Source organism: Ornithorhynchus anatinus, chromosome 4, assembly GCF_004115215.2.
Source record: "Ornithorhynchus anatinus isolate Pmale09 chromosome 4, mOrnAna1.pri.v4, whole genome shotgun sequence".
Classification (NCBI taxonomy): Eukaryota; Metazoa; Chordata; class Mammalia; order Monotremata; family Ornithorhynchidae; genus Ornithorhynchus; species Ornithorhynchus anatinus.
This window is the reverse complement of record NC_041731.1, coordinates 82,855,270-83,262,170: the sequence shown is the minus strand read 5'-3', so window position 1 is coordinate 83,262,170 and position 406,901 is coordinate 82,855,270. Positions and strand designations below refer to the sequence as shown.

General features: G+C 42.3%; 1 protein-coding gene and 4 non-coding genes across 6 annotated transcripts; 3 read left to right on the top strand and 2 right to left on the bottom strand.

Moving 5' to 3' along the window:
* Positions 1-35,517: 35,517 nt before the first annotated feature.
* LOC114811694 lies at positions 35,518-35,655 on the bottom strand. The gene has a single exon (XR_003759390.1). It is a non-coding gene; the product is annotated as a small nucleolar RNA SNORA7 (small nucleolar RNA).
* Positions 35,656-63,737: 28,082 nt separating this feature from the next.
* Positions 63,738-396,917, bottom strand: VAV3 (vav guanine nucleotide exchange factor 3). Of its 2 annotated transcripts, XM_029063268.2 has the most exons (28): positions 396,587-396,917; positions 310,650-310,766; positions 243,870-243,928; positions 241,064-241,129; positions 238,843-238,951; positions 232,585-232,677; positions 231,274-231,342; positions 229,191-229,294; positions 227,953-228,052; positions 222,746-222,841; positions 220,178-220,246; positions 218,066-218,152; positions 213,776-213,861; positions 208,376-208,508; positions 207,356-207,465; positions 183,600-183,701; positions 183,108-183,208; positions 170,794-170,816; positions 163,986-164,031; positions 113,685-113,815; positions 95,059-95,124; positions 90,613-90,647; positions 85,111-85,227; positions 84,445-84,532; positions 73,790-73,919; positions 68,519-68,602; positions 66,430-66,581; positions 63,738-65,803 (listed from the first exon to the last, which is right to left on the bottom strand). In XM_029063268.2, exons 1-28 carry the CDS (start codon positions 396,788-396,790, stop codon positions 65,762-65,764), a joined length of 2,619 nt encoding a protein of 872 aa, XP_028919101.1. In that variant the 5' UTR covers positions 396,791-396,917; the 3' UTR covers positions 63,738-65,761. The 2 variants fall into 2 exon arrangements, with proteins under 2 accessions (XP_028919101.1, XP_028919102.1); XM_029063269.2 differs by lacking the exon at positions 68,519-68,602 and having other exon boundaries at positions 396,587-396,915.
* Positions 105,591-105,728, top strand: LOC114811616. Its single transcript, XR_003759312.1, has one exon. It is a non-coding gene; the product is annotated as a small nucleolar RNA SNORA7 (small nucleolar RNA).
* LOC114811903 lies at positions 121,057-121,194 on the top strand. Its single transcript, XR_003759599.1, has one exon. It is a non-coding gene; the product is annotated as a small nucleolar RNA SNORA7 (small nucleolar RNA).
* Positions 279,195-279,332, top strand: LOC114811504. Its single transcript, XR_003759202.1, has one exon. It is a non-coding gene; the product is annotated as a small nucleolar RNA SNORA7 (small nucleolar RNA).
* Positions 396,918-406,901: the final 9,984 nt, after the last annotated feature.

Below are 406,901 nucleotides of genomic sequence, written 5' to 3'. Positions count from 1 at the left end.
GACAACATAATCATGATAAATAGAATCAAGGAGATGTACACCTTATTAACAAAATAAATAGGGTAATAAAAATATATACAAATGAGCACAGTGCTGAGGGGAGGGGAAGGGAGAAGGGGAGGAGCAGAGGGAAAGGGGGCTTAGCTGAGGGAAGGTGAAGGGGGCAGGGGAGAGGGAGAAGAGGGGAAAGGGGAAGCTCAGTCTGGGAAGGCCTCTTGAAGGAGGTGAGCCTTGAAGAGGGGAAGAGGTGGGCCTTGGAGGTGGGCCTTGAAGAGGGGAAGAGAGTTAGTTTGGTGGATATCTATTCCTTACTTATTTTTCGTGAACCCTTAACCAGGGATGTCCAGGAACTGCATACACCCTAAAGGATTATTGTTGCTGTCCCAGGGGAGCCCTGAGCCATGTGTTACTTTGGGCAAGTCACTGAACTTCTCTGTGCCTCAGTTACCCCATCTGTAAAATGGGAATTAAGACTGTGAGCCCCACATGGGACAACCTGATTACCTTGTATCTACCCCAGACCTTAGAGCAGTGCTTGGCACATAGTAAGGGCTTAACAATTACAATTTTAAAAAAACACCCAAAAAACAATTTTTATCTGAACTGGTCTGGCCCTGAAATTAAAGGAATACCCATTCCTTTCCCTTATTGGTTCCAGCATGGCCTAGTGGAGAGAATATTGGCCTGGAAGTCTGAAGGACCTAGGTACTAATCCCGGCTCCACCACGTATCTGCTTTGTGACCTTGGGCAAGTCACTTAACTTCTCTGTGCCTCAGTTTCCTCAACTGTAAAGTGAAGATACCTGTTCTCCCTCATATTTAGGCTGCGAGCCCCATGTGGGAATGGGACTGTGTCCGACCTAATTAACTTGTACCTAACCAAATGCTTTGAACAGTGTTTGACATATAGTGAGTTCTTAAGATATCCCACTTAAAAAAAATTCCAGGAGATGCCAAAGTGTTCATTCCAACTCAAATCACACATTCCCAAACCAGATTGTACCTTCTACTTGGGGAAATTTGCCTTCTGTGGAATTTGGTACCCTATATCTAGGGTTGGATATATAGATTTAAGGTTAACTAATTCTACTCTATGACTTGCTTGCTGTAAGACCTTGGCCAAGTTACTACACTTCTCTGTGCCTCAATTTCCTCACCTGGAAAATGGGATTAAGTACTAATTTTCCATACACCTCAGACTGTGAGCTCCAGCTAGTATAGGGACTGTATCCCATCTGATTATCTTATACTTCAGTACTTTATGAAGTTCTTGGCACATAGTATGTACTTAATAAATACCATAATTAATCAGTAGTACCTTGGTATTAAGGGGGGATTTGTTAAAGACCTCAAATGAGGTGAAACTGTGAACTTTGAGTCCAAAGTTGAAAGTTTGTTCAACAACTCATGGACTTCTCAGAGAGAGAGGAAGGAGGCAAAGCCGAATTGTTAACAGGACTAGGTGTGGCAGAAAACAAGGAAAATTCCTTACAGGCAAATAATATGAAATGGAGTGTCAATCACACACCAGACTCATCATTTGCACTTCCACACACTGATAAAATAATGGTAACATCTTCAAACCCTGAAGGCCAGAGTGTTCATGTACATTTTCTTTCTCTTTCTATCACAAATTGTAAATTCTAAGAATAAATTGGAAGGTTTGAAAAACAATCCACAATCCCTTCAATTTCCAGTCCATAAAATAATAAGAAAATAACTTTTTGTGCAAGGATCAGGGCAGCATAAATGAGTTAAAATTGATAACTGCCTGTAATGCCAGAGAAAGGAGAGAATGATCCTATCTATGTCCTTCCTGACTTATCCAGGGCTCTCCAGACGTGACAGTTTTAAAGAGTGAGCTTTTAAATGTATCATGGATTCGCATGATTAAATCTTGCAACAGAGAGTGAGGTACTTTTAAAATTGTCTCAATATTAGTGCAAAATGAGTGATGCTCTATCCAAAGAAGCAAAGATTGGCAGGATGGGCTTCTTTCTTCATGAGAATTAGGAAGAAGTGGGTTGCTAGAGAACCCAACTCTTGCAACAGTGTCAGAAAATACATAGCTTGTGGCTTTTCTACAAGGAAGTAGCATTCACTCTCCTGAAAATTGTCACACGAAAGCAGACTTTTGTCCACACTGATTTTTGGGCAATCACTTGAGGAAGTTCCTGGCATATAATAATAAAATACCATAAAACAATAACAGAGGACATTACTAAGGATCTCATTGTATGTTCAGTGCAAAAATATGATGGTGTATTTTCAGATTCCTGTGCCAATTTAACAAATCAAGACCGTCTATAGTGTTGAGTTATTGAAAAGGCCCAGAGTGCAGGAGAAAAATTAACTGTTTCAAGAGTATTGACTGAGCTTCGTTGTGGAAATCTTTAAGCCCTTCTTGGATGATGATGATGATGATGATGATGATGGTATTTGTTAAGTGCTTACTATGTGCCAAGCACTGTTCTAAGCACTGGGTTAGATACAAGGTAATCAGGTTGTCCCATGTGAGGCTCACAGTCTTAATCCCCATTTTACAGATGAGGTAACTGAGGCACAGAGAAGTTAAGTGACTTAACTTAGAACCCATGACCTCTGACTCCCAATCCCAGGGTTTTTCCACTGAGCCATACTGCTTCTCTTGGAGAGAGACCAGTAGTTATAGGGTCTAAAGAAAGAGTAAGGAGCTTATTCAAGCTTTCTCTTCTGTCTGAGAACTGCATTTTCCAAGGTGTAGAAGGACTGAATATCCTAGAATCCTCTATAATTTACTTTAGTGTTTGTCTCCCAGGCATATGCTTAGGCCCAAAAGAGGGAGGGAGAAAGAGAGAGGAGAGAGAGAGAGAGTGTGTGTGTGTGTGTGTGTGTGTGTGTGTGTGTATGTATGTGTAATTTTGTTTGTGCATTTTTGGAGTAAACATTTGGACCTACTCTTTCTTCTTTTGCACTGAATTAAATTCCAGTGTCTAAAATTATTTTAGTGTTTTGAGGTGGCCACAACAATCATAATTATTTCCTGCTTCTCCTCTCTTAAGTCAACCAGATTTCACAGAATTCCATCTGGATTGTAATCACAATCCTGAGGTACAAAATCTGGATCCAAAACACTGAAAAGACTTTGCAAACTATTTTTGGATATATGCATAATGCATGGAGGGTCATCCCAGAAAGCTCTTCCCTTCAGAAGGACAAAATATAGAAGACAAGGTTGTACAAGTTGCTGCAGCAGTAACTGATATTAAAGGTGTGAGCATTAGAAGACACAATGTCATACAATGAAACTGTCTTGCCTCTTTTTCTAATTATGCCACAGGTGTATAATTATTGGACATTAGAGAAAGAGAGTACCTTTTAATAACAGTAGAAGATAAAAAATAACTACCAAACAATACAAGTGTTAAGACAATGGCCATGGTTTCTGCTTCATTAGCAGAGCTCAGATCACTCAGGAAAAGCATAGCTGTCACAACACATTTACATTCCTTTCCTTTCCATAACATGTAGCAAATTATCATCTCATGGCATTGACATTATAGTTTGCTCTTGAGCAGAGAGAAAGTAAGGTAGGGCCTGCTGGTATCAGAAGGCTATTTCATATTTCTTTTAGAGAAATTCTCCTGATCACCTCTCATGTAAAATGAATTTTCTAGGTACCAAGCTGCAACATGTTTGAAGATGTCTTTTCAGTTTATTTCTCTGAATTTACAGCCAAGTTACTAAATAAAAGAGCTGTGACCAACACAGGACTAATCTCAGTAGTATACTTGGCAGATCTGAGCAAATCGAAGTCGATAATAACAATGATCCACTCCTTTAATTTGATAGAAGCCATACTAATCAACTAATTTGTTATAGTTCCAATATTTTATCCCAGTTTCTGTTGTTCCCGACTTGTGGTTGAATAATTTTTGCTGTCATCTGGAGAAAGAAGAGAATGGTGAGAAGGGATAGCAAAGAGAAAGGGAAGAGAAGCTTGGAGAGAAAGGAAAAAATGAAGTTGTAGGGGAGAGATAGGGGAGGAGAATGAGGGAAAGAAAGGAAAGCTGTAAGCAAGAGAAGCTGGTAAAATGTTTGGGGGAAGTCAGAAGGGAGGAAAATGGAGGTGCGAAGAGAAGAGGGGATTCAGAGCTCCTAAGGAGCCTTGGCTTTAGAATGACAGGGGTCATTCTCTATGAGAAGAAAGGAGACTTAGGATAAAGGTTCATCTCCTAGTTCCCCTTTTACTAATGGCTCTGTGCACATTTATAATGAATATGTCATCACTTTGAATCACATCAACCCATCAAATACCTCTAGCACTTCTGTATTCATTTGCAGCCATCTTCCTCCCTTGGGTAAATAAGTGTTTTCAATTGAACATTTAATTTATTTATTCTGATTCCACCACTATTCTATGCTCCCATTAGAATGTAAGTTTCTCATAGGCCAGCAATATATTTTGTATTTCTTTATTACTTTACAAAACAGTACAGTACCTTGCAATCAGTGGGTGTTCAATAAATTTGTTGCTACTACAACTACTATTACTTGTGATACTATTACTATTATGACTACTATAGACTATCACTGTACACTAATAATTGGGGGGAAAAGGAGGTGGGATAGAGGTGAAAAGGAAAGAAAACAAAGACAAGAGTGACAAGTAAAATAGCATGAATGATGTAATATTAACTGCAGTATTTGTTGAGCATTTATTATGTGCCAAGTACTGTACTAAGTAAGAACTGGGGTAGATACAAGATAATCAGGTCAGAAAAAGTTCCTTTCCCATCTGGGCTTTATATTTCAGTGCAAAGGGAGAAAAGGTTTTGAATTCCCATTTTACGGATAAGGAAACTGAGGCTCAGAGAGTTTAAGTGAGTTTCCCAAGGTCATGCAGCAAGTTTCCCTTCTTAGACCCTGCTTCTCCATATCTAGTCTGAGCTGCCTAGATCTCCCACTGCCTCTGGGGGTACAAGCAATACTTTTCCTGATTTGATGGCCATATAATAATGTTGGTATTTGTTAAGCGCTTACTATGTGCAAAGCACTGTTGTAAGCACTGGGGAGGATATAAAGTGATCAGGTTGTCCCACGTGGGGCTCACAGTCTTAATCCCCGTTTTACACATGAGGTAATGGAAGCCCAGAGAAGTTAAGTGACTTGCCCAAAGTCACAGCTGATAAGCGGAGGAGCTGGGATTTGAACACATGATCTCTGATTCCCCAGCCCGTGCTCTTTCCAATGAGCCATGCTGATAATAATGATAATAATAATAACAATGTTTGTTAAGCCCTTACTAGGATCTAAATACTGCTCTAAGTACTAGGGTAAATACAAAGTAATCAGGGTGGACACAGTCCCACATGGGGTTCACAGTCTTAATCCCCTTTCTACAGGTGAAGTAAGTGAAGTATAGAGAAGTTAAGTGATTTGCCCAAGGCCACACTGCAGACAAGTGGTGGAGGCAGGATTCAAACCCATGTCCTCTGACTCCCAAGCCCATGCTCTTTTCTCTAGGCCACTCTGCTTCCCTAGAATGTAGAAGGTGGCTGGACCAGAAGGAGAAATTCAAGACTGTCCCTTAGAACAAAGAGGTTCTGGAGGCTGTGTTCAGCAAGGTCTGAAAGCATGCTCTCCCCTCTTATTTGCTGATACAAAGGCAGGACAAAAGCAATTCAGATCGGTATTCCTGAAAAGACAGTGGAAAAGGAGCCTCCTTAATGCCACCACCAAGCCACTTGGCTTTCACTACCACTCAATGACTGTGGCGATTTTACAATTTATTTCAACCAGAATCATGAACAGGTCCTCCTCATAAACTGAGACCTTGGAGCGAAGGCAGAAGGGTGGGATTGATAAGAAAGAATTGAAGTTCCTCTGACAGTGCAGTTATGAGCCCTAAGTGACACGTTTGTAAGTTTTTATCCTCGTTTTTCTTTCTGACAGACTGACAAGACTGTAGCTCCTCTATAGAATCTTTTCATCCAATTTTCCATTTCTGCAGGATAGGATTCGGGTTTGTTATCATCCTAAAACAACCCAGTGGTTGTACTTTTATTGATTCTTCTCTTGCCCTTAGTCTTCAGGTAGAGATACATAGAGAGGGGTTTGTCTCAGACTTTTTTGTCTTTTTTGTTTCTTTGAAAGAAACAGTAGAAGGAATCACAGCTCTACTGGTCCCTTCTTCATTTGGAATAAGACTGGGAATCTGGTAGGGAAACTTTGAAGTGAATATTACAAGTTTGCAATCACTTGGAAGAAGAGATGAGTATTGTCCCTGGGTACTTTGCTGATCTGATATTCTTGCTCTAATCCCACTTTATGGAGCATTCATTCATTCATTCAATCATTTTATTGAGCACTTACTATGTGCAGAGCACTGTACTAAGCGCTTGGAATGTACAATTAGGCAACAGATAGAGACAATCCCTGCCCAACACACAGTCTAAAGCATCAGATTAATGGTGAGTAGAAGAGGAGGTGGTGGTCCCAAGGTCTGGAACATAATCTACCACCCATTTCACTTGCTCTGCATTTTCAAATCTGAAGGGAAACTATCCAGGGCATAGTGTTTTATTCCTTCAATTGAATAGCCTGAGTTCAATATTTTGCAGAAGGACAGCTAAAAGTCCATCTTATTTGTCATTTTGTCTGATTTTCTTTGACTCCTTTGGATTTATTAAAGTCCATATCATCACTGCTATAATAAGCCCTGAAATTAATATCCAATGTCCTCTGCAGCTTAAGACTTAATTATCCCCCAAGCTTTAGTTTCTGGAACAATTAGGGTTTGATACATGGGCATTTTTCTGTAGTAAAGCTGAAACCCGAAGGGTTCACATTTGAATGGCCTCATAAATATATATTGAATTTAATTTTCTAACATGCAAAATCCCATTTTCTGTTGTTTGTGGGGTTCGGGGAATGGGAGAAGGAAGTTTCCATATGTATTTTTGTTGTGAACTATTAATTAGTTCATAAATCAACGTCTTTTGGAATGGGACAGATTACCCAAAAGTCAGTGCAGTGAATAGTTGAATATGTAACTGCTTTATCAGATTCATTCCTACCGGCATGAAGTTGGTTTTTTTTACTAGGAATGGGAACTCAGTACCTGTTCTCTTTCCTACTTAGACTGTGAGCTCCATGTGAGACAGACACTATGTCTGACCTGTTTATCTTGCCTCTACCCCAATACTTAGTACAACTGTTTGGCATATAGTAAGCGCTTAACAAATTTCACAAAAATTATTATTTGCTCATAAGTAATTTTCTCATTCTAATACTTAACCTTTTACATGTGGGGCCAAGCACTGGACTGATCATCCCTTGATGGGTGACCAGTTTTCTTAATGAGATAGCCACTATTTCAACAAAATGGAACCCAATCTGTAAATGGCATTTATTGAGCATTTACTAACTGCAGAGCACTTGGAAGAATATCAAGAGTTCAACAAAGTGTCTATAGACCTTACTAAATAATAATGTTGGTATTTATTAAGCGCTTACTATGTGCAGAGCACTGTTCTAAGCACTGGGGTATACAAGGTAATTAGGTTGTCCCACATTCATTCAATAGTATTTATTGAGCGCTTACTATGTGCAGAGCACTGTACTAAGCGCTTGGGATGAACAAGTCGGCAACAGATAGAGACAGTCCCTGCCGTTTGACGGGCTTACAGTCTAATCGGGGGAGACGGACAGACAAGAACAATGGCACTAAACAGCGTCAAGGGGAAGAACATCTCGTAAAAACAATGGCAACTAAATAGAATCAAGGCGATGTACAATTCATTAACAAAATAAATAGGGTAACGAAAATATATACAGTTGAGCGGACAAGTACAGTGCTGTGGGGATGGGAAGGGAGAGGTGGAGGAGCAGAGGGAAAAGGGGAAAATGAGGCTTTAGCTGCGGAGACGTAAAGGGGGGATGGCAGAGGGAGTAGAGGGGGAAGAGGAGCTCAGTCTGGGAACACCTCTTGGAGGAGGTGATTTTTAAGTAAGGTTTTGAAGAGGGAAAGAGAATCAGTTTGGCGGAGGTGAGGAGGGAGGGCGTTCCAGGACCGCGGGAGGACGTGACCAGGGGTCGACGGCGGGATAGGCGAGACCGAGGGACGGTGAGGAGGTGGGCGGCAGAGGAGAGGAGCGTGCGGGGTGGGCGGTAGAAAGAGAGAAGGGAGGAGAGGTAGGAAGGGGCAAGGTGATGGAGAGCCTTGAAGCCTAGAGTGAGGAGTTTTTGTTTGGAGCGGAGGTCGATAGGCAACCACTGGAGTTGTTTAAGAAGGGGAGTGACATGCCCAGATCGTTTCTGCAGGAAGATGAGCTCAAGGCTTAATCCCCATTTTACAGATGAGGTAATGAGGCACAGAGAAGTTAAGTGACTTGCCCACGGTCACACAGCTGACAAGTGGCAGCTGATCTGATCTGATCTAAATGATCTGATTCAGTCAACTGACCTGGGATCTGGGAATATCGAAAGACACTTACCTGGGATCTGTAAATATTGAAAGGCTTGGCTGTAATAAAATGATGAGGTGAAGCAGGAAAATCAAAGAATACACACTGGAGGCTTTCATTGCCAATCTGGAACCTGGGTTCTAATCCTGAAACACCACTTATCTGCTGTATGACTTAGGCATTACACTTAACTTTTTGTGCCTCAGTTACCTCATCCTATAAAATGAGGATTAAAGACTAGGAATCCCCATGGGACATGGACCTGTATCAACTTGATTAGTTTGTATCTACCCAGTGCTTAATAGAGTACCTGTCATATAGTGTTTAACAAATACAATTATTTGTTATTATTATTATTTGTTATTTGTTATTATTATTTGTTATTATTTGTATTGTTAACAAATACAAAACAATGAGAAGCAGTGTGGCTCAGTGGAAAGAGCCTGGGCTGGGGAGTCAGAGGTCATGGGTTCTAATCCCAGCTCTGCCACCTGTCAGCTGTGTGATTTGGGCAAGTCACTTAACTTCTCGGTGCCTCAGTTACCTCATCTGTAAAATAGGGATTAAAACTGTGAGCCCCACGTGGGACCACCTGATTACCTTGTATCTACCCCAGCACTTAGAACAGTGCTCGGCACATAGTAAGCGCTTAACAAATACCAACATTATTATTATTGTTATTAATTTAAAAGGAAGCCTCTATTATCTTGAACCATATTTGTGGAATGCTTTGATCCTACAGTGATTTTCCTTGGCATGGCATCCTTTAGCCTGAGGTAGTATGATGCTCAGAAAAGAGAAGAGGAAGATATTCATTGAAGTGATTTAGCAAATAGAAAGTGCATCTGCTGCTTTCATGGTTTACATTCTATTTTCATCTTCAGAGATGGACAATAGCACATTGAACAGAGGCCAAGACATATTTTGGAGGAGAATAAAGTTAATATGACCTTAGTGGGACAAGTATTTTAGAGAGCTAAAATACTTAGAATTTAAGCATCACAATATTCTGTGATTGAGATGGATTGAGAATTGTATTCAATCAATAGTCCCCATTCAATAGTATTCACTGAGTGCTAACTGTGGGCAGAGCACTGTATTAAGCAATTGGGAGAATACAATATCATAGCATTGGTAGACATGAGACCTGCCAACAAAGACCTTACTATCTAGATTTATGGTAAAATAATGCAGCAAAAGATCTCATGTACATTCTACTGGGTTATGGAAATGGGAGTTGAATGGGATGAAAACAGTTAACATCTGCTAACAGAGTAAGTCTGCCTCCCTTCAATAGCCCAAGTTCTTGTTTCAGGTGGAAAATGTAAGAAACAATGAACAAGTGGGGTAAAATGGAGTTAAGGGCAGAGATTACTGGAAAGGTGTGAAGGAAGGAATGAAGAGATGGGGAGGGAAAACAAGCAGTGAATAAAAATGGAAAACTCGAATTGTAACTGGCTTCTCTCTCCTTGGTAGTCTCTAGACCAGCATGAAAGAGTTCCATAGCATAGACTGTAAAAAAGGAGTCTGAACTGGCCATCCCTGTACATCAGAATCATATAACACATAACCTTTTTTAGTTTTTATTTTGTTTATCACAGGGAGAAAATTCTGGGAAATCCACTACTAACTGATCTTGGGAATGGTGGAAGGAAACTCACCTAATTTATTTTTTAAAAAAAACCCTTTCTTCCTTTTGATGAAGACAGAAGAGTTTTCTGCTCTCCTGAAGAACTTGTCTATTGTATAAATTGGGAAAAACTAAGAGCCAGTCTCATCAATAATTAACTACATTCTGAAAGGAGACCTGGAAATTTTATCTATTTTGGGCTCCTGAATTCTGAGCTTTTTAAAATGTCTCAGGGCCAATGCTCCACCACAGTATTGCAAGTATAATCTGTGTGACATTTAATGAAAGCTGATTGAGTAGGGATAATAGCTGATGAACCATAGATAATTAATAGTTGCTCCAGTTATTCTCAATCATCATAGAAATCTTAGACACAAATTTACATTTAACACAAAAAGAGAAGCGAGGAAAGACAAACATGATGTAAATGCTTACTCTTCCTTAATTATACAAGTTTCAAGCCACACAAACTTTCTTGAGCTTTAGCCTACTCACTCACAGCTCACCTTGTAGAAGAAATTACCCATGCATTATCTGAAGCTGCCGAAGGAATGACCGCAGAATTAATCAATCAATCAATTGTATGTATTGAGCACTCAGTGACTGCAGAATACAATAATGATCACTTGAGAAAGAACAATAGAGTAGGCTTTTCTTCTTAATAGTATTTGTTAATTTCTTACTATGTGCCATTCACTGTGCTAAGCACTGGGGTAATAATAATAATAATAACAATAATAATAATGATGGTATTTAAGTGCTTACTATGTGCCAAGCACTGTTCTAAGCAGTGGGGTAGATACAAGGTAATCAAGTTGTCTCATGTAGGGCTCACATTCTTCATCCCCATTTTACAGATGAGGTAACTGAGGCACAAATCAGTTAAGCAACATGCCCAAAATCATAAAGATGACAAGTGGCAGAGCCGGAATTAGAAGCCAGAACCTCTGATTCCTAAGCCTGTGCTCTTTCCTCTAAGCCAAGCTGCTTCTCTAAAATAGATACAAGCAATCAAGTTGTACACAGTCAATATCTCTCATGGAGCTCACAGTATTAATCTCTATTTTACAGATGATATAACTGAGGCACAGATAAGTGATTTGCCCAAGATCACACAGCATACAAGTGGCTTGACTTGATCCCAGCCCTCAAGGAACTTACAAAAATGGAAACCTCTTCAATTTAAAAGCTAAGCTTGGCCTGGCCTGCCAGTTGGCTGGTTTCATCATCATCCCAAATCTACATCTCTTCCCCTGTTTTCTCCCTCTCCCTCCAGGCTCGGATCTCCTCCTGCCTTCAGGACATCTCCACCTGGATGTCCGCCTGCCACCTAAAACTCAACATGCTCTTTATCTGAGCTCCTTATCTTTCCTCCCAAACCCTGTCCTTTCCCTAACTTTCCCATCATTGTGGATGGCACTACCATCTTTCCCATTTCACAAGCCCGCAACCTCTATGTCATCCTTGACTTTGCTCTCTCATTCACCTCACACATTCAATGTGTCACCCAAACCTGCCAGTCTCACCTTCACAACATTGCCAAGATCTGCCCTTTCCTCTCCACCCAAACTGCTACCTTGCTGGTACAATCTCTCATAAAATCCTGACTGGATTATTGCATCAGCCTCCTTTCTGATCTCCCCTCCTCCTGTCTCTCCCCGCTTCAGTCTATACTTCACTCTGCTGCCCGGGTTATCTTTCTGCAGGAAGACATCCACCAAACTAACTCTCTTCCCCTCTTCAAAGCCCTAGTGAGAGCTCACCTCCTCCAAGAGGCCTTCCAAGACTGAACCCTTCTCTCCTCCCTAATGCCCCTACTCCCTCCCTCTGATCTACCCCCTTCCCCTCCCCACTGCATTTGTGTATATTTGTATATATTATTTATTACTCTATTTTATTAATGATGTGCACTTATCTATGGTTCTATTTAAAACCAGTTGTTTGGCAGGGATTGTCTCTATCTATTGCTGAATTGTACTTTCCAAGCACTTAGTACAGTACTCTGCACACAGTAAGCACTCAATAAATACGACTGAATGAATGAATGAATGAATCCCAGAAAATGGAATTCTCTTAGATGACCCTGAGAAATGTATTATTATTAGTGGTATTATCATAATCATTATCATTATTATGCTTGTTAAATGCTTACTTTTTGTCAAGCATTGTTTTAATCTTTGGGATAGATACAAGTTCATCAGGTTAGACACAGTCCATCTTCCACATGGGCCTCACAGTCTAAGTAGGGAGTCAGTCAATCAATCAATTAATCATATTTATTGAGTTCTTAATAATAATAATGTTGGTATTTGTTAAGGACTTACTATGTGCCAAGCACCGTTCTAAGCGCTGAGGTAGATACAGAGTAATCAGGTTGTCCCATGTGAGACTCACAGTCTTAATCCCCATTTTACAGATGCACTGTACTGAGGCACTGAGAAGTTAAGTGACTTGCCCAAAGTCACACATCTGACAGGCAGCAGAGCCAGGATTAGAACCCATGACCCCTGACTCCTAAACCCGTGCTTTTTCCACTGAGCCATGCTGCTTCTCTACTTCTCTTACTATGTACAGAGTACTATATTAAACAGTATAATAGAGTTGGTAGAGAGGATCTCTGCCCACAAGGAGCATATAGAATAGAGGAAAAGACAGACTTTTTTTAATGGTATTTGTTAAGCACTTGCTATGTGACAGGCCCGTACTAAGCACCAGTAGTTCCAAGGTAACTGGGCTCCCAGTGTTAATCCCCACTTGAAAGATGAATTAAATGAGGTACAGAGAAGTTAAGTGACTGGGGAACAAAAAGTGAGAGTTGGTATGTAGTGAAAGGAAGGATAAATAGGGAGAGAGCTGAATGAATTGGCTTGAAACCAAACATCAGGAGTTTTGGTTTGACATGGAGAAGAATGGGCAACCTTTGGAGGGTTTTTCATTTTTTTCAAGGAAAAAACATTCCCAAGGGAATGGCTGGTTACCACACTCCTCATTATCCTCCCCTGGAGCCTTTTCCCTGAGCATCTCTAACACAGCTCCTTACAAAGTCAAAGGTAAAATTACTCTAATCCACATGTGTTCAAACTCATCACCTGACAGGGAGATGAGTTTTCAGAAAAAAAACCCACAGTGCCTGTAAGGCAGATTCTATTGCAGCCCAAAGAGGGAAAGAAAAATGCATCAGTTCAAACTATTTTTCTTGAAGTTAGTTTACCAGAAATATATTTTCCTTTTTCAAACCCGCTAGCATTCCATCCCATAACTGATATGAATTCTGTCTGATAAATGTTTTCTTCCTCTCTCAACAGAAACATTATTTATTTATGACATTATTGTTACAGACAAATAAACAGCCAAGAGGGAAACATTCTCCATTCTCCCAATTTCCACATATGTTGTAAAGCTAATCCATTCCAGGTAATATGCCCAGGGACGGTGGGAGGGGAGGGCTGCTCTCCTGGCCATGAAGCTTTGATAGTGATACAAGGTGGAGCAAAGAGAAGTGTGATTTTAGGTGAAACAGCTGGTCAAAACCAGGGCCCTTAAATCAAACACTACAGGGTGGGCTCAGTTTTTTCTCCTGGCTTCTGATTCCCTTTCATCATAACTCAGCAGTCAGATGAACAAATATGTGAAGCACACCTACAACTGAAAATGTAGTATGCTGAGCTCTGTCACTGTTTCTATGTCAATCAGGAATGTATCTGGGGGAAGGAATCAAGAACAGTATTCAGTTTTGCTTAATTTGTCATGATTTTCACTTTCATTTGTGTGATGCATGTTACCAAAGACCTCAATATAGTAAAATGTCTCACTCTATCTTCATTTCTGAGGGATAAGAAAAGAGAACCCTTGAGTGGAGGTTTAAAATGAATATGCTATTACACAAGGGAAATATTATTGCAATTTTCTGAATTCAGTCTTTCTAGACCTAACACTATAGCCAACAGCAACAGACAGAAGCAAAAAATAAATAAAATAAATGGTGGTATTTGTTAAGCACATACTATGTGCGGAGAAGCAGCGTGGCTCAGTGGAAAGAGCATGGGCTTTGGAGTCAGGGCTCATGAGTTCGAATCCCAGCTCTGCCACTTGTCGGCTGTGTGACTGTGGGCAAGTCACTTAACTTCTCTGTGCCTCAGTTCCCTCATCTGTAAAGTGGGGATTAAGACTGTGAGCCCCACGTGGGACAACCTGATTCCCCTATGTCTACCCCAGCGCTTAGAACAGTGCTCGGCACATAGTAAGTGCTTAACAAATACCAACATTATTAAAGTACTGTTCTAAGCGCTGGGGGATATAAGGTGCTCCACAGGTTGCTCCACATGGGGCTCACAGTTTTAATCCCCATTTTATAAATGAGGGAATTGAGGGCCAGAGAAGTTAAATGACTTGCCCAAAGTCACACAGCTGGCAAGCTGTGGAGTCTGGATTAGAACCCACGACCTCTGACTCCCAAGTCCAATCTCTTTCCACTTAGCCACGCTGCTTCTCTAAAAAGAGCAACTCCAATTATGTTTTGGTCACCTGAAGTATAGGGATTGGATCCAAATATATGCTTACATAGATTTACTCCTGTTCATGTGTGGGTATTCTTCCCACTCTGTTGCACTAGGAAAGGATTGGTTTCTTGGCAAAGTGCATAGATAGTTTTGTGTTTTCTCCTTTTATTGCTGAAAATCCTATTCAGGATGCCAATTAAACTGTCCTGCATAATTAGGGCAAAGTGTATAAAACCTTGCTATCTACTCATAAGCCCAGTCTAGGTTTTCAGATTTCCAATCTGTAAAGAGGAAAACTCTTGTATTACAGAAGGGGTTGGCCATCATTCGATGACTAGAAGAGTCCTTTGTTCTCCAAGACATCAATTTAAACAGAGAATACCAAAGAAGAGAGCTGTGCAGGTATTGACCACTTTCTCTCAACCAATCCTCCTTCTTTCCTCTCTCAGCTCTCCTCTGTGGTTCACAACAAAGTAATATAAGTGGAGAGAACTAAGGTTTGCAAAAAATAGGTATAGGAAATAGCAAGAGGAGGACTATTAAGAGAAGAGGAAGGGAGAACACAGGGAGAGAAGCAGAAAGAATGGAATGGTAGTAACAGACTGAAAGTAAAGAAACAGTAGGAGTCAGAAGCTAAAAGGACAGAAAGAGTAGTAAGAGTTTCAATGTAATGGTGGAAAGGCAAGGGGAAAAAGTATTGATTCAGCAGTGCAATCCACAGTAACTCCAGGTTCCAGATCCAATCACATTTCCTCACTGCCATATTCATATAATCATATTTATTGAATGCTTTCTACGTGCAAAGCACTGTGCCATAACCATTCTTCCTCTGAATCTTAATGAAGCTGCAAGATCAAGAATAGGGGAGAGAAAATGTCAGTGAGGGGAGGGCTGCTGGATGGTAAGAGCACCCTCATTTTCAGTCAGGGCAGTATAACTGTTTGAGTCTTCTGGTTAGACAGAGAGCACACAACTCTTAGAAGAATGCAAGTTGAATGTGTGAAACCATTAATAGGGCCTGGAATGAGGAAGTGGCCTAGTGGAAAGAGGGAGTCAGAGGACATGCGTTCTAATCCTGACTCTTCCTCTCACCTGCTGAGGGAATGTGGAAAATCACTTAACCTTTTTACGCCTCAATTTTCTCATCTGCAAAATGAAGATTGAGTAATTAGGATTTGAGCTCAAAAAGGGACAGAAAAGGTTTGCAACCTAATTGGCTTGTAGCTACACCAACGCTTAGTATAGTACTTCACACATAGTAAGCCCTTAACAAATATGACCATCATTGTTACTATCTCCAAAATCTTGTGTGATAGTAATAGAGGAAATATCAATTTCTCCCCTAATTTTCCCAGCATTCTTCTTATAAAATCTGCCTCATTTGCTCCTTAGATATTCCTTAGAGTATGTCTTTTATTTAAAATCATGCTTATCACATTTATTGAACCCTACCAAGTATTTAGTATAGTGGTCTGTCCATGACCAAAGCTTATTAACTCTATTGATTGGTTGTTCGAAGCATCCATTTCTTTACTGTGGTGCTTTCTCCCAGACCTAGAGTAACCAAAGAATCCTTAAAATCAGCATCATATGTTGCTTGTGGTAACACATCAAAGTGCTAGAAAACTCAATAAGCTACAGTTAGTGCCTTCATCAATGAGATAGTGTTAGCAGCTATCTGAAGCTATGTTTCTCCCAGCTAGATAGTTGATAGATTTTTCAATCAATTAATGTACTTGCCATATGGGACAGAGACTGTGGTCAACCTGATTATCTTGACTTTACTCCAGCGTTTAGCACTGTGCTTTGTACATAGTGAGTGCTTAACAAAAACCACAAGTACCATTACCCTTTTGTGACTTGAACAAACAGGACATCCTAACTACCTCCTAACTGTCCCCAGTCCAAGGGGCATTCTCTGCATCCAAATTTCAGCATTATCATTTCAATCAATCAGTGGTATTTATTGAGGACTTACTATGTGCAGTGCACTGTTCTAAGCACTTTGGAGAGTACAATACAACAAATATGAAATAGCTCAGGAAAAAAGGGATGCGTAATGATTTTACCTAATTAAAAATGAAATGAGGCTCTGCCTTCATAATTCCAAAGCAAGTTGAAACCTGCAGGAAATGTCCTCTAGTCTTCTGGTTAGGGTGAGAAGCCCTTGGATGCTATGGTACATCTAGGTGAAAGCATGCTTCAGGCTTTTTTAGAAACTTCACTCAGAGGGCCTCAGTTCCAAAGGGAGTGTGAGGCATGAAGAGAAGAAAGAAGTCTTCTTTCATGATTTCATGGCATAATCAATTGTATTTAATCATATTTATTGAGCGCTTACTGTATGCAGAGTACTGTACTAGGCACTTGGGGGAGTACAAAATAACAGACTTGGTAGACACATTTCCTGCCCACAAGAACCTTTCAGTATGGAGGGGGAGACAGACATTAATATGAATAGAACATAATACTAATTGTGGTATTTGTTAAGCACTTCTTATGTGCCAAGAAGTGTCCTAAGCTCTGGGGTGAATACAAGGAAATTAGGACTTACATGGGGCTTACAGTCTAAGTAGGAGAGAGAATAGGTATTAAATTCCCATTTTGAAGATGCAGGAACTGAGGTACTGAGAAGTAAAGTGACTTGCTCAAGGTCACAGAGCAGACAAGTGGTGGAGCCGGGATTAGTAAATTGTTAGTAAATTGATGGAGAGGGTGTGGTCCTAAGGGAGTCTGAGAGAGGCAGAAGATTGGGTGGAAGTAAGAAGGACACAATTCTAAGGAAGCAGTAGGAATGAGTCAGGGTCAGTAGGCTTGATTGTGCTGGGTATATGTGGCCCTGAAGAATTTGCATGAGGATAGAGAAGTGAGAGTGGGAGAGTCAAGAGTTGGGTGCTCATTCAACCTGTAAATATCTAGACTGTAAACTCGTTGTGGGCAGGGAGTGTATCTGTTTGTTATATTGTACTCTCCCAAGCGCTTAATACAGTGCTCTGCACACAGTAAGCACTCAATAAATACAATTAACCAATTAGAGCCCAGGTCTTCTGACTACCAGGCCTTTATTCTTTCCACTGGGCCATGCTGCTTCTCAATGACAAGGTAACTAACTTTGGTGATTGAAATGTGGGATTCCCAGACATAGACTGTTTAGAAAAGATTGCCAACAGAAGAGCAGAAATGCAGGCTTACGTCTCAGGGTTAAGGTTATCGTTGCTCCCGGACCCAGTAAGTAAGAGGAGCACAAAGAAAATAAATTTCTGAGTTACACAAAAGATATGAAAGGAGGCCTTTGGAATGGGTAGGAAAGCAGGGTTAAAAGAGCTAATGAGATGATAAAGCCTGTGGGAATAGGTCTGGGGTGTGGGAGTCAATTTAAATAGCCTTTAAGCATTTAAAAGCCTTTTGCAGAGAAAACTACCTACTGCACTCTATCTCCAGTGATAATACTGTCTAAGGAACTAGATGTTCTACAACTTGAGTATTTAAGGTTAGATACGTGGAAACATTTCCTGGCAATCAATAGCACCGTTAATTTTGAGAGTGAATTACTGAGGAAGGCTATAATCCAGTAACTCTAACCAAAAAAGGACAATACTGAATGAATTTCAGGTCTGACCATGTCAAGAACACTAGTGAATTGATGGTTTTATATTAGCAAATGGGGCTGGCGTGTTACTTTCCCTCTAGAAGGCCCCATTTGTTCATCTCTCCTCCCCCTTCCCATAGTGGCTTACCAGGCCCAAAGAATAAGATGGGGGAGCAGCTGCTACTTCTGAAGCAAGCCCCAAGGCTGGTGGGCTGGGATGTTCATGGGAGGTGACCACCAGATAGGCTTTTACCCTGCTCTCTTGGAGATCAAGAGCAATTTGAAGAAAGCACCTCTGCCTCTTGGGCATACCCTGGCCCAAGACTTCAACTTTGCTTTTATTCCCTCTATGTTCTGGCTGGCACCATGTAGGGCTTCAGCTGTGTCCCTAGTTCTTTCCCTCTTTTCATCCTGTTAACACATAGTCTCCGTGGAATACCTCAATCAATCATCGCCACATTCTAAGTAGGGCTCAATCTGGACAGCTGAATTCCTAAATTATCAGCAAACATTCAGGCCCAGAAATGGCCACTCTAGGGGATAAATGGATTCAAGAAATCCTCTAAGTAAAGGGCAGGTTAATAAACATGAGGAGGGCTCTTTTATTTAGTTTTACTCATTTTTGGTTGCATTTGCATACTTTCTCAATGGCTAGCTTTTCAAAGGCAACTTAACAACCTGTCCTTCATGAACTCTAGGACGTATTCCCCAGTTTCTTCTCCGTGTTCTCAAATCAGGACCATAGCTTTGAGAACTATGAGAGTCTACCCTAATCCAGTTTTACATTGGAATTTATTCAATATTAGATAGCTTACATTTAGATGGTAGATAAACAAATAATCCCTAAAACAAATGACTTTTGGATAGAAATTTCTAAGTAAATGGTAAGGTGAAATGTGTACTATAAATTAGATTAGAAATTTTCCAGGACAGGAAACCAATCCCATATTTTTTTAAGTATTCCCAATGCACTGCCTGTGATACTCATCAGTCTGAGCAGATGATGATGGAAGAAAGTGTCCCCCAAAATCTTTGGACCTAGGGAAATCACTGAAGAAACCATTCAATCTAAAAGGGAGTGTGCAGATTACAGGACCGCCTGACATTTCCAATTCTTAACCCTATAATAGCCAATGCTGATCCAAAATCTTAGTTCATACTTTACAAACATAGTTGGCTTAGTTGAAAACTGAAGCACAAATTTCCTGGTTGAGAGATAACAAAAACAGCTATTCAACTTCCCTATGTTAAATTTGTTTAATTCAAACCTGTCCATCTGTGGGTTCGGGGACATGGGCCCAGTGATTAGTGTTCCTGGATATAGTAATAAACCTTACCTCCCGAACACATTCTTCAAGTGTTTCTTTTCATTCTCATTAAGCAGCATGGCTCAGTGGAAAGAGCACAGGCTTGGAAGTCAGAGGTCATGGGTTCGAATCCCGGTCTGCCACTTGTCAGCTCTGTGTCTGTGGGCAAGTCACTTCTCTGGGCCTGTTACCTCATCTGTAAAATAGGATTAACTGTGAGCCTCATGTGGGACACGTGTATCTACCCCAGCACTTAGAACAGTGCTCTGCACATAGTAAGCACTGAAATATCAACTTCATTATAATTGACTTTTTTCACTGGTTATTGGGGCAGGATTAACTGGAATGCAGTCTACTTACTAGCCCTGAAACAATGCTCAAAGCAGCATGGCTCTGCTGGGTCAGGCACATGAGGAGGATGAATGCAGGATGCCCAAGCAGCTGCTGTATGAGGAACTGAAAGGGGACCCCTGAATCCATGGAGGACAAAAATACTACTGTAAAGACATGGTGAGGCACAGTCTCAAACATGTGGCAGAGCTGTGGGCTGCTGGAAGAACACTGTAACAGTTGTACTAGCCAGGCCAGGAGGAATTGGGACATGTGTGTAATTCATTCAATAGTATTTATTGAGCACTTACTATGTGCAGAGCACTGTACTAAGTGCTTGGAATGTACAATTTGCAACAGATAGAGACAATCCCTGCCCATTGACGGACTTACAGTCTAATCAGGTCTAATTCTTGACCAAAGGCCTCAGTAGAATGTAAACAACTCATGGGCAGAGATTGTATCTACCAATACCAATATTGTACTCTCCCAAGTGCTTAGTTCAGTGTTCTGCATACAGTAAGTGCTCAATAAATACCATTTATTCATGTATAAATATATATGTATATAAGTGTGTGTACATATATATACATACAAAGACACACACCAAAAATACAACCCATAAAGACCAACAAGGGCGAACTATTACTGTTTAAGTCACTATAGTCTTTGTACATGGCCATCTTTTTAACTTCATGGCCATAAGTTCGGTTGAAGTGGATGCTATACCTCCATGTCAAAAGAACTTAGAAAACAATATCTCAGGCATAAACAAGGTCTGATCTCTCTCCTTCTCTCCAAGCTTGCATCTCCTCCTGCCTTCAAGACACATCTATTTGGATGTCTTCCTGTCACCTCAAATTTAACATATCCAAAACAAAGCTCCTTATCTTCCCACCAACACCCTTTCTTCTCCTGTACTTTCCTGTCACTGTATATTACACCACCATCCTTCCTGTCTCACAAGCCTGAAACCTTGTCATTATCCTGACTCCTCTGCTTCATTCAACCTATCACCATATCTTGTCAGACTTACCTTCACAACCACGCTAATATTCACCTTTTCCTTTCCAACCAAACTGCAACATATTAATACAATAACTCATCCTATCCCGGCTGGATTACTGCATCAGCCTTCTTGCTAACCTCCCATCCTCCTGTCTCTCCCCACTCCAGCCCATACTTCACTCCGCTGCCCAGATCATCTTTCTATAGAAACGTTCAGAACATGTCATCCCACTGCTCAAAAATCTCCAGTTATTGCCTATCCACCTCCATATCAAACATAAACTTCTCAACATGGCTTTAAATCGCTCCATCACCTTGCCCCCTCTTACCTCACCTTGCTTCTCTCCTTCTACAACCCAGCCCATATACTTCATTCCTCTGGTGCTAACATTCTCACTGTGCCTCAATCTCACCTCTCTTGCTGCCAACCCCTGGCCCACATCCTGCCCCTGGCTTGGAATACCCTCCCTCCTCAGAGCCACCAGGCAATTACTCTTTCCCCTCCTTCAAAACCTTACTGAAGGCATATCTCCACCATGAGGCCTTCTCAGACTAAGCCCCAGTTTTCCTCATCTCCCAATCCCTTCTGCATCATTCTGACTTACTCCCTTTGCTCTTGTCCCCTCTCCAAGACCCACAGCCCTTACATATACATCTGTAATTTTATTTATTTGTATTAATGTCTGGTTATTTGTACAGATGTCTATCTTCCCCACCCTCTAGTCTGTGAGCTCATTGCTGGCAGGGATTGTCCATCTTTGTTATATTGTAACTTCCCAAGCACTTACTACACTGCTATACACATAACAATAAATGTGATTGAACGAATGAAGAAGGTGACCCAGCAGGGGGTTGCACAGACAGACCAGTCTGGGGGCAGTAATTAAGGAGAAGGGTTACTTTTCTTGAGTAGAAATTTTGCAAATATCAGAACAATAAGAGGTAAGGCTGGAAAACAGCCCCTGTATCTGTAAATAGTACTTGTTAAGCACTTACTATATGTCAAGAACTGTTACAAGCCAATCACGTTGGATACAATCTCTGACTCTCATGGGGCTCACTCTATATAAGAGGGGGTAGATTTCATCCTCATTTTACAGATGAGAACATGAGACCCCGAGACATTCAGTGACTTGCCCGAAGTCATGTAGCAGATTAGAACCCAGGTCATCTGATTTCCTGGCCTGGGCTCTTTCCACTAGGTCATGCCCATATGAAGGCAAACCTATTAGTACAGGCAAGGAACTAAGCTAAAGTACAAACAACATGGAAAGAAGCGCTGATTTTTTCAATTAAAATCATTCATTCAGAAGTATTTATTGAGCACTTACTGTGTGCAGAGCACTGAACTAAGCTCTGGGAAAGTACAATTCAACAACAGAGACAATCCCTTCCCATAACGGGTTCACAGTCTAGAAATCATATGGGAGAATAGGACCTTATGGTCAGTGGAATCAATTTCAATCAATCAGTGCTATTTATTGAGCACTCTACAGAGCACTGTACTAGGCATTTGGAAGAATGCAATATAACAGAGTTTGGTAGACACGTTCCTTGCCACAATGAAATTACAGTCTAGTGGACTTCCAGAGTAAAATACTAGTGTGTGTATGTTTATATATTCTTATATATGTGTTCATATGTATATTCACACATGCATACACACACACGCACATATATTCCTACAACATCTCCAGAAGCCTGCAACACTTTTCTATTTTTTTAACTTGCTCTCCGAAGAAAAAAAAGAAAATATGTTGTCATCATAAAGGCAATGTTGGGCAATCAAATGAATTTTTCCAGAGGGCTCATTTTGATGGCAATTATAAACCCAACATCCAAAGATTTCTCCAGTGAACCTAAGAGCAGATGTTGATTTGAATGAAATGTTATCACAGCAGACGGAAATTTGTTTTGTTTTGGGGTTGCTCCATCAGTCTGCCCTCCCAACAGCTCAAACCCACAATTGACAGAGATAGATCTCGCTGTGTCGGCGCGATCCAGCCAGACATCACCCCCAAGCTAATGTATCACACGACTGTTTGACAAGAGAAATTGCTGTTTTGTCAGAGGTTCATTTTCATTTCCTCTGCAGGCTAGGAAGTTTCTTCGACTCTTGCTAATGTTGAATCCCCGCTGGAAAACTAGCTTATGTCCTGCCTTTAGGCCAAAAGAGCTTACCCCCTTTTCTCTTTTGTTCCTTCTCCGGAAAAGGACTTCTGTCTCCCCCAGGATCTCATCTCATTCTGAAGTCCCTGTTTAAGCTAGGCTCACACTCCACTGCCTCTTCTTATGCTGAGTCAGTCAGCCAGTCCTAACTGTTTCCACCTGCATTACCATTCCCAGATGAGCCTTCCTGGAAACTCGAGGAAAATTTCCAATGATTCCAGTTCTGGAAACAAGGATTCAGGTCATTCAAATTGGGTGCCTCAATCAATCAACCCATCAATCAGATTTATTTAGCACTCACTGTGTGCAAAGCCCTGTACTAAGAGTTTTGGAGGGTACAATAGAGTTGATAGACACATTATCTGCCCACAATAACCTTAGAGTCTAGAGGAGCCTCAGAATACAGAAACTTCAATGTGCCAGCTGGATTTCATCCTGATCTTTCAGATTTCTTTCTAAAGTGAAAGGGTAGTCATTCATCTAGTTTTATATCAGACAGTTTTAATTTCAGGTAACCTGTCATTTACCTGGTTCTGATATAGGACCAAACTCCTTTATGTTTTCAGCACCGAGCCCTCCTTATGGGGCTAGGAGGGCTGCCTCTCTTCCCAACTAGACTTTAAGCTCGTTGTGGGCAGGGAATGTGGCTGGTGATTGTTATAGTGTACTCTCCAAAGCACTTAATACAGTGCTTTGCACGCAATAAGTGCTCAATAAAAATGACTGAATGAATGAATGAACTCCAAGTTGTGTGATTTAGACATAGGTCAGTAGCACATTTTATGCGAAGGTTCTGGAGTATCATATGGTTTTGGCTTTCTTCCTTAAAATAGCATCTATGATGTCATCACTTTACACTGGGTAACTGACAGATATTGTCCTTAATGACTCTGGTGCTCAAGGCCCTCTTTCTTTGCCCATCACACATACATGATGTTACAGTGGCTAGAGAAGCAGTATGTCCTAGAGGAAAGAGCATGGGCTTGAGAATCGAAGGACCTGGTTTCTAATCCCACCTCTTTCGTTTGCCTGCTGTGTGAACTTGGACAAGTCACTTAACTTCTCTGTGCTTCTGTTCCCTCATTTGTAAAAGAGGGATTCAAGACCTATTCCTTCTCTAGACTATAAATTCATTAATAATCATTATGGTACTTGTTAAACGCTTACTATGTGCCAAGCACTGTTCTAAGCACTGGGGTAGCTATAAATTAATCAGGTTGGACACTGCCCCTGTCCCAGTTGGGACTCACACTCTTGTCCCCATTTTACAAATGAGGTCACTCAGGCCCAGTGAAGGTGTCCAAGTCACAGAGCAGACATGTATTAGAACCGGGAATAAAACTCGTATCCTTCTGACTCCTGGATAAGCAGGGAGCGGGTCTGAAAATGCTGTTGTATTATACTCTCCTAAGTGCTTAGTACAGTGTACTGCACACAGTAAACACTCTACAAATACCATTGATTAATTGATTGATTGATTAAACTGTGGGTCGGGACTGTGTCTAACCCACAAATACCATTGTAATTATTAAGAGTTATGACATTCCTGGGCTGAGGAAATCTGAGGTAAGGATCATCAATTACTCTTTGATTTTTTTCTATGAAACTCTATGATTTTACTATTTTCTCTATTTCTTGATGGTTCCTTTCCAGACTCAAGTTACGGTGCTTGTATAATCACCCCCCATTTTCTCTTAGTTCTTTCTGCTCCCATCACAATCAGTCTTGTCTCTAGAATGGCTGCTGTCAGCACTCAAGAATGCTGGATACTCCTTTGCTGACCCTGCCTCTCATATTTTAGTTTCAATAAATGATAAATACTGAATATATCAAAAATAAAATTCAGTAATTCCGTGTGTATTAACCTTGTGGGAATGCAAATCTCAACCTACTTCTCAAATCAAAAATAAATATTCATTTTTATCCTCTCAAGTATGGACGTGCCATCTTTTCAGAGTAATTTTGCTTTGTCCACATTTTATTTTTAAAGTCAGAAATTTCCTCCTCCAAGTATCATCCGTAAGAATCATTTACCACACCTATTCCTTTCCAGTGATGCCTTATAATTCCTGAGGAGCCGAGAATGCTTACAGGATACTTGCCTACATCAATGCAATAGTGTTAACAGTTAACACTATCTCATACAGTTGCTTATCCCTCATCTTGAAGGACTTCACCAGGTAAACAGGTTGTAGTTCATAATGATAATGCTTCATGGAAACTCAGGAAATTTGGGGGTCGTGAAGAGGATTTCTCAGGAATGCTTTGATATGTCAGTAAAGTAAAACAGACCTAGGCAAAAATGTTTTGCTTCTGTTTTAAGAGGAGGTTCCTTGTTTGAGTGACAGAAGCAATGTCAAAATTTATATCACAAAATAATAAAATTAGTCTTTTATGCCATCATAGTTGCAGTATCTGGATTACAAAAATGATATTCAATTTGTAGTATAGTACAGTGTAGAGTAGTATAATAGCAAATGGTAATAAATGTGTTATAGTAGAACACAATAGCTTACCAAAAATCACTGTGAATGATTTGACTGTTGCTAGTTTACAGAAATCCGTACAGCACTCTGAGATGACAGTTAAATCGGTCATGGTTACTATCACTGTTGCATATTTTACTCACCCTAAGAACACACAGAAGCTAACTGTTTGAATGTGACTCAGAAAAATTAGATAGGATCATTAATATGTGGATTAATTATCCAGATCCATTTGCAATAAAAATAAAAGAAATTTAGCAGCGAGACTGTACGCTCATTATAATCCCTAATAGCCCTTGGACAATTACAGTACAGATCTTTGGATCCATTCACGAAAAGGGTTTATGGGTACATATGTAAAAATGTGCCCGTTTTATGGGTAATTTACAGGGATGAATGCTTTTCTGCAGTTGGGCTTGTCATAGCCATCTTCTACTGTACTAACTCGATATCCCTTTCCAGTGTCACTCGGTCAACCAAGAAACAAGAAGGACAAATTAACTGTCAGTCAATCTAGTAGAAAAGGTACTTGCTGGCATCTTCATGTCAATAAAGGCACTCCACAGATTTGATGATGACTGACATAGGAAACAAATCCACCTGCTTCAGCCTGCCTTTTAAAAAGAACAATCCTCCAGAGGCAGAGGAAGTATAAAATCAGCCTTGCAGATAGCCACTTCTCCATTTGCCTGGGGCTAGAAAGGAGCTAAGCTGGGGCAGCTCATTAAAAAATGTATTGTATACCTTATGCAATGTGTGTGTGTTTGTGTTTGTGTGAGTGTGGGCATGCATGCTGCTTTTACATGTGTATGTTTGCATCTGTGCTTCTTAGGGTGCTCGCTGTTATGTTTACAGAGTTAGTTGTGAAAACACTGAAACTTCCTTTGCATGACAACCTAATGGGCTGAATGGTATTAGGAAAATGAAGAAGGAAAACCTCATCTGGAGAAATATATCTCCCAGAAGGGCCTACGGTTCCAGAAATTTCTGGTATTGAAGCCACTGGGATTTGGCAGGTGGGAAGAGCAGTTGTAGTTGGTCAAATTACTGTCTCAAGTCCAGCTGCTTCACTTGCTCTGTTGCTCAGTGGGTTTCTGCTTCTTGCTTGGGTTTTCCTCTCTACTATGTTTTGTCTTGTGGCTGGCCTTCGGTAGCCAGGGAGAAGGTCTTGCTAGGTACTGGGCATGTACCATGTTAGGAGTTATATAAGAGCTCGGCTTGTTCTTGGGGGATTGTGAGGGTATTAGAATGTGGTCATTTAGGGGATAATTTGGAATTGGTTAAATTCTGCATGTTTGGAAACTCTAATGGGAATATGCATTTCACACAGATCCCTCTGCCCAAGGGCCTTACCGTGGCTACTATGGCTTCTGTGGCTAGAAATCACAACTTGGAGCAGCCCTAAACTCACCAAAGCCAAATCCCGAATATTACACTAGGAAAAATAGTTGTGTGTGTGTGTGTGTGTGTGTTTCTGCAAGCCTGTTATGAAAAAGCCTGAGGAGGGAATGATAAGGGAAAACTATACTTAGTGTTTTCAGAATTCTAGAGTGAATTCCCAAGTCACTATCCACACTTGGTTGAATAATCCTTACTAGCCACTAAGACATTAACTCCAGGAGAAATATGGCATCAATTTGACTTGGCAGTGCATTGACAAGTAACCACCTCTTGAAAAGAGTACTCTGCTCCTTATTGTAAACATTTCCTCCTGGGTTTTGCTAATGCAGAGCATCTCTGCCAATGATGAAAGATTCATCTTAGCAAAGAGATCAAACAGAATCATTTCCAAAGGACCCATAGGGGCTCCATCAGAGAAGAAACCAGGGCAGTTGAAAAAAATACTCTCAGATTTGTATTGTATGTTTCCAGAGGACTAGGTCATAAAAGCTTATCTGGGACATTCCTGCTTGTCCAGTAGACTAGCGTTGTGGAGGTCTTAGTAAACAGTTGTGACAGTGCTGAATTTATTCCAGCAGACTTGCCAGGCACTGAATAGCCACACCTCTCCACTTCTCTATCTCCAGTGACTGTCCTGGAGAGGCTGGGTGGGTAGGGAAGGAGAACAGGATTGATGAGTGGAAGTCTTCCCTACTGAATCATACATCATTCTCACCTAGAATGATGCTGTGGTGTAAAGTGAAATAAGCAGCTTTTGATGATATCCGGAGAGAAAGCATTTAATCAATCAATCAAGCAAGCTAACCTACATACTGTGGAGAAACCTGGTATCTCCCATTAATAGCCTCTTGCCTATGCACTCCTCCTGCCTATACTCCTGCCCCCACCTTTGTATTCCACAGACCAAAGGTCTCCCCATCTTCAAAGTCTTCCTGATCATGTCTCCTCCAGAAGGCCTTCCATGATTAATTTATAAAAACTCATCTTTATGCCACTTTATGCCCCAGATGCCACTTGGGCATTCTGTACGGTTCCACGAAGGATAAACATCATTTTGAGCTAAGACCCATTTATCAGGCAAAATCCTTCAACATGACCAACATGCTCTGCACTCGGTAAACGCTCAATAAATATGATTGAATGAATGACCAGATAATTGGTCTCCTAATCTCACCACATCTTCCATGGTGTAAGTGATTTAAACTACTTTATCGCCATCCTAGCAACCAGGGAGTGGCACCAGGGAAGAGGGAGGGTGGCACATTCTCTAATTCCTGATACTGCCCCTCCTGCAGCCACCTCTCAGTCTTCCTCCGTTGACATGCCTGTCTCAGTTTCCCTGTCTCCCTCCTAGGCAGCGTGTCTACAAAACATACACTCTCCCTGACCCCCCAAGGATTGAGAAGATGGAGAGTGGGACATTTGGTGAGCTAAATTCCCACCCCTACGAGAGCAGCCTGTCTACCTCCCAATTGGTCTACTTCCCAATTGGTGTGGCCATGGTAAGCTTGTCTCTAGGTAAGCTCGTCTGTATACTGTAAGTTCGTCTCTAGGCTGTAAACTCGTTGTGGGCAGGGAATGTATCTGTTAATTGTTATACTGTACTCTTCCAAGCATTTAGTACAGTGTTCTGCACACAGCAAACGTTCAATTAATATGATTGAATGAATGAATGAATGAATGACATGACTCCCGAAGATCCAAGGCAGCCACTGCTTTGTTTTTCCTTCCTGCTCCACCTCTCTGTCTGGGTGACTGCAGGCTGTGAGCTCAGTCACTCACGTGGGCATGGAGGTGGCAGTAGCCTGATCAGAGGGATTGGGTCACTTACACTGTCAGCGGCAGTGTGGGCAGCACTGTTTCAACCCCAGTGGTGGCATGGAGGCTAAGCGATAGAGACTGGAAAGGAGATTGATTTGGATTTTTCCCAAAGATTCTCTTTACCTTTCTCTCTGTCTCTGTGTCCCACTCTGATCTCACTATTACCTGGGAATAAATAATATTGAATAATCTAGTATCCAGCTTTGGCCACAGTGTTTGACTTCCAGATCTGCTGATTTTGTTTCTTGTAGTCCAACCTACTATGCTGGAAAGCCTATAGGGTATCCTGCTCATCTTCAGTTTTCTTCAACAGTTCTGTGGCATGCCAATAATGGAAAGGAGATTGATTTTGATTTTTCAGAAATATTCTCCCTACCTTTCTCTCAGTCTCTACATCCCACTATGATCTCTCTATTACCTAGGAACAGGAAATAATGAATAATCTAGTATCCACCTTTGGCCACAGTGTTTGATTTCCAGATCTGCTGTTTTTGTTTCTTGTAATTCAACATACTACAATGGGAAGTCTTCAGAACATCCTGCTCACCTTCAATTTTCTTCGAATACAGCTAACCCTGTGTTTTTGACCAAACAGATACTTTCAATTAGGGTTGTACATATCTAATCTTCTTAGTCCTGTCAAAAGCTCACATTCTGATTGGCATATCATTGATAGTTAAGCAATAAAGTCAAACATCCACTTCTTAATGGACAAGAATGACTCAACGCTGACATTCTGACTATACTGACATGGATCCATACTGCTTTGCTCCCTATTTTGCTACACTAACCATTCAATATCTTGACTTTTTTCATTTCCTGACTGAGGCAGATGTTGTTTTCTATTTCAATTTTCCCTACTTCAATTTGCTTACATGAATGAATCCTTCTGAGCAATATAAGTTGTTGAGCAATCAATTTTGGGCTTCCAGAGATTCATCTTAGTCCTCTGTTGGGCTACAGTTTTGCAATTGTTGCTTTATCTTTTCCAATTCTACTGCATCATTTCATAAATATATTCCAGTCATCAGCAAAGAGTCAGTGGCCATCCATCAATATGGATTCCTTCTTCAGAGTGGAGTTTGCAGTCAAGTGACTCCAGAGTGGCCATAAATAGCTTTGGCTAGATGGCTTCTCCCTGCTTGACCTCTTGGCATAGGTTTACAGTACCGCTTCTTAGATTTACTGCAAGCACCCATCTTTCCATTATATAATAGCAGTTCCTCTCTTCCAGGAGTTCTGCATATGGTGCTTTGGTTCCTGTTTCACTAAGCACTTTGAAAACATCATTCAATATCACTTAATTCCAACTAGTCAACTTCCTAATAGATGGAAGCAATTTCCAGAGTCCAGGTCTACTGGCGGTGTCCAGTGTTTTTGTAAATTCGATAAAATCTATACAGATGCCTTGGTGCTGTTCCCTACATGTTTTTTTGTTTTGTTTTGTTTTCATGGCATGTGTTAAGTACTTACTACGTGCCAGGCACTATACTAAGTGCTGGGGTAGATACAAGATAATCAGGTTGGACACAATCTATGTCCCATATGGGGCTCATAGTCTTAGTCCCCATTTTACAGTTGAAGTAACTGAGGCACAGAGAAATTTAAGTGAATTGCTCAAGGTCATACTTCAGATAAGTGGTGTAGCCTGAATTGGAATCCCAGTCTTCTGAGTCCCGGTTCCATGCTCTTTCCACTAGGACATGCTGCTTCTCTTTCTTGGGCATGGTGTGTGGCAAAGATCAGATCTCTCATGCTAGGCTGTCATCTGAAACCATATTATGATTTTGGAAGTGTTTGATCTTCAATAACACAGTGCTTAGTGCAATGACTGGCACATAGTAGGCGCTTAACAAATACCATTAAAACAACCCACAATTACAACCAAAATACCCTAAATTCTTCAATGGTCATTCTATGAGTAGTCTACCAGGAATTTTGTTTGTAACCGAGTGGATAGACATGTTTCCTACTCAGGTGAAGCTTACAGTCTAGAGGCGGTGAAAGGCATTAATAAAAATAAATTACAGATACATGCGTAAGCACTGTAGCGCTGAGGTTGGGATGAATAAAGGGTATAAATAAAAATGTAAGGGTATTGCAGAAGGTAATGGGAGAAGGGGAAATGAAGATTTAGTTGGGGAAGGCCTTTTGGAGGAGATATGCTTTTAATGAGGTTTTGAAAGTGGGGAGAGTGGTTGTCTTTTAGATGTGAAGTGGAGTTCCAGGACAGAGGCGGGATGTGGGAGAGGGGTCAGCAGCAAAATAGATGAGCTCGAGTTACATTTTATACATTGGCATTAGAGGAGCAAAGTGTGTGGACTTGGTTGTAGTAGGAAATCAAAGAGGTAAGGTAGGAGGTGATGGAGTGCCATAAAAGGCAATGGTTGGTGATGGAGATGGGTGCACAAATGAAAGCACTTAGGCTGTGGCATACTAAACAGCATGTTATACTGCAGGACACATAAAATAAACATATAAGGGCAGAAATTCTCTGATTATGCCAGAGAAGCATTTCGAGGAGGAGCATGGCCTAGTGGATAGAGTACAAGCCTGGGAATCGGAAGGACTTGGGCTTTAATTCTGGCTTCACCACTTTGCTGTGTGACTTTAGGCAAGTCATTTAACTGCTTTGTGCCTCATCTATAAAATGGGGATTAATACTGTGAGGTGCATGAGGAACATGAACTGTTTCTATATTAGCTTGTCTGTACCCCAGCACTTAGTACAGTGCTTGGCACACTGTAAGCACTTAATAAATACATTTAAAAAGAAAAATAATGGCAAATTAATTATTCTTAATGATTTACAAATCACCCTCCATTCCTGGTAATGAGCAGTTGGAACTTTTAAGTGAGAAGAAGCTTGGTTTCCTAACCTCAACAGGCAACACATCACATCCATGTGACAGTGATTTCCCCATCAAAATCTATGTTACAGTGAAATTGTTTTCACTTAGCACGAGTCCATTCCTTAGTCTACTGGCTGAAGGCTAATTTTAGTTTTCTGTTAAAATGACTTTATTATTTTGTAATTACACCCCTTCTAGTGGCTTTCAGTGAAACTCCTGGCTGTTCATAGGGTATATTTGATAAAGAAGGAGAAAGAGGGAATAGGTAATGTCCTGATAAAAGGGTGGGAAGCAGCATAGCCTAATGGAAAGAACATGATTTTGGGAGTCGGAGGACCTGGGTACTAATCTCAGCTCTGCCACTTTGCTGCTATGTGACCATAGACAAATCACTTAACCTCTCTGTGCCTCAGTTGCCTTATCTGTAAAATGGGGATTAAGATTGTGAACCTTATGTGAGACAGGGACTGTGACCATGCTGATTATCTTGTAACTACCTCCTGCATTTAGTACAGTGTCTGCAACATGGTAAGTGCTTAACAAATATAAAAATACCACTTTCTTCCCTATTAATCAAATCAGTGGTATCCATTGAGTGCCTTTGAGTGCAGATCTTTTTACTAAGTGTCAAGGCATGAACTCTGCATTCTTTTTCATTCATTTATTCACTTCATTCTATTATATTTATTGAGTGCTTACTGTAAGCAGAACACGGTACTAAGTGCTTGGAAAATACAAGTCAGCAACAAATAGAATCCCTGCCCATAATGGGCTCACAGTCTAGAAGGGGGAAGACAGACATCAAAACAAGTAAACAGGGAACAATAGCATCAATATCAATAAATAGAATTATAGATATATACACATCATTAATATAAATAAATAGAATTATGAATATATACATATATACACAAGTTCATGGCGGGGAGGGGGACAGAGAAAAGGGAGCGAGTTGGGACAATAGGAAGGGGAAGGGGAGTAGAGAAAAAGGGAGGCTTAGTCTGGGAAGGACTTCTGGAGGAGGTGAGCCTTCAGTAGGGCTTTGAAAGGGGGAAGTGTGATTGGTGGATTTGAGAAGGGAGGGCATTATTGACTACTTACTGTGTGCAGAGCACTGTACTAAGCATTTGGAAGAGTACAATACAATAGCAATATCTGCTCACTCTCTAGGACATTTCAATTTAGTGGAGAAGACACTAAAATAAATTTCGGGTAAGGGGAGGGGTTGAGTAGAAGGGTATCTTATGTTATGCAGAGATGTGGGTGGAATAGAGATGACAAAGTCTCAATGAGACTATGGAAAAATTGAATTTTTTTCACTTTCCATTTCTGTAATTTTATTCCTTGAAGTACAACTGATGGAATGATAAGGCCTCGTTTCCTGCCCCTAATTACCATGCCGTTTTAATTCTCACATAATTTGAGAGATGCAGTAGGCATCTCTCATTCAGTGTTAATGAGATCTTTCTCAAAAACATATTTCAGGACCCTATCACAAATGTGAGAGAAAAGGTGTAAATACAGGGGGTGGAGAAATGAGGAAAATGAAGCTGAATTTGATAGAATTGTCAAGTGACAAATAATCTTTCAAAGGTGACATCTCTTCAACAAAGAAGTTTTCCTCTATGTGGTGAATCTGACCTCAACATCATCATCAATGGCATTTTACTGAATGCTTATTATGTGCAGAGTACTGTGCTAAGCACTTGGGAGAGTTCAACAGAGTTGATAGACATGTTTCCTGCCCACAGTGAGCTTACAGTCTCCCTCTCCACTCTCTGCTTTCATTCATTCATTCATTCAATCATATTTATTGAGCTTCTACTGTGTGCAGAACACAGTATTTACAACTTGGAAGAGACCTCTTGAGGAGCAGCATGACATAGTGAATAGAGCACAGGCCTGGGAGTTCGAAGGTCTTGGGTTCTAATCCCGGATCTGCCACTTGTCTGCTGTGTGACCTTAGGCAAGTCACTTCACTTCTCCCAGCCTCAGTTACCTCATCTGTAAAAGGGGAATTGAGACTGTGAGCCCCATGTGGGGCAGGGACTATGTCTAACCCGATTTACTTGTGTCCACCCCGGCGCCTAGTACAGTGTCTAGCACATACTAAGTGCTTAACAAATACCACAATTATTTTTAAGTATTATCATTATTATTATTATTACAATATCACAATATAACAGATACATTCACTGTCTACAATGAGCTTACAGTCTTGAAGGTTGACAGACATTAATATAAATAAATAAATGAATGACAGATATATACGTAAGTGCTGTGGGGCTGGTGTGGTAGGGTGAATTAAGGGAGCAAGTCAGGCTGATGCAGAAGGAAGTGGGAGAAGAGGAAAGAAGGGCTTAGTCAGGGAAAGCCTCTTGGAGGAGATGCGCCTTCAATAACGCTTGGAAAGGGGGAAGAATAATAGTCTGTCGGGTTTGAGGAGGGAGGGTGTTCCAGGCCAGAGGTAGGATGTGAGTGAGGGATCAGCGGAGAGATAGCCGAGATCGAGGTACAGTGAGAAAGTTTCACAGGTAAATCACTACCACAACACATACTAATATAGAATGTGTTTCTCTGGCACTGTCTGTGTGCTCCTCAGCCCAAAGTAATATTCATGTTCATGAATTAGAGACTTCTAGGAGTGCAATAGCTCAGCGTTGAACATTACTGTACATTTTACTGGGAAAAGATGCTGGTCTGAGCCTGAAATTTATCTTTCCCTTACTCTGTAAAGAATCAGAGGATCTTTAGCTATCTTTTGGGGAGAGGAGCAGCAGTGCTTCCCCATTTAATGTCTATCTTGAAGAGTTCATCAATAGTAGCAGTAGTAAAAGTATTTATTAAGCATTTACCCTGTACAGAACACTGTACTAAGCTCTGGGAGAGAAAACACAGGTGGAAACTAGACATGGTTCCGGTCCCTCAGTGGGCTCACAATCTAAGAGTTCAAGTGGGGAGAAAACTACTGGAAACAGACACAACAGGAGTGATGAAACTTTGAAAGAAAACACAAACAAAGTCACAAAATAGGCTCAAAGTCTTGGTGGGGAGGACAAAGTCTGAGAGTGTGTGGGAGCAGATTTTATCCATGTCATAGTAAGCATGGGGCCTGCTGGGCGCATGCTGGGAACATGCTGAATGCAGGGACCCTCACTGGAGAGGGGGAAGGTGGCTTTTCTCGGTGACGATGAAGTGTGAAAAGTGTGAATGAATGTGAAAAGGTTTACAGATATTACAGTCCTTTTTGCCTTAAAATCTTTTGAAACAAAATAGAATAACAAGGAGGCCAGTTTTTATTCACTTACAATTGGAATGTTTGATCACTTTAAGGATAGTGCTACAGATATGGATTGGTTTTATGATTACAGAGCTTCTTCCATTTCCCTGCTTATAAAGGGAGGATTAATTCCTTACCCTAATGTGTTCTATTGTACATATCCCCTTTTTCTTCTTCTTATCAGAAATTTATTATGGTATTGGGTCTCACCCTAGATTATAAACTCCTAAAAAGCAGAGATCATGTTAGCTAATGCTATTGTATTTTCCCAATTGCAAAGAATAGTGCTTGGCACAAAGCAGGTCCTCAATAAATAAGGTGGATCAAAATGGAGGCAGTGTGACTCAACAGAAATAGCATAGGCTTCAGAATCAGAAAACCCCAGGCGTCTCATTTCTAGGCCTAGTCCTACCAGTTTGCTACCCTGTGACTTTAGGCAAGTCGCAAAACCTCTTTGTGTGTCAGTTTGTTGTTGCTGCTGTTGTCTTATGCTGTCGAGTGGTGATCAACCCATAGTGCCGCAGTGGACACATCTCTCCCATAACGCCCCACTTCTGTCTGCAATTGTTCTGGTAGTGGATCCATAGAGTTTGCATGGTAAAAATGAGGAAGTGGTTTCCCATTGTCTCCTTCCACGCAGTAAACAAGTCTCTGCCTTCGACTCTGTCCCATGCTGCTGCTACCCAGCACAGGTGAGTTTTGACTTGTAGCAGATTGCCTTCTCCTTGCTAGTCACTGACCAAGCTAGGAATGGAATGGGTATGCCTCTGCTTGACTCTCCCTCCTGTAGTTGAGACTGGTAGAGTACTGGAAACTCTCCAGGTGCGATCCTGAGAGGGATGTGTCAAGTTACTCATCTGTAAAATGGGAATAAATAATTGTTTTTCCCTTCCTCTTAGACTACGGTCCCGGGAATAACAGGGAATGTGTCTGATTTCATTATCTCAGACCCATCCTAATGCACAGCACAGTGCTTGGCAAAGAACTGAGCATTTAGTAAGTTACCATTAGTATTATTATTAAACATTAAAAGTTTTTTTCATAATCAAATAATATGAGCCCTAGGAGATAAAATTTCTATTTAAATGAAAGGAATTGTGATTAACACAGTACTAAATTTATGGATGCCCTGGCCCTTGGTATGGGTAAGTCTGCTTAGGGTGTCAAATGCAATTCTGTAGAGGGTTTTTAAAATCAAATAATAATTTTTGACCTTAAACTAAATGAGTGGAAGTTGTTTTCTCCAACTTCCACCCCAGGAACTTTGATGTCTGCATCCCAGGCTGATCAGTAGTCTCCACATTAGTTTTCACCCATTCTCTGTCCAAACCCCTTCTCCCTGGGGTATCTCTAAAAAAAAATCAGAGTTAACAAAGAGAGCTGTTAGCCAGTAACCTTATTATCAGGTGTTCCTGCTTACTTTTGACAAAACAAAGCTAATGACAGCATTATGGGAAGAGAAATTGCCCTTATGTATGAACAATAATGAATTTTCTGTTTGTATAGCTTAATAGTAATTGCTCTTTGTTCAAAATAATATTTTATCAAAAAAAATCAGAGAAAAATGATGACAGCATTAGCAAGTCAGAATTAGTATCCTTGAGAAGTCACTACCAGATATACTTCCAGGCCAGCAAGGAAGCATGCCCAAAGAACCAGCCTCATGGGAAACACACTGGTTGGATCTTACTCAAGTAGCCAATCTGTATAATTTACATATAAAATTAGATGCAAATCTCATTTTTGGGATTTCTAAAAGGCTGTTTCTCTTCGTGCTATGGAGAAACAGAAGGATTTGGGATTGGAAAAAAATCCAAGAGAATAGTAATTGATTTCACCTCTTATAAGGCGTGGTCTGTACATCACCTTTGGGCTTTAGGTAGTAAAAGGGTTCCATGATGGATTGGCACTTTTCACTTTACGAAATGTTATTCAAGTGAAATCCTTCCAGGTGATATGATGAATGGGCAGTTTTTAATATCTACCAATTGATCCGGGTCGTAGATTGAAATCCTTGGTTGCCTATCTTCCGAGCAGAGGGTGGTGCCAGATTAGAAGGAGGCAAGGCTTTCCATGAAGCTCAGGCAGAAGGAACCCAGGCCAACTGACTGCATTTTTCTCCACTGTCCTGGCTCATTTTCCTGGGGCGGGGGCGGGGGGACCCCAGTCTGGGCCACCACAGTTGGGGAATCTCCTGGACTGTTGGGGAGATCTGCTGCTGCTGCTGCTGCTGTCGCCACCACAACCACACTTGAGACCGTGGGAGGCTGTGTGGGTGACGGGAGACCCAACTTTATGGTTTCCACCACCGGGCCAGGGGACAGAGAGGCTGCTTCTCAGGGGTGGGTGGTCCCTTTACCTCTCTTCAAAGCAGGAAATCGGGAAAACCTAAGTGGCTCTGTCCTAGCTCCTCTGGAGGGTTGGTGCTACCCACAGTGTCAGGGGAAGAGGAGATGACACAAGAAGCTCTCTTTTCTTTTCCTTTAAAAAAGTGACAAAGAATAAATCCCCCAGGGCCATCAGCCGTCCGAGGCATGGGCGACCCCAAGACTGGGGAGCACTGTGGCCACTGCCTGGCTCAGCAAGACTACGTATGTGGGGGTGGGCAACAGGCCAGAAACAGATTGCATCATAGAGAAGCAGTGTGGCCTAGTGGATAGAGCCTGGGCCTGGGAGTCAAAGGATGTGGGTTCTAATCCTGGTTCTGCCAGATGTCTGCTGTGTGACTTTGGGGAAGTAACTTCACTCCTCTGTGCCTCAGTTACCTCATATGTAAATGCCCTATTTATTTTGTTAATGAATTGTACATCGCCTTGATTCTATTTAGTTGCCATTGTTTTTACGAGATGTTCTTCCCCTTGACGCTGTTTAGTGCCATTGTTCTTGTCTGTCCGTCTCCCCCGATTAGACTGTAAGCCCGTCAAACGGCAGGGACTGTCTCTATCTGTTGCCGACTTGTTCATCCCAAGCGCTTAGTACAGTGCTCTGCACATAGTAAGCGCTCAATAAATACTATTGAATAAATGGGGACTGACTGTGTGCCCCATGTGGGACAGGGACTGCGTCCAACCTGATTACCTTGTATCTACCCTAGCACTTAGAACAGTGGATGGCCCATAGTGAGCACTTAGTAAATACCACAATTGTCATTTTTATTATAAACATCATCATATGACTGGCAGGGGAAATGGTGCCATATTGAATCATAGTTCAATTCTAGATTGGTAGAATTGATAGGACACCCAGGCAAATTCATCAGTCAACCAAATATATACCTCTTATATACCTTGTTCTCCCGTCGCAGACCTAGTGAATGCACTATACAAATCATCCACTGTTGTTAGGTAGACCCAGTTTGAATTTCCTGCTGACCAAGATAGATATATTTGCACTGTGCCTGTAGTCGTGTCTCTCCAAGTTTTGAAAATTCAAGTATCAAGACCTAAAATTTGCTCATCTAGAAAATTGGGTCCTTCACTCATTAAGCTCTGGGATCTGTAGATATATACCATGCTTCCTTTGTATTGGATGGACAGAAAAAAGTGAGGAGAAATATAATAATAATAATGATGGTATTTGTTAAGTGCTTACTATGTGCTGAGCACTGTTCTAAAAGCTGGGGAGGATACAAGGTGATCAGGTTGTCCTATGTGGGGCTCACAGTCTTAATCCCCATTTTACAGATGAGGTAACTGAGGCACAGAGAAGTTAAGTGACTTGCCCAAAGTCACATAGAAGACAAGCAGCTGAGAGAGGATTTGAACCCATGACCTCTGACTCCCAAGCCCATACAGAGGATGGTACCTGGTGTGACTCTGTGCCCGAACTACAATGATAAATAAGCCAAATTCTGCCCTGTGAAGGCAGGAAGAATGGATGATGACAAGTCCATGGGATCAGAACAAGTGCCTTCACAAACTCACCCCAATCAGAACAAGGGGACCCACAGAATTATCTAGGTCCCTGGATTGCAAATATTCCCAACATGGTCTGTGCTGGGGTGTCTGTGGATTGGTTTGTGATGGGTTAAACCCCACGCTCTTCTGGCCCTTCTGCTACTTTTCCATTCCCACACCACGGCAACACCACCAAGCGTCTTGAAATGAGGCAAGGTGAAGAGGTGTTCAGAAAGAGCAGAAGCAATGTCCACTGCCACCCGTTAGTACTTATCCTTGGAAGTGAAAGTCACATGGAAAAATACTTACCCAAAGGCTGTTGATTGGTCTTCAGAATTAGGTACCCTCAGCTGGATAAGAAGCAAGACAGATTTTTGCTCTAAAGGCACAACATGGCTTAGTAGAAAGAATAAAGGTGCAGTATGGCCTAGTAGAAAAAGCATGGGCCTCAGAGTCAGAAGGACCTGAGTTCTAATCCTGACTCTGCCACTAATCTGCTATGTAACCCTGAGCAAGTCACTTCACTTCTCTGTGTCTCAGTTACTTCATCTCTAAAATGTGGATTAAGGCTATAAGCCCCATGTGGGGCATGAACTGTGTCCACTCTGTATCTACCCCAATGTTTAGAACAGTTCCCGGCACATGGTAAGTGCTTTACAAATACAGTTAAAAAAAAAAGGTTAAATTAACTTTTTTTCAGAAAAGATGATATTCAGAAGGAACAGTTTTGTGGCTTAGTAGAAAGAGCCCAGGGTTGGGAGTCAGAGGATGTGGGTTTCCACCTCCACCACTTGCCTGCTGTGTGACCTTGGGCAAGTCAGTTTCTCTGTGCCTCATTACCTCATCTGTAAAATGGTATTAAAAAGTGCGAGCCCCCAGGTGAGACAACCTGATTACCCTGTATCCACCCCAGTGTTTAGTACAGTGCTTAGCACATAGTAAGTACTTAACAAATACCATAATTATTATTATTATTACTAATTCAATTCCCACCAAGACATTGCTCATGTTATTAAGGTATTTTGAGCTCATCGTTACACACCAACAGCAAATAATGTATGAATTGTCCAATGCTGCTAAAGTTCCACCATTCCCAGGGGCCCTAGATCAAAGCATCTCCTAATATGGTCACTTTGAAAAAATATATATAGTCATCCAAAAAATCACCACTGGTGGTGAAATTCACTTTTGAGTGCTTGTGTGGCTGTAGAGGCCAATGCACGGTCCACGATCCTCACCACATTGTGCACTCAAAAAGACTGGTCCTTGTTGATGATGATGATGGTATTTGTTAAGCTCTTACTATGTGCCAAGCACTGTTGTGTCATCAAGTTCATTGTTTGCAGCACCTGGTAGTGGTACCGCCTTGTTTCTCATTCTTTCAAGGCCTCTGCCCAGAAAGGCTGTTCCTTTCTTAATAATTTCATTCATTCATTCATTCAATCGTATTTATTGAGTGCTTACAGTGTGCAGAGCACTGTACTAAGCACTTGGAAAGTACAATTAGGCAACAGATAGAGACAATCCAGCTTACTATGTGCCAGGCTCTAGGGTGGATACAAGCAAATCAGTGGGACAAAGTCACTTGTCCCACATGGGGCTCACAGTCTCAATAGGGGAAGCAGCGTGGCTCAGTGGAAAGAGCCCGGTCTTGGGAGTCAGAGGTCGTGGGTTTGAATCCCAGCTCTGCCACTTGTCAGCTGTGTGACTGTGGGCAAGTCACTTTAACTTCTCTGTGCCTCAGTTTCCTCATCTGTAAAATGGGGATTAAGACTGTGAGCCTCACGTGGGACAAGCTGATTACCCTGTATCTATCCCAGCGCTTAGAAGAGTGCTCTGCACATAGTAAACACTTAACAAATACCAACATTATTATTATTATTCCTATTTTACAGATGAGAAACTGAAGCACAGAAATGTTAAGTGCCTTGCTCAAGATCACACAGCAGACAAGCGGCAGAGCTGGTATTTGAACCCATGACCTTCTTACTTCCAGGCTTGTGCTCTATCCACTATGCCATGCCGTAGCAGTACACCACACTGCTCTGTCTGAAGCAACTCACTCAGTTTCCAGCTGAGGCAAACTGCTGTCTGAAGCTTTATTTTACGATGTCAGTCAGTTAACCATAGTACTGAGTGTTTACTGTGTGCAGAGCCCTGTACTAAGCGCTTGGGAGAGTACAATATAACAATGAGCAGCAAGTCCTTAAAACATGCCCTCCTTGCTTTTAGTTTCCTAATTTCAACTCAATAAGACTAATAATAAAAACAATAATAACTGTGGTATTTGTTAAGTGCTTACTATTTGTCAAGCGCTGTATTAAGAACTGGGATAGATACAGGATAATCAGGTCCCACAGTAGGCTCACAGTCTAAGTAGCAGGGTATTGAATCCCCCTTTTGCAGAAGAGGGAAGTGAGGCACAGAGAAGTTAAGTAACTTGCCTAAGATCACACAGCAGACAAATGGCAGAGCCAGAATTAGCACCCAGGTCCTCTGACCCCCAGGGCTGTGCTTCCCACTAGGTTATACTGTTTCGTTATACAGAAGCTGTTTAAGTTTTCTGCTGTTGGTCATTCTCCTCACTTGTCTACCCAGGAAAGCTGTGCTGAGGTGAACAGAACTTCAGTACTAAGAAACTGACCTCATTCCAGATCTTCACTTTGTTTATGATCCTGCTTTGCTATTTGATGTTTAGTGTAGCTCGTAAATGATGCTGATGGAACTGCTCAAGGAGTTAGCTTTATCCCTTGAGCACCTGGGTCCTGGTCTCACAGACATAAAGAAGTTTGGGCAGTACTATAGTTCTTAGACCTTTAGTTTGTTCTGGAGCCTTCACCACACAGCTGCTGCTACACTCTGACAGTCTCCCAACAAATATCCTGCCCACTGGGGCAGAGAGAAGCAATGTGTGTGCAGTCTGTAGCCCTACGAGCAAAGAGTAATTGGTCTGTGTCACAGCATGTGGGTAGGATGCACTACTGACCAAAGGAAACTAAACAAATTGGACTATTTCCATTTCTTGTTTTTGAGATATATTGTTCTTGTGGCAAAGATCTGGGGATTACCTCAGGGTGCACAAATTATCAGTGATTAAAAGGGCCTTGAATCATGACAATGGCTAACAAATGCGTTTTTGGTTAAAACTCCTTGTCCTGCAGTTCATGGGATATTATTTACAGTGGAAGGTCTTATATTACAATAGACTCATATATTCAATTGTAGGGGTAAAGGAATGTGTAAAATGTTCTACTGTAATAGAACCTACAATAGTAAATTGTGGTCCTTTCTGAAATTTTAGTTTAAGACATTTTTTCCTAAGTTCTCCTGCAATCATATGAAAATAACTCTTTGGAGTGTCTGTCAATAATGTAATAGCCCATAGATTACCAAAAAATGTTTATTCTCCCAGGAGGCCTTCTCCAATTGAATTCTCGTCTCCCCAGTGTGTATTCAACACTTAAGCACCACCTAAGCACAATCTCCCATTATGTTCATTCATTTATTCAATAGTATTTATTGAGCGCTTACTATGTGCAGAGCACTGTACTAAGCGCTTGGAATGAACAAGTCGGCAACAGATAGAGACAGTCCCTGCCGTTTGACGGGCTTACAGTCTAATTGGGGGAGACAGGCAGACAAGAACAATGGTAATAAATAGAGTCAAGGGGAAGAACATCTCATAAAAATAATGGCAACTAAATAGAATCAGGGTGATGTACATCTCATTAAACAAAATAAACAAAATAAATAGGGTGGTAAAGATATATACAGTCGAGCGGACGAGTACAGTGCTGAGGGGCTGGGATGGGAGAGGGGGAGGAGGAGAGGGAAAAGGGGAGAAGAGAGTTTAGCTGTGGAGAAGTGAAGGGGGGTAGAGGGAGCAGAGGGAAAAAGGGGGGAGCTCACTCTGGGAAGGCCTCTTGGAGGAGGTGAGTTTTAAGTAGGGATTTGAAGAGGGGAAGAGAATTAGATTGTCTGAGGTGAGGAGGGAGGGCATTCCAGGACCGCGGGAGGACGGGGCCCAGGGGTCGACGGCGGGATAGGCGAGACCGAGGGACGGTGAGGAGGTGGGCGGCGGAGGAGCGGAGCGGGCGGGGTGGGCGGTAGAAAGAGAGAAGGGAGGAGAGGTAGGAAGGGGTGAGGTGATGGAGAGCCTTGAAGCCTAGAGTGAGGAGTTTTTGTTTGGAGCAGAGGTTGATAGGCAACCACTGGAGGTGTTTAAGAAGGGGAGTGACATGCCCAGAGCATTTCTGCAGGAAGGTGAGCCAGGCAGTGGAGTGAAGAATAGACCGGAGCGGGGTGAGAGAGGAGGAAGGGAGATCAGAGAGAAGGCTGACACAGTAGTCTAGCCAGGATATAACAAGAGCCCGTAGCAGTAAGGTAGCCCTTTGGGTGGAGAGGAAAGGGCGGATCTTGGCGATATTGTAAAGGTGAAACCGGCAGGTCTTGGTAACGGATAGGATGTGTGGGGTGAACGAGAGAGACGAGTCAAAGATGACACCGAGATTATGACACCAAGATTCGGGCCTGAGAGACGGGAAGGATGGTCGTGCCATCCACGGTGATAGGGAAGTCTGGGAGAGGACCAGGCTTGGGAGGGAAGATGAGGAGCTCAGTCTTACTCATGTTGAGTTTTAGGTGGCAGGCCGACATCCAGGTGGAGACATCCTGGAGGCAGGAGAAGATGCGAGCCTGAAGGGATTATATACCTTATATATACCTTATATACCCTGATAGTACTAACTCATATAATAATAATGTTGGTATTAATGAAGTGTTTACTATCTGCACAGCACTGTGCTAAGCAATGGGTTAAATATAGGATAATCTAAATGGGCAAAGTCTATGTCCCTCATGAGACTCCATTCTTTCTTCTTTCTCCTCTTTGTCAATTATTTTAGAGTCTTTTTCCCCCATTAAATTAAAACCTCTTTGAGGGCCACGGTTATGTCTACTTTCCCAAGTGCTTAGTACAGTGGGCTCAAACCACAGTAGATGCTCCATAAGTACTGTTGGTTTATTGACTGCCTCGTGAATTTGATCTTAGCTACGCCAACACCCAGATAAAAATCTTGCCATCAGCAGCACCTTCTTATAACCCAAAGGACAGATGGCTTTGCACTTATCAGCTATTAGCTGTTGGGAAACAATAATCGTAGCATTTAATGTCAAATGGTAAATCTAAGTAGAGCAGCAGCTGTCACTTAGTTTGGCTCATGAATGAGACATTTGTGCAAACAGGGAGTATAGCATTGGCCAGGAACTCGAGTTCTCTCTTCTCGAGACAGTAACTACTGGGTTAATCAGATATCTTACCAGTTGGACTGCTCTAACAAACACTGTTGCCGATCCCTCCGATCCAAGGAAGAGCTTGGGATGCTAATGTCTGCGGGGACATCTCCGCCCTACAGGAGGAGGTTATAAAGGTAAGGACATGCGAGTCCCCTCACTTCTTCTGGGGAAAGGAAAGGACTGGAAAAGCCAATTTGAATGCAGTTCCTCTTGAGAAGCAGTGTGGCCTAGTGGATGGAGTACGGTCCTGGGAGTCAGAAGTCAGAAGGACCTGGATCCAATTCCAGCTCTCCCGTTTGTCTGTTGTGAGAACTTGGGCAACTTCTCTTCAATTAACTTCTCTGGGCTTCAGTTCCCTCACCTGTAAAATAGGAACTAAGACTGTGAGCCCATGTGGGACATGGACTTTGTCGTATATATCTCAGGACTTCGTACAGTGCCTGGCACATAGTAACCATTTAACAAATACCCCAGAAATGTTCTTTATCAAACAATAATATTTATTGAACATCTACTGTGTTCACTGAACTGAACTAAGAACTTTGAAAAATGTAATGGAGGTCTAATATACAATCCTTACTCTCAAGAAGCTTATGATCTAAATGGAAATAGACACTAAATAATTTACAGTGCAGCAGCATGGCCTAGTGGAAAGAGCACAGTCCTGGGAATCAGAGGATATGAGTTCTAATCTTGACTCCATCACTTGACTGCTGTGTGACTTTGGGCAAGTCACTTAATTACTCTGTGCCTCAGTTTCCTCATCTGTAAAATGGGGATTCAATACCTGCTGTCTTTTCTACTTAGCATGGGTCAGTGGTAAGATCATGAGCTTGGGAGTCCGAGGATGTGGGTTCTAATCACAGTTCTGCCACTTGTCTGCTGGGTGACATTGGACAAGCCACTTAACTTCTCTGTGCCTCAGTTACCTCATCTGTAAAATGGGAATTAAGAATGTGAGCTCCCCATGGGACAACCTGTTTACCTTGTATCTAACCCAGCACTAAGAACAGTGTTTGGCACATAGTAATCGCTTAACAAATACCATAATAATTATTGTTATTATTATTTATGTGGGACAGGGACTGTGTCCAACCTGATCAACTGATCAACTAGAACTATAGAACTCTTAGAATTATATTTGATACATTGTAAGTGCCTAATAAACACTATTATTATTACTATTATTAATATTACAGATAGGGAGGAGAGCATAAAGATGAATTTGCTTAAATAGTGTAAGATATAAATTGCAATATACAGAAACGGTTCAGGTTGCTATGAGGATCTAAGTGGTGAGGCAGCACAGAAGTTTGTAGGTAGCTCAAAAGACCTGACTAGAAAATTGGGAGAATAATAATGTTAATAATGTTGGTATTTGTTAAGCGCTTACTATGTGCCGAGCACTGTTCTAAGCGCTGGGGTAGATACAGGGTAATCAGGTCGTCCCACATGAGGCTCACAGTTAATCCCCATTTTACAGATGAGGTAACTGAGGCACAGAGAAGTGAAGCGTCTTGCCCACAGTCACACAGCTGACAAGGGGCAGAGCCGAGAATCGAACCCATGACCTCTGACTCCGAAGCCCAGGCTCTTTCCACCGAGCCACGCTGCTTCCCTAATAATTATGGAATTCACTAAGCGCTTGCTATGTGCCATGCACTATAATAAGTGCTCCTCAAGAAAGTCCAGTGGTTGCCTCCTCATCCGAGAAAAACTCCTCATCAGTAGCTTTAAACCACTTAATCACTTTGCCCCCTCCTATCTCATCTCACTACTCTCCTACTGCAATCCAGCCCACACACTTTGTTCCTCTAATGTTAACTTTCTCACCCTACCTCAATCTCGTCTATCTCACCATTGACCTCTCACCCACATCCTAACTCTGGCCTGGAATGCCCTCTCCTCATATGACAGACAATTGCTCTCCCCCACTTCAAAACCTTATTGAAGGCACATCTCTTCTGCCCTTATTGCACTCCCTTCTTTGCCGCTCTTACTTGCTCCTTCATTCATCCTCCCTCCCATCCACACAGCACATATGTATATATCTGTATGGATCTGTTATTTATTTATTTATTTATTTATTTATTTATTTATTCATTCATTTATTCATTTATTTATATTAATGTCGGTCTCCCTCTCTAGGCTGTGAGCTCATCATGGACAGGAATGTGTACATCTGTTGCTAAACTGTACTCTTCCAAGTGCTTAGTACAGTGCTTTGTACACAGTAAGCACTCAATAAATACGACTAAGTGAATAAATTCCGGGATGAATACAAACAAATCAGGTTGGACACAGTCCCTGTCTCATGTGGGGCTCACACTATCAATTCCTATCTTACAGGAGAGATACCTGAGGCCCAGAGAAATGAAGTGACTTGCCCAAGGTCACACAAGTGACAAATGGAGAAGCTGGGATCAGAACCCATGACCTTCTGACTCCCAGGCCTGCTCTATCCACTACACTATGCTGCTTCCCAACCTATCAGGAGGGGGATATGAACTTGGAGGTAGAAAACATTGTTGGGGTAATCCTCCTAGAGGATCCAGGGGGGCTTTGAAGATGAGCAGATCTGGTAGACTTGAAGGGGAAGGGGATTTGTAGTCAGAAAAGCACTGAGCAAGAGATCAGAGGGGGGAGAGCCAAGAACAAAATAAACCCAGAAGGTGATCGTTAGGAATGAAGATTTTTCTCTTGGGTTTAGTAGAAGAAGAGAGTAGAAAAATAAAGGGTGATAATTGCTGGAATGTCTTAAAGCAAGAGGAAGAGTTTGATATGAAGAGGACTAGGTAACCACTGAAGGTTTTTGAGGAGTGGAGAGGGAGCTCCAAGAATAACGGTTTAGAAAAAAGATCTGGGTATAGAGTGAAGTTTGAACTGGAGAGGGGAGAGTTTGGAGACAGAAAGACCAGTAGGGTACTCAGAAAATGATGAAGAACTGAACCACCCAGGTGGTTATTTGGATGGTAAAGAAGGGATAGGTCTTTGAAATGTATTGGTGAAAAAAGTAAAGTTTAATGACCGATTGACTGCAAGGATTAAAAGAGAATGAGGAGGCGTGGAAAAACCAATCTTGTGGGCTTCAGAGACAGGAAGGATGGTGGAGGAATGGATAAAGGTAGGAAGATAAGTGTATGGAGTTCAAGGTGCCAGGGACAATCCACATGGAGATGATCTACAGGCAAGATTGCAGAGGTGAGAAGTTGAAGCTAATGAGGTAACTGTAGGAGTCCTCCTCATATAGTTGGAAGCTAAAGTTATGGGATCTGATTAATTCCCCCAGGGAAAGAAAGTGAATGTGAATGTAATTTATTATAATGTTTGTCTCCCTCATTATATTGAAAGCTCCTTGAGTGCAGGGATCATATCTAACTCTATTATAGTGTACTCTCCCAAGTGTTTAGTATAGTGATCTGCACACAGTGAGTACTCAATAAATAGCATTGGTTGATTGTAGAGTGATGGGGCCAGAGCCTTAAGGAAACCCCACAGTTAAGGGGTGAGAGGCAGAAGAGGAGCCAGCAAAAGATACTGTACTGTAGCAGCCAGAGAGGTAACAAGAGACCAGGATAGAATTGTCTTGGTAAAGTCAAAGTTTCCAGGAGAAGCAAGTAGTTCTGGTTCACAGTGAAAATATGGCCAAAAGATCAAAGTAAGTTAAGATAGAATACAGCCTATTTGATTAAACAACGAAGAATTCATTAGCAGCTTTCAGTGGGAGTAAGCAGGGCTGAAACCAGATTTTTGTGGGTTTAGATAGGAGTTGGTCAAGATGAAGTCCAATTAGTGGGTGTATACTACCCATTTGAGGAGTTTGGACAGTAATGGGAACGGGGAGAACAGTTTTTTTGATAACTTTCTCAAAGAGTCCTAATGGGAATGCCTCAGGCAAGGTGCCTGATGATCTGATTAGCCCTTGCATGATCTATGTAATCATGTACTGGAGTAGGTTTGAGCATAAGGTAATAATAATTACGGTATTTGTTAAGCACTTACTACGTGCTGAGCACTGTCATGGGTCAGCCAGCCCAGAACTCTGTCTTTGTCAGTGGTGCAAGGATCCTTGGAGGAACTGAGTTGTGGTGGCCCTCCTTGACGCCCACCTAGTGGTTATGAAAAGCCCATCCAACTTCCCCACTTTACCCTGAAATGATCCACAAGGGCCTAATGACACGGAACAATTTAACACCTCTAATTTTTTAACGTTTCTAGTCTTTCTCGCTCTTCCTTCACCTCCAGCTGGACAAAATATCTGGTTGTTGCAAGCCCACCTCCCTGCATGCTATTAGTATCATCCATACTGCAGTTGAGAAACTTTCTGCCTGTTCCCAGCATACTCTGCCTGTGCTGGGCCAGGGATTAAAGCTGCTCTTGGGCTTCCTCACTCTCTCACTTCTCTAACAGCTGAGTGGAATGCATGCCCTGTGCACCCTCAGCCCAGGTCCAGATTGTGCTGCATGTGCTGGGCCAGGTATAATAATGTTGGCATTTGTTAAGCGCTTACTATGTGCAGAGCACTGTTCTAAGGGCCGGGGTAGATACAGGGTCATCAGGTTGTCCCTCGTGAGGCTCACAGTTAATCCCCATTTGACAGATGAGGTAACTGAGGCACAGAGAAGTGAAGTGACTTGCCCACAGTCACACAACTGACAAGTGGCAGAGCAGGGTTTCAAACCCATGACCTCTGACTCCCAAGCCTGTGCTCTTTCCACTGAGCCAAAGCTCTGCCTCCTCAGTGCCTTTCCTCTACTGCAGACGAGCAAAATTCTGGCCTTAGACCCACCTCAGCCTGCCCACCTTGCCTGAGGAACTCTTTTGTTTCTCCCAGTGTGCTCTGCATGTGTTGGGCTGGGTATAAAGCTGCTGCTTCCTCAGTCCTTCTACTAAAGGGAGCAAAATAATAATAATGGTAGTATTTGTTAAGTGCTTACTATGTGCAAATCACTGTTCTAAGCACTGGGGAGATACAAGCTGATCAGATTTCCCCATGCAGGGCTCACAGTTTTAATCCCCATTTTACAGATGTGGTAACTGAGGCACAGAGAAGTTAAGGGACTTGCCCAGAGTCACACAGCTGGCAAGCGGCGGAGCCCGCATTAGAACCCATGACCTCTGACTTCCAAACCCGGGCTCCTTCCACTGAGCCATGCTGCTTCTCTAAAATGCAGGGCCCCCTCTGCCCTCCCACTGTGACTGAGGAATTCTCTGCATAGCTCCAGCATGCTCTATGCCTGCAATGCCAGAGATAGCTGACCCACTCTGCTTTCTCGGCTTTTCTTCATCTCTGGAGTTCAGTGAGACATCTCCCTGCATCCTTTCGGATCACCCTCACTATCTTCCCTCCCCACTATCCAGGGCACAAGCTCCCTTCCACACCATCTAGGAGACCCCCATCCCACCCCATCGTGCTTTCCATCACCCCAGCCAGAATGAGAATAGCCTCTGCAGCATGAGGCCAAAACCCACTGGGAAAACTAGTGGCCGTGTAGTCATTGCTGAGGACCCTGAATCATCAGGAGAAATTCTCCTCCTCCAACCATACTGCCCTACTAACTTTTGTTTTTGTTTGTGTATCGAGCATCTATCCTTGTCCTTTTTGGTGTTTCAACATTCGACTGTTCCATTGCTCCTGATGTGACCATCTCCAGTCCTACCACCTCTCCCTAATATTCCTAGATGGGGAGGCCCTTGAGGGACCTAATTCCCACCTGTCTACTCTTTCCCAGAACTTAGTACAGTGTGCTAAATACAGTAAGCACTTCATAAATGCTATTAATTAGATTGTGAACCTCATATGGGACAGGGACTGTGTCCAACTTGAATACCTTGTACCTATCCCAGTGATTAGAATGGTACTTGGCAAATAGTAAGCTCTTAACTGGTGTGATAATCATTAACAAGTATGATAATCATCATTACTACTACTTTTCTAACTTGCCTAACATGGGTCCATTAACAGCTCTCCATTCCCGTCTCCTCTTAATTGTCCATTTCTGAACCTTCTCCAGCTCTTTTGTGATCTTCCTAAGATTTGGCAACCAGAACTGGCTCTTCCACTACTCTGCTATGTGATCTTGGACAAGTCACTTAACTTCTCTGTGCCTTAGTTACCATCTGGAAAAGCACGGATAAGACTGTGAGCCCTTTCTGGGACATAAACTGGCTCCAACCAGATTATCTTGTATCTAACTCAGTGCTTAGTACAGTACCTGGCACACTGTAAGTGCTTCACAAATACCATTTAAAAAAAACCCTACACATAATATTCCATGTGCAGAAATACTGTTTTAAATAGTAGTGAACCATTGCCTTTGTTTTCAAGAAGAGCGTGGACCAGTGGAAAGAGCATAAACCTGGGAGTTGGAAGACCTGAGTTCTAATTCTGGCTTTGCCTTGTGACCGCTATGTGTGACCTTGGATAAGTCATTTAGCTTCTCTTTGCTTTCGTTTCCTCATCTGTAAAATGGGAATTCAAAATCTGTTCTTTCCTACTTAGTGAGTCAGCCCCATGTGAAACCGGGATTGTGTCCAACAACCTTAACTTGTATCTGTTCCAGTGATTAGTACATTCTTGGCACATAGTGAGCACTTAAATACCACAGTTGTCATGATTATTTTTTCTATGCCTTTCTGAGGATGGCTAGTATTAAGGTGGCCTCTTTGGCTGTTGTTACACATAGGCCTGGGGATTTAAAAGAACAGACAACAATGTCTTCAAAATCTCTTGCATGAAATATGGACGATAACTCAGAACCCATCATTTTGTAATTATATGGATTATTTTTCCCTAGTTATGTACCCTTACATTTTCATACTCTGAAGTTCATCTGCAATTTTTCATCCCACTCAGCTTTATGAGAATTCCTGCCATTCATCACCATCACATGGCATTCACAGCCTTGAAGGGCTTAGAATCATCTGCAACTGAAGATTTTAGACTGTGAGCCCCAAGGTGGGACAGGGACTCTGTCCAACATGATTAACTTGTATCTATCCCAGTACTTAGAACAGTGCTTTTATTAATAATAATAATAGTAATAATGATAATGCTGGTATTTGTTAAGCGCTTACTATGTGCCAAGCACTGTTCTAAGCGCTGGGGTAGATGCAAGGTCATCAGGTAGTACCACATAAGGCTCATAGCCTTCATCCCCATTTTACAGATGAGGTAATTGAGGCACAGAGAAGTTAAGTAACTTCCCCAGGGTCACACAGCTGACAAGCAGTGGAGCAGGGATTAGAACCCATGACCTCTGACTCCCAAGCCCACGCTCTTTCCTCTAAGCCACATTGCTTCCCCTAGCCACGCTGTTTTATCATGGTATTTGTTAAGCATTTATTATGTGTCAAACACTGTTGTATGTGCTCAGATAGGTTCAGGTCAATTAGGTTGGACACGGTCCCTGTCCTGCATGGGGCTCACACTTTAAGTAGGAGAGAGGACAGGTATTGAATCCCCATTTTACACTTGAGGAAACAGGCACAGAGAAGTCAAGTGACTTACCCAAGAACACACAGCAAGTAATTGCAGAACTGGGATTAGAACCCAGGTCCTTTGACTCCAAGGTCTCCCAGTGCTCTTTCCATTAGGTTGTGCTGCTTGACATAAAGGAACAACTTTACAAATACAGTAATTACTATTTAAAGCCCTTTCCCTTTTCCAAATCATTTTGGAGGTGTTACACTGAAACAGTCCTGGTGTCCTGATACTTGGAGGACCCCTCATTATACCTCTTTGTCCTGTAAGTGGACTTTTATCTAGTACCTCTGTTCTACTGATCACTTAGCTGGTACTCCATCCACCACAGAATCTCCCCTCAAACCACAGGACTCAGTTTTCTGAAAAGCTTTTACTGTAGATCCTTGTAAAGATCTTTGAAACAAATCTAAATTGATTTTGTCCCTTCTAAACTCACATATGTGGATTCCTTCAAATAAACTTCAGCAATATAGTCATGCATGATTTCCCTTTCACAAACCATGCTGAATTTCCCCCTGTGGGTTTTGTTTTTCTTAGAAGAGCAGTAACAAATAATGTACCAAAAATAATTTGGGTATGAGAACAACTTCCTCAGAAACCAATTAATTAATCTCTGAGTGCAACCTTTTACCCTGTAATCATTAATTAGCCTCATTAACTCCCCAAAGTGCCTCCTGATTTTGAAGAATCTTTCAATATTAGCTTTGGCACCCCTTGCAAAATGCTTTTCAAACTCCTTTTTGACCCACCTAATTGTCTACGTCCACTGACCTGAGACTTTTTGTGGACTTTGCTATTTTTCCCTTCACTCAGATGAGCTTTCCATTTTGGAAAAGGACTTTTCCACTCTATTTACCACTTTTACTTTCCCAGTTAGCCATGCACATTTTCTATATGGTTGCCTGTTTTTTTGATTCGGTAGCACACATCTTTCACATCCATTTCTAAAGTGGTGTTTTAACAGCTTATAATTCTATTGTCACCCTCCTTTAGTTATTTATTTCAGACTTTCCCTAATATTGTTCCTTCTAAAGTTTCCCAGAACATTCCCTTATTAACTAGAATAATATAATTATTTTTCTTTTTCAAATGCAGTCGAGTCATTTCTGAGCCATAGTGACTACATGGACATATCCTCTTCAGAACATCCCATCTTCTGTCATAAGGTCGTTCTTACATGTTGTTCTTGTATGTGTATCCATAGAGTTTTCTTGGTGAAAATACAGAGGTTGTTTACCATTGCCTTCTTCCACACAGCAGACACTTGAGTCTCTGCCATTGTCTTTGATCAATACTTTTATCACTTGATCACTCACCTTTGACTTTTTCTCATGCTCTTGCTGTCCAGGACAGGTAAATCTACTTTATTTAACACTTAGGCTTAGATCTTTCCATTATGGGTAGCCCATATAGCATAGCTCTAAGCTTCATCAGAGAATGCAAATTCTCCTGCCATGATAAGGCATCAATTCACAGGAGAAAATATAATAATATTAGTATATGATAATAATGTCAGCACCCTTAAATGGAACCTTGGCTAGCAGACACCTGCCATCCTCCAGCAGGCTAGATAGCAAAAGTTTATTTTAGTTTTAACTTAGAACCAGAAGTTAACAATACTGACATAAGCAGGATCACTGCTAAGAACATATGTCAAAGGCCTCTGCCCAAACTACTTGTTCCAGGTGTGAAGCTTAGCGGTCCATCCATATGTCTGTAAATTCAAAGGGCTCAGCCAGAATTGTTTCTGCAGCTGTTACTGTAAGCTCCTCTGATAAATTACAAACTCTCTGGGGACAGGGATCATGTCTACATACTATATTGTACTTTCCCCAGCATTTAGTACACAGTAAGCACTCACTAAATACCAGTGATTGATTGATGAGGAAAATAAAACATGAAGACTACTTTCTGTTCGGTCCTTTCTTGGTCCATTAATTATAGTAAAATTCATCAGACATTCAGTATATGTTGTTTTTGGTTGGTCTTGTGATCATAGTAAATTAGCTTATGAGAAAACCAAGAAGACTAATTTTAAATGAGAAAGAGGTAGAAGAAAATTGGGAAGCAATTTTCCAATTGAAAAATTGGGGAAGCACCATAGCATAATGGAAAGGGCATGGGGCTGGGATTCAGAGGATCTGGGTTCTAATCCTAGGTCCACTACTGTCTGCTGTGTGACCTTGGGCAAATCACTTCATTTCTTTGTGCCTCACTTACCTCATCTGTAAAATGGGGATTAAAACTGGAAGCCCTATGTGGGAGAGGGACCGTGTCCAACCTGATATCTTTTATCTACCCCAATGCTTAGTAAGCACTTACCAAATACTATGAAAAAGTGAAGAATTTGCTAAATTGACCATTTTTTCCTTTAGCACATTTCAAAATCCATGGTCCCCACTGCTGAAAAGCAACACCAGTTGGGTTACTGCTTCAGTCACAGAGATTTTTCCAGAGTCAGCAAGGCACTAGAGAGTGAGAGAGAAACAGTGGTGAAGGAAGCAAAGAAAGGAGCATGAACAGTGGTCGGGAGACAAGATTCAGGGACTTTTGTGCCCAGAAAGATGACCTGCCTACCACCTCTGTCATGCATGGGAAGAAATGCCAATCCCTCTGCTGGATGGTCTTAAGAGAGATGTGAGGAATAATTAGATCTTAATCAAAATACTTTCATGTGAGTTGGTGCAATTGACACCCATGGTCATTGTCCTCACCAGTTGTTCCAGTTGTTGAACTCCTTCCTCAAAACCCTACCACCCCACCTCTCCATCCCTTGCCCCTAATGACCTGGCCACTTACTTTATTGAGAAAACTGACACTATCAAGTGTGATTGCCCTAAAATCTCACCTTCCCACTTCCTCCCCTCTCCTGCCTCTTCTTCAACTCACCCATTTTCCCAGCAGTATCTCCAGAGGAAATATCCTGCCTTCTTTCAAAATCCACCTCCTCCAACTGCATATCTGACCCCATTCCTTGGCATCTTGTCAGAACACTTGCCCACTCATTTCTTTCCCCCACAGCTGACATATTCAGCTCTTCACTCTCCAATGGCTTCTTCCCACTGCTTTCAAACATGCCCATGTCTCCCCTATCCTAAACCACCCCCCTTGACCCCACAGCTACCTCCTACCATTCCTTTCCAAACTCCTTGAGTGAGTTGTCTACACCTGCTTTATCAAGATTCTCTCCTCCAATTCTCTCCTTCATTCATTCATTCAATAGTATTTATTGAACACTTACTATGTGCAGAGCACTGTACAAAGCGCTTGGAATGTACAATTCAGCAACAGATAGAGACAATCCCTGCCCAATGATGGGCTCACAGTGTAATCGGGGGAGACAGACGGACAAAAACAAGACAACATAATCATGATAAATAGAATCAAGGGGATGTACACCTCATTAACAAAATAAATAGGGTAATAAAAATATATACAAATGAGCACAGTGCTGAGGGGAGGGGAAGGAAGAGGGGGAGGAGCAGAGGGAAAGGGGGCTTAGTTGAGGGGAGGTGAAGGGGGGAAGGGGGAGGGAGAAGAGGGCAGAGGGGGAGCAGAGGGAGAGCAGAGGGAGCAGAGGGAAAAGGAGAAGCTCAGTCTGGGAAGGCCTCTTGGAGGAGGTGAGCTCTCAGTAGGGCTTTGAAGAGGGGAAGAGAGTTAGTTTGGCGGAGGTGAGGAGGGAGGGCATTCCAGGACAGCAGTAGGACGTGGGCCAGAGGTCGACAACGGATTAAATTTTGGTGTGTTGTTTGAAGAGAGAGACGTGGTTCAACTCAGTGATAGAGGCAAACTGGAACTTAATCCTGACCAGGGTTCTGGATTTTGGGGTTTTTAAATTTTTTTAAGTGTTGCAAGGTATGTTCCAGTCTGACTTATTTGTAAGAGCTGAGCCTCACTGCAGTGTGCTGCAGTTGTGGCAGATTTCAGACTGACTTGGTGGGGAATGGTTGCTGAGAAGCAGCGTGGCTCAGTGGAAAGAGGGCGGGCTTTGGAGTCAGAGGTCATGACTTCGAATCCCGGCTCAGCCACTTGTCAGCTGTGACTTTGGGAAAGTCACTTAACTTCTCGGTGTCTCAGTTACCTCATCTGTAAAATGGGGATGAAGACTGGGAGCCTCATGAGGGACAACCTGATTCCCCTGTGTCTACCCCAGGGCTTAGAACAGTGCTCGGCACATAGTAAGCGCTTAACAAATACCAACATTATTATTAAGTGTAGGTGCAGCGGGAAGGCCGGGGCACGTGGCTGCTCCCTCTGCTCCTTTGGGATTAGTTGCAGGACATTAAAAGAGACACCTTATCCACAGGGTCGTTTTGCCAAAGTGGGAAAATTTGCCAAGCTGCCTTGTTGGGCTAGGGGCATTATTATGGCAGAGCACCCCATTCCAAGGGTTAGGGGGTGGTCTTCATCCCCATCAAGACTCGTGGGAGTGAGCATAGCTGGGGGAGCCGGACTGGACTTTGTCGTTAGCGGTGCAGGTTTTAGAGCTTAATACAGTGCTTTGCATCCAATAAGTGCTCAATAAATACGATTGAATGGATCACATAGCGCGACGGGGACGGTAAGTCCTCTAGACTGTTAGCCCCCCTCTAGAGTGTAAGCTCACTGTGGGCAGGGAATGTGTCTGCCAACTCTGGCCTACTGTACCCTCCCAAACACCTGTTACAGTGGTCTGCACGCAGTAGGTGCTCAATAAATACCACTGATTGATCACAATCCTGCACAATTGTAGAGTACAATCTGAGTGTAGATTCCTCTACCGTGAGGCCTGGCTTAGCCCAGCTGCTCAGGTTCTGAACCAACTGCTGCCCCGTGACCCTTACTCTGTCCCAAGCCCGGAGAGCATCTAGTTTCCAGGATGAAGGAAACAATAGTAACTTACTCGCTTGCACCCTCCTCCTTCCCTCCTGCCCCTGCTGTGCTCGGCCTGGGAGCCAATGAGGGGGTTTCAGGGAGGAGGGAGATCTGGGCTCAAGTGGCAGGGGGCTCATCCAATCTGCCCCTCTCACACGACCAGAACTGGGGGCACCAGGCTGCAGGAAGCAGAGGTGGAGAGGGCTAGGGGTCCCTTCCTGGAGGCTTCTAATAAGAAGAATGATAATAGTCATGGTATTTGTTAAGCGCTTACTATGTGCCAGGCACCGTACTAAGTGCTGGGGTGAAAATAAGCAAATCAGGTTGGAGATGGTCCCTGTTCTGCAGGGGGATCACAGTCTGAATCCCCATTTTACAGAGGTGATGTAACAGAAGCAGAGAAGTGGTGACTTGCCCTGGGTCACACAGCAGACAGGTGGCGGAGTGAAGATTAGAACCCAGGACCTTGTGACTTCCAGGCCCGTACTCTGTCCACTAGGCCACGTTGCTTCTGTCCCCTGCCCCACAGGCAGGTGAGTCAACAAGCCATCCAGAGGGTCAAATGCTTCTTTTTTAAACCCAGGGAAAAATTCCAACAAAGAAACACCTGCATGCTAAGTCCCCTCTCCCAGTGTCCCTGCATCAATCAAACCTAGCTTGAGACTCGTTCCCTTTGCTCTACCCCCCCTCCCTGCCCCTCAGCACTTGTGTATATGTACATATTTGTAATTATAATTCTCTTTATTTTTATTATGTATATATCTCGAATTATTTTTATTTATAATGATGCCACCGAAGCCTGTTTACTTGTTTTGATGTCTGTCTCCCCCGCTTCTAGACTGTGAGCCTGTCGTGGGCAGGGATGTTCTCTATTTGTTGCTGAATTGTACTTCCCAAACGCTTAGTATAGTTCTCTGCACACAGTAAGTGCTCAAAAAATACGATTGAATCAGTGAATGAATGAATGTTATGCCACTTGTCCGGTAAGGTGTACGAGACATCCTGGTTCAACCCCAAGGTAGACTGATAGCTAGGAATTCAAGAGCTAAACTGCTCAGGTCTGTCAGTTTCCATTAAGCCACACTGCTTCTTAAGCGCTTTAATTTTATTGTCGGTCTGGCTGCCAGGGCCAAGCCCCACCTTCCGCCCCTTGCCCCCACTGCCTTTTGCTCACCACCTTCCCCTCTGCCCCACCCTGCCAGGGAATGCCTACATTTGCCAGCCCTCCCTCCCCAGAGTGCCTGCTTTTCCTTTCCTTAGGACTTAAGGAGTTGTGGTTTTTTTTTTGTGTGGCTGTGATCCAGATCATGATTTTGTTTTGCTCCTCTCCAGTTCCTGAGGCTTGCCCACCCCTGGTCTCCTCCATGTGCTACATCTCGTTTTCCAAGGCCTGGGATAGAGGAATGGGCAGTAAGAGAGCCACTAAAGGGAGTAGCCACAGAGAGAGGATCGTTTTTGTTTTTTTATTAGCTCTTGTGCAAGCTGCTGAACCCACCATCCCTGCCTTCTAGGAATCGCCATTTCAGAGGCAACGTCCTTGAGCCGTGTACCCCAACCCTCAGCAACTGCATAAAAATGTGCATCTGAAAAGAAGTGTAGCCTTGTGAAAAGAGCCGTCCTTGAGAATCAGAGGATTTGGATTCTAATCCAGGCTCTGCCCCCTGTCTGCTCGGTGACCTTGGGCCAGTCACTTAACTTCTCTGTGCCTCAATTAGCTCATCTGTAAAATGGGAGTTAACACTGTGAGCCCTGTGGGGCACATGGATTGTGTCCAACCTGATTAACTTCATTTAGATAAACTTTTAAGTTGATTTGTAAGTTGATTTATAAGTATTTATAAGTATTAATCACCTTGTGGAGGACGAGGAGAATATTACTTTTTACTTTGGCATAACTTCCCAAGAGTGATTTTATGCCCCAACCCTGTCTTTCTCTTAGCAGTCCTAAATCATAGTCTCATGGAGCAGGATGGGTCTGGAGAGGCCTAGTCCTCCAGGCAACCTTGAGTAACCTTGCCATCCAGGTCACTTAACTTCTCTGTGCCTCAATTACCTCATCTGTAAAATGGGGGTTAACACTCTGAGCCCTGTGGGGGACGTGGACTGTGTCCAACCTGAATAAGGTAATTTAGATCAACTTTTATAGATTTATAAGTATCTATAAGTACTGAACACCTTGTGGAAGGCAGGGAGAATATTACTTTTTACTTTGGCATACCTTCCCAAGAGTGATTTTATGCCCCAACTTTGTCTTTCTCTTAGCAGTCCTAAATCATAGTCTCATGGAGCAGGATGGGTCTGGAGAGACCTAGTCCTCCAGGCAACCTTGAGTAACCTTGCCATCCAGGTCACTTAACTTCTCTGTGCCTCAGTTACCTCATCTGTGAAATGGAGGTGAATACTGTGAGCCCTACGTGGGACAACCTGATTACTTCGTATCTACCCTAGCGCTTAGAATAGTGCTTGGCACATAGTAAAAGCTTAACAAATACCATCATCGTTATAATTATTATTAGTAGTAAGGCTCAATAAGTACCACTGATTGATAGGAGGATTTTAAAGGTGGGGAGAGTGGTGGATTGACTGACATGAAGGGGGAGGGGACCCAGACCAGAGGGAGGATACGGGCAAGGGGTTGGTGGTGAGACAAACGAGTTAAGGTACGGTGAGGAGTGGAGCTAAGTGAGCAGGTTGGGCCGTAGTAGGGCATCAGTGAGGTAAAGTAGGTAAGGTAGGAGGAACAGAATTGCCAAACTAATTCTCTTCCCCTCTTCAAAGCCCTGCTGAGAGCTCACCTTCTCCAGGAGGCCTTCCCAGATTTAGCCCCCCCTTTCCCTCTGCTCCTCCTCCCCTCCCCATTGTCCCCCCGCTCTGCTCTCTGATCTTCCCCCTTCCTCTCCCTTCAGCACTGTGCGCATTTGTATATATTGTTACCCTATTTATTTTGTTAATGACGTGTGTATCTCTATGGCTTCAAGGCTCTCCATCCCCTTGCCCCTTCCTACCTCTCCTCCCTTCTCTCTTTCTACCACCCACCCCGCACGCTCCGCTCCTCTGCCGCCCGCTTCCTCACTGTCCCTCTGTCTCGCCTATCCCGCCGTCGAACCCCGGGCCACGTCCTCCTGCAGTCCCGGAACGCCCTCCCTCCTCACCTCCGCCAAACTGATTCTCTTCCCCTCTTCAAAACCCTACTTAAAACTCACCTCCTCCAAGAGGCCTTCCCAGACTGAGCTCCCCTTCTCCCTCTAATCCCTCTACCGCCCCCCCACCTCTCCGCAGCTTAACCCTCTTTTCCCCCCTATTTCCCTCTGTTCCTCCCCCTCTCCCTTCCCATCCCCTCAGCACTGTACTCGTCTGCTCAACTGTATATATTTTCATTACCCTATTTATTTTGTTAATGAAATGTACATCGCCTTGATTCTATTTAGTTGCCATTGTTTTTACGAGATGTTCTTCCCCTTGACTCTATTTATTGCCACTGTTCTTGTCTGCCTGTCTCCCCCGATTAGACTGTAAGCCCGTCAAACGGCAGGGACTGTCTCTATCTGTTGCCGACTTGTTCATTCCAAGCGCTTAGTACAGTGCTCTGCACATAGTAAGCGCTCAATAAATACTATTGAATGAATGAATGGATAGGCGTGAACAGGGGACAGTGAGGAGGTGAGCGGCAGAGGAGCGGAGCATGTGGAGTGGGCGGTAGAAAGAGAGAAGAGAGGTGAGGTAGGAGGGGGCAAGGTGATGGAGAGCCTTGAAGCCCAGAGTGAGGAGTTTTTGTTTCATGCAGAGGTTGAGAGGCAACCACTGGAGGTTTTTAAGGAGGGGAGTGACATGCCCAGAGAATTTATGCAAGAAGATGATCTGGGGAGCAGAATGAAGAATAGACTGGAGTGGGGAGAGACAGGAGGAAGGGAGGTCAGAGAGAATGCTGACACAATAATCTAGCTGGGATATTATGAGAGCTTGTACCAGTACGATAGCCATTTGGATGGAGAGGAAAGGGTGGATCTTGGCGATATTGTAAAGGTGAGACCAGCAGGCATTGGTGACGGATTGGATGTGTGGGGTGAATAAGAGAGCTGAGTCAAGGATGACACCAAGGTTGTGGGCTTGAGAGACGGGAAGGATAGTCGTATCTTCCACAGTGACAGGGAAGTCAGAAAGAGGACAGGGTTTGGGAGGGAAGATAAGGAGCTCAGTTTTGGACATGTTGAGTTTTAGGTGGCGGGCAGACATCCAGGAGGAGACTTCCTGGATGCAGGAGGAGATACGAGCCTGAAGGGAAGGGAAGAGAGCAGGGGCGGAGATGTAGATCTGTGTGTCATCTGCACAGAGATGATAGTTGAAGCCGTGGGAGTGAATAAGTTCACCGAAGGAGTGAGTATAGATGGAGAACAGAAGAGGGCCAAGAACTGACCCTTGAGGAACCCCTACAGTTAGTGGATGGGAGGGGGAGGAGGAGCCCACGAAGGAGACTGAGAATGAACGGCCAGAAAGATAAGAGGAGAATCAGAAGAGGACGGAATTCGTGAAGCCAAGGTGAGATAAGATGTGGAGGAGAAGGGGATGGTCGACAGTGTCAAAGGCCACTGACAGGTCAAGGAGGATTAGGATAGAGTAGGAGCCACTGGATTTGGCAAGAAGGAAGTCATGGGTGACCTTTGAGAGAGCAGTCTCGGTAGAGAGGAGGGGATGAAAGCCAGATTGGAGGGGGTCCAGGAGAGAGTTGGAGTTGAGGAATTCAAGGCAGCGAGTGTAGATGACTCATTCTAGGAGTTTGGAAAGGAAGGGTAGGAGGGAGATAGGGCGATAACTGGAAAGGGAAGTGGGGTCGAGAGAGGGGTTTTTTAGGATAGGGGAGACATGGACATGTTTGAAGGCAGAGGGGAAGGAGCCATTGGAAAGTGAGTGGTTAAAGATAGAAGTTAAGGAGGGGAGGAGGGAAGCGGCGATGGTTTTCATAAGGTGAGCGGGAATGGCGTCTGAAGCACAGGTGGAGGGGGTGGCACTTGTGAGGAGGGAGGAGATCTCCTCTGAGGATACTGCAGGTAAGGATGGGAAAGTAGGGGAGAGGGTTGGGAGGGAGGGGGAAGCAGGAGGGAGAGGGGTGACTTTGGGGACCTCAGACCTGATTGTGTTAATTTTCATGATGAAGTAGGCGGCCAGATCGTTGTGGGTGAGGAATGGGGAGGGGGAGGAACAGGGGGACTGAGAAGAGAATTAAAAGTCCGGAACAATTGGCGGGGGTGATGGGCATGCGTGTCAATAAGGGAAGAAAAGTAGTTTTGTCTGGTGGAGGAGAGGGCAGGATAAATTTGAAATGGATAAGGTAGAGTTGGTGCTTGGACCTTCGCCAGCAGCGCTCTGCAGCTGGAGCATAAGAGTGAAGGAGGCGGACAGAGGCAGAGACCCAGGGCTGTGGGTTAGTGGAGCGAGAGCGGTGGAGGGAAAGTGGGGCGAGAGAGTTGAGATGAATAGAGAGGGTGGAGTTGAGAGCGGAGACCTGATCATCGAGAGTGGGAAGTGAGGATAGGGAGGCACGGTGGGTAGAGATGCTTTTGGAGAGATGGATGGGATCAAGAGAGTGGAGGTGGGGGAGTAATACAGATTTGCAGGGGGAGAGAGGAGGCAGGAAGGATATGGTCTGAGAGAGGGATTTCAGAGTTGGTGAGGGAGGAGATAGTGCAGCGGTAGGAGATGACGAGATCGAGGGTGTGACCAAGTCGGTGAGTGGGTGAGGTGTGGTGGAGCAGGAGGTGGCAGAGTCAAGGAGTGATAGCAGGTGGGTGGCAGAGGAGTCACCGGATACATCCATGTGGATGTTGAAGTCTCTGAGGATCAGAGTGGGCAGAAAGAAGGTGAGAAGGAAGGTGAGAAAGGGTCAAGGTGGTTGAATAAATTGGAGGTGGGACTAGCAGGGCAGTAGATGACAGCTACAACCCTTTCCAGTCTGGTTTCTAATCCCTTCACTCATAGAAACTGCCCTCTCAAAGGTCACAAATAATCTCCTTCTTGCCAATCCAATGGCCTGTACTCTATCCTAATCCTCATTTACCTCTTAGCTGCTTCCAACACCATTGATCACCTCCTTTTCCCAGAAACATTATCCAGCCTTGGCTTCACTGACACTATCCTCTCTTGGGTTTCCTCTTACCTTTCTGGCCATTCATTCTCAGTCTCTTTCATGGGCTCCTCTTCTGCTTCCCACCAGCAAACTGTGGGTATCCCTCAAGGTTTAGTTCTGGGTCCCCTTCTATTTTCCATCTACTCCCACTCCCTTGGAGAACTCATTAACCTCCTTGGCTTCAACTACACCTTTATGTGAATGATGTCCGAATCTTCATCTCCTGCTTTGATCTCTCTCACTCTCTGCATTTTTGCATTTCCTCCTGCCTTTCTCCCATCACCTCAAACTTAACATGTCTAAAACAGAACTTATCTTCCTACCCAAACTCTGTCCTTTCCCTGATTTTCCCATCACTGTAGATGGCACCACTATATTTTCTGTCTCACAAGCCTGTAACCTTAGCATTATCCTTGACTCCTCTCTCTCATTCAATCCACATATTCATTCCATCACTAGATCTTGTAGGTTCCACCATCACAATAGTGCAAAAATCTGCTCTTCCTCTCCATCCAAACTGATACCACATTAATCCAATCACTTATCCTATTCTGCCTTGATTACTGTATTAGCCTCCTTGCTGACCTCCCTACCTCCCATCTCCCCACTCTAGTCCACACTTCACTCTGCTGCCCAGATCATTTTTCTACAAAAATGTTAAGGACATGGTTCTCCACTCCTTAAGAAACTCCAATGGTTTCCCATCCACCTCCGCATTAAACAAAAACTCCTCACCATTGGCTTTTAAGCACTCAATCACTTTGCCCCCTCCTACCTCACCTTGCTACTCTCTCCTACCACAACCCACTCCTCTAATGCTAACCTTCTCACTGTACCTTGATCTCGTCTATCTTGAGCCGACCTCTCTCCCATATCCTGCTTCTGGCCTGAAAGCTCCTCCTCCTTATATCTGTCAGACAATTACTCCCCTCCACCCCCTTCAAAGTCTTATCGAAGGCACATCTCCTCCAAGAGGCCTTCGTTGACTAAGCCGTCCTTTCCTCTTTTCCTACTCCCTTCTGTGTCATCCTGACTTGCTCCCTTTTTCATCCCAGCCCACAGCACTTATGTACTTATCTGTAATTTATCTATATTAATGTCTGTCTCCTGCTCTAGACTGTAAGCTCATTATGGGCAGGGGATGTGTCTGTTTATTGTTATATTGTGCTCTCCCAAGCACCTAACAGTGCTCTGCACCCAGGAAGTGCTCATGAAATACAACTGACTGACTGCAATTGCTTAAATAATCTCAAAATGAAAAGAGACTTCAGTTTTTGTCAAGTGAACTTAGAACATGTCATGACTAGTTTATTGCTATTGACATATTTACATAATATTTCACACTGAAGAGTTGAACTCACTGTGATTTCAAAGTCTGTATTTAGGCAAGTCCAAGCATGAGGAAAAGCAGTGGTTCTAGAATATTTAGTATGTCTTTGGTATTCAAAACTGTACATGAATATGCAGCACTGAACTTTTCAATACAGGGCATTACACATGGATGAAAAAATAAGCAGTTGGATAGTACATGAAAAAGAAGAAATCTAGACAGGCTCCAATATTAGCTACCAGGTAAGCAACAGGCCCTTGAAATGCTAAAATGAAAAGCCAAAATCAATCCTAAAGGGTAGGGAGACTTCTTGCCAAAATATCCAGTGCACACAACGATACCGCATACACACATTTCTATCCGGACAAAATTACCCCCAGAGAAAAATACACAAAACATTCCATAGATACACAGTAGCCCATAATACTACATATTACAGAAGACACCCATTCTGCAAGCCTATATTAATGTACAGATCAGTTTACAAAATATGCCTTTGGATATATGTACATATTTACAAATACTCTGGGTCCATCAAGTAATATTTCAACACAATCACAGTTAACACAATTCTGAGGTAAACCTCCTGGAAGGATAACTCAGGAGAGAGACTCTGATAGAGGCAAATCTTCCAGGAAGAATGTGGTTCAGGTGTAACACCATATCACTGTCCATAAGTATGGGAGACTATTTCATCCCAGCCCAAGTTTCAGATGACTGTTTATGGATCACTTAAATTTTTTGAGCTGTTACCAATATAACTTTTTCAAAAATTTAATTTTTAAATATAAAATGGGATTTTTCCACAGCTATCAAAATATTGTTCTTTCGTACATCAACCAGGATCAGATACTGGTCCAACATTTCATCTGACTTGGAGTACGATAATAAAGTCACTCTCATCTATTACACAGTTCATATCCATCTTGAGAATGCATATGGTTGAGGGTAAAGAGGATGGCCAGCAGTTTGAAAGACAAGCTTCATGTTGGGCAAAGCACTGAAACACCGAGGACTGCTTTTTGCCAGCCCCTAAAATCCAGGGCCATGGAGACTGAAGTGTGTTTCTCTACAGACCTTCCAAAAGTGCATTCATAAAGAGCTGTGATAATAAAAATGCTTCAGTCTTCTGAATTGATGTTGATCTGGAAAGCAATGATCTTTCAGTTTCAAAACCAAACTGTGTGTTTCTTGCTGGCATATAAGGATACATTAAGAAGACCAAGCACTGTATGTGGCTCTTTACAAGTAGCCATGGTGATCTTTTACCCGCCACCTCCCCGATTCCATCCAGAAAATTCTGTTTCAGAGACTTGAGCACAAAACTCCCAAAATGAAAAACTAGTGACTGCTTTAAGGATTTGATAATCAGGGCCTGGGAAGACCACTGGTCTTCACATAAAAATAACTTAGGAAGATAAGTAGAACATCAACAAGTCAGTTAAAGCCACCATCATTTTAAGAATATCGATAGTCACCAATTTCTATTAACAGCAACACATACTGGAGGTGTTCAGGTGGTAGTGAAGTTAGGAGTATTCTTGATCAATGTTTTAAGCCAAGTGACATGGAACATTCCTTGAAAGCTTCCTGTATGACAAAATCACCATCTTCTAATGATAAGAATATAATTCTTGATATCAAAGAGTCTGATAAAAAAGAGGGAGGAATCATGAAGCATTTGCCAACTGTAGCTATTTATGGTGCGCCGTTCTGTGCCTGCAGGGCTTTTCTGGGAAGGGAATGGAATATCTGGGCTTGTCCCTGATGATGCTAATGGACAGGTGAGTGTTGTCTATGTGGCTCAGGGCAGCCAATAGCCTGTCAGCAAAGGCAAATCTAGAAATTCCTCCTCTGAGGTGGGAAGGGAAGGCAGCTTTTCTAACGTGCACTATCCTTGGTGGGATTTTTTTGTTTTCCCCATTCCTGAAGTCTCTGTTCCACAACATAAGATCCAGATAGAATTCATTCATCCTCTTCCACGTAAGTTGATGGGAACCAACCCACCTAAAAGGAAAGTAAATCTTAGTAAGCAAGAGGGTTGGGCATCAAACACCTATCAACCTGGTCACCCATAGGCCCTCCTCCCACTCCTCATTGTCACTGAAGTCCATTATCTTTTGGAAGAGGGAGCTTCCACCACACAATATGCTCCTTGGGAAGTGTTACAGGATTCAAGATGCCATTCCAGATTCCCACTCTGGTCCAGTTTGGGCACCAGGCAAGGTATTCGGGATTAACACTCACTTCTTTCCCAGCCTTCAGTAGGATGGATAATGGGTGGAGGTGAGACTTTCCCAACTCATATAGAGAAGCAGCAAGGCCTAGTGGAAAGAGCACGGCACTGGGAATCAAAGGACCTGGGTTCTAATGCTGGCTCTTCCACTTGTCTGCTGTGTGATCTTAGGCAAGTCACTTCATTTTTCTGTGCCTCAGTTGCCTCATCTGTAAAATGGGGGTTAAGACTGTGAGCCCTTATGTGGGACAGGGACTGTGTCCAACCTGATTGGACTGTATCTACCTCAGCACTTAGTACAGTACCTGACAATTAGTAAGTGCTTGACAAATACCGCACAAAAGAAAATCAACATGAGTAGTGCATAAAGGGAAGTGAGAGGAAGAGTGTGACTTACTCTTCCATTTACTTCTCCTCGCCACCAGCCATTTGCACTCATCTTCGTGTAAATCTTCACTATGTCTCCTTTCAGCAAGGAAAGTTCTCTCATGTCTCTTGCACAGAAATCATACCGCGCTATGGCTATGCCCAGAATTTTGGGGCTTAACACTGAAATGAACAAGGGAAACAAGAGTTAGCACATAACAATGCACCTGACTATCCATACTAATATAATGTACAGTAATGATCGATTGAAAAATGATTACCCTCCAGTTTAAACCAGCAATAATGGCACAAACTGGAAAGCAGTGTCCACTTTTTAAGCAGATAGGAGCCTGGCTAAGTCTTAGATTTCAGCCATAAAAGTTCTTGTGGAGTTTTCAGAGTCAAGAAAGACCATGGTGTTAGTGTTACATTTAAACTAACAAGTAAACCTTCCAGTTAAATGCAAAATGTTTTAGATAACTAATTTGCATATAAGGAGGCTTGAGATTTGAAATCATTGTAGCATTAATTTTTTATGGGTTATTATTAAAAAAACAATTGGAATCATATTAAGCATTACAATTTCAGGATAAAACCTGAAGTGAAATCTTATCTAGTTAAAGCATCTGAGTTATCCCAATCATCTGACAATGGCTCAACAATAAACATCCCCACTGGAGACAGCAAAACTGCCTGTAGCACCTCCTCCAGTTAAATCTCCCTTTATAGTTATACTCCAGTCACACTGGGATTGATCATTACATAATCTTAGTGCCATCACAAACAGATCATAAAACACTGGAACAAATTCCCCAAGAGATACCCACTGTACACCTAAACGTCTTTCCCTACAACAGAATTATCCTTGCACTATAGCCTCTTCAGATGACAAAGAAATCAGACATCATTCAGAGCATTCTATCATGGCCAAAACTTGCAATTCAGGGCCTGAAAGAAAAAATTTATCTTAACCGTTCCAGTTCATAAAAAGGAATTTACTTCCAACCAGCATGTTTTTGTCAGTCTACAGTGTTTCATAATGTGTTTACAATACCTTCCCTGCCTGTTGCTTTCTGGTATTACAGAGTATTTTCAATTACACTTTAAGAGTTTCTGAGAATGACACACCTGAGGTGTGTAGCACTTTATATAACCTAAACAGTACACAGAAGAACTTATAACAGGACAAAGAGACAAATGGAAAAATGGCTCTTCCCATAGGTTATCATTGTAAGGGTTTCTGTTGTTATACTGCTACAGTTGATAACAATTATAAACTCTGTAACACTGAAAAGGATTGTCCCACAGTCTAATTTAGGTTAAAATCTGGACCAAGTCTAAGAGCTATCTTGCTCTAGAAATGTCTCTAAATTTCTGGTTGCAAATATAAGGATTAATTCCATAAACAGGACAAATGATCAAATGAAAAGGTGATTATTTTAGGCATTATACAATTCATAAACGGCCTTAATGATATAGCTTGGTATTTATTGAGCACCCACTGGGTGCAATACACTCTACCAATTAGTACATGTGATTCAAAACAGAACCTGTCCCACGTTACCGGAGCCTTGATCTTGTGGTTTGGCCGTTGAGGAGAGAAAAAAATAGTATTACCTATTTACCGCCCATTGAAGGGGGTTGGGGAGGGTGTTATGTAAGTAGTAATTTCACAAGTCCTGCCCAAATGGATGGGAGCAACCACTCTCTGCAGTAATCAGAAAAAGCCAAGGGCTTGGTCGCTGGACCAAGAAATAGATGACAAGCAGACCTCACCCTTTCTACAGAGCCTGCAACTAATGTAACTTCCACAGAGCAAGAGAAAAGAGGTTATGACAACCCATTTCCTGCCTAATAAGAGCTATTGCCTATCCATATTGCCCCTTCCCCAAGCTCTACCCAAAGGCACAGAAGAGCCCCCCGAAACCATTTCAAACATTAGATAAGCCTAAAGTCCTCCAAAGGATTGATTTTGGAATTGAAGGGAATAAGTTTCTGACTGTAACACACTATCTGACAAAGATGCATTGGCCTGAATTGCCCTAAACACATAGGTCCAAACATTGAATTTGCAAACCAGAAGCAAGTTGAGCAGAAATATTAAAGCAGTAAAGCAGTACCTGACCAGAAAGGAGTGAAGGAGGGGGGAACAAAGCTGCAGTCTGGAGGAGTTACAAAAGAAAAGCCACAGAACAAAGAGGGGGCTTAGAGAGAGAGAAAGAAAGAGAGAAGCAAAAGAACATTTAGGATTTGGTAACAAAAACACTACTGTTGCATTATCTTAATCACAAGGCAATCAAACCTCTCATTTCAGGGAGTAGGGAAAGAAGGTGGCTAGAATATACAACTGTGATCTGGCATTTTCTCTTGCCTGCCCCAGATTAAAATTTAGGATCTCTAAATAAGCAAGAGAGCCAAATATTTAAGCTTCGGTCCAAAATAATCCAGGATTCAATACTGCCTGCTGTCAGAAGGAAAAATTGCTTCCTTTTGGCTTTATTCAATTCCATGCCTCTTGCCTGAGGGCCAGATCTCCATAACCATCAGTGGGGTTCATGTCCTTCTTTACCTGGACCACTAATAGTTAACCAAATGGACAGTCAGTGTTGTGCTCCTTGAGTTGCACAGTATAATCCCAACCACCGTGAGGATGCAGAGGTTATGGGAGCTATTGTGTGTCTTGTCAATGGGACAAGTGGTTCACATTAAAAACACATGCAAGTCATCCATGCACTGCCTGTGGCCTCCAAAGCACATGTTTATGAAATACCCAGCCTGCAACTCCTACAAAGATCAGGCAACAGGGTGGGCAAAGTTAAGTTATGAATAAATTTTCATCTACTTTTAATCTTACCAGTTCTGATGAAATATATGATGTCTCTCAGACCATCTGGACACATATGCCATTTATGCATGCAAAGTTCCCAAACACTGCAACCCATTGTATAACAAGGAACAGAAAATAGGTATCGGCAAGATATTTTCAACCTACTGGTCTCATGACCCCCGCAGACCCTGCCTTGGGAGAGGTTATGGGGTTGGGCACAGACACCTCAATCAAATTATCCATCAAAGTCATTGAGGTTTGCAACGGGCCAAATGCTGGGGAAGATATCGGAAGAGTATTTCAGATTGGATCCTTGGTCCAAAAGGGGTTCACACATTAAGGTGGGATGGAGGAGGAGGGAAGTGTAGAGACAGTGAGAAAGAAAGGCTAAGAGAAGGGACAAAAAAAATCCATACAGCAGCAGTAACAGAAGCCGTTCAGGCCATGGCTCATTGCAGCTCCATCATCCCTATATTCTACTGTCATATAGGGAGGGGCATTGAGTGTTGGCAGTAGCAATCCTCAGCTCACCCCCAACCTGCTCCCCAAGTCCAGGAGCTCTAGTGGAGGGGCAGCTCTGAGGCATGTGACCAGGCTACTGAACCCCAACCCTCTCCCCTGGAGATGAGCAAGTGGGGCAAGGCAAATGGTGGAGACTCCAGTCCTCAAGCCAGGCCCCGCTGACCCCAGAGCTTGGGTGGTGGGAAAGTTCTGTCTGCATGACGACAGGCCTCTGCGGAAATCCTGGGCCTGGAGACATGGTCTGTGGGGATGTCCAGTTCCCAGGGGCTGGAAACTAAAAAGAGACTAAACCCATAACTTCAGCTGCTCTTTCGCACATAGGTCTTGCCACCTGGGTGAAGAAGAGAGAGTTGAGCACAGAGAAGTGGGAAGAGACCCTGTTTCTACTGGGTCAGGAAAATGTCCTGGTGCTGTTTTTGCTACTTCTGGGTTTCCTTAGGTAACTCCTATGGCTGCATTTGTGAATTCTTGGCAGCTTCTGAAGTCTGATGCTTCTTTCCCTGGTATCTCCACACACCACAACACAGAGATGTCTATGATGGATTCTAAAATATCACTTGGAGCGTTCCCCAGAGTCTCTGGCAATTTACTATTTACTAATTAATTTCTAGGTGCTTTTATTTGATTTACTTTACAAGTTGATTGGCACAGATGTTGCTTTATGCTTTTTCAGGCTTTTCACAATGCACTTTTTTAAGTCACTCAAGTGTACTATATTTTAACCACCTATCAATGATCAGAATGGTAAGCATATTTTAATTACAAGCAGCATAGCCAATTGGAAAGAGCAGGAACTTGCATGTCAGAGGACCGGGCCTCTAATCCTTACTCTACCACGTGTCTGCTCGGTGACCTCGGGAAAGTAACTCAATTTCTCTGTGCCTCAGTTTCTTCATATGTAAAATGGGGCTTCAATACCTGTTCTCCCTCCTACGTATACTGGAAACCTCATTTGGGACAGGGAGTGTGTCTGACCTGACCAAATTTGTATTTACCTTAGCACATAAAATCAAGCTTGATACATAGTAAGCACTTACAAGTGCCATAAAAATAACCAAAAAAATGAAATACTGCATCTATACCCACCCCCAGAAAAACAGAGGATGAATTTTAGTGACTAAATACTATTGTCTGAAAACCTGGCCCCTGAATTGCCAGCAATTGATGTCACCATATATTCCCAATTACTTTGGGGGATTATTCTACAGGTCACCCTGCAGTTGTCTTCAGAATGTCTATGCTTTCTTTTATCTTTGGGAATGGTTTATTCCCTAGGATATCAATAACAATTGTTGTATTTGGTAAGAACTTATTTACTTCCCATTTTTTACAGATGAGGAAACTGAGCACAGAGAAGTGAAGTGACTTGCCCAAAGTCACACAAGAAAGTGGTGGAGCTGGGATTGAGACCCAGGTCCCCTGGCTCCCAGGCCCATACTTGTTCAATTAGGCCATGCTAATAGCATGATTACTAATGACAGTTATTTATGCTTGGAAGTTAGCACATGTGATACTTCAGGTTGTCAATATAGTTTTTTTGTTGTTGTTGAGTATACAGCTACTCTGATGCAGGCTGATACATTATCTCAGTTTTCTTGTAATGCCTGACTGATTTAGGGAAGCAGTTTACAATCATTTATTTCCATATCATCTTATGCCTCAAGGTGCATTCACCTGTGTAGAACAGCTCTTGAATGTCTGTTGTTAGATACTCCGTTGGTGCTCAATTGGAGCTGGAGTTGAATTGCTGAGTTGGAATTGTTTCCTAGTATAGGCACATTAAAAATCTATATCCAGGACTCCTGTTGCATTTTCTAAAATGGCTTTGTACAATACATCAAATAAGACATAGTCCGCTTCACATTCTTGCCTTATCCCCCTGGAAGTGGGGAGTGGATTGGGCATGGCAGGCCCAGTTTGGACCCAACCAACCATGCAATCAGGAAGCAGTCTCAGAATCTTAATGAACTTTTCATGGTAGCCAAATTTACTAAGCAATTTCTGCAGCCTTGATTTACTGATGCTGTCCAAAGCTTTCGAAAGCTCAATGGAAACAGTCCAAATGCTGCTCACTGCACTTTTTCTGTGTCTGATGCATTACACATATCATAACCAGTGTGTCACGCTATGACCTGAAGCCAGAATGTGATTATGGGAGCATTCCACTGGTGATCTTCTTCAGTAGCCAAGAGAACTCTGTTTTGAATCTTGCCAGCAATGGAGAGCAATGAAATGTCATGATAATTTCTGCCATCTGATCATATAACCTTTCTCATAAAATGGTGGTGATTGTGCCTTTTTTGAGGAAGTGGTTCCAAAAGTGTATTAAGTGAATGTCTCCTCTATACTTGCAGAGCTCAAGAGGTTTGTCAGCAGGTATTTTGTCACTTTTCATTGTTTGCCTTGGTGACTTCCTTGACAATGGGGACAGGTGCTATGTCTGGTGTGTTGGCAGGTTTTGTATGACTTGAAGGTCCATATCTTCAGTAGTGGAAGATTTGTTGGGGAATATATGATGCCGTATAGACTATGAAAATTGCAATGTACATAATGGCTACAGTTCACTGCGAGTACGAAAAAATTGAGATCTTAATCGGGAATAGGAAAATTAATTGGGGAATGTTTCCTGAAGGAGATGCGATTTCAGGATACTTGTGAAGATGGGGAGAGCTATGATCTGGTTGGATTTGAATGGAGATGGACTCTTGAGAAAGGAAAATGATTTCTTGAACAATTAAAAAATATTTTAGTCAAAAATTTGTGCAGAATTTGTCCCCAAGTTTCTTTTACAAAAACAAACAGCTTTTCTCCCTCATATTCAGGCTGGGATTCCCAGGTGGGACAGAGACTGTATCCAGCCTGAATAACTTGTCTCTACCTCAGCACTTAGAACAGTGCTTGACATATAATAAGTGCTTAACAAATGCCATAATGATTACTATCAATTATTATTTCTGTTGAGCATTAACCTACCCTTCTTAATTTGGATGAAAGTCTTTGAAACTACATCTCTTCCAGAAGGACTTTCCTGAATAATTTCTTCCCCACCCGCCTCATATTATATTCGCCAACTACCCCAACTACAACTTCAGCATTTTTGCACTAATCTGTGAACCCATCAACCAAGCATAGCACTTCTGCACGTATCAAATTTCACACCTGGCTTTTTAAGCAATAATTCATAAACGCATCCACTTCTTAAGGGCATGGATTGTATCTTCTAACTCTATTATACATTCACAAGCAAGTGGTTAATATAGTCCTCTGCATTCACTCATTCATTCATTCAATCGTATTTATTGAGCACTTCCTATGTGCACAGCACTATACTAAGCACTTGGAAAGTTCAATTCAGCAATAAAGAGAGACAATCCCTGCCCACACCGGGTTTACAGTCTAGAGGTGGGGAGACAGACATTAAAACAAGTAAACAGGCATCAATATGAATAAATAGAATTAAAGATATAAACATATATACGTAAGTGCTGTGGGGTGGGGAGAAGGGGCACAGTAAGTACTCAATAAATACATTTGATTGATTGAAGAAACTGTTCACAATGTCCAGAAATGGGAATGGAAAATTCTTCTCATTTTTAACATGTGCAGTGTTATCAGTACCCTCTGAGACCAGGCTGATTCACTACTGCCCTGAGAGGAAGACCAGAACTACTTGGTTCAAAGACTGCCTCGAGATTAGCATTATAGCTACAAACCCTCATTAATGTATATGTAAACAGTAAACTGTGTGGTCAATTCAAAAGGTTGTGAAAAGTAGGTAGATTGAAAATTAGCACAAGATTCGCATTTCTGATGTATTTTTGAATGCAAATATGATTTTACATTTGTCAGCAAATAAATCTAACTAGACAGGTTCATAAACACATTGCCAGATAAGATTTTGCTTAGCCACAGAAAAGTCTTTGCTCAATGTATTACCATATTAATGGCTTATACTTTAAATATGCAGAAGAAAGATGTAGGATGTTATTGTGCTTTTAATGCTGTGATGACAGCAAATCATATTCAAAATTATATTACTCACAGTTGCTGCCTGATCTATTAGTCCTCTGTCCAGTGGAATTTTCAGGTTCCTTGTATGGAAACTGAAGAGTGGTATCCAAAGTCCTGAATCCTTCTTTAAGAGAATGATGCTTATAGTACTCTACAAGCTCCTTTTGGAAAAGAAAATCAAACAGTTATTTTATATACATTCACTTAGATTCCATATACAACTACATATATTCTAAAGATGAGTTACCTCCATATTTACGGTATACAGAAGAGCAAGGTGAATAAGTATCAACTAATCAGTGGGTTTATTGTATGCAGAGCATTGTACTTGGGTGTATGACATCTTTTCAGGGCACACAGCAGCTCCTCAATCCACTTACAATTCTCCTGTGCTAATGGACAGAACCTTTCCCTTTAGTTGACAGGGAGATGGGGCACATAAAATACCCCAATCTAATTACAAGTAGTCAATAAGCTCTTGCGTATGAAAGATTTCCTTCCAAACACAGGAAAAAATATAAAGAACTATCTCTAAAGCTATAACCATTTTTTAGATTTTTATTTTAAATTACCAGAACAACAAACTCATCCCCAAGATGCATTTTACTCCATCAACTCAGGATGGCTATAAAGTTAAGAAGCAGCATAGGATAGTGGATAGAGCGTGGGCCTGGGAATGAGAAGGAGATGGGTTCTGCCCCTTCTCTGCTGTGTGACCTTGAGCAAGTCACCCTGTAGACTATAAACTTGTTGTCGGCAGGGAATGTGTCTGCTTATTGTAATATTGTACTCTCCCAAGCATTTAGTCCAGTGCTCTTTCCACAGTAAGTGCTCAATAAATATGATTGATTAAATGAATGAATGAATAAATGAATGAACTTCTTGTGTCCTCAGTTATCTCATCTGTAAACTGAGAATTGAGACTGTGAGCCCCATGTGGGACAGGGACTTCGTGATTTTTGAAAAGTGCTTGATTTTCCCACATAGTTTTACATCCTCTGGAGTTATCTGCGCTCAAAAGCTAGTATTTAGTTTTCTTTCATAAATGTCTTGATTTGCCTTATAAATTCTGAATCCTATGTTCTCAAGTGAGAATGCTAAGGAATTTGTTCTGCTTTAAGTAGTATTTGGGTAAAATTAATTAATCTTGGAAGTCTAATTCCTGATCCTTATAATCACTCTTTCTCTAGAATACAAAAAAGGTAAATAACCAAATGGAAAATCAAGGTGAGGTTATTCAGTTTATTTGGTCTCCTTTATTACTATTACAGCAATTTGCTCTTTTAAACCAATGTTCAATGAAAATTAACTTCCAGTAAATACCAACCCCACCCAATAACTTAATTCCATTCAGTGATGTTCACACAATATTCAATTTATTTCCTTCGAAAGAGAATTTACAACAAATTAGCCCAAGCACCTTCCCACTCAAATTTGGATAAGTTCACATTTAATTAATTCATTTCTCTTAACAATAAAATGTCAAATTAGTAATCTCAGTTAGAGATGAAAATCTCTTCAGAGGGCAAGTCCTCATTCAGGCTCAATCAATCAGTGGTATTTATTGAGCATTTACTGTCTGTGGAGCCCTGTACTAAGTACAGTGCAATACAATAGATAGACATGTCCCCTGCCCAAAAGGATTTTACAGTCCAGAGGTTCCCAATGGAAATACTTTGTGAGTCCTCAGTAGGAGGCTGAGAGGTCTTGGTGTATAGGCTCTCCTATTTCTGCTTTCTGCATCTTATTTCAATATCTGTCTTCCCTTTAAAAGGTAAGCTCCTTTTTAATTATTTTTATGGTATTTGTTAAGTGCTTACTACACATCAATAGATACACATTCATCAGGTCAAACACAATCCCTGTTCCACAGGGGGCTCACAATCTTAATTCCCATTTTATGGATGAAGAAGCTAAGGCACAGAGAAGTTAGATGATTTGCCCAAGGTCACATGGCAGACAAGTGGCAGAGAAAGGATTAAAACCCAAGCCCTCTGGGCACCAAGCCCATGGTTTATGCCCTTGTGGGTAGGGATCATACCTTCCAACTACTGTACTGCATTCTCCCAAATGCTCAGTCCAGTGCTCTGGACAAAGTAAGCACTCAATGATAATAATAATAATTATGGTATTTGTTTAGTGCTTACTATGTGCTGAGCACTGTTCTAAGCACTGGGGTAGATACAGGGTAATCAGACTTTCTCAAGTGGGGCTCACATTTTTTAATCCCCATTTTTATAGATGAGGTAACTGAAGCACAGAGAAGTTAGGTGACTTGCCCACGGTCATATAGCAGACAAGTGTTGGAGCCAGGATTAGAACCCACGACGTCTGACTCCCAAGCCCGGGCTCTTTCCACTAAGCCATGCTGCTTAATATATATCATTAATAGATACCATTGTTATACTCTGTTATATTGTATTCCCCCTAGCGCTTAGTACAGTGCTCTGCACAAAGTAAGCAGTCAATAAAATGTCATTAATTGGATGAAGGATCTTCTTCCCTGAGCATATCCGTCCCTCCCTCAAAGCTCATCTAAAGAGTGTAAGCTCCTTGTGGGAAGGGAATGTGTCTATCAACTCTGTATACTATATTTTCTTAAGTCATAGTACAGTGCTCTGCACACAGTAGCCACTCAATAAATACAACTGACTGATCTGCAAGGCTAAGGAAAGTGGAGTGAGGGGGGACATGAGGACTAGAACACACCCCTGGGGCAAGATTTAACCAGTGCTCACCTTCCAGCAGTGGCTCTCAATCCCAGAAAACCAAAAGCCATGAAGAATTTGGGAACCTGAACTACTGTGTTTCTTTTCTATAACTTTAAAGTGCTGGTATTCATTTGCTTCCCATGCAATCATCTTGCTTAAGCCAGGAAATATGGGAAGTTTGCTAAAAATGTTATGGGCCTGCAACATTTTTTGATCTTTTTCCCTCTGACTTGGACTGTGATCTCTACCTGGGGCGAGGCCTATGTCCAACCTGTTTATCTTTTATCTACCCCAGTGCTTTTTAGAGTTCTTGGCACATCGTAAGCACTTACTAAGAACTATTAATAAACTTTTTTTAAAAAAAATGAGGTTGCCAGAAAATCAGTGTTCTTTTTTCCACTCTACAGACAGGAACTCCAAGGATGAATCAGGATTAGGCCTCTGAGCCCTGAGCCATGCTGTCTTCCTAGAAATGGTAACAAATAGGAAGTGTTGGATTTCCCACATGTGTGCCAACTACAGTGTTACTGTGGCCAAAACTCACTTTAGCCCAAAAGCCAACTTGAAATATTTCTTACATCCTCATACTTATGGATGTTTTCTCCATTCAATATACTCCAAACTCCAGACCTCTCCTGCTTGCTATACCATAGAATCATGCAAAATGAAGGCCTTATGGCTCTCTATTAACTTATGGCAACTCTGCATGACTTGTTTTATAACATTAAGTCTTAGTAGTTAGCTTTCTTGAGGCAAACCTTGACAACACAAAGCTAATAATGATTGGCCCCTTCCAGTGGAGATCCTTTTCAACCTCTTGGTTTGTCCCCTTTTATGGAGTTCCTTTCTTTTATTCATTCATTCAATAGTATTCAATTTTACATTCAAAGCCTGCAATCCTGGTATTCGTCTCGAGACCTGAGGTTTTCTTTCAAGTCCCATATTAACCACAGCACAGTGCAGTCTCATTACCGTCCAAAGACATTTTCTAGGTTCAGCTCAGGTTGATCTCTCTTGACATGAGGAGGGGACCCCTGAGTGGGCTTTTGCCCCTTCCCAGCTGGCCTCCTGTAATTTTTGATTTGTGTATCTGCTGGTTCCTTCCTCGTGTTTTCAATTTGTGCAGGACTCTGCTGTTGCCTAGGGTTCTCAGCACAGGGCTCTGCTTCTCAGAGAACTTCACAGTTAAGAGACTGTGTATATTCAGCACAAACTGCTTTTGCCATGGAAAATCCACTTCCTGGGCTTGATTCCCCGAATAAATTTTATTTATTTTCCTTTCCTAAGAGGCTCATTTTCTGTCAACCATGTCTTTCCCTTTGAGAAAATGACCTGTTCAAAAAAAAAAAAATGTTTCCAGGCCAACTTGTTTCACCTGGCTCTTCCCATAACTCGTTTTAATTTAAAATTATATCCTTAGCAAAGTGCTTTGAAATGGTTGCAGGAAGGGCACTGGAAAAATAGCATTGGATCGATCTGTCCAATGTATAATATATTGAGCGAGTCTCCCTTAATGATGCAGCTCAAAGCCTCACTTAGCCAGGTATTTATAAGTGCATCCTTCCTTATACTAGCCAGCATACTAGTCAGATTCATTATGATCATACCATCAAACACAACCATCTAGCGGCTAGCTAAGAATATAGGAAATGTCTCTGGTTAACAACTAAACATTTGGTGAACATACAGTTCAGACATATATGTGACTACAAACCTTGAGATTTTTCTTTTGATGTCGACACAGACTGACTGAAGCTCGAGGTCTGACAGCCATCTCCACACTAGGCATGTGTTTGTTGGACTATTTTGGATACAATGCACTGTCTTTGACTCTGCTTCTTAGTAGTCAGTCAGTCACTCAATTGTATTTATTGAGTGCTTATTGTGTTGTAGAGTACACAGTAACCCATTCACAACTTCACAACTGTTCAAACACTAAGAAAACTGGGACTGTTAATGAATGGTAGCATTGGCTGGAGCAGTGAGACTCAATCATATTTATTGAGCATGTACTTTGTGCACAAAATTGAACTCAGTGTTCGGGACAGTACAATATAATGGAGTTGGTAGATGTGATGCCCACAAGGAGCTTACATCTAGAGGAGGAAAAACATTGAAGTAATAATAATAATGATGGCATTTGTTCAGTGCTTACTATGTGCCAAGCACTATTCTAAGTACTCGGGTGACACAAGGTAATCAGGTTGTCCCACATGGAGCTCACAGTCTTAATCCCCATTTTACAGATGAGGTAACTGAGGCACAGACAACTTAAGTGACTTGTCCAAAGTCACACTGCTGACAAGTGGCAGAGCCGGGATTAGAACCATGACCTCTGACTCCCAAGCCCATGCTCTTTCCACTGAGCCACGCTGCTGAAATCAATTTCAGATAGGGGAAATAGCAGAGTATGAAGATATTTACATATTTACATACATCTGATGGCATTTTATTGTTGTTTTTACTGGATTTGCTCAATTTGCTTTTCTCCACTGTGTCTGATCTCCTCCCACTCTCTTTTAGCCTAGGATCGTCACCCGCGCAGGTCAGGGATTATGTAAGATTCCATATCTTTAGCTTCTGCCCACAGTAACAATAAAGGCATACGGGAAAAGCCAATGGACTTTCTCAAACATATAGATATGGTAATTTTAGGTCTAGCGCCTGTACATATCCATACCCAGGTTACAATACAGCATAGGCAACCGGGGCTACTCCCTGTACTATTTGCTGATTTTAAGAAAGCAGGGGCCCAGAAATTACATCAAATCACTAGAGGTGCAATTCCCTCTTCACACCCAACTCTTCTTGCCCCACTCCCTTACTATTTTGACCTGTTTCTTTGTACATTCCTGCCCCTGAAACTCAGTTGCTCCCCAGTGTCCCTCCCCCATCACTCATACTTTAAAAACTACCTATATGAATTCCAGAAGCCTGTGGCCAGCTAAGCATAGCCAGTGCCCTCCCTTTCTCTTGAGTGCAGCCCTGACTCTCTAAATCACCAAAGTATGAGACCAGGGCCAGGGCTGGATGGGGGGGGGGGGGGGGGGGGAAGTGGAGGGGGAAGGAAATGGCACATTCCTTTCCCAAATGGCTACTGTTGCCACCACCACGTATTGTTCAATTTTTGGCCTTGTTCCATAAGTTTGACCAAGGCAGGGAGGCAGGACTACAAGCAGGAAAGAGATGGTGTGGTGGCTACAAATGCAGGTGCTGCTATCAGTACAGTTCATTTAAAAAAAGAAAAAAATAATATGAAGCTGGTGCAGTGTACTGCTTGGCCATTACCTCAGAGTGATCTTGGACTCTAGCCTGCAATCTCAGTGGAGGCAGGGAACATATCTGCCAATTTTGTTATAACATAATCTCCTGAGTGCTTAGTACACTGCTCTGCATAAAGTAAGCATTCATACATACGACTGATTCACTGTTTCTGGAAGAGAACCTAGTTGAATGGAGGAAGGCACTCCTTCCTCTCCATCCAGTCACCTCACTGTTCGTAGCCATTCCATTTGCTATCAAACATGAACCTTCCGCTTTAAGGCACTCAGTCAGCTCTCTCCCTCTTATACAGACTCTTCTCCCACTACACTCCAGCTCCCATGCTTTATTCCTCTTAAGCTAACCTAGTCACTGTGCCTCCTAATCTCTTTAGTATTCATTGAGCGCTTACTATGTGCAGAGCACTGTACTAAGCGCTTGGAATGTACAATTCTGGAACAGATAGAGACAATCCATGCCCAATGACGGGCTTACAGTCTAACTGGGGGAGACAGACGGACAAAAACAAGACAACATAATCACGATAAATAGAATCAAGGGGATGTATACCTCATTAACAAAATAAATAGCGTAATAAAAATATATACAAATGAGCACAATGCTGAGGGGAGGGGGAGTGGGGGAGGAGCAGAGGGAAAGGAGGCTTAGTTGAGGGAAGGTGAAGGGGGAAGGGGGAGGGAGCAGACGGCAGAGGGGGAGCAGGGAGGGAGCAGAGGGAGCAGAGGGAAAAGGGTAAACTCAGTCTGGGAAGGCCTCTTGGAGTAGGTGAGCTCTCTGAAGGGCTTTGAAGAGGGGAAGAGAGTTAGTTTGGTGGATGTGAGGAGGGAGTACATTCCAGGATAGTGGTAGGACATGGTCAACGGCGGGATAGGCGTGAACAGGGGACAGTGAGGAGGTGAGAGGCAGAGGAGCAGAGCATGCGGGGTGGGCAATCGAAAGAGAGAAGAGAGGTGAGGTAGGAGGGGGCAAGGTGTTAGAGAGCCTTGAAGCCCAGAGTGAGGAGTTTTTGTTTCGTGAGGAGGTTGATAGGCATCCACTGGAGGTTTTTAAGGAGGGGAGTGACATTCCTAGAGTGTTTCTGCAGGAAGATGATCTGGGCAGCAGAATGAAGAATAGACTGGAGTGGGGAGAGACAGAAGGAAGAAAGATCATAGAGAAGGCTGACACAATAATCCAGCCAGGATATTATCAGAGCTTGTCCCTGTATGATAGCTTTTGGATGGAGAGAAAAGGGTGGATCTTGGCGATATTGTAAAGGTGAAACCAGCAGGCGTTGGTGACGGATTGGATGTTTGGGGTGAACGAGAGAACTGAGTCAAGGATGAAGAGAGCTGAGTCAAGGATGACTCCCCATCTGGACCTCCCTCTCCCTTCATATCTGACACATCACTGCTCTCCCCATTTGCCAAGGTCTTCAGAGATCCCAGCTCCTGCTGGAAGCCTCTGCCGATCAATTTTTAATCTCTCCACTTAGTGTCCCCCAACAGCCACTTGAGCACTTGGGTCCTCTCAGCACCTGGGTTCCACACTTACTACCTAGGTCCATATCGGTATTTCTCTATTATTTCCTTCTATCTGTAATCTATTTTAGTATCCATCTCCTCTGTTAGATTGTTTGCTCCCTGAGGGCAGTGATCCTGCCTACTAATTCAGTTAGTATAGCACGCTGCACACTGTAGGAGATCAATAAATATAAACAATTGGTATAAGTCTATGGGAAAATGTAATCCAGTATACAACCATTGATGATACAGTGACATTTTCCAGAAAGGCATCACAAATCCCTTCTGAATTATCTTGATTTTGGACCAAATTCTGATACATTACTATCTCACATCTCCACATGTCACCTCCCAAAAGGTATGCTGGGTTTCCTTGATTTCTCTATTTAAGATTCTTTGGCAATGCACTGACCAATTAACCATTCAGTGAAAATTTTCAGTCTCATATTTGTAAAATCTCTGGATGGGTTTGGGAATTCCTGTGGTAGGCCAATACTGTAATAAGTCAGCAGGCAGGTCATAATCCTTTGAGGGTCTTCTTGTGGATCTGCTCCTGAAGATCCAAACCAAACAACCAAACATGGAATCACAGTGTTGTTTCAGACTAAAACATGGCACAGGAGAGATGGTCTTCACTACCCATCAAGGACCGGAAAAGTGCAGGGACCAGCACCAATACGATTTTAAAATTCTTTATAAACATGAAGATAGCATTTGATACCATCAAAAGTAATAATAATCACTGTGATATTTATATGTCTTTACTATGTGTCAAGCCCTGATCTAAGTGCTTGGGTAGATACAAGAAATATCTGGACTCTGAAGTAAATAGTTCATCCAGGTTCCAAGACTATTGGATGGGAACTGTATCACTGGGTCAGAGTCCAAGCTGGCTTGTCTGATTTGTTCCCTATTGCCAACCGATACTGCCGGGATGAGTAAATAGACCCGGTTCTCTTTAATTTAGTCTACATAGCCAGGCTAGAAGACAGAACAAGAGATCTGGATGCAGGTGTTAGGAGATACTTCCACACCGCTGAGAAACTTTCAACTAAACAGACCACCGGCATCAACTAAACTCCTAGAGACACTCATTCATGAATAACTGAATGCCAATGACTATGCCCTAGAGGCAAATATCCAAGAAGAATAGCAAACAATTGCAAACTGCTTCATCGAATGAGTCATTCATTTTGGGTTGGCAATTAGCCTATAGAAAACAGAGGTAATGCACTAACCTGAACCTTGGAAGCCAGACACACAACCACAAAGTTACGTTGGCAACCCAGAGCTAAACTGTATCAGAAAATTCCATTGCCTAGGCAGCATACTGACCAATGACACTATGATAGATCAATTAAATGAACAATCTATGTTATTTTTGAGTGTGCACAGCACTATACAAAGGGCTTGGAAGAGTACAGTAAAATTAGTCGATATGAACCCTGCCCTCAAGGAGCTTAAAATCTACAATAGAAAATCAAGTTGGCCAGCACATCATCCTTTGGGAAATTGTCCTCCACATAATAGCAGCAATATCAAACTCCCAAACAAATTAAAGGTTCAAATGCAGGGCTGTAGTGCTTTCCAACTTTTTTTTGTTTTAATGTGATATCTGTTAAGCACTTACTATATGTCAGCCCTGTACTAAGCAATGTGGTAGATATAAGATAATGAGATTGGACACAGTCCATGTCCCACATGGGGCTGAGAGTATTAATCCCCATTTTACAGATGAGGAAACTGAAGCACAGAGAAGTTAAGTGACTTGTCCAAGGTCACAAAACAGACAAGTCGCAGATCCGGGAAAGAACCCAGGTCCTCCTGACTACCAGACCTTTGGTCTATCCACTAGGTCACACTGCTTCTCTACTATGAATCCCACATAGGACAAGGACTGTGCCCAACCTGATTTGCTTGTATCCACCCCAGCACTTAGTAATAATAATAATAATAATAATGTTGGTATTTGTTAAGCGCTTACTATGTGCCGAGCACTGTTCTAAGCGCTGGGGTAGACATAGGGGAATCAGGTTGTCCCATGTGGGGCTCACAATCTTAATCCCCATTTTAGAGATGAGGGAACTGAGGCACAGAGAAGTTAAGTGCCCACAGTCACACAGCCGACAAGTGGCAGAGCTGGGATTCGAACTCATGAGCCCTGACTCCAAAGCCCATGCTCTTTCCACTGAGCCATGCTGCTTCTTAGTAGAGTGTCTTGTACATAGTAAGCACTTAAATACCATCATTATTTTTATTATTATGATATCAGACCCTCCAGTCCCCACAAACACACAGCCAACTGACTCTGTATTTCCATTTACAGGCTATATTCAACTTCAAATGACAAGTGTGGATCACAAACAATGAAGTGTAGGAAAGCACTGTCGTCTAGTGGAAACAGCACGGGCCTGGGATTCAGAGGACTTGGGTTCTAATCTTGGCTCTGCCACTTACCTGCTGTGTGACCCTGGGTAAGCCTAAGTCTTCTCATCTGCAAAATGGGGATTTAATACCTTTTCTCACTCCTACTTTAAAATGTTAGCCCCACATGGAAACTGATTATTTTATAACTACCCCAGAACTTAGTACAGGGCTCAGCACAGTAAGCTCATTATGGGCAGGAAATGGGTCTGCTAATTCTCTCCCAAGAACTTAGTATAGTGCTCTCCACATAGTAAGCACTCAATAAACATACTGATTGATTGATAAATACCACATTTATTATTTCATCAGTCTCTTGAGGTGAGGGATGGGAGAGTACAAGCACCTGGGAGAGTTCAATACAACAGAGTTGGCAGACACTTTCCCTGTTCACAACGAGCTTCCAGGTATGACACTGAAACTAAGAGCTTCATCAGGTTCTGAAATCTAAGGCTAAATGATGAGGGAACTTCACTGAAACCTTTTGCAAAAAGGAAAGGGAAAACTTAATAAAACAAATAAGAGAAATGATTGACCCCCCCAACATTTAAATAATTATCATTAAAATACACTGAGAGAACTTTTCCATATCCATCGCAGACTTGGCTGGAAACAGAACGAGATTCCACTGCAAAATTAATGATGAGCTTCTTCTTAATAACTTTTCAGCCTGCCAAACTTCTATGAAGCTAGACTATTAATAACTGGCTTCACGAGAGCAGCGAGCTTGAGGCCTGCACATTGAACAGACCCTAATCAATGCTTACCATTAAACTTTTAAATTTCTTATTTTCTGCAATGTGAAAAAAGCCATCTCTTGTTACAATCCTGATGTGCTTCGCCTCGTTATTGTACCTGTGGGCAATGAATAACTTATGAATATAAATGTGTTTTTAATCAGCAGAGATCAATAATTACCTGAGGGCATGCCCCCAGAACACTACAAGAATAATTTCGGAAGACAAAATATATACCTCTGCCAATACTCAGCTGACAGCTAATTAACAAAATGGGTTTACTAGAATATGGCTGAAGATGCAGCCAGTGTTTGGGGAGGGTAGTAAGAGCACAATTCGGTGTCAGAGAGAGAGAGAGAAGCATTCTGAAGTCTGATCTCAGCTACAGTGGCCTGGCAGGTTCACACTGGGACTGAACTGGGAGACCACAAATGAACCACCTGGTACTTAATACTGCTGAAATCCGCTAACTAAAATACTTAAACACAAAAGAAGTGCTGTAGCCCAATTAGCAGCCTACACCAGTTACCACCATTTTTCTAACAGCAAATATCATTCAGAAATGGCATGGGTATGCATTATTAGCTCCGCTAAAAATAGAGCTGGGATTCTCAGTATCGGTGTTATACATATCAGGCTGTCTAAGCAATTATGAAAACTGGAAATCTATTTTTACTATGGGGTTGTCCTACTTACTTAATGCTAATTGCATATTCCCCCGACTCTTTGGTCCTGTGCCGCACCAGATATGTACTGTTTACTCGGTTAATCAGTTCAGTCTCTGCTTGCAGCCTTTCCATGGCTCCTGCATACCTGCAAGAAATGAGATTCGCAAACATCGTCATTACACAAGGGCAGGGCAGAAAGTCGCTTCCATTCTATAGCACTTCCTAGCTGTGGGGACCCCTGGACAGGACTTCATATAATGGCTCTTAGGACTGCCCACAGTAGGCATGGAGTATGCACCTTTGATGGTGAGATTACAGTGGAACAACCGAATAAATAGTCACGAGGATAAACAAGCATTTTACAAAAGGGCAAGCACGCACATCAGTGGCAAAATATTCTGGGTTGTAGATAGTGTGCTTCTAACCTGTAAAATTCTAGATTTCCACCCTGCAATTTCTATCTTCTTCAGTGATCAGATATTGGATATTCTGAAAGTGTGCAGGTTTGCCAAGGAGTCTTAGACTGTCCAGCTCTTAGAGCGTGAGCCCCTGGGAGGCAGAGACAATGGTCTAATTCCCCTTGTATAGTCTTCTCTCCTGGTGTGCAGCAGTGTTTTGCACAAAGTAAGTACTTGATAAATACTATTACTATTCCTGGATATCATTTCTCGATCTGCGTGGCATTTAGCTTTTAATGGTGAAGAGACAGGACTTTTTCGATCAATTGATTGATCAATAGCATTTACTGAGCACTTACTGTGTGAAAAGAGCTACATTAAAAACTTGTAAAAGTGCTGCACAATAGAATTGGTAGACATGATCCCTCCCCTCAAGGGGTTTATGATCTAGTGGGATTTACACCTGTTGCTCTTCACACAGCTTACTGCGCTGAATCCATTTTTGAGATTTTTTTTACTTTTCATTTTTATTTCTTCATTACCAAATCTTTGGACTAGGATTCTCCCTGAGAAGGTATTTTATAATTAGCTTGGTAAAGCAGATTCATTCATTCATTCAATCGTATTTACACTCACTGTGTGCAGAGCAGATTGTGGAATGTCCTTTGTTTGAGGCCTTTGAAAATAATGTACCTATGTCTGGGTTAGCTGGAGTTTAGCCCTGCCTCAAGGATAGAATGACAGCTTCAAGGCTCCTTCCAGCCCTGGGTTTCTATGGTCTAAACAGTCTCACCCTGCTGAAGAGTTTCCCTGCTTCAATGCTTTTGTTAGAAAGTTAAGTCCTGATGGCCTAGAAATGGACTTTGGCATAGAAATAATTTAAACTAAACTAAATGAAAACAGAAAAACAGGAGATTTGACAAGTTTGAAAAAGGTATTACAGATCTCAAGCTCTGGGGCCCCACTAAAGCAAGAGAACAGAAGCAGGGAAATGACTACCAGTATAACCCATGGTGCCCTGGAAGAAGCAGCATGAACTAATGAATAGATCGGGGGCCTGGGAGTCAGAAGGTTCTGGGTTCTAGTCCCTGCTGTGCCACTCTTCTGCTGGGTAACCTTGAGCACAACATTTAACTTCTCTGAGCCTCAGTTACCTCATCTGTAAAATGGGAATTAAGACTGTGAGCCCCATGTGGGACACGGATTGTATCCAACCTGATTCACTTATATCTATTCCAGTGCTTAGAACACTGCCTGGCATATAGCATAAAGCACCAGAGAAATAAATTCAGAGCAACAACAAAGGGCTAAGAAGGTGAGGGAGGAAATATGAATGAGTAAAGCTGGTATGGGGTTAGGCATAAAATGTGGAATTTTCCCATAGAAGTCTTACTTTTACTATTTTGTCTCTCATTTGTTAAATGCTAACAATTAAATCAGAATATTCTAAATCTGTGGATGAAAAAAATCCTCCAAGGGTGTTTTCAGAATCAACTTCGCCTGAAGAGAGGGGGAGCAAAGGGAGGGGCTGTTTTATATAGTAAAGACATATTTAGAAAAAAAAGTCAGATATTTGTTGATGTAAAATCCTTGAAAAATATACCACTTCTCATGGGGAGCCCCTATTATAATACCAGGACAGGGAGGTTGAAAACTGAAGCAACAACATGATTCTCTGCTTTATTCTGTCTGTGCAGACCAGACACAGATAGCCAAAAACATGTTAACCAGAATCACTAATGTGACTTGTTTAATCTCCCTACAGACCATTCCAAGGGTAAAGAAAGACCCAGGAAGTAATTCCAAAACTGCCAATGGTTTCTAGTTAGAGGCCCAGGTCTGCAATAACCTTCTAGAATCTAAAACATGCTGGCAAAGAGATGCCATTACCTCATTTATCTGGATAATTTATTGATCATCATCATCGGTGGTATTTTTGGGAGCTTATCATGTGCAGATGTTCTAAGGGCTTAGGACAGTAAATACAATAGAGTTGGCCCACATGTTCACTGCCCACAGTGAACTTACAGTCTAGAGCGGGAGACAGACATTAACATAAATAATTTACACAAATAAAGCTTTTTCTTGTATTTCCTGGAAAATGTACTGGAGCAGTCCACTTCCATTTGCCAATATGAACCTGACTTACTGTAAGTACTGCCCACTGTGTTTTTTAATATGTTTTGAACTAGAAAAATATTGAAAAGATAACAATTTACTTCTTGACAACTGCAATATATAGCACTGCAATACATCATCATCCAGAGTCCAATTGTCTCTCATAATTTTAAGACTGAGCCAGAGTTTATAAAAATGAAGGTTTGATTTCCTGGAGAAGTTTATCATTTAACTCCATACAAGCAAGTCCTTTCATTTTAAACTGTCTACTGAATTTGGATGAATCTGTGTTTCTTTGCCTAAACTATTTAGAAAAATATAATTCATGGTCTCTAACACTAAATGTCCCTCTTTCTTGTTACTTTACTAATTTCTAATATAACTAATAAAATGATGTTGGGTTTTTTTTTAATAGTATTTGTTATGCACTTACTCCATGCCAGGTATTGAACTAAGCACTGGTACTAAGTTAATCAGGTTGGACACAGTCCCTGTCCCACATAGGACTCACAGTTCTAAATCCCATTTTACACATGAGAGAACGAAGCACAGAGAAGTGAATGACTTGCCCAAGGTTATACAGCAGATAAAGTAGGGAGCTGGAATTAGAACCCAGGCCCTTCTGACTTCCAGGCCTGTTTGCTCTATCCACTAAGCAATGCTACTTTCCACCTTTTGTTTCAGACCCTGTCTTGGGTCATCTATAAGAGTACGGTCCAGAGTTAGATGCAAAAGGTCTACTGTCTGGCTTCTTGTTTACTGAATGCACAAGTACCTATAGGGTTCATTAGTTCCCTAGGACTTGACAAATTTGGTGGCCCTTGTCTGTATCTCTACATGCTTAACTATTTGACTGTAACTCCAGGTACTAGATATAGTGCAAAGATATAAACAAATAGGGATTAGTAACAATAATGGTAAGAATAATAGTGTTAAATGTACCAAGCACTGTACTACACAGTGGGGTGGGCACAAGATAAACAGCTCAGACACAGTCGCTGTGCCTCCTTCATAGAGCTCAGTTTAAGTAGGAGAGCACTTGAAACCCCATTTTACAAATTTGAAAACTGAGGCCCAGAAAAGTTACATGACTTGGACAAGGTCACACAAGAGGCAAGTGATTATATTCAGTTCTGCTCCAACATGTATTTTCACTGTGTCTTTTAGCTAGAATGTCATTCGGGAATTACAGAATGTTATCTGATGACATCAGCCTGTTCAGGTACAATGTACCACAGTGTCAGAGAAAACTTTTTTATGCATGTGGGGAATGGCTGAGTCGTACATCCTGAGAACTCACAAACGTAATCCTCATATCAAGAGAGAACTGGATGTAGGTGGCTGTCTTCCCTTCAAACTCCTTAGCTCACACCTCGTGGGTCCCGATCACATTTTCTCTGCATACCCAGTTATTTTCTGAGAGAGTTTCTGGTTTCCATGGGAAACCTGAACTAAAGAAAGCATGACATGGACAAGGAATTAAACCCCTGTCTTAGTTCCTCCACTGACCTACTTTTCCAAAGAGCACCATGCTGAGATTTCTACCACGGTATAATAATAATAATAATAGTAGCATTTGTTAAGTGTTTATTGTGCACCAAGCACTGACCTAAGTGCAGAGGTAGATACAAGATAATCAGGTTGGACACAGTTTCTGTGTCACATGGAGTTCAGAGTCTAGTAGGAGGCAGAACAGGTATTGACCAGATGTTTCAAACGAAGGAACTCAGATTCAGATATTTGATTGAAAAAAAGATCATCTAGGTGAGACTATACTTGTATTTTCAGAGACAGATGGTTGCCGAACTCATTCTACACCATACTACTTCAAAAACACATACTTTTGTCATCTGACTGGAAAAATAACAGCTGCTCCAGGACTTGTTTTTAGTCATTTCTTCTAACAGATCAATACACCATTCTATTTAAATCATTTTGTATTCATGTGACTTTTGTGGGGGGTATAGGTGTGGAGGATGGGGGAGAACAGGATTATTTCATGAACACAATGAAATATGAGAAGCAGCATGGCTCAGTGGATAGAGCCCAGGCTTGGGAGTCAGAGGTCATGGGTTCTAATCTTGACTCCACCACTTGTCAGCTGTGTGACTCTGGGCAAGTCACTTCACTTCTCTGTGCCTCAGTTGCCTCATCTGTAAAATGGGGAATTAAGACTGTGAGCCCCACGTGGGACAACCTGACCACCTTGTATCCCCCCAGCACTTAGAACAGTGCTTTGCACATAGTAAGCGCTTAACAAATACCATCATAAAAATATGGTATTCTCTGAGTTGTTTTTAGAACATAGCTACTGTTTGTTCTAGGACACTCTGGTAAATAATGTATATTTCCAGAGGATTCAGGACTATTACTCTTCCACAAGAATGGAATACCTAAATGTATGGGGTGGGGAGGTGAGGAGAGAGAGAGAGTATGCAAAATGGAGAAAATTTAAATTCATGTGTCAATAAATTTGAAAACATTTTACAGGGAATGGCTGAATGCACTTCACCCCTAATGCTACCTACATCTTTCTGAGGGTCTGAAACCTTTAATCAATGACAGTGTAGATCATTATATCATTCTGATGATAATAATAATGATTACAATATTTGTCACATGCTTACTCTATGCCACGCTCTACAGTAGAATCAAAATAATCAGATCAGATTCAGACCTTGTTCCACGTGAGGTGCTGTCGGCAGGGAATGTTTCTGTTTACTGCTATACTGTACTCTCTCAAGTGCTTAGTATAGTGCTTTGCACCCAGTGAGTGCTCAATAAATATGACTGAGTGAACAAGATCTAAGAGCAGGGAGAGTGTAGGTACCTTATCCCAATTTGAAAGCTGGAGAAACAGGTATGGTGATGTTAAGTGACTTGATTTAGGTCAAGCTGTAGGCCTGTGGAGGAACTGGCTCGACTCTCAGTCTCATGTTCTTTCCACTAGGCTACATTGTGTCTCAACCTTCTGGCCCCACTCATTCTCTAGAGTTCCCATAAGAAATACTTACCAGGGTTGACAGGAGTAGTCTACAGGTTTGGGCATCTAAAATAGAGATGGGAAAACAGACAGGATTTACATAATGGAAGTTATCAGACCATCATCATGAATTGAGTTCTACAATTCCAGCTCTGAACCTGGGAAACAGTTAATGTTACATGACCACTCCAAAGGAGTTTTAATTTAGGAAGGGCATGTAGACATTTGTTTTCTTCCTTTTACCTTATATGTACTTCTAGGGATACGGATGTGGGTAGTTTTTGTTTTGTTTTGCCCAATGGCATTTGTTAAATGCATACTATGTTCCAGGCACTGTTCTAGGCACTGGGGTAGGTACAAATTAAACAGGTTGGACAAGTCCATGTCCCACATGGAGGTCACAGACTTAATCCCCATTTTACAGATGAGGTAACTGAGGCACAGAGAAGCTAAATGATTTGCCCAAGGACATACAGCTGACTAGGCCATGGGAAGCACTGTGGTCTAATCCTGACTCTGCCACTTGTCTACTGTGTGACACTGGGCAAGTCACTTAACCTCTCTGTGCCTCAGTTACCTCACCTGTTAAAAAGAGATTAAAGCTGGGAGGCCCATATGGGACATGGATTTAGTACTTGCCTAGTACAATGCCTGGCACTTACTATTTAGGTGCTTAGTACAGTGCTTAGTACAGTGACTGGCACATAATAAGCACTTAACAAATACCTTTTTTTTTTAAAAGTGGCGAAGCCAGCATTAAAACTGAGGTCCTTCTGACTCTGAGGCCCATACTCTTCCCACTAGGCCATTCTGATTCTTAGGTTAGAGGTTACAGGTTTCTATTTATTTATAAGGTTGTTTTTGTGCATTTAGACAACTGACCTATTGAACAAAATCCTCCCTCTTCTCAATTCTTTACACCATTTTTTTTTTCCTTATTATCCTCAGCTGGGTAAAATGTAAACCATACAATGGACTCCCCAAACTAATTCTGGGAAAGACTGCAAAATAGTCTTGGGTTACAGGATGTCAGGAATGTGGAAAATGCTGAATTTTTTCTTTCCTCTCTGAGTTTCACAAAAGTTAAAACATTACTCACTCCCTGCAGAGAAAGAAATCAAACATTATTCTAGGTGCCACTGGCTGGCAAAGATCTCTATATCTCAAGCCATTAAAAGTCACCACAAAGTCAGGGAAGCCAAACAACCTTTATATAGGAACGAAAGAAAAAAAAGACATCTGCTGTAGATTGCATTCTGGAAGGAGAAAAACTGTATAAATATCGAAGAAAAGATTGGGTTCCAGAGAGTTATTTTGGAGTGCAGTAATTTTTCATTCAATATTCATTCCCAAAGTCATTTGATATATGCATTTTATGCTGTTTCTAGACATGTTTATATTGGACGGTGGTAAAGACTGTTACATTTAATAACAATAGTAAAAAGTTACCGTATTTCAAAAATCTGATCAATGTTGCCATGTCTTTAGCTGCACATTTGTCATAATAAGATGTTTCTATTTTACCCTTCCAGGTTAACAGCCATGGAGCACCAATTTATCATTCTGCTCTGGTCATTCTTCTGTTTTAAAGTAGTGGAGATCATTTTATTTTTATTCCAGTACAGGTGTAATAGCATGGTTCTTAATTTATCCCAAAAGAAAACCCATTTCACGCTTTTACGCCCTCTTGACTGACAAAGGGGTCCCTGTCCACATGTTAAAGCTCATAGGGTTTTTGCAAGTCACTCTTTTGTTCATTAGTCAGGTTGTTCTGATTTCTATTAACCTTATAGCCTTTTTTTAATAGTATTTGTTGTGTGTTTATAATTTGCAAGGTACTGTACTAAGCACTTGGGTAGATACAAGATAGTTAAGTGGCACATAGTCCCTGTCCCACATTATTATTATTTATATCATATTTATTCAGCACTTACTGTGTGCAAAGCATAGGGATCATAGGGATCACAGTCTTAACCCTCACTGTATTCATGAGGTAACTGAGGCAGAGAAGTTGAATGATTTGCCCAAGGTCATCCAGCAGACAAGTGGCAAAGCCAGGATCAGAACCCAGGTTCTCTAATTCTCAGTCCTGTGCTCTTCCCAATAAGGCCATGCTGCTTCTTAATAGTAATAGTAATAATAATTCTATAATAACATCACCATTATTATTACTGTTAATAATAATCATAATAATTGTGGTATTTGTAAATAATAATGATGGTATTTGTTAAGCGCTTACTATGTGCCAAGCACTGTTCTAAGTGTTGGGATAGATACAAGGTTATCAGGTTGTCCACTGTGGGGTTCACAGCCTTAATCCCCTTTTTACAGACAAGGTAACTGAGGTACAGAGAAGTTAAGTGACTTGCCCTAAGTCACACAGCTGACAAGCGGCAGAGCCGGAATTAGAACCCACGACTTCTGACTCCCAAGCCCATGCTCATTCCACTAAGCCACGCTGGTTCACCAGCACTTAATATGTGCCAAACACTATAATAAACACTGGGGCAGATACAAGATAAGCAGGTCGGACACAGCTCTTGTCCTCACTGGGCTCTAAGTAGGAGGGAGAACTTGTTATTTAATCCTCATTTTACAAAGGAGGAAATTAAGGCAGATTGTAGTTAAGTGACTTGCCCAGCAGGCCAGGGGGATAAAGCCAAGATGCAAACCCAGATCCTTTGACTCTGACACCCATGCTCTTAGTACTAGGTCATGTTGTTTCTCAGACTGGAACTGAAATCTCCATTTACCATCTTGTGCATACTTTCTCGCAAAACATTGCTGTAAAGCTGCAAGCACAAATATAGTGGCCAAGGAAATGTTGGAAGCCCACAACTTGCCTTCTCTAAGTTCTCAATGAAATTTGCACCTGATCTTTCCTTGAAAATGGGTTTGGATAGGGTTGGCTTGGCCATGTTCCACTGGGCGAGATTTACTGCTTTAATGCTTCAACATAGAATAAAAATACTGTTCACTGAATTGCTTCTCTCCGTGAATTACAGAGCTAGACAAAAAAGATGTCTACGCAATGCTGCATAGTCAATTAAGATGCACAGGAATAGAATTATATGAAAAATCTATCATGGCTTAGTGGATAGAGCATAGGTTTGGGAGTCAGAAGGTCATGATACTGGCTCCACCACATGTGTGTAGTTTGACCTTGGGCAACTCACTTCACTTCTCTGGGCCTTAGTTACCTCATCTAAAAATGGGGAATAAGAATGTGACCCCTATATGGGATAGGGACTGTGTCTAACCTGATGAACTTGAATCTCCCCCTGCACTTAGAACAGTGCTTGGACCATAGTAAATGCTTAACAAGTACCATAATAATTATTATTATTATCACTGATACAAGGATTTCTGAAATTGTGAAATAAAATTACACATATATTAAAACCTTCTTTTGAATAAACAACGTGATCACTAATAGATACCATATTTCATTTAGAAATCTAGAAAATATTGAAGGGTGTAAAATATTTTACATTCTCTAGAAGCAACATTCATGCTATCTGTAATTCCATTTAACAGGTACTAGTGTGCTATAAAATGAAAGAATTTAATTTTGTTGGGAACAAAGCTTAAAGGAGTCTTATAATAAAAACCTCGTCCCCTTCCTCTCAAGCTCCCTCTTCCTCCCTGCAAACTATCTATTGTTGATAATAATAATAATAGTAATAATAATGGTGTTTGTTAAGCACTTACTATGTGTCAAGCCCTGTTCTAAGCATTGATCTAGGATACTGTATGTTACTGGATGTAATTTTACAAAGTATCATTTTTGCAAATAAGGGACAATTCATTAAATTGTGGGCCGGAAACATGCTTACCAAATCTGTTCTATTGTACTCTTCCTAGCACATAGTACAGTGTTCAGCACACAGTAAGCACTCAATAAATACAATTGACTGATTGACATTACTTGTATCACCCAAATTGTGAATCAGTGTTTTGAGGCCAAGGACTGTCTGTCCATGTTAAAGGAAACAGTAAAGACAAGTTGAAATATGCCAAGAAATACATTTAGAGATTTGGTTCAAGGCACTGTGGACTTTTATGGGGCTTTTTTGCACATTATTTACAGTGCAATATTTCTCTGTAATCCAAAGTGACTAGGGAATAAATTAGATCCAAGCTACCCGCACCTCACTGGAAAAAGGAAAAGCTTGGCATAATGTGCTTGTTCTGTAGCTTCTTTATTCAAAAGTCTTTAGTCAATCTAATTTTGAAAATTACCCAGTGTGAATTTGTCTCAGGTGGACATTTCCTCAACACTTAAATTCCAGTCCTATGATGGAAATTCTAACAATGTTACTGTTTTAAATAGCCTTGAACAGCACAGCCCAACACCCTGGAGAACGGTATACAAGACAGTGAATTTGCAGAAGGGCAGAGTAATAAAATGTCTGCTGTGAACCAGAAAAGTTTCTTTCTAATGTTCTTGAAGAAACAATCATGTATGTGTACTTACACATGGGCAAGGCTTCACTATATCGCTAGGGAAAAAGCCAACCTCTCCAGATGCTAAATTCCGCCCCTAAAAGAAGAATGCAGAAAGTTTGCCAATTAAAAATTACAATATAGATCACAAATTCCAACAGAATATTTTTTAATTAGTCAACACCTAAACCTAAAAAGTTCTCAAACATATTTCAGGGAGTCTCCAAACTATTTCTCAGTGGTGGGCTACATCAAATATCGAAATGAAAAGCAGCATGACCGAGTGGAAAGAATACTAGTTTGGGAGTCAGAGGACCTGATGTTGGTATTTGTTAAGCGCTTACTATGTGCCGAGCACTGTTCTAAGCGCTGGGGTAGACATAGGGGAATCAGGTTGTCCCACGTGGGGCTCACAGTCTTAATCCCCATTTTACAGATGAGGGAACTGAGGCACGGAGAAGTTAAGTGACTTGCCCACAGTCACACAGCCGACAAGTGGCAGAGCTGGGATTCGAACTCATGAGCCCTGACTCCAAAGCCCGTGCTCTTTCCACTGAGCCACGCTGCTTCTCCATTGGGTTCTAATCCTCATTCCACCACTTGTCTGCTATGGGATCTAGGCCAAGACTGTGCCTCAGTTCCCTGATTTGAAAAATGAGGATTCATTACCGACTTCGACTGTGAGCCTCAAGTGGGACCTGGTTATCTTGTATCTACCCCAGTGCTTTATACAGTGCTTGGCACTCAGTAAGCACTTAATTCTATTTATTGCCATTGTTCTTGTCTGTCTGTCTCCCCCGATTAGACTGTAAGCCCATCAAAGGGCAGGGACTGTCTCTATCTGTTACTGATTTGTACATTCCAAGCGCTTAGTACAGTGCTCTGCACATAGTAAGCGCTCAATAAATACTATTGAATGAATGAACTTAAATACCACAATTATTATTGTTGTTACTATTATTTTCATCAGCTTGCAATATAGCAGTGGAATACATTTTTTTCTGGTTATGTAAGTACTAATACAGTTTAAAAATTCTCATTTTCCTAACTGTTTTTGACTTGATGCATTCCATTTTGCTGCTCATTCACATTTATTCTGTAGCCTCTCTCTCTACCTGTCTAGGGTCCTTAGAAACCTAACAGTAATATTTGGGTTTCTTTTAAAATTAATGCCTTTAGAAAGTATGAAAACCATTTGCATAATCTGCTTGAGAAGAAGAGATATTTGTATTTCGATCATGTTCTCCTAATTGCAAAAGGCATGAAACATATAAAACATTTGACAATTTCCCTGTCTTTAATGAAAAGTAAATTCCTGTTGATAGGAAGTTAAACTAGAATCCTTGACAGCTCTCAGTGAAAGTCTTGAAAGAGAAATTGAGAATGCATACACACATTTTCTCTGCTAATGCTTTCCTCTTTATCTGGTAAGCAATAGTTACTTGAATGGTGGTCTCATCACTGTTACAAACATGAGTAAGAATGTCTGAACCTGGAGCAGTTTCTCAGGGCAGTTCCGGGAGCGTTTCTACCATATCTGTTGTCGTGTAGTCTCCCAAGCACTTAGTACAGTGCTCTGCACACAGTAAAAGCTCAATAAATATAATTGGTGACAATATTCCCAGATCTCTGAGGATCACTGCCACAACAGAGTTCTGCTCTGAGCCAGCTCTCAGAGGTTTAATTCAATTCAATCATATTTATTGAGTGTTTGTGTGCAAACACTGTACTAAGTGCTAGGGAGAGTACAATATAGCAATAAACACTGGTATACTGCACTGTCGCAAGCGCTTAGTATGGCATTCTGCACACAGTAAACACTCACTAAATACCATTGACTGATTCTCTGTGGAGTTCTGCATGCTGCCTAGTTCTGTTTCATGTTGAATATCCTGGTAGTCCTCTCTTCAAGTTTGCAATTGTGTGCCATTAATTCTCTACATTCATGATTATAGGGGGAATCTGACAGGTCATGGTAATTTGTGGAACACTGTTTTGATGTTGATGCCTGGGGTCCATCAGGGTATTTGTGCCTCCTGGACCCGAAAAAGTGTCAAGATGGTTCAGGAGAGACTTTCACATCAGAAGAATCTGACCATTATCTCTTCCATTCACTCAGATAAACTTCTCCTCAATTTAGATGGCTCCCACGACTGTCCTGTCCCAGAAGAGAATAGTAATTATTAATAATAATAATTATGGTATGTGCTTAACACTATGTGCCAAGCACTATTCTAAGCACTGGGGTAGTTACAAGTTAATCAGATAAGACACAGTCCCTGTCCCACATGAGGCTCACACTCTTCTCATTTTACAGATGAGGTAACGGAGAAACAGAGAAGTTTAGTGACATGCCCAAGGTCACACAGTAGACACGGGATTAGACCCCAGGTTCTTCTGACTCCCTGGCCCTTGCTCTATCTGCTAAGCTACAGTTCCTATGGAAGTTACAAATTTTGTGACCACATCTCTAACAGTCACAATTATACTCGAGGAATCTGGATCTGGGAGCCAGAGGACTCCCAGCCTATGACCATTGACCACCATAAGGCAGCACCACCAGTTCTTTAATGGCAAGCCCTGCATGAACAGCTCTCCTGCATATGTCTAGGCCTCCTGAATGAAAGTAACGCAGTGAGAAGTGGCCTGCATACAACCCACCCAGAAAGGATAGGGCCTCTTCACAAACTGCACACACACATTCAATGAACCGTGGCAACTGGAGGAACAAAGTCACTGGAAAGAACAAGAGGACAATATACTCAGACTCCCATACACGCACATATACAATCGTTCACACACCATCACCGTGACTCATTCCAAAGCAGATGCATTTGTTTCAGGGCACAGCAGTAACAGGAGAGAAAAGAAACATTAAAACAGGGCCAAATAGGGCTACTAAGCAGCATGGCCTAGTGGCAAGAGCATGGGCTTGGGAGTCAGAGGTTGTGGGTTCTAATCCCAGCTCTGCCATTTGTCTGCTATATGACCTTGAGCAAATCACTTAACTTCTTTGTGCCTCAGTTACCTCATCTGTAAAATGGGGATTGAGACTATGAGCCCCATGCGAGACAGGGACTGTGTCCAACTTGATTACCTTGTATCTATCCCAGCACTTAGAGCAGTGCTTGGCACACAGTAAGTACTATACAAATACCATGATAATAATAATAATAATAATAATAACAATCCCTGGCATAAAGGCCAAAGAGGCCAGTGAAGGCAGGAAATGGACAACTAGAATCTGGGCCAAGTAGAGGTGGCTAAATGTGACCATAGTCTCACTTCCTTTCCTGCTTTCAGGGTGGTTCTGCTTCACTCTGAGCAAAATCGTCCACATGGGCACAATCTCACAGAGAGATTTTGAGTGTGAGAGAGAATATGTGCTAGAGTCTGTGTATGTGTTCAATGTATATGTAACTGCCATTGTTGGGTCCCTGGTGGGTAGGTGTGAGAGGGTGAAGGCTGGTAGCCACTAGTGGGTATTGAGGCTGTGACTGTAGCCTGTGGATGGGAGAGAAGAGGGCAGAAAGAGCCTCCACCTCTCCAGGGTTATTTTGGTTACAGAACTTCACGGGAACCTGGGTGGACAGGAAGAGAATAGCTGGAGCCTGTGGGCCACACACACAGCCCTGGGCCCTGCCAACTCCACTCACTGTCAAAAACAGTCCTTTAGTCAAGTGGAGTCATTGGGGGTCTACTCTGGTGACCATCACCCCAAGATCAGGTCTGCAGAGACAGCCAGAAAGCGCCACTGTAGTTGCAGACTGTAAACACACCACAAGCTCTGTTTACAACATAGCCAATGTCCAGCGACCCTTATTTTCAAAAGTCCTTTTCGTTGGATTTTATTTAGGGTAGTAACAAAATTCTCAAATGTGGATTTCACAATGTATCAGTGACATACAAAATACTGATTTCTCTGTGCATTGCCAAAAAGAATCCTGGTCCAAATTCCCTTTCTAGCTCCACAGACAGGAACATTTCATAGTAGGATGTCATCTCCCGAAACCTTTACAAAATTTGTATAAATTGTTTGCTTCTCGAGTCTCTCCATGGAGAAAGCACATAATACGTTAGGCCAAACCCAGAGCATGTGCATGCTGCCTGTGGCTCATTAATCCAGTGAATATCACCTGGACCGAGGCCATAGGGCCCCCAGTGGAATAGTTCTGAGCCCTTTCAAACATGAATGGAATGGGTTGAAAAAGGATCAGAATTAATGGCTACTTAACAAAATGGGAAAATTTCCCAAGTTTCAATGCTCTAAGCCCCTTCTCTATGTGCCTGGTACTGCTTCAGAGATTACTGAACGATTAATCACACATGAGTACGACCACGGCAAATGTCACCCTTCCCAATCTCACTCCCACATGTAGTAACAATCATTCTTCAGCCTCCAATTTGGGGGAGGGGAAGAAGGCTCAGGATACAATACGCTGCTGCATTTAAAAAAAAAAAAAGGAGAAAATGTTAAGTCACAAATTTGTGCAAAGGAAGGCAAATCACCTGATTCTTTGCACTCTATGTAGAACGTAATCCACCAATTTACTTCTTACATTTATCCACAAGCAACTAAGTTTTTGAGTTTTATTCTCCCAAATCATAAGAGACAAGACAAATTTGGCTAGTAGGGGCTGTGATGGACCAAGTTGCCATAAATTGTCACCTAGCAACACATTGGTTTTAACTAACTGCATACATAGATATGCAACAAGATAAATATGCTTGTTTATTGGGTATTGGCAAACATTCCAATTTTGAATCCATTTGCTTTCTTCAATTTCACTGTTTGAAAAAATGACTAGGACAATTTCTGCAGAATTTCTGGCCAGATGCCAAAGGAAGATATTTTCCATACGTTAAGATGAGGATCTAAATGGGCATATCTTCCTCACTAGATTGTAAACTCCTTAACAGCAGAGAACACATCTACTAATTCTCCGGTGCTTTTCCAATTGTTTAGTGCAGTGCTCTGCACAATAGCCACTCAATAAATACTAGTGATAGATCGAGGATATCATGTTATCTCATATGCTACCAATTTTCTTACTGATTGGGAATTTAATATTTGAGGGAGTTTTGCACCTAAGGGCTCTGGTTTTGTCAACAATCTAGTTGGAAATATCACTGGGGGTGAGAGAGAGGGAAGTATGGGCCCAGGGGATACCAAGAGAGATTGTTATATTGTTAAATTGTACTCCCCCAAGCAGTTAGTGCTGTGCTCTGCACACAGTAAGCCCTCAATAGATACGACTGATTGACTGCACAAGATAGACCGTACTAGACATGTCCTACTTCATAAGACAGTTTCACTCTGCCTGCTGATGATACAGGGCCTGACAGGGTTCATTTCTGATTCAGCCAAGTTATCATGAAAGCGTTCTAGTAATAATCATAGAAGCTACATTTATTGAACACCCACTGGGCAAAATGCTCTATAGAGAATTTATTAAGTGCCTCCTAGGTGCAAACAAACTGTGCTAAACACTGAGACTGATAGAGCTAATCAGTTTGGACAGACACAAAGGGCTCATGACCTATGAGGTGGGGAGGGCAGATTTCCCCATTTTACATGTCTACCAACTCTGTTACATTGTACTCCCCCAAGCACTTAGTACAGTGTTCTGCACACAATAAGTGCTCAATAAATACAACTGATTTTACTGACGCTCAGAGAGGGTAGGTGATTTGCTTAAGGTCACCCAGCAAATTGGTGACAAAGAATGATATCAGAACCTGGGTCACCTGATTCCCAATTCTGTGGTCTTTCACTAGGCTGTGAAACGATCAATTTTTCAGAACATCATGTAGTTGCTATTGATGCCATCTACTTTATAATGTCTACAAATGGAATCTTGAGTTTAATCTTCATTTTTTGACGCTTTTTTTTCAATGCATCTGTTAAGCTCTTACAATGTCCCAGGCACTGTACTAAATGTTGGAGTCGATACAATCAGGTTGAAAACAGTCTGTGTCCTATATGGGGCTAATATAATCTCAATCCGCATTCTACAGATAAGATCAGTGAAGCACGGAGAAGTGAAGTTACTTGCCCAAGGTCACACAGCAGACAAGTGGAGGAGCTGGAATTAGAACTCACGTCTTCTGACGCCCAAGCCTGTGTTCCATTAAGCCACACTGCTTCTCTGCTATGCCAGATGTTCGGCCATGAAGTACTTTCATAATGTTTGCTTTTATCAGAATTCATCTTTGGTAACCATCAGTTATACTTTTTAGCAATTCTGATTGCTCTTGGACTTATAGTCAAAAATAGGTCTGGCCACTCTGTTCATTCCACAAACCAATTGATCATTGATGAATTTGGACCAAAGCTCTTTTAACATTTTTTCCGACTCTCTTACATCTTTTATGGCATCTAATCAATTGCACTGTCAGACTACAGTCTGAAAGGTTTTTCCAAGGATGAAAACCACAGTACCCTGGATGGCATTCAACTCTTTAGATAATTTCTCAGAAGGAATGCTGCTTCAGTGATGCCATTATGGAAAGAGGCTCATGCCACAGTAGATCACCTTTTCACGCTTTTTCACTGGATGAACCAACACACCACTGTCTTCTGGTAATGATGAGAAAAAGCTACTGTCTTGAACAAGAGACACATGCAATGCCAACTCACTGGCTTGGGAGGCAACCTCTCTCAGTGAAATTTCATCTTCCTCTACATTCTGTCCATTATTAAGGATGAAAGGGAGTTCAGATTTTTTATAAAAAAGCACTGTCCAGTTTGGAAGCAAGGTCAATTACAAAAAAGGATTTTTGGTAGGCTAGACTAATATGTTAATCATTGTCAATATATCCATATGTCAGTGAGAAGCAATGTGGCCTAGTGGAAAGACCTTAAGTGTCAGGGGACTTGGGTTCTAATCACATTCCGCCACTTACCTGATGTGTGATCTTGAGCAAGACACTTAAATTCTGTGTGCCTCCATTTCCTCATCTGCAAAATGGGGATTAAATACCGCTTCTCCTTTCTACATAGGACCTGATTATCATGTATCTATTCCAGAGCTTACTGTAGCACTTTGCATATAATACATCCTTAGCAAATGTCACAATTCCCATAATTTTTCCTAAAAATGTTCAAACATCCAGATGAATACTATCAGTGATGTAACATTTTCCAACAAAGCCATTAATCAGGGAGACCGATTCTCATAGGCTTTTAATAAAGTTGATTATCTATCTAACAGTCTCTCCAGGGTCTCATTTGCCCTATTACCATTATAAACTGTCTGTTTCTAATGTCCCTTTCCTAAAATTAACACTAGTTGAACACAACTTCTACAGCAAACATCTGTCATAATAAAGTCCTCGTGGACTCTGGACATGTTCCAGGCAAACTAGGGTGTACGTTTTCACACAGAGCCTGATTTCCAGCCACCAGATTTCAGTTCTATCTTCTATTTTTTTTCTATTCTACACAGGGGAGCTGCAGTGAATTGGCAGGCAGGCATATGCCAGTCGGTCACGCTGCCAATAAGCGAGCACCGAAAGGCAAAGGAAAATTGTTCCTTACAGCATCAACCGAAGGTGTCATTGCCACGATAAACACATCCTGCACTCCATAAAGGAATGCCCCAGAGGTGGAAATCTGAGATGTGAATAATGGTTATCAGCTTTCACTGTTTTCTCATCTCCTCCGGGGATCCTGCCCTGCTGTTTACGTCCCGTGTTGAAACGATCGGCTTTCGCAGTGTAAATGGCACTTTTTCATGCCAGTGATCTTCAGAGTCATCGGCACAAAGAGTCGTGGATTTTTGAGTTTGGTTTTCTCTTTCCCAGAGTTAAGTCAACTGGGGACAAGTTTTACGTGAATGAAAGCCTACGTCCAAGACTTAGGTCTTTCATATACCTCAGACCTAATTCTTTCTTTGAGCCCAGGGGTATGCAATTACTGTGTCTGTTACATGCTGTCTATGTGCCAAACACTGTACTAAGCTCGGGAAAGATATGAGTTAATTAGGTCAGATGCCATCCCTGTCCCACACAGGGCTCACAGTCTAAGGGGGGAGAGAACAGGTACTTAATTCCCATTTTACATATGAGCAAAATGATGCACAGAGAAGTTAAGAGACTTTCCCAAGGTCACACAACAGGCAAGTGGTAAAGGTAAGATTAGAACACAGGTCCTCTGACTCCCAAGCCCATGCTCTTTACAGTAGGCCATGTTGGGCAAGAGCTCACCATTCTTGGAAATTTCCTTGACGATCCAGATCTGAATCAGTCAGTCGTATATACTGAGCTCTTACTGTGCACAGAGAGATCATTGTACTAAGAACTTGGGATAATGCAATATACCAATAAACAAACATATTACCTGCCCACAATGAGCTTGCAGTCTAGAGGGAGAGACAGAATAATAAATAAATTATACATATGTACAGAAGTACCGTGGGGCTGGGAGGGGGGATGATTAAAGGGAGTAAGTCAGGACACAAAAGGGAGAGGGAGAAGAAGAAAGGAGGGTTTAGTCAGGGAAGGTCTTCCAGAGGAGATGCAGCGTGGCGCAGTGGAAAGAGCACGGGCTTTGGAGTCAGGGCTCATGAGTTCGAATCCCAGCTCTGCCACTTGTCAGCTGTGTGACTGTGGGCAAGTCACTTAACTTCTCGGTGCCTCAGTTCCCTCATCTGTAAAATGGGGATTAAGACTGTGAGCCCCACGTGGGACAACCTGATTCCCCTGTGTCTATCCCAGTGCTTAGAACAGTGCTCTGCACATAGTAAGCGCTTAACAAATACCATCATTATTATTATTATTATTATTAATAAAGGCATGAAGCCAGGGAGAAAAATTATCTAAAGGATATGAGGAGGGTGCACATTCTAGGCTGGGCAGGATGTGAGTGAGAAATCAGCAGCAAGATAGATGAGATCAAGGTACATGGAAAAGGTTAGCACTAGAGGAGCAAAATGTGTGGGCTGTGTTATAGGAGGAGAGTACAGAGGCAAGGTAACAGAGGGCAAGATGGTCGAATGCTTGAAAGTCAATGGTGAGGAGTTTCTGTTTGATGAGGAGGCGGATGGGCAACCACTTGAGTTCTTGAGTGGGGAAACATGTCCTGAACATTTCTGTAGAAAAATTATCTGGGAAGCAGAGTGAAATTTGGACTGGAGTGGGAAGTCTCTGAGCACAGTCACTTTTGCCAGTTGGCTGGGGTTTAGTTGCCTGAGCAGAAGGGAGTTGAGGAGCCGGGCGGGGGGCGGGCGAGAGGGGAGGGGACGGCAGCCTATAGTCATGCTTTGTTTTCTCTGAACTCTGAAATCTGCACAGTTTTTCAAACTTGAGGGACGTATTTGGGTGTTCACACCAGCCACACTCTCTTTGGGATCAGGGACCTCCCCACTTGCCGGGTCACAGAGGCTCTCATTAGGCTGCCACTCACACTATGAGGGAGGCAAAGGGAGGGTGAAAGAGGGTTTCCCTATCCTAGGGAAAAGGACAAGCAAAGACAGCTCTGCACACCCTTTTACCCCCTCACTCCCACAAGACACCCGCCCCCAAATCTTGCAAAAAGAGACCCCTTTGGGGTTTGTTAATTAGCCCTCCATGATGGCAGATAATGATAAAAGCCCAATGATAAATGAAAGACAAACTCATTGAATATTAAACTGAGATCAAATCTTTTCTCTGACTATTCTATGATCGAGTAAATAAGCGATGTGCTCAACACACCCAGTAACAAGCTGTGCATTTGAGGGTACTTGTGACAGATACACCATGGGGAGGAATGGCTTAATTCCATCTTTGACACTGAACAAGGATTCAGAATCACCCAGGGAATCAAAGATCCCCCAATGTTGAATCTTGTATTTTATACCATGCTTCACTTAGAAAAATGAAGCATGGATGAATAGAAACATCACTAAAAACCAGAGCGACAACCAGCTGGAGCTACAGAACTTAGCACGAAGGCCTTTTTTCTTATGGTATTTTGAAATCAAGCGAGATCTTTTTATATGCTCGTGGTAGCAAAGAAAATAATACTGTGGGAGGCGAAGTTCTTTGGCAAGACAGACTATAACTAGGGCCAGAATTTAGTACATTTTTAATGGTATTTGATAAGGACTTACTATGTGCCAGGCACCGTAACTAAGTACTGGGGTAGATACAAGCTAATCAGGTTGGACACTACCCATGTCCCACAGGGAGGCTCACAGTTACTTTACAGGTAAAGTAACATGCCTAGAGAAGTTAGTTGACTTACTCAAGGTCACACAGCAGACAAGTGTTGGGGCTTTGATTAGAACTGGTTACATTCAAATCAAAACCACCCTCTTTAGGAATTTTAAATTCTAGATTATGGTGCCTTTAGGTAAGGCCAACAGCTAATCACATCACTTAACCTACTGTTGCTGCACTTCTCAAGAAGGATATTTTTCTTTCATTAAGAGTTTTGCCACATCTCTTAGAAGCCCCATATTTCCCTTTACAGTTGCCTCTCATTATGCTCAATTATATTTATTGAGCACTTACTGTGTATAGAATACTGTACTAAGTGCTCAGGAGAGTACAATAAACAGTTGGTAGACATGTTAACTACCCCTTTCAAGGTCGCACCTGGAGAGTTTCCAGTACCCTTCCAGTCTCGGCTATGGGAGGGAGAGTCAAGCAGAGGCATACCCATTTCATTCCTAGCTTGTCCAGTGGCTAGCATTTGGAAGACAATCTGCTACAAGTCATTACTCCCCTGTGCTGGGCAGCAGTGGCATGGGAGACTCAGGTTTACTGCACGGAAGGAAGCAGTGGTAAACCACTTCCATATATTTACCAGGAAAGCTCTGTGGATACACTACCAGAATGATTGCAGATGGAAATAGGGCATTCTGGGAGAGATGTGCCCTTGATGTAGCCATGGGTCGAGTCGTCTCATAAGACATGACAACTTCTGCTTTTCTGGGGAGGCCAAATCAATCACTCAGTGGTTTTTACTGAGGGCTTGTGTGCAGAGCACTGTACTAAGCACTTTGGAGAGCACGAAACAAACCTACGTCTAAGGCCCCTGAGAGGTCGCAGGGTAGGTGGGGTACAGATTGCTTTCTGCATGGTCCAACTGTCAGAGCAGAGAACAATCCTGGGCCAACATGAAATTGGCTGAAAAGTGCAGGGCCCCTTCAAGCCAGGTCCCAGAGCAGTTACCTCTAAGAGCCTTCTCGCTGAAAGGACGTTTGGACCAATAGCCTGTTTGATGGGTCCCGGTATCAGTAAGTGGATGTAGCAAAGGTTTGAAGCTTACTTTTAGTTCTGAATTGTTTGCTATTTTGAATTAAATTGGCAAAAATGGGGAATCTGGTAGGATTTTAAATATGTCTGTTAAGTAGGTTAGAAGGAGGGACTGGTTTTCTCCTGTTGTTTGAGGGAGTTTTACTGGTATTTTAAGTGATTACTATGAGCCAGGCACTGAACTAAGCATTGGAGTAAATGCAAACTAATCAGGTTGGATACAGCCCTACATGGGACTTATAGTTTTAATCCCCAGTTTACAGATGAGGTAACTGAGGCGCAGAGAAGTAAAGTGACCTGCCCAAGGTTCCACAGCAGGCAAGGTGTGGAGCTGGTATTATAATCCAGGTCGTCTGACTCCCAGACTTGTGCTCTAGTAATAATAACTATGACATTTGTTAAGTGCTTACTATGTGCCAGGAACTGTACTAAGCACTGGGGTGGATATAAGCAAATCAGGTTGGACAGAGTCCATGTCCTACATGGGGCTCACAATCTTAATCTCCATTCTACAACTGAGGTAACTGAGGCACAGGGAAGTTAAGTGACTTGCCCAAGGCCACAAAGCAGACAGCAGAGCCGTGATTAGAACCCAGTCCTTCTGATTCCCAGACCCATGTGCTATCAAGTACGCCATGCTGCTTCCCCACTAGGCCACACAGTTTGTTGGATGGTTCTTGTAGGCAGACAGCAGCACTTCTGGAAAACCTGATTTCTTTCTGGTGTCCTCAAAATGTCCTCAGTGAATTAAAAGATTGGCACCCCTTGCTGAATTTTTGCTTTTGTTCTCTACAGTGTCTGATGCTATTTCAGCTTTTTCCTCTTCTGGACAAGATCTTCCCAAAGTCTCTAAGATAGTCACCAAGCCAACCCATTTTCTCCCAGTGTTTGCCCACTATTATGCAATGTCATTTGAGGTTTTGCTCCTTTAAAGTCCAGCCTATTTACAGTTTCCTCATTTCAGCCCTTTTTACAGCAGTTCTTTGTTTGTCCATTTGCCTAATCAGTCCCTGCCAGGGAAAGGGTAACAGGAGTGTTGTTTCAGTGTTGGTAAGCTCAGCACTATTTATATATATTCTTTCAATTATTTATTTTGACCACTGTAGTTATCAGTATTTTACATTTGTCTCTTCTGTTAGAATTAAAGCTCTTTGAAGGCAGGGAAATTGTCACTTCTTTATTTTGTTCTTCCCAAGTGCCTAGTAGAGTGCATTGTAACTTTTGGGTGCTTGATAAATGCTACCACTACTAATGGTACCTCACTGTCATCCTGTTTTGCCACCCCAATATCAAAGATTGCACATAGGTAGAGTTTTGTAATTGCTTAAGTAGTTTCAAATGAAATGTTTGGGGAAGATTCAGGTTTCATAGCCATAAAGCAGTTTGGGCACTTCAATTGCTTGCATGCCTTCTGTTTCATCTGAATCTCGATTTCCTGTTGGCATCACACTCTGCCACTCATAATAACCAAAAGACTGTCTACCACTCTGTCAATCATAATAACCAAAGGACCCTCTACCTTTCATTACTGGACAGTGCACTAAGTAGCAGAATATTGACCAGCATTTGGTTCTGTGTTGCGAGTGGAGATCCCTGGATGTGTATAAAACTTGTCAGGTATGGGCTGGTACATAATTTTTCTCTTCTTCAGATGAACTGTTTGTCCACAGAGTTCTTCTGAGCCTGCTAAGCTGGACACCCCATTATCACCTGCATGACTGTGAGTACGCTTCTGGAACAACATCGCCCATTGATAACAACTCCTGTTACGGGAATCCAAGGACATTGGATGATCCTCTCAGCCTATTGAGTCAAAAGAGTTCCCCAGAGGACAGAGTCATATTCTCACACCAACTTCCAAATCCCTTGTTTTTCTCAAGCATTTTTGCATAGACAAGCTCTAAACACACTGAACCTAATATGCAGCCCTGCTCAATTCCATTGGTGATGGGGAAAGGGTGCTAAACCCCTCCAATTCTGTTGCACCAGCCATAGTGTCATGGAGTATAATCTTTTCTTGCAGAGGTAGCCAAACTTTTTTATTCATTTTTGAAACTCCAGCCTACCGATGATTCTTAATGCCTTCGAACACTAGGTAAAGTCCTTGATATTATCCCCTGCATTTCTCCTGATTCTGACTGGCAACAAAGATCATCATGACTGCAGTGCCCCACTGTGGTCTGAAGCCACACTGTGATTTTAGGAGTGCATGGCAACAGTATTCTTCACTGGTTGGCCATGAAGTCCTCTGGCTCAGCCCTGGAGAGCACTACTATCTGATCAAAATTTCTGCGATCCTTTCCCTTTCATCTAATCTGGTCAGTGATTCCAGTGGCAACCCCCGAAATCTTGTTGCTCTCCTCAGTGTTCCATAAGCTAAGGAAGAGTCTCTTTAATAATAATAATGGTGGTATTTGTTAAGTGCTCACTATGTGCAAAGCACTGTTCTAACTGCTGGGGGAATACAAGGTGATCAGGTTGTCCCACGTGGGGTTCACAATTTCAATTCCCCTATTACAGATGAGGTAACTGAGGCACCGAGAAGTGAAGTGACTTGCCCAAAGTCACACAGCTGGCAAGCGGCAGAGTCGGGATTAGAACCCATGACTTCTGACTCCCAAGCCGGGGCTCTTTCCACTGAGCCACGCTGCTTCTCTAAGTGACTAGGCTCCGATTCCCTTCCCCACTTGCAGAGTTCAGCTGACAAATAACTGTGGTCTTTGTTAGGCCCTTACTATATGTCAAGCACTGGACTAAGCACTGGGGTAGATATGAGATAACCAGGCAGACCCTGTTCCACATGGGGCTCACAGTCTAAGCAATTCAAACTCAGGAGCTTCTACTTATGACTTTGGCTGCAGTAACGATCTCATTAGCGTCAGAAAGAAAGTCAGGTTTTCACAAGATCACAGGCCAACTTTTCTTCATAGAGTCGTTCTTCATGATGGCAGGTGTGGCAAGGAAGTGCAGTTTCTGCCTCTCTGTGGTTCTCTCTTTTCTTTTATGAGTCTAGTCTCCTCTGGTGCTTCAGGAATACATAAGCATCCTTGGCCTTTCAGCTGAGGCTGAGTCTCCTGATTCCTCCAGTGGGATAGGACTGTGCTTGCATGTGCACTGGCCAAGCTACACTGCGTTTGCCTAGAAGGGAAGAAACACTGCTTCCCCTCCCACCAGCTTCTCCCGTGTTCCTTCTCACTTACCAGCCACCCTCGGGCACAACACATTAGTCCATGCACAGGCAAAAGTGTGTGTGTGTGTGTGTGTGTGTGTGTGTGTATTGGGAAGGTGGCAGCAGTGGAGCCAGACAGTAAGAATGGGAGCTTCATATTCTCCAGCTCTTGTGCAATGTGCACAAGGTCATCCTGACCCATCAGTCATATTTATTGAGTGCTTCCTGTGTGTAGAGCACTGTACTAACCACTTGAGAGAGGATCATTTTTCTACAAAAACATTAAGGATATGTTTCCCCGATTCTCAAGAAACTCCAGTGGTTGCCCATCCACCTCTGCATCAGATAAAAACTCCTCACCATTGGCTTTAAAGCAGTCAATCACCTTGCCGCCTCCTTCCTCACCTTGCTACTCTCCTACTACAACCCAGCCCACACACTTCTCTCTTCTAATGCTAAGCTTCTCACTGTACCTCTACCTTGTCTATCTCACCACCAAACCCTCACCTACCTCCTCCTCCTGGCCTGGAATGCCCTCCATCCTCAAATCCGACAATTACTCTCTCCTCCTTCAAAGCCTTATTGAAGGCATATCTCCTCCAAGAGGCTTTCCCTGTTTAAGCCCCCTTTCCTCTTCTCCTATTCCCTTCTGCATCACCCTGACTTGCTCCCCTTATTCAGCCCCCCATCCTAGCACCACAGCACTTATATTATCTGTCTCCCCCTCTAGACTGTAAGCTCATCTTGGGCAGGAAATGTGGGAATATATCTGTTTATTGTGATACTGTACTCTCCCAAGAGCTTAGTACAGTGCTTGCCCACAGTAAGCACTCAATAAATATGATTGAATGAATGACTACAACAGAGTTGAAAGACACATTTCCTGACTACAATGAGCTCATAGCTACATGCACATTCCAATCTAACCACAGTGTTTTGTGTGTGTGTGTGTGTGACAGTGTGTGTGTGTGCACGTATGCGGAGTATGTTGACTGCCAAGTCAACACCATAGACCAGAGGGCCACCAGCCTCCTACTTCCCTTTCTAGGGACTTCTAGAAAATCGAACAGAAGTGGAAGAGGGAGGCCAGGTGTCCACGAGCCTTGCCATTCTCAGGAATGCCCATTCTCCAAGGCCCATTAGCAGCTAGGGCCAACTGTAGACCATTTAGCAATTACACAAGAAAAATCCATTGTACAGAGGAGTAGGCATGCCTTAGAAGGGTGGTGTTTAAAAGGTACAAAGTCTCCAAGCTCTTTTCCTAGTTGATAAACTTCTGCTATGGCTCACAAAAGTAGAGCTCCGCTCTGGGTAATTACCTTTTGCTTCCAATTAAAATGGAAAAAGCATTGAGCATATCATGGAGTGACAAAGAAAACAACAATGTGCATGGAATCCCATCTGCTTCACAGATTTTTGTTCCAAATGTGTGTCTTGCAGACACTGGGACTAGGAACCTGCAGGGTGCTGCACGACTGCACATGAAGGCTTTATTTTGACAAGTGCAATTCAGAATTTCCAGTGGCAACTCCACCTAAGAGGCAGGGCCTTCAAGCATGAACACCGTCATCTCTAGTTAAAGTATAAATATGGGGCTGGGTTATTTTGTTACCAAGGGAATAAAGCTACTGAATCTTTCTTCCCTTTGTACGTTAATACGGTGTAATGGCTCTGAACGCTATGCCCAATAACAAGCCACATCTGCTCTTAAAAAAAGGGCCCGCAGTTGGCAACATTCCCCTTTTTGCATTCATTCCACTTTTAGACAATTTTGTTTATATTTACAGATTGTTAGAAAGGAAGGACAAGGAAGGAAACTGACTTTCAAACTAATTTCTTGTGAGGAAAGTTTGAACAAAGTATGTTTACATGGCTCTACTGCCAGCTCTTTGTTCTATGGGAGGTAGAATGGAACTGCTGATGGGCCTCTTGCTTCAATAGCATTAGAAATTACTGTTGTTAGGATAATGATACAGGCTGGTGGGCAGCTATTCAGAGGAAGAAAGCTTCTGACGGCAAGAGAATCATTTGCCGTTTTGGCACCTGGGATGAAGATACGTGTCAGCACGCAAGGCAGCCTGTTCACTTCTACATTGGTAGAATCAAGTGCATTTCTTGAAGGGCTTGGCCCACTGAAGGGATTTCTAAAAATAATCCACCCAGCCAGTGTAGATATCACCAGGCTCTCTGCAGTACTATGAATAATCGACTCCCTATCCTTGGCAGAAATAGCCTGTGTAGTTTTAATGAAAATATAGCACTGGCTTATAAAGTGTTCGAGTAGCTCAACCCTAAAGGTTACTGGCCTCTCAAATAAATCACATCAATTTTTCCTGTATTTAAAAAAAAATCCCCCCAAGAAATAGTCAAAATATCAATCCCATCACATGGAATTTACTTAAAATGCTTCTTAATGGAGTTATGAAAGGTTGAGTTTGGACAACGTTATTAGGGACTGAAAGCTCTAGACTATATGCTCCTTTAGGGGAGGGTCATGTCTACCAACTCTGTTATATTGTACTCTCCCAAGTGCTTAGTCTAGTGCTCTGCACCCAGTAAGAGCTCAATACATACAACTGACTGACCGAAAAAGTAGGTTGATATGAATTAATTCTTGAAAGGATGAATGGAGAAAAACCCTTATAAACCATGATAACATTGTCTCAAATACCATTTCATTTTCTGTGCAACATTATAAAAATAATAATAAAAAAATAAATTACTTAGAGAAAAGCAGCAGCTTAGAAAACTTGTGTTTCCATGGTGTCAACCAGTAGATCATATTTTCAGGCTTTCAGGGTTGTATATAAGGGTATTTAATTATGCATTTATATGCCAAGCACTAGGGTGAATACAAGACAGTCGGATCAGACACAGTCCCTATCCCACACAGGGTTCGCAATCTTGTCATTATTAAACAGTGCAAAAGCTGCATTGGCTGAGTTGTGTATTTTGAGAGTACACATTAGAAATTACTTTCCTCAATCACGGAAGTAACCTCTGTGGTTCTAGGAGCAAACTGTGTCATGTGACACCAGGTTACTATGGAAACTATTCCCTTTTAACAAATGAACAAGTCACACATGGCAAACAGGCCAAGCAGTAAACATTCAAGACCCATCTTGACCTGTAGCCAAGTTTGCCTTTATGTACCCATCTGCCTCGTGACTTTCTAAACACGAGTTGTGTCCTTGACTCCAAAACCCTGTCAGGACACTGAACACCCAGTGAACCCCACAAGGAAGGTGCTGCCTGCATCTTGGCTCTTTGGAAGCCCCCAAAGTGAGCCATGCCAGGTCCCAGGTCCAGGACTGGAAAGAAATTGGACCTGACATGAAGGAAAAGATTGGTCCCAGATCTCATCGTTAGACTGATTCTCACTGCCCACTGGAGTAAACCCCCCTTTAGACTGTGAGCTCATTGTGGGCAGGGAATGTGACTCTTTATTGTTGTCCTGTATTACCCCAAGTGCTTAGTACAGTACTCTGCACTCAGTAAGCATTAAAACTACGATTGAATGAATGAATGAATCCAAAAGCTAGTAGGGAAGCTAGCAGGACAAAAGCTTAGGGTTTGCAAGACTGTTGACTATTCAGTGAGGTCCACAGGCCAGAGTTGTACTTTGTGGTATTTGTTAAGCACTTACTCTGCCAAGCCCTGTACTAAGCACAGGTGTAGATACAAGATACATGTCAGACTCAGTACCTATCTCAGACAGAGGTTACAGGCTAAATAGGAAGAACAGATATAGAATTCCAGTACTACAGATGAGGAAACTGAGCCATGGAGAATTTAAGGGGCTTGCCCAAGGTCACACAACAGGCAAGTAGCGAGCAGGAATTAGAATCCAGACCCACTGACTCCCACACCTGTGGTCTTTCCACTTCGGCACATGTATTTCCCAACAGAAGCAGCATGGAGAAGCAGCCTAAGAAGCAACGTGGCCTAGTGAAAGAGCCCAGTCCTGAGAGTCAGAGGTCACGGGTTCTAAATCCAGCTCCGCCACCTTCCTGCTGTGTGTGACCTTGGGCAAGTCGTCTAACTTAACAGTACCTCAGTAAAAATGGGGACTGAATACCTGTTCTCCCTCCTACTTGGACTGCAATTCCCATATGGGCCAGGAGCAGTGCCTAATCTGATTCACTTTTATCTACCTCAGCACTTAGTGCTTGACACGAAGTAAGTACTTAACAAATACCATAAAAAAACAGGAACCACTAAGGGTCCACACGTTCAGACGGTACCTGCCAAAATAAGCTGTGTGCATCTCCTTGCAGAAGCTCCACTGTATCACCTGGCTGGACCTGTAGCGGAGGCCCATCTGTGGGCTGTGGGTTCCCATTGTAGGTCCTGATGACTTGCATCTTCGGTAATCCTACAAAGAAGCAACATAAGTTTTCTGTCAGGAAAATCACGATGGGAGTGAGCTCCCAATATTCCTGTTGAAGAGACAGCAGATCGGAACTGCAGAAATATCTTCTTTATGGTATTGTTAAGCACTTACTATATGCCAGGCACTGTTCTAAGAGCTGGGTGAATTCAAGCAAATGAGGTTGGACACAATCCCTGGCACATAGTAAGCGCTTAACAAATACCACTGGTTCAAGTTACCACTGAAGTTAAATTTGAGGTGCCAGTGAGCTATCCAAGTAGCAATGTCCTGAAGACAGAAGGAAGTACGTGGGAGACTGAAGAAAAGGAGAAAGATCAGGGTTGGAAATGTAAATTTGGGAATTATCTGCATAAAAATGGTAGCTGAAACCATAGTAACAAGTGAGTTCTCCATGGAGTGGGTGTAGAAGGGAACCCAGAACTGAGCCTTGAAGGACTCCCAGAGTTAGGAGGTGGGAGTTAGAGGAGGAGCCAAAGAATGAGCAGCCAGAGGGATAGGTGGAGAAGCAGGAGAAGACAATGTCAGTGAAGTCACGTTTAGGTAAGGCATCCATAAGAAAGGGGTGGTCCACTATATCAAAAGCAGCTGAGGCTCACATTCTTCCAAATGTAGATCACACTGTCCCCTTGTGAAGCCCAACCTTAGTTTTTTTGGAATTTGAGCACACTTAGTACAGTACTCTGCACACAGTAACTGTTCAATAGATATGATTGATTGCATAATGAATGGTGTGTTGTAATGCAAAATATGCTCACTTGGGGGGAACTTTTCAGGTCTGAAGCAGTCTCAATCAAGGAAACACATTCAAGATACGAGATTAACTTTCACCCACTATTTGAATGTAATACTGTACAAAAATGATTTTCTTTTTCCCAAAATCAACAGTGATTGATTATGAATTACGGTGCTTGGACAACATTTCATTTTTGAAACTAGCAGCGGCAGTAGCTCAGACGTCTTGGGTACCAGCTGAGGCTGTGACAGAGCATATTTTATGTTTATCCCTTTTATTAGAAAGAAAGCTTCTTCAAGGAGAATGACACTTCATTATTCTGTACTTCTTAATGAACTACTACAATGCACCACACCTGGTGGGCACTCCTCCTGTTCCTCAATCAATTAATCGTATTTACTGAGCACTCACTGTGTGCAGAGCACTGTCTTAAGTGCTTGGGAGAGTACAATATAACAGAGTTGGTAGACACGTTCCCTGACCACAAGGAGCTTTCAGTCTAGAGGGGGAGACAGACATAAAATATGACCTAATTATGCTCTTCTATGACCTAAACTTAGGTCTTTTAATTAAAGGAAAAGCTATTGTGTGGACTACACATACACACTCCACCTAGAGATGATAAGTGCTTAACACGTTGCTCTGCAGATATGAGAAGCAGCGTGGCTCAGTGGAAAGAGCACGGGCTTTGGAGTCAGGGCTCATGAGTTCGAATCCCAGCTCTGCCACTTGTCAGCTGTGAGACTGTGGGCAAGTCACTTAACTTCTCTGTGCCTCAGTTCCCTCGTCTGTAAAATGGGGATTAAGACTGTGAGCCCCACGTGGGACAACCTGATTCCCCTGTGTCTACCCCAGCGCTTAGAACAGTGCTCGGCACATAGTAAGCGCTTAACAAATACCAACATTATTATATTCATTCATTCATTCATTCAATAGTATTTATTGAGCGCTTACTATGTGCAGAGCACTGTACTAAGCGCTTGGGATGAACAAGTCGGCAACAGATAGAGACAGTCCCTGCCGTTTGACGGGCTTACAGTCTAATCGGGGGAGACGGACAGACAAGAACAATGGCACTAAACAGCGTCAAGGGGAAGAACATCTCGTAAAAACAATGGCAACTAAATAGAATCAAGGCGATGTACAATTCATTAACAAAATAAATAGGGTAACGAAAATATATACAGTTGAGCGGACGGGTACAGTGCTGTGGGGATGGGAAGGGAGAGGTGGAGGAGCAGAGGGAAAAGGGGAAAATGAGGCTTTAGCTGCGGAGAGGTAAAGGGGGGATGGCAGAGGGAGTAGAGGGGGAAGAGGAGCTCAGTCTGGGAACGCCTCTTGGAGGAGGTGATTTTTAAGTAAGGTTTTGAAGAGGGAAAGAGAATCAGTTTGGCGGAGGTGAGGAGGGAGGGCGTTCCAGGACCGCGGGAGGACATGACCCAGGGGTCGACGGCGGGATAGGCGAGACCGAGGGACGGCGAGGAGGTGGGCGGCAGAGGAGCGGAGCGTGCGGGGTGGGCGGTAGAAAGAGAGAAGGGAGGAGAGGTAGGAAGGGGCAAGGTGATGGAGAGCCTTGAAGCCTAGAGTGAGGAGTTTTTGTTTGGAGCGGAGGTCGATAGGCAACCACTGGAGTTGTTTAAGAAGGGGAGTGACATGCCCAGATCGTTTCTGCAGGAAGATGAGCCGGGCAGCGGAGTGAAGAATAGACCGGAGCGGGGCGAGAGAGGAGGAAGGGAGGTCAGAGAGAAGGCTGACACAGTAGTCTAGCCGGGATATACCGAGAGCCCGTAATAGTAAGGTAGCCGTTTGGGTGGAGAGGAAAGGGCGGATCTTGGCGATATTGTAGAGGTGAAACCGGCAGGTCTTGGTAACGGATAGGATGTGTGGGGTTAACGAGAGGGACGAGTCAAGGATGACACCGAGATTGCGGGCCTGCGGGACGGGAAGGATGGTCGTGCCATCCACGGTGATGGAGAAGTCTGGGAGCGGACCGGGCTTGGGAGGGAAGATGAGGAGCTCAGTCTTGCTCATGTTGAGTTTTAGGTGGCGGGCCAACATCCAGGTGGAGACGTCCCGGAGGCAGGAGGAGATGCGAGCCTGAAGGGAGGGGGAGAGGACAGGGGCGGAGATGTAGATCTGCGTGTCATCTGCGTAGAGATGGTAGTCAAAGCCGTGAGAGCGGATGAGTTCACCGAGGGAGTGAGTGTAAATGTGGAATGGGCCTGGGAGTCAAAAGGACTGGCATTCTAATCTCAGCTCTTCCATGTGCCTGCTGTTTTACCTTGGGGAAGTCACTTAATTTCTCTGGACCCCAGTTACTCCATCTATAAAATGAGGATTATTCCTGTGAACCCCATGAGCAACATGAATTGTGTCCAACCTGATTATCTTGAATCTACCCCAGTGTTTAGTACACTGCCAGGCCCATAATAAGCACTTAACAAATACCAGAAAAAAGCACTCAAAAAATACCATTGATGATGATGGTTATAGCACATTTGGGAGCCTAAAATCATTGTGGATAACAAATGAAGCCTCTTCATTTTCTTGCACCACTAGTTGATCACAATGACATTTTTAACAAGATGAAAAAGTTATCATAATTTCAGTAATAATAATTATGGTACTTGCTAAGTGCTTACTATGTGCCGGGCATTGTTCTAACCACTGGGGTAAATAAAAGGTTATCATGTTGGACACTGTACCTGACCCACATGGGGATCACAGGCGGGAATATGATTTAATCCCCATTTATCATAGGAGGAAACTGAGGCACAGAGCAGTTAAACAACTTTCCTAAGGTCGGTCACATAGCTTACAAGTGGCAGAGCGAGGATTAGAACCTAAATCCTCTGACTCCACCTGTGCTCTTTTAACTAGGCCATGCTGCTTATAAGAAATAACAAAGAAAATATATGGAGTCTGGGTAGCAAAGAAAGCACTATTGCAGCTAAGTAGAAGGCTACAGAGAACATGTAAATACATCATGGTCACCTCTCCAGAACAATCAAGAGGATAAATGAAGATGACCAAGTTTTGACAGCAACATCATTTCTATCACATGTAACTAAGTAAACCAAGAGAAAGGATAACTACAGAACAGAACTTTTGTTTGTAACCTCTACTTAGAGTCAGTTTGTAACAACACAGAAATGTTTCAGGTTTCTGTAAATCTATCGCAAAATTCCTGGAAAGTTTGACTGACATTCCTCTATTTTAAGAAGTTTTTCTTACCTAAATGAAGCTGGATTTATAACAGAATTATAGAATCAAGCAATCAATGGCATTTATTAGGTGCATATTGATCAACGTGATCTTCCAAAAGAGAACTACGGATGACTCAATTTTTACTGTCTTGCCTCTGTTGGACTGCAAAATCATGGAACTGGGATATTTGGTTATCACTAATGTATGGACATCAAACACAAATAGTCCCAATAAACACAGATTGAGAGTGAAATCTGAAACTTGAAACCTCTAGGATCTCAATTCTATCAGGGCTGATATTGGAATTTAAAATGATTAGAGTTGGTGGTTAGTACTAAAGACCATTGGAGATGGAATTTGCTTATATCCTCAAACTATTTGGGGGCACTGTGTAGTAATAGCATAGTGCAGATGCCAAAAGCTGCCCACAAACAATCAAGTTTCTGGGACTATTCACTCAGAGAACATGATGGAGTTGGTCTCATCCGGAATAAGATAAGAGTCATTGCATGGACCAACAATGCTGGATTTCATTCTTGGATATTAAGCATGAGGCGGGGAGCTAGAAGAATCAAGGGACGCTGAAGGACTTTGTGCTTGGCTTCCATGACAGATGGTGCTAACTGATTGATATGTATAGAGTCATACACACGTACACACAGAGTAGAAGTCTGTTGGGCAGCATACTTGAGGAATTGGAGGTGTCTGTTATTCAAACGTGTGGACTATCTATGAGTGAGGGCTCAGCATCAGGTTGTGCATTATTATCTGTGAATGCCAGTCAAATCCCTTTTAGAGCCCAAGAGAGTCTAGGGGGGGAAAAAGGGAGAAGAAAGGGCCTATTGATTAACCATAGTCCCAAAGATATTCAATAATGCTTCTAATCTGTCTTGGGGTTTTTGTTTTTTGTGGTATTTGTTAATACTGTTCTAACACCATTGACACTGATTTAAGTGCTGAGATAGACACAGGTTAATCAGACTGGATACAGTCCTTCTCCCACATGGGGCTCGCAGTCAAGTAGGAGGGAGAACAGGTATTGAATGCCATTTTGCAGTTGAGGAAACTGAAACACAGAGAAGTTATGTGACTTGCCCAGGGTCACACAGCAGGGAAATGGCAGAACGGAGTTTAGCACTTAGGTCCTCTGGATCCCAGGCCCATGCTTTATCCACTAAGCCACAAGTTGAAAGAGTTTCCTGATGGATCAGAACTATACTTTGTCATCTTTAGAGCAGAAGAAAGGAGAGGTGGGAAACCAGAGCCTAGCTGACAGAAACTCAACTCTAACTTTATTTAACACTATTGTCCATAAACTCTCAAGAAAAAATCAGATACTAATTATCGTAACAAACCATCACTTAGATGGCTTAGGTTTCCTGATTTCTTACAATATCAAAAAAGATGTTCATAATGAATATGATAATGGTGTGCTCTTTCAGAGACATCAAGCAATTTTCCCTAATGCCATCCTAATATGTATCAAAATAGAATAGACAGTCTCCTTCTTCCAGGAACTTATCCTGAAAAATGACAACAGAAATATAGATTTGGGTAAAGAACAAATTTTAGAAATAAAATATTAAGATGGATAATTGTGCTTCTTGCTCATCTATTTTATGATTTGCTTATATTGCCATTTCTACTTCATTTATCAGTGCAGTGGAGGGTGGAAGGGGACAGTTAAAAGTTTGAGAATTACTGGAAGTGTCACTCTATAAATGCAAATATGGTAACAACTTTGCACTCAAATCTTTCATGAAGTACTCTTTCTGAAATACTGTCCTTCCTTTCAGTCTTACATCACTTGCATTATCTTACTCAAGATTTCCTTTCCTTTTTATAAGGACCAGATAGTAGTTCTCCCATAGATATGACAAACTATTTGTACCCTCAATCACCTTGACTCTTCCTAGCTTACCCTGCTGCTTTCCTACTACAACCCAGCCCACACAATTCACTCGTCTAATGCCAACCTACTCACTGTACCTCAATCTCGTCTCTCTCTCTGCCAACCTGTCACCCACGTCCTACCTCTGGCCTGGAATGCCCTCCCTCTTCATAGCCGACAATCACTCTCCCCAACTTCAAAGGCTTATTGAAAGCACATCTCCATGACACCTTCGTTGTGTAAGCCCTCCTTTCCTCTTCTCCCACTCTCTTCTGCCCTTACCCTTGGATTTGCACTTTTATTCACCCCTCCCTCAGCCCCATAGCAGTTATGTATGTACACAAAATTTACTTATTTAAATTAATGTCTGTCTTTTCTTTTATAGGCAGAGGATGTGTCTGCCTATTTTGTTACAATGTATTCTTCCAAACACTTAATACAGTGCTCTGTATACAGTAAGCACTCAATAAATTGATATACTTGTGGACAGAGATAGCGCCTACTAACTCTGCTGTACTCTCCTAAACACTTAGTACAGGGCTCTACCCACAGTCAGTATTCAAGAAATACTATATGGTTTTAGAACATACATGGTATGGGATAGAAGCAGTGTGGCTCAGTGGAAAGAGCACGGATTTGGGAGTCAGAGGTCATGGGTTCGAATTCCGGCTCTGCCACTTGTCAGCTGTGTGACTGTGGGCAAGTCATTTAACTTCTCTGTGCTTCAGTTACCTCATCTGTAAAATGGGGATTAACTGTGAGCCTCACGTGGGACAACATGATTACCCTGTGGCTACCCCAATGCTTAGAATAGTGCTCTGCATATAGTAAGTGCTTAACAAATAGTATTATTATTTTATTATAAACTAAGAAATAACTGTTTTAATATCTTGTCTGTTCCCCTCTAACCCTTCTTTGTTTTCATAGTCCCATTGGTTGGGGCCTTGACTGAATTACTATCCTAAATTTTTCCACAGCATTTAATACAATGGTTGACCCCTAAGAAGCCCATAAAAGATGCCCCAAATAATGACTAACTTTGAAATTTGAACTTTGAAATTAAATTGGGAGGAATTGTAACTGAAAATATCCTACTCTGAGAAGGGGATTGGGAAAGAAGCAGCAGAAAAGGAATTCTGTCCAAAAATTCACGGGATTAAGATTTCAGAAGTTATTTTTGCCCCTGTGTGTCTTGTCCCCATTCAACAATAATAATAAAAATAATATCTTGACTGAATATTATCATCAATGAAAAGCCTAGTAGAAAGAGAACGGGCTAAGAGTTAGAAGATCTGGGTTGTAATCCTGGCTCTGCCATATACCTCTTGTGTGACCTTGGGTAAGTTACTTAATGTCTCTGTGGCTCAGTTTTCTCATCTGTAAAACGGGGATTCCCTCTTAGGGTCATACCTGAAGAGTTTCCAGTACTCTACCAGACTCAACTACGGGAGGGAAGATCAAGCAGAGGCCTGTCCATTCCATTCCTAGCTTGGGTAGTGGCTAGCGAGTGGAAGGCAATCTGCTACAAGTCAAAACTCACCTGTGCTGTGCAGCTGCGGCATGGGAGAGAGTCGAGGGTGGAGACTCAAGTTGATTGCGTGGAAGGAGGAAATGGTAAAACACTTCCGTATTTTTACCAAGAAAACTCTATGGATGCACTACCAGAACGATGGCAGTTGGAGGTGGGGCGTTCTGGGAGAGATGTGTCCATGGTGTTGCTATGGGTCAGAGACAACTCGATGGCATAACACAAGAAACTGGGGATAAAAGATTGTTCTTTCTCCCCCTTAGACTGTGATCTCTATATGGGATAGGAACTCTGTCTAACCTGATTATCTAATATCTACCCTAGTACTTAAAGTATCACAATTATTATTATTAGATACAGAGCCCTGTGCTAAGGGTTTGGGACTAGTCAGAAGAAGACATGCTCTCTGCCTCTGCAGAGTTTACAATCCAAGCTAAATGTCCTCATACCAATTATCTCACTATATCCTCACAACATGAGGAGGTTGACAGAGGCAGGGATTACTGTTCCCATTTAACAGATGGAGAAACTGAGGACTGGAACTATGAAGTGACTTGCCCAAAGTCACACAGCAAGTCAAGACATAGCAAGGATTAGAACCCAGGCCTCCTGATGCCAAGGCTTGTGTTCTTTCAGGTGACTACACTGCTTCCCATAATACAATGATTCCAGAATTAAGAGCAAGTTCTCATAGAATTACTTTTCAATATTACACAAATTTAAGACGAGGAAAATGGAGAAATATCATTACTTTAGTATTCTTTTAAGAAAAAAATTATTCTAAAATCTCTGCGGCCACCAATGTTTACTCAACATAATTGCACCAAATTGTACACTACCAAAAAAGTCCCTTTTCTTCTGGACTAAAGATGGGGAGAAACACTGAAAAGAAATTCTTATGTTCTTCTTTGCCAGTAATTCTGATTTGGCAATAGATACTTGGAAGGACTTATCTCCAGCTAACACTATGAAGTGACATACACATGCTTTATTATTCAATTATGAGAGAATCATGGGGATGGTTTGGAACAACAAATGAAGAGTGCAGTAGAATCACCACATGTGGTTTTGTCAAACCACCAAGCACTTGGGCTTTCAATTCTTTTAATCAAACAAATTTCATTCCCCATGAGATCACTCCATTTTGAAAGTCCCATACAAACTGCCTTCTCTTTCTGGCAAAGCTGTGAAATTCCTTGGAACTCTATTTCAAAATTGCCCTGGCAAGAGGATAGCTATTCCCAGGCAGAAAGGCAATTGTTCTCTAATTAGAATTCCAATAAAATTGATTATAAGCAGGAGTTCTTAAAATCAAATATTCACATTCCCACTGCAGCCCTCTCAGTTAACATCAACAACTGGGAAAATGACACTGTTTGGCAACCTAAAGGATAACTAAAGTTTATGTTTAAGTAGCACCTAAACATATATGGTTTTGTATATGGTTTTAGTTTTGACTCTATATATATGTTTATATATATATATATGACATACATAACATAACATACATATATATGGTTTTGTCTATATGTTTAACAGCAGATAAATGGCATGGCTATAATCCCAGAATGGTTTCAGTCATCCTATTTCTGTGATGCTAAATATACAGACCTCCCAAGATACTGTCTCTCCCCACTTCAGTCCATACGTGTCCCTGCTGCCCGGATTATCTCTCTATAGAAATGTTTTAGGCATGTCACCCCCTCCTCAAAAATCTCCAGTGGTTGCCTATCAACCTCCGTATCAAACCAAAACTCCTTACTATTGGCTTCACAGCTCTCCACCACCTTGCCTCGTCTTATCTCACCTTTCTCTCCTTTTACATCCCAGCCCTCACACTCTGCTCCTCTGGTGCTAACCTGCCCCACCTCGACCCCTGGCCCACATCCTACCTCTGGCCTGAAACGCCCTCCCTCCTCAAATCCACCAATCATACAGTATGCAAGGAAACTGTACTAAGTGCTTGGGAGAGTACAATAGAGTAAGTAGACATGATCCCTGCAAGCAGGAAGTTTATAAACCAGGTGTTTTGGGTTTTATTTCAGGTTTTTTTTAAAGCACTTACTATGTGCCAGACACCATACTAAGCGCTGGGATAGATACAAGATAATTGGGTTGGACATAGTCCCTGTCCCAGGGCTCACAATCTTAATCCCCACTTTACAGATAAGGAAACTGAGGCACAGAGAATTTAAGTGCCTTGCCAAAGGTCACACACGAGAAGAAGAGGCAGGGGCCAGGATTAGAACTCAGGTCCTCTGATTCCCCGTACTCTTTCTACTAAGCCAAGCTGCTTCTCCTAGATATTTCATGTCGTCCAATGTAAGCTCACCATGTCTTTCTTATGCTTCCAATCCTGCCTTGTTTTCTTGTGGGCATTCAGAGCCACACTTAAGAAATACAACTCAAGTCACGGAACATTGAAGTAAAAGTGGAGACACAAATTATCGCTTGCAGCCAGTCTGCAGCAGCCCAAGTACCTTAACAACTACTGCCTGACATTTGAAAATCCACCTGCCATTGTTATACATCAATCTTTATTATTAATTTTTTCAAGTCTCATTAGCACGTACTTCAATACGATGAAGAAATGGTACAGAAACCTCAAAATAGTTCAGAGATCTTGTCGCCAATCCAATTTTCTTTGCCTGTAAGAAAAAGGGCTAGACCGCCTGGTGATCTGGACCTTGTCTTATACAAAACAATGTAATTTTGAACTACCATTTATCTGTAACACTAAAACATTCTGCTCAAAAATGATGCCCCAGAACATTAAAGATACAAAGGCATGAAATGTTATAAAGATCAGAAATAAAATGCTAATTCCAAGGAGAACAGAGCTATAAAGCACAACTTAGCAGGGGCAGAAATGGGGTCAAGCTTTGCTTGACCTTATTTCCTTGGCCTTATTGTAAGATACAAGCTTTGTTATAACCTCCATTGAATGTAAAGCAGGAAAATAATACTTGATAGCACTTCACAGTTTGACTTCTAAAATCAATTCTAAATTCAAGATCTCGTTACATTAGAAATGATGGGAAGCTGAAAGGTCCCCAGAGAGCAAAAGATGTATAAGGCCTATTTTTGCCTGCACCAAAGCTAACTTCTGCCCTCTCAATAACCCATAATGCATCTACCACCAAATATATTCACATCTTTAAATTCAGGCTTCAGGCACAAAGTATTTTTTGATACACAATAGTGGAACAAAAGCTGAGAGAATGAGAGGTACAGGTAAAATTTATGGATGTATTCTGCTTGCTATAAAGATTTCCAGGTAGAAGAATCTTTTAAAAGACATAGAATTTTCAGATTTCACAGATTTTCCCTCCCTGGCTACTTCAAGTAGCAGTGTGAGTTATAAAATAGGAGAATAGAAAGTATAGATATGCAGACGGATTTCATCTTTCTTGACATTTTGTCCTGACATTTGCCCCTAGCAGATATCTTAAAGCTACTACCTAATTTCACATGCTATGAGCACACTCCATTACAGCATGAAATTTCTCCTGGGGGTCACCTGACCTTCCATCCAATGGTCAGAGTAGACTGTGAACCCCACAACAGCCAACACATTGGCCATATCTCAAATCCCTTTGACTCAAATATCTGCCAAGGCTCCCTGTCATCTTGATAAAAGTGGACTTCCTATTTACTTGGAAACTCAGACCTAGGTTAGGTGTGCAAGAGCTCAAAGATAATTGCTGAAAAATGGAGTTTGCCTTCATTTTTAAGCTTCCTACATTTTTGCTGAGGTGAACCAATCATCAATAACTTTGGCCACATCATGGGAATACTTCTTGTCTCAATGCCATTCTTGTTGTGTTCACTGTGAGACCAGAATGCTAAATGTTGCTTGAGTGATATGTAAGTTCTTCAGTAAAGTAAATAAAATCTTAAGGAAAAGATGGACTCATTGCCACAAGTGCAACTGAAGAACAGAGAGGGTGCCACTCTCATCACAGCCAAAAAGGGAATCTTGAAATGGTAGAAAAAGCTTCAGTGTGTGAGCCTGTTGTTGAGCAGGGATTGTCCGTATCTGTTGCCGAATTGTACTTTCCAAACGCTTAGTAGAGTGCTCTGGACACAGTTAAGTCCTCAATAAATATGACAACGAATGAATGAGGACAATAATTGTGGTATTTGTTAGGTGATTGCTATGTGCCAATGATTTCTTTAATATACTTTAGCTCACTGGGATAAAAGAATAGTTTATTTGCCAGGGGCCATCAGTCCAGTATTCACTGATGTCATCCTCACTTTTTTTAAGCCCTAGATGAATGGTAAAATTTCACATATAGTAGTACACTAGCCAGTTGGGGACAGATTGCTTAGATACTGGCTTCACAGACTCCGTCTTCTCCTGGTTCTCCTCTTATCATTCTGGCCGTTCATTCTCCGTCTCCTTCACGGGCTCCTCCTCCCCCTCCCATCCTCTAACTGGAGGGGTTCCTCAAGGGTCAGTTCTTGGTCCTCTTCTGTTCTCCATCTACATTCACTCCCTTGGTGAACTCATTCGCTCCCACTGCTTCAACTATCATCTCTCTGCAGATGACATACAAATCTACATCTCTGCCCTGTCCTCTCCCCATCCCTTCAGGCTCGTATCTCCTCCTGCCTCCAGGACGTCTCTACCTGGATGTCTGCCCACCACCTAAAACTCAACATGTCCAAAACTGAGCTCCTTATCTTCACTCCCAAGCCCTGTCCTCTTCCTGACTTCCCTATCACTGTGGATGGTACGACCATCCTTCCCGTCTCTCAAGCCCGCAACCTTGGTGTCATCCTTGATTCGGCTCTCTCATTCACCCCACACATCCAATCCATCACCAAGACCTGCCGGTTTCACCTTTATAATATCGCCAAGATCCGCACTTTCCTCTCTACCCAAATGGCTATTTTACTGGTACAGGCTCTCATAATATCCCGCCTGGATTATTGTGTCAGCCTTCTCTCTGATCTCCCTTCCTCCTGTCTCTCCCCGCTCCAGTCTATTCTTCATTCCGCTGCCCCGCTCATCTTCCTGCAGAAACACTCTGGGCATATCACTTCCCTTCTTAAAAACCTCCAGTGGTTGCCTATCAACCTCCACACGAAACAAAAACTTCTCACTCTAGGCTTCAAGGCTCTCCATCACCTTGTCCCCTCCTACCTCTCCTCCCTTCTCTCTTTCTACTGCCCACCCCATAGGCTCTGCTCCTCTGTCACCCACCTCCTCACCGTCCCCCATTCTTGCCTATCCCATAGTCGACCCCTGGCCCACGTCCTCCCGCTGGCATGGAATGCCCTCCCTCCTCACCTCCGCCAAACTCTCTTCCCCTCTTCAAAACCCTACTGAAAGCTCACCTCCTCCAAGAGGCTTCCCAGACTGAGCTTCCCCTTTTCCCTCTGCTTCCTCTGCTGCCTCTCTGCCCCCCTTCACCTCCCCTCAACAAGGTCCCATTTCCCCCCCTTTCCCTCTGCTCCTCCCCCTTCCCCTCCCCTCAGCACTGTGCTCATCTGCTCATTTGTATATATTTTTATTACCCTATTTATTTTGTTAATGGTGATGTACATCCCCTTAATTCTATTTATTGCTATTGCTTTTGTCCATCTGTCTCCCCCGATTAGACTGTAAGCCCATCAGTGGGCAGGGATTGTCTTTCTCTGCTGCCAAATTGTACATTCCAAGTGCTTAGTACAGTGCTCTGCACATAGTAAGTGCTCAATAAATGCTACTGAGTGAATGAATACTGGCACAAGATCTCTCTCCACAAATGTAACATTGAAGAAATGCTACAGGATTTCAAGGATGCCATCACAATCACCAGCATAGCCTAGTAGAAAGAGCACAAGATTGGGAGTCAGGAAATCTGGTTTGTAGTCATGGCTCTGCCTTTTACTTGCTGTGTGATTTTGAGTAAATCGATTAATCTCTCTCATTCTCATTTTCTTCATCTGCAAAATGGGCATAAAAGAAATAGTGGACCCTGTGTGGGACAGGGACTGTGTCCATTCTCATAACTTCGTATTTCCCACAAGACTTAGCCCATAGTAGCTGTGTGACAAACGCAATAGTTACTATTAAAATTGTTATTATTCCAAAAGAGTAGAGAGCTGATTACCAAAATGATCATGATAACACTGCTCTCCACTGCTAATAAGGTCTGAAATAAAGTTTCCCTGACTTTGCAACTAACGATAATTATTAACCATGTGTCCCCAGGGGCTTAGTCAAGGAAACCTCTTGAAAGGGATGTGATTTGGGGAGGGTTTTGAGGGTGGGGAAGAGTGGGAGACTGTCAGATATAAAGGGAGGAGTTCCAGGCTAGAAGGTGGACATGGGCAAGGGATCAGTGGCAGGAAGATGAAATAGACATACAGAGAGTAGGTTGTCAGAGGAACGAAGTGTGCAAGCTGGGTAGTAATAGGAGATCAGCAAGGTAAAGTAGGAGGGAGAAAGCTGTTTGTGCCTTCAAACTGATGGGAAGAAGTTTTTGTTTGATGCAGAGATGGATAAACAACCATTGGAGGTTTCTGAGCAGTGGGGAGGTATGGACTGATCAGTTTTTCAGAAAAAATGATTCAGGCAACTGAGTGAAGCACATGGACTGGAAAGCAGAGAGACAGGAGGCAGTGAGGTCAGAAGTAAGGCTGATGCAATAGTCCAGGTGGGATATCACAAGTACTTGGATCAGCACACAGCAGCAGCTACATTGGAGAGTTCAGGATGGATTCTAGAGTTATTGAAGGTAGAATGGACATGATTTCATGACAGACTAAATATGCATGTTAAATGAGAGGGTCAGTTGAGGATAATGCCAAGGTTATAGGCTTGTGAGACAGGGAGGATGCTGGTGCTGTCTACCATAAGAAAGTCAAGAAGGGGACAGAGTTTGGATGGGAAGATGAAGAGTTCTGTTTTGGACACTTTAAATTTGATGTATTGGCAGAACATTCAAGTGGAGATGTCCTGAAGGAAGGAGGAAATGTGAGACTGCAAAGAAAGCTGGAAGTGTAGATGGGGGAATCATCTGCAAAGAGATGGTAGTTGAAGCCCTGGAAACAAATGAGTTCCCCAAAGAGGTGGATGTAGATGGAGAAGAGAAAGAAAGCCAGAATTGAGCCTTGAGGGACTGCCACCAAGTCAGAGGAGATAACACCTGGATCTTCCACTGATCACTAGTCTTGCTTTGGATAAATCCTTTCTCAATTTCAAAAGCTAACTGTCAAAGTTATTTTTGATAGCCAAATTCAAAACACAATTATATCCAACCATTATAAACCTTAAAGAGGGAATCAATACCAGATCCTCCCAACCTAAATGAGGTTGTGTCACCAACCTTGCTCACAGTCTCTTCTGGCATGTTCCATTCACTGCATTTCCCCATTCTTCTTTGCTTTACTCCAGGCCTTTTTTACTCAGTTCCTCTAAGAATTTCTGAGCCTCATTATTCCTTTTAAATAGCTAGGGTTAGTTGGTGTAACAAGGCAATAATGGAGTCAGGTTTGGTGGGGAAGGTGAAACACGATATGAACTTAGGCATCAAGGAATGATGTTTAGTAGGGAGTCCCAGAAAGTTGTGGTTTGGGTGTCAGAGGGCCTAGGTTTTAATTCCACTTCTCCACTGGTCTGCTGCGTGACCATGGGCAAGTCATTTAACTTCTTTGTGCCTCAGTTTTCTCAGCTGTAAAAGAGGATTAAATCCTACTCCATCCCCATAACTTTGGGGATCCCTGAAGGTTCAGTTCTTGGTCCTCTTCTAGTCTCCATCTACACTCATTTCCTTGGAGAACTCATTCACTCTCACAGCTTCAACTACCATCTCTAGGCAGATCTCCTCCCCTAATCTCTCTCTTTCTCTCCAGGCTCGCATCTCCTTCTGCCTTCAAGACATCTCTAATTGAATATCCATCTGCCACCTCTAACTTAACATGTCCAAATCAGAGCTTCTCATCTTCCCACCCAAACCTTGTCCTCTCCTGGACTCTCATCACTGTAGATGGCACTACCATCCTTCCCGTCTCACAAGCCCGCAACCTTGGCGTTATCCTTGACTCCTCTCTCATTCAACCCACATATTCAATCTGTCACCAAATCTTGTCAGTCCTGTCTTCACAACATCGCTAAAATCCACCCTTTCCTCTCCAACTAAACCGCTACCACCTTAATACAGTCACTCATCCTAACCCAACTAGATTACTGCATCAGCCTCCTTGCTGACCTCCCAACCTCCTGCCTCTCCCCACTCCAGTCCATACTTCACTCTGCTCCCCGGATCATCTTTCTACCAAAAAGTTCAGGACATGTCACCCCGCTCCTTAAAAATCTCCAGTGCTTGCCTATCCACCTCCCTATTAAACAAAAACTCCTCACCAGTGGCTTTAAAGCACTCCATCATCTTGCCTCCTCCTACCTCACCTAGCTTCTTTTCTTCTACAACACAGCCTGCACGCTTCACTCCTCTGGTGCTAACCTCACTGTGCTCAATCTAGCCTGTTTGACTGACAATCCCTGGCTCACATCCTGCCTCTGACCCTCTCTTCTCAAATCTGCCAGACAATTACTCTCCCTCCCTTCAAAACCCTACTGAAGGCACATCTCCTCCAATCCTCCAAGAGGCCTTCCCAGACTAATCACCATTTTTCATCTCCCTCTCCCTTCCGCATCACCCTCACTTCCTCCCTTTGCTCTTCCCCGCCCTCTGCCCAGCCCCATAGCACTTATGTATGCATCTGTAATTTCATTTCTTTGTACTGATGTCTATTTGTATTGATGTCTGTCTACCCACCTCTAGACTGTGAGCTTGTTATGGGCGGACATTGTCACTGATTATTGTTCTACTGTACTTTATAGTGCTTCGTACAGTGCTCTGCACACAACAGGCGCTTTATAAATATGAATGAATGGACTGTGAGCCCCATATAATAATGTTGGTATTTGTTAAGCGCTTACTATGTGTCGAGCACTGTTCTAAGTGCTGGGGTAGATACTGGGTAATCACGTTGTCCCACGTGAGGCTCACAGTCTTAATCCCCACTTTACAGATGAGGTAACTGAGGCACTGTGAAGTCAAGTGACTTGCCCAAAGTCACAGAGCTGACAAGTGGTGGAGCCGGAATTAGAACCCATGACCTCTGACTCCTAAGCCCGTGCTCTTTCCACTGAGCCACGCTGCTTCTCTATGGACTGTGTCCAACCTGATTACCTTGTCCCCACCCCAGTGCTTAGAACAGTGCTTGACACAAAGTCAGTGCTTAACAAGTATAATAATAATGGTAATGGAATGGAATTGAGGGGTTTCTCAGAACACCAGAAAGTAGTCAAATGAAGTGACCTACATTTCTTAAACGCCTAATAAAATCTGGCCACGGTGGGAGACAGAGTTTTCAAAATGTCAACATAGCATAATAGGAAAGTCAAGTTTAGTGAGGTTAAACGTTTGATGAAAAATTTAGAAGGCAATATACAAAGTTCCTGTAGTAGCACTCATTGGATTCCCAGTGCTTAGAACAGTGCTTGGCACATAGTAAGTGCTTTACAAACACCATTATTACTATTATTAAGTGCTTCACAAATAGTTGCTTATATAATGTGTAACTGTTACCCATTCTAAGTGAATATATTGAGACATTAATGAAGTTTTAGATATTTTAGTAATGATAACAATAATAATGATGGTATTTGTTAAGTGCTTACCATGTGCCAAGCACTGGTTTAAGCGTTGTGATAGATACAAGGTAAGCAGGTTGCCCCACGTGGGGCTCACAGTCTTAATCCCCATTTTACAGATGAGGTCAATGAGGAACAGATAAGTGAAGTGACTTTCCCAAAGTCACACAGCTGAGAAGCATGGAGCCAGAATTAGAACTCAGGACCTCTGGCTCCCAAGCCCATGCTCTTTTGACAAAGCCATGCATTTAACTAACAAGCTAGACACCAATGAATGTCAATGTTAAAAACGTTGCAAAACAAATCATAAAAGTCTCTTCAAAGACATATTCAGTTTCACACTTCCAGAAGTCTAGATTTTTATGAGGTTTTGTGGTTATCAGCACAAAGAAAAACTTGATGGAAACTGAGCAGCTATCCTAATACAATGATCATAATCTCCATAACCAGCAGGCAAGTTAAAGAATAATCCAGAAAGTTAGTAAGTAACAAAATACGATTACATGCTTCAACAGTAACTAGGTTTCTTTGTGTGAAAATAAAAACATGCATTGTATCAGCTACAATAGTTTAAAAAAAATCTACAGGCCATAATCATTTTCACCCACCTTAACCTTTCTACAGCCTCACCCACAGTCATTAATGGTCCTCCCTCCTCCTGCTTCCCTATCTCTAAATTACCAGGGATTTAGATACCTTAAATCAAACACACCCTGAGAACCTCAAAACATGGAACTCAAGGAAAACTGTAACAGAAGGATGAGAAACAAAAAGAGGTACTTTTTTTTTCTTACCAAAGGCTAATCTATGTAGCTACATATGACTGGCATACCCAAGGTTATAGCCACCCCACAACACCTACAGACTGAATTGTTTGATACCTCCCCTCATGTAATGCTACATCTGCTTTGAGATTAAACAATCAACTACAAATGGAGTTGGATGAATTCTGCTCACAGTTTGATTCCGATTGTCAAGACATTGAAGTGAGCCCTGGACAGGTAACTAAATTAGCTATTACACTGAGGAGGAACTTTAATTCAAAAGTGGATGATGCAGATGTTGAGGAGTTAACTGCACCTCATCACAGGTATCTTTGCACAATGAGGACCTCAAACCTGATCTATTTAATATATTATGTATATTAGAGAAGCAGCGTGGCTCAGTGGAAAGAGCCTGGGCTTGGGAGTCAGAGGTCATGGGTTTGAATCCCGGCTCTGCCACCTGTCAGCTGGGTGATGTGGTCAAGTCACTTAACTCCTCTATGCCTCAGTTACCTCATCTGTAAAATGGGGATGAAGACTGTGAGCCTCATGTGGGACAACCTGATTAACCTGTATCTGCCCCAGCACTTAGAACAGTGCTCTGCACATAGTAAGCACTTAACAAATACAAACATTATTATTATGTTCCAAGATGCCAAAACAGACAAATAGAAAGTCATGGTTTATCCACCAACTGCTAAAATTTTGAAACGAAGAAGTCTTGAATAAATTTTCAAAATTTGCTAAAAAAAAAAAGATATTTTTCCACAAGGAAAAAGCCACTGATGAAGAGCTGAATTCAAAAGTCAGCAGAGGCATTCATCAGGAATTTGCCTTTTACCTGATGTTTTAAGAACAAAAGAGAAGCAACATGGCCTAGTGGAAAGAGCACGGACCTGGGAGTCAGAGGACCCAGATCCACCACATGTCTCTTGTGAGACCTTGGACAAGTCACTTAACTTCTCTGTTACATACATGTCTTTAAATTATATATTATAAATTACTTATTAATTCATAAATATGTCTGTCTCCCTCTCTAGACTGTAAACGTGATGGGCAGGGAATATGTTAGCTAATTCTGTTGTATTGTACTCTTCCCAGCACTCAGTACAGTGCTCTGCACATAGTAAGCTCTCAATAAATATGATAGATTGATTCCTTATGCCTCAGTTTCCTCATCTGTAAAAACTGGGATTAAGACTGTGAGACCCAAGTGGGACATGGACTTTGTCCAACCTGATTAGCTAACCTCTACCCCAACGCTTAGTAAAGTGTGTGCCAGATAGTAAGTGCTTAAACATCATTAAAAAAAGACTTCTTATTCAAATTACTTTGGACAAATTCTTCCCTAAAATTAAAACATTACTACCAGTCATCTGAACAACTTACATACTTCTGTAGTTTCTTAAATACTGAAAAATATTACATTTCCCCATATATCTGATATTGTGATTTTATGTTTTGAATTCATTTAATAAAAATTAAACAATAGTGTAGTGGCAGTTGTGATCATGTTTCATAGAAGGTAAAAATATTTCATATCATTCTTCTAGAAGTTAAGGGACAGATCCTAATTTATGAGATGCAAGTCTAAGAGAAAATATAAAATGATTCATAATGTAACTATACTGTCAAGGAATATAATGCAGATGTATTTGGGGTATGCCTGTACTGTTCATTAAACAGTTAAAATCAAAACATAGATATAGCAAGAAAAATAAACACCATATATTATTTGTATGTTTTAGTAGCCTAACTTGGCCCCAACCCCTCGCCCATGTCCTGCCTCTGACCTGGAATGCCCTCCCTCCTCAAATCCGACAATTACTCTCCCCTTCTTCAAAGCCTTATTAAGGCACGTCTCCTCCAAGAGGTCTTCCCTGACTAAGCCCTAATTTTCCTCTTCTCTCGTTCATTTCTATGTCACCCTGACTTGCTCCCTTTGTTCTTCCCCCCTTCCAGCCCCACAGCACTTATGTATATATCTGTAATTTATTTATTTATATTAATGTCTGTCTCCCTGCCTCTAGTCTGTAACCTTGCTGTGGTCAGGGAATATGCCTGTCTTGCATTCTCTCAAGAACATAGTACAATGCTCTGCACACAGAAATTGCTCAATAAATACAAATGAATGAATGGTAGTTTTAACAGTATTTATTGGGCACTTAGTGAATACAGAAAACTACATAGGTGCTTTTGAAAATACAACAGTGAGTTAAGTGGAAAGAGTTCAGACCTGAGTATCAGGGTTCTAATTCCAGCTCTGTCAGTTGTCTGCTGTGTGACCTTGGGCAAGTCACTTAACATCTCTGTGCCTCAGTTTCCTCATCTGTACAGTGGAGATTAAATACCCACTCTCCCTCCTATTTGTACTGTGAACCCCATGTGGAACAGTTAATGCCCAATCTGATTAATTTGCACTGACCCCAGGGCTCAGAACAGTGCTTGACACATAGTAAGTGCTTAAAGAATACCATAATTATTATTACTATTTGAAGACACATTCCCTGCCAATTAGGAACTTTCACTCTGCCCACACTCTAATGTTGTGGGCAGCCTAAAGATTTATACAAATAGGGTAATTAGAATAAGCAGTGTTTTATGATATTTTTTAAGCGCTTACTATTTTCCAGGAACTGTCCTAAGCATGAAGTAGATACAAGCAAATCTGGCTGGACACAGTTCATGTCCCACATTTTACAGATGAAGTATCTGAGGCATGGAGAACAGTGACTTGCACAAGGTCACATAGCAGACAAGTAGCAGGGCTGGGATTAGAACCCAGGTCCTTCTGACTCCCAGGTCTCTTGCTCTACCCACTAGGACACTAATCAAATACTACTGATTATACAAATAATTAATTTAATTTAATTTTGGTATTTGTTAAGCACTTACTATGTGTAGAGCACTGTTCTAAGCGCTGGGGTAGATACAGGGTAATCAGGTTGTCCCACGTGAGGCTCACAGTTAATCCCCATTTGACAGATGAGGTAACTGAGGCACAGAGAAGTTAAGTGACTTGCCCACAGTCACAAAGCTGACAAGTGGCAGAGCTGGGATTGGAACTCATGACCTCTGACTCCCAAGCCCATGCTCTTTCCACTGAGCCACGCTGCTTCTCTAAATACACAGCAGTACTGAAAAAGGACATAGATAAGTGGACGTGGTTGATTGGTTGTATGACAAGGTTTTGGGGAGTTCACTGGGGAAGAATTTTATAGGATTTGAGAAAGGCTTTGAAATTGAAGTGATCTGTGGTCTGACTGTGGGGAGCGGAGTAGCTTGAGTGAGGGAATGGAGGAGGGAGAGTAGAGAGTGAGGTGTTACAAGATTAGCTTGGGAGGCATGACGACAGGACTGCAGAGTTAATAGGCGAGGAGAACTAATATAGAGATGGGGACAGGGAGTGGAGACATTAAGCGAATTGTGAAGAGCTTTTGCTTGATGCATAGGGAAATGGTAATTTTATCTGAAAGAAAATAAATTTCATAAAGAGCAGTTTTACTTAATGAATGCCCTCTTGGAAAACATTTTCAAAGTAGGTTACAGGCATTCTCACACTCCTGGGATTAACTAGTGGCAGGACATTCAGAAATAACGGGCAGCATGGTGGTCAGACCCACAGCCAAGGGAAAGGGGGGTTGCTGCTGCAGAGGTTGAAGGTGCCATACAAGACGCCATGGGCCGTGTTCATCTGGGCGAGTGCCACAACTGATTTACCTTTCGCGTCATTTTTTTATGGGAACCCCACAACTCTCACTTTGAAATGTTAAATCACATTTTGTTTTTTTCTGTTTTGGAGCAGGCTGCTTCTTGTTCTGCAAGCCTCCAGGAACAGTTAGTTCCCAAGCTATTTATCTCTACATGCTTATTTGACTTCTCTTCAACTCTTATGTAACAAGGGTGTGGGGAGCCATATGTTGAAGAAACAATGCAGAGAAAAGCCAGTTTACTGAAGGAGAAAGCGAGGGATTGATAAAGGGGGTCAAGAAGGGAGCAGTTTACTCAGAAAGAAAAGGCAGATTAAGGCCAGGTGATGAATTTCCCAGCTCTCTCCACTTAGGCAACTACTTGCTGACTCCCTTCAGTGAAGTCCCATCCATTTTTAAATTCTCAATTGCTTTCTTCTTACTCCCAGTTTCGTGGTCTTGAAAAATTAATAAGTTTTGCTCCATCAATCAATCAATCATATTCATTGCACAACACTGTATTTGGGAGAGTACAATATTAACAGAGTTGGTAGACGTTCCCTGTCCAAAAGGTGCTTAGAGTCTCGATGATTGTCACTGGTTTTTCCTGATGTTTTTTCTGCATAAATTCATTGCTAGAAGCCACCAGCAATGTCAGTCTTTCAGAAAGCAATTGTTCTGGACTCACAAACTCAGAAGAGAAAACAGGGAAGAAACAACTAGGTAACCCATGCCTACATAACATGTCTATTGTTAATCTTAGAGACTTTGTTCCAGTGAAATGTGCTGGAGTGACATGCTGGTCCCTATTCTGGATAGAACAAGCCAAACTGCATTGCTCTCCAATTATTCATTCAATCATATTTATTGAGCACTTGGTGTATGCAAAACATTGTACTAAGCGCTTGGAAGAGTACAATATAAAAATAAACACATTCTCTGCCCACAACAAGCTTCCCAGAATCTTCCAGCTGGGCTTTTTGAAGGAGGATATTGAAAGAAGCTCACTTATGTGCAGTGCAAGCCATGGCCCTGCAATGGTGAGAAGCAATATAGCCTAATGGATAGAGCATGGGCCTGGGAGTCAGAAGGACCTGTGTTCTACTCCTGGCTCTGTCCCTTGTCGGCTTAGTGGCCTGGGGCAAGTCACTTCACTTCTCTGGACCCCCAGTTACCTCATCTGTAAAATGGGGATTCATTCTGTGAGCCCCATGTGGGCTACGGACTGTGTCCAACCTGATTAGCGTGTTTCTACCCCAACACTTGGTACAATGTGAGGCATGTAGTAAGTGCTTAACAAATGTCACTAAAAAAAAAAAAGGAATTCTGACATACTGTCCCACTCTGAACAAAAGCAAAAATCCTGGGAAACCCAGATTCAAGGCTTCTGCGATATCACCTTTCTTCATAGTATGCTCCCCACTATAGCGTAAGTATCCTGACATCAAGGAGTATGTATTTTATTTGTATTCCACATTCCCAAGTGCTTAGTATGTGGTTCTGGTTCAATACAGCCCTCAGAACAACACTGTGGGACCATTAGCGCACCCAGTAGACACATAATAGTGGAGTCTGCCCACAGATGGTTCCCAGTACGGTCCACTATACCCAGTATACAATCACTGAAGTCTACCTAAGGAGTGAAGCTCACTCCTACGCCCAATTTTCCCCATTCCCATTACTGTAGACACTACCACCCACCTTCCCATGTCACCAGCTGACATCCTTGGCATTATGGTTACAGGCTTAATTTATCTTTCTCATTCAACTCGCATACTCTGTTGGTCACAAATAGGTGCAGAAACAGCAATCTCATACACCTGTGTCCACACAAAGATTCCTTGGGGCAGGCAGCTCCATTCTGCACAGTTAAATTCTGTTTTCAGCTCAGCTGCTTTATTTTTGAGGCTGCTTATCATGTTTGCCATTGTCCATTATCATCTCTGTTCATCTTCATCACTATTATTATTTATTGTCTTTAGCACTTTGTGATAATAATAATAATGATGGTATTTGTAAGTGCTTACTATGTGCAAAGCACTGTTCTAAGCGCTGGGGGATACATGGTAATCAGGTTGTCCCACGTGGGGCTCACAATCAATCCCCATTTTACAGATGAGGCAACTGAGGCACAGAGAAGTTAAGTGACTTGCCCAAAGTTACACAGCTGACAAGCGGCGGAGCCAGGATTAGAACGCATGACCTCTGACTCCCAAGCCCGGGCTCTTTCCACTGAGCCACGCCGCTTCTCTGGATTCTCTGTACAAAGAATTTTTGCATTCTGTTTAGATTCTTTGTACAAAGCACTGGGAAAATGCACAAGGATAATTCAGGCTCAGTCACTCAGGGGACTCAATCTATGGTGGGGGCAAAGCAAAGCTGGCATCAACTTCATCTGTTTGTTGCTCTTTTCTCAGCAGCCCAGAATGTTGTGGCAATTTCTGGAGTTGTGTTTCAATTATATTTGTTTGGTGTCACTGACCCATTCTCCTTCTGGCTACCCACTCCCGCTGCCCTCAGAGCAGTTGCTTGGGGTTTTATCTGCCATCCATCAATCAATCAAGAATAGTTACTGAGCACTTACTGTGTGCAGAGAACTGTAATGATCACTTAGGAGAGTTCAATATAACAGAGTTGATAAACACATGCACTAGCCACGACGAGTCTCTCCCTTCTGTTCTAGACCAGCCAGTGAAATTGTGGTGTTAGGTCCACCACATGTGTGTGTGTTGGGGGGTGGGATGGAGGGGCACGGGTCCACTGAGTGTCTCTTCAGTTATGTTAATGAGGCTCCCAGCCCCCATTGGGATGCACTGACTGCCTTCACTCACTCTCTTTTCTATGTTTGGTAGGAGCTGCGGAGAGGAGGAGGAGACCTGCGATACTCAAAGGGATTGGCAGAGAAGAGTCTATCCTTGGACAAGCAGGAACCAAAGTCCCCAGTCAGATGACCTGAGGCAGAGATAGAAAGATCCTCTCATTTCCTTATTCATTGCTGTGTTAGCTTCCTTTGACTTCCAAACCAAAAATGACACCAGAACCATGGTTGTGGAAAACACTGAAAAATAACAAGGATGAAGGGATTCCTTTCCAGTGAGGGAAGGTGAGACATTTGCAAGTTCTCACAGCTGCCTGCAAATTTCACTGTGAATCCCTGCCATAATTCAGCCGATAGCATCACACACAGCAGCAGCCTGGGGTAACTCAAACAACAGAATTTTTTTCAAACCACATCCTTTTTTTTTTTTGCATGGCTGTTTTTAACCATGTAGGTCTGTTTCACATTAGTCTCTTTCTGCTTACCACCTCATTTTGGGAAAGCTTCTTGTACCTTTTACAATTTAGGGGATTATTACCATTGATTCATTGATTGATTGAAATGGCTGCACAAGGAGTGGCAACCTCTGTAGTGGCGAAGCCACAGACTGTAAAGGCTTAAAGGACAGGAGTGATGGAAAGAAGGAAAGGAAAATGGGCATTGGCCTGGGAATCAGAAGACCTGGGTTGCAATCCCAGGTCTGACAGTTGCCTACTGTGTGACTTTGGGCCAGTCACTTAATTTCCTCATCTGTAAAATGGGGATTCAATGCCTGAACTCCCTTCCACTTTCACTGTGAAACTGCGTGGGACAGGGACTGTGTCTGACCTGATTTTTTCTTAATCTACCCTAGTGCTTAGTACAGGGCATGGCATACTAAGGGTTTTAACAAATACCATCATTTTAAAGAACTAGTGGGAAAGGGCCAGACGGCAGCACGGTGAAAGAGAAAGGAGGGAGGGAAACCAGTCTGACCTCCCTCCCTCGGAGGCTACTGAGATTCTCCAGGATTAAGGGAGGAAAGAAGGACTAGCCACCAGGTTGCTGAAGGCTCCTGAGAGCAATCTAGGCCCCCATCAGTGCTAAGCAAGCAAAGCCAATTGATAGCTCACATATAAAATTAGTTCAGTCACTCACTGCTCAATTGTCACGTTGGAGTCTTTTTCTGGGAAAGTCAATTTGCTATCAGGTGGGAGGCATGTCTGTTCCTGTGCTTCGGTGATGATTAATGAATTCCTGTTTGGAAAGGCCAGAGCAGCAGTTGGCATTGCTATATAAACTGCTCTGGTCCTTGCAGCTTCACTTTAGGTATGAAAGAAGTTGCATGAAGCAGTGATGAATACGATGCTGCATTTGTTGATTCAACCCCCCACTGAGGATTTTTTTTCTCAAATGAAGTAATTAACCACAATTAATTTTCAAGAAACATGCAGTGGGTAAGAATAAAGCAGCCATTCAAGTAGGAAAGTCAACATCCGACGTCCAATCTGGGTCCACATTCTTAGTTCAATTCTTTCTTGTTCAGCCAGAAAAAGAACCTTGAAGAGTATGCGTTTCTGACAGACACCTCTGTATTTGCCCAACATCAGTTTCCAACATTAGCTGAATTTAAATTGGTGCTTTAAAAAACGTAGGGTTTTCAAAAAACTAGATGGATTAGATTCTGCTCAAATTGTCAAAATGATTTCTAGCACAGATATTGGGCATTACAAAAAAGCATATGGAAGGAATCTGAGTCTCGGCATTACAAATCTGTATATTATCATTATTATCAATGGTATTTCCTGAATACTTACTATGAGGAGAGCCCTGTACTATGCTCTTGGGAAAAGGACAATACAACAGTGTAGGAAGATAGGATCCCTGCCCACAGTGAGTTTATATAATGGCCCAATTACTTTGTACCAACCAGTAGCTTGCCTGGGAATCAACATCTGACTAAGCAGGCTCCTGCAAAGGACAGCCAAAATTTATTTGCATTTTTCTTTTTCTACCCAGTACTTAGTACAGTGCCTGGCACATAGTAAATGCTTAACAAATACCACAATTATTATTATTACTGCTTTTATTATTGGTTCCTTATTCTTAATTATTACATTGTACTTTAATCACATTTATTGTATATGATTGTGGGTCACAATGCTACTCAATGAGATAAGATTATCTTCAGAGGGTGAAGGATTTGAACAGAGCTTGTTCTCATCCTTTCCGATCAGGCAGGCAGGAACATGGGGTTGCCACAGAAATAGGTTGGGCTGGTCTGAGAGACCAGACTTTAGAAATGTTCTTGAATGGAAAAGGTGCCTTAGGCATCCCTTCTTGCCATCTGGGGCTGGTTCATTATACCTTCTTGCTTCATACCTGTGCTTAGCAGGCTTGTATGGAGCTGTTTGCTTATCTTTCTAACTACCCCTGGGAGGAATTTTTATATGTAGCTGGCTGTTCTGTGTCTGGTAGTGCAAGGCACATGGAACTTACCGAAAGAGGCTTCCATTCAGAAACTGTAAATTTCCTTGATTGCTAAATAATGAGGAGGCCCATTTGGGGGCAACACAACAGTTGAGTGAGCCCTCCCAATAAAGACACCATAAAAAACTCAGCTGATTGAGGTCACTAAATTAGAAAACTGAATTTCAGTTCCCTCAGACAAATCTCAGGACAAAGACTGTTCATCGACACCCTGATAGTCTGTTTCATTTTTAGGTCCCAACGCATCAGAGAGGTCAACACTGTCCCAGGACAGAAGCAGATCTCAGCAGGGGAGGCTCAGCTGGACCCACTGTATGGACGAACAGCCATGCCTTGCAGGGAGCCCAGGTAGCCCAATTAGGCACCCACCCTGATGACTCAGATTGGAAGAACATAAGCAGGATCCTGGCCAGCATGCTGAGGGGAGAAGCTGAGGAAGGGGGCAACAGCCCATGAGGTTACTGATGATAACCTGGAGAGTGCCACATGCACGTCTCTCCTTTTCTTAGGGCAAAAGAGGAGAATCTTACCCCAAGAAGCCCCATAAATTGTTCCACCCCCCTTATGGCACACAATCCAGAAAGAATGTCACTGCCATCATCGCCGCTAGGGCAACAGCAGCGGTGGCATTTAGCGGGCGCCAGCTCTGAGCCAGGCACTGCAGCTAAGTGCTGAGATGTAGTGCCTCAGACAACATTATTTCCTCAAGGACCTTTCGTGGGCCTTTCAAGTGTTTGCTTTGAGGATTTTGGTCTGAAAACCTGAAAATGAAGCTAAATTGGCTGAACAAAATGTTCCAAACTCCCCAAGTTGCTAAAAGTGACCATTTTTAAAACTAGGCCAGTGCTTATAGATCACTCGACCTCTCAGCTGCTTTCAACACTGTCAACCACCCACTTCTGGAAACATTATCCAACCTTGTCTTCACTGACACTGTCCTCTACTGGTTCTCCTCCTATCTCTCTGCCTGCTCACTCTCAGTCTCTTTCACCAGATGCTCCTCTGTCTCCCAATCCCTAACTGGGGGAGTCCCTCAGGCTCAATTCTGGGTTCCTTTCTAATCTCCAGTTAGACTCTTTCCACTGGAGAATTCATTCGTTCCCATGGCTTCAACTACCATCTTTATGCAGATGATTCCCAAATCTACACCTCCAGCCCTCAGCTCTCTCCCTCTCTTCAATCTTGCATGTCCTCCTGCCTTCAAGACATCTCTAATTGGATGTCCTGCTGACATCTCAAACTTAACATGTCCAAAACAGAACTCTTTGTTTTCCCACCTTGTCCTCCTCCTGACTTTCCTGTCCATAGACAACACAACCATCCTCCCCATCTCAACAACACAACCATCCTCCCCATCTCACAAGCCTTGGTGTCATCCTCAACTCAACTCATGTCTGTCATTCAGCCCACAAAATCAGACACCCAATCTTGTCAGTTCAACCAAGACAACATCGCCAAAATCCACACTATCCTCTCCTTCCATATGCATACCATGCTAATCCAAGCATTTATCCTATCTCTCCTTGACTACTAAACACTCCTTGCTGACCTCCCTGTCTCCTGTCTCTGCCTACCTCCAGTCCATACTTCAGTCTTCTACCTGGATCACTTTCTGTAGAAGGGTTCAGGCCATGCTTCCCGAGTCAAGTACCTCCATTCATTCATTCAATCGTATTTATTGAGTGCTTACTGTGTGCAGAGCACTGTACTAAGCGCTTGGAATGTACAATTTGGCAAAAGATAGAGACGATCCCTGCCCAACAATGGGCTCACCTCCAGGGGTTGCCCATCCTCTTCTACATCAAATAAAAACTCCTTGCCAACAGCTTGAAAGCACTCAATCACCTTACTTCCTCTACATTACCTCCCTGACTTTCTACTACAACCCAGACCGCCCACCTTGCTCCTTTACTGCCAGTCTATTCACTGTACCTTGAATTAATCTATCTCACCACTGACCTATCATTTACATCCTGACTCTGTTCTGGAACTCCGTTCCTCTTCACTGTCACTCCAAAACGTTACTGAAGGCACAACTCCAAGGAGCTTTCTCTGACTAGGGCCTCATTTCCTCTTCTCCTCCCTTCTGCCTCACTCTTGCAGATGGATTTGCTCCCCTTCTAGATGTGAGCTCGTTGTGGGCAGGGAACGTGATCATCAACTTTGTTCTACTATACTTTCCCAAGTGCTTAATACAGTTGTCTGCACACAGAGAATGCTTTATAAATACAACTGATTGACTGATCAATCCCCAAAACATGAACTTTCACATTAGTATTCCAGGACCTTGCTGTTGGCGAGTCTATGAGGTGGTGGGATTGTTCTATAATTCAAATGTAGATACCAATTCACAAGGTTATAGTAGTAGCTCTCTCCTCCCTGCATCACCTACCTATACAGTTGTCTGTGTATCTTTCAAGCACTCTGTATCCACTCCAATCCCAGAGCATGTATTTATTTATATATATTTATATATTTATTTATATATATATATATATATATAGGCTTCCTCCTATAGACGCTTAAGTTTTTGTGAGCAGGCATCGTTTCTATCAATTCTGTTGTATTATACTTACCCAAGAAATTAGTATCGTGCTTGGCAGATAGTACTCAGTAAATACCATTGATTGACTGATATTAGCAGCGGTAATGGTATTTAATAGCATCCATTTGGTACAATGTATGTACTAAGCACTTGGAGACAAAGCAGCGAGGCTCAGTGGATAGAGCACGGCCTTGGGAGTCAGAGGTCATGGGTTCTAATCCCAGCTCTGCCACTTGTCAGCTGGGTGACTTTGGGCAAGTCACTTAACTTCTCTGTGCCTCAGTTACCTCATCTGTGGGGATTAAGACTGTGAGCCCCACAGGGGACAACCTGATCACCTTGTATCCTCTTCAGCGCTTAGAACAGTGTTTTGCATATACTAAGCACTTAACAAATGCCATCATTATCATTACTATGTAAGAAAGGCCCAAGCTGGCCCTCAAGGGTACAGTGTTATTTGCCCAGTGCACCTTCATTTAGGTAGGAATCTTGATTCTTCATTGTGAGTAGGAAACATGTCTACCAACTCTGTCAAACTGTACTCTCCCAAGCACCTAGTACAGGGCTGTACACACAATAAGTGGTCTATAAAAACCACTGATGATGATGGTGAAGATGTCATGCTGGTGCTACATTCTGTGATTCCCTAAGAAGCTTTCCAGATTTGGTTTTCTGCCATCTTGCCTATCTTTGCATCATTGGACCATGCCCCACCTAAGTAGAACCCAGTGACATTTAACTCTGTATCACTGATACTGATCACTGGCATTGTATAGGGTTTGACTATCAGACAGATAGTCAATCTATAGCCCTTAGCTGGATGTCCTGCTAGTATAATATAGCTAGTAGAGCTAGTATAGTACAGCTTCCAGGTTCCTCGTTATCTCCTCCAGTATAGCTGAGAGAACAGATTGACCAGGATTAGGCCAACAACACAGCCATGATTTTCTCAATTCATGATAGGGCAGAGAGCTTATACAGATAACCCTTTCACCAGGGAGAAATCTCAGGATCCTGGGACAGACAAACCTTTATACTAATTGCCAGAACACAAGATGACTGATGGGCTCAGATGCTTTTGTATAGCCTATGAACAATGTGCAGTGGTCCTTATGTTCTCTGAGCTTTTCTCATATCTGGTGTGTTTCTTGAAGATGATGACCTTACTCCTGAAATGCAGGATGTTCTCACTGCCACTTAAAAAAATCAGCCTGGCCTGGTAGAAAGAGCCCGGGAGTGGGAACTGGAGAATCTGGGTTTCTAATCCAAACTCTGCCACTTCATCATCATCATCATCACTGGTATTTATTGAGCGCTTACTGTGGATAGAGCATTGTACTATGTGCTTGGGAGAGTACTTGTCTGCTGTGTGTGACCTTGGGAAGTCAAATTACTCTGTGCCTCAAATTACCTCATCTGTAAAATGGGAATTAAAGCTTTGAGCCCCATATGGGACATGGACTGTGACCAACCAAGTTATCTTGTACATACACGAATGCTGAGTAAAATGCCTGGCATATAGTATGCAATTAACAAATACCATAAGGAGTCCTAGCATTTCTAGGCAGCTTATCACGCAAACTGTGATATTTGGAGCATAATTGGGTAGTAATAACCCAGAAGAGTGGGAAATGGAGCCACTGAAGCACCTTCCAGTTTGTTTCTGAGCAAGCCAAGGTCTGAACTTCTTCATCAACTAGCACTGACTGCATCCCTTTGGTGTTTATGGCAAGGGATTAGGTGGTACGGACATTACATGAATCAGCTTCAAAGTACATTCACTGTTCTAGCCTTCAGGGTCATGACTAAAGTTACCTGATGGTTTCTTTTATTTGTACTGAATTCCCAGAGCATATCTATTTTTTTTCCTAATAGCAGAAGCAGGAGAATGAAATAAAACAAAACTGTCCTAGATATGCTCCCTAAGTCTAAGTATTTTCAGTGGTTGGTGAGGACAATGCCCTTTGTTATCTGAGGGCTCTGCGTGGGCGCCTCAGCAGTAGCAAAACAAACAGCCAAAGACAGCAAAGAAACTAAGGGAACAGGAGGGAGGTCTTTAATAGGGAACTGTAAAAAATTGCTTTAAAATCCAGGACACCCTTTCCACCATGCCGGAATACACTGGGTGCTGTGACATAATGATGATTTGGACCTTAGTGAGTAGAAAGACTGAGGAAATATGAGTCTCTTTTTGGAGCCAGTGCCCCCACTCCTCAACCCGAAAGAGGACCGGAGGAGGGTGACATCGTTCCCGGGCAGCAGGATTCCAAGTGTGGGGGGAAGTGGAGAATAACCAGCCCCTCCGCTGAAGTTTGCTGAAATGGATCAGCAGCTAGGAGAACGACCCAAATCATAAAAACTATTTGGCTGAATAGCTATTCTAGAGATGAACAAGGCATAAGAACAGAAAACTGTACTGGATATTTCCAAAGGGGAAGAGTTTGAAACGTGAAGCAGCATATTTCTCTTTTTTGCTCAGCACTGAATGCTGGTATTTGCTAAGCCCTTACTATGAGTCAAGCACTTTTCTAAGAGCTAGAGAAGATAGAGGATAATCAGGTCAGAGAGAGTCCCTGTCCCACACAGGGCTCACAGTCTAAGCAGGAGGGAGAACAGGTAATGAATCTCCATTTTACAGATGCCTTAACCGAGACATCGAGAAGTTGAGAAGCAGCATGGCTTGGTGGATAGAACAAGAGCTTGGGCATCAGAAGGACCTGGGTTGTAATCCAGGCTCTGCTCATGTCTGCTGTGTGACCTTGGGTAAGTCACTTGACTTCTTTGGACCTCAGTTACCTCATCTTCAAAATGTGGATTAAGAGTGTGAGCCTCATGTGGGACAGGGACTGTGTTCAACCTGATTTACCTGTATCTACCCTAATGCTTAGAACAGTGTTAGGCACATTGTAAGTGCTTACCAAGTACCGTAATTATTATCATCATCATCATTATCATTATTATTACTACTTGTCCAAGGTCACATAGCAGACATGTGGCAGAGCCGGGATTAGAACCCAGACCCACGCCTGGGGTCTTTCCACTATCTTACGTTGCTCTTCAAGGAAATCAGCATTTGACATTTCATAAGTAACTAGGTGTTTGCAGTCTAGGTCATTAACCACTCTGTTGAGATGGAGGTAGGGGAAGAAGGAAGAAGAAATAATATAAGGTCTGTATTCCTAGAAGCTCTGGTATGGGGCTTTAAATGGCCAAAAGTTGAGGCTTTCAAGTCTCTAGTATTTTCTCTCTTTTTTTAATCAATCTCTCTCTCCTCCCTCCCTTCTCCTATTCTTGCCACATAAAATTGTCTCCCAATAAGAATGCCGATGCAGTAGTCAAGCCAGATTATGACAAGATCCTGGACCGGCCAGGTAGCCCCTTGGGCAGAGAAGAAGGGGTTCATTCTGGAAATGTTGTGCTGGACCAAGTGCCCGAGTGGTGGTTTCAAAAGTCATGACTGGTAAATCCCAAGACTTTCAGGATAAAGGATGCCAAGGGCTTCCCAAATCTCCTTTTGTTTTCAGAGCAATATGGTAAGTTGTCAAAAAAAATCATTTTTTAGCTAAAACCAACCCGTATCTTTTCTAATTTATTTGAAATTAAGGAGTCAAGAGATTATACTGCCTGACAGGTTGAAAACAGGAACTACAGCCACAGAGAATAAGGTTCCTCCTCAACTGTAATCCTGGAATAATGGTTATAATTAAGTGATTACTATGTAACAAGCACTGGGGTAGATACAATAAGGTCAGACGCATCCCACACTGCACTCAAAATCTGTGGGGATGAGGTGGGGAGAATAAGTATTTAATTCATGTTTCACAGATGAGGAAACTGGGGCTCAGAGATATTAAGTAACTTGCAGGTAAGTGGCAGAACTAAGATTTGAATTTAGGACCTCTGACTCCAAGACCCATGCTCTTTCCACCGGGCCACAATGTTTCCATGAGGTAGTAACTCATTCATTCATTCAATAGTATTTATTGAGCGCTTACTATGTGCAGAACACTGTAGTAAGCGCTTGGAATGTACAAATCAACAACAGATAGAGACAGTCCCTGGCTACTGACGGGTTTACAGTCTAATCGGGGGAGACAGACAGACAAAAACAATAGCAATCAATAGAATCAAGGGGATGTACATCTCATTAAAACAATAGCAATAAATAGAATCAAGGTGATGTACATCTCATTAACAAAATAATTATGGTATTTTGTTGTGATGTTTGTTGAGCACTTACTATAGGCCAGGTACTGTACTACGCACTGGGGTAGATGCAAGCTAATCAGGTTGGACAAAGTCCATGTCCTATATGGGGCTTACAGTATTAATCCCCATTTTTCCGGTGAGGTAACTGAGGTACAGAGAACTGAAGTGACTTGCCCATAATCACACAGCAGACAAGTAGCACAACCGGAAGTAAAACCCAGGCCTTTCTGACTCCCAGCCCCGTGTTGTTTCCACTAGGCCATGCTGCTTCTCTTCTTAAGCACTTACATTGTGTCAGGCAGAGTATTAAGCAGAAGATATAAGACCAGGCATAGTCCCTGTTCCATATAGGGCTCATAGTCTGAGTAAGAGGGAGAACATAAACTCACTGTGGGCAGGGAGAAGCAGCATGGCTTAGGGGAAAGAGCATGGGCTTGGAAATCAGAGGACATGGGTTTTAATTCCGGCTCTGCCACTCATCTGCTATGTGACCTTGGGCAAGCCACTTAACTTCTCTGTGCCTCAGTTGCCTCATCTGTAAAATAAGGATTAAGATGTGAGCCCCACGTGCGACAACCTGATTACCTTGTATCTACCTTAGCGCTTAGAACAATGCTTGGCACAAAGGAAGCACTTAACAAATACCATAATTATTATGATTAGTATTACCAACTCTGTGGCAATCTACTTTCTCAAGCGCTCAGTTCAGTGCTCTGCAGTCAGTGACTGCTAAATGCTCAATAAATACGATTGATTTTACAGGTGAAGAAACCGAGGCACGGAGAAGTTAAGGCATTCCCTCTTTCCCTCCCATATCTGCTATCAGAATCCTTTCAAACAATAGTTAGAATTTAAGAAAATTGGGACTGTTGAATTAGGCTGGCCCAGTAAAAGCAGTTCAGAGACTAATCCCTCCCAGGAGTGAGGTACTGCTGCTTTAATTGTAGCTGTTGAATAATATTTTTGCTTTCTAAGTCCATTTATCAGTTTCCTTGTGTGTCGGTCCTCAGCCTCCCCCCACTTTTTTTGACTGTGAATCTCCAGTGGTGAGGAAATCCACTTGATTCAATATCTTGTACCTTTCCCCAAGTAAGTATTTATGCAATGTCAGAAAATAATAATAGTAGCAAGTTGCATGAAAACTAGGAATAACCACAGGAAGTATGAATAACACTCTTAGGGAAAACATGGAAAATGCTTTTGGGAAAACTCTTAGATGCTCCGCGTTTGTTCCTTTTTACTGTTGCTATTAACCAACTCTATCTTAACATTCTGAAAGTCTACAGAATATCGTTCAGAATTCTGCCAAACTCAGAAATGCTAATTAAGGAGCAAGATTCAGCTCATTAAAGACACTGGATGTTTTATTATAACTACAAATGGCACCAGGTCATCTTTACAGGCTGAAAGACTCTTTTCTATTTGAAGCTGTGGAAACTGTGTGAGATTGGCTTGGTAGCAGCCTCCCACTAAGCTTTAGTACCAGTTGTCTTTATCTGTTTGTTTTAGCATCAGTCCTAATTAGCAGCAATGTCCTCAGCTATTAGTTATCCGGTGCTGGGTTTTAATAGCTCAAATTAATCGGAACACACTGTAACATTCACACATTGCAGATTGCGCAAATAAAGTGAGCTTTAAATCTGTCAGGCAGCGTGAACTTTTTATATAGTGCAAATATTTCCATTTATTTTCTGAATCAAAACTCGATTTTTGCATTCTACCACTATAGCTCTACTGAAGTTCATTCTCAGAAAAACAGGGATAACAACATAATGGTAATAATAGTAATAATGATAATAATAACAACTGTGCTATTTGTTAAGCACTTACTATTGGCCAAGCACTGTTCTAGGCGCTGGTGTAGATACAAGGCAATCGGGTCAGTCATAGCCCCTGTCCCTCATGGGGCTCACTGTCTATGTGGGAGGGCTTTTTTTTTTTAATGATGCTGAATCTCATTTTACAGATGAGGAAACTGAGGCATCCACAATATTGGTGCTTCAATATCTAGCTAAACATGGAGGCACTAGGTGTCCTGTTAACTCAGGCTCTCACTGTTGTTGCTCTCTTCTTTACCACCATACTATGCCCTGCCGTTCTACACCTTCCCCCTTAGATGCAGGTTTGGGTTAGATATCTTGCGTGCCTGCTGTACTGGATGGGCATGGGAACTCACCAGCAGAGTCTTCTCCAAAGCTAAAGGTGCAATGGTTTGGCAGGGTTTTCCTGTGAAGGTATAGGGTCAGTGTGTGTTGGATTAAGAGTCCAAGCTTGTTAGCAGGCTCTATCTTCCACTAGTTCTCCAGGTTATTTCCCGACTGCCCACAAGAAACAGTACCCAGCTCCTTAAATGGTGCTTACACTCTGGCCTATTAGAGGTAAGTCCATCACAAAATTTCTCACCCTGCAACCCCTTCACTGTCAAGGGCTCCCAAGATATTCCTTTAGAAAGAAAAGTTCTCAGGAAAGAATGATCCCATCCACCCTGAACCACTGCCATCACATTCACCAAGTGGAAAGTGGATGAAGGGAACAGGAAAAATGTGTCCAAAAAGGACATAATGAGGCTGCCTGTTTGGGGGAAAAGAAGAGCTTCGAGGGTAATCGGAAGGAAAGGTCATGACATGGGAGAAGGCTGCACTGAGGAGTAGGGACCATGTGCTCCAAAATATGCATTCATGTGCGCATATATGCACACAAACATATGATATGTGCAAATACTACTTCCATTAAAAATAAGTTCTTACCCATGCATTTGAGTGTAACTCAAAAGACAAGCATAATCAGTATGCCTTTCCAGATTGTTTGCACATGAAGGAGACTCCTTATTGCACTGAAAAGTTTTCCCCAAACAAGTCTATCTTTGTTTTTGAGTCTCTTGGTAACATAACCCTGAGAAGGCCTTTGTTGAAAGAGAGGAAACCCGCTAATAACTGCCCATGTTGGTATCTCCCTTGCAGTGGTCTTGGGCTATGTGCCATCATTTGTGATTGTGTCTATAAATCATTATTCTTCCCTTCTATTAGGTAATTCCCTCTCCACCAGCTCTGGTATTCTGCTGTCATCCATTCTTTCCAAATGTCCCACCCTGCAAAGCTTTGTTGTTGTGAGCATATACTCAATGCGTGGCTCACTGGAAAGAGCACGGGCTTTGGAGTCAGAGGTCATGGGTTCGAACCCCGGCTCTACCACTTGTCAGCTGTGTGACTTTGGGCAAGTCACTTAACTTCTTGGTGCCTCAGTTACCTCATCTGTAAAATGGGGATTAAGACTGTGAGCCCCACGTGGGACAACCTGATTCCCGTGTCTACCCCAGCGCTTAGAACAGTGCTCGGCACATAGTAAGCGCTTAACAAATACCAACATTATTAATGTTAGAAATCCTGTACCATCACTTAATGTTTAATATGGTTTGGAGGTGACCCTGGAGAAACCACTCAAGGAACTGAATGTCTGGGTTTTTCACATATACAGAAGTCTCAACAGTGCTACAGCTCCACTGGATTGTAAACTCTTAGTGGGAAGGGATCATGTCTACCAACTCCACTGTATTGTACTTGCCCCAAGTGCTTACTATGGTGCCCTCCACACAGTAAGTGCTCAATAAATGCCACTGATTGACTGACTATAGATCTTCAACTAGATAAGAAATCTTGACACCCCAAGTCACAATCGTTGTCAATTACCCAAAAGCTGTATAACCATATATTGTTGGAGAGTGCCCTGACTAGGTAGCAGAGTTTAGGTAAATGTCTAGGTTAAATAGACCTAATATATAATAATCACTTCCATTTCCATGACAGATGAGTTCTACACTCATTTCTCAGCCTGCCCACACAATACGCAATATTCTCCAGAGACCAGGAAAAAAACATATAATAATTTCTAACTGTTGATCCCCATCTAACCCTCAATGGCTCGGCTGGGTCAGTTTAAGAAACACCATCCTACGTAAATAAACATCAAGATCAGTTCGCTTTATCTTTTGCACTGGCTCAGCTTCCCAGATAAATTGCCTAGATGCTATGTAAATGCAGAGAATAGGTGATTTTCTTTCTTATTTGCACAAATTGTAAAATGTAAAAACATGAATTTCTCCAAGCATTCCAAATCTTGAATCTCACTTGGTTTTCAGGACAAGCCCTGTCACAACTGGGGAGCTGAACAGTGCTTCAAAGGCAGCGAAACTATTTTAAACTCTCCCTTTTAGGTTTTTATTTCAAAAGAGATATGAGCCAGGATTGCTTTTCCTGCTTGAGTTGTGTTTTTTAAAGAAAAGAAAATTAAATGTGACACTGCCGTATAAAGTGTCACCCACAGCAGCAGCTGTACCAAGGGAAAAGAAGTTAGTCTCAGAAGAAACATTTTTGTTTTTCAAAAATCACAAAACTCCACAATGGGTTTTTCTGTTCTCCCCATTTTTTGAATAAAAGAAGAATAAGCTCTGATGTGGCAGTTGAGAAAGTGCCATCCAGCCTAACGTTAGTTGCAGATAACTCTTCCTTCCCCGTTTTTTGCCTCCATGCTGGAAATTCCATAAAACCCACCCAGATTCCCCATTCTGGTTTCCATCTGTGGGAGAGTAGGACTAAACCTAAATCAGTAGGGCCAATCTGCGATAGTTGGGTGACCAAAGATAATGGCCCCTTTTTCCAAATTTTTAATCCCTATTAGCTCCCTGTGGGCAAGGGAACATGTCTTGGGTTTCTGCTGTTTCACCCAAACATTCAGTACAGTGCACTGCACTAAGAAGGTGCATAATAAATATTATTACAACCAAAAGATGTGTAAAATGACACTGATAATGTACCTGCAATAACAAATACTTCACTTCTTTCCCCACCACTGCTGCCTCCCTGAACCTGAGGGCTCTATTTAGCTCAAAGACTATGGCCTTTGCTTTACCTAGAATCAATCAATCAATTGTATTTATTGAATGCTTACTGTGTGCAGAGTCCTGTTCTAAGCACTTGGGAGAGTACAGTAAAACAGAGTTGGTAGATAGGTTCCATGACCACAAAGGACTTGCATCTAGAAGAGGGCACTCTGCTAAAGATCAGGAACAGGGTATTGGTCTCCACCTACCAACAGTCCTCAACAGTGACCATCAGAGGGTCTCGAGCAAGGTGCCAAAGACATCCCTGGCCATTCTAATGCAGACCTAGAATCATCCTGGGTTAAAGAGTTGGCCGATGTACCTGTCCCTAGAACTGGGTTGGTAAGAAAGGGGAAAAGCTGGTAACTTTTGAGAGGGCAGTTTCGGGGAGTGAAGGGAATGGAAAACAGAGTGGAGGGGGGTCAAGGACAGAATTGGAAGAAAGGATGTGCAGGCAGCGGGTGTAGATAACTCACTCAAGAAGCTTGCATAGGAATGGTAGGAGGGAGACGGGCGACAGCTCAAGGGAGCTGTGGGACCAAGAGAGGGTTCTCTAGGATAGGGGATGCATGAGCATACCCTTTCACTCCATGGAAATTGCCCTCTCAAAGGTCATAAATGATCTCCTAGCCAAACCCAACGTTCTTTACTCCATCCTAATCCTCTCAACCTCTCGGCTGCCTCTGACACTGTGGACCACCCCCTTCTCCTGGAAACATTATCCAATCTCAGCTTTGCTGACACTGTCCTCTCCAGGTTCTCCTTCTACCTCTCTGGCCACTCATTCTCAATTTATTTCACAGGCTCCTCTTCTGCCTTTCACCCACTAACTGTGGAAGGCCCTCAAGGTTCAGTTCTGAGTCACCTTCTATTCTCCACTTCCATCCACTCACTTGGAGAATTAATTTGCTCCCATGGCTTCAACTACCATCTCTAAGCAGATGATTTTCAAATCTACATCTCCAGCCCCTATCTCATACATTTGACCCACATATTCAATCTGTCACCATATCACGTCAGTTCAACCGTCACAACATCACTAAAATCCACCCTTTCCTCCCCATAAAAACTGTAACTATGCTGATTCAAACACTTATCCTAACCTGACCTTGCTATAGCATCTGCTTCTTTGGTAACCTACCTGTCCCATCTTTCTAAATTTTTCCTCAAAAAACATTCAGTCCCTGTTTTCCTACTCAAAGAACCTCCAGTGGTTGTCCATCCATTGCCACATCAAATAGAAACTACTTACCCCTGGCTTTAAAGTAGTCAGTTACCTTTCTCCCTCCTAACTTATCTTGCTGATTTCCTACAACAACCCAGCACACCCACTTCTCTCCTCTAACACTAAGCAACTCACTGTACCTTGATCTCATCTATCTTGCCACTGATCCCTTGCCCTCATCCTGGCTTTGTTCTAGAAGACGCTTTCCCTTCATATCCAACTGACCATCACTCTGCCCACCTTCATAGCCTTATTAAAATCACATCTTCTCCAAGAGGCCTTCCCCAGTTAAGTCCTCATTCCCCCTACTTCCTCTCCCTTTTGTGTCACCCTATATTTGGATTTGCACCCTTCATTCACCCCACTCTTAGCCCCACAGCACTTATGTACATATCCATAATGCACTTTAATGTCTGCCTCCCCCTCTAGACTGTAAGCTCCTTGTGGTTGGGGAACATGTCTACCAACTCTGTTATATTGTTCTTTCCCAAGCTCTCAGAACAGTTTTCTGCATGCAGTAAGTGCTCAATAAACACAATTGATTGATTGAAAGAGGAAAAGTGGAACTTCTCCCTGGCCCAAGATGTTCTTCCTAGGATCACTTTCTTAATCAGTCAAAAACATAAAAGACACTAAAATGCTTCTAGAGCTCTAATACAGCAAGAAAATCTGGTTTTTAGACGTCACCATCTAATTGCACTTCTAAAAACCAGAAGAAGCTCCAACAGGTAGGAACCTGCATCCCTGAGGGTTTTATTATTTGAATAATTACATCGCTGATCCAGCACTTCCCACTACATAATCCTCCACATGCACGTTCCTCTAATATAAGCCTCTCCCACTGTCAGCTCTGTTCCTTTACTGTCAGACTGACAGCAGTATAAATGGATGATTTTGCCAAGCATGTATAAACCAGCCACAGAGCAGGGCAGCAAGGGCCCCTCCCTCTCGAACTCAGAGCAAGTCTGAAAGAGTGAAAAACCATTCCTCCCCCACCCTGAAAAGGCCGTTGGCGAGGGACGGCCCAGAACAGTTGGAAAATCTGTTACAACGGCTGAAGGAGCGGGATAGGTTTTCTTGCCGCTCACATCCAGAGGAGGCTAAATTGCCTCTCAGGCCCAAACTAACCTTATTTTCCCAGGTTCAATGCAGGTCTGCAAAGCAATCAGCTTCTTTAAAAGTCAGGCCACGTCCCCCCCCACTCAGTTTGCCCTCACAGCACAGATTTCTCATTTGTCTGCAATGAATCTTAAGTACCGGTAAGGTGCCTATTGCCTTATTTTTGTCAAGTTCGTCCTTCCACCAGGAAATCTGTTTTTACACTCTTACAATTATCCTGCTGTTATCCAGATTGGAAGGACTGTTGAACAAGGAATTAATTTTGAGGGCCGGCAGGAAATGTACCAGTGGTCAATTGCTAAAGAAATGCACAGATGTTTGCTGGTAAAGATGATGACGGCTCGATTCAGTCACTAATAAATGAGGTTCTTGGGATTACTATCTGTTTAGTGAGTATGTAGAATGGCACGTCTCCATTTCTCTTCCTTCGAAGCAGACGTTATGGAATATAGATCGAGGAGAAACAGCACTGTCTCACAAATGACTCAATCCTGGAACAGTAACACATGGGTCTTTCACTGTTCAAGGTTATCACAGCAGGTGCAAGTGCGTTTAGATCAGATTGAATCCAGTCCTTTCGAGGGAAAGAAACAGCTAACCCAAATCTTCACTTGCTTTCTCTCCTACAATCATTTGTCAATTATTATTTTCTAAAGCCACCTGGCTGTTTTTCTCAGAAGCCTTTTTTTATTTTCAAACTCAAAGAACATAACAAAAGCTCCATGGATATTTTACTGTACAATTTCTATTCTGATTATCCACAGTAAACATGGCAATAACCACATTTCTAGTAATATGTCCAAAATTCCAAAACATTTTCCTATTGTGTTGAAAATCTATGCCCTTAAATCAAGAAGTCTCAAAGCAGAGAGCTTAGGGAAAACTTGAAATGGATATTTCACCATTCCTTAAGAACCTCCAGTGGTTGTCCATCCCCCTCCACATCAAAAAGAAACTCCTTATCATAGACCTTAAAGAATTCAACAATAATAACAGTAAAGATAATTGTGGTATATATTAAGTCCATACTCTGTGCCAAGCACTGTACTAAGTGATGGAATGGATACAAGATAATCAGGTCCCATGTGGGGCTCACAGTCTAAATAGGAGGGAGAACAGATATTGAATTACCATTTGGCAGATGAGGGAACTGAGGCATAGAGAAGTTAGGTGATTTGCCCAAGGTGACACAGCAAGCAAGTGGTGGAGCTGGGGTTAGAACCTGGGTCCTTGACTCTCAGGCCTGTGCTCTTTCCACTAGGCCATGCTGCTTCTACTATATCTTGCCCCCTTCTACCTTACCTCCCTTATTTTCTACTGCAACCCACCCCAAACACTTCACTACTTTAATGCCAACCTACTCACCCTTGATCTCTCTTGCCACCGACCTCTTACCCATGCCCTACCTCCAGCCTGGAACTCCCTCCCTCTTCGTACCCGACAGATGATCACCCCTTCCAACCTTCAAAGTCTTATTAAAACCACATCTCCTCTAAGAGGTCTTCCCCTACTAAGCGTTCATTTCCTCTTCTCCCACTCCCTTCTGTGTCACCCTTGAACTTGCTTGGATTTGCACACTTTATTCACCCCTCCTTCAACCCCAAAGTATTTATGACCAAAACAATAATTTATTTAACTGTATCCTTCTCTAGATTGTAAGCTTGTAGTGGGCAGAGAACGTGCCTACCAACTCTTGTTATATTGTATTCTCCCAAGTTCACAGTCTGGTTCTCTGCACACCTTAAGCACTGAATAAGATTGATTGATATGAATGTAATAGATTATGCATATACCAGTGTTTAATGGGAAGCAGGAGGGTGAAACACTTTTTCCTTCCTCCCTTAGCCTAGTACCCTATCTTCCACTGAGGGATTGATTAATAATGGTTTCATATACTTTCTTCTGTATGGATTAAAGAGAAAAAATGTACCCTCCTTAATCAAGAAGTGGACAGAACACTGCAACTAACTGCCCTACCACTAAAATAGAAAAGTATATCTATTTAGTGAGTAGACAAACAGGCCTTACTCCATAGTTCTTTCTTCAAAGCAGAAGCTGGAACAACGATGCCTCAGAAATGACTCAATTTTGCTTCTTTAATGCTCAAGGTTATCTCTGCTGATAAAGTTTTAGACCAGGTAAAAATGAAATCCATCCGTTTCAGCTTTAGCTTGTCTAGTCTTTAGGCAGCTATGTAACATGTGGCTATGTGCTGTTATAGTGGCTTTAAAAATGCCACTGATCATGACACTAAATATCTATTGAGGCTGTCAACATCAGAAATACCAGACAAGTCTATTAAAACTCCAAAAACGCTGGCTTGGTTAAAAACATAATATACTCTAGGTCTGCTGTAGAGCATATGGTATGTACCTGGTGGAAATTGAGATATATACAATATAACCCATAAACATAAACTAGACTTGGTAGAAGGCAGTTTTTAAAGCCTTTTCATTAAACTTTAATTGGTAACTTTGACCTTGAGTGCCACTTTCAAAAGAAATATCACCATGGTGCTGGGATTTCCCAGAGATTTATGATCCTGTGTTCTTGAAAAGTGCCTAGCACTACTGTGCTCCTGAAATAATTGATTTGTCTCTTCCAAGTGTTGTTCTCTTAATACCAGCATCTGTCTCAAAGTGAGTTACAAGCTGATGGAAATGCCTATCTTTATGTAAGAAATGCAGAAGAGATGCCAGAATCTGAGCCACAGAGACCTCTTGGTCTTAAAAATCTAAGCAGCATTTCAAATGATCATTCTGGTAAACAACTGTCACCTCTCTTAGCAAAAAATACTGTGCTAAAGTGATAAGTTCATGGTCTATAAGGTATTGTGATTAATCAAGATTCAATTAATTGACTGGCTCTCTGGGCTGCGGTAGAATGTGCAGAGGCAGCAGGGGCCAGGAGGCTGAGAGAGAAGGGCAGTGGGCGAAGAGAAATGACCACTTATAATAGTAATAATAATTATGGTATTTGTTAAGCACTTACTCTGTGCCAAACACTGTACTAAGCGCTGGTGTGGATACCAGCATAAGAAGCAGCGTGGCTTAGTGGAAAGAGCCAGGGCTCAGGAGTCAGAGGTTGTGGGTTCTAATCCCCACTCGGCCACTTGTCAGCTGTGTGACTTTGGGCGAGTCACCTAAATTCTCTGTGCCTCAGTTACCTCATCTGTAAAATGGGGATTAAGACTGTGAGCTCCATGTGGGACAACCTGACAACCTTGTATCTATTCCAGCACTTAGAACAGTGCTCGGCACATAGTAAGTGCTTAACAAATATCATCATCATCAACATCATCACGTTGGATACATCCCTGTCCCACATGGGGCTCACAGTCTCAATATCCATTTTCCAGATGAGGTAACTGAAGCACAGAGAAGTAAAGTGACTTTCCCAAGGTCACAAAGAAGACGAGTGACAGAGCAGGGTTTAGAACCTATGACCTTCTGACTCCCAGGCCCATCCTCTATCCACTGCACCATGCTGTTTCTCACTATGTCAACCTAAATGACTTGAAGGTTTCAAGAAGCAGGAAAAGTGAGAAACAGAAAAAGAGATAGAGAAAGAGTGCAGAACAGGACACAGGAAACACAGAAGCACACTCCCAGACCTGGCATAGAGATGCATTTTTAAAATTCAACAATTGAAAGACTACAGTGTTCCAACTACATTATTTTAGCATAAATGAGTGAGTTTCCCTTTTACTGTTCACTGCTCAAATATATTTCCTGCCTGCGGGGCTTGCAATCATTCTTTTATATCGGATCTTAAGGACATAATAAAACAAAGCCTCAGACAATGCTACATCCTAGCTGAAAACTGGGAGTTAATTGCTGGGGATAGACTAGCATGGTACACTGTTAACAAGAAAGGAGTGGCTCTTTGGAACAAATGTTTCACAAGAAACAGAGACCAGGAGGCAGAGGAGAAAGCAGCACGGCCTCATGGATAAAGCACAGGCCTGGGAGTCAGAGGGGCATGGGTTCTAATCCCAGCTCTGCCACTTGGCTGCTGTGTGATTTTGGGCAAGTCACATCACTTCTCTGTGCCTCAGTTCCTTCATCTGTAAAATAGGGATTAAGACTGTGAACCGGATGTGAGACAGGGACTGTATCCAACCCGATTTGCTTGTATCCACCCCAGTGCTTAGAACAGCGTCTGGCACATAGTAAGCGCTTAACAAATACCATTATTATTATTCTTAGACGCTGCAAACATCAAACATAACACCACCACAGGTCCCCTATTTTTGTGTGCACAATATGGCTAGGATTGTGGGTTTACTTGGCCTTTTCAACTACACAACCCTCACAGGCATCTTCTTTGACTTTACACTACATTTCTCCTGGAAACACTATCTGATCTCATTTTTTCTGATCCAGCCCTTTCCCACATCTCTGGCTGAGCCATCCCTGTCTCTTTGCCAGTTCTTCTGCCTCCCACTCTTTAACTGTGAGAGTCCCTCAAGGCTCTGTTCTGGGTGCCCTTCTCTTCTCAATCTAACCTCACTCCTATAAGAGCTCATCCAGTCCTACAGCTTCAGCAACCACCGCTCTGCAGATGACTCTCAAACCTATCTTGCTTGCCCTAACTTCTCCTACCTACCTTCAGAACATCGCTTCATGGATTTTCCTGTTGGCTCCTCAAGCTCAACATATCCCAAACTGAATTCCTCCTCTGAAGACTCTATGTAATTTTCCCATCACAGTTGACACACATCATCTGCCACATGTCTGTTGTGTGACCCTGGGCAAGTCACTTCAATTCTCCATGCCTCATTACCTCATCTGTAAAATGGGGATTAAGAGTGTGAGCCCCATGTGAAACAGGGACTGTGTTTAACCTGCTTAACTTGTATCTACTTCAGCATTTAGACCAGTGCTTGGCACATAGTAAACACTTAACCAGTACCATAATTATCTTTATAATTATTATTCTCATGTCTCAAGGCCACATCCTTGGCATTCTGCCCAACTCCTCTCCCTCAGCCCAGTTTACCATAAAATCCTACGGGTTCTTTCCAGAATTTGCCCATTGCTCTCAATCCAAATTTCAAGCATTTGTCCAGGCACTTAACAAAACCAACTCGACTATTGCATCATCCACACTGACCTTCCTGCTCTAGTCTCAGTTCCACACCTCACTCTACCTACCTGATCATTCTTTTAAAACATCACTGTGCACACATCTCCCAACTCCTCAAAAACCTCTAATGGCTAACCATTCCTTCTGATTTCAAATAGAAATTCCTCACCACCAACTTTAAGGCACTCAATTAATTAGCTTTCTCCCTCTAATTTACCTTCTCTCTTCTCCCATTTCACTTCAGGTCACAGGATTCATTCCTTTGAAGCTAACCTACTTACAGTGTCTGATTCCCAACTCCCACCATCAACCTCTACTCATGCCCTTTTTTCTTCCTAGAACTTCACATCCAGCAGCAGACACAATCCTCCCCGATCTTCAAAGCCCTTATGAAATCTCATCTTCTCCAGGATGTCTTCCCTGATCCATCACTCCAAATGCCAACTCAACACTTCCACATCCCCTAAGCACTTGGGTGCTCACACGCATTTGTCTGTGGTTTTACTCTGTTGCTTCATTCTATCTGTAATGTATTTTCTGCTAGATTGTTAATTCCCTGAGGAGGGGGATGAAGACTACTCATTCTATTGTATTCTCCCAAGCACTAAGATGCTCTGCACATAATAAATCCAAGTGATTCATCACCTAGGAAACTGATCATCTGCTCTGGGTTGAACAGCATAATGGCCTAATGGAAAGAGCATGGGCCTGGGAATCAGAGGACCTAGGTTCTAATCCAGCCTCTGCCACTTTCGTGCTGTGTGAATTTGGACAGGTCACTTAACTTCTTTGACTGACTTAGGTTGCTCACCTGCAAAATGGGGATTCAAAACCTGTTCTCCCTCTTACTTAGACTGTCAGCCCTCTGTGGGACCTGATTATCCTACTTAGGAAAGTGTTTGATACGTAGTAAGCACTTAACAAAAAACATTAAAAAAAGTGGTGGCATTTGTTAAGCACTTACTATGTGCAAAGCACTGTTCTAAGAGCTGGGGGATACAAGGTGATCAGGTTGTCCCACGTGGGGTTCACAGTCTTAATCCCCATTTTACAGATGAGGGAACTGAGGCACAGAGAAGTTAAGTGATTTGCCCAAAATCACACAGCTGGCAAGCGGCAGAGCCGGGATTAGAACCCATGATCTCTGACTCCCAAGCCAGGCTCTTTCCACTGAGCCACACTGCTTCTCTAATTTTTTATTATTATTATTATCTACATTATTATTATCATTATTATAACACTATCCTGGGTTTCTGGTGTGCAGAACAATCCTCCAGTTACTTGGCAACATACACTAAAAGTACAGTTCTGTATTTAATAACAATGATGATATTTGTTAAACGCTTACTACTTGCCAGGCTCTGAACTAAGCACTGGGGTAAATACAAGCTAAACAGGTTAGACACAGTCCATGTCCCACATGGGGCTCACAATATTAATCCCCATTTTACAGACGAGGTAACTGAGGCACAGAGAAGTTAAGTGACTTGTTGAAGGAAACACAGCAGACTTCCAGGCCCGTGGTCTATCCACTACACCATGCTGCTTCCTATTTGAGGAGTTTACAATTGGACAGAGGTGCTGTGGCTCCTAACCATCACCTTTGTCTAGCACTCACCAGAAATGCTTCTTGGGTGCTGAGGATCTGGTCTGTCCCATGCTTTGGAAATTGACTGTCAAAATATACAACCATCCCTTGCAGATATGGATTAAACAGCAGCATGCTATCTAATAATGGGCTAATAAATATTTTAAAAGGCAAAACAGAATCTCAGAATATTTTACGAGAGATTTGCATACAGTGAGGCACCAATTTGTTATTAAGCTCCAAATCAAACTCTAGGTTTCCAGGAGATAATATCCAACTTTTCACATGGCTGTGTGAGAAGCAGACCTGCCGAGGATTGCACATCTGGATTCTAGAAGAGATCCAGTAATCATGTCTACGAAAGGTTCATTTAATTTTCAATGGCAAGGTAGATTATCAACAGTCTAATTCTGCCCTGAAGCCGTTTTACCAAAGGACAGTTGTGACAGCTGCACAAATGTTAGTCACAACTGCACGTTAGATAACAGCAATTCCTGTAATCAATAATGAATTAAAGGACAAAGGTCAAACTCACACATCATACTGCTACAGAAAATCATAGTTCAGGAAGTAAAATGTGAAACTGTATATAATTTCAATTCCAATATATAGTCCAGAAAAAAACTCTTTAGTAATTGGATTAATCCACTTAGATCACAAGCTAAAATCTAGATCCTCACAGCCTGAGGCCTCCACTTCCAGGGAAAATACCCCTCCTCCAGTTGGATGGAGACATAGACTGTGAGCCTGTTGTTGGGCAGGGACTGTCTCTATCTGTTGCCGAACTGTCATTCCAAGCGCTTAGTACAGTGCTCTGCACACAGTAAGCACTCAATAAATGCAATTGAATGAAATGTATTTAAAAAATGTTATCAATACAAAGAGTAATCATTATTAGAACTAGTAAGCAGGGGCAGTATGCCTTTGGGAATTTTGTTTCTCTATTTTTTGAAATATATGAAACATAAAGGATCTGTAAAATGGGGTTTCATTTTTGAAATAGTGACTCAATGGCTGTGCTTCCTCCAGCTTAGACTGCAAGCCCCATGTGAGACAGGGGCTGTGTCTGACCTGATTATCTTCTTCCTGCCCCAGCGCTCTAAAGTGTTTGAAACATAGTAAGTGCCTAGTTCAGCTCACCCCCTCCAATCTAACCTTGCTGATTTCCTACCACAACCCGGATTGCATGCTTCACTCCTCCAAAACCAATCTACCCACTATACCTTGATTTAATCTATCTCCCCATCAATCCCTTGTCCACATCCTTCCTCTGGCATGCAATGCCCCATCCACATATGCCAGATTACCACTCTTCCCACCTTCAAAGGCTTATTAAAATCATATCTCTTCCAAGAGGCCTTCCTCAAATAAGTCCTCATCTCTTCTACTCCCTGTGTCACATATGCACTTGGATCTGTACACTTTAAGCAATTTATATTCACTCCACCCTCAGCCCCACAGCACTTATGTGCATATTCATAATTTATTTTAATATCTGGCTCCCCCTCTAGAAGGTAAAGCTCCTTGTGGGAAGGGAATATGTCTACTGACTTTGTATTGTAATCTACCAAGAGCTTCCTACAGTACTCCACACACAGTAAGTGCTCAATAAATACCATCAATTGACTAACAAATACCATAATAAGTTGATATCAGAATGGTTTTAGTCGCATATAGCTAATATCTGTTCAAGCACTACTCAGTTTATTACTCATCTTCACATTATAGCTTCTTATTATGCAGTCTTGATTTGGGAGGTTTAATAATATTAACACAAAATTGGGCTAAATTTCATCAGACATTAATAGATTTGAACTGATCTCAAAACACAAGTATTGGGTTAATAAAATGTTTATGAACCTTTTAGAGCCACTAAATTAATGTGAATAATATTGGCCTAGTATGTTTAAAAGGATGAAAAATCCTGACAAAACCCCAGAACTCTGAATTTTTCTTTGCAACAATCCCTTTAGATGAGAGACAAGAGAAGGTTACCCTTAGCTCATAAACTCATTCCCGCCCCTTCTCGAGGAACAGTGACTGTGTCTAATTACCACCTCTGTATTTTACCCAAGCACTTAGTACAGTGCTCTGCACACTATTATGGTCTAAAAAACAAATCTTTAATAATTAAACTTGAAGAGATTTACATAAAGGACAAAAGCATAATTACAGAGGGAAAAATTTCCAATGTTAAAGATGAGAACTACTGAGTATTTTATGCAGACAAATAACTGGTCTCTAAAAGGAATGTGTTTTCAGTTGGGTATAGAGCTTGTATGAATACCCTTGATTGTGTTAATAGTCAGAGACCATGATTCTATAACGATATCATCCAGAAATCAGAGAGAGATGGGGGTACAGTTCTAGAGGGGCAGCATACCAATTCATTTGGTTTCTTGGGAGTCTTTGGGGAAATGCTAATTTACCAGAGTCAACTTGGGGTTGGAGGTGTGGGAATGTTGAGATTTTTTCCACCATGCTCTGCAGACTGGTGTGCTTGTGTTGGAGGTATTTAGATCACCTGGAGCGGCTCAGTCAGTGAAAAATAAGCACAAGGGCTGATTATGAAGGCAGTGAAATGCCAGGCAGTTACCAGTCATGTGACCAGAACCCTTGGAAACACAGCAAGATAAATGATTTAAACTTTAGACTTTCTGCTCCTGGAAATAAGCAGGACTCGCTGGAAACAAAAACACAACTTACTGCATACTCATGCAATATAATACCACAGAAAGCCACGAAACACACCTGGATCCACGGGTCTGGATGGTCTTCTAAATCCGTTGGCTCGCCTCTGTTTTGCAAAAAAAGGAAGCAGAGAGGTGTCAATAGCTTCTACCTTGAACATATAAGTCACTTTCAATCAATCACTCAATCAATGAATGGTATTTATTGAGTGCTTGCTGTGTGCAGAGCACTGCACTAAGCACTTGGGAGAGTACAATATACTGCCCACAATGAGCTTACAGTCTAAAGGAGGAATTCACCGTTTTGAAAAGCTTTCATCAGGAATGTGTCCAATTCCTGGTTATTTTTTAGCATAGTTCCTTTTTTTCTTGTACTTGACCCATCTATTCCCTCCCCATCCAGTACTGGAGCAGGGCAATTCAGCTGTTCATTTCATTTGGAAATAACTACAGGGAGGAACAGGATATTCTGTTCAGTTCTAACTGCATTCAGGCAAAGCTGAGATGATTGGTGAACTGACTTCAAACTTAGAGTCCAAGAAAACCACGGAATCACAGATTTATTTTCAGGAAGCGAATTAAAAAATGCTACAGGCATTTTCAGGCACAGATGCTGAGATCTGGTTTGCTTTCTCAAGCACTGCGCCGACTGTGTCAATTGCATCATTTTTGCAGGTCAGGGTAATGTTTACTTTATCAGGTGTGTGGTGAACACCAGGCAAGCAACTGGGTTTCAAATTCACAGGAAAATATGGTAAGCCTTGTTCCTTACCTCAAAATAATGGGGACTCCCAGACCCTCTCTGGACCTGAGCTTGGGGAAAGTAAGTTGGGCTGGTGTGGGGGAGACAGCAGGAGGTACAAGAGGGCAAGGGAAAGATCCCTCAAAGCTGCTGCCCTGGAGATCAGGGGAGGATACACTCCTTCTCTCCTAACCCAGTGTTCATTCTTCTGCCATTTGTGTTGCAATGCACCTACTGCCTGTATTTCATTTTCCCCCATGAACAACCAGAGCTTGTTCCCAATGTATTTCCACATTTTTAGGTCCAGACTGATAGATGGAAGATACTGATCCTACGGCCACATCAGGATTCTAAGTTCCTATCTTCCCTGAATCACTTCTAGCCTTGATGCCTAAATAGTGGGAAGGGGCTGGTACAAGCAGGCTCCTCACTTTCCTCCCCTCCCTCGGGCGATGTTGCCCAGAACCTCCACTTGCAGGCTCAAATGCAGGATTCTCCCTCCTACAGCATCAAGGATGAGTAGGCCTCACAACGTCCCCAAGGGTCTGTCATATGAAGCATAAACCCCATTTGGTGGGCCCTCGGGGAGACTCTTACTGTTTTCAAGTGGAAGTCACTCTAGAGAGAAAGAGCTTGGATTTAGCATCATCTGAAGCCCAGACATGTAGACACTTTCTGAAAATGTAAAGATCCTTGGAGGCCTTAGTGGGTACTCTGTACTGTGGGACATTTTAGACCTTATGCCACAGCAGCTTGTGAACAAAGATGGCCTTCCTGTGTCTCCATCCCCCATTTACCTGATATATATTTTATATTTTATTATTTGAATTTGTATAGTTAAACAGAAGGAGCAAGACCTGGAAAGAGCACAGGCTTGGGAATCAGAGGACCTTGGTTCTAATCCCAGCTCTTCCACTTGACTGCTTTATGACCTTGGACAAGTCGCTTAACTTCTCTTATCTCAGTTTCCTCATCTGTAAAATGAGGATTCAATACCTGTTCTCCCTCTTAGACTGTGAGCCTTATATGAGACAGGGATTAAATCTAACGTGATTACCCTGTACCTACCCCAGCACTTCCTACAGTGCCTGGTGCTTGTTCTGTTACTTGTCCACCCGTCCCTGCTAAAGTGAATTCCCTGTGTGTCCAGATCATTTACTAAATATTTTCTTCTATTTATCACACTCCTGAGTACAGAACTTAGGACTTATCTGGATAGTTTATTTGTGATGGTAATAGCAATAATAATACTAAAAATGACAATAATCATACTTGCAAAATGCTGTGCATAGCTCTCAATCAATAAAAATAACTACGGTACTTGTTAAGCACTTACTATGAGCCAAGCATTGTACTAAGCACTGAGGTGGTTAAAATCTAAGCAGATCATATTCCATTCCTATTCCACAAGGGACTCACAGTCTAAGAGTGAGGGAGAACTGGTATTTAATCCCCATTTTACAGCTGAGGAAATTGAGGCAGGCAGAAGTTATGTGACAACCAAGGAAACACAGCAGGCAAGTGGTAGAGCTGGGATTTGAACCTAGGTCTTCTGACTCCCAGGGCCATGTTCTTTCCATTAAGCCACACTGCTTCTCTAAAACCAGACAGTCAACCAATAGTATTTACTGAGCATTTTCTCTAAGAAGAGCACCATACTAAGCACATGGGAGACAACAGAGTAGGTAGACACAATCCTTGACCTCAAGGAGCCTACAATCTAGCAGGGACCCAGGGACCCAAAAATCTGCGAAGTTAATAGTGGCTATTTGGGGTTGCTGGTAGACCTGTCCTCCCTTCAGCTCCAGGTTCCCTCCTGCCTGGACTTTGGGGACTGAAATGTGCCCACCCTGGCAACAATGGGAAGAGGTGACAGGGATGTGGGCCAAAATAACTGGAAATGTTCTTTCCTCATTCAACATAATTTGGTGTTGGCATGCATCTTGGGGTGGGCTCAGCCATACAATTAGTGACTCATTTCTTCCTAACAGAAATTTTTGTTTCCTCAGCATTTAGGATGGCTCGGGGCATAAGACTGGCCCAGAATTGAATAACAAAAATTCCTATCAGAAAATTCAAGGGCAATGCACTTCCTAAGGTAGACGTAAAATAGACATTAGTGCCAAAAACCACCTTCAAGCCCATATCTTGTTAAAGAACAATAAAGTTAAAGACACTGGCATCTTATTTTGCCAGGACTAAAAAAGGAACTTATCATGAGGTTTAAAGTCTAACAATAAAGCAAATAATCAAATTGCAAAAACAAGGGGATGCTATACTATTTGGGATTTGTGAAACATAAGAAATGCTATATTTAGAGGAATTATTAAAAGGGAAGTCAGTGTATCTATTTCTGTAATAAAGTAGTTATGTGTACTAAAAATTATTTAGGAGTGGGCAAAATGTTTCTACTTAGCCCACATTTGTTCTTCATACTTGTTTATTATTTCAATTAATCAGCCAATCATTATTGATTGAGCAATTCCTAGACGCAGAGAACTGTACCTAGGTGCTTGGGAGAGAAGAATATAATGATTCATAGATACATTCCCTGCCTACAAGGAGTTTACAGTCTAGAGACTATAAGCTATTTTTATTACTTAATTAGAATAAAACATTACACAATTAACTCTGAAAGGCTGCTAATATTCAAGAATTCTGAAACTTTATAATAATAATGATGAAGTTATTTGTTACGTGCTTGCTATGTGTCAAGCACTGTTCTAAGCGCTGGGGTATATACAAGGTAATCAGGTTGTCCCATATAGGGCTCACAGTCTTATCCCCATTTTACAGATGAAGTAACTGAGGCATAGAGAAGTTAAGTGACTTGCCCAAAGTCACACAGCTGACAAGTGGTGGATCCGGGATTAGAACCCATGACCTCTGACTCCCAAGCCCATGCTCTTTCCACTAAGCCATGCTTCACTCAGTTCTCCTAACATACAAGGGCCACTTTCTCCTAACATACAAGGGCCACTTTCTTGTGCAACTTTACATTGGCTAGACTGTAAACTCCTTGAGGGCAGGGATTGTGTCTACCTATTCTATTGTACGCTGCCAAGTACTTAATACTGGGCTGGTATTAAGAGAGGCAAGCCGCACCTATTCCCATCCCTGCTTTCTTGGTGACCCCTCGATGCTCTTAACGTGAGAAGCAATGTGGCCTAGTGGATAAAGCATAGGCCTGGGAGTCAGAAAGACCTGGGTTATAATCCCAGCTCTGCCACTTCTCTGCCATCTGACCTTGGGCAAGTCACTTAACTTCTCCATGCTTCAGTTCCGTCATCTGTAAAATGGGGATTAAGGCTCTGAGACCCTTGTGGGACAGGGCCTCTGTCCAGCATGATTTGCTTTTATCTACCCCACTGGTTAGTACAGTGATTGGCACCTAGTAAGCCCTTAACAAATACAAAAATTATTAGTAGTACAGTGCTCAGCTGTGTGACTGTGGGCAAGTTACTTAACTTCTCTGTGCCTCAGTTACCTCATCTGTAAAATGGGGATTAAGACTGTGAGCCCCACGTGAGACAACCTGATTCCCTTGTGTCTACCCCAGCGCTTAGAACGGTGCTCTGCACATAGTAAGCGCTTAACAAATACCAACATCATTATTATTAGGTGCTCAATAACTATTATTGATGGGTTAAGGAAAGATCTTGTTACAGAACCCTTAAATTCCAAAGCAACGGGCACTTGAACAAGTCATCAGTTCCACAGTACCGCATGCGAAGCCCAATAAGCTTGCATTGGCGGAAGATTGTTCCCCACTTCCCTAATTGCGTTCTAGCCAAAACCTGCATTATTACTGAAATAATATTGAAAACCTGCATTGTAGCAGAGCTAAGTTTACCAGAAAACCTCATCTAGAGCAATAAATAATAATAATGATACTTGCTGAGTGCTTACTATGTGCCAAGCACCGTTCTAAGCCCTAGGGTAGATACAGGTAATCAGGTTGTCCCACACAGTCTTACTCCCCATTTTACAGATGAGGTAACTGAGGCCCAGAGAAGTTAAGCAGCTTGCCCAGGGTCACCAGCAGACAAGTGGAGGAACTGGGATTAGAACCCAAGTCCTCTGACTCCTGGGCCTGTGCTCTTTCCAATAAGCCACACTGCTTCTCTATAGGGATGGAGGAAGGATACATTGTAGATTTAGTAAGACTTCATTATCTTTATCTCATCCCATCATTATTGCACAAAATTCCTGGCAGTCTTTGCCTTTGAAATAATTATGCAAAAGCCATGGTATTTGCTTCAACTTCATGATAAGACTTTTTTAAAAAGCCAAAAATGTACTGAAGAAGCTCACCATTAGCCGGTAAATCAGTACACTGACGAGGCCTTGTAGTTATCAACCCATGTTCATGATTCAAAATCTACTTTGTCACTGCAAAGACTAAAGAAGACCTGGCCAAAGGACTGACTTCCAAATCTGTTAAAAATCAGGGGTGAATCAAACTTCCCCACAATGCTTTGCAGAGTACTTCAAATTTAATAGATAAGAGGTGCTCATCGCCATCTAGTCTTCTGATCTATGCCAAATGTGGCGGGAAATGGGCCCAGATCTAAATCGGTGGTGGATTTTCCTCAACGCTGTGATTTATTTGGCAAATTTTGTGCCTGCTTGCTCCATCCACCCAAGAAGGCAGTGTAGCTTGACCACAGTTGTTCAGGGAGATAAAGTCAGTCTCTGCTACAACTACTGCCCTCCCAGGATCTTTTTCTAAATTTCTGGCCTTTTTCTTTTCTCACCCCTACCTGTTTCCATGCTCAATCAGTCAGAATATCAGGTAGAATCAGCTGACTTAAGGTAACATATTGAGTGTCATTGCTCAACCATGAAGACCACAACACATCACCTTGCTGAACTCTCCATTATTCAGTCAGGGGGTATGAGGTCATTTTCACCATCTGGCTGAATACTATTTCTCAAATACATTGACTAAAAAAATGGATCTGGTTCAAAAAGTCTCTGATTTACATGAAATAGGCAATGTGCTTCTGACGAAAAACTTGCATAGATACATTTACATATAGATGGTATTCACTTTGAGACTCCCAAAATATGGCATAAATAGTCATGATTTAAATTTAATTCATTCACTCCATATTTATTGAGCATTTATTGTGTGCAGAGCACTGTACTAAGCACTTGGAAAGTACAATTCAGCAATAGAGCTAATCCCTGCCCACAAAAGGCTTACAGTCTAGAAGGGAGGAGAGAGACATCAAAACAAGTAAACAGGCATCAATAGCATCAATATAAATAGAATTATAGATACATACACATCAAAACAAGTAAACAGGCATTAATATAAACAGAATTATTTATATTATATATACACACACACAGGTGCTGTGGGGCGGGGAGGGTGGCTAAAGCACAGGGAGGGATTGGGGGTGAGGGGGAGCGGAGGGGGAGCATTCACTTATGTGTTATGGGCCAAAGAATCTTTTTCTGTATTAGAATCTATACTTTTTCCAGAATATTTGAAAGATCAGTAATAGCCTTGAAATCTGGCTTTTTTTTTCCATGCTTTTGCGTTGATTTGCAATCTAACCTGAGTAAGACACAGGGCATGAGCACCACCATCATGCCAGAAGACCCATTTATAAACTTCCTATTTTCTAGGTTGATTGCCCTTTTCACAAGGACAGGGTCACTGCCAGGCCATGGTGACTTTGAATGGAATTGAGAAAAGCCTTTATGCCTAAGGTTAATTTTTGCTTCTCACTTTAGAAGTGAGGTTTGCAGACTATGGCTACAGAACTGGAGGTATCTACACTTTAATGCCACATGCTACTGCTCTGTGACTTGATAAAAACCTAGAAGGAGTTAGTCTTTTAGAAGCAAAATGTTGCCTCAAAGCACTGCAGAAATCTTCCACCAATTTGTGTTTTCACTTATTCCTCACTCTCCAGCAACTTCACCAAACTACTTAAAAAATTCCCATCCCTGATCATTAAAATGCATTTTGCTCCTTATTCTTGTAAGTTTCTGGCTAAACCTTATCCGCTCAAAAAGAATGCATAATGTACAACTTTAAAAACACAGTCTGTGTACCAATTTGCAAATAATCTACAAAGCAAAAGAATGTTTGAAGTCAAAATTTTAATCTTACCTCTTGTGGCAAGGTCCCGGGCTCTGAAACAAATGTAAAAATCGGCATTGTCAATGCAGGTAATGTTGTTTAGTTAGCAATCTCAGCCTGCGCTCTGCTGCCTGGCAAATACTTCTGCTTTGTGTTCCTAACTGATACCTGTAATAGGTTTCCTCAGCCCTGAGGCCGGGCTAGTTCTTATTTTGCAATCCAGGTTCTCGTACCTTATTGGTTCTTTTCTGGCAACAGTGACTCATTGCTTTAAATGGCTTGCTTCTAGGTGCTACTTAGCCTTCTGAATTGCTTATTAAGCAATGCCAGGTGATTAAACCACACAAAGCACTCGCAGAAATGAACTTTCTTCAGTAAATTCACAAGCTGGAAAGGAATCTATTTCTAGGATCATAAGCATGGAAACCTGGTCTCAGGAATACAAACACAACCAACTTCAGAAAGTTCCCGTGCTTAAGTACACCAGCAGCCTTCTATTAAAAATGTTTATTGTTATTTATGTTTATTCTTCAACAGTCTGTAAATGTGACCTAAAAAGGGTGATTATTGAACTGGATTGCAAATATCTCCCCGACCTCTTTTACAACCTGGAGAAAGTCAGTGAATCGCCCTTGACAGCATTTATTGACTATAAAAAGAGATAATTAGGCTTACCTAGACTTCGGGCATTATGGGATGCTGACTAATAGAATGTGCTTTGAGATCTTCAGTTGACTATTGCAGCATAAGGGCAAAAGATCATTACGGAAGTGTGGAAAAACAGTGCTTTTTACAGACAGCTGTTAGCCAGGTTCCCAAGGCCTCTCCCTTCTCCCACTCAATATCAAGAATCAATCACTCAATCAACGCAGAGCACCATACTGAGCACATAAGAAAGTACAATAAAACAGAATTGGTAGATGTGATCCCTGGGGCAGACAGACATTAAAATAGATTAGGGATAGGGGAAATAGAGAACCATTCATTCATTCAATAGTATTTATTGAGCGCTTACTATGTGCAGAGCACTGTACTAAGCGCTTGGAATGAACAAGTCGGCAACAGATAGAGACAGTCCCTGCCGTTTGACGGGCTTACAGTCTAATCGGGGGAGACGGACAGACAAGAACAATGGCAATAAATAGAGTCAAGGGGAAGAACATCTCGTAAAAACAATGGCAACTAAATAGAATCAAGGCGATGTACAATTCATTAACAAAATAAATAGGGTAATGGAAATATATACAGTTGAGCGGACGAGTACAGTGCTGTGGGGATGGGAAGGGAGAGGTGGAGGAGCAGAGGGAAAAGGGGAAAAAGGGTTTAGCTGCGGAGAGGTAAAGGGTGGGTGGCAGAGGGAATAGAGGGAGAAGAGGAGCTCAGTCTGGGAACGCCTCTTGGAGGAGGTGAGTTTTAAGTAGGGTTTTGAAGAGGGGAAGAGAATCAGTTTGGCGGAGGTGAGGAGGGCGTTCCAGGACCGCGGGAGGACGTGGCCCAGGGGTCGACGGTGGGATAGGTGAGACCGAGGGACGGTGAGGAGGTGGGCGGCAGAGGAGCAGAGCGTGCGGGGTGGGTGGTAGAAAGAGAGAAGGGAGGAGAGGTAGGAAGGGGCAAGGTGATGGAGAGCCTTGAAGCCTAGAGTGAGGAGTTTTTGTTTGGAGCGGAGGTTGATAGGCAACCACTGGAGTTGTTTAAGAAGGGAAGTGACATGCCCAGATCGTTTCTGCAGGAAGATGAGCCGGGCAGCGGAGTGAAGATAGACTGGAGCGGAGCGAGAGAGGAGGAAGGGAGGTCAGAGAGAAGGCTGACACAGTAGTCTAGCCGGGATATAACGAGAGCCTGTAACAATAAGGTAGCCGTTTGGGTGGAGAGGAAAGGGCGGATCTTGACGATATTGTAGAGGTGAAACCGGCAGGTCTTGGTAACGGATAGGATGTGTGGGGTGAACGAGAGGGACGAGTCAAGGATGACACCGAGATTGCGGGCCTGAGAGACGGGAAGGATGGTCGTGCCATCCATGGTGATAGAGAAGTCTGGGAGAGGACCGGGTTTGGGAGGGAAGATGAGGAGCTCAGTCTCGCTCATGTAGGTGGCGGGCCGACATCCAGGTGGAGACATCCTGGAGGCAGGAGGAGATGCAAGCCTGAAGGGAGGGAGAGAGGACAGGGGCGGAGATGTAGATCTGTGTGTCATCTGCGTAGAGATGGTAGTCAAAGCCGTGAGAGCGAATGAGTTCACAGAGGGAGGGAGTGTAAATGGAGAACAGAAGAGGGCCAAGAACTGACCCTTGAGGAACTCCAACAGTTAAAGGATGGGAGGGGGAGGAGGCGCCAGCGAAGGAGACCGAGAATGATCGGCCCGAGAGGTAAGAGGAGAACCAGGAGAGGACGGAGTCCGTGAAGCCAAGGTGAGATAAGGTATGGAGGAGGAGGGGATGGTCGACAGTGTCAAAGGCAGCAGAGAGGTCTAGGAGGATTAGAATGGAGTAGGAGCCATTGGATTTGGCAAGAAGGAGGTCACGGGTGACCTTAGAGAGAGCAGTCTCGGTAGAGTGGAGGGGACGGAAGCCAGATTGGAGGGGGTCTAGGAGAGAATGGGAGTTAAGGAATTCTAGGCATCGATTGTAGACGACTCGTTCTAGGATTTTGGAAAGGAAGGGTAGTAGGGAGATAGGGCGATAACTGGAGGGGGAAGTGGGGTCAAGAGCGGGTTTTTTTAGGATGGGGGAGACGTGGGCATGTTTGAAGGCAGCGGGGAAGGAGCCATTGAAGATTGAGTGGTTAAAAATAGAAGTTAAGGAAGGGAGGAGGGCAGGGGCGATGGTTTTAAGAAGGTGAGAGGGAATGGGGTCCGAGGCACAGGTGGAGGGGGTGGCACTTGCGAGGAGGGAGGAGATCTCCACTGAGGATACTGCAGGGAAGGATGGGAAAGTAGGGGAGAGGGTTGGTGGGGGGAAGGGGAGAGGCAGAGGGGTGACTTTGGGGAGCTCAGACCTGATTGTGTTGATTTTCGTGAGGAAATAGGTGGCCAGATCATTGGGGGTGAGAGATGGGGGAGGGGGAGGAACAGGGGGCCTAAGGAGAAAGTTAAAGGTCCAATATTTAAGTAAGTATTGTGAGGCTGGAGTGAGTAATAAAGTGCTTAAGGAGTGCACAGCTAAGTCCACAGTTAATGCAGATGGGAGGGTGGATAGGGGAAATAAAGGGCTTAGTCTGGGAAGGCCTCTTGGAGGAGATGTGAGCAATTTAACTTTAGGGCCTTCCAGCCAGCGAAGGAGAATGTTATCTTAACCCTGGTCCAGATGCTCCCATCAAGAATGGTTCCATATGGAGAAAGGTTCAAGATCTCAAAACTCACAGCATACCAGTGCTCCAGGCAAGAAGGACAGATCCAAATGGGAAGCCCACGGAAGGCCCTGTCCCAAATGATCTAGGATGTAGCAGTAATTATGGAAGACAACACCCAGCCAGCTGTTACAGCTTCATATAGCCCGATTCTGCCTGGGGCTAAGAGAATGAACTTCCCTCATCTTGGCATTCTGTTTCTATTTTTGTGATTCGGTGGGAAGGGTGGGTGGAACTAGAAGAAAGAATATTAGCTACGCTAAACCACACCTCCAAGGAGAAAAATCAATCTTTCTTACCCACCCTATGCCTCCCTCTGCCATTTTCCTCCTTAGCCATCCAAGAGCTGGCAGAATCCCAGACTATCTTCCTCTCCTTGTCTCCTCTGTCTAAAGAAGACATTTTTGCCAGCCTGTACAGTATGATTTCAGTTTCAACACAACATGTGATGGTGGATACCTGGACTGAGGCAGGTGGCTCCTGGGCCCATTTTTTAGTATGGTCTAGTGGATAGAGCATGAGCCTGGGATTCAGAAGGACCTGGGTTCTAATCCTGATTCTGCCACCTGTCTGCTGTGGGGCCTTGGGAAAAACCCTTCACCGCTCTGTGCCTCAGTTCCCTCATCTGTAAAATGGGGATTAAGATTATTGCCAGAATCCGGCTCTTTGAGAGGGTTAAACGTTATAATTTTTGTGACCATTAAAATCCATTTCAGTCCAACGTGGGAGTCCTAAATCCCATCCATTCTCACCTAACGGCCATAGCAGTCATCCACTGGAAGACAATGCCATAGGATCTGTCTGTTTTTTTCCCATCTCCTGAATGCTATCAAATTAAATTCCCATAGGCCACACTAAACTCCTTTGGAACCCCTGGTAGGTTTCCCCACAACAGACTACCACAAATGAAATGCTGAAGAAAAAGGCATGATGCTAACCTGGGTCCTCGGTTTCCTAAGTAAAGGAACTGTCAAAACGTTAGATCCATATGTACATGTTTAATTTTGGGGGGTTTTTTGTTTTTCAAACCATGAATCAAAAACAAAATCATTAACATATCCCTTAGAAACTCTGCTCCTGGTTGCAGTCTTGCATCTATTTCATTTGCTTCCCCTGGACACACATGACAGACAACATCCATCACCTCTTAGAGGTATTCAGGCCTTGGGACTGCTTTCTCCAAACCAGCATGCGATAGGGCTGTGCCCAACTGTGCCCAGAGAGCTGAAGGCTGAATGGTGTGGGGAGAGGAAGAAAGAAAACTTCTAGGCTAAGATCTCCCTCTGAAAATCTCTTTTATTCCTCTTGTGAAGTTTTCTGTGATGTAATTCCATTCTTCGAGTGTCCAAAAAGTTTGTCATTCTCAACTTGTCTTCAGCCTGAAGCTTTCTTCTAAGGCTTTCACTGATCACACAGAAAAATGTCCTTGCCCTTTCAGGACTCCATCCCAGAGGAGCTCCATCAGAACCACAGGGTGCCAGAACTGAACATTCTTTCATCATGTTCCCACTGTTCCGGTGCAATGCAGAAGCTGAAAGTGGTTTAGGTGACTGCTGCATCTGCAGTCTCCACCATCAGAGTCAATGTCAGAGCAAGGTCCTCTATGCATGTTTGTTTGAAAGGCGATTTTCGGGCAGACTCTAGACAGTCCTTTAAAAATTAATTTCCTACTAGAAAAAAATGTTGCCCTATCCTTCTCCTTCCTACACAAACAATTTTTACCTTATATTACACAACTTGCTCAGCCTCTAGTGAGGGATTTGACTGTTTCTTGAAGCTAAAAAATGTGAAGTGTGCCAAGTGGGATAAAACCTCTTGAATGGACTCCAGAAATGTGAGATTTCTGCTACTGCTGTTATTTTGTCAGTGTAAGCTCTCAATATGAGAAGGAACATGGCTTCCTGGATAGAGCATGGGCGTGAGAGTCAGAAGGACCTGGGTTCTAACCCTGCCTCCTCCATATGTCTGCTGTGTAAACTTGGGCCAGTTGCTTAACTTCTCTGGGCCTGTTACCTCATCTGTAAAATGGGGTATAGAGTGAGCCCCATGTGGGACAGGGACTTTGTCCAACCTGATTAACTTTTATCTACCCCAACACTTAGAACAGTAATCAGACCATAGTAAGTACTTAACAAATATTACTACCACTATTACTATTATTATATTAATATGATAATTTATTTTTATCATTATGGTCATTATTATTATTATTAAGCAGTACACTAAGGGCTGAGGTAAGATACAAGATAAGTGTAAACGTTCAAAGAAGCCAAAAAGACCACTAAGTGGAAAGGGAATGGACAGGTGGAATCAATCAATGCACTAAGAGAAAATGCCGACTCAAGATCTCAGTGGACAAAATGCATGAACTGCAAACTGTTTGGAATAAAATCTCTTTAAAATTTATCATGAATATTATGTTGGAACCAATTAGAAAATAACCTATTTTCAGCCAATTTACCACAGGGGGAACCAATGCCTCTCTTCTGCTTATTTTTATTAAGGAACTAGTTTGATAAAGAATAAAAGGATTTCATTATTTACCTGTTAAATTTATTAATTAAATACTGGGCCACAAAAAGTTTTTGGATTATGAAAGACATATTTATCCAAATGGAAACTGGTTTACTATCTTTGTTGCACAAAGTTCATGGAATCATGTTGATTTCAATGTTAAGAAACAAATTTCAGGCAAAGTTTTATTACTGATGCTAGAAGGCAGATGAAACAATATACAATGCCACAATTTTCATCTACCAATTAATAGAAGATTCTGATATTAAACATCAGAAAATGAAATCTGCATTGGTTACATACGAATGCAGAAGAGATTTGCATTCCGACTCCAGGGAAAGTGCCATAAAGTAGCCAACTCTGGTAGCATTTTCTCTTGAAATTTACCTTTCTTTAAGCAAAGAAAATGCAATTCAGGCAACACTGGGCATGATCCAGAGGTAAAAAGAACTTCAACGATATACTGGTTGGGAAGAGAAGCAATGATATTCTCTTTTGGCCTGTAGTGAAGGATTACTCTGTCAAGATGTTTCATTGTAAGGAGCGGGGGCTGACTCAAGGTGAACCTTGGCCCTGATTCGACTTGCTGAGAATCCCGAGCACAGAGGAGAGTGAACCTATTATTAAGTTCAAAAAGGTCTAGCAGTGCAATTTCAAACCCAGGTATTTGTTGGTCAGATGAGGTTGCCATGGAAAGTTTGGAAGAAGGCCAAAATCAGAAAAGCCAGGTATGAAGTACAGAGTAGATCTGCTTGCCTTGAAATTTGATGAGAATCTTGACCCTAAAACGCAAACTGCCATTCACTATCACCTGTGTTCAACTCCAAAACTGCCTTTCAACTGACAGAATTTCTATTGCATGGGCAGGGACTAATCCAATAAACTGAAAGCACTTCTACTACTTGTGGAAATGCTCCTAAGTCATTATTCTCTCATAAGAATAGCTTAATATGAATGAAGTGCTGCCCAAACACAAATCAGGATTTATTTTGTAACGACTTCTGGATTTTGTTGAAATTCTCCCAGTGGCAGGCCTCATTATATTCCTCTGAAGCCAGCAAGGTCAACTGGGCTCTGGATAGGCTCTTGCCAGCAATGAGGCTATGATAGATTCCACAGTCAGCTTCCTTCCTCTTCTTCCTGAAGGAGATGATGGTGTAATCCCAAAACTTCATTCCCTTTCTTCAATATTCCATACTTCGAGGAAAACTCATGCAGATATCAGGGTCTTGGATCTCCCTTGTAGTTATAGGTCTGGGCACCTCACCACTCTTCTGGCTCTAACTGCACTGAAGAATTTGTTAAGTGCTGAAATGGTTTTGATTGCTTGTCTCAAGCCTTCCAAACCTCTCTAGAGTATCAAGGGATATCAAATGACTTCACACCTATCCCTAAGGCAGAAGCTCTCCACAACCTTTATCATGATAGATGAGATCAAGATACAGTAATTAGTTGGCATTATTATTAATAATAATGATAATTATGGTATTTGTTAAGCATTTACTATGTGCCAGGCACTGTTCTAAGCACTGGGGTAGATACAAGATAATTGTACCTTGTACAACTGTACACAGTCCCACACAGGGCTCACAGTCAATCCCTATTTTATAGATGAGGGAACTGAGGCACAAAGAAGTTAAGTGAGTTGCCCAAGGTCACACTGCAGACAAGTGGCAGAGCCAGTATTAGAACCCATGACCTTCTGATTATCAGGCCTATGCTCAATCCACTAGGCCACGCTACTTCCCTAACTCTCTAAAAGAGTTAGAGACTCAGACTGGACAAATAAAATAAGAGTATGTTTATAAGAACCCATTAAGATATGGATGTTGGCCATAAGAATTCACTGTAGTCGCACACTGACTTTCTGCTTCATATGGTATTCCCAAACATTAAGATGATACAAACTTGGTTTTCAATAGGTTCTACTTGGCAAAAGTTAGAAAATACTATCAGCCCTCTTCTGAAGAAAAGCTGGCATGAGGACATGAAAGAGTGGGGTCACAAGTGACTCAGGGATAAAGTTAAGACTATGACCCCCATTCTCACCCTGCACTTATGGCTTTGCTTGCCTTAAGTCAATTATAATTCTTAGAATAATTCTTTTCTGCTAATAATTATCATTGGCACCTATCAGTCAATCAATGGTATTTACTGAATGTTTGCTGGGTTGTGAGCACTCTACTAAGCACTTGGGAGAGTACAATACAATGGAGTTGATAGACATGATCCCTGCCCACAAGAAGTTTATAGAATAGACCAGGGAGGGACAGAATTGAAATACATTAGATAGGGGAAATGATATTAAAAATAAGGGAAATGGCAGGGTAAAGGATACATACATAAGGATAAGGATATACTATATAAGTGCTGCGGATGGGGTGAATAACAACTTCTTAAAGGGTTCAGATTCAAGTGCATAAGTGAAGCAGAAGGGAAAGCAAGTAAGGAAAATGAGGGCTTAGTCGGGGAAGGTCTCCTGGAGAAGATATGACCAGTAGGATTTTAAAGATAGGGAGAGTGGTCAGATCTGAAGGGGAATGGAGTTCCAGACCAGGGGTAGGATGCAGGCAAGGAGTCTGCAGTGAGACAGAGATCCAAGTACAATGAGTAGCTTGGTATTGGAGGAGCAAATTTTATGGGCTGGGTTGTAGTAGGAGACCAGATGGAGACGTTAGGAGGGGAAAGCTGATTGAGTGCCTTAAAGCTGATGATAAGCTGAGTTTGCTTGATGCAGCAGTGGATGGGCAAATGCCTAGTTTTCCGACTACACATCATGTGGATTCAATAAGGTATCAGTATGTTTCCATTGTTCTCTTATGTCTTTCCCAGGGAATCCTGCCATGATGCTGACTACTTTCCAAAATCTCAGTGTTGGTTTGCCAAATAATGTTATATCAGTCAATCAAATTATATGTGGCTAATGCTAATGAAACTGGTCTAGAAGCCAACAGAGACTGAGTGCATGTGTGTGTGTGGGGGTCACATTTTCTAGGGGGATTTCAGGAACACTGATGTTCAAATCTGGATTTGTAATTTCATTAATGATGGGAAATTTGTGAAAAATTATCAAGGTCCCTGTTACCAGAGGCAGCTTTTATTTCTTCTCACACATACACTGTCTATAATCTTACACAACGCTCTTATCAGTTGTCCAGGTAGGCCTTTTCTCTTATTTGTCATTCTTTATTCACCTTCCTTTCTCCTTTCCTTTTCTAAACCCTTCTCCCTATCTCTTTCCACACTATGGATCTTTTAAATCTCAGTGACTCCCTTCAGTGACTCCACCCTGTACTCCGCAATCCCATCCCTAGCCCCAAAGAGTTCTGACCAAGATGGCACCATGCCCCATCGTGCAAATCCACCCGAGCGGGTTTTTTTTCCCTCTTGTTCCCCCTGAGACATCCCTGTTCTTTCACTACCATGTGTTTCTCTTGCAGCCTCCATGTCCTGGCACAAGACATCCATCAGTCACTCTATCCTACTCCTGCTTTGGGGGCCCCAAAGAGGGGTGGCTGCTGGAGAATAGTGCAGCAGGGAAGGAATAGGGATACTCCACTTAGGGCAAGTATCACATGGCAACTCACAACTTCCCTATGCCTCAGATTCCTCCTCTGTATAATGGGGATTCAATACCTATTCTCCCTCCCCCAAGACTATGAGCACTGTGTTGGATAGGGATGGCATCAGACCTGATGATCTTTTAGCTATCCCAGCACTTAGCTCACTGCTTGGCACATGCTAAGTGCTTGTCGGATGCCATAATTATCACTTTTATTAGTATCATTATTATTATTATTTATATGCAGCGAGGATGGACCAGTCCACCTATTCTGCCAGCATTTCCTTTCATTCATTCAATAGTATTTATTGAGCGCTTACTATGTGCAGAGCACTGTACTAAGTGCTTGGAATGTACAATTCGGCAACAGATAGAGACAATCCCTGCCCACTGATGGGCTTACAGTCTAATCGGGGGATACAGACAAAAATAATAATAAATAGAATCAAGGGGTGTACACCTCATTAACAAAATAAATAGGGTAATAAAAATATATACAAATGAACAAATGAGCACAGTGCTGAAGGGAGGGGAAGGGAGAGGGGGAGGAGCAGAGGGAAAGGGGGAAAGGGGGCTTAGCTGAGGGGAAGTGAAGGGGGAGCAGAGAGGGAGCAGAGGGAGGAGAGGGAAAAGGGGAAGCTCAGTCTGGGAAGGCCTCTTGGAGGAGGTGAGCTCTCAGTAGGGCACTGAAGAGGGGAAGAGAATTAGTTTGGCGGAGGTGAGGAGAGAGGGCATTCCAAGACAGTGGTAGGACGTGGGCCAGAGGTCGATGGCAGGATAGGCATGAATGGGGGAGAGTGAGGAGGTGAGTGGCAGAGGAGCGGAGTGTGCGGAATGGGCAGTAGAAAGAGAGAAGGGAGGAGAGGTAGGAGGGGGCAAGGTGATGGAGAGCCTTGAAGCCCAGAGTGAGAAGTTATTGTTTCGTGCGGGGGTTGATAGGCAACCACTGGAGGATTTTAAGGAGGGGAGTGATATGCCCAGAGAGTTTCTGCAGGAAGATGATCCGGGCAGCCGAGTGAAGAATAAATGATTTGCCCTAGTTCACACAGCAGACAATAGAGGAGCTGGGGTTAGAACCTAGGTCCTCTGACTCCCATGCTCTTTCCACTAGGTCATGCTGTTTCTCATAAGGTAGAAAGAGTAAGTAGATGGCACTCCAAATGACCCTTTTTGTCATCTATTAGTGAGACAGGGCTGAAAGGATTGACGAAAATTGGTTTTCCTTACTCGGTACAAGTCAATTATTCATGCTACAACTGCTCTCCACTGCAGATGATCAATTATTGGCCAGCAATATATTTTCTTTTTTATACTGTCTTATGATTAGTGATGGTCAACATATAGGAAATCAATTATAGTTAGCCAATATGATGGCATACCTCATCTTCTAAATGCCTGGACTGAACCATGTCTTTACCTCATGTTTGTCTGCCATTTCTTTCAGGACTAACAAGGTTTGACAGAAGCAGTGTGGCTTAGTGGTAAGAGCATAGGCTTGCATGTCAGAGGACATGGGTTCTAATCCCAGCTCCACCACTTGTCTGCTGTGTGACCTTGGGCACTTAACTTCTCTGTGCCTCAGTTATCTCATCTGTAAAATGGGGATTAAGACTGTGAACCCCACGTGGGATAATCTGATTACCATGTTTCTACCCCAGATCTTAGAACAGTGCTTGACACATAGTAAGCGCTCAACAAATACCATTATTATTAATTATTACCCTTTGAACTCAAACTGGTAAAAAATAATTTTGTGTATTCCAAGTTTCAGGAGTTTTTTGAACTTTCTTACAGAAACAACATAGCTCAAGAAACTCAGGGGAAAAGGACCAAAAAAGAAGAAAAAAGAGAAAGAAGAAAGAGACAATAAAAAGAAGGGAAGCAAGAAGGCCCAAGAGCAGCTAGGCTGGATAAAAGGATAATGAATGCATAAGACCAAGCATGCAGAAATGTCTTGGGTGCCTGCCTATCTCAAGGTACAAAAATGTGACTTTATTTTTAAAAAATCAGGCCAAAAGATTTAAATAAAATCCATAAAGAACATTCTGTGCCTTTGATGTTGAAAAATGATAATTTATTCAATTCATTAATTCATGAATTAGTCTATGTGTGATTTTTGCAGCTAACAACTGAGCAGCATTATTGAGTTGAACTTTTGGGAGAATTTTGGAGAAATATGAGAATCCAAGAAATCAAAGGTTCTTTCTGTAAAATTTCATGTCTTCCAAAAAGGGTTTGGATCTGTGACCATTTGATATTCACCCCACAGCACTTTGTACAGATCTTTAAATTATGTATTATAAATTATTTGTATTGTCTGTCTTCGCTCTAGGTTCAGCTCGTTATGGGTCTGCTAACTCTGCTGCATTGGACTCTCCCAAGCACTTAGTTTAGTGCCATGCATATAGTAAGTGTTCAATAAATATCATAATTGATTGAAAAAGATCAATCTTTACAGGAGAGTATAGCTACATATCTAGCTATAAAGCCGCACACACAATCTTGGTTTTATACAATCTAGGTTTTCTCCTTAAAGCTTTACCCCGCTAACATTTTACTTTGATTTAGATAACTAGCTTTCTTTGTGTAGATTACACTACTGTAGGTGGGGTTCTATCTATTTAGGAAAGCATTGCTGAAAAGAGCAGTGTGCTGTGTGGCTTTGTGTGCACGTGAAGATAGTTTCTTGCTGCACTAATACATGAGTCTCATTCATGGTCTGTCTCTGTTTTCAAGCCTGCCTCGTTAGTATGAATAAAAGTCACATGAATTTTAAACATTATCCTAATTGTGCTTATAAATGTAGATTTCTAAAGTATCTATGTTATAATAAACACAAATTAAGGCTAAATTAAGCCTTAATTATATTCAGTAAGTTTTATGTCCTAATTAAAAGCAGGATCACAACAATAAAATTGACTTACCACCTGAATTAACTCTGCCACAATTGTCTAATCTTCCCAAACATTCTTTGTGCGCTCTGGCTCCACACTTGGAGCATAAATAGCCTTGAAAAAATGTTCCTCTGAAAAGTAAAATTAGAGAGTGATACATTAAAGGTGATAAATTCTGAGCATTTAAAATTGTTAGTCCAAAGGAACAAAGAGTCACTACAGATGCTATCCCAAGTTATTTTGTTGAAAAACATTTCAACTCTGAGGTTAAGAAACTCTGTCCCAGCTGTCCACAAACAATGCCTAAACAAGTCCAATCTGTCAGCCTCTGCAGAAGCTTTCTAAGTTCAAACTGAAAGGATTTATCAGTCTTTCCAAAGATCATACTGCGTCTTGGACCCTTGACAACAGAACAGGAGAGCAGAGGACATTCAAAAACCTCAGTTATTTCAAAAGACTCAAATAACCTAAATTTGGTTGTCAAAAGATGAGCATCTTACTCATCTACTGAACAATGCTTACCTCAAGAGCATCTGACAAGCCTTACAGGATGTGACTCGGGTGAAGGTGTGCATTTTGAAGTCATGAAAATTTGAATCTGCATTGTCCGGCCTTATGTTAGACCTGGAAAAGAGCAGTTTGTCAGGGGTGTTTTGAAATGCAGAGCATTTAGGTGTTCACTGAGAATCTATCCAACCGAGAGTGGTTTGGATACTGTTCAGTTGTTTCATTTTTATGCTTCCTGAAAATTCAGGCAAAAATGTAATTTGTAGGCCAAACCTATTCCCAGTAACTTGCACAGGTTATTTCTAGGAGATGATATCATTTCCCAAGATTTTCCCAAGTAAACACAAACAGTTCAAAGGAACATTCAAGAAATTTAGGATTGCATAAAATGCAAAAAGGGTTGCCAAAATAGCCAAGAGAATCATCAGTCCAAAGGTTAGTTCCAATTCCCATGTAAACTTCAATCAACACATTAGCACTCATTCAAAACACCTGTGGGGGGCAAAAAAAAAAATAAAGGTAGTTTATTGTTTCTAACACACCTTACTCCAGAAACAGCCATTTGGGATGGGAACTGTAGTACCCCAGAACTCGCTGGTTTTTTATTGGCAAAACCCACTTACTAGTTCATCTTCCCCTACTTAGTTTCAATCAACCTCAGCTCATTTACATTCCCTCGGGGGAGCCATTTTGGAGGCTGGATCGGGGGGATTGCCCCCACACTGACTGGAGAGTGACATCTCCTTACTTTCACCTCCAAGAGACCTGCCATCAGTGCATGTCTTGACTGACAGAGCCTCAGATTGTTCTATTTTCAGCCCCATTCCCCACTCCGCTACAGTGCAGGTTCTCCAGGACAGATCCCAGAGTTCCTGAAGGCTGGGGTTGGAGTGAGTGGGGCTGGGCAAATGGATCAAATTTTGATGCCAATCAGGAGGCCTGACCTAAGGCACAGAAATGACTACTGTCCATATGACTTGAACTTAAAGTCTATTACTTCAATGGTACTGCATTGGAACAAAAACTATCAGCATCCTCTAGACTATAAGTTCACTATAGGTAGGGCACGTGTCTAAACAAGTCTGCTATATTGCACTCTCCCAAGCACTTAGTAGAGTAAGTGCTCAGTAAATATTTTTGATTGTTCAACTCCTTCTAAAGGTAGCCAGCTAACACAATAAATATCATTAACACAATTAACACTCAACTTTACTTATGTTTTTTCGGCCTAACATTTGTTCTACCCAAGGAACCTATGTTCAACGATCTCTTGTGCATTTATATACTTGATTTAATAATGCCATGTCAGGACATGACAAAACTAGAAAGAGGCTAGGAAGAGAATCCATGGTATTAATGAGAACTAATAAAACATCTGTAAGAATCATGTTGCACACCTAAAGTTAAGCTGCTATTGGAGAGGCCCAAAAAAATTTCATGAGAAGTTTTGGTGAAAGGTGAGAGATTTTGATAAAATCAACCTTCACTGTTTAATAGAATGAAGTGACTCAAAGGGTCCAGCACTTCCATGTAACTGTGCAATCAATTAATCAGTGGTATTTACTGAATGTTTACTGTGTGCAGAGCACTGTACTAAGCACTTGGAAAAATACAATAGAGTTGGCAAACACAATCCCTGCCCTCAAAGAGTTTACAATTTAAAAGGTTAATCAAAGGTAGGCTTTCTGGGGGAGATATGATTTTAGTAAGGCTTCGAAGATGGGAAGAGTAGCTTAAAGAAATAAAATTTTGGGGTAATCATAAGGTTTTGGAGAGTCTTAATTCAGGACAATGTCATCATGCTTTAATGTCCAAAATGTAAGTATTATTTAACTTTTCCTTTTTATAATCTCCATATAACAATGTAGAAACAAAGTGATGTTTTTGTCAGTATAAGTACTACTCACCAGCATTCGATATTGGGCAAACAGCAGACCTATCTGTTGGTATTCACTGCAGTGTAAGATACCTGGTTTAAATTTGGAGTAAATTAGGATTCCTCTGTCACTAGCATTGGCCAAAGACCCATTTATTCCCAAATCTTTGTTCAAGTGAAAAGAATGACAATACACACAAACTGAGAAAAAATGACCACAGGTGCCAGATATGAGAAGCTTTTGGAAAAGGAAAAGTACTCAGAAATTAAATACTTAGAATCCATTTAAAAATGCAGGCATCCATTCCAAAGTACATGTCAAATCTAATGACAGCACGGAGATATTGACAATTCATTTTACACTAGTGCTAAATGAATTTATATCATCCATGGCTGATGAGAGTGGATTCATAAATTAACTAATTTGATACTCAGGAGCTTAAAATGAGGTCAAATTGAGTAAAATCCTAAAGAATAAAACCCCTGCCTTCAATCAAGCAATGAGTGGCATATTAAGCATTTACTGTGTACTAAGCACCTGGGAGGTTACAACAGAGTTGGTAGACATGTTCCTTCTCCACAAGGAGCTTACAGTCTAGAGGAGGAAACAGACATTATTATAAATAAATTACAGATACATATGTAAGTGTTGTTGGGTGGGAGTGAATATCAAATGCCCAAAGCGCATATATTCTAGTGCATAGTGCACAGATGACACAGAAGGGAAATGGAGTCAGAGAAAAGAGTGCTTAATTGGGGAAGGCCACTTGGAGGAGATGTATTATTGATTTGCACAGCAGTGCTTCCACTCTCCGGGTTCTAAACCCCTCTCTGCCACTTGTCTGCTGTATGTCCTAGGGAAGGTCAGTTAAATTCTCTGTGCCTCAGTTACCTCATCTGTAAAATGGGGATTAAAACTGTGAGCCTCATGTGGGACAAGGACTGTGTCCAACCTGATTATCTTGTATCTACCCCAGTGTTTAGAGCAGTACCTGGCACAAAGTAAGCACTTAACAAATATCATTAAAAATGCTTAAAATATTACTATTATTGTTATTATTATTATCCCTTCCAATCAGGTTTCTGCTAGAGCCTAGAGTGCAACCAGTCAGTAGCCAGTCAGAGATGCAGCACATTATTCACCTCCTCACTGGAGACACTTCAGCCTTACCTCAGAGATGGTGATAAGCAGATCTGTCTTTCAGATGATACTCAAAGTTTGTGCAAAAGTCAGCAACGGAATTGGGAATGAAATCCACTGCTTTATCCATTCAATAATAATAACTGTGGTATTTTTTAAGTGCTATGTCCCACACCCTGAACGAGGTACTGGGATGTTACAATGTATTCATGTTGGACCCAACATCAGCCCCAACCACGGTTCTCGTTCTAAATAGAACAGACATTAAATCCCCATTCTATAGATGAGGAAATTGTAGCACAAAGAAGTACAAACTACAGGAAGCCTTCCCTAACTAATCTCTCTCCACTCTACACTCCCTCTTTTCTGCACCACCTATGTACTTGAGTCCATTCCCACTGAGCATTTTGATGCCCCACTCCCACAGCACTTATGTATACATTTTTAATCTCTGTGGCATCCCCCATCTGTAATTTATTTTAAAGTCTGTCTCCCCAGCCAGAATGTAAGCTGAGAGAAGAGATCGTGTGTTCCTTCTATGTTATATTTTCCCAAGTCCTTAATATAGTATTCTGTACTAAGTAAGCACACATCACTGATTGATTGATTCCTTTCTAGGAGACAAGCCGGTTTCTGTTCTACAGATAGTCATTTGAAAATGAAAATGCCATGTGAACTTGTGTGCTCTTACCCAGAATTCAGAAATCTCTAAACGCCCTGATCCAGGTATTTCTAGATTTCAAGTTAGAATTGATTAAACTCTAAATCGCAAACAAGGGTACCAAGCCTTGCAAGTGCCTTTACTGTCACCTAGTGACTAAACCGAGTTATCACACTAACTGCAAATATTGACCCAACTTTCCTACACATTCTCTGATTTATCAATCAGTCGTATTTGTGGAGCGCTTGGTGTTTGGAAGGCACTGTACTATGCGCTTGGGACAGTACAATATAACAGTTGCTTGACAGTTCCTTGCCCACCGTGAGGTTGAAATCAATCATTCAATCGTATTCATTGTCTGCTGAGAAGCAGTGTGGCTCAGTGGAAAGAGCATGGGCTTTGGAGTCAGAGGTCATGAGTTCGAATCCCGGCTCTGCCACTTGTCAACTGTGTGACTGTGGGCAAGTCACTTAACTTCTCTGTGCCTCAGTTACCTCATCTGTAAAATGGGGACTAAGACTGTGAGCCCCATGTGGGACAACCTGATTTCCCTGTGTCTACCCCAGCGCTTAGAACAGTGCTCTGCACATAGTAAGCGCTTAACAAATACCAACATTATTACTGTGTACAGAGCGTTACACTAACACTTGGGAGAGTACAATATAACACAGTCAGTAGAGATGTTTCCAGCCCACAGTGCGCTTTATGTGAATAAAGGGTGCAAATCCAAGTGCAAAGGCAACAAAGAAGGGAGTAGGATAAGAGGAAATGGGGGCTTTGCCAGGGAAGACTTGTAGGAATAAGGTTTTGAAGGTGGGAAGAATAATCATCTGTCAGTTATGAAGAGGGAGGGTGTTCCAGGTCAGAGGCAGGATGTGGGCAAGAAGCCAGAGGAGAGATAGATGAGATCTAGGTACAGTGAACAGGTTGGCTTTAGAGGAGTGAAATATGCAGGCTGGGATGTAGGAGAAGAGTAGCAAGGTGAGGTGGAAGGCGGAAAGGTGATTGCTTTAAAAGCTATGTTAAGGCGCTTCTGTTTGAAGTGGAGCTGAAGGGGCAAATATTGGAGGTTCTTGAGGATGGGGAAATGTGGACTTGTATACCACCTTCTTGCAAGAGTCCTTGGGTAACATATCGGGGTAAATAAGCTACTTTATGAAGTCAAACAAGGCAAAGTGAGCACCTTGCCCTGAGGATGGCCAGGATAATAGTTACTGAGGTAACTCTAGGTTAAGAAGAAAGAAAGCTCACAAAGTGACCTGGGACCACTCAAAGGGGATCTAAGAAAAACAGCAAGACCCGCTCTACTCTCACTTCACCTCTTCGGCATTCATAATTTAATAAGAATAATAATAATTATGGTATTTGTTAAGTGCTTACAATGTGCCAAGCACAGTTCTAAGCACTGAGGTAGATCCAAGGTAATCAGGTTGTCCCACATGGGGCTCACACTCTTAATCCCAATTTTACAGAGGAGGGAACTAAGGCACAGAGAGTGAAGTAGCTTGCCCAAGATCACACAGCAGATAAGTGGCAGAGCCGGGATTAGAACTCAGGTTCTCTGACTTCCAGGCCCATGCTCTTGCCACTAAACCACACTGTTTCATGCTGCTTAAAGTACGCAATTTCCTGCTGCATATTGAATATACTGATTAGCATATGCCACTTAATGACTTTTTCCACCGTCAGTAAAGAATTGTGGCATCTCTCTTCCCCATTGGATTGTATGCTCCTGGTGCGCAGATATCATGTCTCAATTAATGAATCATATTAAATACTTAGGAGAGTACACCATAACAAAGTTGGAAGACCTGTTTCATTCCTTCAGGTAGCTTACAGTCTAGAGGGAGGGGCAGATATTAAAATAAATTTTAGATTTCAGTCAGTTATATTTATTGAGCACTTACTGTGTGCAGAGCATTGTTCTAATCATTAGGGAGAGTACATCATAATAGAGTTAGTAGACGTGTTCCAAATGAGCTTACGTATAGACGGGGTGAGTATAGACGGGGTGACAGACACTGATGTAAATAAATAAATTACAAATATGTATCTAAGTGCTGTGGGCCTGAGGAACGGGTGAATAAAAGGTGCAAATCCAAGTCTCCTACATCTACTCGCCCAAGTATTATATTTCTACTCTCCCAAGCATTTAGTATTAAACATTCAGCAAATAAAATTGATTCAAGAGCCTAGGCAAGGCTCTACTGGCAGGAACTGCTGTAGTATTGCTTTAGTTAACTCCTAGGAGAGGGGTAAATATTTAGCCTAGCCAGAAGGTCTTCTTTGTCTGGAAAATAGGGAGCCTGATCCCCAAGGATCTGCATGAGGTGGTGAAGAGTGTTATCACTTGGATCCCTGAAACAGCACCACATAGGAAATTCCCTCTATCAGGGATCCTCTAACCAGTACCTCAGCCGGGAAACCTGCTGTCCCTACAGAGCACATATGGCACACAGAGCCCAAATGGCTAGCAGTATGGTCTAGTAGATAGATCATGAGTTTGGGAGTCAGAAGAACCTGGGTTCTAATCCCAGTTCCACCACTTATCTGCTGTGTGACCTTGGGCAAGTCACTTCACTTCTCTGTGGCTCAGTTACCTCATCTGTAAAATGGAGACTAAGATTGTGAGTCCCATGTGGGACATGGACTGTGTCCAACCTGATTAGTTTGTATCTACCCCAGCATTTGGTAGAGTGCCTGGCACTTAGCACTTAACAAATATCAATTAAAAAAAAATATATGGGATAAGCGCTAACAATATGGCTGTCATGCACCTTGGTGATGGGCACGCCTGAGCTACCAATCAATCAATCAGTGGTATTTAATGAGTGCTGACTGTGGGCAGGGACTGCACCAAGCATTTGGGAGAGTACAATACTAGAGTTTGGAGATCCAAACTCTGCCCTCAAGGAGCATCAGCAAGGGTGGAGTGGCCCCACACTAAGAACAGACAGTTGGATGAGAACGAGGATTGTGTCGTCTGCTCCAGAGGGTTGTCTGAGGAACTGGGATGGGCCTGAGAGCAGTCTTACTAAAACGGAATAAAACCTCCCTGATCTCATGACTTCAGTGGGGAGTAACTAAAGAAGCAGCGTGGCTTAGTGGAAAAAGCACGGGATCGGTAATCAGAGGATGTGGGTTCTAACTGAGATTCCGCCACTTGCCTGCTGTGTGACCTTGGGCAAGTCACTTAACTTCTCTGTGCCTCAGTTACCTCATCTGTAAAATGGGGAACAAAAGTGTGAACCCCACATGGGGCAAACTGATTACCCCGTATTTACCCCACCACTTAGAAAAGTGCTTGGCATATAGTAAACACTTAACAAATATCATCATTATTATTATTACTTGTTACTGGGGATTGGGTTTTCCCAAGCACTTAGTACACTGCTCTGCACATAGTAAGTACTAAATAAATGCCAGTGATTGACTGACCTATGGAAACTCAGTACCATTAAGAGTCCCAAGGTTATGGGAGGAACTCGCAACAAATGTAAGGACAGTCCCTCAGCGGAGCCACCTTGGACCTTTCTAATAAAGATGGTGATATCATAAGGGTGACATAGGCCTTAATTCTTATAATTTGGAAAGTCCACCAAGATGACTTATTTTTCTCTTAAAACATCAAATTTTTCACAAAGTTAAAAGCGTTTAAAATCTAACCCAATACTAACAATGTTACCTAACCTACAATATTAAAAACTAAATGTCACAGAATGAAGAAAACTAAAAGCTGAGATCACACTGTTTGCATATTTATTTATATTATTGATTGGCATAACATACTTTGCTGTTCCATATACTAGTAATGCTTCAGTTTGTTTAAAAGAGCAGTAACATATAAAAGCCCTTCATAATGGAAGTTGAAAAAAGAAAGTCTGAGTGGGAAATCCATACCAGAATCTAGTATTCATAAACAGTGATAATAAATGAAATTATAAAACATTTCTAAACAATAAAAATAAATTTAATGCTAAAAAAACAATATTTTATTACCTTTTCTATATCACACTATTTTATTTCACTGAGGAGTCATTTTTAATACATAGCCACCTATGGGTTCTGGTCACATAAGTGCATTAAACATCAAGTGACTTTATTCCATAGCAAATTAAAAGTATTGCGAAGTTAAAGTAATTTACGTGTTTCTGCCTCCAGCCTCTCTCTCTTTCAGTTCATATCTCACTTGTCTGTCCATATGATTTTTCTAAAAAATAATTTAGTGCATGTCTCCCCACTTAAAAAGCTCCAATAGTTGCCTATCCATTTCCACATCTAACAGAAATTCCTTACCATCTGGTTTCAAGGCACTCAATCAGCTCTCCCTTTCCTACTTAACCTCCCCGTTCTCTCATTACAACCCAACCCACACACTACACTCTAATGCACACCTTCTCTCTATACCTCAATCTTGTCTCTCTCACCATTGACCCTTTGCTCATGTCTTCCCCCGGCCTGGAACTCTCTCCTTTATTTCTGACAGACCGTCATTCTCCTCATCTTTAAAGATTACTAAAATTATATATCTTCGAGAAATCTTCCTGCCTAGCTTCTCATTTCCCTACCCTATTCTCCCTCCCTTCTATATTTGCCTTTGTGCTTAGATTTGTACTTCTTAAGCACTGTGATGATGCCCTACCTCTACAGCACTTATGTACATAATATTATACTTTCTTTTTTCCCCATCTGCAATTTATTTCAATGTCTGTCTCTCCCACTAGACTGTAAACTGCTTGAGGGCAGGGGTCTTGTCCATTGGCTCTGTTGAAATGTACCCTCCCAAGAGCTGAGTACAGTGCTGGTGTTTTGCCTACAGTGATTGCTCAATAAATACAACTGACTGACTGAATAAATGTCACTGATTGATTAAGCTATAGGTGCTTCACAAAAACTAAATCAGTACAAATTCTTTCCCATCCATGTCCCCATACAAGTCAGTGAAGTTAAAAGATCAGAGTTTATGTTAGACTGTAAGCTCCTTGTGGGGAGGGATCCCAAGTATTTAGTAGAGTACTCGAAGCACTCTAAGAGCTCAATAAATATCATTGCTTGATTGAGGGATGTTATACCTTGCTCATATTAAGTCAAACACAAAGATATTTGTGAATTATAGATATTGACTGAGCTGGTACAGTGAGTCTGAGTTGTTTTAGCACAATTTACAGTGTGCTTAATATATATTGAGACAAGAGAGAAAAACTTGAGATAAACTGATGATCACCAAGAGGGTTTCCCTGTCAAAATCTGTGATGATCTGCTATGAAAACTGAAGAGAATTCACCCAAGGATTAACATTCTTGATTTAATCCTCTATAAACAGGTCTCATCTGTGTTCAGTACATTTCAGACACCCCAGAAGGCAAAGGCGATCAAGATCACCCTGTCAGTTCACAAGCACTTCTCTTGTATAACGTACCCAACCTTAGCTTGCTTGAGAAGTGCCAAAACGTGGACTTGCATCTACCCAAGTGCTTAGAACAGTATTTGACACATAGTAAACACCCAAGAAATACCCTATTACGGATTTAGCAGAAAGCTAGAGGTTTATTCAACAGAAGTGGGTACCACATTTCCCAGCAGCATACAAGGCAGATGGCAGCAGATGTGGGGATAGACTCTTCCTCAGCCCCAGACTGCACCTTTCAATACACCAACTGTTTCTATACGTGACTTTGGTCCCAAGGGAATGGATGAGATATTTGGATGACTCAGGTCACTTGGCTGAACAATTGAAGCGCACATATTCTACTGACTGAGGGAAATGAAGCTGAGCTTCACTGCAAATGGGCAATATGGATCATTGACAATCGCTTGCTGAGGAGGCAGGGCATTAGCCTTATTTAGAGATCCACCCTAAATTGGGAAAGGCCTAAAAAAGGAATCCTGAGTTTGGGCTTATCCAAACCGGCCTCTAGAGGATACAGATCTTAAGAAGGGCACTTCTTGCTCGGCCTTTTACTTGAGTCATCCCTCCCCCTTCACATCCGGCAGGCTGCTTACTCTTTTTATATATAAAGCGTTCTAAAAGTGAAACGCCTCCAAGAGGCCTTCCCCGATTCACTCTCCTTTCCCCACTTTCATCTGTCACTTCATCACTTATGTATCACATATATACTAGGGCACTTACCCTCTAAACACTTGGGTAGTAGTAGTACCCTAGTAGCATTTATGTATTTATCTTTCAACTCTGTTGCTTCTCCTTACCTGCACTTCATTTTAGTGTCTATCTCCCCCACTCGACTGTAAGCTCCTCAAAGTTAGGGCTCATGTCTACTATCTCTATTGCTCTCTCCCAAGTCTTGGCACAGACTAAGTGATCAAAGAGGACAGGAATCATGCTCCACACGGTAATGCTCAATAAGTATCATGAAATAATTGACTGATTGAAAGGCACACATGAGCTGAAGAAGCAGCATGGCTCAGTGGAAAGAGCACGGGCTTTGGAGTCAGGGCTCATGAGTTCGAATCCCAGCTCTGCCACTTGTCAGCTGTGTGACTGTGGGCAAGTCACTTAACTTCTCTGTGCCTCAGTTCCCTCATCTGTAAAATGGGGATTAAGACTGTGAGCCCCACGTGGGACAACCTGATTCCCCTATGTCTACCCCAGCGCTTAGAACAGTGCTCGGCACATAGTAAGCGGTTAACAAATACCAGCTAGAAGCAGCGTGGCTCAGTGGAAAGAGCACGGGCTTTGGAGTCAGGGCTCATGAGTTCAAATCCCAGCTCTGCCACTTGTCAGCTGTGTGACTGTGGGCAAGTCACTTAACTTCTCTGTGCCTCAGTTCCCTCATCTGTAAAATGGGGATTAAGACTGTGAGCCCCACGTGGGACAACCTGATTCCCCTTTGTCTACCCCAGCGCTTAGAACAGTGCTCGGCACATAGTAAGCGCTTAACAAATACCAACATTATTATTATTATTATTATTATTATTATTATTATTATTATTAAGAAGGGCAACCAAGGTGACAAGGTAAAGGAGAAGATTCCTTAAGGGTGGACTCAAAAGGTTAGGGTTTGTCAATCAGAAAGATGAAGGCTGAGAAAGGATATGATTTAAAGTTGCAAAGCCATTCAGGGCAAATACAGAAATATTGTTCCTCAAATCCCAGGACAAATGGCTACCCACTGAAACTTGAAAGTGGCAAGTTCAAAACAAAAGAAAATGCTTCTTCATCTAGTTCTCGCAGTGGGTGATCTACAGGCAAAGACACCATTCAAAGTGCTTATACAGACCTGCAGTCCAATATAGATTTCTAGTAGGCAAGTTAGGGATATGGTGAGACGGTTTTAGTCCCAAAATAGGGATGGATCTCCACAGGGGTAGTCATCAAACACATCTTAAAAACCACTATTAATTAATGGCAGGTGTGGGACAGAAAACAAGCCATCCTGGGGCCACTACCAGAAACAAAATGCTAGGGTGAAGGGACCACTGGTCTGACCCAATATCAGAATTGCTTATTCTGAAGTTCTTAGGAAAGGAACACTAAAAGATAGGGATGGGTAGGTAAAGGCATGGCAAAAAAATGCAGACAATTACATCAGAAAATATTCACTGCAGAAAAAGATAAAGAGATAAATGACCAGGCTAGCCTTAGAGAACCCACCTTCTGATTTTCTCTATGAGAATTCAGGAGTATGATATTGCCAATTATGTCTTGGCTTCAGTAAGCCATTATTATGATTACATTATTATCATTATTCACTTGTAATGTATCTTTCCTCAGAGAAGCTCAAGATATTACTGAATTTTAAATTACGTAGTAGGCATTCAACCTACCAACACCCTTTCAGAGCAGGGGAATGGTCTGTTTTATATGAATATGGATTTTTATTTTCCAAATTGCTTTAAATGGCCCACAAAATAAGAAAAATGCACACTATACCGTGGCATATTTGATTCTTTCTTCAACAACAATATTTATTGTTGAAGAAATATTGTGAATGACTTGATCTATCAAATATGTTTATATAATACTAATACATCAGTAGCTAGGCAATAGAAAGATTACATCAATATATTGGATGATGGGAAAGAGAAAAGCAGAAAGACACAGAGAAAGAGACAGAGTTGTTCTTTGGGGTTTTAAGAAGACCCTTCTGGCATGAGTTTACCCATGTTAGACTGGAGACTGTCTCCCTTTATTGCTGAATTGTATTTTCCAAGCGCTTAAGTACAGTGCTCTGCACACAGTAAGCGCTCAATTCATTCAATATGAATGATTGAATGAATGGAGAGAGCTAAATTTAAAATGAAAGTAGTTCTGGGGTTCAGTGATTAAGTAATTATACTTTGTAAATTTGGAAGGACTGAACGCATGTGTGGCATTAGGACCAATGGCAGGAATACTGCTGGAGTTATAAACTACTAAGCCCCATGGTGCCAGAGCATTGAGCTACCCCACCCAGAGGGGCCAGGACTATGAACAATGCTGCGCAGATTTGCCAGGATTTTAACTTGCCCTGCCCATAAATGCCAGGAGTATACACTGCCCCACCCACAACTTCCAAAACTATAATATGCTTTGCCCAGAGGTGATGGGGCTTAGCCCAAAGAACCAAAGGACATACTAAGCCCTGTCTTTTGTGAGGCTGATTCCCTTTCTCCCTGTGTATGCATAAAGATGATCTCTTGCTGCACTGGAGCTCTTGTTAAGTGCTGTACCCAGTACAATTTTTCTCTCTTTTCTTTGGTATGATGATCTTATTGAAGCCTCCATTTTCATTCATTCATTCAATCATATTTATTGAGCACTTACTATGTGTAAAGTACTGTACTAAGTGCTTGGAAAGTACAATTCAGCAATAAAGAGAGACAATCCCTGCCCACACCAGGTTTATAGTCTAGAAGGGCAGAGACAGACATCAAAACAAGTAAACAGGCATCAATATAAAGTCCTCCCATTTCTAATACCTATTCCCTATTTCAACTTGTCTTCTGCTGCAGTCTCTCAGCTTATCACATTATCTTCGGATTTGTTTCATCTTATTTTCCAAAGGTTTCTTCTTTGGTCCTCCTTTTTCATAATTCTGCCCTTCCAGCTTGGAGTAAAACAACAGGTGGACATTCCAGAGATATCCATTCATTTAACATGTCCTTCCCAGCACTGGGTGATATGTATTGCTTCAATAACTGTGGATTACCTGTGTCTGAAGATCCCCTTGTTTTTGGTTCCATCTACAATTTGATTTTGCACCTAGACATGCTAACAGAATGGTTTTAGAAGTCATATGTGGTGTCTACGTTACTTCCAAGTCTTACAAATTTGGAGAAAGTTGAATGGAGAAGTAGCATAGCCTAGTGGATAGAGCATAGACTTTGGAATCAGAAGGACATGGGTTCTAATCCTGACTCCAACACTTGTGTGCTGTGTGACCTTGGGCAAATGACTTAACTTCTCTGTCCCTCAGTTACATCATCTGAAAAATAGGGATTAAGACTGAGAGCCTCATGTGGGACCTGGACTGGATATCATATCACATCCTTCCCTTAGAAGGTCCCATTGTACATCTTTCTTTTGTGCCAATTACCAAAACAATAGCCTATTTCATAATGAACAGAAGTGGCCAGAAGATAACTTCTGAGAAGTCATCTTATGAGCTACACTGTGCTGTCATGAGTGAAAAGTCGGGTGGCTTCAGTCCATCATGAGAAGTGTGGTCTAGTGGAGAGAACATGGGTTTGAGAGTCAGAAGATATGGGAAACCAGGGTTCCACTCACAGCTCTGCCACTAACTTGTTTTCTGTCCTGGAGGACATCACAACTTGTCAGTGCCTCAGTTCTCTCATCTGTAAAATGGGGATTACACACTGTCTCCTTCTTAGACTGTGAGCTCAGGGTGAGACAGACTGTCTGATCTGATTAGCTTATACGTGGCACATAGTAAGCATTTAGTGAATACTATTATTTTAAAATATGTCAGCAAGTACACATGATTGGAAAAAATGAAGAATCCCTTTAAGTGGGAGTGCCAGATCAGAGACCCAGAAAGTCACCCTGGAAGTAGGAAGAGAAAAAGCCCTTATCATTCCCGAACTCATTCATCTCGGAGAAGCAGTGTACACTAGTGAAAAGAGCACAGGCCTGGGAGTCAGAGGACCTGGGTTCTAAATGAAGCTCTGCCACCTGCCTGCTGTGTAACTTTGGGCAAGTCACTTAACTTCTCTGTGCCTCAGCTTCCTCATCTGTAAAATGGAGATTAAATACATGTTTTCCCTCCTGTTTAGACTGTGAGCATCATGTGGGACAGGAACTGTATCCAACCTCATGAGCTTGTTTCTACCCCAGTGTTTGGTACATAATAAGCACTTAACAACTGTGATAGTACCTGCTTGCCTGGCATCATGCAGCAATGCTGAAGGGATAACTTTCCACAAAGCTCTCCATTTAACAATTTAACAGTAAGGATGATAACAATAATTAAGGTATTCACCTTCCTTCCACCATGGTAAGAAGATACACACTGGAACAAGTATCAGTCTGGCTTTACAAAGGAGAAAACAAGTGTTGATATTTAGATGTTAACTTAGGTCTATCAATTCATCAGTGGCAGACCTGAGTGGAGAAAAACACATTGTCTGGACTGAGAGACACCCTGCTGGACTAAATCTCTATGGGATTCCATTCTTCTCTAATGTATGGGATACATATCTCCCCTTACCTGATCATCTTCCATTTTTGCCATAGCCTAGCACATCATCTAGCCAGGAGCCACGCCAAGTGAGAAGAGCATCAGAGCTCAAATTAGATCAGATAAGCAAGCCGAGGCCTGGCCTGGCTTCTGGGGGAGTGAGATGAACCAAACAGAATGTTCAAACCACTGCTTGGCCCAGGAAGGTTTCATCATCACCTTATCTAACTGTCGGGGGGGCAGGGTGGGATGGGGAGATTGAGGACAGAATATGTCTGTACTACTCCTTGAAAGCATGCAAAGAGTTGAGAAACTCCTTTCTGACTCTTCCCTAGGTTAAAGGAAGGTAAAGGTTACTTAGATAGAAGTTTGGGAGATAGAAGGGTGAAATAGGTGGGGATAAAGACTGTAAACTCGTTGTGGGCAGGGAATGAGTCTGTTTATTGTTGTACGGTACTCTCCTAAGTGCTTAGTACAGTGGCTGCACACAGTAAGCTTTCAATAAATACAGTTGAATGAATGAATGTAGAGGTGATGGGTCCAGCTGGAGATGTACAGCATAATCATGGCTGGGCTTCTTTCCAGGATTGTAAAAGGAAAACGGAGGTCCCACAAACCAGGTGAAGGTGGCTGTCCTACCCCTCTCTCAGGTCCTTCCTTCACCAAAGCCCCTGGACCAGAAATTTCAATCTCCAAATTCCTTGACTCTTAAATTACCACTCCTCTCGGTGGGTTGCCGAACTGGCAAGATTAATAAAGGGTGATTTGCTAGATCAGAAAACTGCTTTATCTTCTGGACTTCCGTGAGAAAAATTATTTTTTCTTCCCTAATGGGCTCCCCCACTCAATGAGAAAGACATAGTTAATACGCAAAAGGACCTATGCAGGCCTTTTAAAACAAAAAAATCCTTTGTAAAAATAGCATTGACTAAAAGGAATTTCCCCAACCTTGTCAGAGTTTTGCCTTACAGATTCTGGATTTTAAACAGCTAGGATTTTCCTGGCATGCCTGATCGCCATTTGAAAGTTGGAACTTTACTGAACCCTTGGATTCAATCCACCATGGCAGTTTAAACAGGCACTCTCTAGTTTTGCTTCGGTAAGCTCTGCATGACCTGAGGCCTTTTTGTTAAGCAGGAAATCTTTTTCCATGCTGTTTGAAAGAGGCAGAAGGCATCTACATTTCTAAATGCATTGATAGCAACAGCTTTAATTTAAAATGTCAGTGTTCAATATGTCAGAACTCAAATATTCTCTGGGAAAGAGCTTTAATAGGTATTTATTATTAATACCCTATCTGAGAGAGCAGTTCTATTTGATTTGAATCTGACCAGTAAGTCATTAGTCACAGACAGCAAAGTAAATTTTGTGCATAATAATGGATGAGAATTTTGCTTTGGTTTTTCTCTGTACTCCTAGGTTGCTGGAGCCCAAATAAGAAGACTGAGGTTCTGGATGGACACCTAGCTTTGAAATACATATACAACATGCACATGTATATATAGGCTGCGAGGCAGAAAGCCTTGGGAAGCAGCATGACCTATTTAGAAAGAGAACGAGCATAGACCTTGGAGTCAAAGGACCTGGATTCTAATCCCCATTCTGCCATTTGTTACCTCACCTGGAAAATTGGGATTAAGACTGTGAGCCCCATGTTGGACAGGGACTATGTCCAACCTGATTATCTTGTACCTACCCTAGTGCACTTACTATGTGCAGAGCACTGTAAAGAGTTCAATGTTACAGAGTTGGTAGGCATGATACCCGCCCACAACAAGCTTACAGTCTAGAGGGGCACATAGCAAGTGCTTAAAAAATACCATTAAAATATATAAAATGTATACATATTGTGGGCAGGAGATGTGCCTGTTTATTGTTATACTGTACTCTCCCAAGCATTTAGTACAGTACTTTGCACACCGTAAGCACTCAATAAATAATACAATTGAATGAATATGTGAATATATGTATATATATGTATATATTACATATATACATATATATACAAACACACACTCACACATACACTCAAACACTGATGAAACTAAAATGACTGATGTAAAAATATCCAGTTTGGGCTTTGAGAATACATTATCCATGCTGACTGAGGAGAGATGCCCAATTCCCAGCAGAAAGGGTGGACTTCCAAGTCCTGACCAAGGGTGGGTGTGACCTGAAGATGCCAGCCATGATTAGACATGGGGGTTTCCTGGTGGGTCAGAGGAAGGCCCTGGGATGTGCACCCGGCATAGGGTCACAGCATTCTGTGGCTAGCAGAGACAAAGTCCCCAAGACCAGCAAGATTTCAGATCATGCTTCTAAAAAAGCCTAATTTTTAAAACTTGGAAGCAGAAAGGGGACAGGCCTGGGAGTCAGTCAGGTGACCTGCGGCTCTGCCACTTGCCTGCTGTGTCACCTTGGGCAAGTCACTTCATGTACCTGTGCTTCGGTTTCCCTATCTGTTAAACATAGGTTAAACACCCTTCTCTTCCTACTTACATTGTGAGACCCACGTAGATCAGTGACTGTGTCAGACCTAATTATCCTCTATTTACCCCAGTGCTTAATGCAATGCATGGCACACAGTAAGAGCTTAGAAAATACCAGAAAATACCAATTTGACCAAGCCCCTTTAATCAAAACCTTTCATCTTTACATTTACTCCAGGTACCAAATTTATATCTTCACTGCTACAAGTATGTGGAGAGTTTCGTGGTGATGAGGGTACGAGAAAGAGGGCGAGAGAGAAAGAAGCAGATGCCTCAGGGTGCACCATCAAAGGGACATCTGGGATTGAAAATTTTAAAAATTCACAACTCTTGAGATTTTTTGTCTTAGAGCAAGTAGCACTTCCCCCTCCATCTCGCGTTTCAGAGTGACCAAATATCTGGAATCAACCCTATAAGAGCACATGCCATTTTTTAAATTTCAATGAATCAGTCACATTTACTGAGCACTTACTCTGTGCAGAGAACTAAGTGGTTGGAGTACAGTACAGTAGAGTTAGTAGACACGAACCCTACCCCAAAGTAACTTACAATCAAGGGTAGACACACACTAACATAAATTGCAAGTAAGGAAGCACCTGACTATAAAGATGCATACATAAGTGCAAAGACAGGGTGAGAGTACCTGAAGTACTCAAGTAAAGAGGAAAAGTAGGGTGAGAGTATGTGGGATTAATTGAAAAAGGCTTTCTGGAAGAGATGTGAGATCAGAAGGGACTTGAAAATGGAAGTTCCTTGTGGTCTGCTGGATATGAAGGGGGAGAGGGTCTTCACTGACTGTGAGAGTCTCTTCATGCAAATAGATGTAGACATTGCTGGAAATTCTAACATGTGACCAACTCTGCATTCTTCCCTTTCCCTGCATGAAGATAACCTCTGCCATGCTGATACTTTTACAACTTGCTGTGTCCATGGCTGTTTTCAAGCCTGTCTCTCATAGTCTGGCCATCCTGGGAACTCTGCTGAGGGACAGCCACCTCTTCCCTAATTGTGGCCATCCAGATGATCAGCTCACTGCTGTGGTGTCCGAGAAGGAGTATACTAGACTGCCTTTTTCTTGCAGACTAAAAATAAATAGGACATGGCAGTGGATTCAGAAACCATCACCATCATACTATCCATCAATGGTATTTACTGAGCACTTACTGTGAGCAGAGCACTGTACTAAATGCTTGGGAGAATACAATATAACAATATAACAGACACATTCCCTGCCCACAATGAGCTTACAATCTAGAGGAGGAGATAGACAGGGAACATGTCTGCTAATTCCGTATTGTACTCTTGTACAATACTGTATTGTAGTCTTCCAATTCTTTACTACCGTGCTATGCACATAGTAAATGCTCAATAAATATCATTGATTGACAGTATGACATTATTTTTATTTTTAGGGGGCACACATTAACTGCCAATTTTGATTGTAGAGAGTGGACAGTATTAGGGCCCAGAGAGTTAAGCCAGGTGCTCCACACTTGAGATTTGTGTGAATAGGGAAGTATCATGGTCTAGTAGAAAGAATTTGGGCCTGGGAATAGGAATTAGACCTGAGCTCTCTAATCCCAGCTCCACTACTTGCCTGCTGTGTGACCTTGGCACATTACTTAATGTCTCTGTGCCTCCGTTTCCTCAACTTTTTCCTCAATACCTGTTCGTCTCCCTACTTATATTGTGAGTCCCATGTGGGATAGGAACTGTGTCCAATCTGTTTAACTTGTATCTACCCCAGCATATAAAACAGTGCTTGGAACATAGTTAGTGTTTAACAAGCACCATAATAATTATTACACTATACTTGGTCAGCACCAGCCCAATCAGTACAGGCCAGTTACATTCCATTATATCCAGGGTCGTTGGTCTACCCACATCTAACTGCTCCAAGGAAAAACTCCTTTTGAAAAAAGAAAGACCACAATATTTCTCATTAGAAATAAGAAAGCAACCCAAATGCAAGTCAGTAAGCACACACACACACCCAATCCCATAAAAACCCACACAAATGTCACTGTAACCAAGACAGATATGGTAAATTTGACTTACTCCCCAATCTTGGACTTTTCCTGGAGCACCAAGCAAGCTTCTCTGAATTTCAACTCAAAGATCACCACAACCTAGAAAACCTCATTGGAATTTTCACCAGATGTCGGTCTTATTTATTAGTAAATGGAACAGGTATGCAAAGCCATTAATCTTGGGATTATTTTATTTCCTCACTTCACATGTATTCACTCATCCCCACCCAAGAAATCAAAGTTCTCTGGTCCTCACAAACTAAAGAGCACATCACAGTGTCTTCACTCCCACTGCTTCTCTTCATCCACAATTCACTGGCACCTTATCCAACTCTGTGAACTTTCCCAACTTTTAGAAAGTTTGGGAAATAATAATAGCTCTCAAGAGGCAACATGTAGAGGGATGCACTTTGAAGCCAACTCTGATAAATTTCTGTGGGCATTTATTGTTTTTGAAAATCATGTTTCCCCATTTGTCCTTTATTTTCCAAATTAAGAATTGTGTTTTGAGTACCCTAAAGGAAATCTGCAATGGTTTTTAATAAAAATGATCCAAGGCTCCTCTGAACAGTAGAATTATCATCTTTTGTAAATAGAACCACCAGGCATTTCATCAATCTTAAAATACATTATCTCTTTATCCCCCCTCGATTTCATTGCTCCTTAAAGCAACAGTTCCTCACTAACTGATCCATAAAGTGGAGGACTTGCGTGAGAGATGTCTGAGTTATTACGGACTGGTTCTGAAATACAAAACTACCTACAGGGATATGCCACAATATGCCTCATGCAGTAAGTACATGGATATCCAGGTTTCCCCTATACCTCCCACAGGGTATAAAATAACAAAATTGCCCTACAGAGAGCTCATCTCCTCCAAGAGGCCTTCCCAGACTGAGCCCCCCTTTTCCCTCTGTTCCCCCCATCCTCTGCTCCTCTCCCTTCCCCCTTCCCCTCAGCTGAGGTCCATTTCCCGCTGCTCCCCCTCCCCTCCCCTCCCTTCTCCACCCTCCTCCTCCCCCCTTCCTCTCCCTTCAGCACTGTGCTCATTTGTATACATTATTTATTACCCTATTTATTTTGTTACTGAGGTGTACATCCCCTTGATTCTATTTTTCATGATAATGTTGTCTTGTTTTTGTTTCGTTCTGTTTTGCTCTGCTGTCTGTCTCCCCCAATTAGACTGTGAGCCCTCACTGGGCAGGGATTATCTCTATCTGTTGCCAAACTGTACATTCCAAGTGCTTAGTACAGTGCTCTGCACAGAGTAAGCACTCAATAAATACTATTGAATGAATGAATATAAGCAATATTGTAAAGATCACAAACTGAATTTAGCCTCTTTGGCAAAACTCAGGTTACACTGCTACAAAGCTGAGCCTTGTAAACTTGACCTTCACCACAAGGGATAGGCTGGAAACATAGAGTTGGCAAGGATCTATTACATTCATAAGCTAAGGAAATGGGGGGACAACAACAGGGTAGTTGAAGAATCAAATAAGAAGTGTATTGATTATATTAATTACAAAAAGCAGCTCTGCTGCTGGAAGGAAACTTGTCCTAATTGGTAAAAATCACTCCAAATCAGGGCTGACTGTGAACTAAGGTGCCTCATTCTTCCGCCACCATGCCTGCGCCCACCACATGGAGCTGGCTGCCAATGGGACTTTGAATCAAAAATCATCATTGTCCTTTTGAGCCAGCTAACTGGGATGACACTTTAAAATAATCCTCTCACATCCAGAACTGCCTGTCCTACAGCCTCCATCTTTTCCCATCTTGGATGAAATCTTGCTATTTTTCTCCATTTCCTTACTCAAGTCACCATTAGAACAGAATCAGAAAGAAAGAATTCCCCTCTCTGCTTAACTTTAGTGACCAGAAAGATGATAAATCATAAGTTAGTTCAGGGGATTTATCTGCTCTGCCCGAATCCAAGAGCACCTCCTCAGAAGCAACATGGGCTAGTGGCTAGAGCATGGCACTGGGAATCAGAAAGAAATGGGTTCTAATTTCAGCTCTGCCACTTGTATGTTTTGGCAAGTCATTTAACTTACCTGTGTCTCAGTTAACTCGTTGTAAAATGGGGATTAAGACTGTGAGTCCCACTTGTTTAGAGTGTATCCAGCTCAGTGCTCAGCACAGTGCCTTAAGCACTTAACAAAATACCCTATTTTTTTTTTTAAAGCAAGTAGTAGAGTCAATATGATCCTGACAGGAACTGGAGTCAGAATACAAAGACTCTGGCTCTTGTTGGTTACCAGCTTACTGCAGAGACCTATCTCCCCGTGGAGACTGTAAGCTTCTGGTGGGCAGGGATGTGCCTACCACCTCAATTGTATTGCACTTTTCCAAGCACTTAGTAGTGGTCTACACAGAGTTCAATAAATACCACTGATTCACTGATGGATTGACAGACTAGCCTCACATTGCCTCATTGCCTCAATTACTTTTAGAAAATGTTTTAAAGCCAGACTTGTCAATAACTACTAAAATTTTACCTGCCTTCAGTGATTATGTTCCTAGCCCACCCTCCTTAAAGGAAATAGCACTTGAGTTCCAAATTAGAATTAGCAAAAACCCATCAATGTTGCTTTAAAACATCTGCTACTCCCAAATTAAATGACTCAAGTGCATTATCTGCCAATTGTATGGCATCATATTAAGCAGAATTGTGGGTTGATGGCTTGGACCACTATTCATTAGAGATTAAGCTGTGGCCACCCATCATATATTTATTTGTGACAAAGCAGAACCAGCCTCTGAGGAACAACTAATGCATTAAGCACTAAACCACCAAATCTTTGGGTTAGGGTCAGTTATCCAACTATTAATCATAGTACTTTTACCAAAGAAATGCCAGAAATCTGTGGTGTACTGGCTCATGCCAAGGGTTTTTACAGCAACAGGATCTTCCATCCACATAAAAATGAATGTCATAGAAATCACTAAAACAATATCTCCTTGTAACTCTCTCATCAGACGAGGTATACTAGCCAAATATTCTCCTATTTTCAATGAACATTCATCTACACTGAGAGATGAAAGCGTTCTAGAATTTTCCCCATAGCAGCCAAATGATATGAAATCCAATAAGCAACCTTTTCCCTCTAGGGTACTGCTAAAGTTATCATGTTTCTCCAAATAAAAGCAAACCCAAACAACTCTTCACCTTGTGGCGGCATTCTGAAATGTTTCAGCATGCTCTCCGACATAGTTTCCAGACAAAGCTCATCAAATTTCACCCAATACCAAAATAAAATAGAAGTTACACAATTATCCTGGGTGCTTTAATGATCTTTCCTGCATCTTTCCTAAGCCAAAGGCTAACAATTTTCAATCAGTGAAGCTTACTGAGTACCTTCCATGTGCTCTGCACCAAACTCCACACTTTCATTCAATAGTATTTATTGAGTGCTTACTATGTGCAGAGCACTGTACTAAGTGCTTGGTTCCAGTGCTTAGAACAGTGCTCGGCACATAGTAAGCGCTTTACAAATACCAACATTATTAACAAGTCGGCAACAGATACAGTCCCTGCCATTTGACGGGCTTACAGTCTAATTGGGGGAGACGGACAGACAAGAACAATGGCAATAAATAGAGTCAAGGGGAAGAACATCTCGTAAAAACAATGGCAACTAAATAGAATCAAGGCAATGTACAATTCATTAACAAAATAAATAAGGTAATGGAAATATATACAGTTGAGCGGACGAGTACAGTGCTGAGGGGATGGGAAGGGAGAGGGGGAGGAGCAGAGGGAAAAGGGGAAAAGAGGGTTTAGCTGCGGAGAGGTGAAGGGGGGTGGTAGAGGGAGTAGAGGGAGAAGAGGAGCTCACGTGGTTCGTGGAAGAGTATGACAGAAGAGTCACAGTCCCTGCCTCCTAGAACTTTATTGTATAATGGAGGAGACAAGCACATGCAAGCTACTTACAAACCGAAGTACAAGGATATAAGAGATAGTAGCATGATGTACAGTGGAGTGTGCATGCATGCACACAAAATACTGAGGGTGGGTAAAAATGCATATGCTAAAACAGGGTGGCTTAGTGGATAGAGCACAGGCCTGGGAGTCGGAAGGATCTGGGTTCTAATCCCAGCTCTGCCACTTGTCTGTTGTGTGACCTCGGGCAAGTCCTTTACTTCTCTGTGCCTCAGTTATCTCATCTGTAAAATGGGAATTAAGACTGTGAGCCCCACATGGGACAGGGACTGTGTAAAACTTGATTAGTTTGTACCTACTCCAGTGCTTAGAACAGTGCTTGGCACAAAGTAAGTACCATTATTATATTAAAGGTGTCCGTTGGGATATGCTAACTTGGAGTGTCGGGAGCTAATCGGGGAAGACTTATTTGCAGAGACAGAAGTTATGGAAAGGTTGAAGATGAGATGTGGTGTTATGTCTTGGGTGAGTTTTTTCTGAATGAAAAGAGAGTGAAATTAACAGGAAAAGCAGAATTTGGCAAACTGGCCTAGATCTTGAGAAATAACCTCGTTACCATGGCCCACAAAAAAATTCAACTTCTCTAAATTCCAAGTGCTCAGGAGAATGCTTGGTGCACAGTAAGAATGTATCATATACTATTAGTACTGTCGCTATATCTATTTTAAAACATTTCAATATTGCAGTTCTAGAAAAATTGGGGCATAATAAGTTAAATATTTATGAGATTGATAGTTTCCAGGTAGTTGCAACTTGCAAATAGAGCAGTGATCTATCTTAGCTTCTCAGAAGGAAACCAAAAGATAGCAAACAGCTCCCTCTTGCTTTCTCTTTGAGACTTTCAAGGACATTATGGAAGCTTAAAATGAGACTAGATGTTTCAAATATTCAAAGAATACTAACTTCCCAGCTTCTCTAAACATACACAAAGTTTAAGGTACATGCTTTAAAATGGTAAAGGAAGGTGAATTGGTGAAATAGGATTACTCACAAGGCCATTTCAAACTGTTCAAGCCATTTCTTCTTTAAATCTTTTGTTTTGCAAAAGAATTCAAACCCATTGTGTCCTTGATGGTGGGTGATGTAGAAGGTATAAGACCACTGTTGAAATGAATGGATAATTGACTTGTTAGCTTTTAATTCCATTACTGCCTTAAGGTAATATTGTTACAGTCATTTGAATGACAGTAATACTGATGTTGTTGAACTAAATTGGATCAAAAATCTATTCTACATCCTTATTCAAATGAACTGAACATTGCAGCCTAATGAAAGAGCATGGGACCATGGGTCAGGAGCCCTGGGTTCTAGACCTACCTCTGTGACTTGCCTACCGAGTTACCTCGGACAACTCACATAACTTTTCCATGGCTTAGTTTCCTAATCTGGAACATCTGTAAAATGTGGATAAAATAAATACCAATTCTACCTTCATCTTAATAATAATAATAATGTTGGTATTTGTTAAGCGCTTACTATGTGCAGAGCACTATTCTAAGCACTGGGGTAGATACAGGGTAATCAGGTTGTCCCACATGAGACTCACAGTTGATCCCCATTTTATAGATGAGGGAACTGAGGCACAGAGAAGTTAAGTGACTTGCCCACAGTCACACAGCTGACAAGTGGCAGAGCTGGGATTCGAACTCATGAGCCCTGACTCCAAAGCCCATGCTCTTTCCACTGCGCCATGCTGCATCTTAATCTGTTAACATCATGTGGGATAGGGACTATGTCAACGCTCATTATCTTTTATGCCACCTTGTGTTTGGTACTAAGTATGTAATAACAATCAGCATATACTATTATAATCTTTTCCTATTTCTCTTTGCCTCTTCATTCAATCATATCTGTATTCATTGCCTCTTCATTCAATCATATCTGTATTCAATTATGAAAACAGAAGGATCACCTGCATTTTAAAAACCACACATGCATTGATGAGTCCAATCAGTTGCCCAGAATTTTGCAAGAAGGCAAACTGGATTATAGCAAACTTCTCATAGCTTACCTTTTTGTTTTCTTTATCAGTGGTAGGATTGTTGGATATTTTGTAATGCTGGAGATCTATTATTTCCTTCATTTCATAGTTATCACCTTTCCTTTTGCAGACAATTACAGCTAAGTCGAACAAGAAGATGTGCCTGTCAGAGAGAAAATTCTGAATATTAGATGATGGCTTGGAAATCATGATAGCCAACTATCTATCATTTCAGGGATAACCTATAAGACAGGTAAAATTGGATGCCTTTAAAGCCCATTAAGAAATGTTGATGTTGGTATTGTCACTGTGCCTCAGTTACTTCATCTGTAAAAGGGACTAAGACTGCAAGTCCCATGTGGGACAGGGAAATGTTTTCAACCAGACTAGCTTGTACTTACCCTAATGCTTAGTATAATGGCTAGCACAAAGTAAGCACTAACAAATAGAAAATAAATACATAAAATTTCCAGGCGGCCATCACAACAGGGCAGTGACAGGACAAAGCCCAGGATGTCACTGTCCCCTCAACCCTCCCCATCACAGCCACCAGCACTCAACAGCTTTGTCTTCAAACCTGAGGTGATATCAGTGACTAAGGTCACATCTCTTCCAAGACACCTTCCCTAATTAAGCCACCTTTTCTTCAGATTCCTCTCCTTTCTGCATCACCTATGTACTTGTATCTGTATGCTTTGGGTATTTAGTATTCACCCCAGAACATTTATTCACATATCTGTAATTTATGTTATTGTCTCCCCCTAGACTGCAAACTCATTATTGGCAGTAAACATATTTATCAATTCTGTTGCACTGTACTACCCCAAGTGCTTAATACAGTGTTCTTCACATAATAAGTGCTCAGTAAATACCATCGATTGGCTGATTGGGTGTCTGAGGCCACTTAGCTGCAGATAAGGAACCAGAGGCTGGATGTGGGGCAGTGGCAGGGTGAGACCTCGGAGGCACCCAGCTAAGCCCGTTGTTGGGTAGGGACTGTCTCTATCAGTTGCTGAATTGTACTTTCCAAGCGCTTAGTATAGTCTCTGCACACAGTATGTGCTCAATAAATGCGACTGAATGAATGAATGAGGGTGGTCGAGGCCATGTGGTGGGGACAAAGGGTTAAAAACTGAATGGCTCCTCCAGCCTGCAGAGCAACCAGGAGGGCCAGGAATCCTGTTCCTCATTGTTTGGTCACTGCTGAAGCAGTCTCTCACCTCAAACCCTGGCCACCAGCAATCCCCTCCACCTGGCAGCCTGGCCGCGTTCTGACTAGGGCTTCTCTTTCTGGACCCCGCAACCTCAGGCCTCAGCCCCCATTTCTTCTAGTCCCAACTCCAGGTGAAGGTGGCAACTGCTAAGAACGATTTTTACATAAGAAAAGCGGCATGGCCTAGTGACAAGAGCATGAGCTTGGGAGTCAGAGGAGGAAGGGACTAAACCCGGCTCTGCCACTTATCTGCTGTGTGAACTTGAGCAAGTCATTTAACTTCTCTGGGTTCCAGTTTTCTCATCTGCACAATGGGAATTAGATACCTGTTTTACATCCCTCTTAGACTGAGTCTCATATGGGACTGGGACTGTGTCGGTCCATTCATTCATTCATTCAATCATATTTCTTGAGCACTTACTGTGTACAGAGCACTATACTAAGCACTTAGAAAGTACAATTCAGCAACAGAGAGAAACAATCCCTGCCCAACAATGGGCTCACAGTCTAGAAGGGAGGAGACAGACAAAACAAAACAAGTAGATAGGCATCAATAGTATCAAAATAAATAGAATTGTAGATATTTACACATCATTAATAAAATAAATAGAATAATAAATATTTACATATATACACAAGTGCTGTGGGACAAGGACAGGGTAGAGCAGAGCGAGGGAGTAGGGATGGGGAGAGGAGGAGAAGCAGAGGAAAAGGGGGGCTCAGTCTGGGAAGGCCTCCTGGAGGAGGTGGGCTTTCAGTAGGGCTTTGAAAGGGACTAGTAAGCTAGTTTGGCAGATGTGAGGACGAAGGACATTCCGGGCCAGAGGTAAGACATGGGCCAGGGGTCAATGGCGGGACACGCGAGAACGAGGCACAGTGAGGAGGTTACCAGCAGAGGAGTGGAATGTGCGGGATGGGTTGTAGGCACAGAGAAGGGAGGTGAGGTAGGAGGAGGCAAGGTGATGGAGAGCTTTTCCTCCCCCTCCCCCATCTCTCACCCCTAATGATCTGGCCACCTATTTCCTCACGAAAATCAACACGATCAGGTCTGAGCTCCCCAAAGTCACCCCTCCGCCTCTCCCCTCCCCCCCAACAACCCCCTCCCCTGACCTCTCTGCTGCCTTTGACACTGTCGACCATCCCCTCCTCCTCCATACCTTATCTCACCTTGGCTTCACGGACTCTGTCCTCTCCTGGTTCTCCTCTTACCTCTCTGGCCGATCATTCTCGGTCTCCTACGCTGGAGCCTCCTCCCCCTCCCATCCTTTAACCTTTGGAGTTCCTCAAGGGTCAGTTCTTGGCCCTCTTCTGTTCTCCATGTACACTCACTCCCTCGGTGAACTCATCCGCTCTCACGGCTTTGACTACCATCTCTACGCAGATGACACGCAGATCTACATCTCCGCCCCTGTCCTCTCCCCCTCCCTTCAGGCTCGCATCTCCTCCTGCCTCCGGGACGTCTCCACCTGGATGTCGGCCCGCCAGCTAAAACTCAACATGAGCAAGACTGAGCTCCTCATCTTCCCTCACAAGCCCGGTCCGCTCCCAGACTTCTCCATCACCGTGGATGGCACGACCATCCTTCCCGTCCCGCAGGCCCGCAATCTCGGTGTCATCCTTGACTCGTCCCTCTCGTTCACCCCACACATCCTATCCGTTACCAAGACCTGCCGGTTTCACCTCTACAATATCGCCAAGATCCGCCCTTTCCTCTCCACCCAAACGGCTACCTTACTATTACGGGCTCTCGTTATATCCCGGCTAGACTACTGTGTCAGCCTTCTCTCTGACCTCCCTTCCTCCTCTCTCGCCCCGCTCCGGTCTATTCTTCACTCCGCTGCCCGGCTCATCTTCCCGCAGAAACGATCTGGGCATGTCACTCCCCTTCTTAAACAACTCCAGTGGTTGCCTATCGACCTCCGCTCCAAACAAAAACTCCTCACTCTAGGCTTCAAGGCTCTCCATCACCTTGCCCCTTCCTACCTCTCCTCCCTTCTCTCTTTCTACCGCCCACCCCGCACGCTCCGCTCCTCTGCCGCCCACCTCCTCGCCGTCCCTCGGTCTCGCCTATCCCGCCGTCGACCCCTGGGTCACGTCCTCCCGCGGTCCTGGAACGCCCTCCCTCCTCACCTCCGCCAAACTGATTCTCTTTCCCTCTTCAAAACCTTACTTAAAACTCACCTCCTCCAAGAGGCCTTCCCAGACTGAGCTCCTCTTCCCCCTCTACTCCCTCTGCCAACCTCCCTTTACCTCTCCGCTGCTAAAGCCTCATTTTCCCCTTTTCCCTCTGCTCCTCCACCTCTCCCTTCCCATCCCCACAGCACTGTACTCGTCCGCTCAACTGTATATATTTTCGTTACCCTATTTATTTTGTTAATGAATTGTACATCGCCTTGATTCTATTTAGTTGCCATTGTTTTTACGAGATGTTCTTCCCCTTGACGCTGTTTAGTGCCATTGTTCTTGTCTGTCCGTCTCCCCCGATTAGACTGTAAGCCCGTCAAACGGCAGGGACTGTCTCTATCTGTTGCCGACTTGTTCATCCCAAGCGCTTAGTACAGTGCTCTGCACATAGTAAGCGCTCAATAAATACTATTGAATGAGGTTTTGCTTCATAAAAAGGTTGACAGGCAACCACTGGAGATTTTTGAGGAGGGGGGTGACATGCCCCGAGTGTTTCTGTAGAAAGATAATCTGGGCAGCAGAGTGAAGTATAGACTGAAGTGGGAGAGAGGTTGGGAGATCAGAAAGGATGCTGATGAAGTAGTTCAGTCGGGATCTGATGAGTGACTGTACTAACGTGGTAGGGGTTTGGATGGAGAGGAAAGGGTGGATCTGGGAGATGTTGTGAAGGTGAGACCAGCAGGTTTTGGTGATGGATTGGCTGTGCGGGGAGAATGAGAGAGTGGAGTCAAGGATGACACCAAGGTTGTGGGCTTGTGAGACAAGAAGGATGGTAGTGCCATCCACAGTGATGGGAAAGTCAGGGAGAGGACAGCGTTTGGGAGGGAAGATGGTCCTGATGATCTTGTATCTACCCCAGCACTTACTGCAGTGCTTGGCACATAAGAAGCACTTAACAAATGCCACTGTTATTCATTAAACATTTCTTTCCCCTTGCATCCACTTTTTTAATGATCTATGGAACCGGCTCTTTTAAATGGGAAAGATATAGGTTATGGTATTGGGAAACGATTCACAAACCACTTAGAATCCACTCTAAAGAGGTGTACAGGGACTGAGAATTTAATGGAATGATCTGGCTGAATTCCCAAGCATTACTTTAAAGGTATATTTCCTCCATCCTGGGGTAAGATAATAGGGTTTGCCTTTTAAAGCTTTACTCCAGCAAGACTGTAGACAAGACAAGACTGTTTACAGTTGTAAACCTAGGATTGGACTGCCAAATGTCAGTTTGGAAATTCTCAGACATGACTGATGTCAGTTTCATCAATAGTCCAAGCCTGTCATGAGGCAGGAATTGCTGAAAAGCACTCAGATATAGAACTATTATGTATCTCCTCACAAGACTTGTCCCTGAAGGAAGGGCACTAACTTAAATATCTGGAATGCCTGGTAACTGTAACCTGGAATATCCCTTGATCCATCAATAGTGTTCCCCCTAGACAGTAAGCTCCTTGTGGGCAGCAAATTTGTTCACAATTTTTGTTGTACTGTACTATCCCAAGCACTAATACAGTGCTCTGCACACAGTAAGCATTCAATAAATATGATTGAATGAATGTTCTGCCTACTGGAAGTGCTAACTACCATTTCAATCAATTGTATCTATTGAGCGCTTACAGGGTGCAGAGCACTGTACTAAACACTTGGGAGGATACAATATAACAGAGTTGACAGCCATGTTCCCAGCCCACAGCAAACTTACAGTCTAGAGGAGGAGACACACATTAATATAAATTGATGGATTGATAAGTATTTATTGAGCACTTATTCTGTAGGGTACAGAGCACTATATCAAGCACTCGGAAGAGTGCAACAGAGTTGGTACACATTTTCCTTGCCCTCCAGCTTGTAATTTAGGGGACTCCTCACAAAATGAAAATATCGTTCCTCAAGTTTTACCTTTGTCTTATGTCTTGGGAATTTGTAGAATTTTTCATTTTTTTATTAAGATGAATGGTAAAGGAGGGCAATCAATCACAATTAGGTCATTTGACTACTTAAAAGCCTGAATGCTCTAGCCGTTTTCTCACCTGTCTTGCTTTGTGGGTTTATCTAGTGTGGTTATCCTTATTTCACCATCTCCCTGGGGTCTTCCAAACTTCAAGACAGGCTGGTTCTAAAACACAAAAGGTGGATTCTGTTATTCACAGAGCTATAGGCAAACAGTAACAAAAATTAACAAGGGACTTGTCAACCAAACAATAGTTTTGAGTGCTTAATCTATGCACAGATCTGTAATAAGCATTTGGGAGTGTACAATATGGTTTGTAGCCAGGGTTCTGTCCTCAAGAAGCTCACAGTCCAGTATGGGAGATGGCCACTAAAATACATGACAGGGAGGGGAAGCAAGTAGAATGATGTCATTCATCTGTAAAATGGGGATTAAGATTGAGAGCCCTGTAGGATATGGACTATGTCCAGCCTGATAATCTTGTATCTACACCAGTGCTTAGCACAGTGCCTGGCACGTAGTCAGCGCTTAGCAAATGACAACATAAAAACAAAATATTCCCCTGATGTGCAAGATGGGGACTCCTGTGAGCCAGGTTTTCACACCAATGCAGAGTACAGTATCGCACATTACGAATGCTCCAATCAAACATTTATTGAAGCACTTACTCTGTGCAGAGCATTGTACCAAGTGCTTGGGAGAGTACTATAATATGGAGTTGGTACACAAACTGATAGAAGCAGTGTGGCTCAGTAGAAAGAGCCCGGGCTTGGGAGTCAGAAGTCATGGGTTCGAATTCCGAATCTGCCACTTGTCAGCTTTGTGACTATGGGCAAGCATTTAACTTCTCTGTGCCTCAGTTACCTCATCTGTAAAATGGGGATTAACTGTGAGCCTCACGTGGGACAACCTGATTACCATGTATCTACCCCAGCGCTTAGAACAGCACTCTGTACCCCAGACTGAGCTTCCCCTTTTCCCTCTGCTCCCTCTGCTCCCTCTCTGCTCCCCCTCTGCCCTCTGCTCCCTCCCCCCTTCCCCACCCTCACCTCCCCTCACCTAAGCCCCCTTTTCCTCTGCTCCTCCCCCTCTCCCTTCCCCTCCCCTCAGCACTGTGCTCATTTGTATATATTTTTATTAACCTATTTATTTTGTTAATGAGGTGTACATCCCCTTGATTCTATTTATCGTGTTTATGCTGTTTTGTTTTTGTCTGTCTGTCTCCCTCCATTAGACTGTAAGCCCGTCATTGGGCAAGGATTGTCTCTATTTGTTGCTGAATTGTATATTCCAAGCGCTAAGTACAGTGCTCTGCACATAGTAAGCACTCAATAAATACTATTGAATTGAAATTCCTTCCCAGAAGGAGTTTACAGAAAAAGTGATATCAATGTATTTATCTATGGCACATTTATTCCAGGGAATTCCTGGGTTAGTGAAACAAGTTTCAATAGGATCATATTCATTCACTCAATCATATTTATTGAGCACTTATTGTGTACAGCGGAGATGTAGATCTGCGTGTCATCTGCGTAGAGATGGTAGTCAAAGCCGTGAGAGCGGATGAGTTCACCGAGGGAGTGAGTGTAAATGGAGAACAGAAGAGGGCCAAGAACTGACCCTTGAGGAACTCCAACAGTTAAAGGATGGGAGGGGGAGGAGGCTCCAGCGTAGGAGACCGAGAATGATCGGCCAGAGAGGTAAGAGGAGAACCAGGAGAGGACAGAGTCCGTGAAGCCAAGGTGAGATAAGGTACGGAGGAGGAGGGGATGGTCGACAGTGTCAAAGGCAGCAGAGAGGTCAAGGAGGATCAGAATGGAGTAGGAGCCATTGGATTTGGCAAGAAGGAGGTCATGGGTGACCTTAGAGAGAGCAGTCTCGGTAGAGTGGAGGGGACGGAAGCCAGATTGGAGGGGGTCTAGGAGAGAATGGGAGTTAAGGAATTCTAGGCATCGATTGTAGACGACTCGTTCTAGGATTTTGGAAAGGAAGGGTAGTAGGGAGATAGGACGATAACTGGAGGGGGAAGTGGGGTCAAGAGCGGGTTTTTTTAGGATGGGGGAGACGTGGGCGTGTTTGAAGGCAGAGGGGAAGGAGCCCTTGGAGATTGAGTGGTTAAAAATAGAAGTTAAGGAAGGTAGGAGGGCAGGGGCGATGGTTTTAAGAAGGTGAGAGGGAATGGGGTCCGAGGCGCAGGTGGAGGGGGTGGCACTTGCGAGGAGGGAGGAGATCTCCTCTGAGGATACTGCAGGGAAGGATGGGAAAGTAGGGGAGGGGGTTGTTGGGGGGGAGGGGAGAGGCGGAGGGGTGACTTTGGGGAGCTCAGACCTGATCGTGTTGATTTTCGTGAGGAAATAGGTGGCCAGATCATTAGGGGTGAGAGATGGGGGAGGGGGAGGAACAGGGGGCCTAAGGAGAGAGTTAAAGGTCCGGAACAATCGGCGGGGGTGACGGGCATGGGTGTCGATGAGGGAGGAGAAGAAGCTTTGCCTGGCGGAGGAGAGGGCAGAGTTAAGGCAGGAAAGGATAAATTTGAAGTGTGTGAGGTCGGCTCGGTGCTTGGACTTTCGCCAGCAGCGCTCAGCAGCTCGAGCATAGGAGCGTAGGAGGCGGACGGAGGAGGTGATCCAGGGCTGTGGGTTAGTGGAGCGAGAGCGGCGGAGGGAAAGGGGGGCGAGAGAGTCGAGATGAGTAGAGAGGGTGGAGTTGAGAGTGGAGACCGGTCGAGAGTGGGAAGAGAGGACAGGGCGGCAAGGTGAGGCGAGATGCTATTGGAAAGATGGATGGGATCGAGAGAGCGGAGGTCTCTGCTTTGACTACCATCTCTACGCAGATGACACGCAGATCTACATCTCCGCCCCTGTCCTCTCCCCCTCCCTTCAGGCTCGCATCTCCTCCTGCCTCCGGGACGTCTCCACCTGGATGTCGGCCCGCCACCTAAAACTCAACATGAGCAAGACTGAGCTCCTCATCTTCCCTCCCAAACCCGGTCCTCTCCCAGACTTCTCTATCACCGTGGATGGCACGACCATCCTTCCCGTCCCGCAGGCCCGCAATCTCGGTGTCATCCTTGACTCGTCCCTCTCGTTCACCCCACACATCCTATCCGTTACCAAGACCTGCCGGTTTCACCTCTACAATATCGCCAAGATCCGCCCTTTCCTCTCCACCCAAACGGCTACCTTACTATTACGGGCTCTCGTTATATCCTGGCTAGACTACTGTGTCAGCCTTCTCTCTGACCTCCCTTCCTCCTCTCTCGCCCCGCTCCGGTCTATTCTTCACTCCGCTGCCCGGCTCATCTTCCCGCAGAAACGATCTGGGCATGTCACTCCCCTTCTTAAACAACTCCAGTGGTTGCCTATCGACCTCCGCTCCAAACAAAAACTCCTCACTCTAGGCTTCAAGGCTCTCCATCACCTTGCCCCTTCCTACCTCTCCTCCCTTCTCTCTTTCTACCGCCCACCCCGCACGCTCCGCTCCTCTGCCGCCCACCTCGTCGCCGTCCCTCGGTCTCGCCTATCCCGCCGTCGACCCCTGGGTCACGTCCTCTCGCGGTCCTGGAACGCCCTCCCTCCTCACCTCCGCCAAACTGATTCTCTTTCCCTCTTCAAAACCTTACTTAAAAATCACCTCCTCCAAGAGGCCTTCCCAGACTGAGCTCCTCCTCCCCCTCTACTCCCTCTGCCATCCCCCCTTTACCTCTCCGCAGCTAAAGCCTCATTTTCCCCTTTTCCCTCTGCTCCTCCACCTCTCCCTTCCCATCCCCACAGCACTGTACCCGTCCGCTCAACTGTATATATTTTCGTTACCCTATTTATTTTGTTAATGAATTGTACATCGCCTTGATTCTATTTAGTTGCCATTGTTTTTACGAGATGTTCTTCCCCTTGACGCTGTTTAGTGCCATTTTTCTTGTCTGTCCGTCTCCCCCGATTAGACTGTAAGCCCGTCAAACGGCAGGGACTGTCTCTATCTGTTGCCGACTTGTTCATCCCAAGCGCTTAGTACAGTGCTCTGCACATAGTAAGCGCTCAATAAATACTATTGAATGAATGAATGAATGAATACTGTACTAAGCGTTTGGTAGAGTACGATAGAGCACTACAGCAATAAACAATATAACAATAAACAGTCACATTCTCTGCCCACAGTGGCTTACACCACTAGAAGCCTATTCTATAGGAGGGCTGGGTACTATCTTTAAAAGAGGAATCGGTATCTGTTAGACAAAGTACAATGCCAAGATGTTCCCAGAAGCAGATAACAGTTGAATAAAACAGCAGGGACAAATTGAGGACACTCAGGAGCAGGAACTTTGTCTTTTTTTTCAAATTAATCATTCAAAGTGAAAATGAAAACCACATACCAAGTTCTCTATTGATAACTGAAACTGTTTAATGCCACGGAGGGTCTCATTATCTCTCTTCACTTCATTTACGTACTGGGCCAGGTCCTAAAGAATAAAAGGGGGGTGGGGGGAGGGAGCAAAAGCACAGAAACTCAGGTGATGGGAAAAAAGAAAAAAATCAGTTTTTATGAAATGGACAATCCCTGTTATTCTCCAATGACTGTAAAATGAATGACCATAATCCCTGTATTTAAAACAAAATAAGCATGTGCTACCAATGGCACAACTAGAAAACCAAAACGTGAGCATTTATTTTGCCTCCTTGGGAAACAAGGTATTATGGATTATCCAGGACTGTGAGAAAAGTAACGGGTAGGTGATTTAAATCATATGGAATTCATTTAGAAATTGAAAAGAATAAAAAATAAACATGGACAGAACTATTATCTGCAGCCACAACAATTACTAAGAAAGGTGATGGCAGTAAAGTATATTCAGCCAAGAAACAAACTTTATTTCTAAAGAGATAATTCACCAAAGCAGATAGATACTAATGAGAAACCAGGTGGATAAAGAAGAATGACAAACGGCTGGCATCTCTTTCCATATGGTTTCACCTATTCTGAAATGTCATTGCTGATTTTTGAGGACCAAAAAAAAAAAAGACATTATGTCTGCACTTTACCTAGCTATTTTTATTCATTCCGCTCCAGATTTTTTGGTATTCAGTTTCTTTCCTCTCTCCCTTCCCCTTAAGCTCAATTGGAATAGCAGGAGGGCGTACTCCAGCAGAAAACATAATGTGCTTAAGAGAGGAGCCAATAACTGACTTTTTGCCTGCTACAGGTGGAAACATCTCTAAAGGCCTGAAAATCCAGGCATTTTCTTAAGAGATAATGCACAGGACTCACAGCTCTAAAGCATAATGAAAGAAAGCGATTGGCAGGGGAAAATCAGAAATCTGCATTAAAATAAAAAAGAACTCAAAGAGGGTGATGACCCATGTTTCGTCTGCATTTTGGTTTTGCGCAAAGATACAGTAACAGTTTCAAATGCTGTCTTACTGTGATTTGCAAATATAACTTCCTCTCATAGACTTCCATTATGCCTAACCTAAAATTGTTGATTTGACGTATCCCTATGTTCCTGCCCAAGCCTAGATTTGTGTAATGAGAAGAAGGAGAAGCTCTACAAAACTTCCAGATTTCACATTTCTTATGCCATTTACTGCGAATTTTCAAACTTATTTCAACCTGACAATTGGAAGCGACTTGCAACTATGCTGCTTATTCCCTTCCACATTGCCCACTTTCCCTCAAAGTTTACCAGTTTGATATAAGCCTAGGCAGGAGTTTAAACTGGGTCTTACATTAATGTTTTGGCCAAACTATTTTAGTTTCCCAATGTCTTCTCTTTGGTGCTATACTTAAAGTGGGTCAAACAAGAGAAAATGTGGCAAAATTTTCCAAATGAAACCACTATTTAACCACCAAAGTTCATTTAGAGTAAAGATGTTTAATGTTTCTCTCTCACTTGATTTAGAGTCAATACTACTTCACTGACTTTCTTCTACTGCTGCTTCTTCAAATAACATAGAATCATTTCCAATCCATAACGACTCCATGGACACACCCTCTCCAAATCATCCCATCACTCTGGAATCATTCTGGTATGTATATCACTTACTTTAGACACTGTCAACTCCAGTTCAACTGAGTCACTATCATCTTCCTACTTTAGGATTGAATTGTAATCCATAGGTTAAGAATATTTTTGCCCATTTTGGGGGTTAGGGAGGTCTCCTTAATGCTCTCAAAAGGTGCCTGATCACTGTCTCTTCTTCCTTCTGCTATTCACAACTGCTTTTGAGTGAACAATAAAGTCAGTTCTCATAAAACATGGGGTTATATTCCTGATGAAACCTGCATGTTTGCATTAAAGTTAGTCTGCCTTAATGAGCACCATGTGCAGAAGCACAACAGTTTCTTCTGAGAGCAAATCACATTCTATCCAGAACATATCTTTCCCTACAGCTTTCTGTCTAGCCTTAGTGAAAGCAAAATCAAAATAGTCAATTTCCTTGTCATAAAGAGAGTGAAAATGTAAAAAGGTGGGCCATTCTACACTTACCTTCATGGCATCAAGAGCTAGCTTCAAATTTGCCTTCTCAACAGGATCAGTGGTGTGCTTCACCAGCTCCTGATATTCAAAAGATATTGTCACTTCTCAACACTGCTTTACTCAAAAATCAACAGTCTATTCAATTATAACATTTTTGACAATAGCTTGAAAGTACCCACAATCAAATCAAATTAATTCAGGTTTCCAATTCATTCAGAATTTAGCAGCAGCATGGTATAATTGATAGAGTATGAGCCTGGCAGTCAGAAAGATTTGGGCTATAATCCCAGCTCTACCCCTTATCTGCTATGTGACCTTGGGCAAGTCACTTTGCTTCTCTGGGCCTATTATCTCATCTGAACAATGGGGATTAAGACTGTGAGCCCCTTGGTGGGACATGGATCATGTCCAATCCTATTAGCTTGTATCTAGTACAGAGCTTAGTACAGTATGTGACACATACTAAGCACTACATAGATACCATTTTAGAAAAAATCTTGTATCTACCAAGACTCAATGTCTGATGCATGATAAGTGCTTAACAAATGCTTTATTAAAAAAATTCAACCAAACTTTTTAATCATTTGTATTTATTTTCTGCTATGTGCAGAGGACTGTACTAAGCGCTTGGGAGAGTACAATATTACAGAGTTGACAGACATGTTCCAAGCTCACACCGAGCTTACTCTTTGGCTAAGAAGACCTCAGAAAAACAAGACACCCATTTGAGAGACTTTCTTTCCCGAGAAATAGGAAGCCACTATGTACCTGCAGAAATCCTGAAAGGTTTATGAACTGTTAAAATCACATTCTCCAAGGCCTATTTCTTGCCTGTTTTTTTTTTCTTTAGCAAAGGAAAATGCTGAGTCGGTCTGGGGCTTTCAAGTTTCCCATATCTGAATGTTCCAGTTAAATAAATGTCCGATTTCAAGTATGCCAACCTTTAAGTGTCAGAACATACCAGCTGTGATTTGACTTGTACATAGTGTTAAACTGGGTGTGAACATTTTTTTAAAAGAATTTTCAGGTACCAGGTAAACTGGCTTCACTAATAATAATAATTGTGGCATTTAAGTGCTATATGACAAGCACTGTACTAAGGTCTGGGGTAGATACAAGATCCCATATAGGGCTCACAGCCTAAGTAGGAGGGAGACTAACAATAATAATAATAATAATATTGGTATTTGTTAAGCACTTACTATGTGCAGAGCACTATTCTAAGTGCTGGGGTAGATACAGGGTAATCAGGTTGTCCCACGTAAGACTCACAGTTGATCCCCATTTTACACATGAGGGAACTGAGGCACAGAGAAGTTAAATGACTTGCCCACAGTCACACAGCTAACAAGTGGCAGAGCCAGGATTCGAACCCATGAACTCTGACTCCCAAGCCCGGGCTCTTTCCACTGAGCCACGCTGCTTCTCTATGTATTGATACCCAATCTGCAGATGAGGGAACTGAGGCACAGAGAAGTTGAATGACTTGCTCAAGGTCACATTGCAGACAAGTGATAGAGATGGGAATAGAACTCAGGTCCTCTGATTCCTAGGCCTGGGGTCTTTCCCCTAGGCCAGGTTGCTTCTCAGAGTGTGATAAGGTAAAAAATAATTCTAGAAGCTTCATCCTTCTGCTTCCAAAAAGTTCAGGAACAGTTTTGACTAAAATGGAATTTTCAGTTCCTAGGTTATTTTACAGTGCCAAACCCATAAAAAGAAATTGTCATTGTGTTATTTAAACATGCTTCAAGAAGTGACTGAATCTGCCTTAATTTTTTTCACAAACCACCCATCTGATTATACTGCTTTGGGTTTAGGCCTCATAAATGTTTTAATACATTTTTAAAGAATAAAAAAAGCTTTGGTTGGCTTTTCTGATTTCTCTGTAGATCAAAGTTCATATGACTAATATTTGTAAAGCTATATTTCAAGAAATGTAATATACAGGATGTACAAAGTGCAGAATCAAAATTATATTTCACATTCAGATAATAGTTCTTTTTAAAATGACATTTTTTAAGCATCAGCAGGGTTGGTGATCTAATACTCTAAGACATATCTTTAGAGCAGAACTAATCAGCCTCCTGGTACAGATATCAAATTAAATTTATAAAATTCACTCATTATAGAACTGTGGAATCCAAAAGCTTTGCAGGTTGTAACAATAATCACTTCAAAATATATATGGCCTTGTCATAATTTAGATCTAATATAGCAGGAAAGCAACTCAGAACACGTTCCTGTCTTATCTAATTTATCTTAAAAAACCAGTGTCCTATTGAGTATCCTGAAAGTCATCACTACTTTAAAGATATTAATGAAGAGAACTACGACTGGAGGCTTGCTTTTGTTTTCAGGATGAAGGGTTTTGTTGGTTTTGTTAATTTGGATCATCACTTCAGCAGGAGATACTTCACTATTTTGATTTTGTGACAACAAAGGATTGACCAATTCTGAGTCCCAAACGCTTCTCTTCAGAACACGTATTTTGAACTACTGGAGTGCAGACTCCATTCCATGACCACCCAAGCTTAATGAGAGAGTAGAGAAAATCCCTAAATATTTCAAGTCTCATACCTGAAGAAGAAGGTGATATTTCAGAACACGCTGCATAGGGACCACCAGTAGATCCCTTAGAGTGAATTTTCCATTGTTTGCTCTCTTTGAACATTCCTACAAGAGAGTCAGAAAACAAATGTGAAATCCTGTCAACCCAGATGTTTCACTGTTATTACATATCGGGGCTAAAAAGTTGCAATGACAGCATTAGAGCTTAAGTTCTAGATGTCCAGCAAGGACTACATCTAGGGAATCTCAACAGGTTTCTGAGAAATGTACAAGTACTTCCAATAAATACTGCAATTATCAGTATCACCCCACACATCCAATCCGTCACCAAAACCTGCTGGTCTCACCTTCACAACATTGCCAAGATCTGCCCTTTCCTCTCCATCCAAACTGCTACATGCTGATACAATCTCTCATAATATTCCTAGTGGATTATTGCTTCAGCCTCTTTTCTGAGCTCCCATCCTCCTGTCTCTCCCTACTTCAGTCTATACTTCACTCCACTGCCCAGATTATCTTTCTACAGAAACTGTCTGGGCATGTCGCTCCCCTCCTTAAAAACCTCCAGTGATTGCCTTTCAACCTTTGCAGGAAGCAGAACTCCTCACTATTGGCTTCAAAGCTCTCCATCACCTTGCCCCCTCCTACCTCACCTCCCTTCTCTCCTTCTACAGCCCACCTGGCACATTCTGCTCCTCTGCCGCTAACCTCCTCACTGTGCCTCGTTCTCACCTGTCCCGCCGACGACCCTTGGCCCACGTCCTACCACTGACCTGGAATGCCCTCCCCCCTCACATCTGCCAAACGAATTCTCTTCCCCTCTTCAAAGCCCTACTGAGAGCTCACCTCACTCAGGACGCCTTCCCAGACTGAGCCCTCCCTTTCCCTCTGCCCCATCTCCCCTCCCTGCTGCCCCCACTCCCTCTCTGTTCTACCCCCTTCCCCTCCCCATAGCACTTGTGTATATTTCCATATATTACTCTATTTTAGTAATGATGTATATATATACCTATGTCTATCTATTTTGATGGTATTGATGCCTATCTACTTGTTTTGTTTTGCTGTCTCTCCCTTTTAGAATGTAAGCCCACTGTTAGGGCAGGGATTGTCTCTATCTGTTGCCAAATTGGACATTCCAAGAGCTTAGTACAGTGCTCTGCAAACAGTAAGCACTCAATAAATATGATTGAATGAATGAATTAATTTATTGAGTGCATTCCATGGACCAATCATTGTCCTAAGTGCTGGGGTAGATACAAGATAATCAGGTTGGAAACACAGTGCCGCATGGGGCTCACAGTCTAAGCAGGCGGGAATAAGATTTAATTAAATTTTAAGGTGAGGAAACTGAGACACAGAAAAGTCACGTGACTTGCCCAAGGTCACACAGCTTACAAGTGGCAGAGCCAGAATTAGAACCCAGGTCATCTGACTCTCAAGCCCCTTCTCTTTTCAGTAGGCCATGCCACTTCCTGCAACACATGCTGCAATAAAGGGCAGTAGCTCTCCAAAGCCTTTCAATACAACTTCAGAGATGAACTCAGTGTCTCCAGAGGGGTCTGGAAAATGCAGAGGATTCTCCCATAACGAAAAACTTGTGGCCATAGTTTAGGCCTCAAATGATCTTGCAATGGTGCACTGAGGCAGATGTGGATCTTATATCCAGTCCTTGGAAAGGTAATGATGAGCTTCTCCATAATTACACAATTCTGGCCATTCCCCCAGGTTACCCCATTACAAATGAACCACCACATTCCATTCAAACTTTTTCCTCTCTCATAGACTGAGTCCTCTGTTTTCTATTGATTTGTATCTTTCTCAGTGATTCACATAAGCATGGCTTAAGGATAGTGCAGGGGCTTGGGAATCAGAAGGACTGGGTTCTAGTCCTGACTGTTACATGTCTGCTGTGTGACCTTCAGCAAGCCACTTCACTTCTCTGGGTCTCAGTTACCTCATCTGTAAAATGGGGATTAAGACTGTGATCCCCATGTGGGACAGTGACTGCATCCAAACTGATTAACTTGTATCTACCCCAAGTGCTTAAAACACTGCTTGGCACATAGTAAGCATTTAACAAGTACCATAATCATTATTACTATTATTATTACTTACTCAGTAAGTACCCCATCATCATTACATCATATATTAGAAAAAGAAGGCGGTCCCTTAGAATAAACCCCCTAGGTCTCGGGATTATAATAGGGAGAGAAGATGGTATGGCTGGAGCGGGGAGAAAGAGAACAAAAACAATCCAGAAACTTATCATAATAACGGGCAAGCTAACAAGGCTTTCAGTTTCTGAAATTGAGATTTCTGATTAATATTTCTAATCAGATCTGGTCTAATAAAATAGCCTAAGTTTTCTACTGTTTCTGACAGCTCACTAAGGAAGTATATGTACTTTTTAAAAGACTTCAAATATAAGGAACTCCCACAGACCACATGTTCAAAAATTCACCCCTTCTGTTTCTTTAGAGAGTCTGTGATTGATAACCATTAGGAAACATTAGAAACTTTTGTTTCTTTATCATCATAGTCAACAGTATTTATTGAGCAACTATTGTGTGGAGGGATCTATATTAAATGATTTGACAGACACAAATAGCAGTATAAAATGTGGTCTTGCCATTCCCTCCTTTTTGTCTATCTTAAATAAACACATGGTCCTATGTTAACGGGAGGAAACCATTCATCAATCAGGAAACATCAATTATCTCTTCAAAGGCATTTCTTGTACTGAGAGATAATAGCACCAAATGGAGCCAATATATTTTGAAAAATTTTATCCCTTCACATGGGGGAGCAGTTTACTCTGAAATAATAACAATATACTATATGCATCTCTGCCCAACCCCCAGAAAAATATGCAGCTAAATACTCTGTGGTTCCTCATGGGGGCAGTACATAATTTACAAATCAAAAAAGGATACAACAGATCTGCTAAATGTAGCACAACCACATCTTCAGTGACCAGAAATAATATAATCACTGATGCAATTAATGCTTACAATAATATGTTGTTTTTCCTACCTGATTTTCAGTAGAAACTTAATCAGTGAAACTACAGTACTCCTGATGGCCTAGGGATGACACCATTCACTCGGTAGAGTACAATAGAAATAAAATAGGCATAGTCTTTCAAGTACTTTACAATCTAATTTTTGTCATATTCCATGAGCTGATGCTGTGTACCAACATTAACCAGACACGATTAATCTATGCAGAAACAACTAACCACTACAATGGCATAAATCGTTAGGGCTGCATCTTCACAATACTACGAATTTGATGTCATTACATTTCATTTTATCTAACTCCTTATCACAATTGAATCAGTAATGTCACTTATTGAGAGCTTACTGTGTGCCAAGTACCTTACTAAGTGCTCAGGAAAGGACATTATGTGTTGGCAATTGCAATTCCTCTCCACAAGAAGCTTACAGTCTACCAAAGGAGACAGACATTAAAATAAATTACAGATCGGGGAAATAGTTGAGTATAAGGGGTTAGACACAAATGCTGTGGGGCTGGGATAACAAAGTGCTCTCTTGTATAACTCTGGAGAAGCTATTCTAGCTACTGGAAGACAGAGAAGGGAGGTGAGAGTAGACCCAATGACCCCTCGAGCATCAGATGTCAATCAAGAGGAACCCACAGAGATATATGCTCCAAGCCCGCTGTTTTCTCTACCCAGGTGATTCTGCTGCTAGAAAGGTGAACCTGAAGAGCTTCAGCAGCTATTAGCAGCAGGTAATATCTGTCCAGACTATTGTTAGAGGCTGCTACACTAGCTGCTTTTATAGGGACGACTACTCACACTACATCAAACCATCAATTTAGGCAGCTCTCAATCATTCATACAAATGGATGAATGGAAGCCACAGATAATATTAGCCACCTCATTTACCTTTTCCTCCACCAAAATGCTCACCAGAGATTTTAAACATAAAGTGGGCTGATTTGAAATACCCTCTTTTCATTTTCCTAATGAACAAAGAGAGGATGAAAGCAGGAACTGGAACAAATAGGATGAGAATTCAAAAACTATTGAGAAGAGCATGGCCTAGAGGAAACAGCATGGGCCTGGGAGTCAGAGGACATGGGTTCTGATCCCAACTCAGGCACATGTCTGTTGTGTGACCTTGGACATAACACTTTACTTCTCTACAATTATCTCAACTGTAAAATGGGAGTTAAATCCTCCTTTTTTATGGTATTTGTTAAGAACTTATTACATGTCAAGCACTGCTCTAAGTGCTGGGGTAGATACCAGTCTATCAGGTTGAACACAGTCCCTTTCCCATATGGGGCTCACAGTCTGAGGAGGAGGGAGTAGGATGGGAGAAGCGGAATGGCCTAGGAGGAAGAACACAAGCCCCGGAGTCAGAAGACCTGACTTCTAAACCTGGCCCGCCACTTGTCCCCTCTGTGACTTTGGGCAAGTCATTTCACTTCTCTGTGCCTCAGTTTCCTCATCTATAAAAATGGGGATTCAGACTGTGAACCATATGAGGGACATGGACTGTGTCCAACCTGATAATCTTCTATCTAACCTAGTACTTAGTACAGTGCCTGATACATAGTAAGCACTTAAACACCATGATTTTTTATTATTATATCACCATTTTACAGTTGAGGAAACTGAGGCATACAGAAGTAAAATGATTTGCCCAAAGTCACACAGTAAGCAATTGGCAGATCAGGGATTAGAACCCAAATCATGCCATGCTTCTCTGCCTCCTACTTCGACTGTAAGCCCCTTGTGCATCAGGTACCCTGTCCAAACTTAATTAACTAGTATCTACTCTAGGGCCTAGAATAGTGCTTGGCACATAATAAGGGCTTAACAAGTACCATTTTAAAAAACACCTGGATTAGGAGTTTTTAGATAATTAAAAACTGTACATACAACAGGAAGCATAATTCCCCCATTATACTTTAAACTCTCAAGGGCAAGGACCGTAGCTTTCATATCTGCTATAATCTACTATGTACCTAACATAATGCTCTACATACAGAGATGTTCCATAAATGTTTCTACAACTGAGAATGAGGATGAGGATAATAAAGTGTTAATACTCAATATTTTAGCATGAAATCAGATGAACCTGAAATTTAGAATTGATCTGAATACCGAATATGAGAAAGTTTTCATAAAGGTTCATTTCTCTTTCGTTATCTAGGTGTCATAAAGAGAAATGTAAACTGGGCACCTCTAATTTCAACTTCACGTCTTCTTTTGTCTTGGAAATGTAGTCCAAACCTGTGATAGCTGACTCTACGCCACTGCAGTATTGCCCATAAATAACCAACCTGAAAGGAAACAAGCAAAGAAAAAAAGTAAAGAGAGGCAGGAACCAGGAATAAACTCATCACCATGGCAAAAATTGGGTGACTTTTTCCATGGACGGTGAGCACAAATGCTTCTGAGTTCAAAAGCAATTGTACGTGTACATGTAAGTCTGGAATTTGTCACTCAAACACAAATCTCAACATGGGAAAAACAGGGGAATGTCAAAGATTCCAAGCTTTAAAGCATAACAGTCAAACCCTAGCATTTGTTTTTCCATTCACTTGCATTCAGCACATCATAAGCCAAAATTTCTCTGATGTACTGAAATTAGATTAGTAATTTAAGGAGTCAATCAATCAATGACAATATAGAGAAGCAGCGTGGCTTAGTAGATAGAGCACAGGCCTGGGAGTCAGAAGGACCTGGGTTCTAATCCCGACTCTGCCACTTGTCTGCTGCTTGACCTTGGGCAAGTCACTTAACTTTTCTGTGCTTCAGTTACCTCATCTATAAAATGGGGATTAAGACTGTGAGTCCCATGTGGAATATGGACTGTGTTCAACCTGATTAGCCTGTATCTATGCCAGAGCTTAGTACAGTGCCTGGCATAAAGTAAGCACTTAACAAATACTATAAAATCTAAGGATAAATACACTCATGCTTGTAGCACTCAATTGCAGTTTTATAATATAATGACAAGTATGTGAACTCCCAGGTTTTCTAGGGACTAATAACACCTATACTTTTGTAACAAAAAGAGGTTTATCAACTGATTTGATCACTTCCAATACTTGAATGGAATCTAGACCATAAAGACAGCCAAGAGACCAAACATGACCTGCAAGAAAAGTCATCATGGAGCCTCTTGCTCTAAGTTCTTGTGCATAGAAAGAAAATCATGTACCAAGTATCACCTTGGCATTTATAATGGGGAAGCCAGTAGCAAAAATGCACTGCCTGTGTTTTGACTGTAAAGAATTTATTTTGGTACCTTCAGCTCCCCAAAATTACATTTAAATATACTTAATTACTTGCAAATGGATAACTCTTTAATTGTGCAAAGAGCTGAACTGAAACTTCCTGGAGTGTGAAACTGCACAGTAATGGATTGCATGGAGTTCACAGCAGAGAATAGCAATGGATAGATATGAAGCTTACCTTTCCTTGTAGTTAATAAAGACTTGATATAAGTTCTGGACATTTTTATTGACAATGGAGTCATGAATCTCTTGCATTAGGCTTCGATGGACTTTCACTAGTTCCTTGCAATGAACAACAACACAGAACATCGAAAATCAAAACCAAATAATCTCATTGGCACTAAAGGGCCACAAAAATCTAGACTCAAAATAGCTGCTGTGCTTCTTTGGATGAATTCTACTGACTAACATCTAAACTGTCTAAATAAGTCTGGTAATTTCAGTATAGGAATAGATACTTTTTTTTTTTTTACATCAAACCAGTCAAATCCTTAATGTATTATTCATATGTCCAAAGTAATGATTCCAGTCCCTGAACAATGAAAAATTTGATTTGTACACTATTGGTCCATTAGTGGCATCCTGTTAGTAAGCTAGCTGGAATCATGGTGAATTATTTGGAACACCAGTATAGCTAATATTGAAAAAAGGTGAAGAAGTAAACTGATTGCATTGAAGAGTAGAACAGAGGTAACAGCAGGAATTTAGCTTTTATTCTGATAGGTAGAAAATGGCAAGCCAAACGCATTTCCCAACAAAGAGCAGAGGGGGATTCCCCCTTCAAATTAAGAGACCCATTCTCATAACGCGTCCTCCTGGGGAGTTGTAACTCACACTGATTTAAAATAATATTCTACTCCTGTATGAGCAGAATCACAATGGGAGTTTTCAAATACAGTCCCTTTGTGAACAAAGACTGTCAAATGGTTTCAAACAACGAAGAGCACTGAGGTGATTAAACCCCTCTGGGCTTCCCAGGATGTCCGAAATGCTGAAGGTCACTCTGATGTCACGTACACATTTGTAGCGAACTGGGTTAAAAAGAGTCAATCTGTTTCCTCAGCCCCATTATTAGTAAAATACACTCAGGATAAACATGAAGTATCACAGGGTCATAAGTCATTCATATATAGCTGCTTGGAGCACCCAAATCTATACTTACCCAATGGAGGTTGCTTAGCAACCAGATCCTCTTTATTTTAATTATCCTTGGCACTCTCTCCCCCACTTATCAAATTTAGTTGAATGTTATAAAGATTCATTATCTAGAAGTGGTAAAGTGCTTGGAAAATTAAAACTTACATAAATGCAAACATCACTACTTCATTTCATATGTAGACTTTGTATACTACATACCACTTTTAGGCAACCGTTCACCATAAAGCAGTTAAAATCAATCTTTCAGGATTTTAAGGATAAATTCAATAAATATGGTTTATGGCAGGGAGATTGTTCAGGGCATCATAAGGCCCTAGGTAATGACAGGTGGCAGAGAGCAAGTCAATCAGACAGGAAAAGTAGTTAAAAGGAGTGTTTAAAAGAAGTAGGCTGAGTCAGGCTTCAAAGAATAGAAGGATGGGTAGACGAGAAGGGTGCTGAATTTTAGGTAAGACAATCCCAGTGAAGTATTTATGGCATTAAACAAAATTATTGAAGGTGAACTCAAAATCTACAATCCAAATCATATCCTAGTCACTTTAGAGTTCTATTTTGTAATAAACTGGTTGTCGGAAGATAAATGAGACATGTAGTAAACAGGTGAAATTAGTCTCTGTGCAATTAATGAGAGGTTGTGAATTCAGCCTCCTGTTCTGACTTGTAGCCACAAACACTATTAGGATCTTACATATCAATTTATGTTCTGCACTTTGTATATTTTCAAGATAAATGTTCTTATGGAAAAAAATGATTTACTTCTAAACTTTCAGGAAATACAGTTAAATTATCTTCACAGGAGTATCCCTAATCAAGACCCCTGTCCACTCAATTAAAATAAATGCACAGCACTTGAACTGCAAGGGCCAATATTATGAAGAAACTTTTAGGGTATTTGCAGTTTAGTTCCTTATAGGAAGATCTGGAACATATGTTCACATGCCCATATATTGCAGATAATTTCAAAATATAGCCCAGTAGAGAACAGGGTTTTTTTTACTGTTTCATATACATCTATTTGCCAATGCTCAAAGGGTTTGTGGATTTCTAATAAAAGCACATTTACTTGCTCAAAGCAAATATTTGTCACAGTTAGATTTACTTACAGGAATGTTGATGAATACTGAATCAAACTCCGAAGCTGACAAAAACCTTTTTAGTGGTGCCATGAAATACTGTAACGAGATACAGAAGGAAGATTGTTTACATTAACTGATTTTCTCATCCACCTTCAGGAAAAAATAGTAAACTATTTTGCATCTCAGTGATAAGGGAAAAGAGCAAGATCGATGTGTAGGTTGCCCCCAAATTATCCTACATATAAATTAGCAAAGGTAGCAGAGGGAGCATCATACAGCTAAGCCAACAGTCCTCTTTTTTATGGTAATTTTTAAGTGCTTACACTGAGCCAGGCACTGAACTATGCACTGAGGTTTCCATTGAGGTAATTCATTCATTCATTCAATAGTATTCATTGAGCCCTTTATATGTGCAGAGCACTGTACTAAGCGCTTCGACTGTACAGTTTGGAAACAGAGACAATCCCTGAGGTAATCAGGTTGGACAAAGACCATGTCCAACATTGGGCTCAGAGTTGTAATTGCCATTTTAAAGATGAGGTAGGTGAGGCACAGAGAAGTTAAATGACCTGCCCAAGGTCCCACAGCTCACCTTGTTTTGGAGCCGGGACTAGAACCCACGTCCTTCTGACTCCCAGGCCTGTGCTCTAACCATTAGACAACACTGCTTCTCAGTCTTCTTCTAGTCATACATACCAATGCAAAAGAGTAAGGCACGACCAGAGAGCATGGGCCTGGGAATCAGGGGGTGTGGTGCTCAGCCACTTGCCTATTGAAAGGTCTTGGGCAAGTCACTTTACTTGGCTGTGCCTCCACTTCCTCATCCGTAAAACAGGAATTAAATACTTGTTCTCTCTCTTACTTATACTGTGAGCCCCATGTGGGAGAGGGATTGTGCCCGACTTGGTTACCTTGTATCTACTCTGGCACTTAACGCAGTGCTTGGAACCAACTAAGCATTTGTTAAATTCCATGAGTGTTATTTGTTAGTTTGATGAATTATGCCTCCTGCTGAACGCTGTCTATTTTAAGATTACTCCCAAGACTCTGAGCCCCATGTGGCCCAAGGACTGTGCCCGACCTAATTAACTTGTACCTAACCCAGCATTTAGAATGGCGTTTGACACATAGTGAGGGATTAACAAATTCCATTAAACAAATGCATTCTCTTAAGGTGAAATTCTGCACTCACTTTTCAAGGTTTGAAATCCATGAGTTGCACTGAGATATTTAGATACAGGAAATGTTCATGCAAAATATTGGCATTTTCTGTTAATTCTATTTGGCATTCAGCTGCAAGGTAGAATTTTACCATCTGAATGAAAGTGATCATCTTACTCTTTCTATTGATTCCAAAGTTTCCGTATATTTCTCTTCTGTCTGTTTAATTTCTGTGAGGCAACAACTTCGAATGTCATTTTCAGGACATTTCTGCAATTAGAAGCACAGGAAATAAATACATTATTTTTAAATTGCAGTTATGCAATACCAGGATAATGAGCCATAATATTTGTTGCAGGTTTCTCAGAACGACAACTCTAATTTACAATAGTTTCCATCCTGAATGCCATCCAAAACAGGAGCATTAGAGTAGATCTGGGTTTTAAGCTTGGTTCTGCCACTTGTCTGCTGTGTGATCCTGAGCAAGTCACTTAACTTCTCTGTGCCTCAGTTCATTCATTTAGTCAATCATATTTATTGAGCACTTACTGTGTACAGAGCACTGTACTGATCACTTGGAAGAGTACAGTACAACTATGAACAGTCACATTCCCTGCCCAAAATGAACTTACAGTCTTGGATGTGTGGGAGGGAAACAGACATGAATACAAATAAATAAAATTAAAGATAAGTACATAAGTGCTGTGGGGCTGGGAGGGGAGAAGAGCAAAGAGATTAAGTCAGGGTGATGCAGAAGGGAGTGGGAGATGAGAAAAAGTGGGGCTCAGTCTAGTTACCTATTCAATACTTGTTCTTCCTCCTACTTAGACTGTGAACCCCATGTTGGATCTGATTATCTTGTACCTACTCCAGAGCTTAGTATAGTGCTTGAAACATGGTATACACATAATAAATACCACAGATATGATTATTAGAGTTCAAACACACATCAAGGATGATAAAAAGTCAGACAATGAACTGGCAGCTCCTGCATGAAGATTCCAATTCACAGATTCTCCCTTTCCTTGATGGAGCTGAATTACTTAGGGAGCTTAGAAGTCATGGTTTAAGATGCAATATGATGGTGCTCTAGACTGTAAGGTTGTTGTGGGCAGGGAACATGTCTACCAACTCTGCCATACTATCAGCCAAGCACCCAGTAAGCACTCAATAAATGCAATTGACTGATTGTGCTGCTTTAAACACAGCTGAAGGGATGCTAAGGAATGTTGTAGAGGGAAAAAACAAGGTTGTGTTCTTTAAGTAGTTATTTAAGCACTTGTTGGAGACCTCAGAGCAACCTCACTTTCTGCAAATGAAGAGAGGGAAAGACAATTTGGCAAGAAGGGGGTTGAAGGGAGGATAGAAGCCATGATGCCTGCCATTCCATCACTTCACACAGATAGTGAAAATATCTCTGGTCCTGGGAGTCCCATATAATGGCCTGGATTGTAGATATTCCCCATCTCCAATAATAGTTTCACTCTTGGGAATACCTCCCAAATAATGCTGTATCCATGTCTGCAGCATTTCACTGGATGTAGATGTGAGGCTTTGAAGGAAAGGGCCCTTGTCTAATTCCTACCTATGTTCTATTCTTTCCCAGCACTTAGCATAATGCTCTGCAGACAGTGAGCACTTAAGAAATGTTATTACCATAACTGGTGTATGGTGAGTGAGTCAGAGACAGAAGTTCAGTCACTCCATAAAATTCTTTGAGCTTATACATCTTTGAAATATGGCTACACCCAGAAGCAGCACTTAAAATTGGGATTTCTGATTTTCACTTATCTATCCCTTTTCTTTTTTCCCCCCTCATAGTTTGTCTTTATCCCTGCAGTAGATTATGAGAGAGAAAAATGTAATGGATTTTGGGTTTGAGATGTCATTTTGAAAGCCCAAAGCCATTCTAGATATTTCATTAATATGGCATATGATCCATTGGGGATAACCTATAGAAAACGGTGTGTGGGTTGCTTAAATTAAGAAAAGTTACTATTGATCCTCATGATGAGAATCTGAAATGAGTGCTGGGCTCCATCTCTTTCTACATGGCAAAAAAGCAGCAAAAAAAACCTGGTGATGAAGTGGAAAAAGTGGTCCACATTCATTTGTTCAGATGAAACTGAATGATTCTTAGGAAGGCTGACAAAGCTCAATGGATTTTCTTCATCTTTCAGGGTAAGATTCCCAAGGATACCTGAGGAACTGACTACAAAGCTAAAGCTGCTAAATTATTTTGAAAACCATGTGGCACTGTTTATAGACTCCTGTACAATAGGTTCTTAAAAAAGGAGTCATAAAACAATTGTTTCTGCATGGATTACAGAAAAATGCCCCAGAGAAACCAATAGGAAAAGAACATCCAGTGAGAATACCTGTGAAATCTCAAGAGATGTGAAATAAAATAGAACTGAAATCACTCCATTTTTTCCTGAAGTTGGAATCCTCTGGAAAGTCAATTCTATGTCACGGAAGATTCTGCTCTAATGTTCAGGGAAACAGTGTGGTCTAATGGAAAGAGCACAGGCTTAGGAGTCAGAGATCTGGGTTTTAATCCCAGCCTCATCACTTGTCTTCTGCGTGACCTTGGGCAAGTCACTTAACTTCTCTGCACCTCTGTTTCCTCATCTGTAAAACTGAGATGAAATCCTATCCCCGCTACTGAGAATGTGAGTCCTGTGTGGGACAGGGACTGTAACCAACCTGATTATCTTGTAATGGGGATGAAGTCTGTGAGCCCTGCATGGGACAACCTGATTGCCTTGTATCTACCCCAGCACTTAGAACAGTGCTCAGCACATAGTAACTGAGCACATAGTAACTTAGAGAAGCAGCGTGGCTCAGTGGAAAGAGCACGGGCTTTGGAGTCAGCGGTCATGAGTTCGAATCCCAGCTCTGCCACTTGTCAGCTGTGTGACTTTGGGCAAGTCACTTAACTTCTCTGTGCCTCAGTTACCTCATCTGTAAAATGGGGATTAAGACTATGAGCCCCACGTGGGACAACCTGATTCCCCTGTGTCTACCCCAGCGCTTAGAACAGTGCTCTGCACATAGTAAGCGCTTAACAAATACCAACGTTAGTAACCGCTTAACAAATACCATTATTATTATCTATCCCTGTGCTTAGAACAATGCATGACACATAGTAAGCACTGAAGTACTATCAATAATAGTGTTATTGTTAATAGTAATACTAGTGTTTTATGGACTATAAAACCAAAAATCAAATTTATGAACTGAGAATCACATGGAAATATAATTCAATATCATTTTCATTCATTGATTCTAACTTTGAGAATCAAAATACAAGTGAGTCCCCAACTTAACAAACAAAACAAAAAAATGCTATTGCTGCTCTTCTGTAACATCTTTGTGGGCAGGGACTGCATCTGTTCATTGCTTATATTGTACTTTCCCAAGTGCTTACTACAGTGCTCTGCACATAGTAAGCACTCAATAAATACAGTTGAATGAATGATGAAGAAATAATGGTAAAGTGAGATTTTTATCAGGATGTCTCAAGTAGAGTTTCAGGCAGCAGCAAGATAGCCCTTTGCTACCCTGATCTATTTATCACCCTAAGTCTAACATTAATTTCTTTTCCCTCTCTTCACAATATCTCTAATCTAAGAATGTGACCCCACATTTCTGCACACCATGCTGACCTGTCTTTTGCTGCTGTTTTTCTACTGTCCATTGCTCCACTATATTGTTTTATATTTTGCTTCCCTAGGGGTTTCAATCATTCCATTTTTTGTGAATTTAAAACACCCTGTGGACCCATTTTAGTACCTCATAGATCAAGCTGCTTGGATATCTTGCTGCCATTCATTTACCTCATTTGTCCCATATGTTGTGGAGGAGATATGACAAGCGTTAATTCAATACTAGAGGACTGATTACACTACAAAACCTCATTGTTTATGAGCCATGTGGGCAAGGACTGTGTCTGACCTGATTACTTTTATATACACTCCAGTGTTTAGTTCAGGGCTCAGCACAAAGTAAGCATTTAAATACCACAATTATTATTATTATTATTATTTTCATTACTGCTTAGTATTGTGTAGGTAGCACTGATGAAACTGCTCTCAAAGGAGAATATGGCATCTGTGGTCAGTCTGTAATTTGTTTGTAGACCTTCAGTTTAGCTTGATTTCTTGCCATGCTATTACCACACTGCTATTCTCTCAAAAAACTATTAGCCTTATTAACTTTGATTTTTTTCTCTTGGCTTATCTCTGTATCATTGGTCAGAAGGCTTCCTAGGTTATATAATTCAATGATGATAACTGGCCCTCTGTCACCTATGACTGTGTATGGGGTTTGCTACATACATGACCTGACTTCTTCAAACTAATCACCAGATTGCTAGCACTTGCTGATTCTGAGGAGCATTTTTTATGCTATTTGTTAAGCACTTACTATGTGCCAGGCACTGTACTAAGCCCTGGGGTAGATACAGGCTAATCAGGTTGGGGACAGTCCATGTTCCACATTGGGCTCACAGTCTTAATCCCCAATTTAGAAATGAGGAAACTGAGACACAGAGAAGTTAAGTGACTTGCCCAAGGTCACAGAGCAGACAAGTGGCAGAGACAGGATTCGAACCCAGGATCTTCTGACTCCCAAGCCCGTGCTCTAGTCACTGTCTTCTATTCTTGGGGGTGTGCATCCAGGTACCCTCATCAGAATAGAGAAGCTCTTGGATGAGGGGTTTAAGATCTTGTGATGATATTCCCAATATATATCAAACAAAAGGTTTCCAAGAGATCAGAATTACGTTCTGACACCAGAGTTTGGGTTTAAATTAACTGGGTTTGGGTGTAATTGAGAGGTGAAAGTTCTGAGTTTTCCAGAAGATTGGGCATTAACAAAGCAATTATTTTCTTATCTTTAACACCTATCCTATGAAATTTATGGAATTCCTTGGGCACCTGTTGAACTCTATCCTGAGATAGCATGCCTAATGGATAGGGCACAGGTCTGGGAGTCAGAAAGACCTGGGTTCTAATCCAAGCTCTGCCACTTGCCTGCTGTGTGACCTTGGACAGATCACTTCACTCTGCCTCAGTTACCTCATCTATCAAATGGGGATTAAGACTGTGAGCCCTATGTGGGACCTGGACTGTGTCCAATCTGATTAGCTTGTATCTACCCCAGTGCTTGGTACAGTGTCTGGCACATACTAAGCACTTAAATACCTAAAATATAAATTAAGCACAGTCAAATTTCTTTTAGCATGAGGCTTGTATTCTTGAGGAACCATGTGTCACAGAGATTTGTGTTAAAGTATGTGGGGTCCAGTGTCACATGCTGAATCATAACTAATAGCACATCACATTCTGAACAGGCAGGTGCATGTTACTGGAAGAATGTTTCCTAACTGCACAATAGCCTTCTATCCAAAACTCAGAGTAAAAACATATGATCTACCAAACTGCCACACCCCGTAGTACTAGTAATAGTATTTATTAAGTGCTTACTTTGTACACAGCACTGGGAAAGAGTATTCAAGTATACAAGAAGGAATTTAACCATTTTCAGAGGTAAAAAATCACTGTCCTGGTGTTTTCTCTTCCATCAAGTGGATTCAACAAGACTAGATTAGGACTGAGAAGTGCCGAGCACAGTTACCCTCTCTAAAAGCAGGCCTCAGAGTGAATCTTATCTGGCTCTCTTCTGTTTGGGGGCGGGCAGGGTTTCTACATCATGGTTATAGGAAATGACTCTAGAGTAAATTAGAAAAGCCAGGGGAACTCTTCACTCAGAATCTACTGTCATGCAGGATATTGTGCTTTAAAAGGCTATGGTAATTTCACCTCTTATTACTCTAGGATTTAAACAAAAGTGAGGTCAGAATCAAATTAAAGCCAAGAAAAAAACATGAGTCTAACAGGATTAGTTCTATACATTCTGAAAATCCTAAACCAGAAGAATTTAAATTATTTAGCTTTTATAACCAAAATGGAAACAAATTTGTTCAACATTCATTGTCACAAATACAAATGACACTAACAGAAGAATTGAAAATAGTAATATTACTTTTATAAAAATTATTTTATCTTAATCTTTTACCAACTGAGCAGTTCAGTTTAGAAAACCAGGACTTGTTTAATAAGGGAAGATTAGATCTTGTAGTATCTCATAATTTCATGATTCACTGAACTCCTATGCAGTCATTCTAAACAAATATGAATTCAAATGCAATTGCGGGTAGCAGGTGCATATAATCACATGATCAGAGGGATTTATAATTAAGTCTGAATCTCTATTAGTTCAGATCCTCCAAAGGCAGTTAGAAGCTCACCAGTCTGGTGATCTGGTGTGACAAGATTATCTTTAGAGGAATTTATTCTGCTATCAAAAATCACCCCAATAATCCACCCACAGCCAGCCACCAAAAAGAAGGGAAAAAAAAATAAGCCATACAAGTTGGTGTACTTCTCCTGCTTTCATTAGGTCTTCATATACTTCTCCACCTTCATCTTCCCCATAAACACAGTCGTACAAGTCTTCATCATCTTCTGCACGAGTTTCACTACAATCAAGGGAAAATCATTATAAAAGCTATTCACCATCAACCTATCTGAAACTTCAATATACAACAAACCACTTCAGAATGAGTCTGGATTATAATCGCAAAGCATTAAGATGATAAAATAGAGTCACAAACACTTGCATTCAAAGAAATACTAAATCTCAACATCACTACCAGTGAAATTATGCGTTGTTTTTAAATGCAGGCAGAAAAGGAAATCCTGTAATCTTTATCATCACAACATACACTGGTAGTAAACTGTGAAAGAGAGAACTTCCTTCTTTAATGAATTCTTCCTGCTAAACTTTAAACCCAGTTCTTCCAGTTCTAGCACCACTAGAGATAGAGACTGACAAGATAGAGACTTACTTGCCCCATTTTCTGCATCCTAAATTATGTTTCTAATAAGGCTATTTAAGCTTTTCACTCAAGTTATCAGTACACAGAAGCCAAATTCCCCAATTGAATTAAAGCTAATTTGATTTAGATGTTGTTGTAATTTGATTAAGCTATATTAAAGGAAAATTCAAATCCTCAAGGACAGACAGCAACATCCTCCTTAGGCTAAACATATACCTCCTGTGATGGTCGAGTTTAAAAGGGACATTCAGTAGACAAGACAATCAAACTAGTGGCCACCATAAGGTTTCCAAATTATCTGTTCACATTATTCATATTCACTCACCTGAGCTACAGCTGCAAATTAATTACTGTATTCATTATTTCACTTCCAAAACAGGAATGATGTTTCTCTCTCCATTCACATCATGCTATCCAAAGACATGCCTACCAAGATCCTTCCAAGACTTTACTTACTTGCCCTCTATCCCAAGACGCCAATCAGCAGCCAAGAGTACACTTGAAACCATGAGCAGGGATTGCTCCATGCCAACAAGACAGCCTCTTTTTGGAACTGGCACCATTTGGCTTCCGCTCAGCCCACCAAACGACTGTCACCTAGCCTATCTGAATAAACTCAGAGGTCTGGTGGATGAGCAGCTGTCAATCACGCAGCTACAGGCCAATCAATCAGTGGTATTTACTGAATGCTTACTGTGTACAGAGCACTGTACTAAGCGCTTGGGAGACTGTAATACAAGAGAGTTGCTAGACACAATCCTTGCCCCAAAGGATCTTACAGGCTAGGGGACACAATCTAAGTATCACCGCATTACATCTTTTTATCATTAGTGACTAAAGAGCCAAACACCTTAAGCACATCATCTCTGAAGGAGCACATGTACCCAGAGCGCTAGAGAGTTTTGTTTTGTTATGGTATTTCGTGGCACTTACTATGTGTCAAACACTGTTCTTAGCACTGGAATAGATACAAGTTAATTAGATGGGACACAGGACCTGTCCCGCATGGGGCTCACAGCCTGAGTAGAAGGAAAAACAGGAGAACTGAGGCACAGAGAAGTTAAACCATTTGCTCCAGGTCACCCAGCAAGCAATTGACAGGGTTGATATTAAAATCCAGCTTCTCTGACTCCTAGGCCCATGCTATTTCCACTATGCTGTGCTGCTTCTTCCATTCCCTCTGAACCCAGACATTTTCCAAAACCCTTCAGGGAAGGCTCCTTAATTAGAGCCGTAAATCTGCTTCTAATCTGTCTGCACTCCTGCACTCCAGAAGCTTGTGCAGTAAGAGAAGAAAGTGTCCGAGGACTGAACTCAAGCATGCTTCTCTGAGAAAATTACTCTTGTAAATGTGCTCACTGCATAATTCTATTAAAAAAAATTTGCCCACTGGGATTGATATGTTGTCCCAACACTGTGAACGTAAACACCTGTTCTACTCCATCGTAAGGAAGATGAACTTTTAATTTTAATGAATATTGGGAACAGTGAATCACACCACTCAGCTGGCTCTGATTAAAGAAGCAACTTGAGTTTGCATTTGCAGTTTATTTACCACCATGTTTCCACACAAAATATGTCAGTTTAGTTTTTTTTTTTTCCTGTAGGATGTCTCCAGAGAAAACACTTTGGAAAAACTATCCTAACACAAAATATTGCTTGATCACATATGGATTTTTATCTCCAAAGTGGAGTAAAGCAATACACAGCAAATTTTAAAAATGCTCCTTCTGCTGGAGATTTTCAACATACTCTATTAAGTCAGGAAGGCCTTTGTAAATGTCTTCATCATTAACACTCTCTTCAGTAGGGAATGGCCTGTGGGGAGAGAAACAAAAACCAATCAGTAGCATGAAAAAGCATGACTTGCTCGGTGTATATCCTTCACACACATTAAGGATATACACACATTAGTGCTAAACCTTTCTTTTTTTCCTTAAATGGCACTTTTTAAGCACTTACTATGTGTCAGGCACTGTTCTAAAATCTGGGGTAGATTCAAAGTAATCAGGATGGGCACAGTCCAAGCCCCACATGGGATTCACAGTCTTAATCCCTATTTTACAGATGAGTTAACTGAGACATAAGGAAGTGAAGTGATTTGCCCAAGATCACAAAGCCGACGAGTGGCGGAATTGGGATTAGAACACAGGTCCTTCTGACTCTAAAACCCTATGGTCTCTCCACTAGGTCAAGCTCCTCTCACACCTACCCTCACCACCACTTAGCTACTGATTCATAAGTAGAGCACTATACTGGCATGAGAGTTTATCCATTCCCAAAATATGCCCAACCTAGTTGGTGGAGGGAATCTGAGCCTAACAGTGACTGTGATATACCACTGCTCACAACAGTTAGCTCTCAATCCTGCCTTCAGCCAATTTAACAGAATGCTCACAATCATCTGTGTGGTTTTCTCTGATCCAAGCAATAGAAATGGAGAAACATGCTTGGTTTAGTGCATAGAGCACAGGCTTGGGAGTCAGAAGACTCTACGTTCTCATCCCAGCTCTGTCACCCTGTCTCACAAACCCATAATCTCTCTCACTGAACCTGCATATTTAATGTCACCAAATTCTGTTCTATCTCTACAACATCACTAAAATCCAACCTTTCTTCTCCATTCAAACTACTACTATGCTGACCCAAGCAGTTACCATATCTTGCCTCAACTACTGTATTAGTTCACTTGCTGACCTCCCTGCTTCCTAACTCTTCCCACTCTGCTGCTCGGACCATTTTTCTAAAAAACAAAAAACAACTAAAAAATTCAGTCCAGTTCTCCCCGTTTTTCAACCACCTGCTGAAGTTGCCCATCCACCTCCACATCAAATGGAAACTCCCTACCCTCAGCTTATAATAATGATCAGCTTACAATAATAATAATAATTATGATATCTGTTAAGTGCTTACTATGAGAAGCAGCATGATATAGTGGATAGAGCACAGACTTGGGAGTCAGAAGGTCATGAGTTCTAATCCTAGCTCTGCCACTTGTCTGCTCTGTGACCTTGGGTAAATCACTTAATTTCTCTGTGCCTCAGTTATCTCACCTGTAAAATGGGGATTGAGATTGTCCATAAGGTACCGGGACTAAGTCCAACTTGATTTGCTTGTATCCACCGAGTGCTTAGCACATAGTAAGCGCTTAGCAAATACCATAATTATTATAATTATTACTATGTGCCAAATACTAAGTACTGGGCACTGATTAAGCTCATCTCCTCCTAATTTACCTCTCTGATTTCTAACTACCACTCACTCTAAAAACTCTGTTCCCCAAATGCCAATTTACTCATAGTGCCTTCATCTCAACTATTTCACCACTGATGGCTTTTCCCCATCTTACCCCTCTGACCTGGAACTTTCTACCCCTTCATATCCAAAAGACCATCAGCCTTCCTACCAATAAAATCTTACTCAAATCACATATCCTGCAAAAGGCTTCCCCAACTAAACTTCATCTCTCCTACTCCCTCTCATTCCACATTGCCCTTGCACTTGAACCTGCACATTGAAAACATTTGATATTCACCCCACCTCAGGCCCACAGTATTTATGCTTGTATCCATAATTAATTTTAATCTGTCTTCACCTGAAAGTTCAATGTGGGCAGGGAATTTGTCTACCAACTCTGTTGTACTATACTCTCCTGAATGCTTACTACAGTGCTCTGCACACAGTACAAACACAATCAGTACAATTGATTAGACCTTTTGATTTTTCTAAAAGAGTAATTACAGCTTCCAAAGATGCTTAAATTACACCTGTGAAGCAGTACACATTCCAGGAGTTTGTGGCTCATTAATGTTAATAAACAGGCTCAACAAGGGACATCTGAAAAAAGTGGTATTCTGAAAATGTTTCCAAAAGTTCCTGTATTTTTGAAGGCTTGTGTTGAGGGAAGCAGCACTGCCCAGAGTAAAGATCATGGGCCTGGAAGTCAGAGAACCTGGGTTCTAATCCCAGCTCTGCCACATGCTTTTTTTTATGGTATTTGTTAAGTGCTTTCTATGCATCAGGTACTAATCTAAACTCTGGGGTAGATACAAGTTAGTCATGTCAGACACAGTCCCAGTTTCACATGGGGCTCACAGTCTAAGTAGGAGGGAGAACATGTATTGAATTTCCATTTTGCAGTTGAGGAAACTAAGGCACAGAGAAATAAAGTGACTTGCCCCTTTTCTGGTGTGTAATCTTGGACAAATCTCTTCACTTTCTCTGTGCCTCAGTTCCTTCACCTGCAAAATGGGGATTCAATACCTGTTCCCCTGCCTACTTGGACTGTGAGCCCCATGTAGAATCTGATTATCTTGTATCTGTTGGGGAATATAGTAATCACTTAAATACCGCAATTATTATGATTATTATTTTTATTATTATGGCAACATAAACCCTGTAAAATCTCTTTGGATTATTTCTCTTTCTAGGTGTTCACGGTTTGTTTAAAATAACAGTGCTGGTAGGAGTAATAAAAATGAATTCCTTTGCTAACCTGGTTAACTGAAATCAACATAGAGTCATTCACACAGCAGGTTCAGCTCAGTGATCATCTTACCTGATTCCTGAGGCTAAGGCAATAGGTGTCCGTGAAAGTCTTGATAGTGTTTCTATGACCTAGTGGAAAAAGAGAAAATATTAATTAATTGTGGATTTCAGAAAACCAGAGTGGGTTAATGAGACCAGTTTTCCTATCTGGATTTGTGGTGAGAATGGCAAAACATTTAACAGGAACAGCACTTATAAACACAGCCTTATACTCCAACATTTCCTTTGGCTTTATTGTTTTGTCTGCCTCCTCCTCTAGACTGTAAACTCCTTGAGGGTGGGGATCGTGTCAGTATTGTATTCTCCAAAGTGCTTAGTACAGTACTCTGTTCAATAAAGAAGCAGCGTGGCTCAGTGGAAAGAGCATGGGCTGGGGAGTCAGAGGTCATGGTTTCAAATCCCCCGGCTCCGCCACTTATCAGCTGTGTGACTTTGGGCAAATCACTTAACTTCTCTGTGCCTCAGTTACCACATCTGTAAAATGGGGATGAAGACTACGAGCCCCACGTGGGACAACCTGATCACATTGTATCCCCCCAGCACTTAGAACAGTGCTACGCACATAGTAAGTGCTTAACAAATGCCATCATCATCATCATCAATAAATACCACTGATAGAATATAAGATCTTTCTCATCATGTCTCCACTTGACCATCTGGCCTCTTTTCTGATTGACAATGTAGCCTAGTAGAAAGAGCATGCACCTGGGAGTCAGAGGACCTGGGTTCTAATCGCAGCTCCACGACTTCCCTACTATGTGATCTTTGACAAGTCCCTTAACTTTCCTGTGCAACTACAAAATGAGTATGAAATCCCTGTTCTCTCTCTCACTTAGACTGTGAGCCCTATGTGGGAAAGGTATATCCAAACTGAAATATCTTATATTTAACCCAGTGCTTAGAACAGTGCTTGGCATAATAAGCCCTTAACAAATATCACAAGTATTATTATTATTTTGAGATGCTTCTTCAGCTTTAAGTGCCTGGTCTTCCTGCCCTTGGCATCCTTCTCAGCCTTCTGGCTTCTGAAGGCTTATCCATCCTCTCAGAACCTCATCCTTGGTCTCTCGGGGTCCAGAGCCCTTTTCCAGTCTTTAGTCATCCTGAGCCCCACACTACCTCAGTTTGATTTGTTCTGAGCTGTAGTTGCAAGCCAGAGAAGTTTGGTTAGCACTCTCCTTCCCTCCTTGTTCCCTTTCCCATCTTATTTCCAGCTGGTTTGAGGTTCCTTCTTCCCTTTTTGTCCTTCCTCCTTCTATGTTGCTGGTAGACTAGAGCTCTGCTTAGTCCTACCCAGGTCTTATTTGGTGTGAAGTGACAGGCATTATCCACACAGAGATCCAGCCCAACCAGACCTTGTTGACAAGGACACCATTTAAGGAGAAGCCCTTTAAAGCCCACTAGGGATTCTTAGTATTTAGTTTGAGGTGTAAGTACAGCACAGAAATGTACTGAAGGCAGGAGGAGATGTGAGACCTCAGAGAAGGAGAGAGGTCACGGCTGCAGAGGTAGATTTGAAAATCATCCACATAGAAGTGGCAGTTGAAGTAAATAGCTTAAGTTGAAGTAAAGTAGGAGTGAATGAGTTCCCCTGGGGAGTGGATGTAGGAGGAAAATAGGAGGGGAGAGCAAAATAGACTGCCTCTGGACAACTGCAACATGAACATGAGGAGTGGTGCCCCAGTGGTCCCTCTTTTTTTTCTTATGGTATTTGTTAACCACTTACTATGTGCATACTAGACCATGTGCACTGTATACTAAACATTGGGATAGGTACAGGAAAATTCATTCATTCAATAGTATTTATTGAGCGCTTACTATCTGCAGAGCACTGTACTAAGCACTTGGGATGAACAAGTCGGCAACAGATAGAGACAGTCCCTGCCGTTTGACGGGCTTACAGTCTAATTGGGGGAGACGGACAGACAAGAACAATGGCAATAAATAGAGTCAAGGGGAAGACCATCTCGTAAAAACAATGGCAACTAAATAGAATCGAGGCGATGTACAATTCATTAACAAAATAAATAGGGTAACGAAAATATATACAGTTGAGCGGACGAGTACAGTGCTGTGGGGATGGGAAGGGAGAGGTGGAGGAGCAGAGGGAAAAGGGGAAAAAGAGGGTTAAGCTGCGGAGAGGTAAAGGGGGGATGGCAGAGGGAGTAGAGGGAGAAGAGGAGCTCAGTCTGGGAAGGCCTCTTGGAGGAGGTGAGTTTTAAGTAGGGTTTTGAAGAGGGAAAGAGAATCAGTTTGGCGGAGGTGAGGAGGGAGGGTGTTCCAGGACCGCGGGAGGACGTGGCCCAGGGGTCGACGGCGGGATAGGCGAGATCGAGGGACGGTGAGGAGGTGGGCGGCAGAGGAGCGGAGCGTGCGGGGTGGGCGGTAGAAAGAGAGAAGGGAGGAGAGGTAGGAAGGGGCAAGGTGATGGAGAGCCTTGAAGCCTAGAGTGAGGAGTTTTTGTTTGGAGCGGAGGTTGATAGGCAACCACTGGAGTTGTTTAAGAAGGGGAGTGACATGCCCAGATTGTTTCTGCAGGAAGATGAGCCGGGCAGCGGAGTGAAGAATAGACTGGAGCGAGGCGAGAGAGGAGGAAGGGAGGTCAGAGAGAAGGCTGACACAGTAGTCTAGCCGGGATATAACGAGAGCCCGTAACAGTAAGGTAGCCGTTTGGGTGGAGAGGAAAGGGCGGATCTTGGCGATATTGTAGAGGTGAAACCGGCAGGTCTTGGTAACGGTTGGACACAGTCCAAGTTCCACAAGGGGCTTGCAACCTACGACCCCATTTTAAATATGCAGTACCTGAGGCTCAGAGAATTAAAGTGTATTGCCCAAGGGTTGACACGTGCTCAGCAAAAGTATGAGATGGTCACCTCCTTGTCATCCATCATTGATTGCTTACTTGTGAATCTAAGCATCTCTATAACCTTGCCATATTGTGTACTATGAACAGTTCAATGCTCCCTTATTAAATACATTAATGAATCTATCACTCAGGAACTTTTCTAGCGATACTGAACCTAATATTTTAGATCTAGTCTGCTGGCAAGTTTAGTAAATTTCATGCATTCCTATTTCCACCCACTTTGTATAAGTGCTCTTACCTATTTAAATGATTACTTACCAAAAACGCAAATACTCAGTGCCTAAAACTCTAGGAAGATATTGGCTGATACACATTTAAAATTAGAAAAGTTTTTAATACATAATTCCAAGGGACTTTTGTATTTTACCTGAGTTGCAAATACTTCTTAACTTGAGGATATATGAATCAGATACTTGGCTTTAAAATTCATTTTGTAACGAGACTCATGGTCCAGAAGACAAGTAGGAAGGGTTATTGCCCAATTCTGCATTTCATAATCAACTTTATTTATTGAGCACTTATTGTATGTGTTCAGTACAAAGCACTCGGGAGGGCACACTACGAGAATTATGTAGACACATTCTCTGCCCACGAGGAGGTTATATACATCCATTATCCCTGCCTTCACTCTATACAGGATTAACAGCAACAATGAATTTATTATTGATAATGTAGTTTTTTTGTGAAAAAATGATGTTGAGGCTCCCATAAATTTGAATTATCCCTCTTTCCCCCTCTAAAAATAATTGCAACAGCATATGTAATGCAAATATCCAGCAGAGGGCACCATATGACAGAGTATCATTTTGCTTATATAGTCAAGTGCTGAAAGGGACTTAAAGACACCTGAAGCTGAGCTTCTCCTTCCCCATAAAAATACATTTTATAAGAAAAAAAAAGTCATAAAAGAATGAAACATATAATAGCTTAACCTTTCTTTGGTTTTAGGGAAGAAGTGTGGCTTAGTGAAAAGAGCACAGGCTTGGGAGTCAGAGGATATGGGTTCTTAACCCCGCTCTGCCACTTGTCTGCTGTGTGATCTTGAGCAATCCATTTAACTTCTCTGTGCTTCAGTTACCTCGTCTGTAAAATGGGGATGAAGACTGTGAGCCCCACGAGGGACAAACTGATTACCTTATATCTACACCAGTGCTTAGAACAGAGTTTGGCACATAGTAAGTACCATAATTATCATCATTATTCTATGGACCTCATTTCTCAAAATTCAGCATTTTGAATTATCCAGTTTCATTACTCACAAATTCTCCAATCTCAAAAAAAATACTAATGAGTTTTCTGAACAATGAGTGTTGTTGGGTCCATATTTATTCTACGAGAAGTCAAGTCTGAATAAAACCTATTCTCAAAATAATATTGGCCCCTCAAATCCCAGAAAAATCAAAGTACAAATTACATTTTCTCTTTTGGAAAGATATGAATATAAGTGAATCAGTATTAAAAAAATTAAAAAAAACTCTGATACTCCAGTATTCTTAAAAATAATATTGAATAAAATTAATCGAACAGGAAATTTCTAATTTCTAGTAAGAAAAAATCCAATATTAAAACAAATGAAAGTGTGGAATACTAAATATTTGGTTGAAAATGGAGATTTAACAGGGAAGGTTGCAATGATACCAGATTTCAGCTAAATGAGTTGATTAATCATTTAAGGACTGTAGGGACTTCAAATGTACCTAAAAGACGTCTTGAATAAATATTAGAGGCTCTAATTAAAATCATGCTTATGAGGAGTCAAAACTTTGGGGTCAAATGAATGGATATTAAATCAATCAGTCAAAAGTATTCATTGAGCACTTACTATGCAGAGAGTATTGTACTAAATGCTTGGAAAAGAAAATACAGCAGTCAGTAGAGACATTTCCCTCTCACAGTGAGTTTACAGTCTAGGCTAATAACAACATGGACAAAGTTGACAAGCTGGGCAATTGAAGAGAAGATTTAAAATGAATGACAATGCCTGGATTTACTTTGGGAGGAAGGGTTCTCTCTAGAAAATGTAATCAAATATCAAGGAGAAACTAAGATAAACAGAAAACAAGACAGATACATCAAGTTAGCTTTTCTTCTGCCTAGCCTGCCTTAAGATTTTAATCAGCATAGATTAGAGTATAAGGTACTTTATAAAATGACAATCTAATAATTATTGCAGATCTCTTATTGCCAGAACTTAAAAACTTATGATTTATGAGAGCATGTGAAAAACTTCATGACAGTGTGACTGACAAAATCCACCTGTATCTTATCAGAGCCGATGTTATCGGACCAGCTAACGATACCATCCAGTTGGGGTGATAATGACACAACTCAGTGAATATCTCACAATCAGAGGTGTCATTTTTGAAAATGACACTTCTAATAGTGAGAGATCCTATCTGTGCTTGCCGGTCCGGCTGAAAAGGTTGAAGCACAAACAACAATCCAATCCACACCGTGAGTACTTTAAGGTGGTGACTTGCCGCTCTGCCACGTTGCCACTTGCGGGCCTGTTGCTGTTCTTGAAGTTGCCTCTTGGTAAATCCAATCTTCCGAAAAGCACGTCAAAGATAGCGACCCCTCCTTCTTCCTCCATTCCTCAACATCTTTAAACGTTCACATTCCATCTAGCTAAATCTTGCCACATCTGTCTACACAACATTTCCTGCCAGATATATCTGTTCTTCTCCACCCAAACTGCTACCACACTAGTCCAAGGTCTTGTCACACCATAACTAATCTGTTATATGAGCCTCCTCCGCAGTCTCCCTAATTCCAGTCTCTCTGCACTGCTAATCTAATGTAATGTATTATAATCTAGTATACATATCTTGAAATTATTTATTATAAATTCTGTATTTATTCATAAAGCAGCATGGCATATTAGAATATTAGATAGAGCATGGGCCTGGGAGTCAGAAGGTCATGGGTCCTATTCCCAGCTTCACTACTTGTCTGCTGTGTGACCTTGGACAAGTCACTTCACTTTGCCTCATTTACCTTATCTCTAAAATGGGGATTGAGACTGTGAACCCCATGTGAGAAGGGACTGTGTCCAACCCGATTTGCTTGTAACTAGCATTTAGTACAGTACCTGGTACACAGTAAACACTTAAATTCCACAATATTACTTTCCATCTCCCCCTCTAGACTGTAAACTCATTATAGGCAGGGAACCTGTCTGTTAATTCTGTTGTACTGCACTCTCCCAAGCATTTAGAACAATGCTCTGCACTTAGTAAATATTCAATAAATACCACTGAATGATTGATTATTCTACAAGTTGCTGCATGGATCACCTTTTTAAAGTGTCATTCAGCATGAATCTTGCCTCTCTTCAAAACCCTCCAATGGCTTCCTATTTCTTGTCTAGTCAAGCTACAACTTTTTGTGATTGGCTTTAAGGCTGTCCACAAACTGTCTCCATCAAAACATACCAGCTCACTCTCTTCTGTCTCACTCTTCATTCTCCCCTCGTTCATTCTCTTTCCCAGTCCAATGGGGCAGTGGTCTCCCCCTCCAAATCCAACAGACCACAGCACTATAAATGTTCAAAGCCCTCCTAAAATTCCAACTCCCCCAACAAACTTTCTCCAATTAACTCCAATTCCCCTTCTAGACTGTGAGCCCGTTGTTGGATAGGGATTGTCTCTATTTGTTGCCAAATTGTACTTTCCAAGCACTTAGTACAGTGTTCTGAACACAGTAAGTGCTCAATGAATACAATTGAACTTTCATCACCCCAAGTCTTAACCCAAGTCACCGCACTTAAATATTTAAATCTTTCCCCAGCACCTGCGAATATAAACATAATCAATTGTTCAGTGAAGTATTTTTCTTTTTGGAACTATTTAATGTCTGCCGTACTAGAGTTTAAGCTCCTTTCGGTCACAGAAAGCATCTCAAGCCTCTGTAGTACAGTATTAGCTCAGTGCTCAACAGAGAGTTCTTGAAACTGGACAGTCCAGGTCTCACAGCCATAATGAAGGCTGTATCACTCCAGGTATACAGACCCGTAATGTGGTTTGAGCCCAGAAATAACAATAATAATAACAGTATTTTTAAGCACCTAGTAAATGCCAGGCTCTATACTAAGTGCTAGGTTATGTGAACAATCTCCAGGCTCCATAAATCTTCCAAGGACTTGTTGCTTTCCCCAGTTCAATCTTTCTCCTTTGTCTCAGTGCATAGGTGGATAATGCAGTGTCTAAAACGCAATATTTGGTGGTAACATTAGGTTCTGTCTTGCCAATTATTGTTTGGTTCTGTGTGGGGTTCTCAGGGTGTCATAACCTTGGATTACTTCAGACGAATTCTGAGCCCACAGTACTGTGCTGACTCTGCAAAGTGATTCAAAATCATCTGTAGGCCTTTTTGTGCAGGAATCTTGAGATCACAGTCACCAGCCACAACCGTTCCTGAATTTTTAATGCTGTTCATATCCTGCGGAACCTTTGAGCCTATGAGCCAACTTCCACCTCCAAAGATTTAAGAACACTGAGCTCTGAACAGCCCTGAATGACTGTTAAAGGGCCTGAAAATGACACTTTCAAATGCAATATTCCAGAGCTCCTTTAGTATTCAATATTTTCCTTGCATGCTTATGTTGTTTTGTTTTTTGTCTTCATCTTCCTAATGTGCCTGGCACCAATCTCCCAGACCCTTTTGAGATTTTGAGCTTCCTGAGTCTATCCAAGATTCTATCATTATGAAATTATTATATTATTGCATTTAAGTTCATCTACATTCACTGGTAAAGCAATACAGGTCCCTTCCATGCTTCAGCAAAGAATATATCATGCTCTAGGACCTGTAGAGGTCACACTTCCTATTACCCTGCTTTGTTTTTGAAATTCCTGTTAGATGCTGCACATACAGTGAGTGCCTGGAACTCCCAGAAATCTGGTTACCATGAACAAGCCGGGAACAGAGTGTCCAGGGTTGAGGCCAAAAAGGGCGGGGGGCAGCAGGGGAGAGAGAACTAAAGAGCAGAGGGAAGAAAAACGGGGAGAGGTGCTAGAGTGAGCAGGAAATCAGGAGGGAAAAAGCCAAGTGGAAGATATGGGAAAATGGGATAGCGGAAGAGGGAAAATCACCTTGCCTGTTTCAGACTCTGGAATGCCTTTAATGAACTTCAGTTTTGGCTGGAAGCACATCGTTCTGATCACCTTAGAAACTCATGTCCTGCTCTGCTTAAGGTAGTAAAACCACAGTGGTGGGGAAAGCAGCAGCTCCAGTGGATGGCACCACTGAAGAGAAGGAGAAGGTGGCTACCCCAGTCTCTTTCCCTTTCCTCCTCTTTCCACTTCCTAGGACAGCAGCTGCAGCTACTCCTGCTGCTCTTCCACCCAAGAGCCTGAGTCCCTTTCTCCACAGGACCTTTGTGGTCCTGCCATAGGCAAGTCAGGTGAAAGGAAGCAAGCTGAAAAATGGTGGCTGTCCCAAAGAATGACTTCTGATCACTGTAACCCAATCAGCCTGTGGTAGAGCTGAATTTCAAACTTGTGTTTCCTGACTCCCAATCCCACATTCCTTCCCCCAAACTGAAGTCACACTACATCCTATCTCTCTTTCACCATGCTTCTACCTGCTTTACTATAGAAGCTGCAAACTCATTAAGAACTTTTCTTTACAGTTTTCTTCAAGCACCTCCTCCACTGCTACCTGAATGCTAGTTGAAAATTTCCTGGTGTGCTATTCTTCCATGGTAATCCTGTCTGATCTACAGCAATTCTCCACTAGAAAGCACACTTCCTCCTTTAACTTTTAGGGGGATTTCAGCCAATCAGATCACTCAACAGGCAACCCACCCTGAATGAACAGGCCCTGAACGTCTGAATAGTGTCTTTAAAAGGAATCATCGCTAAAGCCTTGGGTGGACAAAGGGCTAGGGCCACCTGACCAATTAGGCACAGGAGTTGCAGAAACAGACGATCCCAAAAAGTTCACTCTTTAAAATTCAGAATGCACCCCTTCAAGTAAACAGGAATACAAATCAGATCCACATTCATAGTTTTATTTTATATGCAATCATGGTTATTTTGTGCTCAATGTGTGCAGAACACTACTAAGTGCTTGGAAGAGTACAATACAACAGAGTTGGTAGACGTGTTCCCTGCCCAGAGTAAAAGCAATTAGATAGGATCCTGCAAATTTCCTGCAAATGCAAATTTCTCTACTTCACTGTCTTGGCCCTTTAATCATAAATTGAGTTGGCATACCTCAAAGACTTCATGGGTCCTAGCTTCAAACATGAAGAGTAGTAATATGATATATTCATTAGTCAGCTTGTCCTTGTGTACATCAAGTCCCATCCTCTGCACAGTAGTGGGTGGACGGGGGCTGACTAATGTGAGACGCCTCAATAAAGGGGCTCCAGAGTCATGGTTGCAGCCATCCGGACCAGCCACGGGAGACCAGGAGGTGGGCAGAGACTGAATCAGCTGAGGGTCGAAGCTGGCCTTAGTAGCAGTAGCATTTACTGAGCACCCACTTAGTGCCAAGAATTGTACTAGGAGCTTGGGATGTACAGAATAACCCTGTAGTACATTCCCTGTCTTAATCCATCTAAAGACTTATTCGATTCAGAGTACTCTACTAAGTGCTAGAGAGAGCCCGATATAGCATGTAGACTAGATCCTTGCCCTCAAAGATTTAATCGTCTACGGGGAAGAGAGACAGTAAAATAAACTGCAGGTAGAAGAGCAACCAAATGATAAGATACATATGTAAGTGCTGTGGGTTTGGGGGCGAGGAGACAGAAATTTAACTTCATGGGCGAATCAGTAGGAAGGGCAAACAGGACAGGGAGATGAAAGATTAGTCCACAAAGCAGTTATACTCTAAAAGGGGAGACAAACATAAAAATATTTACAAATAGTGTACTCAAAATAAGTAGACCAGACACACAGAGAAGCAGCGTGGCTCAGTGGAAAGAGCCCGGGCTTGGGAGTCAGAGGTCATGGGTTTGCATCCCAACTCTGCCACTTGTCAGCTGTGTGACTGTGGGCAAGTCACTTCACTTCTCTGGGCCTCAGTTACCTCATCTGTAAAATGAGGATTGTGAGCCTCACGTGGGACAACCCGATGACCCTGTATCTCCCCCAGCGCTTAGAACAGTGCTCTGCACATAGGAAGCGCTTAACAAATGCCATCATTATTACATACATGAGAAGCAGCGTGGTGTAGTGGATAGAGCACAGGCCTTGGAGGCAGGTCATGGGTTCTAATCCTGCTCCACCACTTGTCTGCTGTGTGACCTTGGGCAAGTCACTTCACTTCTCTGTGCCTCAGTTACCCCATCTGTAAAATGGGGATCGAAACTGTGAGCCCCACATGGGATAGGGACTGTGTCCACAGTCCACAGTCCCTATGTCCAACCCAATTTGCCTGCATCCACACCAGTACTTAGTACAGGACCTGGCACAAAGGAAGTGCTTAACAAATAACATAATTGTTATTTTTATCTGCCCTAGTGTTACAGGCCAGAAGACTGGCATTAAACTCTGTAGAACTCTGAGGAGGCTGTGATGGTTTGTAACTAAGGACTATTTGCCTAGAGCAGTGGAAAATCATTGACTTCCAAGGGCCATTTTTATTTCTATTGACACTGCCATCTTGGCTTGTTGACTCTGTTGCTCAGCTGTTATTGCATACTACTGTTTCTTTGTCTCGGTCTATCCCCACCAAGGTTGTGAGCTCTATGTGGGAAGGGACTGTGGCCAATCTGCTACTCTGGTAACAACCCCAGTGCTTAACAAAGTGTTTGGCACACAGGACCCTTAGGTCTAACCTTCCTGGATCAATCAACAAGTGGAAATGCCACTCAACTCTTAAAATTATACTAAATCATTCAGAAGGCAACTGAAAAAGAATTCTGCTGTTTGACCACAATGCCAGAAGAAGTTCTGTAGCAAGACTCAAAAATGAAGTCTGATTTTCAACAGCTGAACAGAAAGTACAGATGCATTCTGAAAATGTTGTAAGAAGGTTTTAATATTCTTAATACCAAGAGTGAGAATTTAATATAGAGGGTAAACACTGTTCATTCATTACCTAGTTACAGTAATGGCTGCAATTGAGGTGGCAAGACAGTTTTCAGTGCAAACTCATTGATCTTATTGTGGTTTCCAAACTCAATTCCTTTGGGCCTGGCAATTCTAGTGGGCAAATCCACTGAGAAGAAATATCTTTTGTAAAGTTTGGATTTTATGAAAATGCCACACTCTCGGGACTCTGAAAGATGTGTACAATTTTAAACCTTCCCATCCCAAATCAGAGAACTGGGTCAGAATTCAATCAATCCATTACACACAAACTGTCTTCTAAGTGCTAGCCATTGTACTAATCAATAGATATTTACTGAGTGTTTACTATGTGCAGAATGCTTGGGAGATTACAACAGAGTTGGCAGACACATTCCCTGGCCACATAGAATTTATAATCTAGAGCCTCAGGAGTTGGCAAAGTACACTGGGTGTCAGAAACAAGCAAAGTCCTTAGCAAACTCTGGGCTCACTGTCAGGGATACATACCTGAAAAACTGTCCATTTGCAGCACTTCTCCCCCATCCTCCACAATTTCTTTCCCCACTGCCACTACTGAAGCTATATGTTGGTGACCAATAACCAATAACCTATGACCAATAACACAGACTGTTCCAGTGAGAGAACCCATGCTGGAATGATGCCAGTTTTACCAAGTTTTAATCACAGATCGCTCTCCAAAACATTCCCTTTAGCTATCCTGAGATCAGCAGGACGTGGTCTTGGCAAAGGGAAGCCCTTACAGCATTGAATCCAACATCCCCTTAGCAGGTGCATCTCACCCACACACAGTGGCTCTTGGTTTACTCATTCCAGGCCCTTTGGTGTTTCCTAAGATTAATTTGACACCTCTAATATTTTACTTCAATCAATTATATTTTCCAACAGAAATTGCTCACCTAAAAGTTACTGAACTGATTCTATGGCTTTTCTTAGCAATCGGGAGCTTTCTCTTGAGGTTCTGATGTCTTCCTCAAAAGCTCCGCTTGGAAGAAGCACTAGAATCACAATAAACTATCCCAAGCACTTTCTCTCTGCAAGCAGTGTGTTTTTCAAGACTAACTGCAGGAATCAGCATGGAAACCTCTTCAAAGTGATGCAAACAAGCATTGGTTGGCAGAGACAGCAAATTTCCCCTTCTCTGCTGCCCCAGCAATGGTACCAGAAAGTTCTACTCAAATCAATCTATCAATTAATTGTATTTACAGTGTATTTATTGTATTCAGAACACTATATTAAGCATTTGGGAGAGTACAATATAGCAAAATTGTTAGATACAAGGAGCTTACAGTCTAGAGAGGGGAGACAGGCATTAAAAATAAATTATAGATATGTGCATAAGTGTTATGGGGTTGAGGAAAGGTGAATAACGGGTGCAAGTGCACGTGTGACGCAAAATGGAGTGCGAGATGAGGAAATGAGGACTTAGTAGGGGAAAGTTTCTTCTAGATATGGTTTCAATAAGGCTTTGAAGTTAGGGAGACTGATCGTCTATCAGATATGAAGAGGGAGGGCATTTCAGGCCAGAAGCAGGAAGTGGATGAGCGGTTAGCAGCAAGATAGGTAGGTTAGTATTAGAGTGATTGAGTGCTTTCACATGCTTTAGAGAAGCAGCATGGCATAATGGATAGAGCACAAGCCTAGAAGTCAGAAGGTCATGGGTTCTAATCCCAGCTCTATCACCACGTGTCTGCAGTGTGACCTTGGGGAAGTCATTTCACTTCTCAGGGAGTCAGTTACCTCATCTGTAAAATGGGGATTGAGACTGGGAGTCCCATGTGGGACAGGGACAGGGTCCATCCCGATCTATTTCTATCCATCCCAGAGCTTAGTACAGTGCCTGACCATAATTAAGCACTTAACAAATACCATAATTATTATTATTATTAAAGCTTATGGTAACGAGTTTTTGCTTGATGTGTAGGTGGATGGTCCCACTGCCCAGGCCCCCAGCTCTTTCAGACCAGGCCCAGCCCTAAGGAAATGGCTCAGGAGATCAGTGACCAGATCACTGATGCAAGCAACACCTTCACCCAGCTATTATGTAGTCAAATTGGAAGGCTACTTTATTCAGTGTCCAAAGTTATAGAAAATAGATTGGGTCTGGCTATGTGGATTGCTGCTGGGGTGACCCCGCCCAGATCATTACTGAAAAAGTAACCTGGACTAGTGGAAAGAGCATGAGCCAGGGTCCAAGGTCCTGCATTCTAGTCTTGGCTCTCTCATTGGCCTTTTGGGTTACCTTTGGGAAGTCACTTAACTTCTCTGTGCCTCAATTTCCTCATTTGTAAAATGAAGATTCAACAGTTGTTCTCCTTCTTACACTGAGTCCCAGGTTGGGTGAGGACTGGGTCCAAACAGATTATCTTGTATCTAGTCTAGCACTTAAATGCTTAACAAATACTACAGTCATTATTATTGATATTATTACTAATAATATTATTATTCAGTTGTCTCTAGGCCCCACAGCCAGACAGGTTTTACTCAGAGTTAATGACCTTTGCTCCGGTTGTCTTACTACACACAATCCTCCCCCAAATATTCCTGGTGGGTTTTATAACTTTGTAATCTCTTCTGTATTAAAGCTTCACCCTTCAAAACCTGCACCAGTTTGCTGTAGCTATTTTCTTCCTGTTATTTTTTGCATCTATTGTTTTGTTATAATACAATCTTTACCCCTAGCAAAATAAAAGCAATGAGCAGAACAAAAGGTGCACACTAGAATGCAAATTCTCCATAATGAGAAGCTGACAATTATTAGTTGACTCTTCCAAGAAATTGAGAGAGAACCTAAAAATCTATTTAAAATAATTTCAGAAATATTCCTGTATTTTTTTTTAACAAAGGCTATCTTTTTTGTTCTATTCTCCAAACCACTGAGAAGGCTCTTAATTCTGACATATGTTCCAGAGCATTCATTGGAATTTGAATTCTTTGATGACTTATACAGTCAGTGATGGATTTTGTTCCCAAATAAACCATCCATTCATAATCCCAAACTTTAGGCAATTCTCATCTGAAAATCAAGATGACAGCAAATTTAGAGAATCTAAAATTTACTTTGCCATAAAAGGGCTCAAATGCTTTTATAGAGCTTTTCCTCCAAATATCAGGTTGGGTTGGGGCTCACAGTCTGAAAAGGAGGGAAAATAGTTACTGAATCCCCATTTTGCAGATCAGGTAACTGAGGCAAGGAGAAGTTAAGGGCTTTGCCCTTGGCCACACAGCAGGCAAGTGGCAAATCCAGAGTTTGGGCTTGGGAGTCAGAGGATGTGGGTTCTAATTCCAGCTCTACCACCTGTCTGCTGTGTGACCTTGGGAGAGTCGCTTAACTTTTCCGTACCTCAGTTATCTCATCTGTAAAACGGGTATTAATAATAATGTTGGTATTTGTTAAGCGCTTACTATGTGCCGAGCACTGTTCTAAGTGCTGGGGTGGACACAGGGGAATCAGGTTGTCCCACGTGGGGCTCACAGTCTTAATCCCCATTTTACAGATGAGGGAACTGAGGCACCAAGAAGTTAAGTGACTTGCCCAGTCACACAGCTGACAAGTGGCCGAGCCGGGATTCGAACCCATGACCTCTGACTCCAAAGCCCGTGCTCTTTCCACTGAGCCACGTGTAAGTCCCACATGGGACAACCTGATTACCTTGTATCTACCCCAGCACTTAGAGCAGTGCTTGGCAAATGGTAAGCGTTTAACAAATTCCATAATTATTATTATTTCTTAATTTTCCTTGACCTTTACACCTAAGTTGACCGTATGTCCCCCTAGAAATTCACTCTTCTATTTCTCATCCTTCTTTTCTGACCATTTCTCAGTTTCCCTTGCTGATTTCCCTTCCTCTCCTACCCCTTTTCGGGCTGGCTTCCGATGCTAACCAAGAGAAGCCACTGCCTTATGTTACCACACAGCAAGGGCAGTGGCCCCAGATAGAAGTCACAGAGAACCTCTGAAAGATGGAGATCCCTCGGGTCTGATGAAAATAGCGGCTACCCTGGACTTCCCAGAGAAGACAGCCATGTGACTTTTGTCAAAGATGGTGCCTGCTGCCCTTCACAAATATGGCGGCAGGCATAAGTGATACATTTAAGTGGGACTTAAATCAGAGTCTCACACCAAGTTGCCCAGGGAGCTCAGACAGGGTTCAGCTGTTAGGGTAGTAGGACTGCAGTGGCATAGAGAAGTGCTGTGATCTAGTGGAAAGAGCGCGATCCTGGGAGTCAGAAGACCGGAATTTTGATACTAATCCTGGCTCTGCCACTTGTCTTCTGTGTAACCTTGGGCAAATCACCTAACTTCTCTGAGCCTCAATCACCTCATCTATAAAATGTGGATTAAAACTATTAGCCCTATTTGGGTCAGGAACTGTGTCTGACCCAATTATCTTGTAATTACCTCAGCAGTTAGTACACTATCTGGCACATAGGAAGTGCTTAATAAGTATCATTTTAAAAAAAGGAAAAAAATGCAGAGAAATCATTTTCCACAAGATGCTGCATAAGACGGCATTATGGTATGCACTATTAGAACTCATCTTCCCAACAATCCTCCCCCTTACTTTCTCATCACTGAAGCGACCACCATCATCCCCCTATCTCTCAAACACTGGCATTAACCTCAACTCAGCTCTTTCATTCAACCCACACATTCAATTTGTCACCGAATCCTGACAGTTCTATCTTCACAACATCTCTATAATCCACATTCTCCTCTCCATCCAAATTGCTGCCACGCTGATCCAAGCACTTATCATAACCTGATTTGACTGCTGCATCGACCTCCTCAATGACTTTCCTGTCTTCAGATTTTCCCTTTCCCAGACCATAATTCACTCTGCTGCCCGGATTATTAAAAAAAAAAAAAATTAATTCCATGTTTCCACATTCCTCATGTACCTCCATCGGGTGCCCATCCACCTCCACATCAAACAGGAAATCCCTTAAAATCGACTTTAGAGCACTCCATCAACTCTCCCCCTCCTACCTTTACTGATTTCCTGCTACAACCTGGCCTGTAATCTTGCTCCTCAAATACCAACCTACTCTCTGTACCTCTATCTCATCTATCTAACCACTGATCCCTTGCCCAGGTCCTCCCTCTGACCTGAAACTCCTTCGCTCTTTATATCCAACAGTCCTCCATTTTCCCCACCCTCAAAACCCTCCTAAAATCACATCTCAAAGAGGCCTTCTCCAACTAAGCCTTCATTTCCATTACTCACCCTCCCTTCTGCCTTATCTATGCACTTTTTTGATGGTATTTGTTAAGCACTTACTCTGTAAGTGCTGGGGCAGATACAAAATAATCAGGTTAGACACAGTTCATGTTCCACATGGGGCTCACAGCTTTAATCCTTATTTTACTGATGAGGTAACTGAGGCCCAGAGAAGTTGAGTGATTTGCCCAAGGTCACACAGCACATAATTGGCACACCCAGAATTGGAACCCAGATTCTCTGACTCTCAGGCTCATGTCCTTTCCACTAGGCCATAATGCTCCTTAGGCCTTGATATTCAACGCCCCCATTCACACCCTCCCCCCCGGCCCAGCCCCACAGGCCTTGATTGAGACTGTGAACCCCACATGGGACAGGGACTATGTCCAACTCAATTTGCTTGTTGCCACCCCAGCGCTTAGTACAGGGCCTGGCACATAGTAAGTGATTAACAAACACTATCATTACATATATTTCCTTTTACTCTGCCACTTCCCCTATCTGCAAGTTTAATGTCTGTCTGCCCCTCTAGACTCTAAGCACTTGCACAAGCCTGAGATTGTGTTTACCAAATATATTGCATTACAGTCTCCCAAACACTTAATACAGCACTCTGCATACAGTAAGCATTCAATAAATACCACTGATGGCCTGGAAATGTTTTATGGATCCGGTGGAACATATTTTCAGACAATGCAACATAGCCAGTAAATATTGGGTAGCAAATGGGAACTGGGGCAGCAGCCAAGTCTGTGTCCTGAAATAAAGAAAAGCTATGACTCTTCTTGAGCGTAGGTTTCAGGCTGATTGTGAGAAGAGGGAAATCAATAAATCAATGGTATTTATTGAGTGCTTACTGTGTGCAGAGCACTGCACTAGAGGATTGGTGGAGTACAGTATAAGAAAGAAGGCATAGATGATTCCTGACCACAGGGAGCTTACTGCTTAGAGGAAGTAACCAAAACAAAGTCAGTAGCAAATAATAGACCAGGAATTTTATCTGTGTATAAACAATGGGGGAGAGGCGGTCTGTTATACATTGGCCTATTTGATCACACCCAAACACATGAACAAAATAACCTTCAGTGTGTTCATTTTCAAATCTAAAGGGCAAGCATATATCCCGACAGATGCTCTGGCACAAAGGAGTGCTGTAGCCAGCTGATGATTTCTCTAAAACAGGGATTTTTCTAGATCTTTTTTTAAGCCTATCAGATGGTCATGCTCTTAACTGGAATTTGGAGGGACAAAAGATGGGAAGAAAATACCAAATACAGGGAAATATTTGTATGAGACTCTTCATTCACCACCTTGCCTCTCAAACACAGTTTTTGCATCAATTAGCCAGAGCTAGGAAGCCTTCCACCAAGATTTCTGCAGTATCCTCATTTGGAAATGAATGTATGAAGATCACCTGGAAACCACTATGGCTCCTCCTCAGGCTTGTAAATGTCTCTGAAAAATGAGCCAGTACACGGTTGGTTCTGCAAGCCAACCTGATGCAAGGACTCTCCATGATGGAGAGAACAATAGACGATCTTCTACGGGGCTCGGTTCCTCTTTGTCAGAGAAGTTTTATATGTCTCTTAGTCTTCACCTGTACCTTCATTTCTAATTCTACCTGTCATGAGGCACAATGACAGATGAAACTGCTGATCATTCACCATACTACTTAGATAAGAGCCTGGGGGATACAGCGAATGTCTGCAGGATGATTGTTTCTAAAAGAGAATTGCAAGATCAAGCAGTTACACTGGGGGGAAACTATAACTGAGCTGCAATGCCAATAAATGATGGAAGATATTTTACAGAGGATTTTATTTCTCTTTCTCCTACACACATTAGTACTTCATTAGAATGTTCCTGAGTGCTTCCTTCTCAAACTTATCATCTTCCCACTAGTTGAAATGAGCCCTCCCTCCTCTTCCTTGAGGATTACTGTACGATTCTTCCTCCCACTGCAAGAATATAAGGGAATTTCTGGGAAAAACACTCAGGTAAGACTCCTCATTCCCCTGCCAAAGAGCAGATCCAGATGGGAGCCTGAGGGACAGTGAATGAAGCCCCTCCCCCACCCCCACCCTATGCCAAGGTATGACTGAGTCTCAAGGTGCCAAACAAGGTGACAAAATGAGTGTGTTTAGGGGCCAGAAGCATCACAGCGATCCTTCTGAATAATAATAATACTGGTATTTGTTAAGGGCTTACAATGTGCCAAGTACTGTTCTAAACTAGGATAGATACAAGTTAATCGGGATGGAAGCAGTCCCTGTCCCACATGGGGCTCACAGTCTTAATCCCCATTTTACATGTGAGGTAACAGAGATCCAGAGAAGTGAACTGACTGGCCCCAGGTCTCATAGCAGATGAGTAGCAGAGCCAAGACTAGAACCCAGGTCCTTTTGACTCTCAGGCCTACGCTCTATCCATTAGGCACACTGCTTCTCAGTGTCCTGGTCACCTTTGATGCTGGATTGCTTTCTCTATTTCCAGGGAAATCCTTCACTCCTCAATGAAATGTAGCTTTCCTTAAGCTAAATATCAATAAACAATTGCATTTCAGTGAAAGTTGTTGGAAAAAAAAAAGTACACATCAGTCCAAACTGTGTGACCCTTAGCACAGAAAAGTTCAGAGAAGACAAAAGCAGGTTACATTTTCCAGGGCCTCAGCTTCCATGACCAGGATAAGCACATCCCCTGAAGGAATGTACAACCCAACTGCCACAAAAATACCAATGGAAGCAGGTTTGGCTGAAACAATTCTTGTATAGTGTGATGAAGGGATCTCAGCAAAATAATACAAATAAAAGTGGGGTTGTGATTTTTTACAATGAAAAAGCAATGAAATTTTGTGAATAGCCTTTAAACTCTCTTGTCAATCGGTAGTATTCATTGAGCACTTATTGTGTGCAGAGCACTATACTAAGCACTTGGGAGGCTTCAACAATATAAAAGACACAATTCCATGCCCATAATGAGCTCTTATGTTGGGAAAGAAGTGCTCTTGCATGGTCACTTAGCATTAATATAAATACCATCAATATAGTAAAAAGGGCAATCTGGGGATCTTGCTCTCTCCTTAACAAAGTGAAGGCCTTAGGAAACATTCGCAAATATTCTCGCTGAGAAGCAGCATGGCTTAGTGGAAAAAGTAAAGCACGGGCTCGGGAGTTAGAGGTTGTGGGTTCTAAGCCCCCCTCCTCTACTTGTCAGCTGTGTGACTTCAGGCAGGTCACTTAACTTCTCTGTGCCTCATTTACCTCAGCTGTAAAACGGGGATTAAGACTGTGAGCCCCATGTGGGACAACCTGATAACCTTGTATCTACCCCAGCGTTTAGGATAGCACTTGGCACATAGTAAGCACTTAAATACCATCATTATTAATCCCTCGTTTTATGCAAGCAAGCAACACTACTTGCTCTGTACAAAGAAGCTACCCTATACGTATATACGATGTTTGAACTTTCAGTGCTTAGGCGTCCTGCGTTACATGGAACGGCCACGGCATTTCAATCACTGTTCTGTTAACTGAACTGTACCTAAATTACCTAAGGAAAAGGCACTGCGGCCAGTGCATGCGGAGGCCTATAAAAATACATGCTGGAAACTGAGTTACTTAGTATTTGTGTCATATTCTTCTTTCGGTGCAGTCGGTTTAATTGTCTTTGGCGTTTGAGCACAGCTCCGAATAGGAAGCAATAGCTGTGAAGAAATGCTAAATAAGGCCATAGGTGTGATCATGAACTGTTATTCATTCATTCACTCAATAGTATTTATTGAGCATTTACTGTGTTCAAAGCACTGTACTAAGAGCTTGGGAGAGTACAATATAACAAAAGACACACTGCTCCTCACAACGAGCTCACAGTCTAGAGGGGGAGACAGACATTAATATAAATAAAAAGATAAATAAATAAATTACACATATATATACAGATACAGATCTGTCTTCAGCTAGATAGATTTCAATGGGCAGACCCAATTCAGTCCAGGTTGCTCTCTGCATAATTGTATTCCACAGCAGACAGCCAGGTTACAGGTCAGTGGTAGAAAATATGGCATACAGCTAGAAAAAATACTGATTTTAATTGCTCAGCTGACACAAATCAGCATGCCCCAGTTATAGATAACATATGTATGAGTGTATATACATATATATGTAATATACAAAAAACTAATATGCAATTCCATTCATTCATTCAATCGTATTCATTGAGCGCTTACTATATGCAGAGCATTGTACTAAGCGCTTGGGATGTACAATTTGGCAATAGAGACAATCCCTGCCCAACAACGGGCTCTCAGTCTAAATGGGGGAGACAGATGACAAAACAAGTAGTCTGGTGTCGATATCATCAAGATAAATAGAATCGTAGATATATACACATCATTAGCAAAATAGAGTAATAAATAATATATAGAAATATGCATAAATGCTGTGGGGAGGGGAAGGAGGAAGAGCAGAGGGAGGGAGTAGGGGGAATGGGGAAGGGATATGCAATAGGTACATATCTATAAATTATATATTATAAATTATTTATATTAATGTCTGTCTCTCCCTCTAGACTGTAAGCTTCTTGTGGGCAGAGAACATATCTACCAACTCTGTAGTACAGTACCCTCCCACATGCTTAGTACAGTGCTTTACACATGGTAAACGCTTAATAAGTACCTTTGATGATGATGAGGAAAATTCGTATTGGAAGCTAATTGGGGCGATGCACTACACTAAGCTCTTGGGGAAATACAACAGCAGCACAAAGCACATCCTTTACCCTCAAGAAGCTTACACTAGAGCTCGCTACTCATAACGCCCCTCCCTGCCCCACAGTTCTGCGGTAGGAGTGTGAGAGGTGACTCCCTTCCCAGGCATAGTTCCTGTCCCACCTGGGGCTCACTCTCCCTCCTTACCATTTGTTCTGACTCTCTGAACCCCCAGCCTGATTCTTTAAATAGTCCGGGCTATGGAGAGCACCTGAGCATTCTTCTCCAGCTCCCAGCTTCAAAGGGGAAGGAATGAGGGCTCAGAACACCATGACTATGTGGTTGGAAGCAGGAATGAGGAGTAGGAATCATTTGTGATTATTGAACGCATACTGTGTGCAGAGAATTGCTCTAAGTATCTTGGGAGAGTACAATACAACAGTAAACAGACACATTCACTGCCCAAAAGGAGCTTACAGTCAGAAGTGAGAATCAGCGTCTAGAGGAGACTAATCCCCCCTCTCCCTCTGCACGCCTCCCCACCAGCACCCAAGACTGTGAGCTCATTGTGGGCAGGGATTGTCACTGTTTATTATTGTATTATACTTTCTCAAGTGCTTAGTACTGTGCTCTGCACACAGTAAGCACTTAATAAATACGACTGAATGAATTCTCCTGCCCACCACTGCCCCTCGAAATGTTTGAAGCCATTTGCCTCCCCTGTCTGCTCCCAAGCATGGAAGGGCCATGGTTAGACCCACCTCACTGGTTTTAATGTTTTCCTTTCTTTAAGTCTTAAATTTTGGCCTGTTGACTGCTTGACTGATATAGTTTGTAATCCTTCCCCCTAGATTGTACGCTCATTTTGGGCAGCAAACATGTCTGTTTATTGCTGTATTGTACTCTCCCAAGTGAGAGTGCTCCATAAATACTATTGACTGACTTACCTCTATTCAAAAGAAAACAAAATCAATTTTAAATTTGAATGTGCTCTCAAAGAAACACATTTTCTGCACTTAAAGTAGAACAGTGAAGACTAATTTATCCAACAGTTAAATCTTCAGTGATTTTTCATGGTTTTCAACTCTTATGAAATGGGGATCACTTTAACATGACTGATCTAGTGATACTTACAGAAGTAAACCCCATCCCTAATCCTGTAATCTCCTCTTGTTTAAATGGTAAACATACCTGCCTTCCCACTAAGCAATATAACTAAATACAGCTTAAAGACTGACCCAGTTCTACCAATGGACTTCACTCAACAGGGAATGATGTATGAGATTGAGTTTCCAGTGCTCAGAAACCAAAAAACATGGTTTCAGAGCCACTGAAGCTTTCTAAAAATGATCTTGTCAGAAAGAGTATTTCCAAGTTTAGCCTCATTCCAAGAGGTTTCCTCCAGAGCTAAAGGTTAGACACCTATCTGGGTTAACATGAGCTCTCCTGATCTTTCCCCAGAATATATTTTAATCCAAAATTATACTTGAGAAGTACGAGAAAGGGGCTTGGGAGGGAAGCAGGGGTGGGGAGAGGGGGTGGGGGGAAAATGAAGCAGTTACGGCAATTTCCTGCCTGCAGTTTGTGGTTTTGATTTGATGTCTATAATGTACCTTGGAAGATGTCTTTCCTGACTACTTTATTTTTGAAGTAGTAGCTAAAAAAATCTTAAAGTAAATACGATTGAAACGTTGCTCTTCCATTAAAATACCTGAGCACTTAGTCCTGTCACCAATAAAAAGGGTGTAGATTGTGATGATCAAAACCATGTCTGCCAAATGCCTTCAGTCTTCTTTTAGAAGGCTAAATTGGTGCTGTCCCTGCAACCTTGACGGCAAGTGGTTTTCTCGGTAATTACCAAAGCCACAACTTAATGGAAATTAGATCACACCAATGGAATCAGTTACTCTGAATCAAAAGACTCTGAATTTAATTGGCTTGGTGCTATCATTATTCTTTTATGAGCCCTTCATTGTGCAGAATATCTCCACAGTGGGCACCGCACACTAAATCTGAATATATCATGCATTTTCAGGCTTTTCCCGTAAGTAAAAAGCCACTGCTTTTTGCATTAGTCAATAAGAGAATAACAGTACTAAAGGCACTGAACAAATGGTTCTGGGAAGGCATTTCAGCTGTTTTCTCATCCCTTCTTTGGGTTTCAAGGCTTCAGATCAGCATTGAAACCGACGCGAAGATTGAATCTGTCACTTCAGAGAGACCTGGGCACTGTGGAAATGAGTGATGGAGGTTTGTAAACACGGAAATCAGATCTCCGTAACCCTATCTGGCTCACTTGAAATTCTCGCACAGATGTAGGTGCGTGTAAAAGTACTAGGAGTCAAAATCAGGGGAGAATCTCAGCAGACTTTATTATCAGTAAGAATAATAATGAAGAAAATTGTGATATTTGTTAAGTGCTTACTCTGTGCCAAGCACTGCACTAAGTGCTGGGGTGGATACAAGATAATCAGATCCCATGTTGGGCTTACAGTCTAAGTAGGAGGGAAAAAAGGTATTGAATCACCATTTTGCAAATGAGGTAACTGAGGCACAGAAGTCAAATGATTTGACCAAAGTCACACAGCAGTTAAGTGGCAGAGTCAGCATTAAAACCCAGGTCGTCTGACTCCCAAGCCTGTGCTCTTTACCCTAGGCCACACTGTTTTATTGAGTAGATGCCAAAATGATGGCATGTTAGTTCTGAGACTTTTCACTAATGGGTGATTTCTTCAAGCTTTGTTCAAGCCTTCATAGTAGAAATAAAAGCAAAGGGTACTTGATCCTAACTGTCCACCCACAAGGAATTTCCACTCTGAATCACAGGAAGAAATTCCCTGTAGCAAGAGGAGGCACTGCCTGCCCCTAAGAATTCAGAAACTGCTTCCTGTGCAAAATAGTTAGAAAGTGAAAAGCTAAAATGAAACCAACGGCAAAGGCTGAGCCTCTCAGAAATCCAGGGTTCATGGGTTGCCAGGGTTCGTGCCGTGCTGGTGGTTCTGCTGACCTCCCCAACTCTTTTCTTTGCTGTGACATTCCTCTAGATTGTAAACTCACTGTGGCAGGGAACATGTCTACCAACTCTACTATATTGCTAGATCGTAGTCTCCCAAGCACTTAGTATTGAACACACAGCAAGTGATCAATACATACAACTGATTGGATTCTGGCTCTCTCTGCAGATGAAAGAGACTGTTAGGGCTGATGTAGGCCCAAGGAGAGTGCCTGACTTCTAGAGACAATACCTATGACCAGCGTCTGGATCTCATGGGTCTTTGTAGAGCGTTGGGGCCCCAGTTAACCCAGAGTCTAGGGCTCACCATCTATTTAAGATCTAATATTTTCATGGTTTGGTTTCCCTGGGTCTTTGGAAAGGGCTTGAGTTACTATTCATTTATTCATTCAATCGTATTTATTGAGGGCTTACTGTGTGCAGAGCACTGTACTAAGTGCTTGGAAAGTTCAATTCAGCAATGAAATGTTACTAAATGTTGGCAGCAGGGCCAAACGGAAAGAGCACAGGCCTGGGAGTTAGAGGGTCTGGGTTCTAATTCTGATTCTGCCACTTGCCTGCTTTGTGACTTTAGGCAAGACCCTTAACTTCTCTGCATCTTGGTTTCCTCATCTGGAAAAGAGAAATTCAGTTCCTACCCTCCCTCCTACTTAGACTGTGAGCTCCACATGGACAAGGACTACCAGATTAATTTGAGCCTACTCCAGTGTTTAGTACAGAGGTGGCACATAGTAAGTGTTTGGCAAATACTACAATTATTCTTATTATTATGAGAGATGGAGGAGAACAACCTTCCCAATCCTTCTGGGTATACTGCTGACTGGAAAAATTGGTTGGGGCCTGCCCCAGGAGAGTAACTTTATATGGTTATCTTTCACCTTTATCACTAATTACTCATTTTCCCATGAATTCTCAGACCATCATCATCATCACTTGCATTCACTGAACACCACCATGTGCAGAGGATTGTACTAAATGTTTGGGAGAGTCTCATAGAAGAAAAACACATAACCACCTCCCTCTAGGAGTTTATATACTAATAGGGTGGATGGTCAGATAAAAAGTATTTATAAAGTGGGAGCAGGATGAAGAACGACATAGCAGGACATGTAATTAGATTAAATAGCTGAATAAATAATCAAATCTATGATAATGGAATCATTTTCCTTCCTGGCCTCACTGTTTCTTTCCTTGCCAATCGATTGATGGTATTTATTGAGCAATTACTGTGCAATTGAGCAATTTATTGAACAATTACTAAGTAGTTGGGAAAGTAGAATATAATAGAAGACATGGGCGTTTCTAGAGGAGGAGACATGAAAAGAAGAAACGCCCGCTAACTGGGGCTTTTTACGGCGGCTTCCCAAGGAGCTGACTGGTCCAGGTCAGTACACAAAACTTCAGCAGAAACAGTTGCTTTACAGTGGTCTGTAACACTCAATCAATGGTATTTACTGAGCGTTCACTGTCTGCAGACCACTTCTACTAAGGGCTTGGAAAAGTACAATACAGAGTTAGCACATTCCCTGACCACAAGGATCTTACAGTCCAGAGGGGGAGACAGACATTAATATAAATAACTATACAGATATTTAGATAAATGCTATGGAGTAAGGGAGAGATTAATATCAAGTGCCTAAAGGATACATAGTGGATATTGAATAAATAGTCTGATTGACACACTTACTCGGCAGACTGCACAGGTAGGACCTAAGCCTGCCCTGTCTACTGCTGGGAACAACTCTATTTCACTAACAGTGTTTTTTGGAGAACATAAAGAAGGATTCGACTTCAAAAACCAAAAACAAAGAACACACACCTGGTAGACGCCTGTAAAGCGTAGTTACTAAATAAAATAATCCACTAGTCACCACATCCTCCGAACACGTAGTGTTTTCTTAAACACTCTCTACTTATTGACGTTTCTTCCCACGGAACTGGTAATAGCTTATATTCTGGGTTTTGTCCCTAAAATTCTACTGCAGTATGTTATGATTTTTTGGGCCCTAGCAATGCATTTCACAGTTACCAATCAGTCTTATTTCTGAGTTACGTTATTAAAAACAAAAAAAGTAGAGCTATGTATCTAGCTGTTCTTAGGGTCCAAAAATGCCACTCTGATGGAAAAATTTTATCAGTGGGTGTGGCAGATAAACTCAATGAGGCAGGCAGTTTTTAAGATCTTTTTCAGATGGGTTCAAATCCTGGATCAGCCTCTTGCCAGCTGTGTGACTCTGGGCAAGTCACTTCACTTCTCTGTGTCTCACTTACCTCATCTGTAAAATGGGGACTAAGACTGTCAGCCCCATGTAGGACAACCTGATCACCTTGTATCCCCCCAGTGCTTAGAACAGTGCTTTGCACATAGTAAGCGCTTAACAAATACCACAATTATTATTATTATTATTATTTCAAGTCCCCCAACCTCCTTCAGGGTGACCCAGGCACTACTAAATCTGACTGCTCTAACACCCACAATGTTACTGCACAGTGCTGTAACCTCGTAGCAACCGAATGACCGGTGATCTGGGCCCCTTCACTGTATGCCCTTGTCCACAGGAGACTCTGCTGGGTCCTCATCCACATTTTATACAACGTTGTTAAGTGTGGGACTCTCTTCCTGCATAAAACCAGACAAGGCCTTTCATTTAATCAGTGGTACATGAATAATACTGGGGGTAGGGGAAGAGTCCCTAAAGAGCTTTCCATAAATGCAAATCAACAAGACTACAATCCATCGATTTCTTTTGGATGTTTTCAGTTTTTCCAGGGATGGGAAGGTAGAACTGAATGATGAATAGGAATGTTTGTCCAGACACTTTTGTGTTATTGTACTTGGTATTCAACCCACCCTCAGCCCCATGACACTTATGTCCATACCTACAAATTATTTATTTATATAAACGTCTGTCTCCACCTCTGGACTGTTAAGTTCATTGTGGGCTGGGAATGTGTCTACCAACTCTCTTATACTCTACTATACTATACTCTCCCAAGCACTTAGTAGAGTGTTCTGCAAAAAATAAGCACTCCAATAGCACTGATGGATTAATATATTCAACTGGTAACCCCAACACAAAGCTTATATGAAACACAATGGGGGGGGGGGGGCGGAAATCACTCTTGGTAAACTGCAATGAGAATGATTTGTGAAGCTAACTAGCTAAGGAAAACATGCTACATATACAGTACAACTTTGTTTTATAAGCAGGCTGAATTTCTAATATTTAAATTGCATAATTTCATTCCACAAGGAAAATGTTAATACCATGTTTTATAAATATTCCAACTGAAACTAAACATTCATTATAAACTGCAGGTAAACCATTTCAAATAAATACTCTACAGCCAGGCTGATAGAACATTTAAATAGCAACCAAGAAAAATTTGAAGAGGTGTTTGAATTTTAAATACCCTCAGTGCCTGATCAAGATCCTTGTTGCCCCAAAATGTTTGCAATGTCACTTTCAATCATGTAAGGTTAATTTTCTCCTAGCAAGTTTCATGTGTTTTTCCTCTATTTCTTCTTTATCTGCCATAAGTATCACCAAGGAAGGAAGCACACCTAACTGGATAGCTTGTTAGTTGTCTGGTGAGATGCCTCAGTTGGACCTGAGAGGAGTGAAGCTGGCCAGAACAGGAGATGATGAGAGTGATACAAAGTACGTGAAATATTAGGTGTAAACCAAAGAAAACAGGAAAAGAAGAGAGAGGTGAGAAAAGGTCAAGAATCACAAGTGTTCATATACCTTTTGGGACCCCGCAGAGAGAAAATGAGCAAAGAAATGAAACGAGCAAAGAGGAAAGCCCAAGGTGAGTCCAGAGGGGTGAAATGAGGACTGACTTGGCATAAGCAGCCTGCGACCTCTCCCACAGTCTGAGAACAGGAACATGCAACCTGCTGGTGGTCCAGGGAGGTGTGGGATCAAGAGCTTCCCCTGAATCACCTGACCCTGTTCAAGAGCCCCATCCTATCCTCCCTGTGGCCCCTATCAAGATGACTGCAGCCCTCTGACAAGATTCCCCAAAGGGTCTCAAGGAGGTCCCTGTAGTGTCTTTATCCCCTCTTCTCCCCAAGAACCAGGCTAAGGGACTATTTTAAGTATGGCTCTGCAAGCAACACCTGATTGGGCAGAAGTGAACAACCAGAAAGGCACAAAGGCAGGGAACAAAGTTGGAAACTGGTCTTCTGGCAAGGAAGAGACATGGCCTGGTGGAAGAGCAGGAGACTGGGAGTCAGGTCTCAGTCCAAGCTTTACTACTTGCCTGCTCTGAGACCTTGGGATAGTCACTCCCCTTTTCACTGCCTCAGTTTCTTCAGCTGCAAAATCAATAATATTTATTGAGAACTGTGTGCAGAGTACTGTACAAAGTGCTTGGAAGACTACGATACCACAGAGTTGGCAAACATTTCCTGCCCACAAGGAGCTAATAGTCTAAAAGGAAAGACAAACTAATCATGGGTATGTACATAAGTGTTATGGGGCTGAAGGTAGGGTGAATGTCACATTGGAAAGAGCACAGGCTGGGGAGTCAGAGGTCATGCATTCTAATGGAGGCTCTGCTGCTTGTCAGCTGTGTGACTTTGGGCAAGTCACTTAACTTCTCTGTGCCTCAGTTACCTCATCTATAAAGTGGGGATGAAGACTGTGAGCCCCACGTGGGACAACCTGATCACCTTGTATCCCTCCCAGAGCTTAGAACAGTGTTTTGCACATAGTAAGCGCTTAACAAATTCCATCATTAATTAATTAATTAAAGATACTGATCCAACTGTATAGGGAACACAAAGGGGAGAGGGAGTAGGGGACATTAGAACCTAGTAGGGGGAAGACTCTTGGAGGAGATGTAATTTAAATAAGGCTTTGAAGGTGGGGAGAGTGGTGGTCTTTAATATATAAAGGGTGAGGGAGTTCCGGAGCAGAGGGAGGACATAGGAAGGCATGAGCTGATTGAGTGCTTTAAAGCCAATGATGAAGAGTTCTGTTTGCAGCAGAGGTAGATGGGCAACCACTAGAGGTTCTTGAAGAGTGGGGAAACAGGGACTGAACTCTTTCTTTTTTAAACAGTGAAACAGGCAGAGTAGATATTTATGGTCTGGAGTTGGGAGAGACAAGAGGCAAGAAGGTCAACAAGAACACTGATGCAGTTGTTGTGGAGGGCTATAAGTGCTTGGATCAAGGTGGTAGTTATTCATTGAATTGTATTTATTGAGCACTTACTATATGCAGAGCACTGTACTAGTTATCTGAATGGAAAGGAAAGGACAGATTTTGGTGATGTTGTGAAGGAGAACCAACAAGATTTGGTGAAAGATTGAGTATGTGTGTTAAATTAGAAAGATGAGTTGAGGGTAATGCCAAGGTTATGGGCTTGTAAGGGAGGATGGTGGTGCTGTCTACAGTGATGGGAAAGTCAGGGAATAAAGTAACTATTCTCTCCCCCTCAGCACCGGGTAGAAAAGAGCTTGGGTCCAATCCTGGTATTGAAAGTATCTTGTATCTATCCCTGAGCTTGGCACATCATAAATGCTTAACTACCATCATTCCTGTAACCTTAGCATCCACAAATTCTGCACATGGTGAAACTTAATTGGGATTTTTTTCATTTTAAAAATAGATTTTAGTAGCAAAGATTTGTTACATTTGCTCTTGTCTGATCAAATTAATCAGTAGTGTGATGTGTAGTGTGGTAGGTGGTGTGTCAGAAAAATGGAAAGAATTTGACAGACCGAATATATGGGTTGCATAAGAGAAACGGTATTCAGATAATTCCAAGGTTAAGGGCTAGTGAGACATGGTTGGTGGCAGTGGTGTCTTCCAGCTAGTGAGACATGGTAGGTGGTAAGTGCTTGCTTTGTGGAGAACATTATACCAAGCACTTAGGAGAATACAATTCAACAGAGTTGGGAGACATGTTCCCTGCACTTACTGTGTGCAGAGCACTGTTCTAAGTGCTTGGGAGAGTGAAACCAAGTTTAGATAATGTTGACAAAAGCAGGTGATCCACAGTGTCAAAGACAAATGAAATGTCTAGGAGGATTAGGGTGGAGTAGATTCCATTGGATTTGGCAAAAAGAAGGTTACTGGTGACCTTGGAGACGATAGTTTCCTTAGAAGGATAGAAGCCAGATTGCTGGGTGCCAAAGAGAGAATTGGGGGAGAGGAAATGGAAGCAGCAGGTATAAACAACTCATTTAAGAAATAAAGTAATGATAGGAAGGAGATGGTGTGATAACTGAATGATACCGTGGGGTCAGGGGAGGGGTTTATTTTAGGATGGGGACAATTAGGCATGGTTGAAAGCAGTGCAGAAGGACCAATTGGAGAGAAAGTGGTTAAAGATAGTACTAAGAGAGAGGCAAGAAGGGAGGAGGGTAGGTGTTTCAACAAGGTAAATAGGGAGACATCCTGATAGCCAGTCTGAACCATTTGAGCACAAAGAACTCAACTGAATGAAGTTATGCATTTACAGAACTGAGCAGCGGTAGAAGTTGAGTAAACAATCCTCAGAAGTGGACAGATAGTCTGTGCCTTAGTTGCCCAAATAAGAAAGACCAGTTCAGGCTTTGGGAAGTGACTGAGGCAAATCCAACACAAACTTGCATTGAAACTGAAAAGCAGTTATCAGGTGCAATACTCCAAACCTTCTGGAAATATCAGTGCTGAAAAAATGAAAGCACAATATAGTAACAAAGCAAGAGTTTCCAAGAATCGTTTGCTGTAGAGTATTTGGCCTGAACCTGATTGAGGTCAGTCATTCATGATGAAAGAGAAAGACCTTTGATCTATGCAATGACCTTATAATATTCCCAAATCTGCTTCCTTCCCTTTCATCTTCATGGTCACCACTCTGGTCCCAAACACTCATCACCTCCCAACTAAACAACTGCTCCAGCCTCCTTACTGGTCTTTCTACCTCCAGCTCCCTCTTCATCTATTCTATATCCTGCTGACTGAATTATTTTCTTAAAACACTATTAAGAACACATCACTCTCCTCCTCAAAATGGATTCAAGATTTTCCACCCACTATCTCCTTCTCACCTTTCCTCTCTTTTCTACAGCTACGACCCAGTTCATACTCATTGTGCTTCCCAAGTAAACCTCTTCGCTTTTCTTTGCATTCAACTCTCCCACCTCCAATCCACTGCATACATCTTCTCCCTGCCTCAGATCTGCCAAATCATGCCACTCCCCGACCTCAGTGACTCCCAAAACCCACTTCTCCCTGATTATTAGTCATTCCTTGGATTTGTGTCTACTGACTTTTTTTTCTTCCTACCTACTCATTTTTTCTGCTCAGTTTTGTTGTTCCTGGTTGCATCTATTTCCAAAGTAGATATAAATTCTGTGCCTGCCTGTCTTATTTTTTATTATACACCACCAACCATCTAACACAGTGCATAGCAGGTACTCAAATACTGCTGGTGATGATGATGAGGAAAACACACTCAATGTATGCAGAAAGGTGACTTTAAAATCTATTCACCCATTATATTAGCTAAAGTCTACCTGCCTCTGGAGGAAAATGGTGTCCACGTAGATGAAATCCAACACTACAATTGATTGTAAAACTGGTGCAATACCCAGAATTATCATTAGAGACAGACTAGGCAAAATACGTTTCTTATTTTGACCCGTGTGGCCAAGCATTGACAATTGTACAGAAAAGAGTAGCTTTCTATAATCGTAATAGTTATTATGTATAGGGGGGTCGTTAAGTGCAACAGTGTGTTTACTACATTAAAGAACAAAGAGTCAGTTAAGGCTATTTTTATGTATCATCACATCAGCTGTGAAAGGATGTGGTATCACTTATGTCTGCCTGGCTATTTTTAATGCTTTCTAAAGCACCTAAATCTTGTAACAACTACCAAAACTGTTTGCCATGGCTAATTACTGGGAAAAGCAGCCCATAAAAAGCCAACACAACACATATTTAGCTACAGCAAATATCTAAGGCCAAAGAGCAATTGAGACTGGCATTTGGTAAACCAGGACACATGTGCTTACGAGCACCTACAAAGCCTGGAGGATTCAGCCAGCAGTACCTCTTTTGCCTTCGGCAAAGGGTTTCTAATCCTTTACCTAAATAGTTCCATTGATTCTAGCAAGAAAAATGGGCACAGGTCAGTTTCTGGGAAATCAGCATGGTTACACTTCTGCCATAGACATACTTCTCAATATATAATGGATATATGCACATTTACTTATATGTACATATTTATTTTGAGAATCATATATGTTTGCATGTGTGGGTGTGTCCTTCAGGGTGAAACACGATGGCTCTAATGATGAAATTCGCCTATGGGTGGGTGTATCACTGAAAAGGAAAATGTAAAGACCCACAGCTCTAGCTATAGTATGTGTATCAGAAGGCGAAACTTCTCATCGTATGTGCTTGAGGAACCACGGCCCAACCACAGCCATAGAGAGGCAGCGTGGCTCAGTGGGAAAGAGCACGGGCTTGCGAGTCAGAGGTCATGGGTTCTAATCCAGGCTTGGCTGCTTGCCAGCTGTGTGACTTTGGGCAAGTCACTTAACTTCTCTGTGCCTCAGTTACCTCATCTGTAAAATGGGGATTAAAACTGTGTGCCCCACGTGGGACAACCTGATCATTTTGCATCCCCCAGTGCATAGAACAGTGCTTTGCACATAGTAAGCGCTTAACAAATACCACCATTTATTTTATTTTTATTTTAATCCTGGCTCTGCCACTTATCAACTGTGTGACTTTAGGCAAATCACTTAACTTCTCTGTGCCTCAGTTCCCTCATCTGTAAAATGGGGATTAAGACTGTGAGCCCCACGTGGGATAACCTGATTACCTTGTATCCCCCCCGGAGGTGCTTAGAACAGTGACACAGTGCTTAACGAATACCATCAATATTATCTCACAGGGCTCTGCGCATAGTAAGCGTTAATAAATACCACTGATTGATTGTTTTCCTACTCTAACAGAATAACACTGGCATGATGCTAGTAAAGAAATTCAGAAGACCTAAGATTCTGTTGGCTGTTCTCCCACGGGTCGGCTCTGGTCTCTGATAAGTCACTTTAACCTTCTGACACACCTTTTGGAATGCCAAAGAAACAGGGGCTGCCTAAATTGGCAAGTTAGGGTAAGCAATCAATCACCGATATTGGTTGAGCTTTTAATTTGTTCAGAACACTGTACTAAGCACTTGGGAGAACCCAATAGAGTTAGTAGATGTGCTCCCTGCGCTCAAGAACAGTACAATCTAGCAGCAGAGGCAGGCACTAAAATTACAGGTGAGGGAAAGCAATAGAGTATGACTATATGTACATAAATGCAATGGGTGGGTGATGGAGAGGGAAGAGTCACCAAGTCCTCAGTGTTGGAAGACCAGGCAGGTCCTTGTGGGAATTAGAGGCTTTTCTGCCACAGTGGTGGTTGCGAAACTGCAGGACCCCTATGTTCCAGAGAAATCCCAGGGTGAGCTGATGGGTCCAAACACCAGGGCAATTCTCCTTTTTTTCCAATCCATAATGAACTATCAAAAGGTCAGTTGGATCCATCATGATGCTTGCTGGGTTCAGTCAGTCAATCATATATTACTCTGTGCAGAGCACTGTTCTAAGCACTGGGGAGAGTACAATAAAACAAAAAACAGATCCATTCCCTGCCCGCCCCCTAGAGAGGGCGACAGAAATTAATGTAAATAAATAAATTACAGGTATGAACACAAGGGCTGTGGGGCTGGGAAGGAAGATGAATAAAGACAGCAAATCAGGATGACCCAGAAGGGAGTGGGAGAAGAGGAAAGGAAGACTTAGGGAAGGGTTCTTGGAGGGGTTGTGACTTCAATAACAGAGTAAGCTCCTTGTGGGCAGGGAGCATGTCTTCCAACTGTTATACTTTTCCAAGGGTTTAGCGCTCTGCAAATAGTAAGTGCTCAAGCATGTTGTGCGCAGGAAATGAGTGTTTGTTATATTGTACTCTCCCAAGTGCTTAGCACAGTGTTTTGCACATAGTAAGCACTCAATAAATACAACTGAATGAATACAACTGATTAATTTATGCAGAATGATTTCCTCTATACATTACAGCAAGTTTAATGAATGTACCCCAGAGTTTTTCATTTGAAAACTCCTGTTCTTGCTTTAAACCTGGACAAGCCAGACTTCATCTAAGTGAACTCGGAATCTGATACCTGCATACTCCCAAAGCAGACAGCAAAACTACAATAGTTTATTTTTTCCGAGGACTATTCGGGGGTTGCTTTCTCCAAGTCCTTTCTTGACGTCAGCTGACAAAGTGCTTCCTCTGGGTCCCCTTCACCGGTGAATAAGTGTGGCTTTCGCAGAACCAAAACATGTGAACATCTGTGAGAGCAGCTAATAGCTTTTTTCCTCTCTGCAGGTCAGTTGTCACCAGACCTCTTTCATTTCACTCTGTATCACCAACTGCAATCCCATTGTTTAAGCCACCCTTCCTTCTACCCGTGGGAAGAAAACACAGCTTTTCCTGCTCCTCAAAGAACAGAGTGAGAGGATGAGAGCAAAAGGCTTTGCAGGACTCACTGCAAACACAATTGCCCATCAATTCATTTGAAAGCACCTGGGATTTGGAAGCACCACCACTCCTATGCCCCATTTTCTAGATGCAAATTACCAACTATTTTGAACCTCTAAAATACAGCCTCGGTGGAAGTATATCCCTGAACACATGATGAACTCTTTGAGATCGAAATCTCCCAGTATCATTTTGGAAAAGTGACAATCCTGTCATTGTGAAATATCCAGGTGTTTGAAGAGGTTCCAGGCTCATTTCCTCTTATAGGAAGTAGCCTGCCTGTAGATTCTCTGAGCAATGTGTACCACTGACATATGCTCACGGGGTTCGTTTACTAGGTACAGCCAAAAGTCCCAAAGCATAAACATTAAATACAACAGAGTCACTGAAAAACATTTTTGGATGGAGATTTCTCCAATATTTTCTCTAGACCGCAAGCTCATCGTGGACAAGAAATATGTCTACCAACTCTGTTGTATTGTACTTTCCCAGGTACTTACTACAATGTTCCACACACAGTAAATGCTCAATAAGTACCACAGATTGATTATTTTCATTACCCCATCCACTTAAAGTGAATTTATCAGCAATTTGGCAGTCTCTGATTTGTCAACTTAGGGAGAGTGATTAAATAACAATGATTTCATTATGGTAAGCAATTACTACGTGTCAAGTATTGAACTAAGTGCTGAGGTAGATATAAGATAATCAGGGAGAATCTAAAATGTCCTGGGCAGCACACTCATCTGGAGATAGCAATGTCTAGGACTTCATTTTTTGGGGAGGGGGGCAGTGAGGGCAGGGGAATGGTATTTGTTAAGCATTTACTACATGCCAGGTACTGTACTAAGTGCTGGAGTAGATTCAAGCTAATCAGGTTGGACTCCGCCCATGTCCCCCTTGGGGCTCACAGTCTTAAACCCCATTTTACAGATGAGGTAAATATGGCACCCTCTCAGGGTCACACTTGGAGAGTTTCCAGTACTCTACCAGTCATGACTACAGGAGGGAGAGTCAAGCAGAGGCCTACCCATTCCAGTCCTAGCTTAGGCAGTGGCTAGTGAGTGGAAGGCAATCTGCTACAAGTGAAAACTCACCTCTGCTGGGCAGCAACGGCATGGGAAAGAGTTGAGGGCAGAGACTTGCTTACTGTGCAGAAGGAGGCAATGGTAAACCACTTCCATATTTTTACCAAGAAAACTCTATGGTTACACTACCAGAACGATTGCAGATGGAAGTGGGGCATTCTGAGAGAGATGTGTCTATGGTGCCACTAAGGGTCGAACATGACTAGACAGCATAAGACAACAACAAATATGGCACAGAGAAGTTAAGTGACTTATCCAAGGTCACATGATAGACACGTGGCATAGCCGGGGTTACAACCCAGATACTTCTGACTCCCAGGCCTGTGCTCTATCCACTGGTCCATGCTGCTTCTAGCTTTGAAAACTTAGAATAAAACAATTGCACGTGCATCCATTCACTTTAGAATTGGTAGAAGAGAGAAGTGAAGAGCCCCAGACTAGGCAGAATGAACTGGGTCCACAAAGGAGGTAAAAAAAGAACTAAAACACACAGAAAGATGACAGTGTAGTAGCAGAAGGAAGCGAAGAGATGGGACACTTGACTTTAGAACTTAAAGTTGCAGGGCTCCACAGTCTCAAATGTTTCTCAATCCTATCTCTAATAGAGTGAAACAGAATGATTTTCAAACACGATAGCACCAAGAGATAACAAGCCTTGTGTTTACTCCTTTACCAAAATATGAGGGTCACCTGGCCTTATTCTAAAAAACTAACCTGAAACACACAGGCTTTCAACATTATGATCTATATATATATATATATTATTTTTTTTTTACAAGATCCTAAATGCAGCAGGGAGCAACAATATCACAGAGTGGGGAAGGGGGAGGTTAATTCAGGAAGTAAACAAGAGGGAACAATGATGACAGATGACAAGCACCATGTAAATGCAAGTTCTTCCCTGCCTCCTCTCTCCCCCCAACTCCAGACCAGGCATCACTCTGCTGCTGGGATCAGTTTTCTAAACAAACACTCAGTTCACATCTCCACTCTCCTCAAAAACCATTAATGGTTGCCTATCCATGTCCACATCAAACAGAAACTGCTTACCGTAGGCTTTAAGACACTCCATGAGCTCAACCGCTCCTATCTAAGCTTGCTGATTTCCCACTACAGCCCAGTTAGAACGCTTCTCTCCTCCGAGGCCAATTTACTCACTGAACCTTGATCTTATCTACCTTGCCACTGACTCCTTGCCCACATCCTCCCTCTGACCTGGAACTCCCTCCCCCTCCATTTAAGACAGACTACCACTCTCCCCACCTTCAAAATCTAATTAGTATCACATCTCTTCCAAGAGGGCTTCCATAACAAAGTCCTCTTTTCTCCTACTTCTCCCTTCTGTGTCACCTATGAACTTGGATCTGTAGTCTTTTAGTATTTGATATTCATTCATTCAATAGTATTTATTGAGCGCTTACTATGTGCAGAGCACTGTACTAAGCGCTTGGAATGTACAATTTGGCAACAGATAGAGACAATCCCTGCCCAATGACGGGCTCACAGTCTAATCGGGGGAGACAAACTCTCAACTCCCCAGAACTTATTTACAGATCTGTAATTCATTTATTTATATTAATGTCTGTCTTCCCCCTAGGCTGTGAGCTTCTTGTTTGTCAGGGAACATATCTACCAACTCTATTGTAGTCTCCCAAATGCTTAGTACAGAACTCTGCACACAGTAATCACTCACTAACCACTGATTGATTGATTTTTTTCTATCCCCTGCTCAAAGAGGGATAGGCTATTGGAAAGAGTAAGGATCTGGGAATAAGGAGACACTGCCATTTACCTTCTGTGAGAATTTGGCAACTCCTTAACCACTTAGCCTCAGTTTTCTCCTCTTTAAAATGGGGATAAGATACCAGCTCTCTCTGCCTCTCAGATTAGCAATCTGTGAGGGACAGAGGCTGTACCTGATTTGATTAAACATGTCTATCCCAGTGCTCAGTACAGTGCTTTGGCATCTGGTAAGCACTTAATGAATACCATCATTATCACTGTGTAGCTTTCTTCATAATTGTTCATAGGTAGGTGCAATCAAGCACTGTTTGCTGTATGCAAAGCACTGAACTAAGACCTTGGGAGAGCAAAATAAAGAAGAGATGATCTCTTCCCAAGGGTCTTCAGCAATCTCCCTTTTCCATTCTAATGACAAAAACAATTGTTATATTTTGTTAAGCGGTTACCACATGCTAAGCACTGTACTAAGAGCTAGGGTAGACACAAGATAATTAGGTCAGACAGTCTCTGTTCCACATGGAGCTCCCAGTCTAAGAGGGAGGGAGAGAGAATAGTCACTTCTTCATTTTACAGGTGAATAAACTGACACGCAGAGAAGCTATGTGACTTTTGAGCAGGCAAGTGGGAGAGCTGGATGTAGAATCCAGCAGCGTGGCTCAGTGGAAAGAGTGCGGGCTTGGGAGTCAGAGATCATGGGCTCGAATCCCGGCTCTGCCACTTGTCAGCTGTGTGACTGTGGGCAAGTCACTTCACTTCTCTGTGCCTTGGATACCTCATCTGTAAAATGGGGATTAAGACTGTGAGCCTCACGTGGGACAACCTGATTACCCTCTGTCTACCCCAGTGCTTAGAACAGTGCTCTGCACATAGTAAGCGCTTAACAAATACCAACATTATTATTATTATTATCTCCTGATTTGTAGGTCCATACAAGGGTCAACTCAGCTATACTGCTTCCCTGCTTCTCTCTTTATAATAAACCTAAATTCCTATATCTAAAACTTCTGTGATAGCTTGTGAAGGACTGGAGTAACCAAAAACTTCTACCAAGTGCCTCACTGACTACACTTGTAGTCCTGCATTGTGGAACTGAAACCAAGATGTTTCAAACAGTTCAAAACCCATTAACCCTAATAAATAATATTTATGAAAAAGATTTATTGGTTTGGTCCTATTTTGGGCAAATGAAGACTACTGAAATTAGCTAATTCAAAGGAAAGGAAAGCAAAGAAAAGTGTTGGAAGAGCTGGTGAAACCCTCCAGGCTGGAATGTCTCTTTGACCCTATTTCAGTGCCATTTCATAAAGGAGCAAATATAGGGGCCAGTGCAACCCGACGAGTTACCAAAGGCCAGATAGATTACCACTTCATATGCTCCAAGTTATCAAACAGAGGCTTAATTACAATCATATTTATTGTTTACTGTGTGTCGAATTTTGTACTAAGCACTTGGGAGAGTACAACACAACAGTTGGTAAACATATTCCCTTCCCACAACAAGGTTACAATCTAGAAAGGGAGAAGACATTAATATAAAGTACAAAGTATATTTGTACTTTATATTATATGTGCTTGGGGGCTGAGGGAGGTGAATAAAGGGAGCAAATCTAATTGCAAGGGTGACGCAGGAGTGGGAGAAGAAGAAATGAGGGCTTAGTCAGGGAAGGCCTCTTGGTGGAGAAATGCCTTCAAATTAGGCTTTGAAAGGTGGGGAGAGTAATTAGTCTGAAGGATATGAAGAGGAGGTACATTCCAGGCCAGAGGCAGGACGTGGGTGATATGTCAGAGGCGAGATAGATGACACTGAGGTACAGGGAGTAGGTTGGCATTAGAGGAGCGAAGCAGGCAGGCTGGGTTGTAGTTGAAAAGCAGTAAGGTGAGGTAGGAGGGGGCAAGGTGATTGAGTTCTTTAAAGCCAATGGAAAGGAATTTCCATAACAAGACACCAGAGAATCAGAACACCTGCCACCTGAGTACTAGAACTGGAACAAGGAACAGCTTAATGTAAACAGTGAATAGATGCTTTTCTAAGATATCGTCTAGCAGACAGCTATTGGAATTTTGGGTGAGGCAAGGAGGTATCACCAGAATTCTTTGATGAAAATGACGTTATGGTTTAAAACTCATCTCAAATAAAAAATTCTTGACCAGACCTACAACATCCTGCAGTGTGACAGAGGCCAAATTGAAAATTATCTACAGCCGGTGATGGGATACCACAGCTCAAGAAATCCAGGGGTACACCGACCACCATTACATTAAGGACTTTTGATCATTATTGACTCTGAGTGTCATCTACTCCCCAATTCCGAATGATCATAATACGTAAAATCCAGAGATGTGTCACCCTCTAGTTGATGAAGTAGCCCAGGATCCATAGTCCCTGCCCAAGATAGAGTCCAATCACTGCAGATAAATCAATTCCCTCCACACACTATTTCTCCTGCCCCTACCTGAAGATAAACTGCTCTGTCAAAAAGCAGCAGAGAATCATGACACATTAAAAAAGGCCAACTAAAAACCTAGCTCATCTACCTCACTCCAATTCTTTGCTGCTTTTGGATGACAGAGCAATCCAATGTTCCTGGTGGTGGAAGTGGCTACCACTAAAGCTAGAATCTTAGCTCCATCAGCAGCCAAGATTTTTGGATTAAAGATTCTTCTATCAGTACTCAAAAAAATATTTTAAATGACTGAAGAAAACCCTGATGGAGGAGCTCGAAGGTATGCAGAGATATTTTGAAGGCCTACCAGACAATGTTTCATAAAACAAAAAGACCACTGTTCAAGACATTGGTTGGACCCATTTTTCACTAAAATTAAAAAACAACTTTCTCAGTGAAGAAAGCAAGTTTTGACTTCTGCAGCCTCCTGAAAAGACTGATAAGCACTAGAGGGTCCACCCACTAAAGAGAAACACTATGACTGTAAGGAATGTGGGAAAACATTTCACCAGATCCAGCATTTGACCCAACATCCATACCCTGTGGATGTAATGAATGTGGATAATATTTCAGTTGCAAAGCATAGCTGATCCAACATCAGAGGATTTACATAAGTGAGATATCATGACATCTCCAAGATACCTTCCTTGATTAATCTCTCATCTCCCTACCCTATATCTACCCTCCTTCAGCATTTCTGTGTCATCTAAACCCTAGAATACTCATCCCATTCCTGAAATGTATTTTCATGTTCATTTTCCAATTAGATTTTAAGCTCCTTGAGGGCAGGGATTTTGTTACTTCTTCGATTATACTCTCCCAAACCCAGCACAATGCTCTAACAAAGTATGCAGCTAATTTCATTGATTAAGTAATCATAGTTGATGTTATCTCATGCTGTCGAGTCGTGTCTGACCCACAGAGATGCCATGGGTACATCTCTTCCAGAACACCCCACCTCCATCTGCAATCGTCTGGTAGTGTAATCATAGAGTTTTCTTGGCAAAAATATGGAAGTGGATTACTACTGTCTCCTTCCGCATGGTAAACCTGTGCGTCTCTGCCCTCAACTCTCTCTCATGCCTCTGCTGCCAGCACAGGTGAGTATTTATACTACAACTCAGTCAATTTTGTGATATGCTTTAACTTACTGTAGCAGAGAGTAAATAATAGTTTAGCAATGTTTAATCTTCCAAAATATTGCACATCACATTTTTCCAGTGGGACTGGAATGGATTCTACATCCTAACATGTAATTTTATGGGAAAACCTAACCCCACAAAAGAGACCTTCATGATAAATCCACATTTTTGAGGCACATATAATGACAGAACCATGGAGTATGTCCATACAGAAGGACTGATCCTATCGCAGACATGAAGGGAATTTTGCATAGACAGGAAGTTCATTATTATGATATGCTAAACCTGCCAAAGGATGAGGCCCTTTAAAGCATGATCTCAGCCCTAATTTTTGAGAACGGCACTACCACAGTCAAACTATGAAAAATGGTAAAGCACCAGAATGTGATGGCCCACTCACAGAAATTTACCAGTAAGAAGAGATATCTATAAGAGCCTTCCTCTATATATGGAACACTGAAGAGATTCCACACGATTGCAATTATGTCACCAGTATGCCCATTTTCAAGAAGATAGAAAAACTTGCTGTGGAAACCATTACTGTTTCATTGGTGACAAGATTCAATCCAGAATTCATTTCAACAGTGTATATTATTGTGATCCCTTCGAGGGACAAGGACTGTGTCTAGTTATCACCTGAATATATTTTTTGTGTGCTTAATCCTTGGCTCTGCACACAGTTTGTGCTTAATAAATACGCTTCCTACTAGATATACACTCCCTGAATCACAATGAGACTTCAGACTAAAAGATAACACACCAGACAAGATCTTTGCAACATGACAGAGAGAAGAGTGTAGATAATGATTCAGTGCTCTGGACTTAAGAAATCACTCCCTTACTTTTCTGGCTCAACCCCAGTGGTTACTCTGTATCTGTGGCTGGTATTAAGGCAAATTAGATCACCATTAGCAGGGCAGATGACTTTAGACCATAATACTTTATGTCTCTGAACAGATATATCACGCAAACTCTACTGAAATCAAATCCTTCAGCCCTAACCATCTCATACAAAGCTTTTATATGCTCAACTGGCCTATTTCTTTTGTGCTAGCTAGAAACGTGAATAAAAAATAAAGTGTGTTAAATTCAAAAATTGCTTTAGTACATAAAACCAAGTAGTCCAACAGGCTCATTTCTGTAGTCAACCCAAGGATCTAACAGTTTCCCCAGCAAGCGCTTTATACTGGGGGTGTTGAGGATTTGTTCTGGGCATTACCAAAACTGATGGTCCTAGAAGGATTTTCTGGCTAAGCCCCTCCATCACACTATTTCCAGGTTGGGCAGCAGTGTGCAGTGTGGTCTAGTGGATAGAGCATGAGCCTGAGTCAGAAGGATCTGGGTTCTAATCCTGGTTCTGCCACTTGTCTGCTGTGTGGTCCTGGGAAAGTCACGATTTCTCTGTGTCTCAGTTACCTCAACTGTAAAATAGGGATTAAAACTGTGAGCCCTATGTGGACTATGGGCTCTGTCCAACCTATTATTTTGTACAGACCCCAGCACTTAGTAAAGTGTCTGGCACATAGTAAGCCCTTAACACATACCATTTAAAAATGGCTTAATGAAACTGACAAGAATTCTTTCATTCAAAAATACATACACACACGGTACTTTTGTCCTTAAACTCTGTAGAATTCAGGGTGCTGTCTTCCTTCTCAATTCCCCATTTGTATTTCAACTTTACCTTTCAGATAGGCTTAGTCCTTTACAGAGAATCTCATCATTTAAATAAGGTAGTGTTGGGTGAAGGGCACAATGATCTACATCTGTTCACTGAATCTGCTAATCACTAGCTTGCAATCACTCTTCTCATTCCCCCTACTCCCTCCCTCTGCTCTTCCCCCTTCCCCTCCCCACAGCACTTGGGCATATTTGCATATATTATTTCTCTATTTATTTTGTTAATGATGTGTATTTATCTATGATTCTATTTATCTTGATGGTATTGACAACTACTTGTTTTGTCTTGTTGTCTGTCCCCCCTTTTAGACTGTGAGCCCATGTTGGGCAGGGATTCTCTCTATCTGTTGCCAAATTGTACATTCCAAACACTTAGTACAGTGCTCTGTACATAGTAAGTGCTCAATAAATACGATTGAATGAATGAATGAATGAATATCTATTCCACTTTTAAATAAGCTAAAGACACTAGGAAGCCCTCAAGATCAAAGCAGTAGCATCTTGAGCAACAGAAAATCCCAGAGGATATTGCTACTGTTGTCACTTGGTGTGCTAGATTGACCATTCCTGGATGTATTCAGAAATGTACAGTCTCTAAACTGTAAGCTCCTTATGAGCATGAAACATGTCTAGCAACTCTGATATACTGTATTCATTTATTTAATTGTATTTATTCATTCACTGAACCACTACCATGTTAGTGCAGTCTCTCATCCTATCCCGAGTGGATTACTGCATCAGCCTCCTTTCTGACTTCCCAACCTGTCTCTCCCCACTTCAGTCCATACTTCACTCTGCTGCCCAGATTATCTTTCTACAGAAACATTCTGGACATGTCACCCCACTCCTCAAAAGTCTCCAGTGGTTGTCTATCAACCGCCATATCAAGCAAAAACTCCTCACTATTGGCTTCAAAGTTCTCCATCACCTTGCCCCCTCTTATCTCACCTCTCTTCTCTCCTTCTACATCCCAGGACATACACTCCACTCCTCTGGTGCTCACCTTCTCACTGTGCCTTGTTCTCGTTCTGTCCTGCCGTTGACCCCTGGCCCACATCCTACCTCTGGCCTGGAACGCCCTCCCTCCTCTAAGCCGCCAATCACATTTCCCCCGTTCAAAACCTTACTGAGTCACCTCCTCCAAGAAGCCTTCCCAGACAAAGCCCCCCTTTTCCTCAGCTCTTCCTCTCCTCCACATCACCCCAACTCGCTCTCTTTGCTCTACCCCCTCCCCCCTTCACAGCACTTTTGTATATATATGTACATATATATATAATTCTATTTATTTGTATGAATGCCTGTTTACTTGTTTTGACATGTACACATAATTCTATTTATATTGTTCCCGTTTACTTGTTTTGATGTCTGTCTCCTCACTTCTAGACTGTAAGCCCGGTGTAGGCAGGGATTGCCTCTCTTTATTACTGAATTGTACTTTTCAAGTGCTTAGTACAGTGCTCTGCACACAGTAAGCGCTCAGTAAATACGACTGAATAAATGAAGGAATGAATTAATTTACCGAGCACTTACTGTGTGTAGAACACTGTATTAAGCACTTGGGAGAGTAAATATAGCTACTGACACATTCCCGGCCCACAAAACACTTACAGTCTAGAGTGGGAGACAGACATTAATATACTCTCCCAAGTGCTTAGTATACTGCTCTAAACACAGTAAGCATGCAATGATGATTCCAAATTTTCACTAGTAATGAACATTTTATTAGTGAGGTGGCACTAATACTCTGCAAACTGACTGGACAGCTGAACAGCAACTATTGGAGAACAGACATCTGCAAAATAAGAACAATAACAACATTTGTTAAGTCCTTACTATGTGCCAAGCACTGTACTAAACACTAAGGTAGGCACAGTATAATCAACTGGATTCAGGCCCTGGCCAAAATCTAAATCACTGGTGTGATGTCAAAGAAATACCTGTAGTAAAGCAATCATCCTTTGCAACTCTACAGAACCACTCTTTGAAGGAGCAAAAGGTGGCAAAATTTTCCATTCCATCTAAAGAAGGGAATTTTAGTTACATCTTGGCTTTTTTGAGTTCAACAAAGACTTCCAGAAGGAAGGAGGAGAATTTCGAATATAAAATAATGCTAAGTGATAGGCACACACTGAGTGCTCAATATTATGCTCAGTCAAGGACAATTGTAAAGTCCTTTGGCTAGGCAGATGTTCAGTGTTATATACAAGATCTATCTCAGAACTTTTCCAAGACCACCAGGTTGAAAAATATACCTCTAAAAATAACAGTAATTGTGGTATTTGCTAAGCCCCTAATATGCAGTTTACTAAGGACTAGCATAGATACAAGATAATCAGAACAGAACCAGTCCCTCTTCCACACAGGACTCACAATGTAAGTAGGAAAATAGACATTAAAACTACATTTTACAGATGAGGAAAATAAAGCATAGAAAAGCTAAGTGACTTGCCCAAGTTCACATAGTAGACAAATGGCAGAGCTGGGATTGGAATCCATGTCCTTTGACTCTTAAACCTGTGTTCTTTCCAATAGGTTACATTGCTTCTCTACTCATATGTATCGTTTCTCTGCATAATTGAAACAATGGGCTTCATATCATTCACTCCTGGGTAAAATGATGGGCTTAAGAAATGAATCCTTCACTCTAGGGTCTCTCCTGGAATGGTTACATCCAGCTTACCCTTTCGACAGAGATGTGGTGACAGTTTTCTGAGCCAGTTCCCATTTACAGTTCTGCCCAGTGGCCTCAATGGGAACAGAATCTTGACTGAACTGGGGCACCTCAGTTACAATAGATATTTCATTTTTCGCCAGCTAAAATGAAGGAAGCCTGCTGGGCTTTGTTCTTTACAAAACAGTCCCTAAAGAAAATACAAACACCTGGTCGGGTAAAAGAAAAATGGAGCTTTCAATAGGAGAAAGTAAAAAGAATGAACACCATGGTGTTTCCATATTAGGAGAGAAAACAAGATGTTCCCTGCGGAATAGTGTCTAATTTAGAAAGGTGCGAATCCAGCAGCCCACATTGCTGTAATCAAGAAACAAACCAGCCCTTCACAAAAAATTAAGGGACCTTCACTTTTCTTACATAAAAAGGAGCCAGGATATTCTTTCCCCCATCCAGGTCAGCATCCGGCTGATTATCCAGCCGAAGCCTGATGAGTCTGGAAGTCCAATTCCCACCTTGCTCTCAATCCTTCTACCCAAGTCAGTAAAACTCAAATATTATTAATAATGTGGTCCAAAGGTTCAGTACAGATGAAGGATGAAATCAATGTCTGGGGGATTATTTTAGATATCGAGAGATTCGTGCTATCCTGGCCACTGACAACTTTCCTCAGAGCACTCCCCCTACACACCTTGCTATGCTGCAGTCAACGCCCAGTCCACCGTCACAGTTAAATCAACCACTCAATAGTATTTACTGAACTCTTACTGTGTAAAGAACACTATACTAAGCTCTTAAGAGAGAACACTACAACAGAGTAGGTAGACATGTGCCCTTCCCACAAGCAGCTAACAGTCCAGACAATAATCCTAACATTACATCTGACTGAGAACGGAAATGCTGGTCGGCCAAGTGAGGCTGAAAAGATAAATAGAAATGTCTTTAATGCAGAATACGCTTCAGTTTTCCTAAGCAGGATACTCCTAGTGCAAACAGAACAAAATGGAAAAACATAATGGTCCCCCACACTTTAAATAAGACCATTAAAATAGAGTAACATCTGAGAAATACTGTTGCTGAGCCTCTTCCAGGTGGCACTCTATAACTCAAAGACAGCAAATTGTGACAGGGTAATGCCTCAGTGGATGTGTCTTTCAGCACATTTGTATTTGACTTCACTGGAAACTACCAGCTTCTGATTTAGTTAGAGGCTCCCTCATCCCTCTGTGATGATACAGAACTGGAAAAAGAATAACATGTCCAATGGCAACATCTTTTTCCTCTTCCTTATTATGCCACTAAACCCAATTATATTGTTGTCCCTTTGCAGCCTTGGTTCCAGTTGACACAACTTTCTTGCATTACAGCTACTACAGCTTACTCTTTTAAGGAAAATTTCCTCTTTGGTGACGTCACTTACATACAAAAATGTTTTCTGGTCTGTGTCTATGATCAGCTCCAGATGTCTCTGACTGTCTCACACAGAGACTGAATGGACTGAGTTTAGACTGTAAACTCGCTATGGGCAGGGAATGTGTCTGCTAACTCTGTTTTATTGTACTCGCCCAAGTGCTTAGTACAATGCTCTAAACATAGAAATGCTAAATGAATAAGACTGCTTGATTGAATGGTAATACTAGAAAATGCTCCGGTATGTATCTACCCTGATACTTAGAAGAGTACTTAGCACATATTAAACCCTTTAATACCATAACAACGGATTCCATCACTAAATCACATTGGTTCAACCTTCACAACATTACTAAAATCCACCCAAGTCCCAGTGAGAACAAAGAAAAGGTGTTTTGGAAGAGAAGTGATTTTAGGAGGGCTTTGAAGTTGGAGTGGTAGTCTGTTGGATATGAAAGGGAAGTGAGTTCCAGTCAAGAGAAGGATTTGGGCAAAGAGTCACCAGCAAAATAGACGAGAATGAGGTACAGGGAGTAGGTTGCCATAAGAGGAATGAAGTGTGTGGGCTGGGTTGTAATAGGAAGTCAGCAAGGCAAGGAAAGAGGAAGAGAGCTGACTGAGTGCCTTACAGATGATGGTAAGGAGTTCCTAACAGATGCAAAGATGGACAACCCTTGGATATTTATGAGGAGGGAGATACGGACTATATATTTTTTGAGAAAAATGATCCAAGCAATAGAGTGGAGGTCAGAGAAGAGGAGGATGTAGTAGTCAAGATGGGATATAAGTGCTTGAATCAATAGGGAAGCAGTTTGGATGAAGAAAGGGCGGAATCTACAGATATTGTGAAGGTTGAACAGATGGCAGATTGAATATGATAGAGATAAGTTGAGGAGCATGCCAGGTTTATGGGCTTGTAAGGCAGAGGATGGTGTCTCACCATCTCTCACTATTGTCTACAGTGTTGGGACAGTCAGGGGAAGGACATGGCTTGGGTGGAAAGATGAGTAGTTCTGTTTGGACATGTGAAGTTCAAGGTTTCAGCAACTCAACCTAGAAGAGATATCCTGAAGACATAAGAAAATCTGAGACTGCAGAAAAGGAGAGGGGTCAGGGCTGAAATGGGAGATTTGGGAAATCATATGCTTAGGAATAACAGCTGAAGCTGTGGAAGAGAATGAGTTTTCCAAATAAGTGAGTATAAATGGAGAATAGGAGGGGATCCAGAACTGAACACTGAGGGACACTTATTCTATTACCCATATCTCAAGCTGAATCTTGAGCTAGATGGAGGCCTTCCCAGACTAAGCCCCCCACTTCCTCTTTTCCCATTCCCTTCTGCATCACCCTGACTTGCTACCTTTGCTCTACCCCCTTCCCAGCCCCCAGCACTTATGTACATATCTGTAATTTATTTATATTTATGTCTATTTCCCCCACTCTAGACTGTAAGCTTGTGGTGGGCAAGGAATGTATCTGTTTGTTGTTGCATCGTACCCTCCCAAGCACTTGGTACACTGCTCTGCACACAGTAAGTGCTCAATAAATAGATTGAAAGAATAGGATTCAATAAATGAATGGATCATTGGTTGACTCAGTAATGGCACTTGGACATGGTCTACTGTCATTACCGGGGAGTTCACTAAGATGAATATAATAATAATAGTGTTGGTATTTGTTAAGCGCTTACTATGTGCAGAGCACTGTTCTAAGTGCTAGGGTAGGTACAGGGTAATTAGGTTGTCCCACGTGAGGCTCACAGTCTTAATCCCCATTTTACAGATGAGGGAACTGAGGCACAGAGAAGTCAAGTGACTTGCCTGCAGTCACACAGCTGACAAGTGGCTGAGCTGGGATTCGAACCCATGATCTCTGACTCCTAAGCCTGGGCTCTTTCCACTGAGCCACGCTGCTCTAAAATATCAATTTTAGGGGCTGAATAAAGTTATTAAAATGGCATAATATTATTTCTGAGATTGTTACAGAGCTTCTTCCATCACACCTGCTAAGGTATTCAAAAGACACTTCTGATTTTCTTTTAAATGACTTTTTAACAACCTTTCTAATAATAAAAAGAATTAAAGTTTAGAATCAAGAGAGAGAAGGTAAGATCATCATTTCAGAGTTACATGCACAGAAGCAGCCTGTCGTAGTGGATACAGCATAGGTCTGGGTGTCAGAAAGACTTGGGTTAATAATAATAATTAATAATTGTGACTTTTTTAGCACTTACAATTTACTAAGCACTGGGGTGGATGCAAGATGGGCCTAATCCCAGTTCTGTCACTTATCCGCTGAGTGGCCTTGGGCAAATCACTTAACTTCTCTATGTCTCAGTTACCTCATCTGTAAAATGGGCATTAAGACTTTGAGCTCCATGTGGGACAGGGACTGTGCCCCATCCAATTTGCTTGTACCACCCAGTGTTTAGTACAGTGCCTGGCACATAGTAATCACTTAAGTGCCATAATTATTATCATTATTTATAGCCATATATAAAAAATGATATAGTTATTCCATAATTAATTGTACAATATCTTTTACACTCTAGTCTATCATAGCCCAGATAATCAGCAAAACTATTCAATATAGAGCCCCAAAGCATAACACTGGATTTTACTGATATTGAAGGAAACTAGAATTCTACTAGAACTACTAGAACAGTATGTATGAAAGTAAATAGAAAATGCCTAAAAATTACTTCATTTCCATATGAAGAAGGCTCATCCAGAGATATCAAAATTAAAATACTAGAAAATATCATAGACTCTTTGGCGCAAATTAGATCATTCAGTAACTTGTCTAATTGTCGGCACTATATTAAGTGAAATCCTCTGCATGAGAAAGAAATATGAAGTCGAGGAAATACCCATAAACACTTATCATTACCTTAAGTGGTGGTCATGCAGTTGGGTTTGTTTAGATTTGGTCATTGTGGTTTTAGATGAAACAATGCTCTCAGTGGACAAAAGCTACTCAGAGATATTTATATACATACTCACACAAGTCTTGCTTATATTCTACAGGCCTGTACAGTTCGTTCCCAGCTAGCGTTATTATACTTAAAATATGATCATTGTTACATTTTATGGTGGCATTTTTTCATGTTTCCTTCTCTCCTATGTCCCAGTGTATCATTACAGAAGAGAAAATAGGGAAGGAGAGAGGGCCAAATGAAACTGCTGAAAGATCACAGGTACCTCTGGGGCTCCATGTTGGATCAATCAATTTTTTTTTTGAGCGCTTAGCACAAGGGAAAGTACAGCTCAACAGAGTTAGTACAAAACAACAGAGTTGGAGATACTGACTTAGTGACATTCAGCTAAAGCAGACATCATTCATTCATTCATTCATTCATCATTCAATTTTATTTACTGGGCCCTTACTGTATGTGGAGCATTAAACTAAGTCCTTGGAAGAGTACAGTATAACAATAAACAAACACATCCCCTGCCCACAATAAGCTTAGAGAGGGAGATAGACATTAATGAAAATAAATTACAGATAGGTACTTTAGTGCTGTGCTGCTGAGGGGATGAATAAAGGGAACAAGTCAGGGTGATGTAAAAGGGAGTGGAAGAAGAGGAAAGGAGGGCTTAGTCTGGGAAGGCCTCTTGGAGGAGATGTGCCTTCAGTAACACTTTGAAGGGCAGGAAAGTAATTGTCTGTCAGATATGAGGAGGGAAGATGTTCCAGGCAAGAGGTCGGCAATGAGCTAGATGAGACTAAGGTACAGAGAGAAGGTTAGCATCAACACCTCCTAATATGGAGGAACACTTCAGAAACCCTTGACTCTCCATTCCAAGATTCTGTCATCCCTAGGGACATGCCTTTAGGGGCTAGCTTATTCCAATTCAATTCAGTCATATTTATTGAGACCTTACTGAGTGCAGAGCACTGTACTAAGCACTAGGAAAGAACAATTCAGCAGTAAAGAGAGACAATCCCTGCTCACACTAGGTTTACAGTCTAGAAAGGGGGAGACAGACATTAAAACAAGTAAACAGGCATCAATATGTTTACTTCCATTTATAGCATTTACAGTAGGGCACTAGCCACCACCACAAAGCCAGAGGCCACGTCCTTCCTCCTTGCAATGGCAGGGTCAAGAGAAGCACTCCTATGCCTAACCTAGAATGAGACTCTATTCAAAACCATTAAGATTTTCCTTAGAAGTTCACAGAGAGTTAATGACAGATAGATAGCCTTCTCTTGCCTCCCCTGATTTGGTGGAGGTGATAGTAGTGGGGCTGGGGGGGAGATGGATTATGCTATAATAACATTCATTCATTCAATCATATGTAGTGAGCGCTTACTGTGTTCAGAGCACTGAACTAAGAGATTGGAAAGTACAATTCAGCAACAAAAAGAGACAATCTCTACCCAACAACGGACTCAGAGTCTAGAAGCCCCCCTGGCAAATCACGCAGGTTCTCACCGGATAGGTTTTCACAGACAGATATTACTAGGTGGCATAGTGACTACCACTGTCATCTTAAATTTCTATGAAGAAATGGGCAGAAACCTATGGGGAAGATTAAGTCTGGTCTTCCTCTTCCGTTCTCTGCCCACCCACCCATAAAGTAGTCTTTTCAGCACTAGCATGGCCTAGTGGATGGAACACAGGCTTGAGAATCAGAAGGACCTGAGCTCTAATCCTGGCTCCGCCACATGCCTGCTGTGTGACCTGAGACAAGTGACTTCACTTCTCTGGGCCTCAGTGACCTCACCTGTAAAATGGGGATTAAGACTATGAGTCCCATGTGGGACAGGGACTGTGTCCAACCTGATTAGCTTGCATATACCCCAACCCTTAGGGGTGCTTGACACATAGTAAGAGTTTAACAAAATATCATCATTATTAGTAGTATTACTAGCTGTTCCCACTCTCCAGTCCTAAACCCCCTAGCTTTCAGAGATTCTGCTTCTGCCCTTCCATCCCACTCCCTATCCAGTATCACTCTTACTCTCTACTCCCATGGTCCAGATATTCTTTCTCACTCCTCTCGCACTCAGTCCATAACCCTTCGAATGGCTCTTGCTGTCACCTGGTCAGGGCCCATCAGAGTCAGCCCCTTTAACAATCACATCAAAGGAGAAGCCTTGCTCAGCCCTGTCCCTCCTCACCCCCCTGCAGCTCATCAGCTCCCTTTGATTTGTCTTTTTTCCCCTCGAGTCTCCGCCTTTTTCTGCCTAATGTTATTGTGTGTGCAAGGAAGGTCCTGCCTTGTGGAGGCTTTTATGTGCAGCAAGAGTTAAATAAATTGTTTTGTTAAACCACTGAATCAGACAAATGATGTTTTGAGACTTGGAAAAACAAACACATTACTGAAAAGTGAGAGCAGCATTAATATGATCTTGGCTTTCAATATTGGACAAAGTGAAGAAATGCAGTGACACAGACAACTGATCTCCTTCCTTCTAAGCCTTATTGAAGGCACAACTCCTCCAAGTGGCCTTCCCTAAGCTCTCTTTTCCATCTCTTCCACTCCTTTCTGTGTCACCCTGACTTGCTCCCTTTATTCATCCCCCCTCCCAGCCCCACAGCACCTTGCATATCCATGATTTATTTATGTTAATGTCTATCTCCTCCTCTAGACTAAAAGCTCATTGTGGACAGCATTGTTATATTGTACTCTCCCAAGTGCCTAGTGCTGTGCTCTGCACACAGTAAATATTCAACAAATACAACTCACACTTTCCCCTCAGTCCCCCTTACTGACATATACAGTCTAACTTTGCCCCGCCCTCCCCCTCCATGCCAGATTGGATCATTCCCCCAGTGACAACTATAACATCACTGTTCAAAATCAATTGCCTTTCTTTACTCCAACAACTGTATTGAACAGAACCAATTGAGAGAAACCTTATTTTCAAACAGAACAAGGTTACACAGGAACACTCTCAGAAACAGTAACAGTCAGAGTAGGGGTTTTTTTTTGTTTTTTGTTTTTTTTAGCAAGAAAGGTTGAAATTCTGTTTGGACTAGGAAATTATTAAAATAGATACATTTTAATAGAGTGCTCATAATTTCAAATATATCTTCTCCCTTTTATTTTCCCTTCCTTGGGCACTGTTGGGTGAAATTAGAAAGCACAATCTGATTTTCTGTCCTGGCCACTGGTTTGCAAAATTGAAGCATATGATCTGAATGTGGTCTTGTTTCTTTTGCATAAATTGTACAAAACATTCTGCCAGGTGGTTTGCTTTTCTTCTTTGGAAACAGTATTAGCTCTTCATTAAATTATAAGATTTCAAAGACCTTCTGGATATGGTGTTTATCCAGGGTTTCTTGATCCTGCATATGAATGCTTCTTGTGTGTCTCATAAGAAGAGCAGGTGACCACCACAACTCTGCATATACACAAAAAAAAGAGAAAAAAAAACACCACACAGAGGAACCATGCAGTTTCCTTTCTGCTTCTTCACATCCCTTATGAATGGGACATGAGAAAATAAGTAAGTCATGGCTTGGAGAAGCCTAGTTTTAAAAATTTCATAAAAATAAAAGGATTTCCGTAAATTTAACCTCTCAATAGAAAATTTACACACCCCTTGGATTTGCCCCAAGGGCTTGTTTGTGATTCAGTTTTCATCAGTTTGAACTCCCTCAGGTTCTAACCCAAGAGCTGCTGTTGTTTGTTTTTTTTTTCATTATTCCCTTTAAAGAAGAATTAGATGATGCTGCTAATTCACAATCTCCAGGATACATGAGTCACATCTGCATAACATTTGGGTGAGCTTCCATGGTGATGGAAACATAGGCAGGAAACACAAGCTGGATGTCCAATTTTATTTTCTTCTTCCTGCAACCCTGTATCCATAGGAATATTTAGGTACTACTTCGCCTAACACATGCATTTTTCCAACAAACAATAAATATGACTCTGGGGTGAAGGAACATTTTCTGCTAGAACTCAAAGCCCTGATAATGCTTCAGGAGAGCTGCAAGAGTTGACAATTACACTGAGTTCCTCCATTTATTTACACACAAGCTTGTCTATTCAGATAAAACAAGTCTTTTTCTGACAAGTATACTGCCATCACTTTGACAAGATCAGGCCAGGCTCCATGAATGTGCTTTCTTTAGTGGAATTCCTGGCTGCATGATAGGAAGGCTAGATTTCCACTCATTTTTTACTGGGATTGAAACTTGCATAATTACATAATCATTGCCCCTACATTGGATTTTTGAAACGATTTTTTTTAAATCTCGTAAACAGGTAAAGTTGTGAAGTACTTGAAAATTGAGGAACAGCAATTTTTGGTTTCACAATCTGAAAAAAATACTGCCTCAAGTTACCAGGGGATTTTCAGACATCAAGTAGTATATATTTGAAGAAAACTGCCTAGTTTCCTTGTACTTGTTCATGTTTTCATTATTAATAACACTCGCCTGAATGGACACTGAGAACAGTCATTTCTACTGTAATGTTTGTTTTTGTTATGTAATTTGGATATAATGCAAAGGAAATATTAAGGAATGTTCTTTCCACAACCTGAGTCTGTTCTGGGTGAGACATGAGCTACAAGTTATGGGGAGTCGATATACTGGAAAGAGCATAGGTCTGGTACTTAGGAGACTTGAATTATAACAATAATAATAACAATAATGTTGGTATTTCTTAAGTGCTTACTATGTGCACAGCACTGTTCTAAGCGCTGGGGTAGATACAGAGTAATCAGGTTGTCCCACGGGAGGCTCACAGTCTTAATCCCCATTTTACAGATACAGGTCACTGAGGCACAGGGAAGTTAAGTGGCTTGCCCTAGGTCACACAGCTGACAAGTGGCAAAGCTGGGATTTGAACTCATGACCTCTGACTTCCAAGCCCGGGCTCTTTCCACTGAGCCACGCTACCGGCTCTGTCACTGGCCCACTGTGAGACCTCGGGCAGGTCACTTAACCTCTCTGTTTCCTCACAGCTAAAATGGCAATAAGATTCCTACTCTTGCTAATGCTCAGTTCACGAGCTGCATGCGGGACAGAGATTGAACCCGGTCTGATTATCTTGTCTCTATCCAGCTTTTAGTAAAGTGCTAGACACCAAGTAAGCACTTATTAAATAATATGACTATTTTAAGATTGTGCAAGTAGAGAATCAGCATAAGAAGAAATTGAAAGCATTTCTGTGCAGAATTGGTCATAGTATAATATTATGTTACCCAGCCCCTGCCTCAGTCCCTACCCTGTTACAAGGTTCACTGTGGTTTAATTTATTTTCCCAACTTTATTTAATAAAATGATAATGAGTGATAATGATTAAAAAAAAGCATTCTACTAGTGATAGGAGTACAAGTGGTACCAAGATGAGGAAAAGAATTAGTAAGGAACAAAATCTCACTGCAACAAAAGGTATGGAATGAACAGTGCCTGGTACATAGTAAGTGCTTAAAAACCATTTTAAAAAAATATGGTATTAGTTACACACTGAGCTTTCTGAATAAAATACCAAATAATGCATAGAAATAATATTGGAATTTGTCTTGAAAATTGATAGTCAGGTTTTCATCTTTGAAAGAACTAACCATTAATTCCATCGAATCATTGGTCTCAATAGAGTTTTCCTAAAACATGACATTTTATGAGACTACAACTACCCTAATACAGCAGAAAATGACTGTGGCCTAGGAATTTGTTGGATCTTGAAATGGCTGAGTTCTGGTAGTGCATCAGTGAATAGGTTTAGGGTGGGACTTTCAGACATCCCATGGCCAATGGAGCCAAGCTGAAAGTGAGCCACAGTCATTTCTCTTTCTTTCGAGACCTATCCTCTCCTTTCCTCTTTTCTCCTGCATAAGTTGAAGCAAGAAAGAGAGAGGAACAGATTGGACAAGCTGAACAATTTTCTCCTCATTTTCAATAGAATTACTAGGGGTACTGCTGAAACACAGCTAGTCACCAGAGTTGGAAAAATTCAACCACAGCTAGTCACCAGAGTTGGAAAAATTCAACTGAGAAGCTATCTGCTGGTAGGCCCTGTGTTTCAGAGAATAGGCTGAAACCTAAGGAGAAAGAGAACAGAAAACAGAGGTAAGAGGTGGGGGGTGGGGGGGGAGAGAATGAGAATGAGCTATGCCATCCCACCAGCTCCCTCGACCGCCATGGATTGAGCTGTGTATTATGAATATCATACACACTTATCTTCTGTCTCTCAACCAGGAGGGATTCATTAATTTGTGTATTCTGCTTCTCCTCTTGCTGTTTTAAGTTCTTTGGGGGCAGGGATGGCCCCTTTAACAGGAGTTGTAGGTCTCCCAACTGACCAGCACAGTGCTCTACACAGGGTAGATGCTCAAATTCTCTTCAATAGTATTTACTGAGTGCTTACTATGTGCAAAGCACTATACTAAGTGCTTGGAATGTATAATTCGGCAACAGAGAGAGACAATCCCTGCCCAATAACGGACTCACAGTCTGGTGCTACTTCTGCTATTGTTCTTACCGCAATAGCTGAAGAAGGAACAGAGAAGCTGGGAGCCAAACAGATACCACCCAAGGACTCCTGGGTAAGTCAAGGCTGTTTTGCCCTTTTAAGGGGTCTTGTGGAAGAGTGGGTCTTGGGGAAGAGTAGGTCTTGTGGAACACCACTCTTTTCCAACTTGAGCCATTAAAGGGTCCTACTTTACAATCTCCTCAATCAGTGGAATTTCTTAGGCACCTATGATGAGCAGAGCACTGTCCTATGCACTTAGGACAGTACAAAACAATTTGAATATATGGTTCCTACTACTTTTAAAGGTCTTCCAGTGGTAGCTTACAGTTTAGCTTTCCAAGAGTCCCCTGAAATAAACCTATATTTTTTCCTCATTGTCCCAGCCCATGTACAAGACTTGGGTTTGTAAGGCTGAGATAAGCTCAATGGACATATAAGTGCATATGACTGCTGATGGATTTGCCCCACCCCAATTACCTGAGGGAAATCATCAAAGAATGGAAGCTCCATGCATCACTTCAACTCCAAAGTGATCCAGGCCCCAGAATTCACTGTTTTGAATAAGAGGGCTCCACTAGACAGAGAGGGGAGCCAGAGATCAAAGGAGAAGCTAGAACTTTGACCAATAATGATATAAATACTAATTTGTTTTCAGGGTCCAATCACTCTTCCTTTTCAACATGCCTACAATAAAACTACTAGACTATATTTTGAAGTAGAGACCTTGAAGTAGGACAGCAGAGAGATAAGAAAGGCAATTGTTTCCCAGAGCAACCATCAAAAAAGAATGCTTTTAAGTATTTTCAATACGTGATGTGAATTTTCCTCAAAAGTCGAAAAGGCATGGATGGCTGGAAAAGTTAATATTGATGCAACCATAAGAGTAATCTATTGACAATATTCAGGTAAACCAGAAGCTATTTCAAACTTTCCCAAATCCTCTTATTAAAAATGAATGAATTACCAACTCAGACTTATCCCCCTTCCCTGTTTGAGTCCAAAGGATTTCTCTGTGTAACATTTTGGCATTCTCCCCTGAAGAAAACAATACCGTGAAATGCAAATGAATATCTCCTTCTGGCACTGCTCTTAGACCTTAAGTGCCAACGAAATTCAATCTAAAGGGCTTTTGCTGATCTATATCAACGGTACAAGCCCATTACCAAATCCTCATTAGAATTTTGTTAAAAGCAGAGATTCCTCTTTGACCTTTATGAATAAATAAAATATTCCAAGAAAAAAAATCCATCTGATCTATCAGGTTCAATTTGCCACATGGCTTGTCTTAGCCCCATTTCCTCAGCCCTTTCAATGACATCAGAGAGAGCCTTCTATCAGTCACTTGTATTTACTGACCAAGCCTATTGGCAGGACATCCTCCTAAGCACTTGGTAGAGTACAACAGAAGTAGAAGACACTGCCCTTCCTCTCAAAGAGTTTACAGTCTAATGGGGAAAGGCCAGGAAACTTAACTGATCTACAAATAGCAGGAGCAAGAGCACAACCATTATGGTCTAAAAAGCCACAAGCAATGGGCTTTTAGGATTAGTATTAAGAACAAATTATGCTCTACCCTCTCAATACATGTTGATATCCTCGTTTGTGAGCCCTTTAATTGGGTCAGGGGTGGAGGGCAGCAGCAAAGCAGAAGCTGCCCTGAACCAAGGAGGGCAATCAGCATGGCTCTGAAGGTCCTCTGAGGGAGAAAGAAGGGCGATTCACCCCTTCACACTCTGCCACTCTGTGGCTGGGCCATTTCCAGTGACTTCACACCATGCTCAAGCTTTCCTTTTTCTCTAAAATGTAAAAAGCACAGGGTGGAAAGTCAGAGAATCTGGATTCCAATCCCAGCCTGTCTTGTGTGACCCTCGGGTGTGTCACCTGGCCCTTCAGCTGCTCAGCTACCTCATCTATAACACAGAGATGGTAATACCTGCCTTTCCCTACTTCAGAGGGACATGGTGAAGAAAAAAATTGAAATAAGTAATGAGAAAAATCTTTAGAAAATAAAAGCACTCAACAAATTCACTTTACCTCAAGTTCAGTCAAAACATGTACTTTCACTCTGCACTTTACTAGAACACCATAGCAGACCAAGGAAATAACCTTCTGAAAATGTACATCTGTCTGGACATAGTGATGTAATTTCAGAATTAACAGTAGTGTGGGACTGACAGCATTCAACCTGGAGTAAAGACATACACCAATGTGAATTTTCCTAAGCATGGTATTCTGTGAGAATACAATCATGATTTTTAAGAGAACTGAGGGAATTATTCTTATTCTAAAGGGCTATATCTGTTAGAGCAGTACTGTTAAGGGCACAAACGAGTGTTAGTAAATGGGTTGTCAACCTATCCGTTCCATACTGTAATGTACTGGCCACTTTATTCTTTATCCATTAGGGTCTAATTTCATATTAACTTCACAGGCAACAGTCCCAACTCCAGTACTCTTTTCATTTCCTATCTGTATCATGCCTTCCAGTCTCTTCCCCAAATATAAATATATGCACCATTCCACCTTCCTGCTTAAGATTCCCCACCGCTGCTTTCATAAAGTCCAAATTCACCAATCTACTCCAAGATCCTTTTTTATGGTATTTGTTAAGCACTTACTATGTGCCAGGCACTGTTCTAAATGCTGGGGTATTTACAGGCTAATCAGGTTGGACACAGTTCATGTTCCACATGGGACTCATAGTCTTAATCCCCATTTTACAGATGAGGCAACTGAGGCACATTGAAGTTAAGTGACTTGCCCAATGACACACAGCAAATGGCAGAGCCAGGATTAGGACCCAGGTCCTTCTGACTCCCAGACCCCTTTTCTATCCACTAGATCATGCTGCTTCCAGTCCAGAGGATTAAAGTGGGGAGGGCAAGAGCAGATCTGTAGAGGGGGAGTGGGGCCTACTCTTTACTCTGGCATGGACCAGCTGTGTTCCCTTGGGTAAGATAAGGAGCCTCTTTGGTCCTAGTTTCAGTAAGTAAGAGTGGATAAAGGACCTCTCCCAGTCGGATGTCAGATTTTATGTCCTATTTCCTAAACGTGAAAAGCTGTGAGCTAAGAAAGATGCTTAAGAGACAATCTTACAGAGGAAGCTATTTTGGGAATCACTCAGGAAGAGCACTCAAGGATCTAGAAGGTTGTCTGAGGTAGACAGTGACCCTTACCTCTCCGCAACCACTGACAACAGGAAAGAGAGGAAATAGCTTAATCTGCAACAGGAATCACTCCAGTAGGAGGGAGCAAAGAAATTCCTGAATGTGAGCCATGCTGGACCCAAAAGAACTGTGCGGGAAGTGTTGAATCTCCTTCTCTATGGGAATCTTCTCTATTCCCACAGCAACCATGTTAATGGGTTTTCAAAAACAATCATCTAAAGTCTCCAATCAATCAACAATTCAGGAAGAGAGCTGGCAAGAAAAATGATCAAAGAAGAGGGCTTGGAAGACGCTCACTCTCAGCCCCAAGCTTTCCTGTGCTAAGCCTCTTTTCTGCTACCCACCCCCTGCCATCCCAGATTGTCTGGCAGTGTAGTAGACAGCAAGAGAGCTAGAAAGGTTTCTCTCTGCCTGATGAATCAATGATGGGTGTGAACCCTCGTCATTTCAATTGCAATTTTGCTGAATTGTACTTTCCAAGTGCTTAGAACAGTGCTCTGCACACAGTAAGTGCTCAATAAATAAAATTGGATGAATGAATGAATGAATGAAAGAATGAATGAATGAAAGAATGAATGAATGAATGAATGAATGAATGAATGAATGAATGAATGAATGAATGAATGAATGAATGAATGAATGAATGAATGAATGAAATGCAGTTTCAATGGTTCATCTCCTTGGGTGACAGTGTGGTCTAAAAGAATGACGACAAGACTGGGAGCCAGAGACCTGAGTTCTTATTCTGACTCCACCACTTGCCTGCTATTGTACCTTGGGCAAGTAGTTTTCCTCTAAACTGTAAGCTCGCTGTACTCACGGAATGTGTTTACCAACCTTGCTATACTGTGCTCTCCCAAGCATTTAGTACAGTGATCTGCACACAGTAAGTGCTCAGTAAATACGATTGATCACACCACCTCTTTTTGCTCTTAATCACAAAGATGTGTGGGCTCAACTCTGGTACTACTAAAATTATTGGAGAAGCAGCGTGGCTCAATGGAAAGAGCATGGGCTTTGGAGTCAGGGCTCATGAGTTCGAATCCCAGCTCTGCCACTTGTCGGCTGTGTGACTGTGGGCAAGTCACTTAACTTCTCTGTGCCTCAGTTCCCTCATCTGTAAAATGGGGATCAAGACTGTGAGCCCCACGTGGGACAACCTGATTCCCCTATGTCTACCCCAGCGCTTAGAACAGTGCTCGGCACATAGTAAGCGCTTAACAAATACCAACATTATTAAAATTATCCCTTTCACTGAGCACATTCCGAAGCACTCTTTGCTGGTGGGTTTTGCCTAGCTCTGCTTCCCCAACTCAAGTGTTGAAGTAAGAAAAATGGAGAAGTAGTGTGGTTTAGTGAATAGAGCATTAGGTGGATAGAGCACTAGAAGTCAGAAGCCCTGGGTTCTAATCCCAGCCTTGCCATTTGTCTGAGTGACCTTGGGAAAATCATTTAACTTCTTTGTGCCTCAGTTATCTCATCTGTAAAATGGGATAAAGACTGTGAACCCCATGTGGGACAGGTCTGTGTCCAACCTGAATAGTTCATAACTACTCCAGTGCTTAATTCAGTGCTTGGTACATAGTAAGTGCTAAACAAATGCCATAAAAAAGAGCCTCCAACTCTGTTATATTATACTCTACCATAAGCTTAGAATAGTGCTCTGCACACAATAAGAACTCAATAAATATGATTGATTGATTCTGAACAATTTGTTGATGGGCAAGATAGGTGTATAACATGCAAACAGAAAGAAGGCATCAGTTCTATGCTATTGATCCTTATGTGATAGGAAAACAGATTAGAAACAAGTCGGACACCATAATGGCCTTCAAGTCACTGATTCCTCATTTATGATACTCAAAATACCCATGTACTGAAAGCTCACTGCAAAGAATACAAAATGAACTCACAGGGTAAACAAAGGGGAAATCAGAGTGCCTTTTAAGTGCTGTGACAAGGTCAAGTGTCTCAGAGTGCAGAAGTAAGAAAACTTCATAATCAGTTGAAGTAATAAGGGCCAAGAGATCTGGAACAGAACTCTGAGTATACATCCTCCAGATTCCCAGAACTGCCAAGAGCTTTTCCTCCAACACCCAAAAAGGGTATTGGAAATTAAATAATTAAAAAAGAAATGAAACTGCATAGTTTAGTGGAAAGACAATAGACATGGGAGTCAGATGACCTGGGTTCTAATCCTTACTCCTCCACGACACTGCACAAGTCATTTAACTTCCACGAGCTTCTGTTACCTTATGCATAAAATGGGGATTAAGACTGTGAGATACATGTGGGACATGGACTATATCCAACCTGATTAGCTTATATCTAACCCAGTGCTTAGTACATGGCCTGGGACATAGTAAGTGGTTAACAAATACCATTACAAAAAAGGAATAAAGAAAAAGAAGCAATGGTATAAAATCAAATTTCCATTGTGCAGTAATCTATCAATCAACTGTACTTATTGAAAGCTTACTGTGTACAGGGTACTGTACTAAGCACTTGGGAGAGTACAACACAGCAATAATACAAATTCCATGCCCACAGCGAAGTTACAGTCTAGAGTTGGATATAGACATCAGTACAGATAAATAAATTACAGATATCTAAATGAGTGCTGCGGGGCTGGGGTGGGGGTGGAGGGTAAATAAAGGGAGCAAGTCATGCATGGCAAAGCAGAGGGACAGGAAAAAGAGGAAATGAAGGCTTAGGCAGGGAGGCCTCTTGGAGAACATGCGACCAATATGGCTTTGAAGGTGTGGAGAGTAATTGTCTGATGGATATGAAGAGGGAGAGCATTCCAGCCCAGAGGCAGGAGATGAGCAAGAGATCAGAGGTGAAATACACAAGATCGAGATATAATGAGTAGGTTGGCATTAGAAAGGTGTGATATATGGGTTGGGTAGTAATAGGAGAGTAGTGAGTTGAGGTAGGAGGGACAAGGTGAGTGAGTGCTTTAAAGTCAATGTTGAGGAGTTTCTGTTTGATGCAGGGATGAGTAGGCAACCACTGCAAGTTCTTGAGGAGTGGGGAAACATGGACTGAATATCTTTATAGACAAATAGCTTGTGCAGAGTGAAGTATGGACTGGAGCGGGGAAGAGACAGAAGGCAGGGAGGTCAATGAGGCTGATACAGTAGTCGAGGAGGCATAGGATAAATGCTTGGATTAACGGAGTAGCAGTTTGGATGGACAAGAAAGGACAGATTTTAGCGATGCTTTGAAGATTCAACTGACAGGATTTAGTTATAAATTGAATATGTGGGTAAAATGAGAGAAAGGAATAATAGAATACAGAAAGATTTTGAGGAAATTCAGAAAAACAGATTGTCTGCCCAACACTACTGTTACAACTGAAAAACAGCAACTGGGTACTCAGGTGAATGGACTGAATGCCCTTATAATGCAGAATGCAGCAAAATTCTAAATGATATATCACTGCTTTAATCAATTAACCAATGTGAGTTGTAAAACCCAGTGTGAAATAAATGCAAAATGAGTTCTAGATAACAGAGGAAATAAATAATAACTAGCCTAAAGCAACTCAAGCAAACAAAAAAAAAGTTTGGCTGCTAAAATTTTCAACCACACGCCTGCCTTCTGACAGAGGTATATCCAAAGAGCAGGAAATCACTGGCAATTAAAGTAAATGATTCTAATATAATATTTAGAAATGGATATTGGATAGTTGAAAATAAGCCAAAATAATCTCTCAGCTCTCAAAAATTGAGTTCAGAGCATGCCAGATGATTGTTTCTGAAATCTGCTCCATCTAACCAAAGCAATAAAATCCTTCTTATTCAACAGACACTCATTATTTCACATCACCTTTCCTGACCATCATTCCTCCATTTTTTAAAATACGATAAGATTAACCCTATCCTATAATCCCAAAGTGTTGAGAATGAATATAATGTCTGTGAAACTTAATAGAATGGAATATATGCTTTTTTCATAATTAATATATATTTACTAATTGAACCATAGTAGGCCTCTAATAGTCTATCCAGCACAGTGTTCTGACTTTGACCCCAGCTATGGGATGCCTGAAGGAACTTTAGGAGGGCTGCCTTTCTGGAAATTCAGCTTCTTAGGCTCTGGAACCAAAGTGGCCTATTGGAAAGAACATGGACCTGAAAGTCAGAGGACCTCAGTTCTAATCCCAGCTCTGCCTTTTGCCTATGTGACCTTGGGCAAGTCACCTAACTTTTCTGTGCTTCAGTTTCCTCATCTGTAAAATGGAGATTCAGTACTTCTCCCTCCTACTTAGAATGTAAACCCCATACACCGAGGGTGTCTAACCTGATTTTCTTGTATCTCACCCAGATCTTAATACAATGATTGCCACATTGTAAGCACAGTACAAGTACCACTAACAACAACAGGGACTGTTTCCAATTTGAATTACTTGAATCTACCCCAGGGTTTAGAACAGTGCTTGACACATAGTAAGTGTTTAACAAATGCCATAATAATAAGAGAGGTGAACCATACCTAAATTTTCCCTCCACAGACCAAACTATCTTTTCCATTAAAACCCTCCATAGACAATTTTGTTCATGAAAATGTATTTTAAACCTCTGTTCACTAGGAGTACCCCTGCTAGCATTTTCAGTCTTGTAGTCAGTCCTTCACATTTACTGAGCACTTACTAAGTACTGTACTAACCACTTGGGAGAGTACAATATAACAAACAGACAAATTCTCGGCTCAGAGAGTAGAGGGGGAGACAGACATTAATAGAAATAAACTACAGATATGTACATAAGTGATATGGAGCTAGGAGTGGGGATGAATAAAGGGAGCAAGTCAGGGCGTCACAGAAAGGAGTGGGAGGCGAGGAAAGGATGGCTTAGTCAGGAAAGACCTCTTAGAGGAGATGTACCTTCACTAAGGCTTTGAAGAGGTGAAGAATAATTATCTGTCAGATATGAGGAGAGAGGGTGTTCCAGGCCACAGGCAGGACTTGGGCAAGAGGTCAGCAGTGAAATGGATGAGGCCCAGGTACTGTGAGATGTTTAGCATTAGTGGAGCAAAGGCTGTGGTCTGTGTTGTAGTAGGAGAGTAGCGAGATGAGGTAGGAGCAGGTAAGGTGATTGAGTGCTTTAAAGCCAATAGTGAGAAGTTTTTGTCTGATCCAGAGGTGGATGGGTAACAACGGACGTTCTTGAGAAGCGGGAATCATGGCTTGAATATTTTTTTAGAAAAATGATCTGAGCAGATGAGTCAAGTTTGGACTGGAGTGGGAAGAGGCAGGAGGCAGGATCAGTAGTAGTAGTTAGTAGCATTTACTGAACTCCCATTTGGTGCAGTACTCTGTATTAGGTGTTTGGGAAGTACAGAACAAGGAGGTGACACATTCCCTGCCTGCAGGAAACTTGCACCCTCAAGGGGGAGACAAACATAAAAATATTTACACCTCAGAGTGATCAAACTAAATGTAGCAGACATGTATGCATGAGTTCTAAGGGGGGTCTGAGTAAGCGCTAGAATTGGCTGAAGGGATGACTGGCTGAAGAAGCTGGAAAATCATCTGGGGCAAGTTAGATGGAGGAGGTGGAATTTGAATGTGGGGAGCTGTGGTCTCTGATATGGAAAGGAAGTCCCACTCCCTTATACATTGCCCTACACTCAGATTTCCATCCTTTATTCACAGAGCCATAGAGCACTTACACACATACCTTTAATTTATTTTTATTAATGTCTGTCTCCCTCTCTAGACTGTAAACTGTTTGTGGGCAGGGAACTCACCTACCCAATTCTGTTATACTGTACTCTCCCAAGTGCTTAGTACAGCGCTCTGCACACACTATGCTCTCAATACACATCATCGATAGAGTGACTGACTGGTGGTTTAAGCATCTCCATCTACAAGAATCAGTGCTCGTAATCATTTCCAGTTGTGTTTATATTGTCGAAACTAATATTACTTCGATTTGTTCATGAGCGGGTGAATGTGTGCATGATCATCACTGAAGGAGTACCTCTCTTTGAACAATAGCTTCACAGAGAAAAAGAGATCAAGAGGCAAAAGAGAAACAGTGCTAAGCACTGTAGTTCAAAATATAACAAAAGAGACAATCTTTTTGTATGCAATGTTGCCAGAGTTGCCAGTTGCATTGGCATTTTGCAACCACACATACATTCATAGGTGAATTGCACCAGCAGTGGTGTCTTAATAATGAGTAAGTGGTGGGGGGAGGGGCGGGAAAGGGGAGAGTAACTGTCGGATTTGAGGAGGGAGGGCATTCCAGGCCAGAGGCAGGATGAGGGCCAGAGGTCGGCAGTGAGAAAGATGAAATCGAGGTACAGTGAGAAGGTTGGCATTAGAGAAAGCCCCCAGCCAGGCAGCCCCTTCGGATGACCAGAGACAGTCGGCATTAAGTGATCTACCTCCCGGACGCTACTCTCCAGCACATGGACAAGCAACGTGAAATGCACGGGGACAAGAGGCAGCCTGTCTTGCCTGCCTTTCCTCAGATAGCTTAGCAGCTGCTGATCGATCCTGCACTCTCTAAACCAAGTACAAGAATGTTTTGTATATGGCATGCTGGGTCAGAGCCCAGGGAATGGGATGATGCAGAGTTGGAGAGAGCATTTGTTTGGCAGAGGAGAGGACAACTGATCAATTAATGAAAATTACTGAGCTCTTACTATGTGTTTACTAGACTAAGCGCTTGGAAGAGTAACAAAGCACAATCCTGTCCCCTGATAACTATCTCCTCTATCTCTACCTCCTAAGTTCAGTGACCCTAAGGAGAATAACACAGAACAAGGGAGAACACTAAGCTTGATATTGTGAAATGATGAAAACTGCCTTTCCTTAAAACTGGTTATTTTCTAAGGATAGACACTATCTCTCCTTTTCAGTCACAAGACCCTCCATTCTTCTGGCAAGGAACATTCTCTCCTCTTAGATTTACCAAACAAAGTGCCTGCCTTCCTTCCAAACTCTCCAAACAAGTCACCTTCTCCAAGAGGCATTCCTTAATTAATCCCCACTTTCCTAGTCATGTCTCCGTATCGCTTCATTAGGATTATCTACTTATGTTATTATTTCACTGCTTGCACTTTAATAATGTCTATCTACTCCATACTCTTAATCTTATTGTACATTTAGCAATTTTGTGGCTCTTTGTCTCCTCTTTTAGATTGTAAGAACCTTGAGAGCAGGGATGTCATCTTTTATTTCTATCGTACATTTCTCAAGGACCTAATTATAATGCTCTGATACTGTAGAAACTGAAGAAATGTTGTTGCTGCTGCTGATTATGAGTCTCATCAATAATTCATTTGGAAAACCTAATAAGTAATAAATTCAATTAAAGATCCTCTCCTCAGAGGAACTGCCTTAAGGTAAAAAAAATATTTCCTCCAATTTTTAACATTGCAATTGAGTTATTGTTAATTTGGGGTAACACGTTTTTGAAATGATCAGACAGAAACTAACGAAAGATTAAACATGAAAAAGAGAATTACATCAAGGACAGAAGAAACTTTTCATGGGATGATGATATATACTGTCATATAATCATAGAGTACATCTTCTGAAATACCAAATGGGACACAATTCATTACAACACATTAGTCAAATTATAGATCAAAAACTCAATTTTAATTACCTTTCCAAAATCACGAACATCAAACAAGTCAAACGCCTCAAAGAGTTCACTCTTCCTCAATCCAAATGTATCACAGCAGGCTGAAAGGAACGTCCTAATGTTCTTTAGGCAGAGAAACTGTAGAGGAAAGAATAATTATTAGTAGTATAAAAGAATGTTGTAATTATCAACCATGATTCCTAGTTCCTGCCATGTTTTTCCAACCCTGCTTTGCCAACTCTTAAAACAGATGCAAGAGGGGGCTTGCAGTGTGCCGTTGCCAATCTATAAGTCATCAGTCAACATTTCTTAAAAGGCCAGGCCCTAGAAGGAAATGTGAACCTCCCACCTTCTAAAGGTAAGTGAACTCTTCTAGGAAAAGGGGTCTGCTCTAACATTTAAAAAATTCTTATCCTACAGAAGGTGAACAAGGTATTCTTTACTCAGTCATTCTAGTGAAATCTGACTCAACCATACTGCTTCTTTCTGAGCTTAAGTACATGGAATTTTATTATTTTTAGCAGTGACAGTAACTGTATTGAAATTTTAAGTTTCCAGAAGGTACCCGACACCCCTCCTAAAATCAAAACTTTCAGTTTTAATGCTCCTTACTTCAAACCCAGGTCTAAAAACCACTTCACCTAGAAAATGAATGTTCAGAGTTTCAGTGATCAAAGAGGTGAAATGGTCTGTGAAAAGCAGAGAGGTGTGGGAGTAAGACAGAGGTGAGATAACTGGCAAACACTTTGTAGCTTAAAGGTAGCCAAGCAGCATATATGCAAATAAGTTTTCACTTTCAAAAATTCATGAGTCCTTTTCCAACTCCAAATCACTCTACATTTGGTTCCACTACAAAGAACTGCTTATTTACAGATTAAAAGCTTCACATGATGCCAAGACTGACAATAATTATGCTCTAGGGATTATATAACTCTACTCTCACAATATTTTTACATAATTGAATGTCTGCGTCATAATTCACAAAGGAACAAGACGTAATTGCAAAACGTTTTCCTCAAAACATTTATCTTTAGTCTCTCCTCCCTCAGACCAACAGCCCTTACGTATATTATATGTACATATATCCATAATTTATGTATTTATATTAATGCTCATCTTCCCTCCTAGACTATAAGCTCGTTATGGGCAGAGAACATGTCTACTAACTCTGTTAAATTGTACTTTCCCAAGCACTTAGTACAGTGCTCTGCACAGTAAGCAGCCAATAAATACAACTGATTGTTGGACTGATAAACTCAAATTTACCCTGCATGTGGGATCAGGACCATTGACGTGACTTTAAAATTTCTGATGATCAATTCAGAAATAGGGCTTTTGATGAGAGGGTATATACTGGGTAGGCCAGTTGTGATTACAGCATATTACAGAGAGGGGAAATTCAAAACAGGAACAGGCTGTCTCTTGGAAATAAAATATTTCCTTAGCTTCATTTGCTTTTTGGCCACTAACCTATCTATTCCTCTGCTCATTCAAATTTCCATTTTTTTAATGCTCTTTCAATTTGCCAGTTGATCTTCTAAGTCAACAATGAGGTTGATACACACATATACACACACACTCTTCATTTTGGAAGGTGTTTTGGCTGATGGTGAGATTTTATCCATATATGAAAGTGTGGCTAATAAGACCCATGTGAAATCAACCCTCTCTTCTGGACTTCATGCATGTAAGGCTACAGTCTTAAAGAACTGATGTGTTTGCCACATGTAAGGCCTGCTTCTATTTTCGACCTCTTGGTATCCCAGACTTAGCAAAGCCACCAATGAAGAAAGTTGAATCTGAGTGTGATTCTGAATCACTCATTCATTTTTTCCATCCTTTCGGTGTGTCCCTTTTCTGTTCACTCTTCAATGGTTGCTTGGGTATCATTATCATCAGTATCTCATCCTAATATAGATGCACTACTTCCTAATATATTTTGTTCTTCCTCCTGCTCCCACTATTTATTGTTAATATTTTGTCTGTCAATCAATTAATTGTATTGAGTACTTACTGTGTGAGTTTAATTGCTTTGGAGAGTAAACTATAACAGTTAGTAGATATGCTTTCTATAAGAAGTTTGCAGTCTTGAGAGGGAAACAGACAATATAAATTACAGATAAGAATATAAATGCTGTGAGTCTCCCCATTAGACTGTAAGCTCCTTGTGGACAGGAAATGTATGTCTTGCTTCTACTGTACTCTCCCAAGCAATCAATATAGTGCTTTGCACACAATAAGTATTCAATACATACCATTTTTTGCTTAATTATGGAGGATCAACTATGTGCAGAGTAGTTGTACTACCTTGCTGTCTTAGGCAAAACTGTGAGCATAGTCTTCATCTTGGTTATCTGACTGCATCCTAGTTGATAAGAACCTAAGAAACTGTTTCACTCTGCTAGTAATAGGGAAAAGGTCAGACAAGACACTTTCAAATCTGACTCCACTGACCATGTTTTCATGGAATAGCCTAAGGGTCTTGGTAGATTTATCAGGACAGAAAAATCTCCTTTTCTATTGCCAGCATCTGACGCTTCTGAAGAGGTATTGATCTCTACTCTTTTCTTTATCTGTTGGGCTACAAAGATCAAATCTGCTGGGCTACCATATCATCTGAAGCCACAATACAATTCAGGCCATGAATGATAGACACTCTCCCTTTAGGCTGTTAGCTCCTTCAAGGCAGGGACTTTGTCTTCGCTTCAACTGCATGTTCTCAAGGACTTAATACAATGTTCTGCACATAGTAGGTGCTCAATAAGTACTACTGATTAATGGATTGGTTTTATCTGGTGTTTCTTGTTCAAAGAGTGTTTGAATCACTGAGCATCTTCCACATCCCTTCCTCCTGGGAGCTTGATATTTAGCTTTCTTGATGGCGTGGATGCCATTTCTCCAAGCACTGGCTGAACTGATAGCTCAAATTGGGAGAGTTTGAGCTGCTAGTACAGTGCTTGGCCAATATATGACTGTAGTGAAATGTATATCTTTCAAAGCCCCACTGGTGAAGTATATAATTTGGCTCTGCCACTTGTCAGCTGTGTGACCTGGTGCAAGCCACTTAACTTCTGTATGCCTCAGTTACCTCATCTGTAAAATGAGGATTAGGACCATGAGTCTCACATGGGACAACCTAATAACCTTGTAAATCTCTTGTATACCTCTTGTATCTACTGTGTGCTCTGTACACATGAATATGATTGAATGAATACCCCAGTGCCCAGAACAGTGCTTGGCATATAGTAAGTGCTTAACAAATACCATAATAATAATTATCATTAAGAAATGCTATTGGTTAGTCCTTGCGTACATCCATCACATCATTCTTTTAGCTGGAATGCAGTGTTAGTGATTCTGACTTGCTGTTGACCACATAGCAGAGAGAAGTTGACCGCTGCTATTTAACTATCCAATCCCATGGAATCTGATGTTTCTCATGTTTAGGCATCATTACCTATCCTTGTACTGGAATCATCCCCAGTGATCAGCATGTCCAATTTTGAAGCAGCAACAACAAACCAGCCCAATTTATTTTTAAAAAAATCTTCACTTTGCTCTTTATCATTAACGGGGAGTTTGTGTTAATGATGGTAACTAATTGCTTTTGGCTGCAGTGGCAGGTAGAGTATCTATAATTTAAGTGCTTGGGAGAGTAAAATATAACAGCTAGTAGACATGTTCCCTATAAGGAGTTTACAGTCTTGTGGTGGAGACAGATAATATAAATTACAGATATGAATATAAGTATTATCAGTCTCCCTATTAGACTGTAAGCTCCTTGTGGACAGGAAATGTCATTTACATCTCTGGGCAGATTTGGGAGGCCAGAGACTAAGTACCATCTGTTTCTAAATCCAGCATCTGAGAGTTTTCGCTCTGAGGTGGGAAACTTCTCCAGAAGAGTGTCCCTAGCCCTGGTCTCCATGATGTGGAAAGGACCTAGTGGGAAGGTCACAGGCCTGGGAGTCAGGGGACCTGGGTTGTAATCCCGGCTTTGCCACACGCCTGCTGTATGACCTTGGGCAAGTCACTTAACTTCTCTGTGCCTCAGTTATCTCATCTGTAAAATGGGAATTCAAAATCTGTTTTCTCTCTACTTAGTCTGTGAACCCTGTGTGGGAATGTGTCTGACCTGATTATCTTTTATCTTCTCCAGAGCTTATAACAGTGGTTGACATATAGTCGTAGTCAATATAGTCATTATTATTATTAGTTAACCCCCCATGGCCCAATGGGACCATAACTGACAGAGATGAGAGAGTAAGAATGGGACTGCCCAAGCCACAAGCACTATAAACAATTCCTCTGCTCAGATTCTCAGGCCTCAAGTCTCAGATCTGCGGCTCATGCATCATTCCTGATGGGAAACTCCAATTCCCTCCCTAGTGTTTATTAGACTGCCTAGCACTTAGCATTTCAATATACAGGCATTCACCACAATGGACCAGGGTTACATTCTCAGGCAATGCAGTTATATTTGTTAATGGCTAGAAAATGGCCTATATTCTCTCAAATATGTATTTCCAATTAGTAACTGCCTCTGGAAAAACAATGACATTCCTTTTTATTCTACATATTGCAGTGTTAAGCATAACCTAACTAATGATTAATCTTTGTTAAAGCAAGCATCACAGTATTAGTTAAAAGATGAATTGTAATATGATTACGAATCTTTGCTGGAGGCTACAGAAGTGGAAGTCACTTGGCCTAGTGGAAAGAGTATGGTCCTAGAAATCTGAGAATTGATGCTGTAATAGTAGTAGTAGTATTTATTGGGTGATTACTGAGTGCAGAGCACTGTAATGAGTGCTGGGAGAAAATATACAGGTGGGAATTAAACACAAATTTAAGTGGGGAGAAGGGATTGGAGTTAGACACATCAGAAGCAATGAAATGTGGCCACAACACAAAAAAATGGACAAAGTAGACTTAAAGTCTTGGAGGTGATGGAGGTGTCAAGAGCATGTGGGAGGAAGCCAGGAGCAGGGTCCCTTGGTGGGGGGAGGGAAGGCTGTAGTTACAGGGTGCTTTTCCCTGTGGCGATGAAAGAGCTCGAGTGCTTGCAGGAGCAGCTTTTATCCCTGGACCAGTGTGCCCAGAGCATGGTGGGAGAGGGGACCTTCAGCAATGAGAGGGAAGGCGGTGACCTGGATTCTGATTCTGTGTGACTTTTGCATCTCTTTGCCTCAGTTTCCTAATCTGTGAAATGGGGATTCATTATCTGATCTCCTCCTAATTAGACTGGGAATCCTGTGCAAGACAGGACTGTGTCTGACCTGACTGGCTTGTATATCCCCCCCGTGCTTAATGCAATGCTTAGCACATAATAAGTGCTTAACACACACCACAATTATTAATTATTATTATTAAGGTTCTGCTGACTGTGGTAGTGGCTTTTCAACTTTAATGAAGAATTTGTCCAGTTAAAGTTGAACGATTTAGTTTAGTCTTCCTAACTCCTTAGAGCAGACTGTAGCAGACTGACCCCTTCTGAATGATTCTAAGCATCTTTTAACTCCTCTTTCCATTCTGAATTTCTTCTGTTATAATTCTAAATTCATCCACTTCTTGGAAATTAATGAAAGACTTTTTAATATCCAAGAATTTAGTTGGCGGGGGAGAAACCAAACTATTACTTCATCTGTTTGGGCATTTTGCAATGATAAATCAGTCAGTCGTATACATTGAACTCTTACTGTATGCAAAACCCTGCATTAAGGGGAAGGGAAGAGGGAGAGGAAAGAAGTGGAGAAGGGTGTGGGAGGTAGGAATGAAACTAGGAGGAAGGAAAATATTAACATACCTATGAATCAGTGGTATTTTTTGAGCTCTTACTGTGTTCAGAGCACTGTACTAAGCTCTTGAGAGAGTACAATATGACAGAGTTGATAGACACATTCTCTCTGCCCACAAGGTTAGAGGGGAAGGCAGATATTAATATAACTACTTTATGCATATGTACCTAAGTGCCGTGGGGCTGAGCGTGGGGTAAATACCAAATCCCCAAAGGGTAGAGATCCAAGTACATAGATGATGCCAAAGGGCGAATGGATGCAGAAGGGACAGATGAAAGTGTCCTATAAGGAAGTAGCAGATTAAATTGTGACTATGGATTTCCAAAAGGATACCAAAGGTTAAACCCCCTGAAAATATTGTTACAGTTGGTTTGCTGTTGCCATTTAGTTCCATGAAATGCAATTAACAGTAGTTTGCATGAGGCACATGTTCCCGAGGTTAGCCTGGTGCTACATGCCAACTCTGAGCTTCTAGCTGTTTCCCAGTGCAACATCTTTACTGCTCATTCCTGGATTCCCTGTGTTCCCTGCATCTCTATTTCCTCCCGGGCAGGAGATATGATACCTGGGAGTGGAGGAAGGGAGGAACAATTTAAACACTAAGTGCAGCTATTTGGGTGAGACTTCTTGGGTAAGTTTTCAGAAATCATTTAGAGTTTCTAGAGAAATCATTCCCATCATGATTTCCACTTCTCTACTTTAACAGCAGGTCTGCGAAAGTAGGCAGCCCAGGATAGTTCTCTGTCTGTTGGATGAGCAGCCCTATTTAGGGATAAAGATCTCACCGTGAAATGGAGAGGAGTTAAAACAGGAGTTCTAAATGCATGCTACCTCACCAAACTCAAAACTTTCTCATCAGAGGACAACCCTTGGCAAACTTTGGTCGCGCGGAGCCCTGACAAATAGAAAGTAATGGCTAGAAAGGAAATTAACCATTGTGTCATGGAGCCCTGGGACATGATGATAAGAATGCTCTTCCCCAAGGAGGGTGGCACTTGTTGGTAGTGAACTGGCTCGATATGCAGTTGCTATTGAAACCTGAGCACAACGAGACTGTCTGATGAAGTTCAGCTCATCGAATGAGTAGGCAGACATAGTGCAGCACGTTGTAAAGTGCTTTAGAGGTCTTCAACTCTTATAGCCCGCTACAGGCAGAACCAAGTCTAAAACCCAGGTCTCCTGATACCCAGAGCAATGCTCTTTCCCAACAGCAAGGCTAACATGGGGAGAGGACGATGGTACAAAGACATTCCCTGTCCTCAAGGAACCTATCATCTAATAAGGGAGACAAATAAAAAATATGCTACGGTTAAAGCCATAGGAAGGATAAGTATGAAGGAGGAGGCATACAGACACACCGGGGTGAAACATCTTAATAGTTAAAAAGTTAGTGTAAACTCATTGTGGGCAGGGAATATATCTGCTATATTGTTATGCCGGACTCTCTCAAGTGCTTAATACAGTGCTCTGCAAACCGTAAGTGCTCAATAAATACAACTGATTGAATAAAAAGACAGAGCACTAGACATAGTAGGTGTTCAATCAATGTTATTAATGACAATAATGATGGAGAAGCACCTTCATGAATCATCATCAATGGCATTTATTGAGCACTTACTATGTGCAGAGCACTGTACTAAGCTCTGGGAGAGTACAATAAAGTTGGCAAGCACATTCCCCTCTTACAACGAGGGACTATCAGGGAAGGCTGACTTAGAAATTTGCAATACTTCCAGAGATTTGGATGGTGACCTTTACTCTGTTCATCCTACTGATCTTTTTTTAAACTTTCAGAATTCTGAAGACCCATTTTAATAGACAAGGAAACTCCTACCAGTATTAGGGATCATATCATAATCTGAAATTACAAAGCATTGGCTCAGCAAACAATAAAGCCAAGATGGGCTCAAAAGCTAAAGTCTTGCTAAACATCCCAAGACTGAAAGGTTTTAGTCGAAGAAGGGAATCATTACCCAAATAAGCTTAAGTTTATCTTCAGCTTTGAAGCAACTATGCTTTCCCTACAAACCAAAATTCAGGCAGTCTCTCATCAGGAATATAACGTGGGTTAGAGTATTTTTTTAGTCAGGATGAATTCAAACTTCCTCAGTTCTGTTTTATCTCAATAAAGGTTCCTCAAATAAACAAATGCCCAGAAAAATTTATCACCATTAGGAATAAGGATTAGTTGAAATTCTTTCAAATTCCTCCCTGAATGACCAACTATAAACTATGTTGACAATAAGCATGCTATTATACATTCACATCCTCTTGTTTTTTTTGTGGGTTTTTTTTTTTTTTTACAGTGGCCACTGGATCAACTTTCATATATAAAGCACTAACTCTCATAAAAATGCCATTCTTGGGTCTTTAAAAAGAGGATTGCTGCATAACCTGTATTTTAAAGTCACAATTTTAAAAGCAGAATTCAGAAATGCAGAAAGCAGCATGACCTACTGGAGTGAGCATGGGTGTCAGGAAACCAGCTACACCACTTGACTGCTATGTGACCTTGAGCAAGTCATTTAACTTCTCTGACTCAGTTTTCTCATCGGTAAAAGGGGATTAAATAGCCGCTCACTCGCTCTCCCTTAGACTATGCCCCTGTGGACAGGAACTGTGCCTAATTTGAACATCCTACATCTGCCCTACCACATCGTAACAATAATTGTGGCATTTATTAAATGCTTACAATGTGCCATGCACTGTAGTAAGCCCTGAGATAGATACAAGATCATGAGGTCCCACATGGGGCTCGCAGTCTAGGTAGGAGGGAGAACATGTGTTGAATCCCACTCTGCAGATGAGGGTACAGGCACAGAAGATTTACTTTTGTGACTATGAATGACTTTGACTAAATTCACTTGTGCTTATGCTCTTTCCACAAGGCCATGCTGCTTCTCATGTTCCTGGTACATAGTAAGCATTTAATATTCAAGTTATTACTATGATGTTTGTTCATTAAAGACCTGATCTTTACAAAGAGCATAAAACTAGGGTAATTCAATGAACTTCTTGAAACCCCAACATAAAATTCACCTAAAATTACTCCATCTGATAAAAGCAGATGAGCACTCCACCTAATATGTATTACCTCTATTTATGACAGTAGTTTATATATAGCACGTGATGCCCTGCTTTGTATTCAAAGCATTTTGATCAAATGAAACTCTAACTACTGGTTTTAAGACACTTGGATAGTTCTTTCCTTCTTACCCATTACACCAGCACTCAAGTCAAGCTAACCTATGCACTGTACTCAAACCACTTGCTAATGCTGCTCCCCCTACCTGGAAGCACCCCCCTACCCAGCTCACTTCAAATCTCCTCTTCTCCCTCTACTCCCTCTACCACCCCCTCTTCACCTCTCTGCAGCTTAACCCTCTTTTCCCCCCATTTCCCTCTGCTCCTCCCCCTCTCCCTTCCCATCCCCTCAGCACTGTACTCGTCCGCTCAACTGTATATATTTTCATTACCCCATTTATTTTGTTAATGAAATGTACATCGCCTTGATTCTATTTAGTTGCCATTGTTTTTACGAGATGTTCTTTCCCTTGACTCTATTTATTGCCATCGTTCTTGTCTGTCCGTCTCCCCCGATTAGACTGTAAGCCCGTCAAAGGGCAGGGACTGTCTCTATCTGTTGCCGACTTGCTCATTCCAAGAGCTTAGTACAGTGCTCTGCACATAGTAAGCGCTCAATAAATACTATTGAATGAATGAAAATCTGACAAAGCTCTCCTCTTTAAAGTCCTTTGCACCCTTTATTCACCCTGTCCCTCAGTTCCACAGCACTTAGGGACATAACCATAATTTATATTTACGTCTGTCTCCTCCTCCAGACTAAGTTCGTTGTGAGCAGGGAACGTGTCTATCAACTCTTTGCTATATTGTACTCTCCCAAGTGCTTAGTGCAGTGCTCCGCAAACAGGAAACAATAAATACAATTGATTGATTCTGAAATCACATCTGCTACAGGAAAGCTTGTTGATTAATTTCTCATTTCACCAGGTTTTCCTACAGCACTTCTGTACCATCTAAGCACTGGTGAACTCAGAACTTCCTATAGCTTTTATGCAGACATCTTACATACCCTGTTACTTAAGCAGTAACTCATATACATAGCCCTTCTTCATCACTGGGGAAGCAATATGTCCTAGTGGAAGGATTACAGGTCTTGGACTCAATAGACCTGGATTCTCATACCGTCTCTCCTACTTGCTTGCTATGTGACTTTGGGCAATTCACAATTTCTCTGTGCTTCAGTTTCCTTTTCAGCAAAAATGGGGATAAGATACTTCTTATCCTTTCCCTTTCATCTGTGAGCCCCACATAGGACAGGACTCTGTCCAATCTGTTTATATTGCTCAGTACAGTGCTAGGCACTTAGTGAGCAGTTAAATACCACAATTATCACTGTGATATCTGCTCATTATTTGGGTCTGTCTTCCCACAAGACTGTAAGCTTCTCAAGGGCCAAATTAATGTCACATTACTCTATTGTACTCTCTGAAATGGCTAGTGTGATGCTCTGCACACAGTAAATCCTACTAATTGATTTATGAGCCAAATCTTAACTTTGTTCCACCAATTCACCCAAGTGCAAATTCTTCTGATCAGGGGAAACATTTTTCTGTTCACATTTACCTTTCAGACCAAGTATTTTTCAGGGTTGAAGTGATGGGACATTGCCTTTAATTAGTCTAAAGATGAAATCACTTAAAGCAAAAATAGAACTGCATGTACTCCCTTCTACTTTTGGAAATAACTATATGCCTTTTCCCCTTTTTAATATTTTCTCCCAAAAGCTAGAATCTCACCTCTGGACCTCTACTTACTAGCCACATGCCACATGCAGGGCCATCAGACAACATTCTATGCCTTCGACACTGTGGCCATCCCCATCTCCTGGAAACATTAAGCAACCTTAGCCTCACTAACTCTGTCCTCTCCTGGTTCTCCTCTTACGTCTCTGGCCATTCATTCTCAGTCTCCTTCGTGTGCTCCTCCTCTGCCTACCACCCCTTAACTGCGTGGGGGGGGGGGTCCCTCAAAAGTCAGTTCTGCGTCCCCTCTATTCTCCATCTACATCAACTCCTTTGGAAAACTCATTCGGTCCCATGGCTTCAATCCAGATATACCCAAATCTACATTTACTGCCCTGATCTCTCTCCCTCTCTCCAGTCTGGCATCTCCTCCTGCTTTCAAGACATCTCTATTTGGATGTCCTCCCATCACCTCAAACTTAACATGTCTAAAACAGAGCTCCTTTATCTTCCCACCCAAACCCTGTCCTCCCTCTGATTTTCCCATCACTGTTGACAGCACCACTATCCTTCCTGTCTCACAAGCCCATAATCTTGCCATTATCCTTGACTCCTCTCTCTCATTCAACCCACATATTCAATCCATCACTAAACCCTATCGGTTCCAACACAAGATTGCTAAAATCCACTCTTCCCTCTCCATCCAAACTGCTACCATGTAAATACAAATCACTCATCCTATCCCCCCTGGATTTTTGCATCAGGCTCGTTGCTGAACTTCCAGCCTCCTAACTCTTTCCCTTCCAGTCTGTACTTCACTCTGCTGCCCAGATTATTTTTCTTCAAAATCATTCAGGACATGTCACCCTGCTCCTCAAAAAAAACTCCAGTGGTTGCTCATCCACCTCAACATTAAACAAACAAAAACTCCTCACCATTGACTTTAAAGCACTCCACCACCTTGCCCCTTCCTACCTCACCTCACTTTTCTCCTTCTACAATCCAGCCCGCACACTTTGCTCCTCTAATGCTAACTTTCTCACTGTGCCTCGATCTCGCCTGTCTCGCCACCAAACCCTAGCCCACGTCCTGCCTCTGGCCTGGAACGTCCTCCCTACTCAAATCCGACAAACAATTACTCTCCCCCATTTCAAAGACTTACTGAAGGCACATTTCCTCCAAGAGGCCTTCCTAGACTAAGCCCCCCAATTTTCATCTCCCATTCCCTTCTGTATCACCCTGACTTGCTCCCTTTGCTCTTCTCCCCTCCCAGCCCCACAGCACTTATGTACATATCTGTAATTTTTATTTATTTGTATTGATGTCTGTCTACCCCACTCTAAAATGTAAGCTCACTGTGGTCAGGGAACATGACTGTTTATTGCTGCATTGTACTCTCCCAAGCACTTAATACAGTGCCTTGCACACAATAAGTGCTCAATAAATATACTTAAGTGAATACAGCACAGTTTGTCTACGGAAAAAAAAAATACATCATTAAGCAATGAACTCCACCATCCCATGAATCTGGGTTAAGCTCTGAAGCTCAAACACTGTACCTCTGGAAAGTTAACAGGTCAGTGCTGACTATAAATTTCTGCCATCCTACGTCAATTTCCTTGCAAACTAAGTGGTTTTGGCAACTGCTTTCTATTTAAAAACATAGTAGACCAATGTAGACACACACACATACACACACACACACACACACACACACAGTCTCCCTTGTAGAACTTTCACAAACACAAATGACAAAAGGCAGAGTGTGCTTGTTCTCCCTGCACTGATCAACTGAAAAAAGAAAACACAGGCAGATAGAGCAGGCCTCTACACGCCACCAGTGAGGTTGTAATTCTGGTGATTCAATTTGCACAGCAGAGAAGAATCCAACTGGAATGCCAGCTAAGAAAATAACAGCTGGATTCAGTGTGGAGGAGCTTGAAACAGGGAGCCAATGTCAATGCCAAATGAGACAATTTCTGGAAGCTGCTTATTAAGGTGCCACTGACAACGACAACCCAAATTTTACACAAATCCATGTAGATTTCCTGGGAACCAGGACTTACTAGCTTTCGCAAACCTCGTCTTCACTCTCATCAGTAAGAGAACATGAAGTCTAAGTTTCAGCTCAGGAATTAGGACTTTATAATTGCAATTAAGACTTTATAGCTAGTGACAGATGCCAAAGCAATATATTTTAAAAGTATGGTATTTGTTAAGCACTTACACTGTGTCAAGCACTGTACTAAGCACTGGGATAGATACAAGATAATCAGGTTGGACCCAATCCCTGCCCCACATAGAGCTCACAAACTAGGTAGGAGGGAGAACAGAATTGAATTCCCTTTTTACAAAAGGGAAACTGAGGCAGAGAGAAGTTAAGTGTTTTGCCCAAGGTCACTTGCCTGATCTGTGCCCTTGGGAAAAGCACTTTAACTTCTCCGTGCTTCAGTTTCCCCACCTGTAAAATGGGAAGCAAGATCTGGAAGTCAGAAACCTGACTAATCCTGGCTGCACCACTTTTTTTTATCGTACTTGTTAAGCACTTGTGCACCAGACACTGTACTAAACATTGATGTAGGTATAAGCTCATCAGGTTGGACACAATACCTGATCTACAAGGGGCTTACAGTCTCAATCTCCATTCTAAAAATGAGGTAATTGAGGCTCAGAGAGTTATACATCTTGCCCAAGGTGACAGAGCAGACAAAAGGAAGCCAGGATTAGAACACAGGTTCTTCTGATTTTCAGGTCCATGCTCTAGCCACACTTATCTGCTCTGTGACCTTGGGCAAGTGACAACTTCTCTGGGCCTCCGCTAACCCACCTGTTAAATGGAGATTAAGACTGTGAGCCCCTTGTGGGACATGGGCTTTGCCCAACCTGATTATCTTGTACAGTGTTTAGTACGGTGATTGGCACATAGCAAATACTTGAAAACAAACGAAAAAGAAAAGAGCCAGGATTAGAACCCAAATCCTCTGACTCCTAGGTCCATACTCTTTCCACTAGGACATGCTGCTTTGACAGTTCCCCTTACCCCAGTTCTCCAACGCAGTCTAATGACAGGGCCAGGAGCAAAGAAAGAGCAAAACCTTTGAGAATGGGGAGTCTCAGCTGCACCCTGATTGGGCCCCTCAAAAACTACAGGAGTTTTCAACTGCCCTATTACCAGGCTTGTTTTTTCTCCTCCTATCCTCTTTGATTAATTCTGCCCACACTGGAAAGTTCTGAGTGTTGTGCTGTTTTACCGTAGGCTATGTTCTTATGTTTTCGTATTAGTCACTGCAAAAACACTTAATGGAGCAAAATAAGATCTCTGCTTGTCGTGGGTGGAAACATTAGAAAATGAGGAAGCTTGTCTAAATAAGGGAGACTTACCAACTAAATGTTGCCTAAATAATGGTTAGCAATGACAATTTCCCTCTGGGTGGATTGAAACAATGTAGTGCATGGAAAAGGCTAGTATATCTTCTCCCTCAGATACTTGCCACATGGAATTTTTTAACCTTACAATAAAAACAATTTCTCTCAAACTCAATTTCCAATTTAGGATAGATTTAGGAACAAAGGTAGTGCTGAAAAAGTACTATATGAATACCAAAGATAGAATTTGGCCCTCTTCTGTTCTCCATATACACTCACTCCCTCGGTGAACTCATCCGCTCTCATGGCTTCAACTATCATCTCTATGCAGATGACACACCGATCTACATCTCTGTCCCTGTCCTCTCCCCCTCCCTTCAGGCTCGTATCTCCTCCTGCCTCCAGGACGTCTCTACCTGAATGTCTGCCCGCCACCTAAAACTCAACATGGCCAAAACTGAGCTCCTCATCTTCCCGCCCAAGCCCTGTCCTCTCCCTAACTTCCCTATCATTTTGGATGGTATGACCATCCTTCCCACCTCTCAGGCCCGCAACCTCGGTGTCATCTTTGACTCGGCTCTCTCGTTTACACCACACATCCGATCCCTCACCAAAACCTGCCGGTGTCACCTTTATAATATCACCAAGATCTGCACTTTCCTCTCCACCCAAACGACTATCTTACTGATACAGGCTCTCGTAATATCCCGGCTAGATTACTGTGTCAGCCTGCTCTCTGATCTCCCTTCCTCCTCCCTCTCCCGGCTCCAGTCTATTCTTCACTCCGCTGCCTGGCTCATCTTCCTGCAGAAACGCTCTGGGCCTGTCACTCCCCTTCTTAAAAACCTCCACTGGTTGCCTATCAACCTCTGCACAAAACAAAAACTTCTCACTCTAGGCTTCAAGGCTCTCCATCACCTTACCCCTTCCTACCTCTCTTCCCTTCTCTCTTTCCATTGCCCACCCCGCATGCTCCACTCCTCTGCCGCCCACCTCCTCACCGTCCCCCATTCTCGCCTATCCCGCCATCGACCCCTGGGCCACGTCCTCGCGTGGTCCTGGAATGCCCTCCCTCCTCACCTCCGCCAAACTAATTCTCTTCCCCTCTTCAAAACCCTACTTAAAGCTCACCTCCTCCAAGAGGCCTTCCTAGACTGATCTCCCCTTTACCCTCTGCTCCCTCTACCCCCCCCTTCACCTCTGCAGCTAAACCCTCTTCTCCCCCCTTTCCCTCTGCTCCTCCCCCCCTCCCTTCCCATCCCCTCAGCACTGAACTCTTCCGCTCAACTGTAAACATCTTCATCACCCTACTTATTTTGTTAATGAGATGTACATCACCTTGATTCTATTTATTTGCTATTGTTTTAATGAGATGTTCATCCCCTTGATTCTATTTATTGCTATTGTTCTTGTCTGTCTCTCCCGATTAGACTGTAACAGCGTGGCTCAGTGGAAAGAGCACGGGCTTTGGAGTCAGAGGTCATGAGTTCGAATCCCAGCTCTGCCACTTGTCAGCTGTGTGACTGTGGGCAAGTCACTTAACTTCTCTGTGCCTCAGTGACCTCATCTGTAAAATGGGGATTAAGACTGTGAGCCCCACGTGGGACATCCTGATTCCCCTGTGTCTACCCCAGCGCTTAGAACAGTGCTTGGCACATAGTAAGCGCTTAACAAATACCAACATTATTATTATTATTGTAAGCCCATCAGAGGGCAGGGACTGTCTCTATCTGTTACTGATTTGTACATTCCAAGCACTTAGTACAGTGCTCTGCACATAGTAAGCGCTCAATAAATATTATTGAATGAATTAATTAATTTTCAGTGCACTTCCAAATCAGAGACCTAATTTAATCCTCACAATATCCCTATGAGGCAAGAAGAGGGAGACATTTTTCCAGCTGAGGAAATGGAGGATCAGGGAGGTTGAGTGTTTGGTGCAAGGCCACCCAGCAGACTAGAAGCAGATAGGAACTAGAAACCATGTGTTCTACACCACAATCCCCTCAATAGAATTATGGACTCAAAAAAGATGAACTAAGGGGGAAAACCTTGTTCCTTTTCCAAGCAAGCTTTAGCCTGAATCACTGGGTAATTTCCTTAGTTCTCTATTTTGCTTTGGGAGCATTCCAGTGGCCTTGATTAGAACTTCAATTTGATTAAAACATTACTTGCCACTTTATCCTAATAAGTTCTCCACAGGACACAATATGGATACACTCTCCTCATAATGTCAAAAAGAAAAAAAGCTCTCAATATGGGAAGACACCTGTCTCACAAAAATTTATCTCCCTTCAGGATGAAGTGGAAATTAGCTCCTCCCATAATCTGGCCCAAATCTCTTAGTTTAGAGAAAGAGTCTCAGGGAAGGGAGAGAAAAGCTTGAGTCTCCAAACTGTAGCCAACACAGGTATTCTCTGAGCAAGAAAGATAAGAAGAAGCACAGCAGTAGGGAAATTTCCAGGCTGCTTCTGGACGGAAGCAGGTGGGGAGTGGAGGGTTAGAAAAACATTTATTGCCTTAGTGGTTAATGTATTCTCCCCAACTCCTTTGACACAAGGTAGGGAAGAGAATGATCCTAATGCCTTAATCAACAGAGAGAGTAGGCAGCCCCAGAGCTCCAAAGATAACTCTGGAAACTGAAGAAAAAATAAAAAGCTGGAAGAAAATAATACTGCATTTAGGGAAAACCAATAAGGCCAAAGGACAATTGGAATTCTAAGTGAGGAGCAGTATAGAATAAAGTTTCCTATACTTGTGTCGAGTGCCACCAAAATAAGATAGACGGCAACCCTCTTCGTATGCTACGCTGGTGAAAAAATAACGGTGCGGCCAGACGTCATGAACTCATGAGCCACAAACCAAAAACACGATATTGCTGAGAGCTGCAGATTAAAAAAAAAATCCCTTTAATTTGCTTGCCAATCCAGGGAGTGGGGTGTGGTGAGGAGGTGCATTCACTGAGGGCTGGCACTGCATGGCAGAGAGCAAGCATTCCTAGTAGAAAAGAGGTAGCAGCAAGCAGCAGCTGCAATCAAGAGATACTTAGAGCAGGGACCAGGGATGGGGCTGGATGCCAATGACCCCGACCCACAGAGGGCTAAGGCAGCAACACAGTTCAGTCTACCACAGCCAAATAACACTCAAGCTATGTTGCCTGGCTTCCCACTCTAAGACACTCACCAAGAGAAGGAAAGCCACAGGCCCTGTAATGACACACTCAATTTCTAGGGCAATTTGCCTGCTCTGAGACCTTGGGTTAGGGAGCAGCATGGCATAGTGGATAGAGCACACGCTTGGGAGTCAGAAGGTCATAAATTCTAATCCCGGCTCTGCCACTTGTCTCGTGTGTGACCTTGGGCAAGTCATTTCACTTCTCTGGGCCTCCGTTCCGTAAAATGTGGATTAAGACTGCGAGCCCTACGCGGGACAGGGATTGTGTCCAACCCGATTTGTGTCCACCCCAGCCCTTAATTCAATGCCTGGCACATAGTAAGCACCAAACAAATGCCGTCAGTATTATTCATATTCAAGCGCTTAGTACAGTGCTCTGCACATAGTAAGCGCTCAATAAATACGATTGAAATACGATTGAAGTCACAACTTTTCTGTGCCTCAATTACCTCATCTGTAAAATAGGGATTCAATACCCGTTGCCCCTCCTACTTGGACTGTGAGCCCTGTGTGGGACAGGGACTCTGTCTGACCTGATCATCCTGTTATCTTCCCCATTACTTAGATGGGTGTTTGGCACTTAAATACCACAATTACTATTTTGTTTTTCCTAGGTGTCTTCACCTCAATTATCTCTAACACACAGGATGTTTTCTTTAATCCTTACTAGATTTCTTGATGGATATCTGCCTCTCCTGGAATTTGAGCGACAACTTCTCTCTCTTTCTCTTTATTTCAAGCCAAGCCTACTCAGAGCCACTCTGGAATTCATTTCCTTTATTGACCTTCTTGTAATCTGAAATTCTCTCATTCCTTGGTCTATTTCTCTTGGGTCAAGTCAAAAACTGCAGCCCGCTCGTTTGGTTTTCTGACCTCGTTGGAAAAAATGCCCCAAGCATAATCAGAAAATTTGTACAATAACATGTGGCCTGCTGTATGTTTTTTTCCAGCAGACAGCCTGACCATTGAGAATGAATCCCACCCCCTTCCAAAGCCCCCTCGGTTCAGAGATCATGCAGAATCCCTCAGGGATTCAAACCAGGCCTAGCAAGGAGACTCAAGTCCTCTGATGGCTGGTCTTGGGGAGCCCACGGCTGTTTGGACAGTTACAATCCCCCTGGAACCCTGGAGCACTTTATGGAGAATTCTGGCACTAGCAGCCTGTTGTCCATAGAGCCCCAGCTACCACCCCGGTAAATTCCCTCAGCTACCTTAGTCCTAACTCAGAGTCCCCCAGTGTTCTCTGGCTCAGGGACAGCTGGAGCGATTTCAGCACCTAAGTGAATATAATAATAATGTTGGTATGTGTTAAGCGCTTACTACGCCGAGCACTGTTCTAAGCACTGGGGTAGACACAGGGGAATCAGGTTGTCCCACGTGGGGCTCTCAGTCTTAATCCCCATTTTACTGAGGCACAGATAACTGAGGCACAGAGAAGTTAAGTGACTTGCCCACAGTCACACAGCTGACAAGTGGCAGAGCTGGGATTTGAACTCATGAGCCCTGACTCCAAAGCCCGTGCTCGTTCCACTGAGCCACGCTGCTTCTAGGCCCAGGTGCCTGCCTGGGCCCCAACAGGAAACTGCAGTGAAGACCCAAGCCTTCTTCCAAAAAGGTCATTGCCCCAAACTCCAGACTCTCTTTCTTCCTTACTTTCAATAGGAGGAGATTGGGTTATAGTGCTCCTCAGTATAATAATTACCATTATGGTACTTAAGTGCTTACAATGTGCAACCACTGTTCTAAGCACTGGGGTAGTTAGAGAAGTGGCATGCTTAGCGGAGCATGGGCCTGGGAGTCATACGTCATGGGTTCTAATCCCGGCCCCACCACTTGTCTGTTGTGTGACCTTAGGCAAGTCACTTCACTTCTCTAGGCCTCAGTTCCCTCATCTGTAAAATGGGGATTGAAACCGAGAGTCCCTCGTGGGACAGGGACTGTGACCAACCCAATTTGCTTGTTTCCACCCCAGCACTTAACACAGTGCCTGGCACATAGTAAGAGCCTAACAAATACCATAATAATTATTATTACAAGTTAATCAGGTTGGGCACAGTCCCTGTCCCGCAAGGGGTTCTCATCCCAATTTTACAGATGAGGGAACTGCGGCCCAGGGAAGTTAAGTCATTTGCCCAAGGTCACACAGCAGACACATGGCAGAGCCTGGATTAGAACCCAGGTCCGTCTGACTCCCAGGCCCGTGTTCTATTCGCTGCTTCTCACTGAGACATTTCAAGCTGGCCATTGCCTGTAATTGCATCTCTGAATATGACTAGATTTCCTCTTCTTATCTGTGCTCTCTGGCCCTTCCATCTCTCCTTCCAGTCCCTGGGCCTCAAGACTCCACTTGCTGTGGTTCAACACATTTAGCTTTTCTAATCTATGTTCAAGTACCTGTCTCTCTGTTTCCTTCATTGTAGCTGTTGATTCAAACTCTCTTAATTTCCATCTCTCTTGCAAGAGCATTAATCAGTTCCAATATCAATGTTCTAATGTTGGGAATGACATAGTAAGGGTCTCCAGTCCTTTATGGTCCAACAAGAAATTTTCCTCTCCTCTCCCACGCATGGAGTCAATTTAAGAGGACAAGGGAAAAGAAAAAGAGACTGGACACCTTAATGGTAGTGACATCAATATTTCAAGTGAAATTGCTTAAAATCAAACTGCACATCCTGGTGAGCATATTCAGACCAAAAGTCACCCCTGAAGCCCTTGACTGTTTCAGACCGACTGACATGACCCTTGGAATAATCCCCATGGAGACCACGGCACTAGAGCCACAAACTGAGAGTTCTATCACCAATATGGGCCGTGGTTGTATTTCTTCACTTTCAGGTGAAGGTCTTGCTTTGTTGGTTGCTTACTCTCATTCTGAAATCACTTTTATTTGGAATTGGCTGTCTTGTAAATATACTAGTGCCCTAAAGCAATCTTGTTCTGCAAGATCTGTGCTTTGGAAAAAAACACTCTAGTTGCACCTCCTGTAAAGGCAGAGTCGTCAGCCTGGGAACATAGGCTTCCTGTAGAGAGGAAACGGCAGAAGATCTCTTTCAGGATTACTGCTTTCCAAACTGCTTTTTCCTCCCGCAAAATAGCAGCACAGCAGATTTGTTTCACCAGATATGCTCAACACTGTCTTTAGCCGGATTTTAGTCTATTTTATGCCCCTGGTTCTGCACGCCCGGTTCTCTGCCTCCATGTTCCTCCCTTCATCTTCATATTACTAACCCATCCTACTCCCTGCTGTTAATTCTACTGCCTTCTAAAAGGGTTTATCCATTAAGTTTCACTTCCACCCACTAACGTGTAACTTCAGCCTTAGCTTTATAAATTCGGATCTTTGTATTTTCCCCAAGTACCTAGTACTTGCCCTAGGCGTTATGCAAAACTTTGCACCCAGGGGAATCCAAATAACATGAATGATGATAATGATGTTTTGTACACTGTTTAGAGATATTAATGCCATAAAGAACAGAATTATAAATGACATTTTTAATTCTGAAAATCATTTTCCTCTGTTCATTTCCCAAGCACTCACCTTGTGATGGAAGAAAAATATATATAAATAAATGCATCTCAACCCCCTAACTTGCCCCATTTAAAGCTTACCATTACGTTTTGCCAAATATATAGCCAAGATATCTGTGTATCTATTCTCAGCACTTGTATCCTGTCTTCAATATTCACGTATCCTGTCCTACATATATGTATATTTTTATTTGTTCAGCTCTTTCAACCTGACGGGCTGATACTGTGCCATGCTGTATACTAGTTCTTCCTCTGGCTTAAACTATGTGAATAAATTTTATGTCTCCCTCATTAGCTTGTAAGCTTCCCCGAGGGCAGTGACCATACTTTTTTATGGTATTTGTTAAGCACTTACTATGTGTCAGGCACTGTACTAAGTGCTGGGATAGGTTCAACTTGATTAGCTTGTACATATCCCTGTCCCACATGGGGCCTACAGTCTTAATCCCCATTTTACAGATGAGGTAACTGAATCCCAGAGAAGTGAAGTGACTTGTCCAAGGTCACCCAGCAGATAAGTGGACAAGCCGGGATTAGAACCCAGGTCCTTCTGACTCCCAGACCCAGTCTCTATCCACGAGGGCATGCTCCTTGCCACAGCTGTACACTTCCAAGTGTCAAATATAGTACCTGACATATTGGTATAGTTTTTAGCACTACACAAATGTCATTGATTAATTTATGCCCAACCTGAAACTGGCCAGCTCACTAGAGAAGGCCATGCAGAGCTCTACCCTGATGCAGTTGTATGTTTGTGCGAGAGAGGGAGCATGTAAAAGAGAGTTGAGATGTGACTTGCGATCACGGCTGCAGTTACCACAACCACCTTCCACCTTCACCACTGCTGCCCAGACAAACCAGTAAAGACCAAGTGGCGTGGTCCTGGGCCGTCTTAACTTTCACCTGGATAGCAGTGATAGCAGATCTGGCCATGGCTTCAGTCAGTCAATCGTATTTACTGAGCGCTGACTGTGTGCAGAGCACTGTACTGTGCACTTGGGAGAGTACGATACAACAGTAAACAGGCATGCTTCCTGCCCACAATGAGCTTACAGTCTAGAGGACAAGTTTACAGACTAGATAAACTGACCAGACCCAGGCCTAGGCTGAGCAGTGATGGGAAGAGACTTCAGCAACTGTGACTGGTACGGCTGCCAAAAAGGAAAAGAAAGAGAAGGAAAAAACATCCCTTTTGCCAAGAGACAGTCAGTGAAAACGCTAGAAGTCAGTCAACGGAGTTCAATTACTGATTTACCAAAATTCATGTTAAATCCCTGATAGACTCATTTCCCACCTACCAACTGAAGACAAGGCACCTAGGTGGCTACCGTTTTCTCTGATTGCTCAGAATGGTATCAGACTTATACACTTCCCTCCAATCACTCTGAATCCATCTGCTGTCACGGCCCTTGGAGGTAGGCCCCGATCAGACGGTATCTACCTATCATCATGGATTCCAGAGATCAACCTTGGTACTTCAGGGACACTCATCTACAGAGATGAAGTGCACTTGATAAGGGTGTGGGGTTTGCCTAAAGTCAGACGTAGACTTCAATCAGACAGTGATTCCCTGTGGAAGTCCATCCCCAAGTTATGTACTCCTTTACCATCTCCCACTTTCAAACACGATAAATTTCTCCAGGAGACAACTTTCCAGATGAATCTATAATTGGTATGGTTGACAAACGTACAGTGACTTAACTTGAGCTGCCAACATTTAGCCATTAGTTTTTATTTTAGAAAATTTGCTCTAGCAGTTGTCTAGAAGATTGAGAACTTTTTTTTTTTAGGAGATAGGGACTAAGGGGAGACAAACTAGTCTAATGGAAAGAAGATGGGACTGGAATTCAGGAGACCTGAGTTCAAATTTCAGCTTTACCATCAGCCTCATGTCAGACCTTGGGCAAGTGTACCTTAATCTCTCCATGACAATTTCCTTATGTCTAAAACAAGATTCCTGCTTTCCTCACTTCTTAGCGGGTGAGCTCATTTGGGAAAAGTCACTTTGCCTGATCTCATTATCTTGTACCTACTCCAGTACTTGGCACTTAGTTATGCTTAATGAATACCATAACAAAATTCCATGTCACTTAACAGAACTGCAGAACGGAATAGGTTTCTCTCACACCTACAGTCTGAAGTCTGAACAGTCTAAAGAAATGACAAGAAAATTATTCTCTAGACATTTCCTTTGGTGAAGAAGAAAAGAATCTTATGAAACAATGAAATAAAAAAGTGAGTCCCAGAAGAATTTTTTGAAAGTAATCTCTTGAGAAAAAGATTTAGATAACCGCCAGTGAAAATATAATTAATGTGCTCCCTCATTCTTCCTTTACATGTAATCTTGTTTTTCTTCTTGGCATTGTCAGTCCACTGGGAAAGGATACCTTCTTTATGCATATGCCATACTGCAATACAATTTTCTATAATTATTATCGCTATAATGAACTCATCAAGGAATTTCTTAAGGGACCATGGCAAGTCAGAAGAGAACAGTCAACTGTATCTACAATGGTTTTAAAGATCCTAATGTGTTTTATTTTTCTCTACTGCTTACATAGTTTATGGCATCATACTTTTTTATTGGTTTAATTTCTCCCACATAATGGAAACATAGACTAAACAGAGGATTGTGTGACCTTGAGAGGTTAACTCGTCTAGCCCCCTGCCTCCCAGAAAATGAATATCCAACGCATCCCACCCGGATATCTATTCTTTTCTTATAAAACTGGGGCCTCCAAATTCTTCCACTGCCTAATGCTGTCTCAGCCAAGAAATCCTTCATCATGAGCCACCAAAATCTTACATTAAATCAATGCCATTAAATTTCAAATATTTCACTTTATTACCTATAGTGTACAAATAGTTACATGGAATTGTTTTCAATAATAAAAACTTTTTTTAAAAAATAGAGATAAACTTACTGGGACTTTTAGTGGCCTCCTGGAAGCTGACCTTTCAGGAATGAAGCGGAGCAACGGGTGCCAAACCAGTAGGCGGAAGATCTGTGAGAGGTTTTTGGAGTTCTCCATTGTTCCCCATTTGCAAGGGCTAGTTCCCATGAACTGAAGTAAACACTGCTGTCACCACATGCCCAGCCAGGAAAACCGACACCGGAGTGTAGCAGAGGGGCAGGATGGGAGAAGGGCTGCTTCCCAAGTTTCCCAGAAAGGAGATCAGTTCTGATAATAGGGATGAATGACTGTTGTTTCAAGAACCTGTGCTTCAAGCATTTGCTCTTTAAAATGCTACACCTCTTGGCTCTAGGTGCTTCAAGATGTCACGAACTGATATAAGGACATCAGACACCATTCGTCCATTTGTTTCCAATGATAATATTTTCCAATAAATTATTCTTGGCCCCATCACTGAGGAGGGCTCAGTGTTCTGCAGGCCAGCAGAGGCAGAGATTCTTACCCACCACTTAACCCTTTGCTCATGCTCTTCCATCTGCCTGGAACTCCCTCCCTTACATATCTGACACACCATCACTATTCCCATCTTCAAAGCCCTACTGAAACCAGATCCTCTCCAGGAAGCCTTCCCAGACTGTTCTCACCTCCCTACCCTATTTTCCTTCCCTACTGCTTCACTCCTGCACTCAGTACCACCCCTCTTTGGCACTGAGATATTTCTCCACCCAGCCACCACCACAGCTCTTATACGCAGCCTTATTCTCAATTGCTTCTCATTATTAAGTGCCGTCGAGTCTTTTCCAATTCATAATGACTCCATGGATATACTTTCTCCAGAACGTCCTGTCCTCTGCCAAAATCCACAACCTTTCTAATGGTTCTTCCATTATCGTTGCTATGTTCTCTATGCATCTAGCTACTGGTCTGCCTCTTCCACGTTTTCCCTGTACTTTTCCTAGTATTAGTGTCTTCTCCAGATAATTAGTCCTCCTGATTAAGTGTCCAAAATAAGCTAATCTAAGTCAAGTCATTTGGACTTCCAAAGACCACTTTGGTTTAATTTGCTCCAAAATCTATTTGTTTGTCTTTCGGGCAGTCCATGGTATTCGCAAAAGCCTTCTCCAACACCACATTTCAAAAGAATTGATGTTCTTTCTATCCTGCTTTTTCACTGTCCATCTTTCAGATCCCCATACATTGTCACTGGAAACACCACAGAGTTGACTATTTGTATTTTTGTGGCAATTGTTGCATCAGCACATTTCATGACATTTTCCAGGCTCTTCATAGCAAGACTTCCTAACATTAATCTTCGACATATTTCCTGGCTACTAGTTCTTGCTTCTCTTACCAGAAAATAAATTTATTTTAATGTTGAACTCCGACATTAGACCTTAAGCTCCTTGAGAGCAGGGATTGAGCCTGTCAGCTCTCCTGTACTTTTCCAAATGTTTAGTACAGCAATTTGCACAATAACTACTGTTAATTGATTGGGAACTAACTCCAGCCCTCAGCCCTTACTGCATGGAAAAGCACCCCCATCCATCCTCAAGAGCAGCCAGTGAGCAGAAGTTCTGTACCCCATAGCCCACACCCTCTAACAACCAGAGGTCTGAGAACATGGAGGACGCCCCCTCCTTGCTGCCCTCCACTGTGGGAGAGAAGCCTTCACCCCCTGCCACCTGGTAAAAGCATTGAGAACACTGAGAGGTCTGGCTATGTGAAGCAGCTCTGCCTTGGGAGGAATCCAGGAGCTCAAGGACCAGCCACTCAAGCTTCAATGCATTGTTACCATTTTGCTACTTTTTAATGGTTGAATTTACCTTGTTGGTCTAGTTCTTGTTGACTTTTCTCTGTACCTGCCCCACCTCCTACTACCTAAAGAGCCCTCTGTGAATCAGGAACCTTGTGCTCATTACCATATCTACCCCAAACACTTAGTTCAGTACTTCCTATAATTACTCAATGCTATTTACTTAGCACTGTGTTTAACCCTTAGGAAATTAAATGAAAGTAAAATATATTTCCTACCCTTTAACTCTAATGGGGAAGACAGGCAGGCAAAAATTATTTACAAAGAGTAGGAAGAGGAACAAACTCTACGTATATATGTATATACATATAAATGATTGTTCTCCATATTCAAAGATATCACTGACAGTGAAATTCATCTACGAGTGCTTGGGTGGCTGAGAAGGCAGATGTGTGACTACCTACTGAATCAGCCTCCATACTGAGTTCTCTTCTTCCTGCCTCTTCAGTCCATTCTTCATTCTGATGCCTGGGTCATTATTCTGAAAAATTGTTCGGTCCATAACACCCAACTCTTCAAAAACCTCCAGGGATTACCAATCCATATCTGCATCAAACAGAAACTCCTTACCATCGGCTTGTAAGGTACTTAAACAGCTCTCTCCTTCCTGCCTTACCTCAGTGATTTCCTATTACAAACCCAATCTTCACCCTTTGCTCCTCTAACCCCAATCTTCTTTCTATACCTCCAGCTCACCTATCCCGCCATCGACTCTTTGCTCACATCCTCCTTCAGGACTGGAGCTCCCTCTTCCTTCATAATCAACAATTCACCACTCTCCCCACCTTCAAAACCCTTCTAAAAAATCACATCTCCTGGAGAACTTCCCAGACTAAGCCCTCATTCCCTCTATCTATTCTTCCTTCTGCATTGCCTACTCACTTAACAAGTATCATAATTATTGCTACATCCTTATATTCTACCATTTCCAGTAGAGTAGACTGTAAATTCCTAGTGTGCAAGGATCAATTCTACTAACCTTTGTCTTGAACTCTCCCAAATGCTCTGCACACCGTAAGCACTCAAACGTGACTGATTTGACTGATGGATTGATTAATACAGTCTTGGCCATGTTGTATGAACAAAACTGCACTCTGTAGTATTTGATTTTTGCAGCAACTGCCACTGTTTTCTCTTTTTCTTCCTTATCTCTCTTTATGAAGATTTTGCTCAAAAAGAGTCACTTCTTTCTTGATAGCAGTCAGTGATGCTCAGAAATGGACTACCAGCTTTAAGCTGAGATATAACATCGCCTGAGGCTTTGCTTACTTAAAACACTTCTTTTCCCTCCTTGCTTTTGGTTTTCCAATTTCACTTCCCCAAACAAAAATGGTAAGTAGCACAAATACGTCAGGATAACATAAGTTCATGGAGAATGTGAGTTTGGGAGTACTTTCATTCATTCATTCATTCATTCAATAGTATTTATTGAGCGCTTACTATGTGCAGAGCACTGTACTAAGCGCTTGGGATGAACAAGTCGGCAACAGATAGAGACAGTCCCTGCCGTTTGACGGGCTTACAGTCTAATCGGGGGAGACGGACAGACAAGAACAATGGCACTAAACAGCGTCAAGGGGAAGAACATCTCATAAAAACAATGGCAACTAAATAGAATCAAGGCGATGTACAATTCATTAACAAAATAAATAGGGTAACGAAAATATATACAGTTGAGCGGACGGGTACAGTGCTGTGGGGATGGGAAGGGAGAGGTGGAGGAGCAGAGGGAAAAGGGGAAAATGAGGCTTTAGCTGTGGAGAGGTAAAGGGGGGATGGCAGAGGGAGTAGAGGGGGAAGAGGAGCTCAGTCTGGGAACGCCTCTTGGAGGAGGTGATTTTTAAGTAAGGTTTTGAAGAGGGAAAGAGAATCAGTTTGGCGGAGGTGAGGAGGGAGGGCGTTCCAGGACCGCGGGAGGACGTGACCCAGGGGTCGACGGCGGGATAGGCGAGACCGAGGGACGGCGAGGAGGTGGGCGGCAGAGGAGCGGAGCGTGCGGGGTGGGCGGTAGAAAGAGAGAAGGGAGGAGAGGTAGGAAGGGGCAAGGTGATGGAGAGCCTTGAAGCCTAGAGTGAGGAGTTTTTGTTTGGAGCGGAGATCGATAGGCAACCACTGGAGTTGTTTAAGAAGGGGAGTGACATGCCCAGATCGTTTCTGCAGGAAGATGAGCCGGGCAGCGGAGTGAAGAATAGACCGGAGCGGGGCGAGAGAGGAGGAAGGGAGGTCAGAGAGAAGGCTGACACAGTAGTCTAGCCGGGATATAACGAGAGCCCGTAATAGTAAGGTAGCCGTTTGGGTGGAGAGGAAAGGGCGGATCTTGGCGATATTGTAGAGGTGAAACCGGCAGGTCTTGGTAACGGATAGGATGTGTGGGGTGAACGAGAGGGACGAGTCAAGGATGACACCGAGATTGCGGGCCTGCGGGACGGGAAGGATGGTCGTGCCATCCACGGTGATGGAGAAGTCTGGGAGCGGACCGGGCTTGTGAGGGAAGATGAGGAGCTCAGTCTTGCTCATGTTGAGTTTTAGGTGGCGGGCCGACATCCAGGTGGAGACGTCCCGGAGGCAGGAGGAGATGCGAGCCTGAAGGGAGGGGGAGAGGACAGGGGCGGAGATGTAGATCTGCGTGTCATCTGCGTAGAGATGGTAGTCAAAGCCGTGAGAGTGGATGAGTTCACCGAGGGAGTGAGTGTAAATGGAGAACAGAAGAGGGCCAAGAACTGACCCTTGAGGAACTCCAACAGTTAAAGGATGGGAGGGGGAGGAGGCTCCAGCGTAGGAGACCGAGAATGATCGGCCAGAGAGGTAAGAGGAGAACCAGGAGAGGACAGAGTCCGTGAAGCCAAGGTGAGATAAGGTATGGAGGAGGAGGGGATGGTCGACAGTGTCAAAGGCAGCAGAGAGGTCAAGGAGGATCAGAATGGAGTAGGAGCCATTGGATTTGGCAAGAAGGAGGTCATGGGTGACCTTAGAGAGAGCAGTCTCGGTAGAGTGGAGGGGACGGAAGCCAGATTGGAGGGGGTCTAGGAGAGAATGGGAGTTAAGGAATTCTAGGCATCGATTGTAGACGACTCGTTCTAAGATTTTGGAAAGGAAGGGTAGTAGGGAGATAGGACGATAACTGGAGGGGGAAGTGGGGTCAAGAGCGGGTTTTTTTAGGATGGGGGAGACGTGGGCGTGTTTGAAGGCAGAGGGGAAGGAGCCCTTGGAGATTGAGTGGTTAAAAATAGAAGTTAAGGCTTCCAATCAGTAGTATTTATTTTGTGCCTATTCTATGCAGAATATTGTATTAAGCAGTTGGGAAAGTATTAATGCTTAATTTTATGGGCTTAATCTGCTTCATTATGGTTTAATATTTTTTAGGATTTTGTACTTGTCCAGGCAGAAAACAAAACCATTTTGTAATATCTACAACTTATTCATTCGTGCAATCGTATTTATTGAGTGCTTGCTTAGTGCAGAGCACTGTACCAAGTAGTTGGGAGACTACAATATAACAAACATACATTCACTGCCCACAATGAACCTATGGTCTAGGGTGGGAGACAGACATTAATATAAATAAATTTAAGATATGTACACAAGGGCTGTGAGGCTGGGAGAGGGAATGAATAAAGAGAGCAAGTCAGGGCAATGAAGAAGGGAATGAGAGAAGAGGAAAGGAGGGTTTAGTCAGGGAAAGCCTCTTGGAAGAGATGTCCCTTCAATAAGACTTTGGAGGGAAGGAAATAAGAGTAACTGTCTACCAAATATTGGGAGGGAGGGCATTCCAGGCCAGAGGCAGGATGTGGTTCGGCAGTGAGATAGATGAGATAATAGTTGCAATAATATATGAGTGTTTACTAAGCACTTACTGTGTACAGAGCTTTGTACTGAGCACTAGAAGACTATACACTGGTGAGTATTAGATATAGTTCCCATTCCTGGGGTGCGGGAGGTTGGGGGGAAAGGGGTCATGCTCAAATCTAAGAGATTAAGTCAGGAAAAGAGATTGGAAACAGACACACCTGGAATGAAAATACACCAAAACAAAACACAAATACATAAAATAGGCTCAAAGTCTTGGCAGGAATGGAGGTATCCAAGAGCGATTGGTCTATTTTGTTTCTGTGAACGAGCAGCATATTCTCCTTAATCTACCCTTTGGGCATTTTACCAGGCTTTACAAGCTCTCAAGGAAAACTTTTGGGATATAAATCAACGCGGGAAACAGCATGGCTAAATGAAAAGAGTTAGGGCCCGGGAGTCAGAAGACCTGCATTCTAATCCTGCTTCCGCCACCTGTCTGCTGTGTGACTTTGGGAAGTCACTTAACTTCTCTGTACTTCAGCTACCTCATCTGGTAAAATGGAGATTAAATCCTCCTTCCTCAGACAAACTGTGAAACTTATGTAGGAGAGGGACTGTGTGTCTCACCTGATTATACTGTCTCTGATCCAGTACTTAGAATAGTGCTAGAAACATAGTAGGTGCTTAACAAATACCATAAATTTTTTTTAAATGGGCTAGTCACTTAATTTCTCTGTGCCCCAGTTTCCTCATCTGTAAAATGGGTTTAAAAGACTAGTTCTCTTTCTCTCTTAGGCAGTGAGCAGCGTGGCTCAGTGGAAAGAGCCCGGGCTTGGGAGTCAGAGGTCGTGGGTTCTAATTCCGGCTCCGCTACTTGTCAGCTGTGTGACCTTGGGCAAGTCACAACTTCTCTGGGCCTCAGTTCCCTCATCTGTAAAATGGGGATGAAGACTGTGAGTCCCACATGGGACAACCTCATTCCCTTGTATCTACCCCAGCACTTAGAACAGTTCTCGGCACATAGTAAGCGCTTAACAAACACTAACAGTATTATTATTATAAGGGCTGTCTTGTATCTAAGCATAGAAAACCATCATTATCATTATTATTATTGTTACAGAGCTAAATAATTTACTCGTACCACCTTGAAATGGATCTTACTATGTTTGTCCTTGCATCCTCAGTATCATGTGGCCTATCTGCTAGATGTCAGTTGACTGTCTTTTATTAAGACTGGAGTCAATAAAATATTGTAAAGGCCTACCAGACTTTAGTGTATTCAGTGAATAGTTTTCTCTCTCCATCTCAGGCTATTTTCCTGTGATCCTTTTTTTTGCTACGGATATAAACATCTCTGGGTTTCCCTGATGTGTTCAGCTTCCACATTTTCCAAGCAGGCATACATTATTTCTTTAATAAGATAGACTAGCTTTCACTCTTCGTGATTATCTATTTGTAGTATAGGTCTTTTTGCAGCTTTCTATTCAGTTACCCTGGCTTCTTATCTTTCCCAACTCTCTTTTTCTACCAATCACCTGCATTTATTCAGTGCTTGTTGTGTGCAGAGCATTGTAATAAATGCTTGGGATATGACAATACAACAGCATAGACACAATCCCTGCCCACAATAAACTTACAGTTTAGAGGGGGAGACAGACATTGATTGACAAATTACAGATATGCATATAAGTGAGGAGGTGGAGGAGCATGGTGAATAAAAGGAGCAAGTTAGGGTGACACAGAAGGGAGTGGAAAAAGAGGAAATGAGGGCTTAGGTCAGTAAAGTAAATGAATTTCAGGGAGTATTTCTGTAGGCTTAGATTGGGATAAAATGTTAGGTAGATGACTTTCATATCACCCTAAATTCTCTCAATCTAGGGTCAAGTCAAAAAGGGCATCTCTCATTGGGAATATGTGCATGATAACCTGTGACCTCTGCAGTTTATTTGGCACATAGCCTACTAAGGGAAATTGTCCCAGAAGTTAAGTGAATTATTCTGCCGTTCAACTGTTAAGGAGACAAAAATCATATTAAATTGGGGTCCAACTGTAGGATTCATTTAATTGCCACCGTAATCCGTTGTGTTTTCATTAACTTTGGACAGGAAATGAATGTGTGACAGGCGAATCCTACTGAACCACGAACATCTAGAGACTGTTTACCCTTTGTTGCAATGCTCTGTCTATAGTTTTCTCCCTTTTGGCTCCATGATCTTCCCAAGGCCACTGCCCTATGAGAATCATCCTATTTCTGATTACTACATGCCCAACTGACCTGTCTTCTGAAAAGCAGTTCCTAACCATTGCTTGTCACATCATGTGCATGGGTTTAGACCACGGTCATTAGCATGTAATGACCGATAGATTCCTGAGTGATTAAAGGATTTTAGTTATCTCAGTTTATCCAGTTAAAACAATTTCCCAGAGTGTTAAAACTGTATTCTCACACAAGTTTCCAAATTTCTTGTCATATCCTCTAGCATGGGTTTTTTTATGGCATTTATTAAATGCTACGTGCTAAGTTCTTGGGTATATAGAAAGTCATGTGATTGAACACAGTCCCTGTGTCGCACGGTGATAACTATCTTATCTCCATTTTACATGTGAAGAAAAAGACTCACAGAAGTTAAATGATCCATCCAGGGTCATACATTACACCAGTGGCAGAGCTGAGACTCAAATCTAGATCTTCCAATTCCCAGTGCTGTCCTTTTTCCATTGGGTATGGGTTCCGTAAAATAAGGTGAGCAGGGCTGGGCTTAATACAAACCTGGCTTTGCTCTGGTAGCATAAGCAACAGAACTCTATTGCACTCCCCCAAGCACTTATTACAGTGCTCTGCACAGAGTAAGTGCTCAACAAATACCATATTGATTAACTGATCTCACACATTCCTCCAATACTGAGGTGATCCCTGGGACTCAAAGAACCAGCCTGAAAACAGATTGCAAAATGGAAGGAGAATGTGATGGGAAGCAGTATGCCTAGTAAATAAAGAGAGAGGACAGAGGACCCAGGTTCGGAGGACAGAGGACCAAGTTAAGTGACTTGCCTGCAGTCAACCAGAAGGTACCAGACAGAGCTGGGATTAGAACCCAGGTCCTCTAATTCCCAAGACCCTGCTCCTTCTACTAGGCCATGCTGCTGAGAAAAAACTCAGGTGTTTCCTGAGGACAGAGGACCCCTGGCCTACTGTGTAACCTTGGGCAAGTCTTAACTTCTCTTGTGTTAGTTTCCTCAACTACAAAATGAGGATTCAATACCTGTTCTCCTTTCTACATAGACTGTGAGCCCCACGTAGGACAGGGACTGCATCGGGCCTATGTTTGACACATAGTAAGCACTTAACAGATATAGTTTAAAAAAAACGAGGGAGAATACAAAGAAAGACAAGCAGTAGCACCCTTTGGTGCCCACACTCTTAGCAAACCCTCTCTGCCAATGGTTCACTGAGCCCACACACAGGTCAGGGCCAGCCGAGGTGTCATGTGCTTACCACACTGCCATTCTACATGTAATTTAATGGGCGTTTATTTTTCTGCTCAGATACATTCTCATTGATCCTATAGTACAAAGTTAATCATTCCTATTCCAATTCTGGTGGTAAAGCATTAATGCTCGAAAAGGGCAATTCCCCAGGGATCTTTACCTGATTGAATCAGGCAGCTGACAAAACTGCTTTCCTCGATGCAGAAGATGCTCACAGTGCTCATTACAATGACAACAAAAGCAATCCCGCTTTAATAACAATAATCGTGGTATTTGTTGAGCACTTACTATGTGTCAAGCACTTTTCTAAGCACTGGGATAGATACAAGTTAATGAGGTTGTCCCCATTTCACAGATCGCCATTTCTCTGAAGCACAGAGAAGCTAAGTGGCTTGCCCAAGGTCATACAGCAAATAAGTGGCGGAGCCAGCATTAGAACCCATGTCTTCTGACTCCCAAACCCATGCTCTTTCCACTAAGCCACACTGCCTCTCTATATTTAGACTCTTAAATACACAGGAAGGCCAAGTACAGAGCAGATTTAAGAGGTCGTGGGGCAGACTTTCCCTCCCAGGGCCTCCCTCACACATTGTCAGCAGGACAGAAAGGAAGGGCGGGGAAGGGAATTTTCTCCCTCTCCCTGCTCTTAAGAGCAATTCATGCCACCAGCTCAGCCTTTCTAGGTCTGCTGCTGCTATCCCCTGGAGTTTGGCCAAAGAATAGTCTAGAGCCCATCCCTCCAGAAGAGGGCCCTATGTCTGCTATTCTGGCCACTCCTGGCACTTCTATCCCAATCTCCTCCCCTTGTGGGGTGGGGTGAGGGACATCCCCCGTCACATTCTGAGGATTTACTGTAAAATACAATTTTGCCACGAGTTGAGGTATTTTCTAAGCTTAATCAACCCATCGTTAGAGAAGCAGCGTGGCTCAGTGGAAAGACCACCGGCTTGGGAGTCAGCGGTCATAGGTTCTAATCCCGGCTCCACTGCTTGTCAGCTGTGTGACTTTGGGCAAGTCACTTAACTTCTCTGGGCCTCAGTTACCTCATCTGTAAAATGGGGATGAAGATTGTGAGCCCCACGTGGGACAACCTGATCACCTTGTGTCCCCCCTAGTGCTTAGAACAATGCTTTGCACATAGTAAGCGCTTAAATACCAACATTATTATTAATTTACTGTTGCTGTTGCAGAGCACTGTACTATTGGCATTGGATCAGCACGACCTACTAGAAAGAGCAGGGTCTTGAAAATCAGAGGACCTGGGTTCTAATCTCAGCTCTGTCATGTACCTGCTGGGTGACCACAGGCAAATCACTTAACTTCTCTGTGCCTCAGTTCCCTCATCTGCAAAACAGATTTAATACCTGTTCTCCTTCCTGCTTAGACTGTTAACCCCATGTGGGACCTGACTTTCTTGTTTCTACCCCAGTGTTTAGTATAGTGCTTAGCACATAGTAAGCACTAAACAAATACCATTAATAATAATAATAATGTTGGTATTTGTTAAGAGTTTACTATGTGCAGAGCACTGTTCTAAGTGCTGGGGTAGATATAGGGTAATCAGGTTGCCCCACGTGAGGCTCACAGTTAATCCCCATTTTACAGATGAGGTAACTGAGGCACAGAGAAGTTAAGTGATGCCCACAGTCACACAGCTGACAAGTGGCAGAGCCGGGATTCAAACCCATGACCTCAGACTCCCAAGCCCAGGCTCTTTCCACTGAGCCACATTATTATAATTAGTATTACTAGAGTGTACAATGCAACACATTTGGTAGATGTGATTTCTGCCCTTGAAAAGCTTACCGCATAGGAAGGGAGACTGACGTTAAAACAAATTACAAATAGGGAAAGCGGCACAGTACAAGACTGTAAGACGATAAGCTCCTTGTGGATAGTGAATATGTCTACCAACTGCTGCACTGTACTCTCCCAAGCACTTAGTACAGTGCTTTGCATACAGTAAGCACTCAACAAATACAACTGACTGTCCTATGTTGGTGCAGCTTATTTTAGCTCCTCTGAGAAAAAAAAAAACTGTTTAATTTTAAAACTAACTGTAGTTCTTGCATTTACGAGCAGCACCATTTGTCTCCCTTCCAGGCATGTAAATTTAAACTGACAGACAGAACCTAGATACTGTTTAGTGTTTCCACATTTTCTTCACTCTGCAGTACTCGTGAACTTTCAATAATTTGTCACTGCCTGGTGAAGCCACGAATACTACCTCGTCTTTCCTTCCCTTCAATGACTTCCCACCTCTCTAGAGCAAGGAAAAAATCCTCACAGTCAGCTTCAACTTCTTCACTCCTCTCAAATTCATCACCTACCTGTACGTTGCTGTCAACTCTCCAACCTTTGACCTATGAGAAACAGCATGGCATAGTGGACAGAGCATGGGCCTGGGAGTCAGAAGGTCATGGATTAGAATCCCAGCTCTGCCACTTGTCTGCTGCGTGACCTTGGGCAAGTAACTTCATTTTTCTGGGCCTCAGTTACATAGGGCAGGGACTGTGTCCAACCCGATTTGCTGGTATCCACCCCAGAGCATAGTATAATGCCTGGCCCATTGAAAGCACTTAAATTCCAGTTATTATCATTATTATTACTATGACTATTGACTTCTGGTGCCTGCTGTTCCTGCAGCTTGGAACTCCCTCCCCGATAAAAATCCCTTCTCCCAGAGAACTTCCCCAATTCACAACAACCCTGTCACGACAGTCGAACAGCTGATTCTAGCACTTATGCATTTAATTCCTATCCGCACAAACAATCAATGGTGAGCACTTACTGTGTGCAGACCACTGTACAGAGTTAGTAGATGTATTGCCTGCCCACAAGGAACATACAGTCTACAGGAGAGACTTTTGACTTTCATCTTTATGTATCTATCTCAGTCTTATTCTCCCACCCCCTCTGCTATTCTTAACCATGATCCTCTTTGGGGATGTCTCACCTGTGCATTTTTTCCCAGCACTTTGGCACAATACTTCATACACAATATGCATTTAATACCACTGATTGATCTATTTACTGGGTACAAACCTATCAAAGAGATCATAAACTCCCTCGACTGAATAAATATGAACTGAATTTGCCCTAAGAGTAATTCATCTTTTCCTCAAAATATAGTGATTGATCAAATGTCAAGTATTACATATCCAAGAAACAGTCAAGGCCTTAAAGATAGCATGGATCAAGTCAATAAATTAAACTGATAAAGAGTAGATATTAATTTAGATTGCTTACTGTGGTTTATCCTAAAATCAAATTTTGCCAACAAGGACGTTCACTACTGCCTCACTGGGCTGCCAGCTATGTCCCTGGAAATTCCACATCGTACAAATCACTCAGTCAAGGATAACGAGTCAAAGAAGCAGAGTGGTCTAGTGGATACAGCATGGGCCTGGGAGCCAGAAGGATCTGGTTCTAATTCCAGCTCCACCATTTGTCTGCTCTGTGACCTTGGGCAATTCACCTAACTTCTCTGTGCTTCAGTTACCTCATCTGTAAAATGGGGATTAAGACTGAGTCCCATGTGAGCCATGGACTGTGTCCAACTTGATTAGCTTGTATTTACCCCAGAGTTTAGTACAGTGCCTGGCACATGGTAAGCACTTAACAAACAAACACACACACACACACACACACACAAAAAAAAAAAAAATCCCACTATCCAGAGAGTCCAGAATGGAGAACTAACCTTTTTTTAAAATTTTTTCAATTCATATTACCCAATTCCACACAGGCAAGAGGGGTCCAGTCTGATCCTGCTCAGACTGAGAAGCAGTGTGGCCTAGTGGATAGAGCATGGGCCTGGGAATCAGAAGCAACTGGGTTCTAATTCCGGTTCTGTCACTTGTCTGCTGTGTGGCTTTGAGCAAGTCACAACTTCTTTGTGCCTCAGTTACCTCTTCTATAATGGAGATTAAGAGTGTGAGCCTGATTTGGGACAGGGACTTTGATAGTACCTGACTAATATGTATCTACCCCAGTGCCAGTCCATGGCACATAGTAAGCACTTTACAAATGTCATTCTAAAAAAACCTCCCTAAATTATAGGTACTCACGCCACTCCTCCACCCACAGCACTTATGCACAAATCTTTATAGTTGGCTACTTCTTCTTACCTGTAATTTATTCTAATGCATCTGATTCCCCAGAGAGATTCTAAGCTCTCTGATATTGGGGATCATGTCTACTAACTCTACCATTCTCTCCCCGGAGCTTAGTAACATGTCCTGCAAAGAGTAAGTACTCAATGACTACTGAATGATTTACAAGGGAGGAGGAGTTGCACATAGTAAGAGTGCAAATACCAGTGATTGAATAATCAATTAATTCCTATTATATGGTTCACTCTTCCCTTGAAGAGCAAGGGGTTCTGACTGCCCTGCTAAATCTGGGCAGAAGATGGGTTAAAATGATCTCCATCAGGTATACACGGTGTTTCCTGGAGAATGGTTGGTCCACAATCTAACCTTGGGTTCATTGACACTGTCCCCTCCCGTCTCTCCTCCTATTTCTCTGACTGCCCTCTCCCAGTCTCTTTTGCAGGCTTCTCCTCTATCTCCTACCTCTAGCTGTGGGAGAGTGTCAAGGCTCAGGTCTGGATCCCCTTCTATTCTCCATCTACACCCACTCCCAAGGGATTACAACCCCTCCCAAGGCTTCAACTACCATCTTTACACAGACAAATCCCAAATCTACTTCTCCAGCTCTGTTTTATCACTGATTTCATCCTGCTTTCAGGACAACTTTACTTGGATGTCCTGATGGCACTCCAACTTAACATTTTTGAAAAGGAATTCCTCATCTTCCTACCCAAACCCTGTCCTCCCCAAGACTATCCAATCACTGTAAACTCCACCATCATGCTCTCTGTCTTACAGGCCCATACCCTTGGCATTGTCCTTGACTCATCAATCTCATATTCAACCTGTCACCAAATCCCATCAGTTCTACTTCCACAATATGTCTAGAATCTACCTCTGCCTCTGCTTGCAAGCTATTACCACATCAGATCCAAACACATCATAACCCGACTGGATTACTACATCAGCCTCCTCACTGACCCTTCCTGTCTCCTGTCTTTCCCCTCTCTAGTCTTTACTTCACTTTACTTCCTGGATTACTTTTCTAAAAAAAGTTCAGACCATGTCTCGTCACCCTTCAAAAAGCTTCAATGTTTGCCCATCTACCTCCACATCAGACAGAAACTTCCTATCGCTTTTAAAGCAATCAGCTCTCCCCCCTCCAACTTTACCTCACTGAGTTCCTACTACAACCTAGCCAACACACATCTCTCCTCTAAAACAAACCTTCAATTTCATCTGTCCCCTGTCACTCCTTGCCCACATCCTCCCTCTATCCTGAAACTCTCAGCCCCTTCAAAATCAACAGACCACCACTCTCCCCACTTTCAGTCTTATTAAAATCACATCTTTTCGAAGAAGCCTATTCTGACAAAGCCACAACTGTACTAAGCCCTCCCTTCTGTGTTGCCTAGGCACTTGGATCTGTTCCTCTTAAGCATTTTCATAACCACCTCTCCCCCTCATCTCCAGAGCATTTACATACATACCCACTTGTAATATACTTTAATGCCTGTCTCCCCCTATAGTCTTTAATATTCTTTTGGATGGGGATTGTCTTTACTTACCCTTTTGTATTGTACTCCCCCAAGCCACACATAGTAAGCACTCAAAAAAATGCCATCTATTGATTGATGTTAGGAGGCAGGATTCCCAAGCCTTACTAATTTAGCAAACTGAAGCCAGGTACATGTCAGCAAAGCAGAGACCACATTTTACAGATTAATTAATCATATTTATAGAGCACTTATTGCATGCAAAACACTGTACTAAGCACTTTGGAGTGTACAATATAACAGTGTAACAGAAACATTTGCTGTTCACAGCGAATTTACAACTTGGAGGGGGAGACAGAGATTAATATAAATAGATAAATTATGGATATGTACATTAGTGCTGTGGGGCTGGGAGGGAAGATTCATAAAGGTAGCAAGTCAGGTGACTTAGAAGGGCAGAAGGGAGCAGTAGAAAAGGAAAAAGAGGGCTTAGTCAGGGAAGGCCTTTTGGAGGAGATGTAACTTCAATATGGCTTTGAGAAAGGGGAGAATAAGAGAGTAATTATCTGTCAGATATGAAGAGGAAGTGCGTTCCAGGCCAGAGGCAGGACTTGGGTGAGAGGTCAGCAGTGAGACAGACAAGATCAAGGTACAGCGAGTAGCTTGGGATTAGAAGAATGAAGTTTGCGGACTAGGTTGTAGTACGAGAGTAGCGAGGTGAGGTTGGAGGGGGCAAGGTCATTGAGTGCTTTAAAGTCAAGTCAAGACACAGTAAAGAACAGTTTCAAACAATATAACTAAAGGGGACATCTGACAAACTACTGTTACATAAAGAACAGCTTGGCATGTGTGGCAGTCAGGAGAGGACTATTCTCCTTACACAAAAGCTATAGGGCGATCAGAGCATTTAGAGGCAGATTCACAAATAGACCCAGGCATGGCAAGTTGCTAATGCCTTCAGGACATCTCTACTTTGATGTCCCACTGACATCCAAACTAAACATGTCCAAAACAAAATTTCTTATCTTCCATCCCAAACTCTGCTCTCCCATTGTCTTTCCCATTACTGTACTCCCTCTTAGAACCCTGTAACATCGGAATGATCCTCAACTCATTCGTCTTATTCAACTCACATGCTTAATTTCTCACCAAATCCTGTCAGTTCTGTCTTCAGAACATCACTAATATCCACCCTTTCTTCTCTATCAAAACTGCTATTATGATGATACAAGCACTTATTATATTCTACCTTGAATACTGCTTCAGATTATTTTTCTAAAAATCCATTAAGCCCATGTCTCCCCACTCAAGAAGACTGAGTAGTTATCCAGTCACCTCAGCATCAAACAGAAACTCCTCACCATCAGCTTTAAGGCTCTCAACCAAGAAGCAGCGTGACTCAAAGGAAAGAGCCCGGGCTTAGGAGTCAGAGGTCATGGGTTCTAATACTGGCTCTGCCACTTGTCAGCTGTGTGACTGTGGGCAAGTCACTTCAGTTCTCTGTGCCTCAGTTCCCGCATCTGTAAAATGGGGATTAAGACTATGAGCCTCACGTGGGACAACCCAATTACCCTGTATCTACCCCAGCACTTAGAACAGTGCTCTGCACATAGTAAGCGCTTAACAAATACCAACATTATTATTATTATTACCTTATCTTGCTAATTTCCAGCTAAAGCTCAGTCCACACACTTCACTCATCTAATACCAACCTACTCACTGTACCTCTTTCTCGTCTATCTTGATTCTGATCCCTTCCTTAAGTCTGTCCCCTAGCCCAGAGCTACCTCCCCCTTCATTTACAACTGAACACCACTATCCCCACCTTCGAAGCTTTACTAGTCATAAAAATATGATCATAAATCACTAAATCATAAATCATTAAAATCATAAATCACTAAAAGACATTCCCCGATTAACCCCTCTTTTCCCCACCCTCTCTCTCTTTTGTGTCACCTCTGTAACTGGATCTGTGCTCTTTAAGCACTTGTTATTCAGACACCTCCTATGCCCCCCAGCATTTAGGTACATAGCTATAATTTATTTTAATGTCTGTCTCTCCCTCTGGACTGTGAGCTCTTTTTGGAGAGGGAAAATGTCTACCAGCTCTGCTTTACTGAATTTTCTTAAGTGCTTAGTGCACTTTACTACAGTACTCTGCACATGGTAAGCATTCAATAAATAACACTGATTGATCGATAACATTCCAGCCTGGCAAAGGATGATGTTCTCTTTGACAGTGTGCAGAGTATTGGCCACATAGAAGTCTTTTCAACTACATCCACACCCAGGCAAGTTTTTTCCGTTAACCGTGTCACTTAACACGGAGGAGCTATTACCTCCATGTTGCAAAATGGGGTGTGTGTCCCTAACTACATGGCTATATTTCTATGTGAGTGTCTGCAGCTACGATGGGCTGAACATACTTTCCTGCTCTTAGTCAATCAACTGGTATATTAAGTATATATTGTGTGCAGAGCACTATACTGAGCACTTGGGAAAATATTCCAGAAGCAAAACACAGGTTTCCTGCCCTTGAGAACCTTCCAACCTAATGGGGGATGGAGGCAAACATATTTTATTTGCAAATAGTAGGTGCAGGAAGAAAAATCCAGGGAAACATGCAAAGGCATTTAAATAAATAATTAATATACATATATACATAAGTGCTGAGAATGTTTACAAATATGTAAGTGCTAAGGGATCTGTTGGGCTGATGTGAATTTGAGCTGAACCTCTCAGATCTCTTTTGCCCTTCACTGATTGCTTCTCATATAGCTCTATAAACTGAGTCAGTCCCCCTATCTCTCCCCAATCCACCCCACCTTTAGTGACACTTCCTATTCTCCTGTGGTCCATGGAAGATGAAGGCTGGTGATCACACCAGAGAAAATGGTATAATCAAAATGACTACGATTATAGTATTTGATAAGCACTTACTATAAGCATACCACTTAAATACTTATGTGCCAAGCACTTCACTAACTGCAAGTGTAGATTCCAGATAATCAGATCTGGCACGGCGCCTCTTCCATATGAGATTCACAGTCCAAGTTAGAGGAAGAAGCATTTAATCCCAATTTTATAGATGAGGAAACTGAGATTCAGAGAAATTAAATGACGTGGCAAAGGTCAACCAGCAGGCAAACAGCAGAGCGGGGATTAAAACCCACGTCCTCTGTCTTCCAGGCCACACTGTTTCTGGTCAGTGTGGTCCAGCATAGAAGCAGGAACCAAGGCTACTAGTCTGAGGTCTGAGAAAGGTGTTCTCCCTCCTCTTTTAATCTGCTGCTCTTGTCAGACTGGCCCCCCATGACAGGAGGAAGGCCAGCTTCTCTCAACACTGCTTCCAGCTGTTTACAGGCACCCAAGAGTAATTATAACAACTGTAGTATTTGTTAAGTGCTTACTGTGTGGCAGGCAGGGTACTAAACACTGGGGTGGACACAAGCAAATCAGGTTGGACACAGTCCCTGTCCCACATGGGGCTCACAGTCTCAATCTCCATTTTACAGATGAGGTAACTGAGGCACAGAGAAGTGAAGCGACTTGCCCAAGGTCAGAGCAGACAAAAGGAGAAGCGAGAATTAGAATCCACGACCTTCGGATTCCCAGGCCAGTGCTCTATCAACCATACTATTCAAGGGAGAACCCAATTTTCAAGGTGCAGGGAATAACCTTCAAGAATTTATACCAAAATGCTTATGTTCAAGAAGAGGCAATTATTAGAAACTGTTTGTCTGTTACAGTTTTCTCTAGTTTTAGTTTGCAAACTCCCAAAGATAGTTTGCTTTAAAATAGCAAACAACCAAGAATCCTATAGGAGAGGGATGCAGCAGACATTCTTAGCTTAAACACAAAAGAATGAGAGCTAAAGCTTGTATAATTGAACATCTGCAGTTAGCAACTTGACCCATTTACAAGCAACTACTTTCTGCTCTTAGTTTGTGTCTGGAAAGCAGCATGTCTAGCCATGGAAGGCCCATTCAGCTCCTTTCGTTACTCAAGCTTGCTCTAGGTTTTCTTACATGTCCACAATCCAAACAAACAGCAGTGGATTTTCTTGGGCTTTTTGGAAACCTCCTGAGGACCCAAACAAGTCTGATCCTATTATAAATTTCAGGAGTTTGGCTGGAATGAGACCATCTTGCAGAGCACAGTGAGTCAAATAGCCAATCATCTCATTACATTAGGCTCTAACTTGTTTGGTACTGGACAGAGACCATCCTTCTCCAGCCCCTGACAGACTGAAATGAATAAATGTGTGCGTGTGTGTATGTTTATGTGTGTGTGTGTCTGAGTGTGTGTGTACACGTACTTCTATGGTGCTAGTGGGGCTGAAACAACCCATGTGGAATCACCACACCCCTCTCACACGGTTTATACAAATATGGTCTTCATTATAGCATTTATTGTGAGCATACTTTGTGCTCTCCTGGTTCAGTAGCCCAAAACCACGCTGCTGTCAATCAGAAACTGTTTTCACTGTTTTGAACTAAGTAGAAACGATGGGACTGTAGGGGGAAGGAACCTAGCTCTTCTCTCCAGGCACCGAGGTCTTGATTTCCAAAGAAAGGGGACTTCCCCAATGGAGACTCCCAGAAGGAAACTAGTGAGGGATCACTGAGAAGCAGCACAGTGTAGTGGAAAGAGGGTCAAAGGACCTGGGTTCTAAACCTATCTCCTCCCCTTGCCTGCTGTGCAATCATGGGCAAGACACGACTTAGCTGTGTCTCAGTTTCTTATCAGTAAGGTGGGTAAGTCAATGCCAGTTCTCCCTTCTGAGCCCTGTGTGGGGCAGGGCTGTAACCAACCTGATTATTTTCATTCAATCATACATTCAATCGTATTTATTGAGCATCTTGTATAATACCCCAGCACTCATTACAATGTCTGGCATATAAGTGCCAGACTTATTATACTACTAATACTAATCAATTGATCAAGAGGTCAGTTGTTTAATGAGCAGTTATTGTGTGCAGAGCACAATTACTCTACCCACCTTCAAAGCCTTATTGAAGGCATATTGCCTCCAAGAGGTGTTCTCAATCTAAGCCCCACTTTTCCTCATCTCCCACTCACTGCTGCATCCCTCTGACTTGGTCTCTTTTCTCATCCCCCTCTCAGGCCCACAGTACTTATGCACATATCTGTAATTTTATTTATTTGCATTGATGTCTGCCTCCCCCAATCTAGACTGTAAACCCATTGTGGGCAGGGCATATGACTGTTTATTGCTGTATTGTAGTCTCCCAAGTGCTTAGTACAGTGGTCTACACCCAGCTTGGGAGTCAGAGGTCATGGGTTCTAATCCTGGCTCTGCCGCTTGTTAGCTGTGTGTCTTTGGGCAAGTCACTTAACTTCTCTGTGCCATCTGTAAAATGGGCATTAAGACTGTGAGCCACACGTGGAACAACCTGATCACCTGTACCCTCTCCAGCACTTAGAACAGTGTTTTGCACATAGTAAGCACTTAACAAATGCCATCATCATTATTATTACACACAGTAACCATTCAATAAATATAACTGAATGAATACTAAATGCTTGTGCAACTACAAAGTTGCTAGACATATTTCCTGCGCACTAGGAGCTTACAACCTGGGAGCGGCAGGAGGAGAAGAGACACTAAAATAAATTATGGATATATAAGTTTTGCAGAGCTTTGGTTGGGTGAATAAAGGGTACAAATTCTGCAAGGGTGATGCAAATGGGAGAGGGAGTAGGGGGAATGAGGGCTTATTTGGGGAAGGCCCTTGGAGGAGATTTGATTTTAATAAGGCTTTGACGGTGTGGAAAGTGATCGTCTGTTGGATATGGAGAGAGACAGAGTTCCATGACAGAGGCAGGGTGTGGGCAAGCAATAATTATTATTATTATTATGATTACCTCAATGATTATGGTAATAATGGCATTTGTTAAGCACTTACTCTGTGTAAAACAGTGTTCTAAGCACTGAAGCACTGTTCTAATAATAATAATAATAATAATAATGTTGGTATTTGTTAAGCGCTTACTATGTGCCGAGCACTGTTCTAAGCGCTGGGGTAGACATAGGGGAATCAGGTTGTCCCACGTGGGGCTCACAGTCTTGATCCCCATTTTACAGATGAGGGAACTGAGGCACGGAGAAGTTAAGTGACTTGCCCACAGTCACACAGCCGACAAGTGGCAAAGCTGGGATTCGAACTCATGAGCCCTGACTCCAAAGCCCGTGCTCTTTCCACTGAGCCACGCTGCTTCTCTAAGCATTCTAATTCTAAGCATTTAGACCTATAATTCCATACTTTGGGGCTGGGATGAGCCACTGCTGGAGTTGTGGCTTGGAATTTTTGTTGGGACTATTGTGATACCAGCATTTTCTCACAGTTCTGCCTGTGACATTGAGAGGTTTCTCTAAGTCTCAACCCAACACAGCCATCTTTGCAAATCCAGGCAAGATGAATTGACCGCAAAAACCTTGAGAACCACGGATAACAGCACAATACTATTATGAAGAGGATCATTACAAGTTGGATCAGTCAAGCAAACAAGGCCAAATTTTGGTCTTAAAGGTGAACATTAAGAACAATTTTCCATTTTCTTTCCAGAATGCCAACAATACAAAATATAATTTATTTACAAATTCACAACTTTATAACTCAAACAACAAACCTAATGACAGAGTGAGACTGCTGGAATGTCAGAATTCTGCTGCCTTCTAAAAGTGAACTCATATATTGGTGACTTAAATTTAAGACCTGCCAATTAATGAAATCAATCATATTTATTGAATACTTACTGTGTGCAGAATACTGTACTAAGTGCTTGGGACAGTGTAATATAACACTGATAGACAAGGAGCTTACATTCTCGAGAGGAGTATACATAGCTCCAATGACTCCTAAAAGTGCTGGTGAGAACTCAAATTTATATTTATTGGCCACTTTTTTATGGTATTTGCTATGCACTTACTATGTACCAGGTACTGTACTAAGAACAGGAGTCTTGTCTTATGCTGTTGAGTCATCTCTGACCCATAGCGACACCATGGATACATCTCCCCTAGAATGCCTCACCTCCCTCTGCAGTTGTTCTGGTAGTGTGCCTCAGAGTTAGACACAAGCAAATCAGGTTGGACACAGTCCATGTTCCACATGGGGCTCACAACTTAATTTCCATTTTAGAGAGGAGGTAAATGAGGCCCAGGGAAGTTAAGTAATTTGCCCAAGTGGCAGATACAGGATGAGAACCCAGGTCTTACTGACTCCCAGGCCGGTGCTCTAGCCACTAGGCAATACTGCTTCAGTTGACTTCAACTAATTCTGTAAGAGGGCATGTCCCTGTCTGTTGCAAAACTCTTCCTAGGGGTAAACTCCCCAATAGCACTAGGCAGTCCTCCAAGCCAAGTGAAAAATTGGAAGTGGCAGTGGGAGGAGTTTAGTGGGTATGACTTCTCTGGAGCAGCTCAGATCCAGAGCTGTTTTGGGGGCTTCTATGGCGCAGCGTGGCTCAGTGGAAAGAGCACGGACTTGGGAGTCAGAGGTCATAAGTTCAAATCCCGGCTCTGCCACTTGGCAGCTGTGTGACTGTGGGCAAGTCACTTAACTTCTCTGGGCCTCAGTTCCCTCATCTGTAAAATGGGGATTAACTGTGAGCCTCACGTGGGACAACCTGATTCCCCTGTGTCTACCCCAGCGCTTAGAACAGTGCTTGGCACATAGTAAGCACTTAACAAATACCAACATTATTATTATTATTATTATTAGTGGATACAGCACGTGCCTGGGAGTCAGAAGGTCATGGGTTCCAATTCCACCTGGCCCCATGTCTGCTGTGTGATCTTGGGCAAGTCAGCTCACTTTTCTGTGCCTCAGTTACCTACCTCCTCTGTAAAACGGGAATTGAGACTGTGAGTTCAACATGGGGCAGGGACTGTGTCCACCCCAACTTGCTTGTATCCATCCAAGTGCTTAGAACAGTGTCTGGCACAAAGTACCAAATATCATAGTTATTATTTTTAAGGGTGGGAGGAGGTGCCTCAGCCCTATGAGGAAGAAAACAAAGACTTGATCCCATGAGCTGTGGTTCTACTCAAATTCTCAAGATTTAAAAATGTTGATGTGCAACAATAAATATTTAAAAGCCCAAACATAATCTTATTACACAAAGGAGCAGCTATGGACTAGATTAAGTTGTGCTTATTTCTCTCCTGGGCAGGCATGGAGACTTTAGTTCTTGTTTTTATTACTTCTGGGCTGACCTACTGCCATTTCCTTTAAGTAGGTTTCCAGCCAAAAATTAAAAATAGATTGCAGCACATAAAGGATACTGCTCTAAGGCTGTCGCTTCCTTCTGGCATCTGTAACTGGGTTCCATGCACACCGCAGCAAGTTAAAAAAAGTCACTGCTTTGGTTTATCCAGTTGATCGAATTAAAAAAAAAAATGAATCTCATTCACCTGACATGGATCATTTGGAGAAACTGAATAAGGCCATAAATATAAAATGAGTCTGGTCATTTTTGAATTAAAAGAAGACAAGAGTGTAAAAGGAATATAATGGTGCATGGCTCTATCAGGTCAAGAATCTATTCTGAGCTAGCATTTCTCAAGCTGGGAGGGAGGAAGGACCAATTTGCTGATCCTGTTGATTTCCAGATTTTCCACTGACATTGGAAAATGGAACTAAAACCATTCAGGATCATGGTTACATTGCACAGTTAACCCTCTCACCTGCCCCTTCAGGGGTATGGCATAAGCAAGGGTGGGGAGAAACCATATATAGTTTCTGATGCAATAGTACTAGATATGCCTTTTAGACTATTATTTTGTGGGCAGTGTGCTGTTCATTTCTCCTTAGAATATTAGTGCCAGCTAGTTTCTTTTAGACGCATTCAGCAAAACTCACATAGAAATAACTATATACATTCATTAATTCTTTCAGTTATATTGATTGAGCACTTACTATGTACAGAGCACTGTACAAAGTGCTTGGGAGAGTACAATTCAACAATAAACAGACACATTCCTTGCCCACAATGAGCTTACAGTCTAGCCGGGGGGAGACAGATATTAGTATAAATAAATTACAGATATTTCTGTAAGTGCTGTGGGGCTGGGAGGAGGAAAGAACAAAGGGAGCAAGTTAGGGCGACACAGAGGGAGTAGGAGAAGAGGAAAGGGGGGCTTAGTCAGGGAAGGCCTCTTGGAGGACACGTGCCTTCAATAAGGCTTTGAAGGGGGAGAGAATAATTGTCGGGTTTCATTCATTCAATCATATTTATTGAGTGCTTACTGTGTGTATTTACTATTTACTAAGGGCTTGGGAGAGTACAACATTAAAATAAACAGACACATTCCCTATTCCAATGAGCTGCCAGCCTCCTCCTGGTCTGACTACATGACTTGTGTTTAAAAGCGTATTGATGTGCATGACCTCATCTGTGTTAACTGTACACATTCCAACATGGTCACTGTTACTGGTCTGCGGCATCTTCAGCATTTGCTCCCTCTAGACTCTATGGTTCTTACTGGCAGGGATCATGTCTACCAACGTCATTATACTGTATTCTCCCAAGCTTTTAGTAGAGTGTTCTGCACACAATTTATTTATTGATCCCACAGGGATCATGTCTACCAACGTCATTATACTGTATTCTCCCAAGATTTTAGTACAGTGTTCTGCACACAATTTATTTATTGATCCCATCCTGATTCAACTGCTAAGCTTACACCAATTAGATGACTGTATCAGCCTCCTTGCTGCTCTCTCTGCCTCCAGTCTCTTTTCCTCCTAATCTATAATACAAACATCTGAATGGTTCTTTTTGAAGCATCACCTGGCATGCAATTCTCCACTTCCTAAAATCCACCAGATTCAAAGTCCTGCTGAAATGCCACCTCCACCAACCTCCAATTAATTCCTTGCACCTCAACTCATATAAGCCCATCAGTCATTTCTAGCACTTAGGTACTTATAAGTACCAGCCTAAGTACTTTTATATATTTTGTCTGTTCAATTTCTTATTAGATCATTCTATTTGTAAATCTCTTTATATCTGGTTCCTCCAGTAGAGTGTAAACTTTTTTTATGGTATATGTTAAGCACTTACTATGTGCCAGGCACTGTTGTAATAGCTGGGGTAGATACAAGCTAATCACATACAATCCCTGTGTCACATGAGGTGTATAGTCTTAATCCCCATTTGTAGATGAGGGAATTGAGGCAGAAAGAAGTGAAGTGACTTGCTCAAGGTCACACAGAAGACAAGTGGCAGAGCTAGGATTAGAATCCAGTTCCTTCTGACTCGCGGGCCCATACTCTATCCACTAAGCCATATTGCTTCCCCTGCTGGCCTTGCTTCCCCTTCCCATGTTGCTTCTTATGGGCAGGCAATGCATCACTTCTTTGTTTTGAATTTTTCAAAGGCTTATTGCAGCGCATTGCACCTAATGAGGGGATTAGTAAATACTGTTACTCCTGTTGAGGATAGTTTCCCTTTGAGAACCTCAGATGAGCCTCAGTCCTGAAGCTTTTGACCATGAGAACCTCAGATGAGCCTCAGTCCTAAAGCTTTTGACCAAGAACCTGTGAAAAGTGACATTTCTACTTAGATGTCTCAGCTATACCTCAAACTGAATTTATCCAAAACCCAACTCCTCATCTTTCCACCCAAACCCTGTCCTCTCCCTATCTTCCCATTACTGTAGATAGCACCACCATCCTCCCTGTCTCACAAACACATATCCTTGGCATTATCCTCCAATAATCTCTCTCATTTAAGCCACATATTTAATCTGTCACCAAATCCTATTGGTTCAACCTTCCTAACACTGGTAAAATCTGCCTTTTCCTCTCCAACCAAACTGCTACCACGGTGATCAAAGCACTTATCCTTTTCCACCTTGATTACTGCATCAGCCTCCTTGATGACTTGTCTGCTTCCTCTCTCTCCCCACTCCAGTCCACACTTCACTCTGCTGCACTTATCATTTTTCTAAAATGTCATTTAGTCCATATTTCCACATTCCTCAAGAACCTCCACATCCATCCACCTCTGCATCAAACAGAAACTCCTTACAATTCCTTTAAAGAGAAGTAGCATGGCATAATGGAGAGAGCATGGGCCTGGGAGACAGAAGGTCCTGGGTTCTAGTCCTGGCTTTGCCACTTCTCTGCTGTGTGACCTTGGGCAAGTCACTTTACTTCTCTGTGCCTCAGTTACCTCATCTGTAAAATGGGGATTGAGACTGTGCATCTACATGGGGCAGGCACTGTGTGCAACCTGATTTCCTTGTATCTACCCCAGTGCTTAGTTCAGTGCCTGGCACATAGTAAGTGCTTAACAAATACCATAATTATTATTATTAAAACACTTGAACCATTCACTCCCTACTATCTCACCTTGTTGATTTTCTACAACAACCCTGCACATTAATCATTCCTTGAATACTAACCTACTCACTTTACCTTGATCTCATCTATCTCGCCATTGTCCCCTTGCCCTTATCCTGCCTCTGGTGTGGAACTCCCTCCCGCATCATATTCAACCAACAGTCACTCTACCCAACTTTAAAGACTTATTAAAAATCATATCTCCAAGAGGCCTTCCTCAACTAAGCCCCAATTTTCCCTACTCCTTCTCCCATCTGTGTCATCCCTGCACTTGGATTTGTATCCTTTATTCACCCCACCCTCAATCCCACAGCACTTAGGTACATATGTGTAATTTATTTTAATGTCTGTCTTCCTCTCTACTCTGTAAGCTTGTTGTAGGAAGGGAATGCATCTACCAACTCTGTAGCGGTTAGTACAGTGTTCTGCACATAGTAAGCACTCAATAAATATAACTGATTGATTGATGATCTGGGCTTTGGTTGTCCTGGTAGCCACTGTAGGCTTTACTAGCCCCATTGGCTACTTCACATGGATATAGTGCAACAAAAATGTGCCAGTGCTTTGAGGATTGAAAGTGTTTTGTAAAAATCAGGGTATTTCATATTGTTGCTGAATTATATACTCCAAGCGCTTAGTTCAGTGCTCTGCACACAGTAAGCGTTCAATAAATACTATTGAATATTCACCAATACCAACAAAACATTTATATCCAAACAAACATTCCCTGCCCCTCCAACCCTCAGGGCAATATATGCAATATATGCAATATTCATTCAATCATATTTATTCTCCAATACACCCTCAATACATGCAATATTCTCCACATCATGTCCACATGGCTCCCTCCCTCAAACATGGTGTAACATACACCATCCATGTAGTCACTAGAGGGTCTCAGAGCAGGGAATCCCAACACACACATAGGGGAAAACACACACACACAAACACACACACACACACGACAGAAAGAACAAAAAAGGAGTGCAAGAGCAAGAAGTAGAAGATAAAAAAGGGAAAAATTTAAAAAAGAAGAGAAAAATGAAGACCTACATGTTTACATATCCTGGATATTTCTGATAATAAGAACTATTTCAGGATCCACTCCTATTCCCCAACCAGAAAACATCAATAAACAGCAAGAATTTCCACCCACTGCAAAGCATGGCCAGAGCTGACTGGACAATATGGAAGTGAAAAGACTCCACATCTCATTATCAGAGCCCTGGAACATAGAGAAAAAAGCAGAAACCTAGTCAAGGGGAAATACTTTGTTCCCTTACCAAAAGGAAGCCCAAGGAATTGTGTGAACAGAGCCTAATGTCCATTTAGGAAGATTTCTTTTTTTGTTCAAGGAGGTTTACTGCCTGGAAAACTCTTGAGAAGGCTTAAATGCTTTACCTTCACCGTTGATAAAGCAATCGATAAGACATTGCTTTTCAGAGATATTCAATCATCGTATAAAAGGTTTTCCCACTATATGTTTAAAAGTAATATGAAGGCTCTTTTCACATAAAAGATAATTAATTTTTAAAAGTCTTCTTTCACTCACCTACTCCTCTACACATTCTAACAAATAATCCCTTTTCTTTAAAACATCTACAAGGTAGCAGGTTAGCAAGGAGGGCAGAGACAAGTCGATAAGGCAAAACTGTACAAAAATTAAAATCTCTGCAATTTCACTGATCATCTTACAATCAATCAGCATGTCTGCCCAAACCAATATTCTCTTCCTTTGTGGATAGAATGCCTCTTTCATCAGTGTTCTGCAAGCCTGACACCTAAATGTGATTCTCAGGGATAGGGGCTCATTTTCGAAAGAGGAAAAGGTTCCACCCCAGTTCCTCCCTACAATGTCTAGAAAGAACGAAGGCTTTTAAATGTAATTGAATCTACAGATTATGGAATTCAAAGGCCCAATGGACTTGAATAGGTCCTTTTTCATAAATTATGCATTTATTTCCATCTAAATTATGCCCTATGTCACTGAAGTTGATTCTTTTCAATGACATCTAACAGGTACAGAGGTTGACATCAGAGATTCACACAACTGCCCATGAAATAGTTGCAGATTTTCCATAGAAATATATAGAAACACATCCCCTCTTGACTGTTAGCTCTTTAAGGGGCAGGGAACATGCTGGCCAACTCTGCTTGAATTGTAATCTCCTAAACACTTGGTATGGCATTCGCGCATAGTAAACACTTGATAAACACCACTGATGATATATGTATGAATGACTCATCTAAGAAAAACATGTCATGCTGTACTTTTTAAAGATACGGAATTGGATTAATCGCAGAATAATAATTCCTTCCTTCCTTTGCTGAGTCAATCATTGGTTTTACTAAGCACTTACTGAGGGCAAAGCACTGTACTAACTGCTTGGGAGAGTACAATAAAACAGAGTTGGTAAACACGTTCCCTGTCCATAAGGAGCTTAGTGTCTAGAGGGAAACATGGATATTAATATGAATTTATAAATTATGGATGTGTACTTAAGTGCCGGAGGGGAGAGGTTATGGTGAATATCAAGTGCTTAAAGGGTATAGAATTGACTGCTTAGGCGGCACAAAAGCGAGAGGGAGTAGAGTTGACAAGGGCTTAATCAGGGAAAGTCTCTTCACGGAAATGTGATTTTAATAAGGCTTTGAAGGTGGGGAGAGTGGCAGTTGTATATGAATACCCTTCATATACAACTTGTAGAACACAGGGAGTTCCAGGCTATTAAAGGTGTGGGCAAGGAGTCAGTGGGGAGACAGACAAGTTTGAGATGCATTGAGAAGGTTAGCCTTAGAGGAGCAAAGTGTGCAAGTTGGGTTGTAGTAGAAAATCAGCGAGGTGAGATAGGAGGGGCAAGCTGACAGGGTGCTTTAAAGCCAATGATAAGTAAGGAGTTTCTGTTTGATGCAGAGGTTGATGGAAAACCACTAGAGGTTCTTGAGGAGTGGGGAGACAGACTGAACGTTATGTTTTGAAAAAAAATGATCCAGGCAGTGGAGTGAAGTAAAAGACTGGAGTTGGGAAGAGACAGGAGGCAGGGAGGTCAGCAAGAAGGCTGAGGCAGTAGTTAAGGTGAGATATGATCAGTCTAATAGCAGTTGGGATGGATCAATCAATCAGGATATGTAACAGGATATGCTTACTGTATGCAGAACACTGTACTAAGCACTTTGTAGAGTACAATATAAGAGCTGGAAGACGTCCCCTGCCCATAATAAGTTTACAGTCTAAAGGGGGAAACAGACATTAATGATAGTTTATAGAAACATACGTAAATTCGGTGGGGCTGAGGGTGGGTGAAAACCAAATGCCCGAAGGATACACATCTAAATTCATGGAGAGGAAAAGGTGGATTTTATGTTATGAAGGTAAAGAGACTTCTCTGTACAACAGCCAACTTCTGTTAGCACGATCCAACTATCTTCATAGTGAAAACAAGCACCTCATTCAAGAACAGGGCAGCAAAGGAAGAAGAACACAGTAGTACTTACTGCTGAAGAGAGCTCTCAGAACTATCTTACTCCACGGGCATAGGTACTCCTCTCACCCGGCTGGCTAAACAGTGTCACTGACTTACTTCAGAAGCAGCCAGGGCCTAGTGGCTACAGCACGGGCCTGGGAGTCGGAAGGACCTGGGTTCTAATCCCGGCTCCACCGCTAATCTGCTGTGTGACTTTGGGCAAGTCACTTCACTTCTCTGTGTCTCAGTTACTTCATCTGTAAAATGGGGATTGAGACCGTGAGCCTCATGTGGGACAGGGTCTGTGTTTGACCTGATTTGTTTGTATCCACCCCATTGCTTAGTACAGTGTCTGGCACAAAGAGAGCACTTAAATACCACAGTTATTATTACTAGTTAAAGGAAGGTATCCTGTAGGCAGCAGGACAGGTCACTTTCAGAAACATCTTCCCCTGCTGCCCTTCAAATTTCATACTTTTTAAAGAAATGGTATTTGTTAAGCACATACTGTGTGCCAGACACTGTACTAAGCACTGAGGTAGAAACAAGATAATAAGGTTGGGCACATTCCATGCCCAAATGGGGGTCATGGTCTTAATCCTCATTTAGAGAAAACAGGCACAGTGAAGTGAAGTGAAATGAAGTAAAGTCTATCTTACTGTCGACCACTCGCCCACATCCTGCCTCTGGCCAGGAACACCCTCCCTCCTCATATATGAAAGACGATTATTCTCCCCTGCTTCAAGGCCTTATTGAAGATACATCTCCAAGAGGCCTTCCGTTTTCTTCAACTCTCTTCTACATCGCCCTGACTTGCTCTCTTTATTCATCCCCCGCCCAGGTTCCATAGCACTTATGTATATATCTGTAATTTATTTATTTAAATTATTGTCTGTCTCCCTCTCTAGATTGTAATCTCACTGTGGGCAGGGAATGCATCTGTCATATTTTTATACTGCACTCTCCCAAGCACTTAGTACAGTTCTCTGCAAACAGTAAGCGCTTAATAAGCACTTAATATTAATAATATGAATGTTGTTAATAATATTAATATTAATAATAACTGAGTCAGGGAAGCAGCGTGGCTCAGTGAAAAGAGACTGGGATTTGGAGTAAGAGGTCATGGGTTCGACTCCCGGCTCTGTCAACATGTCAGCTGTGTGACTGTGGACAAGTCACTTAACTTCTCTGTGCCTCAGTTACCTCATCTGTAAAATGGGGATTAACTGTGAGCCTCATGTGGGACAACCTAATTACCCTATATCACCCCCAGCGCTTAGAACAGTGTTCTGCACATAGTAAGCACTTAACAAATACCAACATTATTATTATTATTAATACGACTGGCTGAATGACTGACATGACTTGCCCAAGGTCACATGGCAGGTAAATGGTGGAGCCAGGATTAGAACCCAGGTCCTCCGATCTCCAGGTCTGTGCTCTTTTCCACTAGGCCACGTTGCTTAACTGCGGCCTCGGTAATGACACCGATGGGATCCATCCTAGCCAACATGCATGTAAAGTAGAAGAAACTCATTAGTGCAGGAGCCAGCAGGAGGCTCTGCAGTTGTTTGGAATTGGTTACTTGGGTTCATAAAGGAAAAAGGAGGAAAGGGGAGGGAATAAAGGTACCAATCAATCAATGGCATTTATTGAGCATTTACTTTGTGCAGAGCACTGGACTAATTCATTCAAACACTGGACTAATTCATTCAATTCATTCATCAAACACAGCAAAAAGCAAATGCATACTACTAGGTTTGTTTGGGAGGAGTGTGGGTTGCAGTAGATCAAGAGAAGGGGATGGAGTGGTAAGAGGTAAACAACTGGTGGAGAGCCATGATGCTAGTGGTCAGGAGCATGGTCAGGAGCTTATGTTTTATGCAAGAAGAAATGGGGACCCTTTCCATGGAAGGGAGTAATGTGTTCTGAATGGTATTTTAGAAAAATGACAAGTTGTTGTAGGTAATATAGTCTGGAGATGAAAGAGATTGGAGGCAGAAAAATGAGTAAGATGGCTTTTATGGGAGTAGTCTAGCTACAAAGTAATGAGGACTTGAGCCAAGACTACAGAGCCAAGAGAAGAAGATAGGATATATATATCACAGTGATATACTGTGGAGGAAGAACTAACAGAACTTAGACACTACATAAAAATAGGAAGTAAATGATGAGAATCAGGGATGAGACCAAAGTTATGAGCTATTAGAGGACAGGGAAGGTGGTAGTGATGTGACAGGGAAAGTTAGATAGAAGACAAATTTTAATAGGAAATATGAGAAATTTAACTTTTAATGAACTGAATCGAATGTGGAGGTGGCTCACCCATATGGAGATGACTGAAGGCAAGAAAAAAATACAAGAATAGAGGAGGTTAGAGCTCTAGAGCTGATCTGAATAAACTCAATGCAGTGATAGGTATAAACAAGCAACAATCACAATTTTCAAAAATTTCAAGAGTGTGCCAATCCCACAGGTTTTTTCAGCCACTTTCACACATGTGGATAGGACTTCACCATCAGGAGTTTCATCTTCGAAAATCAAGGACATCTATGGACAGCTAGAGAAGCAGCATGGCCTAGTGGAAAGAGCACGGGCTAGAAGTCAGAGGATCTGGTTTCCAATCCCAGCTCCACTAGTCAGTCATATTTATTGAGCACTTATTCTGTGCAGAGGACACAGTACAACAATATAAAAGATCCTTCCCTGCCATAGTGAGCTTACAGTCTAGAGGGACTTGCTTGCTGTGTAATTTTGGGCAAGTCACTTGACTTCTCTGTGCCTCAGTTACCTCATCTGTAAACTCGTTGTGAGCAGGGCACGTGTCTGTTATATTGTACTCTCCCAAGAACTTAAGTATTCCGCAAAGAATAAGCGCTCAATAAATATGACCAACTATAAAACTGGGATCAAGACTGTGAGCCCTATGTAGGACATGGACTGCACCCGACCTGATTAGCCTGAATCTACCCTGGCACATATTACAGTACGTGGCACATAGCACTTAACAAATGCCACAGAAAAGCTATGCATATACTCATACAGTGATAGTGCAAAGCATTGGGCTGCTATCTGCAACACCATTTTCCACTTACTGAACAGATACACAAATGGCCTGAATAGAAGTAGTTAATCATAAATGTCACTGATATGCAGCAGGACCTTGGATTACTGGAGTCCTGTAAGGTATATATGAGGGAGCACTAGCTAGACTGGGAACTCTAGAAATGCAACTCCTAAATACTACAGTGTTGAATGTGCGGAAAGCAGAAACACATAATAATAATAATAATAATAATTAATTGTGGTATTTGTTAAGCAACTACTATGTTCCAGGCTCTATACTAAACTCGGGGGTGGATACAAGCAAATCGGGTTGGACATAGTCCCTGCTCCACGTGGGTCACCCAGTCTCAATCCCCATTTTACATATGAGGTAACTGAGGCCTGGAGAAGTGAAGTGGCTTGCCCAAGGTTTCAGAGCAGACATATGGCAGAGGCAGATTAGAACCCACATCCTCTGACTCCCAGACCCGTGCTCTTTCCACTAGGCCATGCTCTGTTGCTCAGTGGCAAAAATGCCAGTGATGACACCAGAGCAAGGAGTCTCAGCAGTAAGTACCAGTGTGAAGTCCAAATGGGCATCTACCATCAAACCCTAAACATGGGCTCGGCTACCTGACGCAATCACTGGTTCAGTGAAAGCAATGCATTTTCAACAAGCTGCAGCTCCACATGTTTGGACAAAACTGGAGGCCTAGGACTTCTGCATTACAGATCAAGACATCTAAGGCATTTGTGAGTCAACTGATTCATTCATTCATTCAATCGTGTTGATTTAGCACTTACTTTGTGTAGAGCACCTTACTAAGCGCTTGGAAGAGTACAACAACAAACAGACATTTCCCGCCCCCAGTGAGCTTACAGTCTAAAAGGGGGCAACAGCGCTCCATAGTTCATAGCCCGTCAAATTAAAGATTTCTCAGCATTCCCAAAGGATCTGAATGGACCCCTCTGGGCTACCTCAGCCCTATAAGCCCACCTGCATCCCAGGTAATAGTAATTTAAAAAAAAACAGTAATAATAATTAATAGTGGCATTAAGTATCTACCAAATGTCAAGTATTGTTCTAAATGCTGGGGTAGATACAAGAAAATCAGCTTGGACACAGTCTCTGTTCCAAATGGGACTCACAATCTAAACAGAACAGATGAGGAAACTGAGTTACAAGGAACCCACTTGCCCAAGCACACAGAGCAATCAAGTGGCAGAGCCCAGAGTTAGCAGCAAGAGTTCAGTCACCTTATTAACCTACCTTCCTTCCTCACAAGTAAACAGCTACAGAGAAGAGAGTGAAACAGAATATAGGACAATGGTTTCAACATTTTGAAAAAGTCACCACCAATGACTGCAGAGAGATTTCAAAGACAAACAGACTGGACTGACCTATAGAAGTCAACAGTGGGGTGACACTTGCAGAACAGCCAACACAGGAAGGCCGTAATAGCAAGCGGAAGGACCGAAAACGAGTCAAGAAGCCACTGTGTTCTCTGGGAGATGAACAAACAAACTCTAGTACCAACATGGTTCAACCTCTTTACACAAAGGTATAAAGAGCTGCAATAATTTTGTTCAGCCTTCTAAATGTTGACATCGTAGACTTATCACCAATGACACATCTGGATTCCAGAGCAATTTCATCAGTCCCTTCTATGAGCCATGCATAGCAAATGGCAATGAAGGACTGCAAACAATTCTGGGGTTGGAATTTAGCCTTTGAGCATCAGTGCCTCATCTCATTACAAGTTTGCTGTGTTTATATGAGTGAATGTCTGTGGGATCCTCAAGAAGCTGCTACGTGGTGAGTTGAAGGCAGGGGAATGTAAGCAAGGGTGACAGAAGACTTATTTAGAGATTCAAGGAAGCACAGTATAATTTCACAGCATAACACTGGGCTGTTGAAATCAGACTGGTCTGTCATGTGGCTATCAGAAAGGACAGCCCTTTTCAACTGATGATTCAGTAAGAATTTATAGTTTGAGGCGGAATGAAAAGTAGCACCTGGTGCTGAAAAGAGCAAACAGTAAAGGAAAACACTTACACAGCCAGACAGAGTGGGAAACAATTGTCAAACATGCATCCGGTCTTTTCAGCCACACCTGTCCATGTTGATATGTGACACTGTAATGTCCTTGAGGGCAGGGATTTTGTGTATTTATTCTATTGTACTCTCCCAAGTGCTTATTACTACAATACTCTGCACAGAGTAAGCATTCAAGAAATACCACTGACTGATTGACTGTTTTCCTTGATAGAAAAGTCCTCAAGGGTAGAATTAGGGAATTCTGTAATCATATAAATATGGATTTAATTATGAAAGCAAACTAAGCCATCTTTCTATAATCACTTTCCGCATACATTTGTCATGGTTAGAGGATATCTTTTACCGGCATTTCTCCCCATCCCATTCTCCCTGTACTACTCCAACACCGCCCATCAGCTCAAGCTACTCAAAAGAGTTCTTTTCCTCCATTCATAGTCAGGCTCCCTAATTTCTCCCACTGGTCCTCCTGTCTACCTCTGAATAGAAAAGCAGTGTGGCCTAGTGAAAAGAGAAAGGGCCTGGGAGTCAGAGGACCTAGGTTCTAATCCCGGCTCCGTCACTTGTCTGCTGTGTGACTTTGGGCAAGTCACAATTTATCTGTGCCTCAGTTCCCTCACAAAAAATGGGGATTAAGACAGTGAGCACTACGTGGGATAAGGACTGTGGCCAGCCTGATTATCTTGAATCTACCCCAGCACTTAGTACAGTGCTTGGTACATAGGAAGCACATAAATATCACTTAAAATTGAGTGCAGAACCAATTCCATTTGCCCCAATTATTCTACTCCATTGGACAGTTTGGGAGGAGTTGTTCTTTAAGCTTATACAGTTAGAAAAAGACCACAATCTGTGGACAATTTTTGTCAATATGTTAAGAGCTTAAAACATAGGTAAATGTTTCTAAAGATTCTTACCAACCCAAAGCTTGGGCTATGGAAATGCTGGACCACAGTATTTCAGTTTCAAACTGAACACAAGGAGGCTAGCGATATTTGGTTTCCATCTCCATCCCACCCAAAGGGGAGGGACAGAGAGTAATAGAAAGGTCATGATGGGTTAAAATACCTTAGCATTCTGGAACAGCAATATACGTTGCTGTGGACTTAAAACAAAGCATGCACCAGCCCAAATGTGAAAGTTCAAAAATTTAAAGTGTGAAGAGTGGCTGAGATTAGTTCCAGTTAAGCTGACCAGGTCAGTCAGAGCAGAGTCAATTCCAGGACATCCTGTTATTTTCCCTAAAACCACCCTGGGAAACCTTCATTATGTGAGACTGTCTCAGTGAAACCATGATGTTCAGCCAGTCTCAAATGGAGGTTCATGCCTACTCCAACACAAGGGTTTTTAATTTGTGCCCAGAAAGGGGTCTCCCATTACATGGTCAGCACTGTGTTTTTAAGTCCTGGTTTCACCAGGTCACTTCCCCAGAAGAAAGCACCATGGTGTAGTGGAAAGAATATGGGCTTGGGAGTCCGAAGGTTATGGGTTCTAACCCTGACTCGGTCACTTGTCTGCTGTGTGACCTTGGGCAACTCACTTAACTTCTCTGTGCCTCAGTTATCAATTCTGTAAAATGGGGACTGACACCATGAGACCCACATGGGACAGAGACTGTGTCCAACTCAACTGCTTGTATCCATCCCAGTACTAAGTACAGTGCCTGGCACAGACTAAGCACTTAAATACCATAATTATTATTAATCATCATCATCATTATTTTGGTTTTTTTTTCTTCCCACACTCCATTAGGATACAGAGATGATGGGAGGTGGAAGCACTGGACTGAAATTTAATCAAGGATTCAGGATGAGTATCGGCATCTTTGGCACCCCATTGGCACAAAACTTCAAATGAAGGGAAGCCAAGGCTCACAATTTCTTCTACCAGTCCTCAAGCATATGACCCTTCCCCAACCCACTGCCCAGTCTGGTCACACTGTAAGAAACGCCCTGTAATGCCTCTTCCAACTGGTCTGTCCAGGGACACTGGATCTAGACTCAGCAACAGTTTCATCAGAGGTCTAGGTAACTTATTAATGTGTTAATAATTAACACATTAATACAATTAACATTAATTGGGGAGAAGAAGCCCAACTGCAGAGACAGTACTACACATCCATGTACAGCTGGGAAATTCTTCTGTGGGCACAAATTCATCAACAGCTGACCTTATCATAATAGCAGTAGTAGTTATCAGGCACTTGGAAAGTACAGAATAATGAAATGATGCATTTCATGCCCAAAAGGAGCTCATACTCTCAGGGAGAAGATAAACATAAAATATTTATAGAATATAATATAAAACATTGACAACTAGATGGGTCAAAAGAAATAACTGAGTATACATACAAAATAATAATAATAATGGTATTTGTTAAGCGCTTACTATGTACCAAGCACTGTTCTAAGCACCAAGGTAGATACAAGGTCATCAGGTTGTCCCATGTGGGGGTCACAGTCTTAATCCCCATTTTACAGATGAGGTAACTGAGGCTCAGGAAGTTAAATGACTTGCCCAAAGTCACAAAGCTGACAAGTGGTGATGTCTGTATTAGAATCCACGATCTCTGACTCCTAAGCCCGTGCTCTTTCCACTACGCCATGCTGCTTCTCTACAAAATGAGTACACATATAAATAGGGTATAAATAAGTTCATAATGCTAGAGTTGGCTGATGGGAGGATATGGCTCAGGGTGCCGGGAGGTTAAGCGGGGAAGGCTTGTTAAAGGAGGTGGGATTTTAGGAGATATTTCAATGTGGAGAGAGTTGTGGTCTGTCTGATGTGGAGGAAAGTGTGAGAGAAGGAATGGCGGCAGTCAAGTCGAGGATGACTAACTAATTTCTATAGGCCAATGATCTCCTAATATACTCACTCTTAATCATGACTTTAGATCATTCATTCAGATTTTAATTCCAAAAAGTGTTCAGAATGCATTCAGTGGGAATCTGTCCCTCCAAACCTAGATTCTCCCCACACTTAACTGAGACAAGCCAAAACTCTCTCTTTCAGACATCGAGCCACCACCTAAATTCTCTAAATTCTGGAGATCCAGGGTTTCACAAGCCTCCTCTGGCTAAATAGCACTCTAAATATAATTTTGCATGGTTGAGCGATAAACGAACATTGGAAATACAAAGCAAAACTTCACCCAAATTAGCCACAGTGAAACTGCCCCACTCTAACACTAATACTGCACCACGCTTATAAAGCTTCGAACGCTGAACTGGCCCCTCTTGACCTACCCTGTACAGCCCCTCTATATTTGAGGAACCTATCACAGAGCTCTCCACCTGCTTTCCTGCAGAAAAAAACTAATCCCTTCAAAGGTAGAGATAAGGGATTGAAGACCTGTCTCATCTACCAGAGATGAGAGGCCTTGCTCACATAACTCAATTACCTTTTAGGTTCCTTTATCTAGAAAATAGCAACACTGCCCTACAAAGGAAATACGAGTCTATCGTGTTCATTGCGAACCTAGTAGAAAGACACTGAGTAAAGAAGCATAAATATATTTTAGGTTGGTGTTTGACTTTTGTCCCAAAACACACTGAATTTATTAGGGAGGAATTGGTTACCAATTTGACACAACAAAAAGGCCTAGAAATTGCCCACAAGGAGCTGGGCACACACCTGATCTTCTCTGAATTGGAAAAGGAATGTTGAATTGTTGTCCACAGGGGTCTGCTTGCATTCATTATCATTATGCACTTGATAGTCACCCCACCTTCAGCCCCATAGCACTTACATACATATCTGTAATTTATTTTGTCAGTCTCCCCATCTAATAGTAATTGTGGTATTTGTTAAGTGCTTACTATGTGCCAAGGACTGTACTAAGTCCCGAGACAGATACGAGATAATCAGGCCCCATATGGGGTTCACATTCGAATTAGGAGGGAGCACAAGTATTGACTCACAATTCTGCAGATGAGAGAACTGAGGCACAGCGAGGTTAAGTGTGTTCTAATCCCAACTCCACCACTTGTCTGCTGTGTGACTTTGGGTAAGTCACTTAACTTCCCTGTGCCTCAGTTACTTCATCTGGAAAAAGGGGATGAATACCGTGAGCCCCATGTGGGACATGGACTGTGTCCAACCTGCATTCGTTCATTCAGTCATATTTATTGAGAACTTGTTGTGTGCAGAGCACTGTACTGAATGCTTACCTGATTACCTTGTATCTACCTCAGTGCTTAGTACAGTGCTTGGCACAGAGTAAGTACTTAAAAAATACCAAAAAAAAAAAGTGACTTGTCCAAAGTCACACTGCAGGTAAATGGTGGGGCTAGGATTAGAACACATTTTCTCTGACGTCTCAAGATCTCTACTCTTTTCCACTGGGCCACACTGTTTCCCCTGTAGACTATGAGCTCCTCGTGGGCAGGGACTGTGTCTACCAACTCTACTGTTTGTACTCTCCCAAGTGCTTTTACAATGCTCACTTCACACAGTAAGCGCTCAATAAATAGCATTGATTGATTGGTTGATTATTATACTCCGTCTACTCAGATCAGGTTCTATTGATTTCTACCATATCATCTCTCATTGCTTTAGGTTGTTTTTGCAACTTAAAAATTAAACTCTTTAAATACTGTTATTACTATTAAGGTTGCTGGGTACTAATCCTGCCTCCCACCTCGGCTCCATGGGAAAGAAGCTCAACTAATCTGCAGGAACCTGCAGGCTGATCCAATGCTGGGAAAGGCTGAAAGAACTGTGCTTAGCTACTTTGTTTTATACTGTTAACTTGGCCTGCTGATTTTGTCATTTATTTTTTATTTCACTGTTACTATACTATGTGATTGTTTATCAAAACTGTGTGCCAGCGCAGGGAAAGAAAGAGGTCTAATCTGTTTACCTAGTAATTATCTCAATGCTTTGCATCCTGCTTAACACAGAATAAGTGCTTAGTAAACACCATTAGTACTAGTACTACTATTAAGCACAATTAAATCTATTCATGCTACTATCTAGTCTAACCTCATTCTTCCTCCTACCCTATTTGTAAATAATTTATATGAGTCTGCCTTCTACATTAGTTGGCAATCCCCTTGGGGGAAAAAACATGTCTGCCACTTCCGGTGAACTCTATCAATTGCTTACTACTTGACTTGGCACAGTAAGTGCTCAATAAATGAGATCAATTCACTGCTTGATTGAAATCTCCAAGGGGTACCCACTGTTTCTGAAAAATTCCTGACTACCAGGTCAAGGTTCACCATCAGCTGGGACCCTCATCTGCTCTCTTCTGTTTCCCTCCCTCATGATATCAGCAAGGGTTGAAGAGGGGATGTGATCTTACAAGGGCTTTGGAGATGGGTACCCCCTGCTTCTCAAAAAGTTCTGACTCATAGCTTCAAGGTTCCCTATCAACTGGAACCCTCTTATCTGCTCTCTTCTCCCTCTCCTCTAGCTCATGATATCACCAAGAGTTGAAGAGGCAATTTGATTTTCAGGAGGGCTTTGAAGATGGAGAGAGCTTTGGCCTGTAGGATTTGAACTGAGAGGGAGTTTCAGGCAGGGGGAAAGGCATGAGCAAGAGACTGGCAGTTGGAGAGGAGAATGAAGCCCAGGGGGATAGGTGAGTTCATTCAAGAGGAATGAAGAGGATGAGTATGGACGGGAGAAAAAAGTGGGAGAAGAAAGTGGGTAGGTTGGAGGGAGATGGTAAGTCAGCTTAGTCAATCATATTTTTTGAGCACTTACTGTGTGCACAGCACAGTATTAAGCGCTTGGGAGAGTAGAATATAACAATATAACAGACACATTCCCTGCTCACAACAAGCTTACCATCTTCAGGGGGAGACAGTAATATGAATAAACTGCAGATATGTACATAAGTGCTGTGGGGTTGGGAGGGGGCATGAATAAAGGGAGCAAGACAAAGTGATGCAGAAGGGAGTGGCAAAAACAGAAAAGAGGGCTTAGTCAGGGAAGGCCTCTTGGAGGGGCTGTGCCTTCACTAAGGCTTTGAAGGAGGAGAGAGTGACTGCCTGTTGGATATGAAGATGGTGGGCATTCCAGGACAGAGGCAGGAAGTGGGCTAAACGTCAGTGGAGAGATAGATGAGCTGGAGGTTCAGTGAGAAGGTGAGCGTTAGAGGAGTGAAGTGTGCGGGCTAGGTTGTAGTAGGAAAATAGTGAGGTGAGGTGGGAAGGGGCAAGGTGATTGAATGCTTTAAAGACAATGGTGAAGAGTTTCTCTTCGATGCAGAGATGGATGGGCAACCACTAGAGGTTCTTGAGGAGTGGGAAAACATGGATTGAATCTTTTTGTAGAAAAATGATCTGGGCAGCCGAGTGAAGTAGGAGTGGGAAGAGACAGGAGGCAGGGGAGGTAAGCAAGGAGGCTGATACAGTAAGCAAAGGAGGATAGGATAAGTGCTTGGATTAATGTGGTAGCAGTTTGATGGAGAGGAAAGGGTGGATTTTACCAATGCTGTGATGGTCAAACTGACAGGACTTAATGAATTAGATTGAATATGTGGGTCAAATGAGAGAGAGAGAAAACTCAAGGATAACTATAAGGTTATGGGCTTGTGAGAGAGGAAGGATAATGGTGTCGTCTAAAGTGATGGGAAAGTCAGGGGAAGGTCAGGGTTTGGGTGGGAAGATAAGAAGTTATGTTTTAGAAATGTTAAGCTTGAGGTGAAGGTGGGACATCCAAATAGAAATTTCTTTAAAACAGGAGGAAACGTGAGACTGCAGAGAGGGAGAGAGATCAGGGCTGGAGATGCAGATTTGGGATCATCCACATAGAGGTGGTAAATTGAAGTCAAGTGAGCAAATGAGTTCTCCACAGGAATGAATGTAGATGGAGAATAGAAGGGGACCCAGAACTGAATCTTGAGAGACTCCCACAGTAAGGGGGCAGGAGGCAAAGGAGAAGCCCGCGAAAGAGACTGGGAATGAGCGGCCAGAGATATAGGAGGAGAACCAGGAGAGGAGACAGTGTCAGTGAAGCCATGGTTGGATAATGTTTCAAGGAAAAGGAGGTGGTTGACAGTCTAAAGCAGCTGAGAGACTGAGGAGGATTAAGATGTAGTAGAGTCCACTGGATTTGGCAAGAAGGAGATCACTGGTGACCTTTGAGAGGGTGGTTTGTGTGAAGTGAAGGGGACAGAAGCCAGGTCAGAGGAGGTCAAGGATGGAATTGGAGGAGAGGAATTTGAGAGACAGTGAGTGTAACTCATTCAAGGAGTTTGGGGAGGAATGGTAGGTAGGAGATGGTATAATAACTGCAGGGAGGTGTGGAGTCAAGGGAGGGTTGTTTTTTTTTTAGGATGGGGAGACAGAGGCATGTTTGAAAGCATTGGGGAAGAAGGTTTTGGGGAGCAAACAGTTGCAGATGGGGTGGAGCAGGTCAGTGGAGTTGAGAAGTGATATAAAGTGGGCAGCAGAATGGTCATCAGGATACTGAAGTCCCCAAGGATCAATGTAGGGAAGGTATAAAAGAGAAGAAATGTAAGAAAGAGATCACAATGTTTAAACAAGTTGGAAATGGGGCCTGGAGGGTGGTAGATGACTGTTACTAGAATCTGAAGTGGGTGGTAGAGGCAGATGATATGGGCTTCAAACAAAGGGAAAGAAAGGAATAGGGGAGGTGGATTGGTGTAAAAGCAGCACTGTGGTGTTTCAGGGTTTTAAAGCTAATGGTCAGGAGTTTCTTGAAAAGCAGGACACCAAAGAACACAAAACCCCAAATGGTCTTCAAATGAGTGAACTGAATCTTCAGAAGAGATACAAAAAAATGGTGTCTGGGCTTCTGAATGCACAGTAATGTTGCAGGATGTTTCTAGAGTCTCCCTATAACCACAGCTTTTTGCATGCCAGACACCACCTGCCTACCACTAATAACAGATTATGATTTCCTACAGTTGAAGCTGCCTTCTGAGGCAAATAATTAGAATGAAGTCTACAAAGGCTTTCATTCAGTTCACTTTGCCAGCCTCTCCTACATGAGAAAGTTGTAAGGTTCTCCCTCCAATACAGAAACTCCCTAAGGTCACAACTAAGTTTCTTCACAGAGTGCAAGACCACACAGTAAATCTGACATGTAATATGCTTTGTGGACAAGAAACTCTCCAGCCAACAGTTGTCTTTAAGCTTTGATCTTATGGAATGAAAACGAAGAGCAATCTAATGACCATCAGTGTTGTAAAGCTCATTTGAACAGAAATCAGCTGCAGAATCAACAACCTTTACAATCTGGTTTTAGCCAACAGGTACAATCTTCTCCCCACAAACTCACTCCTGTAAGTTTCACTTTCTCCTATTGCTATCTAGTGTCTCTTCAAGCAATCCTCTGATGGAGAGCTATAAGCTATTTGAGGGTAGGGACCATGACTAAGAACTCTATCTTACACTTCTAAATGCTTAGTAAAGTGTTCTGCACATAGTAGGTGCTCAATAAATACCACTGATGACTGAGGTGTTTATAAGAAATAAAATGGCCCAAAACCAGAGGACAAAGTGTAAGAGTGTGAGGGTGAAAGAGGAAGAGATGGGGGAGTGGGGGTTGAAGGGGGGAAGGGGGAGAACAGCCTACTGATATTTCACAGCCCAGACAACCAGTTACTGATTAATCAAAAGCTTCATTCCAAAAAAAAAACTCCTTATTCAAATGGGCCCCCAATCCAGAGCCTAGTTCTGCAACCTGTGGCTTGGGAGTCATATCTGGCTCTTCTTAAAACCAAATGTAGCTCTCCAATCAGGAGGTGTGAAGGAAGGGGAAAGTCTTTAATTAATTAATGTTGGTATTTGTTAAGCGCTTACTATGTGCAGAGCTCTGGTCTAAGTGCTGGGGTAGATAGAGGGTAATCAGGTTGTCCCGCGAGAGGCTCAGAGTCAAACCCCATTTTACAGATGAGGTAACTGAGGCACAGAGAAGTTAAGTGACTTGCCCACAGTCACACAGCTGACAAGTGGCAGAGCCAGGATTCAAACCCATAATCTCTGACTCCCAAACCCGTGCTCTTTTCACTGAGCCATGCTGCTTCTGTTACATTCAAAATGAAGTAAGTTACATTAAAATATGCTTAAATTATATGCTTGGTTCTTTGTTCACCAATTGCTTGGAGTCACTCCCTCCTACTTTGACTGTGAGCTCTATGTGGGACCTTAACATCTTGTATATCCCCAGTGCTTAATACAGTGCTTGGCACATACTAAGGGCTTAACAAAAACAATGTTTTTTTTTAATTTATTCATTTTGTTTGGCCATTCTTACAAAAATGTAACAAAACCCAGATTTAGATAAACAGGCTTACTTTTGGTATTTTCTTTCATCAATCAATTGTACTTATTGAACACCTACAGAATGCAGCACTACTAAAAATACTAAGCACTTGGGAGAGTACAGTATAATAAGGTCAGGAGCTTACAGTCTAGAGGGGGAGACAGACATTAATAAAAATAAATAAGTGACATATATGTACATGAGTTCTGTGGGGCTGAGGGTGGTGTGAATACCAAGTGCCCAAAGGATAAAGAGTCAAGTGCATAGATGACACAGAGGGAGAAGGAGTTAGGGAAAAGAGGGTTTAATTAGGGAAGGACCTTTGAAGAGGATGTGACTTATTATAAGGCTTTGAAGGTGGGGAGAGTGATAATCTGGTTATATGGAGGAGGAAGTTCCAGGCCAGAGGGAGGATGTGGGAATGGGGTCAACGGCAAGATAGAGCACAGTGAGCAAGCAGGAGCTAGAGGAGCAAAGTGTGTAGGCTGGGCCTGCAGTAGGAGATCTGTATGGTGGAGGGGACAAGCTGATTGAGTGCTCCAAAGCCAATAGGAAGGAGTTTCTGTTCGATGGGAAAGTGATTGGGCAACCACTGGAGGTTCTTGAGGAGTGGGAAGACACGGACTGAATGCTTTTTTAGAAAAATCATCAGTGCAACAGAGTCAAGTATGAAATGGAGTGGGGAGAGGCAGAAGGCATGGAGGTCAACAAGGAAACCGATGGAGTAGTCAAGACATAATAAAAATAAGTGCTTGGATCAGCATAGTAGCCATTTGGATGGAAAGGGAAGGCCGGATTTTAGCCATGTTGTGAAGACACAACTGACAGGATTTAAAGATAGACTGAAAATGTAGGTTGAATGAGACAGATGAATCAAGGATAGTGCTCCTTAGCAGATTAGAAAGCTGAATAACAGCAGCATATTTCTACTCTGCAAAGGGGCAGACATTTTGAATTTCTTCGCTTTTACCAATTAATGAAACCTGGACAAAACATCCCGATTCTCTGCCTTTTTACATTCACCTATTCTGGCTCCTGTGCCGCTGACCTGAAAAACAGGGTTTTATAAGTTTTTCTAGTTAAATAGAGCTGATTGAATGAACTTTTATTACAGAGAATGAGCCTGACTCCTTGGGGTTCAATTATTTTTTTTTCCAAGTTTCGAGCTTGCTACTCACCTCTAGCTTTGAAAATTCCTGTGATGATCAACATGTCAGGTTTGGAACTGGCTCTTTGGGAAGGCCAGGGACTTTGTTAAGGGGATGTCTAAGGTTTCAGGATGGATTTTCCTAGCTCCCCAGTTTCTTGGCCAAATTTTTCCAGGTTAAATTTTCCAGGCTTATCTCATGTACAGGCAGATAGGAAAAAATTACACAAACTCCAGGAAAGACAACACAAAAGTTATCAAAGGAGATCATTTAACAATGCAGTCACTTAGGCATATGATGGTTTCAACTCTAATTTTATAAAGCCAAAGATATAAATCAACCATCTTCATTGAGCACTTATTGTCTGCACAGTACTGTACTAAGCACTTTGGAAAGTACGAACACAGGAGTTGGTAGACAAATTCTGACCCAGAGTGAGATAAAAGTCTAGACAGGTAGTCAGACATTAAAATAAATTATGGATATGTACAAAAGTGAGACAGATGGGAACGGGAATACTGGAAAAGAGGGCTTAATAAAAGAAGACCTCCTGGAGGAGGTGTGACCTTAATAAAGCTTTGAAGGTGGGCAGAGTGTTGGTCTGTCACATATGGAGGGGGTTCTAGGTCAAAGGGAGGATGTGGACATGGAATAGAAAGCACAGAAGGCGAGATCAAGATACACTGAACGAACTGGAGTTTCAGGAGTGAAGTGTGCTGGCTAGGTTGTAGTAGGAGAACAGTGAGGTGGAGCAAGGGAGTATGGGGCTCAAAGGTGACAGAGCACTTCAAAGCTGGTGTTAAGGAATTTCTGTTTGATGCAGAGTCGGATGGGCAACCACTGGAGGTTCTTGAGGAGTGAGGGGAGATAGACTGAATTTTTTTTTAGAAAAATGATCCAGGCAGCAGAGTGAAGTATGGACTGGAGTGGGGAGAGACAGGAGGCAGGGAGGCCAGCAAGGAGGCAGATGCAGCAGTCAAGGTGGAATAGGATAAGTGCTTAGGTCAGTATTATAGCAGTTTGGATGGAGAAGAAAGGGTGGATTTTAATGATGTGAAGGTAGAGCTCAAGATTTGGTGAATTTTTTAATGGTATTTAGTTGAATGTTTACTATGTTCCAGGCTCTATACTAAGTGCTGGGGTAGATACAAGCTAATTAGGTTGATATACTGAATGTGTGGGTTGAATGAGAGAGATGAGTCCTAGATAATGCCAAGGTTACAGATTGTGAGATAGGGAGGATAGTGGTGGTGTTGCCTTCAAATATGGAAAAGACATTTGGGTGGGAAGACAAGGAGTTCTGTTTTGGAAATATTTAGTTTAAGGTGTCAGCGGGACATTCAGGGAGAGATGAGAGATATCCTGAAGGTAGAAGGAAATGTGAGACTGCCGAGGAGGAGAGAGGTCACGGCTGGATAGAAAAATTTGGGATTCATCCATGTAGAATCATTCAATCAGTGGTATTTATTCAGCACTTACTAGGTGCAGATCACTCTAAGCACTTGGAAAAGTACAATATAACAGAGTTGATAAACACATTCCCTGCCCATAAGGAGCTTACAGTCCTGAGATAGAAAAGGTGGTTGAAGCTATGGGAGTGAATGAGTTCTCCAAGAGATGGTTTGTGAATTCAGTTTAAAAAAAAAATTGCCTACCTCCCCATTTAATTATAAACTACTGTTTTGCTTCTCTTGTACTCTCTGAAGTGCTTAGTAAAGGACTATGCATTTAGCGAACAATCCCTATAGACCACTGATGGATTGGTATTGATTATGACTGCATGGGTGTCTGTGTACAGATACATTCCTTTATGAATAAAGATCTCTTATTAAAAGAAGATGCTACCAAAGCTACTTCCTACCCGAGTGTGGCTGAAACACCCAAATATTGACTTCACTGTTCCTGCCATTCCCAACTGTTGCTGGGCCTGGACATCTACTTGTAACCTGAGGCATTTCTCTTCTTGCCTCACATTGAATACCACCTTTTCTTTCAAACCACACCTCCTTCCTGGAACTTCCACAAACCACCCCCGGGACCAAAGACCTTGTCCCACCTCCCTGAAAGTTCATTCATTCATTCATTCAATAGTATTTATTGAGCGCTTACTAAGTTCACCCTCTGCCACTCCTACCCACAACTAAAAAAATGCCACCCTGCACAACTTTGTCTTTCCTTTCTAAGTAGTTACACCCAAGCAGATTGCACAATTCACCCTAAGATTTTAGGAAGAGATCCTGAAATCAGAGTGGGTGTGATAAAATCCAAATACACAAGATTAAACAAAATAGTACCGTTGAACCAATTCTGGGCTTTCTTTATCAATCAGTGGTATTTATTGAGTGCTTACTATGTGCAGAGGACGATAATGAGTATAGTAGTATATTATACTACTAAGTATAATAGGTAAAGGAGTACCTATTAAAGTAAAGGTAAAGGTAAAAGGAGTCATAAGGTCATCGGTTCTAATCCCAAATTGGCACCTTGGGCAAGTCACTTCATTTATCATTATGGTACTTGTTAAGCGCTTACTATGTTCCAAGCACTGTTCTAAGCTTTGATGTAGATACAAGTCATTCAGGTTAGACATAGTTCCTGTTGCACATGGGGTTTACACTCTCAACCCCCATTTTACAGATGAGGTAACTGAGGCCCAGAGAAGTTAAGTGAATTGCCAAAGGTCACACAGCAGACATGTGGCAGAGCTGGGATTAGGGCCCAGGTCCTTTTGACTCCGAGGCCCGTGCTCTCTCCACTAAGCCACGCTGCTCCTCTGTGCCTCAGTTCCCTCATCTGTAAGATGGGGACTGAGACTGTGAGCTCCACATGGGACAGAGACTTTGTCCAACCCGATTTACTTGTAACCAACCCAAAGCTTAGTACAGTACCTGGAACATAGTAAGAATTTAACAAATGCCACAATTATTATGATTATTTTTATTATTATTATGTGCTTGGCAAAGTAAAATACAACATAACAAGAGTTAGCTGACACATTCCCTGACCACAACGAGCTTTTCTTTCTGTTCCACAATTCAGGGGAAGCCATGAGGGGTTTGGGCAATGCTAACAGTTTTTTTCACAGTGGTTACATAACACTGCAGCAAATATTTTTATTTCTCCAACAGCTCTATGGCTCCAACCATCAGCAGTATTTCATCCTGACAGCAGAGGATTTATTTATTTCAACCCTTTATAAACTACTGACTGAATCAACATTTATCTCAACATTTTCTTGGTAAGCTGGAAAGACAAGACAGTCTGCTCTTTCCAATTTGAATTTCACTATCGATTATGAACCATAGATCACATTTTCTCCTTATAAAAGTCACAAGCAAATCTCATTGAAAATATTAGTCTGCTCGTGGTTTTGCAGGCTACCTAGACTATCCCTCACTGCTAGCTCATCCCCTTGAAGGTCTCACGTGGGAGGAAATGTATCGGTTATACTCTAAGATCTTAAGAATGCTCTTCCTCATCACAAACTCTTACACTCTTTGGCTTGCTCCAAATCCCAGGACGGGATATGTAATGTTATTCTAAGTCAGGGAGGAGATAACATTGGCACAGATGCAGGGGAAGTATTTCACACTCTTTTGGCTCACCGGCAGAAGCAGCTTCTCCTTTCATTTGGCTCAGAAAAAAAATTTAAAATAATACAAAACATACAAAACACAATCAGGAGAGATTTCAGGGTACTGCCAGAGAAACACATTTAAGAGACCTTCACTATTCACCTTGATTAAACTTAATTACTCCAAGAGAGATATAGAGCTAGAAAAAGATTTAAGACTTTCAGCTAACAGAACAGTACTCTAATTTCTTCAACTATATATGGTTGTCCCTGTTTCTTAAAGGAATGGAAGGCAGATACTGATTTACTTTGTCAGCTGTAAAAGAACTAAGAGAAAAAACTATCATGCAACTATCAGTGGGGTCTATTGAACACTTATTAGGTCCAGAACACTGTACTAAGCATTGAAAAGACTATTCTGATGTGTCCAAGTAATGTTCACACAGACCTGACAGGCTCTGAAGAAAAAAAAAAGTGGTTCTTGTGTACTTTTATGTCTTAAAAATAAGTCCCTGCTCTCATTTATTTCAATTACTTGTGTCACATTCTAATTTCCTACAGGTATCCCACTGGCCCAAAAAAGGGGAAGCCATGTTTTTAAAATGAATTAAAATGTCATATCAAACTTATACTAAAGACACTTGACATGCTTCTCTAATAAAGATTTAATCACAGGGGTTGTAATAATCTCTTCATTAGCAGCTTTCCAAATCTTCCATTTTAAAGGTCATGCCAATACAGGTGCCATTAGATCAGAAGCCAAGCATGCAGACTTCACACATCCTCTCCCCATCCTGATCTCCAACTGGCACCACTGACAAACTGGGTCTAACAGAGTCCTTTATCCCCAAATTACTGTCTTTCCTGGGTTATAACCAGGATCTACATGTTGCCACAAGCTCCACTTGCTGTAACATACTGATGACAGCTAGTCAGACAGATCCAAACATTCTTTCAAAGCCACATCTCCAATTTCTATCAATGGGTCCTTGATCAGATTGCAGGAGGCCAAGAGTTGGGAATTCAAGAGCTAAGGAGAAGAGAATGATGATCCCTTACAGTGTGGCTTAGTGGAGTAAGCACGGGCCTGGCAGTTAGACGACCTGAGTTCCAGACCCACATGCCTGCTGGGTGATCTTGGGCAAATCACGTAACTTCTCTGTAACTCAGTTTTCTCATCTGTAAAATGTAGACTCAATACCTGTTTTCCTCCTACTTACACGGTGAGCCCCATGTGAGCCAGGGACTGTATTTAAGCTGAGTATCCGGTATCTACTCAGCATGGCTCAGTGGAAAGAGCCCGGGCTTTGGAGTCATAGGTCAGGGGTTCAAATCTCGGCTCTGCCACTTGTCAGCTGTGTGACTGTGGGCAAGTCACTTAACTTTTCTGTGCCTCAGTTACCTCATCTGTAAAATGGGGATTAACTGTGAGCCTCACGTGGGACAACCTAATTACCCTGTATCTACCCCAGCGCTTAGAACAGTGCTCTGCACATAGTAAGCGCTTAATAAATACCAACATTATTACTTAGTAAGCTCCTAAATACAATTAGTCACAATAGTCGTACTCATGGCAAAGACCTGGCAGCACTTGGAAAGTCAGGATCCAAAGGAACGTGCTGGATTTGATTTTCTAAAGCTTATTCTCAGTCTCATGTCCCTTCATTTACTGTCACTAATCTTTTGACTGCATCATCTACTTTGTCCCACAATTTCAGAAAGTCCAAACCTGGTTTGTGAGATTATTTCTTGATCAATTCTGGTTGACTGGCTGCAGTTTGGCGGGATCAATCAATTAATAGTATTTATTGAGTGCTTAGTGTGTGAAGAGCACTGTACTAAGTGCTTGAGAGAATATGATACACAAGAGTTGGGAAACATGTTTCCTGCCCACAACGAGCTCACCGTCTAGAGGGATGAGTTCACAATCTAGAGGGGATGTATTATCTGATTCAATATGGAACTCCACACCCCAGCCCCAGGTAAAAAAATAGCAGGACAGTAAAGAGCAAATAATAAAATATGTCTCAAACATTCATTTTAGTAAAAGTGCTAGCTGCTTTTCAGTAGCCTATGGATTTGGGGAGGGAAACTGTTGGTTTTATGCTTTTAGTCAAATATCAGGTTTCGATTTCAAGATTTGGGGTTAGCTTTTATTTTTACAATACCAAGCCCGCTTCCTGGTTAAAACCAACTCTAATTTTGTCTGCTTCTAGTCCTTTAATCACATTGTTCCAAGAGCCTGGAAAACGCTTCCCTACCATATCCACCTTCAGCCTTCCCCAACTTCAAAGTCTCCTACAATCCCACATCCTCCAACAAGCCTTCTCTAACTCATTATCAGCACACTGTTTCTTATCAATCCTCTGCTTCTTGCACTTGTGTATATATGTCCATCCTCCGCTTTTAAATATATAGGTTCATTCAATATATCCACATCTACCCTGTTCCCCAGAGTGTAAACACTCCCTGTGGGAAGGGAAATCTGTCTCATTTTCCTGTTATATCTCCCGCATACCCCAAACAATATCTGCACAGCAAGGCTTTCTTTAGCAATATCACACTTATTTGGTGCTAAGGAATGATACGAATGATTACACAGACCCTGGATACTCCAGGATCCTGCCAACACACCCAGCAGTGTGAGGAACTTAGCTTGGATCAAGGTGTCCGACTCCATTCCCCATCTACACCACAGTGTTTGAGTTGAGGGCTCTCTGATGGAGTTAGAAATACGATCACTGTCACATAAGAGTCTGACCTGGATAGTAGTTTCTTAAGAAAGTCCCAGATGTTTTCAGGGAGAAAGGAAATCTTGATGATTCAATAGGATTTATTGAGCACTTACTATGTGCAGAGCACCGTACTAAGCGCTTGGAATGTGCAATTTGGCAACAGATAGAGACCATCCTTGCCCAATAACGGGCTCACAGTCTAATCAGGGGAGACAGACAGTAAAGCAAAACAGAACAAAACAAAAGACAACATCATCAAGATAAATAGAATCAAGAAGATGTACACCTCATTAACAAAATAATTAGGATAATAAATAATATATAAATGGCTAAACCTCCCTGAAATCCATTCCTTAAATCGGGTGGATTCTGTTGACAAGCAGCAGTGCTGACGATTCATCACCCAAGTGTCTTAAAATGATTGTCTCAGAAAAAATATTAAGAAAACAACCCAATTTTAATTATGAAAGTTTGAGAGGGCTTTTGGTTAGACCCTAATTATTTTTAAATGTTCAGGGTCACATTCCTTCCAGCATTCATTCAACTGTATTTATTGAGCGCCTACTTTGTGCACAGCACTGTACTAAGAGCTGGAAAGTACAATACAGCAACAAAGAGAGATAATCCCTGCCCACACGGGCTTACAGTCTAGACGGGGGGAGACAGAAATCAAAACAAGCATTAAATGAACGGTCTCTATTCTCAGAGTTATAAAGCAGGAAGGGATTTTTTTTCAAATTTTGAACTATTCCTGTTTTCAAATGACTATATGGCATTTGGCACAGTTCTTTACACTACCAAGTTTGAGTGAGTGCCAGAATTCAAATTCTTATCGGGTCTAGTACTGGCCTTCACTTCAAAGGTGCTACTGATGGAGAGATTTTATCCACAAATTTATTGCGAAGATAGATCATCTTGAACCTTGAGCTCATGAAAATATAGCCGGATACCGTCTCTGGACCCTAACAATTAGTAGTAAGCAAAATCCAGAAGCCAAGAAGAGAAGTAGCATGGTCTAATGGAAAGGACACAGGTCTTGGAGTTAGAGGACCTTGGTTTTCATCCCTCTTCCACCAATTCCCTTCTGTAAGACCTTGGGCAAGTCACAACTTTCTGTGCCTCAGTTTCCTCATCCGTAAAATGAGAATTCAATTCCTATTCTCCCTCTTAAACTGCAAGACCCATGTGGGACAGGAACTCTACCCAACCTGATAATCTTTATCTACCCTAGCTCATAGTACAGTACTTAACGTGTAGTAAGCACTTAAAGACCACAGTTAAACAGTAAGTGCTCAACAAATACCATAATAATAATAGTTAAATTACCCCCAAGGGTGTGCTAACAGTTGACTATCAAACCTACTGACACTTGCCACTAAGCAGTGTGGCCTAGTGTAGAAGAACAGAGGCTTGGGAGCCATAGGACCTGAGTTCTAAATTTGAGCTCTGCCAACTTGTCTGCTGTGTAACTTGGGCAAGGCACTTCACTTTTTTGTCCCTCAGTTTCCTCATCTGTAAAATGGTTATTCAAAAACCATTCTCCACACTCTCGCACTTGGTCCTCCTGTGCCCAACAGCACGCATGTCAAGATTGCTAGCAGAGGTAGAAGTTGCAGTTGGTGACCAGGACAAAGACCATCTCGATGACTTCCCTAGCCAGGACTATGCAGTTGCTTAATAAAGTTCAACCAATCAATGGTATTTGAGTGCTTATTGCATGCAGAGCACTGTCCTAAGTGCTTGGGAGAGTACAATACAGTAGAGTTGGTAAACATGATGCCTGCCCACAAGGAGCTAAATTTAATTCTTAAAATGCCCAAATGGGGAGGTTTGAGAAAGAAAGTTTCCCACCAAGTTTTTTAAGCCTGATGATTGCTCGTCAGGCTAGTATCCCTCCCAATTCTGCTGTGCGCTCTTCCTCATTGGGCTTGGTTCATATGAAAGCTATCTTTCATTTCCTGCCATGACCAGATCTTCCACTGCTTGGTTGCCTCCACACGAGCCTCTTTCCTGGAAATACAGACCCTTTGCTGACATAGTACCATTATCTTGAGCCTTCCCTTCCCTTTTTTTAATGGTATTTGTTAAATGTTTACTACTGGGGTAATGCTTAGCACTGGGGTAGGTACAGGTCAATTAGGTCGGTCACCGTCACTGTTCCACTTTGGGATTTCAGTCTAAGAGGGAGAACAAGAATTAGATCCCCATTTTACAGTTGAAGAAACTGAGGCACAGAGAAACCAAGTGACTTGCCCAAGATCACACAGCAAGCAATTGGTAGAGTCAGGATTAGAACCCAGGGCGTCTGATTCCCAGGCCCATGCTCTTTCCACTAGTCCACACTGCCTCTGTCAGTCACATTTAGTTTAAATCTCTCACTAGGCACACTCTCCCATCACATAGGCAATCTCAGCTGTGAGACTTTTTCTAATTGTTTTCTTTGCCTGGTCATCTCATATCTATAGGGGCCTCTGACTGAAAACTTCCCAACACACAGGCAGTAGCCGCTTGGTTCCTTTAGATTGTAGCCATCAACACTTCTTTCCAGGCTTAATATCTTTCTTTTTGACTCCAGTTGTTTCATCCAGTTCCCCTGCTGATTAACACTTTTTTTAAATTTTCTTTGTCTATTTACTGACTTCCAGGAAAACTAGGATTGGAAACTATAGGCTTTGTTTCTCAATCTACTACCCCTGACCCCCAGTCCAGATACATTAGGTAGGCTCCCAGGTGCTTATACTCACCAAAGGCATAAAGCCCTAGGTTGTGAGAAGAAAAGGAAAGCCTACTAATTCAGGTATAGATCTTCCTTAGGTCAGTAAAAAGAGAAGGAAACTAGAGCAAGTGATTGGAAGCCCATGGCAGGGGTTGAATGCCACAACTAAAGTTTAAAGAAAAAAATCTAGACACCCATAAATGCAGTCCAGAGAAGAATGGCTTTAAGAGCAGATTTCGAGAGGATAGTGAACAAAGTGAAGCGTGCCAACAAATACAAAAACACAAAGGATGGTCTGTGCTTGTGTATGGTGTGGGCTGTCTGTGTGTCAGGACTATGAATCCTACACTGACCTTTAAGCTACACACAACACAAACACACACATAGAGTAATGGGTGAATTATTTACCGTCAATGGAGGTGTCTTTAAATCCAAAAAGCAACTGTTGCTAGTTGGTCCAGAGCAATTGGTGGAACTCACTAACCCGGGTGGCAGTCAATTAATTAATTCATTCACTCAATCATATTTATTGAGCACTTAACTGTGTGCAGAGCACTGTACTAAGTGGTGCTTGGGAGAGTACAATACCACAATAAACACATTCCCTGCCCACAAGGAGCTTAGAGTCTAGAGGAGGGGAGACAGACATCAACACAAATTACAGATATCTATATTAGTGCTGTGGGGCTGGGAGGGGTGAAGAACCAAGGGAGAAAGTCAGGAAGATGGGGAGTGGGAGAAGAGGAAAGGAGGGGCTTAGTCTGGGAAGGCATCTTGGAGGAGATGTGCCTTCAATAAGGCTTTGAAGGTGGGGAGAATAATTGTCAGATTTGAGGAGGGAGGGTGTTCCAGGCCAGAAATATGATGTGGGTTAGGGGTCAGCGGCAAGATAGGCTAGAGCGAGGCACAGTGAGAAGGTTAGCATTAAAGGAGAGAAGAATGCAGGCTGGATTGTAGAAGGAGAGTAGTGAGGTAAGGTAGGAGGGGGCAAGATGAGGCATTTTTGTGTGATGCAGAGGTGGTTGGGCAACCACTGGAGTTTTCTGAGGCTTGGGTGACATCCTGAACGTTTCTGTAGAAAAGTGATCCAGGCAGCAGAGTGAAGTATGGACTGGAGTGGGGAGAGACAGGAGGCTGGGAGATCAGCAAGGAGGCTGATGCAGTAATCCAGGCAGTTTATACTTCTGGCCGAAAGTCTAGCAGCCTTCTCACATCCCCAAGAGATCTTCCTCCATTGGACACTGCTCTCCATCCTAGCACAATCTAGAGTTTCAGCCCACCAATAAAAACACTTAGACCAAGGGGAGGATTTCAACTACTGGACTTGGGATGGCTCTGCTAGAGCAGAGCAAAGCTGGAGCAGCCTGAAAACTCATACTTATCATTGCATGGTCATTGCTTTCATGGGTCTTTGCTTTTTATTTGCTTATTTTTCTCATGTTTCTACAAGTATCATCTCTTCCTTTTCTCTGTTCCCTTTTCACAAAGTGAGCCCCTTTGAATGAGAGCTGGTTCTGAACTATCACCTTTCTACCTTTCCACCAGTGCTTAGCACAGATCAGGTATCCACTAAGCATAACAGAGAATGCTATTACACTTCACTGTCAGCTAAGTACACTGGGAAATTGAGGATACTGATGAAATCTATTTCTCTTGGAATTATTCCCCAATTCCATGTTATACAGTTTTTATTTCTTCCTTACTCTCTCAGTTATTCTTCCTTTTTATGATGTTCACTCCACCATGCTTTCTTTTCTGCTCTGCCTGACCTCTTCTTGGCTTCCATCCCATTGCAGGTCTCTCATTTTTCTGATATCCTTATGCCTTTGTCCTCCCCAAAAGAAGCTCCCTCAGTAACTTTTTCCCCTGGGCTCTTATTTCCATTTAGTCCACATACCAAAGTGTGCACCTGCCCTTATTGGATGCTGTTGTCCTACAAGACAATGCATTCATATTATAGGCAGAACTGGCAACTTGTAAAAGTCACTGGGTCCACCCTTTCTCCCGCTGACAACATTTTTACTAAATATCACCTCCTTCATGACCACCACTATTTATTGAGCACCTCTGTGTACAACACTTTACCAGGCACACCTTCAATACTATCCCTCCCTGGACCAATTTCATAAGGTTATAGGGCAGCCAATAGATATAAAAAGGAAGGCATAGTATATTGCTTTCAGGATCACGGGGTATGTTCCTAACTTCCTGTTAAGCAATCTCTCGAAAGCTAACCATGTTGCTTGCACAAACTATTACAAAATAGATTTTCAAAGCACTAAAAAATGCAGTTTGAAAAACAACAGTGAATGGAGATGAGACGTACCCTAAAATAGATCCTGCCTTTATTGCTTCCACTTTCACTGGTTACATGTCTAAGTTCTAGTAAAATCTGAGTGTAAGGAGATTCCTGGTCTCTTGGAATTTCATGTCATCTCTATCTCTTCTACTCTTCATTTTCCCCAGATGTCCCAATGGTTCCTGGTCTCCAGGGTCCCCAGCTCCCTTCTTTTTCTTCCTTCTCACTTTGATTTATGCAGCCCAGAGGCCCAACCTATATCTTGGAACCAGAGGATCAGGGTTGGTGACTCAGATGGGAAGTTTAAGGAGAGTCAGATAGTCATAGAGCTAGTGGAACAAGAGTTCCCATGCAGTTCTGGCCCCTGAATGGATATTGAAGAAAAAAGGCATACATAAATAAAAGTCAAAACAAACTCATAATTTCTACAAATTTTCCCCATAGATGGCTTAGAATTTGAGAAGGTTCATCAAGCTGAGGAGCCATTGTGTGTCCCTGCACCAAAAGCTACCTCAAAACTCTGTTCATTTGCCCCAAAAATGTGGACCCCCCCATTGCCAGCAAGAGAATACAGACATCCACTCCAGTACAAAAGTAATTAGAAAAAAAATTAAATAGCTCCAGCACTTTTATAGACAGGGGCTCAAGTTCACTTGATTAAATCATTTGTCAAAGCTCAGATTTTTAAAATCCCAGTCAATATCTTCGACTTGATCAAATGCCATATAAAAAATTACCCTTGATAGTTTTTAGATCAGCAAGATTACTAGGACACTTTTAAGGCTCACCATTCCTCAGCAATATTCCAAGCATATCTGTCTATTGTTTGTTCAATTTCAGCATTTACCTAAGACATTCTAGATAAATTTATTTCAGTATTCACTAAAACTTCAGTTTCAATGTTTTTACTAAAACAATTGTATTTTTTTTTGCAGTTTACAAAATTTAAGCACTGCATAATTAAGGTAGGTGGTCACCTGCTAAGACTCAACCATGTGGCTGGGCACTTTATTCAACATTTAATAATAACCAAACGGACTGTTTACAACCAAGAGATTACATATACCTGACTAGAAAAATATTTTGAGGGGACAAAATATTAGTTAATCTTATTAATTAATTAATTTTTCTTTGTCCAAATGCACTTATGTTGGTCTAAACACCATAACAAGAGCTTTTAAGAGCTTTGAACGATTAATCCTATGGCATAAATAGTTCATTCAGTAGTATTTATTGAGCGCTTACTATGTGCAGAGCATTGTACTAAGCGCTTGGAATGTACAAATCAGTAACAGATAGAGACAGTCCCTGCCCTTTGACGGGCTTACAGTCTAATCGGCGGGCTGACTGTGAGAAATAAATAAGTACATCTTCCCTACTTAGGTAGTTCAATGTAGGAATGTCACGTTCCTCCTCTACTGGAAGACATTGACACTTGAAAGAAGAATTATAACAAATGTTTTCAGTGGGTAACAAAGAATCAACTTGATGACTGATGATTTGGCAAACAAATAATAAAGAATTATCAATCTAGTGTTTTACAAGAGTAAACTTACTGACTGCTGGAATAATACATTTCTAACCTTTTACCTCTATCCCTGATATTTACAACCCTTGCTAAACTGATTGGGCACCTAAGAGGGTTTCTATAACATTAGTGAGGCAGGGGCCGTAGAAATTGATAGAATTTCCTTTCTCAAGACCGAAAATTGAGAAGAGGTGAATGAATAGTAAATAAAATTTACCCTGAGAAAAATATTTTATTAAATTTCTCCAAACAGGTGGAGGTTGAACACATTTCAATCGGGTTCTCCTCCTATCTCTCTGGCAGCTCATTAGCCTCTTTCATGGGCTTCTCCTCTGCCTCCCACCCACTAATTGCGGGGGTCCCTCAAGGTTCAGTTCTGGGTCCGCTTCGATTCTCCATCTACACCCACTCCCTTGAAGAACTCATTTGCTCACGTGGCTTCAGTTACCACCTCTTTGCGGATGCTTCCCAAATCTACATCTCCAGCCCTGATCTCTTTCCCTCTCTGCAGTCTCACGTTTCCTCCTGCCTTCAAGACACCTCTACTTGGATGTCATGTCTTCACCTCAAACTTAACATATCTATAACAGAACTCCTTCTCATCTCACCCAAACCCTCCCCTCCCCATCCTTTCTGTCTCATAAGCCCAGAGCCCTGGCATTATCCTTGAGTCCTCTCTCTCATTCAACCCATATCTTCAATCGATCATTAAATCCTGTTAGTTCAACATTCACATCATTAAAATCGGCCCTTTCTTCTCCATCCAAACTGCTACCACCTTAATCCAAGCACTTACCCCATCCTGCCTTGAATACTGTATTTACTGTATCAGCCCCCTGGCTGATCTCCCAGCTTCCTGTCTCTCTCCACACTACTCCACAATTCACTCTGCTGCCCAGATCATTTTTCTACAAAAACGTTCAGTCCATGTTTCCCCACTTCTCAAGAAACTCCAGTGGTTGCCCATCCATCTCTATATCAAACAGAAATTCTTTGTCACTGGCTTTAATGTACTCACTCACTTTGACCCCTCCTACCTCACCTTGCTACTCTCCTACTACAACCCAGCTCGCAAACTTCACTCTACTGCCAACCTACTCATTGAACCTCGATCCCGTCTATTTTGCCGCTGACTTCTCGCCCACATCCTGCCCTCTGTCCTGGAATGCCCTCCCTCTCCGTATCTGACAATTATTCTCCCTTGCTCCTAAAACTTTGGAAGCACAACTCCTCCATTAGGCCTCCCCTAAGCCCTCATTTCCTTCCCTCCCTTTCCCTTCTACATCGCTCTGATTTGCTCCCTTTATTCACCACCCCCCTAGTTCCACAGCACTTATGCACCTATCAGACATATATTTACCAGTAATGTATGCCTCCCCTCTAGACTAAGTCTGTTGTGGTCCGGGAATATGTCTGTTATATTGTTATACTGTACTCTATCAAGTGCTTAGTACAGTGCTCTGCATCGAGTAAGCACTCAATAAATACAATTGATTGAATGTTTGGGGATTTCTAGCGCTTAGAATGATGCACTGCATTCAGTGGAAAACAATTACCACCACTTTTCCATGCCATGTGAACAGTCGGTTCTCCTATATTCTTGACAAAATCCAGGACAAGGAAAACGCGCATTACAACACACCGACTCCGTGTGCTTGCGCCCAACCCTTTCTGCCAACATTACATGACACGTTATTGGAAGAACAGAGAGGCAATGTCTAATGGTAAGAACACACGCCTGGGAGTCAGAGGATCTAGGTTCTTATCCTGGCTCCACCACTTGTCTGCTGTATGATCTTGGGCAATTCATTTAACTTCTCTGTGCCTCAGTTGCCTCATCTGTAAAATGGTGAATAAAACTGTGACCCCCACATTGGACTCAACTATATCCATCCTGATAAGCTTGTATCTATCCCAGTGCTTAACACAGTGCCTGGAACATAGTGAGAGCTTAAATACCATTTTTAAAAAAGACCGCTTCCAGATACCCTAACAGCATTCTATCCAAAAAGTATAGGGAAAAATACATATTATGGGAAAACTGCCTGGACTCTTAGAGGGAACTCATCTACCGACTGTTGCATCGAACTCTCCCAAGCTCTTTGTACGATTCTCTGCAATCAATCATATTTACTGAGCACTGTCTGTGCGTAGAGCGCTATCCTAAGGACTTGGGAGTGTACAGTATGACAAATTGGGGGATACATTCCCTGCCACCCAAGCATATAGTCTAGAGGTGGATACGGACATGAATGTATAAATTACAAATATATTACTTATATGCTGTGGTGCTGAGGGAGACGTGAATACACAGTGAGCACTCTCAAATGTTCGATTGATTTGTTTTCACAGCTTTCCTTCTGTTTGTGCTTTCTCTCTGCTTTGCCAATCTTGCACAAAAAACCTCACCTGCCCTCTTTTACCTACATTTCCCCTGGTTGGTGGAACCGTGGCTTGAGCAGTCTATAATCTATGTCTCTCTTTATTGTTGTATTGTACTTTCCAAGCACTTAGTACAATACTCTGATCACAGTAAGCGCTCAATAAATACAACCAAATAAATGAATAATGCAAGAGGTATTGTTGGAGAGACAGGATGTGGATCCATAGGCCTGAGGAACCTAGTGGAAAGAGCCCAGGCCAGGGAGTCAGAGGACTGGGTATCAATCCCAGCTCCGCCACTTGTGTGCTGTTTGACCTTGGGCAAATCACTTAATTTCTCTGTACGTCAGTTTCCTCATCTCTAAAATGGGGATTCAATACCATTCTCCCCCCCACTTATAAGGTGAGCCTCATGGGGGACAGTGTCAGTGTCCGACCTGATTAACTTGTACCTACTTCAGTGTTTTTAGAACAGTGCTTGACGCAAATTAAGTGCTCAGCAAATATATCGATAAAAATGATATTGATGATGATGATGATGACAATTATAAACCACTGGGGAAGGGAGGGAAGTACTACTCACACTTCCTCTGACTCCTAGAGCCCTGGGTCTGATCCCTAGGGCTGAGACAGTGGCACTGTTCGGGGAGGTGGGACAGGCTGGAGGGTAGGAGGGGGAAGTGGGGAGAATCAGTCTTGCTTGACTGCAGCTCACCCAGACCTGATCTCACAGTGCACAAACACCTCCTATCTGTAAGCCTAGCTGGGCTTCACTTATCAACCTCTGCAAACACCCCTTACATCTCATAGCTCTGGGTCACAGAGCTCTTACCGGGTTCCCGTCTACACACGATACACTGACAAAACAACCCAAGGATGCTCAATACCTAAGACAAACACGACTGTATAAATGATCTAACAATAACAGATACGGCTACACCTTGTGGGTGAATGGCTACTATCAGGCGCTCATGAAGGTCTTTAAATTTTAAAACGGTTGAGCGGTACAAGTGTAATCAAGGAAGCTCTTCTGTTCCTCACTTCGGGTTGAATGGCTTCTGAAAATTGTGAGGGAGAATGCCAACACAGCTTCACACATTTAAGATCTCGACGCACTAAATTCCACCCACGTCAAGAAATCATGTTCCCACTAAACTGATACCCTACTAGGCGTGTCCTCTGCGTTTAGGTTCTCAAACCCGGGGCTCTGATTTCAAAGACGCACATCTTTACCAGACTCCAAGTAGTATCAGTTGTTCAGCACCACCCAGGCCCTGGGAACTCAATGTAAGAGGGTAGACTACCAACCTCTACTTCTGATTTCCTGTCCCATCGAAAATACACTTACATTTGTTATGTGCCTTGAAAGACAGAGGAGCGGGGGCTGTACACACTAAACATCTCACTCGAAAGTGGTAACGAATGTAAAAGACCTCCGGGAGTCAGTAGCAGTTGTGACCATTTTTTTCCCCTCTCTCTCTCTTTCTCTCTCTTTCTTTTCTGGCTAATGACAGGTACAGATAACGGAATTGAATGTATTTAACTTTCTCGACTCGTCACTTTGCAAAACATCATGGTTCCTCTTTCAAAGTGCAAGGGGAAAGAACAAAGCAAGAGAACAAACGAGACGGCCAACTACATTAACCATCACGTCCCTGGGGATTTCGTTTTCTTTCTCTTTGGGGGGATCAGAAGCCCCCCACCCCCTCAGCTGTCGGGACGGGGAGGGAGGGGCATCTGCCGAGGCTGTGAGGCCAACTTTTCTCAATTCCCTCTGCGGAGTCTGCAGGGGGGACAACACCCTGCCTGGGCAGGGGAGAGAGCCCAAGCTCCCGAAGCAGAGAAGCGCTCAGTGCAGTGCTCTGCACATAGTAAGCGCTCAATACTATTGAACGAATGCAGTGCTGGGCACATAGTGAGCGCTCAATACTACTGAATGAATGCAGCGCTCTGCACATCGTGAGCGCTCAGGAAATACGATGGAATGAATGAAGCAGATGAGGAAGAAGAGGGGAGGAGAGAGGCAGGACTGGCCCGGTGGGGTCTGTGCGTTGGCCCAGATGAAGGGGAGGGCAAGGAGGGGGCGACCCCTGCAAGGGGGCGAGGGTGGGGAGGGGGAAAGGACCCCGGGGTGGGAGGATTAAAAGGGGGAAGGGTCAGCGTTTTACCTGGGACATCTGGGGCCTGAGGTTGATCTCCTTGAGGTTGATGGCCTGGCTCTTGAGGTTGTTGAGCAGCTGGCAGAGCAGCACCCCATCGCGGAGCGTCTGGGCCAGGTCGAAGACTTGGGCGGACTCCCAGGTGACCCGGTGGTTGGGTGGCAGCACCCTGCAGTGGATGAGCCAGTGGGCGCATTGCTTCCACGGGTCCATAGCGAAGGAGGGACCGCCCCGGGCCCCGTCCCCGGCGGGGCCCGGCCCGGCGATCGCCCGCCGTCCCCTCTGGACAGGCGGAGGCCGAGCGCAGTGCAGCGCACAGCGGCAAAGTGCAGCGCACAGCGGCAAAGTGCAGCGCACAGCGGCAAAGTGCAGCGCACAGCAGCGCAGCTCTTCCTCTCCGAGGCCGAGCCCGGCGCACTGAGCATGCCCAGTGGGCGGGGGGCCAAGCAGGTACGGCCCGCGGGGCGGGGGCGCAGCCTGCCGGCACATCCAACCATCCGCATCATCATCCTCGTATTTCTTTCTTAAGCCCTTACTCTGTGCCGAGCGCTCTGCTAAGCGCTGGCGGAGAGCCAGGCTCATCAGGGGGTCCCGCGTGGGGCTCCCTGTCTTCATCCCCCTTGTACAGCCGAGGTCACCGAGGCCCAGAAAATAATAATAATGTTTGTAGTTAAGTCCTTACGATGTGCCGAACCCTGTTCTAAGCGCTGGCGGAGAGCCAGGGTCATCAGGGGGTCCCACGTGGGGCTTTCAGTCTGCATCCCCCTTTTACAGCTGAGGTCACCGAGGCCCAAAGAACAATAATAATAATAATTGTTAAGTGCTTACTCTGTGCCGAGCACTGTTCTAAGCGCTGGGGGAGATCCAGGGTCATCAGGGGTCCCACGTGGGGCTCCCAGTCTTCATCCCCCTTTTACAGCTGAGGTCACCGAGGCACAGAGAATAATAATAATGTTTGTATTTAAGTCCTTACTATGTGCCGAACCCTGTTCTAAGCGCTGGCGGAGATCCAGGGTCATCAGGGGTCCCACGTGGGGCTCCCAGTCTTCATCCCCCTTTTACAGCTGAGGTCACCGAGGCCCAGAGAATAATAATAATGTTGTATTTAAACCCTTACTATGTGCCCAGCACCGTTCTAAGCGCTGATGGAGATCCAGGGTCATCAGGGGGTCCCACGTGGAGCTCCCAGTCTTCATCCCCCTTTTACAGCTGAGGTCACCGACGCCCAGAGAATAATAATAATGTTTGTATTTCAGTCCTTACTATGTGCCGAACCCTGTTCTAAGCGCTGGCAGAGATCCAGGGTCATCAGGGGTCCCACGTGGGGCTCCCAGTCTTCATCCCCCTTGTGGAGCTGAGGTCACTGAGGCCCAGAAAATAATAATAATAATAATAGTTGTTAAGCGCTTACTCTGTGCCGAGCGCTGTTCTAAGCGCTGGTGGGGATCCAGGGTCATCAGGGGGTCCCACGTGGGGCTCCCAGTCTTCATCCCCCTTGTACAGCTGAGTCACCGAGGCCCAGAGAATCATAATAAAAATTAAGTGCTTACTCTGTGCCAAGCACCGTTCTAAGCACTGGGGGTGATCCAGAATCATCAGGGGGTCCCACGTGGGGCTCCCAGTAATCATGCCCCTTTTACAGCTGAGGTCACTGAGGCCCAGAGAATGATAATAATAAAATGGTATTTGTTAAGTGTTTACTATGGGCTGAGCACTCTTCTAAGCCCTGGGGGAGTTACAGGGTCATCAGGGGGTCCCACGTGGGGCTCCCAGTCTTCACCCCTTTTACAGCTGAGTTCACTGAGGCCCAGAGAATAATAATAATGTTGGTATTTGTTAAGTGCTTACTATGTGCCAAGCACTGTTCTAAGCGCTGATTGTCCCACATGAGGCTCACATTCTTAATCCCCATATTATAGATGAGGTCACTGATGCACCGAGAAGTCACTTGACTGACACAGCTGACAGGTGGCAGAGCTGGGGTTAGAACCCATGACTTCTGACTCCTAAACCCATGCTCTTTCCACTGAGCCACACTGCTTCTCTGACTTGCCCAAAGTCACACAGCTGATAAGTGGCAGCACCAGGATTAGAGCCCACGACCTCTGACTCCCAAGCCCAGGCTCTATCCATTGAGCCACGCTGCTTCTCTGACTAAAACTGGGGCTTTGGGGAACCCCTTCTTGCGTGGCAGGTACTGTACTAAGTGCTGGCATGGACACTGGTAAATCGGGTCAACACATTCCCTGTCCCACAAGGGGCTCATCCTCTTCCACCCCCAACAAGCCAGACCGCAGAAGGACCTGCAAGCCCTCTGACCTTGGCCCCTCGCACCCCACCCTCGCCCTGAGGGTCCTCACCCATGCCAGTCTCCTTCATACCCAGGGTAGTGCCCAAACCTCAGCACCTATAGAAACATTGGGGCGCTCCTGCTGGAGCAGGACTTCCCCTTCCTTCCCCTCTGTGACCCACATGGGTGTATTGGCACCCTAGGAGGTGCACAGACCCTTCATAATAATAATAAGGATGGTACTTGTTAAGTGCTTACTATGTGCTAAGTACTGGGGTAGATCCAAGTTAATCACGTTATCCCACGTGGGGCTCACAGTCTTAATCCCCACTTGACAGTTGAGGTAACTGAGGCACAGAGAAGTGACTGGCCAGAAGTCACGCAGCCGATAAGTGGCAGAGCCGGGATTAGAACCCACAATCTGTGACTCCCAGACCCGTGCTCTTTCCACTAAGCTACGCTGCTTCTCTACATACAGCCCACAAAAGTGTTCAGAGTTACCCTAAAGGATGAAGCATTGGCGTAAGTTCCTCTGGCTCTCCCTTTCCTCCCTTATACCTTCCATTCAATTCATTCAATCGTATTTATTGAGCGCTTACTGTGTACCGAGCACTGTGCTAACCTCTTGAGAAAGTCCAATGCAGCAATAAAGAGAGAAAATCCCTGCCAACAACGAGCTCACAGTCTAGAGGGGGGAGACAGACATCAACACAAGTTCTCTCTCCTTCTCTCCTGGACCTTTCCCTTCCCCTATTCCTCCCTCCACCCCCCAGGTCGTTCTTCCCATTTCCTGAAAAGAAGCCCAGTAGCTGGGGCTCAGAACAGGTTCCTAGGATTGCTCCAAAAGAAGCCCATTGGATCTCTCCCAGCAGGTGGGTACTGTTAGAGAAGCAGCGTGGCTCAGTGGAAAGAGCACGGGCTTGGGAGTCAGAGGTCATGGGTTCAAATCCCTGCTCTGCCACTTGTCAGCTGTGTGACTGTGGGCAAGTCACTTCGCTGTGCCTCAGATACCTCATCTGTAAAATGGGGATTAACTGTGAACCTCATGTGGGACAATCTGATTACCCTGTATCTACCCCAGCGCTTAGAGCAGTGCTCTGCACATTGTAAGGGCTTAACAAATACCAACATTATTATTATAGGTAAGGTCTGGACCAGATGGGAATGTTTCCTTCTTGTGCCCTTAGCGACCTAAATTGCCTCACCCCCTTTCACAGGACGCCCCGCTCTGACCCTGATTACAAACTCAGGGCAGGGCTGGGAACCAGGGTGTCACGACAAATGCCACTCTAGGTTTTTGGCCCCTTGCTCTCAGCCAGCTGCCAGGACATTGAGCAGTACACTCTCAGCCTCGGCTAGTCCATCCCCACACTGCGGCTGAGCCTTCTGGGGGGACAGAGGTGAGCCTGCTGCTCATTCCTCCAGAAACCGTCCATTACACCAAAAATGGCTTACCTTGTAATAATGATGGTATTTGCTAAACAATTACTACATGCCAGGCACTGTACTAAGCGCTGGAGTAGTTACAAGCGATTTGGGTTAGACGCAGTCTCTGTCCCATGTGGGGCTCAGTCTCCCTATTTTACAGACGAGGTAATTGAGGACCAGAGAAGTGAGGTGATTTGCCCAAGGTCACACAGCAGACAAGTGGCAGATCAGGGATTAGAACCCGTGACCTTCTGACTCCCAGGCCCATGTTCTAACCACTGTGCCATCTACCCTAGCACTTAGAACAGTGCCTGGGATATAATAAGTGCTTAACAGATATCACAGTTATTATTATTTTGAATCAAAAACATTCATGTGGTTTTACAGGTATCTGTTGTGGGATTGGTTCAGCCTCTTGAATGCCTGCGAGTCCTGCCTCCTTAGGGCACATTTCCTTGTTATCTTCCAGACCCCTCCCTTCCGACACTGGTACAAGGAACAAATAAAATGCAGAACATAAGTTTGAAGGCCCAATATTAGCCACTGGAGCTTGGTAAAAATGTTTCACTCAGCACATCTCTCCCTATCCTTGGGGGAAATGTTTTTGCAGGCCTTTACATTTAACCAGCACAGACTAGTTAAGAACCATTGCCTGAGTGTTGCCTGATGCTGTATTTGTGCCTGATCCAGGACACTCTGTAACCTAGTAAATGTTAAAATAAATAATCAGCCTAGGGATTTCCTTTCCTCCAAGGGACCTGACCCCATCCTTTTCCTCTTTCCTTCACTACTGATGGTATCTCCCATACCATGCTTCCTAAGCTATAAGATAGGCAAATAAATCAACAGGAACCTTTGTCACACCATATTTGACGTATGAACCCCCTCATTCCTGACATATTTTATGCTGCCAACCTACCTGAAAAACACAAAGAAGTAGACTGTGAGCCCCTTTGGGACAGGGACTGTATCCAACCTGATTTTCTTGTATCTACTTCAGTGCTAGAACAGTCCTTGACAAATACTAAGTGCTCAATTAATAACCACACATTGAGTTGCCAGGAAAATCCGATCCCAAGTGTGTTTTACAGGTTACCCATATATCGATTAATCAATCATATTCATTAACCATGTATTGTGTGCAGAGCTCTGTATTAAGTACTTGAAAGTATACAACAAAGTTGGTAGGCCTGTTCCCTGCCCACAGTGAGTTTACATACTAGAAGAGGCGATGGACATTATTACAAATACTTAAATTATAACATACAATCCGCTGATAGACTGTATTCACAGGTCATCCACAGCATATGAGAAATTTCTATTTGTGTGGCTTTTACAGTTCCTTTACTCCCCCTATCTGTAATTTATATAAGTGTCTGTCTCTCCTGCCAGATTGTGAGCTCTTTAAGGGCAATGCTGATGCCTTCGAACTATATCTTATATTCCCAAGCACTTAGTACAGTGTTCTGCAAACTGTAGATGCTTATTGAATACTCACGATTGATTCAGTGTGCTTGACTTTCTCAAATTTTGAAGGGTGTGAAATTCAGTTCTGTGGAATTGAAAACTTGTAGATACATGGAATGCCCAGCCATGATACACTCCAATGTTTACTCTTTAGCTCCACCCACCCGAACATACCCTTCCAAACATTAGGAAAATGTACTTAATTTGCTGTTTTTAAAATGCCATTAACTGTAGAAAGATAGAAGGGCTAGGAGGTCCAGAGAAGTCATGGGTCCAGGAAGATAGAAGAAGTTAAAGAAGGAGGGTTGGGAGTTATAATAATAATTGTAGCATTTGTTAAGCACTTACTATTTGCCAAGCACAGTATAAAGCATTGAGTTAGATTCAGTATAATCAGGTCAGACATAGTCTCTGTCCCACATGGCTCACAGTCTAAGGAAAAGGGAGATCAGGTATTTAATCCCCATTTTACAAATGAGTAATCTGAGGCCCAGAGATATTGAGGTCACACAGCAGGCAAGTGGCAGAGCTAGGATCAGTTCTTTTTTCACTAGGTCAAACTGCTTCTCTGATGGGGCACAGAGATGTGGGAGCCAGTGAGAGGCACAGGGAGCAACCCTGGAGGGTGAAATGCAGAAAATCACTATTCTACCATGCATCCAGAGCTCAGTATTCAGCAGGCTGTTCAGTGATAATAGACCACAGTCGCAGTTCCAATCCCAGTTCTTCGAAACTCCATAGATATTCTATCAGACATCTGTGTCTTCTCTTTTTTAGGGAACGTGTTAAGCCCGTACTATGTGCCAGGCACTATTCTAAGCACTAGGGTAGATATGAAATAATCAGGTTGAACACAGTCCCTGTCCCACATGGGGCTCACACTCTTAATCCACATTTTACAAATGAGGTAACTGAGGCACAGAGAAATAAAGTGACTTGCCCAAACTTACAACAACAAACAAGTAATGGAGCTGTGATTAGAACCCAGGTCCTTCTGACTCCCAAGCCTGTGCTCTATCCAGTAGGCCACGCTGCTTCCCCAAGAGAATGCTGGTGGTCTTACAGCCCCCTCAGGCCAACATCTCTGCCAGCCTAGACCTGGTTAAGGGGGTGCAGTGATGTTAACATAGCAAACCAAATCAATCAATCAATCAGTAGTATTTACTGATCGCTTATTTTGTGCAGAGCACTGAACTAAATGCTTGGGAGAGTACAACACAACAGAATTAGCAGACATGTTCCTCACCCATAATGAGCTTACAGTCTCTTTCCTGTGGTGAAATACTACCATCTGATTCTAAACTGAAGGACTCTTTGTCTTTCCTAGAAATCATTCAATCAATCAATCAATCAATCTCAACTACAAGCTCCCATGTCCGCAGGGATCATGTCTACCAACTCTTGTATTATACTCTCCCAAGAGTTCAGTACAGTGTTCTGCACATAGTGAGAGCTCAATAAATACCAATGAATGGTTGACTGCTTATTTATTGTGCACCTTTTGATCCCTACATACCCTCCCACGTTTTGTAAGCTCCTTGAGGACAGGGATTGGGTCTCCCAGCTCTACTGTCTTGTAGTCTGCCAAGAGTTTAATACAGTGCTCAACACATAGCAAGCACTCAAATATCATTGCTTGATTGATGGATTGATAGCAAGCATGTGGAAGAGTACAATAGATAGAAGACGATTATCCTTCTTCGCAAAGAGTTTCCAGTATAACGGGAGAGACAGAAATAATTTTTAGAAGGTAGATGGAAAAAGAATATGTCACAATAACAATAATGGTGGTATTTGTTAAGCACCTACTATGTGCCAAGCCCTGAATTATGCACTGGAGTAGAAACAAGAAAATCTAATAATAATAATAATAATGATGATGATGGTATTGTTAAGTGCTTACTATGTGCAAAGCACTGTTCTAAGCGCTGGAGGGGATACAAGGTGATCAGGTTGTCCGACATGGGGGTCCCAGTCTTAATCTCCATTTTACAGATGAAGGCACTGAGGCCCAGAGAAGTTAAGTGACTTGCCCAAAGTCACATAGCTGACAAGCAGCGGGACTAGGATTAGAACCCATGACCTCTGACTCCCAAGCCCCGGCTCTTTGCACTGAGCCACGCTGCTTCTCAGTCCCCACAGCACACAGTCTATTTAATCCTCATTTCCAGGTGAGGAAACTGAAGGAACGAAGAGGTTAAGTGACTTGCCCAAGGTCACACAACAGCTAAATGGCAGAGCTGGGACTAGAACCCAAGTCCGCTGACTCATGGGGCGGTGCTCTTTCCACTAGCCCATCATCATCCATGGTATTTACTGAGTGTTTATTGTGAGCAGAATACTCTCCTGAATGCTTGGGGGAGTACAATACAACAGAGTTAGTGGACATGTTTCCTGCTCACAGAGAGCTGCTTCTCATGTACCTGTTAAATACTTAAAAAGTAGGGTTTGTAAATCAGCTTGCTCACAAGTGCCATGGTTCAGTGTGACCTCATAAGTGTTCAATTGGCTCAGAAATGCTGAGGTAGTATTCATTCATTCATTTAATCATATTTATTAAGCGCCTACTGTGTGCAAAGCACTGTACTAAGCACTTAGGAAAGTACAATACAACAATAAACAGTGACAATCCCTGCCCACAATAAGGTCACAGTCTAGAAACGGGAGATAGACATCAATACAAATAAATGAAATTAAAGATTTATATGTAAATGCTGTGGGGCTGGGAGGGGGAGAGGGGAAGAACAAAGGAAAGAGCAAGTCAGGGCAACGAAGAAGGGAGTGGGAGATGAGGAAAAGTGAGGCTTCGTCTAGGAAGACCTCTTGGAGGAGGTGTGCCTTCAATAAAGCCTTGTAGGGCCGAAGAGTAATTGTCTTTCAGATTTGAGGAGGGAGGGTATTCCAGATGCAGGACGTGAGCCGGGGTCGGTGGCGAGACAGGTGAGATTGAGTCATCAGAAGAGGGTTAGCAGCAGAGAAGCAAAGTATGCAGGTTGGGTTGTAGAAGGAGAGAAGCGAGGTGAGGTAGGAGGGGGCAAGGTGAAGCCAATGGCGAGGAGTTTTTGTTGGATATGGAGGTGGATAGGCAACCACTGGAGATTTTAGAGGGGGGGATGACATGTCCTGAACATTTCTGTAGAAAGATGGTTTGGGCAGTGGCGTGAAGTATGGACTGGAGTGGGTAGGGACAGGAGGTTGGGAGGTCAGCAAGGAGGCTGATGCAATAAGCCAGATAGGATGAGATAGGATCACTCATCCAGATAGGATGAGTGATTGTATTAACATGGTGGACCGATAGTGGTGGCAGATATGACCTGGAGAGAAGAATAATCAATCAAGCAATGCTTCCTGGTGGAGATGAGAGTTTAGATGGGCTTTGAAGATGTGGAGAGCTATGGGATGAAGAGTTTGAAAGAGAAGCATGTTCCAGACAGGAGGAAAGGATTTTGAGGTGGGGCAGACAAGTATGATGAGACATTGTGAACAGGTTAGCTTGAGAAGAATGAATAATCGGAGCTGGGATGTAGAGGATGAAGAGAGTGGATAAGTTAGTGGGAGAGAGTTGATGGAGTACTTCAAGGTCAGTGGTCAGGAGATTCTGCTTGCTGAAGTGAGAAATTGGAGGTTTTTGAAGATTGGGGAAATAGCAATTATAGGAATAATAATTGTGGTATTTATTAAGCACTTCTCATGTGCCAAGCACTGTTATAAGCACTGAAGTAGATATGGTATAGTAGACGAGACACAGTCCCTTTCCCACAGAGGATTCGCAATCTATGAGGGGAAGGAGAACAGTATAATCCCCATTTTACAGATGAGGAAAATGAGGCACAGAGAATTGAGGTGACTTGCTCAAGGTCAAACAGAATGCAAGTGAAAGATTCAGAATTAGAACTCAAGTCTCTACGATGAATTAAAATCTCATGACTCCCAGGCCCATGCCCTTTACATTCGGCAACACTGGTTCACAACTGTGAACAAACTGCATTTGAGAAAAATGATCCAAGAAGCAGGTATTAGTAAGCAGGTATTAGTACGGACTGGGAGAAGAGAGGACTGTTACCCCTCTAGACTGTAAGATCCTTGAGGGCAGGGAATGTGTTTACTAAGTCTGTTACAGTATACTCTCCCAAGAGCTTAGCACAGTGCTCTGCACACAGTAAGCATTCAACAAATACCCTTGATTGATTGAATAGAGAAGTCAGAAATTCCTGTAAGGAAGCTAATTCAGAAGGCAAACTAGGATAAGGTGAGTAAAGCAGGCATATTGGCAAGAGCACAGGCCTAGGTGTCACGAGACCTGGTTTCTAATACTAGATCCATCACTCACCAGCTGCGTGACTTTAGGCAAGTCACTTCACTCCTCTGTGCCTCAGTTTTCTCATCTGTAAAATTGGATTAAATATCTGCTCCCCTTCCCCCTTAGACTGTGGGACAAATACAGTACCTGCTTTACCCCATGACCTGGTGGTTGGTAAGCTCTTAACTGATACTACAATTATTATTATTATCATTATTGCCTGAACCGGGGTGGTGGCCATTTGGGTTGAGAGGAAGGGTGGTGTCCGAAAATTATGCAAATTGATTAATTTGTGGGTGTCATCTTAATTTTACAGCAAGGCAAGACTAGCTGGTGACCTCTCAAAACTCTTTGAAGCAGAAGACTCCAATTAAAGTGATAAATAGATTACAAAGTTCATCTTCAGGGTTTGGGGATATTTGGGGATAAGATGCAGTGGTAAGGGAAGGATTTACTTCTTCACTCTATGTATTTATTCAATGGCATTTATTGAGAGCCTACTAGGTTAAGAACATTATGCCAAGAACAAGAAAGAAAAATAGGTATAGAAAACACAGTGGCTGCATTTGACCTAACATAGCCTGGTTTATTTTTTCAGTCAACCATTTGTTGATATTCATTGAGTGCTTATTATGTGCAGAGCACTGTACTAAGCGCTTCGAAAAAAACAATGCAACACAGTATTGTGTACCCCTTAAGAACTTTGATTCTCACCCCAGCCCCACAATACTAATATAAATATTATTATACTCTACTATTTCCTCGAACCCCTCTCGGGGGTCACACCTGGAGAGTTTCCGTTCTCTACCAGTCTCAACTACATAAAGGAGAGTCAAGCA

Bases quoted from the DNA above. Each gene is read 5' to 3' on its own strand.
- VAV3 (XM_029063268.2), bottom strand. From the start codon at position 396,790: ATGGACCCGTGGAAGCAATGCGCCCACTGGCTCATCCACTGCAGGGTG. The intron at 310,767-396,586 runs GTAAAACGCTGA...TTTCCTCTACAG, and splicing joins TCAGGCCCCAGATGTCCCAG to TTTCTCTGCCTAAAGAACAT. The intron at 207,466-208,375 runs GTAAGCTATGAG...TCATTTCAACAG, and splicing joins CTGATAAAGAAAACAAAAAG to TGGTCTTATACCTTCTACAT.